The sequence below is a fragment of the Pinus tabuliformis genome, chromosome 3_1 (genome assembly GCF_031772625.1).
Source record: "Pinus tabuliformis cultivar Carrire ecotype Pingquan chromosome 3_1, CPIR1, whole genome shotgun sequence".
In the NCBI taxonomy this organism is placed as follows: domain Eukaryota; kingdom Viridiplantae; phylum Streptophyta; class Pinopsida; order Pinales; family Pinaceae; genus Pinus; species Pinus tabuliformis.
This window is the reverse complement of record NC_142301.1, coordinates 227,444,156-228,020,871: the sequence shown is the minus strand read 5'-3', so window position 1 is coordinate 228,020,871 and position 576,716 is coordinate 227,444,156. Positions and strand designations below refer to the sequence as shown.

The window sequence follows — 576,716 nt, the reverse complement described above, 5'->3', positions numbered from 1 at the left end:
CAACTAGGTCAAGACAGGTGGAGATAATATGCATTCGAATCCAACTTTACATTTTTGTCATAAAGTGAGCATATTTACCACACTTCAGGATATGTGAAACAGTTTGCAAGAATTTTGACTTTCACGCATGAAAAAAGTGGACAGCACATCAAAGACGTGGCAGTCTACTCCATTTTGGGTAATTAAAAGATAAAGGATATACTTCGTTGGATCCGGACATGTTAAGGAAAACTAAAGACCGGTACACAGGGGCAGTTTCCTATGTTTCAGGGTATTGGAAAACATGTAACATTGAAGACAAACATGGAGCCTTGAAGACCCATCACAGCCAAACTAGAAGGGGACCAGATGTCAAAGAACGAGATGATTGTAGACCAAGACTGTTATGGAATTAGAGTCCTACTTGATTTAGATATCTAGAAGGTCTAGTGGAAGTTTGTTACATTTAATAGGCAGTTAAAAGCTAAACAGGTGTCAGTAATAGAAGTAGTTTTCGAATTCCCCTCATGCTGGAGGAGGAATCTCGATTAGTTAGAATAAGAGCTCTATATATAGCTGAAACAGCAATGTAATCGAGGTTGGAAATTTTATGAAAAAGCTGGTATTTGGCCTATGTAAGACTCATTTTCAGTAATATACATGCTGAACTTTACTTCTCAGGATTCATGAAGGATTTTTTATGTTCAGAATATGTGATGTTGTCCTTTTCTTAATTCTTACAGTGGTATGGATGTATAATCACTCAGAATTCACTGAATGTGCTCTGACTTCCTGTATACATTTATAAACTGTGTGGTCCCAAATGAGTTTATGTTCTGAATGTTTAAATTCTGAATGCCCTGACTTCCATGTAAGGTTGAGTTCATTGTTATATTGAGGTGTTGTTGACTCCATAAGCCCAATGGATAGTTTTGTTTAATGTGTTTCCACCACTCATATTTTTCACAGTTGTTCTATAAGAGTTAGCCATCTTATCTTTAATCAAAATCATTAATCCATCAAGAGAGAGCCCTCTCAGGTTGAGGAGGCTAAGCCTCAACCTAAAGTAGGTTGAAATAGTTACTTAGAGTCAACCTGGTCTGCAGCCTTCCAGGGCCTAATTTTGAGATAACAAGTAATTTGTGACATGGCCCCCTGGAGGAGAGGGAAAAGGTCTACCTGGCCTTGGTTTTTCGTTTATTGCCTTTGTTAAAATATGTTCAGCCCTCCTGGTGATTTTACACTATATTAGAACTTTTCCATTTCGCATCATTTTTAGAGTTGTTACCCTGTTGACATGTCGATTCATCGATCACCGATGTGTGAAGCCCTGGACTCTTTCGATATGATATTTTCAATATCAATGATCACTCCATCGCAAGTTAGATCTGAGCTCGCTGATGTCAGCGATCACTGATATACACTGTACCCAAACCTCAGACATTGGCGATCACCAATATGTGGGATTGATGAAACCTCCGATATTTGATATCGGTGATCAGTGATCAATGGTTTTCTCTTTGTCTTGCTTGCCTCGTTGCCGCCAGGGGACTCCGATATGTGATTTGAGATATTCTCTTGAACCTCTGATAAGCTCTTCCCTTTGATTTCAAGGGTAGAAAAGCCTTTGAATTCCAATAGGCCATATCTTCTGATTCTGGGGTCCATTTGAGGAGTTCATATACTGTTGGAAATCTTACTCCAACCACTATCCAATGGAGATGGAATAATTTAGATTTGAAAGCTTCTTTGCCTTCGAAGATGGCTTCAAACTTGACTTCTCTTTTTCACCTTGGACAACTGAAAACACATTTGGGAGTGAGTGACAACACCCCTTATGATATCATGTAGCACGGTCATGTGACAACTAATGCCTCTAGAACTCTACCATGACATGGATCAGGGGGGGAAATTTCTTGTATTTCCATGTCCTAACAATGGTGATCCCATGCTTCTATCTTTGGAGTGGGTAGGGTCATGTCCTCAAAAGGTTCTCTCTCTTCCACCCCTTTTTTTGCGAGGAAATTTATAAGGGATTTGGCTTTGTGCTTGACGTGGGAGAAGATTATGACCTCTTGTTGATTCAATATGTGTACCAATTATTACATGACATATTCCAATCTCCAAGTTATGGAGCATTTAGACGATGACAAGCCATTGTATATTTTTTGAGTAGCTTGGAGGATGAGTTGGGAGTCAACGTTGATGATGATTGAGTGGAGAGAGTGTGTTCTAGAAATGAGAGTCCTTGAATCAAGACTTCAATCTCAAATGCATTATTTCTATCCCAGCCAATGTATCCAATATAGCCTCATAATGTCTCCTTTTTTATTCCTATTAACTCCTTTGATTTTTTCCTCCCCTAGTTTTTCTTTGGAAGCACCATTGAAATTTACCCTATAGTGCATCTCTAGAGGTGAAGTCTAGGAGTCTAGACTTTGAGGATTGGTTTGTAGGTGTGGGGCCTTTAGTCTTCCCCAAGCTAGGATGAAATTTTCATCAGGATGTCCTGAAGCTCCCTATCCTCCTAGTTAGATAAGAACAAAGTCTCCTCTAAATGCTTGTTAAGAAACTATTAGATGACTTCCTGGAATTTGTGTTTTTCGTTGAAAATTATTTGGATTTGTTTCATCCAAATTTCGAAAGAAAGAAAGCTTGGTGCTATTTTGTAGAGGTGATTATGGATCATATCCTGTAGGGAGATTTAGCCCAATATTTAAACGTTTGAAAAAAAAGTCCTTCGATCCTATATATGCATTGGATTCCTTATGTCAATATGATCCAAACAATATTAGAAACCTCACATGAATCAGGGGGGTGATCCATTGATTCTTGTTGATTATTACACATGCAACACCAAGATGGTCCATAGAAGCCCCACTTTTTTAGGTTCTCCCATTTAAGGATGTGTCATTTAGCCAAAATCCAAGTATACATTGAAACTTTAGGCTCGATATTTTGAGCCCAAAGCCTTTTCTAGAATACATCTAGGGTTGCTAGTGGGTTTTGCTGCAACAAGATAATAATCTTCTTTGATTGTGAAGGTACCCCTTATTTTGTATCCCCAGTGAATGATATTAGGGCCATTTTTCATCCTTATAGCGATTTTGCTTAGTTCTTGTTATAAAGCAAGCCTATTTGCTTCAAATTTTTCTTCTTCCCAAAGTGTCAAAATCTTCCATTTATGTATGGATGGGTTTTCATGCTCCTACAATAATGATGGACATAAATAATCCTATAATTTTGAGTAGAAGCTTTAATTTGAGGGATTTGAAAGACATTATTCAGTCCATATAATTATTTCCAAGAGTCTTCCCATAATCTATCTAATATCCCATCTATGACTTCCAATAAACTATGCATCCATCTTTTCAGGATCGATATGAGAGATCCTTGAGCTTGCAAGAATAAGTGTATTGGATTCTGCTTTTCAGTCTCTAGAGCAATTTTTTGTGCCAAGTGTGGGCCCATGGCTCCATTTTATGTTTGACCCAATTCCACAAAGTTTTTGTTCCCAACACTTTTTTGGATGTTTCTAGATCACATAGACCCAATCCCCTAGAAGCATTAGGAAGGATTACAGTGTCTCACTTGACAAAGAGCCATTTTTGTTGGAGATGGGATCCTCCCCATATGAATGGTTTTTTGGGGTTCCTTATGGACTTTCAGACCCACAAAGGGGTTGTTAGAAACGAGAAGAGATAAGTGGGCATTGCTTGGGGGAATGATTTTAGGAGAACGAGGTTGCTAATTTTTTCCAGTAATTCTCTCCATGATGAGTGCTTAATGGAAGAATTTGTTAGGGAGGCTCCCAAGTTCTTGGAAGGAAGGGGGGTAGGAGTGAATCCAATAATTCTATTCATATTTGTTTGAGTGATGACAAGGTTGTTGAAGAAGTATATTTTGGACTTTCCTCAGTGATGACAGGCGTGTTGAAGAAGTATATTTTGGACCTTCCTAGATTTATGGAGGTTCCATAGGCCTATGAGAAAAGGCCTAGCATTGCTTTAAGAACTTTGGATTCTCTAATAGATGGGTTGTTCAATAGGATTGTATCATCAACAAATCATTGGTGTGAAAGGTTGATATCATCATGGAGAGTGAGGCCTTGCAATTTTCCTTGTTGGAGAGTAGCCTTGTTGGATTTTCTCAATTCTTCTTCCATGAGGATGAAAGAAAATGAGAGAGGGGGTCACCCTATCAAAATCGTTGAGAGGGTTTGAAGGTGTCATAAGGGGAGCCATGGAAAATAATATAGAAAAAGTTCATGGTGTAAAGGGACATTACCCATTGGGTATTGTGGGGGTAGAAGCCAAAGACCAAGATGAAGCTTTCTATATAGTCTCAGTTGAGTTTTTTGAGGGGTTTGGAGATATCCAATTTGATTAGTATGTAAGGTCTCTTCAATGTTGGGTTGTGTTATATTCTTTCCACGTAGTTAATAGGGGGTTTGAAGGGCACCCATAACCCCACTTTATGGGGTCCGGGGCAGTGCCCTAGAAAATTTCGGTTTTGGAACCTATGTTAGGTTGGACGGACCCACCTATGGTTTTGTGCATGATTTTCCCACATGTTTTTTGGATGCGATGGTTTTTCAGTCCATGGTATTGGACACGATGGTTTTCGGTCCATGGTATTGGATGCGATGGTTTTCAGTCCACGGTATTGGATGTTTCAGCATGTATAAATATGTATTGTAACATTAAAAGGAACATAATGAAAAATCAAGCTGGTAGTCCCAGTTTTGGGATCCAGGGGAAAATCTCTGTGTATATGTGTTTTATGTGTTATGCTCTTGCATTCTTTATTTTCTGTGTTTTAGAATTCATATGCAGGTAATTTCTGTACGGGGTTAAAACCTTCATTTGGTATTAGATCCAGGTTTGGCTTCAAGGGGACGCCTTTGTTGCTGAGGGGTTTCGCTCAGGCCTGTGATAGACCCTGTTCAGTGAGAGATCTGCGAGATTGATTCTAGTGGTGAAAGAAGATGACAAGCAGTGGAAAGAAAGAGATCTAGAAATTTAATGGTCAGAGTTTTGAGTTGTGGAAACTCAAGATGAAGGATCTATTGGTGGATAAAGACCAGTGGATCACATTAGATCCGAGTACTAAACCAACGGGAGTGTCTGATGAAGAATGGAAGAAGTTGGATCGGAAGGCAAAGAGCACAATATGATTGTGTGTCTCAGATTCAGTATTGCTAAAAGTATCAGGGGAAGCTACAGCAAAGGCTTTGTGGGACAAGTTAGGGACTTTGTACTAATCTAAGTCTCTGGTGAATAAACTGTTCCTGCGGAAAAAGCTGTATATCTTGAGGATGAAAGATGGAGACTCGGTGACAGAGCATCTGAACGCATTTAATATTGTGGTAAGTCAGTTAGTGTCTGTTGATATTAAAATTTCAGATGAAGATAAGTGCATAAATTTGTTATGTTGGCGTTGCGTAGAGAACATAACAATTCTACCCTGTGATAGACCCTGTTCAGTGAGAGATCTGCGAGATCAATTCTAGTGGTGAAAGAAGATGGCAAGCAGTGGAAAGAAAGAGATCGAGAAATTTAATGGTCAGAGTTTTGAGTTGTGGAAACTCAAGATGAAGGATCTGTTGGTGGATAAAGACCAGTGGATCATAGTAGATCCGAGTACTAAACCAACGGGAGTGTCTGATGAAGAATGGAAGAAGTTGGATCGGAAGGCAAAGAGCACAATACGATTGTGTGTCTCAGATTCAGTATTGCTAAATGTATCAGGGGAAGCTACAGCAAAGGCTTTGTGGGACAAGTTAGGGACTTTGTAGTAATCTAAGTCTCTGGTGAATAAACTGTTCCTGCGGAAAAAGCTGTATATCTTGAGGATTAAAGATGGAGACTCGGTGACAGAGCATCTGAATGCATTTAATATTGTGGTAAGTGAGTTAGTGTCTGCTTATATTAAAATTTCAGATGAAGATAAGTGCATAAATTTGTTATGTTCTCTATGCAACGCCTCGGAAAATTTTGGTTTTCGACCCTATGTTAGGTTGGGCGGACCCACCTATGGTTTTGTGCATGATTTTCGCACATGTTTTTTGGACGTGATTGTTTTTCGGTCCATGGTATTGGACACGATGGTTTTCGGTCCATGGTATTGGACGCAATGGCTTTCGGTCCATGGTATTGGATGCTTCGGTATGTATAAATATGTATTGTAACATTGAAAGGAACATAATGAAAAATCAAGCTGGTGGTCCTGATTTCGGGATCCACGGGAAAATCTCTGTGTATATGTGTTTTATGTGTTATGCTCTCGCATTGTTTATTTTCTGTGTTTTAGAATTCATATGCGGGTAATTTCTGTACGACGTTAAAACCTACATTTGGTATCAGAGCTAGGTTTGGCTTTAAGTGGATGCCTTTGTTGCTGAGGGGTTTCACTCAGGCTTGTGGTAGACCCTATTCAGTGAGACATCTGCGAGATCGATTCTAGTGGTGAAAGAAGATGACAAGTAGTGGAAAGATAGAGATCGAGATATTTAATGGTTAGAGTTTTGAGTTGTGGAAACTCAAGATGAAGGATCTGTTGGTGGATAAAGACCAGTGGATCACGGTAGATCCGGGTACTAAACCAACGGGAGTGTTTGATGAAGAATGGAAAAAGTTGGATTGGAAGGCAAAGAGCACAATACGATTGTGTGTCTTAGATTCAGTATTGTTGAATGTATTAGGGGAAGCTACAACAAAGGCTTTGTCGGATAAGTTAGGGACTTTGTACCAATCTAAGTCTCTGGTGAATAAACTGTTCCTAAGGAAAAAGCTGTATAACCTGAGGATGAAAGATGGAGACTCGGTGACAAAGCATCTAAATGCATTTAGTATTGTGGTAAGTCAATTAGCATATGTTGATATTAAAATTTCAAATGAAGATAAGTGCAATAGTTTGTTGTGTTCTCTACCAAATTCATGGGATAGTCTGGTTATTGCAATAGGTAGCAATGAAACTGCCTTGCAATTTGATGAAATAGTCTCAGCCTTGCTGACGGAGGAGATGAGAAGGAAAAATATGGAGAGCCAAAATGGTGATGCCCTGTCTGTATGAGGACGGTCCCATAACAGAAAAAAAAATAAGTCATCGAGTGGGAGATCTAAATCTAGAGGGAGATCTAAATCTCCAAGAAAACCAGTAAAGGTGGTGTGCTAGAAATGTGAAAACGAAGGCCACTTCAAAAAGGACTGTAAATCTAAAGCTCCTAACAAAGGAAAGGGATCTGATCAGGCTCCTTATGTAGAGGCGAAAACCACCTTAGATGAAGGTAGGGATGTGTACCTGGCTTCTTCAAGTACACATGTAGATCATGAAGCATGGTTGATTGACTCAGGTGCATCCTTTCACTTCACTCCTCATAGAGAGTGGTTCTGTGAGTATGAGAAATATGATGGTGGTGATGTCTTCTTGGGGGATGATAGGAAGGCTAGAATCATTGGTTGCGGAAAAGTAAATTTGAAGTTGCAAGGTGGAAGGGTTAGAACACTTCCGGGTGTTTTACATATTCCTGCATTGGCTAGAAATCTGATTTCTATAAGCAAGCTAGATGATGCAGGTGTAAGAAGAGTGTTCGAGAAGGATACCTGCAAGATGGTTCGGGGAGCACTAGTATTGATGCGGGGAGTTTAGATTGGAACTCTGTAGAAGCTGCAAGGTAGCACTGTTATTGATGGGTGCAACAGTTCTATGGTTCCTGAAAGTGGAGCAGAAAATCTAGTGGTCTCTGGAGAGAAGACAATGCTTTCGCATCAAAGGCTTAGACATATTGGAGAGAAGGGCCTTCGAATAATTCATGGTAAAGGTATGGTAGGAGGTATGAGTAATAGCTCTCTGGATTTTGATTTCTGTGAAAATTGTGTATATGGGAAGCAGAATCGGGTGAGCTTCCCCTCAGGTGGTAAGAGGGCGAAACAAATATTAGAACTTGTGCATAGTGATGTGTTTGGACCTGTGACGGTTCCATCACTAGGTAATTCTTTGTACTATGTATCATTTATAGATGACTTCTCAAGGAATACATGGATATATTTCCTTAAGAAGAAATCTGAATTCTTTGACAAGTTTAAAGAATTTAAGGCTCTGGTGGAAAACAAGACAGAGAAGAAGATAAAGGTGTTGAGGACAAATAATGGTGGAGAGTTTTCTAGTAAGGAATTTGAATAATTCTGTAAGAAGTGTGGTATAGCACAGCAGAAGACTACTCCATATACACCTCAGCAAAATGGAGTTGCAAAAAGAATGAATAAGACATTGATGGAAAGGGCAAGAAGCATGCTCAGTGGTGCCGGGTTAAGACAGGAATTCTGTGCAGAGGCGGTGGATACTGCATGTTACCTGGTCAACAGGTCACCTTCATCAGCGTTGGAGGATAAGACTCCACAAGAGGTATGGATTGGTAAGAAACCCTCTCTCTCACATCTAAGGGTATTTGGATGTGATGCATATGTACATGTTCCAAAGGAGAAACAAACCAAGTTGGATAGTAAATATAAAAAGTGCATCTTTATTGGGTATAAGGATGGTTTAAAGGTAATAAGGTTTGGAACCTAGTAACAAGGAAGGTTGTGTACAACCGAGATGTGGTGTTTAGAGAGGTGAAATATATTATTAAACATGAAGTCCAACCAAAGGAACCTGAGAAGATAAATTTTGAGCTAAAGGACGAAGAATCAGACTCTACAACAAAGGAGGAATCAGAAGATGAAGAGCCACAAACTCCGGCTGTGAGAAGATCAGTTCGAGAAAGAAGACAGCTAGAAAGGTATAGTCCATCTGCTTTCTGTTCAAATTTTTCTTTGTCTCTTACTGATGATGATCCCATAACTCTGAAGGAAGCAGTGGATTTAGAGGATGGAAAACTCTGGAAAGAGGCCATGGTTGATGAAATGGCATCTTTGCACAAAAATGAGGCTTGGGATCTGGTGGAGTTGCCGGCTGGAAGGAAACCCATTGGAAGCAAATTGGTGTTCAAAAAGAAGACAAATGCAGAAGGAAAAGTGGAGAAATACAAATCTCAGTTGGTAGCAAAAGGTTATTCCAGGTGCTGGGAATTGATTTTGGTGATATTGTTTCTCCTGTTGCCAAGGTAACTTCTATTAAATTACTTTTATTTGTTGATGTTGCTTTTGACTTTGAGGTAGAATATATGGATGTGAAGACAACATTTCTTCACGGGATCTGGAAGAGGAGATCTACATGAAGCAACTTGAAGGCTTTGCGGTGAAGGGTAAGAAAGAAATGGTATGCAAGTTAAATAAGTCTCTATATGGGTTAAAATAGTCACCAAGGATGTGGTATCAGAAATTTGATACATTTATACGAGGACTTGGCTTCACCAGAAGCAAAGAAGATCACTGTGTGTATTTTAAATTAATTGGTGACGGTGTTATTTATCTGATCTTGTATGTGGATGATATGTTGCTGGTTGGAAATGACAAAGAAATTATCCAAGATTTGAAGACCCAATTGTCCTCCAAATTTGACATGAAAGATCTTGGTGCTACAAACTATATTTTTGGCATGGAAATTAAAATATATCGGGCAAAGAGGAAGCTTTGGTTAAACCAGAGGAAGTATGTCGAGACAATACTGTAGAGGTTTAATATGCAGGATAGTAAACTGGTGAAGGTTACTATTCTTGTAGGTGTAAGGTTATCTGCTGAACAATGTCCCAAGACACAAGAAGAGGAAGAGGACATGTCCTGTGTTCCATATGCAAATGCAGTCGGTAGCCTGATGTATGCAATGGTCTATACTAGACCAGAATCTGCACATGCAGTGGGATTATTGAGCAGGTTTTTGTCAAAACCAGGAAAGGAGCATTGGACAATAGTGAAGCGGGTTTTCAGGTATTTGTGTGGCACTAGTGATTATGGTCTGTGCTACCAAGGAAGACCAAGATTGGATAGAGTGTTGGATATTCGTGGCTTTGTTGATGCAGATTGGGCTGGAGATCTGGATCAGAGAAGATCTAAAAGTGGGTATGTGTTTAACCTATTTGGAGGTGCAGTCAGTTGGATGAGTAAGAAACAATCTGTAGTGGCACTATCAACTACAGAGGTAGAAGACATGGAAGCCACTCATGCAAGCAAGGAAGCAGTTTGGTTGCAGAGATTGTGTTCAAGTATGGGGTTAGTACAGAAAGCTATAAGGATAGATTGTGACAGCCAAAGTGCAATTTTCTTGGCAAAGAACCCTGCATATCATTCAAAGACAAAGCACGTTGATGTTCAGTATCACTTTGTGAGGGATATGATAGAAGACAAAAAGGTGTTGCTAGTAAAGGTGGACACTTTGAAGAATACTGCAGATGCAGTGACAAAATCTGTGAGCTCTGAGAAGTTCTCTTGGTGTAGAGAGACATTGGGAATTTCAGGGTTGGGAAAATGACTAAGCTCTATTATGGCCCCCTATGGAAAGAAAACAAGTGGGAGAATGTTTGGTTGTGTTATATTCTTTCCACGTAGTTAATAGGGGGTTTAAAGGGCACCCGTAACCCCACTTTATGGGCTCCGGGGAAATGCCCCGGAAAATTTTGGTTTTAGACCTTATGTTAGGTTGGGCGGACCCACCTATGGTTTTGTGCACGATTTTCACACATGTTTTTTGGACACGATGGTTTTTCGGTCCATGGTATTGGATGCTTCAGCATGTATAAATATGTATTGTAACATTGAAAGGAACATAATGAAAAATCAAGCTGGTAGTCCCGGTTTTGGGATCCAGGGGAAAATCTCTGTGTATATGTGTTTTATGTGTTATGCTCTCGCATTCTTTATTTTCTATGTTTTAGAATTCGTATGCAAGTAATTTCTGTATGAGGTTAAAACCTACATTCAAGGTTTTGAGGAATGGATCACTTCATGAGAAAGGGTGATTCCATCAAGCATGTGTCTTCCTTCCACTTACTTAGTTTTCTTAGGAGAAATGGGAAGTGGGAGGATGGAATTAAGGAAGTTAACAATTGTAGAGCTATAAAAAGGGTCTCTTTCACCTCTAATTATCTCACACTAATTTGTCAATCCGGGAGCGTTTTTTTATTTCAAAGAGTGACTCAATCTGAGGCTATCACTTGTCAGAGTAATGCTAGTAGTACAGCGTTTAACAAAAATACAAGAGTAAACAGATGCTTGTCTATAACTAAGTTACTTCAAATGAATAAATCACACACTCTAAAACTAGGAAACTTTATCAGTCAAGGGTTCGACAGCAATAGCCAATCCCTTTGGAAACTGATGGAAAGGAAATTAGAGCATGGACCACGGGTCTGGGAGCTAGGCAGTAAATGCCGAGGCTCACTACAGCCACAGATCGTCTCCCACACCAAAATAACAAATGCGAGTAAATGAAACGGCAGGTAGAAAAATGGAACAACAAATAAGAAATCGAACAACAAATCTGGAATGGAACAACAATGCTAAAATGGAACAGCAATTCTGAAATGGAACAGCAATCAAACAACTAAATCTCGCTAGTAGTAATCAAGCTTTATCCTACCAACTCAAATGCACTCATTGTAATCAAACATCAATCTTTCATTCTCCAGGCAAATCAAGCAGCACACACTAATGGAACAACATTAATTACTAATAAGTTATGGAACAACGTTTGGAAGTCATACACACACACAACACACTTGAAGAGTAATCTGATCTAGCACCAATCATCATCAACAGGAATACAACTGCGTTTTAAAATGTTACAGCATTACTCCTTAATCATAGAGAACACAACTTTCAGATAAATTCCATAACACGAATATACAGCATAAGAGCTCTATAACAAAATAGTAACAATGTTCAGTTAAGTCTAATAATATTCAATCAACTCTGAAAGGATTAGTGATATAATGCAGAGTCAATACAACAGTTATTGTCTATAAAAACCTTAATGAACGAATCTTAACAGAGCATATGATGTAACTTATAAAGCATATAAGATTACCAAATAATGATGGCAAGCAAACCACACAGAAATCAAATCGTAGTGATACATAAGCAAGTGTCCTCCGGGGTCGGGCCCTTAGCCTCAAGGGTACACCGCTTTAAGTTAATTCAGACGCAGAGATAAGATAATTACCAAGTTTATATTAATGCATAAAACAAAAAGTACAATGAGCCAAGTTCAAAGAGACTCGATGATCAAAGTTCGATCTTTAACAGAATGGTCCATAAAAGCATAATCCCCCAATGCTAACAGTGTCGTCCCTTTATATAAGGGTGACGGCGGAGATGTCTAAGCAATAAGATAAATAAAGCAGTGATCCCTCAGGATCAAAGATCCTGAGGGATTCGCCAAACTGTTAATCCTTAATCACTTCTTTTCTCCTCCGCCGAGCTGGTGTCTTCTCCTCCTTTTCCGGACTGGTTTGCTTCAACCTGCTTAGCCTCGTTTGCACTCGGTCCTTCATCAAAGGGACAACAGTTACCCTGTTCTTGTCAGCAGCTCCTTGTTTTTACCCCTTCCTGCACAGGAGAATGACAACTATCAGCGGTTAAGTCTTGCATACTAATCCCACATGTTTTGTTATAATTCTTTATTGTTTTCCACGTTCATGATGCAAAAAGGTTCACAAGTTCCAGTGAAAATCCATTGAAATGATCATCAAAAACATACCTTTTTAGTACTCCACACACCCCCCTGCTTACCCTATTTCACGCCCTCATGAAAACGTTGTAGTTGACATGCAAAGCAGTGAGAGAATAGGCTGGAGAAGGAATCTCATGCGGAGGCCTAAAGCCATGGTGAGTGACTAGGTAGTCAAAGAACTAGCCTGTATGACCCTCAGGCATCTCATATAGGGCTTGATATCCAGGTGCAGGGTGCTAGATAATTGGACTGCGGAATCTATATCCTAACCAGGATGGCCCTGCCCTCAAAATGCTTTCGCCATAGAGGTTCAAACGGTTGGAAACTAATTCAAAATTCTCATACTTAAATGGATCCCTGAGCTGGATGTTTGGATTAGAGATTTGGTACCGAAATTTGGTTGCATCAATGGCGAGGTCTTTGATAGAAAGAAAATATTCTAAACTTTGTCGAATGAGTGCCTCATGCATGGGTCCTAACGTTTCGATGACACCCGGAGTTCTCATGAGGTTTCTATGTGCTTTCCACAACTGTACTGGGTCCCTAGGCTCAGCCCTTACCCACAAGTCTAGGCCATTTTCCTGCCTCTGGAAAGTATTATAGGCTTTGAGCCATTTAATCTGATTAACCCCGAATGAGATGAATGCTTGCAATTGGATGTCTCCAACAAAAGGGCCAGGGTTCAATTCAGTCTCCTGATCTAGCATGAGGTTATGCAAATAGAATTCACACAACAATCTCTGGACCTTCACCCCATAATGTTTACAACAGTCTATAAAGTCATTGACAATGTTAATTTGTATCGGGGCACCTGCTTTAACACCTTTTATTTTTAATTGTAAGTATCGTTCCAATAAAAACAGAGCATAGTTTTTGGCAGGGGACCTACATGCTAAAACGTCATTGTATAAAGAACACAAGGTATCCATCTACTTGATAACATTATCTAGCCTACGAGTTACCTTTGCAAGTTTCTCTTGTTCCTTTTGGCACCCTTCAAAGGCCTAGCTTTCCGATTGATTGACGTTCCTTAGTTGTTGTTGTAGTTCTTCATACTTCTCGCGACGGACTGTTTGCTCTCTAAGCCTTTCTGCTTCTTGCTGAGCCTGTTTCAATCCCTTGTGCAAGGTCACTGTCTTTGGATCTCTTCTCCATGCAGCAGTGGAGGCCGGGAGTTTTACCTGAACTTTCTTATTGTGTTGTTTTGAGTTCAGAACCCTTATCACCCCTGAGGGTGGTGCCTCCGTCTGAATTTTCTTGTTGTCCGTTTCTTTTTTAACACGGATATCAGCTTGCTACCGTTCCTTTTCAAATGGACAGTAGTCTGTTCCTCGGCATCATTTGGAACAGCAGCTGGATCTTCAGCAGGGTTTTGAGCAGCAGGGCGATTTTTGGTCCTCCGCCTTTTTATCTTGCGGATTTTACTGCAGTAGTCATCTTTTTCTTCCTTGCGGTTTTCCTTAACCTCTGCCTCGCTTTCAAGATCCTGATCTGCTGGTGGAGCTGGGCTATTATGCTCAATAATCTCCGTTGTTCCTTTCGTAATTCACTAATTTCCAGCATTTTATTAGAAGGAACAACAGGCTTTCTGCTACGTTTTGGGCCGTGACTAGTCCTTGGATCTTTCTCCTGGGGTGCTTCTTCCCTGTTTTGTGCTGGATTTTCTGGGGTAGGAACCCTAACTGGTTCTGTCACTTCTTGGGTGACTTCTTTTTCTATTCCTACTTCCTCTGGAATTTCCTCTGGTGCCTTGGGAACAGATCGTTCCCGTTCAATGTCTCTTATCTCCTGTTCATCATGAACAAGCAGATTTCCTTCTTCTACCTCTTCTACATGTGGTTTTTCAGATGCATCTTCTTCCTGGGGTTTGCCGTGGAGGTCTGATGGAGTGGAAGATTGGCCATACTCACCCATATTGGCCAAGACTACGACCAATTCATCTTCTCCCACTGGGTCCTGTGGTGGGCTACCTACCTGTTGTCCCATTTCCTCCTCCTGCTTGGATTGTCTAGCTTCTGCCTCAGAATGCTCAGCTTCTGTTTCAGGATGCTCAGCTTCTGTTTCAGAATGCTCAGCTTCTTCCTCATTTTCCTCTTCGGATTGCTCGGCCTCCTCGGCCTCTCATTTATTTTCTCCTTCAGCTTGTTCTTCTTCTACTTCTGGCAATGAGGATTGCTCGTCCTCAATTACCACTGGCTGATTGGTGCTTTCCTGGAGCTTTTCCAGCCTTCCTCTTATCTAGGCTAACCAGACTGATTTTCTGCGTTTCTCTGGCTGTTCAGGTATACTGGTGTCATGCTTACCCTTTGCTGATTCCTGGTGTGTTTCTAGTCGTTCAGATGTGCTCGCAACATGTTTTTGTTTTACTAATTCTCTGCCTTTTTTCGGACATTCTGGTGTGCTTGTAGTATGTTTACGTTTTGGGGATGGTGTTGTCGCCCTCCCCTCAAATTGCAATTAGCTCTTCCCAGCTGCTTTGCTGCTGGGTGAGGCTATGAATAACTATTAATCGAATTAATCCATGGTGGCTGACAACTGACTCTACATGTTGTGCCTTTTTTAGGCTTCTTACAACGTCATGAAGTTATGAATTCAAAAGTGCAAGCAGATTTACAGAGCATTTCTGCTTTAGAACGGCTAAGAGTTTAAGATGTCGTGGTCTTACCACGTCTTTTCTCCCCTCGCAGGTGATGTAGCTTTGCACTGTTCTTGCTAATTCCGCCCAGGGTTCTCCTAGCGTTGCTGGCAGAACTCCCTTCCCCTTAATCGGCAAGCTCTGGCCTTCGTCCTGGAAAATTTCGATGATCTTCTGTAATCTTTCCTTCTTTAGTGTCCATACAGGTCCGGTGGCTGGTAGTCCCGAGACTTCTGTGATTATATCTTCGGTGACCGCTATCTGCTTCCCCCTTAATGTGGAGTGATCCTCCTGCAGGTTCTGCAGGAATTCAATCGCCATTGTTTCATTAGACTCCTGCAAGCGACTGAGATAAGTCAGCCACCCTGCTCCTTCCAGGATCTCTCAGGCAGCATCGGAGACTGTCAACTCCTGAGGTTCCCTTCGAATTTCCCTGCCTCCCATGGTTTCACTATGGATTCTTAATGGAACAACAACTGCTTGTGCTGTTTGAAACACAGAGGGGGTAATAATCGCAAGATTTTGAAAAAAAACACAGAGTATGCAAGAGAAATGTCTTATGAACAACAACTTGTGTAAAAAATAGAAATACCATGTTGTTAAGCCGTGCCATTCCCTAGTACACTATCTTTCCCGAATAGTGAGCTGACACATAACCCGGGGAATAATGAGGTTAACCTCCCCCCCCACAATGTGATAGGCTATCTCAGCCATCAAGGAAAGGAGCAGCACCCGATCTGTAACCAAGTCATAAAGGAACAGCGTATGAAAATACGCCATGTTTAGAAAAACAATGAATTACCGAAATCGAGGCATAAAGTTGGATCGCGTATTACGTAAGAGGCTGCTGTGATATGATGCGAGGCTGGGGGATAGGACATCTGTCGTACTTGCCAAATCTCAAGTGGTCATTGTCACCTCCTTTGCCATGATTGGTGGTAATAAATCTTCATGCGATATATAAGTCGGGAAATAATGTATGATTAGTGCCTAGGATATAAGAAACAAAAGAGTATTAGTATCCTACCTATTGATGTAATCAAATGTGACTTCAATACCATTAACAGTGCTCTGCTGCCGACAGGTGTCCATAACCTTGGCAGAGTTGTTTATTTCACCCCTGGAACCATGATCCTTTATGTGCATATTAAGGAATGTAATGTCAAAGTGTAGGCCATTATGCTAGCTTGGTAACCAATTAGCCATAATGGCATTCACGAGGAGGGAGCGAAGAGTGGGCAGGCTGGCTCGTGATGAGACCTCATATTCCAAGGTTTGTTTATTTGATATACCTTTTGGACCATATCCCTGGTGTGGTGGCCATAGTGGGAATGCCACTTCACTTTCATCCTCATGATCATGGTAGGCTGGCTCTTGATGAGACCCCCTATCCTGCATTTGACAACTTATAATTCATTTTTTTACTTTCTTTTTTCATAAAGTGCTTTTCCTTATTTATACACAAAGGGTGGTTCAACACTCCTTAAGAGTAGGAATGGTGGAAGAAGTCTTATCATCTCAATAGGAAGATATAAACCCTTTGCTCTTATTATTCCTAAACAATAATCAAAGAGGATTAAAGAGAATGTCATGATAAAGATAACTAATCAAGGCAAAATTAGTAAGACAATGACAACAAAAGATGATGAATAAGTATGTCCTTCCTTCTGTCCTCTCACCGATACAGAGCCTTATAAAGATAGCGATTTATAATTTTCTGATTTTAGTATGTTGTGATTTTGTGTTCATTGCATAAGTGCATAGCTGTCTCTAAAAGACTTTGAAAGAACAGGAGCAAGAAGCATCCTCAATTTAGATCAGCAAAAGGGATAAGATGTTTCACAAGGAGAGAAAAAGTATGCTAGAAGTGTTCCTTTTGGGAAGAGGAACAACAGAGGAGCATAGGTCTCAAAAGTGAAAATGTCGTTCCTTTTGAAAAAGGGATAGCAGAACACACCAATGCCATTCCTTTTGAAAAAGGAACAACAAAAATCAAAATGTTGTTCCTTTTAGAAAAGGAACAGCAAAACAAGCAAATGTCGTTCCTTTGAAAAAGGAACAGCAAAAATCAAGAGTGCTGTTCCTTTTTGAAAAGGAACAACAGAAAAATCAAGAATGAAGGAACAACAGAAAAATCAAGTGTTGTTCCTTTTGAAAAGGAACAACAGAAAAATCAAGAATGTTGTTCCTTTTGAAAAGGAACGGCAGAAAAATCAAGAATGTTGTTCCTTTTGAAAAGGAACAGTAGAAACACGCAAATGCCATTCGTTTAGAAACGGAATGGAAAAAATCGAAATCTTTGAGCAAAAAATGACAAGAACACATTTAGTTCAAGCATATGTACACGAACGACTTGAAGAAAAGAACTTATGTACAAATTGTAAAAAGAAATGAATTCCTTAATGAATTACAGGTGATGAAGACTTCTCTTCCTCTCCTAAAATCTCCATATCAGTGTCTCTACGTAGCTCCTGGCAGAAGGATTCCCGAGTGAGTGGTTTACGATAGAGACGAAATCGGTGGCCATTTACTTTGAAGGCATATCCAGAACCGTTAATGGTGATTAAAGTGATGGTCCCATTGTCATGTACCTTCTGGATTTCGTATGGTCCCAACCAACGAGTCTTGAGTTTCCCAGGGAAGTCCTAAAACCGAGAGTCATATAACAGAGCCCAGTCTCCCTCGTGGAAGACTTTGTTTTTGATGAGCGCGTCATGCCATTTAGCTCGTTGTTGTTGAATCAGTGCTATATTTTGTAGTGCAGAGAGCCTAATTTCGTCTAATTCATTGATCTGTTGTAGTCGATTAATCTATGCCTCGGTTAGATCTAAGCCAACTTCCTGTGCTGTTCGTAATGTTTGGATTTCAAATTCTATAGGAAAAATGGGTTGTTATCCAAACACTAATTGATAAGGTGAGTAACCAGTGGTGCTTCTCCATGTTGTTATATAGGCCCAGAGTGCTTTAGGTAGTTGGGCAGCCCAATCACGCTATGTGACGCAATGGTTTTCGTTAGGATTGATTCTATTACCTTATTGCTGCTTTCTACTTGTCCATTCGCCTGTGGGTGATATGGAGTAGTGATTTTATGCTGGACATGATAATTATTAAGTGTTGTAGCTAATCTATTACCAGCAAATTATGGTCCTCCATCTGTAATTATTTCCCTTGGAAGGCCATAATGTACAAATAGATGGAACAGGAACTGTATGACAGAGTCCTCTATGGCTCTTGGCAATGCTTCTCCTTCAACCCATTTGGTGACATATTCTGTTTCCACTAAGATATATGTTTTCTGATTTGATGAGGGGTTGATGGGTCCAACGAAATCAAGAGCCCATCGCTCAAATGGTTCGATGACTAACTATGGTTTTAGAGGCATCTCGTCAGCTTGACCAAGACGTCCTGCTCGCTGGAAGCTGTCACAGGCTTGGATAAATTTCTTTGCATCTCTGAAAATCGTGGGCCAATCATATCCTGTCTGTAATACTTTATGTCCAGTTCTACACTCAGCGAAGTGTCCCCCACATGGTCTGTCATGACAGGATTTTAGGATGTCAAATATTTCATCTTCTCGAACACATCTCCTGATATGCATGTCTGCCCCTGTGTGAAACAAATAACCTCCAATCCAGGAGAATCGAGTACTCTTCTCAAAAATCTGTTTTCGTTCATTAGGGGTTAAGTTTTTTGGTAGTTTACCTACTGCAAGGTAATTGGCAACACCAGCATACCAGGGTGTTTGAATGGCAACAGCAAACAGATGTTCGTCCAGAAATTGATCTTCAACTGCTGCTGCATCAATTGGCTTTGGCATTCTTGAGAGAAAATCGGCTACAAGGTTTTCTTTGCGAGGCCAATCCTTGATTGTGATATCTTATTCCTGCAATAAGATCAACCATCTAGTTATTCTGACATTTGTGATAGGCTTATTTGCTAAATATTTTATGGCGAAATGATATGTATACAAGATAACAGGATAGCCTGTAATATAATGTCTAAACTTATTGACAACATGTATTACAGCTAGGAATTCTTTTTCAGTAACAGTGTAATTTAATTCAGCAGGGGATAAATTTTTGCTGATGTAATAGATAGCGTATGGTTTTTTATCCTCTTCCTACCCAAGGACTGCGCCAATGGCTGTATCTGAAGCATCAAATGATATTTGAAATGGAAAATCCTAGTTTGGTCCTCGAAGGACTGGGGCTGTGGATACGAGCTTCTTTAAATCCTTGAAAGCACGTTCACATTTTTTTGTCCAAAGAAAATCAACGTTACCAGTTAGTGCATATAAAGGTGCAGCAATGTGTGAATAATGTTCTATAAATCGTCTATAATAACCAGAAAATCCAAGAAAGCTGCGTACCTCTCTTTGAGTAGTAGGAGTGGGAATAAGCAAAAGTATTTGGATTTTGGCCGGGTCTACCTGAATGCCGGCTGCTGAAACATAGTGTCCTAGAATAAGTCCTTCAGTCATCATCATGTAACATTTTTCATGGCTTAAGCAAAGCCTGGTAGCTATGCAACGTTGTAGGACTTTTTCTAGGGTGTTTAGTGCTGGATCAAAATCATCTCCATATGGTGTAAAGTCATCCATATATACTTCAAGTCCATCATTTATTAAATCTGCAAAAATGCTAAGGATAGCCCTTTGGAATGTGGCAGGAGCATTACATAGGCCAAAAGGTAGAACTCGGTAGGCAAATGTTCCCCAAGGACAAGTAAAAGTAGTTTTGTCCTGGTCTTCAGGGGCAATCTGAATCTGATTGTATCCACTGAAGCCATCTAGGAAAGAAAAGAATTTCTTTCCTGCCAAAGTATCTAACACTTGGTCTATGAACGAGAGAGGAAGGTGGTCTTTTTGTGTTTCTTTATTGAGTTCCTTGTAATCCACACAAATTCTCCATTTCCCATTCTTTTTTGGTACCACCATAAGCGGAGAGACCCATTTACTGTCAGAAATAGGATAAATAAAATTGACATCCAAAAGTTTCTGAACTTCAGCTTTTACCACATCCTTTAGATGAGGATTAAGTCTTCTTTGCGGTTGACGAACAACTCTATCATCTTTTTCTATATAAATGTGGTGTGTACAGAATTGTGGATCGATTCCTTTCATATCAGGGTAATCCCATGCAAATGCTTCTTGATATTTTCTTAACAGATGGATGAGCTTCGTTTCTTGTTCAGGTGTGAGGTTGGCATTGATATTTAAAGTTTTTCCCGATTCAATTTCCACAATTTTACTATTTGCGACATAAGTAATAGGTATTGTTTGATCATGTGTATCTTTCAGAGGATCTTCTTCTAATTCATTATCAAATGCTGCTTCTATCATGTGACATTGTGTGCAGGATTCGGATTCAGTTTGACTAATGAAGTTGTTAATGGCATCATCTTCTGTTTGATCTTTAAAATCAAGTGCCTCTTGTATAGTCAATGGATATCTAATGTTATCAATAAGGTATGATACATGATACTTGTTAGTTTTAATTATTGTGACACTTGGCTGCGCTGGAGGGTATAGAACTAAATTCTTGATATCAGGTCCTTTGGTTATGGTCATATTTCCTTGCCGGCAACCAATGTAAGCATCGGTAGTGGCAAGCCAAGGTCTACCTAGGATTAGCGGGTGTCCATCAAGTCGGGTTTTTGGATTAATTATCAGGAAATCGGTTGGATATTCCCAGGAATCTACAGAGACCATGACATCATGTAGAGTACCCTCTGGTCTAACCACAAATCGGTCAGCCAATTCTAACAAAGTAGAGGTGGGTTCTACAGATGTAATGCCGAGCTTTTGACAGGTAGTAGTTGTTAAAATATTGGTTGCAGCTCCTAGATCAACTAAGGCATTAGACAGGGTCTGACCATAAATTTGAACAGTTACAATTGGATTTCCTGGGTCTTCATATTTAATGGGTGTTTCTTTCCCGGATAATAAATCAGATAAAGTACTGACTACTTGGACTCTTGGATTAGTTGTTATATTCCTCCTTGGTTTCTTTATGCACAATTCTTTGATAGTTTTTGCGTATATAGGAATGTCTTGAGTGGCTTGGAGGATTTTTATATACAAATTTTGTAATTCTCTCAGAATGTCAAAGTCAGGATACTGTAAAGGTCGAGGTATGACTAATCGTTCTAGGAATGGAGGAGAGGATGTGGTTGCTTGATTATGAGTCTGCTGCTTATTTACATCCTCTTGTTGCAACTGATGTTCTCTTGATAACTGATCTTCAATATGAACCGTTTTATCTCCCTCAGTTTCAATGATACGTCCAGATCGTAACTGAAGATCGTTACACTCCCGCAGGTCAGATCCTATTTCTGGTGATTCTATCATTTGAAGAGATTGGACCGGTCTGTTATTTGGATTGGGGTTGGGTTGGGCTGGGAGTTGCAGTCTCAGATTAGACTGGGGATTTTGTTGTAAAGCTGGCAGAGTAGGTTGAGGGAGTGGAATAGTTCCTACTGGCTGGTGCATCGGTCTTTTCCAGTTTGTCTTCCAGGGTGAACTTTGTGAAGTAGGGGGAGTCCATTGTGGAGGATATGGGCTATTTTTCCAATATGGTGGAGTGTAAGGGAAATTCATCCAACGAGATTGGCTTGCCTGGTTCAGCGACGGGTTTGAAGAAGGAAACGACGGTGGTGACTAGTTTGAAAATGGGGGTTGGGACTGACTTTGCCACATATTATATTGTTGAGCATTATATTGTGGAGGCTCAAAAGAAGAAGTTGGGTCTGGAAACATACCAGATTGTCTCGGCTGCCACTGGCGGCGCTGGTTGATCAAGTACACTGATTCTGGTTCCTCCTCTGCTTCCTTATATACTGTTTTTAATCCAGGAAGTGAGGGGCAGCTTTCCGTAAGATGATCTTTTGTACAGATGGCACATGTTTGGATTGTATCCAGTGGACACTCCTTGTGACTATGCTTTTTCCTGCATCGGGGGCAGAAGATTGCCAAATTCTATTCTGCCTCCATCTGCTTCTGTTTGGCCTGCATAATATCAAGTTGTGTAGTTAGTGTCCCTAAAATATCAGTTTTAAAATTTTCTAATAAATTTCCAATCTCCACACGGGTTACTCCTTCTGTTGATATTTTGTTGTCTCTTACAAACCGATCATATTCTGCTGGTTTTATTCTTGTGCTGCCTCTCGAACTCCTGATACATAAATCAATGATGTCAGCAAAATTCTCTTGATAAATATCCCCTTTTCCCATGATGTTTAATGTTTCAATCCACTATTCCTTCATGCCCCTTATCAATGCAGTTTTTAACACATTATCAGGTAAAGGTAGTGATGCATAAGAAGATCTTTGTAAATTGTACTGAAAATGTTCCACATATTCTTCTAATGTTTCATTCGGTTTGGCTGTCATTTGGAATATTTTGTCTTTCAATTCTATAGACCTACAATAATCCTGATATTTTTTTAAGAAGGATTCTTTCATTTGATCCCAATTGTTGATGACCCCACCACCTAGTCCCATAAATCATCTTAAAGCAGCCCCCTTTAATGTAGAGGGGAATAATTTCAATTTTTTGGGATTGGTGGTGTAATCATATCCCCTGCACAACACATCAAACTCGAATAAAAATGCATCCATATCTTCTGATGTGAGACCGTGAAATGTAGGGATATGTTGAAGAGGGATAGCTTTCATGGGCGCATTTGCTACAGAATCCACTATAGGATATTGTAATGTAGAGGTTTGAGTATTTGGCTGGTTCTGAGCCATAGGATCGAATATATGCCAATAACCTTCTGGGATATCTAGGAGGGTATTCCTAGGTTGAGAGGGAACGGTTTTGGCAGGGATAGTTTTAATGGCACTTCCTTTATCTGGGATAGGGGAATACCTGATGTCTGAGGAGATTGGACTCCTTCAACAATGATTTTCGCAGTGCTTCCCTTATCTGGGTTGTTTAATGGCTGATCTGTTCCAATGGGAGATTTTGGTTCCTCGGTTTCCCCTGTTTCTCCTTCTCCTTCACAAAAGTTGCTGAAATTCCCTTCCTGCAATAGTTCTAGAGTAGAATTTTCAATTTCTTGAAAGTCCTGCTCTTCAGTTTGACTATGCACCTCAGCAAAGGCTACAGATGGTGATCCTGTGGCCTGAAGGGAACTAGTAGGTTGTTTAGAAATGATTTTCCTGGGGCCTACTGATGGCTGAGATTCTGTTTTCTTATAGATTTCGTCTATGAAGGTTGTTCGGCCAAGGGTCACCGGCCCCTTAGCTTTTTCAGGTTTGGATGGAAGCTTAATATTCTTTTCTAGTTTTTTCTGCTTAGTCATGCACTCAAATGAACTACTAAATTCTATTCAAACAAAGCAACAACAAATCTGTTAGGAAAGCAGACAGTGGAGCAGGGCTTTTACATGCTCCGCACGCAGGTTCTTACCTTCCGTTTTTAAGATCCAACTCTTCCCTAGCAGGTTCGTACACTACTCTGAAAAAGACAAATGGCTACACTCTTTCCCCGGCAACGGCGCCAAAATGTAGAGCTATAAAAAGGGTCTCTTTCACCTCTAATTATCTCACATTAATATGTCAATCCAGGAGCGTTTTGTTATTTCAAAGGGTGACTCAGTCTGAGGCTATCACTTGTCAGAGTAATGCTAGTAGTACAACGTTTAACAAAAATACAAGAGTAAACGGATGCTTGTCTATAACTAAGTTACTTCAAATGAATAAACCACACACTCTAAAACTAGACAACTTTATCAGTCAAGGGTTCGACAGCAATAGCCCATCCCTTTGGAAACTGATGGAAAGGAAATTAGAGCATGGACCACGGGTCTGGGAGCTAGGCAGTAAATGCTGAGGCTCACTACAGCCACAGATCGTCTCCCACACCAAAATAACAAATGCGAGTAAATGAAACGGCAGGTAGAAAAATGGAACAGCAAATAAGAAATCAAACAGCAAATCTGGAATGGAACAACAATGCTAAAATGGAATAGCAATTCTGAAATGGAACAGCAATCGAACAACTAAATCTCGCGAGCAGTAATCAAGCTTTGTCCTACCAACTCAAATGCACTCGTTGTAATCAAACATCAATCTTTCATTCTCCAGGCAAATCAAGCAGCATGAACTAATGGAATAGCATTAATTACTAATAAGTTATGGACCAGCGTTTGGAAATCATACACACACACAACGCACTTGAAGAGTAATCTGATATAGCACCAATCGTCATCAACAGGAATACAACTGCATTTCAAAATGGAACAGAATTACTCCTGAATCGTAAAGAACACAACTTTTAGATAAATTCCATAACACGAATATACAACATAAGAGCTTTGTAACAAAATAGTAACAATGTTCAGTTAAGTCTAATAATATTCAACAACTCTGGAAGGATTAGTGATATAATGAAGAGTCAATACAACAGTTATTGTCTGTAAAAACCTTAATGAATGAATCTTAACAAAGCATATGATGTAACTTATAAAGCATATCAGATTACCAAATAATGACGATAAGCAAACCACGCAGAAATCAAATCGTAGTGATACAGAAGCAAGTGTCCTCTAGGGCCGGGCCCTTAGCCTCAAGGTTACACTGCTTTAAGTTAATCCAGACGCAGAGATAAGATAATCACCAAGTTTATATTAATGCATAAAACAGAAAGTACAATGAGCCAAGTTCAACGAGACTCGATGATCAAAGTTCGATCTTTAACAGAAAGTTACATAAAAGCATAATCCCCCAAAGCTAACAGTGTCGTCCCTTTATATAAGGGTGACGACTGAGATGTCTAAGCAATAAGATAAATAAAGCAGCGATCCCTTAGGATCAAAGATCTTGAGGGATTCGCCAAACTGTTAATCCTTAATCACTTCTTTTCTCCTCCGCTGAGCTGGTGTCTTCTCCTCCTTTTCCGGACCGGTTTGCTTCAACCTGCTTAGCCTCGTTTGCACTCGGTTCTTCGTCAAAGGGACAACAGTTACCCTGTTCTTGTATTTTTCTTTGGAACGACAGCTCCTCGTTTTTACCCCTTCCTGCACAGGGGAATGAAAACTATCAGCGATTAAGTCTTGCATACTAATCCTACATGTTTTTTTATAATTATTTATTGTTTTCCACGCTCATGATGCAAAAAGGTTCACAAGTTCCACTGAAAAGCCATTGAAATGATCATCAAAAACATACCTTTTTAGTACTCCACAACAATCACATTAAAAATAAGTTTGTAAATGACATTATAAAGAGATGTAGGGCGAAATTTACTTGTTGAAGTTGCATTATACTCCTTGGGCACCATCATAAGAAATGTGGAGTTGAATGCTAGTACGATGTAGTTATGAGGTCTGGAATCCTTAATAATTTCAAGTATTTGAAAGTTAAAATTGCCAATAGTAGTTATAGCCATCAGGTCCAAGTGTTTTTCCATTACCCATTTAATGAATTTCATCATTGAGCTCACTGGTGTTGATGTGTTTGATAAGAACCAAATTATCTTTAAGTGACTAGTGTGGGGATATGTGTTGTGATATTACTTTTTTCATCTTTTGCATTGCGACTAAGGATCTAAGAGCATACAAGAGTAGTAATCCACTAGGGTAGCTTCCATATGCTCATGTTTCTCTAGAAGTTTCCTAATATTAATGTGTAGAGATGTGATCAAGTTGTGGGAGTGATCCTAAATGGTTGGATGATGAAAAAAGAAGCTATTTCATTCCCCATCCCTTAAAAGATTGATCCTGGATTAATGTTTGTAGAGGATATCCTCTTCCTTTTAACAATCTCCTAGTTTCCTAGTGAGTGAAGTTTCTTTCACCCCAAATTCCTCCCTGTGACCCTTGGTGATGAGTTATTATTGGAGAGTGGTCATTTCCTTTTCCAAATCCCGTTCTCTTAGAAAATATTTCTAAATTCCTCTTTTTCCATTGTTTAAGGAGGATTTTAATTGTTGATTTTGTGTCGAATGACGTACATTTGGGAGCCTTTTATGTGGTTGAAATTGTGTCACGAGTCTTGAATTTTTCTATTGGGATTAGGATCGGTGACCTAAAATTGTTCAAATCAGAATGCGCGTTTGAAGGGTTTTCCAAAATTTATTCATGAAAGGAAAATGGTCTAGTGACCCGAGTCCACTAAAGGAAAAATATCCATCGTTAAATCATTGCCACATGTGAGCAAGTGATCCAACACAAGGAAACGATCCAACTTAAAAGAGATATGCATAGACCCACCTTGTCTAATATTATAGGTGAAAAGCCCATTGGTGGTTCTCATGTCCACCATGTTTGCACCCTCAATGAAATTCCTTAGGTCCTCTTATGTATGCTCTACATCTTGTCTTCCTCCTTTCCTTCCAGTTAAAGAAGTAATCATATTGAAGTCTTCATCGATTATCCATCTATGCAGATCCGCCTACGATTGGAGGGAATGAAGATGCATAAGCATGTTATGTTTTTGTATAGGGATTTGAGGCCCATAGGAATTAGGGACAATGTCATGCAGGTACATTCCTAACAGGTGAAAAGAGGTAGTCAGTGTTGAGGCTTTCCTCAGACATGATTTCCTGGTTGATATAAGCTAGATCATAGGCTATGCCTAGGCCTCATGACACTCCTTCATCGTCCACAATTATACTTTAAGATTATTTCCATAATCTAGACATGGTGAATTCAAAAACTAAGTTGGCATATTTGGTTTCTTGGATTAGCAATATTGTTGAAAGATCCAATTGGATCTTTTTATGAAGAACACATTGTTTAGAGGGGTTGTTCAGAGCCCGTGTATTTTTGAAAATTTCCTTCATAAGAAGATATTGCTTTGGGAGGAATAAATCTCCTAGATTTTCTTATACTAATTTAAGTGACCAACTTCCTTCCTATGGTATCTATACATTGGAGGGATGACTTTAACCTCTTTTCTTAAATCATTTGGAGCTTTATTTCCAATATTTCATGATGATAGCCTTAACTTCCAACTGTTGTGATGCCTTTTCCTTCCACAATGCTACAACTAGGAGATTAATTTTCTTAGGTGGGATGGATTCCAACTCATTGTGCATGTATGCATATTATATGGCCATTTGTCTTAACCCTTCAATTTATGCAAACTCATCCTCCTTTGTCATCTGGGAGTCCTTTAGTGGCTATGTATCTATTTGTGTGGTAGCCTCACTAGGGATGCCTTCGTATTTTCCATTTTGTGTTCCTCCAAGGGTTGTTTTCTAGACTATTTCTAGGGATTACTCTAGATGTGCACATCCTCTAGATGGCGAACTTCTTCTACTAGATCGCCTAGGACTTTGAAGTTTTTTCTTGTGGCCTATATTTTAGGGGTAGCGGTAGGTGTATACTTCTTATTGTGGTGATTTGTTAATGATACCTTTGTGAATCCTTCACCATCCACTACTTATGAGTCCCTTGGATCCTTATGGGGTTCTTTGAGAGGATAGTCCCTAAAAATATGTATGTGCATGTGACATTTTTTGCACCTGAATTGGCCATGATCATAGTACACTTTTTGGAACCAAAATTTGTCCTTTGATTCCATCACTATAGCTTTAGAGATGGATCCTAAGATGTCTATATAGATGAAAATTCTCATGTAGGAGGTCGAGACGTCATTCTTTGTTTCTTATGAGAGACATATAAACTCTATTAGCTTATTTCCAATGTATTTCAGGGTTTCCCGATGCTAGTACTCATATGGGAGAGAATACATACAGATCTGGAAAGGGGCCTAGGAGAAGTCTTCCTTGTCTTGATTAAAGCACTCCACACATTGTCTCATATACAACCTTGCAAAGTTGAAGAAATATGTCCCTCAGTCCATGACCCCCTTTAAGCCCTAACAAGAAAAAGTCACCGTGAAGAAACCCTTGGATCGTCGTTTGACATCATAGTGGGCCTTGGATTTCCCAGGTTGTGTTATCTAGTTAAGAAGTTCTTTCTCCATTGGACAAATTATGATTAATTCATAATTGAGGGCATGGTCCTTCATAAATTGAATATTTTTGTTCATCCTGACATGGGGATGTGAATCCTTAGTATTTTTGTTGATTTTCTTAAGAAAGTACTAGTGCTCAACTAGGAAGAGGCTAGAACTATACCATAATTTGTATTTTTTGAAGGGAAAAATTGAGTGGCCTTAGCATATTTGTTTGGTTCTAGACCCAGGGATGCAATTGGAGGACGTGATGCAGATCCTGTGCTCCACCCATTGACACCATTATTCGGTGTCTGCACAGGCGAGCTACGAAGTGAGATCAACAGTGAAAGATGGGAGTTTTGATAGGGCGAATAATTCTGTGAAGATGAGCAATATCAGGGATGCAGAGCTATAGCAGAGGGTTTCCTATTTTTCTATCCATTTTTTCTCCTAATTAAATAATCGCTTATTACTTTTATCTCTCCCACTTGGTTTCAAATAGCATGGAGGGATATCCTTGGCCCATTGTGATAAGGCTCAAGGAGTAAACTAAACCACCCTTATGGAGTCTCGACTCTTGCTAAGTCATAAATAACTAATATATCTACTTTATTGTCTATAAGATATCCTCCTATTGTTATAGTTATAACTGGCTTTTGTTATTACTATAAATAATTTTTCCCTTAAAAATTTAATAAAAATAACATTAAAAAATAAATATATTTATTATCCATTCACATTCATAATAAAATTATATACCTAATAAATTTATTTCATAAGAATTTTACCCCGAGACAAAATTGAAGTATACTGTATACTAAAACTGATTTGTTTGTATATTTTAAAGTAGTAAATAGATTAAAATTAAAATTTAACTGTAAATTAATTATTAAATGTTATCTTGTTTTTGTTTTTAATATATATATATATATATATATATATATATATATATATATATATATATATATATATCGCTGTGGAATAAATTAACCACTTTCTACCTGAAACATAGATCGAGTAAAAAAACAAACGAAATGGGCACAGGGTCACCAAACGTCTCGGGTAGCGTCTTGAGATTTGTGTTGGAATGCAAAAAGTTTGTTATTTTTAGTGGTGGAAGTAAAAATTATTTAAATTACTTTGAAATGATGTTTGACTTAAAAAAAAAAATTAAGTCTAAGATAATCAATTCAGCTAATTATAAAGGCTAAAATTATGTTTGAATTTTATTTGAAAGATCATTATTTATTATGAAATTTAATTCAAAATATCATATCTTATTTTGTAATTTATATTTATGTTATTTTTTTATCATATATGTTATATATTTGGAAATAAAAATAATTTAATAAAGTAAAAAATATACTTAACTGTCGTTATAGTAATAATTATTATATTATTGAGGGGGCTGATGGGGAAACGATTGAGCTCTGGAGATAGCGGCTAGGGTTCTGCACCACGCTCAGACGGCGCAGACTGATCTGCGTAAACAACCAACAAGGACCTGACTACACGAACAGGCATCTCTCAACAGTGTTGTAAGAGGTCGCAGGGCTCATGGGCGACCCCCGGGGGGGGGCCTCGGCAACCTCCCCCATCGCACACAAAGTACAACACCAAAACGAGAGAACAATACGATTTGGATCTATCCATGATAACGACATCAATCAAGAAACCCCACGCCAGAATGAGCGCAAGGGAAAAGAAAACCTGGAAGCTAAGGTAAATGGAGAGAATGGGAAGCAAAACCAAACAGATGGTACCCAGAGGGTCTCTTCGACCACCTGCAAACCTATAGCTACAGATCGTCCCAGAATCGAACTGCCGGGGGAAAAAATAGAAGCAAGAATCCAATATATGATGGATCATGCGCTCATTGGGAAATTTATAGGGTTTTGGCCGACGGAAAAAGCCCTCCACAGTTGGATCGCAGCGAAATGGAAACCTAAGGGAGATGTGACTCTGCAGTTAGGCCCAAAGGGATTCTTCACAGCGATCTTTTTTTGTATGGAAGACAAATACAGAATCCTGGTTGAGGGACCTTACTTCTTCAACTCAGCTGGCCTATACTTACGGGACTGGGCTCCCAGATTCAACCCGGATCAGGAGGATCTCACATGGGCACAAGTCTGGATAAGACTATACTCACTGCCAGATGAATACTGGGATGAGGATATTCTGAAAAACATTGGAAATGGTTTGGGGGAATACATAAGGACTGCTGAAGAAACGAAACTACGAAGATATACATCTTACGCCCGCATCTGCGTCTTCATGCGCCTAGACAAAGCCCTGCCAGAATCGGTAAGTCTCTCTCACCGTGACTATGAGTGGATCCAGCCTTTAGACTATGAACATGTTCCGTTTTGCTGCCGTAAATTCCATGCCATAGGGCATATTTTTAGAGACTGCCCCCTGAATGTTCAAGCTAAAGCCTCCTCCCCCACCGATTCTCAGACCCATGATGGCTTCACCAAGGCCCCTACCCGCAAGCGAGCGCATAAAAAACCATCAACCGGGAAGAAACCCAAACAGAACATCGCCTCTGATCATGCAGTCAGGAACAACTTTGGAATCCTGGCTCATGTCACAGACGAGCATACCATTTCCTCTCCTCCAAACGCTGATCTCCCATCTTCCTCTTCCGAGCCACCTCCCGCGGCCCCTCCATCCAATCCCCTTCCTTCCAAAGATCCCCCAGACCACAACACGGAAAGCAAAGAAAAGCAGCAGGAAAAAGACAATGAAATGGAGGTTGATGGAACCTCAGGCCCCTTCCAGGGTCCATACATACCCACGGAAGGCGACAATCAGGTGCAAGAAATGGAGGAAGAACCAGAAAGTATAGATCTACATGGACTAGACATACTCGAACTAGAAGCAGCATGCAAGAAGAAAGCATATGAAAGCATCCCAGAGTTACAGCTTGACAAACTGGAAATGGTCATCTCCAGGGCCTATCATCAAAATCAGCTTGGCATCCAGCCAGGAAGTCAATGGGATTTAATCCAAACCCCAAAAGATTCCAAAAAAAGGGGAAGAAGAACTGACCTCCAAAGAACAATAGCAGTCAGGAAGATTCTGGTAGACTCCGGTAGGTATGCTAAGCTTAAGAAGTACTACAAGCCCTCCTCCAATAGTGACTCATGAAGTTCACTTCATGGAACCTAAGAGGGCTCAACGACCCAGGAAAACTCAGAATGCTTAAAAATATGGTAAAAATGGAAAAGTCACAAATATGTTTTTTCCAAGAGACAAAATGTAATAGTACAACTCTAGAAATGATCCTCTCTAAAGCCTGGCCAGGATGTCAGTCAGTTGCTGTAGATGCATCCGGCGCTTCTGGGGGATTAGCCATTGCATGGAACTCTCAAGCACTCACTCTGTCGGACTTTCATGCTTCACACAATGTAATACAGGCTACCTTCCACATAGTTAGCACAAATATTCATGGGAATCTCTCGAATGTCTACTTCCCTCAGGAAGCTAGGGAAAAGATTGCTCTCCTCGATACCTTAGAAGCTCCTAATGCCAACAGAAGGCACCCACTCTGGATAGCTGGAGGGGATTATAACATGATAACAAAATTAGAGTAGAAGATTGGAGGCAGAAACAGGTTGGAACAGGAAAACACCCACTTCAAAAACTTTATTCAGAATGCATCCCTGATAGACTTACAGTTCTGCAATGGCACTTTTACATGGAGCAATCGCAGAGCAGGCATACATCAAATAGCCTCCAAGCTGGATCGCTTTCTCATCTCTGATAACTCGGTCCACTTGGGGGGAGATTTCTCGGCGGCCATTCTTCCACACTCTGGCTCTGATCATTGGCCGGTTGCCCTTCAATGGCAACGTCCAGGCAATAACATAAGAAGACCTTTTCGCTTTGAGGAGTTTTGGTTCACTCATCCCTCACTCAGAGACTTCGTTAACTCTACGTGGACATCCTTCAGCCCTCCAGAAGGATCCAAGATGTTTCAGTTTCAACAGAAACTCAAACATCTAAAGCTTAGTCTCAAGAGATGGAACAGAGAGACCTTCGGAAACATCTTCAAAGCGCAAAATGATCTTCAAAAAGAACTGGAGGATCTGCAGAGAGAAATAAGTACAAGCGGCCATACAGAGAGAACCCTCGAACAGGAGCAACGCATCCACAATCAGCTTGAAGAAAGAAGAAAGCAGGAGGAGATATATTGGAAACAGAAATCTAGAATCAGATGGCTGAAAGAGGGAGAAAGAAATACCAAATTCTTCCACAGAACCACAGTGCAACGCAGAATGGGCAACAATATCCCTTACATTCAAAAATCAGGAGGAGAAAGGGTGGAACGACATGAGGAAATTGAGAAGGAGCTCCTCGAACACTTTAAGCAGGTCCATCAAGAACCTGACATCAATAGACATCCAGAAATTGAAAGAATCACGCGCAATATACCAAAATTAATCACAGCGGAGCATAACGAACTCCTTCTCAGCCCAATTCAAATTCAGGAAGTGGACAATGCAATGACTCAGCTTAAAGAAGGAAAATCTCCCGGCCCGGATGGATTTACCACTACCTTCTTTCACAAGTTTTGGGATTTAATAAAGCTGGAAGTCTGGGAAGTGGTGGAGGAGTCGCGAGTTTCTCATTGGCTGCTTCCCTCGCTCAACACCACCTATATAGCCCTGATTCCTAAAGAGGAGGACGCGCTCAAACCGGACAAATTCCGGCCAATCGCACTTTGCAATGTTATATACAAAGTCATCTCTAAAGTCATTGCAAACAGGCTAAAGCCCCTCCTGCCTATGCTCATCTCTCCGGAACAGTCAGGATATGTGGAGGGAAGACAAATTTTGGACGAAATCATCCACACGCATGAGATCACCCACACTCTCAAGCATTCAAAGCAGGCAGGTATGCTCCTTAAACTTGATCTTTCCAAGGCTTTTGACAAACTCAGCTAGGATTATATACAACAAATGTTATCTGCTTTTGGATTCAGCCCCACCTGGATTCGATGGATTATGAGCCTTATCTCCTCCACCAGCTTCTCCATCTTAGTGAATGGGATCCCCTCTCGCCCCTTCTCCCCCTCTCGTGGTATCAGGCAAGGTGACCCCCTTTCCCCCTTCCTTTTTGTTTTAATGGCTGAGGGCCAGGGACGTCACATTAAGAACGCCCTCCACTCACACCAGCTTAAGGGTATCTCCATCCACCATCTGCCAGCTACCTCCCATCAACAATTTGTTGATGACACGATGCTGTTTGGATATCCTTCTTTTCAAGAAGCCTCCATATTTAAAGTAGTGCTAAATAATTTCACTGAAGCCTCTCGAACTAGCATCAACTGCTCCAAATCGCGGATCTTCTTCTTCAATACCCCCCCGGTCGTCAAGTCTGCCATAGTCCGCATTCTGGGGTTCCCCATAGCCACCCTTCCTTCCAAGTATCTCGGAGCTCCCCTCTCTGCCTCGGCCATCAACCATTCCTCTTGGCGCAATTTAATTGAAAAACTTGAATGACGTCTCAACCAATGGACTCACAGAACCCTGAATTTAGTCAGCCGGGCAGTACTTATAAAAGCCATTCTTCAAGCAATGTCGTTGTACCTTTTCTCCATCCTGGCAGCGCCAAAAAGGGTCCTAAAAAGACTAAGGAAAATTTAGAGAGATTTCCTTTGGGGAAGCAATGCAACCAATCGCAAATGGGCTCTGGTAAAGTGGAGCACAGTATGCAAACCGAAGGAAAAAGGAGGAATTGGTCTAAGAGATCCGGAGCACAACAATGCCATCATGGGAGCCAAGATCTGGTGGCAGTGGCTCACCAACACCGGTAAGCCATGGGTCACTTTATGGACAACAAAGTATGCCAATCAACGACCCCAGGAAGAGCTTATCAGATTAGAGCCCAGTGTCAAAGGATCACTAATTTGGAATGCAGCCAAAGAACATTATAAAATGATCTAGCAGCACAGTTTCTGGGAGGTAAGAAATGGCCATAACAATAGATTCTGGATGGACGCGTGGAATCAATGGCCTACCCTCAGCAATGTACTGAACCTGCCTCTAAACAACATTGCGGAGGAGACACAGCAAGTCAAGACCAGGCAATATTGGACCCAGGAAACGGAGAAAGGCTTCAGAATCTGGAAATCGGGTAACCAAATCCTCACAAATGAAAATCGCCAAGCTTCCATAGCATTGGAAACGGAGCTCAGCAAAAGAAAAATCAGGTGTGACGAAAGGGAAGATATCCTAAGGTGGGGATATCAACCAAAAGGAGCGTTCACTACGTCTGAAGCATACAAGATAATCTGCAATGACTCTGCTCCCCAGGATCCAATTTGGGGCCAAATATGGAACTCTGGCTCCTGGCCCAAGATCTGTCACTTTCTCTGGTTGGTAGGACATCAGAGAATCCTAACTTGGGACAAGCTCAGAAGAAGAAATTTCCATGGTCCCTCCATCTGTTTCAACTGCAATGCCCATGAGGAAACGCTCCAACATCTGCTGGACTCTTGCCCCCTGGCCAATCAGCTATGGGAGAAGGCAAGCTTTCGATGTCAAAGGAGATGCAGACTTGAAAATGAAATTACGAGTTCCATACGACAATGGCAAAAGGACCCGTACAAGAGGAACATCCTCAATCATCTATGGCGATTGATCCCCAGGCTAATTCTATGGAGTATATGGAAGGAGCGAAATAAGCGCATTTTCAAAAATCAACGCTCTTCGCTGGACAATATTTGGAATATGCTATGCAAAAATATTCAAGAGACTTTGATGCTAAGACCCTGGAAGGAGGAGGATTGGCCTACACTAGCCAACGAGAAAACTATCATGGATAATTGGCAAATCAGCTGCACTAAAAGCATGCACCAGCAGGACCACTCTGCAGCCAACATTGAAAGTCAAGTCGCATGGAAACCTCCGCCAAAGCACACATTCAAACTCAACTTTGATGAAGCCTCAAAAGGGAATCCCGGGTTAGCAGGCTTTGGTGGAATAATTAGGAATCATGAAGGGGCTCCCATGACTCTTTACTTTGGAAACATTGGCTGGGACACCAACAACTCAGCTGAGTTGGAAGGGCTATGGCAAGGACTTCAACTAGCTGGGGAGCTCAACTTCCACCCTCTGGAGGTAGAAGGAGACTCCCAAATCCTCATCAACATGGCCAAAAAAATCCTAAATGGATCTCAGGCTAAAAAAATAGCCACCAGTTGGAGGCTTGAAGCAAGATTGGAAGCAATAGAACATAAGTTTCACAGCAATAGAGCCATCACCTTCATACACACAAGGCGGGAGGGCAACAAGGTTGCAGACTTCATGGCCAATGTAGGGGTGGGGAGTAATCACTCTCTGATCACAGGACAGCTGAATACCATATTAACGCATGTGGAAGCTCAAGAATGTTCTCGACTAGTCCAAAAAGATGCAACTCCCCCGGATGCGGGTGATATGTGAGACGGGACAGGAGTGGGAGGTTGGACACATGCCACCCCTCGGCCATCACGTGGCACCCACAGCGAACGGAAGGAAAGGACGAGGGAGGTTTAAGGCGCGAGGGCATGGGATAGTTAATGCCCGGAGAGCGTATTCGACCCAGCGGATGGCAGCAGTAATGGCGGATGTGATCCCGAGCAGGGTAGGTGAGGAGGTTGGGAATAAAACAGGGTGTGAGCAGGGAATGTTGGTAGTTATGCAGACGAATGGCCTCTCTGTCTTGGTTGTGATCCCTTCGCAGACGGACGGGTTCATCACGCAGTCGACTCTGGTAGCAGAAAGTCTGGTGCATTTTGCGGCTTGCTGGAATTCTCATCCCTCAATGGTGAGACCTCGACAGCGTATGCTCAGCCGTCGAGGCTCTTCCAGAGGAGGGGTCTCACGCAGGCATGAAGGGGACAGAGTTGGCCATTGCTGCCATTGCAATCTGGCTAGCTCAACTGGAGCCATCCCCCTACATTCCAGTCAATTCATGGATGCAGGGGCATCAGGCTTGGCCACATTGCCAGCCTTTGGCTCCACCATCTTCAATTTTACCAGCTCAACAAATAACCCAAGGATCAACGCGCATGTTTCTATACTGTTTATTGAGAATGCTCAGGACGATGACGACCCCATGGTTGAACAAGGGCAACCGATGCAGGTCGACCCAGGGCAAGAAGTGCAGGCTCCGGAAGCTGTTATGGAGCCGGAAGCAGAGGTACCGGCTACAGACCCGGAAAAAGCTAAGCACACTCAGAATGTTCAAAAGGCGGAAACTGGGGAAGAGGCAGCGACTTTTCCAACTGAAGATGAAGGAGAAACCTATGGGTGGTGCCGAATTGTGGAAGAGCAATTGGACGAATGAGGGCGCCCGCGCTCAAGGTTCTATTGGCTTTTCACCTGGTCTACTAGTCTTACCGGCAATTTGTCTTTGGTTCAGTTATAGTCTTTGGCGTTTTCTGTTTTGTCATCTCTGTTTTGTAATTTTTGCTAATGTATTGGGCAAGAACAGTCTATGGTGGTCAGTCTCCTTTTTATCTGATGCCCCTGCGCGGGCCTGCATCTACGTTCAGCCTTGGTTTTTAGTATGTTGCCCCTGCGCGGGCCTGCAGCGATGGTCAGTCTCGGTCTTAGTCTGGTGCCCCTGCGTGGGCGAGAGCTTGCTTTTGTGTCTGGTGCATTATCGGCTCTTGGGTGTGATGCCCAGAGTCTGTCTCACACTGGTTTCGCCATGATGTATTTTCGACCTCTGTACATATTTTAATAGATTATTTTTTTACCGAGAAAAAAAAAATAATTATTATATTATTATATTATTTAATTTATAATATAATAAATTATTTTGTAAGGATTTTATTTTAAATAAGTAAAAATTGTGTTATGGTTTTTTTTTTGCAAAATTGAATGATCTTTTTTAATGTGGAATTGTTAGTGTTTGAATGTTTTTTTAATGGCCTAAATGAATTGAATCTTTTAGAGCACTTAAAATTTTGAAACTTTTAGTTATAACGAAGATTCCCAAAACTTTCCACTAAATTTAGTCAAAAATGAAAAAAAAAAATTCTATTCCAAAGATATAGTTTCCTTATTTATAAATAATCTAACTAACTTTAAAAATATTCCTAAATTCTAGTATAAATCTCTGATTCATCCTCCAATAAGATTTTTCTTGCAATCTGTTATTTCACCCCTATCAACTCTACCTCCTATAAGAAAAACAACTTAGATAAGAATTATCCTTTCACTACTTTAGAAAAAGATATTCATAACATGAGGGATTAAGGTAATATCCTTTTTCTTGGGGACTTCAATGTTAGAACTGCTACCAATCAAGCTATTATGTTAAGTAACCACTATAACTCTAACCGCTTGTGGCTTGACAAAGATGATGTCATATCTACTAATCTCAAGATATTCTCTAAAGACGAAACCGATAACTTATTTGGCACCGAGCTCCTTAAGCATTGTGGCTCCTGTGACTTAATTATCTGTAATAGTATTCACAAGTAGCCTTCCTCTAGCCAAATGACTTGTTTACATGGGTTGGGAAGTAGTGTTGTGGACTATGTGATTTCATGCACCCATATCCTTAACCATATTACCAACTATGAGCTTCTTGATGATTCGAACCTGACTCTAACCACCGGCCTTTGTCCTTAACCCTCAATATTGTTATTCATACCAGACCCATGCAGGATACTAGCAAAATCCAAAGGCACACTCATTTCAATCGAAATGATATAAACCTTTTCTTAAAGGACTAAAATACAGCTTTAAGTTCCCTGACTTATAATAACAATATTGATCAAATTTATCACAATTTTACTACTACCCTTTCCAATACCATTAAAAAGTTATCTACTGAGGTTTCATATGGTGGCCTGGGTGCAGGCGATATAAACAATCTGGTAAGTCCTGAAACAATTTTGTTTAAGTTTGATAGAATTCCTTCTTCCTCTCTCACTAGAGTATCAGTCATCTATTTCTAGACTGACTGTTATAAAATTCCCTTTTTTCTTCAAATCGCCACCCTTTCTCCTTTAATCACCCCAACCCTTGTTATCGAGCACAATTTATATCATAGAGCCTCTTTTCCTCTATCAGGACTATAATTCTGTAGGAATTATCAAATACACAATCGCAGGGTTTTGGGTGGAATTAGCACGATTGTGCATAAAATACATTATCGGCGGTCTCACACAACCATAATGTGATTTTACACGGAAATGCACTATCGGCGGAGTTTCACTACCGTAATGCTATTTCACATGAAATAGACTATCGGCAGGCTTTTACAAAGGAAAGCATTCATACACAGAGATACACTATCGGCGAGATTTTTCCAAGGGAAAAACATTATACACTATCGCAATTGCTATTGGCAGTTCCCAAAGGATGAGAACATAACATTACACCTCCAATTTGATAACACGTGACCTATCGACAGTCTCTATCGGTGATTCCAATACACCTCACTAAGTGCTCCCCGTTCAGACTTGCGATGGGATAACATTCGCGGACCTGATAAGCTATCAAAGCCTCCCTATAATATTTCGGGTCCAAGGTATCGCTACATCGGACTTCGGCGCTTTAAAGGGTTATATCCTCTCCACTATAGTTTTACGATGTGATATTGGTTTGGACCCGATATGGGTATAAGCTAGATATGATAAGATTTCAGGTCCGGAACTCCATTCCGACTAAGTCTTTTCATGGTTTTCCTGTGTAAAATAGAGTTTTGCCTGCGGAACTCTGTAATAAAAATAAAGAACTAGGGCTCGCTAATATAAAGGAAATGCACTCAAAAGGGTTTAACCAAAGTGTTAGTTGGAAAAAATAAGGTCAAGTCACTATTATTATCACTTAGAAGAAAAGTAATGAAATCAATACATGCTTAAAGACCAATTAACATGCAAATACCGTTCTAATGCATAGAAAGGCTTTCAAAGGTCACCGTGCCTCTGAGATCGACCAATACATAGAGAAGACACCCCTCTTCCTTTGAAAAATATGCGATAAAGGCATGCGGTCAAAATCCCATTACAATAACATTAAACTTACATATGTACTAGTTCATGTTAACAACCAGTTCATAAAACAGGGGTTTTATTTAATACATCTATCAGTTCCGCGAGACATCCTCCTTGAGAACCTCTACTTTGATTAACTAATCCTATTAGTTCAATGAGGTATTCTCCTCGAGAACCTCCACTATGGCCTATAACTATTAACATTTATTACAACATGATTTATTCCTAAATTCTATCTCTAACTAGAAAAACATGGAAATCGATGGCTAAAGGATCCCAATCCTTTTCTTGTAGATTTTTTTTGTGTTTTTGGAATAATTTTGAAGATTTTCCCCCCAAGTCTCATGCTCCTGCATCAGACTTCTGAGGACAAAATTATTCATGGACTCCTATCCATGAGCTATTCTACAGAATTGCCTAGCTTCTATAGCATGCTTTCTGTTACCCATGTAGCTTCAAAAGTTGGCTGATCCTTCCATTTTACCAAATACTGAAAGTCCTCTTGTCCTCTAGTCTTCTTGAACACCTTCTTGTCCAAAATCATTTCTAGCTATAACTCTTTTGTTGTAGGTAACTATTTTACCCAGTCAATCTCTAGTGTCTCTTGATCTTGTGTTGTATCATCTACAGTTTCACCTTCATACCTATATAGGTCAGCAACATTAAAAATTGGAGATATCCCAACATCAGGGGGTAATTCAATCTCATATGCATTTGCAGAAAACTTCCTTAATACTCTGCATGGTCCAATTTTCTTGAACTTTAATTTATTATACTCCCTCTTTGGAAATCTTTCCTTTCTGAGGTGTGCCAATACCAAATATCCAACTTCAAAGTTCACCTCCCTTCTTCTCATCTTTGATTTAGTATTGTACTTTATGTTTCTATCTTGTAGCTATTGTTTCACTTGTTCATGTATTGCTTGTATTTCTGAAACAAAATCTTCTCCCTCTGCACTTCTCATCTCTTCTTTTCCCAAGTTTCTCAACTCAGATACTCCTCTTGGATGCATTCCACAAACAATATCGAATGGACTCTGTCCTGTACTCCTATTAGGTGAGTCATTATATGCATATTCACCTTGTGTCAACACTTGATCCCACTGTTTTGGGTGTTCTATAGTAAGACTCCTTAAAACATTACCCAAACTGTTGTTCACAACTTCAGTATGTCCATCACTTTGTGGATGATAAGTAGAATTGAACTCAGTTTAGTTCCCAATTTCTTCCATAATGTCCTCCAGAAATTTCCAACAAATTTGGAATCTCCGTCTAAGATAATACTCTTAGGCAACCCATGCAATCTTACTATCTCCTTGATAAACAAATTAGAAATGTGAGTAGCAACACTAGTTTTATAACATGGAATAAAATGTGCCATTTTTGAAAATCTGTCCACTACAACAAAAATTGAATCATTACCCCTTTGATCTTCGCTAAGCCCAAAACAAAATCTATACTTACCGTATCCCAAGGCCTATCTGGAATTGGTAGTGGAACATACAAACCTGTGTTTTGGCTTCTTCCCTTTGCATATTGACAGATTTTACAAGTTCTTACAGACTTTTCCACATCAGATCTCATTTTTGGCTAGAAATAAAATCTATTCAACTGTTCAAAAGTCTTCTCTATACCAAAATGTCCTGCAAGTCCTCCACTATATTTTTCTTTGATTAAATTCTCCCTCAAAGAACAGTTTGGTATGCACAGTTGATTTCTCTTAAACCACAGTCCATCTTGTAAGAAATAATCCAACCATTTACTCCTATCCATCAAAACAAGATTCTTGCAAGTTTCAAATGCCTCTTTAAAATCTGAATCTATCTCATATAATTCTTTAAGAAAATAAAAACCTAACACATGAATTTGACTCTCTTGAAGTAATATATTTCTCCTAATTAAGGCATCTGCAACATTATTTGATTGGCCATTTATATGTTTCAAGACAAAATGGAAACCTTGAAGATAATGTACCCATTTAGCATGTTTCTGGCTAAGCTTTGGCTACTGCATAATACACTGTAGTGCATGGTTATCTGAATAAAGTATGAAATCCTTTGACATTAGATAATGCCTCCACTTCTTCAATGACTGCGCAACTTTGTAGAAATCCTTATCATAAGAAGAATACTTATTTTTGGAATCATTGATATTTTCACTAAAATATGTTATAGGTCTATCTTTCTGATTTAAAACACCTCCAATTGCTTCTCCACTAGCATCACACTTCACTTGGAAAGATTTACTAAAATCAAGTAGAACCAAAATAGGTTTTTCAATGATTTTCTTCTTCAACAACTGAAAATTCTTTTCTGCTTCAACAGTCCATCTAAATGGTTGTTTGTCCTTCTTAATGGTCTCAATAATAGGTGCATTGATCTTACTAAATTCTTTATGAATTTTCTATAAAAACTAGCAAGACCATGAAAACTTCTTACCTCAAAAACACTTTTAGGTGAAGGCCACTCCATGATTTCCTTGATCTTCTCTGGATCCATCTTCAGCCCTTTAGCAGAAATAACAAAATCCAAGTACACTAGCTCTTCTTTCATGAATGAACACTTCTTCAAATTCAGCAATAATTTCTCTTACTATAGCCTTTGTAAGGCATAATTCAAATGTCTCATGTGCTCCTCCTTAGACCTGTTGTAAACTAATATATCGTCCAAATATACTATTACAAATTTACCAATGAATTCTTTAAGAACTTCATTCATGAGTCTCATAAACATGCTTGGTGCATTTGATAACCCAAAAGGCATTACTCTCCACTCATACAATCCCTCATTCGTCTTAAAGGCAGTTTTCCACTCATCCCCTTCTCTTATCCTTATCTGATAATATCCACTTTTATGATCTAGTTTTGAAAAATACTTTTCTCCACTCAAGAAATCCATTAAATCCTCAATTTTGGGTAAAGGAAATCTATACCTGATTGTGATTTATTGATGGCTCTTGAATTTGTACACATTCTCCAGCCTCCATCTTTCTTTGGACTCAAGATTGTTGGTACTGCACAAGGACTCAAGCTTTCTTTGATCATCCCTTTGTTAAGTAGTTACTGAACCTACTTCCTAACCTCCTTATTTTCTGTAGGAGTCATTCTGTAAGCTACTTTGTTAGGTAGACTTGCTCCAGGAATCAAATCTATATGACGGCTGATTCTTCTAATGGGTGGCAACTCATTAGGTAAATCATCAACAATGATATCACAATAGTTGTTCAACATTTCTTGAATTTCAATAGGTAAATCAGAAACTTTAGTGGAAGTCATTATTACCTTGGGCTTGCAGATTACAACAAAATTTACCTCATTCTCTTTAATCTGCTGCAAGTATTCCTTCCCTCCTAGTAACAGAGTTTTCGGATCAGTCTTCTTTCTTGACACATCTTCTTCTTTCATAGGCAACAATGTATGATTGATACCATCTTTACCAAACTTGTAGTTGTTTCGTTTCCCATCATGCATAGCTCCTCTGTCATATTGCCAAGGTCTTCCAAGAAATATGTGACACACATCCATTGGCATCACATCACATACAATTTTGTCCTTATATTTGCCCAACTTCAACTCCACTTCACATTATTCATTCACTAAAAGCTGATGTCCCTTTTGTAACCATGACACCTTATAAGGTGTTGGATGTTTCATTGTCTTTAGCTTCAATTTCTCCACCACTTCTTTAGATACCAAATTATCAGTGCTACCACTACCAATGATCATCTGACAACATTCCCCTTGAAACTTACACATTTTTCTAAACAAAGTCTTTCTTTGTGATGGTTGAACTATCTCCTTTGCTGGCTTGAGAAAAACTTTATTGATTACCAAAGATTCTCCTCTCTCTGGTATATTTTCTTCTTCTACCACTGCTGTTTTTGTTTCTTTTCCCTCAACTGGAGAAAAAATTGCATTCCTCTGGCTTGTTCCTACATTCTCTAGGCAATCAAAAGCTCTGTGTCCCAGTTTGTTACATTTGTAACATCTTACTTCTTTTCTTCTTCCTCTACCTCCTCTACCTATAGAAAAACTCCCTCTGCCACTTGCATCACCATGCTGGGTTGAGCTGCTGCTAGCTCCATCTTTAGGTGTTGTAGATCTTCCTCTACCACATTGATTTCCCCTTCCTCAGAAAGTACCTCTCCCTCTGGCAAAATACTTCCTCATGAGCTTTTCTTCAGCTTTCAGTACCATATGATAAGCTTCCTCTACTATTTTAGGAGACAATATACGTATCTCATCTTGAATGTCCATCCTAAGACCATTCACATATCTAGCCACCTTCTCATATGTATCCTAAGTTTGTCCAGGTCTTATGCTTACCTTAGAGAATTCCTCTGTGTACTCTTTCACTGTCATAGACCTCTGTCTAAGATTCTGCATCTGTCTAAACAATGTTTGCTCATAACTACTTGGTAGAAACTTACCTCTTAGCTTTGCTACCATCCTGCTCCAATTCTTGATAGGTTGCTTGCCAAGTCTCTTTCTTTCTGCCTGCACTCCATCCCACCAAAGCATTGCATGCCCTTTTAGCTTGGTGACATTAAACTTCACTTTCCTCTCCTCTTCTGTTTCCTCATAGTCAAAGAATTTCTCCATGCCATTAGTCTAGTCTATCAATTCTTCTGGATTCAGTCCTCCTTCATATATTGAAACCTCAGTCTTTGGCCTAGCTGTGGATCTCAACACTGAATGGAAGAATCTCATCTCAGGAGTAACTGCTACAGCTTCCTCCTCTCCTTCAGCTTCAACCTCGGGCTCACTAACATCCCCATCATCTATATTTCTCTCTGTTCTTAATGACTCTAATCTTGCTTGCATCTGTTGGACAGCTTCCATCACCTCAGCATTTGCAACTGGTCGTCTTCTTCTACCATGTCCTTATCCTCTTCCAACTTTGAAAGCCATATTAGTCTTCCTTCTTCCGCTTCTAAGATTCAATTCAGTGTTAAATGGTTGCTCTAATACCACTAATGGTGGCCTGGGTGCAGGCGATATAGACAATCTGGCAAGTCCTTAAACAATTTCTTCCAAGTCTGATGGAATTCCTTCTTCTCCTCTCACTGGAGTATCAGTCATCTATTTCTAGACTGATTGTTATAAAAATTCCCTTTTTTCTTCAAATCGCCACTCTTTGCCCTTTAATCACCCCAACCCTTGTTATCAAGCACAATTTATATCATAGAGCCTCTTTTCCTCTATCAGGACTATAATTCTATAGGAATTATTAAATACACTGTCGGAGGGCTTTTGGGTGGAATTAGCACGATTGTGCATAAAATACACTATCGGCAGTCTCACACAACCATAATATGATTTTACACAGAAATGCACTATCAACAGAGTTTCACTACCGTAATCCTATTTCACATGAAATACACTATCGATGAGCTTTTACAAAGGAAATCATTCATACATAGAGATACACTATCGGCAGACTTTTTCCAAGGGAAAAATGTTATACACTATTGCAATCGCTATCGGCAGTTCCCAAAGGATGAGAACACAACATTACGCCTCTGATGTGATAACATGTGGCCTATCGGCAATCGCTATCGGTGATTCCAATACACCCCACCAAGCGCTCCCCATTGAGACTTGCGATGCGATAACACTCGCGGACATGATAATATATCAAAGCCTCCCTATAATATTTCGGGTCTGAGGTATCGCTACTTCGTACTTCGGCGCTTTAAAGGGTTTTATCCTCTCCACTATAGTTTTGCGATGCGATATTGGTTTGGACCCGATATGGGTATAAGCCAGATATGATAAGATTTTAGGTCCGGAACTCCATTCCGGCTAAGTCTTTTCAGGGTTTTCCTATGTAAAACATAGTTTTGCCTGCGGAACCCTGTAATATAAGTAAAGAACTAGGGCTTGTTGATATAAAGGAAATGCACTCCAAAGGCTTTAACCAAAGTGTTAGTTGGAAAAAATAAGGCCAAATCACTTTTATTACGACTTAGAAGAAAAGTAATGAAACCAATACACGCTTAAATACCAATTAACAGGCAAATACCGTTTTGATGCACAGAAAGGATTTCGAAGGTCACCGCATCTCCGAGATCGACCAATACACAAAGAAAACACCCCTCTTCCTTTGAAAAATATGCAATAAAGGCATGCAGTCAAAATCCCATTACAATAACATTAAACTTATATATATACTGGTTTATGTTAACAACCAGTTCCTAAAATAGGGGCTTTATTTAATACAACTATCAGTTCTGCGAGACATCCTCCTCGAGAATCTCTACTTTTCTTAACTAATCCTATCAGTTTAGCGAGGTATTCTCCTCGAGAACCTCCACTATGGCCTAACTATTAACATTTATTACAACGTGATTTGTTCCTAAATTCTATCTCTATGTTAAACTAGAAAAACATGGAAATTTATGGCTAAAGGATCCCACTCCTTTGCTTGTAGATTTTTTTTGTGTTTTTGGAATAAGTTTGAAGATTTTACCTCCAAGTCTCATGCTTCTGCATAATCATAAAAGAATATCAATAGAAATTCCAATCATTGGTCTGACAAGGATTGCAAGAGTTCTAGGAAAACTATTCGTGATGCTCCTAACAAAAATGCAAAGCTCTGAAATATTAGTATACACAAATCCCTCATTACAGAGAATAAGCAGTCATATATTAATAAGAAACAAGAGCATCTTCTTCTCCTCTCTAAAGTTGCACCCAGATATTTTCGGTGGAATGGGCTTGTTTGCAAATCTAAAGATAATCAATTGATCCCCTTAGAAAAGTGGGACATCTATCTTAGGAAGTTGTATGACTCCTGAGACACCATGGACAACATCGTTAGCACCCCTATTGAGGAAGATATATTTTATCGTGAAGACGTTGAGTCTAGGATTAATAAGCTCGCCAGGGGGGAAGGTAAAGATATTGAAGGATACCAAGCTGAGATCTTAAAGCTGGGAAGATCTATCCTTATTCCTCATCTTCATAAGTTTCTCAATTTGGCTGTAAAACATGGCTTCCGTAAGCCTTGGACACAAAGCCTTATTGTTCCGATCTTCAAGAATGGGGACAAAACTGTTCCTGCTAATTACAAGACCATTATGACTAGCCACATCTTAACTAAGCTTTATGGTCTCATTTTGGAAAAGAAGATTAGAGATTGGCTTGATAGCGATGTTAAAAGAGCTAAAGGGAAATATGGTTTTAGGAGAGACCATTTGACTATCAACCATCTCGTCACTCTCAGCATCATTTCCAAGGAATGTTGCAAGAGTGAAGTTGATCTATTTTGTTGCTTTGTGGACTTTAGAAAATCCTTTAACACTGTTCCCTAGCATAAGCTTTGGAACATGCTTGATGAGGTCATCATTCCTCTCGAGTTGAAGATTGTTGTGATTCGCCTCTACGAGATGGTTATTGCCAAGATTAAAACCATTGAAGGGTGGTATAAAGATATTAAATGCAATATCAAGGTTAAGCAATGGTGTCCACTTTCCTCTACACTTTTTGGTATTTACATCGATAAGTTAGAGGAGTGTCTAGAAATCACGAGGTGCAAAGGAACTCGGCTCGCTGGTAATATCATCACTCTTCTCCTCTACGTCGATGATATCGTTCTTCTTGCTAGAAGCCATTAGGACATGGACAAGCAACTTAAGAATCTTCATAGCTATTACTCCAAGATGGGTATGGCGGTTAATACTGACAAGATTAAAGTGATGATGATTAAATCCAAAAAGACCATCCATGGAAATTTTGTTTGTGATGAAAATTGCTTAGAACAAGTCCCCTCTTATAAATATTTAGGTATTGACATCGCTTATCATCTTAACTGGAACTACAACATTAAGAAAAGTATTATGGGAGGCTGGAAAGCTTATTATGCACTTGAAAAGAATTGTAAGGTTGTTGATCTTTGTAATTGGAGTACAAATGGTTCCTCTTTGAGACCCTCGTCACCCTTGTTGTCCTGTATGGTTGTGAAGTCTACAGTTGCAGTATGTCCATAGAGTCTTGGAGAAAGATTGAGATGATACAAAAGAAATTCATAATCTACAACCTCAAGATCAAGGGAAATACCCCCTATCATATCCTCCTGATCGAAGCTAGCCTCTACCCTTTTGAAAATAGGGTATAAATATCTAATGTATAAGAATAATATTTACAACATGGAATCCAAGAGGCTTCGTAAAATTGCTTCTAACTTTAGTAAAAACCCCCATCTTGCCTCAAGCTTGGGTGGTATAAGGATGCCTAGTCTTGGCTCAACCAATGGGGGTAAATGAGGAGATCATCTTGGGAAGTAAGGATAGTCTCAAAGATACTATCACCTCCAAATTTGAGGATAAGTTATGGGATGATAAAGAGCTAGAGGGTAAGAGGAAGCTAATATATTATAAGGAGGTGATCAACCCCACCGTTGAGAACCAGAATTATCTTTCTATTTTAAGGAGCTCGAAGAAAAAGATGAACATCGCTAAGATTGGAACTAACTCTTACGATCTTCGGAGTGAAACTAGGCGATGGTCTACTCCCAAGACTCCCTAGGATGATAGAATCTATCAACTTTGCGATACTAATAAAGTGGAGGATGAAAAACACTTTATTTTAGAGTGTCTGGCTCTTACTAACATTTGTTCTCATTTCTTTAACATCTATCACAATTCCAAACTTCTTGACTTACTATGTCAACCCAACTATAGTGATCTTAGTGCACTTCTTTCCTTTCTTTTAGCAGAGAAGTAAGATCCTAAATAATTACAATTATATTCTTCGTCTTAAGATCTAATGGACCGCATTGGCCCTTAGTGGACGTTAATCATCATCATCATCATCATCAATAATTATTTATTAAAATATTAATAATTAATTTGAATTTTAATAGATTAATAAATTATTCTATTGACTAAATTGGGAAAGAAATTTGGAAATGAAATTGAATGTGGATGCCAACTAAATAAGGTATAAGTGAGTCATTTAAATTGTAGATACTAAAAAATCTTAACTCAAGATCTACCCAACACTGAGAGGGACCAAATATCTTGAGATGTAAACCTCTTTTAGAGTGAAAAGAGATGGATCTAGTTTGGTATAATTCCCCCCTTTAAATATGCTATGTCCCACCACAAGTCAATACCATGGGCATTTTTATTTTACCACTATTTTATTTCATTTTGACAAAGTAAAATGTTTAAATTACATTACATTAATAATTCTATTTAATTTATTTTATTTCATTTTTATTCTTGTGTAATTTGACATAGTCAAAATGTTAAACATTACATTACGACATCTCTACCATACTCTACTAGAAAGCCTCCCTGGGCTCAATAACATTGTAATATTCTTTTTAAAAAACACAATTTAAAATAAAATTAACTTTATTATGAATGAAGTGAGATGTAGAATCGGAGTTTTTATAGATATTTTACAGCTGGATTTTCCCAAAATCCGGGAAAGATGTGTTGAAATTCAAAATTTGAGTTAAGTCTCTACAATCGGATTGTCTAAAAAGTTTTTCAAGGTGGTCAACCCATACTTACAAGTAAAAAATATATTTTAAACAAAAAAATCATTATTTAACCAAAAAATACAAACAAAAACTTCAAACCCTAAAATAATTAAAATTCAATTTAGTAAAAAACACATTAAAAATAAATAATAAATAAAAAATAATAAGTTTTTCAAGGTGATCAATCCATATTTACAAGTCAAAAATAAATTTAAACAAAAAAAATCATTATTTAACCAAAAAAAATACAAATGAAAACTTTAAACCTTAAAATAATTAAAATTCAATTTAATAATAATAATAATAATAATAATAATAATGATGATGTTCCATACCTCCCTAAACACGTGGAAAACATTATTAATATTAATTATAAATAAACATCTTTCAAACTACTTTTTCGTAAATAACGATATCAAATTTAAAAAAAAAAAATACATTATTAATATTTAATTAATTATAAACATCTTTAAAACTACTTTTTCGAAAATAACAATATTAAATTCATATATGACTTTTTGAAAGCCTTTCCGGCGGGTTTTTCCGGTGAAAATACGGCAGCAATTTATTGGAATCGCAAGTTTCATAGCTAGTTTCTGCACAATCAAAGCGTACCAGGGGTTTTTCAGGGCCCTGAATCCAAATATGCAGTTAAAAAACCATTTTAACTGCAACAAATCATGATTTAATCTCAATTTCTTACGCCAGATTCCGTCACCCGAATCTTCAAAAAATCCCCTTATAAACAATTCCTATATATATATATATATATATTTAATAACCGCAGGGCTCTATGGGACGCGGCTCTCACAGAGGCTTACCCATCCAAACAAAGAGTGCAGTATCAAATTAAAAAAAATAATACATTATTATTATTTAATTGTAGATAAACATGTTTCAAACTACTTTTTCGAAAATAACAATATTAAATATTAAAAATATATATATATATATATATATATATATATTTTAATAGCCGCTGGGCTCTATGGAACGCCGCTCACACATATAAATACCTGTGAGGCTTACCCATCCAAACAAAAAGTGAAGACGCCTACTTAAGAATCAGCTGCCTTATTTTGCTAACGGATGGTTCCGGCGATATTCCTTAGCGAAGGTTTGCGAACGGCTGGTTCCGGCGATCTTCCTTAGCGAAGGTTTGCGAACAGTTGGGTCCGGCGATCTTCATTAGCGAAGGTTGGGTCGTCCGAGTATATTGTGGTGAAAGAAGTTCAGTGTTCCGCTGTTTGAATCAGAGATCGGGTAAGTTCTCTACTGTTTTAAGAAAATTTTATGAATATTATGAAAGAGAAAGCAAATCTGCGTTATTGAATTTATCTAAAACAAATTTAAATGTTTTATAGATTTAGTATACATATATGATTCAATTCTAGTTTTCTTAAAAGAAACAAGGTCTGAGAAGCTAGTTAGGAATCATATTTAAGAGGTTTAAGAATATAGCTAATTATAACTAAAGTGGTTTTCAGATGGTTCAAGAGTATAGCTAACCATGCCTACTACAGAAATTAAAAGTGGTTCTCACAGTCACGATATGCACAAGATTGAAAACCGTAAAACAAAAGTAAGTGTTATTTCATAAACTTGACATACTAGTAAGTGTTATTTCATAAACTTGACATACTAGTAATGGTTGTGAGTGGTTTCATTTACCTTATGTAGATCTCCCTAGGGGTGCTTGTTCTTGTTCCTCAAGAGAGTTATTTCTAACGGCTTTAGATGACCATCCATAATTAGGTGAAGTCCCTCCATGAGAAGGAGTTCATTCCTACTTTGGTTACATCATAATAGAAAGGTTATTTCTAACGGCTTTAGATGACCATCCATAATTAGGTGAAGTCCCTCCATGAGAAGGAGTTCATTCCTACTTTGTTTACATCATAATAGAACCTTTCTAGTAAGTGCTTAAGGTGTCAATACAGGGCCACTGTGTGGAGAGATATTGGTTTCTTTAAACTATGGGCATTCCTAAGAGGTATTGGTTTCTTCAAGCTCTAAGCTAGGAATTCAAACCTTTGCCTAAGTGCTTAAGGTGTCAATACAAGGTTGTGTGGAGAGATATTGGTTTCTTCAAACTATGGGCACTCCTAAGAGGTATTGGTTTCTTCATGCTCTAAGCTAGGAATTCAAACCTCTGCCTAAGTGCTTATGGTGTCAATACAAGGTTGTGTGGAGAGATATTGGTTTCTTTAAACTATGGGCATTCCTAAGAGGTATTGGTTTCTTCAAGCTCTAAGCTAGGAATTCCAACCTCTGCCTAAGTGCTTAAGGTGTCAATACAAGGTTGTGTGGAGAGATATTGGTTTCTTCAAACTATGGGCACTCGTAAGAGGTATTGGTTTCTTCAAGCTCTAAGCTAGGAATTCAAACCTCTACCTACATCTCTACATGCTAGTCTATTAGTTATTGTTTGGGCTCTTCAATTTCCATGTATACTATTGCCACCTCTTTTAATGTTTATTATTATAAAATGTAATACTTTTACCTATGATGTGAATCAAATCAATTTATTGATTTTATGAACATTCCATTATTGATTTATTATTATTATTATTATTAATTGCATTATAATTATACTTTTGAATTCCATTGTATATGACTTAATGTAATTCCTTTTCTTACATGAATTACATTTTATGAATTTTTTACATTTATTTTGACTCTATTTTTTAAACTTTTATTGTTAAAGAAAAACTTTTCATGATGAATCACATCAAGTTTTAGGACCTCAGTAGGGGTTTGGAATTGTTAAAAACAGTAGAATCAAATTTATTAAATTAAACCTGGACAAGGAGTAGAACACTGCGTGGACACTGCCTCTGCAAAACTCGCTCTACATTACAATCATTACATGAGGAATATATAATGCACACATAATTAGGGAAGTTGAAACAACACCCTAGAAATCAGTAACAAGCTCCTAATATAAGGTTTTGTTCAACAATTACTCCATTAATAAATTTCATCATTAATCTCAACACTCCCCCTTAATGGAGAAATGGATTCACACATATGCCTAACACTTCCAGTTTTGGAGAATTTATTATCTAAAGATAATCACTAATTCACTAGAAAAGTAGTTGTGCCTAGAACAATTGTTTAAAGTGTTTTAGACTTTTCCTATAAACAACAGATAAGATGAGAAGATATAAGGCCTACCTGTAGTTCTGCTTTCCTCTCGTCTCCCTTGTATCAATTCCGTCGCTACTTCCCGTACTTAATCCGCTTGAGAAGTACTCTGTAAACACAACAAACGACAAAAAACCGATCTAAACCTACGATCCACTGAATATAAATGAAAGGAATCAGAATCAATTCACACATATAAGCATTATGAAAGAACACAACATATGGAAAAAGGTTTAAACACTTTATTAGATAGAAGAAGGAATTACAACCATCAGTGTCTCATTCAAAGCCATTCCTCCAGCTTGGATCCCATCCACATCACATCAAAAGCATGACAAACTTGTAGCATCACAACACTTGCTTCAAAGCCAAAACTGATAGTAGCATTATCTCCTTACAATTCAACATAGTCCATCCCCTGATCACTTAGATGAGTGGTCAATTTATAGGAGGATGAAGGAGGTTTTGTTATTAATGGTGGTATTGAATGGCTTTCCATACTTAAAATTAATTCCATGGAGGAAGAGATGAGAGGATAGGATGCACCTTAACTCATTCCTCATCCATTTTCGAGCTTATAGGAGTTGATAAGTCAGGTAAACTTCTAGATGACTCCAAAAGATAAGAATATTCCCTAAACCCTATGTAAATTTTGCTCATGCTTGCCAGCTTAGGTGAAAGGAAGCCTAAGTGCTCTGCTGAGCACCCTGGCAGTGGACTTAACTGCTCTGCAGCACTCCTTCATAAGGGCTTACCTGCGTTGGTCCCTCTAGAGGCTATTTCTGGATGTCTTCAAGTCGTGAAACTGTCTGGGAAGGAGGAATTCAAAAGGGTGACTTGTTTAGGGCATGAAGCAACTGAAATTAAGGTTTGATGAGCCCTAAAACACTGATTTGAATGTTGCGGTTTGATGTGCCCAAATGGATCTGTAACAATTTCCCCCTAATGCATGCAGTTAGAAAAATGCCAATGTCGAATGAAATGCTTTATGATGTAGTGAGGAGGTATCGAAGTGGACGGTGACTTGCATCAATTACAATACATATATCATAATATTTGATTTTACATGAATTTCTGAGGGAAGGCATACCCATGCTCAGCTTAAAAACTTTCATTACATGAACATAAACATTTGTCTACAGGTATAGACCCATGATCGGAATGACCATTAATGTAAATCCATTGTACATATGATTTAGTACTCTTGATATCGCAACCCAGATGGATGAAACTAGATCTGGGGTCTTCAATCTCATTCAACCATTCGCTCAAGTACGAGTATAACCATGTGAATATGGGATCTGAAGTCGAACATGGGAAGACACCATCTAATTACCAACCAATGATGTAAGTTGTTAATAGATGTGAGAGAAATCACCGATAATGATAATGATCCTCAAGGTACCGCAGTACATTATGCATGGTGTGAATGGATCATTTGATGTCGAACACCATACAAAGTATTTTGGTCGAAGGCCATTGATGTATGCCTATCACCGAAAGTGAGAAACCTGCCATTGATGCATGCAAGCCTTAAGGTACAGAATCAGTGTTTCTAAGTCAACTTCTTGGATAATGTGTTGATGTCGACAAGAAGCGACTCATCATAGGAGGGCCTTGATGTATCCCACGTCAACAACAAAAAAAGAGTGTAGTGATTTTAGAGATGGAATTTGACTGACGACACAAGGTTCAGGAATGGCGGTCATGAAAATGAAGGTTTATGGTATTACGAAAAATAGATTTTGACTGGATGACTTCTCTTGACCATGTTGGCGACACTAAAGTGAATTGGTAACATTGACCCAAAACAAAGTGATGGATAGTATGATAGACCAACGGTGTGATAACCATCAAGCTAATAACCCAACCCAAATAGTCATGGTGATGGAGTGAAAGTGTCATGTTCAAGAGCGACTTGCTACCATAAAGTGATTTACCACTTTTTCCCCTTTTCCTAGTCATTGCTGACCAGTGCCTCTTTGTTTTTATCAAGATTGAGGAGGATAACATATGTTTGTTGTATAATTTCACCCTTTGGGCAAATCGATTGCTATTTGATGTTTTAACGAGTCTAGTGAACGTGAACCTCGGTCTTGTATAGATGGACAAGTTTGTCACTATTTGATGTTTTTAACGAGTTTAACAACAAAGATAACTTGGTCCTTTTGATGTTTAGAGAGTTTGAAAAGGGACAAAATGAAAGCTCCACAATTTCTTTTTCGTAATAAATCTCTCAAGTCCGAAAAAGTGTAAAATAATATAAGTGAGATATCAATTCCAATCCGTTAACGAGTTAAAAAGGACAAGTGCTCGGGAATCTTTTCATATTTAGAGAGTCAGAAAAGAGCTTAAACAGGACTCCACTTTGAGGAATGAGTGGTGTCTAGGATAGGAACTGGTTCCAATGATGTTGGAACTTCTCAAAACAAGTTGATTTATGTGTAGAGGTTGGCTAGTAAGACCACTCATTGCAATTGTTCCTCAAAAAGGGTTAAACAACAAGTGAAAGTGTATGACCAACCAAAGGGATGTTGGCGATGGGATGAAAACAACCAAGTTTCATCTAAAAAAAACGTTGATAGAATTGAAATCACGAGTGTTAAAAACGGAAATGGGCTCATTTTTACACAAGCTTGAACCATAGGGAACTATGCTTGGGTTCAGTTTCATGTTTACATAAGCTTGAAACGAAAAGCTATGCTTGAATTCACTTTCTTTTTCATACAACCTTGAAACGAAGAACTATGCTTGAGTTTAGTTTTATTTTTACACAAGCTTGAAATGAAGAACTATGCTTGAAATTGGTTTACATGCCCCCATCAAGATGAAAGGGAGAGTCTCTTGTAACCAGATGGAAGTCGCTACAGTGAAGAAGGACGGTTATCCAACACTTTTTGGGCTTCGTCTAGATAGGGACAAAGGTGAACGAGGTGATGCCCTTCACATAACCTACAAGGAAACTTAAATTTACCACTAGGTGCATGCCCCCTAAGCTTCATTACATTCACCTAATTAGACTACTAGTGCCTATTAGGTGGATGAAATGAAGGTTCTTTTACAAGATCAAGTGAAAGACTCGACTGGGATTTTACGAGATCTAATCAAAGACTAGACTTGGAACTTTGCTCTAGGGGGCCTTGTTTCATTTTTCAATGAGCTTCACACAAGATAAGGAATTTTGCTCAGATTCCTTGGTTTCATTTTTTAATGAGGTTGACACAAGACAAGGAACTATCCTGATAGGCTCGTTTCATTTTTTAATGAGTTTGACACAGTAAAATAACTATTCTCATACCCTTTGTTTCATTTTTTAACGAGGGTGACATAGTAAAAGAACTATCCTCATGGACCTTTGGTTCACAACTCATAAGAGGTCATGAAGGAGAGATTTGCTTCCAATGCCCCCAATACATGATGTACAACATTACTGAATTGATTGTCAGTTGATGTAGGCATGGAACATGTGGCCACATAATTAACTCATGGCAGGGATGATACCATTGGTACAAAAGGACCATTTAGGGAAGATGGTTGACTGGAAGCCATATTTGGACTAGGAAATGAAAGCTGGTCAACGGTGAAAATTCTTCCTTCATGCGAGAAACACATGACTCAAAAGAGTGTGGAAACAATAGCTCCCATGTCATAAACATAGTCATGCCCTAGAAGTAAGTTGTAATCTAAAGTGCTTGGGACTACCGTCACATTCAGATATATGATTTTTACTCCAAAAGTAATAGGAAACTAAGGAAGGATCCCTAATGGTTGATTGGTTCCTCTGTTAAAAGCCAACAGATTCTGGGCAACTAGCACAAGTGGTGACGAACAGAGCATTTGCCAAGCAGTTGAGGAAAGGATGCTCACAGATGCACCTTCATCTATAATAGTGTCAGATACAATCATATTACAAACCAGTAGTATGATCTGGAAAGACACATAAGAAGGAAGACAGAATCCTTCCAGTCGATTCCAATCAAAGGAAGTGACCAGACCACTTGGAGGGGGTAACGTAAGAATGAGAGAATTAACCCCTTGAGTTACGAGAGCAAGTGGATTTTCCTCTATCTTGATGGAACAGGAGGACTGCCCCCAAGCTCATTATAATTTGAAGAAATGAAAAGAACCTGAGTGGTATCAGATTCACTCTCTTCAGGAAAGGTACAATTAACTGAAGGTGAAATTGGGTCAACCGTTACCTCAACCTGTTGATTTGGGTTGGGTATAGACTCATGAGATTCACTTTCAGAGAGAGTGGGTTTGACTAACGATTGATTTTGGTCAGTCAATTCATCAACTAGTGAAGGAGTTTGGGAGAGTTTCCTGTAACCAGATGGAAGTCGCTGCGGTGAAACGAGACGGTTATCCAACACTTTTTTGACTTCGTCCAGATAGGGACAAATGTGAATGGGGTGATTCCCCTCACATAACCTATAGGGAAACTTAACTTTACCCTTCTTTCCATGAACTTTGCTATCACTAGTTGATGGTGTGTCACCAGCATGATCTCCAGAAGTTGATGAAATAGGATGATGTGAACAAGAAGACCATTCTTCTAAGATCTGAGGAATATTAGGACAATTTCGAAGAAGATGGTCACCCGCACAAAGTTTGCATGGATATCGAACTTTGTGAGGCTTGATGGACGGTTTCTCATCAGATGTTGCATTCAAAGAAATGGTTTCTTGGTTGCCTCTCTGCTAAATTTGCTTCTTATTCTTCTTCTTCTTCTTCCCTCTCTTTTTCTTCTTAGCCACCTAGGTACTAGTACCGATACTTTCACCAGGCGAAGAGGAAGAAGGGGAGGAAGAAACAACCAAGGAAGAAGGCAAAGGGTCAACTTTAGGATCAAGTAGAGGTTGATTTTGTCCAGTTGGAGGAGTACTCGATTACAGAGAAATCACGACATTTTAAACCAAGGAGGTTGAAAACAACCATACTAGCAAACCAATGGTAAATCTTGGAAGGGACAATGTAGCCATATATGGAGCACCAATATTTCTGAAAGGAGGAAAAGGACTCGAATTCCCATAAAAAATAATTCCTTGATCGGTGGACTCCAGATTTGTCGCCATATGTTTCAACCTAAGATCAACTAAGGAGTGAGCATGGAGGATGTTATCTGCGGTCAATTAATTTTATTTTGATTAAAGTAACATAACAAAAAAAGAGAGGGATAATCTAGGCAAAAGGTTTACCAAGAAACTGTGAACTGTAGAATACATCCCGATGAATTGAGAAGTACGGGCAAGAAATATTCCCGAATGCTATGTTCAGTGTATCACAGTGTACAAGGCGGCCGACTCAGTTACCTAAGGATGGATAGCAACCTAGAGTTGCCCTCCCATATATACCCGAAGGTACATGGAGGCCCTGTTCGTATAAGTATTGTCTAATGCAAAATTGCACAGTGAGAGCATTCCCATATACTTTATGTACTGTAACACCACCCTATATACCCGAAGGTATGTGGACGAGCTACGATATATTCATGTATATGGAATGAGGTATCACACTTGAGATGTATTACAGAAAAGTTAGTGACAACTGCTTTGTTTTACAATGCCGGAACACGTCTCTAGCCTCGAACCATTAAATGTTCTCGTTAATGATAATGCTCCATTAGGTAAATTGATGTTAATTTTAAGTTGATCTTGCTTAGGAATTTTTCTTTCAAGTTCACCATGTGATGTATTTTGAAATTCCTATGATTGCAACTATCATGATAAGCATTCTTTCCATTCAATTTAACGATGAAAGTCCTAACTACTTAGGGATAGAGAAATCAGATTTATTTTGATCAAAGAGAAAAGATCACAATCTAAATGCAATTTCCTTAGACTATTCCTATTAGCACACACAAACTTTTCAATGCATCATGCATGTATTTCTTTTCGATTTCCTTAATGTGAAAATGAACAAAAGGAAATATGCACATACAATCAATCAATATTTCATATGAACGAAGACTTTTATGACAATTCAAATTCGAAGGAAGAGAAGACTTATGATATCTTCTTTCGAATGAAGATTAATCAATTAGATCCTAACTTTGACTATAGACTGATAATGACAAAGAAAGAATTTAAGAAACATTAATCAATCAAGTCAAAGTAGGGTTAGACAAGGAGATAAAAACTCATTTTCTGAAACATAGCATTCATTGATCAATTTGCAAATAATCAAATAGAGAAAATTTGGCAAAAACTCTTTCCAAAGGTTGGAAAATGATCCCAGGAGGATCAACGTAACCCAGAGTGGGAGACAGTGTGCTTAAGAGCACTGTCCCTATCCCAGGGTGCTCTGCAGTGCACTATGTCCCTCACAAGCCTGCGTTGGTGACATTAAGCCATTTCAAAAGGCAACTTGACATAGTTTTGACCACTTTTTCAATGTAAATAGTTGAATTACAATCTATGAACACAAATGAGGTTTACAAGGATGTCTTAGGATGTGGATAAGCTACTAGGAAAGAGGATTCTTCCCCAACCAATTCGCCAATTTGTTTTGGAGAATTTAGCATCTACGGATAAACACTAATTCACTAGACAAATAGTTGTGACTAGAACAACAGTTTAAAGTGTTTTAGACTTTTCCTATAAACAATAGATAAGATGAGAAGATAGAAGGCCTACCTGTAGTTCCGCTTTCCTCTCGTCTCCATTGTATCGATTCTGTCTCTCCTTCTCGTACTTAATCCAGTTGAGAAGTACCCTGTAAACACAACAAAAGACAAAAAACCGATCAACGCATACAATCCATTGAATATAAATGAAAGGAATCAAAAGCAATTCACACATATAAGCATTATGAAAGAACACAACATATGGAAAAAGGTTCAAACACTTTATTATATAGAAGAAGGTACTACAACCATCGGTGTTTGATTCAAAGCCATTCCTCCAGCTTGGATCCCATCCACATCACATCAAAAGCATGAAAAACTTGTAACATCACAACACTTGCTTCAAAGCCAAATCTCATAACAGCATTATCTCCTTACAATTCAACATAGTCCAGCCCTTGATCACTTAGATGAGTGGTCAACTTATAGGAGGATGAAGGAGGTTTTATCATTAATGGTGGTATTGAATGGCCTTCCATACTTAGAATTAGTTCCATGGAGGAAGGGATGACAGGATAAGTGTCGAGCCTCAAGCCTGCACCTTCCTATACACCCTCTCAGCCTTATTTTTCCACTTATTTCATCCACCCAGCTGTTAAATCATTGCATTGTAGTTTAAAAAGAGCTTTTTACATGGTTTTCTGACTATGCTTATGACTGTTGTTTGGTTTAGTTTTTGTTCATGCAGCTGCGGAAACTTTTCAGTGTCTGCAGCCAGCACAGGTTTCCACAGCCAGCACAGGATTCCGCAGCTATTTTGTTAAAAGTTGTGCTACAGGTGTCCTATGAAGAAACGAGCTATATGGGAAAGCTACAGGTGACAGATACATGGAACGTGTTCCTTCAAATCAGCGAAATCATCCATGGAAGGTCACAGTCAACGAGGGTCAAAGGCAAAGCCAACCAAGAAGTTCAGCGGTCGCACGTCTCTATTTTGGGCACATGAACGATTACGTAGCAGAGTCCTCAGCCCACGAAGACACCGACACACCTGAAGATCATCCCCGTAACCTGAATCCAAAAGCTACCACTCCGAAGATTTAATAGACATGATGACAGTTACGCTAGATCTCGGCTGAAGGGATCTACGTGTCTTTGGCAACACAGTTAATAGCGTAGGAGTCAGTTAGTTAGTTCAGCACCTTTTCATTATAAATAACGCGTCGATGAACGCTTTAAAGGGGTTTTTTGGATATGTAATTTATGAACTGTTATTGTTATCACCCCACTGTTTTATATATGTTGTTGTTTTAATACATGAGAATACTTTTCAGAGTTCATTCGTGTGACTACTCGTTGACTGGCTAAAGTGGCAGAGGGCCCCTGCGCGCTGAAGCCTTGTAAAGTTTTCATTTGGTTTTATTATGTTTTTGCTTTCATAATCTTTAGCTTGTACATAACACGCTATTTTAATGTTTCTTAACTCACTGCTGTTTATATTTTCACCTCTGTTTTCTTATAGCTGTCAACTGATCAGTGCTTTTCTGCAGGTTTTCTTAGGTAGCTCGGGCAAATTTTCATCTTTTTGATAACTATTGACATATGAGATCATCTTGTCCTTCCTGCTAACTTTCATTTTCTGAAGTTTAATTCCAGCACTGTCTTTTTGAAGTTGTGATTTGCTTATTTATTTTTCTGTTATTTAGATATCATACTGCTCATCAGTTCATGGTTTCTTTCTATAGTCAAGTGACTCTATTAGCAAGAAATCAGAATATTACTAACTGTAGTGTGATTTAGTTATCATATTGCTTAAACTTATTCATGATTGCTTCCCACAAGGTAGATTGAGCTGAAGGGTAAAGGATCAGAAGAGTTAAAGTAGTGTGACTAGTTTCTTTTATGCAATTTAGTTATCATATTGCTTAAACTTATTCATGGTTGCTTCCCACAAGGTAGATTGAGCTGAAGGGTAAAGGACCAGAAGAGTTAAAGTAGTGTGACTAGTTTCTTTTATGAAATTTAATTTCTTCCATTTAGATAGCATATTGCTTGACTTATTCATGATTGCTTCCCACAAGGTAGATTGAGCTGAAGGGTAAACGATCTGAAGAGTTTAAATAGTGTGAATTAGTTTCTTTGTTTTTAATTTGAGTTGCTTTAAGTTCAGTTTTTACTTTGTTTTCATTCAGCAGCAAGGATACTGGGCCATTGTCATTAGTTCACTATTTGATGCATTTACTTCCTCTTAAGAATTGATTTCAGTTTAGTTGTTCTAAAGCTTTCTTCTTGAGCACTTTCAAGTTTGAGAAAATCACTGTAGAAACCACCATCACCATCCATACTTCATACTTCACTTTCATTTTCACCATCACACATTAGGGAAAGATAAATCCAAAAATAAACTAAAAACTCAAAAACGACAAAAGATTAAGGAAATGGTTATCTAGTACATATAGTACACTTCACTTTGTCAGCTTACGAATCCCGGATTGACATTTTAAATAGAAATTTAGATCACACTAAATTGACCAAACATTTTGGCACTGTTGCCGGGGAAGTGAAACTAGGTAGCCAATTTCTTAAAAAAAACAAGAAAATTTCAAGGAAGGAAAATTGATGACCTCTCAAAGTATGCTCTCCTCTTGCACTTAGTGTGATCTGGAGGATCAGAAAAGAGAAAGTTATTGGTTTAATAGTTCTTGAGTATGCTCTCTTCTTGCACCTAGAGTGACCTGGAAGATCAGAAAGAGAATTATTAGCCCGACTTGAAGAAAAATAAAAAATGACATGCATAGAGCAAGAGATTCTAGGGGAAGGTTTTTAGCTAGAGCCAAGAGTTCGATTTTTACAACTCCATCTACTTCAAGGAATAGACAAGAGACACCTCCATCATCTCCAACCTACACTCCTAGCCCTAGGATTCCTGGAATTCAAGAGGCAGTAGTTGACTCTCCCACACCATCCATCGAATCTGAATTAGGAAGAGATCCTTTCCTTCCTTCTACAGGGAGACAAATTGTAATTGAAGAATTAGAATCACCTGAGGAAGAAGAGGGAGAAATTCCTCCTCGTTCACCCTTAGTAGAGGAACCAGAGGACTCTGAATTCTCCAGGGAAACTGCCATGACAGAAGAAGGAGCAAATGGATTTGGTAGAGGTAGAGGAGTAGGAGGAGGAAATAATGGAGGAGGTAGAGGTAACATTGGGGGAAATAGGGATGGAGATAATTCATTCGGATTTCCCATAGTCGATGAGGACTCTCGAGCCACAATGAAGAACATCTCACCATCTGTCCTCCCAAACTTTCATGGGTTAAGAAATGAGGACCCTGAAACATTTCTATTTGAGTTTGAGGTCATGTGTCGAACTTATGATTATCTGGAAGACTCTCAAAAACTCAAACTGTTTCCTTCAACATTGAAAGGAGCAGCTTTGAAATGGTTCATGGGGTTACTCACTCAATCCATTAGAACTTGGAATGATATGAAACAAACATTTTTGGATAGGTACCTGGACTATTGTATGCCCACCAATCACAAGGATGAGGTATTCAAAATGGTACAAAAAGAAGATGAAAACTTGGAAGATTTACTTGAAAGATTCCAATATAATCTGAAAAGAGCAAAAATGAGTAACTTAGATGAGGAAACCTTGAAAGCCCTTCTATTAAAAGCCATTAGAGATGAATGGATATATATTTTGAACATGATGGGGAAAGGAGACATATCTCAACTTCCACTTCATGATATAGCGGAGCTATGTGTCCATCTCTCAAGGGGGAAATCTAAAACTCGAAAGGGGCCTAGAGATCCTTCTCTCATCAGAGCAAACAAATCTGCAACTGGATCAGTAAGTAGGGCTGAGATTGGAAACATGCTTGATGAGTTCAAAACTGATATCTTAGGGAGTCTTAGTGAGCAACTAGACACTCTTAAGATACACAACAAGCAGAAAGCAGAAGCTGAAGCTTTGGCCATCTTTTGCCAAAAATGTAGAAAGAAACATGCTCTAAGGGAATGTCCCTTGGATGCAAAAGTTGTAGAAACATGTGTAATCTGTTCAGAGAATCATGAGACCAAGGATTGTCCTTCAATTCCTGGGCTCAAAGCTGCCTTTCAAGAAGACCCAAATACAATTGAGTCTCTCTGTTTTGTTGCAAGGAGACCTTGGCAGGGGCAAAAAAATCAAGGGTTTAACAACTCTATGAATTTTCAACCCCCACCAAATTGGAATCCTTGGCAACAACCTTGGTCCCAACCTCAATCCTTTTCAATCATGGGTACAAGGTATGCAAAATCCTTCTGGGAGATTTGCTCACTTTTATCAATATCCTCCATCTTTTCAAAATCAACAAGCTCCACAACTTCCAAATCAAAACCCACAACTATCATTTCCATTTCCACAACAACAACAACCTTCTCAGCAGAATCCAAATTCTCAACTCTTGCTCCCATTCCAACAGAAGTCAAATCAACTTCCTTCTCAGCCATTGCCAAACCCCAATAATAAAAACCCTCAAAATTCTTACATGATGGAAGGTCAACAATTTCCTACCTATATGATTGTCCCTCTCAATGATGTACAACTCAGATCAGGTAGAGTCTTAGATAAGCCTTCTATAGATGCTCAAAATCAAAGCATTTCTGAGGAAGAATCTCTTGAAGCCAATAAAGGTTCCGAAGCATCTCTTCAAAACCCAAGCACTCAAAAAGAAAAAGAAAAAGAACTAACCCCCACAACTCATATAGTTAAGTAACCTGCATCTTCATCCACAACTCCTTTTCTTGAAAGATTACAAATTGACAAAGGGGTGGAAAAACAAATATTGTTGCCTGACTATGATTTTCTAGATGAATTGAAGAATGTCTGTATCAAGGTTCCCTTGTTACAAGCCATTAAGGAGATTCCTATTTTAGCAAAAACAATAAAGGAGTTGAGTCTTAAAAGATCAGGAAGGAAACTAAGAGATACAAGAAAAATCCACCTGGTAGGAAAAATTGCAGATATCATGATGGGAAAAATTATTATGCAAAAGTATGTAGATCTCGGTAGTCCAATTGTCAAAACACATATCAATGGGGTAGAAATTCCAAATACTTTGATTGATTTGGGGGCTGCTATCAACATTATGAGTAGACAAACTATGGAACAACTGAAACTTCCTAACCTTGTCTTTACACCTACTTTACTGCAACTTGCAAATCGATCAATTATTAAACCAGATGGTGTATTAGAAGACATTTCAGTCTCCTTAGACTCTTGGGAATATCTAGTAGATTTCATGATTTTAACTCCCAAGAGTAATTTAGGAGGACATCCTCTCATCTTAGGAAGACCTTGGCTAGCCACAGCTGATGCTTTTATCAGTTGTACGTCTGGGGATATGTATATTTCTAATGGTAATTCGACAAAGAAATTCAATCTGTATCCTCCAGCAAAAGCAATTACAGAAATAGGAGATAATGAGTGGATTGATGATGAAGATACTATACAACCTGTCTCTACCATTTCTGAGATCAGTGAAGATAGTCAAATTCTGAACACATTAGAAAACTTTGAAACATCTTCAGAATATGAATACACACAATTTCAGTTGGATTTTGACATTGAGTATCTATCATCTAGACAAATGTCTCTTTTCTCTATGGAAGAGTTTAGTAGTTCCTCCATTGAGATATTTCCAGGTAAAACATTGAATATCAACAAAAACTTGGAAAGATCACAACAGGAAGAGCTAACCAAAATCTTGCAAAAACATTCTACTGCATTTGCATGGGAGTATACTGATATGAAAGGTATTGACCCTAAAACTTGCATTCACCACATCTACATTGAGGAAAACAGTAGACCAATCAGACAACCTCAGAGAAGGATGAATCCAAACCTTAGGGAGATAGTGAAAGAAGAGCTCCAAAAGTTACTTAATATGAACTTCATTTATCCAATTTCAGATAGCCGATGGGTTTCTCCTTTGGTTATAGTACCTAAAAAGAATGGTAAATGGAGGGTTTGCATTGATTATAGGGAATTGAACAGAGCAACCTTGAAGGATCACTTTCCTTTACCCTTTATTGATAAGGTATTAGATACTTTAGCAGGCAAAAAGTATTTCTCATTTTTGGATGGTTTTAGTGGTTACAATCAGATTCAGGTAGCACCTGAAGATCAGGACAAGACCACATTTACCTGTCCATGGGGAACTTTTGCTTACCGAGTACTTCCTTTTGGATTATGTAATGCACCCGCAACATTTCAAAGGGCAGTACTAGGAATCTTTTCCGATCTAATCCATGATTGTGTAGAGGTTTATATGGATGATTTTACAGTTTATGGTAATTCGTTTGAAGGGGCATTAGAGAATTTGGAAAAAGTCCTTATTAGATGTAAAGAAACAAGCCTATCATTAAGTCATGAAAAATGCTTTATGATGTTTACTGAAGGGATTGTTTTAGGACATCATATTTCAGGGGACGGGATTAAAGTTGATACATCAAAAGTTGAAGTCATCTCCAAGTTTCCTATTCCAAATTGTCAAAAAGATGTTAGAAGTTTTCTTGGATTTACTGGATATTATAGAAGATTTATTGAAAACTTCACCAAAATAGCATCTCCACTCTTCAAATTACTTACAAAAGACTGTGAATTCAAATGGGATCCTGATTGTCAATCTGCATTTGAAACTTTGAAAACAAGAATATTTGAAGCACCCATTTTGAGAGGGCCAAATTGGAAACTTGCTTTCCATATTTCTACAGATGCTTCAGATATAGCTCTAGGAGCTGTGTTGGGTCAAAAGGATTTAGTTCCTTATGCCATTTACTACACCAGTAAAAATTTGACTCCCGTTGAGTTAAACTATATTGTGACTGAGAAAGAGTTCTTAGCTGTTGTTCATGCAATCAACAAGTTTAGACATTATATAACTGGCTATGAAACTTTTGTCCATACTGATCATTCTGCAATTAGATATCTCATGAACAAACCTGTTACTAATGGCAGAGTTACAAGATGGCTTTTAATTTTACAAGAATTCAATATTACTGTGTTGGATAGACCGGGGAAACAAAATACAGTAGCTGATTTCTTGTCTAGAATCCAAAATACTAACGAAGATTCTCTTGTAGAGGATAAGTTTCCAGATGAATATTTGTTTGTCGTAACTACTAGCACTCCTTGGTATGCAGATATTGCTAGCTATTTGGTTACAGGGAATCTACCTCCACACTTATTTCCTAATGAGAAAAGGAAAATTATTCAGGAGAGTTCAAATTATTCATGGATTTCTAATGAATTGTTTAAAACAGGGCTAGATTGTGTGATCAGAAGATGTGTTCGGGAAGATAAAATGCCTGACATCCTTAAGGCATGTCATGATGAACCATGCGGTGGACACTTTGCTGACAAGAGGACGGCCTATAAAATCCTTTATTTAGGATATTATCGGCCTTCTCTCTTCAAAGATGCAAAGCAATATGTCAGAAGGTGTGACAACTGCCAGAGAGTTGGGAGACCGACTCTTTCAAATGAAATGCCATTACAGCCACAGGTACTCATCGAACCCTTTGAAAAATGGGCTTTAGATTTCATTGGACCAATTAATCCACCATCTAAACAAAAGAAGTATATATTGGTTTGCACTGATTATGTCACTAAATGGGTAGAAGCCAAAGCATTGCCTTTTGCCACTGAAAATTCAGTTATTCAATTTCTTTTTGAGGATATTTTTACTCGTTTTGGTGTCCCAAGAGAAATTGTGACAGATCAGGGAAGTCAATTTACATCTAATTTGAGGGAGAAGCTAATGGAAGAATACAAAATCTAGCATAGAAAATCTACTCCTTACCATCCGCAAGCAAATGGCCAAGTGGAATCTACAAACAAAGTTCTTGAGAGCATCGTCACCAAAATTGTTCATCTCCATAGAAGAGATTGGGCAGAAAGGATTCCTGAAGCCTTATGGGCCTACAGAACTACATGGAGGAACACAACAGGACATTCTCCCTATGAACTTGTTTATGGGAAAGAATTCCTACTCCCCATTGAGTTTCAAGTCAAGACCTTCAAGATGGCAGTCCAGTTGGGGATGAATCTATCAGAAGCCCAAAAGCACAGAATGGAGCAGTTGAATGAGCTAGATGAGATCAGACAAGATGCAATTTTAAGGACTGATCTAGTTCAACACCAAAGAGCTAAGTGGCATGACAGATACATCAAAGGGAGAAAGTTTCAAGAGGGAGATTGGGCTTTACTGTTTGATTCCAAGTTTAAAGACTTCAAAGGAAAATTTCAGACTCATTGGCTTGGGCCATATGAGATTGACAAAGTCTTTAACAATGGAGCGGTAAGAATCAAGACCATTGATGAATTTCAGACTCCTCTTATTGTGAATGGCCACCGATTGAAAATTTATCATAAGCCACTTTCAAAAGAGGAGTTTGTCAAAATGTTCCAAGAGAATTCTGCAATAAGGCTGGTGGAGAAGAATCCTTCTCCCCCATCAGCCTAATCTCTGTTTTTTTCAGTTTCAATAAAAATAAAAAATAAAAATGTATAAGCCTGAAAACCAATCACAAATTGGCGGTCTTATGCAGAAAATGTAGAGTGAAAATCAGGGACACCTGACACTCTATATTTTCCATAAAAATCTCCTCTCCTTCTTTGCCATCTTCACTTCATCTCACTTGCTATTTCACTTCACCTCCATCTCATTCCCATTTCCATTTCACTTCACTCCACCTCACTTTCATTTCACTCCATTCATTCCATTTCACTCCATCAATAAAAGTCCCCTTCAGGACTATTTTCATTCAGTTGGTTTTCCTCTAACTATCTTTGTGCAGTTAAGAGGGTGCTATCTCAGTTTCCACAGCTGGAGACCATTTCCGCAGCCAGAAACAGTTTCCGTAGCCAGCATCACTTTGTTTTCAAAATTTACAGTCAACTGTTAGTGCCATAATCATGAAATGCAGGTGTAATTGAGCTAAAGACATGGGGCATCTCCAAGATAACAAAGAAGAGCAATTGGTTAGAAGCCTTGAGCAAGAAATGACAAAGGTATGATAAAAAATCTTTATCAAATAACAATTCAAGTCATAATTACGCATAGTCATTAAACCATAACAAGTTCTACTATGAGCAATGATTTGATACGATAGCTCCACTACCACTCCTATTCCACTAATCCTCGTTAATGGCTTGTTAATCCACACACCTCGCATTCATTGCCCTAACGGTCTCATGATTATCCCGAGTTTAAACTCAAGACTAACTGCACTTCCATTTATTACCCGTACTCTTGAGACGTGACCTATTGTGTTACGACTCTTCTTAGCCGTAATTTCCGCAGCCGTTTGTTGAGACGTGTAAAATTTCATATGCAGTCATTTGATTCGAAAGAGTCCCGCCGTTACTCCGCTCGCTTATTACTCCACTTACACTCCACTTATACCATACTCCTCGCATGCATCCGCATTTCATTTCATGAACTCGTTTACTGCTGCTCACCCACTGTTCCTCTTGTAATTCGGGTATTTCCATTCATTTTTCTCCATTTCTAACTGCAGCCACTACAGTTCGTTCTAAACCCTGACTGTAGTCACTACAGTCTATCCTAAACCCTGTAACAGAGTTATTTTTTCCCTTAAACCCTCACATGCAGAAGAACTCTCAGTGGAATTTAAAACATAGGATGGGAAAATTATTGAGAGCTGAGCCGGAAGGACCGAAATACTTGGAGGGTTATCCTCAAGTTAAGGAATTGCTGAAGAAAGTCAGATGGCTACGATTTATCCAGAAATTTAAAGGCTATAACAAGGAGGTGACCAAATCTTTTGCACAGTCTTTTAATGGACAAATAGTGGAGGTTGGAGACTTAAATTTCACAGTGACTGAGGCCACAATAGCAGCTGCCACGGGCCTACCTCAAGAAGGTGAAAGGTGGTTTAAAAATAGAAGTGTGGACGATCAAATATGGAGAACCATGCTACAAAACCAAGGTATGGATATCACCGTATTTACAAGAGGCATCCCTGTTCATGTACTAAAAGAGGAATGGTCTAGTCTATTGTTAGTCATCCAGAAATTTATCACGTGTGAAGGTCGTTTTGGCTCTATGTATATGTATCATGTTAGATTGATGATGAATTTCATAGACGGTCACACTCTTAATTTGCCTCATTTTCTGCTATCAAGTTTGAAAAAGATGAGTTTTACAGTTCAAAAACACGTAGGCAACATTGAACCTCATCTCTACCATCATGGGCTCATAAAAATTCTTATTGAGGATCAGTTGAAGAAAACTAAGGATACTTGGGAGCAATTCTTGACAAGAAACTACTTCCAAGAGCCGTCTGAGGCCTCTGGAAGCAGTCCACCAAAGATTCCAAGGAAAAGTAGGAGGAAAGAAAAGAACATTACAATCCAAGACTCCCCTACAATAGAAATTCAAGAAACAGTCCAAAAAGAAGAAGAAGATAGAGCTAAAAGTAAGAAACAGAGAAAAGAAAAAGGCAAAAGAACCATCCAAGAAGTTTATCCATCCCCTGAGCAATCCATAGAAGAGGATTATCGACCTCTGTCAGAAATATTAATAGATCTTCAAGCTGCTGCCATAGCCAAGAAAAAGCAAAAAGGAAAATAGAGTGCACCAGAGAAGAGTACTAGTTCATACTTAAGAAGGAGCACTAGGCTAAAAGGGAAGGGGAATAAAACCAAAGAAAAACAGTCTCACTTTATTGATTTAGATGAAGAGACACTTGAGAAATCTCCAACTCAGCCAAGCATTGAGTCAAGTCCTCCACGTGAGGAAAGTCCTTTTCGGCCGGAAAGAGAGAGCAGTCTTCCTCCTCCAACAGATTTTGAGCCTAGTCCGAGAAAGACACCTGAGGTAGATCCTAATCAGCAAGAGACATACAATTACCTGGAAACCTTAGAACAATCAGCTGCAGGACCAAGTACCTCTCTTCCACTTGATGCATAAGTTCAGTCTTTGAAACAGGAAGTATTTGAGTTAGAAGTCCTAAATAGGCATATCATACAGGAAAATGAAGCACTCAAAGAGCAGAGTAAAGTAGACAAGATTGTCCATGATAACACTATGCTTCATTTAGGACTATGGCAAAAGAAAAACAGAAAACTGAAGAAGAAGTGCAAAAAGTTAAGCAGAGCATTGGTTAACCTCAAGTTCAAATGTCTAGTCAGGAAACCAAGGATGATGATGTTAGCATCAAAGAAGAAGAAAAGAGGGCTAGGTGTCCTTGCAGAAGCCTCAGAACATGTGGATTAGAGGGAAATAACTCAATTTTTGTCGCATGAGGACATGCAACACCTTCACAGTGGGGGTATGTTGAGCCTCAAGCCTGCACCTTCCTATACACCCTCTCAGCCTTCTTTTTACACTTATTTCATCCACCCAGCTGTTAAATCATTGCATTGTAGTTTAAAAAGAGCTTTTTACATGGTTTTCTGACTATGCTTATGACTGTTGTTTGGTTTAGTTTTTGTTCATGCAGCTGCGGAAACTTCTCAGTTTCCGTAGCCAGCACAGGTTTCCGCAGCCAACACAGGATTCCGCGACTATTTTGTTAAAAGCTGTGCTACAGGTGTCCTATGAAGAAACGAGCTATATGGGCAAGCTACAGGTGACAGATACATGGAACGTGTCCCTTAAAATCAGCCAAATCATCCATGGAAGGTCACGGTCAACGAGGGTCAAAGGCAAAGCCAACCAAGAAGTTCAGTGGTGGCATGTCTCTGTTTTGGGCACGTGAATGATTACGTAGCACAGTCCTCAGCCCACGAAGACACCGGCACACCTGAAGATCATCCCCGTAACCTGAATCCAACAGCTACCACTCCGAAGATTTAATAGACATGATGACAGTTACGCTAGATCTCGGCTGAAGGGATCTACGTGTCTTTGGAAACACAGTTAATAGCGTAGGAGTCAGTTAGTTAGTTCAACACTTGTTCATTATAAATAACGCGTCGATGAACGCTGTAAAGGGGCTTTTTGGATATGTAATTTCTAAGCTGTTATTGTTATCACCCCACTGTTTTATATCTGTTGCTGTTTTAATACATGAGAAGACTTTTCTGAGTTCATTCGTGTGACTACTCATTGACTGGCTGAAGTGGCAGAGGGCCCATGCGCGTTGAAGCCTTGTAAAGTTTTCATTTGGTTTTATTATGTTTCTGCTTTCATAATCTTTAGCTTGTACATAACACGCTGTTTTAATGTTTCTTAACTCACTGTTGTTTATATTTTCACCTATGTTTTCTTATAGCTATCAGCTCATCAGTGCTTTTCTGCAGGTTTTCTTAGGCATCCCAGGCAAATTTTCATCTTTTTGATAACTATTGACATATGAGATCATCTTGTCCTTCCTGCTAACTTTCATTTTCTGAAGTTTAATTCCAGCACTGTCTTTTTCAAGTTGTGATTTGCTTATTTATTTTTCTGTTATTTAGATATCATACTGCTCATCAGTTCATGGTTTCTTTCTATAGTCAAGTGACTCTATTAGCAAGAAATTAGAATATTACTAACTTTAGTGTGATTTAGTTATCATATTGCTTAAACTTATTCATGATTGCTTCCCACAAGGTAGATTGAGCTAAAGGGTAAAGGATCAGAAGAGTTAAAGTAGTGTGACTAGTTTCTTTTATGCAATTTAATTTCTTGCAATTTAGTTATCATATTGCTTAAACTTATTCATGGTTGCTTCCCACAAGGTAGATTTAGCTGAAGGGTAAAGGACCAGAAGAGTTAAAGTAGTGTGACTAGTTTCTTTTATGCAATTTAATTTCATGCCATTTAGATAGCATATTGCTTGACTTATTCATGATTGCTTCCCACAAGGTAGATTGAGCTGAAGGGTAAAGGATCTGAAGAGTTTAAGTAGTGTGAATTAGTTGCTTTGTTTTTAGTTTGAGTTGCTTTAAGTTCAGTTTTTACTTTCTTTTCATTCAGCAGCAAGGATACTGGGCCATTGTCATTAGTTCACTGTTTGATGCATTTACTTCCTCTTAAGCATTGATTTCAGTTTAGTTGTTTTAAAGCTTTCTTCTTGAGCACTTTCAAGTTTGAGAAAATCACTGTAGAAACCACCATCACCATCCATACTTCATACTTCACTTTCATTTTCACCATCACACATTAGGGAAAGATAAATCCAAAAATAAACTAAAAACTTAAAAACGACAAAAGATTAAGGAAATGGTTATCTAGTACATATAGTACACTTCAATTCGTCAACTTACGAATCCCGGATTGACATTTTAAATAGCAATTTAGATCACACTACATCGACCAAACAATAAGATGCACCTTAACTCATTCCTCATCCATTTTCAAGGTCATAGGAGTTGATAAGTTAGGGAAACTTCTAGATGACTCCAAAAGATAAGAATATTCCCCAAACTCTATGTGAATTTCACTCATTCTTGCCCAACACTCGTGAAAGGAAGCCTAAGTGCTCTGCTGAGCACCCTAGCAGTGGACTTAACTTCTCTGCAGCGCACCTTCATAAGGGCTTACCTACGCTGGTCCCTCTAGAGGCTATTTTTGGATGTCTTCAAGTCATGAAACTGTCTGGGAAGGAGGAATTCAAAAGGGTGACTTGTTTAGGGAATGAAGCAACTAAAATTAAGTTTTGATGAGCCCTAAAACACTGATCTAAATGTTTGGATTTGATGTGCCCAAATGGATCTGTAACACTTCCCTAAACAATTCACGCTTGATTCTACCAAGAGGTTTGGTAAAAATATTAGCAACATTGTCATAACTATTACAATACTCAATATGGATTTCTTTTTACTGAACTTTCTCCCTGACAAAATGAGATTGTGTATCGATATGATTTGTGTTCTTATGAAATACTGGATTATTTTCAAGTTTGATGGAGCTCTGGTTGTCACATTTTATCACTGTTGCAACCTTATGTTCTTCTCTAGCATCAAGGAGAAGTCTCTTCAACCAAACTGCTTCACATGTTGCTACACACATAGCTTGATATTTAAATTTCACATAAGACAAGGATATTGTGTTCTGCTTTTTGCTGCTCAATGTAATGACCTTAGATCCAATGATGAATGCATAGCCTATTATGGATCGTCTGTCATCTACATTTCTAGCCCAATCGGAGTCTGAAAAACTTGTTAATTTAACATTACATGAATCAGTATAAACAATACCAAAATCTAAGGTTCTGTGGAGATACCTTAAAACACATTTTGTTGCAACCCAATGGCTCTCAAGATTCTTTTACATAAACTGGCTCAATGCACTCACTGCATAAGCCAAATCTGGCCTAGTTGTCTATTCAAAGTCGCATATGCCTCCTTAGATCCATCATCTCTCTGAGGTTTTATATTCTGCTGTAAAGGTATTGCTGCAGCTTTGTATTTATCCATTCTGAAATTTTCTAGTAAGCTCCTGACATACTTACTCTATGACAGAAAAGTCTGTCCAGAATCCCTTGAGACTTCCAAACCCAAACAACGATGTAGCTCCCTAAGGTCTTTCATCTCAAATACTTGTGACATCTTCTCCTTGATTTCTTTAATGAGATTATCGACATTCCTTGTAATGATTAAATCATCTACATATAAATAAATCAAAACAATCTTTGCCTCTTTATCAAACCTCTACCTAAAATAAATGTTTTTATTTTGGTTGGGTTTAAATATTTTATAAGATTTATTTTCCTTGTCGTTCATTATTGTAAAATTTTCAGACTTTAATTTTTATTTATCTTTTGAGTCAATTTAGAATTCTTTCATGAATGAACACTTCTTCATGAATGAACACTTCTTTCATGAATGAACACTTCTTCGAATTCAACAATAATTTCTCTTTTTGTAGCCTTTGTAAGACATAATTCAAATGTCTCATGTGCTCTTCCTTAGACCTGTTGTAAACTAATATATCGTCTAGATATACTATTACAAATTTACCAATGAATTCTTTAAGAACTTCATTCATGAGTCTCATAAACATGCTTGGTGCATTTGATAACCCAAAAGGCATTACTCTCCACTCATGCAATCCCTCATTTGTCTTAAAGGTAGCTTTCCACTCATCCCCTTATCTTATCCTTATCTGATGATATCCACTTTTAAGATCTAGTTTTGAAAAATACTTTGCTCCACTCAAGAAATCTATTAAATCCTCAATTCTTTGTAAAGGAAATTTGTACCTGAATGTGATTTTATTGATGGCTCTTGAATTTGTACACATTCTCCAGCCTCCATCTTTCTTTGGACTCAAGACTGTTGGTACTGCATAAGGACTCAAGCTTTCTCTGATCATCCCTTTGTCAAGTAGTTCCTGAACCTGCTTCTTAACCTCTTCATTTTCTGTAGGAGTCATTCTGTAAGCTACTTTGTTAGGTAGACTTACTCTAGGAATCAAATCTATATGATGGTTGATTCTTATAATAGGTGCCAACTCATTAGGTAAATCATCAACAATGATATCACAATAGTTGTTCAACATTTCTTGAATTTCAATAGGTAAATCAGAAACTTTAGTGGAAGTCATTATTGCCTTGGGCTTTCATATTAAAGCAAAATTTACCTCATTCTCTTTAATCTGCTGCAATTATTCCTTCCCTCCCAGTAACAGACTTTTTGGATCAATCTTCTTTCCTGATGCATCTTCTTCTTTCATAGGCAACAACATATGATTGATACCATCTTTACCAAACTTGTAGGTGTTTTGTTTCCCATCATGCATAGCTTCTCTGTCATATTGCCAAGGTCTTCCAAGCAATATGTGACATAGATCCATTGGCATCACATCACATACAATTTTGTCCTTATATTTTCCCAATTGTAACTCCACTTCACATTGTTCATTCACTAACAGATGATGTCCCTTTCGTAACCATGACACCTTGTAAGGTGTTGGATGTTTCATCGTCTTCATCTTCAATTTCTCCACCACTTCTGTAGATACCAAATTATCAATGTTGCCACTACCAATGATCATCTGAAAACATTTCCCTTGAACCTTACACACTGTTATGAAAAAAGTCTTTCTTTGTGATGGTTCAACTATCTCCTTTGCTAGCTTGAGAAAAAATTTATTGATTACCAAAGATTCTCCTCTATTTGGTATATTTTCTTCTTATACCACTGTTGTTTTTGTTGCTTTTCCCTCAACTGCGGCAACAATTGCATTCCTCTAGCTTGTTCCTGCATTCTCTGGGCACTCAAAAGCTCTGTGTCCCAGTTTGTTACATCTGTAACATCTTACTTCTTTTCCTCTTCCTCTGCCTCCTCTACCTCTAGAAAAACTCCCTCTGCCACTTGCATCACCATGCTAGGTTGAGCTACTGCTAGCTCCATCTTTAGGTGTTTTAGATCTTCCTCTATCACCTTGATTTCCCCTTCCTCGAAAAGTACCTCTCCCTCTGGCAGACTACTTCCTCATGAGCTTTTCTTCAGCTTTCAATACCATCTGATAAGCTTCCTCTACTGTTTTAGGAGACAATATACTTATCTCATCTTGAATGTCCATCCTAAGACCATTCACATATCTAGCCACCTTCTCATATGTATCCTAAGTTTGTCCAGGTCTTATGCTTACCTTATAGAATTCCTCTGTGTACTCTTTCACTGTCATAGACCTCTGTCTAAGATTCTACATCTGTCTAAAAAAGGTTTGCTAATAATTACTTGGTAGAAACTTACCTCTTAGCTTTGCTACCATCCTGCTCCAATTCTTGATAGGTTGCTTGCCAAGTCTCTTTCTTTCTGCGTGCACTCCATCCCACCAAAGTGTTGCGTGCCCTTTTAGCTTGGTGACATCAAACTTCACTTTCTTCTCCTCTTCTGTTTCTTCATAGTCAAAGAATTTCTTCATGCCATTAGTCTAGTCTATTAATTCTTCTGGATTCAGTCCTCCTTCATATATTGAAACCTCATTCTTTGGCCTAGCTGTGGATCTCAACACTGACTAGAAGAATCTCACCTCAGGAGTAACTGCTACAGCTTCCTCCTCTCCTTCAGCTTCAACCTCAGGCTCACGAACATCCCCATCATCTATATTTCTCTCTGTTGTTAATGACTCTAATCTTGCTTGCATCTATTGCACAGCTTCCATCACCTCAGCATTTGCACCTGGTCGTCTTCTTCTACCACGTCCTCGTCTTCTTCCAACTTTGAAAGCCATATTATCCTTCCTTCTTCTGCTTCTAAGATTCAATTCAGTGTTAAAAGGTTGCTCTAACAACACTAATGGTTGTCTGGGTGCAGGCGATATAGACAATCTGGCAAGTCCTTAAACAATTTCTTCTAAGTCTGATGGAATTCCTTCTTCTCCTCTCACTGGAGTATCAGTCATCTATTTCTAGACTGACTGTTATAAAAATTCCCTTTTTTCTTCAAATTGCCACTCTTTGCCCTTTAATCACCCCAACCCTTGTTATCAGGCACAATTTATATCATAGATCCTATTTTCCTCTATCGGGACTATAATTCTATAGGAATTATCAAATACACTATCAGAGGGCTTTTGGGTGGAATTAGCACGATTATGCATAAAATACACTATCGGCAGTCTCACCCAACCATAATGTGATTTTACATGGAAATGCACTATCGAAAGAGTTTCACTACCGTAATGCTATTTCACATGAAATACACTATCGACACGCTTTTACAAAGGAAAGCATTCATACACAGAGATACACTATCGATGGGCTTTTTCCAAGGGAAAAACGTTATACACTATCGCAATTGCAATCAGCAGTTCCCAAAGGACGAGAACACAACATTACGCCTCCAATGCGATAACATGTGGCCTATCGGCAATCGCTATCGGCGATTCCAATACACCCTGCTAAGCGCTCCCCATTGAGACTTGCGATGCAATAACACTTGCGGACCTGATAAGCTATCAAAGCCTCCCTATAATATTTCAGGTCTTAGGTATCGCTACTTCGGACTTCGACGCTTTAAAGGGTTAGATCCTCTCCACTATAGTTTTGCGATGTGATATTGGTTCGGACCTGATATGGGTATAAGCTAGATATGATAACATTTCAAGTCCGGAACTCCATTCCGGCTAAGTCTTTTCAGGGTTTTCTTGTGTAAAACATAGTTTTGCCTGTGGAACTCTGTAATACAAATAAAGAACTAGGTTTCACTGATATAATGGAAACACACTCCAAAGGCTTTAACCAAAGTGTTAGTTGGAAAAAATAAGGCCAAATCACTGTTATTACAACTCAGAAGAAAAGTAATGAAACCAATACACGCTTAAATACCAATTAACAGGAAAATACCATTCTGATTCACAGAAATGCTTTTGGAGCTCACCGTGTCTCCGGGATCGACCAATACACAAAGAAAACACCCCTCTTCGTTTGAAAAATATGCGATAAAGGCATGCGGTCAAAATCCCATTACAATAACATTAAAATTACATATATATTGGTTTATGTTAACAACCAATTCCTAAAATAGGGGCTTTATTTAATACAACTATCAGTTCTGCGAGACATCCTCCTCGAGAACCTCTACTTTTCTTAACTAATCCTATCAGTTCAACAAGGTATTCTCCTCGAGCACCTCCACTATGGCCTAACTATTAACATTTTTTACAACATGATTTGTTCCTAAATTCTATCTCTATGTTAAACTAGAAAAACATGGAAATTTATGGCTAAAGGATCCCAGTCCTTTGCTTGTAGATTTTTTTGTGTTTTGGAATAAGTTTGAAGATTTTCCCTCCAAGTCTCATGCTCCTGCATCATCATATAAGAAGATCAATAGAAATTCCAGTCCTTGGTATGACAAGGATTGCAAGGGTTCTAGGAAAACTATTCGTGACGCTCCTAACAAAAATGAAAAGCTCCGAAATATTAGTATATACAAATCCCTCATTAAAGAGAATAAGTAGTCATATATTAATAAGAAACAAGAGCATCTTCTTCTCCTCTCTAAAGTTGCACCCATAAATTTTTGGTGGAATGGGCTTGTTCGCAAATCTAAAGATTATCAATTGATCCCCTTAGAAAAGTGGGACATCTATCTTAAGAAGTTGTATGACTCCTAAGACACCATGGACAACATCGTTAGCACCCCTATTAAGGAAGATATATTTTATCTTGAAGACATTGAGTCTAGGATTAATGAGCTCGCCAGGGGGGAAGGTAAAGACATTGAAGGATACCAAGCTGAGATCTTAAAGCTGGGAAGATCTATCCTTATTCCTCATCTTCATAAGTTTCTCAATTTTGCTATAAAACTTGGCTTCCGTAAGCCTTGGATGCAAAGCCTTATTGTGCCTATCTTCAAGAATGGGGACAAAACTGTTCCTGCTAATTACAAGACCATTATGACTAGCCACATCTTAGCTAAGCTTTATGGTCTCATTTTGGAAAAGAAGATTAGACATTGGCTTGATAGCCATGGTAAAAAAGCTAAAGGGAAATATGGTTTTAGGAGAGGCCATTTGATTATCGACCATCTCGTCACTCTCAACTTCATTTTCAAGGAATTTTGCAAGAGTAAAGTTGATCTATTTTGTTGCTTTATGGACTTTAGAAAATCATTTAGCACTGTTCCCTAGGATAAGCTTTGGAACATGCTTGATGAGGTCATCATTCCTCCCGAGTTGAAGATTGTTGTGATTCGCCTCTACGAGATGGTTATTGCCAAGATTAAAACCACTGAAGGGTGGTTTAAAGATATTAAATGCAATATCAAGGTTAAGGAATAGTGTCCACTTTCCTCTACAATTTTTGGTATTTACATCGATAAGTTAGAGGAGTGTCTAGAAATCACGAGGTGCAAAGGAACTTGGCTCGTCGGTAATATCATCACTCTTATCCTCTATGTCGATGATATCGTTCTTCTTGCTAGAAGCCATTAGGACATGGACAAGCAACTTAAGAATCTTCATAGCTATTACTCCAAGATGGGTATGGCGTTAATACCGACAAGATTAAAGTGATGATGATTAAATCCAAAAAGACCATCCATGGAAGTTTCGTTTGTGATGACAATTGCTTAGAACAAGCCTCTTCTTATAAATATTTAGGTATTGACATCGCTTATCATCTTAATTGGAACTACGACACTGAGAAAAGTATTATGGGAGGCTGGAAAGCTTATTATGCACTTGAAAAGAATTGTAAGGTTGTCGATCTTTGTAATTGGAGTACAAATGGTTCCTCTTTGAGACCCTCGTCACCCTTGTTGTCATGTATGGTTGTGAAGTCTATGGTTGCAGTATGTCCAGAGAGTCTTGGAGAAAAATTGAGATGATACAAAAGAAATTCATAACCTACAACCTCAAGATCAAGGGAAATACCCCCTATCATATCCTCCTGATCGAAGCTGGCCTCTCCCCTATTGAAAATAGGGTATAAATATCTAATGTATAAGAAGAATATTTACAACATGGAATCCAAGAGGCTTCGTAAAATTACTTCTAACTTTAGTAAAAACCCATCCAAACAAAGAGTGCAGTATCAAATTAAAAAAAAATACATTATTATTATTTAATTGTAGATAAACATATTTAAAACTACTTTTTCGAAAATAACAATATTAAATATAAAAAAAATATTTTTTTAATAACCGCTGGGCTCTATGGAACGCCGCTCACACATATAAATACCTGTGAGGCTTACCCATCCAAACAAGAAGTGAAGACGCTAACGGATGGTTCCTGCGATATTCCTTAGCGAAGGTTTGCGAACGGCTGGTTCCGGCGGCGATCTTCCTTAGCGAAGGTTTGCGAACAGTTGGGTCCGGCGATCTTCCTTAGCGAAGGTTGGGTCGTCCGAGTATCTTGTGGTGAAAGAAGTTCAGTGTTCCACTGTTTGAATCAGAGATCGGGTAAGTTCTCTACTGTTTTAAGAAAATTTTATGAATATTATGAAAGAGAAAGTAAATCTGCGTTATTGAATTTATAGCTAACCATGCCTATTACAGAAATTAAAAGTGGTTCTCACAGTCATGATATGCACGAGATTGAAAACTGTAAAACAAAAGTAAGTGTTATTTCATAAACTTGACATACTAGTAATGGTTGTGAGTGGTTTCATTTACCTTATGTAGATCTCCCTAGGGCTGCTTGTTCTTGTTCCTCAAGAGAGTTATTTCTAACGGCTTTAGATGACCATCCATAATTAGGTGAAGTCCCTCCATGAGAAGGAGTTCATTCCTACTTTGGTTACATCATAATAGAAAGGTTATTTCTAACAGCTTTAGATGACCATCCATAATTAGGTGAAGTCCCTCCATGAGAAGGAGTTCATTCCTACTTTGGTTACATCATAATAGAACCTTTTTAGTAAGTGCTTAAGGTGTCAATACAGGGCCATTGTGTGGAGAGATATTGGTTTCTTTAAACTATGGGCGTTCCTAAGAGGTATTGGTTTCTTCAAGCTCTAAGCTAGGAATTCAAACCTCTACCTAAGTGCTTAAGGGGTCAATACAAGGTTGTGTGGAGAGATATACTATGGGCACTCCTAAGAGGTATTGGTTTCTTCATGCTCTAAGCTAGGAATTCAAACCTCTGCCTAAGTGCTTAAGGTGTCAATACAAGGTTGTGTGGAGAGATATTGGTTTCTTTAAACTATGGGCATTCCTAAGAGGTATTGGTTTCTTCAAGCTCTAAGCTAGGAATTCCAACCTCTGCCTAAGTGCTTAAGGTGTCAATACAAGGTTGTGTGGAGAGATATTGGTTTCTTCAAACTATGGGCACTCGTAAGAGGTATTGGTTTCTTCAAGCTCTAAGCTAGGAATTCAAACCTCTACCTACTAGGAACGCCCAAGTCTAACATCTCTACATGCTAGTCTATTAGTTATTGTTTGGGCTCTTCAATTTCCATGTATACTATTGCCACCTCTTTTAATGTTTATTATTATAAAATGTAATACTTTTACCTATGATGTGAATCAAATCAATTTATTGATTTTATGAACATTCCATTATTGATTTATTATTATTATTATTATTAATTGCATTATAATTATACTTTTGAATTCCATTGTATATGACTTAATGTAATTCCTTTTCTTACATGAATTACATTTTATGAATTTTTTACATTTATTTTGACTCTATTTTTTAAACTTTTATTGTTAAAGAAAAACTTTTCATGATGAATCACATCAAGTTTTAGGACCTCAGTAGGGGTTTGGAATTGTTAAAAACAGTAGAATCAAATTTATTAAATTAAACCTGGACAAGGAGTAGAACACTGCATGGACACTGCCTCTGCAAAACTCGCTCTACATTACAATCATTACATGAGGAATATATAATGCACACATAATTAGGGAAGTTGAAACAACACCCTAGAAATCAGTAACAAGCTCCTAATATAAGGTTTTGTTCAACAATTACTCCATTAATAAATTTCATCATTAATCTCAACACTCCCCCTTAATGGAGAAATGGATTCACACATATGCCTAACACTTCCAGTTTTGGAGAATTTATTATCTAAAGATAATAACTAATTCACTAGAAAAGTAGTTGTGCCTAGAACAATTGTTTAAAGTGTTTTAGACTTTTCCTATAAACAACAGATAAGATGAGAAGATATAAGGCCTACCTGTAGTTCTGCTTTCCTCTCGTCTCCCTTGTATCAATTCCGTCGCTACTTCCCGTACTTAATCCGCTTGAGAAGTACTCTGTAAACACAAAAAACGACAAAAAACCGATCTAAACCTACGATCCACTGAATATAAATGAAAGGAATCAGAATCAATTCACACATATAAGCATTATGAAAGAACACGACATATGGAAAAAGGTTTAAACAGTTTATTAGATAGAAGAAGGAATTACAACCATCAGTGTCTCATTCAAAGCCATTCCTCCAGCTTGGATCCCATCCACATCACATCAAAAGCATGACAAACTTGTAGCATCACAACACTTGCTTCAAAGCCAAAACTGATAGTAGCATTATCTCCTTACAATTCAACATAGTCCATCCCCTGATCACTTAGATGAGTGGTCAATTTATAGGAGGATGAAGGAGGTTTTGTTATTAATGGTGGTATTGAATGGCTTTCCATAGTTAGAATGAGTTCCATGGAGGAAGGGATGAGAGGATAGGATGCACCTTAACTCATTCCTCATCCATTTTCGAGCTCATAGGAGTTGATAAGTCAGGTAAACTTCTAGATGACTCCAAAATATAAGGATATTCCCTAAACCCTATGTAAATTTCGCTCATTCTTGCCCAGTGTAGGTGAAAGGAAGCCTAAGTGCTCTGCTGAGCACCCTGGCAGTGGACTTAACTGCTCTGCAGCGCTCCTTCATAAGGGCTTACCTACGTTGGTCCCTCTAGAGGCTATTTATGGATGTCTTCAAGTCATGAAACTGTCTGGGAAGGAGGAATTCAAAAGGGTGACTTATTTAGGGCATGAAGCAACTAAAATTAGGGTTTGATGGGCCCTAAAACACTCATTTGAATGTTGGGGTTTGATGTGCCCAAATGGATCTGTAAAAATTTCCCACTAAAGCATGAAGTTAGAAAAATTCCAATGTTGAATGAAATGCTTTATGATCTGGTGAGGAGGTATCGAAGTGGAAGGTGATTTGCATCAATTACAATACATATATCATAATATTTGATTTTACATGATTTTCTGAGGGAAGGCATACCCATCCTCAGCTTAAAATCTTTCATTACATGAACATAAATAATCATCTATAGGTATAGACCAATGATCGGAATGACCATTAATGTAAAGCCATTGTACATATGATTTAGTACTCTTGATATCGCAACCCAGATGGATGAAACTAGATCTAGGGTCTTCAATCTCATTCAACCGTTCGCTCAAGTACAAGTCTAACCATGTGAATATGGGATTTGAAGTCGAACATGGGAAGACACCATCTGATTACCAACCAATGATGTAAGCTGTTAATAGATGTGAGAGAAATCATCGATAATGATAATGATCCTCAAGGTACCGTAGTACATTATGCATGGTGTGAATGGATGATTTGATGTCGAATGCCATACAAAGTATTTTGGTTGAAGGCCATTGATGTATGCCTATCACCGAATGTGATAAACCTACCATTGATGCATGCAAGCCTTAAGGTACGGAATCAATGTTTCTAAGTTAACTTCTTGGATAATGTGTTGATGTCGACAAGAAGCGACTCATCACAGGAGGGCCTTGATGTATCCCACGTCAACAACAAAAAACGAGTGTAGTGGTTTTAGAGATGGAATTTGACTGACGACACAAGGTTCAGGAATGGCGGTCATGAAAATGAAGGTTTATGGTATTACGAAAAATAGATTTTGACTGGATGACTTCTCTTGAACATGTCGGCGACACTAAAATGAATTGGTAACATTGACCCAAAACAAGGTGATGGATAGTATGATAGACCAACGGTGTAATAACCATCAAGCTAATAACCCAACCCAAATAGTCATGGTGATGGAGTGAAAGTGTCATGTTCAAGAGCGACTTGCTACCATAAAGTGATTTACCACTTTTTCCCCTTTTCCCAGTCATTGCTGACCAGTGCCTCTTTGTTTTTATCAAGATTGAGGAGGATAACATATGCTTATTGTATAATTTAACCCTTTGGGCAAATCAATTGCTATCTTATTTTTTAACGAGTCTAGTGAACGTGAAGCTTGGTCTTGTCTAGATGGACAAGTTTGTCACTATTTGATGTTTTCAACGAGTTTAACAACAAAGATAACTTGGTCCTTTTGATGTTCAGAGAGTTAGAAAAGGGACAAAAAGAAATCTCCACAATTTTTTTTTCGTAATTAATCTCTCAAGTCCGGAAAAGCGTAAAATAATATAAGTGAGATATCAATTCCAATCCGTTAACGAGCTAGAAAGGACAAGTGCTCGGGAATCTTTTCATATTTAGAGAGTCTGAAAAGAGCTTAAACAAGACTCCACTTTGAGGAATGAGTGGTGTCTAGGATAGGAACTGGTTCCAATGATGTTGGAACTTCTCAAAACAAGTTGATTTATGTGAAGAGGCTGGCTAGTAAGACCACTCATTGCAATTGTTCCTCAAAAAGGGTAAAACAACAAGTGAAAGTGTATGATCAACCAAAGGGATGGTGGCGATGGGATGAAAAAAACCATGTTTCATCTAAAAAAAACATTGATAGAATGGAAATCACGAGGGTTAAAAATGGAAATGGGCTCATTTTTACACAAGCTTGAACCATAGGGAACTATGCTTGGGTTCAGTTTCATGTTTACATAAGCTTCAAACGAAAAACTATGCTTGAATTCACTTTCTTTTTCATACAACCTTGAAACGAAGAACTATGCTTGAGTTCAATTTTATTTTTACACAAGCTTGAAATGGGTTTACATGCCCCCATCAAGATGAAAGGGAGAGTCTCCTGTAACCAGATGGAAGTCGCTACGGTGAAGCAGGATGGTTATCCAACACTTTTTGGGCTTCGTCTAGATAGGGACAAAGGTGAATGGGGTGATTCCCTTCACATAACCTACAAGGAAACTTAAATTTACCACTAGGTGCATGCCCCCTAAGCTTCATTACATTCACCTAATTAGACTACTAGTGCCTATTAGGTGGATGAAATGAAGGTTCTTTTACGAGATCAAGTGAAAGACTCGACTGGGATTTTACGAGATCTAATCAAAGACTTGACTTGGAACTTTGCTCCAGGGGGCCTTGTTTCATTTTTCAATGAGCTTCACACAAGATAAGGAATTCTGCTCAGATTCCTTGGTTTCATTTTTTAATGAGGTTGACACAAGACAAGGAACTATCCTCATAGGCGCGTTTCATTTTTTAATGAGTTTGACACAGTAAAATAACTATTCTCATACCCTTTGTTTCATTTTTTAACGAAGGTGACATAGTAAAAGAACTATCCTCATGGACCTTTGGTTCACAACTCATAAGAGGTCATGAAGGAGAGATTTAGTTCCAATGCCCCCAGTACATTATGTACAACATTACTGAATTGATTGTCAGTTGATGTAGGCATGGAACAGGTTGCCACATAATTAACTCATGGCAGGGATGATACCATTGGTACAAAAGGACCATTTAGGGAAGATGGTTGACTAGAAGCCATATTTGGACTAGGAAATGAAAGCTGGTCAACGGTGAAAATTCTTCCTTCATGCGACAAACACGTGACTCGAAAGAGTGTAGAAACAATAACTCCCATGTCATAAACATAGTCATGCCCTAGAAGTAAGTTGTAATCTAAAGGGCTTGGGACTACTGTCACATTTAGATATATGATTTTTACTCCCAAAGTAATAGGAAATTGAGGGAGGATCCCTAATGGTTGATTGGTTCCTCTGTTAAAAGCCAACAGATTCTGGGCAACTAGCACAAGTGGTGACGAACAGAGCATTTGCCAAGCAGTTGAGGAAAGGATGCTCACACATGAACCTTCATCTATAATAGTGTCAGATACAATCATATGACAACATGTAGTATGATCTGGAAAGGCACATAAGAAGGAATATGAAATCCTTCCAGTCGATTCCAATCAAAGGAAGTGACCAGACCACTTGGAGGGGGTAACGTAAGAATGAGATAATTAACCCCTTGAGTTACGAGAGCGGGTGGATTTTCCTCCTATCTTGATGGAACAGGAGGACTACCCCCAAGCTCATTGGAATCTGAAGAAATGAAAAGAACCTGAGTGGTATCAGATTCACTCTCTTCAGGAAAGGTACAATTAACTGAAGGTGAAATTGGGTCAACCGTTACCTCAACCTGTTGATTTGGGTTGGGTATAGACTCATGAGATTCACTTTCAGAGAGAGTGGGTTTGACTAACGATTGATTTTGGTCAGTCAATTCATCAACTAGTGAAGGACTTAGGGAGAGTTTCCTGTAACCAGATGGAAGTCGTTGTGGTGAAACAATACGGTTATCCAACACTTTTTTGGCTTCGTCCAGATAGGGACAAATGTGAATGGGGTGATTCCCCTCACATAACCTATAGGGAAACTTAACTTTACCCTTCTTTCCATGAACTTTGCGATCACTAGTTGATGGTGTGTCACCAGCATGATCTCCAGAAGTTGATGAAATAGGATGATGTGAACAAGAAGAGCATTCTTCTAAGATCTGAGGAATATCAGGACAATTTCGAAGAAGATGGTCGCTCACACAAAGTTTGCATGGATATTGAACTTTGCGAGGCTTGATGGACGGTTTCTCATTAGATGTTGCATTCAAAGCAATGGTTGCTTGGTTGCCTCTCTGCTAAATTTGCTTCTTATTCTTCTTCCCTTTCTTCTTCTTCTTAGCCACCTAGTTACTAGTACCAATACTTTCACCAGGCGAAGAGGAAGAAGGGGAGGAAGAAACAACCGAGGAAGAAGGCAAAGGGTCAACTTTAGGATCAAGTAGAGGTTGATTTTTCCCAGTTGGAGGAGTACTCAATTATGGAGAAATCACGACATTTTAAACCAAGGAGGTTGAAAACAACCATACTGGCAAGCCAATGGTAAATCCTGGAAGGGACAATGTAGCCATATATGGAGCACCAATATTTCTGAAAGGAGGAAAAGGACTCGGATTCCCATCAAAAATAATTCCTTGATCGGTGGACTCCAGATTCGTCGCCATATGTTTCAACCTAAGATCAACTAAGGAGTGAGCGTGGAGGATGTTATCAGCGGTCAATTAATTTTATTTTGATTAAAGTAACATAACAAGAAAAGAGAGGGATAATCTAGGCAAAAGGTTTACCAAGCAATTGTGAACTGTAGAATACATCCCGATGAACCGAGAAGTACGGGCAAGAAATATCCCTGAATGATATGTTCAGTGTATCACAGTGTACAAGGTAGCCGACTCGGTTACCTAAGGATGGATAGCAACCTAGAGTTTCCCTCCCATATATACCCGAAGGTACATGGAGGACTTGTTCGTATAAGTATTGTCTAATGCAAAACTGCACAGTGAGAGCATTCCCATATACTTTATGTACTGTAACACCACCCTATATACCCGAAGGTATGTGGACAAGCTACGATATATTCACGTATATGGAATGAGGTATCACACTTGGGATGTATTGCAGAAAAGTTAGTGACAACTGCTTTGTTTTACAATGTCGGAACACATCTCTAGCCTCGAACCACTAAATTTTCTCGTTAGTGATAATGCTCCATTAGGTAAGTTGATGTTAATTTTAAGTTGATCTTGCTTAGGAATTTTCCTTTCAAGTTCACCATGTGATGTATTTTTAAATTCCTATGAATGCAACTATCATGATAAGCAATCTTTCCATTCAATTTCACGATGAAAGTCCTAACTACTTAGGGATAGAGCAATCAGATTTATTTTGATCAAAGAGCAAAGAGCACAATCTAAATGCAATTTCCTTACACTATTCCTATTAACACACACAAAATTTTCATTGCATCATGCATGTATTTCTTTTCGATTTCCTTAATGTGAAAATGAACAAAAGGAAATATGCACATACAATAAATCAATCTTTCATATGAACGAAGACTTTTATGACAATTCAAATTCGAAGGAAGAGAATACTTTATGATATCTTCTTTCGAATGAAGATTAATCAATTATATCCTAACTTTGACTATAGACTGATAATGACAACGAAAGCATTTAAGAAACATCAATCAATCAAGTCAAAGTAGGGTTAGATAAGGAGATAAAAACTCATTTTTTGAGACATAGCATTCATTGATCAATTTGCAAATAATCAAATAGAGAAAATTTGGCAAAAACTCTTTCCAAAGGTTGTAAACTGATCCTAGGAGGATCAACGCAACCCAGGGTGGGAGACAGTGTGCTTAAGAGCACTGTCCCTAAGCCCGGGGTGCTTTGCAGTGCTCTATGTCCCTCACAAGCGTACGCTGGTGACATTAAGCCATTTCAAAAGGCAACTTGACATAGTTTTGACCACTTTTTCAACGTAAATAGTTGAATTACAATCTATGAACACAAATGAGGTTTACAAGGATGTCTTAGGAGGTGGATAAGCTACTAGGAAAGAGGATTCTTCCCCAGCCAAGTCGCCAATTTGTTTTGGAGAATTTAGCATCTACGGATAAACACTAATTCACTAGACAAGTATTTGTGACTAGAACAACAGTTTAAAGTGTTTTAGACTTTTCCTATAAACAATAGATAATATGAGAAGATAGAAGGCCTACCTGTAGTTCCGCTTTCCTCTCGTCTCCATTGTATCGATTCTGTCTCTCCTTCTCTTACTTAATCCAATTGAGAAGTACCTTGTAAACACAACAGAAGAAAAAAAACCGATCAACGCATACAATCCATTGAATATAAATGAAAGGAATCAAAAGCAATTCACACATATAAGCATTCTGAAAGAACACAACATATGGAAAAAGGTTCAAACACTTTATTAGATAGAAGAAGGAACTACAACCATCAGTGTTTGATTCAAAGCCATTCCTCTAGCTTGGATCCCATCCACATCACATCAAAAGCATGAAAAACTTGTAGCATCACAACACTTGCTTCAAAGCCAAATCTCATAGCAACATTATCTCCTTACAATTCAACATAGTCTAGCCCTTGATCACTTCGATGAGTGGTCAATTTATAGGAGGATGAAGGAGGTTTTATCATTAATGGTGGTATTGAATGGCCTTCCATACTTAGAATTAGTTCCATGGAGGAAGGGATGACATGATAAGATGCACCTTAACTCATTCCTCATCCATTTTCAAGGTCATAGGAGTTGATAAGTGAGGGAAACTTCTAGATGAATCCAAAAGATAAGAATATTCCCCAAGACCTATGTGAACTTCACGCATTCTTTCCCAACACAAGTGAAAGGAAGCCTAAGTGCTCTGCTGAGCACCCTAGCAGTGGACTTAACTGCTCTGCAGTGCACCTTCATAAGGGCTTACCTACACTGGTCCCTCTAGAGGCTATTTCTGGATGTCTTCAAGTCATGAAACTGTCTGGGAAGGAGGCATGCAAAAGGGTGACTTGTTTAGGGAATGAAGCAACTAAAATTAAGGTTTGATGAGCCCTAAAACATTGATATAAATGTTTGGATTTGATGTGCCCTAATGGATCTGTAACACTTCCCTAAACAATTCATGATTGATTCTACCAAGAGGTTTGGTAAAAATATTAGGAACATTGTCACAACTATTACAATACTCAATATGAATTTCTTTTTACTGAACTTTCTCCCTGACAAAATGAGATTGTGTATCGATATGATTTGTGTTCTTATGAAATACTGGATTATTTGCAAGTTTGATGGAGCTCTGGTTGTCACATTTTATCATTGTTGCAACCTTATGTTCTTCTCTAGCATCAAGGAGAAGTCTCTTCAACCAAACTGCTTCACATGTTGCTACACACATAGCTTGATATTCAACTTTCACAGAAGACAAGGATACTGTGTTCTGCTTTTTGCTGCTCCATGTAATGACCCTAGATCCAATGATAAATGCATAGCCTATTATGGATCGTCTGTCATCTACATTTCTAGCCTAATCGGAGTCTGAAAAACCTGTTAATTTATCATTACATGAATTAGTATAAACAATACCAAAATCTAAGGTTCTGTGGAGATACCTTAAAACACATTTTGTTGCAACCCAATGGCTCTCAAGATGCTTTTACATAAACTGGCTCAATGCACTGACTGCATAAGCCAAATCTGGGCTAGTTGTCTATTCAAAGTTGCATATGCCTCCTTAGATCCATCATCTCTCTGAGGTTTTATATTCTGCTATAAAGGTATTGCTGCAGCTTTGTATTTATCAATTATGAAATTTTCTAGTAAGCTCCTGACATACTTACTCTATGACAGAAAAGTCTGTCCAGAATCCCTCGAGACTTCCAAACCCAAACAGTGATGTAGCTCCCTAAGGTCTTTCATCTCAAATACTTGTGACATCTTCTCCTTGATTTCTTTAATGAGATTATCAACATTCCTTGTAATGGTTAAATCATCTACATATAAATAAATCAAAACAATCCTTCCCTCTTTATCAAACCTCTACCTAAAATAAATGTTTTTATTTTGGTTGGAGTTAAATATTTTATAAAATTTATTTTCCTTGTCATTCATTATTGTAGAATTTTCAGACTTTAATTTTTATTTATATTTTGAGTCAATTTAGATATTTTATGAACTTTCTATTTTTTTGCGTTCTACTCTTTTTTTAATAATAATAATTAGATTAAGTTTAAGTTTACAAGATTCATTATATTGAGTTAAATTACGTATTTTTTATTTTGAATTAGCTTAAGTGATGTTTAAGTTAACAAACTCATTGTAATGAATTGATTTAAAAGGTTAACATGCTTCTTCTTTTTTCCTGAACAAAAAAACATTACTTTCCATTAAAATTGCAAATTACATTATGAATGTGCATGTGTTACACTAAAAATAAGGCACTTATGGCTCATCATAACAAAAGTTAGGACTATAATGTGCACACAGATACATCCATACATATATCGCAAAAATATACATTGTTGTGATAAATAAAACTAAATGAATAGTGTTTGTCTTCAACAACTAGTAAATTCTCTTTAGAGCATTTAGTAGAGATATAAACCAACAGAAAACAAAAATATAGATGTCATAGATTAGTATCGAGTATGCATGCCTTCAGTGTAGGGTACGTAGAAGTATGCACTATATGTAGGAAAGGTCGAAGTATGCATGCTATTGTTCATTCAATGAGTAATAACATAAAAATATTGTTTTAACAAATTTATCTCCTCTAACATGGGACAAAGTGTGTGCATGTGGCGGGTAAGTGTTGTTGAACCAATTTATAACATTTTTTGAGTCCCCAAAAATTTGAATTCATCTAACTTAATTTTCAATAGTGAACAACGTAAACATTTTCAGAAAGCATAAAAAAATTATGTGTGCCCTATCCCAAACTACTTTCCATCTTGAAAGAATGACTTTGTGACAGGTGCAGAACAATGCTTCCCCACATGCTCCCCAACAAGAGAGGCACCATGAAAATAAGCTTAAGGAAAATATTAATGAATGGATTCCTTAGAGATGTTACGTGTACGAAGAAGTGAGTCTAAATTAAAAAATTAGATAGAAGATAGATAAGGAATATGAAACAACTTGTCTGAAATAGATGTCTTGTCTAGGAAAACATCTATGTTCCTAGCAAGCCATTTTCCCGAAAATATTAACAAGGGAAAACAATGATTTTTCTTTGGGTTTGTAGAGTTCCTCCAATTCCCCATGCATGCATATAGGAATCACCTTGCCATTTAATTGTTATACCTAGATAGGTTATAGTAGATGAGCACACGACTAGTGCAAAATGAAAGAGAAGGAAGAAGTGTCTAAGTATTCATCACACTTATACATAAGGGTAACCAACTCGACCCTATAATCCCTTGCTTGTTTAGATTGTCTATAGTTAGAACAAGTTTTTCCAAAATACACCATTGGAGGAGACAAGTTTTCGCAACACATTTCAGTTTTGACAATTTCTTCCACCGATGTAACATATTTTCATGTTTGTTGTCCTTAATGAGAAAGACAACCAGATTTTGGAGACACAAACTTCTCATTTTTTTTTAATCAATTTTTCAATTTTATTATTATGAAATTATGCTTCTTCATTTTTATCTATATTTTGAGTCAATTAGAAAGTTTTATGGGTTTTTCAATATTTTTATTTAAATATATACATTTTTTAATAACAATAATTACATTGATATTTAGACAAGAAAAGTTCTATTATTGATATGGTAAAGAAAATGGTCTACTTTAAACACACATACATATACTTTGAGTTCTGATAATTTAATAATTATTTTGTAAATAATGTGTTTTATGATAAAACTAGGAAAGAATTGTAGCTAAAGTCACAATAAAAATAAATAAAAATGCTCAATAAAATATGAGTAATAAAATAAATAAAAATACTTAATAAAATATAAATAATAAATTTAAGTTGTGTGAAGGGATTAGTTATAATTTATTTAATAAATTGTATTATGTAAATAAATGAAATTCAAATAAATTTAAAAAATTAAAACGAACTTACTTAAGAATAAAATGAAATATATGGTTAAAATAAATAATTGCTTTATAAAATCCATATTATTGAAATTTCAAAACCAATAAGTTCAGTTAGCTCTTTAAAAAGAAAGAAGAAAGAAATTATTTTAATGTCCATGAGGCTTAAGATAGCCTATGAGACAGGTTGCTTCTTCATCTGCATGATGTATTTGGCCCTTTTTCTGTAAAGCTTCAAAATAAATGCTCCCAGCTTCTCGACAAACCCCTCGCTAAAAGATTATCCCAAGAGCTAGCTCCTGAATATCTGCATAACTTTCCTTGTTGTTTTTGAAAGCCTCAAATTCTAAAATGGAATTTTTTTGTTTCCAGTTTTTCAAAAGAACAAAAAATGCATACTATTTCCTCCCACACTTCCTTTGGCCTTTTTCAGTGCCTTGTATTACAACGGAGTTGTTGAGAATTAATCCTTAAATGAGCAATAGTAATTTTGGCTCTCGAAGAGATATTGGCCTCTATGTATGCTTTTGGTTGATGACTATGAGAGGGATTAACACTTCAATATAGTACGTTTTCTTTCTTCCTAACTCCTTGTGCCAAGTATGCTTTTGGAACTTTTCCATAGCAAAAGCTTTTATCTCTTTGTTGTTTATGGGACACACGTTCAACCAAATACCCCATTTACTAAGCCATTTGTTATTTTTTTGCATCCAAGTTTTTTTTCTCTTGCACAATCTATCATTAAATATAACCTTAGGCCATCTATCCTCTTCCATTTGCTCAATTTCTTGTTTCACTTAACAAGATATCATAAGTAACTGCACTTTTAATCTTAAATTTGTTTGTAATCAAACGCTTTTGAATTTTCTCAATTTTTCTCCACTGCATGTTGAATGTACTATTGGCCCATAGTTCATAACCATAGAGAATCACCGAAATCACTAGAATCCCAAAAAGAGTTTGAGTGGTTTTCCAGTCCCATAACTCTGCCTCTCTACACCTATTTTGAAAAGCATAAAATGCTTTCCAACCCCCCAAAGTTCTTTTCTTTCTACAACCATTCCAACTTAGATTTTTGTTGAAGTCAATTTTGATGTATTTGTAATCCGCAACTTCTTCCAGAATGTTGTCTTCAAAGTAGAACTTATGTTGGTTATGTTTTATTTTCTTAGAGAACACCACTACTTTTGGTTTGCTGATATTGACTTGCATCCCCACACTTCTACAAAAATGCTCAAGGGATAGTAAGGTTATCTGCATACAAAAGAAGCCTTATAACAAACTCGCCCAAATAGATACCATCATCCCCTTGCAAATTTAACCACTCCTCAATCTTGTCGATATATAAACCAAAAAGGATGGAGACGGTGGGCAACCTTACTTGACCCTGATATTGCTTCTAAAACTTTTAGAAATCCCTGCTTAAGTTTTAATTTTGACTTTCACATCTTCATACAGCCTATGCACAACTGCTTTCAAATGTTTAGGAACCCAAGTTCCTCCATTCCATGCCAAAGCTTATCCCTAGGAACCGAGTCAAACGCTTTTCTGAAATCAACAAAGCAGCAAAAGACTTTTTCCTTTTTCTCCCAAACTTTTACAATGATATGCCTTAAAGTTATACAATGATCAATTGTCGAATGTTTAGGTCTAAAACCTGCTTGCCCTTTAGCACACTTATCTCTTTTTTCTGCCCACTTGCTAATTTTGTTTTCTAGCATGCTTCCAAATAGCTTTGCAAACAAAGTGTTTATCATGATGGTCCTATAATTGGAGGGATTATTGATGTCACCGCTCTTGAAAAGAGGTATTGCCACACTAGTTGTCCAATCTGTGGGGAGCCTTTGTTGTATGATGTTGCTGAAGATTTTTGTAATGTGAGGTGCAAGAATCTTTGAGCCCCACTATAGATATTCTTCCTGGAGTTCAACTAAGTTTTTTTGCTTTTCCAACACCCAACTTCTTGATACCCATCTCTACCTCTTGTACTGTGAAGAGTTTAGTGTCAGTGTTGACCAAGGGGGGAGGGTCAACCTTGGGAACCTACTTAGAATTGTCTTGCATCATCAAACCATTTGGAAGTTGTAATATTATTTCCAATTTTTTCTTTTTTCGGTTAGAACTCCTTCCAAAATAATTTGAGATTAATTTTTTCAAAGAAAATTAGTTTTTCCATCTTTGAAACCATGAAATTGGCCTTTTTCTTGCTTAATAACTATGTGTAAATTTTGAACTTTATATAGTTAATATGTTAAAACATTCTTAGAACTATTTTTACATAAACAACCATACCCAATTAATATATATTTATATATAAACCCATATGATGTATAATCCATCTGAAAACCTGTGACACTGGCCAATGGGACAGTAAGCGCAAACACTTCCCCAAGAATCTTATTGTGAATTGGTAGCGAGATTTTCGTTAGCTAGGATTCGAAGAGCATCGTTGGGTAGCCTGAGCTTTCTTACTGAATATATATTTAGTGAATATTGGAGAGAGAGTGAAAAGGGAGAGCTAGCCCTAACGTTTGCTGGCCTTGTTTGCCTTTTTTTTTGATTGAATGACAGGAAAATGGAATTAACACATAGTGGGCTAGCCCTGTGATACAGTGATATTAATATAATATGTTTAGATAAAAAACTTTTTCTGGTATGTCATCCAATGACGTCTTATGATGCAATCGTTGATTGTCCTTAACAGATATTGAACATAGTTATATGGACAAGTGCAACTCCACTACAAAGCTGTCTTTGACGCTGGTATGTCTTGAAATTTTGAATTGTAATGATAGTAGAAGTCTTGAATTAGTGTGTTATCAATAGGACAGAGATGCTATATAGCAGCATTTTTATAACAATAGAGATGCAAAAGGAGGAGATGAATTGTAACAATAGAGAGCTTGGGAAGACCAAAGTAGATGGTGAGTATGATAGTAAGTCGGACGGCGACTATGTGATGAGGAGCCCATCGGTGGATGATCAAAATAACAATCAACATGAAAGAAGGAAGCTTCATCACAGACATACTCCACAGCAGCTACAGGAATTGGAGGCGTAAGCTATGAAATTACTCTTGTTTTACTTGGTTTCCTTGATAAATATATTTTCGTGTTTGTTATGAAATTACTCTTGCTTTGCTAGTCTTCCTAATAAAGTTTGTTATGAAGTTTCCTCGCTAGTCTTCCGAATAAAGTTCATTTGTGTTTGTTGTGTTCAGGTTTTTCAAGAAATGCCCCCATCCTGACGAAAATCAACGTTTACAACTTAGCAAAAAGTTACATCTTACGCATAGTCAAATAAAGTTTTGGTTTCAAAATCGTCGCACACAGATTAAGGTATGCAATTTTTTAAATGGCCATTAGGGTTAAAACACTCTGCACAAAGTCATTAAGAAATTATTTTAAAGTCTTCTGCTAACTCTTGGATCGGTCAGTCTAAACAAGACCATCACGAAAACGCAACTTTGAGGAGGGAGCACGAAAGACTTCTAATGGAAAATAGATCTATTAAAGAAGCAATGACGAACTGTAGCTGTTACCATTGTGGAGGACCTGCGATACTCACGGAAATGACTTTGGAAGAGCAACAACTGCGGCTTGAGAACATGAGATTAAAAATTGAGGTTTGCCTCCACTGCCATTCAAACATAATTTAGTTTTAACTATGAAATATTAATATTGAAGGGCATTTTCGGAATGCAATCGGTGCATTTCATGTTCCAAACTAAGTTTTTTATTCAGTTTCGAAACTCTTTTTTCTGGTTTCAGGGTATTGGTTTGAAGTTAAGCTGGGAATCTTAAACTTACATTTGTCATTTAGTCCTTCTTTTAGTAGTAATTATTTGTTTTTCTCTCTACTAAAATGAAATTAATCCTGCTAGTGCACGAATGGGTAAGCAGAAAACTCAGAGGTTGTGGAAAACCGCTTTCTCCCAACTGGTTTTGGACTTGTGATTTTTCTTGTGGGAAGTGGACTATATGTTTATGCCCGTTTTTCTTGAAAGACCGTGGTGTTGATTTTTGGTTTGTAAGTGGCCCAATTTGATATTCATGGAAGCCTTTTATCAAACATTAAATTCTTAAAATAATTATACTGTGTTGGTGGGTTATAGAATATTACTGTCTCAGAAAACTAATTGTATGTTTCTTTTCCCGATTGTGCAGGTGCAGAGAGTTGCTGCGATGCTAGAAAAAATGTCTGGGGAATCACTTTCTCCTGTACACGACGCTTCTCTAAGTCTAGCAATTGGTAGCCCTGGTGTCATCAATCTTGCAAATCCGACTTTCAATTTCCTGGACGGGCTTTCCACTGTCGATGTTGCAGGCCGAGACGGAAGTCCAAGTGGGATCGACAAATCCTCCGCAAAAGAACTTGCTGTGGCATCAATGGATCAACTCATCAGAATTGCTCGACTGCAACAGCCTTTCTGGATCAAAAGTCCTCACGATGGGATAAAGGAAACGCTCAACCATGACGAATATTTTCGCCAATTCCCGAGGGTCATTGGTCAGAAACAGATGGGATACGGAACCGAGGGAAGCAGAGATGCTGGCACTGTGCTTATCAATAGCATGGATCTGGTGGAGATACTTATGAATTCGGTATGTAAGAAAACAACCATCGATTGCCACAACACCATTTCATCTTCTTGCCTACTTGATCGATTTCTAACTACTGCCACTGTACACACTGTTGACCTAACTGAACTTTCGTATACGATTCAGAACCGTTATTCGGAAATGTTCCCATCAATTGTTTCCAGAGCCACGACCTTGGAGGTCTTATGCGATGGAGTAGGGGGTACCATGAATGGCAAACTCCAACTGGTATGTTAATCTTTTATTCAGATCTGAGTATTGGTACAGAGGGAAGTGAAGTGCTCTAAAATACCTAATCAGATTAGGCCTTATTATTTAATTCAAGGATATTAGATTAAAAACATTATAGCTTTGCATTAGAAAATCAATTATTTTCTCATTATTTAAGTACAGGATTTGAGATTAAAAACGCTTTAGCTTTGAATTAGAAATTGAAATATAGTAATGGTCTCTAGCATTGCTTATTTGTGAAGCGAATTATACTAATTTCTTTATCGTTGCATAAGGTAGAATCTCATTAGAAATACTGAATGTCATAACAGATGTATATGGAGCTCCATGCTCTCTCACCGCTTGGTCCAGTTAGAGAATTCTATTTCTTAAGGTTTTGCCAGCAGCTTGGTACAGGAGTCTGGGCCGTCGTAGATGTTTCTGCAGACAGTTTAGTGGAGAACTCAATTCCGGTGAATTGCAAAAGGCAGCCATCGGGATTAATAATTCAAGACCTCCCTGGCAATTGTTCAAATGTAATTGCTCGTAATAATTATTCTATGTTATCGAATTAATATCCATGGTTCCTTGGCTACAGGTTTTCATTGTTGAGTGACTGATTAACTGTTTATAACAGGTTACCTGGGTAGAGCACATCGATTATGACGATAGAGGTGTGCACAACCTGTATCGTTCTGTGGTTAGCTCCGGGTTGGCTTTTGGAACTCAGCGTTGGCTGTCAACACTGCAGCACCAATGCGAACGTCTAGTTCTCATGGAGATAAATGAAGATACCACTGGTAGGCCTTGTTAGCTATCAGTGTCATATTCCATAATTATGAATCTATTTTAAAAAATAAATATTTGTTTAAGATATGTAAAACAATCACGTGATCAGAATTTTGTTAATATGTTTGGGGATAGTTGAAAAAACATCTACTCATCTACATAACCAAACTCTAATGTGATTTTTACTCTTATTTTTCATAATAGAAAGAAAGAAATTATTTTAAAGGTTAAAGATAGCTTATGGGACAGATTGCTTCTTCATTTTCTTGATGTATTGGGTCCTTTTTCTATGAAACTTCACAATAAATGCTCTGAGATTCTTGACAAACCCTTGGGTAAATAGATTATCCCAATAGCTTGCTGCTAGCATATCTGCATAACTTTCCCTGTTGTGTTTGAAGGGGTCACATTCTAAAATGAAATGTTTTTCTGTTTCCACTTTTCCAAAAGAACAAAAATGCATACCCTTTCCTCTCACACTTTCTTGGGCCTTTTCCACCGCCCTATTTCACAACGAAGTTGATGAGAATTAGTCCTTAACTTAACTGAGCATAAGAATTTTGGCTCTCCAAGAGATATTGGCTTCTATGTATGCTTTTGGTTGATGATTATGAGTGGGATTAAACACTTCAATATAGTAATTTTTCTTTCTTCCTACCTCCTTATCCCAAGTACCCCAAGTACTTTTGTGGAATTTTTCCATAACAAAAGCTTTTATCTCTTTGCTGTTTATGGGACATGCGTTCAATCAAATGCCCCATTTACTATACCATTTGTTATTTCATTGCATCCAAGTTTTTTTGCTCTTGCACAATCTATCATTAAAGACAACCTTAGGCCATCTACCATCTTCCATTTGTTCAATTTTTTTAAATACCTTATGACTCGCACCATAACAATTGCTTCAATAAGAGAAGTCCCTATTTCACTTAACCAGATATCATAAAGAACTGCACTTTTCATCTTAAATTTGTTTGTAATCTAAAGCTTCTGAATTTTCTCAATTTGTCTCCATTGCATGTCGGAGGTACTCATAGCCCATAGTTCACAACCATAGAGAATCACCGGAATCACTAGAAGCCCAAAAAGAGTTTGAGTGGTCTTTCAGTCCCATAACTTTGTCTCTCTACACCTATTTTGAAAAGCATAAAATGCTTTCCAACCCCCCAAAGTTCTTTTCTTTCTATAACCATTCCAGCTTAGATTTTTGTTGAAGTCAATCCCAAGGTATTTGTAATCCACAACTTCTTCCAGAATTTTGCCTTCAAAGTAGAGCTGATGTTGGCTATGTTTTCTTTTCTTAGAGAAGGCCACTACTTTCGTTTTGCTGATATTGACTTGCATCCCCACACTTCTACAAAAATGTTCAAGGGATAGTAAGTGCTCTTGCAAACCAAGAGCCGATTTAGCAATCAGAATAAGGTCATCTGCATACAAAAGAAGCCATATAACAAACTTGCACAAATAGATACTATCACCCCCTTGCGAATTTAAACACTCCTCAAGCTTGTCGATATATAAACCAAAAAGGGTAGGAGACAGTGGGAAACCTTGCTTGACCCCGATATCGCTTCTAAAACTTTCAGAAATGCCTGCTAAAGTTCTAATTTTGACTTTCACATCTTCATACAACCTATGCACAGCTGCTCTGAAATGTTTAGGAACTCCAAGTTCCTCCATTCTCTGCCAAAGTTTATCTCCAGGAATCGAGTCAAATTCTTTTCTAAAATCAACAAAGTAACAAAAGGCTTCTTCCTTTTTCTCCCAAACTTTTTTAATGATGTGCCTTAAAGTTATGCAATGATCAACTATGGAATGTTTAGGTCTAAAACATGCTTGCCTTTAACACACTTATCTCTTTCTTCTGCCCACTTGCTAATTTTGTTTTCTAGCATGCTTCCAAATAGCTTTGCAAACAAAGGATTTATCATGATGGTCCTATAATTGGAGGGATTATTGACGTCACCGCTCTTGAAAAGAGGTATTGCCAGACTAGTTGACCAATCTGTCGGGAGCCCTTGTTGTATGATGTTGTTGAAGATTTTTGCAATGTGAGGTGCAAGAATCTTTGAGCCCCACTTTAGATATTCTGCTTGGAGTTCAGCTAAGTCTTTTGCTTTTCCAACGCCCAACTTCTTGATACCCATCTCTACCTCTTGTACCATGAAGAGTTCATTCTCAGTGTTGACCAAGGGGGGAGGCTCAACCTTGCGAACCTGTTCATAGAGTTGTCTTGCATAATCAAACCATTTAGAAGCTTTAATATTATTTCCAATCTGTATCTTTTTCGGTTGGAGCTCTTTCCAAAATAATTTGGGATTATTTTTCCCGAAGAAGATTAGTTCTTCTCTCCTTGAGACCATGAAATCAGCTTTTTTCTTGCTTAATAACTACTTGTACGATTTGAGCTTATGTTATCCTTGTTTGACTCTTTTCACATTCTCCTTGCCTTTTTGCATTCCTCTTCAAACCAAGCATTAACCGGAAAGCAATTTGTTTCAAAGTTCTTAATTTTTGTTCTTTTACCAGGTGCGCATTGAATTAAATGTGTTAATTCATGACTATGAAGGCTATGACTTGTAATTTTCTCATTCTCAAAGAGCCTCTCTAGCATCATTTTGAAGGTATTATTATTTTTTGGCGTCAAAATATTTCTGCCCTGTGGGAGATTTTGTTGGGCATGTTGAATTTTTTACTCTAATTACTTTTTTCCAATCCAAGAGAAACATAAATAAATTGACTTGTGATCTGATTTCAAATCCCATCGTTGATCTCCAATGAAAACTTCTTCCATTTTCTCACAGAAACCATGCAACCGAATTACATAATCTACCACACTTGCTCCATTGTAAGTATTGCAAGTGAAATTACCAGACTTTTCCTATCTAGTCAACCCATTACAAATGACTAAATCAAAGGCCCCACATAGAGCAAGCAATTGTTCACTAAAGAGATTGCAGCCCTTTTCCTCTGAAATTCTTTCCCACTAATGATTACTTTCTTTTGCAAGCCAAATAGGGTCACAATCATCTTTACAACAAAGAATGCTAGCTTGCTCACTTGCAATCCTAGCATTGAAATCACCCACTATAAGGATTTCACCTCACTGTGAATATGTTGCAATATCTGCTTTTAAAGCAGCAAATGGATCTTTGTGGTCAAGCCCTTTACCTTTGTATATTTTTGAAATTTGTGGTGCAGAATAGCATCTTGTAATTTTAATGTGGTTTCCATTTTCTGATATTTTAAACCAAATGAATTGCTTATTTGAGTCTTATTTTTCTAACTAAATAAGACGACCTTCTTTCTCTCATACTAAAACCATGATACCCCGTGCCTTTTGACATTCCCTGTTGCCTTGTTCCACACTGTCATCTTCGAGTATCATTCAAACAAAGGTGTTTTGCACCCTTCATGCTCATGTGTTTCTACAAGGCAAATTATGTCTCTATATCCCGCAATAGGCCCTAACCCAGGTCCTCGTCTCCATGGGTAACCTATGTAGTTCCAACAAACTAATCTTAAAGAAACCTCGGTATGATTTGATTTCTATTTATTTTGACATGCAAGGCTCACATTTGAGTCTTTGTCCATGTTTTCCCATACCGGCCTTGCTTTTTGATTTCTTGTTGAAGAGTTTGTTGCCTCTTCTTTATTACCATCTTTCTACTCTGTTCTTGAAGAAGGTCCAAATTGCGTTATCATAGCTTTGCCTTTATAAATCCATGCTCTCTTTCTTTCATCTCTTTCTGCCCTAACCTTTAAAATTTCCTCCTTTCCTCCTGTTTTTTTACAGTTAAATCTTCTTCTAGAAAAAACGACAACCCCTCAAGAGATGTTTCTTGCTTAGAATAATATATTTATCACGCAAGCTAGGTATAATGACTTTTATGGGCCTGGCTCTCTCGCCGTTAAACTTACCCACCCTCCATGCTTGATATATTTGTCCTTGCCATAGCAACTTGTCTTTCAATAAGTCTCTTGCAAGGTCAAGAGTATATTCATTTTTCCCATAGTCTTTCACCCCTTTAATAATTATGTTTGTTGCCCTATTTTGTCTTTCCTTTCCTTCACTATATTGCATGTTGTCAAACTAAATATTTGTTTCTAATTCCTTATTAACAAAATTGCTAATAAATTGAACCCAAGTTTTGGAAATTTTGGTAGAATCTCCTTTCATTTTTCTCTTGCGTTTTCTTCATGGTTTTTTATTTGGACAATCATTTTCACTTTATCTTGGGATGATTTCACATTCACCACCTTTGTACTTTCCACTACAGATTTCTTTATGTTTTGCACATCCGCCTTCATGCATTACCATTCTAACAATACCACTTGCTTTTTTAATCATTTTCCCTTTATCTTGGGATGATTTCACATTCACCACCTCTGTACTTTCCACTACAGATTTCTTTATGTTTTACACATCCGCCTTCATGCATTGCCATTCTAGCAATGCCACTTGCTCTTTTAAAATTTTATTGCTTTTTGCTAACCCATTGTTCTCAACTGTTATTATATGAATTTTATGATCTCTTTCCTGCGCTTTAGTTTCTAAAAACTTCAACCTTTGTTTTGCATTTAACAATTCTTTCATATAAAGATCGGATGACCAAGTGAAAGGTATGGATGTGGGACTATATAAGACAAAATCATCAGTGACTTTTCCTTTGGACTTCTTGTTGCCACGTGCTTATGGAGGAGACTTGTTTGAGTGCTTTTTGAGAAGGGCTCAATTACTTTTCTTTTGAGACCGTTTCTTCCTTGCTTGCTCCCATTTTAGATGGGCTATTCTTCGTTTTAAAATGCCTCAATATTGTTTGGCATTGACCCAAACCCACTTCCCAACTTTGGCGGACGAGGCAATTTTCACTTGTCCTAATCATTTGTCTTCACCTGTTCTGACATTCCTGGTTCCTTTGTCATGTTTGAATGCATTTGCTCCTACTTGCTTAGTGCTCGATACTTCCGCTGCATAAAAACTCTCTGCTCTCACACTGCTCATTGCTCACTGCTGGCTGTTCTCACTTTTGCCCACACTGCTGACCACACTGCTCACACTACTCACCACGCTGCTCAATGGTTGGACAAAAACCTTCAACCAATTCAAACCCAGCTGCTCAATAATTCTTGCATTGTTTTTTTTGGATTTTTTTTATGGTTTAGCGATGTCCTTTGCACTGCTTGCGAATAGTTAATTCAGTTGTCATTTCTGTACAAAGTGTGTATGTAAGAGTAACGCTATTCACCGTGTTATATGACTTTAGATGTCAAAATTAGGTAAGTAAAAACAAAGACGTCTACAAAGTTTCAGCACGCAGAATCCCTCCAAAATCCACACATAGGCAGTTATTTGAATCTCTGCGAGCTGATATTGCTGTGTAGCCAAATGTTTCTATCAGTTCCCCGATTCCAGAATCAAATATCAGTAAATGCGAGTTTTCCACCAACTTTCTGATGCAGAAAAGCTGTCTGTGTTCAACAAATCAGGGGCTCCTCCATACCTTCACCATAGTGAGAGGGATGAACATAAAATTCCCAGCCAGCTCTACTTGAGCACTTGTAACCGAGGGCAATGTGAAGTAATAGATCGTCACTGGCTCGATTCCCGCAACTCCTTGCAATATGAAGTAGAATAACTCTGCAAATTCGTGGTTGCTCTAAATTCAATTAATATCTATTTATATTCCATTACTATGAATTCATCTAAAAATATTTATTTATTCGATCAGCTTTCCCAGATCCCAGAGGTCGGCAATGCTTGCTGAAACTTGCTCAGCGAATGACGAGTGACTTCTGTGCTTGTCTGACTCCATCGATGGTTAACAACTGGGCTACGTTATCTGGTAACGGTGATGAGGATATTCGAGTGTCCACACGGAAGAACATGGCGAACCCTGAGTTTCCTGGCTGTGTTGTGATTTGTGCTGCCACTTCATTCTGGATTCCCGTTACTCCTCAGAAATCGTTCGATTTCCTGCAAGATCCGAAACGTCGAAACCAGGTTAGATGACTTATTCTTCACCCAATATCTAATAGATAGAATTGATCCAGTGATTAGCTTTTATATAATACTAAGATATATTGCTGTTAAGAATTTGCCACCACTAATATTTCAAGATCAAATAATGCAGTGGGATATGCTCTCTACCGGCGAACCAAAGCAAGAAATAACACGCATTATGAAGGGACAAGATCGTCGGAACAGTGTTAGCATCCTCGGATCAAATGTATGTGTTGGAGCTTCATGCTGCACAAAAGTATAGATGTCCTATAACATTTTTGTATATTGACTTATTCCATATATGTAGAATCCCATAATATGGATTGTCCTGCAATCAATGCCATGAATTGAATCTTTGCAATTCATGCCATGAATCCTTTCCCCTATTATTACTACTATCTCAATTTGTGTATTTCAATATTTGCAGGGCATCAGTACGAGTCAGTCTGCATTCATTTTACAGGAGTGTTGTACGGATGCTTGGGGGTCTATTATTGTTTATGCTCCTTTCGATATGGCTTCCTTGCATGCAGTGATGCAAGGAGGTGAACCTGACCATGTTATGCCATCGGGCTTTGTAATTCTCCCAGATGGACTTGGTACACTCACTGAAATTGGAAGTAGCTTAAGCACTATCCACAAAGGAGGATCTATTTTGACAGTTGCATTCCAGATATTGTTAGCCAATATGGAGACACCTAGGGATACGATGGAAGATCTGCAAGCGGTGCAACAGTTGATCTCCAAGACAGTACAGAAAATTAAATCATCATTGATTTTGGAAGATGCTTGACAGAATCGGGCTATTTTATTCTTACTGTGGAAGATGCTTGACAGAATCGGGCTATTTTATTCTTACTGTTTCTGAATTATTTTGATGTGATTTATATTTCATGTGAATTATTTATGATGAGGTGTTCATGGACTTCACCACATTGCAAGGATAATGGTTAGGATATTAACTTCCATCTAAAATGGAACACTGTATGGAAAAATTAAGTTTTAGGTTTCATCTGGAGATTATAAATGTCATTAAATGCCTTAGATTCAATTATTCTGAGCTTGTTTGTGCTATGTGGTAATTAAATTTGCATTTGTATTTTATTTTTAAAGTGTTTTTCTTTTAGATCTGATTCATGGTTTGGATTATTTTTGGTAACTTTTATTTTCTTTTTCATTGGATTGGTTTTTCTAAAATTATCTAACATTTAAAAAGTATTATTGTCTTTTCTGAAATATTCAAAATATTAAAGCTTTCTATCTTTATTATTTAAAAAATTGTTTAATTAATATAACTAAATAATACAGTTTATTTAAAAAATAGGAAAAAATTACAAGGGGCAATTTTGCTATATTAATTTTTTAAATTATTATATTAATTTTGAACTATACATTATTCAAAAATAATTGTAAACTCTATATTTATGTATTTAAAGTTTTATTAAAGATATCTTAAATGTTACATCTTTTCTAAAATAGAAAAATTTCTTATATTTGGATGGCATGATAATAAATAAATTTGTATATGGTTTTATAGTATTTAGTTTCATTTCATTTATATATTGATTGTAACTTTAAATAATTCTATTGGATTGGATGGAACAAACAATATTTCAACGCACACTTTGCAAACATTGCTCCTTGCAATTTCATAGATCCACTAGTGGGTCTAGTATGGCAAGCTAGAAGAGTGGGTTGTTGTTTTCCAAAAGAAATGGAAGACCGTAAATTCTAGATAAATTCTTACTAAATAAATCATTATATACAATTCATGCAAGACCATGCTTTGATTGAGATTTTTTTTTCACTTTTGGAACATAGACCATTCTCACGTCAATTGGATTAAAAAATGGAAGCCACAAGGACAAGTAGATCTAGAATTGGGGCCCAAAGGCTTCTTCATTGTGATCTTTACTAATTGAGAGGATTGGATGCATCTAATTGAATGTGGTCCATATTTCTTTAATTTTGCAGGACTTTACCTTCATTTTTTGATTGAATGCTTCTTCCTAGTTAAAGAAATTTTTATGGTGACCCTAGTTTGTGTCATACTATAATCTCTACCAAGGTAGTTCAGGTAGGAAGAAACCCTAGAGGATATAGGAAACACCTTTGATCACTTTGTCCAATATTTAGAAGTCATCAAATGTGGTGGATATGTACCTTATGCATAGATATGTGTCTACATGGACATCTCTCAACCTCTTCCGACCTCCATTGATATCTATTTAGGGGACGGACTCTGGTAATAGAAGTGTGACTATGAATACCCCCATTTGCTTGTTGTCGTTTATATGAATATGGTCACCTCTACAAAGAATTCCCTCTTCAAATTATTGAAATGCAACAATTTAACAATCCAATGAAGGATGCAAAAGGCTTCACTCTAGTCAATTCCAACCATAAGCATATAACGGCCTTTATTTCTTCTAAAATTAAATCAGGACTCTAGACACTAAATAGCTTTGGAACCATCACCTGAATATCCTCTAACTATATTTGATGAGACAAGAGGCTTTTCAACCAGATTTGGCCATTACAAGTATTATATCATAATAATAGGACTTAGAAATTCTTACAAGTTCCTCCATCCCTTTTGGTTCCCACCAATCAGTTTCCCCTACTGACACTCATATCTATGTGATAAAGGTGCTCTCTCAAGATATTCCAGATGGAGGTGCTCTCTCAAGAAATGGCAGCTAAGTGGAAGAAAAAGGATCCTAAACATCAGTTCTAAATCTCTTTTCTCTATCCTTAGATATTTGAATTATTTGTTATATTTTTTATTTCTTTAAAAAATAAATTTTACTTTCATTTAAACTTGAACAAAACTGTTATTAATTTATATCAAATTATATTTAAATAATTTTAAAATAGTTTGATTTTTTTAATCCTATTATAATACTTATATACACTTTATTTATCTATTATTTTTTTAATTAGTATTAATTGTGTCGAGATTTTCTCTACAACCTAGTATGGGGAAGACCAAGGAAAATTCCTAAGATGGGGAAAAACCTTGATCAAATCTTCTTATTATTAGTATCAAGTGTACAATAGAGGGAGTAGAATAAATCAGAGTCAAAATTATCTTCCCAAATTGGAGATCCAATATCACTACCCCTAGATAAAGAGTGTACTCATAAGCTAATGACATACTAATGTAGAAGCTTATTCTGGTTGGGTTCCACGGTCTCACTTAATAGTTTCAAAATTCCACCTATTGATTGCTTCAATCTTTGTGTTCCTATGTCCAAACATTGGTCATCCCTTGCTATGGTTCAAGCCCTTTTTATGAATGCTACAATAAGGATAACGACCTTATAATCAGAGAAAAATACCTCTGATCACAACACTACTCATTGGAGTGACTGCGGCTAGGGCAGAGAAGCTTACCTAGACTTCTCGACCTACTCAAACAGTCCCTTCGCACAATTATAACGTACAATAAAGACAACGACCTCATTATTGGTCACTGTGGCTTAGTGAGGAGGCTCTAAATAAAAACTTGCATCCATCAAACAACCTCTTCTTGTGTCTAGGATACAATTCCTATGCCCATCCTTAGAATAGAGGAAACAATATTATACCTTACATGCACAACTAGTCAGCAGGACTACGACGTGCTAGAGAAGACTTCTTTGAGGTTCAGTATACCTAGAAGAGAGATCCCATATCATAGAAACATAACCAATCACTTTAGGTCTTCCTATGCTTGTGGCTAGCTTGAAGATAACTGAGACCTACAATAGAGGAAGATTGATATGCTAAGAATAACCTTGTCTTGTCCTCAACGAACTTCACTGCCACAAAGAAGAATTATCACAAGAATAATGTATAAGAATGTGTCTAATAATGTTGGAGACAACCTCTATTTATATAAATCGATGGGGTCAAAAGACATGACCATTTGGCTCCAAGAGCCTCCAAGATTATGCGTCCGACCTTGTCAATTTACACATGTTATGGTATAAATTCAAAAAAATACCCTTGCTTGTCCAAATTTGATGATCCTTAGGTCAATTTTGGTCCTCTTGAAAAGAGGAATTTAATGCAATAATCATATTAATCAAATGAGATGTACAAAGAGGAATTTGTCCATAGCTTCTAATTGTAACACTCCCTCTCAACTAGGGAGAATTCCATTTGCCAATCCATCCATTATCTTGATCATCATGCCATTATGATGTCATGAACCATATTTGTATCTCATCTCTACTTTTTTATACATTGATATAGATAACAAAGAAGAATCGATTGAGAGTGATTTATAAGACCTTACCACTCTCCACTGACAAAAGTCAGTCCAGGGGTTGAACCCCAATCAAACTTGATCCCAGATTAGTTTGTTGAACATCATGCATCCTAGACATAGGGAGTATGGTAGTACATGATGTGTCCATCGGTAGTTCTATGGTCCCTATCCACTTTTCCCTAGTCATCAGCCAGATGAGAGGTACATCCCATGTGTCTCGGATAGCATGGGTAGGCTGATTGGTAGGATTATGTTGGGTCAACATTAGGGAAATAATAAATCACATCTTGATTACAATCATATGTAGGGAAAGGATGAACCACATCTTATAGTGACATGTCACAACCATCGTAGGAAAGGATGAACCACAACCTTTGCGCATGTAAATCACTGAGAGTAGGGAAAGGATGAACCATGTCCTACATGCATGTTAACCAAAAATCAAAGGAAGGAACCTACATGTGGGGGAAGGATGAACCACTTCCCACCGATATGTCAATCATTTATCGTATGGAATGAACTTCCTATATGTGGGGAAAGGATGAACAACGTCCCATTGACATGTCTGCATGTGACAACATGCAGATGCCTATATGCATATCTCACTCGGGTATCCCTAGGAGAAGGTGAACCACTCATCCTCCTCATATTCCATAGGAGAAGGTAAACCACTCACCATGTACCTAGCATACCTGTAAGGGAAGGTGAACCACTCACCCTATGGTCGCTCATAGCATCAAGAAGTACCCCAGGCTCCTAAGAATTCCCATAACTCAATGTTCAAACAAGACCCACTTAATAAGGTCTATTCATGAGATGAGGGTGGATTATAGAACCTAGATGTGCTATTTTCATTCACCATTCTACTAATCCAAGAATTTTCTGTAGAATACCTCAGACCACCACGAGTTATCTATATCATGATTAGATAGACAACAACAATAGTCGTCCATAACTCCCTTTGAATGTAGGGAAGGTGACATTGCCAAAACACAATCGTTAAGTTACCTATAGTCTGACCCTTTTACTCCTATAGACCCCTCGACCCATGTTCCAAAGTCATCAATCATAATTATACACTTTCATGTAACCTCTCAAGTATCAAGGATATTTCTAGGCATCATTAGAGTCATCATACTCATAATCAATTGCCATGAAAACATTTGGTAAGAATAATGATTGGGTCATATTAATATTCATCAAATTGAGTCATAGTCATTGATAATACATCTTTTTCCTTGAAGAAAGATGTCATTATGGAAAAGCTACTTGATGAGCACCAATATTGCAGCAAGAATGTTGCAGCTCCTAGGGATAGTAACTTTACTTCAACAACTTGGAGTTCATACAAACTTGGAGGTGACAATGTTGTATACATAGTAGATGTAATGGTCTACTCCTACTCCTGTCACTTTTCAACTAGGGTGATAGACCACTATGGTTTTTCAAACCAATCTTCTATTGACTAGGAGTCTGACTACCAAATGAAAAAGGGAAAATTATCCTTAATGAAAAAAAAGGAGTGTTGCCTACTCTAGGAAATAAAAGATTGAATTGGAAGATGCTATAAAGTGACATGAAATCACCTAGCTACACATTTACACATTTTTCTTGCAAAATAAACATAGTTTAACCTTGTTTACAACATGTGATGATCTAGACTAACTAAGCATGGAATCTGATCTAAGAAGTATTATGACTACTGCATGCATGAGCTAATTTAGAAATTGTAGAAAAATCCTTTTTTGATGTTTAGCTTTATGAATGGAAATGCCAATTCACTTGTTATTTGGTAGGGGAGATAGGTATGGAGGGAAAGGTATGGATTATTGTCAAGGGCATGGAATCCAATACAACATATGCATGAAACGTGTTGGCTCTATTATATTAAGTGTAAGTTCCAGTCATACAATAAATCCATGTCTAACCAATAGTTTCAATAGTGGAACGTTACAACCACAACCTCCTGCTCCTCCAAAGAGATATATTGGCCCTACATAGTGGAGAATCCAAGGCTCGTTACATTATTTTCCAAGCTCTCTCCAAGATAGTATTATCGGAAGCTTGGCTGATCAAAAGCCTTTTCAATGAGTTATGAGGTTTTATTTATAACAAACGGTGGGGTGACCCTTGACATTCCCCTCTGTGATAGTTCATCTACTCTCATCACTCTTCATCTACTCTAGGATTGTTACATCCAACTATCGACACTTGAACTTCCACTTGACAAGACGTTACATTACACTACACATGTGCCCATGTGAGACAAAATGGCTTGAGCAAGCCATGCAAGACATCACTGACACTTGGGTCGTTGTGGTGAGACCAACTCTTTGACATGTTTGTGGTTGTTAAGGTGGTGAGTTGATGCCAAGCTTGGTGGTCCATGATGACACCTTGCTAAAGCGAACTCTTGCCTCCATTGCATATGGGTGCTTTGGTATTTCTCCTCCATCCAACTCATCTTCTAGCATGCATATGGTATTCTTGGGTGCGGATGAACTGGCAAAAAAACTAATGCATAGTGTCTATGTTTATCTTCCAGTGTGTGTTGGTGGTCATGCACATAAACTGTCAACTACATGTTCAACTCCAGTTGGACTTGCTTCTTGTCTCTACCTTGGTGAGTGTGCCGAATGGGTTGGATCACATGCGTGTGCACAATGACATGCATGCTATTGATTCCCTTTCATGCCATGAACAATACTTCTCACCATGTCTGCTTTGTGCCAATTGCTGGGACGGATCTATAACTTTTACGGGCGCAGTTTCATCCGTGAGTGCATGTTGCGCCCCCTGATGTTCCTGTTCCTACTACAACTCATTCGCTTGTCTGTGTAGCTCACATTCTTCCTTGAGTTTATGCTTTAGCACATGAAACTGCTTCTTTGTTCCATTCTCTATCTTCACATGATCTTCATGTTGCGCCATCGCCTCATAGCCTGAGTCTCTTAGGTTTCTTTCATCATCAGTGGATCTGCTTGAGCTTGCAACTTTGTTTCGCCTCCATTTTGTCAACAACCTTCCTCTTACATTCGTTGCATCCGGTATGTTGTCGTTCATGATGTTTCTCGATGTGATGTTGCAACCATCATATCTTGATGTCCTTGCCCATGAACAACATGATATCTTCATGAGTAGGCAAGATCATAGACACTTGATCAACTACATCCCGAAGTGTGCTCTGAATGTTATGTTCGACTCTGCTCTCCTGGAAACCATTGTACCTATGCTGTTGAGAGGCAAATGAAAACTTGTGACACCTGGAGACACTCATGGCAAGCAATTTGTGAGTCGAAAACCAAAATGAACTTGAGAACTGACTTGCAACATACCTATGTGACTGATCATGAAGGTTGTGCAATTTTGGCCAGGAGGTCGGGAGACTGAGTGCCAAAACTGTGCAAGGCACAGTCTGGGCTGCTGGGAGGCTGACTGACTACTGGAACTGCGCAATGCACAGTCTAGTTTGGCTGTTGACTACTGGAATTGCACAATGTGCAATCTCAGCTGGCAATGGTTGGAGGCTCAGTGATTTCATTGCGCAATTCTCTAAGCCAACATACAATGTCCCTTAGATTTGCATAAAGCAAGCCTGGAGAATAACTTCTGGGTAGAAATATGCACTTCTGGAGAGGAAGATAGAGCCTACCCTCTCATGATTGTCGAATGTTGTCTTGGTGAGGCAGAGTTCGCGTCGAGGCTACCTAGACTCACCAACAGTCAACTGAACACGAATTTGAAAGCGAATGCATGGAAATACTAGGTGTAAGAATAAGATAATTATCGTGCATGAAAATGGTGAATGAAATATTCAGAAAATGGAACAACATTCATGTGGGTGAGACGAGTTTCTGAATCGACAACCGTTCGTGAAAAACAGTTTCATGCATGTGACAGTAGTGCGATGTTAATGAGAACTGAAACAATGCTAGTATAAGATAGTATCTATCAAAACAACAACAAGCGCTCACTAAAATCAAGCAGACAACATTCATACGAAGCGAAACACAAAAAGTTCCAGAAATGCAACACAAGACATGGAAAGTGGGCTTACCCCAAAACAACTGAGCTGAATGTGCTGAAAACTCATAGATGTGATGTGGGATGTCGACGCTGTGAGGTTGATGTGAGGAATGAGCTCTGCAGTGTCTGATTGATGAATTTTGATAAAATCGAGGTTGTGAGGCACATGCCATACATCTAGGGAAAGCGATACTTGATGGGAGGTTTCTGAAATGATCCTTGCATGTAACCTCCAACTGCCAAAAATAGATCCCTGAAATAAGGGATGCCTTTACATGCTGCCTTAGGAGAAGAAACCCATGCATGCAAGTCTGTTTTGCTCGGTCCAGGAAGAAACCGGTCAACTCAGATGCACATACAAAAGGCTGCTCAACTGCTGGGAGAAAATGCACATTTTTGGTTAGGAGCTAGGCTGGTTGCTTAGAATATTTGTGTAATTTCTCGACAAGGTAGATGACTGATGCCCATATTTGCGGAAATTTTGGGCTAAGCATCCTAGCTGGGAAGGATTGCACTATTTTTTGGGTGAAGCTTCCTCATCAGAATTGTGCAATTCTGGGGCCCACTATATTTCCAGTCAAGATTGCACAATTTTTGGAGGGAAGGCTAGTTTGCCTCTAGATTTAAGCAAATTGTTGAAGGATCTGCTCAGCCTACTGCTCGACCAAGTCTGGATGAACAACCTGTGAGGGGAATGCATCAAGGTTTGATTGATAGGATGTCTTTCTGCAAGAAAATCGCTGGAGCTTACTTGATGAAGCAAGACATGCTGTTGTGAAGGTTGGTAGGGAGTCTCCAAAACAAAGCTACGGAAAATTTTTGAAGGGTGGTTGTAGCCACTACAACACTTGGTGATACACTAGTATAACTCCAGCTCACTGAATGGACCTTGTTCGTGAAAAGCAAGTCTAACACTTTCAGAAGTATTGTTCAATTCTCAGTCCGTCTTGGTTTCACACTAGCTTGATTGTAAGATGTAGCATCTACCAAGCTCTTAGTCGATTGACACACATTCCAAGAAGAGGCAGCATAGTTGCTTCGATTGGGGTTGAGGGGTATATTGGTGCACAAGCAGTATAGTAGTCAGAGTCTTAGTTTCATCTCTGGTGTTGCTCTACTGCCAACAGGCCTAGATAGTACCCCAGTGGAGTCACATAGGAACACAAGCATGGCTCTGCTACCAGTGAGCCTGGTCAGTACCCTGGCTAAGTTACTTGCATCACCTCTTTCCACAGGAAGCCTTTCTCTTCTTTCTCCTTATTCATTTTTCATTTTTTCAAACTTTTTTCACATTTTCATTTCTTCATTTTTCATCTTCATAAATGTGCATAACACTTATTCATTTTAGAGGCAGAAGAGGGATCCCCACTTATTGAGAGCAGAAGAGGTTGTTCCTGCAGAGAGGTAGTTTATTATTCCTCTAACGTGCCTATAAAGGTTTTCCCCCTCACCTTACTCTACTTGACTGAGCTAACAAGGATTCACCCAAAAAAAAATGACTAGAGTTGGTGATACTAGTGAGCACACAAGCGTTGTGTTTTCACCAAGGTTCACTTCGAACAGTACGTATTTTCCATTGATGTATCATGGATTGAAGACAACAAGTTCTTACATAAGAGAGAAGACAACATATAACCAAATGTCGATAGTTGTACAAGTCCTCTCATACTTTACCTAGCTTGTTTCAAGATTCATACATGGTTTCGTGCGAAACTAACCTATGAACAAAACAAGAAAACAAACAACAAAGAAAAGCAGAAGTAGAAGCAAAAGTGAAAGCAAAGTGAGTAAGCAAACAAGAAAGCAAGAAAACAAACCAACAAAGCAAGTAATCAAATAAGAATGCAAGCAAATAGACTAAAAGAAAACACTACTCCTACTCCTAAGCTAACAGTGCATGGGCCATCTCACGTGAAGTGATACTTCCAATGCAGCCACCAGCGCATTGGTTGAGCCATGTTGGTGAAGGCATGGTTCGTGAATAAGACAACTATGTGAACCAAAAAACAAGAAATATAAAACGTAGAAGACAAAAACACTCCAAGCTTACAAGTGACCACAAAATAGAGATGAGTGAAAGCGCATGACATGCACTCTGTGGAGCTGCCATGGTGTTGTGATACACTACATGTAGATGTTGAGTGTGTGCATTCTCTTGACTGTGACATGCAAGAAAACGTGAGAAAGGTATACCACTTATGTTGTTCATGTGTGCTTGTTGTGTAAGATTCCTCCAACGCATGAGCGATGGGATCATGTAGCTCGAGTGGAGGAACCGAAATTGGGGTGTTTGGTCAATCTTCAATGCAAAGCATAGAGTGATGAGGAGCCTTGAGTGTTTCAACAATTTCCTAACTGGAAGTGAAACCAACCTCAGGACAACGAGGCCATGACATAACCATCAGCTCGGGCTGAAGTGCCTCGGTAGTCTGTGGGGTTTCGACCTCGTTGATAGATAGATCATTATAGACCATTGTCTTAGATAGATTAACAACAATTGAATTAACATCGTGATTAGATGAAGAAGTAGAGAGATAATAACAATGAATATCATAAAATTTAGGATTTTTTCGACATCCTCATGATTTGATGAATCAGGCAAAGTGGTAGATGAGAAGAAAAGATGTTCATCCTCTGTGTTTACAGAAATTACAGATGATAGATTGGATAGAATTCTGGAGGAAGATGTGTCTTATCTGCACTGTGATGATAGAATGACATCTGACATGTCCTGTGAATGATCAGAAGTAGAAACATCCGGAAATGGGTTTCCATAGGGGAAATCAGCAGGTGGTAGAATCACAAGGGATTTCAAGAAGAAGCAGATGAGGCGCAGCTAGAAGGGAGTCATCCTTCACTTTGGGTTCTTCCTTAAATTCCCGCACACACTCATGATGAATGATGGTGTAGCTTTGCTACATAACACCAACTCCACCGACAAATTGATCCTTGTTCACAATAGGTGAGGAGTCCAGAAGGGAAGAACACAACATAGTACAATCTAGAGGATCAACAATATGCGAGGATGGAGGGCGAGGGAATGAATCCATGTGATAATCAACAGGCTTGCAAGCCAAATTTGCACAGATATCAAAAGCAAGTGGGGTGGGAGCATGTGACAGTTCAACAAGGTTATTTGCATGATATCCAACATCACTCTGCGGTGGGGGACCTGTTTGATGAGGTGAAGGTGGACAGTCACTTGTGACAATGACTGTGCCTGCTTAGGATTGTGCAGTTCCATCACCGTAGTATGAGCGGGATTCAAGTTATTTCAAGAATTGCAGATCTTCAAATATCTAACGAAGATACTCAAATCTCCCATCGAGAAATTTGCAATCAATATCATCTTCAGGGAATCAGAATGGAAGATTACAAAAGTGTGTGTAAAACTATTCAAAGGATTCATCAGGTGCTTTTCGTAAGTTCATAATTTCTTTGTTGAGTGCTTTATGGTCAAAGTGATTGAAAGCATGGTCTATCTCTATGACCGGATGAGAAAGAGAATGAATATATTTTTCGGGAAGCGTCGCACACCAGTGCATTGGCTGCCCTCGAAGCGTGTAGACGAACAACACACAAATCATGTATTATTCAAAGAATCCATGTCTTTCGGATGAGCCTACAACACCAACCGCATGCCTAACCAAAGCTACGTGGCCTCCAACATCATATGTTTTATGAGACAAGTTATCTGAGAGCTTTTACGAGATAATGAAGTCATTTCTATAAGACATGCACTCCGGAAGAGAAACTCGGTAGTTAGTCATGAAAGATATGTAGAGATTCAAAACAGATGTGAGGACTCATCTTTTCATTTGGCCCTCCTTCTAGTGCCAAAATGTTGATGGTGCTGGACCCACTAATAGGTAAAGGGGATCTACCTGGTAAGGAGTCCCAATTAGACCTCAGACCGTTTGGTGTCGGAGTCCCAACAATGGGTCATACGGTAAAGCCTTTACCTTTGTTTCGCACAGAGGAAAGTAAGATGTCCCTATTGGTAGCAACAGTGTGACTACTAGAGTAAGTCAAGGAAGGTGCATGAGAGGTTCTAACACACTAAGAATGAGGTGAGTGCGCCCTTTGGAAACCTGTAATAGTATGTGGCTTGGAAGGGAACACACAAGCAAAGATGCATCAGAAGCTAGAAAGAAAGTTAGCGAGCGATCCAAAGTGATGGTCAAACCAACAACACATTTTAGAAATACTCATACATACTTATACAGAATAGTCCATGCATGCATGCATAAGAAAATAAATACATATATCATTTAGAGTAAACTAGATAGCATAGAATACAATACAACATATGCATGAAACATGTTGGTTCTGTTAAATTAAGTGTAAGTTCCAGTCATACAATACGTCCATGTCTAACCACTAGTTCTAATAGTGGAATGTTACAACCACAACAACCTGCTCCTTCAAAGAGATATACTAGATCTGCATAGTGGAGAAGCTTAGGCTAGTTACAATACTACACAAGCTCTCTCCAAGATAGTATTATTGGAAGCCTGGCTGACCAAAAGCCTTTTCAATGAGTTATGAGGTTTTATTTATAGCAAAGGGTGGGGTGACCCTTGACATTCCCCTTTGTGACAGTTCATCTACCCTCATCACTCTTCATCTACTCTATGAATGTTACATCCAACTATCGACGCTTGAACTTCCACTTGACAAGATGTTACATTACAATGCACATGTGCCCATGTGAGACAAAGTGGCTTGAGAAATCCATGCAAGAAATCACTGACACTCCTCTTTGACATGATTGTGATGGTGAAGGTGGTGAGATGATGCTAAGCTTGGTGGTTCGTGATGGTATGCATGAGCTCCATGGTGACATCTTTCTAAAGCGAACTCTTGCCTCCATTGCATCTGGGTGCATTGTTATTGATCCTCCATCCAACTTGTCTACTACTATGTGCATGGTATTCTTAGGTGTAGATGAACCAACAACACACTGATGCATAGTGTCAGTGCTAATCTTTCAGTGTATGCTGGTGTTCATGTGCATAAAATGTGTACTACATGTTCAGCTCCAGTTGGACTTGCTTATTGTATTCGCCTTGGTAAGTGTGTTGAATGGGTTGGATCGCATGTGTCGTAACAATGACATGCATGCTGCCGAATCCCTTGCATGCGATCAACAACATTTCTCACCATGTCTACTCCATGCCAGCTACTGGGATGGATGTATAACTTGTACGGGTGCAGTTTCATCCATGAGTGCATGTTGCGTCCCCTACTGTTCTTGTTCCTACTACAACTAATTCGCTTGCCTGTGAAGCTCATGTTCTTCCTTGAGTTACTACTTCAACACATGTAACTCCTTCTTTGTTCCATTCTCTATCTTCGTGTGATCTTAATGTTGTGCCGTCACCTCATAGCCTGAGTCCCCAAAGTTGCATTCATCATCAGTGGATGTACTTGAGCTTGCAACTTTGTTCCACCTCCGTGTTGTTAACAACCTTCCCCTTGCATTTGTTACATCTGGTATGCTGCCTTCAGCTGGCACTCATGATGTTTCTCGTTGTGATGTTGTGGCCATCACACCTTGATGTCCTTGCCTATGAACAACTTGATATCTTTGTGAGTAGGCAAGATCATAGACACCTGATTGACTATATCCCGAAGTGTGCTCTGAACGGTGTCTTCGACTCTGCTCTCCTGGAAACCATTGTACCTATGCTGCTGAGGGGCAGATGAACACCTGTGATACCTGGAGATATGGCAACACTTGTGGCAAGCAATCTATCAGTCGAAAACCAAAATGAACTTGAGAACTGACTTACAACATACCTTTGTGACTAATCATGAAGGTCACGCAATTTTGGCTGCGAGGTCAGGAGACTGAGTGCCAAAATTGTGCAAGGCATAGTCTGGGCTACTGGGAGGTTAACTGTCTACTGGAACTCTGCAATGCACAATCCATTCTGGTAGCTGACTAATGGAATTGTAATGCGCAATTTGAGTTGGCAATGGTTGCAGGCTCAGTGACTGCATTGCACAATTCTCTGGGCCAACAGTCATTGTCCCTCATATTTGTGCAAATAAAGCTTGGAGAACAACTCCTCCGTAGAAATGCACATTTCTGGAGAGGAATATAGAGCCTTCCCTCCCAGGATTGTGCAATGCTATCTTGGTGAGGCAGAGTCTGCGCTGAGGCTGCCCAGACTCGGTGACAGGAAACTAAACACGAGTATGAAAGAAAATGCATGGCGATATTGATTGTAAGCATAAGAGAATGAATTTGAATGCAAAAGATGAATGATAGATTCAGAAAACAAAACAACATGCATGTGGCTAAGGTGAGTCAGCGAATGAATGACCGTTCGTGAAAAATAGTTTCATGCATGTGACAGTAGTGAGATGTTAATGAAAACTGAAATGGTGCTAGTACAAGATATTATGTATTAAAATGACAGCAATCGCTCATTGAAATAAAGTAGAAAATGTTCATACGAAGTGAAACACAAAAAGAGCTAGAAATACAACAAAACACTTGGAAAGTGGTCTTACCCCAAAACAATTGAGTTGAATGTGCCGAAAACTCCTAGATATGATGAGGAATGTTAGAGATGTAAGGTTGATGTGACGAATGAGTTCTATAGCATCCAGTTGATGATTTTTGATAAAGTCAAGGTTGTGACATGCATGCCACACATATAGGGAAAGCGACACTTGGTAGAAGGTTTCTGAAATGATCCTTGCATGTAACCTCCAACTACCAAAAATAGATCCCTGAAATAAGGGATTCCTTTGCATGGTTCCTAGGTAGAAGCAGCCCATGCATTCAAGTCTATTTTTCTCGGTCCTAGAGGAAACCTATCAACGCAGCTGCACATGCAAGAGGCTACTCAAGTCATGGGAGAAAATATGAATTTTTGGCTAGGAGCTGGGTTAGCTACTTAGAACATTTGCGCAATTTCTGCACATAGCAGTTGACTGTTGCCCAAATTTGCACAAATTTTGGGTTGAGCAGTTGAGCTGGGAAGGATTGCGCAATTTCTTGGGTGAAGCTTGCTCAACAGAATTATGTAATTTTGGGGCCCAGCATGCTACCAGTCAGGATTGTGCAATTTCTGGAGGGAAGGGTGGTTTCCCTCCAGATTTGTGCAAGTTCTTCAAGGAGCTACTCAGCCTATTGCTGGACCAAGTCCGAATGAACAACCTATGAGGGGAATGCATCAAGGTTTGATCGATAGGCTGTCTTTTTGCAAGAAAATCACTAGAGCTTGTGTACTTGACGAAGCAAGACATGTTGTTGTGAAGGTTGGTAGGAAAAATATTGGAGGGTGGTTGTAGATGCTACAACACCTCCTCATGAGTCATCCATGATGCCAAGGTCATCAGTTTTAAGTCCCCCAGCTTTGGATTGGGGTCCCACATATTCAAGTCTATTAAGGCCAAGTTATGTAAGTAGAATTCAGATATCTTGGCCCTATCCTCCAGGGTGCTTTGGTCACAGAGCTCAATGAAATGCCTATAGTCTTGGAAAGGCATAGTCCCTCGTTGTGCTAGGGTTTTTATCAGAAACTGTAGCTATTGTTGTTTGAGGTACAAGGCATATGATTTTGTTGGCATCCTCCACTAGAGTGCCTCCATGGAGAGACATGCCATAGTTTGCAATTGGCTCTCCTTTTCCTGTACTTGCCTCCTCAACCATGTGTTCTCAGCCTCTATTTCAGATTTCATCACTCTTTCCCTGTCTCTTATTTCTCTCAACTCTCTGCCCATCTCTAACAACTTTTCCATATGGCCCACATCCTCTACACCTTTTGATTTAGCAATTTTCATTCAACGATATGTCCTTGCTCTCTCCTTTTCAAGCTCAAAGAATAGAGGGATGGAAAATTGTTGTGGTATTACTCTACCTCCCTCGATGAATCTACAATAGGAGCTGAGATTTGGTTGTGGGTTAGGTTCCTATAGCTCTTCGAACTCTCCCTTTACTACCTTTGGAGTATTTGTCTCCCCTTGTACTTGTGTTGCTGCTTCCTTTCCTTCCATATGTCCTTTTTATCCTTCCTGCTCCTTTTTATGTGTTTCTTGTAGTTTTAAAAAAATTTCTTATACGACTATTTGTGTTTCCTATAGGAGGCTTTTCCCTTTTTGAAAGGGGGTCAAATTTTATTTAATTTTCTTTCCTGAGGTTGTCCTGGTGACAGGTTTCCTAACATAGGTGATTGGTGACCTTGGGGAAGCCTCTTTTGATGTTACCTCTTCACCTCTCATTCTTGGGGAGACTAGTTTTTCTTTTTCTCTTGGTGAGTCTTCAATGATTATAGGAGTCTTGGTAGGTGTTTGAGGTATCCCTTGTTTTATCCTGGGACTCCTCCTTGTTCTAAAGTATAGGGTAGTCTGCCTCTCCCTCTTTCCTATTGATTTTATAGGTTTACTTAGAGAAGCCAAGGAAACAGCTTCCTCCTTCTCTATGGGCTCAAGAGACACTCTTGGGATTTGTCTCCTTCTTTGCTATGTATTTCAAGACTTCATTCATCCTTTTTTGCTTCTTACCTACTGTTCTTTTATTCCTGTCTTTCATTTATCTTTGCCTCCTCTTCTTCCACTAGTTCTTCTTCTTCTTATCCATACTTGTCTTCTTCAAGCTTTTCATCATCCTCTCCTTATGGTTCTTATTTCTCTTCTTCTTCTTACTCACCACTAGAAGTTGGGTCTATCTCATAATCAATGGCTTGAATTACATCTTCTTTATTCATGTTTGCAAATTTTGACCACATAATAGGGATTCTTAGTTGGCTTAGGGCATCTTCTAGCATGAGATTTATAAGTTCATGATGTGCTAGCTATTGATGCTTCCCTTCTTGTACCTTGAGTCTCATGTCTATCATTGATTGCAAAAAAAAGTAGGGCACGGTAAGTATTCTATGAGGATGTAACTCTTCTCCAAATCTTATCTCATGGAGGAGTCTAAACTAGCAACCATAGACTATATTGAGCCTTCCCTCACAAGAAATATACTTGAGAATGTGATAGTTTACTTCATCCCAAGGATATGGAATTATCTCCCTTCTAATCCCATTTTTATCCTCAACTAGTTCCTCTTCTTACAAGAAAAAATTCTTCTTGGCAAGAGTGTTGCTAGCTTTATCCTCTTTTCTCCATTGTAAACCTAGAGGAAATGTAGTGATTTCGCTAATGTTTTCAGGGATAATTGTTACTGAAAATCCTCTCACTACAACATTAGAACTGAATCTAGCTTGAGGTATGAGTTACATTTCAAATTCCCTAGATACATCAACAACATATCCCCTAAGTAGCTTGAAGAATCCCAACCATTTATGCCTTGTAAAGATTTCTACCATAGGAAGATTTTGATGTATTGTAGTTATTCTGGTGGGATCCCTTATGTTGAAACCTCCTGTCATCTTCTCTCTCTGTCAATTTGATTGTATGAAGTTTGGTGGCTATAGCTTAATAGGTTTCCCAAGTGGCTGAGGTTTTAGAGTTTAGGAGGGTGAGGACTAAAATTATCCCTTTACTCTACACAATCCTCCACACAATTTTTCCTATCTCTATGTAAACTGTAATTACTAAAAGAAATGACAATTTATTTTATTTTCTCTTTACAAATGAAATCACAGAGGATATGGCGCCTACCTTTCACTACAATGCTTTGGTTGAGGAGAATTATTGAATAGATGGGCCCTAAGCACCGCCTCGTAGTATTTTTTACAATTCTCACTATTTCTTATAGTTTTCCTATAGGTGCTCACTGTAGGATGGCTGAGACTAGATTTCCTCACCGTTTCCTGTAATTTTCATGTAGGTTCTCACTGTAGGATGGTCAATACTAGATTTCCTCTTCGATGGATCCTCTAAGTGATCCCAACTCTCAAATTCTCAAACTGAATGATGCCTTGCATGAAAGTTAGGGAATATCTCTATTTATGGTTGATTTCATTGCGTGATGTGATGGCTAGGTGAGTACGTAATTTCTCCTTTTGGATCGTTGGTCCACTATTAGTTATCATACAAAACTCTCTCATAATCATATACCACTTCCGTATAAAGTAAATCAACCACCTTTCTGATTTATTTCTTTTGATGTGACCTTACCACGTGTTGAATTGACTAGCACTTTAACATTTTGTTATCGGGTTGAGGGTGGCCAAGTTAACTGGCCACCTTCAGCTTATAAAACAAACTTTTTCATATTCCTACAATTTTAATCATATTCGTACTTAGGAGAGAGCGTGGATGAGGTGACGTACCTGTGGCTTCATTTTATTTGTTGATGCATGGTTGAGGGTGGCTCTGATGTGTTGCTTATCGTTTTGGTATGTCTTCTTTTCTACTCTCATTTTTTTGATTTTATTTCGTTGATAGGTTGTCTTCATGTTGTGATGTGCAGGTGATGGGCTCTTCTATTGTTGTTGAGCTTTGGAGAGGTGCCATAGTGCTTGTAGGTTTGTTTATACTCTTCCAATGAATGGGTGTTGAGGGATGAGCTTGGAGACTGTTGTTGTTTCAATATAGGCTGCTACAGGGTTTCCTATAGTACTATAGGAAATCCTGTAGTACTATAGGAAATCATGTAGCTCCCTTTTTTTGAATTTATTTGTTCTTTCTTTTTCTTAGAGGGTGATTAGATGTTGAAGTGGGAGTGGAAGGTGTGGCCATGTAGTGGTAGGTGAGGTAGGCTACTGGTGGTGTGGCCCTTTGATTTTTCTTTGTTTCGTCTCTTTTTCTTTTTTGTTTTTTCTTGTTATATCTATATATATCTATATATATATATATATATATATATATATATATATATTTCGTTCTTCTAAGTGGATTTCTTGATGGACACAAAGGGTGACATGGTCATGAAATGGCGTTGGTTGAGATGTGGTGAAGTCAATGACCTCATTTTTCCACCCAAAACAAGCATGCATCATGATCTTTCAATCAGAATTCCTGTAGTGCTATAGGAAACTTGTGTAGTAACTACAAGAAATCCTATAGAAGTCACAAAAGTGCCTAAAAATTGGATTTTTTGTGGTTGGAGATGAGTATGGATGAATGAAACATGGGGGCATGGAGTAGATGAAATGAATGAATGAAAAATCGGTTTTTTCATGGCTTATTTATGTCTAAACTTGGTGTTCATTAATTACTTGAAAACTTGCAAAAACCATAACTATTATGAGTGGATAGGTTTGGGGTCCCTGCGATTATTTTTTTGTTTTTATTTTCTCTTTTTTTTTTGTTTTTCTTTGAAAGACAACCAGGTTTCCTTAAAGGAGGTTTTCATCCTTGTTTCTTGCCCTAGGTGCCTCAAAGGAGGTTTTCACCCAGGGGTCTTTTATTTTTATTTTTTATTTTTTATCTTTCACTCTTGGGCTGCCTCAAGGAGGTTTTCAAACCAGAATTGGGCCTCAGGTGCCTCATGGAGGTTTTCACCTAAGTCTCTTATGTTTTTTTCTTTTTTTTTTCATAGGTTCAACAGTCTTCAAGAATATAGTGAGGTGGAAGTTGAGACTTCTTCAATCACCATTATTACCTTACCGATACTACTGATGAACTCCTCCTTTGAAAACGTCTTTTTGTAGGCACTCAATCTATACCCATTGATAAGAAAGGTGATACCTTATTCATCAATAGTTCTTATCGGAAAAACCCCATTGTCCTGACACTTTTCTATCACACATGGGTCCAACCATCTAGTCATAAACTTGCCTCTGAAATCCTTGAACCTGGAGTCATACAGCAGAGCCGAATCACCTTCTTGAAACAGTTTGTCTCTGATATTTTTGTCATGCTAGACCTTTATTTACACTTGAGTCACCTTTGTGTGTAGGAGGGCCTGCATCCTAAATTAATCTAACCCATTGAGTTGGAGCAACCTCTCTTGTTGTGCCCTTGTAGCATCTAGATCCAAATGTGTTGCCATCCTTAAAGTGTTGTAATCAAACTCAATGGCGAGAAAATCCTTCTTCCCATAGACCAAAGCATAACGGCTTAAGCCAGTGGTTATCTTCCAAATTGTATTGTAGGCCCAAGTGGCCTACACTAGCCTGTCAACCCAATCCTTCCTGCTACTACTCACCACCTTTGTCAGAATTCTATCCAATTCTTTGTTGGTAACTTCTACTTGTCCATTGGCCGGAGGATGGCAAGGAGTGGACTTATTATGCTGGCTTAAAAAATTCTCAATCATGTGTGAGGTGAATTAAGTGCACTAATCAGTGACTAGATATCTAGGGTATTTAAACTTGTAAAACAAATTATCCCTCTAGAACTCAACCACTTTCTCTTATGTGGCTACCTTGATAGCTTTGGTTTCAACTCACTTTGTTAAGTAGTCAGTGCACACATTGAGGTACTTTTTCTATCCAGATGGAGGATCAGTGGGCCCAATAAAATTCATGCCACTTCATCCCTAGGAGTGGGTTTCCCCATTCTTTGGCATTGGTCACATTGGTTGGTATATCTTCTTGCATATTGGTGGAGAGTGGGCCAATAGTAGCCAGCTTGTAGTACCTTCAAGGTTGTCCTTTTGGCTGCAACGTGACCTCCACAAGTCCCATCATGAAAGGCTAGAAGGATGTCAAAAACGTCCTCCTCTCTGACACATCTTCTCAAAATTTAATTTGGGCCCAGCTTGAAGAGATTGCCCCTAATCCAAGTGAATGTGGTATTTTTCCTTATAGTTCTTCTCTTTTCCTTGGAGGACATATTTAGAGGGAACTGTGCAGCTACTAAGTAGTTGGATGTGTCAGCAAACCACAGAGAGAGAACTGAAATGGAGAATAAATTCTCATCTGGTAGCTGGTCATCAACCATTCCTTCCTCACCTGCAGGCAAAGCCAATCTAGACAAAAAAAACTACAATTACATTTTCTCTACGAGGCTTACCAATGATAGTTAGATCAAACTATTGTAAAAAAAGAAACCATATAATAATTCAGGCATTCATATCAGGTTTTTTCATCAAATATTTATTAGAAGCATGATTAGTATGTACAAAGGTCTAGTAATAGTAAGTAATGTCTAAATTTATTCAAGGAATGGACAACAATTAGGATCTCCTTTTTAGTCACAGTGTAGTTCAACTTAGCTTGGGACAAATTTTTGTCGATGAAGTAAATGGCATATGGTAGCTTGTCATCTATCTGCCCCAGAGATGTTCCTATAGCTTTATCTGAGGCATCGACATGGATGGGGAAAGAAAGAGCCAAATTTGGGCCTTGGAGTATAGGTGCAGTAGTCAACTTGTCCTTTACGGTTTTTAGGGCCTTTTGGAAGCTTTCTGACCATAAAAATTCAGATTCCTTAGCCAATAGTATGAACAAAGGTGAGGCTATCTTATTGAAGTCTCCTATGAATCTCCTATAGTATCCTGCTAAGCCTAAGAAACTTATGACGTCCCTCTACCTCTGAGGAGCAGGGATCCTCTTTATGATAGCTATCTTATTTGGGTCTACTTTGAGTCCTTCCTGGGATATGGAGTGACCTAGAACAATACCTGCAGTCATCAAGAGCTCACACTTATTAGGACTAAGGGATAATTTCATTTCAATGCATTTATTTAATACTTTTCACAAGTTCGAGAGAGCATCCAGGAAATCACACCCATAGGGGGTGAAATCCTCCATATAAATTTCCACAGAGTCATGGACTAGCTCTACAAATATGCTCAGGACTGCCCTCTTAAAAGTGGCAGGGGCATTACATAACCCAAAAGTTTCAAGCCAGGCAGTAACTCCACGAGGCAGAAATAATTTGATTGTGTTATTCCATCAAGTAGGTCTTCATTATATACATGAGGGAGAGACTGTTCAGTTTGTCTCCCAATGACTATTCATATTTCATATTTATCTATTTACAATAATTCACCCAATCACAAGGATTAGGTGTCAACATTCCCCCCCTTAATCTGAAGGGATGTTGGTGAGTCCAAGAATCATTTTGAATCGTTCGAGATTTTCCCTTCCAAGCGCTTTGGTGAAGATGTCTGCAATTTACTCACTTGTGGAACAATGACGGAGATGGATTGTTTTGGCCTCAACATGATGTCGAATTAGATGATATTTAGTATTAATGTGCTTCGTTCGATCATGGAACTTTGGGTTCTTGGCTAACTTTATTGCAGTGGTATTGTCAATCATGAGCAGAGTTGATTGTACTTGTTTTACTTGCAAATCTTCAAGAATTTTCCTAAGCCACAAAATTTCTTTTGTTGCTTCAGCTGCTGCCGCGTATTCTGCTTCTATTGTGGAATCTACTGGAACTGATTGTTTGCGTGATCTCCAGAGATAGCTCCTGATCCAAGACTCATAGCATATCCTGAAGTTGATACTCGAGTTTCTTTGTCTCCATCCAAGTCTGAATCAGACTATCCAATCAAACTAAAGCCGTCCACCTGTGTATACTTGATTCCAAAGTCTTGAGTTCCCTTCAAGTACCTTAGAACTCTTTTTGCGGCAGACCAATGTCCCTCACAAGGCTTTTGCATAAACCTGGAGAGGATTCCAACAACAAATGAAATGTCTGGTCTGGTAGTAGTTAGGTAGTTGAGACTTCCTACAAGCTGTCTATACTTTGTTGCATTCTCAAATTCTTTTCCTTGAATAGATGTGAGCTTTAAGTTTTGTTCCATTGGAGTAGCAAGAGGATTGTACTCTGTCATGCCAAACCTGTTCAACAGATCTCAAATGTATTTCTTTTGAGAAAGAAATATGGACTTTGGATGTTGGGTTACTTCAATGCCAAGATAGTAATGAACATAGCCCAAATCAGTCATTTCAAAACTTTTCCCCAATTCCTTCTTTATGGATGCAATGTAGATTTCATTGTTCCCTGTCATCAAAAGATCATCTACATATACCACAAGATATACAACTATTTTGCCAACTTTCTTGACAAATAAAGTTGCATCATCAAGATCAAAATGTTTGAAATTGAGTTTCAGAAGATGCTTAGTTAGTTTTTCATACCAGGCTCACGGTGCTTGTTTGAGGCCATACAAGGACTGCACAAGTTTGCATACTTTATGTTCATGTCCTTTCACAGGAAATCCTTCAAGATGGGACATAAAAACATTCTCTTTTAGATCTCTATTCAAGAAAGCAGTTTTTACATCCATTCGATGGATTTTCCAACCGTTCTGAACTGCTGATGCAAAGAGTGTCTGGATGGTAGCCCATTTTGTTGTGGGGGAAAAAGTCTCCTCATAATCGACCCCTTCCTTCTGTGCAAAACCTTTTGCCACAAGCCTAGCTTTGTGCTTGTCAAGTGAGCCATCAGCTTTATACTTGTTCTTGTAGACCCACTTGCAGCCAATTGGTTTGGTTCCAAATGGAGGATCAACAAGCTTCCAAGTGTCGTTCTTTATGAGGGAAACATACTCCTTTTGCATCGCTTCTTTCCATTCATCATGAGAAGTAGCTTATTTGAAGGAAGTTGGTTCAAAATCTGTAGACAAGTTCAATTCACAATCATAAGAAACATCCATATCAACAGGTGAATTAGAGTAATCTACATCACCTTCATTTTGCGGGTTTGAATTTCTAGTTCCTGTCTTCCCAACTTCATCAGGATGAACACTTTCAAGTGTCTTTGTCAGCCACTTTGGGGGACCTTTCTCAGATGGTCCAGGCTGCTCCATTGATTGAGTTGGGACTGAATCAAGATTGAGTTGGGACTGAATCAAGATTGAGTCCCCCAATTCTATCAATTACATCACTTAAAGCATCATCCGTTGTTGGAGTTCCATGTGGGGGAGAGTGTTCTTCAGATGAAGATTCCACATGTTGATCTAGTATAGGAATCCCCCCTTCAAGATGTGGAATTTGATTATCAAATTCTTGAAATGATTTTTCTTTTGAAAATCTTACCAAGCGATCAAGTTTCCGCTCAACAACATTGTCAGTTTTGGATGATTCAAGGAAAATTACATCTCTAGATACAACAAACTTCTTATTTACTTCATCATAGAGGCAGTATGCTTTGGAGGTGTTTGAATATCCTAGAAAGATACACTTATGACTTCTAGCACCAAGTTTGTTTCTATGTACCTTTGGTATCAAGGCATAACAGGTCAAACCAAAGACCCTAAGATGCTTTACCAAAGGAACATGTCCATACCACATTTCATAAGGGGTCTTGTTTCTAATAGCATTAGATGGACATCCATTCTTTATATATGCAACACATAGAACAACATCAGCCCAAAACATTATCTTTACATTCTTGAAAAATAACATGGATCGTACCATATTTAAGATTGTCCTATTCATTCTTTCAGCTACACCATTCTGTTGGGGATTATAAGGCACAATTGTTTGATGTTTGATCCCATGTTGGTGAAGATAGTGTTAAAATTCATTTGCTATGTATTATTTTCCATTATTAGTGTGAATAGACCCAATGTGAGATTGTGCATCATTTTCAATCCATTTATGAAAATTCTTGAATGTTTGAAAAGCATTAGATTTGTTCTTCAATAAATAAACCCAACACATTCTGGTGTAGTCATCAATAAATGTCATGATATATTTATTTCCATTTGTAGAAGGAACAGGCATTGGACCATGTAAATCTGAATGAATGAGTTCAAGTTTTCTATGTGCTCATGAATGTGAATCATGAAAAGACTGTTTCCTATGATTTCCTAGAATGTAAGCATCACATTGCTTAAGTTTCCTAGGAATTGTAGGCAAACCAACAACACCACTTTTTTTTAACAAGTGGAGACTGTCATAGTTCAAATGTCCATATCTGGCATGCCATAATAAACTTGATGGAAGTGTCCCTTCTTCATGATGAGAATTGTATGAGAAATGTTGTGCATGAGCAGAGGTTCCTTGCAGATTGATAAGCCTTTCTTCTTCTATTCCCCTCATGACAAGTGAGTGGTCAGATGCTTTTCTTACCTCAAGCTTGCCATCAAACATATGAATGGAGTGACCTTGCTGGTGGATGTGGACCAAGGACAACAAGTTTCTCTTGAGTTGTGGGAGATAAATAACATGATGTAGAAGAAAGTCTAGAAGACCAGGCAGTTTAAGCCTGATTGTGCCAAGCCCTAATGGCTTGATTTCTGATTGATCTGCAAAGTATACTGCTCCATCAACATTGTTAGTGAAATCTTCAAAAAAATATTTTCTATGAGTCATGTGGCAGGTTGCTCCTAAATCAAGCAACCAATCATTTTTCCAAGAGGCAAGTGAAGCATTAAATAAATCTTCATTTACTCCAATGTTACATAGTGAGCAGATTCAGGTGCTTTACCTTTGTCTGTATCATCAGTTTTACCTTTCTGTTGGTTTCTTTTCTGCTGAATTTTGTCCCATGGTAGCTTGCATGTAGAGGCATCATGTGATCCCTTTCTTTTGCAGCGAATACAGTGAAAATCTTCCTTTTCTCCTTGAGAATGTCTGCCCCCCTGCCTTTGAAATATCTTCGTCTTCCTCTTCGTCCACCTCTTCCTCTTGTGGAATCTTGAGCAAGATGCTTTTCTTTATGAGCAAGGAACACAGTCTCTTCAGAAGATTCAGGGGTTGTCTTCTTTCCAAAAGCTTTCTCTCTTTTAGCAAACTTTTTCACAAGAGAATCAAAGGTTATATCTTTGAGATTTCCATTTGCTTGTAGTGACTCAAGATAATTGGAGTAAGTAGGATAAAGTGCATTGAGAAAAGCGATAAGAGGAATATCCAATTCAACCTTAGTGGATTTGATATCATGCATTATAGACTTTAATTCAGATGCAAGAGCAAGAGGATAATTATTTTGCAGTTCAAGAGTGAAGAGTTTAATCATGAGTTGAACAACTTCAAGTGCAGAATGTGAGTCATAGAGTTCTTTCAGCTTTTGTAAGGCTTCAAAGGCAGTTGAATATGACAAAATATGGCGACTCACCTCTTCATTTACAGATGCAGCGATTAATGCATAAGCTTTGTTGTTCTTGTTTTCTCAAATGACGAGCTCTTTGTCTGTGGTAGTCTGTACTGGTTCATTGTCTCCTTCTCTGACACACACTCCTTTCCACAACTCATTGAAAATGAGGGTGTGTTTTATCATCCGAGACCATTCAGGATAGTTCTCCTTGCCAGTGAGAACTATTCCCACCATGGATATGATTGAATGCATACTGTAGCAAAAAAAACTTCTGCTGCAAAACTTTTACTATTAATGGAGAAAAAAATATACTTTTGATGTCACTGGACAACAAACTCAAATGTAAATTCACATTTATCTGCACTAAGTCCAAAAAAATACCCTCAACAGCATAAAACACTACGTCCACTAAAAAGGCTAAAGAACGTAGTCCAGACATATTTGGAGTCTCAATATTACAAGTTACAAACCCTCTTAGAAATACATTAAGTCATCCCTTTGTCCATATCCATGCGGTTATACTTAAAATACCATGTCAGAAATTATACAATGTCAGGAATTATACAATAAGGAATGCCCAACAAATATGGGGTTTATTCACTCTATATGAAACAGAAAAAAGAATATCGCAACCAAAAAATAACCGTTAGCAATCGTAGCTCAAAATGACATGAATGAATCCCGAAGCCCGACACATAGCGTCGTGACAATACACAGTCGAACTCGCCTTTTTTTTTCTCACACTCAGATTCTGACACTGGACCCCTCCCGATGCGCAGTCGAAAGCCTGTGAAATAAAATATAAAAAAACCCCAATTCCCCACATATATTCATTGTGTATATTGCACAAAAGCACTTTCCATCAGTCCACACCGGAAAAACTCGGGATGAATTTCCTAGCTTTAGCCATTTGGGCACGTGCATATATGTGAAGAGGGTAGGCAGAAGCGCTGGTTGAAAGTGAAACAGTGGAGAGCCGAGAGGAGGGGGAGGAGCAAATCTGGAAGCCAATATTATCAGCAGAGAGAAATCCGAGACAAAATTAGAAGAACAAGATGCAGCCTCTAGACTATAGTCTCAAGGAAACCTCGCTCCATTTGGATGACGGTAGTTTCTAGGGTGGAGGATGGATGACGAGCGAGCACTCAACAAGCACCTACGATCTTGTGGAGCAGATGCAGTATCTGTATGTAAGGGTTGAGAAGGCCAAATATCTGCCCGCCTCGACAACTATCAGGGTACCATGAAGCAATTTGAGAAGAAATCAAACCCTGAATGGCAAGAAGTTTTTGCTTTCTCGAAGGATAGAATCCAGTCATTCATGGTGGAAGTTGTGCTGAAGGACAATGCTAAAATTATGAAATGTTTATGGACAGTCAAGACAGCCAGAGAGTGGAGGCAGTGTCAGGCAAAGGAACGTTTCAGCAGATCACAATACGTGGAACAGGCTATCAACATTTAGCATAGAATATGGCAGAGGAACGTTTGCATCGTTCAAGGGAATGTGAGGCACAGGTCTGTATAAATGGAATATGGCAGACAGAGGGTGCAACTAATTGTATGGAGGAGCAGCGCAGGTATATGAGAGCAGACAAGGGAGTTACAAGGGACAAGAGCTAAAAAGGAGCTGGCTCTGATACCATGTTAGGCCAGGCAATAACTCCATAAGGCAAAAATAATTTGACTATGTTATTCCATCAGGTAGGTCTTCATTATATACATGAGGGAGAGACTGTTCAGTTCGTCTCCTGATGACTGTTCATATTCCTATTTATCTATTTGCAATAATTCACCCAATCATAAGGATTAGGTGTCAACAAAAAGGAAGGACCCTCAAAGCAAATATACCCTAGGGACAGGTGAAGGTGGTTTTATCCTGGTCCTCTGGGCTGATCTGGATCTGATTTTAACCATTGAATCCATCCACAAAAGAAAAGAACTTGTTTCCTGCTAGACCATCTAATACTTGGTCAATGAAAAGTAGATGGAAATGGTCATTTTTTCTAGCTTTTTTTAGCTCTATGTAATCCACACACATCCTCCACTTCCCATTTTTCTTTGGGACCAGAACTATAGGAGACACCCACTCATTATCTGAAATGGGGTAAATGAACCCTAAATCCAACAAATTCTGCAGTTCTTCTTTGACTATATCCTTGAGGTCTGGGTGCATTCTCCTCTAAGGTTGGCACACTGGTGTTCAACCTTCCTTGATTTAAATGTGGTGAGTACACACTGAAGGGTGCACTCCTTTCATTTCATTGTAACTCCCAACAAAGGCATCCAGATGCTTTGTTAGCATGTCACATATCTCCTCTTTCTGATGTACAGAGAGAGCGGTTAATTTTCAGTGTTCTTTCTTGACCAAATTCTATCATCCTGACATGACTAGGTATTGAGTTAGTTAGGCATATATTAGTCCAAGGGTTATCTTCAGCTTTCTTCACTAACTCCTCAAGAGACATGGTGTTGGGGGGCTGATTCTGGAGGATTTTCTCAATAAGATCAACTTCATTAGGTTACCCCCCTCCTATAGTAGCATCTACAGTATATATTGGGGAAGAGTAGACTTCATCTTCTTCCGCCTCTTCTACCCATAAAGGTAAGTCATGCTCCATAGATGGTTGAGTAGGAGGGTACAAGACTAATTGTTTTGAAAAATGCCCATTTTTAAGGGTCGTATTCCTAGCCTTGCAACTTATGTAACCATGAGTAGTTGCTAACCATGGCCTCCCAAGGATGAGGGGGCAACCATTGAACATGGTCTTAGGTTGGAGAACTAAGAAGTCAGTAGGGTATTTCGAAGAATCAATGGAGACCATAACATCTTCAAAAACTCCCTCAAGAGCTACTGTGGACTTGCCTGCAAGCTACAACACTGTTGTGGTATTTCTTAATGATCCTTGTAGATTCAGTTTAAGCATAGTCTCCTTAGTCATCACATTGCTGGCAACCCCAAGATCAATCAAGGTATGGGGGACAATGATGCCATTGATGCATGCATCTATCACAGGACTTCCAGGATCTAGATACTTTGGGAAAATCACTCGCCCCAACATTAAGTTATATAGTTGTCCAATGACATTAATGGTAGGGGTGCCTAAATTAACTAGTTGTAGATGGGGACATCCTTGATAGCTTGGAGAAGCGAGATTTTAACACAGTTTTTTCAATTCACCCAGAAGTTCAGTCTCTTTTGGGGTGTGTTGGACATGATGGAATAATCTTTGAGGGAATGGAGGTGGATTTTCTTGAGGGACACTCTCCTCCATTTCCTCTTCATGCTCCTCAGGTGGAAATGGCGGCTGATTATTCGGAGGCTCTCTTCCAAACCTAAGTATATTTCTTGAATTTCCACAGCATAGGCAGGGCAGGATGCTTCTCCATTGTAGATTTGTTGCGCCTTTGTGTTGTTCATGTTTATATTTGGTTGATCAAGCATCTAAGGTTGCTTAGGTGGAGTAGGGTATAGGAGCTATGGTTGATATGGAGGTGGAGGCAGTAAAGTTGGAGCTTGGTTGTATGGGGGCCTCCACTACTAGGATGGTGCATTCCACTGAGGTTGTGGAGGAGCATATGGCTGAAATGTTTGGTTGGTAGGTTCGGAATGGTATCGAGGTTCAAAAGAATAGGGAGAATGTGTGGACCATGAAGGATGTGGAGGAGGGCACGCAGGGGGAATGGATGTATTATGGTTAGGGTTGTAATATGAATAGGATTCCCCTTGTATGCCTTGTTGGTATGGTCAAGGTCTTTGAGGCCTCCCTTAGTTGGTATAACGGAGTTGTTCAGTCACCCCTTTAGTTCCTTGATACACATCTTTTAGTCCAGGAAGATAAGGGAAATTTTTTGTGGATTTGGTTTCCTCAGAGACCGAGAAGATTTTTATGACATTTAATGGACATTCGTTCCTAGGGTGCCTTCTGGTGCATCTAGGGAAGAATATAGCTAAGGCTCTCTCTACTTCCTCCTACTTCCTGTTGATATCCATGGTGTCCATTTGTAGAGCAAGGGTATGCAACATTTCACTCTTAAAGTCTTCCAAGATGTTCCCAATTTCACTTTTTATGGATGTGTTGGAGGATGATGAACTAGACAAAGCTTGACTAGACCTACCCTTTTCTCTAGCTGCCCTAAAATTATTTTTGAAAATTATCTTCATATCATCATAGGGTAATTGATAGATGTCCCCTTCTGACAGTAGGTTTATGTTTTCTAGGAGATCTTCCTTGATCACCCTAAAAAGGACTAGCTTAAGCGATTCAACATAAACGGTGCACCTGCCCCTTTTGTAGTTGAGTTGGAATCTTTCCTCATAATCTTCTAAAAATTCATCCTACCGAAGGTCATTCTAAAAATTTCCTCTTTGGTATGTTTGGATTTGCAGCAGTCCCTATACTTCTTGTTGAAGGCTTTTTGCATCTTAGCCTAGGTGGTGATGTTGTCCCCAAGTAAACCCATGAACCAACACAAGGCTGCATCTTTGAGAGTGGATGGGAAAAATTTCAACTTATGGTCATTGGAGGTGTAAACATAAGTTCTTCATATGAAAGAAAATTAAAAAAAAAATGGTATTCGGGTCCTTTGAGGTTAGGCCATGGAACTGAGCAAGAGCAGAGGGGCTTATGTTTTTCATCCTAGCCTCCCCATTAGTTTCTTAGATGGGAAAAGCACCTCCAACTCTATTCTCGGCTCCTTCTCTGTCTCCAATCACATTCCTATTTTCAGCCATGGTGTGAGTTGATGGAATGGTATCTTCTTGATCCAAGAAGATGTTGGTGGCCATCCACCTATCCCACTTGGACCCCCACAACTATCTCTTTCAGTTTTTCAGTTTTCATATTTGTAGCACAGTTTACTATTTTTAGTAGTTTTTCAGGTCTTGAACTTCCAGAGTCATTTTGAGGCCCTTAACGATGTTTTTTGGCAAATATGGGAGCAACATGGGTCCAAAGACCAATGTTTCTCTTACCAAAGTTGTATTGCTTGGGTAGATCTTTGTAACGAGTTATTGTATGTGTCAAACGAAGATTGGGTGCCAAAGTTACAACCTTGGGAAGTTGATGTACCAACTTACCCAAAACGGGGCCCACAATTTGGTGTTTCATCTTCTAGGGTTAGGTTTTTGGATGTTAAGGGTTTTCCATTGTTTCTCAAAAATAATTAGGCCTTCGAGCCTCATTGTAACAGAGTTCAGAGACATGTAGCTGCCACATCTCTTCTCAGATATAAGCTACCATCATCCTAGCTGGTTATTTCAATTTCTGTTTGGAATCAAGTTTCAGTATTTTACATTAATGAAATGAAGTATTATTTCCGTTGCATATTTGTATTTATGGTTATCTCTGTAATTTGTTGCGTTCCTGTTTAAATCCAGATCAGTGGTATTAGAGTGGTCTGCTTTTTCTCTGGTTTTCTTTGCATGTCCCCAACGAGGTTGGGATATAAGGAGCTAGTGCTCAATTTGGTTGAACCTTTGCAAGATCAGCCTTGCAAATCCTGACGGTCTCCCATGGCGGATGAAAAGAAAGATGAGGGGAAAGAGATCCTATCAAAATCTTACTTGAAGAAGCCCTCGAGCGACAAAGGAACGCGATGAGGGACAGCTTTGCATAGATTCTTTAGTGGCTACCCAGAGGCAATGCGTTGGCTTCCAGCGGCTACTCTGGAAACACCACGCCCTTTAAGGTACAAGTTAATTTTGAAATCCCTATCTTCGAGGCTCTGATAGACGTAGATGCCGTAGATAAATAGTTAAATCTACTAGAAGATTATTTTTCTGTTCATGATTTTTCCAGTCAAGAAAAGATTATTTTCGCTCTTCTCAAAGTACCCCCCCATGTCAAGGACTGGTGGGAAACCTACTGCGAGCAGAAGAATGAAAGTACGAGATCACTATTTTCAGTCGCACCTACTTGGGATTCATTCCGAGATGCCATCAAAGAGCAGTACTACCCTGTCAAAAGCTATGAGGACAAATACATCAAATGGACCACACTTGGCAGGGAAGGGACCAAGATGTGCCATATTTCACAAACATTTTCATACCCTTCGTACACAGTTGGGTATCAAGGACTTTGAGCTGCATTTGGTACTCAAGTATTATGGGTGCCTACACAGGTACATCGAGAAAGAGATGGAGTTCTTGAACATCTCCTCCCTCGAGTAGAAGTTTAAATAGAAGAAGCGAGACTTTGGATCTATGAATCCGAAGACCAAAGGAAAAAGCCAAGGCGAGGTGACCCAAGAAAACCCGTCGAAGCTGCAAGAAAAGAAAAACACCACGAAGTTGAAGAAGGACACATGAAAGTGGTGTGAGTTCCATAAGAGTCCCACTCATAACACAAGTGAGTGTCGAACTAAGCAGTCTTTGGTGGCCAAGTTTAAGGCTTCATAATTAGATGCATGTTCCGACCCTGAGTTAGAACCTGAAAAGGAGAATGGCAAAGGGAAATAGATCATTGATGTGGAGCCCAGTGTCACTGTTGCCATCGCCAAGATCCAGAAGGATGAGCTTGAAGATCCAAAGGAGGGGGGTCATATTTTCCACTCATAGATGTGGGTGAAGGGTTCGTCATTGCAATTCATTGTCAACAATGGCAGCCAAAAGAACCTAATTTCAACAGAGGTCGTGAAGCGGTTGGGCCTACTAGCTACACCAAACCCGCAGTCATACAGTATCGGGTGGCTTCATGAAGGACGGGATCTCAAAGTTCACCAGCAGTGTTGCCCTCCCTATAGCATCAAGCCCTTTACAGATGAGGTATTGTGTGATGTTACACCTTTGGATGTTTGTGATGTATTATTAGGCCAACCATACTTGTGGAGGCGACATGCTGTGTATGATTCAAGGTCTCGCACTATCATTATTTCTTTGGGTAATTCATTATACAGGATACCAGAGGTGGCCCCACCTACTGCCACCTCTTTGATCACTACGAAGAAAGGCAGCAAGCTCATCTCACACTAATATTTATCTTCCCAAAGTTGTAGTGCTCATATAGATCTTTCTAACGAGCTATTGTACGCGTCAAATGAAGATCGGGTGTGAAAGTTACGATCCCGGGAAGTTGATGTACCAACTTACCCAAAACGGGGCCCACAATTTGTCATTTCATCTTCTAGGGTTAGGTTTTGGGATGTTAAGGGTTTTCCATTGTTTCTAAACAATAAATAGGCCTTCGAGCCTCATTGTAACATAGTTCAGAGGCATGTAGCTGCCACATCTCTTCTCAGAGATAAGCTACCATCGCCCTAACTGGTTTATTTCCATTTCTGTTTTTAAGCATGTTTCAATATTCTACATTAATGAAATGAAGTAGTATTTCTGCTGCATATATGTATTTATGGTTATCTCTATAATTTGTTGCATTCTTTTTTAAATCTGGATCACTTCTTCTTCCCTAATAGGCTCTTGAAAAATCTATGGTTGTTCACGTAATGGGTCCTCTAGCTCACTGTTGAGATTGCAACAAGATGATGGAGCTTAGTGAAAAGAGTCGCCTTCACTAAGTGGGCCCGCAGGCAAATTATGGCGCAAGTTCTATTTTTGATCCCAGCAGGGATGACCACAGTGTGGGTGACCACTGTGTGGGTGATCACAGTATGAGTGATCAAAGTCTATTTTTAGACTGGCTGTGAAAAATAGAAAAGTCAAATATTATTGTCTCATAATAATATTTGGACTATAAACTTGATCGTATTCTCTTGGAGAACTTCAGGATGAGCTACGGATGTGGTACATGCAGATCCCAGAAGGAAATACGTGGTTACCTATGGGATGACTAATATTTGCATGCAGGACTTTAGTTAGAACTCAAGTGCGTTGAGTTTACTGGACTGGAGGTGCAGTTGATGGAGTTGTGTTCAGTTTAGCTTTGTTAAACTGGTTGTATTTAGTCTAACTGGAAAATAGACTAGAGATGAGTTCGGTGAATTAGTTATTAGTTAATTCACAAGTTATTAACTCATAATGCAACTATAGAATACATCAGTTAACTCAGTTGCATGTCAGTGCATGTTCAGTTCAGCAGGGACAATTGTTAGAGGATCAGATTGCTATCAGTTGTGACTATAGTTGTGCATGATGATTTGCACAATCAGAGGGATTCAGTATGCCAATGAATTGGCCAATATCAAGAATTGTAGCTTGTGCTCACGTCCAACAGAGTGTGAGTGATTCTTTGCAGGTGAAATACAAGTTTGGTAAACCATTCTCATCAGTTCTTAAGCAGGTATTGAGCTAGAGAGGCAAGCAAGTAGTGGAATAGATTTGGAGATCAGATCTGAGTTGTATTGTGTGTAACAGGTGGAGCTGGTACTGTATTGCTTGTGATAAGCATTGTACTTTGTAATGTTACATGTTCTCAATCATTAATATACAGATAGTGTGGGGTTTTTAGCGAGATGCTTTCCCCGGGTTACATACTGTGTTAATGTGTGAATGCTCTTGATGTTTTATTGTTATTGATGCTGCTATATGGATGATCAATGTAGAGGAGCTTATGTATTGTGTATGTATTCCACAATAGTACATGATCAGGATAATCTCTGTTGCATATGTGTTAAATTATTCAAAATTTCTACACTCACAACCATTGAAGAAGAGGGAAGGTTGGCTGTTTGATGCAATGAGGGTTTTTGGAAAATTTTTCCCAAAGTTGTCTCTACTCCTAAGAGGCATGAAAGGAGTTTGTTTTTTTTTTTAGGGTTTTTTTCAGAACCACTTGCAGAATGGAAAGAAAGAAAAATAAAAGTACAACTACGTGCTAAATGGAACTACTTGCAGAATTGGAAAGAAATTAAGAAGGAAAGAAATCATAAATCACTTCTACTTAGACACCTACATGGCAATGGCACCAAAAAGTCATGAGCACCAGTATTGTAGCAAGAATGTTCCAACTCCTGGGGCTACCAAGTTTACTTCATCAACCCGGCATTCATACAAACTTAGAGGTGAGAGTGATGTATACACATTAAATGCAATGGTATACTCTTGTCACTTCTCAAATGGGGTGAAACCACAAAGTTTTTTCAAACCAGTCTTCTATTGAATATAAGGAATCTGACTACCAAATGGAAAAGGGAAAATTATCCTTAATGAAAAAAAACAGTGGTACCTCTAGGAAATGAAAGACTGAATTAGAAGACGCTATAAAGTGACATGAAATCATCTAGCTACACATTTACACATTTTTCTTGAAAAAGAAACCTAGATTAAACTTGTTTATAACATGTAATGATCTAGAATAAATGAGCATGGAATCTAATATAAGAAGTATTATGATTGCTGCATGCATGTGCTAATTTAGAAATTGCAGAAAAATCCCTTTTTGATGTTTAGTTTTATGAATGCAAGTGCTAAATTTCACTTGATATTTGGTAGGGGAGATAGGGATGGAGGGAAATGTATGGATTAGTATCAAGGGTATGGAAGCCCAGTGGAGGCCTAATATAAGCTTAGATGATATTTTTTTCTAAATTCGAGATTAAAAGAGGCTGCTACAGGGTTTCCTGTAGTACTACAGGATGTCATAGTTCTACTACAAGATTCCCTGTTTTACTACAGGAAACATGTTGAAAGCTTAGAATATGGTAGGAAATGTAGAATGAAGTGTGGGAAAGGTGTCCAATTGGGAAATAAGGCATGGAAGAAGAGAAAACTATCCAAGGTTCAGTCAGATGCTTCAAGATGGTTGGATTTACTCAATGGAAATTACAAATTTGCTTACAAAACAAGAATTCCAATTTAGGGTTTGGTGGACCTTATAGCATTGGTGGATACGACTTGGATAAGGTGAAAGAGATGAGGTCTCCCTACAAATTAGAAGCTCCTACAACAAAATACACTCTTTTCTTCATTTATGTAGAAATTCACCTATACATGGAAAATACTTGTTCAATGGAGGAAACAGAGTTATTAGTAGCTAATGGCTAAGTTCATGAATGGAAGTGCTTTTAACCCATATCAGACTCAAGAGATCAAAATGAAAATTTCAAATAATTCTATGAAACTCAAAGACAATGATCTATTCACCAAGAGACCCTATATTATGCAGTAATGAGACAAGAAATCTATTTTTGGGTTGTGTGAATGGAACCCTCAAGTCATGATCCCATAAGGGAGATGAGCTGAAAGCCACTACCACAAGATTTTCTTGAGTGTTTACTATTACTAAGGTACCACTAATCTAAATATCCACAAATGGAAGAAAACTAATTAATCATCCAAATACTTTCAGATTAAAAAAACCAAATCACATCAGTAGCTAACTATGAATGTAATCTAAGCACACATGTACAAAAAGAGGAACCTCTACTACTAGGGTTGGACCCTAACCCAAGAGCTTCAACCCTATGACTCAACTCGGTGTTGGATCAAGGGAATGCTTCTCATATTCATTAAAATATAAAAAATACACAAGAGTCATCAATCACAATGTCTTAGCTTGAAAATTCCTCTTGGGTACAAAAAAGGAAATCCCAATCTAATGAGGCTCTAGGCATTCTTATTTATACAACTAAAGCTACCAACAAATTCCTTAAATTTAGGGAGGCTTGGCTCCCAAATTGAGATCATATGGTCTTCAACTATCACTCGCTTGGCCGTGAATGACCTTAATGGCTCAACTGCTTGTAACTTCGAGCTGATGAGATATGGTGGAGGAAGCTTCAAGTGAGTAAGGATTTAAGGAGGGATATCGAATCTCCTAAAATCCCTCTTGCTTGTCTACTTTGTTCTTGCACTTTAATTAGCTAAAATTCTCTCCAAAACCTGCAATTAATGCATATTAGACCACAAGACATGACATCCCATATTTACCCTTCTCACTAAGAAAAATATAAAAAAATGTAAAGAGGTGTGAGAAAAGTTGATTTTAATAAGCTGGAGAGTGGCATTAAGGTCCATATAATTTACCCATTGATGAGCCTCATCACTAATTCCAACTTGTTTTCTTTTCAAAGTCTAGTCATAATCAATATAGCTGATATCAGGTTACACATCACAGTCAAGGGCTTCTAATACATCATAACATCATTGTCATGCAGAGATCATCTCTGATATATTGCAAGGATATTTCAGATATACTAAGCTATGTAAATTATGTTAGATAGGTAACATAAGTTATTATAATAATGTCAATCTGGAATCTTTATTGTAGCTCCATCATTCTGAACTCCTCTACTAACTTGATTCTGAATTACTATCTGACCAACAGATAACGTTTTAGATCAAAATGTGTCTTTGCCTCACATTTGTATTAGGAATCAAGGATGTTTTTTCATGGACAATCTTGAATATTTATGTCAATAGTGATTTTGTTACATACTTACACAATCTTTAGTTCTATCCTCTACTACTATTGTATCATTACCAATGATGCCTGAAAGTGATGCTATCACTACTTTGCACGGTTCACTTTTCAGAACCAAATGTGTTGTTTTAGAAACCTTTACAAATTCTGAAGGAAATATCCTTGTTGGGTTTCGAACGTTGTTCAACATCTTATCTATTCTCCCTTTTATAAGACAATGTCTTGCAATATGAAGAAATAAAATACTTCTATTCTTGAAAAAGGATCAGTGACTTGGATGTCACGACCCTTGCAATACTACCTTGCCTTTGCAGATTTTGAAGATGAGGATGGAGAACCTATGTATATAAAAGATGAGAAAATAGATCGCAGGAATTCGGTTCTCTTCTTGTACTCTAAGATAATTTCAACTAAACATTTATGTCCCTTAACTACAATGTTTCTTATATTAGGGCAGATATAAAAGAACTTGTGATTTGAGGGGATCACTGTGTGAAATTTTAATTTAGTGGAGAATCTAAAATTCGAATAATGAAAAAAAAGAACATCCTCAACAAAGAGTGACCATAACCAAGAGCTTGATCTCCTTTTTAGGCTATTTTTCAATGAAGAATCACTACTATAGGTGCCTTCTATCCTCACATAATAGATTAGTAAACCATAAGGTGGCACATACATTTAAAGTATCAATTTCAAGGAATTGATGAGGATTATTTTAGTTTAAGGTCAGAAGGTGTTCTGAATGGAAGGTCGAATGACCTTGGATGCCAAACAAAATTCTGAGACAATTCCTTCATTGAGATTAACTTAATGATTTTAGAGAGATGTATTCCTTTAGAAGGGTGAGACCATCATCTGTGTTGACTCATGCCATCATATCTACAAAATGAATGTAGACACCCTCACTAAAAATATATATCCAAGAAATTGTTTACGACCTTTTCCTTAGATCCATTTCTGTAGGGAATTTAAGAATGGTTGTTCCAAGATACACAATATACCTAGATTTCCCTACAAGCATACAAATGGAACCAACAAAACCTAATGAAGGAAAAAAATAATTAAGAAATATTCGAGATTCCAGAAGCTGATTTCTATAAAATGAATCCAATTAAACCCATAAATAAAGTTATATGTGAAACCTTGACACTTAACCTATTCTTACTGCAAAGAAGAATACTTCACTTGATCACATAATCTTCAAGAGTAGAGGTATAAAATAGACCCAGATGTGACTCAATCTATCAAAAGATTGTGTTTGATAGTGGATGTGTGTGAATATATATGCTCGTAGAATTCTGGACTTCAAATGAGTCGTAGGTATTCTTCAAACTTGTTCCAATCTTAGAGAAATATCATCATATTTATTTGTTGGAATTTAGGTACCCTTATTCAATGTTGATCTAGGTGACAAACTTCAATCACACTCACTGTTTATGATATCAAGATGACCTCTCTGGAGTTTAGACACATAAAAAATAAGGTTACTATTTTGGTTAGCATTTTATATAGCTCCACATGTCATCTGATTAGGAAATATAATGCTCAGAGTTTTGTCTGTAAGGAGGTCCAATTGACTACTTCAAGACTATGACCAGGATTAGTATTATGACACCTCAAGGGTTACTGAAAAATTCCATAGGCAATGCAAAGATCTCAGAGGAAAAATTCTCCCACGCTATCTCTCACTCCATATACATACTCGCCTATTCATTCCTTCAAAGCAGAATATCACACTTCTCAGTTGTATTGCATTCTCTTTTTCTTGGGCTTGTCCTAACCTGAACTCTGATAACATGTTAAATTTTGGTTAACATGTTCTTTTCTTAGGATAGTTACTTCAATTTTAAACATTATCCCATGTATCAATCTATTTATTTCTATGAGCAATCAAGTACACCAATAGTAATTGAAGAAAGAACATAAACGATAAATAAGGAATACAAGTCAAGACAATAGAACACAAGGATATGGATCAATCTAGGGAGAAAGCCCAAGATGGGGAAAACCCTTGATGAAATATTCTTACTATTAGTATTAAGTATTCAGTACAGAAAGAGTACAATAATTCAACGTCAAAATTATCTTCCCAAATCAAACATCCAATATCACTGCCCCTAGATAAAGAGTGTCCTCATAAGTTGATGACATAATACTTGAGAAGCTTATTTTGGTTAGGGTTCCATTGTCTCACTTAACAGCTTCAAAATGCCTCCTATCAACTGCTTCAATCTCTTTATTCCTATGTCCAAACACTAATAATCCTTTGTTTCCCTTCAAGCCCTTTTTTTGCATTCTATAATAAGGATAATGAGCTTCTAGCGAAAGAAAATTATGACTAATCACAACACTGCTCCTTCGACTGACTATGGCTAGGATAGAGAAGCCTACCTAGCCTTCTTGGTCCACTCAAGAAGTCCATTCACACAAATATAACCTACAGTAAAGACAATGACCTCCTTATTAGTGATTGTGGCTCAGTGAGGAGACCTTAAATCATACCTTTCATCCATCGAAAGACTTCTTCCTATGGCTAGGGTATACCTAGAAGAGAAGACTTCTTTGAGGTCGCAGTATACCTAGAAGAGAGATCCCATATCATATAAACATACACAATAACTCCAGGTCTTACTATGCTTGTGGTTAGCCTGAAGATAACTCAGACTTGCAATAGAAGAAGATCGATATGCCCAGAGCAAACTTGTCTTGTCCTTCAACCAAATTTGTTGCCACAACGAAGAATTATCATAAGAATTGTGTACTAGAATGTGTCTAATGAGGTTGGAGACCACCTCTATTTATATAAATTAATGGGGTCAAATAGTCTAGGTGGATATTGGTAGCCATCTTCCTATTCAACCTAGAGCCCCCAATTAGTTTCATCTATTTCCTTAATTGTAGCACATATTACTATTTTTGGCATTGTTTTGTGTCTGAACTTCCGGAGCCATTTTGAGGCCCTAAACGACGATTTTTTTTGTGAAATTCCTTTGGTGATGGCAATGGAAATCGCATGAGTAGTTGTAGTCCTGAGAGATATCATTCCAATGAGGTATCATACATGTCAAATGGAGATAATATGACCCAATTATGACCCTGGGAAGTGGGATCCCCGGCTAAACCCAACGGGGCCCATAAACTCTTGGTGTCACATCTCCTTGGGTTTGGGTTTTGGTTGTTTAGGGTTTTCCCTTATTGTTCAATAATAAAAAGGCCCTTGAGCCTAATTGTAACTCAGTTTAGAGGCATGTAACAGCCACATCTCTTCTTAGACATAAGCTACCATCGCCTGAATTATCTTATTTCCATTATGTTTGTAAGCATAGTTCAATATTTTTCTATTAATGAGATGAAGTGTTTTTCTGCTGCATCTCTATGTTTATGATTATATTTGTAATTTGTTGCATTCCTATTTAAGTTCGGACCGGTGGCATCAGAGGGGTCTTCTCTTTATCTTTTTTTCTTTGCATGTCCCCAATGAGGTCATGGTATAAGGAGTTAGGGCTCGATCTAGTTGAACCATTGCAATATCAACCTCTCAAAGCTCGACAACCTCCCATGGCAGAAGAAAAGAAATATGAGGGGTCAGGGGATCCTTTCAAATTTTTTCTTGAAGAAGCCCTCGAGTGACAAAGGGACGCAATCATGGATAACTTTTCCCAGATCCTTCAACGATGACCCAAAGGCAATGCATCTTCATCAAGAAACCACTCTGGAGGTGCCACTTCTTTTAAGGTACAAGTTAGCTTCGATATTCCCATATTCGAGGGCCTGATAGATGCAAATGCCATAGATAAATGGTTAAATATATTGGAAGTATATTTTTCAGTTCATGACTTTTCCAATCAGGAAAATATTACGTTTTCACTTCTCAAAGCCACCCCACATGTCAAGGACTGGTGGGAAACCTACTATGGACATGTTAGTCTCCTATACCAATAGGATTTCATTTTTCATGATTGACAGTGGAAGTGCCAAAAATGTTCATCTTTGGTGATACAAAGGTTCCATCTTTTGAGAGAGAAACAGACAGTTAAAAAATCTAAAGAGGGTATGCCTTAAAAGAATAATCAAAAGGCAAGAAAATGAATTGGTCAGAAAAAATAATTGAAATGAACCCCAAAGAAAGACCAGGAAAGTGGCTAACCAAAATGCCACTGCTATCTTGATGGGTGACCCAACAGTGCAAGCTGGGCCATGCCATGTTTTAAATTTCCTGCTCTAGACTAGACAATGAATACTTGTTCAAACAGCTCAAGCTTGGCAGATGATTAGCTGGATAGAGAAAGGGAGGAGCCCAATTGCTTAATCTGGGCCCTTGGAAGACATAAGGGTAGACCTAGATAGGAGGGCAGCAAAAAGAAAAAGAGGATTATCAGGGTTTGCAAGGCTAAGTGCACCCATCAAAAAGAAGAAAAAATGTTAGGTGTATTATGCAGGGTAGGCAGTTGAGGGTTGCAGAAATAAGGTCAATCCACATGATATATGGTAGATCATATCTCATCTCACCAACAAGACAAAAACAAGAACAATGGTCTATATGGAAAAATATCAAAGCATGTCTAACTTCCCTCATTTCCCTTCAAAGGATTTCTTACTGACATCCACTTGAGGACTTTAGGATCTGCCTAAACAGTCCTCCCTGTACTACTCCTTTGTCAAAACCATTGCAAGTTGTGGCCTTCTTCTTCAAAAGGAAGCCACATTTCTTGTGTAAAGTCTGTTAGCGCTTGAAATTTCACCTCAGACTGAGAAAGGTAAACCTCAAGGCAACATCAAACCACTTAGCCTCGTAGCTAGCCCTACGGGGCTGGAGAGGGCTCTCTCCGGTCTATCTCGGTGAGATCTTCAATGGATGAGATGACCAATAGGGTAACACTAATTTTAGGCTAGTAAACTAATCAAAAAGGTTGATTTAGGGTTTTTAGGGTTTTTGGTGGCAATTTGAGGGGATGGCAATTTTGGGTGCGGGGATTGGACACAGTTTCTGCAGGGGGTTCTTTGGGGCGAGGTAGGAGACAGTATTGATGCTTTTGATTTGAGGTGGATGGTTAGGAATGATAGGTGAGGAGCTAAGGAGAGCAAACAATAACTTTGAATTCTCCTTAAACAGTAGAAAACATTGAAATTAAACAAACTTAAAAGCAGAGCATGACAGTCATGAATTCTTACTTTAACACTTCGTTTGTTTAATGTGCAGGAGGAAAAGAAAGGAAAATGATTCACATAACACACTTACAGGTACATAGAGAAACACACCATCAATACGTGTAACCACAAGAATCCCAAAAAGGACTGCAAAACCCTGGTCTTCCTTGGCCAAAAATTGCAGAGATACAGTGAATAATACAATGATAGCTTATCCCTCAAGAGTCCAAACATGAAAATGAGAAAGAAAGTACATAATATAGATGATCTAACCTCTTTCCATGCCTCCATGGGTCGAGCTCACTATCCTAGGAGCTGTTTCAACCACTTCTAAACTAAGCACTACAAACTAGGCAGTCAAAACAACTTGCCTCTATAAGCTAGGAAACCAATTCATTCATTTAATATTTACCCTTTTCATGAATGAATCTTCTAGAAGTGTTACATAACAGTAAAAGTGTCTTAAAAGTACAATAATTACATCAAAGAGAATCATAATTCACCCCAAAAAGTCAAACTGGGTCAAACTGCGTTTTTCTGAGCTGTACAGTGCATTTTGGAAAAATCTGCCTGATGGGTCGCGTGCCCCTGCCTGACGGGTCGCGCACCTTTGAAGCCACTTTTTGGGCACTTGAAGGTGTCCAAATTGGGCAAGAGTAGGCTTGTTGGAAAGGTCTATGAGTCTACTTTCCAACCCAACTAGAATTTTTGAATTTGGAGTTCCTTTACCCTGTCAAAAACCAAATCTCCCAAGACTGCTTTCTGTAACTCAAAAAGTGGCAGAAAGTCATTTTTTGCTAGTTTTTTGACTTTCTGGAGGCCCAAAACTTCACCAAATCTCAAGTCCATCCATGAGAATGTGTAACTTTGCATGAAAAATCTGGAAATGCTGAGCTTTTGCCAAATGGAGTTGCCATGATGAAGGGTCGCGCGGGGGGTGAGACCCGTTAATGAGCAAAAACCTGTAAATTGCCTGAAAAATCAAAATTGACCCAAAATTTTCAAAATTTCTTGGGATTTGTGATGTGGCTGGGCTATTTAGTGCCTTGGTCCTTCAGTGAGGCCTTAGCCAAGATATGGAGGGGATCGGGCCTCTTTCTCCCTTTTTGTGCCTTGGCCAACCGCCTTTGAAACATTTTCATCTTTGCCTTGCACACATGCATTCTTTCCCAGTAATGGTTCTTCATGTTCCTCAGCAGTTTCTTCTCTTGGTTGGCCTTAGCCAAAAGCCTCTCCAAGTGCGCATTTACCCGGATGAGCATGGATTCTCTGTCAGCGGGCAATGGATCACTGGGTCTTCTCCGGTTCAAAATGCGGTCAGTACGAATACTCCACAGCTCATCAAGTGCTTGCTCATCTTCCAAAGTCTATTTGTTGTGCTACTCGAGGTATGTGATGGTCCATTGTGCCCCCTCTAATCTCCTCTGCAAGGCATAATTTTCAGCTCTGAGATGCTGAATGATCTCCTTTGCATCTCAGCTAGGAGAACTGACATCAAGATCAATAAGCTCTATATCCAGAACACTTGATGGTCCCTCATCAATCTTGGGCTGTTTGCCCCTCCCTGGTACCTGTGCTGGTGAAGAAAGCGAGGCCCCTTCCACCTGATGTGGAGATAACACTCGCTGAGCCGATGAAGAAGGCGAGACCCCTTCCACCTGCTGTGGAGAAAGTACTCGCCTGGCTGCTGCAAATAAGGCCCTCTGGCCTCTCTGATAAGTAACCAAAGGTGAGGAGCTGACATGTCTAGTGACAGGGATGTCATGCTACTGTGATGGTCCTCCCTCCTCATGAATAACATCAGGATGTGGCGGTGACGGTGCTATGAAAAGCTCACGAGAGATGAAATCCTCCCATGAGATGCCCTGCTGAGCCAACTGATGTAATACCACTAGCTGAATCAAACCATAATGATAAAGGCTCCTGTACTGCTGTGCCGGGGTCTTCCTCTGCATCATGGACACCATCTTCTCAATGTTTTGATAGAAGAAAACAGGGATGTTCATCATCCTCACTCGGGTGAAGTGCATCAAGAGGCGAATATGGTATGAATATACCTGTGAAAATCTGCCCTCACAGGTAAAATAGTGCATGATGAGCCTCATCATGGGAGCATACTCGCTCCTGAGAAACCTGAATGGAAACACACCTGCGCAAAGTGAACACTATCCAGCACCTTGCGCTTATTCCATATCTCCCCGACATTTGGTATCCCTGTAGCTTGTGCAATCACCTCGGGTGTCAAAGTGAAGTCCACCCCAGCAAGGTTGACATGTCCATCATGCAAGCGTAAAACAAAAAGGCGAGCCAACTCTCGGTGGTGCTGAATCCGAGAGATCCTCTCGCAACTCATAACAAGACATGTACTGGAAACATGAAACTGCCATAGGACAAGCCTGTAAACTTGTCAAAGAAGTGGGCTCCTCTCTCTTGTGATGGCCACCTTTTCCACCCTTATGTGGCCTCCTCTGTACCTCAATCTCGGAAATGGATGCTTGGTCATCACTCTGCTCATATGTTTCGGTTTCTGACATTGTTTAAGAAGCAGAGTGGACAAAATATATTGTTGTTTCTGCCTTCAAAAGTGTTGATTTCTTTGCTGTTTCAAGGGGAGGGGAACATGAGGGGAAAGTTAGGGAAGGGACATTTTTGAAAGGAAATGGGAATACATGTATATAACAGGGAATTTAGGGAAAACATTGCAAAAAAAATCATTGCATATGCATCATCAAATTCATGTGTTTACATGGGCATATGGAGAGGTAGGGTTAGGGTTTGAGTTTTAGTGTTTAGGGAGAGGGGTAGGGTTTGTATTTCTTTTACAAATTAGCAGGGGAAATTACATGGAAATACAAGGAAAGTGAAAAGGGGAAAGAGGAAAATAATTACAAGGGAAAAACCATGAAACAACAATAAACCCTAGCACACTTTTACAATGTAACATACAGCCATATGGAGGTCTTGCTCTTGCACAATTTGATCTTCAACAATAAATGCATAATGTCCCTCTAATATAATCAGCAACCATTTCAAAGTTTGGAGAACCTACCTCAAGCAATTTGATGATTTGGAGGGTGCTTGAACGAATTTGCAGTTAGTTTGAAAGGGAGGTCGCTGACGGGTCGCGCACCTCACCCAACGGGTCGCGCGCGCCTGACGGGTCGCGCCCGTTATGAAATTACACTGCGGGATGAGCTCTGACGGGTCGCGAGCCTTGCCTGACGGGTTGCGCGCCTGTCCTGCTCCCCAATTTTGACCAGTTTCACTCAAAACCGCTTGGATGCTCGCCCAGTCTCTCTTGCAAGTGTCTTGGATGCATAATGAGGGTAAAAGGAGGGAGATTGGGCTTATATAAGCTTTATTTGAATAAATTTCATGCTCAAACCCACTTTCTAATGTTTCTTTTTGACACTTTATAAAACTGACTTTTTTGGTTTCCTTTGTCCTGAAATTGACTTGTTTAGTGCTTTTGCTTGATTATTTTGCAGGGAGATCATCTGAGGGATCTTGGCAAGGGAGCCAGGGCTACATGCTGTCCTTTGAAAACTTTTGAATTTTTACATTTTTTGCAAAATCATTTAAAAATGACCTTGGCTTTAAAAACAAAGTTTTTAAATCGAAGGTGAAGATTAGCTGTACAAAAGAGAAATTTGCGAAGAAACACCATTAAAACCATCCCTTTGGCTTGCTGAGCGCTTACTGACCTTCAGAGACATGACCTTGTAAACCATTTTGACCAAAACCCTAGACCTAGGAATTTGACCTCAAGACAAGACAAGACAAGCTTGAAAGTGACTAAGGACTGAAATGACCTAATCCAGCAATGCCAAGAGGGGGACAAAGACACCAGCTCCTCCATCAGGGTTATGGCATGCCTAATGGGATGCAAAAATTGACACTGATGAGACACCTATTTATGCAAATGCAAAGAGCTTTGATCGCTGATGGAGGGCGACAAGACCGACTCTAACAAAGTCATCACTTCACACTTCATCTGTCTTTGGTTTCCCACCTTCACCACACATACCCATATTAACTCCTAACCCTATTATATAGCCCCCTAAGCACTCCCCACCCCTATTTCTTACAAAAAGCTATAGAAAATTTCTAAAAAACATATTAAATATCCCCCCATTTAGCATTATAGCTAAATAACATGTCATGGGAGACATTAGTCCATCTGGGACTATAGTCAACCCTTCCTAGTCCTTACCCCGGAATTAATCTAACCTCTGGTTAAATTAATAGCCTATTCCTAAACCACAGTTCACCTTAAACCCTTGCAAAATAATACCCCCCTCAAAGTTAAAACCCAAATGTTTTGGTAAAATGGTTAAAGGGTAGTTTCATTATGTATTGCGGCACCCGCACATACATAAAAGTCAAACCATAACCCACCCGATCCAAAGTTTGGGCCCGCGCCGTAAAATATTAATTAAACGTAGGGCGGGTCCCGCTTCCCAAACTTGCGCGCCACACACCGGGTCCCCGCCAGCCGTTGATCTCCCGCCGGGCTTGGTCTAACGGTGGGCGAGCCATATGGGCCACAGATATGCTGCCATTTAACGTTTGGGGAATGGGCGGTATTGCCACCGTACTCCCGCCACGTGGCAGCAACCCGCGGTGTTCGGAGCCCTTCCCCCCGAAACCACCTTTCCCCAAAGGTGATGCGGGGAAACCAGAAATTGCCTCCTGCATTCTGCCGTGCCCGTTACGTCGGCACTTCGTCAGCGTGACGTCACGCCCGGGTCCTCGCCACTATTCCACGTCACCGCCATTCTGTCCTGCCACCCTTGCATTCCGCCGTCGTGTCCCGCCAAGCTGGCATCCCAGTCAGCATCCACATCACCATCCGTACCCGGGGCCCGCTGATGACATCATCATGAGAAAGCGCTTATGCGCCAAATTTATGGTTAAAAAGGCCAAAAATGACCGTTTCTTGTCATTTTCACGGATACAAACTTGGCCGCGCTGTTCTGCTGATAACCGCCAACCACCTCCGGATTTCGAATTTCGCCTGCTGCGGACGCTGCCTCCCATCAATTCAACAGTCTCCTCCGTCTTCTCATCAATTCGATGACCTTCGGCATTGGCTAAACCAGGTATTTGCCAAAACCAACCCGTTTTCCCGTGTTCTTACCATTTCTCTGCAAATTTCTCCACTAAATTGCCTAAGAACTCCTAAATTAATGGTGTTGACCAGTTAATGTTAGCCTAAAAGATTCTAAAGCACCCCCTGTTCAAAATAACCAGGCACCATACATAATTGCACCGGTGCACAGTCGCTTTTGGGCTTAAAATTTGACTCACTCTCCCACCTACCCGACATTGTTCCCTTTTGCCGAATTTTTGATTTAAAGACCCCATTATACCAACTTGTAATCCTTCTCTCCTCTGCAATTGCCCTCACTGTCCATAAATCCTGAGAATTCACCAGAAGAAGCCTGAATTTAGTCAACTCCTTCAATTTGCTCCTTCCAAAAGGCAACTATGGCCCCAGTTGCATTCATTCTGCCACCTCACTTCTAAAGCCTCATAAGCTACCATATTTAGATTGTTACACTAAGAAGCTACACTCTATAATCAAGACCTGGAAGTTTTACAAATGGCTACACCATCAGATCTCAGTGTCACTCCTATGAATCCACCAAGCAAGGAGCTTGAAGCCATGCCTCTTGCTGACAGAGATTACCTCATCCAAGACCTTGTGGGTGATAGGAACCATCTGCAGACCTTCCGCCAATTCAGAGACAGATATTTGAGCAACAAGGACACATATGGGATATGGGAGTCCAATCTGCCTTACTATTTCCTCCCATATGTTAATATTTTTGCAGAAATCATTCGCTTATGTGCTGAGAATTATGATCCAACTCAGAGAACTATCAAGTCTCCATCTGGGAGCATACTTTTCCACATCAATCCTGACTCCATCAACCAAATGCTCAATTTCAAGCAGACTCAGCTGTTGTTTCCCTTCTCCATGAACTATTTGCTGGATGCAGACGCCAAACTTTCCACTGCTGACATTGAGAAGGTCACCAAGACATTCATGAGGGCAGACCGCCAGCCTACAGGGCCACCTCCTTTCTTGTATGTCCATTTCATTGATGTAGGCAAGCTCCTAGTTGATATGATCTCCTATGTGCTGGGCTACAAAACCAGTGAGCACATTGATGAGACAGTGATGGTATTATTAGCTGCTTATAGCCCAGGCCAGCCTCCTGCTTACAAATATAACTTTGCCAAGTTTATAGCCAGTAAAATACATGACCAACTCTTGAAAGTTGATAGGGAGGGTGTGTTCAAATATTCATCATATATCTACCACTTATTCATGTATTATCAGTCAGAAGTCATTCAATGCCCCATTAAGAAATTGGATTCCAGGGGAGAGAGGAGGTCTGTTATCTTATGGTCATCGGTTTTCCACCAAGTTCAAGATTCACCATACTCTTACTGTGAGTTTATTGACCAATTTGTTTACCCAATCTCTTTCCTTTTGATGAGATCCCCTCCTCCCAGACTATCATTTGAGATCTAGAAAACTTTGCAGTTGTCCAAGAACTATAAAATAGGTGACTGGTACCTATATCAAAACCACACAGTTATCATAATCTATGGTTGTGAGCTCTGTCCATATAGGCTCCCAAGATATGTACCGATGAGATTGTTCGCCCTGGAATACTATAGACAACTCATTAGCTCTGACCTCACCCACTTTCATAGTGCCAAGAAGAAAGCCCACCTCAAATTCAAAGACCATATGGGCCCCTTTATCATGAATAAGAAAGAAGGTTGGCAAGAGGTTGATCAAATTCTTAGAGATAAATACAAACTAAAGAGAAGCTTCTGGTGGGTCCCTTATGACCTCGAAGGCTTCATCAATGCTAGAAGAGTCAAATACAGGCTGCTAGGGTATGATCACTGTAAATACCCACACATTGAGCAGTATGCCAACCAAGATGAATGGTTGCAAGGAACATTAACTAAGGAACTAACTCAAGAAGAAATAATGGAAAGAAATGTAAAGGATTTAGAAAAAACTCTTGACTTAGATTCTGTGCAGCAGGTAACTTTCAAACAACCACATCCAATTGGAGAAGGTACATCCACTGCTGCAACCAAACCAGCCACCCAAGGACCATCTACATCAGCAACAGCTACAGAAAAGGGCAAGGGAATAATGGGTGTAGAAGAAGAAGTAGTCACAGAAAAGCCTGCCTCCTCAATTGGGCAGCAGCAAGAACAGACTCCTCCACCACAAACAGAGACAGAGGCACCAGTAGTGCCTGCCTTACAGACCCCTACACATGAGGAAAGAGGCAAGAAATGGGACCGAGAGGAGTCCACACCTGCTAGTGGATCCACTCAGCAACCTGAAGCCAAAAGGCAAAGGGTTGATTCTCCGGTCATAGAAGAAATCAGTGAAGAGATCCTTGAGAGCCCAAGGAAAGAAAGAGAGGATAGCCAGCAGACAGCCACAAGCTCTTTTCAACAAGAGCAGGAAAGACAACATGGCATGGAGGTATCCTCCTCCACACAGCAGAGCAAGAAGCCATCCAGTACCAAGGCCACCTTCAAAGAAATTAAGGCACATAATGAGCTGCTAAGAGTGCAGTTATATAGACAATTTCTCAAGGCAACATCGGCTAAACAAGAAAGGCTAGTGGCAGCATATGATATTCAAGAGGAAAAGATAATACTCAACCATTTTAAGCCCAAAATATCGCAGCCTCACTCAGTTGCATATTTTGTTAAAACAAAGTTAGAAGTCATGGCAAAAGACATCCACCCCATGGATTAGATAGAACTGCATAAGCAAACAGGGGAAATGGTCTATGCCACATTGGTAGATAGGGCCACAATGGCCCATGAATTAAAATAATCTCTAAAGAACACCAATACTCAGCTGGACTTAGAGAGAATGTCCTCCACGGCCAAAGACAACAGAATCAAAACACTGGAGGACATTATTGTAGACTTAGGACATGATCCTAAGGATCCTAAGGGTGTGAGGGCCCTTCTGAAGAAGAAGGATGATGACATCGCTGCATTAAAGAAGAGACTAAAATTGCTTCCTACTGAGCACCCTCAAACAGGAGAATTGCAGAAAGAAAAGGAAGCTGAGGATCAATTGGATCTGATGATGCAGCTGAACCAAAGAGTGATTGACCTGGAAGCGGAGCTAGAAAAAGCACTCCAAGAAAAATAAGGAGAATCAACCTCCCAACCTCCTCAAACTGCCCCAACTACTGCAGTAACTATAGAGGCAACATCGACCCTTGTAACGACTGCAACAACAACAGATGCGGCAGCAGCAACAACAACAGCTCCTGAGGCTAACATAAGCCTGGATGATTTGACCAAAGCTGTCAAAGAACTGGAACTGCAGGCTACAGAAATCAAACAAGCCAAAGAGAAATTGGCAGAGCTGGAAACTAAGTATGATAAATCTAAAATGACAGTAGCAGAGCAGACCAGAGAGATCAAGGCCCTAAAGGACAAAATAAAGGCCTTAGAGAAGGAACTAAAATTAGAAAATACTCTGGCAGAAATAAAAAAGATTTTGTGGGCCCGGATTGACCACTCCATTACCAGACAGTGGAAGTCAATCAAAACAGTGCATGAGCAGATGGAATTAATAGGCCAAGCACAAGCTGAAAGCCAGAAGGCCAGAGCAGCACTAGGGAATAAGCCTGAGCAAGCCAACAGGATGATACATTTTCTCAATAATCACACCAGGGAGGAGTTGGCAGCCCTGAACATCAACAACAAAACAGATGTTGTTCTAACAGTTAAAAAAGTGCTGACCCTCAGGAATTTTGTGCAGACTGTGGAAAGAAAATGTCAGGAAATGTAGGCTGAGGTGGATGAATACAAGCTTAGAATGGGAGCATTGCAAAATAAAGGATTGCCTAGCCTATTGACCGGCACAGGCAGACTGCTCACCCATGAGAAATGTGCTACTAGGATGACAAATTTTATTGAAAATCAGATCACAGCATCCACCAGCACCTCTGAGGAAACAGGACCTCCATCAGGGCAGAGCCTTTATGACAAACTTGAAAATCTATTCTACATTGAGCATGAGATTAACCACTTATTTGAGGTCCCACCAAATTTTTATAGGTATACAGAGGCAGATGAAACCTTGATAAAAATACGAAGACACCAACTGCCCAAGGAAGATTGGTGGCAAGCAATGCTGCAAATTCTGCCTCAATAATCTCAGTTTAATCTGTCCTAATCAGCTTCAGGTCAGCTAAAGTTCAAAAAGCAGTATCAGGACAGCAGGCAAGGCGGGTAAAATGAGTGACTCAGCATGACATTTGCGAGAACAAGCCAAGGCAAAGGAAACACGTAAGTTTGGGCAACACAGCTCCAGCCGACTCAAGGAGTCACAAAGTCAAACTTTCTGACAAATTTTGGACAGCTAATGCACTAAGCAGTTATTTCAGCATTTACTCTCTCAGCTGTAATTCTTCAGGAGTTGGCACAATATTTATGAGCCATTAATTCAGCAGCTAGATATTTTTGTATCTAAATTTTGTATATATACTTCCCCTCACAACGTATTTGGGGTTGGTGATTTTCTCTCTGAGACAATATATTGTATATTTTCAGATGATCTAATACAAAGGCTGGCAAAGTTCACTGTCTCTTGACTATCTGATGTCTCAATGATGCTCTGCGTGCTGTTACAGAATTCCTGTGGTGTCTAATGGAACAATAAGTCATCCTCAACTATGTTTTGTTTTTTCATGTTTGGTTAGCTCATATATGTGTTTCACTAACTTGGCAATAGAGAAAAAGAATAGCACAAGAATTGTTTGTCTACACCCTATGCTCAGTCTCTGTTGTTTAAACATGTTTTCTTCAGAATTAATCATAAACATGAATTATTAACTGCTCATGTTTGCATTTGTTCTATCCATATGAATGTTATTAAGGAATTCTTGAATTATCCTAAGTAATGTTCCCACTATTCCCATATCAACTAACTAAAAGATCCTTGATTGCCTTTCACGCCTTGATTTCATCCCATCAAACTACAAATTTAAAAATTGTTCCATAGACACTTATCTGGCTCTGTAACATAACTCTTTCCCTCAAAGGACACTCCCAAAAATTAAACATCATGGACTCCATGCCCAATGGCCTAGATTATCCTGCAAAAACATACCTGTTCTGACTGAAATCATCATCCCAACAAATCCAAAGCAAAACCCTGTGCACCATAACTAGCCTAAAATCTCATCAAAACAAAGTTAAATCATAAAGAGAGAGCCCCCTCTGGTTACAGGTAGGCTAGGACCTGTGGCCAAAAGATTGGTTAGTGGTTACCTCGGCCGTATTCCCTTAGGGGTCAAAGGGAACAGCCTGAGTGATAACAGAACAAAAGAACGAGAGTGTTCGAACCCTCGCAGTTTTTAGTTGTACCCGCTTGGAATTCTTTCCGAGACACCATCAAGGAACAATATTACCTTATCGGGAGCTATGAAGATAAATACATAAAGTGGACCACGCTACGGTAGGGAAGGGATGAAGATGTGCCAGAGTTCACAGATACTTTCCATAACCTTTGCATGAATTTGGGTATGAAGGATACTGAGTGGAATTTGGTGCTCAAGTACTGTGACTATCTACACAAGTACATCCAGGACGAGATGGAGTTCCTGGACATTTCCTCGCTCAACACATCATATTGGTACACCGTAAATATTGACCAAAAGTTTAAACAAAAGAAGTGACACTTTGGATTTGTGAATCCAAAGCAAGGAAAAGGCACCCCCAAAACATAGAGCAAGGGACCAAGCCAAGTTGGGGCTACCCAGAACGACCCGCCGAAGCTGCAAGAAAAGAGCAACACCACGAAGATGAAGAAGGACATAAGAAATGTAGTAAGATTTATTCCCAAACCAAGAAATTTGTTTTCCTTATGATTCACCCCCAAGGCAAGAAGAAGGTTGTGGCCACAATTTCCAAGCAGGGCTCCTTGGCATAGCAACAACAGATGGAAAAGGTCATGGAGGAGTACAGGGAAATTTTTTCCTCACCCATAGGGGTACCTCTTCACTGTCAGGTCAAGCACTCCATCGATCTAACCTCGGGTGTGTCACTGCCCAATTGTTTGATCTATCGATGCTCTGTTCTAGAGAACGATGAGATCAAGAGGTAGATTTAGGAACTACTACAGAAAGGGTACATCAGGCCAAGCTCATCACCCTGTGGGAGCCCAATTGTATTAGTATAGGAGAAGGATGGCGGTTGGAGGCTTTGTATTGACTGTCAGGCAATGAACAAGATCATTTTCTAGAGTAGGTACCTAATCGCACATATTGATGACCTTCTAGACCAGCTCAACGGGGTCAAATATTTCAACAAGATTGACTTGAAGTCAGGTTACACCAGGTGCCTATCGAACCCTCCGATGTGTGGAATATTTCCTTCAAATCCAAGGAGGGCCTTTTTGAATGGTTTGACATGCTGTTTTGATTCACAAACACCCCTACAAACTTCATGAGAATGATGGAAGACATATTGCAGCCCTTCAGCAATGTATTCGTGGTGGTTTATTTAGATGGCATCTTGATCTTTAGTCAGAGTTTGGAAGAGCACCTCCACTATATTCAATAGGTCCTTCAAACCCTTCGACAACACAAGCTATGTGCTAACTTGGAGAAATGTTCCTTTGGCCTGACCCAGGTTCAATATCTGGGGTACATCATTGATGAGGAGGGCGTACATGTGGACCCATCCAAGATACAAGTCATTCAGGATTGGCCAGCCCCAACCACTCTAACAAAGCTCCACAACTTTTTGGATGTTGCCACTTTCTACCCATGTTCATCTTGGGGTTCTCTCATATCACTTGGCTTTTAAGTCAAGTCACCAAGGGAGTAGTGAAAGAAAAGTTCTTTTGGTTAGAAACCCAAAAACGAGCATTCTCTGAGTTGAAGAATTGCCTATGTTTTGCACCAATGCTCACATTAGGAGACTTGCAACAACCATTTGAGATTGAGACATATGCCGCTTACTATTCTATTGGTGCAGTTCTTGCTCAACATGGGCATGTAGTGGCTTACCACAATGAGACATTCTTAGACATAGTCCAAAAGTACCCCACTTATGAAAAATAAATGTATTCCATTGTGCAGGCCTACTGTCAATGGAAGCATTACGTTATGGGGAAGGAAATGGTCATATACACATACCACCAACCTCTATAGTTCATATAGACACAAGGGAAGTTGTAGAATGATCGCTATTAGAAACGGTCCACCTATCTACAATAGTTCCATTTGAACATTAAATATAAGAAGGGTAGCACCAATAATGTCATTGATTGCCTCAGCTGATCACTAGTCATGGAGCTAATCACTGTGCTCGATTCTTGGGGGCACAAGACATCGGGGTGGCCGCATCTTTACAAGAGTGATCTAGAATTTGGCAGCATATATTAGACACTCCAGGAAGGGAAGAAAGTTCCAAATTTTCACCTTCAAGATGAACTGTTATGGCACTTGAGACACATTGTGTTCCTTCCAGTAAGTGTGCCAAGATGATTTGGTAGGCACGCTATAGTCGGGTCGTTGGACATTTTGGACTAGTGGAAACAGTGGTGGCATTGCAGAAATATTTTTATTGTCCAAAAATTTGTGAGGATGTTGGCGAGTACATTAGATCCAGCAACTCTTGTGCCATTACCAAACCAACCATCAAGAAGTAAGGCCTATATACTCCTCTACCTAATCCTATTTAGCCTTGGGAATATGTCTCCATGGATTATATGTCAGGCCTTCCTTCTACTAAGCATAACAACGATTGTGTTTTTTTGGTCATCAATAGATTCTCTAAGATGGCCATCATGGTGGCTTGCAAGAAGTGTATCAAAATAGAGGCCATTTATAAGCTCTTCTTTGAGCAAGTGCGGGTACACTTTGGGGTCCCATAGTCCATTATCTCAGATTGGGACAGCAGATTCCTGAATGCATTTTGGTAAAGTCTCTCGTCCATATTGGATACAAAACTAAGTCCACGACTTTCAATCCCCAAACTGATGGCCAAACAAAGGTTGTAAACATGATGATCGTACACATTCTGTGCATGTACAACTTGAAGCATCCACGCACATGGGATGAAATCATCCCCTATGTCCAACAAAACTACAATAGAGCTCTCCACATCTCAACAGACCACAACTCATTTCAGGTAGGGTTGGGATTTTAGCCATTATACCCCATTGATGTGGCCATACCATTTGCAACCACTCAGGAAGATTCGACTCATGTGCATTCTGAAGCTGAAAGGGCTAACAACTTCATTCAGCACATTCAACACATCTTCCAGTAGGTCTGTGATATATTGGATAGATCTAATGCTAAGTACAAGCAGTGCCATGATCAACATCAAGTGGTGTAGAAGTTCCAATGGGCGACAAATTTTGGCTTCGTTTTCGGAAAGAGAGATTTGTTGTACCCCACCGCAAGCTTCACCTGCTTCAATATGGGCCATACATTATCACCAAGCCTGTTGGTGACAATTCCTTCGAGCTTAGCATCCCATCATTCCTTGTTCTGCACCCAATGTTCAATGCAGATCACCTTCGGCCATACTTCCCACCATTGTTGGAAACATATGACATTGCAGAACAACCCACAACAATAGAGCTCAACCCAGACTGCATGGAATAGGCCACAGCTAATCATATCATGGAAACATAGATCGCGAACACATGAAAACAAAGGATATATCAAAGAAGGCCAACTCCATCACGAGGGCAAGTGGTTCACCAAGGACCAAGTTCAATAAAAATTTACTCACCTCATGGAGGCTTTGCATGCAATGGGGACCATTTCTTCCTAAGGGGGGAGGAATGATCTAGGTGGATATTGGTAGACACTGTCCTATTCAACCTAGACCTCCTAGTCAGTTTCATATGTTTCCTTAATTGTAGCAAAATTTACTATTTTTGGTAGTTTTTCGGGTCTTGAAATTCCAGATCTGTTTTGAGGCCCTAAATGATGTTGTTTTTTTGGAAAAATTCATTCAGTGATTCTATGGAAATTACATCAAAAATTGTAGTCCTCAGAGATATATTTCCAACAAGGTGTCATACACGTCAAATGAAGATAATATGACCAAGTTATGACCCTGGGAAGTTGGCTACCTAACTATCCTCAATGCGGCCCATAAACTCTTGGTGTTACATCTCCTCGGGTTAGGGTTTTGGTTGTTTAGGGTTTTATCTTATTGTTCAATAATAAAAGGTTCCTTGAACCTCATTGTAACTAAGTTCAGAGGCATATAGATGCCACATATCTTCTCAGAGATAAGCTACCATCACCTGAGCTATGTTATTTCCATTCTGTTTGTAAGCATAGTTCAATATTTTTCTATTAATGAAATGAAGTGTTTTTCTGTTGCACCTCTATGTTTATGATTATATCTATAATTTGTTGCATTATTGTTTATGTTTGGACCATCAAAAGACACATCCATTGGGCTCCATGAGCCTACAAGATTATGTGGTTGACCTTGTCAATTTACACGTGAGGGTATAAATTCAAAAACATACTTGTGCTTGTCCAAAGTTGATGATATTTAGGTCTATTTTGGTCCTATCAAAAAGAGGAATTTAATGTAATAATAATCTTCCTCAAATGATATGTCCAAAGTGGAATTTGGCCCTAGTTTCCATTTTTAATAATATTTAATAAAAGCTTTTATTTGATAGAATTTATATTTAAAATTTTAATAAGATTTATATTTAATAAAGTTTAATAGTTTTATAAGTTTACTAGTTTGACATACTTTTATTAGGTTTGATTATGTTTACTAGGTTTACTAGACATACTTGATCCACCTAGGTTTATTGGGTTGACTACTACATTAATAAGTTTCTTTACTAGGTTTACTAGGTTCACAACCACATTATCTTCATCTATATTTACACATTGATAGATGTAGTCAACCATAGCTGTCCATAACTAGTCAATTCAACTATAGTCAACTAGGGTCAACTATGGTCAACATGACCATACATACTTTAGTTATTCAACCATGTTCAACATGCTAATCCATTATTATTCATAATCAACCGTAGACATCTTGGTCAACCACATTGAACTTGTTAAATGATGCTTGGACATGGTCAACATGGGTAGCATAATTAACCATGGTGAAAAGGTGGACGGGTGGTCTACATGGTCAACCATCATCAACAATAATCATTTATAGCTAAATGTTGACAAACATGGTTAGCCATATTCTCCCATGTTTATTAATAGTTAATCATTGCCAATTTTTGTTAAACAACCTTAATCATAGTCAAACAAGCTCAACCATGATCACCTATACTGATCAAGTTAAACAATATCAACATAACCATGTTTAATTCACAATATCTTATTATTCTATATTGTAAAATAAATGTTTTTATGCCTATTAATACTTATAACATAGTTACACTACTTTATTTTATTATTTTCGCTAACGTTTGGAGACTGTATCATTGAGGTTTGTCGTCCCTTGAAAAATAATTATGCTCTATTTTGGCTTTGCAAAATGGAGAGTTTCAACTCTGAGCACGATATTGTTAGTAGATGAATGGGCTATGATAAAATTGGTAGCGATAAATGCATGTGAATTGGATGGAAAATGTCCCCTATCTTATTAAACATGTGTGCGATGCTCCCGTTTACCAATGAGGTAGTGGCTCTTGTTATGGCAATAGGCACCCCTTGTGCTAGAGTTTACCAGTGAGTTAGTGGCTCTTGGGTTTGTAATGAAATCAACTCTTTCTACACAAAATAACATTCGATGGGCATCATTTCTAGTAGGCATTTTTTAACATTTCCCTCATTATATCAAAGAACACTAATTTATTTCATGGCCTAAAGTTGGTCCAAGACAATATGGTAGTAGATTCGAAGGCCAAAAGGAAAATGAACGAGCTCTATTCACATTCTCCAAAGTTAACAATGGGTAGTGGTAGAATTTTTCATGGAAAAGGAAACAAAGTTATTTTGAGGCGTTGAGGATCGATTATTTTTTGGGTGCAATTTGAAGACTTCAACAATTATTTTCTAAGCTACAAGTTAATGTTTATTTTCTTGTGATGTTGTATGTGACACTTACTCGGTGACTAAGTGGTCCTTTGTTACATAACACTCCATGGGACTTGGGTTTTTGCACTAGATATGAATATAGTGAGCCATATGCCAAAGATAGGAACTATGAATATAGCCCTTTGGCATTTCCTTCATCTCATCGATAATTTCAATTTATTGAATTATTTTGCCGATGCAATTTTAAAAGGACCGTGGAGCAAGTGAGACAAAGGAACCTATGATCATAGGTGTCGAGAAATAAGTGAATATATATATCCCAATTTTCAACATTGTAAATTGACTTCTTGCTATATATATATATATATATATATGGTTTTTTTAGCACAAAATTCACTTATCTATGTGATAGATAAAAACAATCATAGACAAAGTAATGAAAAAGGTCATTTATCTATTACATTACTAAATTTATGTGTGAAATTGATTCAAAATGAGATATATGTGTTTATTATATAGAAGAACTTGATTTCAGTTTTTATGATAACAAATCATGATTTGAAGGTAGGATTTGTAAATTCACATCGTGTGGGGAAATATATGCAAGATCATTACAATGTTATTGCAACAGGAGTTAGAGTTGGAATATTATCTATGATTGATGTGATGACCACATGATGTCGTGATGTAGGAGCATAAACCCCCTCCCAAATCATATATGATATTCGAAAACCTCTAGAAGGCACATCATGGCAAGAGGGGACAACTCCCTCAAATTATGTAAGTTATAAATAATATTTGGAAGCCTCTAGAAGGCGTCTCATGGCAAGAGGGTGTAATTCCATCCTATTATGTAAAAGGATAGGGTTTGTTCTTTATTTGAAACTTATAAGCGGCTTGCGATTTTTTCTGAAAATAGGGGGAGCAATGTAAGATTAGGATAATTGGGAAGTAGGGCCTTGAGAGGTCATATTATGTAAATAGGCTCAAGTTTAATCTGAACCCATGTAAATTTTTTGTCTTTTTTAATCTCTGTGTGTTTATTTTATGTACAAAAACCATGTATGATTATTTTTTCTTCCATGTCCTGTTTCTTATGTTATTCTTGAGAGAAAAGAGCTACTCACGAACACAATTAGTGTGCGTTAGAATTTTGGGTAGCTCGAAAGGTATTTCTGAGAAAGATGCCCACCAAAAGTATGTTGGTTGGGAAATTTACCGAAAAGTGGGATTTTGGACCAAACTAAAATATGTTTATTCTAATGGGTTGTGAGGCTAAAATCTTAAGTCTAGAGGTTTCGTAAGTTACCTAAGGGAAAAAGATAAATAGAGGAGAGCCAAATGAGAGGCTCATTGTGTGTAAGAGAGATGTGAGATCTCTTGTACTAGGAATACCTTAAGAGGGTTGAGTTATTCTCATGGACATCGAGTATGCATGAGATAAGATGCACCTTCTATTATGAGAATTCCAAGTCAAAGATTAGCTAAGGAACAAGGTTTTGGAGAAATGTAGATTAGACTGAGTTTTGTTTAGGGTTTGATCAAGGCCAAAGTATGATATCCATCCATGTTGAGAAAGATATGAAGGAGACTGAGTGTGAACAAAAGTCTGAAGAAGAGGATAATGGGAAAAGGGTTTCCATGAGTGTGAATATAACCAAGTGCAAGAGAAATTCTTGTAAGAAAAATTAGCCATATAATTTCTAAATACCTCCAAGACAAGGCTGAGTAGATATATGGAACATGACATATTGCTTAAGTAAGGTCTTATTTGATTGGACCGATTATTTGGAGTAAAGGAAATAGGGTCCATTTTTTTGTAAAAAATGTGGGACATAACCCTAGTTAAGGTACATACTACCTCAAATTTGTGCCTAGAATAGGTCTAAGGGTTTGTTATCATTCGCAGAAGGGCCCAAACTAGACCAAGAGGGTTCTGTCTAGCTACAAGTAGGATTATGTTAGGGCAAGTGACCTCAGGGTCTAGGATAGGAGGTTTGAACTTGATTTGAAGTAGACCAAGTATTCCTATAGTTAGATGAGGTTGATATAACCATGTGAAATGATGTGAATTGGATCCATAGAAATACTGTCGAGAACCATGACTGAATCAGGTCGAACAAATATCTAATGAAATCCAAAACAGTATCAATAACACCCTGGAACCAGTGGCCATGGTAACCGACATAGAATGACGAGGACCTTGGTCAAAGTGCGCTGGTCGAGGCCCATGGAGACCATGCAGGAGGCCAAAGTAGCCCCTGGGAGCCCGAGAATGGAAAAAGGGCGAAGTTTTTGATGCGCGATTAGCGCATTAATCGCACATCGCTAAGAAAATAGGGCCAAAATGGGAAAGCCTGAGCACCCAGTCGCGTGGGGGAACTGGAGGACCACGGGCGGGAAAAGGTAAAAGCACTAAAGTACAAAGGCGGGACCCGCGCTCTGGAGACCGACAGTTTTGATCGAGGCACCCTTGAATGGTAAGAGGCTTTGGACAAGAGCGGAGTGATTCCATACACTGATCGATGCGTGGCAGGCAGAGGTGAGAGAAAACCGCCTTTGGTCATGCGCTATCGGTCAAGCAAGTCAATCACACGAAATGTGCGTATGGCATCAGATTTGGAGGGCCCAAATCGAATGGCTGAGATTGCACTCGATGGAAAGAAGAAAAATCGATGGGGAATTAAGTCGTGTTCTAAAGGGATTTGGAATCCGTTTGACTGCCACGGTGGAGGAAGAACACATCCATGACGTAACTGAAGAAACGAATCGATGAAGCATGCTGGAACCATTTAGAGGAGGACAAGTGGCCACTCCCTTATCCTTCATGATGATGCCAAACGCAGTGAACTCCAAGCGCAACTGCAGAAGGTGAATCGACACAGGCGGAAGAGGAACTGAACAGGCATAGGGATTGAATGGATAAAGCGATGAACATAGACAGTCAAATAAGTCAAATTTGGGAATCTGAATTGAGAAGAATCCAAGAAACCAAGAGAGACAGTGAACAGTGAACCCTGAGAGGAGGACTAAACACAGAGAACAGTAAAGCCAAGCAGAAGATACAGAGGTCCGAGCTGACCACAGGCAGCATCGAGCACTAGAGAGCTTGAAGATTCAAGCCTTCCCATAGAGGAATCTATCCAGACTGAGCATCACATTTGTTTCTTTCCACTGTAGACCAAGGGTCACAGAGCTGGTAGGAAGAAGAAGAGTCTGTGTACTCCAAGTGGCTTGGGGAATCCAAGAACCACCCTGCCAAGAAAAAATCTACTTCAAGAGAACTCATATTGAGTCCCTGTATTGCAATTTCTCTGCTGAAAGACACAATAAAAAAAGGCCACCACTGAAGCTGGACCAGAAACGTAGCCCTGGAGAATAGGGTGAACTCCTTATTAAAACTATTTGTGTCTTTGTGTTTCTTATTGTATTTCTCTGTTGTCTTTCCATTTTATTTTCTATGTATTGGCAATCTGATCAATTCGTTGTTTCAATAACACATAACACAGACACACTAGCACATGAGTCTGTAATACCTTTAGTTTAATAAATCTTTAATTGATGGCACTCATAGCATGAATATCAGATCATGAAAGGTTGATTTAGAGGGTTTTCTAATGATTCTATGGATAGTGGTCACGACAGAGTAAATAGGGCCAATAGAATAAGTTGGTTAGGTAAAAGGAGAGACCTAATAGTTGGTTTGAAGGTTGATTATGTAGTCACCTTGAAGGATCTAGGGGATTGTGAGAAGTTGTTTCTTAAGGGATAATTATGTAGTGATTTGAAGGACTAAAATCACTATGAGGATTTGAGTTGATTTGGGTTGATAAATGGAGTGTAATTGATGGACTAAATGCATTGTGAGTAGTTGATGTGACAATGATCAAAAAATACCCTAATCACTATGTAGAGGAGGTAAAGGGCTACTAGAAGAGTGGAAAATGATGACTGAAAGTGCTACAAGAGAAGGGATTATATAGAAAGTAAGTTAGATTATTTATCTCTATGTTGTTTTGGGAATATTATTAATATCAAGAAGTAGATCTCAAGCCCTAATTTGCATATTGTGTATAATATCTATTATAGTGATATGAAGGACCATAATTTGTGGTATGGGATCTCTATGATTATAAATTTATTGATGGACTAATGTAATAATTGATCTTTGGGCCCAAATTTGTGTACTTAATTTTTTTCAATATGGTAGATTTCTATTTTTCAAAGTTCTTGTAACTTTATGGTTTCTAGTGTGTTTATGCACCTAGTTAGCCACAAACTAGATTTAGCGCCTAAAGAAAGGGAAAAACCAACATGGTATCAAAGCTAGTTTGAAGAGCACATGGATCAAAATGTGTGCAAGAAGCATAGTGAACCAGTGAAGGTTGTGTAGAATCAGAGGGATTCTAGCTTTAAATGGAGACTATGAATGATTACCATTTACCCTATGGAAGTTTGGATCTTTAGGCTCTAATGAGATAGAAGATTTTTCAACCCATGCAAGGATATCCATGGACCATGAAAAAATATTAATGGTGGTGTAAGTGATGGGCCTCTAAATTAAACATAAATTAAGGCCTATGAACATCATTCAGCACATTAAACCTCTATTTTTGCATTAGATAATGTTTTTTTAACTTTAATATATTCATTAGGAGGGTTTATGAATAATTGCATATTTGTGCCTAATATTATTTATTTTTGTGGAATATTATGAGAATATTGGGCAGATTATGAAGATTTGGAGGAGGAGATAATTTAGGGACTTGCTCCCTACTATAGGAGGATCACCATTAAATTACAAATCAACAAGATATTATGGAAGTATTGCACAGATTGTGGAACTCCAATGATTGAGAAAATCTAGGAATGTGTTCCCTTCCATTTAATGCAGATTCCTAGTATTGAGAACTAGATCCAATAATCAAGGGATTTTGGTGGGGAAAGCTTCCTCCATTAATGGGGAATGATTCCTCATAATTTTTTATAAGAACCAAGTTGAATTTTCCTCTAGGGATATATTTTCATCAGTGTTCTTGTGGAGAGAACTCATATTTCTGCAGCTCCATTGTATTTTCTTGCAGGGATGTAATTGTATTGATGAAAATAATGAAGATTGGTGTCATGTTCAGCTTCTAAATATTGTTCTCTTCAACATGTCTCTGATTGTACTTGTGCTTGGCCATCCCAAGAGCCTATAAGCCCTTTTGTATCATTTTCTTTTCTTCTTTTCACTTCTTATTCACATGCATCTCTTGTTTTACTTCTTTCTATTTATGCATTTAGTATTAATGATTTCTTGGTGTAGGATTGGGCTAAATGGTTGATGTGAGTTATTTTGCAAGATCACAAGAATAATTTCAACCTTGGAAAATATTTTTAAGGTCATCATAATCATTGAGCTACTTGGATTAGTCTTCTTATTCCAAAATCTAGATTTCTAGAACTCCTTTGTGGCAACTAGTAGTGAATTTCTGTTATTTCTTTAGATCATTCTAACGAGCTTCAATCAAATTGATTCCACTTGTATTAGATCATAGAAACATTATATTTCATAAAAACATTTACCCCATTTCATTTGAACTTGATTAGGTTAGGAATTTGATGGATTTACTAGCTCACTAGTTCTCAAATTTCTGCTTTTTAGACTAGTAATTTTTTTCTATTTTTTAGCATGCGTTAATAGAGTATTTTTGACTGATTCCACTTGGAATGGAGACCTAATACATACTATCAAATAAAAAAATTAGTCCCATCCAATTTGGATTTGATTTTCTTGGTAATTCGATGAATTATAATTTCGTATAGTAAATCTATAACATCTTATAGGAAAAGAGGGGATCCTGTAGGAAAACTAGTACATCCTATAAGAAATCCTGTAAAGGCCTATTTTGAGCCTGATTTGAGAAAAATAATCATTGATGTTGGGATTAGGCCTCCACTTGACCTCCATGCCATCAAGACCATTTTAACCCTCTTCCTCCATATCTGGCTCCACTACCAAAGAACAAGTGAGGATTAGCATTTCCATTTATAAAACACATGCACATAACAGTTAATACTCCCTGGATCAAACTCCATGCTTAGTTGGTTTAAATAATCACATGTGATAAATAGGGTTAAGTTTGGTTTCTTTTACATTTAGTTCATGATCTTTATGTAATTAGAATATGTTTCTTTCATTGTACTTTATTTCTTACAATAGGTTAAGGTTTCCATTTCGAGCATTTCATTTTCTGCAATTAGTTTAGGATTTGGGTTCAGTACATACACTCCATTAAATCATGACAGCAAAGGAAGGAAGCATTGTATGCTGCACATATAGTGTCGATACTTCTTAAGTTTGTACAAACCCTGGCTTGATAATTAAAGTCGGTAGCCTTGGGAGTCGCATCATTGTTGTTACAATATCGAGGCTCATCAACAAGGAAAAGTCAAGTAGCATATGATGACATTCATGTACCATGAAAGATAAATATTTGATGAGTGAAAAGAAGACATAGCACATTTGATGAAAGGTATTGGTACACAAGGAAAGCCATGATTCATGCAAGGAAAGTCATGGGCATGTATGGAAAGTCATGGAGCTAGAAGCATTAAGGAAATACCTTCCTCACTAAGAGGGAGTGTTAACATTTTGGGTAGATTGGAAGGTATTTCCTCGAAGGATAGCCAAGAAAAGTGTGTTGCTTGGGAAATTTACCCAAAAGTGGGGTCTTAGACCCACTATAGCGGGTTTATGGCTAAAATAAAATAATTGTTTATTCTAATGGGTTGAGAGGCTAAAACCATATGTCTAGAGGTTTACTAAGTGACCCAAGGAAAAATGATAAATAGATGTGAGCCAAACCAAACGCTCATTGTATGCAAGATAGATGTGACATGTCTTGTGCTAGGAGTGAGCTAGGAGGGTCGAGTTCTATTCATGTAGGCCAAGTACCCTTCAGAGAATATAGAACTTGTATTCTAAGAAGATCAAGTCAATTATCAATTAAGGAACAAGGTTTTGGAGGGTTGGAGATTAGTCCAAGTTTTTTTTAGACTTTGATCGACATCAAAGACTGATATCCATCCATGTTTATGAAGCCTTGAATTAGGCCAATTGTGAATAAAATTCTCAATAAGAGGGTCAAGGAAAAATGGTTTCCATGTGTGTGAATAGAACTAAGTGTAAGAGAAATTCTTGGGAGCAACATTAGGTATATGAAGTAGTTGTAGTACCTCCAAGAGAATTTCGAGAAAATATGTGGTGAAGGTTGTATTGTTGAGATATCTTCTTATGTAATTTGACTGGTTATTTGGAGTGAAAGAACTATATTCTTCTTTTGTGCAGAGAATGAGGGACACAACACTTGTTAAGTGATGAAACACCTTTGATTAGCCATATGAGGGTCTAGACTAGGACGAGAGGGTTATATCTAGTTGTAAGAGTGATTATACTAGGTCAAGTGACCTGAAGGTCTAGGATAGGAGGTCTGTACTTGATATGAAGTAGGTTGAATATTCATACAACTAGTCAAGGCTCATCTAACTATGTGGAAGGTTGATTTAGAGGGATTTCTGGTGATTTTATGGACAATGGTATATCATGAGAAAAGAGAGTGTTGACAGTGTTGGACCTGCCAACATGTCAAGGGATATCCTTGGTAAGAAGTCCAACTAGACCTCAAACTATTTGGAGTAGGAGTCCTAACAATGTGTAGTAATGTAGTTCCTTGATTGCTGTAATGCGTAGAGGTAAGTATGATAACTTTCTCTGAAGCAAGTGTGTGACTTTGCAGCAAGTCAAGTGAGACACATAGGGTTTCTAACATATAGAGGAGAAAATGAAGTGTGTCCCTTCGAAGCCTGTAATAGTACGCAACCTAAAAGGAACACATGAGAGGAATGGCATCATAGGCTGGACGCAGAATAGTCCACAATCCAAAGTGACAGGTTAACACAACAACACGTCTTCAACAAGATTCATACAATTGCATACAAAATACTTCATACAAAAATGCATAAGTTAAATAAAATACATTACTAATGTAACTAGAATAGTCGAACTACAATAACAACATATGCATGAAAATATGTTGTCTCAGTTATATTATTAATTGAAAGTTCCATCCATACATACACCATTTCCAACCACTAGCCCCAATAGTGGAACATTACAATCAACACGACTTGCTCCTCCAAAGATATGTTCTCACTCTATGTTGTGGAGAACCCAAGGCTCGTCACAATACTCTCCAAGCCTTCTCTAAGCAATGCCTAACCAAAATCTTGGCTCCCAAAAGCCCCTTCTATGAATTATGAGGTTCTATTTATAACAAAGGGTGGGGTTACCCTTGACATTCCCCTTTGTGACTCTTCGTCTACCCTCATGACTCTTCAACTTCTTTGCAAAAATCATTACATTACATTACATAGTGATTATTCACATTCCACTAGTGACACTTGGAATTTCACTAACAACATATTTACAAATAATATACATTTTTCACATGTACCCATGTGAGACAAAATATGCTAGAGATAGCCCAAAAATACAAAACATTATGATCCTGAGTTTAGGGAAAGACCAACTCAGAAACCTCTCCTTGATGCTACTTTGTGAGCTCCAGTATTGCAGCAATGATGCTGCAACTCCTAGGACTCCCTACTTTACTTTTATCAACCCGGTAGTTCATAACAAAATTGGAAGCGACGGTGTTGTATGCATAAGTACTAGCTCTTACTGCAGGCTGTCACTTAATCAGCTGGCACAAGTTCGCTAGGAGCTTAAGCCAACTTCTATGAGTTCTCAGAAGAAGATTCTAATTGTGATGGAAGGAAGCTAACTCAAAATAGGCTAGTCTACTTGCAAAAAGAAGATAAAAGCTGAAAGGAAATGCAAACCCTAGTTTTACTGACTAACCCTACTTGTGCAAGAAAAGAGATGTAAGCTACTGAAATGGATGCCATTGACTATTGAAAAGGTAAAATGCATGTGTTTAAGCTACCTTTGAAGGTAAACATGGAAAAATAATCTTTTTGTACTTTTGAGTAATTTTATGCAGAATTATTATGCATGTGTTTTAACTATTTTTTACTGTGCAGAGGTTTATTGGCGAAAGAAAATGGAGTGGACACTTGAACGAGGTTGGGAAGGTGTGGAGAGGACCTAAGGAGTCCCTAGCACCTTTCTGGAGATTTCCATCATGCTCAGATCTCGAAAAATCACTCGCATGAACTTCTATAGGAGGCTGTAGGGGATCTACAAGAAATTCTACAAGAACAGGCCGAAAGTGGTCTTTAGAGGGTTGATGGTGGAAAAGCGGTGGGAAAGTGGAATGAAGGACGGATAAGGATGTTGAGAGGTCTAGTACCTGGTAAATGAAGCTCAGGAGTGATGAAGATGGTTGGATTTGTTCAAGGATGAAGAAAACAATGTTGCACAAAAATGAGAAATTAGGGCAAGTTGGGAAAGTATGGCGAATGAGTGAAGGATACCTTGAGCGAGGGACTGGAGCAGGTTGTATGATGGAAGAAGGATAGGTTAGAGTGTTTTACAGGTGTTCTGAACATTACTTTCCGAAATTGATCCAAGCAAAGGTTAAAAAAACAGATATTTATCTATTTTGACCTAATTTTGACCCACAAACCATAAACAAGATGAACATAAGTTAATAGATAGGAAATCATGCAAGAAATCTATGGAAAATGATCAAGAATAGATCTAAGCATGAAAGCACAACTAATATTAACTTATCCAACTCAAAATCTAACACTAGCAATTGCAGTGGAAGGAAAAACAATGTTTTTGTGGCAGCAAGTGTGCCTTGGTTTCAATTCATGGTCCCAAGGAGGGAGAAATGAAATCAAGGACTACTTGGTAGCCTTTTTTTGGATCTTTTCTGTTACCAAGCTGTCAAATCTACCTGAAGCATGAAAAACTATCTTAATCATCAAAAACAACCTAAGTAATAAAGAAAGATTTTAACCTAAATAACAAAAATTATTCTATGAATGCAAGAAAAACACATAAAATTACACAAAGGAGGTACTGTGCACTTGGGTTGGGCCCAACCCCAAGAGCTACAGCTTCCTAAGAAATATCAGAGCTAGTGAAAAGCCGGATTCATCTTCATTGATCAAAAAATAATAGTTACATCCCAAAAACTGTCTACAAGAAGAAGCTCGAAAATGTGCTGATATAGGGTTGTACTAAAATACGAAAATAGACTAACAAATGAATAAACTACTAAGGCTTGAAGCCTTCCTACTTATGCAAATGAGGACTCCCAACAATCCTCCTTAACTTTAGGAGCTTGGCTGCCCAAAACTACAGTTAATCAGCCACTTCACTAGACCTGCTCGGCTGCCCCTTGAAATCATCTTTGGTGGGTTGTTGAACTCCGAGCTGATGGTGGAGAACTCAAGGAAGGGGTCATTTAGTGTAGGAGACACCCCTCCTATAAATCCTCAGCCTTGTTTCTTCGAATTTGGCTGCCAATCTGCTCATAAATGCCTAATCTTGGTCCAAAAATGTCCAAAAATCTGCAATAAGCACGTATTAGACTTTGTGGTCAAGTGACTATTCCCATTCACTCAATTAACATAAATATATTCAAAAGCATGCATAAAACTATGGAGAATGGTGGATTAAATGAGAATAATAAGAAAAATGAGCCCATGTAGTTACCTATTTACGAGGCTCATCATCACCCCCCTGTTGAATGTGTTGCTCATCCTCTGAGCAACTAATCCAATTCATCATCTTTGATTGCTTCAACTACCTCTCTGACATCCCAGGCCTCTGAGGTGATGTCCTCTTCTCTATCATGAAAACCTTCCTTTCTTTCTACTTCCTCCCATTGTCTTTGTTCCTCTTCTTCCTTGATCCTTTCTAACAACCCTAATAGTAGTGGAGGGGTGAAATTAAGGCCAATCCAATTGGCTTTCAAGTTCTGCATTGATATTTTGTATAGGGGTACTCTTCTCATTGCCTCCCTCATTCTGGTTGGGGAGTGGTAATCTCTTATTTTCAAACTATGGGACAATGTGTTCCATCTCCTTGTGCAAGCATGAATGCAATTATCACCAAATAGTCTTTCCATGTCTTCAAAGTGAGCAATGGCCTGAGCTTGCATTTCAACATAGTTAGGTGCAATGTGAGGGTTGTGTACAAGGTGCCGATGGGAATATATAAGCTTTGAGGGATCTTCTAGTGCTACCCTGATCATGAGTGGCTCACTTAGCTCCCTGGCCATAATCTTCTGAATCTCTACTGCCCTCTTTTCCTCATGGCTTAACCAAGAAGCCATGGCCATAAGTTGCAGATCTCCTAATGCAGTCTTTGGGTGTTACACTAAAAAATGTCACCTTGACTACTTACAGTTAGTATGGCTCCAATCAACAAGTCATGCTACCCTCTTAGGCAAGTCTCATGCCTCTGTTATCCATCTCAAACTCAAAGAAGAGAGAAAGTCTTGTAAAAATCATGTTTATCTCTGGGGTCGCAGGTTCTCTCTAGCCTTACCTGCGGGGACGCTGACCATGTTCACAAAATATGCGTCCATGGACGCTCTGTATGTTAAGGGACAGGTGCGTCCCTCTGTAAAAGGCAAAATGCGCGAGTTTTATCTTGAAAAAGTTACTTGTGGTTACTTCTAGAACATTCTAGAGGTCGGTTTGATGAAATGGATGCGCCTCCAGTTGGTTCATGTATCTCTATTGAGGGGGAACTTATCCCATCAATAAGGGAGCTATCCCACCCATAGAGGGGGATGATCCCATTGATAGTGGACCTGAATAACCTCTTTACAGCACTATAAATGAAGGCATTGAGCCAGAAGGAGAGGAGGTTGGAGCTATACATTTTCTTTGGGTAAATGCTGCAGGATTTAGGTCTTCCATTAGAGCCTTTGTGAGGAGAGATTGTCTTCACTTGATTCTACTTGGGAGAGGGTGAGCTTTGTCAAAGTAGAGGAAAACCCTTGATGGACCCTGGGAGGAATTTGCACAACACCAAGGCCAGGTTGTAAGAGTTTCTTTGTTTCGTTATTAATACAAACTGGTTTATTTTTCTCAATAGCTTGTGTTAATGAGTTATTTCATGTGTTCCTTGGTCTGCATGTTGAATATATGTTTTATTATATGAAATGCAAGTGCTTGGTAATTGTTTGATTGTTTGTGGTTGCAGGAATTGACTTGAAGGAGGAGCTCATCCGGATCGTCAAGAACGGACTTCAACAATAGCGTTTTGGAATAAGGTAAGCCTAAACACTTGTAGTTTTCATGTTGTAAAAGGTGTATTTAGAGAAAGATCACTCCATTTTGTCTTGTTTGTCATTAGAATGTCTTAGACTTCTAGGAAGGTCAGTCGTGTCCGCACCCTTGACAGATTCCGTGTGACAAATTGGCGACTCCGCTGGGGAATCCATTAATGAGAGAGTCTTTTCCTTTATATGAACTTTGCTTTGAGAAAATCATTTTTATTTTCTGGTTTTTGACTGTGAGAATTAGTATTTGGGTGGCTTAGCTGTAGCTTTAGTTGGCTTTAGTTTTTCTTCCTTTTTCCAGAAAGACGCAGTCTCTGTGTGCTGCACAGTGCGTCCTTGGACGCGCTGTTGTCGACTGCACAGTGCGGGGCCGCACCTGTGACAACTGCTGGCCTGCGTCTTCCTGTAAAAGTTAAGAAAATTCCATTTTTGCCTTAAATTACTTTTAGATTTTGTTTTTCTTAGTGTTTTCTGCCCAGATCCTTTAGTACCCTGTCAAGAATTGTCACCTGAACTCGTTTTGTGAGCTTTGAGTGTTTTAGTGGTTTTCAACGAAGTTTAGACCTAGGGTTTGATTTTTGGAAAGGCTTTGTAGTGACTTTGAGCTTAGAAAGTTGTCCAGCCTTAGATATCTTTGGTTAGTCAACCTTCTTAGAAGTTGAGCCTGCCGTAAAGTCTCCTTGTTGGAGCAACTTGTCATTTGAGTTGTTTTGGGTCAAATTTCGAATTGCTTGTTTTTAAAGTATTGATTTCCATTTTCAAAAAGGACAAAAAGATTAGAATTTTGTTTTGACTAGTTTTTGGTTCTGCAATAAGCTAGTCCTTGATTTGATTGTGATCAAGTAAAACACCTTAGAAATAATCATTGTTAGTTTTGGCCTCGTTAAGATTGCTTAGAGTAAATTTGCCTTTAGTTTGCTTATGAGTGCATTTTCATAGATTTTAAGAGTTGTTAAGATTGATTTTTTGGTTATATTAGATTTATTTGCTTTATTAAAAGAAAAATACAAAAACATCTTCTTAAAAAGTCTTGTTTCAAGTAGCTTTTTGTTTTCAAAAGAAGAAAAGAGTTTTTTCGTGCATGTAAAGAGAAGTTATGTTTTTATGCTTGGAAAAGAAAAACGAATTGTTTCTTTGATTGTCTTCAATTAAGAAGTTGCTTTTATAAGGATTGCATTCTCTCAACTTTTTAGTTAAGCAATTCATCGAAAAAGTAAAGTAGTGGATAAATCATTTTAGGTGCATTTTGTAGTGGTTTCGAGTCGAGTCAACATACCACTAGTTTCACTTCCATCACCTTTTGACTTAAGAAACAACCTTAAAAGTAACGCTTAAATTAAAATCAATCTAGTAATCTTTATTTTTCTAGGGCTCTGAAGCACCAACATAGCTTAGGCTAGGGTCTTGGAGTAGGTGAGTACTTAACTCTCCAAGACTACAAAACCAAACAGATAGTCTATCTTGAGTAGAACAAATCCAATTGTTTCAGTTACATTCTGGGAAAGCTCCTCTTAAAGGAGAAACACGAGCTCGTGTCCGAACCAGTGAGGGGATCATTCCTCCCTCGTTGGGAACGACGCCAGGCAGTACGTATTACAAACGGTAAACCTCGGATTAACCATTGTCGAGGAGCCAGGGGTCACTTATCGGTAAACCTTGGATTGTTGTCAAGGAGCCGGTAAGGGGATTGGAGCTTGCTACTCTGCCCTTGCGTGCTGTCGGAGTTTAGACTGTTCCCCCAGGTGTAATTGTTGTGATTGGTAACCTTAGTGGCCATAATATCTAGGATTCTACCCAAGGTGACGGTGGAGGGAAGGTCCCACTGTACCTGGAGCAGACGTCGGTTATACTCACTTGGATTTTCTGGGGGGTTCGCTTCACTTCGAGACGGTTAAAGTGGAGGAACTTGGTCCAGTCTATTCATTAAGCAGGTTGCCGGGGTAACTGTTCCACCCACTATTTCTGTACTGAATCCTGCGAGGTTGGGCCTAATCACCAACTAGCGCTTTTGGTCCGGAAGACTACTGTTTGTGTGTGGTTTGACGCTCTAGATTATTTAGGCGTGTGCTTCAAATTTGATTGGTTCTTTAGAAGACTTTAGGTGGTTTGATTTGAAATTTTTTACTTTGATTTCGTGTGTTGTAGTTAAAATCTTTAATTGTGGCGGAATTACCGAGACAGTCCCGTAGACTTCGGGGCAAGTTTACCGGGATAGATTTGTTAAGAAAACTCCGTAAATCGCGGGGTGAATCTCCTGAAAACATTCCGGGTCATTTAGAAGGGTTAAAGGTCCTTGTAACTCCTCCTAGTGGCAGTAGAGTAGGTTCACCTGAAGAAGGAGAATCTTCTTTGGTAGTCCATCCAGATTACCAAAGATTAGAAACAGGTTACAATCCCGAAGCTGTTACAGTTTCCGAGCTTGCTGGTAGTTTTTCATCTGCCAGTGAAACAGGCGAAGAACCTGAAATTTCAGAACCTGTTACTCCAACTCCTAGTGTTCCTGATTCACCAAGAATAGAAAGAATTATCACCGAAAATCTTCCTGTTGGATTAATTGCTATAGAAGAACTTGTTCCAGAGGAAGAAATAGGCGTTTCTGATTCTGAAGATCTAATTACCCTTGATCTAAGGGAGCGTGAATCCATCTTTTACAGTCCTCCTAGAAGTGAGTCTTGGTACCTTGCATTAACCAATTTTTTAGACAACTCAGTAGGTTTTTCTACACCTCGTACTCCGGTTCCACCTAGAGGAATTCATTCTCCTGTAAATATGTCTGGTCAGTCGTCTGTGTTTTCGCAAAGTCCTGAATCATTTTTACATGGCGGTCCTTCTGTTCCTACTGGGTATCAGTCACTTTCTGGTACCTTTGCGGGAGCATCTCCTCAACCTGTTGATCATGGGTTATTAGTTGGAAACAGTGGTAATGTACCATTGAGTATAGGTGAAGTTTATATGATGTCAGGTTCAACTCCCATTAACCAACCTCAAGGTGGCCAATTACCGCCTGGGGGGCAACCTTCGTTAATGCCTGGGGGGCAACCTCAAGGTACTTCATTTGTGACTGGGGGGCAACCTCAAGGGTATCAACCCCAAGGGTATCAACCCCAGCCTCAATACGTACCCCAAAGTCAACCTCAGTATCAGTATCAACCTCAAGGATGGCAACCTCAAGGATGGCAACCCCAAGGGTATCAACCCCAAGGGTATCAACCTCAAGGATACCAACCTCAAGGTCAAGGTCAACCCCAGTATTCGTATTTACCTCAAGGTTATCAACCTACGGGTCAATACCCTGGTCAAGGTTATCAACCACCTCAAGGGCAATCATATGGGACTACACCTTACAGTTATCAACCCTATCCTCAATACGGCTATGGATCTCAGTATCCTCAACCTGTTACGAGTCAATACCCTGGAATGTTAACATGGGATCCGTCACAGGGTCAACAGATGTCGCAACCAAGTATACAGTCGGTACCTCAAGCAGGACAACCTGCAGTTCCTGGTCCACCCCAGCAACCGCAACTTGTCCAGTCAAGTGTTCAGACCCCTGTAACTTCTGTAGTTACTCAGCCGCCAATTGCACCGAGTACTCCACCTCACACGGCTGCAGCAGCTACCGCTTCATCTACCATGCTTACATCTGGAGTATCGGCAGCTCCGGTTTCTACTGTCCCTGTAACCGTTCCTCAGACATCTGTACCGTTGTCTGGACCCACGGTTCAAACCACAGTCCAGATGCCTGCAGGTCAACCTGGTACAAGTACGGTTGTTACTACTCAACCTCAATTTGTTCAACCTCCGTACCAGGGACAGTATCAACCTGGTCAAGCTGCCCAACAACCGGTTTACCAGTATCAACCGTATCCTGGGTACAATTATCAACCACCTCAACAACCCCAGTACGGTCCGGTTAATCCTGGTTTTCCAGGAGGATATAATATCCCCAATGCGAATCCTGTTCCTAGTTATCCTGGATATCCTCCTCCTGGGGCTGGTATTGTGACTCAGAGTTTCCGAGATCCTAACCGGCAGTTACCATTTATTGCGACTTTAGATTTACCCGACTTGACGCGCCTAACGAACGATCCAATTCAATATCTTCCGTTCTGGCCGCCAATGCCAAATAAGTTGCCCAGCGATATACCCAAGTTCGAAGGTAAGTCTGGAGAGGATCCGTCTAATCACGTGATGACTTACCACCTCTGGTGTGCATCAAATTCCATCTCAGATGATTCTATCCGCTTACGTCTTTTCCAGCGTACACTCATTGGTCTCGCAGCCAAGTGGTACATTGAGTTGCCACGGGCTTCTTTTTACAACTTTAGCCAGTTAGCTACTTCATTCTTAACTCATTTTCAGTTACCAGTCAGATACGATAATGGTACGGAATTATTAACTTCGCTAAAACAATCGACATCCACGTACATTTCTGATCACATCCATGAGTGGAGACGTCGAAGGAGATTAGTGAAAGTTTTTATCCCGGACCAAATTTTAGCTGAATGGTTTGTAAAATCATTATTACCAAGAATTACTGAAGATGTAGCTAAGGCCGGCGTAGTTACTGAGGAGCAAGTCATTGCTCAGGCACAATACCTTGACTTAGTTTACACTCAGTCGGGTACGTTACACGAGAAAATTCCGGATCTTCCAAAGTCAAACCAAATCGCTGCTGCTCCTTCGGGATCTCATGCCGCTGATGGTATGATCGGTATCGTGACTACGAAGAGTAAGAAGAAGTCTTCCAAGACCTCCAATACTCCAATTATCACTTTGCCTGATTCTCCGACAGGAGAGTCTTCTCCTCCTGAACTTACCGCCGACATTCACGCTGTAGAGTCATCTACGGCCAAATCCAAAAACGGTGGAAAGAAGAAAGGAAAGAAGAAGGCTAAAGCAGACAAGGCTCCAAAGGAGAAAACGGAAAAGTCGGAAACTAATGACGAAAAGCGCAAACCTCGTTATCCTTGTCTCATTTGTGAAGAAGATCATTTTACGAGAGACTGCCCTCATCGGGCCGAGGTAGTGAAAATAGTTAAAGGTTCTCCGACTCCTGCTGTGTTAAAGAATCCATTCCCCGAGCAGGAAAATAAGATGATAGGTTCTTCTTCGAATGCCAGTGAAGAACCCATTTTGATGATGTCTCATGTCAGGATTGCGACTCGATCGCAAGATTATGGTAGTAAGGCTCCTGTTGATGGTAAAGAAGCAGAATCTTCTAACTCTAACCCATCAACCTCAGCTCCTGGTTCCGATCCACTACAGATCGAAAAACCTAACCCAGACTTAGTGATTAAGCCGCCCGCCAAGGGTGTACTTCGAAGGTCTGCTTTCAATCCACATGCGAGAGCAGCCCAGAATTACAACATTGTTGAAGATTTAGCTGTTTCACCTTCAGCAATGTCGGCACTCGAAGTGCTGCAATCATGTCCAGCGCAACGAAAATTGCTTTTGTCGGCTATTGGAGCTGTCGATGTTCAGGACCCGAACCTAATGATCTTTGATCTAGAAAGTAGTACACCGCGTCTCCCCCATCAAATGGCTTTCCAAATTCCAGTGATAGTCAAAAACAGGCCTATTCATCGGACTGTGATTGATGAGGGAGCTTCTACGTGTATTATGTCGATTCAATGTTGGAGATCGCTTGGTTCTCCTTCGTTGAACCAATCCCCCACCATCCTTAAGGCCTTTGATGGCCGTGGGTTCCGTCCGTTTGGTATTCTACAAGAATTGCCTATAGGGGTCGAAGGTAAAACCGTTAGTCTGGATGTGGAAGTGGTTGATGCCCCTCTAGACTACAACCTTCTTTTGGGTCGAAGTTGGTCATATGCTATGACAGCGGTCGTTTCATCGGTCTTCAGAGTCATTAAGTTTCCACATAACGGTAAGATCGTGACTATTGATCAGCTGACATACTTTTCATCCGACCCAACCTCTTTAGAAACTATCCAGCATGTTGGTAAAACGACGATCCCTTATAGGGACATTGGTGTAGGTTTAGTTAAGGATTCCGGTTTACTGGGAACTTTTCCTCTCCCTCCACTCAATGCAGACCCTTCGTTCGCAACAATTCATATGATCACGTCAGAAAACATTATTTATGATGATCCTTGGTATGTTCCCTCTGACTCTGAGCTAGACTCACTCGGTAATGTTATGCCGTTGAGTCCGTATGAGATTGCTTATGAAGCTCTTATGTCTTTTACCGACTTTCATTCAACCGACCAAATGAATGTGGTCAGTGAAGAGTCACTTTTCACCTCACCCTTAGAACGGATAACGTTTCCCGAAGAAGTGTCATCTGACGAACAACTTCGCGAAATCCTAAGTGTAGATGATCTACCATGGGACGATCTCCATCACAGATCTTCGTTTTTACCTAAGGATGATGTCTTTGAAAATGATTTTTCATCTATCTTTACCGCTGAATATGTCAAAGACGCTCAGGATCCAACGAAACATTCTGATTCAGAGCTGAATTTAGGGAATATTTCTCGTACTATTCCCATTGACATTTCAGTGAAGCCCGGAATCAAGGAGAACATTCATATAGGTGCCGCATGTACTAACGAAGAAATTGAAACTTACAAGGCCCTATTCCAAGAATTCCGCGACGTGTTTGCCTGGTCCTACGAAGAAATGCCAGGAATCGATCCTGCCATTGTTGTTCATGAAATCAAAACCTACCCGGATGCTAAACCCATTCGGCAACGGTTGCGTCAGATTCACCCTCGAAAAGCAGCTGCAATCAAAGCCGAAGTCGAAAAGCTGTTGAAAGCAGGTTTCATTTATCCGATCCCGTTAACGGATTGGGTATCGAATATTGTTCCCGTCAATAAAAAACAAGGAACAATAAGAATCTGTATCGATTATAGGGATATCAATCGAGCTTGTCCAAAAGACAACTATCCTACGCCTTATATCGATCAAATTATTGATGATTGTGCCGGAAGTGAGATGTTTTCCTTCATGGATGGTTTCTCCGGGTATAATCAAATCAATATTCTACCTGCCGATCAACCAAAAACGGCATTCATTTGTCCATGGGGGACATTTGCTTATTGCAAATTACCTTTTGGCCTTAAGAATGCCGGTGCTACTTTTCAACGGGCCATGTCTTATGCATTTCATGACATCAAGCACATTGTGCAACCCTATCTCGATGATTTGCCTGCTCATTCTTTACACCGAGCTGATCACCTTGTCCATTTACGAGCAATCTTTATGAGGTGTAGGCATTATCGAATTCGGTTGAATCCCCACAAGTGTGTTTTCTGTATAGAAACAGGTCGATTGCTGGGATTTGTTGTTTCCAAAACCGGCATTCGCGTCGATCCCTCGAAAGTCGAGGCTATCATCCAATTGCCTCCTCCTTCGAGTTTGCGCCAACTCCAAAGCTTGCAAGGGAAAGCAAACTTTTTACGCCGATTCATCCCTAACTACGCCGAGGTCACTAAAGGTTTTACACGGTTGTTGAAACAGAATGTACAATTCTTTTGGGACGAGATTGCTCAACAATCTTTTGATGCACTGAAACACGCGTTGACCCATGCACCGTTATTGCATCCTCCCAACTACAACCAGGACTACTTCTTATACCTCGCAGCTTCGCATTCCACCATTGGAATGGTGTTAGTTCAAGAAGATGAATTCAAGGCAGAGCATGTGATATATTACCTTAGCAGAACCTTAAATCCAACTGAGTTAAAATATTCGCATGTGGAGAAATTGGCCCTGGCAGCCGTTCAAGCTGTCCAGCGTTTTCGTCACTACATTCTTCTCCGCAAAACTACTGTTATTTCGGATTGCAACCCTATGATTTATATCTTGACAAAACAACTGCTAGGGGGCAAGTACTCTAAATGGATCGTCATCCTGCAAGAGTTCGACTTGGAGTTTGAGAAGTCCAAGTCTAAGAAATCTTTAGTCTTCGCGGAATTGATGTGTGATTTCCCGAGTGCTGACACAGAGACTGTGGCAGAGGAGTCCATTGCGGACGAATCTTTGTTTCTTATTAGCACTGTAGATCCGTGGTATGGGGATATAATCATCTATCTCCAAACCCAAACCTTTCGGCCTGAAACTTCCAAGGAAAACCGTCGAAAAATTCGGTTTCAATCCCAGCAATACAGAATTATTGGAGATACACTTTATCGCCTGGGGGCAGACTTAGTTTTTCGACGTTGTTTAACTCACGATGAGGCTGAGAGAGTTTTGAATGATTGTCACTCTGGAGCATGTGGCGGTCATATGTCTGGGTATGCCACAGCTCAGAAGGTGTTGCGCGCTGGCTATTTCTGGCCGTCTATGTTTAAAGATTGTATCCTTGCCGTCAGAAAATGCCACAACTGTCAAGTGTTTGATCGCAAGATGCGCGCTCCACCTGCTCCTCTCCACCCTATAATTGCCGCTGGTCCATTCGCCAAATGGGGCATTGACTTTATTACTTGTAACCCTCACTCGGCCGGGGGGCATGCGTATATCATCCTTGCGGTTGATTATTTTACTAAGTGGGCCGAGGCGATGCCTACATTCGACGCAAGCGGCAAGACAGCTGCACTTTTCGTATTCAATCATATCATAACTAGGTTTGGTGTCCCACAAGCAATCATTACGGACCATGGAAGCCATTTTCGAAATGTCATGATGACTGAACTTACAAGCCAGCTTGGTTTGCGCCACGATAGCTCTACACCTTATTATCCGCAAGCCAACGGTTTGGTTGAGTCAATCAACAAAGTTCTAGTCGTCATGATTCGACGGATCATTGGTATCCATCGAACGAATTGGCATAACATGTTATTTTCGGCACTATGGGCATATCGAACTTCAGTGAAAAATTCAACAGGTTTCACCCCTTTTCAGCTAGTTTATGGCTTAGAAGCTGTGTTACCTATTGAGTGCGAAATCCCATCACTTCAAATGGCTGTCGAATTACTTCCAGCTACTTCCGAAGAGGAGAAACGGTTGTTATACTTAGCTAAATTAGATGAGACTCGACGTGACGCTACTTTAGCTATCGAGACTCACGCGAAACGAATGAAAGCTCAGTACGATAAAAATGTAACCCCTCGAAGTTTTTCGGAAGGAGACCTAGTACTATTATATGATCAAGCAAACGATAAGCTAGGTGCTGGAAAATTCGTTCCCATGTGGCATGGGCCCTACATTGTAAAGCGAAAGCTAGCAAAAGGGGCTTATGAGTTAGTTGATTTTGATGGGGACTCTTTGGGCAAACCCAGAAATGGACTTTACCTAAAGAGGTATTATGCTTAAAATGGTGGATGGAGAAATTTTTAGATAGGTTAGATTTCCTTTCTAGCTAGCAAGTGTGTTAGTTTAGTCAGTGTGCTTAGCTTAGCAAGTGTGGTTTTTCGTCATTATTTTGGCTCATCTTGGTTTTACTCTTGATATTGTAGATGTCGACGCCTCTCCAAACATACATTGGATTTGCTGATGGTGCTTGTCGTAGTACACGGAATATCTCTTCCGCAGCTTGGGTTATCTATTCGCCCTCTGACGAGTTAGTTTCTATGCATGGGGTAAGCCTCGGTCAAACAACGAATAACATTGCAGAATACAGTGCAGTGGTTGAATTATTATCCGAATCTATTTCATTTGGAATTCGACGTTTGATAGTGAGGTTAGATTCTGAACTTGTTGTATTACAGCTTAATAGAGTTTATGCCATTAGAAATCCTGTGTTATTAAGGTTGTTTTTGAGAGTGCGTCTCTTGGAACGTGAATTTGATTACATTGAATATCAACATATTCCAAGGTCTTTGAATACATTAGCAGATGCAATTGCTTCTCAAGTGTTGGACAGACATTTATAATAATCATGCAAGTAAATTTAAAGACATTTCATCATACATGTTAAACAAGATAAGCCGATAATAGTGATATATAGATATAGATAGAAGTGTGTCCAAAAATATATACATCGTCTTCGATCATAGGTTTAATACACCTTATGATCGGCAAAATGATAGTGCAAAAAGTCAAAAATGTCACATGTGACTACAAAAGTGACTAGTCAATCACTGGTGGTGCTCTCTGTACGACACCACTGCGCGGGCTATCTTGCGCAGAAATCTCCTAAACGGTCCAGGGACTGCAACCACGAAGCGCTGAAGCCTCATTGGAATGTCATCCATAGTAGTCTCAGGTATATCTGCCGTGAGACGCTCTAGATCATGCTCCAAATCGGCTAGTACTTCTGCTGTCGCATCCTGTAAGGCCGGTGCCGGTGCAGCTGGATGTCGTCTGTCGTAAGGCCGGAGATTGGCTGGACGCTGTGGTCCAACATCTGCATTTTTAAAATTTTACTGTTACTTTGAGACGATATATATGAAAAATAAAAAATACATAATTAGAAAACTTGTGAAAATGAAAGTACCTCTGTCATCCCATTGTTCTCCCTGTGGAAGAACCATGTCCGGATCACCTCTGAAATCCATTCCGGCATATGGAAAGTCTTGTATCACAAAAAGCTGGCCCTCTAGCCAGTCGAAGTAACTGTCAGAGAATCGAACCACTGCAGCACCCTCGTCAGGATGCCGGGCCATCACCGCAACCCATCGAACAAGCTTTGGCTCCCGAGGACCCAAGTCATCAACAGTGAGTTGCTGAGGGATCAGCATAGGAACTCTCTCCAAGGCAAAGCTCACGACTAGAGGCCCATATCCAAAAGTCTTTAGTCGTCCGTTCTTTGCCTTGGTTAGTTGGCTCTTCATATGAGCCGACACAGCTTCGCACCAGTTGAAGATGGTGCCTTGGTAACAGTCAACTGCCATCCGCATTTGGGATCCGGAAGCAATGTGCAAGGCGGCCGCGCCACAAATCCTAGTGACCGTAAATGCAATAACTCTAAGTTCCGCTAGAGCGATGTGCTTTATCTCCACGCCCTTTTTATGGCGAGTCCCTGGTCTGCACCACTCCTCGCGGAGATCATCAAGGGATTGGCCACCCGGCCTGGTCCCCGCAAGGTTGAGTTGCTCACCTCTGTTTGGCAAGCCAGTGAGAAAGTATACATCCGAGGGCTCTATCTCGAGCTGGTGCCCTCCAATATAAAAGCATTGATCTTGAACGTTCCATCGCTCAACTAGCCATTCCAAAAATCTTACCTGGCCCCTCATGCCCGGTATGGTCCAATATTTGTACAATCCACATGTTCTTAAGGCATCCAGAGAGGGTTGGTGGTTAATCGCAGCTTCATCGTCTTCTACGTGCTCTCTCTCTCTCCAGTCTAACATGTTTTGGCCCCTGCACATCAAAAGAGTCAATTAGAAATTAATTTGAGAAAATTTGGTGGTTTTTTGAGAGAGTTAGGGTTTTGAAATGCGCCCTTTGCGGAAGACGCACCCCGGCTTTTTAGCACAGGGCGTCCGGACGCAGCTCGCCTGAAGGCGGACTGCGTCCCCAGACCTTTTTCCCGTGTGAGAAAAAGTCGGGGGACGCGGCTCACCCGAAGGGCACCTGCGTCCGCCGAGGGGCGCATTTTGAACCCAAAACCCCCCCAAAAAATGAAACAGAGACCAAAAACAAAAAACTAAACGGATAAAAATGAAGAGTGGGATGTGTAAAATACCTCGGTGAAGCGGCGTTCGATTCCGACGGTCAGATTTTCCGCAGCAACCACGGGAAGTTTCTTGTCAAAAGCTCCTTTTTCAACCTCAACAGTGAAACGGTAAAAATGACATGGTAAAAGGTCTTTTTATAGGTTTTTTGGATGAATTAGTTCATTTTTTACCATGAAAAGATGTTTTCAAATGTATTTTTGCCTATTTTAAACAGGTATGAGTAATGTGTCGCTTTTGTGCAGGACGAAGGGATTTCAAGGGAAATTGTAATTTTTCACAAACAAAATTTCAGAGTCATCTTTTAAGCCCTTTTCTGACTCCTAAAACATGAAAAGATCGCCGAGTGTTTCTTTTTCACTCGTTAAAACGGAATTAAAAGACGGTCCCCTTTTAGCTCTTTTCTGACCGTAAAATCAGGAAAAGATTGCCGGGTTTTTGTCGTTTCAAACTCGATAAGGAAATAAAACGACGTGTCTTTGATCGCTTTTTACTTTTCAGGTCAACGATACTATTATGAAAGTACTCCTTGGTCGCAAGATCAAGCGGTTCCCCCAGGTATTATTTTATACTTTTTCGGGCTTGAGGGACACAAATATACGAAAAAGTTCAACGTGGAGTTTCCTTAAGTTTTTCAGACTCTCTAAAATTGAAAAACGCCGAGTTTCTCCTATACTGGGCTCGTTAAACTTTTACAGTAAAGGACCTGTTCAATTACAAACAGGAACGAACCACTCCTTCCTAGGGTTCGCATTTAAACTAGGTTGGACTCGTCCGAAGGATGAGCTTATAATCAAGCATATGTTATCCTCCTCAAGCTTGTTAAAAATAAAGAGGTACTTGCCAGAAATGGTGGGGGAAAAAAGAGAAGAATGAACCTATTTGTCACCTTTTGCCTCAGAAGAAACTTTATTACCGCTCTTGAACACGACACTTTTCATTCACCTGGGTTGGGAAATCTTTTACCTCACAGTTGACTAAATCACTTTGAAAATCTTTAACCGGGTTCAGGGATCAACTTTGAGTTATTCGTCACCAAACCATCTGTTGTGTCGTTATGTGTTCAAGAGGTCTGCAAGCAAAACTTTCATCTGCAAAATACTTGTCATCCATTGACCATCCCTGAGTCAGTCCTTACAGCAACATTTCTTCAACTTGAACAATGATTTCGTGTTGCAGGCTTGCCTGCAACGGGTCGCTTTCTATCGACATCGACACATTATCTAGAAAGATGACTTAGGAATCGACAGTACCTTGAAGTCTGCATGCATCAATGGCAGGTTTCTCGCCTTTGACGTCAGTTTACATCATTGACTTTCGATCAGAGGATTCCGTGAAGTGTTCGACATCAAAACATCTATTCACATTTCACGGGTTGTGCTTGGTACTTTGAGAACCATTGACATTACTGGTGGTTTCTCTCACGCTTGTTAACAGTTTACATCATTGACTGGTAATCAAGTGGTTTCTACCATGTTCGACATCGAATCATTTAATCACATGGCTAGAATCGTACCAATTTGGGAAGTAGAAGTGAAGACCCTGGATCTAGTTTCTACCATCCAGGCTGCGAGGAGTTTTGTATTCATTATCTATGTAGACTAATCATAAACAGATGGCTGCGTCCATACTGTGTCTACAAAAGTCTATAAAAATGATGTACTGCAAGATCATTCCTGTATCAGAATAGTTAGTCCATTAGTTAAAGTTTTGAATCTGAGTATGGGAATGCCTACCTCAGTGATGATATAATCTTATCCATGTATTTTGTGTTGAAAATTGCAGGTTCCAACCAGGCCATCCACAAGGCAATCCTTGAAATGATAAAGCGCTTCACCCTTCCTAGAATTACAAAACCCTATTCTATTCCAGGCTTCGCACTTTAGGGGGCAATCTGTTACACTAAAAAATGTCACCTTGACTACTTACAGTTAGTATGGCTCCAATCAACAAGTCATGCTACCCTCTTAGGCAAGTCTCATGCCTCTGTTATCCATCTCAAACTCAAAGAAGAGAGAAAGTCTTGTAAAAATCATGTTTATCTCTGGGGTCGCAGGTTCTCTCTAGCCTTACCTGCGGGGACGCTGACCATGTTCACAAAATATGCGTCCATGGACGCTCTGTATGTTAAGGGACAGGTGCGTCCCTCTGTAAAAGGCAAAATGCGCGAGTTTTATCTTGAAAAAGTTACTTGTGGTTACTTCTAGAACATTCTAGAGGTCGGTTTGATGAAATGGATGCGCCTCCAGTTGGTTCATGTATCTCTATTGAGGGGGAACTTATCCCATCAATAAGGGAGCTATCCCACCCATAGAGGGGGATGATCCCATTGATAGTGGACCTGAATAACCTCTTTACAGCACTATAAATGAAGGCATTGAGCCAGAAGGAGAGGAGGTTGGAGCTATACATTTTCTTTGGGTAAATGCTGCAGGATTTAGGTCTTCCATTAGAGCCTTTGTGAGGAGAGATTGTCTTCACTTGATTCTACTTGGGAGAGGGTGAGCTTTGTCAAAGTAGAGGAAAACCCTTGATGGACCCTGGGAGGAATTTGCACAACACCAAGGCCAGGTTGTAAGAGTTTCTTTGTTTCGTTATTAATACAAACTGGTTTATTTTTCTCAATAGCTTGTGTTAATGAGTTATTTCATGTGTTCCTTGGTCTGCATGTTGAATATATGTTTTATTATATGAAATGCAAGTGCTTGGTAATTGTTTGATTGTTTGTGGTTGCAGGAATTGACTTGAAGGAGGAGCTCATCCGGATCGTCAAGAACGGACTTCAACAACAGCGTTTTGGAATAAGGTAAGCCTAAACACTTGTAGTTTTCATGTTGTAAAAGGTGTATTTAGAGAAAGATCACTCCATTTTGTCTTGTTTGTCATTAGAATGTCTTAGACTTCTAGGAAGGTCAGTCGTGTCCGCACCCTTGACAGATTCCGTGTGACATTGGGTCCCAAAGGTTCATGTTAGGAAGTTCCAAGTTGTGTAAATAGAATTCTGCTAACTTGGCCTTGTGTTCAACTGAGCTACTGTCACACAACTGTATAAACTGATTGTAATTCTGGAATGGAATGGTGCCCCTTTGCGCGAATGTGTTAATTTGAAATTGCAACCATTGGTCTTTAAGATATAATGCATAGGATTTAGTAGGTTGTCTACATTGTAAGGCTTCTATTGCCCAGCTGGCCATGCAGGCCATTTGGGCTTCTTTTTTTTGCAACTACTATTTTAAAACCTGTATTTCTTTTGTTGCCCGAGATTCCTGTTCTTGCAGTAGTTTTGTTAGCATCTCAACCTTAGCTTGTAGCTATCCATCTTTCTGTTGTTTCTCAGTTTTTTCCTTTTCTATTGGAGGTCCTTCTTGTTGCTGCTGCCCTCCCAAAATGGATAGCCTATCTCCCTTGTGAACTTTCTGTAGATGCAACTGCTTTTTCAACATCTCATTCTCCTCCTGTAGCTGGGCTCTTTTGCTGCCTTCTATGTGCCTCACCATGGCCAACTCCCCTCTTAATTCTTTTAGCTTGTCCTCCATGTGGCCTATGTCCTCAACTCCTTTAGATTTGGCAATTTGCATCCATGTGTGTGTTCTGACCCTCTCTTTCTCTAATTCGAAGAATAAAGGTACAACAAATTTCTGTGGGATGATTTTCCCACCCTCTAATAGATTGTAATATGAGCCCAAATTAGGCTGAGGGGTAGGTTCCGGTATTTATTTAGCCTTGCTCTCCCCCTGTGACTATTTGGCTACCTTCTCCTCCAATTCTCAGTTTCTTTTAACTTGGCTAGACTTTCCTGTAGCAGTGTTTCAGCTTCCTGTAGGACTACCTTTGAGTCCATCAGCTTAATTTTCTCTTTCTAGCTGGAGGTTTTTGGGCTTCCTCTTTCATAGGTGATAGATATCCTGGAAGGAGACTCTTCCTTCCTTTTAGTGGGTGAGTCCTCAATGACAATTGATTCCTTGGATGGTCGTTGGGGTTTGCGCACTTTGATCCTTGTGCTTTTTCTGGGTTTAAAGTACATGGAGGTCTGACTTTTTCTTTTTCCTTTTTGTTTTGTAGGTGTGCTTAATGCAGCAAGCACAACTGCAGCTTCCCTTGCCAACATTTCAGAGGATTTCTCTTTCTGTTGTTCTTTTCCTTCACTTCCTGTAGAAATATCTATGCCCCCTATTTCTGCTTGTGTCACTGATATCTCAAGGTGTGTCTTTTCTTTCTCTTGCTGGGTGCCTACCTTGGCTGTGGTAGTCTTCTTTTGGGCTTTCTTGGACTTTTTTTCCAATCTTTGTCCTTTTTCCCTTATCTATTTTTGTTGTTGTCTCCTTTTCTTTCTTCGGCTCAACAGTCTTGTCAAATTCTTCTTTTTCCTCCTATTCTACCTCTATTTTGCCCTCTTCTTGAATTTCTTGTGCTCCTCATTATTGTTCTTTTCAATTTCTTCAGTTTGCTCCCCCTCATCACTGCTGGATGGGCTGATGTTCTTAGCCAGTGTTCTGATGTTATCATCCCTAGACATATTTATGAAGATTTCCCAAGCTATGGGGACAATATAGGTGTGTAAATAATCTTCCACCAGTAGTTTGATGAGCCCATGGTGGGCCAACTGATCTGGGACCCCTGCATTAAGCTTTGTACCACATTCAATTAAAGACTGAAGGAGGAAATATGGGATGCTCATTTTTCTAGCTAGAGGCAAGTCCATCCCATACCTCAATTCATGTAGCAACCTGAAATGATAACCATAGATGATGCTAAACCTCCCTTCACATGTGATATAATTCATTATTTGATAACTGACTTCACTCCAGAGAGGAGGTAAGCTTGTCCTTCTGACCCCGTTTTTTTCTTCTACAGGATGCTCCTCAGGCAGAAAAAATGTTTTCTTAGAAACTTGTCCCAATGATTTCTCCTCTTTTCTCCAATGGAGCCCCAATGGGAGACCGGTAATTCTACTGATGAAATTAGGCGTAAGTTCTACGGTCAAAACCCTAAAACTAACTGTGGCATGTGTCTTCGGATGTGGTCTTAGGGACATAAAAAACTCTTCAGTCACCTCCTCATCATAACCCTGAATTATGACAAATAAGAATATCCAGTTTTCTCTACTGAAAAGGTCCACCACCTCAGGGTGCTCATGCAATTTGTTGGAGTTTAAGGGTTCTTTTCTCATGAATACTCTTGGCATGGTGTTGAGTTTTTGTTTTAACCAGAAAAGAAAATGCTCAGGTGGAAAAAACAGTCAATCACTAAAACAGAGGATAGTTGAATTCTGTTTTTTCTAAACCTAAGAAGGAATTTCCCGTGTGCTTCCTTAAAACATCAAATGGAAATAATTCCCCTATTTTAAACTGCTGTCACCCTGAATTTGACTGTCTATTTATGAAAATAATTTTTTTTACAGAACACAGCATAAGGACACAGGTTCTTTTCTCAGCACATAGATAGATATGCAAATTCAGTTTTTTTCACACACATAGGCTGGCCTCTACTGCTGCATGTATCTTCCTTACAGGAGAAATTGAAAAATGATGAGGAGATTTCAGATGTAGAGAAAGAAAGAAACTGTGTAGACTCAGTGAAATATGCAGGCAGACCTTTACTTTTTTCAATGTGCAAGCAGAATTTTACTCTCTCTGTCAATCTAATGCCATGTTCAATTCACCACCTTACTTCAAACAAATCATGCACATAGAAGTTCTCCTGAGCCTACCTCGTTTTGAGCTTGAAATTTGACGAAAATACTAGGTTTTTTTATTTTTTTTTGCAGGCCTGTTCTCTGCCTTTCCTGTAGAAGTCACTCGGGTCCTATAGAATGAAACTGTGCTTCCTGTGGATCCCGATAGTTGGGAGATTTTCAAAAAACAGGCAGAAAACAGGCAGAGGATGACTGGTTAGCTGCTTTGGAAGTGGTAAATGCGTACTCCAGTTGAGAACGTCGTGAGTGTAGAATGAACAAAGGGTGGTGAGTGTTTCAACTAAGCTATCTTTTAACTGTGGACGTGATTCGTGGTGAGGAGATGAGGTGGCCGGACTGGACAGTTGATCCTATGTCACAGTCATAATGTTTCTACATGCCGTCTGACTTCCATCACCTCCCTTACTCCTGTTATCCATTTCCACCACTACCAGTCCCGAATATCTCTTCTTGAATGGACATACCACACGTGCTGGCTACATAACTAATCGGCAGTTTTTGAATTTGATGGGGCTCATTTGAATTCCACGAGGATGTGTAACTGAAATAGGGTGGCCAGTTAACTAGCCATTGATTCCATTCAATCCGAACCATTCCCATTGTCACACAACCTTGAAATATGATTCATGTAATTGAGGAATAGGTTTAGGAACTTGCCTGTGCAGTTGCGGCCGTGTTATGCATATTTTAGAGTTTGGAACCCATTTCTTCGTTGCTATTGCTGCTTGTGCTCTACATGCTTGGCCTTAGGCTGTTGCTGTTGTTCACATGTTCAAATAGAGCTCCATGCATGTTTCATATGCCATACTTTGTTGTCCTTGTCTCTGGAGTATGTCTTTTAGAGGGATCAACAGCTACAGGAATCTTGTAGGATTTCTTGTAGCTGCTTCTCCTTCTGAAATTCAAGCTGAAATGAGTAGGGCTACAACTGCTGACGAGGGTCTCGGTTGACAAGGAATCGTAGATGGAGGGTATCAAGTATGGTGAGTGAAAAGGTTGCTGCTTTGATTTGTTATTAAATTTTTTTGTTTGCAGCGTGAGAAAAACAAGTTTTTTATGTGTGGCTGTGCATGGACATAAAAATGAGTGAAATGGAGGTTTACAGAGATGGAAAAGGGAAACATATGGTGATGGATGGAAGTAGGGAGGTTTCTAGGCCTCATAGACATATTCCCAACCCTCAGGTCCTCTTCTGAGATCGATTTTGGCTTTTCTGTAGATTCTACAAGATCCTCCTGTAGAAGATACAAAGCTTCATGTAGGATGTGAAATTTCGAACCAAATGAGACCAAATCTTGGGAAAGGGTAATGGTGATGGAAGAATGGAATATGAGGGATTCATGCAGCATAGTCATGTCCTCTGTATTTTTCTTGTGTGATCCCCCTAAAACCTGTAATGACCTTCCTGCAACCTGCAATTTATTCAACATAAATTAAGTTTACTTTTCTCTTTCTTCTTTTTCATTTTTTTTTTTTTGGTTTGAGATAGCTAGGGTGCCTCCAGGAGGTTTTCACCCTCACTGTCTGCCCTGGGTGCCTCCAAGAGGTTTTCACCCAAGGATTTTTTATTCCTTTTTTCTTTTTTTCTGTGTTTTTTCTCTTTTTTCTCTTTTTGTTTGTTTGTTTGTTTGCTTGCTTTTTTTTTTCATGGTGTAGGTGTAGTGGAGACAGAGACCTGCTCCACTACCAATTCTGATTTACCAAGAGTCTCAATGAACTCCTGCTTGGAAAGGGGGTTCCTGTAGATCTTCAATCTATGTCCATTGACGAGCATGGGGGTGGTTTCTTCGTCAATGGTCCAAATAAGGACTGAACCATTGTCATTGCATGTTTCTACTGTATATGGTCTGAGCCATCTTGTCCTCAGCTTGCCCTTGAAATCCTTGTATCTTGAATCATATAGCAGTGCCCAATCTCCTGGATAAAATTGCTTTTATTTGAGGTGCTAGTCATGCCATATCTTTCTTTGAAGTTGGACTACCTCTGAGTGGAGGAGGGCCTGCATTCTCTGTTCATCTAATCCATTCAGCTAAAGCAATATTTCCTGTTGTGCATGGCTGAGATCTAGATCCAGCTGAGCTGCCAACCTCAATGTGTTATATTCAAATTCTATGGACATCAAAGCCTTCTTCTCCTAGCCAGCTCATAGGGTGTGAAACCTATTGTAGTTTTCCAAGTAGTGTTATAAGCCCAGGTGGCCTCAACCAAGCGATTTTCCCAATCTTTTCTACTGTTGCTCACTACCTTAGTCAAAATCCCTTCCAAAGCCCTGTTAGTAACTTCCACCTGTCCATTTGCTTGCGGATGATAAGGGTGGAAGTTTTGTGCTTAATCTTGTGATGAGTGAGCAAGTCTTCAATCAGGTTAGAGGTAAACTGACTTCCTTGATCTGTGACTAATTCTCTTGGGTAGCCAAACTTGTAGAAGATATTTTCCCTCAAGAACTCAGATACTTTTTCTTCTGTTGCTGCTTTGATTGCCTTTGTTTTTTCCCATTTTGTCGGGTAATCCGTGCACATAATGATGTAGGACTTCTATTTTGAAGGAGGGTTGATAGGACCCACAAAGTCCATGCCCCACTTCTCAAATGGCTCGAAAGTCACGTGAGGCTGCAAGAGCATCTCATCCTTTGGAGTATGTTTCCCCATCCTTTGACATCTGTCACATTGGCTGATGTATCTCCTAACAGCTGTATGAAGAGTGGGCCAATAGTACCCTGCCTGTAGAATTTTGAAGGTGGTTCTCTTTGCTGCAAAGTGGCCTCCACAGGGCCCATCATGATAGGTTAGGAGGATGTCAAAAAATTCCTCCTCCTTGACACATCGCCTCAAAATATGATCTGGGCCAAGTTTAAAAAGGTTGCCCCCAATCCAAGTGAATGGGGCACTTTTCCTCACGATCTTGCTCTTCTCTTTTGAGGACAGGTATGGTGGAAACTGTGTTGAAACCAAATAATTTGCTATATCAACAAATGATGGAGAGAGTATTGAAACAGCAAACAAGTTTTCATCTGGCATTTGATCATCCACCATCCCTTCTTCACCTGCAGGCAAATCTAATCTGGACAGAAAATCAAAAATAACATTTTCCTTACCTGGCTTATCAACAATGGTCAAATCAAATTGCTGCAATAAAAGTAACCATCTAATGATATGAGCATTTACATCAGGTTTATTCATCAAATACCTAATTGTAGCATGATCAGTATGCACGAATCTTTGATAGCCAGTGATGTAGTGTCTGAACTTGTTTAGGGAATGGACTACAGCCAGGAGCTCTTTCTAGATTACAATATAGTTTAACTATGCCTTGGACAAGCTTTTACTGACAAAATATTTGGCATACAGTAGTTTTTCTTCAAATTGTCCTAAGGCTGCTCCTATGGCTTTGTTCGAGGCATCTATGTGAATGTGGAAAGGTAGGGCCTAGTTTGGACCTCTCAAGAATGGGGCAATTATCATCTTACCTTGCAAAGAATCCAGATCCTCTTGACAGTTGTCAGTCCATATGAACTCAACATCTTTTCCCAAAAGACCAAACAATGGAGAGGCTAGCTTACTAAAATCTTTAATGAAGCTTATGTAATATCCTGCTAAGCCTAGGACCATTTGGATGATAGCACTCTTGTTGAGATCCACCTGTAATCCTTGCTGAGAAATTGTATGACCTAACACGATCCCTTCAGTCATTAAGAATTCACATTTATTAGGACTGAGGGACATGTTCATTTCAATACACGTGGCTAAAACTTTCCTCAGGTTAGTTAGAGCTTCTTGGAAGTTAGAACCATAAGGGGTAAAGTCATCCATATAGATTTCCACTAAATCATGAACCAGCTCAACATATATTTAGTACTTCTCTCTGGAAAGTGGCAAGAGTGTTGCACAACCCAAAGGGAAGGACCTGGTAGGCAAAGGTACCACATGGACAAGTGAAAGTGGTCTTATCTTGGTCTTCTGGGCTGATTTGGATCTGATTGTACCCGCTAAACCCATCTAAGAAGGAAAATAACTTCTTCCTTGCCAGGCCATCTAACACTTGATCTATGAAAGGCAAAGGGAAATGGTCCTTCTTGGTGGCTTTGTTAAGTTCTCGATAATCTACATAGATTCTCCACTTCCCATTTTTCTTGGGCACAAGCACCAAAGGATAAACCCACTCACTGTCAGATATGGGGCAGATGAATCTTGCATCCAGCAAATTTTTTAGTTCTTCTTTGATAATGTCCTTAAGGGTTCAATTCATCCTCCTTTGAGGCTGCCTGACTGGTTTACAATCCTCTTTACTATAAATGTGATGGGTACGGACTGAAGGGTGGACTCCTTTCATCTCCTTATAGCTCCAAGCAAAAGCATCCAAATGGTTGTTCAATAAGCTACACAGCTCTTCCTCCTGAGAGGGGGATAGGGATGAGTTGATCTTCAAGTTCTTTTAGGGCCAAATTCCACATTCTTAACTCAGAGAGAGGTTGGATCAGCCACACAGAGATCGACTAAAACACTGGCTTGGATTTCTTTCACCAACTCTTCTAATGGCAGCACACTGGGGGGTGGATTTTGAAGCAAATTCTCAATAAGATCATCCTCAGTTTGAGAACCTCCCCTGGTGGCTTCCACTACGCACAATGGGGCAGAGTAGACTTCATCCTTATCTTCCTCCTCCAACCAGAGAGGCAAGTCATGTTCTAGCAGAGATTGGGCGGGAGGATATAGGACTAGCTGTTTGGACATTTTCCCATTCTTGATGGTCATGCTCCTAGCTAGACAACTGAGGTAAGCATATGCAATAGCTAACCAAGGCCTTCCCAAGATGAGGGGATACCCAATGAGTTTTTCCTTTGGCCAAAGGACCAAGAAGTCAGCAGGGTACTCCCAGGAATCAATGGAGACCATGACATCTTCCACAATCCCCTCAGAAGTCATAGTGGAGCGGTCTACCAACTGCAGTATGGTTGAGGTCTTTCTTAGGGAACTCTGAAGGTTGAGTTTGAGCATAGTGTCCCTGATCATTACGTTAATGGCAGCCCCTAGATCATTCAAAGTGTGGGGGATTATGGTGCCATTAATGTGGACATCGACTACAGGACTCCCAGGTCCAGATATTTTGGATAGATTACCTGTCCCAACATCAGGTCAGACAGTTGTCCTATGACATTGATAGTTGGGGAATCTCTCTTGTGCCTGCCTGGGTGCCTGAAACACTTATCTTTGATCAACTTATTGTAGATTGGTACATCTTTTATGGCATAGAGAAGTGGTATTTTCACACATAACTGTTTAAGTTCTCCCAGAAGTTCAACTTCTTCTGGGTTTGGTTGCGTGGTTCCAGTTAGTCTCTTAGGAAAGGGTGGAATGGCTTTGGGTTCACTTTACTATTTCTCTTCCTCATCCTCCTTAAGACGAGGTTGGCTATCTAGGATGACCTTCCCAGATCGTAGGTTGATCTCCTGAATCTCCACAACATAGGTAGGGCATGTTGTTTCTCTAGTATATACCTACTGGGCCAGTCTGTTGTGAGGGTTCAGGTGTGGTTGAGCAGGTATCTAGGGTTGTCTTGGAGGAGTAGGAGGTAATGGTTGTGGTTGAGCAGGTGGTGGAGGAAAAAGAGCGGGAGGAGAGTTGTATTGGGGCCTCCACCCCTGATGAGGTGCATTCCACTGAGGTTGTGGCTGAGTGTGAGAATGAAACGAGTGAGCAGCTAGTTGAGTATGGTATTGAGGAGGATACGACCAAGGAGGGGGTGTGGACCAGGAAGGATGAGCAGGGGGACCCCAAGAAGGCATGGAAGTGGCTTGATTGGGGTTGTAATAAGTCTGGGATGTCCCTTGCATTCCCTGCTGGTAATGTCTGGGTCCATGTGGCCTCCTTAGGTTCATGAAGTAGAGTGGTTCAGTCACTCCTTCAGCCCCTTGGTACACAGCTTTAAATTCGGGCAAGGCAGGGCACTGATTTGTAGGATGGTCTTCTTCACAGAAAAAACATACTTCTACAGAGTGCAATGGAAATTCGTTCTTAGGATGCTTTCTGGTGCACCTGGGACAAAAGATGGCCAAAGACCTCTCGGCTTCCTCTTACTTATTTTGGATTCGCAAGGTATCCATTTGCATGGTAATAGTATTTCTCATCTCGCTTTTGAAATCTTCCATCTGATTTGCAAAATCTTTTTTAAAGAATGAACTAGATAAGGTATTGGATAAGAGTTGACTTCCCCTACCTCTCTTTTTGGCTTCGCTAGAATGATTTCTAAACACAATCTTTATGTCATCATAAGGTAGCTGGTAGATGTCTCCTTCGACCAGCAAATGGAGGATATCTAGAAGGTACTCCTTCGAGTAGAACCAACTTCAAATATTCGGGGTCAAGTGTGCACCTGGCCCTTTTATAACTGAGTTGAAACCTCTCTTCATAGTCTTCTAAAGATTCATCACTTCCCATGGTCATTTGAAAGATTTCTTCTTTTGTATCCTTTGACCTACAGTAGTCTTAGTATTTGTTGTTAAAGGTTTGCTGCATTTGAGCCCAAGTTGTGATACTGTTTCTAGGAATCCCCATGAACCAGCGGAGTGTTGCATCCTTGAGGGTAGAAGGAAAGAGTTTCAACTTTTGCCCGTCTTCTGCATAGTCATAAGTTCGACAAAGGACAACAAACTCAAACAAGAAGGTATCAAGGTCTTCAGTAGTCAATCCATGGAAGTGAGGTAAGGCTGAGGGACTTATGCTTTTTATTTTTGTGTCTCCATTGGTCTCTCGGATGGGAAAGGTACCTTCTACTCTCTCCCCATTTCCTCTACCGTTTCTGTTTTCAACTATGGTCTCAGGAGGAATGGTTTCTTTCTCTTCTTTTGTTATAGGATCTTCGTATATCTCTGGAGGTTCACCTATAGGTTCTTTAGGATAACTGCCACCAAAGAAGAGAGAAGGATGACACAGTGATGTGGTGGGGGTGCTGGGTAGGAATTTTCTTAAATTGTCTCTGTTCCTACGAGGCATGAAATGAAATCTCTTTTATTGGGTGATTTTTTTATTTTTTTATTTTTTTTTTTATTTTTAATTTTATTTTTTGTTTTTTATTTTTTATTTTTATTTTTTAATTATATATATATATATATATATATATATATATATATATATATATATATAAATTTTTCTGTTTGTACCTAGAAAAACTGGAATAGATTGAACTACAAATTGCAACTCACTGAAATCTATCTTGCTGAAATGAAAATGAAGAATTGAGATGAAATTAGGAAAGGACTAATCTATGTTTCTGAAATGGAATTGCAGAATTGAAATGAAAGCAAGAAATGCTAATCTACACTTGCTGAAATGAAATTGCAGAATTGAAATGAAAGCAGGAAATACTAATCTACACTTGCTGAAATGAAATTGTGGAATTGAAATGAAACAGGAAATACTAATCTAAACTTGCTAAAATGAAATTGTGGAATTGAAATGAAAGCAAGAAATTGTCTAATCTACTTTTGCAGAATTGAAATTGCAAAATTGAAATGAAACAACTACTCGACTCTTGCTGAAATAAACTACTTAGCAGAAGGTTGTAGTAGAAAATAGAAGAAAAGCAGTAATCACAAAATACTCTAATGCTTCCCCGACAACAACACTAAAAAGATAGTGAGCTCCAGTATTTCATCAATGATGCTACAATTCCTGGTACTCCCTACTTTACTTTTATCAATCTGGTATTTCGTAACAAACTTGGAAGCAACAGTGTTGTATGCACAAGTACGAGCTCTTACTGTAGGCTGTCACTCGATCAGCTGGCACAAGTTCACTAGGAGCTTCAGCCAATTTCTATGAGTTCTCAGAAGAAGCTTCTAACTGTGATGGAAGGAGACTAACTCAAAAGAGGCTAGTCTACTTGCAGAAAGAAGATGAAAGATGAAAGGAAACACAAACCCTAGTAAACCCTAGTTTTACCGAATAACCCTACTTGTGCAAGAAAAGAGATGTAAGCTACTCAAATGGATGCCATTGACTATTGAAAAGGTAAAATGCATGTGTTTAAGCTACTTTTGAATGTAAACATGGAAAAATCATCTTTTTGTATTTTTGAGTAATTTTATGCAGAATTATTATGCATATGTTTTAACTATGTTTTACTGTGCAAAGGTTTATTGGCGAAAGGAAATGGAGTGGGAATTTGTAGGAGGTTTGGAAGGTGTGGAGAGGACCTAAGGGGTCCCTAGCTCCCTTCTAGAGATTTCCACCATGCTCAAATCTTGAAAAATCGCTCGCATGAACTTCTACAGGAGGCTGCAACGGATCTACAGGAAATTCTACAGGAATAGCCCGAAAGTGGTTTTTAGAGGGTTGATGGTGGAAAAACAATGGGAAAGTGGAAATAAAGGATGGATAAGGATTTTAAGAGGTCTAGGACTCGGTAAATGAAGCTCAGGAGTGATGAAGATGGTTGGATTTGTTCAAGGATGAAGAAAGCAATGGTACACAAAAATGTAGAAATTAGGGAAAGTTGGGAATGTATGGTGAATGAGTGAAGGATACCTTGAGTGAGGGACTAGAGCAAGTTGTATGATGGAGGAAGGATAGGCTAGAGTGTCTTACAAGTGTTCTGCACATTACTTTCCAAAACTGATCCAAGCAAAGGCTAAAAAACAGATATTTACCTATTTTGACCTAATTATGACCTAGAAACGAGAAACACAATGAACAAAAGTTTATAGAGAGGAATTCATGCAAGAAAGCTATGGAAACTGAGCAATAATTGATCTAATCAAGAAACAACAACTGATATCAACTTATCCAACTCAAAAGCTAACACTAGCAATTACATTGGAAGGCAAAATAATGTTTTTGTGGCAGCAAGTGTTCCTTGGTCTCAATTCATGGTCCCAAGGAGGGAGAAATGAAATCAAGGACTGCTTGGTAGCCTTTTTGCGGATCTTTTCTATTACAAAACTATCAAATCGATCTGAAGGATGAACAACTATCTTAATAATAAAAAACAACTTAAGTAATAAAGCAAGATTTTAACATGAATAATAGAAATTATTCTATGAATGCAAGAAAAACACATAAAAGTACACAACAGAGGTATTTGGCACTTGGGTTGGGCCCAACCCTAGGAGCTACAGCTTCCTAAGAAATATCAAAGCTGGTGCAAAGCTGGATTCATCTTCATTGATCAAAGAATAATAGTTACATCGCAAAAACTGTCTACAAGAAGAAGCTCGAAAATGCGCTCATATAGGGTTGCACTAAAGTGCGAAAATAGATTAAAAAATGACTAAACTACTAAGGCTTGAAGCCTTCCTACTTATGCGAATGAAGACTCCCAACAGTCCTCGTTAACATTAGGAGCTTGGATGCCCAAAACTGTAGTTAATCAGCCACTTCACTACACCTGCTCGGCTGCCCCTTGAAATCATCTTTGGTGGGTTGTTGAACTCTGAGCTGATGGTGGAGAACTCAAGGAAGGGGTCATTTAGTGCAGGAGACACCCCTCCTATAAATCCTCAACCTTGTTTCTTCGAATTTGGCTGCCAATATACTCATAAATGCCTGATCTTGGTCCAAAAATGTCCAAAAATCTGCAATAAACACGTATTAGACTTTGTGGTCAAGTGACTATTCCAATTGACTCAATTAACATAAATATATTCAAAAGAATGCATAAAACTATGGATAATGGTGGATTAAATGAGAATAATAAGCAAAATGAGCCCATATAGTTACCCATTTTCAGGGCTCATCACTACTCGGTCATGTGCTAATGCCAAGCTTGGTATTGTGTGATGACCTCCCCAAACTGCTTGATGGTGTCTTTGTTGTAGTGTACTCTTTCCTCCATAGCCTTTGAGTTGATAGTCTTGGAACTTGTGTCCCTCTCACCCTGAAGAATGTGCAGCATGGTGTAGACCATGATAGGACCACTAGTGTGCTTCTGCATGTTTGGTGTGATCAGCTTCAATTCATCCCTTATGGCCTCTTATCTTAGCTACTTCATAGCATAGCCTAATACTAACCATAGTCTTTCCATGACATAGACATAATATATCACATATTACTATCTCATAACCACATGATACTGACCTCATAGATTTTTCAAGAATACTCCCCCACTTGATTCCTCATAAACCAGGAACCCATTCATGTCATTCACCTACATAAGCAATCATTTGTCCACAAGAATGATTTCTAATGACCCTGTTAGACAACAAAATACATACATACATATATATACATATAAATATTAACATTAAACAATCTGTCAAACAACAATATTCATACATATGGATATATACATATAAACATGAACATAAAACAATAATGATCTAGTTAGACAATGACATACATACATACATACATATGTACATATAAACATTAGCATAAAAAAATCATGATCCATGATGACCCCGTTAGACACGACATACATTCATGCATACATGGATATATATATATATATATATATATATATCTATATATATATATATCAGCATAATCATGATCACAACATAATTACTAGATATCATAAGGTCAAGGTTAAGAGAAATCCCTTTACCTATGCACATCATGCACAACATTGAGAACACTGATTCCCGACATAGCCAAGGCATGTCACACCTCAAGTCTATTTACTTTGCCTTTCCTGATTAATTTTCTCATGATTGCCCTGCCATCATCCATTAACACCAATGTACCCAACTAGTTCAACTAGCTGTCATACTCTTGTGTTCAACTTCCCTTATACATGCACCAAGCTTCATCCAGGCCTTACATCACTTGTTGGGTTTCATTCAACTCTCTCTGATCTCCACTAAATTCCTCCTTCACAACCAATTTTGAAGGCTCAAAACTTAAAAGGTGAGAAAAAGAAACAAACAATATGAAAACCATGAAAATCAGTAACAATATGACACCGCAAACAAAGTGGGATGATCATGAAATAGACATAAGAAAACAAAAAATCAAGCACAAGACTAACAACAGACACCACAACTCAATCCCCATGGTTTGCAAGGAAAGACCGACCTTAGACTTCTTCAATATTTCATGGAAACCTCCCTTTCCATGCAAATCCCTACACCACACTACCATAAACATATTATTTTCATTGTATAAATGAATATAATAATAAATTGGTTACCTTACCTTGATGTGCCAAATAGGTTTCTTACAACTGAACACATCCACACCATGTCTCAAGGGACTCGAATTCCCTTGAGAGATCTAGCTATAACTAGAAGCCAATTGTTATACCTGTCAAATACATGTCCATGAATATAGCACATATCCAAAAAATGTCATACGAAATCCTTGGAATTAGGGTTTCCAAACATAGCCAAAGTAATTCTTGTCCAATTCCTTTCTTTTACTTTTTAGCCTTGTTTCAATTGCATCTTACTATGTATTGTCACATCACCCAACTATTAGTTATATGCACACATCAAATATTACCTTTCCATGCTAATACCAAGCATGTTTCCTTGCAACTGCTCACACACATCAACCACATGTTCTAAAGATAAAGACATCATGTATATCAATTTGAAATCAGCCTTTACCAAGACTAACAATCATGTTATAATCCATAATCAACGCATAGTCATAGGACATAATGCTACAATTGTAACCTACTACACTCAAGTATATGTCAACTTTCTCAACACATATGCGCTATTACAATCATCTTAAAACAAGATCATTTTGGAAAGAAATATTATAGGCACATACTCATATCATGTGATTAATCAAACATCCGACCAATTTGAAAAAAATACCATGTTAAATTAACCAACTAGATGAAATAATGAAACAATCAAGAACCCACATATATGGCACAAGCAAACTCATAATTTAGTGTATCTTAGGGGAGGCTATATTATCTGCACAATCAATCTAGTTAGCATGATATAACTTTACAACACATTAGCTCAAGCAAAAACAAGATCATGATATCCATAATTGTAACTAACTAACATGTTCATGTCATAAGCTCACAAACATTTATCATTCACACATAATAATCACATATGCATTGTCATTCTAGATTGGTAGCCATAATATCACAACATATTAACTCATACCTGAATGTCACAACCCTAAACATTTTCATAAACCAATTCAAGACAGATGATACATATAACATCAAGATCTTAATGTAATAACCCTAATCATCAAGTTAACTAACATATAACAACAACAAGTTAACCTATATCATACTCATCAACAAATATAACCTAATCATCAAGCTAACTATCATAAAATAACAATAACAATACATACAACCACATGTTACTATTACTCATGACTATCTGACACTTGTGCATATGATTACACTAATCAACTAGAATTTATGATACATGTAACCATAGCATAAATAGACATGTACATGAACCTAATGTATATAAACCTAATTCATATAAAAATCCATTAACTAACATAAATGCATGCCACACATACAATACTTGTATGATGATCGAATCTTACCCCGAAGTCCATTGTTGCAACTTCACCTTAATGATTTGCATCTCCTACTCTATCTTAGCCAACACATTAACATCCTATCATACCAATATCATCACGATGACCTAATTTCATACAATGAACTCAAAATTCATGTCTGACCTACCATACATGCATAACCATAACCATGACAATGCATGCATAACAACATATAGACACCAACATCCATAACAAATTCATATACAACCATACATTCATGATGACACATGCCACAACAACACCATCAACCTTCACATGGTGACATCACTACAACCATGATCAAGAACATGCAAATGAAACAAGCACATGGAATAAAATCATAAGGAACACATATGCAACTAACATGAATGCATGACCATCACACATCCCACCTAGTCTAAGGGGTGAACCATGCTTTGATACCACTTTGTAATGCCCTCCTCCCACATGTACCCAAGTAACCAGAAAACCATGGTAAACATGTGATGATAAGTTACTATGATATTATTTGAACTCCTAAATCACATTAAGGAAGTGGAACCAATGGAAACACACCATACAAAACTTCAACATCGGGAATAGGACTCTTATGAGCCATCCCAACGTTTCTGCTAACCAACTCCTGAGTCCCACTGAGATTTTAAGCTATTAAACCTATGGAAACTCCCATGTTATAGGTATGCTAACATCTAGAGAGATTTGGATGCTCCCACAAGCTTTCATACCTGCTTCCAGGGACTATTTCTAGCAGACCTTTGCCAACGTCTATGGAATTTAAGGCACTTTTCAAGCCTAGAATTCCATCCATTCCAAAAAAAATTATAACATATGGAATCCATTAAATACATGACGACAAGAATAATAAACCAAAAACTAACTCTAGGACAAGGCCTGACCATACCCAACCGGGACTGACATTCTGACAAACACTTGGCATCAATGCAATCTACATGTGTAAATGATAGATCTAAGCATAGGGGTATCATACTTATCTGAGATTCTATATGAGGCATTGTTTCCTTATCACTTTAGTTGTAGTTTCATCCATTAGTCCATAGATGAATTACTCGTTCATATACAAGTAAAAACATGATGAGAGCCATACGTAGCTATTGTCATAATACATTAGTATAACCAACATAGTAACAACATAAATACCAGGATATGTTAGCCGTATAATCCAGAAATAAACCAATATATTACTCATGAGATAACAAGGAGAAATAACATCATATTAATGATGAAAATTCCAACTTAGTATAGCACTATCACATTCCACTCGATCGTAGAATGGATGAGCCAAATCCCTCTTCAGTCATTCACCCCTGTGCCATATTCCAAGCATGAATGTGGGAATTTCATAAAAGAAATAAATCAAAAACCATCTAGGGCTTCGAGAAGCCATCCACCTCAACCCATCAAACAAATATTCCACCTCATGGTCAAACATTACAAAACCATCACCGGATTGGTCTCTACCCAAGCCTTCCAGTGCTCTAAAGAATTTGTTCCAACCCAGCCTCCAAGACTAGTAACTCAACCCACAACTTCCACTAGACTTCTAGAGATTTTATCCAACCAAGGATTTTTAGGACTAGTAACTCAACCCACCAAGGGCTTCTAAAGCAGTTTTGCAACCAAGGCTTCCAGGACTAGTAACACAACCCAAGCTGTCACAAGGTTTCCAGAGCATTTTTCCAACCAAGGCTTCCGAGACAAGCAACTCAACCCAAGTTGTTACAAGGCTTCCAGTGCATTTGTCCAACCAAGGCTCTAGGAACTAATAACTCAACCCAAGCTAAAGGAAACATGAGAAACAATAAGAAAAAAATAAAAATAAACCCACAACAACATGGCTATCTAGGAAATAGAAAGGTTAGGAAAATCCACTATCAATCAATGCAATCCTCCATGCCAGTGACATATCATAACCAAGAAAATATAAGCATGTGTCATGCATGCTAAAACTAGTGAGGAAAACATACACACAACTTGGTATCTGCAAGAAAAATGTGTTGTAGTTGTTGATCCCAATGTCCTCTTGTGCTTTCATTCTCTTCCTTTTCCTTCTTGCTCCAAAATCCCAAGTATTCCAAAATCTCCAAGAGTGCTCCAAGAAAACTCTATGTATCCAAGAGTATGAGAGAGAGAAGAGTGAGAGAGAGCTCCAAAACTGAATTGACCAAGCTTACACTAACCAATCCTGCCCACTGATCCTCATAAGCCTTTTTACTAACAAGGCCTCTATTTTGTTCATTTTCCATTATTTTCCTTCATTTTCCTCCTCACAGGAAACTTGTGACCTTTCACCTTCCTTTTCTTCTAATTTCCATTATTTTCATAAATAAATGTGCCAAAAATTCCATTTTGCCTTTTCAAATCCTTTTCCATTTCCTTTGCCAATTTCCTTTAGCCATTATAACCGAAATGAACACCCACTAGGATGTCTTTCCCACCATTTAGCTTGGAATATGTGTCCCATCAACCATGGTCTTATATATTTTTACATAATTTTTTAACCAAGGTTGTTACACCTAGTGTAGCATAGAGTCTGTTATGAAACTAGCTCAAGAAAAGATAGAAAAGATAGATCAACGCCTTAGAATTCAGCTTCTTCGAGGGGGCAACCTCCTTTACATTACATAAATGAAGAATTCTTGGATGATACAAATGAAAATACCTCCTTTCTATATATAGGAGTCTAAGGGGTCATAACATAATCAGAGCCGACATAAAAATAATAATGTAAGGGCACAATAATAACAATAGTGGGCTTCTATGGGGCACAATAGTAACAATATGGGCACTACATGGGTACATCAATATAATAAGTGAGTTATACTAATAACAATAAGGGGTTACACGAGTAGTATAGGGGCCTAACATGCCCCTCTCCTTCAAAAAGCGTTGTCCTCAACGCTTGAGTAGTTCTTGATGCTTCTGTATAAAATTCTTGTCCTCCCATGTGGAATATTCAGCGGGTAAGTTCTTCCACTTGATGAGATACTCTAAATTGATCGATTTCGTAGCTGTCGAGTTCTTGTTTCTGTGACTGCTCCAAGTTCCAATATGATTTTTCCTTCCTCTTTAATTTATGGAAATATTGTTTGAATTGGGATCTTTTGCAACTTTTGAATAAGTGGGCATACTTCTTCGTCCTTCTTCCATTCATCCCTTGCTTTGTTTATCCAATCTGGTTGGATAATATAAACAGCACAAAACAATGCTTCCACATCCTCATCCTTGAAGAGTCTTCCCATTCGGTAAGGTCGCCATTTTTTAAGTGCCTGTTGTTTCGTTTGATTTTGCACCGAAGTGGCGTTATCCTTTAAAAGTTGGAGAACTTTTTGTTGATGCTCGATGTGATCTTTCACTGCTTGAACCTTTTTCTTCTTGATATGTCCTTCTATCTCTAGAGTTTGAGGAATGGTAATTTCTTCCAATCCTTTACAATATATGGTCGGATTTATTTCTTGATGCTCGATGTGATCTTTCACTTCTTGAACATTTTTCTTCTTTATATGTCCTTCTATCTTGATAGTTTGAGGAGTGGTAATTTCGAACAATGAATTACAAGATATGGTTGGATTCATTTCTTCTTTCTCGATGTGATCTTTCACTTCTTGCACCTTTTTCTTCTTGATATGTCCTTCTATCTTGAGACTTTGAGGAGTGGTAATTCTTGCCAATGCTTTACAAGATATGGTCTGATTCATTTCTTCTTTCTCTGGGGTGGGGTCCTGGCGTATATCTTCTTCTTTTGTTGTTTCTTGATCCTTTTCTTCCTCCTCTTCATATTCTACGTAAAATAATTTCTTCTCAGCACACTTATGACCTTTAGTGCATTTGCTATCACAATTGTAACAAAGCCCTTTTTCTCTTTTTTCTTCCAATTGTTTTGGTGTAACCCTTGTAGGTTGTGGAAGGCTAGGAGAAACAACACTTCCATATTTATAGTTGTGAGGGGTACACTTCCTGGTTTCCATAATTTTGCTTTCCACTATGTCACAAAGCCCTTTTACTCTTTCCAATTGTTGTGGTGTTGCTCTAAAGAAGGTGTTGCTCTTTGTATCCTCATAATGTGCTATCATTTCCTCTGTGAAAATTGACCATGTAACAAGTTGTTTACGAGAACAAAGCCCTTTGTACCATAAAAATTGATCTGGTTCTAAATATGAAGATGCAATACATACCTTTTGTAACAGTTTTACACCATGTATATCAAAATATTGCTCCATCTGAAGTATCCAATTTACCAGATCCTTGCCATCAAACTTCCTCATCTTGCTTTTTCTTGATTTTAGGAGCTCTACCTTGAAACGACTGTAACTTTGTAATTTTACATCCTTAAGTTATGAAATTGTGACCTGTAGTAGCCCTCTGCGTCCTATTTCCAATGCCACCAGTCTAATCCAAATTGGATTCTCCAAGAAAGAGTTATGCACAATCTCCCAAGATGACCTGATTATAGACTAGTTCAGTAGAGCGAACTTGTAAGATGTGCCACGAGTCACTGTTTCAACCTTTGGATCTGAAAAATGAATACAAGAAACTACAGTTCGTCCTCTTTCTGTACCTTCTTACGAAATTTCAATCTGATCCCCAGAGAGAAAGTTATGACGATTTTCCGTAGGTCACCTGTTTTGAATGTAATTCAGGAGTCTGGAAAAAGACCAACTTCCTCATATCATATCTCCGTAAATATCACGCGAAAAGATCTGAAATTTGGACCCAAGGTTAAGCGTGATTTCTTCTCAAATGGTTTTGTTTTAAACTTCTGAAACGTCACAGAAAAAATTTTATAGCGAAAATGCCACGATGACCTGTTTGGAGCAGCGAAACCCTAGAATCCAAAGCTCAAGAAAAGATAGAAAAGATAGATCAACACCTTAGAATTCAACCTCTTCGAGGGGGCAACCTCCTTTACATTACATAAATGAACAATTCTTGGATGATACAAATGAAAAGACCTCCTTTCTATATATAGGAGTCTAAGGGGTCATAACATAATCAGAGCCGACATAACAATAATAATGTAAGGGCACAATAATAACAATAGTGGGCTTCTATGGGGCACAATAGTAACAATATGGGCACTACATGGGTACATCAATATAATAAGTGGGTTATACTAATAACAATAAGGGGTTACACTAGTAGTATAGGGGCCTAGTAGAGTCCTTGTACATATGATTTTTGGACATTGTATTTTGATGGTTCCAAAATATAGGAGGGATATGGAGCTGGTTTTTTTTAGTATACCCATGACAAAGGAAACATTTGATCTCTAGCCACTTGGAATTTGAGTGCACAAACAACATCGCAAAATACGAAGAACTCTTCTTAGGTTTGCAAAGAGCCATCGACCTCAAAATTGTGGTTCTCAATGCAGTAGGTGACTTAAAAACTGTTGTATAGAGGTATGTGATACTATACACCTTGTGTCACCTCATATCAAAGGTTATCAACAAGAGTTATAACTTTTGATTTCACATTTCTAAGATTTTAACATTATTTCTATTCCTAGAATATGCAATGCAATTTTGGATGCATTGACAAATGTTGTTGTTATGCTATCACTACTTAGGGATGGTTTTTCTGTAGAAATTCTTTATAAACCATTCATCCCTAATAATATTACTAGTTATGAATTTTCAATGATGCCCACTAGATACTAAATTTTATGGAGAACACTGATGTATTGAAAGATGCAAACCTCAATGAAGACGAGCACGAAAAAGCGTTGTAGAATACAGCTTGTGCAAGCAAAGAAAACCCCATGCCAAAGGATATATTATCATTGGAAAATTTCTATGATTTGCAGAACGGCCTTTTAGGGCCAATGAATGCAAAAACTCGTATCTTAATGTTGTCACGCGAGTAGATAAATCTTGGAACTAAAAAATACCCAAAGTTTGTCAATCTTGGTACTTGTTGCACACCACAAGAGTGATGATATTTTATCCACTTATTCAAGAAGTACTGAGATATATTTGCATGGATGTATGATGACCTCAAAAATTAGGACACATGAATAATCTATCATGTCATTTCAATAAAAAATGGCCCAAGCCTTTTCAACAAAATTTATGGAAGGTACAGTTGATCCTTGAGCCCTTGATTGGAGTTGAGGAAATTTCTGGAAGCTCAGATCATATATGAAGTGCGACCTTTAGGCTGGGCATCGAACTTGGTCTTGGTTAGAAAGAAGTCTAGGGAAATCCACTTGTGTGTTGATTTACGCAACTTTAATTGTGCCTAAGATAAATAAAATTACCTAGTGTCATCTATGGAACAAATACTACAATTAATAACAGGGCTAGAGATGCTTTCTTTGTTGGATAAGTATTGCGGTTAACTAGGTTCTAGTCTTAGAGCTTGAAAGACTAAAGACAACTTTCCACACAATGTCAGGTATGTTCACATTTAAAAGAATGCCATTTGGGTTCATCAATGTTGGTGCAAAATTTCAACATTCCATGGACATCGCATTTCGTGGACTATTGGACAAATCATAGTGGTCTATCTTGATGATGTCATGGTATTTTCCAAGAAGATATCTGACCACATATGCCACTTGAAGAAAATTTTTGAGAGATGTTGCAAATACAGGATATCTCTTATTAAAAAAAAGAGTATTTTTTCAATGTCCGAGGGGAACCACATGGGCCATATAATTGCAAAAATTGGGATTAAAGTAGACCCGAAGAGGGTCAAAGAAATTATGCAAATTCCCTCCCATATGAATAAGAAAGTTATGCAATCTTTCTTAGGGAAAATAAACCTCCCGCACAAGTTCATCTTTGATTATGCTTATATTGTGAAGCCTATACAAGAGATGATGAAGAAGGATGTGATATACAAATGGATAAAAGGGAAAAGCACATGTTCTCCCGTATTAAACAAGCCATTGCAAAAGCATGCACTTTGTCCAACCCATATTTTAGGAAGGATTTCTTTCTCTACACTTTCACTTCTAACACTTCTCTCATCGTTGTGCTAACACAAAAGGATGATAAAAACAATGAGTGACGAATATCTTTCATGAGCACTAGCCTCCAAGGACCTGAACTCAAATATCCTGCCATTGACAAGAAGGCATGCATAGTATAAAATGCGGTGAAGCATTTCGTACTTTATCTCTTGAAAAATCATTGCATCATCTTTGTTCCACACCCAAAAGTTAGATCAGTTTTCATTCAATAAGAGCTCGATAAGAGAAGAGAGAACTCGATGAATGGTTTACAGGAATACAATGTAGAGTTCAATCCACTTCATACAATCAAGGGCTAGGGGCTATATTGGCTAGCAATAGGAGTAGTGGATGCAAAAGAAGAATATACTTCCAGATGGGAGAAGGAGATTGAAATGTAAAATGTTGAGCAAGATCCTCCCACTATCATCAAAAACGTTTGGTACACAAATGTGCACCAACACCTTGAGCATGAAACCGTGCCCTCCTAATTATCCACATGACATAAGAGTGTACTCAGACTTAAAGTGTTATCTTATCAATTAGTGCATGGGGTTTGTTACCACCCCAAGAAACTCTCCTAGGTTGTATCTCAAAGATGCTCGGTAACATTACAAACTCAACAAAAATGTTGGAAAAATGGTGGATGAATGAAAGAAATGCTGCATATTCAATCCAGATAACCACTTCTACTGTGCTTAACCCTAGACATGGGTGAAGACCCCCAGACTACAAGGCTTTATACCACCAATTACTCACAGTTTAAGGAAAATGTGAACATGGAGAATATTGACCACACCAGCAGATGCACAAGACCATGTGATGGCCAGCTGCAACCTGTAGAAAGGTCTATAAATCTGTTTCCTAATACACATACAGGACGACAGCTCTTTGGCATTAAGACAACAGAAACCTGCATACACATTCAATAATACTAACTTGATTCTAACTTAGAGGTGGGATGACAGCCCCTCTAATGCTAAACGGAAAGAGAAAATGAAAAATGCATAACAGGCACAGCCTGGAACAAAGAAGAAGAAGTGGAAAGTGAGTAATTAACAACAAAAGAAGCTTGCATTAGCCAAAAATGAAGACCAGACACTGCAGGTATCACAGTAGTTACAGTCTCCAGAAGTTGAAGCTTACAACAAAATAACATTCATCAACCCTCTTACATTCTGTTTCTGGGTATATATGGAGGTTGATTACAAAATTGCTCTACATAACCTATGCGTGCAAGGGTCATAACTGATCATCAACCACATTAATTCTCAGATATGGGCTCTGCTAAAATCTAAGTGTTTTAATGAACAAAATCAGCCTTTTCTGATATTCTGATGTCCTTCTCGGGTAGCTTGAGTGAATTATGAATGAAATTCCATGCCTGATAAATGCTTTAACTTCTCTTTCCTATACTTTTCTTTCTAGGCCATACTGCTTGTTAAATGCGGTTGCTGAGATATTACTGTGTAGGTATAGGGTAGCTGATCATTGTTGTTCCTCCGAAACTAAAGACAGTCAACGGAGTTAAGACAGTATGGCGGAGGTGGGCACAAAACGAGAACAATTAATGGTCGTCGGATCCACATATGAACGATAGAGGATGAATTGCAGGGGCTATCGGGAGAAGAGGGTGGAGTGCATTGTGAGCCGTCGGATCATATAAATCAATGGTGGAGAATGCATCGGAAGGAGGTATTGGGAGGACACGTAGATGGAGCAACGAGGGCCATTAGATATGTACGTGGCAGATCTGATGGTGATCGGGAGTGGAAGTCGCACAGAAGTTAATGGCTGGGGGACAGGTGGTTTCGCGGGTGGGCGGTATTCCCCACACCACCTATGGAGCAATGGCAGTATCTGTATATGACTGCGCGATCTAGTTGTTTCTCAACACGTGGCAGACAAAAACCACTGCCCTCGTGCGTTAATGCGTGTGCAAGTTGCGTGATCAGGGCTTGTGACTGTCGTCCGATCGTGCGACGGACAGTCAGATAACGAGGAAAGTGCGCGGGGTTTAATCATGCGGTAAACATAGCGGAGACCGTCAGATCATGGGCGATCGATGGTGGAGATCAAGGTGGAGGGTTAATTACATAGGTTTCCCACTGTTATGACAGGGAAACGGTTAATTCAAGGAATAAATGAAGGCACGGGTTGCATGGGGTTTCAAAGGGTTTTGTAGGAAAATGGAGGAAACCGGGGAATAAAGATTTCCATAGAAGAAATAGAGAGAGTGGAGGTTAGGTGTGTATGAGGAAACTGAAGGAGGAAAGTAAAAAGACTGCAGCGTGCTCCTTTCTCGACACAAACCAACCATCAGTCCTGAGTTTGACCTGTAAACACTGAATTTTAAAGAAGAGCTAACAGGGTTCTTTTCAGAAAGCATCATAATGGAGTATCGCTCAGGTGCCTAGAAGCACACAAATAAGAGAAAGTATTGTGTGATATCCATGATGGCCAGCCAGGGGGACTTCACAAGTAACACAGGTACACATAAAGTTATGAAGGCTGGTTTCTATTAGCCTACATTATTCAAATGTGCTCACGTCTATGCCCACAAGTGTCTAGTATGTCAAAGGTGCACCGGCTGAAACAAGAAGTAGCCACCCCATTGTACCCTATCACAGTGGAAGAACATTTTCAACAATGGGGCCTATATGTCATTCAAGAAATATTTTTGCATGCATCAAAGAAGAACAACTACATTCTAACTGCTATATACTACTTCACACAATAGGCCGAAGTAGTTCCGCTCAAACAGGTGAGTGATCAAGAATTAATTAACTTCCTTAGTCAGAATATCATTTCTAGATTTGACATTTCGACTTCACTTATTTTCAAGAATGAAACATATTTTTCATTTCTAAAATTATAAGGTTTTGAATTATAAAATGGAATTATATTGAAACCTCCAGCTAATTATTACCCATAGGGGAATGGTCTTACTGAGTCCACAAATAATAACCTTATATGTATCATAAAAAAGACCATCTTCTCATAACAAAGGAACTTGAACTTCTCTTTGGTAAATTCCTTATGGGTTGACTCAGTCATGCCAAAGCCATCTTTGCACACCTCTCCTTACTTCCTAGTGTATGGAAAAGAAGCCATCCTTCCTCCTAATATATACTTGACTCCTCTTTGACTTTCACAGAAATCCGAGGGCACCCCATGTATATTAGTTCAGTGTAGGATGGATGTCACTCTTCACAAACTATAGGAGGAAAGGAAGAAAGAAAAAGAAAAAATTTCCCTTCACTAGATTCATATCAAGAGGTGGTTTGATAAGAAGTATTGAGGGAAAAATAAATTTAGTGTGGGTGAATTGGCCTTGAAGTGGGAAAAATCCCACGAGGACAAAGGTAAACACATCGAGTTTCAATCCCTATGGATTGGACCATTCACTATTCATGAAAAGCTTGGCCAATACACGTATCATCTACAATCATTAGATGAGAAGATTGAATCTCTCTCCATTAATGGCCAATACATAATACATTATTTTTAATGATGATCTAGGGTTATGGCCTACACTATGTGCATAGTCTTTTATTTTTTTCTTCAGTGTTGGTTTCTATTTTAGCCATGTCAATAAATGTTGCATGTTAATTTGTTTTCTGGCTTGTTTGTGTGTGGCTAAATTAAAAGAGAGCCTTGTGACACTTCAACATTAGGTTAACCTTCGATCCACCTTCCTTGTTTTAGTTATATATTTTGGTTGATGAAGTTCTGATGGAAAATACAATCTGTTTGTGAGGAGAGTTTTGGTTAAGCCATGAACCTATATTTATTCAGGAAACATTATGCCTATATTGTTTATGTCTTGGTGTGTTCATGCTTATCCAATGAGGAGAAGGAGAAAAATATAAATGAGAAAACCAAAAGCAGAGGTCTCTATATGCTTCTCTGAAGGAAAACCCTCTCCTTCTCTCAATAAGTCAGGATCCCTCTTTCGCCCAAAAAATGAATAAGTGTCGATGCACAGTCCTATAAAATAAATAAATAAAGGCGAAAGAAGAGAAAGGCTACTTGCACAGAGAGGTGAAGCAAGAACCTCCACCGGGGTATTGTGTTCAACCTAGAAAGGTATAGAGAGGACCATGTTTATTCAATGGGTAAGTGGGGAGACCAAAGTAATCTACATGATGAATGAATATTCCCTCAAGAACCAAGACCTTGCATAGAAGAGTTGACCAAGGCAAAGAAGCTGGAATTCTATCACTGTGTCACCATGTATTTTTGTTGCTACAATGCCCTTCAAAATTTTCACCTACACACAATTTCATAGACTTCCTTGGTCTTGTATATTGTCTTTGTAAACATTGAAACTCATTCCATGTGTTTTATTGGGGAGTTTTGGTCCCTTTTGCAAGATAGAGAAAATGTCATCTCTTCACATGTTAGTCATTGCACAATGTGTTTAAGCCTATTCTGGTGGTTTCAAGAGGCTAACTTTGTGTAAATGAGTTAATATAACCATGTAAACATATGTTTCACTCATTTCCACAGATTTAACAACTCTCACACAAGTGTTGTCACAATCATCGCAAAAGTATCTTTGTTGTCGCACTTGTTGTAAATTGTCATAAAGCTATCACACTAATTAAAATGCATTGTTCATGAACCTTGCATGATCCATGTTTTTTTTTTCAACTATTATAAGTGTATGATCACATTCAAAGTATTATCACTATTCACATAAGTCTCACCAATCCCGCAATTAGCCATATTCTTAAAAAAATTCTTGACCAAGAAACCTAGTCTCTCTCGGCATCACCATACTATGCATTGCACAGTATCAATCCTCTACGTGTGACCTTGCCTCTTGAAATAGCATAATTCATAGTTCCTTCTTGTCATGACTGCTACACAGCATAGCTCCAGTGCTCAAGCCCTGACCTTAGCTCCTATAATTGCGCAATCCATCTGCCTAGCATGGCCTCAATTGCACATTGCGTAGTCTCTAGCCTTAGTATCACCCCTTGAGCCCTTGATTTGCATAATTTCATAATGGTCCTACCTCCCCTATATCTAGGAACTTAGAAATATGCTCATCTAGTGCTCATCCCCTTAGCCAGTCACACTGATCCCTAGAATTGTGTTATTTTATTCATCAACCATGCTTGACCTACACGTTATGTAGTCTTAAGGCTCAAGGTTCACCCTTGATTACTTGAACTATGAAACTACAAAATCAATGAGCCACTCTCCCAACTTGTTACCTAGTTCTATCTCAGTCAATGGATCAATATTCAATATCTTATACTAGGTGCTTTTTAGGCTATTGTCATCTCGTCATGAGTGAATTGTAGATAAAGGTACCTTATCATAAAATGTTGAGATTATGAAGAAGGGAAACATGTTGAAAGACACCTTTGTAGTTGCATATGAAAGCTGATCAACTAGGAGAAAGAAAAGCAACACTAGTTTTCAATCACAACTCAAGACTCAAGATCATTAAAGACCCCTTACCTCCAAGCCATGCAGAGGTGGAGAGAAAAGAAGTCTCAAGTAGACAGTCAACACATAGTAGAAGCATTGGCTTGACATTATCACCTCATGAATCAGTCCATGTCAGAAAATTCATGTCATGTCATGTCATGAGTTGTCACATGCCACATTATTATGGTGGATTATGTAATTCATGTTTTGAAATGTATTGTAAAGTGAAACTCCAAAGGACATGTATGGAATATGAAGATTCATGTATAGTTGAAGAGTCATAGGAATTCAAATAGTCATGAGGGTTTATGAAGAGTTAGAAGGAAGATGAAGCACCACCTCATCATTGTTATATATACACCCTCATTGTAATAGAAAATACTTTTCACCTTGGCTCCTCCTGCAAAGCATTAGAGACACAAGCTAGTTCTTTTGAGGAGAAAGGAGACACTCAAATGCTCCACTATTAGAGTTACTAATATTCGTTGTATGCATGTGCCTTCTAACTTTTACTTAGTATAATAAGCCTTATGGTCCAACATGTTCTTCATGCATAGATTATGGATATCTATAAGACAATTCTGTGAATGTTTGTAATTCATGTCTTCTTTCATCTGTGCTAAAGTAGTTGAAATATTTTGATTATTTTGGTACTTCTCATATTGAGAATGGATTGTAATTGTTATTACCATTGTCGAATCCTTGTGGACTATTCCAATGGATATTAGACAAATCTTCTTTATTACATTGGTTTCAATGATCATCACATCTCTCTGGAGTATTCAACTTGATGTTGTACATATCCTTCTTGTTTATGTGTGTCTCTACTAGCGTGGTACTATTACCTCTTTCTTAGAGGATCACTTTTCCTCCCCTTTGCAGTGAAAGAACTTTGACACACATGAAAAAACATTCACCAGGCATACCCCCTTACTTTTCGAAGGCACATTTTCACTCCTTTATCTTTCTAATAGTTAGAACTAAGGCATATATTTAAGATAAATGATAAGAGGGCCATATAACATATGGGTCTCCTATCCCAAATGGTGTTAGGTATAATTGGGACCACATATTGGTGAGAACTCTTGGTTTTTTACAGTTCCAACACCATCAACAAAAGGCTAGGGTTTTAGCTATTGGACTGGGGTTTTCTTTTGCAAGTTAAATATTGAAGAAGGAAGAGAAAGAAGGTTAGGAAAGGCTGCATTGGGTCATCCCTAAGCACTAAAAGAAGGATAAAAGAAAAGAGAACGTATGAGGAAGCCTTGGGAGTCAAGAAAAATATCATACATGTGGCAACAACTATTATTTGTGGGGACGAATATTCATACATTCAGTAGAGGCGGGAATTTTGAAGCTAGAGGTCGAAGTTGTGATGCCAAAAGAGATTTGATTGGGTTTGACTTGATCCAAGAAAGCACCTTATCAATTCAAGAATTTACAAGAAGCGAAGAGATTTACACGTTTTCCTCTACTCTCGAGAGGTTTTTTCCCTGGCTTTCAACCTACATTTTGTGCTATTGTGTACTTATTTATTCTTGTTTTGGTAATTGTTTGATGATACACAAACTAATAATAAGTGAAGCATATAATAAGTAAGATAAAGTAAAAAGACATCCCAAGAAGCTATCAAGAAAATATATTTCACTCTAATCATTTCCATATAGATTTCTCAACATGGTACCAGAGCTAAGGTTGTCTAAGGTCATTATCAAGATCTCTACCATACTAAACAGGGTTCTAAAGAAGTTTTCAAAGGTAGAAAGACATCTCAATAAGAGATTTAAAGAAGTATGGAATCTTCTATTTACTTCAAATAAGGAAGTGATAAAGGCAAAGGACGAAGGACTCTTCTCAACACTCACGAACACATTTCAAGATGAGAGTAATGGGGTGATCGATAGTGGAGCATCAAGAAATATGACAAGCCATCACAAGAAACTAAAAACACTATAAAATATAAATTCCTCTTACTTCATAGAGCTTGGTGATAATAAGATATATCTTGTGGGAGGAATTGGATCAACCTAACTAGAGTTGGAGAATGGAGGAAATATACATCTCAACAACATCCCATTTGTTCCAGGTTTGCATAAGAATTTACTTTTCATTTCAAGTCTAGAAGGTAAATGTGATACAATGTCTTTCATTAATGGAAAAGTTGTAGTATAGGGTAAAAACTCAAGGATAGAAAATGCATGAATGATTGGAATACGTGAAGGAATGCTTTACAGGTTACTAACTCCCCTTTCTCAAGCATAAGTTCACATTGAAATCAGCCCATGTGAACTTTGACATAAAATATTTGGTCATATCTACTTCAAAATACTTCCAACCCTAAATTCAATAGTATATGGAATCCTCGAACTGAAACAAGATCACGAAGGAGTATGCAAGGGATGTGAATTGGGTAAGAACACCAAGAGACCATTTGGAAGCAGTGCTTCAAGGTCAAAAGAAATCTTGGATCTTATTCATTCTGATTTCTATGGTCCTATGCCTCCTAAATCACTTAGAGGTAATCTATATTATGTCACATTTATAGATGAACATTGAAGGAAAACTTGGGTTTTCTTAATGAAATCCAACGATGAATCATTTATCAAATTTCAAGAATTCAAAGCTGAAGTAGAGAACCTTACAAAAACAAAAATAAAGATATTAAGGTTTGTTAATGGAGGAGAATACAAATCCAAGAATATTATATCCTTCTATAAGTAGTATGGGATTAAGAGGGATCCAATAGTCTCATGTAATTCTGAAAAAAACGGATTTGCATGATGAAAGGAATAGTGCATTGAAGAAAGTGTAAACGGTATGCTACATGATCAAGATTTACTGAAATTTTTATTGTGTGAAGCTACGAAGGCAATTGTATACATACAAAATACAAGTCCTCATAGGTTAATAAGATAACATGACTCTCGAAGAAGTATTCATTGGTAATAAACAAACCATAGATCATCTCCGAATTTTTGGTTGTCTTGTCTATATTCATATACCTAAGGACAAAAGAAATAAGTTGTATCCATCAAGCATGAAGGGAACATTTGTTGGCTACAGTAACTCTTATAAGGCCTATAGTATCTACACAAAGAAAGTTCAGTGAGAAGAATTCAATCGAGATGTGATATTTGATGAAAGTATTGCATTCAAGAAATCAATGTATCTCCCTATGGAATCTGATGATGAAGAACTTCCAGTATTTGAAGATAAAATTACTAGGGAGGAAAAAGATTCAAATCACAAAGATGAAGGTCCTAGAGAACATATAGAACCTATCGTAATCACTGTAAACAGAAAGAGACTTAATTCGTTGAATTCTACACTACTTGATGTAGAAGGTCATGGAGCAGTTCAAGGAACATTTATGGAAAGAAAGAATCTCAAACAATGTTATGGGTGTGCAACCTATATGCCGAAATTGATAGAATCAGAGTCATCCACCTTTGAAGAATTTTTCACGCACCAATAATGGAAGGATTCCATGAATGAAAAGTATCAGTTGATAATAAACAATGGATTTTAGGAGATCGTACCAAGGCCTGAAGCAAAATTTGTGGTAAATTCCAAATGGATCTACAAGATTAAACATGCAACAGATGGAAGCATTGATAAATATACGGAAATATTTTTGGCTAAGGGCTTCTCTTAGCAAGAAAGTATTGATTCTGAATGGACGTTTTCTCTGACAATAAGGTATACAATTATACGTTCATTGGTCTCTTTGGAAGCACCAATGGGATGGAACATCCACCAAATGGATGTCAAGGTTACATTGTTGAATGGCACAATTGATGAGGAAATATATATAGAGAAACCCTTATGATTTGAAGTTAAATATAGAAAGCCATATTTTTGTAGATTGAAGAAGGCATTATATGGCCTCAAGAAATCACTAAGGGCATGGTATGCTAGAATGAATGCATACCTACAAACATCAAGCTTCATAAAGGGTTCAGTTGATTCAAACCTTTACATTAAGTTTGTGAAGGAAGAGTTTGTAATCGTTCTTCTGTATGTGGATTATATTCTCTTAACAGGTGTGGAAGGTTAAATTCAAGAATCTAAGAAGCATCTAGTACCAAAATTTGACATGAAGGATCTAGGACTGATGCACTCCTATTTGGGGATGGAAGTTTGGAAAGGACCTGATGAGATTTATCTAGGTCAATGGAAGTATATGCTCAAGATGTTGAGGAGGTTTGAAATGATGTATTGCAAACCAAGGACAACCCCAATGATCACAAACTTGAAAAGACTAAGGAGTTCCAAATCGAGCCCTATTGATCCTTCAAGATACAAACAATTGGTTAGCTCATTAATGTACTTTGTGAATTCCTGACCAACCATATCTTTTGTAGTAAATGTTCTCAGTGAATTCCAAGTGGATACGAAGAATGATCATTAGATAGAAACAAAACATATACTGAGATATATGCAAGGGACCATCCACTACTGCCTAGAATATGATAGGAGTTATGATGTCAATTTGATTGGATATACAAATTTTAACTGGGCATGAAATGAAAAAGATGGAAGGAGCACTACAAGAGGATGCTTTAGTTTGGGATCCGCCATGATATCATGGATAAGAAGAAAGCAGGATACAGTTTCTTTGAGTAGTGATGATGTTGAGTATATTGTAGCTTGTGAAGTAAGTAGAGAATTTGTCTGGTTGAGGAAGTTGTTATCCAACTTATTTGAACGACCAATGGATCGTACAGTCATACATTGTGATAACAATAGTTGTATAGGATTGTTGGAGGTCCCAGTGTTTCATGGAAATACCATGGATATAAACAACAAGTATCACTACATTCGGAACCTAGTACAAGATCATGTATTACAACTACGGTATATCTCCAATGAAGAATGAGTATTTGATATTTTGAAAAAATATCTTCCTAATAATACACTTGTGTATTTGAGAGACATGATTGTTTTGGTTGATGTATCCTCCCCAACTAAGAGGGAGAGATAGGCACATCATTCTTGTTTTCACTTGGGAAGAAAGAATGGAGGATTGGGTAAGAATCTAGCATATAATACTCTTTGAGGATGAGGTAGGGCATCCAAGATAAGAGTAGTCGTAGGGGAATAATATTCCTCGAGGATTATCTATCCAATATAAGAATAGTCCCAATGGAACATACTTTGGGAGAAACCCAGGTGGGGTATGCTTAGAGAGAGACAATGATGATGGTGTCTATCAATAATTGTTCTCACCATCATTGAACTCTGGTCTTGTGGAGAGATAGATTTATTAATCAAAGACTTTCTATATGACAATGATGGTTGGTATGATGCTAAGCATATGGGTTACCAATATTACTGTTCTTATGAGATCTTTTCAGATTGAGAATGTCTATGTATAATTTATGAATACCTCCCTAGTTAAGACAGAGTCTTGAAAAATGTGTAACTACGTTCGGTCTTCATAAGTATGAAAACTAATTTTATTTATTATATATTATAAAATTAAATAAAATTTATGATTATTATTATTATTATTATTATTATTATTATTATTATTGGAGCATACGTTTTTTTGTAACCGTAGAGATAACCACTAGTTGAGAAGAGGTTAGTGCCTAGTACATCCATACACAAAGATAATAAATACTATATGTTGTTCCATTATGATTATTCAGAGATATGTTATACCGGTAATGCAGAGGAAACTTCTTGGATAAAAATATCCTTCAAAATGGCCAAGGTATCTGTCAAACCGATTTTAAAGTTGTAGTAAGGTGAGAGAAAGAAAGAGTGGAAGATTTAATATTGAAGGTGGTGTTTGCAGAATCATTTATTTCAATCCTTAGCAGAAAGTATGAGGATTCAGCAAATGAATGAATGGAAACAAAGAGTGCAATTTAAGGTTATTTAATTAAAATTTACGCATATTGTGAACTAAGTAAATTTGTATTACAAAAATAACCATAAGATTATACACATTTCCAAAGAGAAGAAAGAAAATTAATGACTTACAATAGTAAAGGAAAATATATCGCATTATGTAGATAGTTGGAATCATCCAGAAATATTTATTATCTCCAAGAAATAGCAAACAAATTACACAAGCAGTTCCTCTCTGAAGTCAAAATATGGAACCCCAAAAATGGTTCCTCAATGTATTTTGTAGGAACATTACAAAGATGACAGTTCTAAAAATTGTTAACTGCCATGAACTCGTCTAACTACTTTTGAAAACTACCTTAAACCCTAATCGATCCTTATGAGGACTCGTTCTCAAAAAATTAAATTTTTTATTGAAAAATTACAAAAAGAAATATCTTCCAAAATATCCCTTTTTAAGTAGGACATGTGGCTAATTTTCACTAGATTACTAGGGAACCCTGTGCAAGCTCACTTGTAGAAGCTCTAGGCTCATATGCTTCATTTGGTGACATCATAGCTCGACACTTTTCCCATACTGAGAATTCATAGCTTTGGAATTTGATAAAATTGACATGAACCATCCTGAAGTTTTTTATTCAACTGCACGTTGGCTTGTCCTTGAAGAGGATTTAGACCAACCATAATAATTGAAAATTGCTTTTTAAATCATTAAGAATGGTGGAGCCTTTAAAAATTGTTGTTTTTTCACGAGAGGAATTGATTTTTCTCTTTTCCTCAACCAAAAAGAGATCATATGTCTCCCACACTACAAGAAAAAAGGTCATTGGTGAGGGTCATGCCTGTGACAGACCTTTAAGGTCCATCACCAATGTCGCATATGGTGACGGTCCTTAAAAAAACGTTGCTGTAAGTGTATATAGTGATGGTCCTGTAAGGTTTGTCACCAAAGCCATTTTCGATGACACTTTTGGTGAGGATCGTTAAAGGCCCGTCACTCATTCTCTCTTTGGTGACACTATTAGTGAGGGTAATTAAAGGCCCATCACTGATTCTCTCTTTGGTGACACTTCTAGTGACAATCTTTTATTGACCCTCACCAATGCTCTTTTTGGTTACTTTTGGTGACAGTAAAAAAATTTCGTCATCATTGATCATTCCAATGAGTTTTTTATGACACTATGTACCTGTTACTATATTTTTTCCCAAAAGATAATGATTTAAGACCGTTGTTGTGGAGTCCTTTTCATTATTTGTCCAAGGTCATAGTGGTTATAGTCAGTCAATTTGTTAAGAAGTAATTAGTGTGTATCATTTCCCTCAAGTCATAAGAATATAGTTTTCGTATGATTCAACACATGATTAATCTCTATTAGGTTTATTATTGTTGGGTAGCAGAGGTCTCGCGAAACCGGTTTTGGGGCAGAAAGCCCAAAAAGTAGGATTAAATTATTGTAAAAACTCTGAAGTATGCGGAGCGCAAATTATAGTAGGATTGAGTCAAAGGGTAGTCCGCTCGAAAATAATGTAAAGAAATATAAATAGAGTCGGCCTGTGCAGGGATCGTGGGCCAAGGAAGGGTATAAATAGAGCGCAACTCTATGAGGGAAAGGCAGTTCTTTTGGGGAATATGAAATGTAATGGGTTCTTGAAAAAGATATCCGGAAAGCATCTATAATTCCGAGTTGAAGGATTGGGGTAGTAGGTAGAGGCTCTGTAGCTGAGTGCGCAGAGGCCTAGAAAGTTCACAGCTATGTGCGTGGACCCCTACATCTAAGTGCGCAAGGCAGATCTGGATGTATTAAGGACAAAGTGGAAATAAAGAAAGTTTCTTTTGGAATTCTTTGTTTCTTCTGAACTGTCATACTATCTGTTAAATCTTATCTTCTTATGGTTGGAATGAGTAGAAATCTGGGTTTATTTTAATACACGAATCAATTCTGTTGGTTAAATGTTTGCTTAGAGACCTTGGTAACCGATAACCACATCATCTCATAGAATAGCACACTAATAAGAAAGATATACTCAAGCTGGATTTGTGCAAATACTGAGCAGCGCGGAGCTGTAAACCAGTGCATGAAACCTCCAGACCACACCAAGACATCCCTAAGGTGCGAAAACCTAGTTCAAGTACCCTCCCCTTCTACCTCCGATGAGACCTCAGTCCATGCTTCATGGACTGTTGCCGAAAGGGTCGATAGCTACGAGATTTGTTTGGCTAAATAACTCTTCCAAACCTAGGTCAAGCCTATATAAGCCAACAAATGGTTCCATTTCCAGGACTAGGATCTGCATAAGGGGTGTCTGGTGTGAAGCGCGGGGACTTGATAGAAAAGAACGTTGAAAATTCAAGAGAATCAGGGATGGGAGTAGAAGAAGGGTAGCTATGGCGAACATGATTCAGTTACCAGTGTTCAAAGGAGCAAGAGGCGAAAACCCAAAACAATTTTGGTTTGTACTAACGTCAGTATGGAACGTGCAGTAGGTCGCAGATGTTAATATCAAGAAAGACATCTTATTCAGCACACTGCAGGATCGAGCGCTAACATGGTACATGAAGTATTCAAGCATCAACCCAACGAACGGGATAGCAGACATCCATACTAAATTAATGAAGGAATTTAGCCGGCCTATGTCAAAAGCACAGTCGGTTGTTGGATTCAAAGAGATCACGATGACGCCTGGTGAGACTCCATGGGATTTGGATTAGAGGTTGAAAAGCACCATTCATGAGGCCAACATGACCCTGACGGATGCACATCACCGCCCTTGGTTCATTGCATCACTAACGCCATATCTGAAGTTGGCCTTGTCACAATAGAAGATCTCAACCCCAGCAGAAGCGCTGGAGGTAGCAATGTGGCTGCATGAAACCCAGGTACAGGATCCAGGGTTGGGAGTTCAGCAAATCCAAGCGCAAGTCCAAAATTTGTGTTTGGAAATACAGAAATTAAAACAAGAACAAACATTGTGCCCAGAAGTCCGGGAGGAAGTATGGTGTATAAAGCGTAGGATCCAGGGACAGGATAAAGATCATTGTCTGTTCTTGGTGAATTTTGTGGTAACAGGGGGACCCACACCATTGCAACCAGAGGTACAGGCAATTCCGAGCACGATTGCCCCACTCTAGTGCACAATTTGTCAGGTAGGAGGGAAGCACAACACTGACAACTGCCATCTATTGCCCAAATACAACCAAACCCCCCAACAGCTCTTTTGTAAATTTTGTAGATGGTGGGTCACGAAGAAAGAGATTGTTGTAGCTATTGAATGTTGATGGACCAGGCACCTACCTACAGAATGTAGACTGAGGTGCAAGGTTAGGATCTAGCCGTGGTGTTTGCGCGTGGTGGGTTCTTGGGACGCGGTCAAGGACGAGGCAGAATGGGACCAACAAGGGGTCACAGACAACTAATCTATTACAACAAACTGTGGAGGAACAGAACATTATGCACGGGATTGTACAATTCCAACCCGAGTACCATGTCCATATTGTGAGCAATTTTATCATGAGCTACTAGATTGCCCCATGCTGATAGCGCAGATTTGTGAAAAAAGGCATTTCCTCCTACAACAATGCAAAACGTGCAGATGATGAGATCCGAACCATGCGATGACGAACCCATGGTAAACATGGTAGTACGAAGCAGCGCAACCATAGGAGAGGTCAATGGGAAAACCAATATGGAAGCTAGGGAAAGCTTCACGGGCATCTCTACTAGAGGTAGTAGGGATAGGCTTGAGCTGGATAGGGATCCCTCGATGTTGACTACCTTTTTAGAGACATGCATAAAACTGATTCCCAACATTAGGGCAGTTAGATGCTTACAGGAAGTGATTAATAGGTGCACGAGGTGGGGTGAACCTCACGAAGTCTAAAAAGTAGGAAGACATGCATCACGAACGGGTCGGGAGATGCGGTTAACGACACAGATTGGCGACTACGAGATGGATCAGGTCATTTTGGACCTAGGCTTGGATGTAAACGTATTACCTAAATAAACTTGGGAATGCATGGGTAAGCCTGCACTACAATGGTCTCCTATCCAATTGCAGATGGCCAATCAACAGAAGATCTTGCTCATGGGAAGGTTGTAAGGAATTACAATAGATATTGATGGCGCAAGCACGCAGACGGACTTTGAAGTTATGGAAATCATGGATGAAAATAGCTTGTACCTTGCATTGCTAGGGGTTGTCTGGGCTACTGACATGAATGGGGTTATTGACCTCAAACAGAGGAAGATGATATTTGAGAAGAAGTCGCTCTGTGTAGTCGTTCTGCTAGATCCAACAGAAGGACCACGCTACACAGAACCTGTGTGCAACGATGAAAGGGACGATGCATTGGATTGTATCTACAAGATTGCTGTACATATGCCAAAGGAGGAGAAGAGACCCTCGTGGGGCTATGCCAGCTCATGCACTAGTGATTTAGATGAAGAAGATAAGCAAGGGTGAAACAGGGTGAACGGGATAACCACACTACAATGTAATATGATGACAAAATCCTTGTATTGTGTTAAATCTTAGACCCGTGAATTGCCAATGTATGATGGACTGACAGAAGTGCATGAATTCCTGGTTAAATTCGAAAGCACGGTACCAGAGTACCAACGGTTTGATGCACTAAAATGGGCATTGCGCGCAACACCAATGCGATGGTGGGGTAACCATGAAGGAACCTTCGAAGATTGGCAAAGCTATAGGTGCATGACGTAGATAAGGTTTGGGAAGCCAGCACTACGAATGACAGAGAAATATGATGGACAAGAGAATCCGTGCATACACCTGAGAAAATGGACCAAAGCTTATGGTACGGAGCCTCAACCATAATGGGTGCACTTATTCTATCATACCCTGGATGTCATTCCAAGGAACTGGTATACGAAAATAGAGCTCCGACATGGCATCGGCGAGTGGGATATCCTGCGTGAAGGGTTTTTGTCGACATTTCTCTTTGAAGATCAATGGATGGATACTATGGACAACACGTTACAACTAGTAAAAACTGCCATCTTCAGAACACCGCTGGAACCAGAAGAAGGCACGGAAGGAATTGATCACCCGATTGTGTTCGCAAGTCGCAGGTTGTCCAAAGTAGAAAATAATTACTCTACTATTGAGAGAGAAGGATTGGCGATGGTATACGTGCCCCAAAAGTTCCGTCACTATCTGCTCGGCGGACATTTGAAGATGTATACTGATCACTCTGTGCTCAAATACCTAGTGAATAAGCCTGTGTTGGGGGGCACATCTGTCGATGGTTGCTACTGTTTCAAGAATATGACTTTGAGGTTGTTGTAAAGCTAGGATGTCTGAATGTAGGTCTGGATCACTTGTCCCGAATTGAGACTGGCAAAGAACCAACAAATCTAGAGGAGGGACTCCTAGATGCCTAGTTATATGTTGTGCGCATTGCAGATGGCCACTTTGAAGATATTATCCACTTTTTAACTCTGGGCACTACACCGCAGGGGTATTCTGTCCAACAAAAGAAGGAGTTAGTGATACGCGCAGTAGATTTCACAGTAATTTCAGGCCACCTCTACAAGATGGGCAATGATGAAATATTGCATCGATATGTACCGGAATTCGAGCGTGGACAAATCCTAGCCGGAGGACATGGAGGGGTTGCTGGCGGACATTATGCGGGCTATGCCACAGCCAAGAAGGTTCTTCGCACCGGATTATGGTGGCCTACTCTACATCAAGATTCGAAAGAATACTGTCAAGCCTGTGATGTAGGTCAATAGACGGGCAAACCATCGCGAAGGGATGAAATTCCACTTCAGCCACAGATAATGCTACAACCATTTGAGAAATGGGCGATCAACTTCATCGGGCCTATTGAACAACGAGAAAAGACAGGCACACATTATATCATTATTGTGACCGAATATTTGACTCGATGGGTCGAGGCACATCCAGTTAAGGATTGCACAACTGCGACAACAGCAAAATTTTTGTTCGATAATGTCCTGACCAGGTTTGGCTGCCCCAAAATTCTCATCAGTGACAGGGGAACGCATTTTTTGAATGAAATGATCAGCACACTCACGGAGGAATTTCAAATATATCACCAATAAAGTACTCCCTACCATCCGCAAGCAAATGGACTGTCGAGGCCTTCAACAAAATTTTGGAGACCACGTTGACTAAGGTCTGTAATGCGTGACGTAATGACTAGGACTTGTGCATACATACTATGTTATGGGCATACCAAACAATGTGCAAGAAGTTGACAGGCCAGACACCATTTCGCTTAGTCTACGGTAAGGAGGCTGTTATGCCTATGGAATATATTGTGCCTAGTCTGCAGATCGCGACAGTCATAGGTATGGCAGACCGTAGGGCCCTGGAAGAGAGGCTCACACAGTTAAAAGAATTGGAGGACGAATGATTTTTGGCTGGATTCCATCAGCAGGTACAGAAACAATGCGAGAAATCATGGCACGATTTCCATATGAAGGTGCACACCTTTAAGGAGAATGATCTAGTATTGCTTTATGATAGTAAGTTCGAAACATTCCCAGGATAACTATGCATGCGCTGGTTGGGACCCTATGTCGTCAAAGAAGTCACTGATGGGGGCGCAGTTCAGCTGGCTAAACTCAATGGAGACCCCTTCCCGGGAAGAGTGAATGGTACTCACCTCAAGCTCTACACAGGCGGGCCGACTGCTTGACTAGCTGTTCAGAAGATAGTCTCACCACTCCACCAAGTTGCAAGAGAGGGGGACGATAAAGCAGATTGGGGGATAGATGTGTGAGTACTACGGTGTGCGTACATTTGACCACACACAAGGGTCGCGGTCGCACGAGAAGGCTCACGCGGACACGCTGATAAAGGAATGATGACCGTTGATATCACTATTCATAAGAAGATGTATGCATCATGGCAAAGGGAGCGGGTGGTGAGAAATTAAGAGAAATAGTATGAACCAGATATGGAACAAGCTGCCATAGGTTTTACAAAAAAAATCTACACGAACTGGAACAGATGGTAATCAGTGCATTAAAAGTTCGCATGGCTTATAAATCACTGAGGGGAATCCACTGGGTGGCCTACACTTCGGAAACACAGATGGAGCTATTCATTATCTTTGCACAATGCATGTGCCCACAAGTAGTAATCTAGCTAATGGGGAAGCGGGACTTTCTAAGGAGTATGGACGTGACAGCTAGGGGCATCCTACAGGCTGCAACATCACCAGTAGGGGATGTATCGGAAAAGAGGGAATACGAAGTCGAATTGGTTTGGATGTTGATGCCTCACCCAGGGGCAGGATGACGCACTACAACAGAACAACGGAAGGATAGATAGATGGCGACCACAGGTAGATATGCAGTTAATAAATCGTCTTTGATGTCCCTCGAATATTTGGATCTTGCGGACAGTAGCCAGGATCTTGCAAAATTGCAACACAAGCTGTGGCAGACAGTGCGAAGAAAAGATATGAAGGTCAGAAGTGGCTGTGGTGGTACCAGGAGGTCCCGTATGCGGCTCCCCAACTCGTGTTAAAATACTATGAGGGGGTGTTCTGTGTTAACTGAGCAGAGCAGCATGAGCATCATCGGTTGTGAGATGTGGTAGAAACACTAAGGTAGGAGCCAGATGAAGTGTTGCAAAAAATAGTGAATGAGAAGTAGGACAATGAGCGCCACTCACAGGGCGGTGAACCGCAAAGCCAAGGCAGAGCATCTAGTCATGCCAGCAAGTGACTCAGGATGAGTCACGATGATTATGTTGGGGGACTGTTGGGTAGCGGAGGTCCCGCAAAACGGTTTTTGGGGTAGAAAGCCCAAAAAGTAGGATTAAAGTATTGTAAAAACTTCAAAGTATGTGGAGCACGAATTATAGTATGATTGAGTCAAAGGGTAGTCTGCTCGAAAATAATGTAAAGAAATATAAGAGAGTCAACCCGCGTAGGGATCGCCAGCCAAGGAAGGGTATAAATAGAGCATGGCTCTATGAGTGAAAGGCAGTTCTTTTGGGGAATATGAAATGTAATGGGTTCTTGAGAAAGAGATCCGGAAAGTGTATGTAAGTCTGAGTTGAGGGATTGGGGTAGTAGGTAGAGACTCTGCAGTTGAGTGCGCAGAGGCCTGGAAAGTTTGCAGCTATGTGCACAGACCCCTGCAGCTGAGTGCGTAGGGTGTATCTAGATGTATTAAGGACAAAGTGGAAATAAAGATAAGTTTCTTCTGGAATTCTATGTTTCTTCTGAACTGTCATACTATCTGTTAAATCTTATCTGCTTATGGTTGTAATGAGTAGAAATCTATGTTTATTTTAGTACGCGAACCAATTATGTTGGTTAAATGTTTGCTTAAAGACCTTGGTAATTGATAAACACATCATCTCATACAATAGCGCACTAATAACAAAGATATACTCAAGCTGGATTTGTGCGAATACTGAGTAGCGCAAAGCTCTAAACTAGTGCACAAAACCTCCAGACCACACCAAGACATCCCTAGGGTGTGGAAACTTGGTTCCAATACCCTACCCTACTACCTCGGGTGAGACCTCAGTCAGTGCTCCGTGGGCTGTTGCTGAAAGGGCTAGTAGCTGCGAGATTTGTTTGGCTAAATAACTCTTCCAAACCTGGGTCAGGCCCATATAAGGCAACCATTATCTAAAAAAATTCCTTTAGATATACTTCCACTAGTGTGTGTAGAAACTATATTATTTAATACATAATCAAGCTCTATAAATTCTATTAATGAGAGAGACCTAGCGCTCCTCAACACTCATGGAACACCTTGACATGCTTTGGAACAGTACACTAACATTCCTTGGCATCTCACATATCTTGGAACATCTTTGTACCTAGAAGATCTTGCAATGAGAAGGATTCCCAAGAACATGTTGGCATGCCCTAGCATAGCATAGCACTCCCCTAGCATGTGTTGGCATGCCCTGTAGTCACTAGCATGCCTTGGAACACCTTGGCATAACATTGCATTGACAAACATTAGTACTTGGCACACATTGGCACTTGGCATGTATTGAAACATATTATTAGTGTGCCTAGCATGCCCCTTTTGAAAAATATAAAATCTTGACTTATTAACCGTCTTATGTTTTCATTTTCTTACATTTTACCTTGGTTATTCCTTTTGTTGCCTTGAAACTCCTTGACGCATATTGGCATAGTCTGGCACCCTTCACATCCTAGCATGTCTTAGCACCTGGCATGCCTTGGAACTACTGGCACATGTTAGCACACCCCAAAACTACCTAGCACACTATAGCACTTCTTAAAATTCCATACCATTTCTTGGCATGCATTTCCCATGCTTAGCATACCTTGTCACTCCCTCCATGGCATGACAACTAGCACTCATTGACACTCTATGACACACCCTCATATTCATTCACTTCCATGTATTTTTATCTAGTGCTCCCATGTGTTGTCCTAGTACTCCCTAACACTCCTCAGCATGCATTGGCACTCTCTAGCTCACCTTATCGATCTTGAACATGCTCTTCCACTTCATTGCATGCATCACACTCCCTGACACACATTCGCACTTGGCACGTGTCGGAACTTGGCAAGTCTTAGCATGTTTGGCATGCGTCGAGATGACTTGGTATGCTTTACCATGGTTTAATATTAAAGTTATTTGAGATCAATTAATGGAAAGTAGATGAGAAGCAATGGAGTAAGATTTGGCACTTAGAATGCATTCAAACTTGGCACTTGGCATATATTGGAACCTAGTGTTGGTCTGCCTAGAATTCCCCTCATGGAAAAGGTAAATTGATAACTTATTAACCCTATTATGTGTTCATTTCCTCATAGTTTAACTTGTTCCTCCCTTTTGGTTTCCTTGATATTCCCTGGCATGCATAATTTTCACACCCTTTCACATCTTGACATGTCTTAACACATGGCACATCTTAGCTTGTTTGACATGCCTTTGACTATCTGGCACATATTAGCATGCCCTAGCTAACTCATCTTAGCAGTCATGCCCTCATAGTTAGCAATATTACATTTTTCCACGACTTGGGAACCTTACATTCACTAGAACACCTTGGAACTCCCTAGTTGTCATGCCCTCACTGATAACCTTACTTTTTTATGACTTGGTAACCCAACCAATTCATTAGCAAAAAATATTGAGCCCAACCCAAAGTCTTCCTCTCTCTAAAATTGCTTTGTCCATGCCTTATCACAACCATAGGTTTGCCTCTTGTAATTCCTATTCTGAACTTCTCCTAAAACACTTCATCCTTGGGACACTTGGAATTCATTGACACTCCTTGGCACACACTCTTATTTGTTCATTTCCAAGACTTTTGACCTAGTTCTCCCTTGTGTTGCCTTGACACTCCCTAACACTCCTCAACATGCCTTTTCATTCCTTGGCATGCCCTATCACTCTCTTGTAGCATGATTAGCACAACCTAGCATACCATGCCACTCTCTCCTTAGCACACCTATACCTCACTAACACTCTCTATTGCACACTCTTATTCATTCATTTCCATGCATTTTGATGTAGTTATCCCTTATGTTTCCCTGGAACTCCCTAACACTCCTTAGCACACATTGACACACCTTGGCACTTGGGACTTAGCTATAATTTCCTCACAATTACCCAAACCTATTTTGGGACTTGGGAACCCAACCAAGTCTTGCCTCAACTAAAACAACTTGACGAAGTTACAATTACTACAACCAGACCATGCCTTGTTCACCTAATAACTGAGTATAACTCATCCTAGGCTACTCATGTATAATTTCAACTTATCCAATTAACAAGTTACAAGTTACCATGTCAAGGATCATGGCCAAATTATGGCCATAAAACAACTGAGAAAATAGTTTACATCTTGACATGCCATAGCACCTGGCACATCTAACAATCCCTTGGCACTATGTGGCACGTGTTATCACCACCTACATTCCTTGGCATGCTTTGGCACTCCCTAGCACTCCCTCACATGCCCTAGATATCTAGCATGCCTTGGCATTGCCTAGCATATAAGCTTGTTACTCCCTCCTTAACACACCTGAATCTCACTAACACACCCTATCACACACTCTTATCCATTCATTTCCATGCATTTTGAGCTAGTTATCCCTTGTGCTTCCATGGCACTTCTTGACACCTAACACATCTTGGCATGTCACCCTGGCACTCTAGCATTACTTGGCACTACCTAGCATACCTTGTCACTCACTCCTTAATAAAATTAAAACTCACTACACTCCCTGTCATGTACTCTTATTCATTCATTTACATGCATTTGAAACTAGCACTCCCTTGTGTTTCTATGGCACTCCCTAACACTGCCTGGCATGCGTTGGCACACCCTACCACTTGGCACATCTTGGCATATCATTTCCATGACCTATAGCATGCCTTAGCACTACAAAGAATATCTTGTCACTCCCTCAACACACCTAAAACTTACTGAAACTTCTTGTCACAAAATCTTATTCATTCAAATTTTCCATGCATTATTTTTACCTAGTGGTCCCTTTTGTTTCCATGGCACTATGTAACACTTCCTAGAACGCGTTGGCATACCCTGACACCTGACACATCTTGGTCAGATTCTACCCTCACACTCTAGCATGCCTTAGCAATGCCTATCATACCATGTCAATCCCTCCTTAACACACCTAGAACTCACTGCACTCCTTGTCACACACTCTTATTCATTCATTTCCATGCATTTTGACCTAGTTCTCCCTTGCGTTTCCCTAACATCACTAACACTCCTTAGAAATAATTGACACACCTTAGAACTCGGTACATATTTGCATGCTTACCTAGCACTGTAGCATGCCTTAGCACTACCTAGCATAGCTTGTCACTCCCCCCTTAGCACACTCGAAACTCACTAACACTCCCTATCATACACTCGTTTTCATTCATTTCCATGCAATTGAAACTTGTGCTCCCTTGTGTTTCCTAACACTCCCTAACACTCACTAGAATGTGTTGGCATCACACGCTAACACTCGATACATCTTGGCATGCCTTAGCACTTGGCATGACTTGACATGTGTTGGCACAAAAATGGAAATAGGGAAAATACCATGGGTTTAGGTACAAGGGGCCAACAAGGCTTCGTTGTAGTCTAGAACAATGTCGACATTTTCACCTTCCCCGGAGAGGGTAAGGAGTCTCACTTGAGGCATGCCGTGAATGAAGTTTGAGGGGGTAGAATGAGGCGCCAAGGGAACCATAGCCTGGAACTAATCTTAAATCATAGCAATCACGCGGCTACTATAATCTAACCACATTATTCTACTTGCATTACCTTAGGAAATCATATAACATATATATAGATATTTAAAGATTTTAAAGAACTAGTATAGAACTCAACAATACATCATAGGTGCAAATTTTCTCTTTCATTATGCTTCGTAGAAATAAATACATAAATAAGCACAGAAGGCTTGAAGCCTAATCATCAACAACAAGAATGACCCAACCCACAGATCAGAGACCAACAAAGCAAGGGTGTACCCGCCTTTCATAACTCATGAAGGTTGCATTGATTCCTGGCTCGCTTGTTTCATCAATATCTAGTAATCACCAACCCTTTCCCATCCTTTGTTATGCATTTTATCCTATGCTCCACACCTAGACTTCCAATTCCACTTATTTCCTGCTCGATTGACTCTGCGTTTGGCTACCTTTTCTCTCTACTTGCTCGGTTGCTTTTTCTCTCCATCACCACTAATATAATTTTGAATTATTAGTTTTTACTATGCTAATATTAATTGCATATTTCTAAACATATTCTTGCTTATTGTTTCTTGCACTGAGGTTTCATTACCTGTTTTTGGATGTAATCAGGTAAATTTCCTTAAGTTTAAAATGACATTCATAAAAAAATAGCTTCAAAAACAAATACTGAACAACAGACATTCAAATTACATCAAAACATCAAAGATACACTTTAAAATAGTGATTTGATGAAGTAGTTCACCCCTCTTGGATTACATCTCCTTGGACCAGATTCCATGGCTTGGGCCTCTGTATTAGCTAAATATGGAAAAATGTTGTTTTACAAATCTCTATGGCTCCTAATACCTGCACCAATGTGTTGAGAATGTCCAAATTAGCCAATAACACCTCTTCTTGAGCTCAATTTGGTCGAAAATTTCCTTCTCTATGACTCAGTTAGTCTATTCCTAGAAAAGTTTGCTAAATATGGAATGAATCCAATTAGTGCACTAAATGTGGAGGCAGGCCCAAAATTGCGGGCACCACCAAACTTCCACCAAACTAAACTCGGATTTAACTAGTGTTTAACTGTGCTCATTAGCTTTAAACCCATATTAATTAACATAACCCCACGATTAGTGTTAACCAAACCCTTAACATCCGACGGTTTTGATGTAGTGTTCACATGTAGTGTTAATATTGCATTAACCGTTGGAGCTAGAGCCGTCAGAGTGGTTAACTGTTTTAGGTTATGGAAATTGTGTTCACATGGGGTAAAAAAAATGTTAACATTTTTGGAACTGTTCGCCAGAGTTAACTGCAACCGTGACCATGTGGTTTGTGTTGTTGCGATCACATGCGGAGAGTTGGCCTACGGGCTAACCCTCCTAACCACTCGCTCCAACATGGTAAAAATTTAAATGAATGTGGAAAGAATATGGGGTAAGAACCACGGTGGTAGCAGAGTTGGTTAAGACTTGTTGATTGTAAGCTGGAGGCTGTGGGTTCGATCTGACCTCCAACCAAAATTTTTCTCCACTATGTTGAGTCATGCCCAGGCCATTGGGAGGTGCCACATGGTGGCCTTCAGGCTTGCCACGTGGCAATCTTCAATTGGTCCATAAATAAACCAATAAGATCGCGCCAACACACCACCTGTATAACCCAATGAAGCAATGCCACTTGTCCATCTGTGATTTGTTGTTGACCATCATTGACCATGCCTAGTCACTTACCATGTGAATAGTACGAACTACTGACTATGCAGTGACTGGGCTTTTTCTTTAAATTTTTCCTGTTTAGAAAAGAAATCAAAACACAATAAATTTCTCATACAAACTTAGTTTTTTACAAAACAAGTTGTGTTAGGATCATTTTTCTCAGATAGACATGGTAATTCAGGTTTTAATCCATTCTTAGAACTTTGATTTTTGAGCTAAATATTGAGCGCCTGATCATTCCTCCCCACTAGAAGCCTTTGGAACCCAAAAGAGACTATAAATTGTTTATCAGGTGAGGGTACAGCTCCCTGACCTTCTCAATCTGCAACCATTTGGCTTGAGAAGGCTTTTGTCCCTTGAGTCCCACTCTAAGGTATTCAACATCCCCTCTCTTTGAAGCTCTGATTCTTCTGTCAAGTATGAGATCCTGCTGACGTTCATTAATATATTATGGCAAGAAATAATCTATTGATGGTAGTTGAACATGCTTTCCTTGATCATCAATCAAATTAGGCTCAAACAATCTCAAATTCTCAACATTGACAATAGAGTATATTTGCATGAAAGGAGCCAAATCAAGCATAAAAGCATTATTACCAATCTTTTCCAGAACTTTAAAAGGACCATAATGGATTGCTTTAGTATTTTTTCCTTCCCCTTGAAGTATCTCTTTTCTAATATATAACCAAACTTCATTTCCAACTTCAAATTAATGATCAACCCAATGTTTGCCATGCCTTGCCTTCTAGCTTCTTTGACTTTTCTGAAGTTGTTTCTACACTATATGATGTATCAACTAAATTTGCTCTATGAACTTCCTTGCCTTATTGATGTCAATATGACCATCAATGGAGACATATTTCTCAAAGATGAAGTCCAATGGCGATCTTGGCAAGTACCCATAACATGCCTCAAATGGTGATGTGTTTGTGGAAGAATGCTTTTCCCTGTTGTATGCATGCTGCATGTAATGCAATTATTCATCCCACAACTTGGGATGTTTTTTGCAATATTCTCTAAGAAGATGAATAATTGTTTGATTGACCACCTCGGCTTGTCCATATGTTTGTGGATGAAAGGTTGTACTCTTCTTAAAATTTGTGTCCATCATGTCCCACAAATTCGACCAAAAATTCCAAACAAATCGAGAATATTGATCACTTACAATAGAAGTAGTGAGACCAAAATGAACCCAAATGTTTTGGAAGAAAAGATGAGTTGTTTGTTCAGCTGTAATTTTCTTTTTACATATTGTTAGTATGCACAGCTTGTTGAACCTATCTACAACTAACATATAAGTAATCATGACCTTTCCTTGACAAAGGAAGACCTCCTACAAAATCCATTTAGATACTCTCACATGGACATGAAGGTACAAGAAGTGGGGTGTATAAACCAAGTTTCCTATTGTTAGGCTTACTTGTTGCACATAAAGAACATCCTCTTATCAAACGTAAAGAATTATCCAACATGCGTGGCCAATAACGATACCTTTGAATATTCACTATTGTCTTGCCTACACCAAAGTGTCCAGCAGTCAATGAAGTGTGTTCCTCCCTTATGATATTGTTTCTTTCTCCCTATGGAATACACAAACTTTCCCAAGTGATTATCCATAATGTGAAACATGCTTATTGTAGATAATTCTATAAGAAGGTTTGTTTAATAGCCTCATTAAGATTTTTTCTTCCTACATCTTGTATTGACATAGAGAATATTGATTTTATTTTCCATTTAAAAGCTACAATGTATAATGGACAATTCTGGAGGTCAAGCACATGTCTTCATATTTTTTTCGTGATAGCGCAAAGTATTGCATGCACATGGATCTACATGTTGCATTGATCCATAACTTTGTTTTCATAAAGACAAAGATGTCGACAACTAAATTTTAGACAGTTATACTACAAGGATTTTTTAGATTTGAAATTTGTCACATGTTTGAACCAATAGACAAAATATGATACAAAAGTTGAAATAATCAAATAAATTCTCTAAGAAGTTATATGCTTGATGATAAATTTCATGTAGTAAATGTTACTCTGCAATAGCAAATTGAATTACAACAGTTTCTTACATGTACTTGAAAGTACCTCTTGGGTAGCCTATGATGGTCAAGTAAGGTAAGAGCCTAATATAACTTTCCCTTAAAGTGAAAATTCATAATGGGAACTAGTCTCGGGCAACTTAGCTAAGTAAAATGTGCACATTGAATCTTTCTGCATTTTCATCCATGCACGCCGACAAAAACAAGGATAAACATTTACAAAAACGCAAGTGTCATTCTCATTTCTCAGTTTCTATGCCAACAGTGTTGTAGGATAATATCTACCTTCAATCTTAAAATTTCTTGTTTTATTTCCTAAAGTTTCTATCTTTAAGAGACTACATAATCTAATAATTCTTCATTTTCCTGCCAGTCCTTGAGATAATATTGACTGGTATTTCATCTCCATTCTTTGTGTTTATTGGTGCTTTAAAATATTGCATTGCCATTATGATACACTGGGGATTTACATTTGCAATTCTGATCTTCTTGTGCTTCTTTATGTATTGTCCATCCATGTAGTGATTGTTTTTCTCCAACTGATAAATTGCTTCTTCCAACAGTTAAAAAAAGAAAAATATCACTGTAAACTTCTCAGTCAAGTATAATTGTTTATTACCTTCGAAATTATGTAGGTGCTTTATAAGGATGGTGGATTTATTTCAAAAGGTAATCCGGAAAGTGGTGCAAGTTGGGTAGTGGAATTGGGTCTTCAAACTATGGCATGCCCTATCATAGTGGATAATATGAGTCAGCCACGAGAATTGCTTATAGATGTCAAGTAATTTCTTAGATTAATAGGGTTTTTATATTGCACTCAATAACTCGTTTTTGTTATTTTGAGACATGGTTTAACGTTGTCATGTTATCTTCTATTGGTTTTCACCAATATTGTAGATGCTTTGTGAGGAGCGAGGGCTCTTCCTTGAAATATATGACATCATTTGAGGCTTGGGGCTTATGATTTTAAAGGCAGTCATGGAAGCTCATAGTGACAAGATCTGGGCTCGCTTTACTGTTGAGGTAATGCCATGATTGTAAACAAGATAATTAACTCTCAGACCTTTGATTCCATGTAAAGCTTCCCCTATTATTTGTGTTTGGTTTCTTTAGAAGACCATATACATTAAGGATTGTAAATTGGATTTATAATGAGAAGATGGTATACAATATATTTTAATCTTGTGTGTGTTTCTAGAGTTGGAGAAAACTACCAATCCAATCAAATGGCTACAGTTTATTCTTAATAATTAATGCTTAGAGATTGTTCTTAGGAATTTGATTGTGTAGGGTTGTAGATCATAAGATACTCTAGCTATCCACCTCTATATTTCACCATATGTTCTCTATGTTTTGGCATATAAAATTGTGAAGGCACCCTAGCTTGATTTGTCATGTTGTGGAATTTGGCAACTTCACAATATTTTCTGCACAGTAGTGGATTCTTATATTGGGAGTGAAAATCTAACAATGTAAAAATATTAATAATGTTCTAAGAACCGCACAAATTTTAAAATCACAATTATGACCTTTAGTGAGCCTTGTACATGCATGTTACTAAAGACTACTTGTAGTTAGCAAGAGATGACGTAAATCAGTGAAATTGTTTTGGTAGACTTAGTATTCTCACTTGAAGGTGTAAATTAGAATTAGAAAATTTTCCTAACCCACTTTGTCCTTGGGACACCCGGAATTCACTAACACTCCTTGACACTCCCAATACTCCTCGACATGCATTTCCACTATTTGGCATTTGTTAACATGCCTTTCCATTCCTTGAAATTCCCTCCCACTCCTTATCTATCATGACCTCACAACTACCCTTACCTTTTTTTGTAACTTGCGAACCCAACCAAATCTTTCCTTGACTACAACAGCTTGACCAAGCTACAGTACTATGAATAGACTATTCCTTGTTCACCTGATAACATCCTATAACTCATCTTAGGCTACTCATGTCGAATCTCAAATCATAAAACTTAAGAATTTACAAAGACAAGGCTCACATCCAACCGTGGTCATAAAACAACTAAGAAACATAGTTTACATCTTGACATGCCATAACACTTGGCACATCTAACATTGGCACTATGTGGCACATGTTAAAATCCCCTTAATTCCTTGGCATTCGTTGGCACTCCCTAGCACTCCCTGATGCCTTTCATACCCAAAACGTGCTGTCACTTCCCTTCACACTCTTATTCATTCATTTCCATGCATTTGAAACTAGTGCTCCCTTGTGTTTCCCTGGCACTTGGCCCTAACACACAATAGAATGTGTTGGTGCCACACCTTGGCACTTGGCACATCTTGGCATGCATTAGCACTTAACATGTATTCGCATACCAAACATGCCTTGGAAGTGTCTAGAATGTGTTAGTACTTCATGGCATTCCCTGGAACACCTTAGCACTCCCTAGTTGTCATGCTCTCATAGATAGACTTACTTTTCTTGAGACTTGGGAACCCAACTAAGTCATTGGAAAAACAATGTTGTGCCCAACCCAAGTATCCATTTGTTTGAAACTACATTGTCCAAGCCCTTATTGTAACCATAGGCTTTCCTCCTACAAGTCTTATTCTGACCTTATCCTAGCATATTTTATCCTTGAGACACATGGAATTCATTGACACTCCTTGGCACACACTCTTATTCATTCATTTCCATACATTTTGACCTAGTTCTCCATTGTGATGTTTTGGCACTCCCTAACACTCCTCAACATGCATTGAGACTATCTGTAATGTGTTAGAAAGCCTTTTCATTCCTTGGCATGCCTTGGCACTCCTTAGCTATCATGCCCTCACATCTACCCTTACTTTTTTTTGGCACTTAGGAACCCAACCAAGTCTTTCCTTGACTACAACAATTTGACCAAGTTATGACTACTACAACTAGACTATGCCATGTTCACTTAAGAACTAGCTATAACTCATCTTAGGCTACTACGGCTATATTATTGGACCATTATAGTGTTTTATATTATTACACTTCCCTTTACGAAACCCCCTTTTCTCTTATGGGATAATTTTTCTTGAATGAACTTTCAAATGGTTGCTAATAATTTTTGTCAAGAACTTATATGAAATATTTCACAATGAAACTAAATGGTATGTATCAAAACCAATGAGATCCATTTATTTTTGTAATAGTGAAAGAAAGGATTTGTGTATCACCTCATCTGTAGATGCCCCATTTATTATGATATTCAAGAGACGTTATATTGTCTTTATCAAGATTTATATGGGTCGTTGTCTACATTATTTCAATACATATCTAGCTCTTTTTATGAGGGAGGTATTTATATTTATTTATTACATAATTGAGCGAAGAGTTGCATGGGTGGAGAAAAAGAAATAAGAAAGAGAGTCCAATCTTAAAAAAATAAATTTCGTTTTTAAATTTATTGCCATTCCACTATTTCCATCTATTTGGCTACTTTGAATGTATTCTTGGACCATTACAATGTTTTATAGGATTATACTTCCCTTTAGAAAATTCCATTTTTTCTTATGGGATAATTTCTTTTGAGTGGAATTTTAATTGTTTGCTAATGATTTTTGTCAAGACCCTATATGAAATATTGCACAATGACACTAAATGACACTAAATGACACTTATCAAAACCAACGAGATTCATTTATTTTGGGTTTAGTGAAAGAAAGGATATGTTTAGGGGATGAAAATGAAGAAGATATTTACTCACCATTGGTTGATGCTATTTATAGAAGTGTCCCATGAAACCATTTGAGCTTCATCCCTTATATTGTTCCATGCTCTTTGATGCTTCCCATGGTTCTGCCTTGAAGATGGAAACCAACAACTTTTGGTTATCCTCATTCAAGATGACCCTTGTAATGTCCCCTATCTGGATAATTTGCAAAGCCTTGGTCTAAATTGCTCACAATATCTACACTTCATGTTGATATGGAGCTTGTAGTTCTCTCCCATATAGGAGTCGATAATCAATAGATCACTCATAAAGAAAAGGCCTCTCTAGCCCTAATGCATAAGTAGTGAACCCTTGATACAAATATTCCGTTTGCTTAGAAAACTCAATTGTGTCAATGTATAACATTGTGTACATAAGATTAGATAAAATGATAGTATCCACATAAATGCTTTAAATAACCTCACATTAGCCATGAGTGTGAGACGAGGGTTGAATGTGCAACACTATTAAATTTAAATAATGTTTAATTTCCTTTTACATCATGAGGTTGTTCTCTAGTATGGTTGATGAATCAACACAAGGGAGCTTGACACATCGACATGGGGTAGAGATTAAAGTTGTAACACAATTCAAGTGATATACACCTCCAACGTAAATTCCATTATCGTATGCTTCCGTCACATTTTTAGAGAGTTATTTATAGACATTACATTTAGTTTACTTGGACTTCATCTTTACATGGCCTCGACTCTAAGATGGATTTGTGCTGGGTACACTTCATGCAAATAAGAGGGGTGTTATTTTTTAACCCACATACGCACCAATGCATTGGATGTTTCTCTTGGCTTCCCCTTGTTTTATTTGAAGTCAGTTAACGTTAGCATCGAGTTGAAACTAATCATCATGATATTCCTCTTCTCAATAACATATCCTAGCTTTTCCATATACATGAGATAGAGTTAGAGATCACCTCATATGTAGAAGCCCCATTTATTATGTGATTCAAGGGACATTATATTTTCTCTATCAAGATTTGGATGGTTGCCAAGTTGCGGCCCACTCAAACAATTTTGGTGGGCATCGTACCGGTTTGAAACTGTGCATGGGAAATAAGTCGAAGGACTCCGCAGAAAACCAAATCTGGAAAGAAAGGGAAGCAGAAATGCGAACGGCGGCAGGTTAAAGCAAGAGGTTTTCAGTATAGGGACACTGAATTAAATGGCACAGCAGAGAAGCATATGCGTTTAAATTATTTGGTTTAAAGATGACCATTTTACCTGACGAATACCCTCACTCAAGCACTTGATTATTATAGTGGCATTCCTCTCTATAAAATCTCATCACAACATACTTGCACAGGCAAGCCATTTTCAATACTGACCCCAATCTCTGGATCCAGCTTTATGGGTAGTTGTTTTAGTATATGAATGGAATATGATTCCAGCTCACTGTATGTATGACATTTGAATCTTCTCTGCGCCAGATTTTGCTATTATCATAGGTATTTAGTTTGGGAAATAGAAAAATTCCACTTTACTTCGAAAAGAAACCACTTATATTTATATTCAGTATTAGTATTTATATTGTGAATATCCATCTAAGGTTTTAGCCCATTCACCCGGAATGTTAAGTATTTGAATAATTGAAATGACCGAACAAAACAAACACTTAGACGAGGATTCTGAATTGGGGAGCAAGTACCAACAGTCTCGGTCGGTCTCTCTTACCTGGTGAGTTCCCTTGATTTCTAGAAACTTAAATTTGTCAGCAATTTATATCCGTGATTTGGTTTTTCTATTACCGTTCTACAGATAACCGTTCAATCTCCGTTGTTTCGAAAAAAAAATGATGATCTGGAAGCGGATCAGTGAATGGACTCCCTCTCATTTGTATTTCTTTATTGGGCAACAAGTAGTGAGGGTCTCGCTTTCCATTGCCGGACGAATTCCCTTACGCAAGTAGTGGGAGTATTATAGTGGAATTCCGGAAATCTCATTACAACCCCCACACAGGTAGGTCATTTTAGTTACCAACCCCAATCTCTGTATCCATCTATCATTCACAGAATTTTATGGGGGCTTTGTTTTTCTTGTACATCACCTCATCGTCCCACTGCCAAATTAGTGGTCATTGAGGAAAAGGCGGATGGATTGATTAGAAAGTTCCCGGAGCATGTGTAAGTAGCAGAGATATTAAGAGAGGGACCCGGCTTCTTCGTCTGCCATGCCGATTTCACTCGTTACGATGAGTTTATTTCTCCCATTTCTTGCAGAGCAGGAACTACAAGTGGGGCATCTCTATTTTCTGCTTCCTTTAGACAAACTGAGTCGTCGTCTGCCAACCACTGATATGGCTGTGTTCGTCGTTGAAACCAGAGCTTCCATGGAATGGAACGGCCACCACTACAAGAAATTAGGGCGAGGACGAGGCCATAAAGTCACTCCGAGTGTGACAATGATGGGACAAGAAGTAAGTGATATCAATCATCTGGATGGACGCCAGACTGATCATGAAATAACATATTCTGGACAATTTAAGGGCGAGAGTTATAATTCAGAGACATTGGAATGGAAAAGAGTGGGTGATGGTTTGAGGGCAGGGCCTGTTCGCTCTAAAATGCAGCGCACCGGAGGTAAAAGAGTTAATACGGCCTCCTTCAATGGACCCTGGAGAATGAAGCTTCCGACCATGTATGAAGAGGTCTTCCATTCCCTTATCGACATCAAATAGGAGAATGTAAAATCATTTCTCTGTCATTCAATTGTCTGCCTAAGATATCCCCAGTTATGGAGAAGACGTGGAATTGGGTACCGAGAATAGAAGGATTGCCCGTTAACGCCCTTGAACTTTGGAAGAGAACCAAGCTGAATAGAATGTGATGCAAGGTTTAGTGGAGTGTTATTTTGTTTGGAATAGAGCATAATGGACTATGTATGACCAAGCTATGGATGTGGAAACGTTTCACGAATCCAAAGCTGAGTGACCTGATTTTATTCCTTTTTTTTCACCATGGAGACTCACCAACAAAAGAAAAAAAGAGATCCCTATGTAACATTTTCCTGAACTCAAAAAAAAATATACTTATTTCTCTGGAAAAGATTTGTTTATTTCCCAAAACAAAATGAAAGGAAGCTGACCATTACACAATCTAATTGAACATCCAAAATGAATGGTACCAGCAAAATCTACTTTAGCACTCACAAGTTGGTTATTGATGGATTCCCCTTGCCATTGTTGACAATGTAGTCAGTGAGAACCTTTGTATATGACCTTGTGTCAATGATTTCATCAACATCAATCGCTCCTAAATAATTGCCCACGGGATTTCTAACGTTGTCCATTCCACTCCAACCTCCTTAAGCCCTTTCAATATGGTAGGTAGGTCATCCAGCATAACTCCACGAATGTGCCAATTATGCCGAGTCGTTAAATCTGCGCATCCCTCTGTGCCATATTTTTCAATCATGCTTGCCAAAAATTGAGTTTGGAGACTGGTAGTCACTCAATTCGGAATCTTAAGCATAATCATGAATCTCCCATCTTCAAAAACCAACAAAGAACCAAAAATCGTTTCACTCACAGTGATCAAATAATAGAAAAACCCCAAAACTTCAGGGGAAGGCATAGCCTAGAGGAATTGAATTAGGACACCTACACTGATGCTTTCTTCGGTGAAAGAGATCCAACCACTTCAGGGGTACATCTATATCGTCCTTATTAACCTTCTCACTCTCAATTTTAGCCAAGGGCTTCTTTGCAGTTCTTCAATCTCATTCTCCATGAACAATTTCATGGGTTCCCTTTCTAACTTAATCATCTCCATGAGTGAATACACTCCAATTATTTCATTAGACACTTCAACCCTATATCCATGGTTGAAGTGCAAGACATTTTCCATAATTTATAAAAACAATTACATTAAGTGGAATTTTGAAATTGAAGTTCCTAAACACAATAATTACCTTAATCAGTTGAGCTTTGAATTTGAAATACATTTTGCTGTAAATTAGTTGCTTTGGAAAATCCATCAAGAATTAGTTGCTTATGATCCATAAAAAATTAGTTGCTTTGGAAAATTCTATTTCAAAAAATAAAAATGTTACAGAAATAATATGTTGTCCCAAACTCTTGCCTTTATATCCCATGCTATCACAACAATTAAAATGACAAAACAGATGGCGTATAGCATACAACATGATAGTTTTTCAAAATCTTGAATTACATCATGGAAATGCTCCATGGCAATTGTTAAAAGAGAAAATAGAAGAGTCTAGTGTCCAAGAAAATCGTACATGGATGGATCTATAGATTGATGCCAAAGTTCTCATTTATTATTAAAAAAGGGTTGGGTTTGATCTAGACATTTTGAAACAAATTTGTGAGGATTTAAGGAATCATTTGTATTCAAAGTCATTAATTCTAACAAAGGGATCTAGTGACCACAAAAGAATCCAAGACAAAACTTTCAAAGGAAAAATATTACAGACATATACTTTGTGAATAATGGGGCTAAGTAATGCTTCACATTTGGAAATAAATCAACACCCTTGTTGAATCTAATGATCCATACCTTATACGAAAGTATGTTCCTTCTATGACCAAATCAAATTTCCAAAACCATTTTTTGTACGAATATCTCTGCATTATGAGTCTTGTGGCCCAGATCTATCATTTTAAACATAATTTAACGGTGAGGATTCAGATTGAGGAGATTAGATCTGTGATTCTCATTGCATATCAATGATTGGTTAATGGTTCTTGGTTCTCGGAAAATTTATTTGATCTAGAAAATATGCGACTGATTTCTTCTAGTACAATAGCACGGTTTCTCCAACTCTTTGGCCATGTCATTACTATCATCAGAATTGAGGCCGTCAGATTTGGCTGCGAATCTGAGATGCAACACTGAGCTTGGATGGGAATTGAAAGCTTGACCCTTTTAGATTTGAAGCCTCATAGCTCTTGACGCAGGTGGATCTGCTAGATGATTGTGTGTCAGTAATCTGTAGATAACATTCACCTTGGATATCTTATAATTTGTTCTTTGAAACTACGATCAGTTTTAAGATCCTTGTTTCACTATGAACACGTTTTTCTGCATCTATTATTCTCATTTCTTATGACTTTGTTGTGGGTGACAGGTGTTTTTGAAGGTGAGGTAGAGGTGGCCTGAGTAGAGTAACATCAAAATAATTGTGCTGAATTTATGTTGATTCCAGGTTCCAGAAATATCTTGAAATTTGACTGTCAAAGAGATCAAATAATTGACCCATCTCTCTTATTCTTCAGATTTAAGGATATCCTCGGAATTTATAATAAGCATAAGAATGCCCAAAAATTTACATGTAATTCAGCCATACATTAATTATTAGGTTACACAATTCATGTACAGAGCTTGTACAAAGTTTGGATTAATGAAATTGGTATATTTTATTCCAAATTTTATGAGTTCAATGTCTCTGTGTTAATGTGCCAACCTATGGTGTTAATTGTATAATACATATTATCCATTCAACCTGTCAACCTGTCAATTGTAAGCAAAATTGGGTCGAATCACATCCAAATGGAAGTTTAGCATTAAAGTATTGTGTTTTATGGAATAGGGAAAATGAATTATGTGAGAGGTCGAGTTTGGAGGAAATTTTCTCTGTATAGCGAGCTATTCATCTAAATTAATGATGAAAATTATACCTAGTTCATCGTTTATATGGAACCAATGGTGAAGCCTCTGTTCAACACATCACTCATTTAAAATTGAGTTCAACATTGATGCATATTGACTTGATTCATCGAAACAAAAGTAGAAATTAGTATCCAATGAGTATATACAATTGTAATTGAAGATGAAGTCTGTATAGGAATTTGTGTTGATTGGAATTGATGGTAAAATCAACTTACTAGGTTATAGACACAAAACCATGGATGTAGCATGTGTGTATCAAATCTTCACAGGATATGATTGTAGAGCTATAGAAATTGGTGGCTGAGACAAATGATTGTTTGTTCGAAGGTTATTTTTGGAGGGATAAATTCTAATTTTTAACTTTTTTTAGGGATAAATTACTTCTATATGCCTAGTTATATACAATAATTTATCTCATTTTAAAATGTGTCTCGTGTAATTAATAATACATGTGGATAAATTTAAGGCTTTAATTAAAATCAAATTACAATAATAATATATTTATATTGAAATTAATAATTATTTATTCATTTTGTTTATAAAGGATGTGTATTACATTATATCTTAGAGCTTTCACAATTAAGTTATTTGGTCGTGTTTAGCCTACACTATTGCATGCATCTCTTCTCTGAATAAGAAATCATTGAGGTCTCATACAAATGAGCCCTATAACATTGCATCCTAATGCCAAATACTCACACAAGAATTGATTGTCCTTCATGTGACCAAAATATGGCCCTCCAATGACAACGAGGTTTGCTTCTTCTCCAGCAAGTTCCTATGCTATTCCTTCAACAATAGTCTTCCAACAAAGTAGGTCGGGCCTTGTGTTACATAAATGCTTGTGTCGATGGGGTGAAACCACAAGGAGAATGCCCATCTTATGTGTGTCCTTGTTTTATATATATATATATATATATATATATATATATATATGCATGGGAAAATTCCATAGACTTCACCACCATTGATGGATGGTAACATAGGTAGACCATCACTGCCCAAGTTCCAAGGCTCTTGCCCCTAGAAGACCAAGAGAATTGAACCTTTGACCTCATCCAAAATGGGGAAAGATATCTCACATCTTACTCAAGGCTACTGAAACTAACCCTCAACGCTACAAGACACTTAGCCCACCTTTGGAGAATAATCAATGGAATAGTAAATTAGTGATATTATGTTGATCCACACTCACACCTAATGTGGATTATGTCTAACCCTCTGCATTAGAGCCACCGAAGGGTGGTAATTACTTTCCCTCCTCCACGATACTTAGAATGCGACCCTCATCCATGAATTTTATGACCTTTGTAAACATAATCCTTGTCAATGAAAGGGAATCTCATCACTCCAAGGTGTTCTTCTCAATGCCTATATGCTTCATTTGTTGTTCAACCCTACTCCAATCCTCTCTCCTTTACTTTGTGTTATATCCCTCACAAAAAATTTTGTTACATAGACATTGAAGATAAATGAAACATCTCCCACTTGTGTTCCATTTGGCATTTCAAGCCTCCATGCATTCAGCATGGCTCTCCAACCCAAACTTATTTTATGTCATAAACACTATGTTTTACCAGTGTTCTATTAGATTGATGTTGGCAGAAATAAAAATAAATGGGATTCAAGGATGTTATTTTGACCTAGAGAATGTGGCTTATTGCCCAAGATGTTACCCAAAGGCCACACTTTCTCACTATTATATTTCAAGAATTTGGAATTCATCTTAGGATAGTTGATTTCTACTCAGGATACCTCCTTCATCACACCACTCATTTAGTGTTCAAAGGAAACAATTAGAAATAGTTGCAATTTCCATTTTGATATCTTGGGTTTCATTATCATGGGTTACCATTCATTGGGCTTGATTTTCCTTTCTTCACCCTTTTCTTATATCTAGGAAATAGGGAATGAGGCTTTCATTAGTTTTGAACAACTCATAGATGTAACATTTACATGAATTTTCACTTCAACCTTAGAGTTTAAACTTAGATACATGATTACATTGCACTTGTGTATCTTTAATGATTTCGGCTTTCATTTTTTTCTTTTATTTGATCACAAATGACAAAAGGGGAAATAATTTTCCACAAATATATGTATGCTTAATCATAAAGGTGTCACCTGAGGAAAATGAATGAATATCCTATAGAAAGACATGGGATAAAATTTGACTAAGGGAATAAGGGTACAATAATATTGATGTGAGCACCTATTCAAATCACCAAGTATATTCCCAAACCATCAAGATGACACACTTATTTGAGTAAAATTATGAAACACCATATAGCCAAAGCATTAAGAGTTATAATAGATTGCTTAAGTGATCATAACAAAAATAATAAACATTGAATATATCATATACACATGGATCATACATATCAAGCTAAATGTGGTAGCTAAAACAACCTCTTCCTACACCTAGGGTCCTCTGTAGCCGAGGAAAGGTGTCATCAAACCAATGATAAATCCATGAGTTACATATAGATGTATATACCTCAGTTGGAAAATGATCAAAGTGAAAATAATCCCAGAGGCTAAGATGACGATAAAAATTTATTAAGCCCCACGGGGGTAGGTGAGTTGGTAATCACATTACGATGAAGTTTGTTAGAAAGGTGAGCTTCGTACTGAAGGTCACGAGTTCAAATCCCCCGGACTAACCCAGAGCTGTGGAGAGGGGCGGGCGCAGTCTCCCAAGGGTTATAGTGGCAACGGCCAGAATCGACCCCGTGTTACGCGAGTTGCAAGGCTACCCCAGTTGCCGATTCCCCTGTCAACAAAAAAAAGACAATGAAAATTTATAAGTTTCCTCTAAAAACCCATATATAAAGTGGGGTAACATGTCATATGACATCCAACCTACAATTTGCAATGGGAAATCCTCAAAAGTATCTTTGAAGAGATATGTAACATTGAAGGCCAAGGTGAGGTATGAGATCTCACCAATTTGATAGTTGAAGAAGTTTTAATGTTGGTTTGTCAATTTTGGACCGAAGAAGGCAAGGAAACATGGAAGGAGGTGACCCCTTTAAAAGATTTCAAATGGGGAATGACACATAAGGCCTTATATAAAGATCTAAATCCAAGGACCCCCCTCATAAAAAGAGCTAGACATTTATTGAAAGAATGTAGACAATGAAACATCCAAATCTTGATAGAGACAAGATAATGTCCCTTGAATCTCATAATAAATATGGCTTCTACATATGAGGTGACCCTCTAACTCTATCTCATGTATATGGAAAAGCTAGTAGATGTTATTGAGAAGAGGAATATCATGATGATTAGTTTCAACTTGATGTTAATGTTAACTGACTTCAAATGCAACAAGGGGAATCTAAGAGAAACATCCAATGCCTTGGTGCATATGTGGGTTAAACAATAACACCCCCTCTCATTTGCATGAAGTGTACCTAGTACAAATCCATCTTAGAGTCGAGGCCATGAAAATATGAAGTCCAAGTAAATTGAATGTAGTGTCTATAAATAACCTCTCTAACAATGTGACAAAAGCATACGATAATGGAATTTACATTGGAGGTGTATATCACTTGAATTGTGTTAAAACTTTAATCTCTCCCCCACAAAGATGTGTCATGCTCCCTTATGAGGATGCATCGACAACCTTACTGGATAAAAACCTCATTATGTAAAATGAAATTAAACATGATTTAACTTTAATAGTGTTCCTCATTCAACCCCCGTCTCACAGTCATCGCTAATGTGAGGTTATTTAAAGCATTTATGTGGATACTATCATTTTATCTGATCGTATGTAGACAATGTTCTACATTAACACAATTGAGTTTTTTAAGCAAACAAAATATATGTATCAAGGGTTCACTGCTTATGCATTAGGGCTAGAGAGGCCTTTTCTTTATGAGTGATCTATTGATTATCGAATCCTATATGGGAGAACACTACAAGCTCCATCTCCACATGAGGTGTAGATATTGTGAGCAATTCAGACCAAGGCTTTGCAAATTATCTAGATAGGGGACATTCCAAGGGTCATCTTGAATGAGGATAACCAAAAGTTGTTGGTTTCAATCTTCAAGACAAAACCATGGGAAGCATCAAAGAGCATGGAAAAATATTATGGTTGAAGCTCAAATGGTTTCATCAGACACTTCTATAAATAACATCAACCAATGGTGAGTAGATATATTCTTCATTTTCATCCCCTAAACACATCCTTTCTTGCACTAACCCCATAATAAATGAATCTTGTTGGTTTTGATAAGTGTCATTCAGTGTCATTGTGAAATATTTCATATAAGGTCTCGACAAAAATCATTAGGAACCACTTAAAATTCCACTCAAGAAAAATTATCCCATAAGAGAAAATGGGATTTTCTAAAGGGAAGTATAATCCTATAAAACATTATAATGGTCCAATAATACATTCAAATTAGCCAAATAGATGTAAATAATGGAATGGCCATAAATTTAAGAACAAAAATTATTTTTTTAAGTTTGGACTCTCTTTCTTATTTATTTTGCTCCACCCATGCAACTCTTCTCTCAATTATGTAATAAATAAATCTAAATACCTCCCTCATAAAAAGAGCTAGATATGTATTGAAATAATGTAGACAACGACCCATCCAAATCTTGATAAACGCAATAGAATATCCCTTGAATATTAGAATAAATGGGGCATCTATAAATGAGGTGATAAAAAAATCCTTTCTTGCACTATTACCAAAATAAATGGATCTTGTTGGTTTTGATATGTGTCATTTAGTGTCATTGTACAATATTTCATATAAGGTCTTGACAAAAATTATTAGCAACCGTTTGAAAGTTCACTCGAGAAAAATTATCCCATAACAAAAATGGGGGTTTTGTAAAGGGAAGTATAATACTATAAAACTTTGTAATGGTCCAATAATATATTCATAGTACTCTAAGATGAGTTATAGTCAGTTCTTAGGTGAACATGGCATAGTCTAGTTGTAGTAGTCGTAACTTGATCAAGTTTTTGTAGTAAAGGCAAGACTTGGTTGGGTTCCCAAGTCCAAAAAAAGTAAGGTTAGATATGAGGGCATGATAGCTAAGGAGTGCCAAGGCGTGCCAAGGAATGAAAAGGATTTCTAACACATGCCAGATAGTGTCAATGCATGTTGAGGAGTGTTAGGGAGTGCCAAAACATCACAAGGGAGAACTAGGTCAAAATGCATGGAAATGAATGAATAAGAGTGTGTGCCAAGGAGTGTCAATGAATTCTAGGTATCTCAAGGATAAAGTATGCTAGGATAAGGTTAGAATAAGACTTTTAGGAGGCAAGCCTATGGTTACAATAAGGGCCTAGACAATGTAGTTTCAGACAAATGGATACTTGGTTTGGGCACAACATTGTTTTTCCAATGACTTGGTTGGGTTCCCAAGTCTAAAAAAAAGTGAGTTTGTTTATGAGAGCATGACAATTAGGGAGTGCTAAGGTGTTCCAGGGAATGCCATGAAGTACTAACATATTCTAGACAGTTCCAAGGCATGTTTGGTATGCCAATACATGCAAAGTTCTAAGGCATGCCAAGAAGTGCCAGGCACCAAGGTGTGGCACAAACACATTCTAGTGTGTGTTAGGGCCAAGTTCCCGGGAAACACAAGGGAGCACTAGTTTCAAATGCATGTAAATGAATGAATAAGATTATGAAGGGGAGTGTTAGCAAGTTTTAGGTGTGAAAGGCATCAGGGAGTGCTAGGATGTACTAGGGAGTGCCAAAGAATGCCAAGGAATGCAGGGATTTTAACATGTGCTACATAGTGCCAACGTTAGGCGTGCCAATGTTAGACGTGCCAAGTGTTATGGCATGTCAAGATGTAAACTATGTTTCTTAGTTGTTTTATGACTATGATTGTATGTGAGCCTTGTCTTCATAAATTCTTAAGTTTTATGATTTGAGATTCGACATGAGTAGCCTAAGATGAGTTATAGCAAGTTATTAGGTGACCAAGGAATAGTATATTCATAGTAACTGTAACATTGTCAAGCTGTTGTACTCGAGGAAAGATTTGGTTGGGTTTACAAGTTGCAAAAAAAGGTAAGGGTAGTTGTGAGGGCATGATAGCTAAGGAGTGCGAGGGCATGCCAAGGAATGAAAAGGTGTGTTAACAAATGCTAGACAGTGGCAATGCATGTCGAGGAGTATTACAGGCCAAAAACCAAATCTCTCTATCACAAAGATGAGTTGGCTCTCAATTCTTGTGGTCATGGGCTTGAAATTTTATTCGTCATGGAATGAGATATAAAAACCTCATGCCATAGGTTATAAAGAATACAGAACATACAAAATTTGGAATTGACCTTCTATCCTTTATCCAAAACTAATAAATCAATGATTGATCCTTACAATATAGATGGGTTTGAGAAGTAGAGTGCAATCAATTATATTAATAACAATTTAGTGTGGTTTTGGAACCTGAACTCAGTCTTCATAGAAGACAAAATCTAGCGTGACTTCTAGAATTTATTGAAACTATTACTAATGTGTAATGGTTTTCATTGAATGAACTCATCGCACTCTCTAAACCAAATTCTCAACGACTGGATCTATATCTTTGTTCATTACTTCACTGTGCTATCATATGGGTTGAGGTGCATTCAAATCTCACAGATATGTCTAGATATCACTGATATACTCACTTCCTACTCCGAATGAGCTCAATATACATGCAAATCAATGTGATTCTAATTGGCCCAACACCAAACATTTACATAATGTTTGAATTGTTTTAATGCTTGGTTGTAATTGGGAAAAGAAATAATGCATTCAAGAAATTGTGTTGCAACAAATTTTTGAACTCTGGCATACAACATCTATAGCCATTCAATATATATAGTAAGATAACTACACCCTTATGGTTTGAAGTCGTTTTGATTTTCATGGCTCAAAAGTAACTCTGGGTTTATTCGGTGTCCACATTCTAGTTGGCATTTGGGAGGGTACCTACTACTGATAATATTTTATCCACGTCGTTTATTCGTTGTGCTTAATGGGTGGTTTTGTAATCACTTATTAATCCCTAAATGTCCACTTGGCTTTGAATATTCACGAATCAATAATGGGTTGACAGTGAATTAATTTGGTGTTTGACCAAAAATTAAAATATATTTTTCAATTTATACATTATAAAAAAAATAATTTAAATTTTGAAATTATCTCAATTTTACTGCTCAAAATGGCCTGAATATTATTTTGCAATCACTAAAATCCTAATAAAGGTGCAAATTGCAGTTACCACACTTTCCATGTTTGAATCGTATTGATTTATATATTTATTATGAAGTTTGACTTTATTAAGTGTGCGGGTGTTTTAATTGATGTTGTGAGAACCCTGTACGAAGAATTTTTGAATTAACTGGGCATTTCCTACGCAATTTGGGTCATTTCAATCAATCAAAGAGATGGTTTGATAAGACAATTAATCACAAAAAGACCCTTTCTATGCCAGGAACTCTTTCACGACATCCTACGCTTGATGCTCCGGCTGCGCCACTACATGCGGAGAATGGTGCCACCATTAAATTAAATCAAATAGATGTCATTTAATCCGGTAAAAGAGCATATGGAGGATGTGAGAGGTAGATGAAATGGGTAGATGAAACTAGAAGGTGAATTGATTAAAAAAGAATTCCTATCGGCATAAATATTGCAAAACAAAAGGAATAATTTAAGAAGTGTTTTATTTTTTTTCTCATATTAATTTCTGAAAGAGCGCTAATCTAAACATGATGATGATAATTGCAATATTTAGTTGGATTTCCATATGTCACAATGTGGTTTTTGGATCCAACATTCAAACTATTAATATTTGAAGATACAAAAATAAAATTTAATGCAAGAATCAGAAAAAAATTGGGATCCCTAGTATCTGAGTGAGAAAGGATGGCTAGTTGATTTGTCCATCCACTTACTATGAGGTGACGATGCTCCTTAGTATAAGTTGGCTAGAAAAACATTAGGATCCCTAGTATAAGTTGATACCACGGAGTAGTTAGTTATAATCATAGTAAATCATGAGATGACTTTACGTTAAAAGAAATAGAGTTGTGTAGAATTCATATGGTCTGGGTGATGAGAATGCGATGATCAAGTTGTGTGGCGTTGATGGTTTCGGGGGACAGTTGTACTGCGTTTTACAGTTGCATATTTCTGGGATATGAGGATACCTTGTTAGATGAAAATGGGAGGCATTATTTTCAAAACTATTACATTGAGGGTTTTGTCGACTTAGTATGTGGCAATGTAAAATCTCTCTATCAGGCAATGGAAAATTTGTCTTTCGATTGATTTTCCTTTTTTCTGTTTCAATATCGCTTTCCGCTCATTAATAATAATACATTTTTTTTGTTAGCAGAAGAAATGCCAGCTACATTCCATTCCTTAAATTCATGGTGCATTTACGGCTCAGAAGAGTATGTATACGGCGGAAGACTCAAGCTTCATCTTTTTAAATTGCGAGCAAAGGAAAAATGCATCCAGGCAGGCCATGGGGAACATTCCATTCAAAGGTAGGAGGCCAAGATAATTAGCATATGTTTATTGCAAATTATTTCAAGGAACTTGTATGTCGTGTACCAGACACAACCTTTGATGATACCACTCTCCACTTTTCCATGTTCTCTAATTTGAAATGTTTTTCTTTATGCTGACTTCGAGAGTGTTTATAACAATTACGTGGTTGGGATTTAATTTCTAGTAAGAATAATGCTGAATAGGTTAATTTTGATTTTCTTTTCCTATTATCTTTAAATTGGTCCTTGAATATGGAGCCTATTGAATACATTAATCTTGTAACGGTATACCATATTACATATGTTGAAACAACCATTCTTTTTGTTTTCTAATTTTTAGAACCTTTTCTTTTGTAAGTTTGACATTACTATATTGCCAGGCCCATGAGGTGAGGTGTAAAATATGATGTATTTATGAAAAAACCACCTAAATTAATTTGTAAAATCCAAGGGATAAAATCATTCGTTATAAAATAAAAACAACTCTAGTTTCAACAATATGATTTTGTCAATAACCTTTTCAGAATAGTAGTAGAGACAAAGTAGAAGAAATCAATATTGGATAAATTTTATGCCTCAAAAGAGAGACATAAGCTACACAATGTTGGGTCCCTATAATACTAGTGATTACCCCATTATTGTTGGAGTTGTATCCCTTATTAATATTGTTGTGCCTCTATTGTTCCCATATTGTTGTTATTGTGCCCCATATAATCCCTCTATTGTTATTTTTGTGGCTTTATATTATTATTGTTAGGTCGGCTGGGTTATATTGTGACTCCTTAGACTCCTATATATAGAAAGGAGGTTTTGTCATTTGAATCATCCAAGAATTGTTCATTTGTGTAATGTAAAAGAGGTTGCCCCCTCGAAGAGGCTGAATTCTAAGGCGTTGATCTCTGTCTTTTATCCTTTTGTGAGCTGGTTTCATAACATTTGGTATCAGAGCTTTGGATTCTAGGGTTTCGCTGCTCCAAACAGGTCATCATGGAATTTTCGCTGTAACTTTTTTCTGCGACGTCTCAGAAGAAAAAAAAAAACCCATTTGAGAAGAAATCGTGCTAATTCTCAGGTCCAAATTTCAAAGCTTTTCATGCTATATTTGCGGAGATATGATCTGAACAAGTTGGTATTTTTGCAGACTCCTGAATTACATTCCAAACAGGTGACCTGGGGAAAATTGTCATAACTTTCTCTCTAAGCATCGGATTGAAATTTCGTCAGAAGGTATAGAAAGAGGACAAAATATAGTTTGTTGTATATATTTTTCAGAGCCAGAGGTCGAAACGGTGACTCGTGGAACGTTGTACAAGTATGCTCTACTGAACTAGTCTATAATCAGGTCATCCTGGGAGATTGTGCATAACTCTTCCTTGGAGAATCCAATTTGGATCAGACTGGTGGCATTGGAAATAGGACACACAGGGCTACCATACTTCACAATTTTAGAACTGGATGATCCAAAATTACAGAGATACATCAGATGAAATATCAAGCTTCTACAAAGTGAAAAAATGTGTGTAGTTTTTTTTAAATTTTTGCATAAGCTTGTTTTGAAAAATTAGTTTGAATTGGTAATTGATGCCCCGAGGAAAGAAAATGCAAACACCTAGTAAGCAACCTGAAAGCTCTAGCATGACTCATGAGGAAGAGGAAGAAATGCAACAGATTATCAAAATTACGAGACCAAGTGCAACAAGTGTCACTTGCACAAAAAGCAACAAAATCTAAGATGGATGGTTTAAGGAAAGATGTAGAAGCTAAGATGAATGGTTTAAAGAAAGATGTAGAAGCTAAGATGGATTGTTTAAAGAAAGGCGTAGAAACTAAGATGGATGGCATGGAAGCTAAGATGAATGGCATGGACGCTAAAATTGATGGCATGGATGATAAGATGGAAGAATTGAAGATAAATATGAATAAGTTGCTACAAGAAATGGTCACTAATGATGCAAGGGTAGTAAAGGAAACTCATGATGAGAACAAAATAAATGTTAATCATGATTCCATAGACTCTAATGTTGGATCGAAGACCCACCATATTCCAAAAATCAATATGAGGAAGTTTGATGGCAAGGATCCCGCAACATGGATATTACAGATGGAGCAATTTTTCAATATCAATAATGTGCAAAACACACAAAAGGTACGTATTGTAACTTTATATTTGGAACCAAATCAGTTTGTATGGTATCAATGGCTTTGCTCTCGTAAACAAATTATCCCTTGGGCAATCTTTATGGAAAAATTGATAGCATATTATGAGGATACAAAAAGCAACACTTTTTTTAGCCAAGTGATAAGTCTCAAACAAAAGGGTTCAATAATGGAGCACATTGAGGAGTTCCAAAAATTGAACTTAAGGGTAAAAAATATTCCAGAGAAGCATAGGATTGATGTGTTCATAGGGACTTTAAAGGATAATATCCAACATGATGTTTTCCTTTGGGAACCTGATTCATTAGAGAAGGCGTTCAGGTTAGCAAGAAAAATGGAAAGCAAAATCATGGCAACCAGGAAGCATACGACTCACAACTATAAAGATGGAAGTGTTGTTGTTCCTAGTCTTCCACAACCTATAAGGTTGACACCACAAAACTTGGAAGAAAAAGGAGAAAAAGGGCTTTGTTACAGTTGTGATAGCAAATACACTAAAGGTCATAAGTGTGCTGAGAAGAAATTATTCTACATAGATTGTGAAGAGGAAGAAGAAAAGGAGCAAGAAAGGTCAAAAGAAGGGGATATACTCCAGGAACAAAGCCTAGATAAAGAAGAAATGAATCCAACCATATCCTGTAATTCATTGGTGGGAATTACCACTCCTAAAACCATCAAGATAGAAGGACAAATCAAGAAAAAAAAAGGTAATAGTGTTGATTGATTCAGGAAGTACCTACAATTTTATTCATTGTAAGGTAGCAAAAGAATTGAATTGCTTCTTATATCCAGCACCAAAGTGTCAAGTGATGGTTGCAAATGGAGGAACAATAAGTTGCTCTGGAAAGTGCCATAATATCAAGCTATTCACTGGAGAATATGTATTGACTAGCCCAATGCTTTCCATTCCAATGGGAGGTGATGATGTTGTACTAGGAGTCCAATGGCTACAATCCTTGGGTACAATAACTTTTAGTTTTCAAGAACTTTTCATCAAATTTTCTGTGGAAGGAAAGGAAGTTGAATTAAGGGGTATTGCAGGGAAACTGGGAAAGGTAATCAGCTCTAATAGTATGACAAAGCTTCTAAAAAAGGAACAAAGAGGTGTAATTGCACAATTATGTCTGCTAGATGTTTCCACGTTGGAGTCATCTATTTCTCTAGATCTCCAAAAAGTCTTGGACAATCATTCTAAGGTATTTGAGACTCCCAAAGGTATCCCGCCTATTCGTGATCATGATCATGATGTTCATCTGATTCCAGGAAGTGTTCCTCCAAACATTAGGCCGTACAGATATCCCTATGCCCAAAAGAGTGAAATTGAACGTATGGTTGCAGAAATGCTAGAGGCTGGTATAATTCAACCGAATCAAAGTTCTTTCTCTGCTCCAGTAGTATTGGTGCACAAGAAGGATGGATCATGGCGCATATGTCCGGATTATAGGGAGCTCAACAAGCTCACTATTAAGGATAAGTTTCCCATTCCTGTCATTGATGAATTACTGGATGAATTGCATGGATCAATTTACTTCACCAAGTTGGATCTTCATTTAGGATATCATCAAATCATAATGAAGACTGAAGACATTCCGAAAACAACATTTAGAACTCATGAGGGTCATTGTGAATTGTTGGTCATGCCTTTTGGCCTTACCAATGCACCTTCAACATTTCAAGGTTTGATGAATTCCATTTTCAAACCATTCCTTAGAGAATTTGTGTTAGTATTTTTTGATGATATACTAATCTACAAAAAGTCTTGGAAGGATCATGTTGAACATGTTGATAGGGTGCTACAACTATTGGAGGAGAAAGAATTATATGCAAAAAGATCCAAATGTTTCTTTGGAGTACAATAGGTGGAATATCTGGGTCATATTGTATCTCATGAAGGAGTTAAGGTAGACCCTAGCAAAATTAAAGCCATTAAGGAATGGAAAGTCCCCACATCCTTAAAGCATCTGCAAGGATTTCTTGGGTTAACAGGGTATTATTGCAAGTTTGTTAAGAATTATGGGAGAATAGCAACACCTCTAACAACATTATTGAAGAAATATGCAGTTTCATGGACTCCAGAAGCAACAAAGGCCTTCGAGCATCTTAAAGAGGCAATGTGCCAAGCACCGGTCTTAGCTACACCAGACTTCACAAAAACCTTTATTGTGGAATGTGATGGTTCAGGAAATGGAATTGGTGCTGTTTTAATGCAAGATGAAAGACCCATTGCTTTTGAAAGTCATCCAATCAAGGGAAAGTTTTTACACAAAGCTATTTATGAGAAGGAAATGTTGGCAATACTCCATGCACTTAAGAAATGGCGACCCTACCTAATGGGAAGGTAGTTCAAGGTAAAAACGGATCATGATAGCCTTAAATACTTTTTAGAACAAAGATTATCCTCTAAAGAGCAACAAAAGTGGGTCATAAAGACATTGGGTTATGACTTTGAAATCATCTACAAAAAAGGGATGCAAAATGTGGTGGCAGATGCACTATCAAGAAAGGATGAGGATGTGGAAGCATTCTTGTGCACCATTTATATTATCCAACTAGATTGGATAAACGAAGCAAGGGAGGAATGGAAGAATGACGAAGAAGTGTGGGCACTTATTTGAAATTTACAACAAGACTCCAGTATGTTTGATACATTTAGATGGTAAAATGTTTCGTTATGGTACAAAGATCACTTATACCTCTGTAAGAATTCCCATCTAAAACAAAAGATTCTTATAGAATTGCACACTTCTCCCTTAGGAGGGCACTCAGGATTTTTAAAAACTTACCACAGGGTTAAGAAGGAATTTTTTGGGAGGGCCTTAAATCAGATATTCAAAAGTTTGTGGCGGAATGTTTGGTTTTCCAAAAAAATAAATTTGAAACAATTAAGACACCGGGTCTATTACAACCTTTATCCATTCCAAGCCAACGTTGGGAGGAGGTTTCAATGGATTTTATCACAGGTTTACCCAAGTCTGAGAGAAAGAGTGTCATCGTGGTGGTAGTGGGATATCCAAAGTCTGTGTTGGATGAATTTAATATTATTGATGATTTTGATTCCTTGTCGGATAAATAATGTCACAAGTCAAATTCAAATAGACAGAAGCAACTCAGGAATGAAGGTGAAGTTATTTCTTTTTGTCCAAGCCAATTTTCTTTATTTATTTGTTGTTGTCATGTTTTGAGTGCAAACTTGTGAAATTCCAAATTGCATGTTGGTTTATGTGAAGGGGATATCTATATATATATATATATATATATCATTCATGGTTTCCAGAGATTTGTGTTACACTTGTACAAAAGTTTAGATATCATTCAGATATCTAAACACTAAACAACAACAACATTGAGATTTTTCTTTCACTCAACCTATAACATATTGCATCTGTTTTCAAAAATTCTCCTCTTCCATATGCTATCCACTTATGACATTTCCTTTGCAATATTTGGTGCATTTTCTAGTTACAGGTCATTTATAGGTTATAAATGCCTTCATATTTTCACTTCTAATTCAGTATTCAACTTAACATATTGATTCTATTATATGTAACTATTTTTCCCTCCACCCACTTTTCATAAATTCCATAACAATTAGGTAAGGACCTGCAAATTCAATGTTGCTTGGCTTGTTTAGTAAAATATTATCGAGACTTTAAGTTATTGTTGTAGAATTTACAATTTATGAAGTTTCAAGGTCTAATTTTTAAAAGTCTAATTCTTTAAAGGGTGCTAGCTCAATGGAAGAGCACTTGCTTTATAAGCAGGAGGTTGGTGGTTCGATTCCATCATGCCCTGACATCCCTATGGAATGGCAACGACCAATTTTTGGTGACAGAGGCTCTTTTGACCATCACCAATGACCTTTGGTGACATTTTTCAACCTTCACCAAAATATGAAATGGTGACGGTCAACAAACGCCACCATATATATAGATCAATAATGACGACCCTCAAAGGTCCGTAACCATAAATCATTTTTGTTGATATGAAATGGTTAAGGTTGATGTTTGTCATTATAGTCATTATTCGTGATGGACATTGAATGTAACCACATCACCTATGCTTCTGGAAATACAAATTTTGGTGACGGTTAATGAACATCACCACATATATGCACCAATAGTGACGGCCATGAAAGATCCATCACAATAAATTGTTGTTGTTCATATGAAATGGTGACGGTCACTATCCGTCATTATAATCAATATTCGTGACAGACTTTGACTGTCACCAGAACACCTATACTTTTGGCAACGCCACCTTTGGTGATGTTCATTTTTTGGTAACTGAGGCTATAGTTCATCACCATTGCTCATATGAAATGGTGACGTATGCTAACCGTCATTATAAATCATTATTGGTGATGGAATTTGAATGTCACTACAACAACTATAATTTTGGTGACGCCACCTTTGGTGACGTTTAGTTTTTGGTGATGGAGGCTATGGTCCGTCACCATTGCTCATATGAAATGGTGACGATTGCTATCCATCATTACAAATCATTATTGGTGATGGAATTTTAATGTCACTACAACACCTATACTTTTGGTGATGCCACCTTTGGTGACGTTCAGTTTTTGGTGAGGAAGGCTCTTTTGACCGTCACCAATGAACTTATGGTGACATTTTTTGCCCCTCACCAATGTCCTATTTTCTTGTAGTTCCATACGATAATATTACCCTACTGATCCAAACATGAGGGAAATATTCCCCTGATTCTTTTATCAAAAAATGAATTAAATGAAAAAACAGATTTCTTGATTCCCCCCAATTTTATCTCGACATTTTTCCTATAGATGTCCTTATGTAACATTTTGTTTATCTCCATTGTCCTCAACTCCTGAGTAGACTTAGAATTAAGGAAATCAATCATTCTTTTATCTAGGTAGGCACTTCATTTGGATTTTGTTAGGTTTTGTTATACTTTTTCCACGACTAACCCACGTAGTGAATCGGGGGGTTAGAGGGGGGGGGGGTCGGAGCCCCCCCTTCGTTGCACCGATTTTGCAGCGGGGGGTAGGTAGCCCGCCTTTATAGGCTCCGGGGAAGCGCCCCAGGAAATTTTTTTTTGGACCCTATATTAGGTTGGGCGAACCTACCTATGGTTTTCAGTCCATGGTTTTGGACGCGATGGTTTTCGGTCCATTGTATTGGAGGCTTCGGCATGTATAAATATGTATTGTAACATTGAAAGGAATATAATGAAAAAATCAAGCTTGTAGTCCTGGTTTTCGGATCCAAGGGAAAATCTCTGTGTATATGTGTTTTATGTTTTATGCTCTCGCATTGTTTATTTTCTGTGTTTTAGAATTCGTATGCAGGTAATTTCTGTACAGGGTTAAAACCTACATTTGGTATTAGAGTTGTTTTGGCTTCAAGGGGACGACTTTGTTGCTGAGGGGTTTCGCTCGGGCCTGTGGTAGACCTTGTTCAGTGGGAGATCTACGAGATTGATTCTGGTGGTGAAAAAAGATGGCGAGCAGCGGAAAGATAGAGATCGAGAAGTTCAATGGTCAGAGTTTTGAGTTGTGGAAACTCAAGATGGAGGATCTGTTGGTGGATAAAGATCAGTGGATCGCGGTAGATCCAGGTACTAAACCAACGGGAGTGACCAATGAAGAATGGAAGAAGTTGGATCGAAAGGCAAAGAGCACAATACGATTGTGTGTCTCAGATTCAGTATTGCTGAATGTATCAAGGGAAGCTATGACGAAGGCTTTGTGGGACAAGTTAGGGACTTTGTACCAATCTAATTCTTTGGTGAATAAATTGTTCCTGCGGAAAAAGATGTATAACCTGAGGATGAAAGATGGAGACTCGGTGACAGAACATTTGAACGCATTTAATACTGTGGTAAGTCAGTTAGCGTCTGTTGATATTAAAATTTCAGATGAAGATAAGTGCATCAGTTTGTTGTGTTCTCTACCAGATTCGTGGGATAGTCTGGTTATTGCAATAGGTAGCAATGCAACTGCTTTGCAGTTTGATGAAATAGTCTCAGCCTTGCTGACGGAGGAGATGAGACGGAAAAATATGGAGAGCCAGAATGGTGATGCCTTGTCTGTACGAGGAGGGTCCCAGAATAGAAACAAAAATAAGTCATCGAGTGGGAGATCGAAATCTAGAGGGAGATCTAAATCTCTAGGAAAACCTGTAAAGGTGGTGTGCTGGAAATGCAGAAAGGAAGGGCACTTCAAAAGGGACTATAAATCTAAAGCTTTTGATAAAGGAAAGGGATCTGATGATGCTCCTTCTACAGAGGTGAAAGCCACCTCAGATGAAGGTGGGGATGTGTACTTGGCTTCTTCAAGTACACATGTAGATCATGAGGCATGGTTGATTGACTCAGGTGCATCCTTTCACTTCACTCCCCATAGAGAGTGGTTCTGCGAGTATGAGAAATACGATGGTGGTGATGTCTTCTTAGGAGATGATAGGAAGGCTAGAATCATTGGTTGTAGAAAAGAAAAGTTGAATTTGCAAGGTGGAAGGGTTAGAACACTTCCGGGTGTTCTGCATATTCCTGCATTGGCTAGAAATCTGATTTCTGTAAGCAAGTCGGATGATGGAGGTGTAAAAATAGTGTTCGAGAAGGATACTTGCAAGATGGTTCGGGGAACACTGGTATTGATGCGGGGAGTTCGGACTGGAACTCTGTACAAGGTAGCACTGTTGTTGATGGGTGCAACAGTTCTGTGGTTCCTGAAAGTGGAGCTGAAACTCTAGTGGTCTCTGGAGAGAAGACCATGCTGTGGCATCAAATGCTTGCAATATTGGTGAGAAGGGCCTTCGAATACTTCATGGAAAAGGTATGGTAGAAGGTATGAGTAATAGCTCTCTGGATTTTGATTTCTATGAAAATTGTGTATATGGGAAGAAGAATCGGGTGAGTTTCCCCTCTGGTTCTAAGAGGGCGAAACAGATATTAGAGCTTGTGCACAGTGATGTGTTTGGACCTATGAAGGTTCCATCACTGGGTAAGTCTGTGTACTATGTATCATTTATAGATGATTTCTCAAGGAATACATGGATATATTTCCTTAAGAAGTAATCTGAAGTCTTTGATAGGTTTAAAGAATATAAGGCTCTGGTGGAAAATTAGACGGAGAAGAAGATAAAAGTGCTAAGAATAGATAATGGTGGAGAGTTTTGCAGTAAGGAATTTGAAGAATTCTGTAAGAAGTGTGGTATAGCACGACAAAAGACTACTCCATATACACCTCAGAAAAATGGAGTCGCAGAAAGAATGAACAAGAAGTTGATGGAGAGGGCAAGAAGCATGCTTAGTGGTGCTGGGTTAGGACAGGAATTCTGGGCAGAGGCGGTGGATACTGCATGTTACTTGGTCAACAGGTCACCTTCATCAGCGTTGGAGGATAAGACTCCACAAGAAGTATGGACTAGTAAGAAACCCTCTCTTTCACATCTGAGGGTATTTGGATGTGATGCATATGTACATGTTCCAAAGGATAAACGAACCAAGTTGGATAGTAAATCTGACAAGTGCATCTTTATTGGGTGTAAGGATGGTTTAAAGGGTTATAAGCTTTGGAACCCAGTCACACGGAAGGTTGTTTACAATCGAGATGTGGTGTTTAGAGAGGTAAAATATGTTATTAAACGTGAATTCCAACCAAAGGAACCTGAGAAGATAGAGTTTGAGCTAAAGGAAGAAGAATCAGACTCTGCGACAGAGGAGGAATCAGAAGATGAAGAACCACAAACTCCAGCTGTGAGAAGATCAGCTCAAGAAAGAAGGCAGCCAGAAAGGTATAGTCCTTTTGCTTTCTGTTCAAACTTTGCTTTTTCTGTTACTGATGATGATCCTAGAACTGTGAAGTAAGCAGTAGATTCAGAGGATGGAAAACTCTGGAAAGAGGCCATGGTTGATGAAATGGCATCTTTGCACAAAAATGAGGCTTGGGATATGGTGGAGTTGCCGGCTGGAAGGAAACCCATTGGCAGCAAATGGGTGTTCAAAAAGAAAACAAATGCAGAAGGGAAGGTGGAGAAATACAAAGCTCGATTGGTAGCAAAAGGTTATTCCCAAGTGTTAGGAATTGATTTTGGTGATAGTTTTTCTCCTGTTGCTAAGGTAACCTCTATTAGGTTACTTTTATCTGTTGTTGCTGCTTTTGATTTTGAGGTAGAATAGATGGATGTGAAGACATCATTTCTTCACGGGGATTTGGAAGATGAAAGCTACATGAAGCAACCTGAAGGCTTTGCGGTGAAGGGTAAGAGAGAACTGGTATGCAAGTTAAAGAAGTCTCTGTATGGGTTAAAACAGTCACCAAGGATGTGGTATCAGAAATTTGATACATTTATACGGGGACTTGGCTTCACCAGAAGCAAAGCAGATCACTGTGTGTAATTTAAATTAATTGGTGACCGTGTTATTTATCTGGTCTTGTATGTGGATGATATGTTGCTGGTTGGAAATGACAAAGAAATTATCCAGGATTTGAAGACCCAATTGTCCTCCAAATTCGACAAGAAAGATCTTGGTGCTGCAAACTATATTTTGGGCATGGAAATTAAAAGAGATCAGGCAAAGAGGAAGCTCTGGTTAAACCAGAGGAAGTATGTCGAGACAATATTGCAGAGGTTTAATATGTAGGATAGTAAACCAGTGAAGGTTCCTATTCCTATAGGTGTGAGGTTATCTGCTGAACAGTGTCCCAAGACACAAGAAGAGGAAGAGGACATGTCCCGTGTTCCATATGCGAGTGCAGTCGGTAGCCTGATGTATGCAATGGTCTGTACTAGACCAGACATTGCACATGCAGTGGGAGTATTGAGCAGGTTTATGTCAAAACCAGGGAAGGAGCACTGGACAACAGTGAAGCAGGTTTTCAAGTATTTTCGTGGCACTAGTGATTATGGTTTGTGCTACCAAGGAAGACCAGGATTGGACAAAGTGTTGGATATCCGTGGCTTTGTTGATGCAGACTGGGCTGGAGATCTGGATCAGAGAAGATCTACAAGTGGGTATGTGTTTAACTTATTTGGAGGTGCAGTCAGTTGGATGAGTAAGAAACAATCTGTAGTGGCACTATCAACTATAGAGGCAGAATACATGGCAACCACTCATGTAAGCAAGGAAGCAGTTTGGTTGCAGAGATTGTGTTCAAGTATGGGGTTAGTAAAGGGAGCTATAAGAATAGACTGTGACAGCCAAAGTGCAATTTTATTGGCAAAGAACCCTGCTTATCATTCAAAGACAAAGCACATTGATGTTCAGTATCAATTTGTGAGGTGTATGATAGAAGACAAAAAGGTGTTGCTGGTAAAGGTGGACACTTTGAAGAATACTGCAGATGCATTGACAAAATCTGTGAGCTCTGAGAAGTTTTCTTGGTGTAGAGAAACAATGGGCATTTCAGGGCTGGAAAAATGACTAAGCTCTCCTGTGGCCCCCTGTGGAAAGAAAACAACAATTGGGAGATTGTTGGGTTGTGTTATATTCTTTCCACGACTAACCCACGTAGTGAATCAGGGGGTTAGAGGGGGGTAGAGGCCCCCGGGAAATTTTTTTTTTGACCCTATATTAGGTTGGGCGAACCTACCTATGGCTTTCGGTCCATGGTTTTGGACGCGATGGTTTTCGGTCCATGGTATTGAATGCTTCGGCATGTATAAATATGTATTGTAACATTGAAAGGAATATAATGAAAAAATCAAGCTGGTAGTCCCGGTTTTGGGATCCAGGGGAAAATGTATGTGTATATGTGTTTTATGTGTTATGCTCTAACATTTTTTATTTTCTGTGTTTTAGAATTCGTATGCAGGTAATTTCTGTACAGGGTTAAAACCTATAGATTTATCTTTGTTAGATGTTATAATCACTTCTAAGTCTCTTACAATTGTTTTCTCCTCTACCATGATCAACATGTAATCCTAGGTTGTCTTCACCTACTAGATAATATCATTACAAATAATTTCTCTCTCATGTATGAGATACATATTACCTTTTAACTTCTCGAACTCTTTGATTTCATCACATGTAGTTTGATAGTTTTTGTGTTGTTGTGATGCACTTTATTTATACATATTAAGTCATCTCTCCTTGATATTTAAATTATATTTTGTATCATCCTAATTTTTCTGTATCTTCCTCATTTCATATTTAGAAATATTCATTTCATTCATGACTGTGGAAATCTTATCAGTAGGGTCTTCAGAGACTGGTTGCACCACAATTGTGCACACATGTTTATTTTGTTTTGAAGGATTGCATTCAGTTCTTTCAAAATCACCGCCTCCTTGTTTCTTTCCAGCAACTCTTGGGTTATAAGTTCTTTTTCTTTCTCAACTTGAGCTACCTTTGGGGCCATGACATGTTCAACTGCATGAAACTTCAAAATTTTCCTTAATTCTTGAATACCTGACTCTGCTACCTGTAAAATATTTTGAACATATGACTTTTCTTCATGGTTTACTCCAAGCTTGATAACCAGTTTCTTGAGCTCCGCATTCTGAGTATATAAAGATCATGTGTTGGCTTTTTCTAATTTCAACTGATTTATCACCTTTCCCAATAAAGCCTCTACTTTTCTTTCTTCTAATGAAGCTTTTCTAAGCTTGCTACAAATAAGTTCTCTAGTTTTTCTTTGCAAATTAGTTTTATCAACAAATGGAATATCTTTTGCATCTACAGTTAAGTTCACAGTCTTAAATCCAATTGTAGAAGATAATGCTAAAGAAAAAGGATTGGACAAAGAGAATTTTATTTGATTTCTATCCATTTCCGTGGATGATAATAATTTGGTTTGATATTTTGACACTAATTGAGCCTCCAACTAAGAAGTAATATTTTCCCTTTTTATTCCTCTCCTCAATTTGTTCATAGGACTCCTTCAAGATAGTAATGGAAGTCTACCCGACTCCTTCAGGAATATGAGAGGAAGGTGTGCAGCTTACTTCTCCCAACTATAATGTGAAACTGACTCCAGAAGAAGACCTTTCCACGAACAACTCAGATTCATGCATTTTTTATTTCTTAGAATGCTCGATAGTTTTAGTATCTATATCAATGACATCTTTAGTTCCTCTCTTCAATCCTTTCTCACTAGAGTCAGGAGTTTCAATCTTCGTCCCTATATGTGATTGAGGTTGACCACCATTAGCAAGTTTATCAATTTTAGTTCTGGATTCATGTACATATGATTCATAGGAATTATCCACCCTTCTCTTTGAAATATTATGATGATTGTCATAGTACCATTTATCCCCCTATTGAATGTGCATTTCTTGAAGTAGTTTTTGTACTTCCTCCACAACTTGTCTATTATTAGCAATAAAGGGCCCCGTATTCTTGGGAAACTTGAACAATTATCCCTTATTAGCTGGCACAAAATGGACTTGGCCAACATTCAAACTTTGCCTAATAAACACTAGCTCAAATTGTAACAACCCTCTTGAAAATTTCATGTAATAAAAGTTAATAAAGGAAAACTAATAACCATCGTTGGTGGGACACTTATTCCAAGATGAATGTTGGGAGAAATTCTAGTGATGGGGATCAATTGTGATTGATTAATGGGTAATTAAATTGGCAAACGCAATGGAAAAGGAAAAATGGAATTTTTTGGCACGTTTATTTATGAAAATAATGGAAATTAGGAGAAAAGGGAGGTGAAAGGTCATAGGTTTCATGTGAGGGAGGAAATTGAAGGAAAATAAGGGAAAATGAAGAAAAAAGAGTCCTCATTCATAAAAAGGCTTCTAAGGATCAGTTGGTAGTATTTTGTTAGTTCATATTTGGAGCTCTCTCGTTATTCTCTCTTTCTCATACTCTTGGATACTTAGAGTGTCCTTGGAGCACTCTTGGAGGGTGTGGCATACTTGGATTCTTGGAGGAAGAAGGTAAACGAAGAGAAAGAAAGCACAAGAGGGCATCAGGATCAACAACTACATCATATATTTCTTGTAGGTACCGAATTGCAAGCATTTTTTGCTCAATAGTTTTGGCATGCATGGCATATGCATATGGTTTGTTGGTTTTGATTTGTCATCGTCATGGAGGATGGTTGGGATTGAAAGTGGATTGCCTAGCCTTGCCATTTCTTGGATAGCCATGGATATTATGGGTTTTGGTTGGATCTCATGTTTCCTTATCTTGGGTTGAGTTACTAGTCCTATAGCCTTGGTTGGACAAATGCTCTAGAGCCCTGTAACAACTTGGGTTGACTTACTAGTCCCATAGCCTTGGTTAGACAAATTCTTTGGAGGCCTTGGTTGCTTGAGTTACTAGTCCTGGAGCCTTGGTTGGAAAAGTTCTCTAGAACCCAAAAGTAATTGCGGTTGAGTTACTAGTCTTGGAGCCTTGGTTGGAACAAATACTCTGTAGCTATGGATGTCTGGGATAGATACCAATCTAATGACGGTTTCATAATTTCCGATCGCGAGGTGGAATCACTATTCGATGGGTTGATGTGGATGACCTCTAGAAGCCCTGGATGGTTTTGGATTGATGTGTTCGATGAGATCCCAGATTCATGATTGGAATATGGCACGAGGGTGCATGGCTGAAGAGATATTTGGCTCAGTTGTTCTACGGTAGGGTGGAATGTGGACGTCCCATCCCGAGTTTGGATTTTTCTTCATCAATCTAGGGTTTTTTCTCCTTGTATTTCTATAAGTATTATATTGAATTATATGTGGTTTATATGGCTGTGATTTCATTGGTATTTCTTATGTTATTATGTTGGTTATATATATATATATATACATATATATATATATATATATATATATATATATATATATATATATATATATATATATATATATATATATATATATATACATATACATATACATATACATATACATATACATATACATATACATATACATATATATATATATATATATATATATATGATAGTAGCTATGTATGACTCTCATCATGCTGTTACTGGTAAATGAATTAATAATGTATCTATGATGTAATCGATGCAATGGTAGTTGATGTGTTAAGGCATCAATGTTTCTTAGTGATTCTCGGCTAAGTGTAATATCCCTATTCTCGTATATGTTATTTACACATGTAGATTACATATTCGTGATATGTTTGATGAAAATTCTATGATGGCTAGTAGGCGTCCAACCAAGGTATGATTTAAGTAATTCACTTTTCACTGTTGTTTCCCTGTTATCTTATTGTTCTAAAGATGTCATTATATTATGGACAACAACCTAGGCTTTCGGAATGAAAAATTGGATCAAATCCTGGGGATGCTAGCACAACAATGATAAAATGAGTCCCTGAATGATGGCTTATAGGCCTGTGAGAGCATCCAAAGGTCACTAGACGATGGCATGCCCATAGCATGAGAGCGTCCAGAGGTCAAGTTATCCAAAAGCTCAATGGGATCAAGGGGCTAGTTGACAGAAAGGTTGGATTGGTTCTTGAGGGTCCTAATGTTGATGTTGAATGTTTTTATGATGTGTTTTTGTCAGTTCCACTTCCCTTACGTGACTTAGGAGGTTGAATCATATCATAGTGGCCTCTCGTCACATGTTTACCTCTACTGGATGGTTACTTGGGTAGATGTGGGAGGAGGGTGTTACAAAGTGGTATCAGAGAATGGTGCCCCTTCAGTCTAGATGGGATGTGTGTTGGTCATGCATGCATGTTAGTTGCATGTGTGTCTCTTATACTTGCATTCCATGTACTTGTTGCATTTTCATAATGTTGATCATGGTTGTAGTGATGTCGTCATCAGGAAATTGATGTTGTTATTGTGGAGTGCATGATCTTGAGTGTATGAATGGTTACATGTTGTTATATGTCACTTACATGTTGTTATATGTCACTTACATGTTGTTATATGTCGCTTACATGTTGTTATATGTTGATTGGTTGCATTCTTGTATGTTTGGTTACATGAATCATTCTTGTAGGTTTGGTTACAAGGATTGTTCATTTATGCTTGATTACATGTGCTTATGCATGTTAATGTTTGCATGTGGTCAAGTGTGCAGTGATGTAATTATTGTTTTAATGCATGAGGCCATTGTGTATGTTGTTGTTAAGGTCATGTATTGATGACTGGAACCTAAATAGAATGATGGTTGCATGGTTATATTCTTATGTGTTATATGTTGTCATGATTATGTTATACGTGTATCATGCTGATTTGTTGACCTTGCATATAATATATCTTTCCCGAGCTATACTAAGGTATGTTGGTTTATTGTGATTTGGTTTAGACCACATGATATACCTTGTAGGAAGAAATATCATATGGCTAGCAAGATGGTGACTATAAAGACTCTCCTTGTGAATCAAATGAGTAGTATGGTGCTCAGAACTCTTCCAATTTGGCAAATACACTGAGAAGCTTAAAGGAAGAAATAAGGAGTTATAAGGTAGATAATGGCAAAATCATGCAGGCATAAGAGAAGCTAGTAGAGGCAAATGCAATGATACTTCAGAATTTTTAGATTTGCAGCGACAAGGACCACTTTGGATCATCCATGAGAAGGACGAAAAAACTAATGGGGAATATGGTAGTAGGTCGCATGGTGGTGATAGGTTAGATAGAGACGAAACGGTTAGAAATGGAAGATTGTTGGATACTTCGGAGAGAAGAAGGGATATACATAGGCATTATTGTAGTTATGATTCAAATAGGCACTATGATCATCATTGTTATCATCCTTAATGAAGGAGTGATAAGGAATACTTGCCTAATGATTTTAAGAAATAAAAGCCACTTACTTTTGATGCAAAGATGAATAAACCACGTGATGTAGAGGCATGGTTTCTTGGCATGAGGAATTTCTTCATGTCACATGACTATTTATAGAACATGGAAGCCAAAGTAGCTACCTTCAGTCTGAAAGTTAAATCAGAAATTTGGTGGGAAGACATGAAGAATGTTAGGTTTATTCATGAGGAAGACTTGACTTGGAGTGAGTTTGAGAAGTTGTTAAACACGAATTATTTGTCAAAGAGCTACTTTGATGACATGGAAAAAGAATTATATGAGCTAAAGATGGGATCTATGATAGATGAGGAGTATCCTAGTAGGTTCTTGGAGTTATTGAGGTATGTGTCTTATCTCATGGAGGAGAATGTCAAGATTTAAAGGTTCATTAGAGGATTACCTGTTGCATTCAAATACAAGATTGAGTTTGATTAGCTTAGATCATTGGAGGAGTCCATTCAAAAGTTAAGGCATTGCTATGAACAATTGAAGTGAATATTTGATACTGAGAAAGACTGGAAGGGAAATGAAAACAAAGGGAAATGGGACATGGAATGAGAAACACCTTAGATTAGAAATAATAAAGAGAATGTTGCACCATCTAACAAGTTCAATGCATCAGATAGAGGATTAGGACATCGAACTAAGGAGAAGAATAAGGAGCACGTGCGATGTTGGACTTGTAGAGGAGATCATCACAGGAGGGATTGTCCAGAATATAAAGGTGGTAGGCCTCATATATATAGTGCATAGAATGCACAAACTATTGGGGGTATTTATGCGACATTGGATAAAAAAATAGGTAGACCATCAGGAATCTATCATTGAGATTGATGGTAAGATTTTTGAACAAGTTATTTCTATTTTGATTAACCCCAGATCTAATTATAACTATGTTAGTCCTAAATTGGTGTATAAGTGTGGTTTGAGTAAGGAATTTCATGTAGAATCTTGGTTAGTGTAGTTGGATACAGGTACAAAGAAGTGAGTTCATCATTGGGTAAGAGCCTATGCATTTGATTTGAATGGTATTCCTATTACAACACATTTGAATGTATTACCATTGGGATCATACAACATGTTGTTGGGCTTGGGTTGGTTGTATCTTCATATAAACAGGGTGGATTGTTATGACAAAGCTATTGAGTGTGTGGATGACAATGGGGAACCAAGCGTCTTGCAGGCAAAGAAAAAATCCACGCCAGTTAGGATGGTAACAGACATTTCTAGTCGTAGGGAAGGGTGTGTGTTATTTGTAGGAGACATTTCTAGTGACAAGGGTAGGGAAGTTGAAGATGCAGATGTGTTGAACAAGTACCCCATTTTAGAGAATTCTAAGAATGTATTTCCTAAGGACATTATAGAGTTTTCACCTCACAGGGAGGTATAATTTTCTATTGAATTGGTGCCAAGGGAAACTGCGGCATCAAAAACACCTTATAGGATGAACACGTTGTTGTAGTAGCTACAGCCACCCTCCAAAATTTTTCCTTAGCTTCGTTTTGGAGCCTCCCTTCCAACCTTCAAAGTAGCATGTCTTGCTTCATCAAGTACACAAGCTTCAGTGTTTTTATTGCACAAAGGAAGCACGTCAATCACAACTCGATGCATTCCTCTAATAGTTTGGTCACTGGACTCGGTCCAGTTGCAGGATGAGTAGCTTCCCCAAGAAATTGCGCAATTTTGGAGGGAAACCACCATTCCATCCAGAAATTGCACAATCCTCACTAGCAACCTACTGGGCTCCAGAATTGTGCAATTCTGGTAGTCAACACTCACAGTGAAAATTATGCAATTTTCCCCAGTAGGTCTACTCAGCCTAGAATTTGTGCAAATCTGGGCAGTAGTCAGCTGCTCTTCCAAAAAATTGTGCAAATCCCCTATGCAGCCAGCCCAACTCCCAACCAAAAGTGTGCATTTTCTCCTAGTGGTCGAGCAGTCTCTTGCATGTGCAGCTGAGTTGACTGGTTCCCTCCGGGATTGGGCAAAACTGACTTGCATGCATGTGTTGCTTCTCCCAAGGCATCATGGAAAGGCATCCCTTGTTTCAATGATCTATTTTTAGCAGTTGGAGGTTACATGCAAGGATCATTTTAGAAACCCCCACCAAGTGTCACTTTCCCGAGATTTGTGGCATGCGCATCACAACGTCGATGTTATCAAGACACATCAATTGGACGCCGCAGAGCTCATTCCTCACATCAGCCTTGCAGCTCTGACATCCCACATAACATCTAGGAGTTTTTGTCACACTCAACTCAAATATTTTGGGGGTCAGCCTACTTTCTATTTGTTGCGGGATCACCCAAAGCAAGTTTTGGGGCTTAAAGCCCATGTTTTGGCAAACTCCGATGTAAATACTCTGCGATTTGTGGGCACAGAGCACGAAGTTGTAATTGAGTCATAGGGTTGTCTACCCTTACTTTTGTGATGTAATGTCGGCTTGAAATTTCTAGCCATGATCTGCGGACCATGGGATTGTATGAATAGAGCGAGGCTCTAAGTGTAAATATACATGGAATAATCTAAGAGAAGATGAAGCATTGAGTCTAAGTTGATGTGTAAAGTTGAGTCTTTGGGTTGTAGAGTAGGAGAAGGCTCTACAGCTGAGTGCGTAGGGGCCTAGTAGTTCGCAGCTGAGTGCACGGACCCCTGCACCTAAGTGCATAGGGTGAGTCAAGTTTGTAACCATTAGAGAAAATAATAAAGAGAAGTTTCTTATCATTTTATATGTTCTTTTCCTGTTTTATGCATTGAAGTATATTGGGTATGAATTGCATGTTTACATTTTATTTGCTATGTGAACTTATATGAATGTGTTGAATAAGCAAATATAAGATAAGTATATGTTTATGCGAAGTTAACTAGAAGTTATAAGAACATAAGTAAGATCTGCAGTGTAACTTATGGAAAGAGAATAGATCGATGCCTTAGCAGCGTGAAATCACCTCAACCCCTGATTATGGTTGCACGAAGGTGATTATAACATAGTGCAAAGGCCTCACAAGATAGGAGAATGCGTGAAGTGACCTGTGCAAAGTCATTCCTAGTTGGACTAAGTCGACCCCTTAGACATCTGAAGGGTGCGGAAACTTGGTTCCAATATCCCCCCATACTACTTTGGGTGAGACCTCAGTCCACGCTCCATGGGCTGTTGCCGAAAGGGGCAGTAGTAGAGGGATTTCTTTGGCTACTTAACTCTGAACTTGGATCAGGCCCCATCAAGCCAACAAATGGTTCCGCTGCTGGGACCGAAATTTGCATAGAGATGTCTGATGTTGTATCAGTGGAATCCAACTAAGAAGGAAATTGAAGGTTGGTTGGACAAGAGAATTCACGAGTTTGCAGCACAAGAGAACAAGGATCCACGACTGAAAAAACAAGAAGGTTAGACTGCTACCTATAAATAGAGATCCACGAAATTTTCTTCACATCTTTCCCTACTGAGTTGTACGAGTGGATCGCAAAGCTAGCAGATAGCCAAGAAAGGTGGAAGCTCGACGGTCCTATTGTGTGGGCCCCAGAGTTGTTGTGCATATTGGAAGCATTAGAGGATACAATCGCACATGCCATTGATCACTGACTTGATTGGATTATAGGAGGATTCATTATTGAGTTTGTGGTAGACACTTCAGTCAGCTATAGCGAGGCAGAGTGACCCTTTCTGAAAGGATCGCGAGGTAAGTACTAAAGTCTCTAAACACTTGGATTAAAATGCTATTGTTCGAGAAGCATATTCTATAGTTACATTGATGTTCAGGGTTACGCAAGGTGGGAAAATTTACAGAAACGAAGGACTAGAGACTAGCCCCTTGATTTCACCCCTGCAAGGGGATGAGGAAGAGCTCATGGGGGTCTCTCCACAAAGTGCGATTCATTTGATAAGGCAGTGGATTCCATGCATACCACCTCCGCCCACACCACTACCAGCTTCACTGCCATCACCTCCATCTTCACCCGTACTACCTTCGCCACCACCGTGTTTTAACATGGCTAGCTTGATAAAGTTTCCTATGTTCAAGGGATTCAAAATGAAGATATAGAGTAGTTTTGGATCATTGTAAAGGTCGTATGGGAAGTGTAGGGAGTTACAGATGATAATATCAAGAAAGCAACGTTTGTTAGTGCTATGCAGGATCGCGTGCTGACCTAGTACACTAAGCACTCAAGTGATAATCCAACTGTGGGAATCACGACTATCCAAGGTGTGATAACTAAAGAATTCATCAGACCAAAGTGAGAGGCATAGTCGATCATTGGGTTCAAGGAGATAAAGATGCTACTAGAAGGGACTCCATGGGAGCTAGATCAAACGCTGAAGTGTACGATTCGTGAAGCTAATATGATTTTGAACAATGGACAGTACCGACAATGGCTTGTAGCATAACTAACATTGCATTTGAGGAACGCGTTGTCACAACAAAGGTTAAAAACTCAATAAAAGGCTTTAGAAATCGCGATGACGCCACATGAGACCCCAATACTTGATCCTAACTTGCGAGTCCAGCAAATCCATGCACAGTTGAAGAACTTATGCCTTGAGATGTAGAGTCTGAAACAGGATAGGACATCTCGACCAGAAGTGCACGAATTAATGTGGTGCGTGAAATGCAAGGGTCAGGGTCATGACAAAGACCATTTCCTGGTGTTCGCAAACTACCTCGCGAGAGGAGGACTATTGTTGTTAAGATCGAAAGCACAAATAGGACCGAGCGCGATGTCTACTATGTGGTGTGTGATTTGTCAAATAGGAGGGAAGCATGCTACGAACAACTACCATTTGTTGCAGAAGTACACACAAAATTCACACCAGTTTTTCTATAATTTTTGTAGATTGGTGGGACACGATGAGTGCACACGTAGAAGTTATGAGTTGATGATGGATAGAATCCCCACCTATAGGGTTTAGGCAGAAATGTGGCCCCTAGACCAGGCTCCAGGGATGGCATGAACCAGATTCTAGGGGCGTGGACAAGGTTGAGGTGGAGGAGGACCTGGAAGAGGTCGCAGAAAACTAATAGGCTACGATTGCGGAGGGCCAGGACATTATGCCCGCGATTGTACGAATCCAACGTCTCAATCATGCTTGTATCGTACCTTATTTGATCATGAGACGGAAGATTTTCCTACGCCGATAGATACGATACACGACAAGGGAGTGCTACCACCTCCTCCGACTGAGAACCTACAAATGATGAGGTCTGAGCCATGTGAGGAAGAGACAAATGTGAATATTGTGCTTTGAAGTGGAATCATGATGGGAGATGATAAATGAAAACAACCCAAAGAAAGTACCCAGGTTCGCAAAGCTTTGACGAAGGAAGTAGAGTTTGATTTGGAGCACACTCGGGAAAATTTTATGGAAGCTAAGAAGAGCTTCACTAATGCGTCCACTTTAGGAAGCAAAGACAGACTGGAGCCAGAAATGGACCCATCGATGCTCACAATGTTCCTGGAAACATGTATGAAGTTACGCGACAGTAAGGCTATAAAGGGATGTTAAAATTGGCAACCAGGGCAAAACTTCATGTGGGTCATCTTATTCATGGCTAATAATATTTTTATTAGATTCCTCTCATCAAGAGGTGTAGTATTGATATAAATATCATCCAATTCCGATAAGTATTCATGGAGATATGAATTTATTTTCATTATGGAATTATTATCAAGCCGACCTACAACTCATGTAGGCTCAGAAGCCCAACAGTCTCATCTATTCACCCACCAACGTTGTGTATAAATATAAGAGGAATTTTCCTCATTTCGACTCACTCATCTCATCACATCTCTCTCTCTCTACTGCGCAGATATGAGTCTCTTCTCTACTGTGCTGAAATGGGTCTCTCTCTCTCACACATGTGAAGCCGAAAACTGCTGAAACTGAAGCTGGAACTGCAGAAGTAAAGATTGACTTACGTGGCCTAGAAGACCTCCTCTTTGGAACTATGTTATAGGTTCATCTGAACCTCCTTTGAAAGCCGCAACTTTTGGTGGTGGAATGAAGTCAATCCGACGAACGGTTTGTAAGATATCGATTGCCCTAGTTTGAAGCCGGAAACTGCTGAAACTGAAGCTGCAACTGAAGAATTAAAGATTGCATTGCGTGGCCTAGAATATCTCCTCTTTGGAACTGTGTTGTAGGTTCATCTGAACCTCCTTTGAAAGCCGCAACTTTTGGTGGTGGAATGAAGTCAATCCGACGAATGGTTTGCAAGATATTGACTGCCCTAGTTTGAAGCCGGAAACTGCTGAAACTGAAGCTGCAACTACATAAGTAAATATTGACTTGCATGGCGTAGAAGATCTTCTCATCTGAACTGCACTGTAGGTTCATCTGAACCTCCTCTGGAAGCCGAAACTTTTGGTGGTGGAATGAAGTCAATCCGACTGTCGGTTTGTGAGATATGGTCTGCCCTAGTTTGATAATGAAGCCGCTAATACTAATGCTACTGATCTAGGGTTTGCTACTGCTAATATGAATCAGATTTATTGTACTATTTCTCTCTGTTGAATTATTGAAGATAAAAGAAGATTTGATCAAAGGGTTTCCCCACACATTGTGGGGTTTGTCCCTGGCTAGCCGCCACATCTTGTGTCTCTTGTCTTGGCTTGTTTTCTGTCGATCGTTTAATGTTCTATCTGCACTTTACTTTATGTACATGTGATTGCTAATCGGTGGAATATAATAAGAAAAAAAAGTAAACTGTTATAAGCATAGAACATACCATAAATTAACATGGTATCAGAGCTGAGGTGAAGACAAAGCCCGAGCAAGAGCAAGAGCGATCATTGAAGAGAAGATTGGCAAGGCTATCCTAAAAGAACTATGGGGTCCTCAACACTCTTTCGTGCCGAAGACAAGCTCCGTAAGAAAGCTGACTATCATGGATGGAAGATGTCTATCGATCTAACCCTTGAAGATCAAGGAGTGCTGGACCATGTAAGAGGCAATATTGTTGAGCCTTCATCAAATGCATCTGCTGCTGTCTGGAACAAATGGAAAAATGGAGAAGTCAAAACAAAGAATATCATCCGGGACTCTATCAACAAGAGCTTGGTGGCCTACATCTTTGATCTAGACACCTTCAAGGAAATCTACGACAGACTGGTGAGTTTATTTAAAGTTAATGATGCAAATCAAGTTTTGTTTCTTAGAAATAAGTTGAGGGAAATCAAGAATGGTAAAGATGAAAGTATGCAAGCATACTTCTTAAGAATCACCGAGATCAAGAACGATCTCCTATCTATTGGGGAAACCATTAATGACAGAGAAATGGCACTCACAACTATCAGAGGATTACCATCTGAATGGTATGTGTTCAGGACTACTCTTCTGAACAATAATGTAATTCCTAGTTTCGAGGAATTAATGGCTAGATGCATTCAAGAACAAACAAGGTTAGAAGAGCAGGAAATGCCCTTGCCTAAAGGTCCTCCTGCTGCTTTTTCTTCTCATGCTAATAAAAGAAATAATTCTAGGTCTAAATCGAAAAGAAAGGCTAGATTTAAGGGTGGAAGAAAAGGACGATGTTTCATTTGCAATAAAGTAGGTCACTATGCAAGGGAATGCCCTGATAGAAAGGACTCTCACTGTGACGATGATCAAAATCCCTCTCATGGTAATCGAAGGAATGGAAAATTCAACAACAAAGGAAAAAGGAATGCGGGAAATCAAGGAAGAGGGCAACCATTCAAGAAGGCTAGAAATTCCAGGTATGAATCTAACACTGTTGATGATAAGCAGGCTGAATATTATCTACCAGCTGCTCTATCTACCTCCGCTCCTTTGGACTCAATGGGAATTTGGCTCATTGATAGTGGTGCCTCAAGACACTTCACTGGTTACAAAGAAGTACTCTATAATCTGGTAGAGAAAGAAACTAACCTGGAAATTTTCCTTGGAGATGACATGAAATACCCAGTGAAAGGTGTAGGCAATGTTTCTCTTAAACTGAATCAAGGTAATACAATTCACTTACAAGATGTATTATAGGTACCTAATCTCAAAAAGAACCTGGTATCCATCTCAGCAATGGAAGACAAAGGCTACAAGGTAACCTTTAGCAATGGCAAGGTATGTATATGGTAAAATAATGTTAAAGATGCTTTTACTCTTGGGTTTAGTGTTGATTCATTATATCAGGTCGATGGAAGTCCGCTAGGTGTCATGTCTTGTGACACAACTCTTTAGTCCGAACTTTGGAATCGAAGGTTTTCCCACCTTCATTACAAAGCTATACCCGATGTAAGACAAATGGTAACAGGGATGCCCGAATTCCAAATAGAGAAAGAAGGTGTATTTCCGGGATGTGCCAAAGGAAAGCTCAAAAGGGGACCATTCCCCTCAAGCCAAAGCAAGACCTCCGATATATTATAGTTGGTTTACTCAGGCATATCTGAGGTTGGCATTAAGAGGGAGACTACTAGACCACATACTCTTGAGCAGAATGGTGTGGTGGGAAGGAAGAACCACACGATGATGGAAGCTGTCCAGGCCATGCTACATAATCAAAGACTTCTGAAGTTTCTATGGGCTGAAACTACAATCACCGCCGTATATGTACAAAATTGATGCCCTCATCAAGCATTGGGTTCCTAAACTCCTGAAGAAATGTTCACCACCGGTCAAAGGGAAGTCGTGATTAGTCATGATGTCACCTTTGACGAAGATATGGCTCTCAGCAAGGTGATCAATCTTCTGACTTTGAGGAGCTCTCAAGAAGCCGACACCAGGGAACCGAAAGAAAAGGATGATGAATCAATGCCTGATGTAGAAGAACCCATGGATCCAATTGATCCTCCTCCATATGAGCCTTCCTCTTCTAGGAAGAGGCCTTCATGGCTTAAGGGGTTACTTGATGATGCTGAAGGACATGCTGCACCCTGAGGAACCTTCCATCAAAGTAAGAAACCTAACAGGTATCAGGGATACCTGACCATCATGAGCACGATCATACAAAATGAGCCTTCGTCATTCTCAGATGCCGTCAAGCATCAAGTATGGAAGGATGCTATGACCGAAGAATATGAGTCTATCATAAAGAATGATGTTTGGGAAGTAGTTCCCAGACCCCAGGACAAGACTGTTGTTACCTCCAAATGGCTTTACAAGATAAAGCATGCAGCATATGGAAGCACGGAAAAGTATAAGGCTCGTTTTTTTGCTCGAGGTTTCTCCCAAAAGGAAGGTATAGACTATGATGAGATATTTGCACCTGTTGCCAGATATACGACCATCCGCTCGATCATAGCCCTTGCTGCTTCAAAAGGATGGAACCTACATCAGATGGATGTCAAGACTGCGTTCTTGCATGGATCGATCAAAGAAGAGGTCTACGTGGAGCAACCCGAAGGATTTGAGATTTATGATCGAAAATCTCATGTATGCAGGTTGAAGAAATCTCTTTATGGGCTGAAGCAAGCTCCCCGAGCATGGTATGAGAGGATCGATAGCTACTTGATGAAGCTGGGATTCACTAGGAGTGAAGCCGATCCTAACCCTTACTTTAAGGTTGAAGATGACAAGCCTCTCATACTGGTGTTGTATGTGGATGACCTCTTTCTAACAAGTGAAGACCCTCTCATTCACAAATGTAAGAGGAAGATGGCTTCTGAATTTGAAATGAAGGACCAAGGACTTGAAGTGTGGCAGAAGCCAAGGGAAATTTTCCTATCTCAAGGAAAATATGTGGTAAATATATTGGAAAGATTCGGTATGATGGACTGCAAGCCTGTGACTACCTCGAGGATCTTAACTTTTAGAAGTTATATAGTAGTGATGTCGGACCAGACTTGGGAAATGCCTCTGAGTTTCAAAAACTCATTCGCATTGATGTTCTTGGTGAACCTCCGTTCTAACATATGTTTTGCAGTTAGCATTGTGAGCTCATATTTGGTTGAGCCTCACTGGATTGATGCCAGGAATCTTCTGAGATGTCTTTAGGACACAATCTCTCATGGATTAAGATACACTGCCGAAGATGTGAGACTACTTGGATATACTGATGTTGATTGAGCAGGAAGTGTGATGTACCGTAAGAGCACTTCCGGGTACTATTTCACCTTGGGATTTGCTTCGATATCCTGGATGAGTAGGAAGCAGAAGTCGGTGGCTTTGAGCACCGCCAAAACAAGATATATTGTTGCTAGCATAACCTCGTGTGAGGCAGTCTGGTTGCGAAAGCTCTTCAGTGAGTTGTTTGGATTTACATTGGATACCACTGTGATTCTCTGTAACAACCAGAGGTGGGATTCGATTATTGAGGAATCCCATATTCGTCAATTGCTCCAGCGGATAGACATCATCTGGGATATGGTAAGTCGATGAGAAAGGAAGCTCCATCACATTAAGATGATGTACAGGTTGATACACCTTGTCAAAGCCCCGATGAAAGATCTAATCTGTGATTTTCCCAAACGACTTGGAGTCGGCAAGAAACCCTTGTACAAGGGTCCTGCATGTTGCATACATTGAGCTCTGGGAGCTCTTAGGGCTTGCGGTTCCTATTGGAGCAACATATGACCACAAGGTCACTCACCCTCCCCTGGTGGTGCACACTGGAACAAGATGATTTTCTCTCTTGTGGGACAAGATGATTCGCTCTCTTGTGGAACAGGATGATTCGCTCTCCTGTGTAGCAGGATGATTAGTTCTCCTGTGAGGCTTGGATTGATGTGTTCTCCATGGAAGCCTGGATTGATGTGTTCTCCATGGCAATTGTAGCAGGATTGATGTGTTCTCTTGTGAGGCTTGGATTGATGTGTTCTCCATGGCAATTGTAGCAGGATTGATGTGTTCTCCTGTGAGGCCTGGATTGATGTGTTCTCCATGGAAATTTTAGCAGGATTGATGTGTTCTCCTGTGAGGATAGGATTGATTAGTTCTCCTGTCGAGGTATCCTACCCATGCAGTATGGGACTCATGGGAAGTACCTCTCATTTGATCAATGAGCAGGGAAATGAAGTTAGGGACCATAGTAGTACCGATGGACGCATCATTGTAACTACCATACTCCCTACGCTAGGATGACCTCTATTGATCTGGGATCAATGATACTGGTCTGGGACCAGTGGTAAGAGTTGTACCATACTATGACGCTGACTTCGGGTCGGTTGAGACTGGTCTGGGATTAGTGGTACATACTCTGAGACTGACTTTGAGTAGGTGGAGGATGATATTGGTCTGGGACCATTGGATTTGTACTCACTATGACGCTGACTTTGGGTTGGTTGAGACTGGTCTGGGACCAGTGGTACATACTCTGAAACTGACTTTGAGTCAGTATGATACATCCTCGATCATTTATTCTTCTTCATAATTCGGACAAAAGCAGTGTAGAACAGAACAATGCAAGAGCAGAGCAGAACAGAACAAAACAATACAAATCAGTGCAAGGCAGAACAAGACAAAGCGGAACAGGAAAAATAGAGCAGAGCAAGGCTAGGGTCAGGCTGTACAAGGCAGTGCATTTGATGGATGAATAATAACGACTGATAGATAGATTGTAGATGAAGTTCTCCATGGTTGAGAGGGAGTGTTAAAATTGGCAACCAGGGAAAAAATTCATGTGGGTCATCTTATTCATGGCTAATAATATTTTTATTAGATTCCTCTCATTGAGAGGTGTAGGATTGATATAAAGATCATCCAATTCTGATAAGTATTCATGGAGATATGAATTTATTTTGATTATGGAATTATTATCAAACCGACCTACAACTCATGTAGGCTCAGAAGCCCAACAGTCACATCTATTCACCCACCAACATTGTGTATAAATATAAGAGGACTTTTCCTCATTTGGACTCACTCATCTCATCACATCTCTCTCTCTCTACTGTGCGGATATGAGTCTCTTCTCTACTGCGCTGAAATGAGTCTCTCTCTCTCACACATGTGAAGCCAGAAACTGCTGAAACTGAAGCTGCAACTGCAGAAGTAAAGATTGACTTGCGTGGCCTACAATATCTCCTCTTTGGAATTGTGTTGTAGGTTCATCTGAACCTCCTTTGAAATCCGCAACTTTTGGTGGTGGAATGAAGTCAATCCGACGAACGGTTTGCAAGATATCGACTGCCCTTGTTTGAAGCCAGAAACTACTGAAACTCAAGCTGCAACTGCAGAAGTAAAGATTGACTTGTGTGGCCTAGAATATCTACTCTTTTGAACTGTGTTGTAGGTTCATCTGAACCTCCTTTGAAAGCCACAACTTTTGGTGGTGGAATTAAGTCAATCCGACGAACGGTTTGCAAGATATCGACTGCCCTAGTTTGAAGCCAGAAACTGCTGAAACTGAAGCTGCAACTACAGAAGTAAAGATTGACTTGCGTGGCCTAGAAGATCTCCTCATCTGAACTACCTTGTAGATTTATCTGAACCTCCTCTAAAAGCTGAAACTTTTGGTGTTGGAATGAAGTCAATCCGACTGTCGGTTTATGAGATATGGTCTGCCCTAGTTTGATAATGAAGCCGCTAATGCTGATGCTACTGATCTAGGGTTTTCTACTGCTGATATGAATCAGATTTATTGTACTATTTCTCTCTACTGAATTATCGAATATAAAATAAGATTTGATCAAAGAGTTTCCCCACACATTGTGGGGTTTGTCCCTGGCTAGCTGCCACATCTTGTGTCTCTTGTCTTGGCTTGTTTTCTGTCGATCGTTTAATGTTCTATCTGCACTTTACTTTACGTACATGTGATTGCTAATCGGTGGAATATAATAAGAAAAAGAAGTGAACTGTTATAAGCATAAAACATACCATGACTTAACAAGGGATTATAGGAACTCATTAACTGAAGCGCTGGGACCGCGCTAGGAGAGCCGCGCGTAGTCCAAAAGATTCGAAAGCATAAGACAAGAACAGGAAGAGAAATGAGGTTAACTGCGCAAATTGGAGAATATGAGATGGACCAAGTAATTTTGGATTTAGGGTCGGACGCGAATGTTCTGCCAAAGTAGAAATGGGAACACATGGGGAGGCCTACGCTGTAGTGGTATCCTATTCAGCTATGCATGGCGAACCAACAGAAGATAATACCCTTGGGGCGATTGCAGGGAACCATAGTGGATATTGAGGGAGAGAGTGTGCTAGCCTACTTTGAGGTGATAGAGATTGTTGATGACAACAATCCTTACCTTGTGCACTTAGTAATTGATTGGGCCACTGACATGAACGGGGTGATTAATCTAAAGAAGTGCAAGATGATTTTTGAGAAGAAGTCTCTGTGCATAGTTATACCCTTGGACCTTGTTGAGGGATCGCGCTACAAAGAGCCAGTGCACGACTATGAAAGTGACGACGATTTGGACTCCATCAACAAGATAATTGCATGGGAGCAAGACTGGGTAAATCCTACCATAGGTGGATGAATTTCATGGGATTGTGAAAGCTCCTGTACTTCAAATTCAGATGAGGAGATAGAGCGATGAGAGAACTAGTTACACATGGTAACCACACTGAATTGTAACACAAAGACAAGATCGTTGCGTTGCTTATCTACGAAAATGAGGGATTTACCTACTTATGATGGATTAGGTGAGGTATATGCTTTCTTGGAACAATTTGAGAGGGATGTGCTGAAAAAAAATGTTTCGAAGCCTTGAATTTGGTACTGCATGATACACTCAAGAGGTAGTGGGGTATGCACAAAGGAAACTTTGATGACTGGTGCGCCTATAGGAGGATGATGCACACATGATTTAGGAAGCCTAGAGTGCGATTAACAGAAAAATACAATGGGTAGGATGATCCGCTCATGCATCTGGCTAAGTGGATGCAGACCTATGGGGAAAAGCCGCAACCTGAGTGGGTGCATCTGTTCTGTCACACCCTGGATGTTATACCAATGAACTGGTATATAGAAACAGAGCTTTGCCATGGTACAAACAAATGGGATGTCCTACGTGAAGGGTTTGTGATGACTTTCAACTTTGAGGACGGATGGGATAACATTAATGAAGCACCATAATAAGTAAAAGCAACCACCTTTAGGATGCCACAGGAGTTAGTAGAGATGATTCAACCTGACTGGGCTACTCAGCTAAGTTGTGCGTTGGAGTGTTATAATGTAACTGTTGAGGAAGAAGATGAAGATATGAGGAACATTGATATTCCAAAGATAGAAGGCCAGGGTGAGGCTCAAGGACCACAAATTGAGAACCCTGACATAATCGCACCAGTAAGTATTAAGCAGGTAAATATTGGTACGGAGGCAGAACTTAAATTTGTGAAGAATGGGGACTACTGGGACGCCGTGACAATAGATAAGGTCGCTGAACTACTCCGCGAGTATCAAGACTTATTCTCAACCAAGTTCATGGACTTAAAGGGAATAATCAGAGACTTAGGGGTAATGCAGATCACGTTAAAACCCGACGTAAAGCCAGTGAAGCAGAGACCGTATTGCTTAAACCTGAAGTACAAGGAGAAGGTCTGCGAAGAATTAGATAAGTTTCTTGCAATAGGAATTATTGAGCCTATCGAGGAATCTGATTGGGTAAGTCCGATGGTCGTATAAGAAAAGAAGCAAAAGGACGAAATAAGAATATGCATGGATCTCATAAAGTTGAACGACACGTGTGTACATGATCCATTCCCAACTCCATTCACAGATGAGGTGTTGGACAATGTAGGTGATCAGGAAGCATATTATTTCACTAAAGGGTTCTTAGGGTACCACTAGATCAGGATCGCGCCTGAGGATAGAAGTAAGAAAACTGCCATGAAGGAGTGGGTTTCTTTCAATATATTGTCATGCCGTTTAAACTGAAGAACGTGCTAGCCATCTTTTCACGTGCAGTTGTTGTGACATTCAGGGAATATATTCATAAATTCTTGGAGGTCTATTTTGATGATTGGACTGTATTTGGGTTGGTTAGGAACCATGTAGCGAACCTGCGCTTGATGCTGGATACATGCCGAAGATACCAAATCGCGCTCAAACTCAAGAAATGTATGTTCCTCGTTCCTTTTGGGAAAATAATGGGGCATGTGGCTTGTAAATAAGGGATGATGGTAGACCCCACGAAAATTGCGGTGATCCTGAATTTGGAAGCACCACGTAGTGTGAAGCAGCTGTGCACTACCATGGGACATACAAGGTACTACAGAAATTTTATCAAGAGTTACACACAGATCACTACACCGAGGGAAAAGCTACTAAAGAAGGATGTCATGTTCTATTGGGATGATGACTGTAAGAAGAGCCTAGATATATTGAAGGAGAAAATTCTTACCTATTATAGACATTTTCGTGCCTTACAGCTTTGAGCGTGAAATCTCCATAATCCAAGGGATCCGAAGTCCCTAAAAGTGTTGTTCCTGCCCCTAAAGGAACAAGGTCAACCAATGACAGCTTGTCCCAGAAGTTCTCCACCAAAAACTACTCAGAAACAGTCAAATGAGGATCAATTCAAGTGCTCCACTAGCTGCCTGCGTTGAAAAGCACCCCAATACACTGGCTAGATGCGTTGCAACGCAGGTGAATGCACTACCAGGGTGCGTTGAGTGGGAAATGACAAATGGCAAAGTCATTCAACGAGGTGGAAAGACAATGGAAGCTTCCAGAATCTTCTCCAATGACACTTGCCTCACTGAATTCGACCAGTGATGAGTAAGAGGCTCTCAGTCTCCAAGTGGAAGCAAGAACTGACAGAGAGAAGCCACAAGTCAAAACATAAGCTGACTCATCCTCTCTACTTACATCTATATATGGATCCCTCATCCCAGAGATCCAGAGGCTGGAATTTTGTACTTTGCAAAGAATTGCTGTTGGTTTGAGATTGAGATTAGTACATTGGGTGATTTATGCTTTGTTGGAGGTGAGGAAGGGATTCCTTTGCTGGGAGGTAGATGTTGGATCGAGAATCACTTGGTTGTATCTCCTCTTGGACTTTCTTATCATATCAATAAAACTATTTGAGTTTCTCCTACATGCTGTGTATCAATGATGTTTTGTTATATTTGCATGTTTAGCTTAATCTGATCCTAAGCTTTTTATGAATGTAAATCTATATCTTCGTGTAGTTTCTCTCTTCTATGATCTTGCAGGAATTTGGTGAAGCTGGGCCGGTAAGGGAGCAGGGAGTTGGGAGCTACTGAAGAGAGGAGCGATTGGATCAACAAACTAGCGCAAGACACAGGTTAGTTTATCCTTCCTCTTCGTTTACATTCCATAAAGAAGAATACTCAAGTAGTTTTCCTTGTTTGTTGCTAAGGCACTGTCACACCTTAGAGTGGGATAGGGGCATTCTAAATAGATACTTTTCCCTACAAAAGAATGGCAACTCCGCCGGGGAGCGTATCTAGTTAGTTTATTTGTGTTTCTATTGTTTTTCTTCTCATAAACTTAGGAGTGGCGAATCGAACTGCATTTGCCATTTACAAATGCAAAGTAGAGATCTGCTACTCTAGTCCATTCACTGGGCTTGTTTATGATCTGAACACCTGATCCACAAATGCTCTAACTACCCTTTGTGATAGCTCTTAGTCCTCCTTTAAATCATCCCTCTAATTGTACCTTATTCATAGCTTTTATCCGACCAAAAACCATAGATTAAACTGCAAACCATGACCCAGAACCCAGAGAAAATTCTCATTTCTTCTTCAGCGCAGGCTCTGTGAAGAGGTTCTGGATTTCAACGCAGGTCCCGAGAGGGCTACCTGCACTGCAATTCAGTTTCTCTGTGCAACAGGTGCGCTGATCAGCCTTTGCCCTATGTAGTTGTGGTTCTTTGCCTCATTTTGTTCAGTTTTATCTCTGATTTTTGCAGCCTGTTATCAGTGTGTGTACCTATCTGAAAACCCCTTTTCTTTGCCTTAATTCCGCCTCAGTTGTATAAAAGAAACTGTATTTGTTTTTGTGTAATTGTTACATCATTTGCAGTTTCCCATTACAAAAGTAAACTAGTCATACTGTCGCCCTTAGATCTAGACCTGTCGTAAGTGTCGTTTTGATCTTAAGAGTAAGTGTGTTTGCTGTTGACAGTTGATTGCGCTTTTACTTTTGTCTTTTGGTTCGAATTTGTGAATTTCTAGTGTCGAAACAAGTTTTTACTTCAAAATCATAAAGTGTCATAATCGTCTTTTTGATTTCGAAAAGAAGCTTGTTTGTGTTTTTCACTTGAAATCGAATTCAAGTTTGTACAACAACTTTCTTTTTAGGCATCAATATTAAGAAAGTGAAAAACAAATACATGCACAAGTGCATTTGCATTTTGACAGTTTGTATGGTTTGATTTAGGAAAAGTGCATTTACGGTGTGCTCTATGCTCTCTGAGAAAAGATTGTGTCTTTCTTTTCCCCTTGTAGCTAGGATTTTCATTGTTGAAAAGAGATAAAAGCTTTCTTATCATCTTTAGACTGCATTTATGAATTGTATCTACATCTCGTGGTGATCCAAAAAGGCAAACTTCTAAGAAAGATCAACCTAAAATAAATTGAATGAACTTAACAAAGCATTGGAACTTAATGCACAACATAGAGGTCTAGGCTAGAGACGTGTTCCGGCGTCGTAAAGCCTGGTAACTATTGTCCTCACTGTTGGTTGGGTGATTCCTCCACTGTGAGATGATAAGTGCCAGTACGGATTGTGCTCCCACGTACCGTCGAGTATATATTGGGAGACCCCTATAGGCATAAAACCTTTATCCATAGGAAGCCGTGTCGGTCGCCCTACTGATCGCAATGCACTGAACACAACATTCGGGAAGATTGACCGCCCGTACCTTAAAACGTATTCTGCGGTTTTGCGATTGGTTTGGGACACCCTCTACCTAGATCTCTAGAGCAGTTCCTTTTGTTCCTTTTCAGACTCCTTAACGGAAAAGGTCCATCTGAGCACTTGTCACTTCAGGCTCATTAAAAATCGAAGGAGACTAGAGTCATCTTTTGCTTTTTCTCGACTCTTTAAAATTGAAAAAGCAAGTTGTGTCCAAGCGTCGTTAAAATTTATTTTAAACGGAATATTCATACCCTTTTTCCCGCGTTGATCTTTAGGTTGAGAAAATGGAGCCTACCAACCAAGGAATTCCCCTTGGTGGAAATCCTAGTCCCTTCTCCTCTTGGGAAGATGTTGGTGTGCCCCATATGGCCACATTTTCACTTCCAGGACTGAAAATTGGCTTGCCAGTCTGGCTCTTCTCAACCAATGTCGTTTAGAACACCACTATTCCTGAACAGTCAAATCAGCAATTAGACCAGTCCAGAGTTACCCACCAACCTTCCACTTCCTCTAATTCTTCCTCTCCTCCTTCCTCTTCGCTTGATGGGGCTGGCAAAGCCAAAAGTCAAGTTCCTAAGGAGAAGAAGGAAAAGAAGAAGAAAGAGAAGAAGAAGAAGGAGCCAAAAGCGACTGGGGGAAAACGAGTGTCGTCTAACGAAAATCCACACACTGCATTGACCAGGCCTAAATCACCATGTGTCATTTGCAAGGGAGACCACTTTCACAGAGATTGTCCCTGCATCCCTCGGATACTAAGGGACTGGTCTCCTCGTTTGCACAATCTGGTGGCGTCAACCTCTGATTGCCATGTTGAAAGCACACTGTCAACTAGCGAAAGTGAAGTCCCAGGACAAAAAGGGAGAGATAGATCTCCTTGTAAACTGTGCGAAGGAAATCACGCCATCCACCGTTGTCACTTCTTAGACGAAGCTAAAAGAGTTTTGGATGATCATCCGGTTTCACCGTTACGACTTCCTCCTGGATATAAAAAACTCTTGCCGAGTCCTTTGTTAGTTGAAAATCCAGCTGGCCCACTCAAGTGGTCAGCTGAAGCGCCGGTCATTGAAGATGAACCAGCTGAATCCATACCCGACGAAAGTCAAAGGGTCGAGGCGGCAGTTGACCTGGTCTTGCCTTCAAAGGTTTTATCTTCGAATGATACAGTCACTGAGGAGAATAAGGATTACACCGTCCAAATTCTCTTCATCAACACAGACTCCGACGAACACGGGGGCAACCTACCCATTCCTTTATCGCAGGAAGGAAGTTCGTCAGAGCCGTACCCGGCCGTCTACTCGATCCCACCTCCAAGCAACCTAGTTGTCTCCTTCGACTAGAATCAACTAGGCAGACCCCGTTTACCAGCAAGCATACCATTCAGAATTATCGTCCAAATATATAGAATGGTCATGGTTGGTACCATCATAGATGAGGGGGCTTCTGTGAGTATCCTTTCCTCTACTGCTTGGAAAGCGCTTGGTTCGCCATCGCTTTTGCCTGAGATGAGAAATTTGACAGGCTTTGCTAAAGGAACCAGTCGACCTTTAGGGATCCTCCCCAATGTGCCCATAACATTGAAAGGGAAGACCGTTCAAATGAACGTGATGGTCGTTCAAGGACCCTTGGATTATAACCTACTCCTTGGACGAGACTATATTTATTGCATGGGAGCCATCGTCTCCTCACTCTTTAGAGTAATGTGTTTTCCGCACGAAGGAAGAGTGGTCAAGCTCGTGGACCAGCTTTCATTTCCCGGATCATGCATCGCAAATAGTCATATACCATCCCTAAATGGTCTCTTCACACAAGAAATGTCTCAACCCACGGTCCGTCCTCCCGATGAGCGTGAGTAATTCAGAGGGATATGACTGGAACCCAGGGGGCATGCGTCCTGGTTTGCTTCGGCAAGAAAACTTTGGGTATAGGGTAGGTTTCCGCGGGAGAATATGACTAGTCTGTACCCCGTCCATGATTGGAAGAGGGGTTATTCTAGAATAATATTCTCTTGTCAAAGTTATGTGTGTGGCGCTCGTTGTCACTCACCTTTGTTTATCTCGGTAGACATCGCCTGAGAAATGTTTTGTTTACACTGTAAATAGAACAATCTTTGGGTATCCTGTAAAAGGTAGTACCCTTCCTGATAAAACAAATGTTTTGTCAGCTCGAATAAAGGGTGACCCTTCCTAATAAAACGAATGTTTTGTCAGCTTGAATAGAGGGAGACCTCGAAACTCTGTTTTATACCTGGGGGCATGCAAACCTTTTGGAGTGCAAGCAAGGGGCAGCTATTTATCTTTTAAATTTTTAGGTCCTCCCTTTAAACCTGTAGGCTAACCCTTTAAACTCGTAGGATTAGTCGTTTCCTAACTTGCATAAAGAAAGGAAGTGGGGCAAAAATCTAAATGTTTCCGTTTTATATGAGACATTCTTATCATATGACTGGATTATCGAGCAGTTTTAGCACATAGTTCATGCTCGTTAAAAAATAAACATAAGATCGAGCAAGTGTTTCAACCCGCGTTTAAGCTCGTTAAAAAATGAGCTATCCTCCGGTAAATAACCACCGTGAATGTAACATTATCAGTCATTAAAGCCTTAGTCGTGTTTGCACCGTCACCTCCACTTTTCCATTGGCCGATCATTCACCTCCATTTGATTGTTTACCCATTTTGAGGAACAGCTGCGAAGAGTGATTTCACTAGCCATCCTTGTGACACTGTCGTGATTGGAAAATTCCAACCCTTACCTGGAATCAGCTGCTACCCGTTTTATCACTCATTCCTCAAAAGGCGAGTCTTCTTTAAGCTCTTTTCATCTGACTCGTAAAATATGAAAAGATTGCCGAGTTTTGGCCTTCCAGCTCGTTAAAGCGACCGGAAGTGCTATCCCTCCTCTAGATTTTAATCTTTTTGGACCTGAGGGATTATTGCACAAAAAGATCGAGTGCTTGTTTTGTTCGGCTCATTAAAACTATCGAAAATTCATCCCTTCTGTATTGTTTTATACATTTTCGGACTTAAGGGATTAGATGACGAAAAAGGAATTCCGGAGTTAACTTTACGTACCTTTTTAGACTCTCTAAAAATGAAAAGGACCGAGTTATCTTTGTTGTTAGACTCGTTACAAAGATTAATAGCGACAAACTTGTCTTTAGACGAGAACGAGTTTCACTATCGCTAGGCTCGTTAAAACATAGCGATGGGTTTGCCCGAAGGGAAAATTATAGAACAAGCATATGTTATCCTCCTCAAGCTTGACAAAAATAAAGATGTACTGGTTAGCAATGACTGGTGAAAAATTGGGAAGAAACTCAAAGAACCTTTATTGGTAGCAAGTCGCTCTTGAACATGACACTTCCACTCCGTGCCTGAGTCGGGTTGGGTTGTTTCATTCACCGGTCACATCACCATGGTCTCACCATACCATCCACCTTTGGGGTAAATGCTACCAATCCATCATATAAGTGTCGTCGATATGTTCAAGAGAAGTCATCCAGAGAAGTCACCCGTGTCCCATCCACTACCATACATTATACTTCATTCTTTCATGACCGCCACCCTGAACCATATATCATCAGACCGTTTTCACCTCCATCAAAATCATTTGCTCTGTTCCGTGTCATTGATGTGGGATTCATTAAGGCCCTCCTTTGACGGATCACTTCTTGTCGACATCGTCTCATTATCCAAGAAGTTGATCTAGGAACACCCCCTTCAGTACTTTGAATCTTGCATGCCTCAATGGCAAGTTTCTCACTTCCGGCGACAGGTATACATCAATGACCTTCGACCAAAAGATTTTGCGTGGTGTTCGACGCCAAGTCCTTTATTCACACCACGTGAATTGTACTGCAGTACCTTGAGGGTCATTATCATTATCGGTGATTCCTCTCGCGCTTGTTAACAGTTTACATCATTGACTGGTAATCAAGCGATGTCTTTCCATGTTCGACTTCAAAACATTTCTCACATGGATCAACTTGTACTTAGAGTGAAGATCAGGCGAGATTGAAGACCCTGGATCTAGTTTCATCCATCCGGGCTGCGATATATGTTTAGGAAAAATAAAGACATTGACATGTACAGCATTGCAACACAGATAATCATCCTACCAAAAGGATGATGATTTCATCAGAATCATCAGTCTACCATCAGACGATTGTCTATCCTATGTACATAAAAATGAATTTATAAAGCTGAGCATGGGAATGCCCGCCTCAGCTAGATCATGAAAACAGTATGAAAAATAATGTATTGTATTGTATCTTATTACATGTCTCCTCCCAGCATTGAAAGAACTTCAAATCCTCCTAATAAATCATTTCACCCGATAAATGACCTCATACTTTAGGGGGCAACTGTTATAGACATTTTTGTGCCTTACAGCTTTGAGCATGAAATGTCCATAATCCAAGGGATCCAAAGTCCCTAAAAGTTTTTTTCCTGCCTCTAAAGGAACAAGGTCAACCAATGACATCTTCTCCCAGAAGTTCTCCACCAAAAACTACTCAGAAACAGTCAAATCAGGATCAATTCAAGTGCTCCACTAGCTGCCTGCGTTGCAAAGCACCCCAATACAGTGGCTAGGTGCGTTGCAACGCAGGTGAATGCACTACCAGGGTGCGTTGAGCGGGAAATGACAAATGGCAAAGTCATTCAACGAGGTGGAAAGACAATGGAAGCTTCCAGAATCTTCTCCAATGACACTTGCCTCACTGAATTCGACCAGTGATGAGTAAGAGGCTCTCAGTCTCCAAGTGGAAGCAAGAACTGACAGAGAGAAGCCACAAGTCAAAACATAAGCTGACTCATCCTCTCTTCTTACATCTATATATGGATCCCTCATCCTAGAGATCCAGAGGCTGGAATTTTGTACTTTGCAGAGAATTGTTGTTGGTTTGAGATTGCGATTAGTACATTGGGTGATTTATGCTTTTTTGGAGGTGAGGAAGGGATTCCTTTGTTGGGAGGTAGATGCTGGATTGGGACTCACTTGGTTGTATCTCCTTTTGGACTTTCTTATCATATCAATAAAACTTTTTGAGTTTCTCCTACATGCTGTGTGTCAATGATGTTTTGTTATATTTGCATGTTTAGCTTAATCTGATCCTAAGCTTTTTATGAATGTAAATCTATATCTTCATGTAGTTTCTCTCTTCTGTGATTGTTACACTAAAATTTGTCACCATGACTATTTTCAGTTAGTATGGATCATCAACTATCATACTACCCTCCTTGGCAAGCCTCATACCTCTGCTCTCCATGTCAAACTTCAAGAAAGAGAGAAAAGTCATTAAAATCTATATATCTTTGGGTACGCAGTTTCTCTTAGCCTTACCTGCGTGTACGCACTCCAAGTTCACAATACCTGCATACTTGTACACTCTGTATGTAAAGCAATGGGTGCGTACTCCTGTAAAGGTCAAAAGGCGCAAGTTTCACTCCAAAAAAGTTACTTGTGGTCATTTCTAGAGCCTTCTAGAAGCTTGTTTGACGTGTATGGAGCGCCTCCAGATGGTTCATGTATCCCTACCAAAGAGGAACTTATCCCATCAAGAGGGGAGTTATCCCATCCAAAGAGGGGCTTATCCCATTGATGGTGGACCTGAATAACTTCCTCTAGAGTACTATAAATACAGGCATTGGGCCAAAGGGAGGGAGGTTGAAAGCTGAACATTCCTAAGGGTAGATGCTGCTGGAATTAGGACTCCCTTGTAAAGCTTGAGAGGAGAGATTCCCATCCTTTCCTAGCCTTATTTGAGAGTGGGTGAGATGATCAAAGTAAAGGAAAACTCTTGCTGGACCCTAGGAGGGACTTTCACAACACCAAGGCTCAGGTTGTAATGGTTCCTTTTGTTACCTTTTAATGAAAATGAACTTATTTTTCTCAACAGATTGTTATTCATGGTTTGTTTCATATACTCCTTGGTCCATATGATAGATATGTATTGTTTTATGAGTTTATCAGGTGCTATTTAATCTTTTGGCTTGTTAGTGAATGCAGGTTTCGAAGAGAAGGAGGAGCTCATCCGGATCAGCGAGGCTGGACTACTACAAAGCGTTGGACTAGAGGTATGTTAAAGATCCCCTGATTACTTGTAATTGCAATGCATGTTTAGAGAAAAGTAGCTTTGTTTGTCTTGTTTGTCACTAGAAAACTTTTGCTTCTAGGGAGGTCGGTTGTGTCCGCACTAACGACTCTTTCCGCATGACAAAATGGCGACTCCGCTGGGGAATCCATTAATGTGAATGTTTTTTTCCTTTGTATGAATTTTTGATCTGAGAAAAGTTATTTGTTTTCTGGTTTTTGGCTGTCTGACTGTGTGTTTGGGTGGGCTAGCTTAGGGTTAAATTAGATTTCAGTTTTTCTTTATTTTTCTCAAAGTACGCAGCCTCTGAGTGTAGCACAGTGCGTACCTGTACGCACTGTCGCCTTGTGCACAGAGCGTACCCGCACCTGTGCAAACAGGTCGCCTGCGTATCCCTGTCAAAACTAAGAAAATTTCATTTTCCTTCTTTTTTGCCTTTTACTTTTTGTTTTTAATTTGTTTTTCTGCCGAGATCCATTAGTTTTCTGCCATAGATCTTCACCTAATCTTGTTCCGTTAGTGTCGAGGGTTTTAGTAAAATTCATAGGGATTTTGCCTTAGGGTTTGATTTTTAACTGGTCCTGTAGTGACTTTGGCGTTAGAGGTTGTCAAACTTTGGATCTCCTTGGTTTTGGTTCAGTCCTCTTAGGAGTCGGGCCTGTTATAGAAGTCACCCTTGTGAGAGACCTACCTTTGTGTCTTCTCTTTGCAAATCTCGAAAAGTTTGTTATTTGAACTTTGAATTTTATTCTTGAGAAAAGAACAAAAAGATTTTGATTTTTTGTTTTGACTAGTTTTTGGTTCTGCATTAACTAGTCCTTAGTTACATTTTGACTGAGTAAAACATCCAGGAATCATCTTTAGTAAGCTTTTGACTCGTTAGATTTACTTTTATATTTATTTCTCTTAGATTTTCTTTTGAGTGAAATTGAGTTGATTTGATTGCAATAGCTTTTTAACTTTGATTTTTGTTAAAGTAAGTTTTACATGCTTTATTAATTAGGAAAAAATACAAAAATATCTTTTGAAGGAAAGTTTGCTTTGGTAGCATTTGTGTCTTTGAAAGAAAAGGAATTTTCGTGATGTGAATAGTGGTCGCGTGTCGTATGTTTTGAAAAGAAAAAGAGTTTGTTTCTTTGTTTTCCTTGCCAAGAAAATTGTTTTTATTTCGAATTTGCATTCTCCAACTCTCTTAGCTAAGAAATTCATTGAAAAAGGAAAAATTAGTGTAAATCATCCTAAGTGCATCTTTTTAGTGGATTTCGGTCGAGTCTACACACCACCAGTTTCATATCCACTACCTTTTGTCTTAAAAAAGCCATAAAATTAACGCTTAAAGTAAAATCAACTTAGTAATTTTTATTTACTAGGGCTCTGAAACACCAATATAGATTAGGTTAGTGTCTTGGAGTAGGAGAGTAATTAACTCTCCAAGACAACAAAACCAAACAAGTAGCTCATCTTGTGGTAGGATAAATCTAACTGTTTCATTTGTACTCTGGGAAAGCTCCTCTTAAAGGAGAAGCACGAGCTCATGTCCGAACCAGTGAGGGGATCAATTCTCCCTCGTTGGGAACGACGCCAGACACGCATGTATTACAAACGGTAAACCTCGGATTAACCATTGTCGAGGAGCCAGGGGTCACTTGTCGGTAAACCTTGGATTATTGTCAAGGAGCCGGCAAGGGGATTGAGCTTGATACTCTTCCCTTGCGTGCTGTCGGAGTGTAGACTGTTCCCCCAGGTGAATTTGTTGTTGTTGGTAACCTTAGTGACCATTATCTTTAGGATTCTACCGAGGTGACGGTGGAGGGAAGATCCCGCTGTACCTGGAGCAAACGTCGGCTAGACTCACTTGGATTTTCCGGGGGGTTCACTTCACTCGAGACGGTTAAAGTGGAGGAACTTGTGCTGGTCTATTCATTAAGCAGGTTGCCAGGGTAACTGTTCCACCCTCCACTTTTGTACTGAATTCGGCGATGTTGGGCTTCATCACCAACTAGTGTTTTCGGTCCGGAAGGCTACTGTTTGTGCATGGTTTGACGCCCTAGATTCTTTAGGCATGTGATTCAAATTTGTTTGGTTCTTTAGAGACTTTAGGTGGTTTGCTTTGAGATTTTACTTTGTTTGTGTGTGCAGTGGTTAAAAAGTTTTAATTGTGGCGGAATTACCGAGACAGTCCCGTCGACTTCGGGGCAAGTCTCCTGAGGTTGTTTCCGTGGCCAAATTGTTGAGGAAATCTCATAGACTTCGGGGTGAACCTCCTCAAGACGTCCCAAGTCATTACGAAGGTTTAAAGGTCCTTGTTACTCCTAGTGGCAGTAAAGTAGGTTCACCTGAAGAAGGAGAATCGTCGTTGGTAGTCCATCAAGATTACCAAGGTCTAGAAATAGGTTATAATCCTGAAGCAGTTGCAGTTTCCGAGCTTGCTGGTAGTTTTTCATCTACTAGTGATATAGGCGAAGAACCTGAAGTATCTGAACCTGTTACTCCAACTTCTAGTGCACCAGATTCACCTAGGGTAGAAAGAGTCATCACCGAAAATCTTCCTGCTGGTTTGATAGCTATTGAAGAACTTGCTCCAGAGGAAGAATTAGGCGTATCTATCCTTGAAGATCAACCTACTATTGATCTAAGGGAGCGTGAATCTATCTTTTACAGTCCTCCTAGAAGTACTACTTGGTACCTTTCGTTAACCAATTATTCAGACAACTCAGGGATAAGTTTTTCTCCACCTCGAACTCCTTTTCCACCCGGAGGTATTTATACTCCTGTAAATATGTCTGGTCAGTCGTCCGTGTTCACTCAATCTCCTAAATCTTTCTTGTATGGCAGTCCTTCTGTTCCCGCCGGGTATCAGTCACTTTCTGGTACCTTTGCGGGGGCATCTTCTCAACCCATTGATCATGGGTTATTAGCTGGAAACAATGGTAATAAACCGTTGGGTGTAGGGGACATTTTCATGATGTTAGGTTCCGTTCCCATTTCTCAACCTCAAGGTGGCCAATTACCGCCTGGGGGGCAACCTCAATTAACGCCTGGGGGGCAACCTCAAGGTACACAACTTGTGTCTGGGGGGCAACCTCAAGGACAGTATGTACCCATAGTACAATACATTCCTCAAGGTCAACCCCAGCCTCTATATGTACCCCAGGGTCAACCTCAGTATCAATATTTACCTCAAGGGTATCAACCTCAGGGTCAAGGTCAACCCCAGTATCAGTATATACCTCAAGGTTATCAACCTCAAGGTCAATACTCGAGTCAAGGTTATCAGCCACCTCAAGGTCAGTCATATGTTCAAGGTACGAGAACTGTGCCTTTTAGTTATCAATCCTATCCTCAATCCGGTTATGGATCTCAATATCCTCAACCTGTCATGGGTTAATACCCCGGAATGAACATAGTGTGGGATCCATCGCAAGTTCAACAGGTATTGCAGCCAAGTATACAGTTGTCATCTCAAGCTGGACAACCTTTAGTTGTTGGTCCATCCCAGCAACCAGTCCAGTCTAATGTTCAAACTTCTTAACTTCGGTAGTTACTCAACCGCCAATTGCACCTAGTACTCCATCTCAAACAATGGCTGCTGCAACTACCGCAACATCTGTTCCTTCCACCACACTTGCTTCTGGAGTATCGACAGCTCCGGTTTCTATTGTCTCTGCAACTACTCCTCAGACATATTTACCATTGTCTGGATCTACGATTCAAACTACGGTTCAGATGCCTGCAGGACAACCTGGTTTAAGTACGGTTGTCACTAGTCAACCACAATTCGTTTATCAACCATACCAGGGACAGTACCAATACGGGCCTGCTGTCCAACAGCCGGTTTACCAGTATCAACCGTATCCTGGGTACACTTATCAACAACCTCAGCAACCCCAGTACGGTCCGGTTAATCCTGGTTTTCCAAGAGGATATAATATCCCGAATGCGATTCCTGTTCCAATTTATCCTGGATATCCTCCTCCTGGGACTGGTCTTGTGACCCAAAGCTTTAGGGATCCTAATCGGAAATTACCGTTTATCGCAACTTTGGATTTACCAGACTTGACGCAGCTAACAAACGATCCAATACAATATCTTCCGTTCTGGCTGCCAATGCCAAATAAGTTTCCCAGCGATATACCCAAGTTCGAAGGTAAGTCTGGAGAGGATCCGTCCAATCATGTGATGACTTACCACCTCTGGTGTGCTTCAAATTCCATCTCGGATGATTCGATCCGCTTACGTATTTTCCAACGTACGCTCATTGGTCTCGCGGCCAAGTGGTACATTGAGTTACCACGGGCCTCTTTTTACAATTTTAGTCAGTTAGCTACCTCATTCCTGACTCATTTTCAGTTGTCGGTCAGATATGATAACGGCACGGAGCTATTAACTTCATTAAAACAATCGACCTCCACTTACAATTCCGATCATGTACATGAATGGAGACGTCGACGACGATTAGTGAAAGTTTTTATTCCGGACCAAATCTTAGCTGAATGGTTTGTTAAATCATTATTACTGAAGATTACTGAAGATGTAGCTAAGGTCGAAGTAGTTACTGAGGAGCAAGTCATTTCTCAAGCGCAGTACCTTGACTTAGTTTACACTCAGTCAGGTACGTTACATGAAAAGATCCCAGATCTTCCAAAGTCAAATCAAATCACTGCTGCTCCTTCGGGATCTCATGCTGCTGATGGCATGATTGGTTCGGTAAATACTAAAAGTAAGAAGAAATCTTCAAAGAATTCTTCGCCCATTATAACCTTACCAGATTCCCCGACAGGAGAGTCTTCTCCTGAAATTTCCGCTGATATTCACGCTGTAGAGTCATCTACGTCTAAATCAAAAAACGGTGGGAAGAAAAAGGGTAAGAATAAGGGTAAAGCAGACAAGACTCCAAAGGAGAAAACAGAAAAGTCGGAATCCAATGAAGAAAAATGCAAACCTCGATATCATTGTCTTATTTGTGAAGAGGATCATTTTACAAGAGATTGCCCCCATCGGGCTGAGGTTGTGAAAATTGTCAAAGGTTCCTCAACTCCTGCTGTTTTGAAAGATCCATTTCCAAAGCAGGAGAGTAAGATGATAGGTTCTTCCTCGAGTGCCACTGAAGAACCCATATTGATGATGTCTCATGTAAGGATTGCGACTAGGTCTCATGATTATGGTAGTAAAAGTCCTGTTGATGGATCGAAAGAAGCAGAATCTTCTCGTTCAAATCCATCAACCTCAGCTCCCGGTTTCGATCCACTACAGATCGAGAAACCTAACCCTGACTTAGTAATAAAACCACCCGCCAAGGGTGTACTTCGAAGGTCTGCTTTCAATCCACATGTGAGAGCGGCCCAGAATTACAACATTGTTGAGGATTTAGCTATTTCACCCTCAGCAATGTTGGCTTTAGCAGTGCTGCAATCATGCCCAACACAACGAAAATTAATTTTGTCAGCTATAGGAGCTGTTGATGTTTAGGACCTGAACCTGATAATCTTTGATCTAGAAAATAGTACACCGCGTCTTCCTCATCAGATGGCTTTCCAGATTCCAGTGATAGTAAAAAAAAGGCCTATTCATCGGACTGTAATTGATGAGGGAGCTTCCACGTGTATTATGTCGATTCAGTGTTGGATATCACTTGGTTCTCCTTCGCTGAACCAATCCCCGACTATTCTTAAGGCCTTTGATGGCCGTGGGTTTCATCCGTTTGGCATTTTACAGGATTTGCCTATAGGGGTTGAAGGAAAAGCGTTAGTCTAGATGTGGAGGTGGTTGATGCCCCTCTAGACTACAACCTTCTGTTGGGTCGAAGTTGGTCTTACGCTATGACAACGGTCGTTTCATCGGTCTTCAGAGTCATAAAGTTTCCACATAATGGCAAGATCATGACAATAGACCAGCTGGCTTATTTTTCATCCGACCCAGCCTCTTCAGAGAGTATCCAGCATGTCGGTAAAACGACTATCCCTTATAAGGATGTTAGCGTAGGATTAGTTAAAGATTCTGGTTTACTAGGAACTTTTCCTTTTCCTCTGATCAACGCAGACCCTTCATTCGCAACAATTCATATGATTACTTCAGACACTATTATCTATGATGATCCTTGGATTGTCCCATCTGAATATGAGATAGACTCATTCGGTAATGCAATGCCTTTGAGTCCATATGAAATTGCTTATGAGGTCGTGCAGTCTTTTTCCGACTCAAGTTCAACCCAAATTGACCAAATGAATGTGGTCCACGAGGAATCCCTTTTCGTGTCATCCTTGGAGTTAATAACATTTCCTGAAGTTGTGTCATCTGACGAGCAACTTTTTGAAGTCTTGTGCGAAGACGATTTACCATGGGAAGATCTCCATCATAGATCTTCGTTTTTACCTGAGGATGATCGTTTTGAAAACGATTTCTCGTCTATTTTTACAGCTAAATATGTCAAAGGCGCTCAGAGTCCAATGAAACATCCTGATTCAGAGCTGAATTTGGGAAATGTTTCTCCCACTATTCCCATTGACATTTCAGTGAAGCCTGGAATTGTTGAACACATTCATATAGGTGCCTCGTGTTCAGATGACAAAATTCAAACATACAAGGCCCTATTTCAAGAATTCTGCGACGTGTTTGCCTGGTCCTATGAGGAAATGCCAGGAATTGATCCCTCCATTCTTGTTCATGAGATCAAGACTTACCCGGATGCTAAACCCGTTCGGCAACATCTGCGTCAGATCCACCCTCGGAAAGCGGCTGCAATTAAAGCAGAAGTTGAGAAGCTGTTGAAAGCAGGTTTCATTTATCCGATCCCGTTAACGGATTGGGTATCGAATATTGTTCCGGTTAACAAGAAGCAGGGAACAATAAGAATATGTATCGACTATAGGGATATCAATCGTGCTTGTCCCAAGGAAAACTATCCCATGCCCTATATCGATCAAATAATTGATGATTGTGCCGGTAGTGAAATATTTTCCTTTATGGATGGTTTTTTCGGTTACAACCAAATCAATATTCTACCTGCCGATCAACCAAAAGCGGCTTTCATTTGTCCATGGGGGACATTTTCTTATTGCAAACTACCTTTTGGGCTTAAGAATGTCGGAGCCACTTTTCAAAGGGCGATGTCTTATGCATTTCATGACATCAAGCACATTGTGCAACCGTATCTCGATGACTTGCCCGCTCACTCTTTACGTCGAGCTGATCACCTTGTCCATTTACGCACAATTTTTATGAGGTGTAGGCATTATCGTATACGGTTGAACCCACACAAATGTGTCTTCTGCATAGAAGTGGGATGATTGCTGGGATTTGTCGTTTCAAAAGCCGGCATTCGCGTCGATCCCTCAAAGGTCGAAGCTATCATCAAATTGCCTCCTCCTTCGAGTTTGCGCCAACTCCAAAGTTTGTAAGGGAAAGCAAACTTTTTACGCCGATTCATTCCTAACTACGCCGAGATTACCAAGGGTTTTACCCAGTTGTTGAAACAAAATGCTCAATTCTCTTGGGATGAGATAGCTCAGAAATCTTTTGATGCGCTAAAGCACGCGCTGACCCATGCACCGTTGCTGCATCCTCCCAACTACAACCAGGATTACTTTTTGTACCTCGCCGCCGCTCATTCCACTATTGGAATGGTCTTAGTACAGGAAGATGAATTCGACACGGAACATGTGATATATTATCTTAGTAGGACGTTAAATCCCACTGAGCTAAAATATTCGCATGTGGAGAAATTGGCCTTGGCAGCTGTTCAGGCTGTCCAGCGTTTTCGTCATTACATTCTTCTCCGTAAAACTACAGTCATTTCGGATTGCAACCCTATGATTTACATTTTGACTAAACAATTTCTAGGGGGCAAGTACTCTAAATGGATTGTTATCTTGCAAGAGTTCGACTTGGAGTTTGAAAAATCTAAGTCTAAGAAATCTTTAGTCTTTGCGGAATTGATGTGTGACTTCCCGCGTGCTGACACGGAAACTGTGGTAGAGGAACCCATTGCGGACGAATATATGTTTCTCATCAGCACTTTAGATCCGTGGTATGGAGATATAATCATCTATCTCCAAACCTAATCCTTTCGGCCTGAAGCTTCAAAGTCGGAACGCCGAAAAATTCGATTCAAGTCCAAACAGAGTAAAATTATTGGAGATACTCTTTATCGTCGTGGGGCGGATTTAGTTTTTCGTCGTTGTTTAACTCATGAAGAGGCAGAAAGGGTTATGAATGACTGTCATTCTGGAGCGTGTGGTGGTCATATGTCTGGGTATGCCACAGCTCAGAAGGTGTTGCGTGCTGGCTACTTCTGGCCATCCATGTTTAAAGATTTTATCATTGCGGTCCGAAAATGCCACAACTGTCAAGTGTTTGATCGCAAGATGCGCGCACCACCTGCTCATCTCCACCCTATAATTGTCGTTGGTCCTTTTTCTAAATGGGGTATCGAATTTATTACATGTAACCCTCACTCGGCCGGGGGGCATGCGTATATCATCCTTACGGTTGATTATTTTACTAAGTGGGCCGAGGCGATGCCTACATTCGAGGCTGACGGCAAGACAGCTGCGATTTTCGTATTCAATCATATTATTGCTAGGTTTGGTGTCCCACAAGCGATAATCACTGACCATGGGCGCCATTTTCGAAGCATTATGATGACAGAACTTACAAGCCAGCTTGGTTTGCGTCATGATAGTTCTACTCCTTATTATCCCCAAGCAAACGGTTTGGTTGAGTCCATCAACAAAGTTCTTGTTATCATGATTTGACGAATCATTGGTATTCATCGGTCGAATTGGCACAACATGTTATTTTCAGCGCTTTGGGTGTACCAAACCTCAGTGAAAACATCAACATGGTCCACTCCTTTCCAACTAGTTTATGGTTTGGAAGCAGTGTTGCCCATTGAATGCGAAATCCCATCACTTCAAATGGCTATCGAATTACTTCCAGCTACTTCCGAAGAGGAGAGGTGTCTATTATACTTAGCTAAATTAGATGAGACTCAACGTGACGCTGCATTGGAAATCGAGACTCACGCAAAAAGGATGAAAGCTCAGTATGATCGTAACGTGACCCCTCGTAATTTTGCGGAAGGAGACCTAGTGTTATTATATGTGATGAGCCACAATTTTTGGTATAATTTGGGATCATTTGGCCTACTTGCTTTGCTCAAACCATTCACTTTTTACTGCTTATGCATGCATTTCTTAGTTTATTCGTGTTGTTTGTAGGAATAAGGGTAGACATTTTATCTACGTGACTAATGCATGATGCTTTCAGGATTTTGGCATTAAAAGGGAGAAAAAGACAACGAAAAAGGAGGCAAGGAGACAATGAGGTGGCACTGCTGGTTTTTAGGAGAGGATGTCCACGGTTTTGGGGACCTTCCTCGTGATTCCCACCAAGAACTCCGAGCTCCAATCCATCTCCCCACCGAGCTTAGAAGCAGCCAGCTGTTCTACAGGAACAGCAGTTATAACTGTTCTACAGGAACAGTAGTTATGACTGTCCTACAGGATCAACAGTTAAACTTCAGTTGGACAGCCGAGCTCCTAAAATCAAGGACACCTGTTGGATGATCGTTTTTTCATAAATACTGAGGTCATAGCCTTGGATAGAAGCTTTTTGAACCTTGGCATTACTCTTGTAATTGGAAAGTACGAGCTAGAGCTCAGTCTTTGTTCCTTTTTGTAAGCCAATTTGGCATGACATCAGATTATGAATAAAGAAGGCAGATTTTGATCTAGTTCTGAGTTTTCTCAAGGAGCTATAGCTCTCAGGTTAGGGCCCAACCTGAGAGCAATAGATCTCCTCAGTGTTGTAATGTGTTTTCATTTCGTTCCAGCACTTTGAGTTTGTTTATTTTCACATGCAATTCGAATTCACAGTTTGGTAATTTAGTCGTTTTCATGAGCATAGATAGGACTAGTTTATGGTGATTTTCTTTCAGTTGCTTAAGTTTGATAGGAGGATAGATATAATCTCTTGGAGCTCCAGCAAAAAGGTTGAGGAAGTCTCCACTGCCATCTCTGTTTGGAGATTGGAGTGCAGCCTATACCAGCCACAAAAATACGCAGTTCTTCACTTCATACATGTTGCAACAGAGTCTCGTTTATGATAGATCTTTCCATGCACTTCACTCTTGCACCATACACCTTCATCACCGCTTCATGCACATTCCTCTACACACTTTATCTTGCTATTCATTGAGTTTAGGTAGCTTAGGTTAATGAATTTTCATCTTGGTGACAGTCATAAGCCATTTTTTTTATTTAAACTGCTCTTTATCATTCTATTACCTTCTTCTTCGTCTTGATCATGCATACAACCACATCCTTGACCTCTTCTCCGCTCTGTTATCTCCCAAACTCCTCCACTCCTCACGTAACTTCATTCTTTAGACATTTCGTTGTTATAACATTTCATCCATCAAACCACTTCATACACTTGTTCTCCAACCTACTTCTCCACTCCTGAGCCATCACCAGCCTTATTCCTACCTTACACATCTCCCCCTACCATTCCATCACTCCACCATCACTTCAAACACCCACGGTAGGTCATCCTGTAGCAATTTGTAGATTTCCTGTAGAAACCCCTGCGTTTCCTGTAGAATCCCCTGCAGACATCATGTAGGAGGCCACTCACTCGGTTGCTGAGCCTCTGAACGTGAGGAACCTCTGTGGACTGATGCTAAGGATCTCTGGGGACCTCTCCTAGCCTCCCCAACCTTTCCCAAGCTTTCCTTCCTTCCGCATCACATCTGCACAACCAAACCCTAATAAGCACAAAATCACAATCACTCCATCCACTTAAAGAAAAAATACAAAAACATGTCTTTTGAGATGCAAGTAGATTAGATTCATGCATTTTCACTTATTAGAAGTAATGGCATCATTGGTAGAAGTTTCCTTCACATTCTTTGCATCATAGAGGTTAGACTAGTTAAATTAGGGTTTCCTAGGGTTTCCATGTTTTGATTTTCTTTTAGTTCATTTTTTCCAAGTAGATTAGTTTTCTTTGAGCTAGCTTTTGTCCATCATTTAACAAGCTTCTTCTGAGAGCCTATAGAAGTTGGCTTTAGCCCTAGCGGACTTGTGCCAGCCGACCAAGTGATAGCTGCGACAAGAGCTAGTACTTGTGCATACAGCACCGTCGCTTCCAAGTTTGTACGAACTACTGGGTTGATAAAATTAAGAGACAGGAAGCCCCAGGAGTTGTAGCATTATTGCTACAATACTGGAGCTCACCATCTTTTTGGCGCCGTTGCCAGGGAAGCGTCAGAGTATTAGCAATTGTTGCTTTTCTTCTACTTTCTTACTCTTACCTTCTGCTAAGTAGTTTACTTCATTTCCATTCTGCAAAAGTAGCATAGTATTTCCTGCTTTCATAGATTAGCATTTCCTGCTTTCATAGATTAGCATTTCCTTCTTTCATAGATTAGCATTTCCTTTCTATAAGCATAGACTAGCATTTTCATTCCTGCAATTTCATTTGAGCAAAGTAGATTAGTCCTTTCCTGCTTTCAGTGAATTTTGCATCTTTCATAGATAGTTGTAGATCAATCTGTCTCAGTTCTGCAGGTACTAAAAGAAAAGCAAAGCAAAAGCAATCAAAGAGAAAAAAGAAAGTCTTTTCCATTTCATGCCTCGTAGGAACCGAGATAGATCAGGCAAATTCCTACCAAACACCCCCACCACATCTCTGAGTCACCCTTCTCTCCCCTTTGGTGACAGTGACCCAGAAGAACCTATAGGTGAACATCCTGAGATATCCAAAGATCCTATAGTAGAAGAAGAGTTAGAGACTACTCCATTTGAAGCTATGGCTGATAATAGAAGAGAAGATGAGAGAATAGAAGGTGCCTTCCCCATCCGAGAGACCAATGGGGAGATGAAAATGAAAAACATTAGCCCCTCCGCCTTACCTCACTTCCATGGGTTGACCACTGAAGATCCAAATACCTTCCTGTTTGAGTTTGTTGTCCTTTGTAGAACCTATGACTATACTTGTTATCACAAAATCACACACTGAAGGCTGCCAATCAGCTAGATTATGTGTAACTATCTCAAACCAAGCTTTGGACTAAGGCTTAGCCTCCTTAGTCTGAGAGGGCTCTCTCACAGATTATGAATATTGATTAATGACAAGGAAAGATGGCTAACTCTTATAAGACACATGAAGAAAATATGCTGGCTGGACAAATATCAAATTAATTCCCATTGGGCTTATGGAGTCTCACACATCTCAGCAAACAAAAACACCATCTTTTCATAGAAATCAGGGCTCTTTACATCTAATGTTCAAACACAACTTACATAAAACATAGTTTGCCAAAACATACAGGAAGTCAGATCATGGTACATGAGTTCTGAGTGATTATGCAATGACAAGAATGTAAAAGAACACTAAGAGAATAAACCACCATACATTTGAACAATAAGATCTATTGAGAATCTTGAGAATAAAACAACAGTCATTTGCATTACTGAAATCTGCTTTACATAAACCAAATTAGACTAGTTCTCTATCAAAACATCCAACCCCAATTACATCCAAGTCTGATCCATATATAGGAATACATGCTTAACCACCTCGAGCTTCCTCCTCCAGCATGAGGGGAGCATCGAAGGCTGCTATTAACTATCCCTATCTACTGTGTAACTAATTCATTAATTACATAATTGCTGAACTGTAATTACAAAGGGTCCTAATTTATTCAAAACTCAAAATCTGTCCTCCTCGTAGCATGATTCCTTCCTGACTCTTGACACATGTCTTCTTTCTATTTTGATCGAGATATCTTGGAGGAGAATACACTGAACAAGCTGGCTTTGAATACTGGCTGTGTAGATGGCTCATTAATCAATCAAGATAAGTGCCCTGTTTTCACGGTCCTTGTCTCCCATCATTCTTCACTACTTAAAGAACATGTTCCCAGCTCTTTAATTCTTCAAAAACAATGAATATCACCATATTCCCCAATGAGCTGGAAATCTTGTGGACTGAACAGGTGTACAAACCAAAATCTCCGGTAACCTTAACCAGAACCCTAACAATTCGGTCATAAAGTACCTTTAACGAAGCTTTAGCAAAAAACAAAATATTTCACCTTTTCCAAAATGCACACCTGTCATTCTCTGAATAGCTAAGAGAGTCTTTTATGGTCTCCCTTATGTTCTTGAGGCATTTCCCTCAAAAATTTGCTGACCTCATCATTAAACTCTTTGTTTTTCTTATAAAACAACACCTACAGCAGTTTCGTAGCGCGCTACGAAACTGCTGTTTTTGCTAAAACAGAGTACATTTGCACTAAAGCGTCTTTTGTTTGAACTTATGACTCTTCAAACTTCTTCTACAGGTGTCAAAGACTTAGGTGACCTCAAAATAGTGGAACTTAAACAAAATTGACCAAAACTAAGAATATCACCTTCTCCTCAAATCAGTGAGCTAGTTGACCTAGCTGTGTCTTCAAATTTGCAATCTCCTTCTTCAAAGCTTTGTTTTTAGCTCTCAGGGTCATGTTCATTTTCCTGATATGTTTAGCTTGTTTGAGGGCTGGAACCGTCCATGTATATACATCAGCCACTGAATCTACATGACTCACTAGGCTTCTCCTACCCTTTAACACAGCTCTTCTATAGTTGGCATACCTAACTGCACGCTCCTTAATCACATTTTTTGCTTTGACAATTTCCTCTTTGGCTGCTCCCACTTGATTCTTTATTGCTGTTTCCACTTGATTCTTTATGGCTATCACGTTTCCTGCTTGGGTAATGATAACTTTTCTGTTCTTTTCTTTATGTTTGACTTCCTCCACTGTTTTGGTTAATACTTCAATTACCTCTGTTCTGGGTGACTTTACAGCTTCCTCTCCTTTATGCACTTTCTCCTTTACAGCTTCTTCTCCTTTATGCAATTTCTCAGCTTCTCTAATTTGTTTCCTTGTAACTAGCCTTCTTGGCTTGAAAATAAACTCCTCACTAGGTTCATCAAACCTTAGTCTCTTTGAAGCTTTTGATTTCTTAGTGCTCTCAGGGGATGATTGAGTTAGATCAATATGCATGGGTTCAAGATGCATCGGTTCTTCCTGCTCAAATTCAATAGCCTCAAGTAAATCACTTAAGCTGGCCTTTGATGGACTTTCCTCCACAGCTACTGATTTGCCCTTCTCTTTGCTTAATTGACCTCTTGTTTTAACTCTTGATACACTTTCAGACCCAGCTAATCCAGGTACACCTCTCTTGTGCTTGACCTTTTCCTTTGATGATGATTGAGGTGGCTGAGGTGGCTCTTTAATAACCAAGGGCTTGACTGGTTTGTTCAACTGAGATTTAAGCTTCTTTTCCTCCCTAGCCTCCTTCCTAAGCTCAACTATGGTAAGTTCTGCCATTGATTCTTCTCTTTCTCTAACCGGCTGTGGGGTGAGGCCTGTCTTACTCTGGAAACCGGCCATATATATGAAAGAATTCCAATCCCTGCCAATTTTTTGAAGAGCATCCAACACTAACAATTTGACTAGACCATGGTGAAACAATGATGTCTCACAATCATCCTTCTTCAATTGAACTTTGTCACACATCTTACTGAGGCTACGAAACAAGTAAAATGGGAGGTCTATAGATGCTTTACCCGTAAAATGCAGCAACAACTTTAAATGATAGGAATAAACTTTGTTATATCTGCCCTCACAAGTTAAATACTTTTGAATACAAGTAAGAAGCATAGCATAACTCTCCTTAACATAACTTCTAGGCACAGCCTTGGTTAAATCTTCATTCACATAGGCTTCCTTCAAGAATTCTTTACAGGGGCTCATATCAAATTTGAAATTTTTAAACCACTCCTGCCCCCCTCTGGGAATCTCAGTTACACTAGCAATAGCTTCTGGAGATACTAGGAATTCTAACATAGATACCTTGGAATTTAAGCCTGTAAAATTCAAGGTAAACTCTTTTGTTACCTGAGTGTGGCCTCCCTTCAGCTTTTCATAGAAACTCCAGCAACCAGCGTCTTTGAAGGCATTTTTAACACCTTCATCCCTCAATTCCAGGTCCAATCCTTCAGGCTCTGCCCTTTGACACCTTCCAGACCGATGCTCCTTCTTCTCCATTACGCTTTGAAATCTTTTGCACAGAGACACACCGGCAGCCTTAACTCGAAAAGCAAATTCAAATTTTGGAACGCAGGCTTGCTTGCAATGCGGCTCTCTTGAAGAAGAAACTCGGGTTCATTCCAATTCAAATGTCTTAACATATAAGCTAACCACTTCATGCAATATTAACAGAACATCATGACACAACTATGCATGACAAAAACATTTGAATGAACTTAATGTGCATGACTATGAACCTATTGGTGGAATGATGGCTCGTAAGTTCTTGGAAGGTACACCAACTGACAACAACCGACCGGACACAATGACTCATTCCCGGACATGACATTTTAAGGATCTTCGCTGCAAAATCCCCGAATCCGCGATTTCGTAGCGCAGACAGTTATAACTTAGCGACATGTGCTGCGAAATGGCTGGCGCTACGAAAAGGCTAAAACATCATTGCGCTTCAAAATCAACCAATCAAACTGCGCTGCGAAAATGCGAAAAGGACAAATGACATATACGAGATAAGACATGTCTTAATCAATCATGATGGAGGATGACTAACGGTTTTGAAAATGATTCTCATCAATATCATTGAAAAACATGACCCCTAAGTGGTAAACATAGGATAACAACCATTTGACATCCATCTTTAACAATGAAACTTTGGACTCGACTTATATACATGTGACTGCAGTTCTAGGTGATAACAATACTGAAGATGAGCAAAAGTTGAAACTTTTCCCTTCCACTCTCAAGGATGCAGCACTACGCTGGTTCATGGGTTTACCTGGGAATAGTATCACTACTTGGGCTAAGATGCAGCAAGCTTTCAACACCAAGTACCAGGATTACTGTAGGTCCAAGGAAACAAAGGGGGAAATCTTTCGGATGTCCATGGGAAATGATGAGTCCTTAGAGGATTATGAGGAGAGGTTCCAACTAAGCTATAAGCGGGCCAGGTGCACACTTGACCCTGAATCCCTCAAGTTGGTCCTACTCCAAGGAGTCCCTGAAGACCTCCTAGATACCCTTCACATGTTAGCTGGGGGGGACATTTACCAACTGCCTTATGAGGACATCAAGACTGTATTTAGAAACCACTCCAGGGCAGCTCGGAAACGAGGTAGAGGAGGCCACCTCTCAACTAGTGTCCCTTTCTCCAAACATGAGCTTGCAAACCAATTAGAAGATCTTAAGAGTGAGGTGAGACAAACCATTGCCATGCATCTTGATACATTCAAGATTCAGCAAAAGAAGGAAGAGGCTGAGAGAGCCTTGGCTGTCTTCTGTCCTAGGTGCACAAGGAGGCACCCTAAGAACGAATGTCCATTGCATTCGGTTGAAGTGTGTTTCGTTTGTGAGGAGGACCATCCCACAAATCAGTGTCCAACCTTACCTGGGTTTAAAAACATGTACCAAGGGACCGAAGCTCCCACAGAGCCTCTCTATTACCTCAACCAAAGGAGGCCACAAGGATCTAGACCTTATCAGCAGGGGATGCAAGGGGCATCTCAAGCTTATTACAACCCCAACCAGTCAACTCCTATGCCTTCCTGGGGTCACCCTGCTCATCCTTCATGGTCCATGCCTCCTCCATGGTCTTATCCACCTCAGTACCCCACTCAACCTACTTCTCATCCATATCACTCACATACCCAGCCACAACCTCAATGGAATGCACCTCAGTCGGGGTGGAGGCCCCAATACAACACTCCTCCTGCCATTTTGCCTCCACCACCAGTTCAACCTCAACCATTACCTCCTGCTCCTCCAAGGCAACCTCAAATGCCTGCTCAACCGAACCCGAACCCCAACAATAGACAGGCCCAGCAGGTATACACTGGGGAAACCTCATGCCCTACCTATGCTGTGGAGATCCAGGAGATCAACCTTCGATCTGGAAAGAATCTACCAGATCGCCAACCTCCTCCCCCAGAGGATGACGAAGATAAACAGGAAAGTGAACCAAAGGCTATTCCACCCTTTCCTGAGAGACTAACAGCCACCACACAACCTAACCCAGAAGAAGATGAGATTTTGGGTGAGCTCAAGCAGTTGTGTGTAAAAATCCCGCTTCTCCAAGCCATCAAGGATGTGCCAATATATAACAAGCTGGTTAAGGAGAAGTGTTTCAAACACCCAGGCAGACGGAAGAAAGATGCCTCAACTATCAATGTCATAGGACAACTGTCTGACCTTATGCTAGGATAAGTCATCTGCCCAAAGTACCTAGATCCTGGAAGTCCTGTAGTAGATGTTCACATCAATGGCACCATTATCCCCCACACCTTGATTGATCTGGGGGCGGCCATCAATGTGATGACCAGGGATACCATGCTCAAACTCAATCTTCAGGGTTCCTTGAGGAAGACCTCGACAATACTGCAATTAGTAGATCGCTCCACCGTGACTCCCGAAGGGATTGTGGAGGATGTCATGGTCTCCATTGATTCTTGGGAATACCCTGCATACTTCCTAGTTCTGCAACCAAAGGCCAAGCTTACTGGATATCCTCTCATTTTGGGAAGGCCTTGGTTAGCTACTGCAGATGCTTACATAAGTTGTCGGGCAGGAAACATGACCATCAAAAATGGTCCCATGTCCAAGCAGCTAGTCCTATACCCTCCTGCCCAACCTTCTTTAGAGCATGATTTACCACTTTGGTTGGAAGAAGGAGAAGAAGATGAGGTGTACTCAGCACCTCTGTGCACCTTAGGTACCACTAGAAAAGACCCCCCAACCGAGGATGACTTGATCGAGGCCTTGATCCAGAATCCACCTTCCAGTGCACTACCCTTAGAGGAATTGGTGGAGGATGCCCAAGCTAGCACCTTAGTGGATCTCTGTACAACCAACCCTGTTACTCCCAGAGTCAAGAATGTGGAGTTCGGCCCTGAGAAAGCATTGAAGATCAGCTCCTCCCTATCTCCTTCCCAGGAAAAGGAGCTGTGTAGTCTGTTGGCCAACCACCTAGATGCTTTTGCTTGGAGCTATAAGGAAATGAAAGGAGTCCATCCTTCGGTCTGTACCCATCATATATACATCAAAGAGGATTGTAAACCGGTTAGGCAACCTCAGAGGAGAATGAATCCAGCCCTTAAAGACATTGTCAAGGAAGAATTGCAGAAACTGTTGGATGTCGGATTCATGTACCCCATCTCAGATAGTGAATGGGTGTCCCCTCTAGTGTTGGTTCCTAAGAAAAATGGGAAATGGAGAATTTGTGTGGACTACCGAGAACTGAACAAAGCTACCAAGAAGGACCATTTCCCTCTACCTTTCATAGATCAAGTGTTGGATGGACTGGCAGGAAAGAAGTTCTTCTCTTTCCTGGATGGGTTTAGTGGGTACAATCAAATCCAAATCAGCCCGGAAGACCAAGATAAGACCACCTTCACTTGTCCTTGGGGTACATTTGCCTATCGAGTCCTTCCCTTTGGGCTATGCAATGCTCCTGCTACCTTTCAGAGAGCTGTCTTGAGCATCTTCTCGGAGCTGGTCCATGATGCAGTGGAAATATACATGGATGACTTTACTCCTTATGGGGCCAACTTCCAGGAAGCATTGTCCAACCTGGGGAAAGTCCTAACCAAATGCACTGAGATGAACTTGTCCCTTAGTCCTAAAAAATGTGAATTCCTAATGACGGAGGGGACCGTGCTAGGCCATACCATTTCTTCCCAAGGATTGCAGGTGGATCCTAACAAAATTGCTCTCATCAAGAGGGTTCCACCTCCTCAAAAGGTAAGGGATGTCCAGAGTTTCTTGGGATTAGCAGGATACTACCAGAGATTCATTAAAGATTTCAGCAAGCTAGCCTCGCCATTGTTTGGTCTGTTGGCAAAAGATGTGGAGTTTAAATGGACTGATGATTGTCAGAGGGCTTTAAATGAATTGAAGGACAAGTTGGTGTCAGCCCCAATCCTGAGAGGTCCAAACTGGGCCCTACCTTTCCACATCCACACTGATGCCTTGAACAAAGCCATAGGTGCAGCTTTAGGACAAGTTGAGCAGACACTTCCATATGCTATTTACTTTGTTAGCAAAAACTTGTCCAAAGCTGAGCTGAATTACACTGTAACCGAGAAAGAATTCTTGGCTGTGGTCCATGCATTGAACAAGTTCCGACATTATATTACTGGTTACCAGACCTTTGTACATACTGACCATGCTGCTATTAGATATTTGATGAATAAACCAGATGTGAATGCTCGTATTATTAGATGGTTACTTTTATTGCAGCAGTTTGATCTAACCATTGTTGATAAACCAGGTAGAGAAAATGTTGTTGCTGACTTTTTATCTAGATTGGATTTGTTTGCAGATGAGGATGGAACAGTGGACGATCAGATGCCTGATGAACATCTGTTTGCTATTTCAGTACTCTCTCCATGGTTTGCTGATATAGCAAACTATCTTGTTTCAGCACAGTTCCCTCCACACCTATCTTCCAGAGAGAAGAGCAGAATCATCAGAAAAGGTGCCTCATTCACTTGGATCGGGGGCAATCTATTCAAGCTTGGCCCCGATCAGATCTTAAGGCGTTGTGTAAGGGAGGATGAAGTCTTTGATATCCTCCTCACTTGTCATGATGGGCCTTGTAGAGGGCATTTTGCAGCAAAGAGAACTGCCTTCAAGATCCCAGAGGCAGGCTACTATTGGCCCACACTTCATCAAGATGTCAGAAGATATGTCAGTCAGTGTGACCAATGCCAAAGAATGGGGAAACCGACCCAAAGGGATGAGATGCCTCTCCAACCTCAAGTGACTCTTGAGCCATTTGAGAAGTGGGGCATGGACTTTGTGGGCCCAATCAACCCCTCTTCAAGGCAAAGGACTTACATCATTGTGTGTACTGACTATTTGACAAAGTGGGCAGAGACCAAAGCGATCAAAGCAGCAACAGAAGAAAAGGTGGCCGAGTTCCTAAGAGAAAACATCTTCTATAAGTTTGGCTATCCAAGAGAGCTGGTCACCGATCAAGGGAGCCAGTTCACCTCCAACCTGGTTGAAGATCTCCTAGCTCATCACAAGATCAAGCACAGGACTTCCACCCGTTATCACCCTCAAGCAAATGGGCAGGTGGAAGTAACCAATAGAGCATTAGAAGGGATCTTGACTAAAGTGGTGAGCAGCAGCAGAAAGGACTGGGCAGATCGCCTGGTAGAAGCCACATGGGCCTACAACACCACTTGGAAGACCACCACCGGTTTCACACCATATGAGCTGGTCTATGGGAAGAAAGCTTTGCTGTCCATTGAGTTTGAATACAACACCTTGGGGATGGCAGCTCAGCTGGACCTAGATCTCAGCCATGCACAACAAGAAAGGCTGCTGTAGCTGAATGGCCTGGACGAGCACCGCATGCAGGCCCTCCTTCACTCAGAAGTGGTTCAACTTTAGAGGAAGGTGTGGCATGACCAACATCTCCATGACAAGCAATTTGATCCGGGAGATTGGGCTTTGTTGTATGATTCCAGATACGAATATTTCAAGGGGAAGCTGAGAACCAGATGGCTAGGACCATATACAGTGGAGAAATGCCATGACAATGGATCTGTCCTCATTCGAACCATTGATGAGGAAGCCATTCCCATGCTTGTCAATGGACCTCGATTGAAGATCTACAAGAGACCTCTCTCAAGACAAGATTTTATCAAAACTATGAAGAAATCTGTATTGGTCATAGAGAAGGGTTCTGCCTTTGCCTCTGGCACACCCTGAAAGAATATCTGAAAAAAAAAAAAAAAAAAAAAATAAATAAATAAAGATCCTTGGGTGAAAACCTCTCTGAGGCGCCCAAGGCAGGTAGTAGGGGTGAAAACCTCATTGAGGCGCTCCTATTGCTTTTGTTTAAAAAAAAAAAAGAAGGAGAAAAGGTTGAAAAAGATCCTTGAGTGAAAACCTCTCTGAGGCGCTCAGGGCAGATGGCACGGGTGAAAACCTCCTTGAGGCGCCCTTGTTATCTTTAAAAAAAAAAAAAAGAGAGAAAAAAAAAAGAAAACACAATAAGCAAAATATGGTAAAAATTGCAGGTTGCAGATGCTCTATGGAGAAGAGGAAGCCCTTCAACTCACAGCCAAGGGTCCTTATCATGCTGTCAAGGAACCTCATCAGTACCTCCACCAAGAGCACCCATGTTTTTCAAGGTATGTGCAATTTTATCATGGTTTGAATCTTCTACAGGAAGCTGCTGTCTTTCTACAGGAAGGCGCAGTCTTTCTACAGGAGGGCGCAGTCTTTCTACAGGAAGGCGCGGATTTTCTACAGGAAAGTGCAGACTTTCTACAGGAAGGCCGAACTTTCTACAGGAAGCTCTGTGTCTACAGGAAACTTCCTGTAGGAGTTTTGGACGGCCAGAATTCATCGTAAAAAGAGATTTCACGACCATGGATTGGTTTGGATGCATGCAAGCCTCTGTTGGCATCCTTGCACGTTGCTGTCACCATGCTCCACCACCCGTGTCGACATGCGGCCAAGTCCCTGCACAAACAAAGAAAATCGATGAGTTCTCGCGGGAAAGCCATTTCCAAAGGTTAACAAATGATGGAATCTCATACCACATGCATCAAGAGCTCCGGGATTGTGATCGAGAAGCCAGAACCGCCATCGTGCAGCATGCACCCAAGGAGAAAGGACTGTTACGAGACCCCTCGCGGGGATCCTGTAACAGTTCAACCTGCTCGAGTGGATTTTCTACAGAACCGCCATCCGAAATGAAACGCGGGCGCATGCAAGCAAAACCACCCACTCCAGCGTTGGCAGCCTGTACCCACGAGCTTCCGGGTCTGTGTAAGTCGCACGCAGCAGGTAGATCCGCTCACCATCGTCCGAGAACTGGAAAAATCGTGTGCAGCCACGCAGGTAAGTGTCTCCACCCTTCCTTCCATCAAATCCCATGAATCTAACTTTGAAATTGTTTGCAAGCGTAAAATTGAATGGTTGAGTGGCCGTATGGCCAGTCGACTGGCCACGTCGGCTAGTTAAAGTGTAACTGGATGTTTGGGTGGCGGCCACGACAAAGAGAATGAACGGCATGCACGTGGGAACACTCTCGTCAGAAGCATAAGTTTAACAGGAAAGGCGGCGGCAAATCTATGGGAATGAATGCAGCAACAAGTGAATACGCAGGCGGAGGATGGATGACGTCGCCCAACGGTCCGGCGGGGACAGCTCATCCCCCGCACCACGGATTGCGCCGATTCAAAATCCAATCGGCTAAATCATGCGCATGCATTTCTCATCCAACACTTCAACTCGGATAGCTACTCTGATCTCCTCTGCACCTTTGATACGCCGAGTTGTTGGCTACCAGAACGCTGGTCAAGCACACCACGAGCGCGGCCAACTACAGTCCTCCCCGAGAATTGCGCACGGCTTCTACAGGAACGCAGTTCTACAGGAACGCAGTTCTACAGGAGCGCAGTTCTACAAGAATGCAGTCTACAGGAACGCAGTCATCTACAGGAAAGTGGGTGCCTCGCGAAAAAGGTGGCCAATTAAGGAGGTAACCCTGAACTCTTAATGTAACTGGTTATTAGAAGTGGCAAGACCATCGTCCACGGTCGGGTTATAATGATATTGGTGGAATTGTTGTTTGTTGTGCCGTTGCTACCATTCTACAGGATGTTGGTATGAGTAGTCTGTGTTGAAATTTTGTATGTGCATGCTCTGTCTTCATAGACCAAATCCCTTTTGCATCTGCCACCTTTTGTTAAAACGACCGTGTTCATCATGCCGGGTGGGTTTATAAGACGAGAGCCCACGGATTCAACTAAACTAAGGAGAAACCCGGCAGTGGTAGAGCTCTTCACCAGAGCACAATGGATGCCTTTTTGTGATAAGCTGCAGGGCTACGATGATGAAGTAGCCGAGGAATTCTTGCAGGCTTTGAAGCCTAAATCCCAGACACTGGCCACAGTAAACTTCAGAGGTCTAAGCCTCAAACTCACCCCAGAACATATCAGTCGGATCACAGAACTTCCTATGGGTCTGCCGTGGGATAAAGAGGAGAGAAAGCTGAGTCAGCAGGCAAAGAAGGAATTCTTTCCACCTGAGGAAGAATTCTCGGAGGATAAAAACGGGGTGAGAAGAACGAGTCTATCACCACCTTGGAATGAAGTCAGTTTGCAAATCATGAAATATACTACTTGTGAAGGTCGGTTCAGCATCGTGTATGCATATCACTTTCGGCTACTCACTGAGTTGAGGCACCGAATTGACCTTCCTGTAGAGCAAAAGCTGAGCATCCCTTATTATCTCCTGCAGTCCCTAATGGAGTGTGCTACAAAGCTAAGAGAGGGCATACCTGATCAGATAGCCCACCATGGGTTAATAAAGCTGCTTATGGAAGATGCATTGCACTCATATAAGGTCCCCCTCTCATGGGAATCCTTTCGCAATTTGACCAAAGATGGGGATATTAAAATGTTGATCGAAGAAACGGGTTCCTCTAGCAGTGAGGAACACGAAGCAGTGGCCGAAGAACAAAGGAAGAAGCATGAGGAAAAGAAGGACCAAGAAAAAGGTGGCACACCTATCCTGTCAGCGAGGGAAAAGAGGATGAAGAGTAGAATAGACAAGGCCGAGGTGGCCCATGTCAGCCCAAGTACCTCAACAGCACCTGCACCCAAAGCAAAAAGCAAAACTCAAGCAGGAAAGCAAGCGGAAGTGGAGACACCTGTCTCTACAGGAAAGCAAAAACAGGCATCTACAAGAAGCCCGAAAACACAAACTGAGGCTTCTACAGGAAGCCCAAAAATCATTGAAAAACAGGCTTCTATAGGAAGCCCGAAAACAAAGACAAAGGCTTCTACAGGAAGCCCGAAGATCAGTGAGAAACAGGCTTCTACAAGAAGCCCAAAAGCAAAGACCAAGGCTTCTACAAGAAGCCCACAAACCATTAAGACACAGGCTTCTACAGGAAGCCCGAAATTGCAAAAACAGGCTTCTACAGGAAGCCCCAAAAAGGTAAAACCCAAAGAGAAGAAGGTGGATATTCTGGCACGGGAAGCAGCAGTGGTATTAGCTGGCCTCAGCACGCCACCTAAGCAAAAAGACAAGAGGAAGAGCGAGACCCCTCTGTACTTTAAAGCTCGGAGAAGCGTTAGGATAAAAACGGGCAAGCCACCACCTCAATCCAGCAGCCCGATTGTCATCGAAGATACACCTGCTTCTCCCAAGGAAAAATCACCCTCAAGGATCACAGTTACCTACGAGAAGGGGAGTCCAAAGAAGAATAATACATGGAAAGAGAAGTTAGAACAAACTCAGCTACAGGAAGCTGAAAATGTTCTACAGGATACTCTGGCTCGGCTACAGGAAACAGAAAAGAGGGAAGGAGAAGGGCCCTCATCACTAAGGGAGGATGAGGCAGAACCGCCTGAAGAAACAACAAGAGAACATATACCAGAACCTAGCCCTTCGCCCAATCTGAATTCATATTACACCTTTTTAGAGGCAGGCAAAATCATACCACAGAAATTTACTGTACCTCTATTTTTTGAACTAGAGAAAGAAAGAGTCCATTCCCACACATTGATGAAAATCGCCAGATCAAAGGGGGTGGCGGACATAGGCCCTCTACAGGATCAACTCAGGGAGGTCAGGAGTGAATTCACCATGGCTAAACATGTGGCTAGTTGCCAACAGGCGCTTCTACAGGAAGAAAATCAGAAGTTACGGTTGCAACTACAAGAACTAAAGGCAGGGGCATGAACATCCTCCAAGGATATCACAAATGAACAAGAAGGCAAAAAGGAGCTGACCACCAGTCTTGAAGAGCCAATGACACTTCTACAGGAAGCAGAACAACAGACAAGAATTGAAGTGCAAGCCTTAAAGGAACAGCTGCAACAAAAGGAAGCACAATTGGCCTGCATGGCCAGTTGGGCCATGGAAGCAATTCAGTGCAGAACGCCCGCAAAATCCTATGGATTGTTTTTAAAGGATCAATGGCTTCAGTTCCAAATAAACACCTTGGCCCAAAGAGGTATTGCACACATCCAAAACCCACAACAATTTTCTGAATTATGCACTGCTAGTTCGGCAGAAGACAAAGCCAAATTGGTAGAGTTTTACCTCCACAACTTGGCTTTGCCTAATGAAGTCTCATGGGATCCCAACATTGCCTTGGGTTATATGCAATTGATGGCCCTCACCTCATGGTTAAACCATGAAGATCAAAGAGCAGCTGAAGCAAAATCGGTCATGAACCGAGAAGTGAGCAAACCACTGTTCATTAGGCTGGAACTAGAGGACCCAGTGGCACTCATCTCAACCCACCAACAGTTGGCTACGGATCCCACAGCTTCCTTGAGGTTTATGGACCAACAAGCCCAGGCCATAGCTCACTTTGAAGACATGGAAAGGTTGTTGGGAGAAAGTGCTGCCCAGGCTTGTGCACGTAGATGGAATACCATGGCCCACAGCTTGAAAATCCGAGAGTACCATACCCCCATCCGGATGAGAGAAGCTTTGGCAAGGGTTGACCTTTACAAGAAGTCCATGCAAAGCCTCCAGGCCAGCTGGATTGGCCTTAAACTCAACCCACCACTATTGCTAGGATTGACTGAAGGAAATACAAAGGAAGATGACAGTCAACAATGGGAAGAGGTAAACAGAAAAGCAGGATTTCACATCTACAGAGAGGACCCTACCACAGAGCCTTGGGATGCAAGAGAAGCAGTGAAAGCAATGAAAGATGAGGACTTGGACTAAGTTTCTCAAGGATGAGCAAATAGTTTAGCTGGGGGGTGATGATGAGCCCCAATTTTTGGTATAATTTGGGCTCATTTGGCCTACTTGCTTTGCTCAAACCATTCACTTTTTACTGCTTATGCATGCATTTCTTAGTTTATTCGTGTTGTTTGTAGGAAGAAGGGTAGACATTTTATCTACGTGACTAATGCATGATGCTTTCAGGTTTTTGGCATTAAAAGGGAGAAAAAGACAACGAAAAAGGAGACAAGGAGACAATGAGGTGGCACTGCTGGTTTTTAGGAGAGGATGTCCACGGTCTTGGGGACCTTCCTCGTGATTCCCACCAAGAACTACGAGCTCCAATCCATCTCCCCACCGAGCTTAGAAGCGGCCAGCTGTTCTACAGGAACAATAGTTATAACTATTCTACAGGAACAGTAGTTATGACTGTCCTACAGGATCAGCAGTTAAACTTCAGTTGGACAGCCGAGCTCCTAAAATCAAGGACACCTGTTGGATGATCGTTTTTGCATAAATACTGAGGCCGTAGCCTTGGATAGAAGCTTTTTGAACCTTGGCATTACTCTTGTAATTGGAAAGTACGAGCTAGAGCTCAGTCTTTGTTCCTTTTTGTAAGCCAATTTGGCATGACATCAGATTATGAATAAAGAAGGCAGATTTTGATCTAGTTCTGAGTTTTCTCAAGGAGCTATAGCTCTCAGGTTAGGGCCCAACCTGAGAGCAATAGATCTCCTCAGTGTTGTAATGTGTTTGCATTTCGTTCCAGCACTTTGAGTTTGTTTATTTTCACATGCAATTCGAATTCACAGTTTGGTAATTTAGTCGTTTTCATGAGCATAGATAGGACTAGTTTATGGTGATTTGCTTTCAGTTGCTTAAGTTTGATAGGAGGATAGATATAATCTCTTGGAGCTCCAGAAAAAAGGTTGAAGAAGTCTCCACTGCCATCTCTGTTTGGAGATTGGAGTGCAGCCTATACCAGCCACAAAAATACGTAGTTCTTCACTTCATACATGCTGCAACAAAGTCTCGTTTATGATAGATCTTTCCATGCACTTCACTCTTGCACCATACACCTTCATCACCACTTCATGCACATTCCTCTACACGCTTTATCTTGCTGTTCATTGAGTTCAGGAAGCTTAGGTTAATGAATTTTCATCTTGGTGACAGTCATAAGCCATTTGTTTTATTTACACTGCTCTTTATCGTTCTATTACCTTCTTCTTCATCTTGATCATGCATACAACCACATCCTTGACCTCTGCTCCGCTCTGTTATCTCCCAAACTCCTCCACTCCTCACGTAACTGCATTCTTTAGACATTTCATTGTTATAAACTTTCATCCATCAACCCACTTCATACACTCGTTCTCCATCCTACATCTCCACTCCTGAGCCATCACCAGCCTTATTACTACCTTACACATCTCCCCCTACCATTCCATCACTCCACCATCACTTCAAACACCCACGGTAGGTCATCCTGTAGCAATTTGTAGATTTCCTGTAGAAACCCCTGCGTTTCCTGTAGAATCCCCTGCAGACATCCTGTAGGAGGCCACTCACTCGGTTGCTGAGCCTCTGAACGTGAGGAACCTCTGTGGACTGATGCTAAGGATCTCTGGGGACCTCTCCTAGCCTCCCCAATCTTTCCCAAGCTTTGCTTCCTTCCGCATCACATCTGCACAACCAAACCCTAATAAGCACAAAATCACAATCACTCCATCCACTTAAAGAAAAAATACAAAAACATGTCTTTTGAGATGCAAGTAGATTAGATTCATGCATTCTCACTTATTAGAAGTAATGGCATCATTGGTAGAAGTTTCCTTCACATTCTTTGCATCAGAGAGGTTAGACTAGTTAAATTAGGGTTTCCTAGGGTTTCCATGTTTTGATTTGCTTTCAGTTCATTTTTGCCAAGTAGATTAGTCTTCTTTGAGCTAGCTTTCGTCCATCATTTAACAAGCTTCTTCTGAGAGCCTATAGAAGTTGGCTTGAGCCCTAGCGGACTTGTGCCAGCTGACCAAGTGACAGCTGCGACAAGAGCTAGTACTTGTGCATACAGTACCGTCGCTTCCAAGTTTGTACGAACTACCGGGTTGATAAAATTAAGAGACAGGAAGCCCCAGGAGTTGTAGCATTATTGCTACAATACTGGAGCTCACCAATATGATCAATCTAATGATAACCTGGGTGCTGGTAAATTCGTTCCTATGTGGCATGGACCCTACATTGTCAAGCGAAAGCTAGCAAAAGGGGCCTATGAGCTGGTAGATTTTGATGGGGACTCTTTGGGTAAGCCCAGAAATGGACTTTACCTAAAGAGGTATTATGCTTAAATGATGGGTATGGAGATTTAGTTAGGTTAGTTTTTCTTTCTAGCTGGTGTGTTTGTTAGTTTAGACAGTGTGCTTAGCTTAGAGAGTGTGTTTTTCGTCCTTATTCTGGCTTATCTTAGTTTTACTCTTGATATTGCAGATGTCGACGCCTCTCCAAACGTACATTGGATTTTCTGATGGTGCTTGTCGTAATACACAGAATCTCTTCCGCAGCTTGGATTAGCTATTCGCCCTCTGACGAGTTAGTTTCTATGCATGGGGTGAGCCTCGGTCAAACAACAAACAACATTGCAGAATACAGTGCAGTGATTGAGTTATTATCTGAATCTATTTCATTTGGGATTCGGAGTTTGATAGTGAGGTTAGATTCTGAACTCGTTGTATTACAGCTTAATAGAGTATATGCCATTAGAAATCCAGTGTTATTAAGGTTATTTTTGAGAGTGCGCCTCTTGGAACATGAATTTGATTACATTGAATATCAGCATATTCCAAGGTCATTAAATACATTAGCAGATGCAATTGCTTCTCGAATGTTAGACAGACATTTTCAATAATCATAAATGTAAATTTAAAAACATTTCATCATACATGTTTAACAAGATAAGCCAGTAATAATGATATATATATATAGATAGGAGTGTGTCAAAAATATACATCGTCTTCGATCATAGGTTGAAAAACAACTTATGTTCGGCAAAAATGATAAGTAAAAAAAACCAAAAATGTCATATGTGTTTACAAAAAGTGACTAGCCAATCACTGGTGGTGCTCTCTATACAAGACCGCTGCCCGCGCTACCCTACACAGGAACCTCCTGAAAGGTCCTGGGACTGCGATCACATAGCGCTGAAGTCGGATAGGAATATCATCTATAGTCGTCTCTGGTATGTCTGTCGTGAGACGCTCTAGGTCCTGTTCCAGCTCAGCTAAGGTCTCTGCGGCCGCATCCTGTGGGGTCGGTGCTGGTGCAACTGGTACTCTCCTCTCGAATGGCCGGAGATTGGCCGGACGCTGTGGACCTACATCTGCATTTTGAAAATTGTCACTGTCAGTTTTGAGACGATATAAAAACAAATAAAAAGTAAATAATTTAAAAACTTGTGAAAATGAAATACCTCTGTCATCCCATTGTTCTCCCTGTGGAAGAACCATGTCCAGATCACCGCAAAAATCTACTCCGGCATAAGGAAAGTCCTGAATCGCAAAGACCTGGTCCTCCAACCAGTGAAAGTAACCCGCAGGAAATCGAACAACTCCCGCTCCCTCATCAGGATGCCGGGCCATTACCGTAACCCATCGCATCATCTTTGGCTCTCGAGGCGGCCCAGCTGGAACAGTGAGATGCTATGGGATCAGCATCAGAACACTCTCTAGGGCAAAGCTCACAACTAGAGGGCCATACCCAAAGGTCTTTAGTTGTTCGTTCTTTACCCTAGTCAGTTGACCCTTTATATTGGCCAACACAGTGTCACACCAAGTGAAAATGGTGCCTCAGTAGCAATCTATCGCCATCCGCATTTGGGACCCGGTGGCAATGTGCAAGGCAGCTGCGCCGTAGAGTCTGGTAACTGTAAAGGCAATTACCATAAGTTCGGGCAGGGATATGTATTTGATTTCTATCCCTTTCTCCTGGTTTTGATTGTTGCACCACTCTAGCCGGAGGCTAGCAAGGGATTGGCCCCCCGGTCTAGTCCCGGACAGAGTCAGTTGCTCGCCCCTATTAGGCAAACGAGTGAGAAAATATATGTTAGAGGGCTCTATCTCGAGCTGGTGCCCTCCAATGTAGAAGCATTGATCCTGGACGTTCCACCTTTCAACCAGCCATTCTAAGAATCGCACCTGGGCCCTCATGCCAGGTATGGCCCAGTATTTGTAGAGACTGCATGCCTTCAAAGCATTAATGGAGGGTTGATGATCTATTGCGGCCAAGTCGACATCTTCGTGTTCTCTTTTGCGCCAATCAAGCATGGTGGGCAATCTACACACCAGAAAACATTCATTAGAATTCATTAAATCAAAATTTGATGGTTAGGTTTTGAGATTTGGGTTTTTGAAATTACTTTGCGCGGAGTACGCACCCCGCGTTCAGAAACAGAGCGTATGGACATAGCTGTTCTGAAGGCAGGCTACGTACTCCCACCATTTTCCCATACACGAAAATGTCGGGGTACGCAGGTCACCCATGGGGCACCTGCGTACCCCGAAAGGCGGATCCCAAAACCCCAAAGCCCTCAAAAAATCAAAACAGGGCTTAAAATGAAATTCTAAACGGATGAAAATAAAGAGGAGGATGTTGTGAAATACCTGAAAGAGACGACACTCGATTCCGATGGTCGGATTCTCCGCAAAGTCCACAGGAAGTTTCTTGCCAAAAGCCCTTTTCTCTCCTTTAACAGTAAAATGGTAAAAATGACATGGTAAAAAGTCTTTCTATAGGTTTTTTGGATAAATGAATGCTAAATTTGTTTATTTTTCACCATGGAAGGATATTTCCCAATGCATTTTTGCTTATCTTAAATAGGTATGAGTAATGTGTCGTTTTTGTGCAGGACAATAGGAATTTCAAGAAAAATTATCATTTTTCACGAACAAAAAACATCAGAGTCATCTTTTAAGACCTTTTCTGACTCCTAAAATATAAAAATATTGCCGAGCGTTTCTTTTACACTCGTTAAAACGGAATTAAAAGACGGTCCCCTTATAGCTCTTTTCTGACCGTAAAAACAGGAGAAGATTGCCGGGTTTTTGTCGTTTCAAACTCGATATGAAAACAAAACGACGTGTCTTTGATCGCTTTTTACTTTTCAGGTCAGAGGCACTAATCATGAAAGTACTCCTTGGTCACAAGACTAAGCGGTTCTCTCAGGTATTATTTTATACTTTTTTGGGCTTGGGAGACACAACTTTACGAAAAAGTTCAACCTGGAGTCTTCTTTAGCTTTTTCAGACTCTCTAAAAATGAAAAACGCCGAGTTTCTCCTATACTGGACACGTTAAAATTTCACAGTAAAGGACCTGTTCGATTACAAACCGGAACATAGCACTCCTTCTTAGGGTTCGAATCAAAACTAAGTTGGACTCATCCGAAGGATGAGCTTATAATCAAGCATATGTTATCCTCCTCAAGCTTGTAAAAAATAAAGAGGTACTTGCCAGAAATGGTGGGGGAAAAGAGAGAAAAATGAACCCATTTGTTATCCTTTATCTCAGAAGAAGCCTTATTACCACTCTTGAACACGACACTTTCATTCACCTGGGTTGGGAAATCCTTTGCCTCACAGTTGATCAAACCACATTGAAATTCTTTAGCCGGGTATTAACTTTGGGTCAAATGTCACCAAGCCATCTGTCGTGTCGTTATGTGTTCAAGAGGTCTCTGCAATAAACATTCATCTGCAAAATACTCGTCATCCATTTTGACCATCCCTGAGTCAGTCCTTACAGCTACATTTCTCCAACTTGATCTATGATTTCGTGTTGTGGGCTTACCTGAAACGGGTCGGTTTCTATCGACATCAGCACATTATCTAGAAAGATGACCTAGGAATCGTCAGTACCTTGAAGTCTGCATGCATCAATGGCAGGTTTCTCGCCTTTGACGATAGTTTACATCATTGACTTTCGATTGAAGGATTCCGTGAAATGTTCGACTTCAACTCATTCATTCACATCTCATGGATTGTACTGGGTACTTTGAGAACCATTGGCATCACTGGTGGTCTCTCTCACGCTTGTTAATAGTTTACATCATTGACTGGTAATCAAGTGGTTTCTACCATGTTCGACATCAACTCATTTATTCACATGGATAGAATCGTACCTGTTCGGGAAGTAGAAATGAAGACCCTGGATCTAATTTCCACCATCCAGGCTGCGAGGAGTTTTGTATTCATTATACAGTAGACTAATCATAAATAGATGGCTGCGTCCAAACTGTGTCTACAAAATTCTATGATTATGATGTACTACAGAATCATTCCTGTATCAGAGCAGTAGATAGTCAATTAGTTAAAGTTTTCAATCTGAGTATGGGAATGCCTACCTCAGCGATGATATGATCATATATATGTATTTTGTGTTGAATACTTGCAGGTTCCGACTGGGCTCTCCACAAGATAATCCTTGAAATGATAAAGTACTTCACCCTTCCTAGAAAATATGAAACCCTTATCTACTACAGGCTTCGCACTTTAGGGGGCAATCTGTTACACTAAAATTTGTCACCATGACTATTTCCAGTTAGTATGGCTCCATCAACTGTCATACTACCCTCCTTGGCAAGCCTCATACCTCTGCTCTCCATGTCAAACTTCAAGAAAGAGAGAAAAGTCATTAAAATCTATATATCTCTGGGTACGCAGTTTCTCTTAGCCTTACCTACGTGTACGCACTCCAAGTTCACAATACCTGCGTACTTGTACTCTCTGTATGTAAAGCAATGGGTGCGTACTCCTGTAAAGGTCAAAAGGCGCAAGTTTCACTCCAAAAAAGTTACTTGTGGTCATTTCTAGAGCCTTCTAGAAGCTTGTTTGACGTGTATGGAGCGCCTCCAGATGGTTCATGTATCCCTACCAAAGAGGAACTTATCCCATCAAGAGGGGAGCTATCCCATCCAAAGAGGGGCTTATCCCATTGATGGTGGACCTGAATAACTTCCTCTAGAGTACTATAAATACAAGCATTGGGCCAAAGGGAGGGAGGTTGAAAGCTGAACATTCCTAAGGGTAGATGCTGCTGGAATTAGGACTCCCTTGTAAAGCTTGAGAGGAGAGGTTCCCATCCTTTCCTAGCCTTATTTGAGAGTGGGTGAGCTGATCAAAGTAAAGGAAAACTCTTGTTGGACCCTAGGAGGGACTTGCACAACAGCAAGGCTCATGGTTGTAATGGTTCCTTTTGTTACCTTTTAATGCAAATGAACTTATTTTTCTCAACAGATTGTTATTCATGGTTTGTTTCATATACTCCTTGGTCCATATGATAGATATGTATTTTTTATGAGTTTATCAGGTGCTATTTAATCTTTTGGCTTGTTAGTGAATGCAGGTTTCGAAGAGAAAGAGGAGCTCATCCGGATCAGCGAGGCTGGACTACTACAAAGCGTTGGACTAGAGGTATGTTAAAGATCCCCTGATTACTTGTAATTGCAATGCATGTTTAGAGAAAAGTAGCTTTATTTGCCTTGTTTGTCACTAGAAAGCTTTTGCTTCTAGGGAGGTCGGTTGTGTCCGCACTAACAACTATTTCCGCATGACAGTGATCTTGCAGGAATTTGGTGAAGCTGGGCCGGTAAGGGAGCAGGGAGTTGGGAGCTACTGAAGAGAGGAGCGATTGGATCAACAAACTAGCGCAAGACACAGGTTAGTTTATCCTTCCTCTTCGTTTGCATTTCATAAAGAAGAATACTCAAGTATTTTTCCTTGTTTGTTGCTAAGGCACTGTCACACCTTAGAGTGGGATAGGGGCGTTCTGAATAGATACTTTTCCCTACAACATTACCGTGTCAATTCTTGTCTTCCCAAACTAGAAGAAATAATTTCATGTTCATGTTGATGTGTCATGTACAGCGCTGGGGGCAATACTCACACAAGAAGGTGGAGAAGGATTGGATCACCCTATCGCATTCACGAGTCGCAGACTATCTAAAATAGAAAATAACTATTCCAAGACTAAATGCGAGGGACTGGCTATGGTGTACATGCTCCAAAAATATCAAAACTATCTACTAGGAGGACAATTCAAGATATATACAGATCATTCCGCACTGAAATACTTGGTCAATAAGCCTGTGTTGGGGGGGAGCATATGCAGGTGGCTCCTATTGTTCCAGGAATATGATTTTGAAGTTGTTGTGAAGCCTGGACGATTGAACACGTGACCAGATCACTTTTCGTGTATAGAGATAGGGGAGGAACCTACTAGTCTAGAGGAGGGCATACCTGACGCGCAGTTGTTTGTTGTGTGCGTAACAAATGGAAATTTTTAAGACACAATTCACTTTCTAACAATTGAGACTGCATCAAAAAGTTAATCTATTCAGCAAAAGAAGGAACTAGTGGTGCACGCAATAGAATTTTCTGTTATTGCAGGGCATTTATACAAGATGGGAAACTGCAAAGGTATGTACCAAAGATTGAACAAAGTAGCATCCTCAAAGATGCTCATGGGGGTCCCGCGGGAGCTTATTATGTAGGAAGAGCCACTGCACAGAAGATTCTCCGTATGTTTTTGGTGGCCGGCCCTTCTTCAGACTCCAATGCACATTGCAAGGCATGTGATGTATGTCAAAGAATAGGCAAGCCATCGTGGAGGGACGAGATGCCTTTGAATCGACAAATGACATTGTAGCCCTTCGAAAAGTGGGAAATTGACTTTGTAGGACCTATCAAACCTCAAGGATAGATAGGTGTGAGATATATTACTACTGCGATAGAATACCTGACTTGATGGATAGAAGCACAACCAGTAAAAGATTGCACATCCACCATGGCCGCAAAGTTCTTGTTTGAACACGTACTGACATGATTCGACTGTCCGAAGATCTTGATGAGCGATCACAGTACACATTTCCTAAATCAAACGATGAGAACGTTGACGGAAGAGCTTCAGGTGTATCATCATAAAATCACATAGTGTCACCCATAGGCTAATGGGACCGTGGAAGCATTTAACAAATTGTTGGAGACCGCACTGACAAAAGTATGCAATGCATAACAAAACGATTGGGACCTGCATGTCCCCATAGTTTTATGGGCTTATAGGACCACATGCAAGAAAATGATGGGAAAGACGCCTTTTAGGCTGGTCTATGGAGTGGAAGTCGTAATGCAGATGGAGTATATCATGCCTAGTCTACGCATAGCAGTGCTCACAGGTATGACCAACCGTGGAGCCCTAGAGGAGAGGCTCATGTAGCTCGAGGAAATCGAAGAAGAACGGTTTTTGGAAGGGTTTATTCAGTAGGTACAAAAATAGCGCGAAAAGGCATGGCATGATTTTTCATATCAATTTGCACACGCTCAAGATGAATGATTTGGTGTTGTTATATGACAGTGAATTTGATAAATTCTCGGGGAAACTCCAAATGCATTGGATAGGAGCATATGTTATTAAGGAAGTCATAGATGGTGGCATGGTGCAATTGGTAAAACAAAATGGCGAACTGTTCCCAGGAAAAGTAAATGGTAGTCGATTGAAGCCTTACACAGGTGGCCCCACCATCTGTCTAGCCACAGGAACTCCAACAAGTAGTGGCTCTGTGCACTGCTGACCTCGTAGCAGCTCGAGCAGAGTTGGGAGGTATTCGCGTGAAGATCTTCGCACCGATAGAGTGACTGGAGGGCGAATCACGATGTTTGTGTTAGGGGCTTGTTCGGCGTGAGATCCCCCAAGGCAAGTTTTGGGGCGTAAAGCCCAAGTTTTGAGTAAGTCCAATGTAAAGACTCTACGATTTGTGGGCACGGAGTGTGAAGTTGTAATTGAGTCACAGGGTTGTCTGCCCTTACTTTTGTAATGTAATGTTAGCTTGAGAGTTCTACCCATGGTCCGCGGACCATGGGGTTATATAAATAGAGCGAGGCTCTAAGTGTAAAGATACATGGAACAATCTAAGAGAAGATGAAGCATTGAGTCTAAGTTGAAGTGTAAAGTTGAGTCTTTGGGTTGTAGAGTAGGAGAAGGCTCTATAGCTGAGTGCACAGAGGCCTAGTAGTCCATAGCTGAGTGCGCAGACCCTTGCAGCTGAGTGCATAGGGTGAGTTGAGTCTGTAACCATTAGAGAAAATAATAAAGAGAAGTTTCTTATCATTCTGTGTCTTTTTCTTGTTTTATGCATTGAAGTATATTGGGTATGAATTGCAAGTTTATTGTTTATTTGTTGTGCAAACTTATATAAATGTGTTGAATAAGCGAATGTAAGATAAGTATCTTTTTACACGAAGTTAAATAACAATTATAAGAAGATAAGTAAGATCCAAAATGTAACTTAGGGAAAGAGCGCATATCGCTACCTTAGTAGCTCGAAATCACCTCAGTCCCTGATTAGGGTTATGCGAGTGTGATTATAATAGAGCACAAAGGCCTCGCAGGATATGAGAGTGTGTGAAGTGACCTGTGTGTAGTCATTCCTAGTTGGACTAAGTCGACCCCTCAGACATCTCAAGGGTGCGAAAACTTGGTTCGAGCATCCCCCCATACTGCTTCGGGTCATACCTCAGTCCGCACTCTGCGAGTTGTTACCGAAAGGGCCAGTAGTACAGGGATTTGTTTGGCTAATTGACTCCGAACCTGGGTCAGGCCCCATCAAGCCAACACTTTCAATGACTTGTGTTGCATTTTTGGTGCTTTTTTTGTTTCACTTTGTATGAACATCATTTGCTTGAATTCAATGAGCGCTTGTTGTCACTTTGATACATTTTATCTTGTACAAGCACCATTTCATTTTTCATTAACATCTCATTGCTATCGCATGCATGAAACTATTTTTCATCAACAGTCGCTGATTGGGAAACTCACTTCACCCACATGCATGTTTTTCCGTTTTCTAAATATGTCATTCACCATTTTCATGCAAGATCATTCACTTATTCTTACACTCAGTATCACCATGCATTCACACTCACATTCGTGTTCAGTTGCCCATCGGCGAGTTTGGGCAACCTCGACCTGGACTCTGCCTTCACTAAGATAGCATTGCGTAATCCGGGGAAGGATGGCTCTATCTTCCTTTCTAGAAATGTGCATTTCTTCCCATGCATTGTCCTCTATGACTGCTTTGTGCATTTCTAAGGGAGAATGACTGCTGGCCTATAAAATTATGCAATGCAGTCACTGAGCCTACAACCATTGCCAGTTGAGATTCCGCATTGTGCAATTCCAGTATTCAGTAGCTAGAATATATTGTTCATTGCACAATTCCAGTAGTTAGTGAGTCTCCTAGCAGCCCAGGCTGTGCCTTGCACAATCTTGGTAGTCAGTCTCCTGACCTCCTGGCTGAAATTACGTAATCTTCATGATTAGTCACACAGGTATGTTGCAAGTCAATTTTCAATTTCATTTTGGTTCTCGACAAATTTCTTTCCATGAATGTTGGACCATGTCTCTAGGTATTGTGGGTGTTCATCTGCCTCTTAGCAGTGCAGGTAAAATGGTTTCTAAGAGAGTATAGTGGAATACACTGTTGAGAGCACATGTGGAGATTCATTCGATCAAATGTCTATGAGCTTGCTTACTCATGAAGAGATCAAGTTGTTCGTAGAGAAGGACATCAAGATATGACAATAGTAGCATCACAATGAGTAGCATCATGAACAGCAGCTGACAGCAGCATACCGAATGCAACGAATGCAAGAGGAAGTTTGTTGACAACATAGAGGTGAAACAAAGTTGTAAGATCAAGAAGATCCACTGATGATGAAAGAAACTTTGGAGACTCAGGCTATGAGGTGGCAACACGACATGAAGATCGCACAAAGACAAAGAATGGAACAAAGGAAGAGCTGCATGTGTTGAATTAGCAACTCAAGGAAGAACATGAAGTTGCATAGATAGACGAATGGGTTACATCAAGAATAGGAATAGCAGTGGGCGCAACATGCACTCACAGATGAAATTGTGCCCGTACAAGTTATAGATCTATCCCAGTAGCTGGCACGAAGTAGACATGATGAGTAGTTTGGTTGATCTTATGCATTTCATTTTGCACACACATGCGACCCAACCCATTCAGCACACTCACCAAGGTGAAGACAAGAAGCAAGTCAAACTGGAGTTGAACATGTACTTCTGCAAGTTGATGCACATTAGCACCAACACACACTTGAAGATCAGCATGGACACTATGCATCATTGTGTTGTCAGTTCAGCGATAATGAAGAATACCATGCACATGTTATCAGACGAGTTGGATGAAGGATTCATACAAATGCACTAGATGCAATGGAAGCAAGAGTTCGCTTCAGCGAGATGTCACCATGGGGTGCATGCACACCGTCACGGACGATTAAGCTTGGCATCAGCTCACCACCTTCACCATCACAATCATGTCAAACAGTTGGTCTCATCCCAACGGACTGAGTTTCAGTGGTGTCTTGCATGGATTTCTCAAGCAATTTTGTCTCACATGATCACATGTGCATTGTAATGTAATGTCGTGTCAAGTGGAAGTTCAAGTGTCAACAATTGGATGTAACAATCGTAGAGTAGATGAAGAGTCATGAGGGTGGTTGAACTATGACAAAGGGGAATATTAAGAGTCACCCCACCCTTTTCTATAAATAGAACCTCATCTCATAGTAAAGGTTTTTGGTCATCCAAGCTTGCAATAAGACTATCTCAGAAAGAGCTTGGACATTATTGCAATGCATGTTGGCTTCTCCATTACACGGAGCTAGTTCATCTCTTTGGAGGAGCAGGAAGATATGGCTGTAATGTTCCACTATTGGGGCTAGTGGTTGTACATGGATGTACTGTACGACTGGAACTTACACTTCTTTATATAATAAAAGGCAACACATTTCATGCATATGTTGTATTGTATTCCAGCTGTCTTGTTTACTCTAAATGGCATATGTATTTTCTTTATTATGCATGCATGTATGGACTGTTCCATATGAGTATGTATGAATCTTTCTAAAATGTGTTGATTGGTTTAACCATCAGGTTGGATTGCCAACTGACTTGCTTTCCATGTTGTGATGTATCTTCACTCATGTGTTCCCTTCTGATCCGAGTACTATTACATGTTTCCAAGGGGCGCACTCATCTCAACCCACCTGTGTTATAACCTCTCGCGCATCTTCCTTGAATCATTGTAGTGGTCACACCCTTGCTAACAATAGAGTTATCTTACTTGCCTTTGTGTGAAATTGTGGTCAAGGCATTGCTACCCACTGTTGGGACTCCTACACCAAACTGTCTGAGGTCTAATTGGGACTTCTTACATGGGATATCCCCTTACATGTTGGTGGGTCCAGCACCATCAAAATTTTGGCACTAGGAGGAGGGCCAAATGACCAACTGAGTCCTCACGTCTATTTGGAATCTCTGCACATCTATCATGACTAACTACCGAGTTGCTCTTCTGGAATGTATGTCTTATGGGAATGATTTCATCATCTCGAAAAATCTCTTGAATAACTTGTCTTATAAAACATTTGATGGTGGAGGCTATGTAGCCTAGGTTATGCACGCGGTCGGTGTTGTAGGCTCATGCGAAAGACATGGATTCTTTGAAGAATACATGAGTTGTGCGTTGTTCGTCTCATCGCTTCGAGGGCACCCAATGTATTGGTGTGCCACATTGCCTGAAAAATATATTTATTCTCTTGCTCTTCTAGTCACAGAGATAGACTATGCTTTCAATCACTTCGACCATAAAGCACTCAACAAAGAAATTCTAGAATTACGAAAAGCACCTGATGAATCTATTGAACTGTTTCACACACGCTTCTTTTCTCAATGGGAGATTTGAGTATCTTCTTCACATATTTGAAAATCCACAATTCTTGAAATCATTCGAATCACTCTCATATTCTGGTGATGGAACTGCATAATCATGAGTAGGCACAATACTTGTCACAAGTGACTGTTTGCCTTCACCTCATCAGACAGCTCCACCACCTCAGAGTGATGTGGGAGATCATGCACATACCTATGTTGAACTCTGACATCCTCCCACCACACCTGATCTTGAGATTTGTGTAGATTTGTCTTGCAAGCCTCCTGGTTGTCACGTGGACTCATTCCCTCAACCTCCGTCCTTGCATTCTGTTGATCCTCCAGATTGTATTGTCTTGTGTTCTCCCATTCCATACTCGTCACCTGTTGTGAACGAGGATCAACCTAACGATGGAGTTGGTGTGATGCAGCCAACCTATGCCATCATTCATGATAAGTGTGTGCGGGAATCTAAAGAAGAGCCCTCGGTGAAGGATGACTCCCTTCTAGAAGCGCCTCATCCGCTTCATCCTAACATCCGTTGTGTTTCTGCCACTACTGATTTCCCCTGTGAAAACCCATTTCTAGATTTTTCTAATTCCGATCATTCATAGGACACCTCGAATGTTAGTCTGTCGTTATAGTGCGGAGAGGACACATCTTCCTCGGAAAATCTATTCAATCTGTAATTTATCTTTATTGAAAAGATAGAGGGTGAACATATTTACTTCTCATCTACCCCTCTGACCAATTCATCAAATCATGAGTATGTTGACAAACATCCTAAATTTTCTGATCTTGGTTGTCATGATCTATTCACTTCCTCATTTGATCACGATGTTGATTCAACTGTCGTTAATCTATCCAAGACACTGGTCTATAATGATCTGTCTGTCAACAAAGTCAAAACCCCCCAGATTGTCGAGGCACTTCAGCCCGAGCTGATGGTTATGTTAGGCCCTTGCTATCCTGAGGTTGGTTTCACTTCCAACCAGGAAATTGTTGAAACACTCAGGGCTCCTCATCGCTCTCTGCTTTGCATAGAAGATCAACCAACCATCCAGATTTCACTTCCTCCACTTGAACTACATGATCCTATCACTCATGCATTGGAGGAATCTTACAGAGCGAGCACACATGCACAAAACAAGTGGTCTACCTTTCTCACGTTTTCTTGCATGTCACAGTCAAGAGAATGCATACACTCAACATATGAACATAGTGTAGCACAACATCATGGCACAATTATGAAGATGAAAAATGAACAAATGAAAAAGTGAATTTTTTTTGAAAAAAATGAAAATGAATAAGGCAAAAGAAGATAAAGGCTGTCTGCGCAAAGAGGTGATGCAAGTAACTTCGTTGGGATACTGACTAGACTCGCTGGCAATGGAGCCATGCTTGTGTTCCTATGTGACTTTGTCAGGGTACTGTCTAGGCCTACTAGCAGCAGAGCAACACAGGAGATGAAACTAAGACTTTGATGACTATACTGCTTGTGCACCCATATACCCCTCAACCCCAATCAAAACAACTGTGTTTCCTTTGCTTGGAATGTGTGTCAATTGACCAAGAGTTTGGCACTTGCTACATCTTACAATCAAGCTAGTGTGAAACCAAGATGAGCTGAGAATTGAAAAATACTTCCAGAGGTGTCAGACTTTCTTTTCATGAACAAGGTCGATTCGGAGAGCTGGAGTTCTACCAGTGTCTCGCCAAGTGTTGTAATGGCTACAACCACCCTGCAAAAATTTTCCTCGACTTCATTTTGGAGCCTCTCTTCCAATCTTCATAGCAACCTGTCTTGCTTCGTCAAGTACACAAGCTTCAGTGTTTTTCTTTCATAAAGGAAGCTTGTCGATCATAGCTCGATGCATTCCTCTCAGAGGGTGATCACCCAGACTTGGTCCAACTGTACGCTGAGTAGCTCCCCTAAGAAATTGAGAAATTATGGAGGGCAAATAGCCTTCCCTCCATAAATTGCGTAATCCTAAGTAGCAGCCTATTGGGCTACATAATTGCGCAATTCTAGTAGTCAACGCTCAGTGAAAATTGTTCAATTTTCCCTAGTAGCACTGCTCAGTCGAGAATTTGTGCAAATCTAGGCTGCACTCAGCTGCTCTACCTAGAAATTGCACAAATCCCCTAGCCAACCAATCCATCTCCCAACCAGAAATGTGCATTTCTTCCTAGTAGTCGAGTAGTCTCTTGCATGTGCAGCTGAGTTGACCAATTCCCTCCGAGACCGAGAGAAGTTGACTCGCATGCTTGGGCTGCGTCTCCCAAGGAAGCATGCAAAGGCATCCCTTATTTAAAGGATATATTTTTAGTAGTTGGAGGTTACATGCAAGGATCATTTCAGAAGCCTCCCACCAAGTGTCGCTTTCCCTAGATTTTCGGCATGCACGTCAGCTGGACGCTGTAGAGCTCATTCCTCACATCAACCTTGTAGATCTGGCATCCCACATCACATTTAGGAGTTTTTGTCACACTCAACCTAATTGTTTCACGGTAAGCCTAATTTTAATGACTTGTGTTGCATTTCTAGCGCCTTTTGTGTTTCACTTCTTATGAACGTCGTCAGCTTTATTTCAATGAGTGCTTGCTGTTGTTTTGATACATTTTAGCTTGTACTAGCACCATTTTAGTTTTATTCAACATCTCACTGTTGTCGCATGCATGAAACGTTTTTTCATGAACGACAACTGATTTGGCCACTCGCCTCACCTACATGCATGTTGTTTTGTTTTTTGAATATTTCATTCACCATTTTCATGCATGATCGTTCACTTATGCTTACAATCAGTATCACCATGCATTGACACTCACATTTGCATTCAGTTTCCTGTCAGTGAGTTTGGGAAACCTCGGCGTAGACTCTGCCTTCACTGAGACATCATTATGCAATTTGGGGAAGGAAGGCTCTATATTCATCTCCAAAAATGTGCATTTCTACCTAGGCAATTTCCTTCATAACTGATTTGTGCATTTCTGAGGGGCAATGACTGCTTACCCAGAAAATTGTGAAATGAAGTCACTGAAGAAAACCGGGTGCATGCTATCAGACGAGTTGGATGAAGAAGCCATACCAATGCACCAGATGCAACAAAGGAAAGAGTTTGATTCAATAAGATGTCACCATGGGGTGCATGCACACCACCACAGACGAGCAAGCTTGGCATCATCTCACGACCTTGGCCATCACAAGCATGTCAAGGTGTTGTTCTCATCCCAAGAGATTGAGTGTCAGTGATGTATTGCATGGCTTGCTCAAGCCATCTCGTCTCACATGAGTGCATGGGCATTGTAATGTAATGTCGTGTCAAGTGGAAGTTCAAGTGTCAATAGTTGGATGTAACAATCATAGAGTAGATGAAGGGACATGAGGGTAGTTGAACTGTCACAAAGGGGAATACCAAGGGTCACCCCACCCTTTGCTATAAATAGAAACTCATAACACATTGTAAAGGATTTTGGTCGGCCAAGCTTCTGATAAGACTATCTTGGAGAGAGCTTGGACAGTATTGTATCGTGCCTTAGCTTCTTCACTGCACGGAACAAGTTCATCTCTTTGGAGGAGCAGGCGTATGTGGCTGTAATGTTCCACTATTGGGGCTAGTAGGTGTACATGGATGTATTGTATGACTGGAACTTACACTTCTTTATATAGTAAGAAGCGACATGTTTCATGCATATGTTGTATTGTATTCCAGCTATCTTGTTTACTCTAAATGACATATGTATTTGCTCTCTTACACATGCATGTATGGATTGTTCCATATGAGTATGTATGAATCATTATAAAATGTGTTGATTGGTTTAACCATCACTTTGGATTGCCATCTGACTTGCTTTCCAACTTGTAATGTATCTTCACTCATGTGTTCCCTTCCCATCTGAGTACTATTACATGTTGCCATGGGGCACCCTCATCTCAACCCAAATACGTTAAAACCTATCATGTATCTTCCTTGACTCACAACAGCGGTCACACCCTTTCTACCAACATAGTTATCCTACTTTCCTCTGTGCAAAATCGTAGTCAAGGCATTGCTATATGACCCACTACTAGATCTCCTACACCAAACGGTCTGAGGTCTAACTGGGACTTCTTACCGAGGACATCCCCTTACATGTTGGCAGGTCCAACACCATCAACAAATGCCTAATTTGGTACAGTTGAAGCTATAGTTGAAGGAAATGTTGGAAAATGGGTACATTAGGCCAAGTGTATCACCATGGGGTGCACTAGTATTATTTATGAAGAAGAAAAATGGTACTCTTAGAATATGCATTGACTACAAACAATTGAACAAAGTCACCATCAAGAACAGGTATCCATTGCTGAGGATTGATGATTTGTTTGATCAGTTGAATGGAGAAAAAATGTTCTTGAATATTGATCTCAAATCAAGATATCACAAGGTACACATCAAAGAGGAGGACATTTACAAGACAACTTTTCAAAGCAGGTATGGGCATTATGAGATTTTTGTAGTTCCATTTTGCTTAACTAATGCTCCAACTACATTTATTTGCTTGATGAATAGTGTGTTGCGTCCATACTTGGATAAATATGTTATTGTATTCATTGATGAAATATTGGTATATTCTAAATATGAGGAAGATCATGTCGAGTATTTAGCAACAATGTTGAGGTTTTTGATAGATCATTAGTTTTATACTAAGCTTAGCAAGTGTAGTTTCTTTCAGATGGGCGTACACTACTTAGGACATGTTGTCTCCAATGAGGGAATTATAGGAGATCTAGAAAATATAAGGGCCATAATGGAGTGAGTAGCTCCTAAGAATGTGGATGAGGTCAGATATTTCATGGGGTTGGCAGGTTATTATAGGAGGTTCATCAAGAACTTCTCACAAATTCCTTATCCTATCACATCATTGAAGAGGAAAGGTAAGAAGTTTGAATGGATAGAGGAGTGTGAGGCTAGTTTTGAGCAGCCTAAGCAGTTTATGACACATGCACTAGTGTTAAAGATTGCTTATCCATACAAAGATTTTGTAGTATGCACAGATGCTTGCAAGAAAGGACTTGGTGGAGTCCTTATGCATGATAGACTGGTGGTATGCTATGAATTGCAGAAAATGAGTGAGAACGAGAAGAATTATCTGACGCATGATCTTGAGCTGGCAAAAAACATACATGCATGAATATGTGGAGGCACTATCTTCTGGGCAAGAGGTTTACATTGATGAGTGATCATAGTGGTTTGCGATACCTCTTTGACCAAATGAATCTAAATGGTAGGCATACTCGATGGTTGTCTATGATCAGTGAGTTCAACTTTGAGATCAGGTATATCAAAGGTGAAGATAACAAAGTGGTATATTATCTGAGTAGGCAGATACATGTAAATAACATAGTAGATATGAGCTCCTATGGGATAAATTTACATGATAGGATCTTGTAGGTAGGTCAAAAGGATGTCAAATATATGTAGATTATGCAAAGGTTGCAATAGAGTAAAGCTACACGTGCATGTGCACAAAATGTGGACTATTGCCTTATTGGAGACGGACTGGTCAGATTTAGAGACATGATATATGTGTCGAACAATAGTGATCTCATGAGGGTTATATTGAGGGAGTTTAATCCAAAACAATATTAGGGTCACCTACGTTATCAGAAGACATTGACTATAGTAAAGAATTTTTATTATTGGCTGAACCTCAAGAGGGATGTACAATATTTTGTGGCTAGGTGTTTTGATTGTCAACGTGTGAAGGCAGAGTGTAAGCTTCTAGGTGGACTACTACAGCCGATTGTGATACCATAATGGAAATGGGAAGTCGTTTCCATGGACTTCATTATAGGGTTTTCGAGGAAAGTGAGACAACATGATTCCATCATGGTTGTTATGGAAAGTTTGACAAAGGTTGCACACTTCATTCTAGTGAAGCCTTGTTAACCAGGAAGTTCCTTCTACTGATAGGAGTGATCCATTTAGCCCAATGTGTGTGTCTCGTAACAACCGTGACAAAATAAGAAAACTTCCCCAACCTAAATCAGAATGAGAAATGAGAAATGGATATGTCCTACCTCTCTCCGTTGCGCTTGACCTTTGATGATGATCTTGATCCCTTAGCTCATAGGCTTACTCCTCATTATTCCTTGCATCCAAATACCTCCAAGAGAGATCAAAGGAAAAAAACAATAGAGATCATAACATATGCATTCCAATATAAGTTATACAATAGACCAAGGAGTATTGTACTAATAAAACCATTGTAGACAAGCTTATGGGAAGTAAAGCATTATTTGTATTAATGACTAAATCGAAGATGGAAGCATACAACCAGTGCCTTGATGTTGAAGGCCTCCTTTACCATGGTTCCAAGTCCAAGACAAAATTAACAAGCCCTTGTTTCCTCTCTCACCAAAATGGCAGCACAAAAGTATTATCGAGCAAAAGAATGAGAACCAACAATGACCGACCCATTGAGGAAAGCGAAGAACATACTTCTAGTGAGGGAGAGGGAGTTAGAGATGCACCAAAGGGGGAAGAAGGTCCTTATCCCAAAGGTAGCATCCCTAAAGGTAAGATAAAGGGATCTAGATGGGAGTACTCAACCATATCTTCATCCAACAACTACTAGCTCATTGTTCTCGAGGCTTATAGTAAGAGAAACTTCTGCTCCAATTTTGGAGAAACTACCTCAAGAGGACCAAAAAAGATTTTCTTATCAAAATTCATGCTACCAACGCTAGTCACTAGTTAGACAAAAAGTTACCAACAAAAATTTTCCTACTAAAAGTAACATTCGTCTTGCAAATTAGGGTTTTTTTCACAAGTTTTTGCAGAATTGCTTCAAGACATTAGTTCTCCATATATTTATGCAAGTATTGAGCATATAATTCATAGTGAATGAGTTTACATAGCTTTTGTTGCTTTACGACATTTGTGGTCACAATGTAACAAAGGATGATACTTCAGGTATAGAGTTAGAAATGTGAAAAAATATTGTGTAACAAGTCTACATTCTCAGCTAGCGATGTAGCACAGTTATTCATCAGAGATGTGTTCAAATTGCATGGTGTTCCAACGAAGATTGTGTCGTGTTATAGCATAACAGTGCACAGCAGAAAATAAAAGACAAATACAGTATAAAAGCCATGCACAAATGACATAGTGATTTAACGTGGTTCACCCAACCAATCTGGGCTACGTCCACCAAACAGAGGCATAGGCAATCTTATTATTAATCAGGAGATTACAAATAATTATTTCCTTATACTCTCTACTACCACACCCCAATATCTGTACGAGCATATCTTTTATAGCTAAGAGAATCCAACTGATTCATAAATCCTCTCACAACAAATATAGGATGCATTAACTTTTTCCCAAAAAAATAAAGCTAATTTAGCAACAAATCCTATTGTTGTCACATACATGAGATTTTGCCCAATTTGTTAAAACCGAAAATCTCAACAATCTCCACCTTGACAAAAATTAGCCTGATACCCTGTTTCTTTATTATTTTTATCTTTTCTGCAAGCCAAGAGAAGCCAAACACCAACGTAGCTTCTCTAACAAAACTGGTTTTGTGAACATGTCTACACAATTCTCCTTTGTATGCACCTTTTCAAGAGAGACTCCCCTTTTAGTGATAACTTGTCTTACAAAATGGTACTTGATTGGTATATGCTTTGATTTACTATGATAGGCCAGATTCTTAGCCAAATGAATTGCACTTTGACTATAACAAATAACTTGAGGTTGTCCTCCAACCTACCAAACTCACCAAACAAACCTTTCAACCAAATCGCTTCTTTGCAAGCATGAGAAGTAGTAATGTATTCTGCTTCAGTAGTGGATAAAGCAACAATGTTCTATAGCTTTGACATCCAGCTAATAGCTCCACCTGCAAGAGTAAAGACATACCCTGATGTTGACCTTCTCTTATCCAAATCACTTGCAAAATCAAAATCAACATATCCACAAAAAAATTCACTACTTTTATTATAAGTGATACAATAATCATTTGTGCCTCTCAAATACCAAAGCACCCATTTCACTGCTAATCAGTGTTCTTTACGTGGCTTTGCCATATACCTGCTGACAACCCCAACTGCATGTGAAATATCTGGTCGAGTACAAACCATCGCATACATCAAACATCCTACTACATTGGCATACGGAATTCGAGACACATATTCCTTTTCTTCATTTGTATTAGGACATAAACTGGAAGAAAGCTTAAAATGGGAAGCTAAAGGGACTAACACAGGCTTCACATTGTTCATACCAAAACTCAAGAGTATTTTCTCAATATACTTCTGTTGTGATAGCCACAAATTACCATTTCTCCTGCCTCTGAAAATCTCCATGACAAAAATTTGTCTTGCTGCTCCCAGATCTTTCATATCAAATGTCCTTGCCATCTGAGCCTTTAACCTGTTGATCTCCACTATGATTTTTCTTGCTAAAAGAATATCGTCAACATATAAAACTAAGATATTGAACATGCCATCATTTAATTGCTTAAAATAAACACAATGATCATATTCACTTCTTATAAATTTCTGACTCAACATGAAAGAATCAAACTTCTTGTACCATTGTCGAGGCGACTGCTTCAGGCCATACAATGATTTCTTAAGCCTGCAGACAAATTTCTTATTACGATGCTGAACAAACCCTTTCGGTTGTTCCATATAAATTTCCTCATCTAAGTCTCCATGTAAAAAAGCAGTCTTAACATCTAGTTATTGCAATTCTAAATAAAGCAAAGCGACTAAGGCTAACACAATTCTAATTGAAACTATTTTAACAACTGGTGAAAACATCTCATGAAAGTCAAGGCCTGCTTTCTGAGAAAAACCTTTTGCAACCAGCCTCGCTTTGTACCTATCCTCAGTATCATTCACACCCCGTTTTAGATTGAAAAACCATTTACATCCCACAGTTTTCCTGTCTTTCAGAAGTTCAACCAGATCCCATGTTCCATTCTTACGTGAGGCCATCATTTCGTCCTTCATGGCTGCTTTCCACTTGTCACTTTTAAAACCTTCTACAACTTCCTGATAGCACAGAGGTTCATCATCATTAGCGGTAAATGCAACTGAAGTAACATAATCATCATACCTTTTAGGAGGGCCTTTGATTCTTGTAGACCTCCTTAAGTGTTATAGACATTTTTGTGCCTTACAACTATAAGCATGAAATGTCCATAATCTAAGGGATCCAAAGTCCCTAAACATGTTGTTCCTACCCCTACAGGAACAAGGCTAACAAACCACAGCAATTCACAGAAGTTCTCCACCAGAAACTGCTCAAAAACAAGTCAATTCAGGATCAATTCAGTGGCTCCACTAACTTTCTGCGCTGAATGTCAAAGTCAACACTGGCTACCTGCACTGCAATGCAGGTAGAAGCACTACCAGGGTGCGCTGAGCGAGAGTTGAAAAATGGCAAGTTCATTCCAAGAGGTGTCAAGACCCAGGAAGCTTCTAGAATCTTCCTCATTGACACTTGCCTCAGTGAATTCGACTGGTGATGAGTAAGAGGTTCCTAATCTCCAAGTGGAAGCAAGAACCTCCAAGTGGAATCAAGAACTGACAGAGGGAGAGGACACTAGTCAGATCTCAAGCTGACTCATCCTCTCTACAAACATCTATATATGGATCTCTCCTCCATGAGATCTAGAGGCTAGAATTTTATTATTGCGAAGAATTGCTGTTGGTTTGAGATTGGGATCATTGGGTGCTTAATGCTTTGAAAGGGGTGAAGATAGGAATTCCATTTGCTGGGAAGGAGATGCTGGATTGGAGCCCTCTGGGTTGTATCTCTTCCTGAACCTTGTTATTCATCAATAAAGCTATCTTGGTTTCTCCTATATACTGATGTATCTTTGATGTATGATTGCATTAGTATGTTTAGTTTATTTCTAATCCTGAACTAGTTATGAATATGAATCCATGTCTTGTGTAGTGTTCTCTTCTTGTGATCTTGCAGAAACCTCTTGAAGCTGGGCGAGCGAGAAGGCAAGTAGCTGGGAACTCTCAAAGAGAAGAGAAACCGGATCGAGGGACAAACAGAAGACACCGGTTAGTCCATCCATATCTCTTCATTCTTAATTCATAAAGGAAGAATACTAGAATATATGTCTCTGTTTGTTGCTAAGGCACTGTCACACCTTAGGTGGATAGGATCGTCCTGCATAGGCATTTTTCCCCACAAAAAATTGGTGACTCTGCTGGGGAGATTTGTTTAGTCATTTTATTTGTGTTTCCATCATTTTTTGTTTCATAGACTCAACAGCAACAATCGAACTGTGTCTGTTATTCTCAGATGCAAAGTAGATAGCTGCTGCCTTGATCCAATCACTGGATTTGTCTATGATCTGAACAATGGACTCACAAATGATTTGATGATCCTTTGTGATAGATCTTAGTACTCCCTCAAAGCATCCCTCTGATTATACCTTGCTTGTTGCTTTTATTTGGCCTGAAACTGTAGATTAATCAGCAATCTGTGACCCAGAACCCAGTGAGAAACTCTTATTTCTCCTTCAGCGCAGACCCTGTGAAGAGGTTCTGCATTTCAACGCAGGTCCCGTGAAGGCTACCTGCGCTGAATGTCAAAACCCCTGTGTTGAGGTTGCGCTGATCCAGTTAGGCCTTGTGCAGCTGGGGTTCTCTGCTCTATTTTGCCTTGTTTTGATCTCTGATTTTTGCAGCCTGTAACCAGCATAGGTACCAGTCTGATAACTCCTTTTCTCTTCTTAAATTCTACCTCCTTTTGTACAAAAAGACTGTGAGTGTTTTTATGTGTTTGTGGCGTCATTTACAGTTTTCCTTTGCAAGAGTGAAATAGTCATCCTGTAGCCCTTGATTCAGATCTACTGATTGTGATCTTAGGAGAGAGTTCATTGGCTGATTACAGTTGATTATACATTTACTTTTGCTTTTGGTTTGAGTTTGTCTCTTTTAAGTGTCGAAACAAGTATTCATTTCGAAAATCGTTAAGTGTTCTAATCTCTTCTACCCTCTCTGATTTCGAAAAAGTAAACTTGTTTGTATTTGTCATTTAAAAGCAAATTCAAAGTTGTACAAAAAGCTTTCTTTGTAGGCATCAATACTAAGAAAGCGGAAAGAAAACACCTGCATTGTGCATTTGCATCTTGATAGTTTGCATGTTTGATTTAGGAAAAGTGCATTAGAGTGTGCTGATTGCTCTTTGAGAAAAGATGGTGTCTTTCTTTTCCCTTTGTAGCTAGGATTTTCATAAGTTGAAAAGATATAAAGCTTGCTTATCATCTTTAGACTGCATTTAGGAATTCTATCATACATCTCGTGGTGATCCAGAAAGGCAAACTTCTAAAAATATCAACTTAAAATAAATTGAATGAACTTAACAACGCTTTGCAACATAACGCACAACATAGAGGTCTAGGCTACAGACGTGTTCCGGCGTCGTAAAGCCTGGTGACTGTCGATCTCGTTGATGGTGGGTGATTCCTCCTAAGAGACGATAGCGCCAGTACGGATTGTGCTCCCACGTACCGTCACGTATATATTGGGAGACCCCTATAGGCATAAAAGCTTTATCCTTAAGAAGCCGTGTCGGCCGCCCTACTGATCGCAATGCACTGAACACAGCATTCAGGAAGATCGACCGCCCGTACCCTAAAAAGTATTCTGCGGTTTTGCGAAAAGTTTGGCACACCCTCTGCCTAGAACTCCAGAGCAGTTCCTTTTGGCCTTTTTCAGACTCTATAATGGAAAAAGTCCATCCGAGCATTTGTCATTTCGGGCTCGTTAAAACATCGAAGGAGACTAGAGTCATCTTTAGCTTTTTCTCGACTCTTTAAAAGTGAAAAAGCAAGTTGTGTCTAAAGCGTCGTTAAAATTTATTTTAAACGGAACAATCACCCCTTATTCCTGCGTTGATCTTTAGGTTGAGAAAATGGAGCACACCAACCAAAAAATTCCCCTTGGTGGAAATCCTAGTCCCTTCTCCTCTTGGGGAGATGTTGGTGCACCCCATATGGCCACATTGTCACTTCCAGGACTGACAATTGGCTTGCCGGTCTGGCTCTTTTCAACCAATGTCATTCAGAAGACCACTATTCCTGAACAGTCGAGTCAACAGTTAGACCAGACTAGAGTTGCCCACCAGCCTTCTACTTCATCTAATTCTTCCTCTCCTCCTTCCTCTTCACTTGACGGAACTGGTAAAACAAAAAACCAAGTTCGTAAGGAGAAGAAGGAAAAGAAGAAGAAAGAGAAGAAGAAGAAGGAGCCAAAAGCGACTGGGGGCAAACAAGTGGCGTCTGACAAAAATCCACACACAGCACTGACTAGGCCTAAATCGCCATGTGTCATATGCAAGGGAGACCACTTCCACAGAGATTGTCCCTGCATCCCTCGGATACTAAGGGACTGGTCTCCCAGTTTGCACAATTCGGTGGCGTCAACCTCTGATAGCCATGTTGACAGCTCACTGTCAACTAGTGAAAGTGAAGTCACAGGACAGAGAGGGAAAGCTAGATTTCCCTGCAAACTATGTAAAGTCGACCATGCCATCCACCATTGTCCCTTCTTAGACGAGGCTAAAAGAGTTTTCGAAGATCGCCCGGTTTTACCAGTGCAACTTCCTCCTGGATATCAAAAACTCCTGCCAAGTCCTTCACCAGTTGAGAATCCGGCTGGCCCGTTCAGGTGGTTAGCCGAAGCATCTATCATTGAGGATGAACCGTCTGAATCCATACCTGACGAAAGTCAAAAGGTTGAGGCGGCAGTTGACCCAGTTTTGCCTTCAGTGGCTCTATCCTCGAATGATACCATCACAGAAGAGAATAAAGAAAACACCGTCCAAATTCTCTTCATCAACACAGACTCCGACGAACAAGGGGGCAATTTTCCCATTCCTTTATCGCAGGAAGGAACTTCGTCAGAGTCATACCCGGCCGTCTATTCGGTCCCACCACCAAGCAACCTAGTTGTCTCGTTCGACTGGAACCAACTAGGCAGACACCGTTTGCCAGCAAGCATACCATTCAGAATTATCGTTCAAATATACATAATGGTAATGGCTGGCACTATCATTGATGAGGGGGCATCTGTGAGTATCCTTTCCTCTATTGCTTGGAAAGCGCTTGGTTCGCCAGCGCTTTTGCCTGAAATGATAAATCTATTAAACTTTGATAAAGGAACCAGTCGACCTTTAGGGATCCTCCCCAATGTGCCCATAACATTGAAAGGGAAGACCGTTCAAATGAACATGATGGTCGTTCAAGGACCCTTGGATTATAACCTACTCCTTGGACGAGACTATATATATTGCATGGGAGCCATCGTATCCTCACTCTTTAGAGTAATGTGTTTTCCGCACGAAGGAAGAGTGGTCAAGCTCGTGGACCAACTTTCATTTCCTGTATCATGCATCGCAAAGAGTCATGTACCATCCCTAAATGGTCTATTCACGCAAGAAGTGTCTCAACCCACGGTCCGTCCTCCTGATGAGCACGAGTAATCCGGGAGGTTATGACTGGAACCCAGGGGGCATGCGTCCTGGTCTGCTTCGGCAGGAAAACTTTGGGTATAGGGTAGGTTTCCGGGGGAGAATATGACTAGTCCGTACCCCGTCCGTGAGTGGAAGAGGGGTTGTTCTAGAATAAGATTCTTTTGTCAAAGTTATCTGAGTTGGTGGGCACCGTCGCTCACCTTTGTCTATTTTGGTAGATATCGCCGAGGAAGTGTTTTATTCGTGGCCGCGAGTGGAGCAATCTTTGGGTAACCTGAAAGAGGTAGACCTCTCTCGGTAAAACAATTGTTTTGCCGGACTAAAGTAGGGGTGACCTTGAAACTCTGTTTTATACCTGGGGGCATGCAAACCTTTCGGAGTGCAAGCAAGGGGCGGCTATTTATTTTTTAAATTTTTAGGTCCTCCCTTTAAACCTGTAGGTCTAACCCTTTAAACTCGTAGGATTAGTCGTTTCCGAACTTGCATAACGAAAGGATGCGGGGCATAGCTTTGTGAGATGAAGCTCCATAAAAAATAGAATCTTAATGAGACATTCTTATCATATGACTGGGTAATCGAGCAGTTTTAGCACATAGTTCATGCTCGTTAAAAAATAAACGCAATATCTGAGCAGTTTTATCGTATAGTTCATGCTCGTTAAAAAATAAACATAAAATAGAGCAGTTTTAGCACACAGTTCATGCTCGTTAAAAAATAAACGCAAGATCCGAGCAGTTTTATTGTATAGTTCATGCTCGTTAAAAAACAAACATAAAATCTAGCAAATGTTTCCACCCACGTTTAAGCTCGTTAAAAAATGAACTATCTCGGTAAATAACCACAGTGAATGTAATATCATCAGCCATTAAAGCCTTGGTCGTGTTTGCACTGTCACCTCCACTTTTCCATTGGCCGATCGTTCACCTCCATATGTTTGTTTACCCATTTTGAGGAACAGTTGCGAAGAGTGATTTCACTAGCCATCCTTGTGACACTGCCGTGATTGGAAAATTCCAACCTGTACCTGGAATCAGCTGCTAACCTGTTTCATCACTCGTTCCTCAAAAGACGAGTCTTCTTTAAGCTCTTTTCATATGACTCGTAAAATATGAAAATATTATCGAGTCCTTGGCCTTCCAGCTCTTTAAAGGGACAGGAAGTGCTATCCCTCCTCTAGATTTTAATCTTTTTGGACCTGAGGGATTATTGCACAAAAAGATCGAGCGCTTGTTTTATTCGGCTCGTTAAAACTATCGAAAACTCATCCCTTCTGTATTGTTTTATACTTTTTCGGACCTAAGGGATTAGATGACGAAAAAGGACTTTTGGATTTAACTTTATGTATCTTTTCAGACTCTCTAAAAATGAAAAGAACTGAGTTATCTTTGTCGTTAGACTCGTTAAAATCATTAATAGCGACAAACTTGTCTTTAGACGAGAACGAGTTTCACTATCGCTAGGCTCGTTAAAACATAGCGATGGGCTTGCCCAAAGGACAGGTTATAGAACAAGCATATGTTATCCTCCTCAAGCTTGACAAAAATAAAGAGGTACTGGTCAGCAATTACTGGGGAAAAATTGGGAGAAACGCAAGAAAACTTTGATGGTAGCAAGTCGCTCTTGAACATGACACTTTTCCTCCGTACCACAATCGGGTTGGGTTGTTTCATTCACCGGTCACATCACCATGGTCTCGCCATACCATCCATATTTGGGGTAATGCTACCGATCCATCGCATCAGTTTCGCCATATGTTCAAGAGAAGTCGTTCAGAAAAGTCAACCGTGTCCCATCCACTGCCGTACATTATCCTTCATCCTTTCATGACCGCCACCCTGAATCATATGTCACAGATCGTTTTCACCTCCATAAAAATCATTAGCTCTGTTCCGTGTCATTGATGTGGGATTCATTAAGGCCCTCCTTTGACGGATCGCTTCTTTTCGACATCAGCTAATTATCCAAGAAGTTGATCTAGGAACAACCCCTTCAGTACTTTGAAGCTTGCATGCCTCAATGGCAAGTTTCTCACTTCCGGCGACAGGTATACATCAATGACCTTCGACCGAAAGATTTTGCGTGGTGTTCGACGCCAAGTCCTTTATTCACACCACGTAAATTGTACTGCAGTAACTTGAGGGTCATTATCATTATCGGTGATTCCTCTCGCGCTTGTTAACGGTTTACCTCATTGACCGGTAATCAAGCGATGTCTTTCCATTTTCAACTTCAGAACTTTTCTCACATGGATCGACTTGTACTTAGAGTGAAGATCGAACGAGTTTGAAGACCCCAGATCTAGTTTCATCCATCCGGGCTGCGATATTTATTCAGGAAAGATAAAGACATTGACATGTACATCATTGCAGCAGATAATCATCCTACCCAAAGGATGATAATTTCATCAAAATTATCAGTCTACCATCAGACGATTGTCTGTTCTATGTACATAAAAATGAATTTATAAAGATGAGCATGGGAATGCCCACCTCAGCTAGATCATGAAAGCAGTATGAAAGATAATGTATTGTATTGTATCTTATTACAGGTCTCCTCCCAGCATTGGATGAACTTCGGATCCTCCTGATAAAGCATTTCACCCGATAAACGACCTCATACTTTAGGGGGAAACTGTTATAGACATTTTTGTGCCTTATAGCTATAAGCATGAAATGTCCATAATCTAAGGGATCCAAAGTCCCTAAACATGTTTTTCCTACCCCTAGAGGAACAAGGCTAACAAACCACAACAATTTACAGAAGTTCTCCACCAGAAACTGTTCAAAAACAAGTCAATTCAGGATCAATTCAGTGGCTCCACTAGCTGTCTACACTGAATGTCAAAGTCAACACTGGCTACCTGCACTGCAATGCAGGTAGAAGTACTACCAGGGTGCGCTGAGCGAGAGTTGACAAATGGAAAGTTCATTCCAAGAGGTGTCAAGACCCAGGAAGCTTCCAGAATCTTCCTCAATGACACTTGCCTCAGTGAATTCGACTGGTGATGAGTAAGAGGTTCCTAATCTCCAAGTGGAAGCAAGAACCTCCAAGTGGAATCAAGAACTGACAGAGGGAGAGGACACTAGTCAGATCTCAAGCTGACTCATCCTCTCTCCAAACATCTATATATGGATCTCTCCTCCATGAGATCTAGAGGCTGGAATTTTGTTATTGCAAAGAATTGTTGTTGGTTTGAGATTGGGATCATTCGGTGCTTAATGCTTTGAAGGGGGTGAAGATAGGAATTCCATTTGCTGGGAAGGAGATGCTGGATTGGAGCCCTCTGGGTTGTATCTCTTCCTGAACCTTGTTATTCATCCATAAAGCTATCTTGGTTTCTCCTATATACTGATGTATCTTTGATGTATGATTGCATTAGTATGTTTAGTTTATTTCTAGTCCTGAACTAGTTATGAATATGAATCCATGTCTTGTGTAGTGTTCTCTTCTTGTGATCTTGCAGAAACCTCTTGAAGTTGGGCGAGCGAGAAGGAAAGTAGCGGGAACTCTCAAAGAGAAGAGAAATCGGATCGAGGGACAAATGGAAGACACCGGTTAGTCCATCCATCTCTCTTCATTCTTAATTCATAAAGGAAGAATACTAGAATATCTGTCTCTGTTTGTTGCTAAGGCACTGTTACACCTTAGGTGGATAGGATCGTCCTGCATAGGCATTTTTCCCCACAACATTAAGGATGTTTCTGGTGCTTCCACAATTGGCTGACTACCATCTGTAGGAACTTCTTCATGATCATCATCTGAGACCTATTCATGATCTACATCTGAACCTTGTTCATGACTAGTATCTGAACTATGGTCATCATGACTATTATTAGAAGTGCTTTTAAATTGAATGTGCTGAAAATCATATACATCATCCTGTTTCAATTTATTATCTACATCTAACTATACAAGAGAGGATTCATTAAACTTTACATCTCTGTTGATGATGATCTTGCGGGTAGTAGGATCCCACAATCTATATCCATTTGTTCCATCACCATATCCAACAAAGATATACCTTTTTGACTTTGGATCTAATTTAGTTCGTTGATGTTTAGGCACTAGAGCATATGCATCACAACCAAATACTCTGAGTTTAGAATAATCACAAGGGTGACCTTTCCATACCTCTTGAGGAATCTTGCAACCTAGCGCCATGGATGGTGATCGATTTATCACATAACAAGCTATAGCCACCGCTTCTATCCACATTTCCTTCTGCAAACTGGCGTTACTCAGCATACTCCTTGCTCTCTCTAAAAGAGTCCTATCCATGTGTTCAACAACTCCATTTTGCTGAGGAGTATAAACAGTGGTCTTATGTCTCTCGATCCCTGCATCCTTGCAATAGTTTTCAAACTCCTTGGAAGTAAACTCACCACCATTGTCAATTCTTAAACATTTTATAGTTCTACCAGTGATGTTTTCTACCAATGCTCTAAACTGCTTGAAAATTGTAAAAACATTAGACTTCCTTTTCAACATGCAGACCCACACTTTCCTAGAAAATCATTAATAAACGATACAAAATATGACGAGCCACCATATGAGATTGTAGGGGTTGGACCCCAAACATCTGAACGGATATAATCAAGTATTCCTTTACTAGTATGTTTGCTTGTTTCAAACTTTTGCTTACTTTGTTTTCCAAACAGACAATTTTTACAGAAATCTAACTTTCCAGACTTTAGATTAGGATGTAACTTGAGATCAGCCAAAATTTTTAACCTCTTTCGCTCATATGGCCCAACCTTTGATGCCATAAGCGAATATAACTACTGTCATGTTCAGACACCGTAGACACATGATCTGATCATGTTCTTCCTTCTAACTGAAATAGATTTCCTACCTTCTTAGCTTTCATTACTAGTAAAATACCTTTGTAAATTTTCATTACTCCACCTTGAATTATTGTTTTATATCCATTTGTGTCAAGTGCTCCTAGTGAAATTAGATTTTTCCTTAAATCTGGTACATGTCTTACATCAGTTAACATTTTGGTTGTCCCATCAAACATTTGCAGCTGTATACTCCCTATTCCCACAATATTACATGTGACATCATTACCCATGTACATGACTCCATCATTAATTGATCTATACGTCTTAAACCATTATCTATGAATATACATATGGTTTGATGCACCGAAATCTAACAACCAATGTTCATGATTTGACAAATTAACTGATAACACTTCATCACTCATACCTGAACCAGATGCCGAACCTGTATCTGTCGTGTTTGCTTCCTTCTTCTTTGTCGAAGAATCTTCTTTAGAAGTTTGTTGTTGCTTCCAGCAGCCCTTCTTCAAATGGCCCGATTTTCCACAAAACCAACACTTTACCTTACTCTTCTTCCCTTTCGACTTTGACCATGAGTCGCTTTGCCTGCTGAAGCGGCGTTCTTTAGAATGACCTCTGACCATCATTTCTTCTGATGTAGAGGTATCTAAATTCGACCTTCTCCTTGTTTCTTCAGATAATAAAGATGCAACTACATCATCAAACTCAAGGGTTTATGATGAACTAAGACTTATAGAAGTAACAAAATGATCCCATGACTCGGGCAACGAGCACAATAAAGTAATAGCTTTATCCTCTGATTCAAATTTTACTTCTATACTTTCTAATTGCACCAGGAGAGTATTAAAAACATTCAAATGATCAATAATCGATGTACCTTCCTTCATTCGCAAACTGTACAACTGTCGCTTTAGGAGAATCCTATTGGTTAAGGATTTTGTCATGTATAGCTTCTCAAGTGTCGTCCACAAACCAGCAGCTATTTTCTTCGACACGATATTAAACAAAACATCATCCGCCAAACACAGCCAAATAGCACTCACTGTTCTTTCATCCATCTCGGTCCACTCATCATCTGTCATGTTGTAAGGCTGTTTGGACTTTCCCATCAATGCCTTCGCCACGGCTTGTTGCACAAGCAGATTGTACATCTTCACCTTCCAGATCTTGATGTTGTTTTTGCCATTAAACTTCTCGATTTCAAAACGAGAACTCTGAGTTTTTGCCATATTGTATCAACCAAAAACAATCTCCAATTCCAACTTGCTAATCAATCAAATTAATATCTAACAAAAAATTGCCTTTGCCTTCTACTGTACTGCCTTTACTTTATCAAAAAATCACCCTGCCTGTACAAACTGCAAATTATAAATAAAAAACAAATTAAAAAATTGCAGTTTTACCAACATAGTCCTCGGTTGGCACGCTTGAGGGGTTTTGGCGTGTCCTCAACAACAAATGATCCGCGCCAGAACCAAAATTGGCGCGACTAAACTGGTCGGATCTGCGCCAATCGGGATATTGGGCTCTGGCGTGATTATCAAGCTCGGATCCACACCAATTGGCGCTCTTATTCCTTAATTACCTATGCCAATCCGTTCACTACCTAATATTGGCGCGACTATTTCACCTGAAATCGTGCCAATCGCCAAATCTCGGAAAAAACTCTACGTGCCGCTCCGTCGCACGCACGCACTCGCTCCTCAACACACTCTGATACAAATTGTTAGAGCATAACAGTGCATAGCGGAAAATAAAAGACAAATACAATATAAAAACCATACACAAATGACACAGTGATTTAACGTGGTTCACCCAACCAATCTGGGCTACGTCCACCAAACAGAGGCATCGGAAATCTTATTATTAATCAGGAGATTACAAATAATTATTTCCTTATACTCTCTACTACCACACCCCAAAATCTGTACGGGCATATATTTTATAGCTAAGAGAATCCAACTGACTCATAAATCCTCTCACAACAAATGTAGAATGCATTAACTTTTTCCCAACAAAATAGATCTAATTTAGCAACAAATCCTATTGTTGTCACATATATGAGGTTTTGCCCAATTTGTTAAAACCAAAAATCTCAACATGTCGTACACAAATACAAAGTTCACTTGCAAGTTTTGGAAGGAGTTATTTGCAGGTTTGGGCATAGAGTTGGCCTTCAGTACAACTTATCATCTGTGGACAGATGGACAGGAAGAGAGGGACAACAAGGTATTGGAGGACATGTTGAGCATGTATGTGTTATGAAACCAGCTCACAAAGAGATAGAAAAGATAGATCAATGCCTTAGAAATAAGACTCTTCGATGGGGGCAACCTCCTTTACATTACGCAAATGAACAATTCTTGGATGATACAAATGAGAAGACCTCCTTTCTATATATAGAAGTCTAAGGGGTCATAATGTAATCAGTTCTGACATAACAATAGTAATGTAAGGGCACAAAAATAAAAATATTGGGCTTCTATGGGGCACAACAATAACAATATGGGGACTACATGGGCAAAACAATATAATAAGGGAGTTGTACTAATAATAATAAGGGGTTATGCTAGTAGTATAGGGACCTAACATGCCCCTCTCCTTCAAAAAGTGTTTTCCTCAATGCTTGAGTAGTTCTGGATGCTTTTGTATAAAATTGTCATCCTTCCATGTGGAATATTTAGCGAGTAAGTTCTTACACTTGATGAGATACTTTGAAATTGATAGATTTCATAGTTGTTGACTTCTCGTTTCCGTGACTGCTTCAAGTTCCAATATGATTTTTCCTTCCTTGCCATGTTTTGGAAATATTGTTTGAACTGGGATATTTTGAAACTTTTGAATGAGTTCCTACCCTGCTTCATCATTCTTCCATTCATCCTTTGCTTCATTTATCAAATTTGGTTGGATAATTATACCAACCTCTAACATTTTTGCAGCCATATGTTTAATTTCACTCCTTTGGGCATATGGATATCTATAAGGCCTGATGTTTGGAGGAAAACTTCCTGGAATCAAATGAATAGCATGATCATGATCACGAATAGGTGGGAGACCTTTGGGAGTCTCAAATACCTTGGAATGATTGTCCAAGACTTTTTGGAGATTTGGACAAATAGATGATTTTGATATGGGAATCTCTATTGAACATAATTTTGCGATTACACCTCGTTGTTCTTTTTTATAAGCTTTGACATTCTGTTATATCTGATTATCTTTCCCGGTTTTCCTGTGATACCTCTTAATTCAACTTCCTTTCCTTCCAAAGAAACTTTCATGAAAAGCTCTTGAAAATTAAAAGCTATTGTAGCCATTTGACTCCTATTACAACATCTGCAGCACCCATTGGAATGGAAAGAATTGGACTATTCAATACATATTCTTCCATGGATAGCTTGATATTATGGCACTTTCTAGAGCAATTTATGGTTCCTCCACTTGCAACCATCAATTGACACTCTAGTGCTGGATATAGGAAGCAGTTAAATTCCTTTGTGATATTACAATGAATAAAATTATGGGTACTACCCGAATAAATCAACACTATTACCCTTTTCTTCTTGATATGTCCTTCTATCTTTATAGTATGAGGAGTGGTAATTCTGGCCAATGCATTACAAGATATCATCGGATTCATTTCTTCTTTCTCTGGGGTTCGTTCCTAGTGAGTATCCTTTTCTTTTGACGTTTCTTGATAATTTTATTCTTGATATTTCTCTTCTTGAAGCTTCTAATTCTTGATATGTCCTTCTATCTTGAGAGTTTGAGGAGTGGTAATTCCTTCCAATGCAATACGAGATATGGTCAGATTCATTTGTTCTTTCTCTAGGGTCGGTTTCTGGTGTATATCCTTTTCTTCCTCCTCTTCACAATCTATGTAAAATAATTTCTTCTCGGCACACTTATGACCTTTAATGTATTTTCTATCACAATTGTATCAAAACCCTTTTTCTCTTTTTTCTTCCAATTGCTGTGGTGTCAACCTTGTAGGCTATCGAATGCTAGGAGAAACAACACTTCCATATTTATAGCTATGAGGGGTAGACTTCCTTATTTCCATAATTTTTCTTTCCACTTTTCTTGCCAACCTGTATGCCTTCTCCAATGAATCAGGTTCCCAAAGGCGAACCTCTTGTTGAATTTTATCTTTTAAAGTCCCTATGAAGACATTAATCCTTTGCTTCTCTGTAATATCATTTACCCTTATATTCAATTTTTGAAAGTCCTCAATGTGATCTTCCATTGAACCCTTTTTTTTGATATTTATCAATTGGATAAAGAAGGTGGTACTCTTTTTATTCTCATAATATGCTATCATTTCCTTCGTGAAAATTTACCACGTGACAAGTGGTTTACGAGAACAAAGCCCTTTATACGATAAAAATTGATTCAGTTCTAAATATAAAGATTCCATGTGTACCTTTTGTAGCAATTTCACCTCATGTAGATCAAAATATTTCTCCCTCTGTAGTATCCAATTTACAAGATCCTTGCCATCAAACTTCCTCATATCACCTTTTCTTGATTTTAGGATCTTGATCTTGAAACGACTGTAACTATGTAATTTTAGATCTCCCTGTTTTGAAATTACTACCTGTAGTTGCCCTCTGCATCCTCTTTCTAATGCCACCAGTCTAATCGAAATTGGATTCTCCAAGGAATATTTATGTACAATCTCCCAAGATTCCCGAATTATATACATTTTTAGAATAGCGAACTTGTACAAAGTTCCACGAGTCACTGTCTCAAGCTTTGGACCTAAAAGAAATACAAAGCAATCTACATGTCATCCTCTTTCTGTAACGTCTTAAGAAGCTTCAATATGATGTTGAGAAGAAAAGTTGTGATGAGTTTCCCAAGGTCACTTGTTTAGAAAATATAGAAAATACGAATCTGAAAATATAGAAAATATAGAAAAGACGAATCTGAAATTCAGGCTTGAGCTTCACCAAGAGCTTAGCTCAAACGGGTTTTAATTTTAGAATCTAAAACTTCTTAGAAAAAAAATTATAGTAAAAATGTCACTATGACCTATTTGAGATGGAATTATGGAACTTGCACAAACCCTAACTTCCTCAGATCACATCTCCGAAAATGTATTGAGACAAGATCTGAAATTCGGACCTAAGCTTCAGTGCGATCTCAGCTCTAATGGGTTTTTGTTTAGCTTCTTAAATGTAGCATAAAAAATTTAGAGCAAAAATTACACAATGACCTGTTTGGAGCAGCGAAACCCTAGAATCCAAAGCTCTGATACCAAATGTTATGAAACCAGTTCACAAAAAGATAGAAAAGATAGATCAACACCTTAGAAATAAGCCTCCTCAAGGGGGAAACCTCATTTACATTACAAAAATGAACACTTCTTGGATGAGACAAATGACAAGACCTCCTTTCTATATATAGGACTCTAAGGGGTCATAATGTAATCAATGCTGACATAACAATAATAATGTAAGGGCACAACAATAACAACATTGGGCTTCTATGGGCTTAATAATATCAATATGGGGACTAAATGGGCACAACAATATAATAAGTGGGTTGCACTGATAACAATAGGGGGTTACACTTGTAGTATAGGGACCTAACAGTTTGTGATGCATCAACATCAAAAGTGGGAAGAGTATCTTCCACTGGTAGAGTTCACTTACAACAATGGATATCAGAAATCCTTCAGGATAAGTCCATTTGAGGCATTTTATGGGAGAAGTTGCAATACTCCTCTCAGTTGGAGTGATCCAATTAACATTTTGTTGTTTGGACCAGGCATGGAATAGGAAATGCAGGCTATAAAAAAGAATCTAAAGGAAACATAGGATAGGCAGAAGAGCTATGTAGATTAGAATAGGCGGTTCAAGGAGTTGTAGGTTGAGGAACATGTGCTCTTTTTACATTAAATTGAAGAAGAGCTCCCTACAGATTGAATCATCTGTGAAGATAGCATCATAGTTTTGTGGACGCTTCAGTATTATTGCTTAAGAAGTATGTTAAAGATGTTGATCATGCGATTGACTAGTCTTTATTGTAGGTGGAGCCAGATGGATAATTCCAGTTGGAGCCTTAGTGTATATTGCAGAAAAAGGTGCTCATATCTGGAACTTACCAATCGAGAACGTTAAAGTGAAATGGAAGCATTTTGGGCCTGATGGATCTACATGGGAGATGGCAGATTAGATGCGGGCCATGTTTCCTTGTTTTCTAGTTGAGGAAAAGTAGTTTTGGCATGGTTTTTTGGTATATGTTTAGTGTTTTTTCTATATGTACATATGTATATGGATGTAAATACTGCCATGAGTTATGTTATAAAGCTCCAATAAGCGGTATGGGTGGCATATCATTATGATGTTATGCTTTTATGTTTTCATGTTTGTTTGGATCTCAGTAGGTTTATCATTGTAAATATTGAAACGAGCTAAGTTATAAATATCCATCGACTGTATATTTTTCTTATAGGTAATTTTATGGTTATAGGTGTTGTTGAACACCGAGGATGGTGTTCCCCCAAGGGGGATGGTTCTGTAACAACCCTTGTGAAAATTTCATGTAATAAAAGTTAATAAAGGAAAAATAATAACCACAATTGATGGGACACTTCTTCCAATATGAATGTTGGGAAATATCCTAGTGATGGGGATCACTTGTGATTGAATAATGGCTAAGGACATTGGCAAAGGAAATGGCTAAGGCTTTGGAAAGGAAAAATGGAATTTTTGGCACATTTATTTATGAAAATAATGGAAATTAAGATAAAATTGAGGTGAAAGGTCATAGGTTGCATGCGAGGAAGAAATTGAAGGAAAATAATAGAAAATTAAGAAAATAGAGGCCTCACTCATAAGAAGGATTCTGAGGATCAGTTGGTAACCTTTTTTAGTTTCAGTTTTGGAGTTGTCTCAGTATCCTATATCTCTCATACTCTTGGATACTTAGAGTGTGCTTGGGGCACTCTTAGAGGGTGTGGCATACTTTTATTTTTGGAGCAAGAAGGCAAAAAAAGAGAAGCAAAGTGCAAGAGGGCATCAAGATCAGCAACTACATCATATTTTTCTTGCAGGTACTGAGTTGCATGCATGTTTTCCTCATTAGTTTTGGCATGCATGGCATATGCATGTCGCTTGTTGGTTTTGATCTATCATTGGCATGGAGGATGGCCAAGATTGATAGTGGATTTCCTATCCATGCCTTTTCCTCGATAGCCATGGAGATTGTGGGTTTATTTTCATTGTTTTGTTTTGGTTTGTTCTCATGTTTCCTTAGTTTGGGCTGAGTTACTGGTCTTGTAGTCTTCGTTGGAAAAACACTCTGGAGCATTGTAACAACTGGGGTTGAGTTACTAGGCTCATAGCCTTGGTTGGAAAAACACTCTAGAGCCCTTGGTGGGTTGGGTTACCAGTCTTGAGCCTTGGTTGGGAAAACGCTCTAGAGCTTGACGACAATGTGGGTTGAGTTACTATTCATAGAGCCTTGGTTGGAACAAACACTGAGAAACCCTGGATGGTTAGGAAAAAGACCAATCTAATGATGGTTTTGTGGTGTCTAGCCGTGAGGTGGAATAGCTGTTTCATGGGTTGAGGTGGATGATGTCTAGAAGCCCTAGATGGTTTTGGATTAATGTGTTCTATGAGATCCCAAATTCATACTTGGAACATGGCATAAGGGTGAATGGATGAAGAGAGATTTGGCTCAACCATTCTATGGTCGGGTGGAATGTGGAAGTCCCATCCTGGGTTTGGATTTTTCTTCATATGGGATTAATAATTTTCGTATATCTATGATTATTATACTGGATCATATGTGGTTTATATGGTTATGATGTCATTCATGTTTCTACTATTATTGTGCTAGTTATATATATGTTTTATGATAGTAGCTATGTATGTCTCTCATCATGTTTTTACTGGTAAATGAATGAAAAATATAACTATGACATAATGGATGAAATAAAAGTTGATGAGTTGAGGCATCAATGTTTCTTAGCAATTCTCAGCTAAATATGAGACCACTATGCTCAATCTATTATTTACACCTGTAGATTACATATTGTTGATATGTTTGACAAAATGGATCTCATGGCTAGTAGGCATCCAATCAATGTCTGATTCAAGTAATTGCTTTTGCACTGTCATTTCCATATTATCTTACTGTTTTGAAGATGGCATTCTATTTTTGGCAATGACCTGGGCTCTGGGCTTGAAAAAGGGGCTCAAATCTTGTTGACATTGGCAAAAAACTAACAAAAAGAGTCCCTAGACGCTGGCTTGGAGGTCTGTGAGAGCATCTAGAGCTCCCTGGATGCTGGCATGACCATAGCATGAGAGCATCCAAAGGTCAAGTGGTCCAAAATCTCAATGGGACCCAAGGGTTGGTTGGATTATTTCCCAAGGGTGATAATGTTGATGATGAATGTCTTTATGGTGTGTTTTCATTAGTTCCACTTCCTTAAAGTGACTTAGGAGGTCGAATCATATCATAGTGGCCTCTCCTTGCATGTTTACCTCGGTTGGTCGGTTGCTTGGGTAGATGTGGGAGGATGGTGTTACATAAATAATATCCTAGGTATAATTTATGGGACCTTATAAGGGGTAAATTATGCTCCATATAACCTATTTTCAATATAATTTTCAAATGTAAACTAGTCCCCCACTTTGACATATCTACTTAATTGCATGAAAAACTAGGCTTTTGGCAAGATGAAAGGTAGAACATAGTTGTTTATATCAGAGAAGACCATTGACATTAAAGAGGTAATGAAATATGAAAAACCTTCATAATTAGGATGATTTTGTACAATTTTAGTCGAATTTATCACTGACTACTTTCTCTTATGAGGGTCTGTTATGTTTAAGCCTAAATGCATGAGCTTATCCACATGGACATATAGGAACAAATGAACCAACAAATATGGGAATCTAAGACAACCTTTGAGATTAAAGTTTAACAATTTAGAATTGAATGAGCCCTCAAAAAAATTTGGTATATCAAGAATCACATCAGGTTGTGTGACCAAAATGAACATTCCTATGATTGCACGATCAATAATAGAGGTATTATATTTTCCAAAAGCCTGTCAATTACTCGTAAAATTGGTTTGTATTCTTCAACAAAACTATCTAGAGGGAACAATTCTAGATCTAGAGACAAAATATGTCCATATGGCATAATATGGAAGGATAACTTGGCATAATCCTCTGTAGAAAATTTTTGGAAAATGGCCACAAGTGTTTCTTCAGAAAATGAAATATAATGTTTAGACTATGGAAAATCTAAAGCTCGTTGAATTAACAAGCAAGACACCTAAAAGGAGTTTCCTCCCAATGAGTTCATTACAATTCATTTTATAGGATAGAGTGAAGAGGTTAACCAGTTAATAAATTTAGGTAAAATATGCGTTTGGGGGACAACTGCAGACAACAACCCAAATTTCACGATTCTAGAATACACTAGTGACTCAGATAATTGACTAGCTAGAACATTTTGATGCAATTCCATAAGGTTCAATGCACATAAAAGTTCAAAAATTTTCCTCTCTCTGTCCATGAGTGGAATGTGGGTTGCAAAATCCACCACAAAATATTTCTTTGATATTTTGGAATAATTGAATAAGACTCTACAGTGGATAAAATACCCGGATATGCTTAGCTGTTGTTGGAATTTGAATTGGCGAGTTGGTGAGTGTTGGTGGACTTCGAAATGCTCTAGAATAAATAAACAAATGCGGTTTTATAATTTAATGGGAGGAAAATGACATTTAATGAGAAGTGACAAATGTACATCATGATGAGTAACACTAAAATGGAGTGATCACGTGGAGGTGTGACATGGATTTATGAGGTGTCATATGAGGTGGAGAAGTGATATGGGAAATCAAATCCTATTAGAATCTCGCTCGCTTGTCGTAGGATCACACTCACTTGTCATACATTGTGATGAACACTGCTTACTTCCTATGGGGGCACCCATGCTGGTAAGTGGTTACATCACCGAGTGATGTTGTATGTAATCCTGACCGATGATCGATCATTTGTGTTTTTTTACCAAACCTCCTACAGGAACACCCTTCCTCATAACAGTCATTCTCTTCATGGTGTTGGGTTTCTCCCGTGGACGAGTCTTAATCCTGCCAATGATGTCGCTCTCCAAAACTACATGATTTTTAATCTTCCCTTTTCTCCACTCAGTTCCACCAATCAATATAAAATTAATTTTTGATCGTGGACCATTCTTGACCCCGCATTATTTTCTTAAAAATAATCATCGCAGACATGATTTTAATGCTTGTCCCTTTCTAGAATTTAGCTTATAGTATATTTTTTTTCTAGTTTTGGCATATATTTTTTATTTTTATTTTTTTAGCTTTTGAATAGAATGAAAATAAGCTACAACATTTGGCTCCACCAGGGGATAGTGTTTTGGAACAAAACACTAAGAACCATAGATTAGTGCATTCACCACATGCATGAAATCATATCATAACTTAAAAAATTACAACAAGAAGATCATTGGGTACTTACAATTATCGTACTAGTATTTACAATGGAAGAATTAAAAATCTGCTTAATGTTGAAATTAATGTTTCAAAAACTACTCATTTACAGGAAGTTGCAGTATTTCTCCATCCACATTTTCTGCAATGCAAGTATTGTTTGCTCTAGCTTCTGCTACTTTGAAAGGACCAAACCACAGATGATCAAACTTACCATGTTTACCCTTGTCTCCCCTTCTGACATCCCACCATATGACAAGGTCTCCAGGATGAAAGAATATCTCCTTGGCCTTTATATCAATTTTTTTTTCATATTTTCTTAATAGCTGGTCAATTTGTCAACCACTTGTTCTTTGTTTTCATTCAATTCTACTAGTTGGTTTATCCTTCAAGTTAATGCATTTGGTTCCTCCTCAACATCGTGAATGAAAACAGCTAATGGTCTAGTTAGTTGACTAGGAAAGAGAGTCGCTACTCCATATGCCAATTTGAAAGGTGACTTACAAGTAGACCTTTTAGTAGTCACGCAATTTTCCCATAAGGAAAACTTTAGCTAAGAGTCCCAATTCCTTTTATTCCCTAAAATTTCTTTCTTCGGGATCCTTACCATAACTTTCTACAAGAAAAAAGGTCATTGGTGAGGGTCATGCCTATGACAAACCTTTAAGGTCCATCACCAATGTCGCATATGGTGACGGTCTTTAAAAAAGCATTGTTGTAAGTGTATATAGTGATGGTCCTTTAAAGTTTGTCACCAAAGCCATTTTCAATCACACTTTTGGTGAGGGTTGTTAAAGGCTCGTCACTAATTCTCTCTTTGGTGACACTTTTGGTGAGGGTCATTAAAGGCCCATCACTAATTCTCTCTTTGGTGACACTTCTAGTGACGATCTTTTATTGACTGTCATCAATGATATTTTTGGTTACTTTTGGTGACGGTCAATAAATGTTCGTCATCATTGATCATTCCAATGAGTTTTTTATGACGCTTCATGCCTGTGATGGACCATTAAGGTCCATCACCAATGTCGCATATGGTGACGGTCTTTAAAGAATTGTTGTTGTAAGTGGATATAGTGATGGTCCTTTAAGGTTTTTCACCAAAGCCATTTTCAATGACACTTTTGGTGAGGGTTGCTAATGTCCCGTCACTAATTCTCTCTTTGGTGACACTTTTGGTGAGGTTCATTAAAGGACAATCACTAATTCTCTCTTTGGTGACACTTCTAGTGATGATATTTTATTGACCCTCACCAATGTTTTTTTTGGTTACTTTTGATGACGGTCAAAAAATGTTCATCATCATTGATCATTCCAATGAGTTTTTATAATGCTATGTACCTGTTACTATATTTTTTCTCAAAATATAATGCTTTAAAACCATTGTTGTAGATTCTTTTTCATTATGTGTCCAAGGTCATATTGGTTATAATAGTCATTCAATTTGTTAGAAAGTAATTAGTGTGTATCATTTCCCTCAAGTCATAAGAATATAGTCTTCCTATGAGTCAACACATGATTCATCACTATTAGGTTTATTATCTAGCAAATTTTCTCTAAATAAAGTTCCACTATTGTGTGTCGGATCTATATTATTTAATACATAATCAAGCTCTATCAATTCTATTAATGAGAGAGACCTAGAACTCCTCAACACTCATGGGACACCTTAACATGCTTTGTAATAGTAAACTAACATTCCATGGCACCTCGCATGTCTTGGAACATCTTTGTACCTGTAACATCTTTGTACCTAGAACATCTTGCCATGAGTAGGATGCCAAAACACATGTTGGTATGCCATAACATAGCATAACACTCCTCAACCATGTGTTGGCATTCCTTGTAGTCCCTACCATGCCCTAGAACTCCTTGGAATAATATTCCATTGACAAACATTAGCACTTGGCAAGTATTAGAACATATTATTAGTGTGCCTAGCATGCCCCTTTTGAAAAAGATAAAGTATGAACTTATTAACTCTCTTATGTGTTCATTTCCTTGCATTTTAGCTTGGTTATTCCTTTTTATGCCTTGAAACTCCTTGATGCATATTGGTGAGCAACAGTATTGCAGTAATAATGCTGCAACTTCTGGGCTGCCTACTTTACTCTTACCAACCCAGTAGTTCGTAACAAACTTGGAAGTGACGGTGCTATATGCACAAGTACTAGATCTTACTGCATGTTGTCACTTGGTCAGCTAGCGCAAGATCACTAGGAGCTCAAGCCAACTTCTATGGATTCTAGAAGAAGCTCCATATGTGATGAAAGGAGAGAAATACTATTCTACAGATACTACTCTAACTGCAGAGAGGAGAAAGACTGAAATGTAAAGCAAACCAAGGAGATCCTAATTACCCAACTAATCCTACTTTTGCAGAAAGCACTATGAAAATCATGAAAGGAATGCCACTACCTAGTCAAGGAATTAAACAACATCTAACTACACTATTTGTGGAAGCAAATGAGCAAAAACATCTTTTTAGATTTTTATGTATTTTTATGTGAATTTTCCATGCATGTAATTTATTTGTTTGTGAATGTGGCAGCAAATAGGTGGCAATGGAGGTAGGTTTTGGGACTTGAGAGGATGTAGGATGGTGTGGATGGGTCCTAGGAGGTCTCAGGGAGCCTTTTGGAGGCTTTTCCCAAACTCGGCCTTCAAAAGAAAGCCTATAGGAAAATCTACAAGAGGACACAGGAAATCTTTAGGAGCCCTACAAGAGGAGGTCGAGAGTAGTTTTCACTATTTTGAAGGTGTGAGAGTGGGTGGAAAAGGTGGATGAAGGTTGGAATGAAGTGTTAGGGCACCTAGGGTCTACCAAGGATCATTAGGAAAGAGGAAGATTATTGGGTTTGCTCAAGAAGAAAGGAAGAAGTTCTATGGAAAATGTAGGAAACTAAGGCAGAATTGAGGGGAGAATTGGGCGACCTGTAGGGCATGGACCAGATGGAGGATGGAATAGCTAATAGGCTGGCCTACTGCTACAAGATATCTGTTGCATAAACAACTGACACTCAACCAATGAGACCAAGCAAGCAATGAAATAAGTGCATCTAAAAAACAAAGTTTTTGCATCAAAGTAAACTATGATCTATGAAAGGAAATGCTGATAACTGTTGCAAGAAAGGAAATCATGACATAATACAATTGTAAATAAGGAATTGAGCATGATGAAGGAGTTATGAAGAAAAACAAAATAGACTTTTAACCAACTACAAAGCTGCAAACACTAGAAGTCCCATGAATGAGGAAAATCTGTGTTTTTGGGGCAGCATGAGGGCCTTTGCCTCAAATCATTGTCCCAAAGGGAGGAAGAGAGGCCAAGGCACTATTGCTAGCCTTTTGAATCTTTTATTTACCATTGTTTAACCTACTATAGAAAGCACAAATGGAAGCAAACTACTAAATCATTAAAAGCAACCTATTCTTAACAACAAAATAAATGCATCTAACAACAACCTAATCTACAAACTGAAATGAAACATACAAATACAAGTAAGAGGAGCTTGGATTCTTGGATTGGGCCCTAAACCAAGAGCTTCACCCCTATAAGGTAACTCAGTGCTAACTAAAAAAGGATTCCATCTTTATTCTCAAAATAATAACAAGATTACGTGAACTGTCAAGATAATAAGCTCAAAGTTGAGTAGAGTTTACATAAGCAAAACTGCAGCAAAAATCCAACAAAAATCCAACCCTAGTGAGGCCCTAGGCATCTCTACTTATACAAATGAAGCTACCAATAACTTCCTTAAAATCAGGGAGGCTTGGCTCCCAAAACTCGAGATAATCATCAATTATCCTTCACTTGCTCGGCTGCTTGTACTCTAAGCTGAATGAAGGGGAATTCAAAGTGAGGAGTAATAAATGAGGGGTATTCCATCCTATAAGTCCTCTCTTTTTTCCACTTTGAGTTATTGCTGCCATTTGTCCACTCGATCCTTTACTTTCACCACAAAATTCTTCAATAATCGGCATTAAACACATATTAGACCACATGGCATCATAACTAGCTAAACTCTCTCTATAAGCATAAATATAATCAGAAAACCATACAATAAGCTAAGAGAATGGTTGTTTTGACTAGGTTAGGAGGTAAAATGAGCCCATATAATTACCCATTTATGAGACTCATCATCAACCTCCTACTTAAAGTGTTGCTCATCCTCTGAGCAACTTAGTCCATCTCCTCATATTTTATGGCCTTAGAGGCCTCCCTAGCACCCCATGCTTCTGATGTGGTCTCCTCTTCCTTGTCATAGAATCCTTCCTTCCTATCTATCTCTTCCCACGGTTGTTGCTCTTCTTCTTCTTTTCTGCCTTTTAGCATGCCTAGCAGCACCGGGGGACTCAATTTGAGGCCAATCCAATTGAACTTCAACCTCTGCATGGAGCACTTGTATATTGGCACTCTCCTCAATAACTCTTTCATCCTCATTGGGGAATGACATTCCCTGATATGTAGACTATGTGGTAAGGTGTTCCATCTCCTCATACCTACATGCACACAGTCATCTCAAAGTAACCTTTCCATATCCTCGAAATGTGCAATGGATTGTGCCTGATCATTGATATATCTAAGGGTAATCTGAGGATTGTTTGCAAGCAGGTTATGTGTGTTGATGGTGTTGATGAGTGCCATGGGGTCTGATGGCTTAGCTCTGATAATTAATGGCTCATTCTACTCCTTTATCATCAACCTTTCTGCTTCCCTTAACTCTTCATGGTTCATCCATGAGGCCATGGCCATTAGTTGCAGGTCCCCTAGCCTAACATTGGGGTCCCACAAATTCATGTCTGTGAGGGCCATGTTATGTAGGTAGAATTTTTCCATATTTGCCTTATCCTCTAATGTACTTTGGTTGCACAGGTCCATAAACTACCTGTAATCTTGGAAAGACATTGTGCCTCTTTGTGCCAAAGTCTTTATCTGAAATTGCATCCATTGGTCATTGAGATATAGGCCATAGGATTTTACTAGTGTCCTACATTTCAATGCCTCCATGGACTAGCTGGCCATGCATGCTAGTTTGCTCTCTTTCTCTTACAGTTGTCTTCTTAGCAATTCATTTCCAGTTTCAAGGTGATTTCTTGTGATTTCTTCCCTGTGTTTGACAACACTTAACTCTTTTCCCATTTCCCTGAGTTTGTTCTCCATATCGCCAATATCCTCAACTCCTTTGGATTTGGCTATTTGCATCCACTTATGGGTCCTTATTCTTTCTTTCTCTAATTCAAAGAATAGTGGAATTGCAATTTTTTGTGGAATGATTCTTCCCTCCTCAAGAAGATTGTAATAGGAGCCAAGACTAGGCTGGGGATCAGGTTCTTGTGCCTCTGTTGCTTCCTCCTTTCCTTTTGGTTGTCTTTCTACCCTTTTTTCCAGCTTTTGGGTCTCCTATAGTTTTGATAGGGTCTCCTGTAGAATAGTTTATGCCTCCTATAGGACTGTTTTTGAGTCCTATAGTTCTACTTTTTCTTTCCATGTGGGAGATCTAGCAGTCCCTCTTTCATATGTGGGAGGTGCCTTGGAAGGGGATTCTTTTCCTTGGGTAGATGGTGAAACTTCAATAATAATTGGTACTTTTGAAGAAGGCTAGGGTTTTCCTGTTTTGATTCTTGTGCTCTTCCTAGCTCTGAAATACATTGAGGTCTGCCTCTTACTCTTCTGTTTTGGCTTAATTGGTGTGCTGAGGGCACTAAGAGTAGCAACTGCCTCTCTTTCTAGAGTCTCAGGGGACACTTTTGTCTTTTCTGCCCCTTTTTCTCCTCCTTCTGTCTCTTTCTCTATCTTTGTTTCTGCCTACTTTGTTTATTCAACTTTCTCCTCCTCTGTCTTGGTTTCTTCCTTCTTCCCTTCTTGTTCTTCTAAATACCCAGTTGCTTCACCTTCTTCCCCTTGCTTCTCTTCCTCCTCACTACCACTAGGGCGAATATCGTAGGTCAAGGTCTTTATGTCATCTTCAACTATCATGTCTCGGAAGATTTTGCATGCTATAGGGAGTGTAAATGTATGGAGGGCTTCTTCCACTAAAATTTTGATTAATCCATGGTGAGCTAGCTGCTCTGGATTTCCTGCTTTTACTTTAGTGCTGAAGTCAATGAGTGACTATAGGAGGAAGTAGGGGATGTTGAGCTTTTGAGGGGCTAGAGTGTCCATGCCATACCTTAATTCACGCAGGACTATAAAGTGGTAACCATAGGCAATGTTGTAACTCCCCTCATAGGAAATATACTTGATTATTTGGTAGCTAGCCTCATCTAAAGGATATGGTATGCTAGCCCTTCTTATGCCATTTTTATCTTCTACAGGGGTTTCATTGTTTTGGAAGAAGTTTTTCTTGGCAGCCTGGCCAATTGGTTTTTCATCCTTACTCGAAGACAATGCAAGAGGAAGGGTAGTGACCCTACTGATAAATTCAGGGGTTATATCCATGGAAAGGCCTCTAAAGGTGATAGTGGCATGTGTTTTGGTGTGAGGGACCAAAGAGTGGGCAAATTCTTGAGAAATTTCCTCATCAAACCCTCAGAATTTCTCAAAAACGTTCATCTAATTTGCTCTTGCGAATATGTCCACTACTTGGGGATGTGCATGGAGTCTGGAGGAGTTGGTGGGCTCCTTCCTCATAAAAACCTACTATCATTTTTTTTATGCTTCCTTGGAAAACCAAATATGGAGATGGAGAGAACAATTTTTGAAGAAAAAAAGAGAGACAGAGAGACTATGTTCTTTTAAGAAATAAGAAACAATTCTTTTATGTATTTCCTCCACCTAAAAGTTTTATTTCCTCCTAAAAATTGAACCACTGCTTGCATATTTTGATATTCAATGGAGGTATGCAAAGAACCTACTTCTTCAGCCTGAGATTTGTGTTAAAAAACGTGTTTTCCCTCTCCAAAACAACTCACTGGCCCTCCTATAGAAGACTGTTGGCCCTCCTGTAGAATTCCTGTAGGTTCTTTTGTAGAACCTGTAAGTGCTCCTGTAGAAAATGCTGAGAGCAGGGTTAAGGGAAAGATTAATGGAGAACGATGGTTACGAGGCTGTGGGGGAAAGAGAAGGTTGCAGGAGTAGAGTTTCGAGGAGAGAATGAAGGAAAAGGTGGTGAGAGTGCTCGAGGAGGAGTACTTATTGCTTTTTATGGATATTTCCAGTGATGGAGGGTGAGCTAGCCAAGTGTACGTTGGCCATATTAGGACCATTGGTCCCCACCTGCGTTGTCATCATGGCCCTTTCCTCATAATCATTCCTCGTGATTGCATCGGAGTTCACCCTACCTCCACTACCTGTCCTTGACATCTCTCTTGAGTTGACTATGTGCACGTGTGGGTGACATCTTCAGATGACTGGAGTCAACTAGATAAAGTTGGCCAAGTTAACTAGCCACCTTTCCCTCATTTAACCTCAGCCATCTCATTGTTGTTGCATGCCTTCTAATTACAAAAATGCAAATAGAGGAGTGGGTTAGTTACTTACCTGAGATCCGAATGCATTTGCTGTGAGGTGATGTGGCTCTCTCTCTCTCTCTGATGCATGCCCTTATTTCTTTGGATGCATGATGTCTACTTGCTGATGTGTGGTTGTGCTTTGTGCAAGTTCCTCTTTGGATGGATCTGATCTTCAGGTGTCTACTTCAACCTTCATATTTTCACCCTCTTGCTGCTGATGCTAGATTTTAATGGATCAGCTGCTACAAGAATTCCTACAGGAGCTCCTGTAACTGCTTCTCCCTTTGAAAATTCAGCTTCTTTCTACGGCTGGAGCTATGAGTATGATGCCAGAGATGTAGATATAGATGGAGAGGTAATAGGTAGGCTTCATGTGAGGTGGTGTTATGAAACAACTCACAAAAAGATAAAAAAGATAGATCAACACCTTATAATTTAGCCTCTTCAAGGGGGAAACCTCCTTTACATTACACAAATGAATTATTCTTTGATGATTTCAATGAAAAGACCTCCTTTCTATATATAGGAGTCTAGGGAGTCACAATATAACCCAACCGACCTAACAATAATAATATAAAGGCACAAAAATAAGAATAGAGGGATTCTATGGGGCACAGTAATAACAATATGGGGACAATAGGGGCACACCAATATTAATAAGGGATACAACTACAATAATAATGGGGTAATCACTAGTATTATAAGGACCTAACATGCCCCTCTCCTTCAAAAAAGTGTTGCCCTCAACGCTTGAGTAGTTCTGGATGGTTCTGCATAAGATTCTCATCCTCCCATGTGGAATCTTCAGCTGATAAGTTCTTCCACTTGATGAAATACTCCGAAATTGATCGATTTCGTAGCTGTCAAGTTCTTGTTTCTGTGACTACTTCCAGTTCTAATATAAATTTTCCTTCCTCATCAAGTTCTGGCAATATTGTTTAAACTGGGAGCTTGTCGCCTATAACCTTCTTTAAACATGAAACATGGAACGATGAGTGCACTCGAGAAGCTGCAGGAAGCTCCAATTTGTATGCCATAGTACCAATCTTTTGCAACACCTTGTACGGATCATAATACTTTGGTGATAATTTATTATCCTTCTTAGCTTGATTCAGGGACATTTGTTTATATGGTTGTAGCTGTAGGAATACCCAATCATGTACATCAAAACTTCTTTCGCTGTGATGTTGATCTGCCTATTGTTTCATTCTATTTTGTGCCAACACAAGATTATCCTTTAAGAGTTGGAGGACTTGTTTTTGATGCTCGATGTGATGTCCCACTGCTTGAACCTTAGAATTTTCTCTTAAATATGATGTGATGGATGGTGGCTGATCTGCATAAAGTTCCATAAATGGGGTGATTTTTGTTGTTGTATGGAAGGAAGTGTTATACCACCATTCAGCAAGAGGCAACCATTTGACCCATTCTATTTGTTTATTAGATACAAAGTAACGAAGATATCCTTCTAAACATTTGTTTACTATCTTAGTTTTCCCATCAGATTGAGTATGATAAGATGGGCTATGAGCTAACTAAGTACCGAGACAAGAAAATAATTATGTCCAAAAATTTCCAGTGAAAATGGGATCCCTGTCACTCACAATAATCTATGGGTTTCCATGTAGCTTTTGAATTGTTTCCATAAATGCAGTAGAAATTGTACTGGCTCTAAAGGGATGTGATAATGCACAAAAGTGTGCATACTTGGTAAGTCTGTCAACTACCACCATGATGACACTCTTTCCCTCAGACTTGGGTAAACTTGTGATAAAATCCATTGAAACCTCCTCCCAACGTTGGTTTGGAGTGGATAAAGGTTGTAATAGACCTGGGGTCTTAATTGTTTCAAATTTATTTTGTTGGCAAACCAAACATTCTGCCACAAACTTTTGAATATCCGATTTAAGGCCATCCCAAAAAAATATCTTCTTAACCCGGTGGTAAGTTTTTAAAAATCCTGAGTGCCCTCCTAAGGGAGAAGTGTGTAATTCCATAAGAATCTTTTGCTTGAGTTGGAAATTCTTACAGAGGTATAAGCGATATTTATACCATAACGAATCATTTTTCCAGCTAAATGTATCAGATGTACTGGAATCTTGTTGTAACTTTCGAATAAGTGCCCACACTTCTTCATCATTCTTCCATTCCTCCGTTGCTTCGTTTATCCAATCTAGTTGGATAATAGAAATGGTTCACAAAAATGCTTCCACATCCTCATCCATTCTTGAGAGTGCATCTGCCACCACATTTTTCTTCCCTTTTTGTAGATGATTTCAAAGTAATAACCCAACATCTTTGTGACCCACTTTTGTTTCTCTTCAGAGGATAATATTTGTTCTAAAAAGTATTTAAGGCTATCATGATCCGTTTTTACCTTGAAGTGTCTTCCCATTAGGTAGGGTCGCCATTTCTTAAGTGCATGTAGTATTGCCAACATTTCCTTCTCATAAATAGCTTTGTGTAAAAACTTTCCCTTGATTGGATGACTTTCAAAATCAATGGGTCTTTCATCTTGCATTAAAACAACACCAATTCCATTTCCTAAAGAATCACATTCCGCAATAAAGGTTTCTGTGAAGTCCGGTGTATCTAAGACCGGTGCTTCGCAATTCCCTCTTTAAGATGTTTAAAGGCCTTTGTTTCTTCTGGAGTCCATGAAAATGCATCTTTCTTCAATAATTTTGTTAGAGGTGCTACTATTCTCCCATAATTCTTAACAAACTTGCGATAATATCCTATCAACCCAAGAAATCCTCGCAGATGCTTTATGGATGTGGGGATTTTCCATTCCTTAATGGATTTATTTTTGCTAGGGTCTACCTTAGCTCCTTCATGAGATACAATATGACCTAGATATTCCACCTCTTGTACCCCAAAGAAACATTTGGATCTTTTTGCATATAATTGTTTCTCCTCCAATAGTTGTAGCACCCTATCAACATGTTCAACATGATCCTTCCAAGACTTGTTGTAGATTAGTATATCATAAAAAAATACTAACACAAATTTTCTAAGGAAGGGTTTGAAAATGGAACTCATCAAACCTTGAAATGTAGAGGGTGCATTGGTAAGGCCAAAAGGCATGACCAAAAATTCATAATGACCCTCATGAGTTCTAAATGCTGCTTTTGGAATGTCTTCGGTCTTCATTCTGATTTGATGATATCCTGAACAAAGATCCAACTTGGTGAAGTAAATTGATCCATGCAATTCATCCAGTAACTCATCAATGACAAGAATGAGAAACTTACCTTTAATAGTGAGCTTGTTGAGCTCCCTATAATCTAGATGCATGCACCATGATCCATACGTCTTGTGCACCAATACTACTGGAGCAGAGAAAGAACTTTGACTAGGTTGAATTATACCAGCCTCTAGCATTTCTGCCACCATACGTTCAATTTCACTCTTTTGGGCATAGGGATATCTGTATGGCCTGATGTTTGGAGGAACACTTCCTCGAATCAGATGAATAGCATGATCATGATCATGAATAGGTGGGAGACCTTTGGGAGTCTCAAATACCTTGGAATGATTTTCGAATACTTTTTGGAGATCTGGAGAAATAGATGATTTCGATGTGGAAACATCTAGCGAACATAATTGTGCAATTACACCTCTTTGTTCCTTTTTTAGAAGCTTTGTAATATTGTTAGAGCTGATTATCTTTCCTAGTTTCCCTGCAATACCCCTTAATTCAACTTCCTTTCCTTCTGCATAAATTTTCATGAAAAGTTCTTGAAAATTAAAAGCTATTGTACCCAAGGATTGTAGCCATTGGACTCCTAGTACAACATGAGTGCCTCCCATTGGAATGGAAAGCATTGGGCTAGTCAATACATATTCTCCCATGGATAGCTTAATATTATGGCACTTTCTAGAGCAATTTATTGTTCCTCCATTTGCAACCATCACTTGACAATCTGGTGCTGGATATAGGAACCAATTCAATTCTTTTGTTACCTTAGAATGAATAAAATTGTGGGTACTTCCTGAATCAATCAACACTATTACCTTTTCCTTCTTGATTTGTCCTTCTATCTTGATGGTTTGAGGAGTGGTAATTCCAGCCAATGCATTACAAGATATGGTCAGATTCATTTCTTCTTTATCTAGGCTTTGTCCCTAGAGTATATCCTCTTCTTTTGACCTTTCTTGCTCCTTTTCTTCTTCCTCTTCACAATCTATGTAGAATAAATTCTTCTCAACACACTTATGACCTTTAGTGTATTTTCTATCACAATTGTAACAAAGCCCTTTTTCTCTTTTTTCTTCCAATTGTTGTGGTGTCAACCTTATAGGTTGTGGAAGACTAGGGGCAACAATACTTCCATATTTATAGTTGTGAGTGGTATGCTTCATGGTTGCCATAACTTTGCTTTCCATTTTCCTTGCTAACCTAAATGCCTTCTCTAATGAATCAGGTTCCCAAAGGCGAACATCATGTTGGGTATTATCCTTTAAAGCCCCTATGAACACATCAATCCTATGCTCCTCTAGATTATTTTTTACCCTTATGTTCAATTTTTGGAACTCCTCAATGTGCTCCATTATTGAACCCTTTTGTTTGAGACTTATCAATTGGATAAAAAAAGTGTTTCTTTTTGTATCCTCATAATGTGTTGTCAATTCTTCCATAAAAATTTCCCAAGGGATAATTTGTTTGCGAGAGCAAATCCATTGATACCATACAAACTGATTTGGTTCCAAATATAAAGTTGCAATACGTACCTTTTGTGTGTTTTGCACATTATTGAGATCGAAAAATTGCTCGATCTGTAATATCCATGTTGTGGCATCCTTGCCATCAAACTTCTTCATATCAATTTTTGGAATATGGTGGTTCTCCGATCCAACATTAGAGTCTATGAAATCATGATTAACATTTCTTTTGTCAAAGCTAGTTGTTGATCTAGATAGCTGTTGGAGGCCTTGCTCAAACTATTTAACATGCAAAGCTGGATCCGTTTCTTCAAATTGTCTTGACAATGAGCCACACTTGCTGGTTCGAAACGCATCGACAAAGTTCTTTCTATATGTGATTTACGCCGAAGCTCTTCTTATAACATTTCTTTTGTTCGCATCATGAGTTTCCTTTACTACCCTTTCACCATTAGTAAGTATTTCTTGTAGAAAATTTGTGAAATTTGTCTTCAAATCTATCTTCAAATCACCAATCTTAGCTTCCACGTCATTCATATTAGCTTCCACCCCCTTTATCTTAGATTCCACACCATCTATATTAGCTTTTGTTAGCTTTTGTGACAGTGAAATTTGTTGCACTTGGTATTGTAATTTTGATATATCATGTAGCATTTCTTCCTTTTCTTCATGAGTCATGCTAGAGCTTTCAGGTTACTTACTAGGTGTTTGCATTTTCTTTCCTCAAGGCATCAATTACCAATAATAATTCTCTACTATTCCCTTTGAATTCCTTCAACATGATTTTTCAAACCAAGCTTAAGCAAAAATTTAAAAAAGTTCTGCACACCTTTTTTCACTTTGTAGGAGCTCGATATTGCCTCTGATATATCTCTGTAATTTCAAATCATCTAGTTCTGAAATTGTGACCTATAGTAGCCCTCCATGTCCTCTTTCCAATGCCACTAGTCTGATCCCAATTGGATTCTCCAAGGAAGAGTTATGCCAAATCTCCCATAGTGACCTGATTATAGACTAGTTCAGTAGAGAAAACTTGTACGACGTGCCAGGTGTCCTTGTTTACACCTTTGGCTCTGAAAAATATATACAAGAAACTACAGCCCGTTCTCTTTCTGTACCTTTTTATCAAATTTCAATCCGATGCTCAGAGAGAAATTTATGAAAATTTTCCCTAGGTCACCTGTTTGGAACGTAATTCAAGAGTCTGCAAAAAGACCAACTTCCTCAGATCATATCTTTGCAAATATAGCGCGAAAAGCTCTAAAATTTGGGTCTGAGCTTCAGTGTGATCTCATCTCAAATGGGTTTTTTTTTTGCTTCTGAAACATTACAGAAAAAAAGGTATAGCGAAAATGCCACAATGAGATATTTGGTGCAGCGAAACCCTAGAATCCAAAGCCCTGATACCAAATGTTATGAAACCATCTCACAAAAAGATAGAAAAGATAGATCAATGCCTTAGAATTCAAACTCTTTGAGGAGGAAACCTCCTTTACATTACAAAAATGAATGATTCTTTGATTATTCAAATGACAAAACCTCATTTCTATATATAGGAGTCTAAGGAGTCACAATATAACCCAACTGACCTAACAATAATAATATAAAGGCACAAAAATAAGAATAGAGGGATTCTATGGGGCACCATACAATATGGGGACAATAGGGGCACAAAAATATTAATAAGGGATACAACTACAATAATAATGGGGTAATCACTAGTATTATAGGGACCTAACAGGTCGAGGGTGTTGTTTCCTTTCTCATTTTTTTGTTTTTTTTCTTTTTCCTAAAAAATGTTTTTTTTCTGTGTTTTTCTTGGGCAAGAAGAAGAATGATGCTTGGGATGTAATGCAGGCTTGGAAATGATAGCAAGGAGGTTTGAATACTACAGGGGGATTATATACTTTTTATGAAGCTTCCCTATTCCTCAAACTACCTTTTATATCCATTTCTGGCTCTTTGTAATTCCTACAGGAGCCTCCTGTAGAAAACACAATTTTTGAAAAAGAAGCACAATTGGGTGAAAAAAATGCCAAGAATGATGGAGAAAGGTATGGGAAGGTAGGATAGGTGTTGGTATTGGTTTTAGGGCTCCCTTGGCACCTTCTATTGCTTCCTATAGTCCTCTTACAAACCTGCAATGCTATTGGAAATTCATTTTGTTTCTCTTTTTTTTTTTGAAAACAACCAGGGTGCCTCAAGCAGGTTTTCGCCCTAGTTTCCTACCCTGAGTGCCTCCAAAGGAGGTTTTCACGCAGGTATCTTATTTTCTTCCTTCTCTTTTTCTTGACATCACTGGGCCACCTCAGAAGAGGTTTTCAACCCAATGATGGGACTCAAGTGCCTCATGGAGGTTTCCACTTGAGTCTTTATTTTTTTGTTTTTTTCTTTTTCTTTAGTGAGTGGATGAAGTGGAGGCTAAGACATGCTCCACTACCATCACTGTTTTATTCATATCTTTAATGAACTCTCGCTTGAAGAGGTGTTTCTTGTATACTTTAAACCGATGTCCATTGAAAAGCATGGGGATGGCTTCATCATCAATGGTTTTGATCAGAACTAAACCATTGCCATTGCATTTCTCCACAGTGTAGGGTCTTAGCCATCTTGTCCTCAGCTTGCCCTTGAAATATTTTTATCTTGAGTCATAGAGTAGTGCCAAATCTCCTTCTTGAAATCGCTTCTCCTTGTTGTTTTTGTCATGCCATATCTTTCTCTGAATATGAACTACCTCTGTATGGAGAAGGGCCTACATTATGTGTTCATCCAATCCATTGAGCTGGAGTAATCTTTCTTTCTGTGCATGGCTGATGTCTACGTCTAGCTGAGCTTCCATTCTCAGGGTATTGAATTCAAATTATATTGACAACAAAGCATTCTTCCCATAGACCAGCTCATAGGGTGTGAACCTTGTAGTGGTCTTCCATGTTGTGTTGTAGGCCCAAGTGGCCTCAACTAATCTGTCTGCTGAGTCTTTCTTGTTGCTGCTCACTACCTTTGTTAGGATCCCTTCCAATGCTCTGTTAGTGACCTCCACCTGCCAATTAGCCTGTGGATGGTAAGAGGTGGAAGTCCTGCTCTTGATATGAATGGTTCTGAATCGAACCCATTTCCATTATTTGTGACTAACCAAAGTGTTTCAAGTCTTTGATATAAATATGTCAAGAAATATTTAATATCTCCTACGCACTGGTCTCCCCTTGAAACAAAGGTTGTCTCGAGGAAGCTTTCATATCTCCTAAAGCACTTGTTCTACAATTTCTGGAAAAAATGACAACAGGTTGAATGTTTACTAAAGGATTTAGTTTCTTAAGCTAGGATTTAATTATTTATTATATTTTCCTGTAGTTTTAGGAGAGAATGATAATTATTGTAAATATGAGAAGGTTCAAGAGTATTTTGGAAGAATTGAGAAAATTGTGGGTTAATTAGATATTATATAGAGATAAGGTATTAAGTGAGAGTTTTATCGATCATGAGAGATATTGTGGGAGTTTGTTTAGGATCTAGAGCCTACTTTGGGTTCAAATCTACTTGTATAAATCTAGGCGAGCCCGTGATGCATGTAAGTGTGTAAGTGAGTTAAAGAGAGGAATGAGAAGCCAATAGTTCTCCTGTAAATATTTTATTTATTAATTAATTATTTCTTATATTTATATGCATTCTTATGGTGTGGATTTTCAGCTTTACTATGTGTGTGTTAACTAGTTAAGTTGCAGGACTTATGGCTTGTGCATCATTTTTGGTATCAAAGCAAGGAAAACCCCTATATATGATCAAGTTTCTTGCCTCACATTTCATAGAGGTAAAAATGACCTCGTTCTATATTCTTTGAATGTGCAGTGAAAACATTAGTAGAAAAAGGAAGGACAACTCCATGTCGTCTTACATGTCCAACAAACAAATGGTGGAAATCATGTTCGTGGATGGAATATGGATTGACTTGGTTAGTTTTGTCCATAGTATATGGTGAAACCATTGAATGAAGGCCGCAAAATTTTTGTTTCCTTTCATTGCCGCATTTTATAACATATATAATCACAAAAACTTGTGAGTGGACAAGTGTTAATAGAGCCTGCCTGAAGCTAAGATGTGAGAGTAAAGCATGCATGTGGATGATAGAGGGAAGCTTTTATGGTACAAAAATGGTAAGTTTTGATGCAATATCAAAACCTTCAACTAATTAAAGTTATTGGAGGTAATAGATGCTTTAACCAGAAACAAATTCATATCCAAAATATATTCTGTGTGGTTTTTAACGAAAATTTTATTGGCATTCCATTTCTCAAAGGAATTCATTCATGTACATACCATTATGTCATTCAGTGTTCCTTTTCGATGATAAGAAGTGAAAATTGAGCCAGCTCGTTGAACTTGTTCTGTCCATGAATTTTTTTAGCCGAGGAGAACTCATTCCTTGGGATTATGGTTTGGGTGTCACCTCATGAGCGCTATGTTGTTGTCTCAAGTGGAAGTTGACCGATACATTGTGCATCCTTTGTGTAAACTACTGTTGCATGAAGGAAGAAAGTCCATGTAACGTAGGGTGATGTGTGCTAAATAAATAGTTGATAGAATGCCTCGAAAAAATGTTAAAAGTTACAACATTGTTACAACTTAGAATTGGTGATTCATATGGAAGGATGGAGGAAATATTGATGAATGTTTGACCAATATTGAACAACAAAAAATTGATTAGAGTTGAATAAAATCCATGAAATCAAGGACCAAAAGAAAGACACCAACAACTCATGGTAAGCTTAGACTTTTGTTCTGAATGGACGTATACATTTTTTATTTGAATGCAATCATAGTTTTTATGGTCAACAATCATTGCAGAATGTGCCCATCTTCAAGGAGACTACGTGTGAAGGAATTTGTCTTTGAGTTTTCAAATATGTAACTTTATAACGAAAATTTTCATATTATTTCTTTCCACCCTTAAAAATAACTAATGTGAAACTTATATTTAACAAGGAATGAGTGGTGAAAGTAAATATCAAAGTTAGAGGTGTTGCATTAAATGTGAAAGTAAATAGTAAAGGTAAAGGTGAAAGTAAATCGTAAGGTTGTTGGCATTATGACACAGGTTTGGCGCTATGACACAGATGTTGTCCTTGATGGAAATCCACTCAAATGACAGATCACAGTTTAGGTTCTCAGAATGAAGGAAAAAGAGATATACGCGGGTTCCTCTTAAACAAGGCGTGTATACACGCGGGCTAAATGATCAAAAGGCGCATATATGTATGCACGCACTTTCATGCAAATAAAAGCGCGTATGTGTGGGAAAATTTATTTTTGGTCCATGGTATTTAGTCTTTGGTATTTGGACCTATGGTTTTGGACCATGTTATCTCATCTGAAGTGTTGAACACAGGTATTTGGTCCAAGGTATTGATTCTTTATGGTTTTGGACCATGGTATTGTGTAAGGCCTAAGACTATAAAAGGGGAAGGAGATCATTAGGCAAAGGCATCGACTGAGGCATTGAATATCTTATGAAGAGCTAGATTTGGAATACTGGTCATTGGGTTATGGTGCATAGCTGGATCTGAATCAAGGAGGAACCTGAGCACAAGAAGAAGGATAAGTACTATTGATGGGTCAAGATCTTAAGGCTTGAATAGTAGTATCTTTGTGTGATTTTGATCTATTATTTTGGCACATGACTTGATCTATAAATCTAATAATCTGGGTATAACTAATGTTTGAATAAGTGAATAGGATAAATTATCTTTTATAGCTCTGTACACAGGTTCAGTGAAGTAAAGGCACGTCTACATGCTGGTTCTGTAATTCTAAATCGCGTATATGCAGGTTGGCCTTAATTCAGTAGCGTATGCATGCAGGTTGTACACATTGAAGTAGCGTATTTCTCTTGAAATATGTTTTAGCTACTTCTATTTATTGCTGCAGTGTTCTGGGTTCAGAATTGGTGTCTGGTTACTGTTACTATTTTTTGGGTACAACATTCAGAGAAGTGACTATTTGATTCAGTTTTGTTTGGTGCAAAGGAGATTGGTTGATGAAGATATACTTGATGTTTGATTGATGTTATTCATGGATCCAATCTGAAAATTTATGAAACGTGGTCCCTGAAAGAAAAGAGAAGGTTGTAGCCTTTTGTAGGTCAGCACCTACGTACTAGTACCTCAGCTAGTATAAGATCTAAGGAGGTTGTAGCTCCCTTACAGGAGAAGCTGGAGAACAAGAGAAGGTTGTAGCCTTCTGTAGGTAGCAGCCTGTGTATTGGTATAAGATTGTACCAGTATAGAATCATTGTAAAAAGAAGTTTCTAATTAAAAGAAGATAGAGACGAATTGCAGTAGGTGGTTTTCACCCACATTGAGTTTCCACCTTATATCTTGTGTTCTTATGTGTGACTGCCTGTTCTGTTTTACTATTCCTGGTTACTGTTTATATGGTTTGATGTACATATTAATGATCAACATCTGAAGAATAATTTAAATTACGAGTTTGCTGGTTATACGCTGGTTTCCTTAACTGTAGTTTCATACATACGTGGTTTTCAATAACTGAAGTAGCGTATACAAATCTGATTGTGAAATGAAAAATAATTGACCTGATAATACTAATTCATCCCCCCCTCTCGGTATTATTTCCAATAATTGGGATCAGAGCCAGGTCCTTCAGAAGAAGCTTGATCGCTTGAAGGAAGATCTATCATCATGAGAAACTACGAGAAAGAGGCATTTATCAGGCCACCAAATTTTGATGGAAGCAACTTCGTCTATTGGAAGGTAAGAATCACAAACTATCTTCAATCTCTTGGTATAGAAGTTTGGGATATCGTGGAAACGGGTTACATATTTCCATCAGCAACTCCTACAGATACAACTGGTAAGAAGTAGTATGAAACAAATGCAAAGGTTGTCAATACTCTATTAGGGAGTTTATCTCAATCAGAATTCGTCAAGGTTATGCAGCTCAAAACCGAAAAATAAATATGGGACAAGATCATTCTGAGCTATGAAGGAGATGATCAGGTAAAACGGGCAAAACTACAAACTCTCAGAATTCAGTATGGAAATCTCAGAATGCACAATGATGAAAGTGTGGCTAACTATTTCTTACGTATAGATGAGATTGTTAATTGTATGAAAAACTTGGGCGAAGAGATAAAAGAAGTTACTTTGGTTGAAAAGGTTCTAAGATCTTTGTCTTCTAAATTTGAATCAAAAGCTTCAGCCATAGAAGAAAAGCAGAATCTTTAGAGCATTACCATGTCACAATTGCATGAAATCCTAACTGCTTTCGAAATGAGAAAAGGGGGAACATCAGGCATGAGAGAATCTACATTCAAAGCCTTAGGAAAAGGAGAATACAATGAGTTAGGACATATGTCAAAAGGGGAGGAAGAATCAAACTTTGTCAAGAACCTTCAACGGGGTTCTGGAAGATTCAGAGGTAAGCTACCTTCTAAATGCTTTGCTTGTGGAAGAGTCGTTCACTATGCAGCCAAGTGTCCTCATAAACATAAGCTTGACAAAGGTAAGGAACCAGTTAGATGGAACAGAAAACAGAATGTAAGTAAGAAGAGCTATTATACACATGAAGACAGTGATTGATTTTCAAATAGTGATGAAGATGAACAAGGTAATGATTATAGACTTTTGATGGTTTTTGAAGATGATGATTTCTTGGATGCTATAGATGAAGAAGATCTTTATGAAGAAATTTCTAAACTTAAAATTTGTTTAGAAGAAAAGAATATGATTATAGATACTCTAACATTCCAACTTGCTGAAAGGGAAAAACACAATGAAAAGTTAGAATGTGAAATTGTGGGACTTAGAAAGGATATTGAGAAAACAAAAGCTCTTAATCTTATATTTTTTAAAGGATATGAAACTTTAGATGAGATTATCAAAGTGCAGCGTTCTCCTCTAATCAAAATGGGTCTTGGGCATACTGAAGAAGCATCTCAAGCATAGAAGCCATCTACCTCCAAAATTTATCTTGAAGCAGCAAGGGGAAGTGAACAGGTTGGAAATCGACAACAAAGGCATAATGCAGATCACCAGGTAAATCAGGGACAACTTACTTCAAGAATGAACAGAGATCACCAAGTAAATCGAGGGAAATCTACTTCAAGGATGAAAAAAAGCTACAACCTACCGCAAGTAAATCATTCTCAATTTACCTCAAGAACGAATGGCTATGGAAATTACAATCACCTGGATGGAAGCTTTGATAATCGCAGGAATTTCTTCAATGGCCAAGGTTTCTCTTGTCATAAATTTGGACACAAAGTAGCTTAATGTTTTGCCTACAAGACCATCATGACCAGGGAAGCACGAAATCAAAGGAGTGCGACTGGAATCATGAAAATAACCTACAATAACTTTTCTGCTCTTGAAAGTGAAATAGAATGTTCTATTTGTAACAACTTCAATCATGAGGATTCTGAATGCAGGAGTAGGTTTTGGCAAACAACTCAGAAGGATCAAGCTTCATTGAGTCCCAAAACATGGAGGAAGAATAACCACAACCAGAAAGATGTGGTATAGCCTTATATGCGGAAGGACAGGAAAATCAGTGGTACATCGATAGTGGTTGCTCAAAACATATGACAGGTGATAAAGAAAAACTTCAGTCATATAGTGCCTTTGAAAAGGAAAGGAAGGTCTCATTTGGAAATGACACCCCTATATTCATAAAAGGTAAAGGTTTTGTTATTTTGAAAGAAAAAGTCAAAGATGGAAATATTATGTATGTTGATGGCTTAAAACATAATCTATTAAGTGTCAGTCAAATGTGTGATCAAGGAAATGAGGTAATATTTCGATCAAATGATGTATTGTTCGTGAGCTTGATACAGGAGACACAGTGATCAAAGGCATAAGAACTCCAAATAATTTATACATACTCAAGGGAGGACAACAAAAATGATATCTAAGCAAGAATGATGAACACTGGCTATGGCACAGAAGATTGGGGCATCTAAGCTTCTCTCAGATAAGGAAACAATGAAAATATCAGGCGGTTTGTGATCTCCCTAACATCAGAATTCCAGAAAATACAATATGAAAATCATGTCAGTTTGGTAAGCAAATTAAAACTAATTTCCTTGAGAAGGAAGGATCATCTAGTAGGCCACTTGAACTTGTCCATACTGATGTATGTAGTTCATCTAGGAAGAGGTCACCTCGAGGAGAAGAATACTTCATATTCTTCATTGATGATTTTCAAGGATGTGTTGGATAGGACTTCTGAAGCTTAAAGATGAAGCTTTTGAAAAGTTCAAAGCATTCAAAGCCTTGGTTGAAAACAAATCATATCGCAGAATCAAATGCCTCAGGTCTGATCGAGGAGGGGAATTTACCTCGGATGAATTTTTCGATTTTTGTGAAGAACATGGAATAAGAAGGGAATTCTCTACTGCAAGGTCTCCTCAGCGAAATGGAGTAGTCGAAAGAATGAACAGAATGGTTCAACAAATGGCTCGTGCTATGCTTGATGAGTCTGGAACTCCCGCAACCTTTTGGGGTGAAGTTGCATTTGCTGCAGTTACTATTCTCAACAAGGAAAATGTCCGGGTAAAAAGCACTCAAACTCCTCATGAACTTTGGTATGGTAAGACTCCTACAGTAAAATACTTCAAATTTTTTTAAAGCAAATGTTACATCAAAAGGACTGATGAAAACCTTGGCAAGTTTGAACCTAGAGCAGATGAAGGTATTCTCCTTGGTTACTCTCCCCACAGCAAAGGATATAAGTGTTACAATAAAAGACTTGGAAAAATTCTTGAAAGTATCGATGTAGTGATTGATGAAGAAGGAAATATTCCTAGGCAGGTAAAATCTGAAGATTTCGAAGATGATGAAGACCATCCTTCAACATCAAATCATACCTATGATGAAGAAGAAACCCTTGAGGCACCAAAAGAACAGATAAGGGTAGAAGAAAAGACTCCATCTAGGTATGTTCAGAGGAATCATCTAGAAACTCAAATTTTGGGACAGAAAGACGCAGGTGTACAAACAAAAAAAACTATTTTAGAAGCTTCAAGCTATTTAGCATTGCTCTCCTCCACTGAACCACAAAATGTAAGTGAAGCATGCAAAGATGAATGTTGGGTCAAGGCCATGAATGAAGAACTTGAGTAGATTGAAAAGAATAACACTTGGGAGTTGGTTCCTAGACCAAATGATAAGAATGTCATAGGGACAAAATGGATATTCAAAAATAAGTTGAATGAAAATGGAGATGTTATTAGAAACAAGGCTAGACTTGTTTGTAAAGGGTATGCTCAACAAGAAGGTATAGACTTTGAAGAAACTTTTGCACCAGTTGCTAGACTTGAAGCCATAAGAATGTTCCTTGACCTTTCTAGCTTTTAGAAGTTCAAAGTATTTCAAATGGATGTGAAATCTTCTTTTTTAAATGGAGATTTGGAAGAAGTGTATATTGAGCAACCAGATGGATTCATCTTTGGAAATGATCCAAAACTTGTATGCAAACTTAAGAAGGCACCCTATGGTCTTAAACATGCTCCAAGGGCTTGGTATTATCATCTGGACAAATACCTCCATCAACAAGGTTTTTGAAAAGGATCAGCCGATAACAATCTATATGAAAAAATTGATAATGATAAATTGCTAATACTTGTCATGTATGTTGATGATATCATCTTTGGTAGCAATGAAGAAGCCATGAGCCAAAAGTTTGCTTTGATGATGCAAAAAGAATTTGAAATATCCTTGCTTGGTGAGCTGACATATTTTATTGGTTTACAAGTCCAACAAAATAAAGATGGTATCTTTTTGTCACAAACCAAGTACCTCAAGGAGATCTTGAAGAAATATGGCATGGAAGATTTGAGACCAGTATGTACCCCTATGGTAATAGGATGCAGCCTCAGCGCCAATGATGATTTAGCAACAATACATCAACCAACCTATAGATCCATGATTGGTAGTCTGCTTTATCTGACAGGTACCCAACCACACATCATGCATGTAGTGGGAATAGTTGGAAGAGTCCATGCAAATCCAAAAGAAGCACACCTTCAGGTGGTTAAAAGAATTTTCAAATATCTTCAAGGGACACAAAACTATGGCTTATGGTATCCTAGAGATATAGATCTCACAATTCATGCATATACAGATGCATATTGGGCAGGAAGCATGGATGACAGAAAAAGCACTAGTGGTGGTGCATTCTTTATGGGTTCCAGATTAGTATCTTGGTTCAGCAAGAAACAAAGTTCAACTTCTTTATCTACAACTGAAGCGGAATATGTGGTTGTTGCATCTTGCTGCACACAACTCCTTTGGATGATGCAAATGCTATAAGATTTTCAAATCACTTGTACTCCACCTATCTCCATTTTATGTGATAATACAAGTGAAATCAATATTTCAAAAAATCCAGTCATGCATTCAAAGACCAAGCACATATTTATCAAATATAATTTTCTCCGAGAACAAGTGCTTGAACAAAAAGTCAAATTGGAGTATGTTCCCTCCAAGGAACAGGTTGCTAATATACTCACCAAACCACTGCCCAGGGAGACTTTTGAATACGTCAGACAGAAGCTGGCAGTAGTTGATGCATCATCTTGCTATTGAAACTTGTCTATTTCAGAGAAAAAAGGTTGTACGCGAGTTTAATGAGGAGGATTCGTGTACATACGCCTGTTTGTGTGGACAGAGTCGCGTATATGTTGGTTTGAAGACAAACAGTGGGCCAGGCTCAGGATGAAAAGAGTCTGATATGGGTCTGACAGAGACCATTTGGCACCGGTTCAGGCGGAGCATATACTTCTAATAATGCATTGTTGGCATTATCTTAGAAGATCTTGGTTCAATTTCAATTTTTTTTTTGTTTTAGGTGGAACAGGTGCAGAGTGAGATCATGGTTGCCGGTCTGAATGATGATTGACAAATGCTGCTAGTTGCTGATGACTATCATAGTCTTATCTTAGATACTTAGTCTCTATGGCATGTATTTCTTTTATTATCAATGTCATGTAACGACCTATGTTGGTTTCCCCACTATGCCTGGGATGGATGATGTAATGTTCTTGTTTTATCATATGTAAATTTTTGGTGTATCCCCACTTGGTTGGGAGGATGAGTCAATATTGGTATATCCCCACTTGGTTGGGATATGGATGTATGTATGAGTCTTTGGTGATAGGAAGGTCATTTATGATGTATAAAGTCATGTTTCTTCTTGTAGAACATCTTCTTGCAGACCTTGCCTACAGTCAAGGGGAGCATGGACAGCATAGCAGAGCAGAGATTTTAGCATGTACTCAGGGGGAGCATAACCCTTTTCCCTTGATGACAATGGGGGAGAATGACTATGAGTGACTTGGGGTTGCCATCAAGTCCAAAGGGGGAGATTGTTGGCATTATGACACAGGTTTGGCGCTATGACATAGATGTTGTCCTTGATGGCAACTCACTCAAATGATAGATCACAGTTCAAGTTCTCAGAATGAAGGAAAAAGAGATACACACAAGTTCCTCTTAAACAAGGCGCTTATACATGTGGGTTAAATGATCAAAAGGCCCGTATACGTATGCATGCACTTTAATGCAAAGAAAAGCACGTACGTGTGGGAAAACTTATTTTTGGTCCATGGTATTTAGTCCTTGGTATTTGGACCTATGGTTTTGGACCGTGGTATCTCGTCTGAAGTGTTGAACCCAGGTATTGGTCCAAGGTATTCATTCTTTATGGTTTTTGACCATGGTATTGTGTAAGACCTAAGACTATAAAAGGGGAAGAAGATCATTAGGCAAAGGCATTGACTGAAGCATTGAATATCTTATGAAGAGCTAGATCTGGAATATTGGTCATTGGGTTATGGTGCATAGCTGGATCTGAATCAAGGAGGAACCTGAGCACAAGAAGAAGGATAAGTACTATTGATGGGTCAAGATCTTAAGGCTTGAATGGTAGTATCTTTGTGTGATTTTGATTTGTTATTTTAGCGCATGAATTGATCTATAAATATGATAATCTGGGTATAACTGATGTCTGAATAAATGAAAAGGATAAATTATCTTTTGTAGATCTGTACACAGGTTCAGTGAAGCAAAGGCGCATATACATGCTGGTTCTCTAATTCAAAATAGTGTATATGCAAGCTGGCCTTAATTCAGCAGTGTATGCACGCAGGTTTTACACATTGAAGTAGCGTACGTCTCTTGAAATATGTTTTAGCTACTTCTGTTTATTGAGCAGTGTTCTGGGTTTAGAATTGGTGTCTGGTTATTGTTATTGTTTTCTGGGTACAACATTCAGAGAAGTGACTATTTGATTCAGTTTTGTTTGGTGCAAATGAGATTGGTTGATGTAGATATACTTGATGTTTGATTGATGTTATTCATGGATCCAGTCTGAAAATTTATGAAACGTGGTCCCTGAAAGAAAAGAGAAGGTTGTAGCCTTCTGTAGGTCAGCACCTATGTACTAGTACCTCAGCTAGTATAAGATCTAAGGAGGTTGTAGCTCCCTTCCAGGAGAAGTTGGAGAATGAGAGAAGGTTGTAGCCTTCTGCAGGTAGCAGCCTGCGTACTGGTATAAGATTGCACCAGTACAGAATCATTGTAAAAAGAAATTTCTAATTAAAAGAAAATAGTGACAAATTGCAGCAGGTGGTTTTCACCCACACTAATGCACGTGAAACTTATATTTAAGAAGGAATGAGTGGTGAAAGTAAATAGTGAAGGTAAAGGTAAAAGTAAATGGTAACTATAGAATGATTTTTTAAACCATGCTGGTTTTTATGAAAATAGAGGATAAGTGTTTAGTGAATGAGAAAAGCATATGGTTAGAATAAATTTTGAATGATAAATGGTGAGTTGTTGCAAATGGTTTTGAATGGGTGATATATGGTTTCATAAAACAATGTGTGGGTTTGAGAATGTATTGCTTTATTTATTCACAAATTGTAATGATGGTAATGTATAAAAAGGTATATGCACATAAAAAATTATGAATGGTATATATGTACCAACAACAAATTTTCAAGATACCTCGATTTTCATATGGGTTGAAATCTCTCTATAATTAAATGAAAAGTATGTGATGGTGAACATAATGGAGAAAATGAAGATGACAATAGATAGTCATTTGCAAGATTCAAGGAAAGGGCACATAGATTACATAACAGTTAGCATAAATGATGAATAATTTGAGAAAGAGATTGTTGAGTTGAGGGCACGACTTAATATTTTGATGGATCTGCTATGGAATCAAAAACATGGATGAATAGTAAAGAGGAAGACTAGATGGGCAATCTTGTAGTTGATTTCGAGAAGATAAAAATACAAGTTTAAAGTTTGGTTAAGGGAAGGGGAAAAATTCAAGATAACTGAGATGAATCTATGCATTTGTGAACCAGAAAAAGGACTAATGCTTGGTGAAGACATTGATGATGCTAAAATGAAGTCTGTTGATATGAACGTGGGTTCAATTCCCACAAAAGGCGCCACAAACTGTTTAGAATATCTGCATATGATGATCGAATCGTCGATGGAAGATAACAATTATGTTGGTTTTAAACCTAGAAATTGGTGTGTGGATGCAGGATGTGTTGCAGGTGATGGACCATGTATTAATTCTATTTTTTGAAAGTGACCATATAATGGTGGTGAAATGTGAAGAAGAACTACAATTGCTAGAAAAGATGCTCATGGAACCTGAATATAAGAAAGCTGCATATAAGGAAGAAAAATGTTCAAGAAGTAAAAGAGTGGAATCTCAGATAAAAAGTAATTTTTGATTTAATGTTAAAATGATGAATTGATATTGCAAGCTAGCGAGAGTAAATTTCAGCTAAAAACTAGATTGGATATTGAAATTGAAGAGATAAGGAAACTAATGGAAAAAACACATAAAACAAGATATTGCAAGATGTGATAGAACAATGTGATATATTTGCTTTCTCAAGTATACTTGAACAAATAAGGAGGAGAATTGCAGTATAAAAACTGGAAACTAAGCGAATTAAAAGTCATAACCATTGAAGTAGAGCAAAAAAGAATGGATTATCAACAACAGACTAAAGTTTGGGATCCAGGAGAAGTTTTATCAACTTATGAAGACATATGGTTAGGATACCATGATTTTCTTTACGCCGTGGAGTCTAATGTAGGTGCATCTAGCTCTTACAGATCCATTTGGGAACATCACTCCCATCATTCAGATCAGTACCATTAAGGCTTATCAAACCCTAATTCAGTTGCTACATGCCCTAGACAAGTCACCACTTTGAATGCCTCCTTCCCTGAGAGTTTCTTGGCCTGAATCCCTCTAGAAATGCCTCCTTGAGGGACCAGCGCAACCTTGGACAGGGTAAGTGTGCTTCAGTGCATGTAGGCCCATGTCAGGGTGCTTTGCAAATCACTTAGACCCACTTTGACCTATGCTGGGCGAGTTTGAGAGAAATCATCATAGGATTTTGAGAATATTCTTATCTTTTGGAGCCATCTAGAAGATTCCCACACTTATCATCTCCTATGAGCTCGAAATTGGATAGGGAATGAGTTAAGTAACCTCCTATTCTCTCATCCCTTCCTCCATGGAAACTAGCTCTAAGTTTGGAAGGCCATTCAATATCGTCATTTATGAAAATACCTCCTCCATCTTCCTATAAATTGAGCACTCATCTAAGTGATCAAGAGTTAGATTTTGAGAATATGTAAGGAGACACTATTGGTGTGAGGATTGAAATTATAAGCAAGTATTGTTATGCTGTCAGCGTGTTGTGCTATTGATGTGATGTTGGTTGGAACCCAAGTTGGAAGAGTGACAATGGATCGGACTTTATCGGACTTCATAATTGTAATTCTTCCTTCTACTTAATAAATATGTTCACACCTTTTTCCATATGCTTATCTTGATATATTATGTTTATATGTGTGAATGTATATGATTCCATTTACTTATGGTCGATAGATCTCTTGCTTTGGTTGGTTCTATGTCTTCTGTTTATGCTTGCAAGTACTTTTTGAGAGAGTTAAGTTCGAGAAGGAGTGACGGGAGCCATACAAAGGAGACAAAAGGAAAGCGAAATAACATGTAGGTCCTTTGATTCCCTTGTCTTATTTATCATCTATGGAATGAATATGTTGTTCTAGGTATAACTACCGACCTAGGGAATTAGTATTTGTTCATAGATCCAAAATCCCTCATAACAAATTAGTGACTCCACTGGGGAGCGATCATCGCTCCGATAGTTTACCTCCATCCTAGTACACTAGTAGACGTTACTTTCTTCCATTGATCTTGTTTCAGCCTTTTTGAAGAGTTTTTTGTTGAAAATTGTGCTTGTAAGCCCCTAGGATGGCCTCTCTAGCACCAGCACAGGTTTGGTCTAGAGACAGAGCACTGCAGAACACCCTTGGCTTAAGGATAGTGCCCTAAAGCACACTGTCTCCCATTCAAGGTTGCACTGGTCCTCCTTAGGACAAAAATCTCTCCTTTGAGTTGATTTTTTTTCCAAGTTTCCTTCTATTTCTGCTTGCTGAAAGGTCAATGATGCTTATGTCTTTGAAATCAATTTGTGTTTCCTTTGCCAGCCCTACTTTGTCCTTGATTGTTTAGTGTTTCTTAAATTATTTATTTATGACTATCAATTCATTGTAAAATTTAGTTTATAGTCGATTAATCCTTGTTCAAAAGAAAGTGTCATAAAATTCTACATTTCTTTCAAAATGGAACTGTGGTAAAGTCTTCGTTCTTGCAAAAAGATTGATTGATTTATGTGCATTCGTTTCCTTTTCTTCATCCAAACATTAAGGGTATTGAAATGAAAGACTTGCATTATGCATTAAAAGAGTTTGTGTGTGCTTATAGGAATACTTTATTGAAACTGCATTAGATGTGTTCTTTGTTCTTTGATTACAAAAATTTGATTGCTATGTCCCTATTAGCTAAGGTTTCCATTGTTCAAAATTGAATGAAAAGAATGCTTATCATATTAGTTGAATTCTAGGAATTGAAAATACATCACATGGTGAACCTTGAAAGGAAAATTCTTAATGAAGATCAACTTAAAATTAACATCAATTAACCTAATGGAGCATTGTCACCTAACGTGAAACATTTAGAGGTTCTAGGCTAGAGACCTATTCTGGTGTCGTAAAACATAGCAGTTGTTGCTAACTTGTCTATGATACATTCCGAGGGTGATACCTTATTCCACATAAATTAGTATATCCTAGCTCATTCATGTATCTTCAGGTATATAGGGCAGTGTTACAACATGTAAAGTATATGGGAATGCTCTCACTGTGCGGTTTCACATTAGACAATGCTAATATGGATTGGGCCTCAATGTACTTTTGGGTATATATGGGAGGACAACACTAGGTTTCTATGCATCATTAGGTAACCGAGTCGGCCACCTTGTACACTGTGATACACCAAACAGAACATTCAGGAGATTTCCTACCTGTACTTCTTGGTTCACCAGGAGGTATTTTTCAGTTCACAATTTCTTGGTGAACCTTTTTTCCTAGCATACCCCTTTTTGTTTATTTATTTTTTGTAGTAAAATCAATTAGCAGTATTGGAGGAAAATCAACCCTTACCTCGTCGTTCATGGAGAGCAGCGAGTATACTGCCTTTACCGCCTAAAGCTACACCTATTCGGTCGAAGCGGTCTCGTTTGACTAGATCCATTACTTCACAAGCTTCTGGTTATTCATCTGAATTACCAAAAATGCCTATACCAGTATGTAATGTGACCCTAGTTACTCCTATGGTTACTGGTACATCTGTTACTAAAGTGGAATCTCCACAATTACCCGAGGAAACTAGAACTAAATCTAGTGAAATGATAACCCAAGTTGTTCAACAACAAGTTGATTCTCAATCCGATGCTGTTCAACAAGAAATTGCTTCTGAATTTGAATATGTTCAACCAGAAGTGAATCCTGAACTTGTCACTGTTCAATCAGAATTTACTTTTGAACCAGAATTTTTTCACGAAGCCCAACTTGAACTTGTTCTTTTACGAGAATATTTGGATCTTGAAGTTGAACAATTAGAAGTTGTTACATTACCAAAAGAAGATCGACCGGTACATCCTCTGAAATCCATAACTATCGAGACTTCCTCTTTACCTCAGCAACAAATACCAGAGATTTGTTATGGACCAGACATTGAAATACTTCCACCTGGTTTGACTTCGATAGAAGAGGAACCTGAGGTAAAATCACCCAGAATTTCATTCCATTTTGGAACTAGACTTTATATGTATCCTCATACTCCTCATGTTACTACCCCTTTTGTTCCTGATTACCTTCAAGCACCCATTGACTCGTTAGGAAACTTATTTGGATATTTGACTATGGCAGAGTCAACATCCCAGATTGTACCATCTGTTACAGCTACAACAAAATCTTTTATTGCAACCTATTTGATGTTTACTATAACACCTAAGTCACACTTGTATGGTGTTCCATCCATCCCATCGGGTTACCAATATTTATTGGGAACCCACTCAGGTGTTCCTTCTATCCCTTGGTCTTCACCAATGACCTCTACTGGAATTTTATTTGGTTGTTCATTAACAGATACTAAACAGCAAGACCCATCAAGTTCACACCAAGCTGGTTCATCTAGTTATCATCCTATATATCCACTTTACACTAGACTACCCCCATATGGAGAACAATATGCGCATTCTCCTTATCCTGCATTTTCTGGAGGGAAACCATATGTTGGTATGCCATCGTCTTTAGGTCAGCCTGGAATGACTGTCTGTCAGTGGCAGCCAACCATGATCGTTCAACCTAGGCTTATGTATCCATCACAACCTATGCAGTCTATCTCATCCATACCTACAACACTTATTGTTATAGCTTTTTTGCAGTCACAAGCTCAGATTGTTGTATCTCAACCTGTGTAAGCTATCCCTTCAACCTCAGACCCACAAGTTTCAGGTATACAGATCCAGCCTTCTCAAGAGGGTTTACAACAACCGCTTATGTCTAGAGTCCAACAACTTGAAGCTAGTTTACCTTTTACTGGAATGACTCAGAATTACACTGGTTTAGTGTATTCACAACTTAGTCAACCTTACATTGGTGGGAAACAACCATTAAATCAACAACTATTGTATCAAAAACAACAACAGTCGCTTCAAGAGCCTTGGTAGCCCCAATATCAATAGCAACAATTCCAGCAATTCCAACCTCAACATGGACTTGGACAACAAACTTATGTTGGGTTTGGTCAACAACACATTTATCCACGTCCTGGTTAGCAAGCCTATTCAGGAATTGGACAATAGAAAATGTATCTTGTTGTTCAACAATAACCTTATGCCGGATTTTCTCAAAAAACTTACCCTTATCAAGGTTACCAGTAGCAGATGCCTTATGCTGGTATGAAAATGCCTATTGCCCAGGAAATCCCATCTTACCCTGGATATGCTCAACCTCACCTCAATAGATAGTTTCCTTTCATTGTGACACTTGAATTACCAGATCTAACCTAGCTCACTAATGACCTAATTCATTATGCACCTTGGTGGCCGGTGATTCCTCATAAGTTACCTTATGATATTATGAAATTCAATGGAAACCGTGGAGAAAACCCGTCCAACCATGTTATGAATTTTCATTTATGGTGTTCATCAAACTCCTTGAATGATGATTCAATTAGACTACGTCTTTTCCAGAGACGCTTACTGGTTCGTCTATGAAGTGGTACATTGAGTTACCACGAGCTTCTTTTGATAACTTCACTGCCTTAGCTACCATGTTTTTAACCCACTTCCAGTTACCCATACAATATGAGGCTGGAACGAAACTATTAACCAACTTTACATAGACTACTACTACTCATATCTCTAATCATATTCATGAGTGGCATCGTCGTCAAATGGTTAAAACTTATGTTCCTGATAAGATTTTGGTTGAGTGGTTTATAAAATCCGTGTTTCCATCTATCACTAAGGATGTGACGAAAGGTGGAGTTGTCACTAAAGAGCATATAGTTGCTCATGCCCAATATTTCAACTTGATTTATACATAGTCTAGCACGCTCTATGACAAGATCCCTAATGCACCTCAACCAACTTTCACTATTCCTCCTCCGCCATGGAGTAAGGACTCTCATGCCAGTGACGGTGTGATTGGTTCTTTGAGCATGCAAGCAGTAGGTAGACCATATGGTCAAACAATTGTCATTTCCAATCAAACTACAAATGCACCCGATACCACTCTTGCTTCTAAAATCAATGCCGTGTTATCTGACAAAGGCAAGAATGAAACGAAACTAGGAAGTAAGAAGAATGGGTAAAACAAGAAGAAAAAAAATAATTCCCCTCAAGAGAAATCATCTCATTCCTCTCCTTCGGCTAGGAAACCTCGTTGCCCATGTTTGATCTGTAACGATGAGAATTTTACACGAGATTTTTCTACCGCTCTGAAGTCTCAAAGCTTCTGAAGACTTCTAATACATTTGTGGTATTGACTGATCATTTTCCAAAACTGGAGACAAATATGGTTGCTATAGACCATGCTTGCACTTCCTAAGTGCTTATGCTATCTGCATCTAAGCCTAAAATTGAAGTTTTGGTGTCAACATGAAGTAAATATTATGGAAATCAACTATCGTTGTCAAATAAGCAGGCTGATCAACCTAACTCTTCGACTTTGACTTAGAATGGTCCTATTCAACTACCCATTGCACTAGAATTAACAATAAAATCACATAAGGGAGTTGTACATAAATTGACATTTAACCCTCGAGCTCGAGCTGCACAAAACTATAATATAGTAGAAGATTTGGCTCAGTCACCTTTTTCTATGTTAATGATTGAGGTGCTTCAGAACTATCCCACCCAAATGCAGTCTTTGTTGTCAGCAATTGGTGGAATCGATCCAAATGATTCCAATATTTTGGTTTTCAACCTTGCGGGTTATATGCCATAGTTACCAACATAATTAGCATTCCTAATTCAGGTAAATTCCTTGAATAAACTTGTTCATCGAACCATTATTGACGAGGGGGCATCTACTTGTACTATGTCTATGAATTTTTGGAAAGCAATTGGCTCACCGCCTTTGTCACATTCACCAACATTGTTAAATGCTTTTGACGGACGCACATATATGCCTTGTGGAATATTGAGTAATCTGCAAATCGAACTAGGAGGCAAAATAGTAACTATTGAAGTTGAGGTTGTTGATGGACCCTTTGACTACAACATTTTACTAGGAAGACCGTGGGTTTATGCTATGGCTACTGTGGTTTCAAAATACTTTCATATGATTGCATTCCCTCATAAGGGTGGAATCACAGTTATCGACCAACTCGCTTTCTTCGCCCCTAGTTTAGAGGCTATTGGAAGCATTCCATTGGTACAAAAACCCTCGCTATCTCTTTAAAACATTGGTGTATGTTTCTTTAAAGATTCTTCCCTAATGGGTACTTTTTCACTACCACCACCATCAAATTTGGTGGAAGTGGCAAAATTTGAGACTTGCAACATGATATTTTCCACTTCATATGACTTAAGGAAGATTACCAATAGTTTTGAAGTTGACAGTAATAATGAAATCATGCCATTAATCCCTATCGAGCTAGAATAGCAATCAATATTTTTGGCTCGCGCGCGAATCCAAAACCATATTCATGAATTGTATGGGTAGATTGTTCATTAGAATATGGTACTTCCTCCGATCCTTTTTCACGTATATTTTCTACTGATGAAGGAATCATCCAATCAATGATGATGGAAGGAGAACGATGGGAAGATTATCATCATTGTTCCCATCTTCCAGATCACATAGAAGATCATTCAAATGAACTTAATCACCCTTCAGTTATTGAATTCCTTTCGAATTCTATTTTCATAGATACAGTAGATTCCGAGCGAAACCTGTCAAATATCGAAGACACTATTTCTATCAATATTTCGATGAAACCTAACATTATATAAAGCATTCATGCTGGAAAATCTTTTTCTACATCAGAAGTTGTTATTTATCATTCTCTCTTTCGTGAATTTCAAGATATATTCACATGGTCATACGATGATATTCCAGGAATTGACTCTAGTATAGTTGAACATGAAATCAAAATGTATCCTCATGTCAAACGAGTGTGACAATGCCTTCGTCTCATTCATCCAAAGAAGGTTGCTACTATTAAAATAGAAGTTGAAAAAATTTTGCATGCTGGTTTCATTTACCTTGTTCCTCTTACTGATTGGGTTTCCAATATTTTTTTGTCATGAAGGAACATGGGACAATACGAGTGTGCATTGATTATAGGGATGTTAATCAGGCTTGTCCAAAAGACAATTATCCTACTCCCTTTATCAACCATATTATTGATGAATGTACTTGATGTGAAATATTATCATTTATGGATGGATTTTCCGGCTATAATCAGATCAATATCCACCTAGGGGACCAATCTAAAACTGCATTTATTTGTCGATGGGGCACATTCGCTTATAGGAAACACCTGTTTGGTTTGAAGAACACAAATGAAAATTTTTAGTGGGAAATGAACTATGCTTTCCATGACATTAGACATATTGTTCACACATACCTTGATGATTTACCTGCTCATTCACAAAAGCGGTCTAATCACCTGCAACATTTGATAGCTATATTTGTATGGTGCCGACACTACAAAATATGACTCAATCCATACAAATGTGTGTTTTGTGTTGGTTCTAGCCATTTTCCTGGACTCATAGTGTCTAAGGAGGAAATTCCACTCGATCCACTTAAGGTTTAGACAATCCTTGATTTGCCTCCACCTTCCAATCTACTACAGTTACAGAGACTCCAAGGGAAGGCTAAATTTCTGAGGAGGTTCATTCCCAATTATGCTGAAATGGCTAAAGGATTTACTCGTTTATTGAAAAATGGGATACCCTTCCATTGGGACTAGGTTGCATAAGCTTCCTTTGATGCTCTTAAAGATACTTTGATTAGAGCCTCATTAATGTATTCCCCAAATTATCAAAATGACTACTTCTTATATCTTGGCGTTGCAGATACAACCATTGGAATGGTTTTAGTCTAAGAAGAAGATGGGATTGAACATCCTATATATTATTTGAGCCGCAATCTCAATGACATAGAAGTTAAGTACTCTTATGTCGAAAAGTTAGCTCTGGATACTATTCAAGCTATACAGAGATTTCGCCACTACATCCTGCTCTGAAATATCATTGTCATTTCAGATTGCAACCCTATGACATATTTTTTTAGGTCAATTTCTGGGGGGAAATACTCAAAATGGATTTTCATTTAGTGGGATTTTGATTTGGAATTAATCAAATCCAAATAAAATAAATCTCTAGTCTTTGTCAAGCTTCTTTGCGACCTTCCCTTGAATACCATTGATTCAACATCAGAACCATCAATTCTAGATGAGTCTCTATTCTGGCCTGATACCTCTCACTCACAATAACGACGTATCTGATACCAAGCCAAAGATTATCTATATCATTGGTGACACTCTTTATCATCATGGTATTTTACAAAGGTGCCTTACTCATGAGGAAGCCGAGAAAGTTTTGGATGATTTCTATTTAGGTGCTTGTGGTGGACACTTATCTAGCTATGCTATAGCGCAGAGAATTCATCGTGTTGGTTACTTCTGGCCTACCATATTCAACGATTTAATAATTGTTGTCAGAGGTTGTCACGCATGCTAGATATATGACTGTAAAGCTATATTACCACCTGCACCATTGCATCTTATCGTCGTTGGTGGACCATTCGCCAAATAGGGCATTGAATTCATGACATGTAACCCCACCTCAGACAGGGGGCATGGGTACATTATAGTCATCGTTGACTATTTAACAAAAAGGGTCGAGGTGATGCCAACATTAAACAATAGTGGCAAGACAACTCCTCTTTTCTTTTCAACAACTTGGATACCCGGTTTGGTGTACCATAGGTTATAGTTTCAAATCATGGGTCGCATTTTCACAATCACATGATGGTTGAGTTAACTGCCAAGTTATGACTTTCACATGATAATTCTACTCCTTATTATCTGCAAGTGAATGGACAAGTTGAGGCTATCAACAAAGTCTTGAAGCAATTGCTTCAAAGAATGATAGGGGATGATAAACGAAACTGGAATTTAATCTTGTACTCTGTGTTGTGGGAATATCGAACCTTAGTGAGAAATGCAACTGGATTCACACACTTTCAATTGGTGTATGGTCTAGAGGCAATCTTGTCGATACAATGTGAAATTTCATCTCTCAAACTCACGATTGCCCTGTTACTTGACACTTTTAGAGAAGAAGCGCATTTCCAAGAACTTATCCATCTAGACGAAACTCGTTGTGAAGTTGCATTAGCTAACGAAGCGCATAAGAAATGAACCAAGGTGCAATATGACAGAAATGTCAAGCCTTGCATTTTCTCAGAAGGAGACTTGGTATTGCTTTACAATCAGGAAAATGATAAACTAGGAGCAGGAAAATTTGAACTGCCTTGGATGGGTCCTTATATTGTGAAGCATGTTTTGGAAAAAGGTGCCTACGAATTGGTGGATTATGATGGAATTCCAATGTCACAACGCCAAAATGGCTATATCTCAAACATTACTATGCTTAATTGAGTGTAGTAAAAATCACTCTATATATGCTTTAATTGCATGTGTGTGTGTGAGTGTGTATTTAGGGTTTTTATGTGGTTACGTAATTTGCTTTGCATTTGTTACAGATGTGGGAACCTTTGGAACCATTTGTTGGTTATGCCAATGGTGCTAGTCATAGTACGCAGAACCTATCTTCTATAGCATGGGCCATTTTTTCTCCAAGTGGCGAGTTAGTGAGTTTTCAAGGGATTTGTATCAGTCGATTGATGAATAATATTGCTGAGTATAGTGCGTTGATTGAACTTCTCTTTGATGCCATTCACTTGGCATTCACCAAATCATCGTTATGCTAGACTCAAAACTCATCGTACTGAAACTAACAAATGTTTATACCACTTGAAATCCAACAATTCTTCGTATGCTCCTTAGAGTTCATATTTTGGAAAAGACATTTTGAGTACATTCAATATCAACATATTTCCAGAAACTTTAACACATTAACTGATTCATTAGAAAAATATGTGTTAAATAGAAATTTGCGACATATGTAAAAGTAAATTTTCAATTCACACCATTAGTTGAATAGGATTGCACATAACCATATATATAAAAATTTTGAAAGTAAAAATAGATAGATGTTTTAATTTTTTTTACAAAATTTGTGTCCAAGGAATGTTTGGTCATCTGACCTAAAAACCCAAAATGCATGCCAAAAAAATACTAAGTAGACCTATTGATGCTCATGATAATAGGTCACAGCCTAAGCTATCATGTGCAAACGCTGCATCTAATGGCTTGGAACACCAATAGTGGCGTTGTAGCCTCATTGGTCACTCCTCGATCTGGACATGTAGAATACCAAGGGTTAATCCCTCTACATGATCCTCGAACTCAACCAGTGCCTCGACCAAATCCAAATCATGGAGAACTACTCTCCCAACATTTCTCTGTGCTGGCCCACCTGCCTCCTGTGGGTGCATCATAAGTCAAACAGTACCAACATCTGCATTCAAGAGAACGATTTTAGTTTAGTCTTGGAACATCAAAACACAAAAAGATGTAGAAACTTAAAAATAAAAAAACATTTTGGTAAAAAATAATTTACCTGTAGCACCCCATTAAGAGTCGACTGGTAGGCTCAACTCTGGATCTCCACGAAAATCCATCCCTGAGTATGGATTCTCCTCGATGACAATGTGTCGTCAATCGAGCCAACTAAAGAATGTAGTGGAAAATGTAATCGATGACTCACCAACATGTCTAGCAACTAATTCGACCCACCACTACATCTGTGTTGGCCCACCTGCCTCCTATTGGTGCCGCATAAGTCAAACAGTACCCACATCTGCATTCATGAGAACAATTTTAGCTTAGTCTTAGAACATCAAAACACAAAAACATGTAGAAACATAAAAATCAAAAAACATTTTGGTAAAAAATAATTTACCTGTAGCACCCCATTGAGCACCCACTGGTAGGCACAACTTTGGATCTCCACGAAAATCCATCCCTAAGTATGGATGCTCCTCGATGACAATGTATTGTCGATTGAGCCAACTGAAGAATGCAGTGAAAAATTAATCGATGACTGACCAACATGTCTAGCAATCAATTTGACCCACCACTGCATCTGTGGATCTCTAGGACTAGCCACACATAGTTTTACATGTTGGGGTTGCATCAATGGAATTAATTTTAAGGTAAAATAAATTAAGAGTGATACATAACTAAAGTTCTTTGTCTACCACTCTTTACCTTTGTCAGCTGCTCTTTCAGTGAATAAAGTACTGCCTCACACCAGTTGAATAAAGTTGGCTCAAGACACTCAAGAGAATATTACACATATGATATTTTCGCCAAATGAAGTGTCACACTGCTTTCCAACTTTGCAATGGTGAAAAGTATTGTTCTCAAAGGAAAATCACAAATATATTTGATGATTATCTTTCCGTCCTTGCTAGGTTGTGTACCTAGCCGACAGAATTGTCAAACATAGTCACTCACTGACTCCCCTCTATGGGAAGCACCTGAAAGAGATATGGGGGCACCACATCTCGACAACCCTATAAGAAAGTAAACATCATCAATCATAATAGGGAAAACTTTGTCCCTTATGTGAAAAGCCTAACCTGTTGGATCCCATGCATGAACTAGGAACTGCAATAGTTCTGATTATTGCCTCATTCTAAACAACCTGAAGTATTTTAGAAACCCATAGTTTTCTAGGGCCTCAACTGTGCCTGGATAATTTAGTGCAACCATTTCTTGTTCTTCATGCTCTCTTTCTCACCAAGTAATAGACATTTTGATCCGATGAAAGCCTGCAATCAAACCATAAGCTTAGTTAGGATCCTTTTCATGAAAAAAACTAAAGAAATTTTGGGTCAATTTGGTGAAACAAGTTTGTGAAACTCACCCAGCATAGCCCAGGCAAGGAGACATTGCATTGTAGTGTAGAATGCCTTCTATCTGGGTGCTCCCCAACACAATTTTCGATATGCAAGCCTACGCTGATCCTAGGGCAAAAAATTAAAACCCCAAGGGCCCTAAAAACCCTAAAAACTTGCATGAAATAATAAAAGAATGACATGAAAAGAAAGACGAGGGGTAGATCTCCTACCTAGTCTAGATGACATAAGAAATGATCTGCAGAGTCTCTTGCAATCAGCTGATGAAGATCAAGGTAGAAAACAAGGTCAGAGCACAAGATGAATGGTAAATATCAAATGGTGAAAATAAAATGGTAAATTCTTATTTTTATGTTTATTTCATGATCATTAAATGAGTAAACTGTAGTATTTACCTATTTTTACCAATGAAACATGTATGTTTAATCTGTTTGGTGTTGTTTTGAATAGATTTATAGCTGACTCACAGAATTTGACATGCACGATTATGAATTTTACTTTGACCACAGAGCATACTTTCATCTCCTTTTCGAGCTTTCTTAAACATCGAAGAATGAACCCTATTGGAGTCCTCTTTAAGCTCTTTTCAGACTCTTGAAATATGAAAATGTTTTTGAGTGTTTGTCCTTTTCATCTTGTTAATGGATTGTAAATGACATCTACTCTGTATAAGTTTAACCCTTTCTCAGGCTAATATAGATTATTTATGAAAAAGGAATATGTTGACTGAACATGGTCAATAGGTTCTCTCTTGTATTGTTTTATGCCTTTTCGGACTTGAGAGACAAATATACGAAAAAGAATCAGTGAATTTTTATTTTTATCGCTTTCCAAACTCTCTAAATAGGAAAAGGACTAAATTATCATTAGCGTTAAACTCGTTAAAACATCAAATAGCTACAAACTTGTCCATTGTGACAAGACCAAGCTTCACCTTTGCTAGAATCATTAAAACATCACACCGTGATGGATTCATCCAAAGGGTGGAATTATACAAGAAGAATATGTTATCCTCCTCAATCTTGATAAAAATAAATAGGTACTAGTCAGCAATGACTGGGGAAAATGGAAAAGGGGTAAACCACTTTATGGTAGCAGGTCACTCTTGAGCATGACATTTTCACTTCATCACTGCACCTATTTGGGTTGGGTTATCTTCTTGATGGTCATCATACCTGGTGAGCACCAGTATTGCAGCAATAATGCTGCAACTCCCGGGCTACCTACTTTACTCTTATCAACCCGGTAGTTCATAACAAACATGGAAGCGACAGCGTTGTATGCACAAGTACTAGTTCATATTGTAGGTTGTCACCTGGTCAGCTGGCACAAGATCACTAGGAGTTCAAACCAACTTCTATGGATTCCAGAAGAAGATCTTTATGTGATGAAAGGAAAAAGAGAGATTACTCTACAAATGCTATTCTACTTGCAGAAAGGAAGACTGAATTGTAAAGCAACCCAAGGAAATACTAATTAACCAACTAATCCTACTTTTGAAAAAAGCACTATGAAAACCATGAAAAGAATGCCATTACATACTCAAGGAATTAAACAACATATAATTAAGCTATTTATGGAAGTAAATGAGAAAAAAACATCTTTTTGGATTTTTATGTGAATTTGACATGCATTTAATTTTATTGTATGTGAATGTGGCAGTGAATAGGTGGCGATGGATGGCGTTTTTGGACTTGAGAGGATGTAGGATGGTGTGTATGGGTCCTGGGAGGTCTTAGGTGGCCTTCTAGAGTCTTTTCCCAAACTCTGCCTTCAAAAGAAAGCCTAAAGGAAAATCTACAGGAGGACATAGGAAATCTGCAAGAGGAAAAACAACGTTTTATAGGAGGCCTACAGGAGGAGGTCGAGAGTAGTTTTCACTATTTTGGTGGTTTGAGAGTGGGTGTAAAAGGTATATGAAGGTTGGAATGAAGTGTTATGGCACCTAGGGTCTACCAAGAATCTTTACGAGAGAGAAAGATGATTGGATTTGCTCAAGGAGAGAGGAAGAAATTCTATGGAAAATGCAGGAAACTAAGGCAGAATTGAGGGGAGACTTGGACAACTTGTAGGGAATGGATCAGATGGAGGATGGAGTGGATGATAGGTTGGCCTATTTCTAGAAGAGATCTACTGCATCAACAACTGACAATCAACCAATGAGATTAAGAAAGCAATGAAATAAGTGCATCTAGAAAAACAGAGTTTTTGCGTCAAAGTAAACTATGATCTATGAAAGGAAATGTTCATAACCATTGCAGGAATGTAAAGCATGGAAGAAGGATGTTGTGAATAAGGAAATGAGAATGATGAAGAAGTTCTAAAGTAAAGAAAAACTAGACTATGAACGAACTCGAAAGCTGCAAACACTAGAAGTCCTATGAATGAGGAAAATTTGTGTTTTTGGGGCAGCAAGGGGGTCTTTGCCTCAAATCATGCTCCGAAAGGGAGGAAGAGAGGCCAAGGCATTGTTTCTAGACTTTTGGATCTTTTCTTTATCAGTGCTTAACCTGCTATAGAAAGCAAAAATGGAAGAAAACTATTGAATCATCAAAAGCAACCTATTCTTAACCATGAAAGAAATGCAACTACAACAACCTATTCTACAAATTGAAATGAAACATAAAAATACAAGTAAAGAGGAGATTGATTGCTTGGATTGGGCCCTAACCCAAGAGCTTCAACCCTTTGAGGTAACTCAATGCTAACTCAAAAATGATTCCATCTTTATTATCAAAACAATAACAAGGTTACATAAAACTACCAAAAATAATAAGCTTGAAGTTGAGTAGAGTTTACATCAGCAAAAATCAAACAAAAATCCAACCCTAGTGAGGCCCTAGACCTCTATAGTTATAAAAATGAAGTTTCCAATAGCTTCCATAAAATCAAGGAGGCTTGGCTCCTGAAACTCGAGATAATCATCAGTTATCCTCCACTTGCTCGACCACTTGCTAATGCATGACTTGGCTGCTTGTACTCTGAGCTGAATGAAGGGAAATTCAAAGTAAGGAGTAATAAATGAGGGGGATTCCCTCCTATAAGTCATCTCCTTCATCCACTTCGAGTTATTGCTGCCATTTGTCCACTATATCCTTGACTTTGAAGACAAAATTCATCAATAATCTACATTAAACACATATTAGACCCCATGGCATCATAACTAACTCAACTCACTCTATAAGGATAAATATAATCAGAAAATCATATAATAAGCTAAGAGAATGGTTTATTTTACTAGGTTAGGAGGTAAAATGAGCCCATATAATTACCCATTTATGAGGTTCATCATCACTCCCCTATTGAATGTGTTGCTCATCCTTTGAGAAACTTAGTACATCTCATATTTTATGGCCCTGATGACCTCCCTAGCATCCCATGTTTCTAATGTGGTATCCTCTTCCTTGTCATATAATCCTACCTTCTTGTCTATCTCTTCCCACTGCTCCTATTCTTCTTCTTCTCTTCTGCCTTCCAGCATGCCTATCAGCAGTCGGGACTCAATTTAAGGCCAATCCAATTGACCTTCAGCCTCTGCATGGAGTGCTTGTACATTGGAACTCTCCTTAATGCCTCTTTCATCTTCATTGGGGAATGATACTCCCTGATTTGCAGACTGTGTGGCAAGGTGTTCCATCTCCTCATACATGCATGCACATAGTCATCCCCAAGTAACCTTTCCATATCCTCAAAATGTGCAATGGCTTATGCCTGATCATTGATATATCTAAGGGAAATTTGAGGAGTATGTGCAAGAAGGTTATGTGCGCTAATGAGTTCCATGGGGTCTAATGGGTCATCTCTATTCATCAATGGCTCATTCTACTCCTTTATCATCAACCTTCTTATTTTTTTTGCCCTTAACTCTTCATGGTTCATCCATGAGGCCATGGCCATTAGTTGCAGGTCCCCTAGCCTAGCATTAGGGTCCCACACATTCATGTTTGTGAGGGCCATGTTATGCGGGTAGAATTCTGCCATCCTTGCCTTATCCTATGATATGCTTTGGTCACACAGGTCCATAAACTACCTGTAATCTTGAAAAGGCATTGTGCCTCTTTGTGCCAAAGTCTTTATCTGAAATTACATCCATTGGTCCTTGAGATACAGGACATAGGATTTTGCTGGTGTCCTACATTGTAGTGCCTCCATGGACCAGCTAGACATGCATGCCAGTTGGGTCTCTTTCTCTTGCACCTGCCTTCTTAGCAATTCATTTTTAGTTTCAAGGTTGATTCTTGTGATTCCTGCTCTGTGTCTGACAACACTTAACTCTCTACCCATTTCTTTGAATTTGTTCTCCATATGGCCAATATTGGCAACCCCTTTCGATTTAGCTATTTGCATCAACCTATGGTTCCTTATTCTTTCTTTTTCTAATTCAAAGAATAGTGGGATTGCAAATTTTTGTGGAATTATTCTTCCCCCCTCAAGAAAATCGGAGTAGGAGCCAAGACTGGGCTGGGTATCAGTCTCTGTTTCTTCCTCCTTTCTCTATGGCTATCCTTCTACTCTTTCTTCAAGCTTTTGGGTCTCCTATAGTTTTGACAAGGTCTCCTGTAGAACCATCTATGCCTCCTGTAGGACTGTTTTTGTGTCTTGTAGTTCTACCTTTTCTTTCCATGTAGGATATCTAGGAGTCCCCCTCTCATATGTGATAGGTGCCTTGGAAGGGGATTATTTTCCTTTCGCTAGAGGGTGAATCTTCAATAACAATTGGCACTTTAAAGAAGGTTGGGGTTTGCGTGTCTTGATCCTTGTGCTCTTCCTGGCCCTAAAATAAATTGAGGTCTGCCTCTACCTCTTCTATTTGGGCTTAATTGGTGTGTTGAGGGTAGTGAGAGAAGTTGTTTCCTCTCTTTCTAAAGTCTCGGGGGACACTTATGTCTTTTCTACCCCTTTTTCTCCTCCTTATGTCTCTTTCTCTATCTCTGTTTTCTTTGCTTCTCCCTGCTCTATTTCTTTATCTTTCTCCTCCTCTCTTTTGGTTTCTTCCTCCATCCCCTCTTGTTCTTCTAAATCACCAATTTCTCCACCATCTCCCCCTTGCTGCTCTTCCTCCTCACTGCCAATAGGACTAATATCATAAGTCAAGGTTTTTATGTCACCTTCAGCTGTCATGTTCTGGAAGATTTCCCATGCTATAGGGATTATAAATGTATGGAGGGCTTCTTCCACTAAAATTTTGATTAACCCATGGTGAGCTAGCTGCTCTGGATTTCTTGCTTTTAATTTAGTACTGGAGTCAATGAGGGATTGCAGGAGGAAGTAGGAGATGCCGATCTTCTGAGGGGCTAGAGTGTCCATGCCATACCTCAATTCATGAAGGATTCTAAAGTGGTATCCATAGACAATTCTATACCTCCCCTCATAGGAAATATACTTTATTATTTGGTAGCTATCCTCATCCCAAGTATATGGTATGCTAGCCCTTCTTATGCCATTTTTATCTTCTACAAGGGTTTCATTGTTTTGGAAGAAGTTTTTCTTTGCTGCTTGGCCAATTGGTTTTTCATCCTTACTCCAAGGCAACCCAAGAGGAAGGGTAGTGACCCTACTGATAAATTCAGGGGTTATCTCCATGGAAAGGCCTCTAAAGGTGACAGTGGCATGTGTTCTGGTGTGATGGACCAAAGAGTGGGCAAACTCTTGAGCAATTTCCTCATCAAACCCTTGGAATTTCTCAAAAAAGTTCATCCAATCTACTCTTGTGAATATGTCCACTAATTGGGGATGTGCATGGAGCCTAGAGGAGTTGGTGGGCTCCTTCCCGATAAAACCTCCTGTCATTTTGTTTATGCTTCCTTGGAAAACCAAATATGGAGACGGAGAGAACAATTTTTGAAGAAAAATAAAGAGACAAAGAGAGTGTGTTTATTTTCTTAAGAAATAAGTATCAATTCTTTTATGTATTTCCTCCACCCAAAAGTTTGATTTCCTCCTCAAAATTAAACCATTTATTGCGTATTTTGATATTCAATGGAGGTATGCAAAGAACCTACCTCTTCAGACCGAGAATTGTTCTAAAACCTGTGTTTTCCCTCTCCAAGAAAACTCACTGGCCCTCCTGTAGAAGACTGCTGGCCCTCCTGTAGAATTCTTGTAGGTTCTCCTGTAGAACTGGTAAGTGCTCCTGTAGAAAATGCCAAGAGTAGGGATATGGGAGAGATTAATGGAGAACAATGGTTATGAGGCTGTGGGGGCATGAGAAGGTTGCAATATTAGAGTTTCAAGGAGAGAATGATAGAAAAGGTGGTGAGAGTTCTCGGGGAGGAGTACTTATTGCTTTTTAATGATATTCCCAGTGATGGAGGGTGAGCTGGCCAAGTGTAAGTTGTCCATATTCAGACCATTGGTCCCCACCTGCCTTGTCATCATGGCCCTTTTCTCATAATCATCCCTCATGATTGCATCAAAGTTCACACAACCTCCACTACCTGTCCTTGACATCTCTCTTGAGTTGACTGTGTGCACGTGTGGGTGACATCTCTAGATGAGTGGAGTCAACTAGATGAAGGTGTCCAAGTTAACTGGCCACATTTCCCTCATTCAACATCAACCATCTCATTTCTATTACATGCCTTCAAATTACACAAATGAAAACAGAGGAGAAATTTAGTTACTTACCTGTGATCTGAATGCATTCAGTGTGAGGTGATGTGGCTCTTTCTTTCTGTTTCATGCCTTTGGTCCTTTTGATGCATGTTGTCTGTTTGCCACTATGTGGTTGTGCTTTGTGCAGGTTCCTCTCTAGCTGGATCTGATCCTCAGTTGTCTTCTCCAACCTTCATATTTGCACCTTCTTACTGCTGATGTTGGATTTTAATGGGATCAGCTGCTACAAGAATTCCTACAGGAGCTCCTATAGCTACTTCTCCCTTTGGAATTTCAACTTCTTTCTATGCTGAGAGCTGTGAGGATGATGCCAGAGATGTAGATAGAGATGGAGTGGTAATGGGTAGGCTTCAGGTGAGGTGGATGGTGTTGTTCCCTTTCTTGTTTTTTTTGTTTTTTTTTTTCTTTTTCCTCAAAATTGTTTTTTCTGTGTTTTTCTTGGGCAGGTGATGCTTGGGATGTGATGCAGGCTTGGAAATGATGGCAAGGAGGTTTGAAGTCTGTAGGAGGATTTATAGACCTTTTATAAAGCTTCCCTATCCCTCAAACTTCCTTTTATATCCATTTCTGGCTTTCTGTAATTCCTACAGGAGCCTCATGTAGAAAACACAGAGCCTCCTATAGAAAACACAGTTTTTGGAAAGAAGCACAGTGAGGTGAAAAGAATACCAAGAATGATGGAGAAAGGTGTGGGAAGGTAGGATAGGTGCTGGCATTCATTTCAGAGCTCCCTTAGCACCTTCTACTGCTTCTTGTAGTCCTCCTGCAAACCTGTAATGCAATTGGAAATTCATTTTTCTTTCTCTTTTTTTTTTTAAAACAACCAGGGCACCTTAGGTAGGTTTTCACCCTAGTTTCCTGCCCTGGGCGCCTACAAGGGATGTTTTCACCGAGGGATCTTCTTTTCTTCCTTCTCTTCCTTTTTTTTTGTTGAAATCATTGGGCCACCTCAGAAGAGGTTTTCAACCCAATGATGGGATTCAAGTGCCTCATGGAGGTTTTTACTTGAGTCCTTATATATATATATATATATATATATATATATATATATATATATATATATATATATATATATATATATATATATATATATATATATATATATGTATGTATGTATGTATGTATGTATGTATGTATGTATTATTTCTTTTTCTTCAGTGCGTGGATGAAATGGAGGCTAAGATATGCTCCACTACCATCATTGTTTTATTCAGATCTTCAATGAACTCTCGCTTGGAGAGGGGTTTCTTGTAGAGTTTCAACAGTTGTCCATTGACAAGCATGGGGATGGCTTTGTCATCAATGGTTCTGATCATAACTAAACCATTATCATTGCATTTTTCCACAGTGTAGGGTCCCAGCCATCTTGTCCTCAACTTTCCCTTGAAATCTTTGTATTTTGAGTCATAGAGTAGTGCCCAATCTCCCTCTTGGAATTTCTTTTCCTTGATGTTTTTGTCATGCCATATCTTTCTCTTGAAGCTGAACTACCTCTGTATGGAGAAGGGCTTGCATTATGTATTCATCCAATCCATTGAGCCGGAGTAATCTTTCTTTCTATGCATGGTTGAGGTCTAGGTCCAGCTAAGTTGCCATCCTCATGGTATTGAATTCAAATTCTATTGACAGCAAAGCCTTCTTCCCATAGACTAGCTCATAAGGTGTGAGCCCTGTAGTAGTCTTCCATGTTGTATTGTAGGCCCAAGTGGCCTCAACTAATCTATTCGCCCAGTGTTTTCTATTGTTGCTCACTACCTTTGTCAGGATCCCTTCCAATGCTCTGTTAGTGACCTCCCCTTGCCCATTGGCTTGTGGATGGTAAGGGGTGGAAGTCTTGTGCTTGATTCTATGATGTGTGAGTAGGTCTTCAATCAAATTAGAAGTGAACTGGCTGCCTTGATCTATGACCAACTCTCTTGGATACCCGAACTTGTAGAATATGTTCTCTCTCAAAAATTCAGCTACTTTTTCCTCTGTTGTTTCTTTGATTGCCTTTGTCTATGCCCAATTTGTCAGGTAATTGGTGCACACAACGATGTATTTATTTTTCTTTGAAGGAGGGCTGATAAGCCCCATAACTGCATGCCCCACATCTCAAATGGCTCAAAGGTCACTTGAAGTTGCATGGGCATTTCATCCTTTGGAGTAGGTTTCCCCATCCTTTGACACCAATCGCACGGGCTGGTATATCTCCTCACATCCTAAAGAAGAGTGGGCCAATAGTAGCCTGCTTGCAGTATCTTGAACGCAGTTCTTTTTGCTGCAAAATGTCCTCCACAAGGCCTGTCATGACAGGTCAGAAGGATGTCAAAGACCTCCTCCTCGTTTACACATCTTCTCAATATTTGATCTGGGCCAAGTTTGAAGATATTTCCCCCAATCTAAGTGAAAAGGGCATTTTTCCTTACTATCTTTCTCTTCTCTTTTGTAGATAGGTGTGGTGGGAACTATGCTGAAACCAAGTAATTTGCTATATCAGGAAACCATAGAGAGAGTACTAAGATAACAAATAGGTGTTCATCTAGAATTTGATCATTCCTTCTTCACCTACAGGCAAGTTCACTCTAGACAAAAAGTGAGCAACAACATTTTCTTTACCAGGCTTATCAACAATGGTCAAATAAAACTACTGCAGTAAAAGCAACCATCTAATAATGTGAGCATTCACATCTGGTTTGTTCATTAGATATCTAATTGTAGCATGATCAATGTGCACAAAGGTTTGATAGCCTGTGATATAATGTCTAAATTTGTTTAAGGAATGCATGATAGCTAGGAGCTCCTTCTCATTTATTGTATAGTTCAACTCCTCCTTTGACAAATTTTTTCTTATAAAGTATATGGCATAAGGAAAATTTTCATCAATTTGTCCCATGGATGCTCCTATTTCTTTGTTCGAGGCATTAGTATGAATGTGGAAAGGTAGGGCCTAGTTTGGGCCTCTCAAAATTGGGGCAGTCACAAGTTTGCTCTTTAAGGTATCTAGGGATTCTTGATAGTTTTCTGACCATATAAACTCGACATCTTTACCTAAAAGGCAAAACAAGGGAGAGGCTAGCTTTCTGAAATCTTTGATGAATCTCTGGTAATACCCAGCTAAGCCTAGGAAACTTTTGACATCTCTCACCTTTTGAGGAGGTGGGACCCTTTGGATGATGGAAATTTTGGTGGGGTCCACCTTCAGTCCTTGTTGAGATTTTGCATGACCTAGCACAATCCCTTCACTCATCAAAAATTCACATTTTTCTAAATTGAGGGATAGGTTCATCTCAATACATTTGTCTAGAACTTTTCCTAGATTAGATAAGGCTTCCTAAAAGTTAGAGGCATAAGGAGTAAAGTCATCCATATATATCTCTACTGCATCATGAACTAATTTAGAAAGTATACTTAGTACCACTCTTTGGAAAGTGGCTGGAGCGTTACATAAACCAAAAGGAAGGACCTGGTATGCAAAGGTACCCTAAGGACAAGTGAAAGTGGTCTTATATTGGTCTTCCGGGCTGATATAAATCTAATTGTACCCACTAAACCCATATAGGAAAGAGAAAAGAATTTTCCCTGCCAGGCCGTCTAACACTTGATCTATGAAAGGTAAAAGAAAACGGTCCTTTTTAGTGGCTTTGTTCAATTCCCCATAGTCAACATAGATCCTTCACTTGCCATTTTTCTTTGGCACTAGCACCAAAGGAGAGACCCATTCATTGTCAGAGATGAGATAGATGAACCCTGAATCAAGTAATTTCTGCATTTCTTCCTTAATAATATCTTTAAGTGTTGAATTCATCCTCCTTTGAGGCTGCCTAACTAGTTTAAAACCCTTCTTGATGTACATATGATGCGTATAGACTGAAGGGTGCACTCCCTTCATCTCCTTATAACTCCAGGTGAAGGCATCTAAGTGATTTCTCAGCAGGCTACACAGTTCCTTCTCATGGGAAGTGGATAGGGATGGATTGATTTTCAAGGTTCTTTCTAGACCGAACTCTATATTCTTAACATGGAGAGAAGTGGAGTTGACTGCACATAGATCATTTGAGGAGTTGTTTTGGGTTTCTCTTACTATGTCCTCTAAGGGTGACACACTCGGAGGTGGATTCTGAATCAGACTATCAATCATATCATCCTCATCTTGTTGTCCCCCCCCCGGACCATGGAAATTCCTAATGTACAAAGCGGTGCAAAATGAACTTCATCCTCATCTTCCTCCTCCAACCAGAGAGGTAGATCATGTTATAACAAGGGTTGGGCAGGAGGATATAGGATTAACTTCTTGGACATATGCCCATTCTTTATGGTCATGTTCCCAGTTCGATAGCTAATGTAGGCATCGATGGTATCCAACCAGGGTCTTCCCAGAATGAGAGGATACCCAGTGAGCTTTGCCTTTGGCTAGAGAACTAGGAAATCAACGGGGTACTCCCAAGAATCAATGGTGACCATCACATCTTCCACAATCCCTTCAGGGGTCATGGTGGAGTGGTCTGCTAAATGTAGCACGGTTGTGGTCTTCCTCAAGGAACCCTGAAGGTTGAGTTTGAGCATTGTGTCCTTTTTCATCACATTAATGGCATCTCCTAGATCAATCAAAGTGTGTGGGATCATGGTGCCATTGATGTGGACATCAAATATTTGGCTTCCAGGGTCTAAATATTTTGGACATATTACCTACCCAACATCATGTCAGACAGTCACCCTATGACATTGATGGTTGGGGCATCTCCCTTGCGCCTTCCTAGATGGCTGAAGAACTTATCTTTGATCAACCTATTTTAGATAGGTACATCTTTTATGGATTGCAGAAGTGGTATCTTCACACATAAATGTTTTAATTCCCTAGGAGTTTAGTTTCTTTTGGGGTAGGCTAAACTGTCACGGATAATCTTTCAGGAAAGGGTGGAATTGCTTTAGGTTCACTTTCCTCTTTATCTTCCTCAAGTTCCCTGGGTGGAGGCTGACTATCTTGGAGAACTTTCCCAGATCGTAAGTTAATTTCCTGAATCTACACATCATAAGTTAGGCATGATGGCTCCCCACTATACACTTGTTTATCTTGTCGGTTGTTCGGGTTCGGATTCGGCTCGGTAGGAATTTGGGGTTGATTTGGTGGAGTAAGAGGTAACAGTTGTGGTGGGTAGGTGGTGGAGGCAAGAGAGTGGGAAGAGAGTTGTATTGTAGCCTCCACCCCTGATGAGGTGAATTCCACTGATGTGGTGGCTGAGCATAGGATTGAAATGAATGGTTGGCTGGTTGGGCATGATATTGAAATGTAAAGGACCAAGGAGGAGGTGTGGACCAGGAAGGATGAGCAAGGGGACCCCAAGAAGGTATGGAAGTGACTGTGTTGGGGTTGTAGTATGCCTGGGATGTCCCTTGCATCCACTGATGGTATGGTCTAAGTCCATGCTGCCTTCTTTGGTTTATGTAATAGAGTTGTTCAGTGACTCCCTCAGCCCCTTGATATACAGCTTTATGTCCGAGCAAGGAAGGGCACTTATCTGTAGAATGAATTTCTTCACAAACTGAAAAAACCTCTATAGAGTTCAATGGGCACTCATTCCTAGGATGACTCCTGGTTCATCTAGGGCAAAATATGGCCAAAGCCGTCTCTGCTTCTTCTTGTTTCCTTTTGATATGTAAGGTATCCATTTGCATGGCAAGAGTCTGCAACATCTCACTCTTGAAGTCTTCCAACATGTTTCCAATTTCTTCCTTAAAGGATGAGTTAGAGGAAGAGGTATTGGCTATGGGTTGACTCCCACTACCTTTCTTTATGGCTGCTCTAGAAGGGTTTCTAAAAGCAATCTTTATGTCTTCATAGGATAGTTGGTAGATGTCCCCCCCAGCCAGAAGATGGACGGTGTCTAAAAGATCTTCCCAAATTCCCCTGAGTAGGACCATCTTTAGAGACTTAGGGTCAAGTGTACACCCGACCCTTTTATAACTAAGCTGGAACCTTTCCTCATAGTCTTCAAGGGACTCATCACTTCCTATAGTCATTCAGAAAATTTCTTCTTTAGTATCTTTTGACCTATAATAATCTCGATACTTGTTGTTAAAGGCTTGTTGCATCTAAGCCCAAGTTGTGACACTCTTTCCAGGTAATCCCATGAACCAGTGCAATGTTGCATCCTTGAGAGTAGAATGGAACAGTTTCAACTTTTGTTCATCTTCTTCATAGTCATAGGTTCCATAGATAACAACAAATTCAAACAAGAAGCTGTCAATATCTTCTTTAGTAAGACCATGGAAATGAGGTAGGGTGGAAGGGCTTATATTCTTCATTTTGGTATCCCCATTGGTCTCCGGAATGGGAAAGGTGTTAGGATCTTCTTTAGTAAGACCGTGGAAATGAGGTAGGGTATAAAGGCTTATATTCTTCATTTTGGTGTCCCCATTGGTCTCCAAAATGGGCAAGGTACCCTCTATTCTCTCTCCATTCCCCCTAGCAATTCTATGTTCAGCCATTGGCTTCAAAGGAATGTTTTCCTCTTCTTCTTCCCCTATAGGTTCTTCCAATATGTCTAGTTGTTCTCCAAAGGGTTCTTCTTGATCATAGCCATGAAGAAGAGAGAAGGTTGGCTATGTGAAGTAGTGGGGGTGTTGGGAATTTTTTTTTTGAATTGTCTCTACTCCTACGAGGCATGAAAGGAAATATTTTTTGTTGGTTTTTGTTTATTTTTCCCCACACTGATAGTACCTGCAGAACTGAAATTGATTGAACAAAACAAATAGCAACTAACTGAAATGAACTTGCTGAAATGAAAATTTATAGAATTGAAGAGGAAAGCAAGAAAATGCAGAACTGAAAGAAGGGAAATGACTAATCTATTTTTGCTGAAATGGAAATTGCAGAATTGAAAAGGAAAGCAAGGAAATGTAGAACTTGAAAGAAGGGAAATGACTAGTCTACTTTTGCTAAAATAAACTATTAGCAGAATGTTGCGATAGAAAATAGAAGAAAGAAATAATCCCAGAATACTCTGACGCTTCCCTGGCAAAGGCACCAAAAAGTGTTGAGCACCAGTATTACAGCAATAATGTTGCAACTCCTGGGCTACCTACTTTACTCTTATCAACCCGATAGTTGGTAACAAACTTGGAAGCAACGGTGCTGTATGCACAAGTACTAGTTCTTATTGCAGGTTGTCACTTGGTGAGCCGGCGCAAGATCACTAGGAGTTCAAGCCAAATTCTATGGATTCCAGAAGAAGCTCCTTACGTGATGAGAGGAAAAAGAGAGATTACTCTACAGATGTTATTCTACTTGAAGAAAGGAAGACCAAAATGTTAAGAAACCCAAGGAAATCCTAATTAACCAACTAATCCTACTTTTGTAGAAAGCACTATGAAAACCATGAAAATAATGCCATTACCTACTCAAGGAAGTAAAAAACATCTAACTAAGTTATTTCTGCAAGTAAATGAGCAAAAAACATCTTTTTGGATTTTCATGTATTTTTATGTGAATTTGACATGCATGTAATTTTATTGTATGTGAATGTGGCAGTGAATAGGTGGCGATGGAGGGCGGTTTTGGGACTTGAGAGGGTGTAGGATGGTGTGGATGGGTCCTAGGAGGTCTCGGGTGGCCTTCTGGGGGCTTTCCCCAAACTCGGCCTTCAAAACAAAGCCTACAGGAAAATCTACAAGAGGAAACAGGAAATCTACAGGAGGAAAAACAACGTTCTACAGGAGGCCTACAAGAGGAGGCCGAGAGTAGTTTTCACTGTTTTGGATGTGTGAGAGTGGGTGGAAAAGGTAGATGAAGGTTGGAATGAAGTGTTAGGGCACTGAGGATCTACCAAGAATCATTAGGAGAGAGAAAGATGATTGGATCTTCTCAAGGAGAGAGGAAGAAATTCTATGAAAAATGCAGGAAACTAAGGCAAAATTGAGGGGAGATTTGGGCGACCTATAGGGGATGGATCAGATGGAGGATGGAGTGGCTGATAGGCTGGCCTACTACTAGAAGAGATCTGCTGCTTCAACAACTGACAGTAAACCAATGAGATTAAGCAAGCAATGAAATAAGTGCATTTAGAAAAAAAAAAAAAGTTTTTGCATCAAAGTAAACTATGATCTATGAAAGGAAATGCCGATAACCATTGCAAGAAAGTAAAGCATTAAAGATGACTATTTTGAATAAGGAAATGAGCATGATGAAAAATTTCTTAAGCAAAGCAAAGCTAGACTATGAACCAACTTGAAAGCTGCAAACACTAGAAGTCTTATGAATGAGGAAAATCTATGTTTTTGGGGCAACAAGAGGGTCTTTGCCTCAAATCATTGTCCCAAAGGGAGGAAGAGAGGCCAAGCCACTGTTGCTAGTATTTTGGATCTTTTCTTTATCAATGCTTAACCTGCTATAGAAAGCACAAATGGAAGAAAACTATTGAATCATCAAAAACAACCTATTCTTAACCATGAAAGAAATGCAACTACAGCAACCTATTATACAAACTGAAATGAAACATACAAATATGAGTAAAGAGGATCTTGGCTACTTGGATTGGGCCCTAACCTAAGAGCTTCAGCCCTCTGAGGTAATCAGTGCTAAGTCAAAAATGATTCCATATTAATTCTCAAAACAATAACAATTTTACATGAAACTGACAAAAATAATAGGCTTGAAGTTGAGCAAAGTTTACATCAGCAAAACTGCAGCAAAAATCCAACAAAAATCTGGCCCTACTGAGGCCCTAGGCCTCTCTACTTAAACAAATGAAGCTGTCGATAGCTTCCTTAAAATTAGGGAGGCTTGGCTCCCAAAACTCAAGATAATCATCAGTTATCCTCCACTTGCTCGGTTGCTTGCTAATGCATGACTTGGCTTCTTGTACTCTAAGATGAATGAAGGGGAATTCAAAGTGAGGAGTAATAAATGAGGGGGATTCCCTCCTATAAGTCCTCTCCTTTGGCTGCTTCGAGTTATTGCTGCCATTTGTCCACTGGATCCTTGACTTTGACCACAAAATTCATTAACAGTTTGCATTAAACACATATTATACCACATGGCATCATAAATAACTTAACTCACTCTATAAGCATAAATATAATCAGAAAATCATACAATAAGCTAAGAGAATGGTTGATTTTACTAGGTTAGGAGGTAAAATGAGTCCATATAATTACCCATTTATGAGGCTCATGAATACCTTGGTCTATCATACTATCCATTAATTTTGTTTTGGGTCGATGTTACCAATCCATTCAGTGTCGCCGAGATGTTCAAGAGAAGTCACTCAGTTTGAGATTCATCCTTTGCAATACTCACAAACCTTCTTTTGCATAACCACCGTTCCTGGACATTGTGTCATCAGTCAAATTCCATCTCCAAAATCATTACACTCATTTCTTGTCGTTGATGTGGGATACATCAAGGCCTTCCTCCGACGAGTCGCTTATTGTTGACATCAACACATTATCCAAGAATTTGACTTAGAAACAACCTTACAGTAACTTGAGGCTTGCATACATCAATGGAAAGTTTCTCGCTTCCGGTGATAGCTTGACATCACTAGCCTTCAACGGAAAGACTTTGTATGGTGTTCAACATGAAAAAATGCTTCTGATGATAGGTTGACATCACTAGCCTTCAACGGAAAGACTTTGTATGGTTTTCGACATCAAAACATGCATTCACACCATGCAGAATGTACTACAGTGCCTTGAGGATCATTATCATTATTGATGATTTCTCTCGCATCTATTAACGACCTACATCATTAGCTGGTAATCAGATGGTGGCTTCCCATGTTCGACTTCATATCACATATTCACATCATTGTACTCATACTTGAGCGAATGATTGAAAAATATAGAAAACCCCAAATCTAGTTTCATCCATCGAGACTGCGATTTCAAGAAAGTACCAAATCATCCGTACACTGGCTTTACATTGATGGTCATCCAATCATGCGTCTATATATGTAGATGACTATCTATGTACTTGTAATGAAAGTTTATATGATGAGAATGGGTATGCCTTCCCTCACCAATTCATGAAAAAAAATAAAAATATCATGATATTATGTATTTTAATCGACGTAGGTCACCATCCACTTCAAAACCTTCTCATCACATCGTAAAGCATATCGCTAGACATCATTGTTTTTGACTTCATGCTTTAGGGGGCACCTGTTACAGATCCATTTTGGAACATCACTCCCATCATTCAAATCAGTACCTTTAGGGCTCACCAAACCCTAATTGAGTTGCAACATGCCCTAGATAAGTCACCACTTTGAATGCCTCCTTCCCTAAGAGTTTCTTGGCTTTAAGCCCTCCCTAAATGCCTCCTTGAGGGACCATCACAACCTTGGATATGGGTAAGTGCACTTCAGTGTAAGTAGGCCCATGTTAGGGTGCTTTCCAAAGCACATAGACCCACTTTGACTTGCTCTGGGCAAGTTTTAGCGAAATCATCATAGGGTTCTAGGAATATTCTTATCTTCTAGAGCCATCTACAAGATTCCCACACATATCATCTCCTATGAGCTCGAAATTGGATAGGGAATGAGTTAGTAACCTCCTATCCTCTCATCCCTTCCTCCATGGAAACTAACCCAAGTTTGGAAGGCCATTCAATACCCTCATTTATGACAAAATCTCCTCTATCTTCTTATAAATTGAGCACTCATCTAAGTGATCAGGGGCTGGACTTTGAGAATTTGTAAAGAGATACTGTTGGTTTGAGGATTGAGGCTATAAGCAAGTATTGTTATGCTGCTAGCGTATTGTGCTATTGATGTGATGCTAGTTGGAACCCAAGCTGGAAGAGTGACAATGGCTCAGACTTCATGGTTGTAATTCTTCCTTCTACTTAATAAAATCATTTACACCATTTTCCATATGCTTATCTTGATATATGATGTTTATATGTGTTAATGTATATGATTCCATTTACTTATGATCGATAGATCTCTCACTTTGGTTGGTTCTCTGTCTTCTGTTGATGCTTGCAAGTACTTTTTGAGCGAGTTAAGTTCGAGAAGGAGCAACGGAAGCCATACAAAGGATACAAAAGGAAAGCAAAAGAAAAAGTAGGTCCTTTGATTCCCTTGTCTTATTTATCATCTATAGAAAAAGGATAAGCGTGTTAAATTTGTTGTTTTAGGTATAACTACCTAACTAGGGAATTAGTATTTATTTGTAGATGCAAAATTCCTCACAACACTAACCTAGGGTTGAATGTTTATTAAATGGGTTAGTTTCTTATGTTTGGATATAATTATTTATTGTTTTTTCCTATAGTTTTAGGAGACAATGAGAATTATTGTGAATAGGAGAAGGTTCAAGGGTAATTTGGAAGAATTGAGGGAATTGTGGGTTAATTGGATATTATCTAGAGATAAGGGATTAAATGAGATATTTTATGGATCATAAGAGATACTGTGGGAGTTTTCTTAGGATGTAGAACCTACTTTGGGTTCAGATCTACTTGTGTAAATCTAGGTGAGCCCATGAGGCATGTAAGTGTGTAAGTGAGTTAAAGAGAGGAATGAGATGCCAATAGTTATCATGTAAATATTTTATTTATTAATTAGTTATTTCTGATATTTATTGTTAGAAAATTATATATTACGGAGTAATGGAACACATAAAATATTGTAGAAATATAAACACAGAAAACGCACAAAACAAGAGAGACATAGATATACGTGATTCACCCAGTTTGGGCTACGTCCACCCCAAACAGCCAGTCCTTCCTTTCTATTATCCAGCAAAATGAAGAGACACAACCTACAGCAAATTCGCTATAATATCCTCTATTTTCTCTCACAGTCTCACCTCTCTATTTCTCGCTCACAGAATACACATCTATTTCACAGCCTCAAATACAATACCCTCATACAAAGAGAGGGGTTGCATTCTAGGGAAAAAAACCCTAAACTAAACATAAGTTCTGTCGTCAGATCATCTGCCTAATGAACGGCCCAAATTGACTAGAAATTACTATACTTTTACAAGGCAATTTTACATTTGTTTTTAGCTTCGGGGGTGCTGCCCCCGAGCCCTCGTTGGGGGACCGCTGGCACCCGGACCCCCCAGCGTGGAGGGGTGTACAAGTCCCCCCCGCATGGAGGGGTGTACAAGACTTCTTGGGGTATACATCCGGCTGAAACAAAGACCTTTGAACAATCATGCTCCACACACAACATTTATATGCATTATTATTGTGTGGGTTTTCAGTTGTATTATGTGTGTTTTTACTAGTTAAGTTGTAGGCCCTATGGCATGTGCATCATTTTTTGTATTACAACAAGGAAAATCCATGTATATGATCGAACCACTTGCCTCATGTGTCATATAAGTGAAAATGGCCTCATTCTATATTCTTTGAACTTGAAGCGAAAACATTGGCAACAAAAGGAAGGACAACTCCATGTCGTCGTACATGTCCAACAAAACAATGGTGGAAATAAAGTTGGTGTAGGAAAGGTGGATCAACTTGGTTACTTTGTTTGTAGTATATGGTGAAACCATTGAATGAAGGCTGCAGCGTAGATGTTTCCTTTCCTTGACACATTTTTATAATATATATATAATCACATATAATTGTGAGTGGACAAGTGCTAATAGAGCCTGCTTGAAGCTAAGTCGTGAGAGTATAGCATGAATGTGGATGATAGAGGGAAGCTTTTATGGTCAAAACATTATTAGGGTTGATGCAATATCAAAATATTGAATGAATTAAAGCTATTGGAGGCAACGTATGCTTTAACCAGTAATGAATTCATATCCAAAATATATTCTACGTGGTTTTGAATGAGAAATTTGATTGCCATTCCAGTTCTAAAAGGCATTCATTCCTGTAAATGCCATTATGGCATCCAATGTTCCTTTTCAATGATAAGAAGTGAAAATTGAGCCAATTCTTTGAACGTGTTCTTCCCATGAAACCTTTTAGCCTAGGAGAAGTCATTTCATAAGATTATGGTTTGGTTGTTGCTTCATGAGCACTATGTTATTGTCTCAAGTAGAAGCTGACTCATACATTGCACACTTGTTGTCTAAATTATTGTTGCCTAGAGGAAGAAAGTCATGATCCATGTAGTGTAGGGTGATGTGTGCTAAATAAATCATTGAGAGAATGCTCGGAACGAGTGTTAAAACTTACAACGTTATTTCAACTCAAACATGATGATACATATCAGCAAGATGGATGAAATATTGATGAAGGTTTGACCAAGATTGAACAACATGAAATTTTATTATAGCTTAATAAAATCCATGAAATCGAGGACCAAGAGTGAGACATCAAGAACTCATGTTAAGCTTAGATTTTGGTTCTGAATGGATGGATATTTTTTTTATCTGAATGCAATCATACTTGTTATGGCCAACGATCATTGGAGAATGCACCCAACTTCAAGGAGACTACGTGTGAAGGAAATTATCTTTGATTTTTCAAAGATGTAACTTTATAAAGAAAATTATTTATCTCCACTCTTAAATATCACTCACTTTAAACTAGTAGTTAAGAAGGAATAACTAGTGAAAGTAAATAGCAAGGGTAAAGGTGTTGTATTGAAGGTGAAAGTAAGTGGTAAAGGTAAGTTGATGTTTAGCATGGTGGTTTTTATGAAGATAGAGGATAAGTGGTTAAGGAATGAGAAAATCATATGGTTAGAATAAATGTTGAATGATAAATGGTAAGTTGTTGCACATGGTTTTGAGTGGGTGATATATGGTTTCAAAAAACCATGAGTGGGTTTGAGAATGCATAGTTTTATTTATTCATCAATTGTAATGATGGTAATGTATGAAATGGTATATGCACATAAGAAATCATGAATGGTATATATGAACCAACAAGTTTTCAAGATACCTTAATTTTAATATGGGTTGAAATCTCTCTGTAATTAAATGAATAGTATGTGATGGTGAACATGATGGAGGAAATGAATATGACAATAGATAGTCATTTGCAAGATTCAAGAAAAAGGCACATAGATACTATAGCAATTAGCGTAAATGATGAAGAATATGAGAAAGAGAATGTTCAGTTGAGGGCACGACTTAATATGTTGATGGAGGTAGTACATAATCATAAACGTGGATGTATAATAAAGAGGATGGCTAAAGGGCCAATCAATGAGTTGATTGCAAGAAGACAAAAGCGCAAGTTGAAAGTTTTGTTAAGGGAAGCAGAAAATCTCTAGATAATTGAGATGAATGTATGCATTTGTGAACGAGAACAAGGACCGATGTTTGGTGAAGATAGTGATGATGCCGAAGTGAAGTTTTTTGATATGAACATGGGTTTGATTCCCACAGAGGGAGGTAAAAACCGTTTAGAAGATCCACATATGATGACTAAATGGTCGATGGAAGATATACATTATGTCGGTTTTAAACCTGGAAATTGGTGTGTGGATGTAGGATGTGTTGCAATTGATGGAAAAAATATTAATTTTGTTTCATGTAATAATGAACACCAGTCGTTTGAAATGATTCTGAAAGTGATCATAAAATGATGATGAAATGTGAAGAACTACAATTGCTAAGAAAGATGCTAGTGGAACTAGAATCTAAGAAAGTTTCAGATATGAAAGAGTAATGTTCAAGCAATAAAAATGTGGAATCTGATATAAAATCTAATTTGAAATTTAATGTTAATTTGAAATTTAATGTTAAATATAATGAATTCATATTCCAAGCTAGTGACAGTAAATTTTAGCCAAAAATTAGATTGGATATTGAAATTGAAGAACTAAGGAAACTAATGAAAAAAACACATAAACCAAGATATTAGAATATGGGACAGAACAACATGAGACATTTGACTACTCGAGTATACATCAACAAAGAAGGAGGAGAGTTGCAGCATAAAATTTGGAAACCTAGCGAATTAAAAGTCACAACCATTGAAGCACAACAACAAAGAATGGATGGTCAACAACAAACTAAAGCTTGGGATCCAAAAGGAATTTTATCCACTTATGAAGACATATGGTTGGGATACCATGATTTTCTTTTACCCAGGGAGTCAAGTGCATTGCATCTAACCTACGTTTGAATTTTTACTAAAGAATTTATTTTCCTAAGTTAGGATTTAATTATTTATTGTATTTTTCTATAGTTTTAAGAGAGAATGAGAATTATTGTAAATAGGAGAAGGTTTGAGAGTATTTTGCAAGAATTGGGAGAATTTTTGGGTTAATTGGATATTATCTAGGAACAAGGGATTAAGTGAGAGATTTTATGGACCATGAGAGATATTGTGGAGGTTTATTTAGTATCTAGAACCTACTTTGGGTTCAAATCTACTTGTATAAATCTAGGTGAGCCCATGAGACATATAAGTGTGTGAGTTAAGAGAGGAATGAGAGGCCAATAGTTCTCCCCTAAACATTTTATTTATTAATTAATTATTTCTTATTTTTATATGTATTCTTATTGTGTTAACTAGTTAAATTTTAGGGCCTATGGCCAATATATCAACATTATACACTATTATATTACTATTAATAAAATTTTCATATAAACTTTGCAATATATTCATTCCAAATAAAATATATTATTATTTTTATTATACAATATATTATTTATCTTCTTAAATTATATTTTTTAAATTCTCAAATTTTTAAAACATTTCAATTTGTATAAAATAATGGAAGTATTTATAAAAATTCAAATTAACTATTACTTCCAATCCAATAAAATTGTTTAGAAATTTCAATTAATATATAAATAAAATAAAACTAAATACTATAATACCATATAACAAGTTCATTTATTATATTACCATCTAAATATATAAAATTTTAGGAAAAATGTAGCATTTAAAACATCTTTAATAAAAACTTCAATACATAAAGAGATACATAAATATAGAGTCTATAGCTTTCAAAAACAATACAATACAGTGAAAAAATAATACAATACAATACAGTGGAAAAATAATATAATACAATACAATACAGTGGAAAAATAATATAGTAAAATTTCATAATGTAATCTCTTTTTAATTTCTAAATAAATAATATTATTTTACATATAGCAATCAAATAATTTTTAAATAATAAACATAAAATTTTCTAATATTTTGAAGATTTTAGAAAAAACAATAAGACTTTTTAAATGTTAAATAACTCCAGCAAACCAATGCAGTGAAAAAAAAAAAAAAATTAAAGGATGCCCAAAATTCTCCAAACCTTGAATCAGAGACACTTTAAACTTAAAATAAAATGCAAATTTAAACAACACATAGCACAGACAAGCTCAGATAATGGCATTTATAATCTCAAGATTGAAACTTCATTTCTCCGGCCAAAATGTTCAGTAGTAGATAAACTAAGTTAATATCAGAACCATAACCCTTGCAAAGTGGTGAAGTCCATGAACAATTGATTCAATCCCTAGAACAAAAGTTCTTAATTACCCTAGAAATGTGAGGGGATTTTTGATGTATAATTGTCCTTTCCCAGTTGGCAAGGATATACTTGGTGCGTTCTTCACTGCCAAATGCATAACCGAAGCAACGATTACCAATTGCTTTTGGCAATTCATTATGCTCTCGGCTTCAGAGAATCTAGAGAACCTTTTTCTCAAAAACTTTATACTGGATGACATACCCTATTTCAATTAAACATTATCGATATCCATCACAACCTCATCAGCCGTCCTTTGTTATTGTTTTGCAGGTAGTGTAAGATTGGAACAGATAAATAAGAAAACCATGAAATATAAATCACATCAAAATAATTCAGCAACAGTATGAATAAAATAGCCCGATTCTGTCAAGCAACATCCACAATCAATGCTGATCTGATCTTCTGTACAGTGCCGGTGATCAACGGTTGCACCGCTTGCAAATCTTCCATGGTAGCCCTAGGTTTCGCCATAGTGGCCAACAATATCTGGAATGCAACTGTCAAAATAGTTCCTCCTTTATGAATATTGCTGAAGTTACTTCCAATATCAAGTCCATGTGGGAGAATTACAAAGCCAGATGGCAAAACAGAAACATGATCAGGTTCACCTCCATGCATCACTGCATTCATGGAAGCCATATCAAAAGGAGCATAAACAATTATAGACCCCCAAGAACCTGTACAACACTCCTGTAAAGTCAATGCTGTCTGACTGGTATTGATACCCTGCAAATATTGAAATAAACAAATTGAGATAGTAATAATAGGGTATAAGATTCATGGCATGAATTGCAAAGATTCATGGCATTGATTGAAAGACAACTCATATTTCTTTCTCATTACTCATTTACTTCTACATATATGGAATAAGTCAATATACAAAAATGTTGTGCAGCATGAAGCTCCAACACTTACATTTGATGCGAGGAGGCTAACACTGTTCCGATGATCTTCTCCCATCACAATGCGGGTTATTTCTTGCTTTGGTTCACCGGTAGAGAGCATATCCCACTGCATTATTTGATCTCGAAATGTTAGTGGTGGCAAATTTTTAACGGCAATTATCTTAGTATTATATATAAGTTAATCACTGGATCAATTCTATCTATTAGATATTGGGTGAAGAATAAGTCATTAAACCTGGCTTCGACGTTTCAGATCTTGCAGGAAATTGAACGATTTCTGATGATTAACCGGAAGCCAGACTGAAGTGGCAGCACAGATCACAAGGCCAGGAAACTCGGGGTTCTCCATGTTCTTCCGTGTGGACACTCGAATATCCTCATCACCGTTGTCAGATAACTTAGCCCAGTTGTGAACCGCCGATGGACTCAGACTAGCACAGAAATCACTCGTCATTCGCTGAGCAAGTTTTAGCAAGCTTTGCCGACCTCTGGGATCTGGGAAAGCTGATCCGAGAAATAAGCATTTTTAGATGAAAATAGACTCATAGTAATGGAATATAAATAAATATTTTTGGATGAAAATATATTCATAGTAATGGAATATAAGGTTGATAGGTAACAAGGTTTACCAGTCGTATCTGCATTTATTTGCACGAGAGCTAGACGTTGGCATTGGTGCTGCAGTGCTGAGAGCCAACGCTGAGATCCAAACGCCAATCCGGAGCTGACCACAGAATGATACATGCAGTCCACACCTCTATGGTCATAATCGATGTGCTCTACCCAGGTAACCTGTTGTAAACAGTTAATGAGTCAGTCAGCAATGAAAACCTGTAGGCAAGGAACCATGGATATTAATTCGATAACATGGAATAATTGTTATGAGCAATTACATTTGAACAATTGCCAGGGAGGTCTTGAATTATTAATCCCGATGGCTGCCTCTTGCAATTCACCGGAATTGAGTTCTCCACTAAACTGTCTGCCGAAACATCTACGACGGCCCAGACTCCTGCACCAAGCTGCTGGCAGAACCTTAAGAAATAGAATTCTCTAAGTGGACCAAGCGGTGAGAGAACATGGAGCTCCATATACATCTGTCATGACATTCAGTATTTCTAATGAGATTCTACCTTATGCATGGATAAAGAAATATGCATAATTCGCTTCACAAATAAACTATTTTAGAGACCATTACTAAGCTTTAGAAAAGTAAAAATATTTAAATTTCTAATTCAAAGTTAAAGCGTTTTTAATCTAGAATCCTGGACTTAAATAATGAGAAAATACTTGATTTTCCAATTCAAAGCTAAAATGTTTTTAATCTAATATCCTTGAATTAAATAATGAGGCCTAATCTGATTAGGTATTTTAGAGCACTTCACTTCCCTCTGTAACAATACTCAGATCTGAATAAAAGATTAACATACCAGTTGGAGTTTGCCGTTCATGGTACCCCCTACACCATCGCATAAGACCTCCAAGGTCGTGGCACTGGAAACAATTGATGCGAACATTTCCGAATAACGGTTCTGAATTGTATACGAAAGTTCAGTTAGTTAGTTCAACAGTGTGTACAGTAGCAGTAGTTAGAAATCGATCAAGTAGGCAAGAAGATGAAATGGTGTTGTCACAATCGATGGTTGTTTTCTTACATACCGAATTCATAAGTATCTCCACCAGATCCATGCTATTGATAAGCACAGTGCCAGCATCTCTGCTTCCCTCGGTTCCGTATCCCATCTGTTTCTGACCAATGACCCTTGGGAATTGGCGAAAATATTCGTCATGGTTCAGCGTTTCCTTTATCCCATCGTGAGGACTTTTGATCCAGAAAGGCTGTTGCAGTCGAGCAATTCTGATGAGTTGATCCATGGATGCCACAGCAAGTTCTTTTGCTGAGGATTTGTCGATCCCACTTGGACTTCCGTGTCGGCCTGCAACATCGACAGTGGAAAGCCCGTCCATGGAATTCAAAACGGGATTTACAAGATTGATGACACCAGCACTACCAGTTGCCAGACTCAGAGAAGTATCGTGTACAGGAGAAAGTGATGCTCCAGGCAGATTTTCTACAATCGCAGCAACTCTCTGCAACTGCACAATCGGAAAAAGAAACATACAATTATTTTTGTCAGAAAATAATATTGTAAGAATTTAATGTTTGATAGAACGCTTCCATGAATGTCAAATTGGGCCACTTCAAACCAAAAATCAACACCACGGTCTTTCAATCATATAGTTAGTAATTACAAATCGTTAAAAACGGTCATAAACATATAGCCCACTTCCCCCCAGAAAAATCACAATTCCAAAACCAGTTGGGAGAAGGCGGTTTTCCACAATCTCTGAGTTTTCTGCTTACCAATTCGTGCATTAGCAGGATTAATTTCATTTCAGTAGAAAGAAAAACAAATAATTACTACTGAAAGGAAGAACTAAATCCTAGCTTAACTTCAAACCAATACCCTGAAACAAAAAATAAGAGTTTGCTTAGTTTTAATAAATGTATGAAACCGTTTCGAACATGAAATGCACCGATTTCATTTGGAAAATTCCCTTCAATATTAATTTCTCAGAGTTAAAGCTAAACTATGTTTAAATGGCAGTGGAAGCAAACCTCATGTTTTAATCTGATGTTCTCCAACCGCAGTTCTTGGTCTTCCAAAGACTTCTCCGTGAGCATCGCAGGTCCTCCACAATGGCAACAGCTACAGTTCGTCATTGCTTCTTTCATTAAACGATTTTCCATTAGAAGTCTTTCATGCTCCTCCCTCAAAGTTGCATTTTCGTGACGCTCTTGTTTAGTCTAACCAATCCAAGAGTTAGCAGATGAGTATCAGGTAAATGAAGTAGAAAGGCAAATAATTCTTAATGACATTGTGCAGAAAAAATTGGAAAAATGCATACCTTAACCTGAGTGCGACGATTTTGAAACCAAAACCTTATTTGGGTAGGCGTAACCTGCAACTTTTTGCTAAGTTGTACACGTTGATTTTCGTTAGGATGGGGACATTCCTTGAAAAACCTGTACACAACAAGCACAAATGAACTTTATTCGGAAGACTGGCTAGGAAACGAAGCAAAGCAAGAGTAATTTCATAACAAACATAATACACAAAATTATATTTATCAAGGAAACCATGTAAAACAAGAGTAGTTTCATGACTTACGCCTTCAATTCCTGTAGCTGTTGTGGAGTATGTCTGTGATAAAGCTTCCTCGTTTCACGTTGACTGCTATTTTGATCATCCCCTGGTGGGCTCCTCATCACATCGTCGCTGTCCGACTTATTATCATATTCACCATCTACTTTGGTCTTCCCAAGATCTCTATTCATCTCACCTTTTGAATCACCTCCACTTTTCTGTCAAAGATGCCCATCTTAACTATTATAAAAATACCCTATTGATAACACACTACTTCAAGACTTCTACTCTCATTACAATTCAAAATTTCAGGACATACCAGCTTCAAAGAAAGCTCTGGAGTGGAGTTTCCCTTGTCCATATATGTATGTTCAGTATCTGTTAAGGACAATCAACCACTGCATCATTATCTCAACTTACCAGAAAATGGTATTTTATCTCAACTTATTATATTAATATCACAGCAAAGCCAAGCTACCAAAACTACCAAAACCAAGCTACCAAAACTAAATGTCATTGCTGACAACCAAAATCGATGCTGTGTGTGTCGCACAATATGTTAGTTCCATTTTCATGTTAAGAATATTTTAACCTATTTAGACAGTTAATTGAGCTTATTGGTTTTGATATTTTTATAAAGCAATTGTTTATTTTAAGCATATATTTCACTTGTTTTCACTTTGATCGTTGAGTAAGTTAATTTTATTTTATTTTATTTTTATTTTTAAAGAAAATATATTCATTATGTAATAAAATCTATTACAAAAATGTTAACTAATCACGTGACCCAACTTAAATCGATTACTTATATTTTATTAAATATTTTTATGTGACTTTAGTTGCAATTTCTTTTACAATTTTATAATATAATGCATTATTTACAAAATGATTATTAAACTATTAAAAATCAGATTATATGTATGTGTCGTTTTAAAGTATACTATATTATTTTCCGTATTAATAATAAGAATTTTTATGTGTAAATATTAATGTAATTATTATTATTAAAAAAATGGTATATATCTAAATAATAATATTAAAAAAACCATAAAATTTTCTAATTTATTCAAAATATAAATAACATTGAATAAACAAAATTTCATAATAATAAAATTGAAAAATTAGTTCAAAATAAAAATGAGAAGATTGTGACTCCAAAATCATGTTATGCTTTCTCATTAAGGAGAAAAAAACATGAAAATCGTGGAAGAAATTGTGAAAACCAAAATGTGTTACAATAGCTTGTCTCTTCCAATGATGTATTTTGGGAAACCTTGTTCCAACTAGAGACAATTTAAACCAACAAGGGATTATAATTTTGATTTGATTTCCCTTATGTAGAAGTCTAATGAATAGTTTGACACTTCTTCCTTCTCTCTCATTTTGCACTAGTTGTGTGGTCATTTGTTATAACCTATCTAGGTATAACAATTCAATGGCAAGGTGGTTCCTATTTGCATGCATGGGAGAATTGTTATAACCTATCTAGGTATAACAATTCAATGGCAAGGTGGTTCCTATTTGCATGCATGGGAGAATTGGGTCAACTTTGCAAACCCAAAGAAAAATAATTGTTTTCTCTTGCTAATCTCTTGAGGAATATGGCTTGGGGGGGACATAGATATTTTCCAACACAAGGCATCTATTTCAAACAAGGTGTTGCACAATCCTTAGTCACCTTCTCTATGATTTTTTATTTAAACTCTCTTCTTTCTAACATCTCTAAGAAATCCATTCATTATTCTTTTCCATAGGCTTATTTCCGTGACTCCTCTCTGGTTGGAGAGCATGTGGAGGCAGGGTTGTTCTCTTTATTTAGCCTCTCTTCTTCCTACACTTAACATCTCTAAGAAATCCATTCATTATTCTTTTCCCTAGGTTTATTTTTGTGACTCCTCTCTTGTTGGGGAGCATGTGGAGGCATGGTTGTTCTGCACTTGTCACAAAATCATTCTTTCAAGCTGATAAGTGGATTGGGACAGGGAACAAATAAATTTTCTGAGCTTATGAGTCTAAAAATTCTTAGGTTGTTTGCTACTAAAAAGAAAGTTAGATAAATTCAAATTTTTTGGGACATAGAAAATGTTATAAATTGGTTCAACAATCCCTACATGCCACATGCACACACTCTACCCCATGTTAGAAATAAATTTATTAAAGCAAATTTTTATACTATTACTTATTGAATGATGAAGAGCATGCATACTTCCACCTACCCTACATAGAGTGCATACTTCCACATACCCTACATAGAGGGCATGCATAGTGGACAATAATATATTATACTTCTGGGATATGTATGGATGTATATATATGTTTGGATACTGTCCTAACTCCTGTAGATTTGTTTATCAGCCATGAACGGTTGCTCTTTTAGTGTAACACATGAGAATTCATAATGTAATTTTCATTTCTAAGGTATGGTAATATTTTTTTTCTTTAGGAGAGAAAGAAAGATTGTTAAACATTTAAATCAATTCATTACAATGAGTTTGTTAACTTAAACAACATTGAAATTGATTCAAAATAAATAAAAAATATTTAATTTAAACCAATATAAGGAGTCCGGTAAACTTCAATTTAATCTAATTATTATCATTTAAAAAACATAAAACACAAAAGAAAAATAGAAAGTTTATAAAATATTTAAATTGGCTCAAAAGATAAATAAAATCTAAGGTCCTAAAGTTTAAATTAAGCGCATAGGACCTTCCTTTTGAGGAAAAGTATATGGCGACAGTTTCAAATACCCAGGGTTCCATCCTTTTGAGGAAAAGAATATGGCTACCATTTCAAAATACCTGGGGTTCCATTTAAAGCCAACTCATATAGAAATCAAGACTAGTTCTGACTGGTGGCTAAAATAGGGAACATGATTAAATGCTGGAATTACAAATGGTTATCATGAGAAAGAAGGCTAGTTTTGATCAAATCTATCATTATGGAAATCCCTGTCTATCGGTTGAAAGTAATATGGGTGCCCAAAAGAATTCTTGCAAGAGTAAGAAAAGCATGTAGTAGATTTTTGTGGGCGCTATAGCTCAAAAGAAGATCCTGTCCTCCATTGGATGGCATGGGAGAAAGTGGGAAGACCGAAGGATTGGGGAGGGTAGGGTATAAAATACCTCACATCTTTTGGCTAATCTCTAGCAACAAAATTTGGATGGAGGCTCCTAACAAAGGAAAATATGAAGATGTTGGTGGTAAGAATAACATACATTGATCTAACTCCAACGAATGAGTGGATTAGAAAGTTAGGCAAGAAAAATTTGCAAGCGTTTGTGGTATGGAAGGAAAGTATGGACTCAATTAAGGAAATTGTGCACGAGCTGTCCTGGAAGGTGGGTAACGAAGAGCAAGTAAGAGTTGGGCAAGACCCATGGGTGGGCTATAACGAAGGGTTTTCCCTCTCTCCAAGCATCATCAACCACTTGAAATCAAGAGGGGAGTTTAATTTGAGTCAGATAAAAGGTTGGACACTCAACAATCTAGCAACAAGCATGGTTATCCGAAGGAGATTTACACCTTGACCCATAATCAGAGGAGGAATGACATAATTTTACCAAGGAACTTCATAGATCGAAGGGGTTCATTCTCTCACTAGTAGTTACTCTCCAAAGTATGGTTATAACTATCTTATGTCCAAGAAGGGATGGGAAAATATGGAGTGGTGGGCAAAACCTATCTTGAAACTAAAATGTCCAACCAAAGAAAGAATGTTTTTCCGGTGTATACTAAGGAATAAGGTTCCAACATGGGACAATCTCTAGAAGAGATCCAAGATGGGACCGGGTTGGTTCTCTTTGTGCAGGAAAGATGAAGAATAAAATCAACATTTATTTCTAAAGTGTCCTTTTAACAGAGTTGTATGACTCGAGACTTTGATGTTGTTAAACAAATCCCAAGTATGGAACAGAGAAAATATTAGGGAGTTGTGGCAAAAATGGTGGATGGAACCTTGAGAAATTTACCTCTAATAATAGCATGGGGCACTTGGTTGGCCCAGAACAGGAGAATTTTCAAGGATCGGAACCCATCTCATGAACACATTGTGATTCAATGTGCTACCATCTATGAAAGTATACCTGTAGCAATCCTGAAATCAAATGTTAGGGGGAATAGGACGGAACATATAAGGGGCAACATCCCTTAGGCTTATTTCAATGGGGCCTCTGATCAATGGAATATTTGTGGGGTAGGAATTCTAATTCATATTAATTCTCATAGGTGCTTGAAAGCCTTAGTGGGGCTAGAAGCAAGAACACACAACTATGCTGAACTACAAACCTTAAAAGTTCTTCTTTGTTGGTTTACATAGCAGGGACTAAGATCAATTTAGATTTTTGGTGACTCTTAGAATGTCATCAAATGGTTTAATTAAGAGTACAAATGTCAAAACTATATGTTATCTCCTTTGTCAAAAGAAGCCTTAAATCTTAAACAACATTTTAATTCTATTACTCTGTGCCATATTTACGAGGAACAAAACTCAGTAGCAGGCCTCTTATCTAAGCAGGGTTTGCAACATGTTATGGACAACTTGTGCATAAAAGAAATAAAAAATGAAGTGATCCGTGTGTCGAATCATCCTCCCTTTGTGCCTTAAAGTACATAACATTGCTAGCAATTACAGTTTTATGTTTTATACAGTTTGTCTACAGGTTTATGCAAACTATCATACCTGTTTATGATTTTATGCAGACTATCATACCTATTTATGATTTTTTGTTCTAAAATAGTGGAAACAACATCAATTTTCGCCTTTTCCTCTTTGGGTTGTTTTCCTCATAAGAGGAGGCCCACGAATTTGAATGAGTGCTCAATTTTTGCATACCTTCAGATGGAAAAGTAGTTGTTCTTCCTTACCCACTCAACTTAAGAGTCTATGTTTAGATGATAAACATACAATCTACAGAATGCTTAAATGCATATATTATGTAACATTTTATAGCTTTAATAGAAAGTTTAATTTTTTTTTTGGAAAAAAAGAAATAAATTAAAAATTATAAAACATTCAAGTCAAATCAAAAATAAAAATAAAAATATAAAGTTTTGTAAGGAAAAAATGTGATTCATTATTAAAGAAAAATTCTTCTAGATAAATCACATAAGGTTTTAGGAGCATGCATTTCAAACCCCTACTGAGGTTCATCACCAGGAAAAAGATGAACCTGAGTAAGAGTTCGAAATGAGGTTCATCACCGAAAAAGATGAACCTAAGTAAGAATTCCTAACGAATCCATCCTAAAAATTGATGTAATTTCTTGAGAAGAGATCACAAGAAGTTTTAGGAGCATGCATTTTGAACCCCTATTGAGGTTCATCACCACGAAAAAGATAAACCTGAGTAATTTTCAAAACGAAGTTCATCACTAGGAAAAAGATGAACTTGAGTAAGAGTTCAGAATGAATCCATCCCAAAACTTGATGTGATTTATTGAGAAGAGTTACGCTTTAATGAAAAAAGTTAAACATATAGACTCCAAATAAATGTAAAATCAGAAAAAGTAATTCATTTAAGAAAAAAAATTACATTAAGTCAATACAATGGAATTCAAAAGTCTAAATATAATATAATTATTATTAATAATTAAAAATGTCAATAATGAAATGTTCATAAAATCAATAAATTGATTCACATCATAGGTAAAAGTAAAATTATTACATTTTATAGTAATAAACATGGAAAGAGCTAACAACAACATACATGGAAATTAAAGAGCCCAAACAAGAACTAATCGCATTCAGAGGTTCCTACTTGGGTAGAGGTTTGAATTCCTTGGTTAGAGCTTGAAGAAACCAATACCTTTTAGGAGTGTCCATAGGTTGAAGAAACCAATCTCTCTGCACAGTGGACCTTTCTTGACATCTTAAACACTTACTTGAAGGGTTCTATTATGATGTAACCAAAGTATGGATGAGATTCTCTTTCTCTTGAAGGGATTTCACCTAATTATAGATGGTCATCTAAATCCCTTAGAAACAATCGTGAAAAAACACAACAAGCATCACATGCCCTAGTGAGAGTTATGGTGAGAGTTATCGTGAATAGGCCCTAGTGAGAGTTATGGTGAGAGTTATCATGAACAGGTCTTAGTGAGAGTTATAGTGCACACGCCCAAGATCAAATCTAACTGGCTGCCACTATAAACCTAGGCTAGGTGCCACTGTTCTTATGACTCAACCATTATTAATATGCACAGTTTTTTTTTAATCTAGGATGATCGGTAACTCGTGAGAGTTATCTTGAACAGGCCCAGGATCAAATCCAACTGGCTGCCACTATAAACCTAGATCAAATCTAACTGGCTGCCACTATAAACCTAGGCTAGGTGCCACTGTTCTTATGACTCAACCATTATTAATATGTACAGTTTTTTTTTAATCTAGGATGATCGGTAACTCGTGAGAGTTATCTTGAACAGGCCCAGGATCAAATCCAACTGGCTGCCACTATAAACCTAGGCTAGGTGCAACAGCGTGCAAGCTGCACACAATAGCAATTAACTTATGCCTCAACAAGAGCCATCCACTCCGGGGTCACCTGCTCTTCTAGCCAAGACACAACAACCCATATACTCAATGAGATTTGAACCTCCATCTCGTGGATTTCACCCAAAAAAAACTTACCCTTAAACCCCATAACACTGTATAATATGCACAGTTTTTACTCTCATGCATATCATGACTCTGAGAACCACTTTTGATTTCTAAAATAAGCATGGTTAGCTATATTCTTGAACCATCTGAAAACCGTTTCTACTCTCCTGCATATCATGACCCTGAGAACCACTTTTGACTTCTAAAATAAGAATGGTTAGCTATATTCTTGAACCATCTGAAAGCCACTTTTGTTTTCTGTAATAGGCATGGTTAGCTATATCCTTGAACCGCTTAGATATGATTCCTGACTGGCTTTTCTTACGTGATTTCCTTTTAGAAAAAACTTGAATTGAACTATATATATACTTTAAACTATAAATAAAGAAAGAAAGAAATTGAAAAGGTTAACCCAAATGGAAAATCTGTAAAACATTTAAATTTGTTTTGGATAAATTCAGTAAAACAAATTTACATTCTCTTTCGTAATATTCATAAAATTTTCTTAAAACAGTGTTAAACTACTTTTTCTTAAAACAGTGTAGAACTTACGTGATCTCCGGAAGGGCGAACTTCTTTCACCACCTCGCAGTCAATCTTCGCTAAAGATGCTCGGACGACCAAACCTCTGATCCCCGGTTCAAACAGCGGAAAAACGAACACCCTTCACCACCTCGCAGTCAATCTTCGCTAAAGATGCTCGGACGACCAAACCTTCGCTAAGGAAGATCGCCGAACCCAACAGTTCGCAAAATATGGCAGGTGATTCTTAAGTAAGCGTCTGCACTTTTTGTTGGGATGGGTAAGCCTCACAGGTATTTATATGTGTGAGCCGCGTTCCATAGCGGCCTAGGTTATTAAAAAATATATATTTTTAAAATTTGATATTGTTATTTACGAAGAGGTAGTTTTAAAGAGTTTATTTACAATTAAAGATTAATAATGTTTTGCATGTGTTTAGGCGGTTATGGAATATTTTTTTTTGAATAAATTGAATTTGAACCATCTTGTTAATATGATGTGTAATACTCTCTGTTTGATGTTAATATGACGTGTAATACTCTCTGTTCATTATCGAAGTTGAAATTTTGTTCATATTGGCGAGTTTTTTTTTAAATCTAAAAATAAAAAAAATTAAATAACTATATAAAATATTTAAATAATATCGTTTTATAAAAAACCCTGTGAATAAATTAGATCCCTCTGAGCTCATGTTAGATCACTGTTTAAGATGGAGCTATGCTAGTTTAATTATTTTAGGGTTTGAAGTTTTTGTTCCCAAATTTTTTTAGGCCAAGCAACAATTTTTTGTTACTTAAAATATATTTTTGACTTGCAAGTATGGATTGACTACGTGAACACCTTGAGCACTACGATTGCAGAGAGTTCACAACTCAAACTTTGAATTTCAAAAAATCCTTCCCAGATTTTGGGAAAATTTAACTGAAAAGTATATGAGAATACTTATCACAAGTAGTCCCCAAAATACTTATCACAAGTAGTCCCCAATTTTGGGAAAATTTAACTGAAAAGTATATGAGAATACTTATCACAAGTAGACTCCTGACGTTTTCAATTAATTATTTATTATTAATATCCAATTTTAAAGTAACGCGAAGCAAGACACCAAATTGGTTTATGTGAATACTTATCACAAGTAGACTCCCGATGTTTTCAATTAATTACCTCAACTCCAATACTTATCACAAGTAGACCAAATTGGTGTATGAGAATACTTATCACAAGTAAACTCCCGAGGTTTTGAATTAATTACCTCAACTCCAATACTTATCACAAGTAGATTCCCGACGTTTTCAATTAATTATTATTATTATTATTATCCAATTTTAAAGTAACGCCAAGCAAGACACCAAATTGGTGCATGAGAATACTTATCACAAGTAGACTCCTCAGGTTTTGAATTAATTACCTCAACTCCAATACTTATCACAAGTAGACCAAATTGGTGTATGAGAATACATATCACAAGTAGATTCCCCGGGTTTTGAATTAATTACCTCAACTCCAATACTTATCACAAGTAGACCCCCATCTTCGTGGGAAGGGACCCACCTCAACTCCAATAATTATCACAAGTAGACTCCCCAAGTTTTGAATTAATTAGGCCAATACTTATCACGAGTAAACTCCCCGGCTTTTGAATTAATTACTTCAATACTTATCACAAGTAGACCCCATGCTTGTGGGACAAGGGACCCACCTCAACTCCAATACTTATCACAAGTAGACTCAGACCAACCATCATACATAATCTGTCCCCTCTGGTTTTGAACATGTGACCTCTCAAGAGGAAACACATGCTCTTAATCATTAGGCCCACTCAAGCTGTATAATCTCTTGATTCTTAATAGAGTTAATTTTATTTTAAATTGCATATTTTAAAATAATATTACAATATTATTGATCCTAGAGGTGCTTCTAGCAGTATGGCAGAGATGTTGTAATCTAATACTTAACATTTTGACTATATCAAATTAAAGGGGCAAATTATACCAAACTAGATCCATCTCTTTTCACTCTAAAATGTTTATTAGATATTTGGTCCCGCTTAGTGCTTATTAGATATGGAGTTAAAGATCGATGTACGGAAGTTTATTTCTTCAATAAAATTTATTGAAGAAATTGTAATCCCCTATTTTTTGTAATAACAATTTAAATTAATCACTTATACCTTATTTAATTGGCATCCTTATTCAATTTCTTTTCCAAATTACTTTCCCAACTAAGTTAATTGAAAATTTTATTAATTTATTTAATAAATAATTATATTTATATTAGAATTTAGTAATATTTTGAAATTTAGTTAGATTATTTATAAATAAATAAACCACATCTCGTCAATGGAATGACTTTTTCGTTTTTTATTAAATTTGGTGGAATGACTTCTTCGTTTTTTACTAAATTTGGTGGAATGACTTTTTCATTTTTTACTAAATTTGGTGGAAATTTTTGGAAATATTGGTTATAGCTATTAAGTTTCAAAAGTTTTGGTGTTGGGTTTTTGAGTGAGCTAGATCCATTTGGGCCATTGAAAAAAAATTCAAAAACTAATAATTTTAGATTAAAGAAAAAATTAAAAAAATCATTTTTTACTTGTTTAGACAAGTTTGAAAGTTGATATAAATATTATTAAAAAATAATTATTCTAGGCATAGTCTAATTTATAAGAGAAATGACTTTTTTCACGATATTTTTTCTGGCTAATTTTAATCAAAATCGGACAAAGATTTTTAAAAACTTGAGTTTGAATTGTTTAATCTACATAATTTGGGAGTTAAATATATTTCTTAATTTTATTAAATCATTTTTACTTAAAATAACTCTTACTATAGTAGGTATATTTGGTTGAGTTGTTGAGATACTTTCTCAACATCCAATCTTCTTGTTTTGGAATTAGTTGGATCTCACTAGCACCATAAATATGTTATGTATCTGTGTGATTTGTAGAGTCTAATAGAACTTTTCCTTTGTGTGTGCATCTTTAGGTTTTTCTACTTGGTATTAGAGTTGATAGCTTTGGGTTTACTCCTCACATAGGGCCCAGGTAGATATCAAACAAGTTTGAAACTATGAGGTGACCAAACTCTTTAATTTCTAGCTAAGAGACAAAGCTTTAATTATAGCGGTGTGAATTAGTAGGAAACATGGAATATTTATAATGGAGAGTGGAGTGAAGCGATGATAATCGTTCCATACTAAAGTTGTAAGAAGCAACAGGCTTTTGTGGATCGCTCAACATGTTCTGCAATTGCTTCAACAACATACTTGGCTAGTCAACTTGACCTATGGTTCATAATGAACTGTTTAGACTCCGTTGAATTGCACAAAGCATCTCCACTAGCCTCTGCTCTTTCTATGTCATCCTTATCATATTGCAGCATACCATTGTTTGGTGACCATGGGTTTGTGTCTTATGGAACCATGTACTAATAGTTACACCAATTCATAGGGAGACATTCTCTATGAGATTGAAACATGATACTGTTGAGGCAAGAGCACTAGCTTTCAAAGAAAGGATAAATGACCTAACTTTTTTTATCGAGAAATTTTGGTTTATCTATTATAAAACCATTGGGAATTGTTGACACCTAATCATTAGGATTGGGTGAACAATTGTAAATAATATAAATAGTAAATAATGGAAAATGAAGAGCCATCGGGAGGTGAAGCCTAGGAGTCACTCCCTCCTCTATATAACCATGAGTAATCTTAATGAATAAACATAATTCATTTGAGGAGTTACCTCTTGACATGTCATGGTATCAAAGCGAGTCTCTATTTTTAGTTTTTCCCCTTATGAACTCCCTCTTTTCTCTTCTCTCTATCAACTTCATTTGGACAGACCATCCTCCACATTCAATGCACAATTGAATTATCTCTGTAATTATTGCAAAGATTTAAGAGTTAACCTTTGGTTGAATCACTCTCATAGAAGCTTTGCATTTGCGTGGTGTGGAAGTGTTGGAACATTGGTTAAAATATTGTGGAGAGGATTTGCAAATAGTTGGTGAGACCGTTGAAGATGGTGAGCTTCATAAAAACCTAGAGGTGTTGCGTTGGATGGTAAGATTGCAATATTTATTCTGCATTGAAGGTGTTTCGTAATTCCTTTTTTCACGACTGGAATCCATTAACATTGAATAAGTTTGATGGTCGATGGAATATATCGTGAATGCATAAACCTTTTTTATAGTGTACATAGTGGTATATAACATCGCCTCTCCTTTTTCAGTTTCCTTAATTGTAGCACAGTTTACTATTTTTAGCAGTTTTTCGGGTCCTGAACTTCCGGAGCCGTTTTGAGGCCCTAAATGACGTTTTTTGGTAGTACTCGGATAGATCTTTCTAACGAGCTATCGTGCGCGTCAAACGGAGATCATATGCCAAAGTTACGACCCCGGGAAATTGATGTACCAATTTACCCAAACGGGGCCCACAATTTGGCGTTTCATCTTCCAAGGGTTAGGTTTCGGGATGTGAAGGGTTTTCCATTGTTTCTCAACAATAAATAGGCCTTCGAGCCTCATTGTAACACAGTTCGGAACAGTTCAGAGGCATGTAGCCGCACATCTCTTCTCAGAGATAGCTACCATCGCCCTAGCTAGTTTATTTCCATTTCTGGTTGTAAGCATATTTCAGTATTTTACAGTAATGAAATGAAGTATTATTTCCGCTGCATCTTTGTATTTATGGTTATCGCATCTCTGTATTTATGGTTATCTCTATAATCTATTGCGTTCCTACTTAAATCTGGTTCTCAAAGATGGCCATTATGATGGCCTGCAAGAAGAATATCACAGCAGAAGCCACTGCTAAACTCTTCTTTGAACGAGTGTGGGTGCACTTTGGGATCCCACAGTCTATCATCTCAGATCGGGACAGTCGGTTTCTCAGCACCTTTTGGTCCAGTCTCTGGTCAATGCTGGACACCAAACTCACGAAGTCCACAGCCTTCCATCCTCAAACTGATGGCCAGACAGAGGTTGTCAATAGGATGATTGTGCACATTCTGCGCATGTATAACTCAAAGCATCCTCGCACCTGGGACGAGAGCCTCCCCTACGTTCAGCACAGCTACAACCGAGCTCTTCACAGCTCCACTGGCCATAGCCCTTTTCAGGTGGGTTTGGGATTCCAGCCACTATGCCCCATTGATGTGGCCATGCCACTTGCAGCTACTCACATGAATTCAGCTCATGTCCAGTCCGAAATAGATAAGGCCACCAGCTTCATTGAGCGCATCCAACATATTCGCCAGCAGGTCCATGACATCCTTGAGAAATCAAATGCCAAGTACAAGCAGCGACATGATCAACATCGGGTGCCACACAAGTTTCAGGTGGGCGACAAAGTCTGGTTGCATTTGCAAAAGGAACGCCTTACTGGAGCCTATCGGAAATTGAGACCACTCCGATATGGTCCTTACACCATTACTAAGGCTATGGGAGACAATGCATTTGAGCTCAGCATTCCCCCATTCCTTGGCCTGCACCCAGTGTTCAATGTGGACCGCCTTCGGCCATACTTTCCACCATTGCTAGACACATCCGACATTGCAGAACAGCTCAAACCCACAGAATTAAATCCAGATTGCATGGAACAAGCTGCAACTGATCGGATCATGGACACACAGATCAAGAACACTCGCCAACAGAATATCCAACTGTATCGAGTTGTCAAAGCAGGCCAACTCCTTCAGCAGGGCAAGTGGCTCACCAGGGAACAAGTTCAGCAGAAGTTTCCTCATCTCATGGAGGAGCTCAACGCAATGGGGACCATTGCTTCCTAAGGGGGGAGGAATGATCCAGGTGGATATTGGTGGCCACCTACCAAGTCCACCTGGACCCCCACCATTGTCCTTCTCAGCATTTTCAGTTTCCTTAATTGTAGCACAGTTTACTATTTTTAGCAGTTTTTCGGGTCCTGAACTTCCGGAGCCGTTTTGAGGCCCTAAACGACGTTTTTTGGGAAATCTGGGGGCAACATGGGTCTATAGACCGATGTTGCCCTTCCCAAAGTGGTAGTACTCGGATAGATCTTTCTAACGAGCTATCGTGCGCATCAAACGGAGATCATATGCCAAAGTTACGACCCCGGGAAATTGATGTACCAATTTACCCAAACGAGGCCCACAATTTGGCGTTTCATCTTCCAAGGGTTAGGTTTCGGGATGTGAAGGGTTTTCCATTGTTTCTCAACAATAAATAGGCCTTCGAGCCTCATTGTAACACAGTTCGGAACAGTTCAGAGGCATGTAGCCGCACATCTCTTCTCAGAGATAGCTACCATCGCCCTAGCTAGTTTATTTCCATTTCTGGTTGTAAGCATATTTCAGTATTTTACAGTAATGAAATGAAGTATTATTTCCGCTGCATCTTTGTATTTATGGTTATCGCATCTCTGTATTTATGGTTATCTCTATAATCTATTGCGTTCCTACTTAAATCTGGATCACTCTCCCTCCAAACTGGAAGCGTGGTCCTTGGTAACTTCTCGGTTGTGAAAATTTCCATTACATGGTATATCCTCATCGTCACCTCCCCATACTGGTTTCATATATACTATGTCTTGTGTGTCGTACGGTATCAACCGCCATACCACACTCCACAAACATCCCTAATCTAATTACCATATCACTAGTTGCCTTCTCCCATCATGCCTCTTTCTTAGTCATATGCTCCAGAATACCTCCAAATTGCCTCCTCCAATATCACACAACTAATACCTCCTCCCACACAGCTAATACCACCTCCCCTCAAAACACATCGGTCATACGTTGACTTCTCCATATAAATGACCCCTCCACAATGCCACCCATCCTCCTTGCATCCACCTGTTGTAAATACTTTACTGTGTTGTGTCGTTGAATAATGCAGGTATCCAATCCCACTATTGGTTTTAATACATTGTGTTGTTAATACTTTATGACATTGAATAATATAGGTATCCAAATCATGGGGCCTGAACCCTCCCCTCACATAAGCCCTCCCCCATACTCGCTTCCCCATATACACTCTCCCTATATACACCCTCCCCATATACACCTCACACAAATAATACCTCTATTTTAATATATCATAGTGAATTTTTTCCACATATTATGAGAAGAGGTGCAATTTCTTACAGTTTATTGGTAGTAGACGTACTTTTTTTTGATAGTACACATATTTTAAAATGCATTCATTGATATCTGTTGTGGGAGTGGTTCTAACCGGGAAGTATAACTATCTTGAGTGGTCTCGAAAGCTCAAACACACTCATATTTTCAATGAGTTGTGGAAATGAGTTTGTGTAGGGGAGGGAGATAATGAATGTGCAAAGCCTACCTTAGACAAGGAATTATCCATTTGGGAAAACAAAAACAAAAAGGCTTATGCATTGATTGCAACGTCTGTAAATGAAGAGGTGAGTCACCATATTCCACAATTTGCAAATTCTTTTGAAGCCTTACATAAGTGGAATGAAGTCTATGACTCGCACTCTGAACTTGAAGTTGTCCAATTAATGATTAAATTGCTCAGTCTTGAATTAAAAGATGATGATCCTCTTGCTTTGGCATTAGAAGTAAGATCTATTATGTACGATATAAAAGTCATTAATGTTGAACTATCCATTCCTCTTACAATTTTTGTCAAGGCACTTTATCCCACTTATCCAAATTATATTGAGTCATTGCAAGAAAATGGAAAACTCAAAGATATTACCTTTGACTCCCTTGTTAAAAAAATTTGTTGAGAGAGAGAAGGATTTTTTGAAAAGATAGCTCCTTAATATTCTGAAGAAGTTGTATGTCTTGCACATAGAAAGAAGGACCATGCTCAAGATTCTTCTAGAGAAAGAGGTGGTCAAAGAGGAAGAGGAAGAAGAAATTCCAAAGGCAAGGGGGGTAGACACTCTCAAGGAGAAAAATATGATCTTCATTGCATATGTTGCAATAAATATGGATCACATGATGCATCCACATGTAAGTTACCTTGGGACAAAATTGAGCAGGAAGGAAATCAAGCCAAAGGTAAAACCAATGACAAAGAGAAATTTAAAGCACCTGAATCCACTCACTATGTTGTGGAACATTGTAATGTTGGAGTAACAGAAGACTTGTTTAATGCTTCACTTGCTTCTTGGAAAAATGATTGGTTGCTTGATTCAGGAGAAACTTTCCACATGAATTTTAGAAGAGATTTTCTTGAAGAATTTACTAACAATGTTGATGGAGTAGTATACTTTGTAGAGAAATTAAAACTCAAGCCATCAGGGTTTGGCACAATCAGACTTAAATTTCTTGGTCTTCCGGACTTTCTTCTAAATGATGTTTTATATCTCCCACAACTAAGGAGAAACTTGTTTTCCTTGGTCCACATCTTCCAGCAAGGAAACTCCATTCATATGTTTGATAGCAGGGTTGAGGTGAGAAAAGCATCAGACCACTCACTTTTCATGACGGGGATAGAAGAAGAAAGAATTTTGAAGCTGCAAGGTAGCTCTTCTCATGCACAAAATTTCTCATACAATTCTCATTACGATGAAGGTACATTTCCATCAAGTATTTTATGGCATGCTATATTTGGACAGTTGAACTATGAAAACCTTCGCTTGTTGAAGAAAAATGGTGTTACTGGTTTTCCTACAATTCCTAGGAAACTTAAGCAATGTGATGCTTTTATTCTAGGAAAGCATAGCAAACCGTCTTTTCATGATTCGCATTCCAGAGCACATATAAAACTTGAAATCATTCATTTAGATTTATGTTGTCCAATGCCTATTCCTTCTACAAATGGAAATAAATATATGATGACATTTATTGGTGACTGCACTAGAATGTGATGGGTTTATTTATTTAAGAACAAATCTGATGCTCTTCAAACATTCAACTAATTTCATACATGGATTGAAACTGATGCACAATCTCATCTTGGCTCTATTCACACTAATAATGGAAAAGAATACACTTCAAATGAATTTGAAAACTACCTTCGCTAGCATGGGATCAAACATCAAACAACTGTGCATTGTAATACCCAATAGAACGAAATAGCTGAAAAAATGAATAGGAAGATCTTAAATATGGTACGTTACATGGTGTTTTTCAAGAATGTAAAATTGATGTTTTGGGCTGATGCAGTTCTATGTGTTGTATATGTAAAGAATAGATGTCCATCTAATGCTATTAGAAACAAGACTCCTTATGAAATGTGGTATGGCCACATTCCTTCGGTAAAGCATCTCAAGGTCTTCGATTCCACCTATTATGCCTTGATACCAAAGGTAAAAAGAAACAAACTTGGTGTAAGTAGTTGTAAGTGTATCTTCTTGGGGTATTCAAATGCCTCCCAATTATATCGTCTCTATGATGAATTTAATAAGAATTTTGTTGTATCTAGAGATGTAATCTTCCTTGAATCTTCTAAAGATGACAATGTTTTTGAGCAACAACTTGATCCCTTGGATAGATTCAGTCATGAAAACTCATTTGCTGAATTTCATAATTGAATTCCACATATTGAAGGGAGAATTCCTATATTAGATCATTTTTTGGAATCTTCTTCTGATGCACTCTCTCCCCCACATGAATCTCTAACCACTAATGATACTTTGATTGATGTGATTGACAGAATTGGGAGACTAAATCTTGATTTAGTCCCAAATTAGTCAACTGAGCGGCCTGTACCATCTGAGAAAGGTCTCCCAACATAGATAACAAAGACACTTGAAAGTGTTCATCCTTATGAGGTTGGAAAGACAAGAACAAGAAATTCAACCAGGCAAAATGAAGGTGATGTATATGATTCAGATTCACTCATTGATATGGATGTTTCTTATTATTGTGAACTGAATTTGGCTACAGATTTTAAACCAACTTCCTTCAAAGAAGTCACTTCTCATGAAGAATGGAAAGAAGCGATGCAAAAGGAGTAAGATGCCTTGATAAAGAATGGCACTTGGAAGTTGGTTGATCCTCCATTGGGAACCAAACCAATTGGCTGCAAGTGGGTCTACAAGAACAAGTATAAATTTGATGGCTCACTTGACAAGAACAAACCTAGGTTTGTGGAAAAAGGTTTTTCACAGAAGGAAAGGATCGATTACGAGGAGAATTTCCCCCCATAGCAAAATGGGCTACCATCCGGACACTTTTCGCCTTGGCAGCTTAAAATGATTGGAAATTCCATCAAATGGATGTAAAAAATGCTTTCTTGAATGGAGATCTAAAAGAAAATGTTTTTCTGTCCCAACTAGAAGGATTTGTTGTGAAGAGACGTGAACATAAAGTATGTAAACTTGTGAAATCCATGTATGGCCTCAAGCAAGCACCGTTATCCTAGTATGAGAAGGTAATTGAGTATCTTCTGAAACTCAACTTCAAACATTATGATATTGATGATTCAACTTTGTTTGTCAAGAAAGTTGTCAAAAAAATTGTATATCTTGTGGTATATGCAGATGATATTTTGATGACAGGGAACCATGTGAGATACATTGCATCCATAAATAAGGAATTCATGAACAATTTTGAAATGACTGACTTGAGCTATGTTCACTACTATATTGGTATTGAAGTAACTCAACATCCGAAGCATATATTCCTCTCTCAAAATAAGTACATTGGAGATCTGTTAAACAATTTTGGCATGGCTGAGTGCAATCCTTTGACTTCTCCAATGGAACATAACTTAAAGCTCACAAACATTGAAGGAAATGAATTTAAGGAAGCAAAAGGGTATAGACAACTTGTAGGAAGTCTCAACTACCTGACTACTACGAGATTATATATTTCATTTACTGTTGAAATCCTATCTAGTTTTATGAAAAGTCCTTGTGAGGGACATTGGCCTGCTGCAAAAATAGTTCTAAAACACTTGAAGGGAACCTGAGACTTTGGACTCAATATACATAGGTTGGCGACTTTAGATTCATTGTATACTCTAATTGAGACTTCGATAGAGAAAAATAAACAAGGGTATCTAATTTAGCTTATGCTATGAGTCTTGGATCAGGAGTTGTCTCCTGGAGATCACACAAACAATTAGTTCCAACAGATTCCACAATAGAGGTAGAATATGTGGCAGCTGTTGAGGCAACTAAATAAATTGTGCAGCTCCAGAAAATTCTGGAATATTTGCAGGTAAAACAAGTACATTAAACTCCACTCATGATTGAAAACACCTCTCCAATAAAGTTGGACAGGAGCCCAAAGTTCCATGATCGAACAAAGAACATCAATACAAAATACCATTTGATTAGACATCATGTTGAGGCCAAGACAATCCATCTACACCATTGGTCCAGTAATGAGTAGATTGCAAACGTCTTCACTAAAGTGCTTGGAAGAGAAAAGTTTGGAAGATTCAAAATGATGCTTGGACTCACCAACATCCCTTAAGATTAAGGCGGGGAATGTTGACACATAATCATTGGGATTGGTGAACATTTGTAAATAATGTAAATAGTAAATAATGGAAAAGGAAGAGTCATCGGGAGCTGAAGCCCAATAGTCACTCCCTCCTGTACATAACCATGAGTAATCTTAATGAATAAATATAATTCAGTTGAGGAGTTACCTCCTGGCCTCTCTGGAATCGCCTACTATAGCATCCCCATCTTAATTGTGATGATAGTGGTAGAAAGCATGTGTCGAATTTTTAATTTATAGGATCACGTCATCAAAACTAACTTCACGAAATGCTGAATATTTGGGTTATGGTTTAATAAAGTTGGTTGTGAGGCCTTCCGAATTTGGTCCATCACTAATAGTAATGTAAACAGGGGAAGATGGATCGATCATTGGCGTACACTCCCCATTCACTATGTTGTAGGCAACATTTGATACACATTTCTGTAAACCCAATTGTCTGATCACTCTCCAAATTTTTTACGTCAGATTAAAACAAGAACCAATCGACCTTATAAATAATTTGAAATTTTGGAATACTTTAGAACTTACATATGAGTAGGTCACTTCTCCCAAGAATATTTACAATGAATCATTTGCTGAGTGCCACATTATGATCTCAATTGTTTTTTCTCTTTCATTCAACCATGAAGTGGACCTAGTCATTAGACCTGTCAGTCGAGGAGTGGAGCCAATTGTGAGATCTCACAAGTGTCATAAGAAGTAGGGCTCAGGTAATAATTTTGTAGTAACTATTTTTTAAAATATGGAGGAGAAATTCAATGGGTCAAACATCCATACCTGGAAGGTTAAATTCCAAAATAATTTAATGCATAAACCTTTATGGAGTTTAGTAAAATGAAAAGAACCAACACCCCAAGATCCAAAAAAATTAGCTGGTTGGCTGAAAACAGAAGAGAAAGCTAAATATTTTATAGGCTTCTCTTTGTCAGACTCACAACTTCATCTTATAGACCTAGAAAAATCTTCTGCACAAATATGGGAAAAGCTAAGCCAAATTTTTGGGGAAAAGGTCGTGAATGCAAAATTCACCTTGAAATTATAGTTATTGAAATTTAAGATGCATGAGGAGATATCATTGTATACACATATAAATTATTTAAAATCACTCATAATATAGTTTTAAAACTAGAACGAAAATAGATGAAGATGCTAAGGCTATTCTGTTAAACAATTTACCTTCCAATTATGATAATGCTATTTTTACCCTAATTCAAATTTCTTCCAAATCCTTAGATGAAATGGTAGAAACTCGCTTACCAGAAAAAAAGAAAATAAAAATAGGTGATGCAGAGAACAACTCACAACTTGAGATGGCGCTATTCTCTGGGGACAAGGTCCATAAAAACAAGAATTCATTGAAATGTTTTTATTGCCAAAAACATGGACACACAACATTGAGTTGTATGAACCATGACAAAGATATCTTAAATGGAAAGTTTAAATAATCTGCTAACATAGCTACTTCTGAAGACTTGCCAGAAGAAAATTTTGAGGACTTCTTGTATTATGATAATGATGATGAGTTAATGCAGATCCTCTCATACTCTTTTAAGCTGTCAGTGATGTATGTTGTAAGTTATATTTGGTGCAAAACCAATTAATGAATAATTTTGCATAGTTTGAATTAGTTTTTCTTGGCATTTGGAAACCTTTGAACACATCACTAGTTTGGTTGTGTTTACAATATTATGGTTTGTTGTCCGTGGCACTCAAAAACCCCTGAGAAATGGCTACAAGTAACAATATGAGATCCATGTGTGTGAAACGGGTCAAGTTTTTTAATCAATTTTTTAACACACTCACTATTCAGACTATCTTCCTAGCAACTGATGTATAGTCGAAAGCGGAATATCTGAGAGATGGTGATTGGTCCATGGGATGGTTCCTTACTTGACAACTCTTAACGTGGAAGCCCCGATGAGACGAGTTGTCAATATTGTTGATATTTCAAAGTTCATCAATGATGGTCTGAGGAAAGCATGTGTTAAATGGATTTAAGTGAAAACTCAAAGTAGTGGATGAAGAAAGAGCAGTGTTCATGGGATTCCATAATGGACGTGAGTGCTGATGAAGATCAGTGAGACAAAGACCAATTATATTGTTGTAATATGTGTTATTTATATATGTGGTTTAATTAATAATGTAAGTGTTAAAGGGGAGACTTGAAACTAGCTCTTACAATAATAGGTATATTTGGTTGAGATAATTCCTCAAAAACCAATCTTCTTGTTTTGGAATCAGTTGGATCTCACTAGCACCATAAATATGTGATGTATCTATGTGATGTGTAGAGTGTAATAAAACTTTTCTTTTGTGTGTGCATCTCTATTTTTATATTTTGTTTTATTTCCAAATATATAACATATATGATTTAAAAATAATATAAATATATTTTTAAATATAAATTAATATTTTGAATTAAATATCATAATAAATAATTCAAATAAAAGTCAAATATAATTTCAGCCCTTAGGGTTAACTAAATTAATCATCTCACTAAATTTTTTAAGGCAAACATCATTTTAAATTAATTAAATAATTTTTACATATATATTTATTGAAAAGACAAACATCATTTTAAATTATTTAAATAAAATTTACATATGTGATTAAAAAATGATTGATATACAAAAATTTGAATAAATGAATGTTTTTTCCACTTCACAACTATTTAAAAAAGATAATTACAAAATAAAACAAGGTCACATAGCTAGTGTTCCCTAGTGCTTAGTTTAATTTAGCTACTAATTGATTTTGTATTGCTATGATGTGTTTAGTTTTGGTTAAATGTAATTAGAACACCAGGACCCTCCCATGTCGATCAGCCTGAGCAACAAAGAATCGTTCTAACACATTGCATAGAAATCAAAACCTACATGTTAAATGCATAGCTAAGAATCATTATAACATGTTGCATATAAATATAAGCCTCCATGTTAATTGCGTATCTAGGAATACTTACATTTGTTAAGCACAAATTGCCTTCCCGATGTGAAGAACTATGTATTTATCAACCATATGAATACAAAATATATTTAGTTAAGTTAGCATATGTTTGATCATTTTATTTTTCCATAATTTTTGTATTTTTCCTTAATATGATTTGTAGGTGATGCATCAAATATGCATCTACACCCATAGTATGCATATAAAATGCATGTCATATACATGTCCCAGGAACTTTAATACTTTTGCCCAGTAAAACCTTCTTAAACCAAGGTTTAATGCCCTTAATTAAATGCTTAAGCGGAAACGTTTGACTTAACTATCCAAAGTTTGAAATTTAATAACCCTTTGAGCGGAACCTTATACAAACCTTTATAATCTTAGGGTAATTCATGTTACCTGCACATATTAACCATACCCTTTTAACTCTGGTTTTAATCTCTCACACTTATCAACCATACCATGGTCTTTAGCCTTTGGTTAAACTCAAACTTAAACCATAATATATTAATCTCACATATTTCTATTATAATTCCCATACAATAGAAATATTACATAACCACACGTAAACCTTACCTTTCCGCCATTCCACAAACCTTTGCACATATATTGATGCTCTCCTTAGCGCATTCAACCTCCATCATTGATCTCATTACTTCATCCGACGGTTATCGCGTAATAGCTCACGCCAACTATCCTAACCAATCTCCACCCTTTATTCTCCTATCTCAATCCAACGGTTATCGTGTCGTCCGCTTCCAACTAGCCTAGACAATCTTTACCATCACACATGAACTTCAACTCTGATCCTTCAAACAAATTCAATGATCAGATCACGATCCTTCATACTCCACTTCTTCTCTGTGTTTTGCTTTAATTCCACCTACATACATATACTATGTAGAATTACTCTAGTTCACACATAATTTATGATTTCATTAATCAATCCACACTTGCTCAATTCAGAAGTAAATTCTCTGTATATGTATAAACAAATAATTACATAATGATTCTCTCTCTGGCTTGATTTTATAATCAGTGGCATTTTTCCTTTCTTGCCCGTAGGCTACAATCAAACCCTATCTAATCTCTCTAACTCCCTCGCTAACAAACTTGCTAACTTGACTAACTCTCTCTATTCCTTTTAGGCTTACATTTATACAAAAGGTTTTGTAACCCATTTCGGCTCAGATCCTTAATCTTTTGAACTAATTCCTAAATATCTTCTAAGTCCACTTTTGACTCAACTAATCCCTAAGGGTCCTCTCTAGTTCTAAAAATCATGAAACCAATTCGTAATCTAAGATTTACAATTGATTTTCAAATCTCTCAATCCCTATGGAATATTAACTAACCTAAATCTCTCATGCTCTTCAACATTTGAGAACATCTACAATATGCCTCACAATATCTAATTAATTCCTATTCTAACCATCTCTTATTAAAATCACTCAAAAACCTTAAAACACAAGACCCCCTATGTCTACTAAAATATAATGAAATTAATGAGCCAAATTCTCCTCCATCAGACCCCCAAGGTTAAAATAACCATGATCTCCAGATCAGGTGTCTACATATGTTGATAGAAAACCTCAAGGGTCCCAAACTCTGCTTTGTAGTTGTCCAAATGATCCGCTCCTTTATTGTTGTTGTATGTCTGCTATCTTCTGTATCATCTTCCTCTCCTTGTCAATCAATTTCAAATTCTCATTGCTCATTCTTCCTGTTTTTTCCAATCTTCTCCATATTGACTGCTTCACCATTAATTTCCATAATTCTTCAATCTCTATCTCCAGCATATCCTTGGGCTGGTACATACTCTCCCAATTACTGCTACCTCTTTCTCTTTACTTCAGTTTGTTGTTGTTGTCCACTAGCTCTTCCATCTTCACATCATGCATCTCTTCAAGCTCCTTCTCTTTCATGGCTAACTCTTTATGCATCAAATCTTGATTCTCTAACATTCTTTCCAACAACATAATATCGTTGTTCCATGGATTAAATAATTCCACATAATCTTCCTCTTCCATCTTTACTTGGCTGCTCATCTGTGCCAAATTTCCTCCAGCATCTGCAAAAAAACCTTCACTCAATATTTTTTTATTAAAATAAAGAACATAAGGCCTCAGTGCCTCTTCTTCCTTCTCTGGAAACACTTTAGTATGCTGCTCTGATTTTCCCTCCTCTATCAGCACATCAGTATGTTGATTCTTCAAAGAACTTTCTAAAGTATTCTATAAATGATTTGAAAATGGGACTTTGAAGGCTTCTTGTAAACCTTACAAGAACCTCTCTCACTTCCAAAGCTTATTTATTCCCAAGTCTTATTGATTAACCAATGCGGAATTAAAATGCTTGAAAATATAGGTGTATACTAGTGTTCATTTTTAATTGATTATATGCTTTAAATTTTGTTGTTGTGTTGTAAGTTGATGTGCTTGGACTGATATATAAATACATATAAGAGTGAATGAAGTAGCAGAGACAATGCAACAATAAAACACACACAGAACAATAATATTAATTAGGAGTTCACCCAAAACTCCTGGGCTATGTCTCCATGAGCTCTAGTCAACTCAACTAGGCTCTTTGGGATCATGGTGTAAGTCCTTTTTACAAGCTCTTGGCTCAACTCCTGCTATTTTACATAGAAATAATGGGTTCAGAAACCATTTTATCCCCTTATTCTTGAAGCTCTCAGCTCTCACTCTGGCTCTTAGCTCTGGATCTGGCTCTCAGCTCTAGTTCTTTACTTTCGCTCTTGGCTCTGGCTCTGTCTCTGGCTCTTGGCTTTGGCTTCTTCAACTCTCTGTCAGTTTACAGCCCTCTGGCTTTCCACTTGAACTCCAAGTGACTCCCTTGGCTATGTGTGCTTCAGCTTTTGCTTTCTTCTCTGCTTGTTTGGCTATTTCCTTTTTGCACTGCTCTCTTATGCCTTAGCTTCCCCTTTGGCTTCGCTTTCTGCTTATGCTCAGTTTCAGAAACAACTCCAAAAACAACCCCCTCTGTCTCTAACATTCATCGCTTTTAAGCCAACCGGTGATTGTCTGTTCATTTTCCCCTTCGGGCTCTTCGACTCTTGGCCTCTATCAACTCAAATCCCCTTCTTAGCATTTAACAATCATTTGTTAACGCTTTCAGGGAAGGTGGCTACCTGTGCTGTAATGGAATGGACCATCAGGCCTTTGAAATTCCAGAAATAGATGTTCTCTGTTTACACAGAGAAATACGTGCAAACACGGGAAAAGTCTGCCAAAACATTGTTCACCGAACTTCAAATACCCATAAATCCTTCCTATAATTCTATCAGGTCCACCTTTTAATTGCTTAACGCGTCTCCAACGCTGATCTGGAAGATCTAGATCCAATGGTTGTTGTTCATTTTGGGTGGCCCATGTGTACGGAGTGTTACAGTAAAAAATGTCACCATGACTATTTACAGTTAGTATGGCTCTATCAACAGTCATGCTATCCTCCTGGGCAAGTCTTATGCCTCTGCTCTCCATGTCAAACTCCAAAAAGAGAGAAAGTCTTTATAAACGTATTTATCTCTGGGTACGCAGGTTCTCTCAACCTTACCTGCAGGTACGCACCCAATGTTCACAAAAGCTGCGTACTTGTACGCTCTGTATGTAAAGGGGCAGGTGCGTCCCCTTGTAAAGGTCAAAATGCGCAAGTTTCATCTTCAAAAAGTTACTTGTGGTCATTTCTAGAGCATTCTAGAAGCTTGTTCGATGTGTATTGAGCGCCTCCAGATGGTTCATGTACCCCTATCAAAGAGGAACTTATCCCATCAATAAGGGAGCTATCCCATCCATAGAGGGGATTATCCCATTGATGGTGGACCTGAATAACTTCCTCTAGAGAACTATAAATACAGGCATTGGGCCAGAAGGAGGGGAGGTTGGAAGCTAAAGATTTCTAAGGGTAGATGCTGCTAGAATTAGGACTCCCATTTAGAATCTTGTGAGGAGAGATTTCCATCTTTGCTTGTTCTATTTGGAAGTGGGTGAGCTTTGTCAAAGTAAAGGAGAACTCTTGATGGACCCTGGGAGGGACTTGCACAACCCCAAGGCTCAGGTTGTAATTGTTCCTTTTGTTTCCTATTAATGCAAATGAGTCCATTCTTCTCAATAACTTGTTATTTATGAGTTGTTTCATGTACTCCTTGGTCTATGTGTTAAATATGTTTTATTCTATGAGATTATCAAGTGCTATTTAATCGTTTGATTATTAGTGTATGCAGGTTTCAAAGTGAAGGAGGAGCTCATCCGGATCAGCGGAGCTGGACTACTACAACAGCGCTGGACTACAGGTAGGATCTAAACACTTGATGTCTTATATAGTAAATGCATGTTTAGAGAAGGATTGCTCTTGTTTGTCTTGTTTGTCACTAGAGAGTCTTAGGCTCCTAGGGAGGTTGGTTGTGTCCGCACTATCGACTCTTTCCGCCTAACAAAATGGCGACTCTGCTGGGGATTCCATTGATGTGAAAGTCTTTTCCTTTGTATGCAACTTTGATCTGAGAAAAGTCATTTATTTTTTGGTTTTTGGCTCTGTGACTTTGTTTTTGGGTGGGTTAGCTTAGGATTAGTTTGAATTTAGCTTTTCTTTATTTTTTCAGTAGGATGCACCCTCTGAGTATTGCACAGTGCGTCTTTGTACGCACTGTTGTTGTGTGCATAGAGCGGGCCCGCACCTGGCTTAACCGGTTGCCTGCGTCCCCTGCTAAAAATTAAGAAATTTCCATTTTTTGCATTTTTTCTCTTGGATTTTGCTTTTTATTAGTTTTTACTGCCCAGATCCATTAATCTCTTGTCAATAATTTTCACCTGAACTTGTTTCGATAGCATTGAGTGTTTTAGTGGATTTCATAGAAGTTTAAGCCTTAGGGTTTGATTTTTGAGTAGGTCTTGTAGTGACTTTAGCGGTAGAAGTTGTCAAGCCTTAGATCTCTCTGGTTTTGTCAGCCTTCTTAGAAGTCAGACCTGTCATAAAGTCTACCTGTGAGAGTAACTTACCTTTGAGTTATCTCTTTGGCAAATTTCGAAGTGCTTGTTAATTGACTATTGAATTCCATTTTATAAAAGAACAAAAAGATTTGAGTTTTGTTTTGACTGGTCTTTTGATTCTGCATTAGCTGGTCCTTGACTTGATTGTGGTCAAGTAAAACAACCTAGAATCATCCTTGTAGGCTTTTGCCTCGTTAGGTTTTCTTAGAGTAAATTTCTTTTTGATTTGTTTGTGAGTCAAGTTTTCATAGATTTTATAACTTTTGAGATTGATTTTCGTTAAAATAGATTTATATGCTTTATTAAATAAAAGAAAATACAAAAACATCTCCTTTGAAAAGTTTTTGTTTCAAGTAGCTTTGAAGAATTTTGAAAGAAAAAGAGTTTTTCGTGCACGTACGGAGTGGTCATGTTTGTATGCTTGGAAAGATAAAGAGAATTGTTTCTTTGATTGTCTTTACTAAGAAAGTTGTTTTCTATAAAATTTTCATTTCTCAACTCTCTTAGTTAGGAATTTCATTGAAAGAGAAAAGTAACGTAAATCATCCTAGGTGCATCTTTGTAGTGGTTTGAGTCGAGTCTACACACCATTGGTTTCACTTCCGCTACCTTTTGTCTTTAAGAAAAACCATAAAATTAACGCTTAAAGTAAAATCAACGTAGTAAATTTTATTTACTAGGGCTCTGAAAGACCAATTTAGATCAGGCTAGTGTCTTGGAGTAGGAGAGTAATTAACTCTCCAAGACAACAAAACCAAACAAGTAACTTATCTTGTGATAGAATAAATCCAATTGTCTCATTTGTACTCTGGGAAAGCTCCTCTTAAAGGAGAAGCACGAGCTCGTGTCCGAACCAGTGAGGGGATCAATCCCCCCTTATTGGGAACGACGCCAGACACGCACGTATTACAAATGGTAAACCTCGGATTAACCATTGTCGAGGAGCCAGGGGTCACTTGTCGGTAAACCTTGGATTATTGTCAAGGAACCGGCAAGGGGATTGAGCTTGATACTCTGCCGTTGCATGCTGTCGGAGTGTAGACTGTTCCCCCAGGTGCATTTTTTGCAGTTGGTAACCTTAGTGACCATTATCTTTAGGATTCTACCGAGGTGATGGTGGAGGGAAGATCCCACTGTACCTGGAGCAGACATCGGCTAGACTCACTTGGATTTTCCGGGGGGTTCACTTCACTCGAGATGGTTAAAGTGGAGGAACTTGTGCCGGTCTATTCATTAAGCAGGTTGCCGGGGTAACTGTTCCACCCGCCACTTCTGTACTGAATCCGGCGATGTTGGGTTTCATCTCCAACTAGCGTTTTTGGTCTGGAAGGCTACTGTTTGTGCTTGGTTTGACGCCCTAGATTCTTTAGGCATGTGATTCAAATTTGTTTGGTTCTTTAGAGACTTTAGGTGGTTTGATTTGAGATTTTACTTTGTTTTCGTGTGTAGTAGTTAAAAGTTTTTAACTGTGGCGGAATTACCGAGACAATCCTGTAGACTTCGGGGCTAGTCTCCTGAAGTTGTTTCTATGGCCGAATTGTTGAGAAGATCCCGTAGACTTAGGGGTGAACCTCCTCGAGACGACCCCGGTAATCTAGAAGGTTTGAAGGTCCTTGTAACTCCTCCTAGTGGCAGTAGAGTAGGTTCACCTGAAGAAGGAGAATCTTCCTTGGTAGTCCATTCAGATTACCAAGGTCTAGAGACAGGTTATAATCTTGAAGCTGTTACAGTTTCTGAGCTTGTTGGTAGTTTTTCGTCTACTAGTGATACAGGCGAAGAACCTGAAATATCTGAACCTATTACTTCGACTTCTAGTGTTCCGGATTCACCAAGAGTAGAACGCGTTATCACCGAAAATCTTCCTACTGGTCTGATTGCTATCGAAGAACTTGCTCCAGAGGAAGAAATAGGCGTCTCTAACCTTGAAGATCAACTTACTATTGAACTCAGGGAGCGTGAATCTATCTTGTATAGTCCTCCTACAAGTACTACTTGGTACCTTTCGTTAACCAATTATTTAGACAACTCAGGGGTAGATTTTTCTACACCTCGTGCTCCTTTCCCACCTAGAGGTATTTATACTCCTGTAAATATGTCTAGTCAGTCGTTCGTGTTTACTCAAACTTCTGAATCTTTCTTACACGGCGGTCCTTCTGTTCCCACTGGGTATCAATCACTTTCTGGTATCTTTGCGGGGGCATCTCCTCAACCCATTGATCATGGGTTATTAGCTGGAAACAATGGTAATATACCATTGGGTGTAGGAGACATTTACATGATGTCAGGTTCAGTTCCCGTTTCCCAACCTCAAGGTGGCCAATTACCGCCCGGGGGGCAGCCTCAGTTAACGCCCGGGGGGCAACCTCAAGGTACACAAATCGTGTCTGGGGGACAACCTCAAGGTTAGTATGTACCTATGGTGCAATACATGCCTCAAGGTCAACCCCAGCCTCAATATGTACCCCAGGGTCAACCTCAGTATCAACCTCAAGGGTATCAACCCCAAGGATGGCAACCTCAAGGGTATCAACCCGAAGGGTATCAACCTCAAGGGTATCAACCTCAAGGTCAAGGTCAACCCCAGTATCCGTATTTACCTCAAGGTTATGAACCTCAAGGTCGATACTCGAGTCAAGGTTATCAACCACCTCAAGGTCAGTCGTATGTTCAAGGTATGGGAACTGCACCTTTCAATTATCAATCCTATCCTCAATCTGGTTATGGATCTCAATATCCTCAACCTGTTACGGGTCAATACCCCGGAATGCTAGTATGGGATCCATCATAGGGTCAATAGGTGTTGCAGCCAAGTATACAGTTGGTACCTCAAGCTGGACAACCCGTAGTTTCTGGTCCACCCCAGCAACCGCAACCTGTCCAGTCAAATGTTCAAACTTCTGTAACTTCGGTAGTTACTCAGCTGCCAATTGCACCTAGTACTCCATCTCAAACGGCTGCTGCAACTACCGCTACATCTGCCACACTTACTTCTGGAGTATCGACGGCTCCGGTTTCTACTGTCTCTGTAACCACTCCTCAGACATCTTTACCGTTGTCTGGATCTACGATTCAAACCACGGTCCAGATGCCTACAGGTCAGCCTGGTATAAGTACGGTTGTCACTGCTCAACCTCAATTTGTTCATCAACTGTACTAGGGACAGTACCAACATGGGCAAGCTGTCCAACAGCCAGTTTACCAGTATCAACCGTATCCTGGGTACACTTATCAACAACCTCAACAACCCCAGTATGGTCCGGTTAATCCTGGTTTTCCAGGAGGATATAATATCCCTAATGCGACTCCTGTTCCTAGTTATTCTGGATATCCTCCTCCTAGGACTGGTCTTGTGACCCAGAGTTTTAGAGATCCTAACCGGCAGTTACCGTTTAACGCAACTTTGGATTTACCAGACTTGACGCGCCTAACGAACGATCCAATTCAATATCTTTCGTTCTGGCCGCCAATGCCAAATAAGTTGCCCAGTGATATACCCAAGTTCGAAGGTAAGTCTGGAGAGGATCCGTCCAATCATGTGATGACTTACCATCTCTGGTGTGCTTCAAATTCTATCTCGGATGATTCGATCCGTTTACGTCTTTTCCAGCGTACACTCAGTGGTCTCGCGGCCAAGTGGTACATTGAGTTACCACAGGCCTCTTTTTACAATTTCAGCCAGTTAGCTACCTCGTTCTTAACTCACTTTCAATTGCCGGTCAGATACGATAACGGCACAGAGTTATTAACTTCACTAAAACAATCGACATCCACGTATATTTTTGATCACATTCATGAGTGGAGACGTCGAAGAAGGCTAGTGAAAGTTTTTATTTCGGACCAAATCTTAGCTGAATGGTTTGTTAAATCATTATTACCGAAGATTACTGAAGATGTAGCTAAGGCCGGAGTAGTTACTGAGGAGCAAGTCATTGCTCAGGCGCAGTACCTTGACTTAGTTTACACTCAGTCGGGTACGTTACACGAGAAGATTCCAAATCTTCCAAAATCGAATCAAATCGTTGCTGCTCCTTCGGGATCTCATGCCGCTGATGGTATGATTGGTATCGTGAATACAAAGAGTAAGAAGAAGTCTTCCAAGAATTCTACTACTCCTATAATCACTTTACCTGATTCCCCGACAGGAGAGTCATCTTCTCCTGAAATTTCTACCGATATTCACGCTGTAGGGTCATCTACGGCCAAATCAAAAAACGGTGGGAAGAAGAAGGGTAAGAAGAAGGCTAAAGCAGACAAGGCTCCGAAGGAGAAAACAGAAAAGTCGGAAACCAATGACGAAAAGCGCAAACCTCGATACCCTTGTCTTATTTGTGAAGAGGATCATTTTACAAGAGATTGCCCTCATCGGGCCGAGGTTGTGAAAATAGTCAAAGGTTCTCCCACTCCTGCTGTGTTAAAAAATCCATTTCCAGAGCAGGAGAATAAGATGATAGGTTCTTCCTCGGCTGCCAGTGAAGAACCCATTTTGATGATGTCTCATGTGAGGATTGCGACTCGATCGCAAGATTATGGTAGTAAGAATCCTGTTGATGGTAAAGAAGCAGAATCTTCTCATTCTAATCCATCAACCTCAGCTCCTGGTTCCGATCCACTACAGATCGAAAAACCTAACCCGGACTTAGTAATTAAACCGCCCGCCAAGGGTGTACTTCAAAGGTCTGCTTTCAATCCACATGCGAGAGCGGCCCAGAATTACAACATTGTTGAGGACTTAGTTGTTTCACCCTCAGCAATGTCGGCGTTAGAAGTGCTGAAATCATGCCCAGCACAACGAAAATTACTTTTGTCGGCTATCGGAGCTGTTGATGTTCAGGACCCGAACCTGATAATCTTCGATCTAGAAAATAGTACACCACGTTTACCCCATCAAATGGCTTTCCAAATTCCAGTGATAGTCAAAAACAGGCCTATTCATCGGACTGTGATTGATGAGGGAGCTTCTACATGTATTATGTCGTTTCTTTGTTGGAGATCGCTTGGTTCTCCTTCGTTGAACCAATCCCCGACCATCCTTAAGGCCTTTGATGGTCGTGGGTTCCGTCCGTTTGGTATTCTACAGGAATTACCTATAGGGGTAGAAGGTAAAACCATTAGTCTGGATGTGGAGGTGGTTGATGCCCCTCTAGACTACAACCTTCTTTTGGGTCGAAGTTGGTCATATGCTATGACAACGGTAGTTTCATCGGTCTTCAGAGTAATTAAGTTTCCACATAACGGTAAGATCGTGACGATTGATCAGCTCACATACTTTTCATCCGACCCAGCCTCTTCAGAGAGTATCCAGCATGTCGGTAAGACGACAATCCCTTATAGGGACGTTGGCGTAGGTTTAGTTAAAGATTCCGGTTTACTGGGAACTTTTCCTTTCCCTCCAATCAACGCAGACCCTTCATTTGCATCAATTCATATGATTACATCAGAAAACATTATTTATGATGATCCTTGGATCGTCCCATCTGAATCTGAGATAGACTCATTCGGTGATGCTATGCCTTTGAGTCCATATGAAATTGCTTATGAAGTCGTCATGTCTTTTACCGACTCGCGTTCAATCGAGATCGACCAAATGAATGTGGTCAGTGAAGAATCACTTTTCACATCAACCTTAGAACGGATAACATTTCCCGAAGTCGTGTCATCTGACGAACAACTTCGCGAAATCCTAAGTGTAGACGATCTACCATGGGAAGATCTCCATCACAGATCTTCATTTTTACCTAAGGATGATGCTTTTGAAAATGATTTTTCATCTATCTTTACCGCTGAATATGTCAAAGACGCTCAGAATCCAACGAAACATTCTGATTCAGAGTTGAATTTCGGGAATATTTCCCGCACTATTCCCATTGATATTTCAGTGAAGCCCGGAATTGAGGAAAACATTCATATAGGTGCCTCATGTACAAAAGATGAAATCCAAACTTACAAGGCCCTATTCCAAGAATTCCGCGATGTGTTTGCCTGGTCTTACGAGGAAATGCCGGGAATCGACCCTGCCATTGTTGTTCATGAAATAAAGACCTATCCGGATGCTAAACCCGTTCGGCAACGGTTGCGTCAGATTCACCCTCGGAAAGCGGCTACGATTAAAGCAGAAGTTGAGAAGCTGTTGAAAGCAGGTTTCATTTATCCAATCCCGTTAACAGATTGGGTATCGAATATTGTTCCGGTCAACAAGAAACAAGGAACAATAAGAATCTGTATCGACTATAGGGATATAAATCGAGCTTGTCCAAAAGAAAACTATCCTACGCCTTATATCAATCAAATTATTGATGATTGTGCTGGAAGTGAAATGTTTTTCTTCATGGATGGTTTTTCGGGCTATAGTCAAATCAAAATTCTGCCAGTCGACCAACCAAAAACAGAATTCATTTGTCCATGGGGGACATTTGCTTATTGCAAATTACCTTTTGGGCTTAAGAATGCTGGGGCCACTTTTCAACGGGCGATGTCTTACGCATTTCATGACATCAAGCACATTGTGCAACCGTACCTCGATGATTTGCCTGCTCATTCTTTACACCGAGCTGATCACCTTGTCCACTTACGAGCAATCTTTATGAGGTGTCGGCATTATCGAATTCGGTTGAATCCCCACAAGTGTGTTTTCTGTATAGAGTCGGGTCAATTGCTGGGATTTGTTGTTTCAAAAGATGGCATTCGCGTCGATCCCTCGAAGGTCGAAGCTATCATCAAATTGCCTCCTCCTTCGAGTTTGCGCCAACTCCAAAGTTTGCAAGGGAAAGCGAACTTTTTACGCCGATTCATTCCAAACTACGCCGAGGTCACTAAAGGTTTTACACAGTTGTTGAAACAGAATGCTCAATTCTTTTGGGATGAGATTTCCCAACAATCTTTTGATGCACTTAAACACGTGTTGACCCATGCACCGTTGTTGCATCCTCCCAACTACAACCAGGACTACTTCTTATACCTTGTAGCTTCGCATTCCACCATTGGAATGGTGTTAGTTCAAGAAGATGAATTCGGAGCAGAACATGTGATATATTATCTTAGTAGGACATTAAACCCCACTGAGCTAAAATATTCGCATGTGGAGAAATTGGCCCTGGCAGCCGTTCAAGCTGTCCAGCGTTTCCGTCACTACATTCTTCTCCGTAAAACTACAGTTATTTTGGATTGCAACTCTATGATTTATATTTTGACAAAACAACTGCTAGGGGGCAAGTACTCTAAATGGATCGTTATCCTGCAAGAGTTCGACTTGGAGTTTGAAAATTCCAAGTCTAAGAAATCCTTAGTTTTTGCGGAATTGATGTGTGATTTCCCACATGCTGACACAGAAACTGTGGCAGAGGAATCCATTGCGGATGAATCTTTGTTTCTTATCAGTACTTTAGATCCGTGGTACGGGGATACCATCATCTGTCTCCAAACCCAAACCTTTCGGCCTGAAGCTTCAAAGGCGGAACGTCGAAAAAATCGGTTTCAATCCCAGCAATACAAGATTATTGGAGATACACTTTATCGCCGGGGGGCAGGCTTAGTTTTTCGACATTGTTTAACTCACGAAGAGGCTGAGAGGGTTTTGAATGATTGTCACTCTGGAGCATGTGGCGGTCATATGTCTGGGTATGCCATAGCTCAGAAGGTGTTGCGCGCTGGCTATTTCTGGCCGTCTATGTTTAAAGATTGTATCATTGCAGTCCGGAAGTGCCACAACTGTCAAGTGTTTGATCGCAAGATGCGCGCACCACCTGCTCCCCTCCATCCCATAATTGCCGTTGGTCCATTCGCCAAATGGGGTATCGATTTTATTACTTGTAACCCTCACTCGGCCGGGGGGCATGCATATATCATCCTTGCGGTTGATTATTTTACTAAATGGGCCGAGGCGATGCCTACATTCGACACAAGCGGCAAAAAAGTGTAGGAATTTACAGGGTAAGTTCCACAGAAAGAATACCAAAAGGACACCGCTCACAACTAGATCTCAAATCAATACACCAGTATTTTTGACGTGGTTAAAACCCTCAGAGTGCAAGGAGGGAAACAGTCCACGGCCTGTCCCAACGTGGGTACTACAGGCAATTTATTAATCAAAGAATGAAAATTTACATAAGCTTCTCTCATGCACGGATTACCCGAACAATGACCCTCCATGCGCTTTAAATAGAACTCATGGACCAATCGGGTGTCAAGCCACGGATCAAGTGTCGGTAATACCGAGGTGAGAGTGAACCGTCGGATTGTAAGTTACAAAATGTACAACGGTAAAGAAACACACTTTACCTAACTCTAACCTAACTCTATGCTAGACCAAGTTGAACTTAACTATATCCTATGTGTCGGAATATCCTAACATCCCCCCTTAAGAACAACTTGGGATAGGATTGAAGGATTTACAAATATGACACAATAGGAGAAGGAAGGAGGCACTAGAGCCTATCCCCCCTTAGTGACAACTTCCTGAACTCCAAGCATATATCGAAGTTTAGTGAACTTCGCCTCTGTGAGAGCCTTTGTGAAGATGTCTGCAACCTGATCATCTGTTGGACAATATTGCACTTCAAGAACATGGTCATGAATGAGCTTTCTGATGAAGTGCATGTGTAGTTCAATGTGTTTGCTGCGCTGATGCTGGACTGGATCTTTGCATAGCTGAATGGCACTTTGATTATCACACCAAAGTGTGGTTGGATGCTGCTGCTCAAAGCCAAACTCTGATAGGATCTGACGAAGCCACAAGGCTTCCTTACTAGCTTCCACGGCACCATGATACTCTGCTTCTGCTGACGAAAGAGAAATGGCAGCCTGTTTCTTACAAGCCCATGTAATAGGTCCTAAACCAAGAGTGAAGACATAACCGGCAGTAGACTTCCGATCATCAAGGTCACCAGCCCAATCAGAATCAGTGAAACCAACTAACAGAGGAGCTGCTTTGGCACTGTAATGAATCCCAAACTGTACTGTACCTCGAACATAACGAAGTATTCTTTTAGCTGCTTTCCAATGACTTTCACGGGGGTTTTGCATAAAACGAGCAACAAGGCCAACAGCAAAGGAAAGATCAGGACGAGTATGGGTTAAATACAAGAGTTTTCCGACAAGTTGACGGTATAAGGTAGCATCAACTTCAGGAGAAGTACAAGAGACTGAAAGTTTGACTCCAGACTGAAAGGGAGAAGGGGCTGGCTTACAGTCTTCCATGTGAAAATGACGAAGAATATCACAAGCATACTTGGACTGGGAAAGGAAAATACCCTCTTGGGATTGCAAGACTTGAAGACCGAGAAAATAGTGTAAGTGTCCTAAGTCTGTCATTTCAAATTTCTTTTTAAGGCTGGACTTCACATGGTTTATAAGGTTGGGATCACTACCAGTAAGAATAAGATCATCAACATAAAGAACAAGGATGATAAGAGAGTTGCCCACTTTCTTGGTGTAGACAGTATTGTCAGAATGACACCTAGAAAAGCCAGATTCTAAAAGAAAGCTATCCATTTTGGCATACCAAGCCCGAGGAGCTTGCTTGAGGCCATAAAGGGATTTCTTAAGTCGACAAACGAGGCTGGAGTCTGTTTGTATGAAGCCAATGGGTTGTTCCATATAGATTTCTTCCTGCAAGTCCCCATGCAAGAAGGCAGATTTAACATCCATTTGATGGACTTCCCATTTTAAAGAGGCAGCAAGGGAAAGAACAAGGCGGATAGAGTTCATTTTGGCAACTGGAGAGAAGGTTTCAGTGTAGTCAATGCCTTCAACCTGTGAAAAGCCCTTAGCAACTAGACGAGCTTTATGTTTATCAACTTTCCCATCTGGTCCATACTTGGTTCTGTAAACCCATTTGCATCTAACAAGTTTGCGTCCCTTTGGTAGAGGAACAAGATCCCATGTATCATTTGTCATCAATGAATGATATTCTTCATTCATAGCTGCTTCCCAATGTGGATGGCCTGAAGCTTCTGCAAAAGTGTCAGGATCATGATTTACTGGAGCTTGAGCCAGTAAAGAAGAGGCTCTTTCAAACTGAGAACGTGTTCGTCGCTGATCTGTAGGATCACCGACAAGATCACCTGCTGCATCCCGAGTAGCACGGACCCATCTTGGAAGTTGAGGATCTTGAGAAGGTGGGGGAGGATTATCATCCTCGCTTTCATCATCAGAAGAAGAAATGTTTTCAAAGATAGAAGAGATAGGAAGAGGTGGCACATCCGCCGGACTAGGCTCGCAGGCCGATTTATTTTCATCAAATTTTACATCTCTTCTAATGATAACATTTTTGGACTTAAATGGAATAAGTCTATAACCTTTTACATCTTCAGAATATCCAACAAAAGTACATTTCTCACTCTTAGGTTCTAAAGCTTTATGCTTTTCATCTGGAATATGGGCCCATGCTTCACTTCCAAACACACGAAAGTGACTTACATCTGGTTTAATGGAACTCCAGGCTTCTTCTGGAGTGATATTCTCTAGAACCTTAGTAGGAGTGCGATTGATTATATAATTTGCACAATTAATTGCTTCGGCCCAAAAACTAAGACTGAGTCCTTTAGATTGCAGCATACAATTAGCCATTTCCTTTAAGGTGCGATTTTTCCTTTCAGCTACACCATTTTGTTGTCGAGTGTATGGAACAGTATGTTGCATTTGAATTCCATTTTCGGTGCAAAAGTTGATGAATGCGTTTTTAACATATTCTCCACCATTATCAGTTCTTAGCTTAAGAATTTGATGTCCAGATTGTTTTTCAACAAATGCTTTGAAGGCCAAAAAAGTGGTAAATACTTCGCTCTTGAGTTTTAAGAAGTATACCCAAGTGCGTCTGGAGAAATCATCAATGAAAGTTAAGAAGTACTTGCAGCTAGAGAATGAAGCAACAGGAAGAGGACCACATAAATCACTGTGCACAAGCTGTAAAGGGGCTGAGGCGTGCCAAGAGGCACGTTTGTCAAAACTGTCCCGATGATGTTTTCCGAGTACACATCCGGAACAAACACCATCTTTGCAAGATACCATAGGAAGACCTGTCACCATATTTTCTTTACATAGATGCTGAAGGGAGCGATAGTTTAAGTGACCAAACCGCTCATGCCAAAGTTTGCTCACTTCATCATTATGAGCAACAAATACTGAGGGAAGATGGGATGACCCAAAGTTGTGAAACTTATACAACCTTTTGGAATCATCAGCAAGACCAGTAGCTAGAATCTGTTTAGGATCTTTTAGATCCTTGATTACAACATCATGAGGTGAAAATTCAACAATTTTACCTTCACCTGAATGAGTTATCTGATAGACAGATAGAAGGTTGCAGGATAAGTTTGGAACACATAATACATCATTGAACTGACCATTGTCTAGATGAACAGTTCCAGTCCCTACAACATTAAGAGATCTATCATCACCAATATATATATTTTTGGTGTTACAATCATTTAAAGAAGAAAACATGGTCTGGTTTTTGGCCATGTGACAAGAGGCTCCAGAATCAATGAGCCACTCATGAGAATGAGAAGAAGAAGAAGATACATTTAATGCATAACCAGACTGAGATGATTGACGATGACATGCAGAAAGTGCCGTTCCGGAAGTTGAAGTTGAAGTAGGCTCCAGATGGATGTTATGTTTCTTCATTGCGGCTTCCAAGGCTTCCATATTCTTAAAGCATTTAGATTCTAAGTGGCCATCTCGATTACAAAAGTTACAATGTCTATCAGTCTTCTTCCATTTGTTTTTATTGGTCTTATCATTTTGCTGAAATGATCTTTCATTTTGAGGCTGAGATGGTTTAGGACCATTCTTTTGAGGATATGACTTCTTAGGATTCTTTGAATTTGGGTGCTGCTGGGCAGCTAACGCTTTCGTGGAAGAGTTGCCAAGATTAAGAAGACCAAGGTGTAAGAGTTTTTCTTGTTCTCTTATTAAGGAATCACAAAAGGAGTCAAAGGAAGGGGCCTTGTATTCTTGTCCTTGACAAATGAAAGCTTCCCTTGTAGAATGGAAAGTGGAAACAAATATAGAGTAGGCTGGTCCTAACTTAGTAAGGATGGAATAAATAAGGTTACCATCATCTTTCTTAACTTTAACACCTTCCAAGAGATATCTAAGGGTCTTGAATTTGGACAAGAAATCTTCAATGCAAAAAAAATTATTAGGATCCAAAGTAAGCAGCTCATTTTCAAGTTGATGGGATCTAATTTCATTTTTAATCCCAAAAACTTTAGCAAGTTTTTCTAATGCTTCATGAGGAGTCTCAAGTCCTGCAATGTGGAATCTAAGATCAAGAGAAATAGACATCCCTATCAAACCACGTGCTTGATCTTGTCTATTTTCCCATTTTGCCGCCTTGTCTTCATCTGTTGGTTTCTTCTCTTGGTTTGTGGCTATTCTGAAGAGACCTTTACTTCTAAGTAAATCTTCCATGTATTCTACCCATTGGAAGTAGTTAGTGCTGTCAAGAATGACTTGGCATGGACTTTCCATTTTTTTTTAAAAACTGAAGCTGAAGATGCTGAAAGTAAGTGTACCAACGGATAGATCTCGAAAAAATAGGCGGTTTTAAAAAAAACGGCTCTGAAAAAGGCTTCCGGATGAAGAAGTTATGGCTTTTTGAAAAAAAACTTGTTGACATTGCCGGCAAAGTGCGCGAATGTGCGGGAATGAAAAAATCCGCCCCCACAAAATGGAGACTTGAACCCAAGACCTCTACTCTCTAAAAATAGCTTTGAACCAATTGATCTATACAAAAAATTTGAGAGAGAGAGAGAGAGAGAGAGAGAGGGGGGGGGGCCTCGGTTTGCGTGCTTGCCTTGAGAAAGCTCTTTTTCCCTACAAAACACAAAACACAAAACCCAACACGAATATGCAAAGAAAAACGAACCTTGCGGCTCGAAGTTAGCTTTAGCCAAAAAACTAGAAAAAAAAATTTAAAAAAATCTCAAGGTTAGCTTTAGCCGAAAAACTAAATATTTTTCTCAATGTTTCTGATTTTCCGAGATCACACTAAGGTGTAGGGAAAAGAGCATACGCATGAGAAAAATCCTTCCTTTCTGTTTCTGATTTGCCCAGGTCGCACAGAGTCGCAGGGCAAAGAGCATACACAGAAATGAAAGATATAGATCCGGTTAAAAAAAAAGGCTAAATAAACTTAGACCGAAATAAGCAGAGAGAAATTAACAGTAAACTGCAAAAAAAAACACTGTGTACCTCCCGATCTGAAAAATGACGCAGCTAGGGCTACCGGAAACCTTTTCGCATGAAACGAAAGGGGTTCCTCACTGGAACAGATGCTCCGAACGCAACAGAGCAGTCCTCTCGGCCCGAAAGCAGTCAGAAACAACAGATCTAGGAAACGACAGCCGCATGCAGTTCTACCGGCTTCAGATTTGGATCACCAACGGACGCGGCCCTCAAATAGCTCTGATACCATGTAGGAATTTACAGGGTAAGTTCCACAGAAAGAATACCAAAAGGACACCGCTCACAACCAGATCTCAAATCAATACACCAGTATTTTTGACGTGGTTAAAACCCTCAGAGTGCAAGGAGGGAAACAGTCCACGGCCTGTCCCAACGTGGGTACTACAGGCAATTTATTAATCAAAGAATGAAAATTTACATAAGCTTCTCTCATGCACGGATTACCCGAACAATGACCCTCCATGTGCTTTAAATAGAACTCATGGACCAATCGGGTGTCAAGCCACGGATCAAGTGTCGGTAATACCGAGGTGAGAGTGAACCGTCAGATCACTACATATCGTGACCGTCGGATTGTAAGTTACAAAATGTACAACGGTAAAGAAACACACTTTACCTAACTCTAACCTAACTCTATGCTAGACCAAGTTGAACTTAACTATATCCTATGTGTCGGAATATCCTAACAAAAAGCTGCAGTTTTCGTATTCAATCATATTATAACTAGGTTTGGTGTCCCACAAGCAATCATCACTGACCATGGGAGCCATTTTTGAAACATCATGATGACTGAGCTTACAAGCCAGCTTGGTTTGCGCCACGATAGCTCTACTCCTTATTATCCGCAAACCAACGGTTTGGTTGAGTCTATCAACAAAGTTCTGGTTATCATGATCCGACGAACCATTGGTATTCATCGGTCGAATTGGCACAACATGTTATTTTCAGCGCTATGGGCATACCGAACCTCAGTGAAAACTTCAACAGGGTTCACTCCTTTCCAACTAGTTTATGGCTTGGAAGCTGTGTTACCCATTGAATGCGAAATCCCATCACTTCAAATGGTTGTCGAATTACTTCCAGCTACTTCCGAAGAGGAGAAGCGTTTATTATACTTAGCTAAATTAGATGAGACTTGACGTGACGCTGCATTGGCAATCGAGACTCATGCGAACCGAATGAAAGCTCAGTATGATAGAAATGTAACCCCTCGAAGTTTTTCGGAGGGAGACCTAGTGCTATTATATGATCAAGCTAACGATAAGATAGGTGCTGGAAGATTCGTTCCTATGTGGCATGGACCCTACATTGTAAAGCAGAAGCTAGCAAAAGGGGCTTATGAGCTGGTAGATTTTGATGGGGATTCTTTGGGTAAACCCAGAAATGGACTTTACCTAAAGAGGTATTATGCTTAAATGCTGGGTATGGAGAATGTTAGTTAGGTTAGGTTTTCTTTCTAGCTAGTATGTTTGTTAGTTTAGTCAGTGTGCTTAGCTTATAAGGTGTGTTTTTAGTCGTTATTCTAGCTTATCTTGGTTTTACTCTTGATATTGCAGATGTCGACGCCTCTCCAAACATACATTGGATTTGCTGATGGTGCTTGTCCTAGTACATGGAATATCTCTTCCGCAGCTTGGGTTATCTATTCGCCCTCTGACGAGTTAGTTTCTATGCATGGGGTAAGCCTCGGTCAAACGACGAACAACATTGCAGAATACAGTGCAGTGGTTGAATTATTATTTGAATCTATTTCATTTGGAATTCGACTTTTGATAGTGAGGTTAGATTCTGAACTTGTTGTATTACAGCTTAATAGAGTATATGCCATTAGAAATCCTGTGTTATTAGGGTTGTTTTTTAGAGTGCGTCTCTTGGAACGTGAATTTTATTACATTGAATATCAGCATATTCCAAGGTCTTTAAATACATTAGCAGATGCAATTGCTTCTCGAATGTTGGACAGACATTTACGATAACCATGCAAGTAAATTTAAAAACATTTCATCACATATGTTAAACAAGATAAGCCGGTAATAGTGATATATATATAGATAGGAGTGTGTCAAAAAATATACATCGTCTTCGATCATAGGTTGAAAAACACCTTATGATCGGCAAAAATGATAAGTACAAAAAGCCAAAAATGTCATATGTGTCTACAAAAGTGACTAGCCAATCACTGGTGGTGCTCTCTATACGAGACCACTGCCCGCGCTACCCTACACAAGAACCTCCTAAAAGGTCCTGGGACTGCGACCACATAGCGCTGAAGTCGAATGGGAATGTCATCTATGGTGGTCTCTGGTATATCCGCTGTCAGACGCTCTAGATCCTGTTCCATCTCGGCTAAGGTCTCTGCGGCTGCATCCTGTGGGGGTGGTGCTGGTACAGCTGGTACTCTCCTCTCAAAAGGTCGGAGGTTGGCTAGGCGCTGTGGACCAACATCTGCATTTTGAAAATTTTTACTGTCAGTTTTGAGACGATATATATAAAAAACAAAAAAATATATAATTTGAAAACTTGTGAAAAATAAAGTACCTCTGTCGTCGCATTGTTCTCCCTGTGGAAGAACCATGTCCGGATCACCTCGAAAATCTACTCCGGCATACGGAAAGTCCTGGATAGCAAAAACTTGGTCCTCTAACCAGTGAAAATAACCATCAGGGAATCGAACAACTGCCGCGACCTCGTCAGGATGTCGGGCCATCACCGTAACCCATCGTATCAGCTTTGGCTCCCGAGGACCCAAGATATCAACAGTGAGTTGCTGAGGGATCAGCATCAAAACTCTCTCTAAGGCAAAGCTCACAACTAGAGCCCATATCCAAAGGTCTTCAGTTGTCCGTTCTTTGCCCTAGTCAGTTGGCCCTTCATATTGGCCGACACAGCATCGCACCAGTTGAAGATGGTGCCTCGGAAACAGTCAATCGCCATCCGCATTTGGGACCCGGTGGCAATATGTAAAGCGGCTGCACTGCAAATTCTGGTAACCATGAAAGCTATAAACTTGAGTTCACGCCGAGAGATGTATTTTATTTCTATGCCTTTCGCATGGTTTTGATTGGGTATGCACCAGTCTGCCCGGAGACTAGCAAGGGATTGGCCACCCGGCCTAGTCCCGGCTAGATTGAGTTGCTCACCCCTATTTGGCAAGCCAATGAGAAAGTATATGTCAGAGGGCTCTATCTCGAGCTGGTTCCCTCCGATGTAAAAGCATTGTTCATGAATGTTCCATCTCTCAACCAGCCACTCCAAGAATCTCACCTGAGCCCTCATGCCAGGTATGGCCCAATATTTATATAGTCCGCATGCTTTTAGGGCATCAATGGAAGGTTGGTGATTAATTGCGGCTAAATCAACGTCTTCGTGCTCTCTTTCTCTCCAATCCAACATGGTGAGTGTTATAGACAGTTTTGTGCCTTACAACATGAAGCATGAAATGTCAATAATCTAAGGGATCCAAAGTCCCTAAACATGTTGTTCCTACCCCTAGAGGAACAAGGTCAGCAAACCACAGCACTGAAAATCAGTTCTCCACCTGAAAACACTCAAAAACAAGCTATTTCTGGATCATGTCAACTGCTCCACTGAGGATCTGCGCTGAATGTCAACTGCTCCACTCAGTACCTGCGCTGAATGTCAACTCCAATGAAGGCTACCTGCACTGGGAGAGATTGGCCAAGTGGCACAGTCATTTCTCAAGGTGTCAATGCCCAGGAAGCTTCCAAAATGACACTTGGATCAGGGAATTCGCCTAGTGATGAGTAAGAGTGTCTAGATCTCCAAGTGGAAGCAAGAACCTCCAAGTGGACTCAAGAACTGAAGAATAACTGAAGTGGGAGAGGACACTAGTCAGCTTCATGCCAGCCTCAAGCTGACTCATCCTTTCTCCAAAACTCCTATATATAGAGCTCTCTCATGAGGTCTAAGAAGGCTGGAATCTTGTGACTGTAAGGAAGTGCTGTTGGTTTGAGTATAGAAGTATTGGGTGATTTGCTTGAAGGAGGTGAAGAGGAGATTTCTTTCTGCTGGGAGGTGATGGTGGATTGGGCCTTTTATGGTTGTATCACTTCCTGAACTTTACTTCTTCCATTAATAAAGAACTTGAGGTTCTTCTATATGCATGTGTCTCAATGGCGTATTGATACTTGTATATTTGATTTATTCTAATCCTTGAATCAATTATGAATGTATGCTTCTTGTAGTTTCCCTTTCTTGTGATTTTGCAGGATCTTGGTGTAGCTGGGCCAGTAAAAGAGCAAGGAGCTGGGAGCAAGCAGCAAAGAGAGAATATTGGATCAATCATTAGCGGAAGACAACGGTTAGTGGATCTCTTTCTCCTCTCTCTTACATCTCATAAAGAAGTAATCTCGAATAGCTTTGGTTTGATTGTTGCTGAGGTACTATCACCCTTAGAGTGGGATAGGGTCATTCCGTATTGGATACTTTTTCCAACAACAAATTGGCGACTCCGCTGGGGATCATATCTTGTTGGTTGTTTGTGTTTTTGCTATTCATTTCATAAACACAGGGAGTACTGAATCGAACTGCATTTGGAGCTTTCAAATGCAAATTAGAGGGCAGCTACTCTAGCTCAGTATCTGGGCATGTTTATGATTTGAAGAGCTGATTCACAAGGACTCGAAATAGTTCTTAGTGATAGCTTTTCATCCTCCTTTTCATCCCTTAGTGTGTACTTGACTGATAGCTTCTGATTTGGCCAAAAACTGTGAATTTTTGAGCAATCTGTGACCCGGAAACTGAGAAAAACGAAAGTTTGAATCTTCAGTGCAGGCATTGTGAAGGCAGTCTGCATTTCAGTGCAGTTCCCGAAGGGGCTACCTGCGCTGAAGGTCAAACTGCCAGTGTACTACCTGCGCTGAACCAATTTTGCCTAGTGTTACTGGGGTTCCCTCCTGTTTATTGCCCTGTTTTCACTCTTGTTTTTGCTGCCAGTTACCAGTCAATGTACCTATCTGAAACCAAATTTCGCGCTACCGCCTCCTATTTATATGGGAAATATACCGTTTGTAGCAACCTGCAACATGATATCTTCCATGAAGGTCAACATGGATCGTGCAATGGTTTTCTCCCCAAGCCCTTTGGAAATATTGTAGCAATCAATGTTTCAAGCATGGGAGGCGAGCCCAAATCAATGCTCGTCAAGCGTTTGGGTAGATAGGTCTAGAGAATATGGGAGCCCATTAGATCCTTGGTCGAAAGTACATGGGACTGACGAAGGAATCTTACAATCAATGATGATTGAGGGGGCGCCATGGAATGATCACCACCATCGTTCCCTTCTTCCGGAATACGAAGAAGATACTCAAAGTGACCTTTATCACCCTTCAGTATTTGAATTCCTAACAAATACTGTAAATACGGTGGATTCCGAGCGAAACCTATCCAATATTGAAGAGACTATAGCCATAAATATCTCGACCAAGACAGATGTTGTAGAGAATATTTATGTCGGTAAAGGTTGTTCCCCTTCAGAACTGGAAATATATAACGCTCTTTTTCGTGAATTTAGAGATGTCTTTGCTTGGTCATATGATGAAATGCCAGGCATTGACTCGAGTATCGTTGAACATGAAATTAAAATGTATCCTGATGTCAAACCAGTAAGACAACGGCTTCGGCAGGTGCACCCCAAGAAAGCCGCGACCATTAAGGCAGAAGTTGAAAAACTTCTCCATGCTGGATTCATCTACCCGGTTCCTATAACCGATTGGGTATCGAATATTGTCCTTGTTATGAAGAAACAAGGGACGATTAGAGTGTGTGTCTATTATAGGGATGTAAACCAAGCTTGTCCGAAGGACAACTACCCTACACCCTTCATCGACCAGATAATTGATGAATGCGCCGGATGTGAAATCTTTTCATTTATGGATGGATTTTCTGGGTATAATCAAATAAATATCCGCCCACAGGACCAGTCAAAGACTGCATTTATTTGTCCGTGGGGCACATTCACTTATCGAAAATTACCCTTTGGTTTAAAGAACGCAGGGGCGACGTTTCAGAGGGCAATGAATTATGCCTTCCATGACATCAAGAACATTGCTCAACCTTATCTCAACGATCTTCCGGCTCATTCGCGAAAGCGGACTGATCACCTGAAGCATTTAAGAGCAATATTTCTACGTTGCCGACACTACAAGATAAGACTCAATCCACACAAATGTGTGTTTTGCGTCGGTTCTGGTCGCTTACTTGGCTTTGTAGTCTCTAAGGATGGGATTCGTCTCGACCCCTGCAAGGTTCAGGCAATCATTAATTTGCCTCCACCTTCAAATTTGCTTCAGATTCAGAAACTCCAAGGGAAAGCAAACTTTCTGAGGAGGTTCATTCCAAATTACGCGGAACTTGCTAAGGGTTATACTCGTCTTTTGAAAAAGGATCTACCTTTCGTCTGGGACCAGGTGGCGCAAGCTTCCTTTGATGCTCTGAAAGATTGTTTAGTAAAAGCATCATTAATGTACGCCCCAGACTATCAAAAAGATTTTAACCTGTATCTGGCTGCAGCGGATACGACCATTGCGATGGTTTTAGTTCAAGAAGTTGATGGAATTGAACATCCTATATATTATTTAAGTAAAAGCTTAAATGATACAGAAAGTAAATATTCTTATGTTGAAAAACTAGCGCTTGTAGCTGTTCAAGCGATTCAAAGGTTTCGACATTATGTCCTCTTTCGGAAAACTACCATCTTGTCAGATTGCAACCCCATGACTTATATACTGTCGCGACAGTTGCTGGGGGGAAAATATTCAAAATGGATAGCGATCCTTCAAGAGTTTGATCTGGAATTTGTAAAATCCAAATCAAAGAAAGCTCTAGTTTTCGCAGAATTATTATCTGATTTCCCATCGTCGTCCAATGATGAAACATCAGAAGAGTCAATCGTGGACGAAAGTTTGTTTCTTATATCTACAAGCGATGAGTGGTATGGAGATATCATGGTTTATCTCCAAACCCAAAAATTCAAGCCTAACACCTCTCGCTCCGAACAAAAACGTATACGATACCAAGCAAAAGACTACATGATCGTCGGTGATTCACTTTACCGTCGTGGTGTCAATACAGTTCTGACGAGGTGCCTTACCCATGAGGAGGCCGAAAAAGCCCTGAATGAATGTCATTCAGGCGCGTGTGGGGGGCATCAATCTGGATATGCAACAGCACAAAAAATCTTACGATCAGGATACTTCTGGCCAACCATGTTCAAAGATTGGATAACCGCAGTCAGAAGTTGCCATGCTTGTCAAATTTTTGATAGCAAAACCAGACGACCACCCACACCTTTACAGCCGATAGTTGTTGTCGGGCCCTTCGCCAAATGGGGCATCGATTTCATGCAATGTAACCCCACCTCGACCGGGGGGCATGGGTATATTATAGTCGATGTTGACTATTTTACCAAATGGGCCGAGGCGATGCCTACATTGGATAACACTGGTGAAACAACTGCCCTTTTCTTTTTCAATCATGTAGTCGCCAGGTTCGGCATACCACAGGCTATAGTTATAGATCATGGGTCGCATTTTCGCAATCACATGATGGTCGAATTAGCTGCCAAGCTAGGGCTATCTCACGACAGCTCCACCCCGTATTATCTGCAAGCCAACGGACAAGTTGAGGCAATCAACAAGGTCCTGAAGCGTATGTTGCAAAGGATGATCGGGGTTCATAAAAGAAGGTGGCACCTAATCCTGTACTCAGCCTTGTGGGCTTACCGAACCTCGGTAAAGAACGCAACCGGGTTCACACCTTTTCAACTGGTGTATGGCCTGGAAGCAGTCTTGCCAATCCAATGCGAAATTTCGTCGCTTAAACTCGCAATCGATCTTCTCCCTGGAACTTCAGAAGAAGAGGCTCGTTTCTTGGAATTAATCCAATTGGATGAAACCCATCGTGATGCCGCTTTGGCTAACGAAGCCCATAAGAAACGAGTCAAGGCTCAGTTCGACAAAAATGTCAAACCCCGTGTCTTCTCAGAAGGTGATTTGGTCTTGCTTTATGACCAAGAATCCAATAAATTGGGAGCAGGTAAATTCAAGTCCTTATGGATGGGCCCCTATATTGTTAAAAGGGTGTTAGCAAAAGGAGCCTACGAGTTAATGGATTACGATGTAATTCCACTGGCGCAGCCCCGCAACGGGCTGTACCTCAAGCGTTACTATGCTTAAATAGTAACCTGCTTACTTTTGTTGTATTTTGTTTTCGCTAAAGTATTTGTTCTGGTCGAGTGATCCACCTTTTTCATTTTTTGCAGATGTCGAACCTTCTGGAGACATGTGTTGGATATGCCGACGGAGCGAGTCGTAGTTCGCGGAACCTATCTTCCGCGGCCTGGGCCATTTTTGATCCAAGCGGCGAGTTAGTAAGTTTCAGAGGTGTGTGTATTGGGCAATCAATGAATAACATCGCTGAGTATAGCGCGTTGATAGAACTACTCTCTGATGCCATCACACGTGGCATACGCCGACTAATTGTCAGGCTAGACTCACAGCTCGTAATACTACAACTCAATGGTATATATTATGTTCGCAATCCAGCTATTTATCGCATGTTACTAAGGGTCAAGATCTTGGAGAGACGATTTGATTCAATTCAATATCAACATATTTCAAGAAACTTAAACACATTAACTGACTCATTGGCAAACTATGTGTTAGATAGACATTTGCAACATTTATAAAAAGGACACATCATCAAAGATTGTACATATGGATCATATAACTCAAACAGGATAGAACTCGAAAATCAAAATACATATAAGCTGTTTATAGTTCATACATAATGTTCTGTAACCAAGACAAAATTGGTCATATGACCTAAAACTCAAAAAGATGCTAGGGGGCACCCTAGCCTAGTGGTGCTCATGATAGCACGTCACGGCCTGTGCAATCATGCGCAAGAGATGAGTCCATCGTCTAGGCACGCCAGTGGTGTGTCACTACAGCTGTAAAGGTAACTCATCAATCCTCACATCGGGAATGCCGAGAGTAAGGCTCTCAACCTGCTCTTGCACAGCTGTAAGGGTCTCAGTATCGTCAAGGTCGCGAAGAATAGCTCTCCTAGCAAGCTCTGCTGCCGGGGCAGCAACTGGCGGTCTCGGACGAACTGCTGGACGAACAGGACCAACATCTGCATGCACCCAAGAGTATGCTTAAAAGTCTTGATAGAATAAAGCACAACAACATTATGAATAAGAACAATAAACAGTAATATGGTCAAAGAATTTACCAATAGCGCCCCACTGTTCGCCATCCGGTAACACCAAATCCGGGTCGCCTCGGAAATCCATACCCACATATGGATACTCGGAAAAGACCATCTCCTGGCGCTTGAACCACCTGAAGAAGGCCTCAGTAAAAGTAATCTGAGGTTGACCAGCATGCCTCGACATGTGATCAACCCACCTATGCATGTGTGGCTCGGTCGGAGAAGGCAAGTCGAGTATGATGTACTGGGGCTGCATCAGTGGGATTTTCTCCAAGGCAAAGGCAGTCATAATAGAAACAAATCCAAATTTCTTCAGCTTCCCGTCCTTTACCTTGGTCAATTGACTTTTCATCTGAACAAGTACTGCATCACACCAGTTGAATACTTTCGGTTGGAGACACTCCAAGGCGTGCTGCATATAAGATCTGTTGGCAACATGTAGAGCTGCGCTACCGGCCATCCTACCAATGGTATACAGAATGGACTTGAGAGACCTGTCAGTAATCTCACGGATAACAATCTTGCTGTCTCTGCTCGGCTGAGAACCTTCCCTGCAAAACTGGCGGACATAATCTCTGGTGGAATCAGTCCCCCGGGCCGTACCTGACAAGGAAATGGGGGCACCTCGTCTTGACAACCCAGTCAAGAAGTACATGTCCTCTATGGTCAAGGGGATGGACTTTCCCCTAATCTGGAATATTTGGTTAATAGGATCCCAAGCATCAAGCATATACTGCAGCAAAGTAATCTATGCCCTCATGCTAGAGATACGGAAAAACTTCAGCAGGCCACAGTTCCGCAGCGCGTTCACCGTGACAAGGTCATGAAGGGCAATCATGTCCTCCTCTTCATGTTCTCGTTCTCGCCACGTAAGGGACATTTTGTTCAAAGTTCCCTGCAAAGCAAACAAGAGAAGGAGTAAGTTCCTGATTTTGATGAAAAACTGGCGAAAATTCATCAAAAAATGACCTGAAAACCCATTTTTCTCAGCCCAGCGCAGGCAGAGAGTCTCCCACCTGCGCTGAGGGTCAGTCTGCCTTAAGGCAGCTTGACCTTCAGCGCAGGTTTCGAATGGGGAACCTGCGCTGAAGTTAGGGTGATTTTGCAAAACCCTTGGGGCTCAGAAACACTGAAAAACAGGCCTAAAACTGGAAAATGAAACCATGAAAAGAAAGAGCTAGGGTTTAGCTCCTACCTGGTCCAGACGGCGCCGAAAATTGTCCGCAGAATCTCCCGAAATTAGCTGATGAAAATCAAGGGGGAAGAGGCACCTCCAGAGCTCCAACAAACCAAATGCAAATGAAATGGTAAATGAGAGGTAAAAACACCTTTTAAATAGATTTTTACGTAGTTCAAAGTGAAATATTAGGGTTATAATCTCATTTTCATGCAAATATTATTCATTTCTAACAAAGTTTGTTGCAGCAATTGAAAATGCAGTACTATACTTGAAAAGAGAAAAGCTAGTAATGGTAAAAAATCAAAATTTGACCATAAAATCGAGCAGTTTTACCGCGAAATTTATGCTCGTTAAAAAATAGAAAAGCGTGAGCAAGAGTTTCCTCCAGAGTTTAAGCTCATTAAAAAATGAACCTATTTCGGTAAATAACCATTGTGATCGTAAATTTGTTAGCCATAAAAAGCCTTGGTCGTGTTTGCACCTGCCACCTCCATTCCATTTGGCCGATCGTTCACCTCCATATGATTGTTTACCTATTTTGAGGAACAGCTGCGAAGAGTGATTTCACCTAGCCATCCTTGTGACAATGCCGTGATTGGAAAATTTCAACCTGTACCTGGAATCTGCTGCTATCCCTGTTTATCACTCGTTCCTCAAAAGACGAGTCTTCTTTGAGCTCTTTTCAACTGACTCGTAAAATATGAAAAGTTTGCCGAGTTTTGGCCTTCCAGCTCGTTAAAGTGACCGGAAGAGCTATCCCTGCTCTAGATTTTAATCCTTTTGGACCTGAGGGATTATTACACAAAAAGATCGAGCGCTTGTTTTATTCAGCTCGTTAAAATTATCGAAAACTCATCCCTTCTGTATTGTTTTATACTTTTTCGGACTTAAGGGATTAGATGACGAAAAAGGAATTTTGGAGTTAACTTTCTGTACCTTTTCAGACTCTCTAAAAATGAAAAGGACCAAGTTTTCCTTGTCGTTAGACTCGTTAAAATGATTAAATAGCGACAAACTTGTCTTTAGACAAGAACGAGTTTCCCTATCGCTAGGCTCGTTAAAACATAGCGATGGGCTTGCCGAAGGGCAGGTTATAGAACAAGCATATGTTATCCTCCTCAAGCTTGACAAAAATAAAGAGGTACTGGTCAGAAATGACTGGGGAAAAATTGGGAGAACCTCAAAGCTTTAATGGTAGCAAGTCGCTCTTGAACATGACACTTTTCCTCCGTATCACATCGGGTTGGGTTGTTTCATTCGCCGGTCTCATCACCATGGTCTTCGCCAAACCATCCACATTTGGGGTAATGCTACTGATCCATCGCATCAGTGTTGTTATATGTTCAAGAGATGTTGTTAAGAAAGAGTCAACCGTGTCCCATCCACTGCCATACATTATCTTTCATCCACCCATGATCACCACCCTGAATCATATTTCACAGATTGTTTTCACCTCCACTAAAATCATTAGCTCCGTTCCGTGTCACTGATGTGGGATTCATTAAGGCCCTCCTTTGACGGATCGCTTCTTGTCGACTTCAGCCCATTATCCAAGAAGTTGATCTAGGAACAACCCCCTCAGTACTTTGAAGCTTGCATGCCTCAATGGCAAGTTTCTCACTTCCGGCGACAGGTATACATCAATGACCTTCGACCAGAAGATTTTGCGTGGTGTTCGACGCAAGTCCTATATTCACAACACGTGAATTGTGCTGTAGTACCTTGAGGGTCATTATCATTATCGGTGATTCCTCTCGTGCTTGTTAACGGTTTACATCATTGACCGGTAATCAAGCGATGTCTTTCCATGTTCGACTTCAGCGTAATTCTCACATGGATCGACTTGTACTTAGAGTGAAGATCGAACGAGTTTGAAGACCCCAGATCTAGTTTCATCCATCCGGGCTGCGATATATATTCAGGAAACATAAAGACATTTGACATGTACATCATTGCAGCAGATGATCATCCTACTCAAAGGATGATAATTTCAGCAGAGAATTATCAGTCTATCATCAGACGATCGTTTGTTCTATGTACCAAAATGAATTTATAAAGCTGAGCATGGGAATGCCCGCCTCAGCTAGATCATGAAAGCAGAATGAAAAATAATGTATTGTATTGTATTTTATTACAGGTCACCTCTCAACGATTGAATGAACTTCGGATCCTCCTGATAAAGCATTTCACCCGATAAACGACCTCATACTTTAGGGGGCAACTGTTATAGACATTTTTGTGCCTTACAGCATGAAGCATGAAATGTCAATAATCTAAGGGATCCAAAGTACCTAAACATGTTGTTCCTACCCCTAGAGGAACAAGGTCAGCAAACCACATCACTGAAAATTAGTTCTCCACCTGAAAACACTCACAAACAAGCTATTTCTGGATCATGTCAACTGCTCCACTGAGCATCTGCGCTGAATTTCAACTGCTCCACTCGGTACCTGCGCTGAATGTCAACTCCAATGAAGGCTACCTGCGCTGGGCGAGATTGGCCAAGTGGCACAGTCATTCCTCAAGGTGTCAATGCCCAGGAAGCTTCCAAAATGACACTTGGATCAGGGAATTCGCCTAGTGATGAGCAAGAGGGTCTAGATCTCCAAGTGGACTCAAGAACTGATGAATCACTGAAGTGGGAGAGGACACTAGTCAGCTTCATGCCAGCCTCAAGCTGACTCATCCTTTCTCTAAAACTCCTATATATAGAGCTCTCTCATGAGGTCTAAGGAGGCTGGAATCTTGTGACTGTAAGGAAGTGCTGTTGGTTTGAGTATAGAACTATTGGGTGATTTGCTTGAAGGAGGTGAAGAGGAGTTTTCTTTCTGCTGGGAGGTGATGCTGGATTGGGCCTTTTATGGTTGTATCACTTCCTCAACTTTACTTCTTCCATTAATAAAGCATTTGAGGTTCTTCTATATGCATGTGTCTCAATGGCGTATTGATACTTGTATATTTGATTTATTCTAATCCTTGAATCAATTATGAATGTATGCTTCTTGTAGTTTCCCTTTCTTGTGATTTTGCAGGATCTTGGTGTAGCTGGGCCAGTAAAAGAGCAAGGAGCTGGGAGCAAGCAGCAAAGAGAGAAGATTGGATCAATCATTAGCGGAAGACAACGGTTAGTGGATCTCTTTCTCCTCTCTCTTACATCTCATAAAGAAGTAATCTCGAATAGCTTTGCTTTGATTGTTGCTGAGGTACTATCACCCTTAGAGTGGGATAGGGTCATTCCGTATTGGATACTTTTCCCAACAACAGTGAGTGCCCTACACACCAAGAAATAAAGATTAGAATTAGTTTGAGAAACTTTAAATGGTTATTTTTGGGGTTTGGGGTTTCAAATTCTGCCCTTCGCGGGGGACGCACCCCGCGTTTAGGACATAGAGCGTCGGGACGCAGCTGGCCTGAAGGTGGGCTGCGTACCCCGACCTTTTTCCTGTGTGGGAAAAGGTCGGGGGACGCATGTCACCCTTAGGGCACCTGCGTACCCCGCAGAGCAAATTTTAAAACCTAAAACCCCCCAAAAACCAAAACTAAAACCTAAAACAAAATTTTAATCGGATGAAATTGAAAAGGAGGATGTTGTGAAATACCTGGAAGGGACGGCGTTCGATTCTGACGGTCGGATTCTCCGCAACGACCACGGGAAGTTTCTTGCCAAAAGCTCTTTTTTCAACCTCAACAGTAAAATGGTAAAAATGACATGGTAAAAAGTCTTTTTATATGTTTTTTGGATGAATGAATGCTAGGTTTGTTTATTTTTCACCATGGAAGGATATTTTTCAATGTATTTTTGCCTGTCTTAAACAGGTATGAGTAATGTGTCATTTTTGTGCAGGACAAAGGGATTTAGGGGGAAAATTGTCATTTTCACGAACCAAAATATCAGAGTCATCTTTTAAGCCCTTTTCTGACTCCTAAAATATGAAAAGATTGCCGAGCGTTTCTTTTACACTCGTTAAAACGAAATTAAAAGACGGTCCCCTTATAGCCCTTTTCTAACCGTAAAAACAGGAAAATATTGCCGGGTTTTTGTCGTTTCAAACTCGATACTGGAAATAAAACGACGTGTCCTTGATCGCTTTTTACTTTTTAGGTCAGTGGAACTAATTATGAAAGTACTCCTTGGTCGCAAGATCAAGCGGTTCCCCCAGGTATTATTTTATACTTTTTCGGGCTTGAGGGACACAAATCTATGAAAAAGTTCGACTTGGAGTCTTCTTAAGTTTTTCAGACTCTCTAAAATTGAAAAACGCCGAGTTTCTCCTATACTGGACTCGTTAAAATTTCACAGTAAAGGACCTGTTCAATTACAAACAGGAACGAACCACTCCTTCCTAGGGTTCAAATCAAAACTAGGTTGGACTCATCCGAAGGATGAGCTTATAATCAAGCATATGTTATCCTCCTCAAGCTTGTTAAAAATAAAGAGGTACTTGCCAGAAATGTAGGGGGAAAAGAGAGAAGAATGAGCCTATTTGTTATCTTTTGTCTCAGAAGAAACTTTATTACCACTCTTGGACACGACACTTTTCATTCGCCTGGGTTGGGAAATCCTTTACCTCACAGTTGATCAAACCACTTTGAAAGTATTCAGCCGGGTTCCGGGGATTAACTTTGAGTCGTTTATCACCAAGCCATCTGTTGTGTCGTTATGTGTTCAAGAGGTCTGCAAGCAAAACTTTCATCTGCAAAATACTTGTCATCCATTTGACCACCCCTGAGTCAGTCCTTACAGCAACATTTCTTCAACTTGAACAATGATTTCGTGTTGTGGGCTTGCCTGCAACGGGTCGCTTTCTATCGACATCAACACATTATCTAGAGAGACGACTTAGAAATCGTCAGTACCTTGAAGTCTGCATGCATCAATGGCAGGTTTCTCGCCTTTGACGTCAGTTTACATCATTGACTCTCGATCGAAGGATTCCGTGAAATGTTCGACATCAACTCATTCATTCACATCTCATGGATTGTACTGGGTACTTTGAGAACCATTGACATTACTGGTGGTCTCTCTCACACTTGTTAACAGTCTACATCATCGACTAGTAATCAAGTGGTTTCTACCATGTTCGACATCAACTCATTTATTCGCATGGCTAGAATCGTACCAATTCGGGAAGTAGAAGTGAAGACCCTGGATCTAGTTTCCACCATCCAGGCTGCGAGGAGTTTTGTATTCATTATCTAAGTAGACTAATCATAAACAGATGGCTACGCCCATACTGTGTCTACAAAAGTCTATGATTATGATGTACTGCAAGATCATTCCTGTATCAGAGTAGTTAGTCAGTTAGTTAAAGTTTTGATCTGAGTATGGGAATGCCTACCTCAGTGATGATATAATCTTATACATGTATTTTGTGTTGAAAATTGCAGGTTCTGACCAGGCTCTCCACGAGATAATCCTTGAAATGATAAAGCGCTTCACCCTTCCTAGATAATACAAAACCCTAATCTATTACAGGCTTCACACTTTAGGGGGCAATCTGTTACACTAAAAAATGTCACCATGACTATTTACAGTTAGTATGGCTCTATCAACAGTCATGCTATCCTCTTGGGCAAGTCTTATGCCTCTTTTTGTAGGTATATTGCAGTATTTTACAGTAATGAAATGAAGTATTATTTCTGCTACATCTTTATGTATATGGTTATCTCTGTAATTTGTTGCATTCCTGTTTAAATCTGGATCACAGACTGGACTATTAATTGTGTAGTTCCAGCAGCAAGTCAGTCTCCGAGCAGCCCAGACTGTGCCTTGCGTAGCCTTGGCAGTTAGTCTCCCTACCTCCCAACCGAAATTGTGCAATGTTCATGATCAGTTACATAGGTATGTTGCAAGTCAATTCTCAAGTTCATTTTGGTTTTCGACTAACAGATTTCTTGCCATGAGTGTTTCCATGTCTCCAAGTATTACAGGTGTTCATATGCTTCTCAGCGATGCAGGTACAATGGTTTCCAAGAGAGTAGAGTCGAATACACCATTCATAGCATACATGGAGATGCAGTTGATCAAATGTCTATGAGCTTGCCTACTCACGAAGATATCAAGTTGTTCGTAGACAAGGACATCAAGATATGACATCAACATCACCACAACGAGCAAGGTCATGAACAACAACTGATGGCAGCATATCAAATGCAACAAATGCAAGTAATGCAACGATGCAACGAATGAAACGAATGAAAGAGGAAGGTTGTTGGCAACATAGAGGCAAAACAAAGTTGCAATCTCAAGCAAATCCACTGATGATGAAAACAACTTTGGAGACTCAGACTATGAGGTGACGACGTGACATGAATATCACACAAAGATAGAGAATGGAACAAAGAAAGAGTTGCATGTGTTGAAGCAACAACTCAAGGAAGAACATGAAGATGCACAGACAGACGAATGAGTTGCAGCAAGAACAAGAACAATAGTGGCCGCAACATGCACTCACGGATGAAATTGTGCCTATACAAGTTATAGATCTATCCCAGATGTTGTCATAGAGCAGACATGGTGAGTAATGTTGTTGGTCGTATGAAAGGGATTCAATAGCATGCATGTCATTGTGCACACACATGTGATCCAACCCATTTAGCAAACTCAACAAGGCGAAGATAAGAATCAAGTCCAACTGGAGCTAAACATGTACTACTTTGGCATGTTGATGCACATTACCACAAGCACACACTTGAAGATCATCACAGACACTATGCATCAGTGTGTTGTTGGTTCAACCACACAGAAGAAAACCGCATGTATGCTATCAGACGAGTTGGATGAAGAAGCCATACCAATGCACCGGATGCAATGAAGGAAAGAGTTCAATTCAGCAAGATGTCACCATGGGGCGCATGCACACCACCATAGACGAGCAAGCTTGGCATCATCTCACGACCTTGGTCATCACAAGCATGTCAAAGTGTTGGTCTCATCCCAAGAGGTCGAGTGTCAGTGATGTATTACATGGCTTGATCAAGCCATTTCGTCTCACATGAGCGCATGGGCATTGTAATGTAATGTCGTGTCAAGTGGAAGTTCAAGTGTCAATAGTTGGATGTAACAATCATAGAGTAGATGAAGGGACATGAGGGTAGTTGAACTATCACAAAGGGGAATGCCAAGGGTCACCCCACCCTTTGCTATAAATAGAAACTCATAACACATTGTAAAGGATTTTGGTCGGCCAAGCTTCCGATAAGACTATCTTGGAGAGATCTCGGACAGTATTGTATCGTGCCTTGGCTTCTTCACTGCATGGAACTAGTTCATCTCTTTGGAGGAGCAGGCGTATGTGGTTGTAATGTTCCACTATTCGGGCTAGTAGGTGTATATGGATGTATTGTATGACTGGAACTTACACTTCTTTATATAGTAAGAAGCGACATGTTTCATGCATATGTTGTATTTTATTCCAGCTGTCTTGTTTACTCTAAATTGCATATGTATTTGCTCTCTTACGCATGCATGTATGGATTGTTCTGTATGAGTATGTATGAATTGTTATAAAATGTGTTGATTGGTTTAACCATCAGTTTGGATTTCCATCTGACTTGCTTTCCAACTTGTAATGTATTTTCACTCATGTGTTCCCTTCCCATCTGAGTACTATTACATGTTGCCAAGGGGCGCCCTCATCTCAACCCAACTACGTTAGAACCTCTCATGTATCTTCCTTGACTCACTGCAGCGGTCACACCCTTTCTACCAACATAGTTATCTTACTTTCCTCTATGCAAAATCGTAGTCAAGGCATTGCTATATGACCCACTGCTAGGACTCCTACACCAAACAGTCTGAGGTCTAATTGGGACTTCTTACTGGGGACATCCCCTTACATGTTGGCAGGTCCAGCACCATCAACAAACACCTAATTGGTAGAGTTGAAGCTATAGTTGAAGGAAATGTTGGAAAAGGGGTACATTAGGCCAAGTGTATCACCATGGGGTGCACTAGTATTATTTATGAAGAAGAAAAATGGTACTCTTACAATATGCATTGACTAAAAACAATTGAACAAATTCACCATCAAGAATAGGTATCTGTTGCTGAGGATTGATGATTTGTTTGATCAGTTGAAGGGAGAAACAATGTTCTTGAAGATTGATCTCAAATCAAGATATCACAAGGTACACATCGAAGAGGAGGACATTTACAAGAAAACTTTCCAAAGCAGTTATGGGCATTATGAGATTTTTGTAGTTCCGTTTTGCTTAAATAATGCTCCAACTACATTTATTTGCTTGATGAATAGTGTGTTGCGTCCATACTTGGATAAATATGTTATTGTATTCATTGATGAAATATTGGTATATTCTAAATATGAGGAAGATCATGTCGAGTATTTAGCAACAATGTTGAGGTTTTTGATAGATCATTAGTTGTATACTAAGCTTAGCAAGTGTAGTTTCTTTCAGATGGGCGTACACTACATAGGGCATGTTGTCTCCAATGAGGGAATTATAGGAGATCTAGAAAATATAAGGGCCATAATGGAGTGAGTAGCTCCTAAGAATGTGGATGAGGTGAGATATTTCATGGGGTTGGTAGGTTATTATAGGAGGTTCATCAAGAACTTCTCACAAATTCCTTACCCTATCACATCACTGAAGAGAAAAGGTAAGAATTTTGAATGGATAGAGGAGTGTGAGGCTAGTTTTGAGCAGCGTAAGCAGTTTATGACACATGCACTAGTGTTAAATATTTCTTATTCATACAAATATTTTTTAGTATGCATAGATGCTTGCAAGAAAGGACTTGGTGGAGTCCTTATGCAGGATAGACTGGTGTTATGCTATGAGTTGCAACAAATGAGTGAGAACGAGAAGAATTATCCCACTCATGATCTTGAGCTGGCAAAAATCATACATGCATTGAATATGTGGAGGCACTATCTTCTGGGCAAGAGGTTTACATTGATGAGTGATCATATTGGTTTGCGGTACCTCTTTGACCAAATTAATCTAAATGGTAGGCATACTCAATGGTTGTCTATGATCAGTGAGTTCGACTTTGAGATCAGGTATATCAAAGGTAAAGAGAACAAAGTGGTATATTCTCTGAGTAGGTAGATACATGTAAATAACATAGCAGATATGAGCTCCTATGGGACAAATTTACATGATAGGATCTCGTAGGTAGGTCAAAAGGATGTCAAATATATGGAGATTATGCACAGGTTGCAACAGAGTAAAGGTACACGTGCATGTGCACAAAATGTGGACTATTGCCTAATTGGAGACTGACTGGACAGATTTAGAGACAGGATATATGTGTCGAACAATAGTGATCTCATGAGGGTGATATTGAGGGAGTTTAATGCAAAACTATATTAGGGTCACCTACGTTATCATAAGACATTGACTATAGTAAAGAATTTTTATTATTGGCTGAACCTCAAGAGGGATGTACAATATTTTGTGGCTAGATGTTTTGATTGTCAACGTGTGAAGGCAGAGTGTAAGCTTCCAGGTGGACTACTACAGCCGATTGTGATACCATAATGGAAATGGGAAGTCATTTCCATGGACTTCATTACAGCGTTTTCGAGGAAAGTGAGACAACATGATTCCATCATGTTTGTTATGGAAAGTTCGACAAAGGTTGCACACTTCATTCTAGTGAAGACTTTTTAACCAGGAAATTCCTTCTACTGATAGGAGCGATCCATCTAGCCCAAAGTGTGTGTCTCGTAACAACCGTGACAAAAGAAGAAAGATTCCCTAACCTAAATCATAATGAGAAATGAGAAATGGAGATGTCCTACCTCTCTCCTATGCACTTGACCTTTGATGATGATATTGATCCCTTAGCTCAAAGGCTTGCTCCTCATTATTCCTTGCATCCAAATACCTCCAAGAAAGATCAAAGGAAAAAAACAATAGAGATCATAACATATTCATTCCAATATAAGTTATACAATAGACCAAGGAGTATTGTACTAATAAAACCATTGTAGACAAGCTTATGGGAAGTAAAGCATTCTTTGTATTAATGACTAAATCAAAGATGGAAGCATACAACCAGTGCCTTGATTTTGAAGTCCAACTTTACCATGGTTCAAAGTCCAAGACAAAATTAACAAGCCCTTGTTTCCTCTCTCACCAAAATGGCAGCACAAAAGTATAATCAAGCAAAAGAATGAGAACCAACAATGACCGACCCATTGAGGAAAGCGAAGAACATACTTCTAGTGAGGGAGAGGGAGTTAGAGATCCACCAAAGGGGGAAGAAGGTCCTTATCCCAAAGGTAGCATCCCTAAAGGTAAGATAAATGGATCTAGATGGGAGTACTCAACCATATCTTCATCCAACAACTACTAGCTCATTGTTCTTGAGGCTTATAGTAAGAGAAGCTTCTACTCCAATTTTGGAGAAACTACCTCAAGAGGACCAAAAAATATTTTCTTATCAAAAGTCATGCTACCAACGTTAACCACTAGTTAGACAAAAAGTTACCAACAAAAATTTTCCTACTAAAAGTAGCATTCGTCTTGCAAATTAGGGTTTTTTTCACAAGTTTTTGCAGAATTGCTTCAAGACATTAGTTCTCCATGTATTTATGCAAGTATTGAATGAGTTTACATAGCTTTTGTTGCTTTACGACATTTGTGGTGACAATGTAACAAAGGACGATACTTCAGGTATAGAGTTAGAAATGTGACAAAATATTGTGTAACAAGTCTACATTCTCAGCTAGCGATGTAGCACAGTTATTCATAAAAGATGTGTTCAGATTGCATGGTGTTCCAAAGAAGATTTTTTCGTACACAAATACAAAGTTCACATGCAAGTTTTGGAAGGAGTTATTTGTAGGTTTTGGCATAGAGTTGGTCTTCAGTACAACTTATCATCTATGGACAGATGGACAGAAAGAGAGGGACAACAGGGTATTGGAGGACATGTTGAGGATGTATGTGTTATGAAACCAGCTCACAAAGAGATAGAAAAGATAGATCAATGCCTTAGAAATAAGAATCTACGAGGGGGGCAACCTCCTTTACATTACACAAATGAACAATTCTTGGATGATACAAATGAGAAGGCCTCCTTTCTATATATAGAAGTCTAAGGGGTCATAATGTAATCAGTTCTGACATAACAATAATAATGTAAGGGCACAACAATAACAATATTGGACTTCTATGGGGCACAACAATAACAATATGGGGACTACATGGGCAAAACAATATAATAAGGGAGTTGTACTAATAACAATAAGGGGTTATGCTAGTAGTAAAGGGACCTAACATGCCCCTCTCCTTCAAAAAGTGTTTTCCTCAATGCCTGAGTAGTTCTAGACGCTTTTGTATAAAATTGTCATCCTTCCATGTGGAATATTTAGTGGGTAAGTTCTTCCACTTGATGAGATACTTTGAAATTGATCGATTTCATAGCTGTTGACTTTTCGGTTCTGTGACTGCTTCAGGTTCCAATATGATTTTTCCTTCCTTGCCATGTTTTGGAAATATTGTTTGAACTGGGATCTTTTGCAACTTTTGAATGAGTTCCTACCCTGTTTTGTCATTCTTCCATTCATCCTTTGCTTCATTTATCAAATTTGGTTGGATAATTATACCAACCTCTAACATTTTTGCAGCCATATGTTTAATTTCACTCCTTTGGGCATATGGATATCTATAAGGCCTGATGTTTGGAGGAAAACTTCCTGGAATCAAATGAATAGCATGATCATGATCATGAATAGGTGGGAGACCTTTGGGAGTCTCAAATACCTTGGAATGATTATCCAAGACTTTTTGGAGATTTGGACAAATAGATGATTTTGATGTGGGAATTTCTATTGAACATAATTGTGCAATTACACCTCATTGTTCTTTTTTTAGAAGCTTTGACATTCTGTTATATCTGATTATCTTTCCCGGTTTTCCTGTGATACCTCTTAATTCAACTTCCTTTCCTTCCAAAGAAACTTTCATGAAAAGCTATTGAAAATTAAAAGCTATTGTAGCCATTTGACTCCTATTACAACATCTGCACCACCCATTGGAATGGAAAGAATTGGGCTATTCAATACATATTCTCCCATGGATAGCTTGATATTATGGCACTTTCTAGAGCAATTTATGGTTCCTCCACTTGCAACCATCACTTGACACTCTGGTGCTGAATATAGGAAGAAATTAAATTCCTTTGTGATATTGCAATGAATAAAATTATGAGTACTACCCGAATAAATCAACACTATTACCCTTTTCTTCTTGATATGTCCTTCTATCCTTCTAGTATGAGGAGTGGTAATTCTAGCCAATGCATTACAAGATATCATCAAATTCATTTCTTCTTTCTCTGGGGTTGGTTCCTAGTGAGTATCCTTTTCTTTTGACGTTTCTTGATAACTTTATTCTTGATATTTCACTTCTTGAAGCTTCTAATTCTTGATATGTCCTTCTATCTTGAGAGTTTGAGGAGTCGTAATTCCTGCCAATGCAATACGAGATATGGTCGGATTCATTTGTTCTTTCTCTAGGGTCAGTTTCTGGTGTATATCCTTTTCTTTTGAAGTTTCTTGATCCTTTTCTTCCTCCTCTTCACAATCTATGTAAAATAATTTATTCTCGGCATACTTATGACCTTTAATGTATTTTCTATTACAATTTTAACAAAACCCTTTTTCTCTTTTTTCTTCCAATTGTTGTGGTGTCAACCTTGTAGGTTGTCGAATGCTAGGAGAAACAACACTTCCATATTTATAGCTATGAGGGGTAGACTTCGTTATTTCCATAATTTTTCTTTCCACTTTTCTTGCCAACCTATATGCCTTCTCCAATGAATCAGGTTCCTAAAGGCGAACCTCTTGTTGAATGTTATCTTTTAAAGTCCCTATGAAGACATTAATCCTTTGCTTCTCTGTAATATCATTTACCCTTATATTCAATTTTTGAAAGTCCTCAATGTGATCTTCCATTGAACCCTTTTGTTTGATATTTATCAATTGGATAAAGAAGGTGGTACTCTTTGTATCTCATAGTGTGCTATCATTTCCTTCGTGAAAATTGACCACATGACAAGTGGTTTATGAGAAAAAAGCACTTTATACCATAAAAATTGATTTGGTTCTAAATATAAAGATTCCATACGTACCTTTTGTAACAGTTTCACCTCATGTAGATCAAAATATTTCTCCCTCTGTGGTATCCAATTTACAAGATCCTTGCCATCAAACTTCCTCATATCACCTTTTCTTGATTTTAGGAGCTTGATCATGGAACGAATGTAACTATGTAATTTTAGATCTCCCCGTTTTGAAATTATTAACTGTAGTTTCCCTTTGCATCCTCTTTCTAGTGCCACCATTCTATTCAAAATTGGATTCTCCAAGGAATATTTATGTACAATCTCCCAAGATGCCTGGATTATATACATTTTTAGAAGAGTGAACTTGTACAAAGTTCCACGTGTCACTGTCTCAAGCTTCGGACCAAAAAGAAATACAAAGCAATCTACAGGCCATCCTCTTTCTGTAACGTCTTAAGAAGCTTCAATCTGATGCTGAGAAGGAAAGTTGTGACGAGTTTCCCAAGGTCACTTGTTTGGAAAATATAGAAAATACGATTCTGAAAATATAGAAAATATAGAAAACACGAATCTGAAATTCAGGCCTGAGCTTCACCAAGAGCTTAGCTCAAATGGGTTTTAATTTTAGAATCTAAAACTTCTTAGAAAAAAATTATAGTGAAAATGTCACTATGACCTGTTTGAGATGGAATTATGGAACTTCCACAAACCCTAACTTCCTCAGATCACATCTCCGAAAATGTATTGAGACAAGATCTGAAATTCGGACCTAAGCTTCAGTGCGATCTCAGCTCAAATGGGTTTTTTTTTAGCTTCTTAAACGTAGCATAAAAAATTTATAGCAAAAATTCCACAATGACCTATTTGGAGCAGCGAAACCCTAGAATCCAAAGCTCTGATACCAAATGTTATGAAACCAGTTCACAAAAAGATAGAAAAGATAGATCAACGCCTTAGAAATAAGCCTCTTCAAGGGGCAAAACTCATTTACATTACACAAATGAACAATTCTTGGATTGGACAAATGGTAAGACCTCCTTTTATATATAGGACTCTAAGGGGTCATAATGTAATCAGAGCTGACATAACAATAATAATGTAAGGGCACAACAATAACAATATTGGGCTTCTATGGGCTTAATAATAACAATATGGGGACTAAATGGGCACAACAATATAATAAGTGGGTTGCACTAATAACAATAAGGGGTTACACTTGTAGTATAGGGACCTAACAGTTTGTGATGCATCAACATCAAAAGTGGGAAGACTATCTTCCACTGGTAGAGTTCACTTACAACAATGGATATCAGAAATCCTTTCGGATAAGTCCATTTGAGGCATTTTATGGGAGAAGTTGCAATAATCCTCTCAGTTGGAGTGATCCAGTTAACATGTTGTTGATTAGACTAGGCATGGAATAGGAAATGCAAGCTATAAAAAATAATCTAAAGGAAACACAGGATAGGCAGAAGAGTTATGTAGATTAGAATAGGCGGTTCAAGGAGTTGTAGGTTGAGGAACATGTGCTCTTTTTACATTAAATTGAAGAAGATCTCCCTACAGATTAAATCATCTGTGAAGATAGCACCATAGTTTTGTGGACCCTTCAGTATTATTGCTTAGGAAGTATGTTAAAGATGTTGATCATGTGATTGACTAGTCTTTATTGCAGGTGGATCCAGATGGATAATTCCAGTTGGAGCCTTAGTGTATATTGTAGAAAAAGGTGCTCATACTCTGGAACTTACCAATCGAGAACATTAAAGTGAAATGGAAGCATTTTGGGCCCGATGAATCTACATGGGAGATGGCAGATTAGATGCGAGCCATGTTTCCTTCCTTGTTTTCTAGTTGAGGAAAAGTAGTTTTGGCATGGTGTTTTGGTATATGTTTAGTGTTTTTTCTATATGTATATATGTATATGGATGTAAATACTACCCTGAGCTATGCTATAAAGCTCCAATAAGCGGTATGGGTGGCATATCATATGATGTTATGTTTTTATGTTTTCATGTTTGTTTGGTTCTCAGTAGGTTGATCATTGTAAATATTTCAACGAGCTAAGTTATAAATATCCATCGACTGTATATTTTTCTTATAGGTAATTTTATGGCTATAGGTGTTGTTGAACACCGAGGACGGTGTTCCCCCAAAGGGGATGGTTCTGTAAGAACCCTGGTGAAAATTTCATGTAATAAAAGTTAATAAAGGAAAAATAATAACCACAATTGATGGGACACTTATTCCAATATGAATGTTGGGAAAAATCCTAGTGATGGGGATCACTTGTGATTGATTAATGGCTAAGGACATTGGCAAAGGAAATGGCTAAGGCTTTGGAAAGGAAAAATGGAATTTTTGGCACATTTATTTATGAAAATAATGGAAATTAAGATAAAATTGAGGTGAAAGGTCATAGGTTGCATGCGAGGAAGAAATTGAATGAAACTAATAGAAAATTAAGAAAATAGAGGCCTCATTCATAAAAAGGATTCTGAGCATTAGTTGGTAACTTTTTTTAGTTTTAGTTTTGGAGTTGTCTCAGTATCCTATATCTCTCATACTCTTGGATACTTAGAGTGTGCTTGGAGCACTCTTAGAGGGTGTGGCATACTTGCATTTTTGGAGCAAGAAGGCAAAAGAAGAGAAGCAAAGTGCAATAGGACATCAAGATGAGCAACTAGATCATATTTTTCTTGCAGGTACTGAGTTGCATGCATGTTTTCCTCATTAGTTTTGGCATGCATGGCATATGCATGTGGCTTGTTGGTTTTGATTTGTCATTGGCATGGAGGATGGCCAGGATTGATAGTGGATTTCCTATCCATGCCATTTCCTCGATAGCCATGGAGATTATGGGTTTATTTTCATTGTTTTGTTTTGGTTTGTTCTCATGTTTCCTTAGTTTTGGCTGAGTTAATAGTCTTGTAGCCTTCGTTGGACAAACACTCTGGAGCCTTGTAACAACTGGGGTTGAGTTACTAGGCTCATAGCCTTGGTTGGAAAAACACTCTGGAGCCCTTGGTGGGTTGGGTTACCAGTCTTGAGCCTTGGTTCGGAAAATGCTCTAGAGCTTGACGAAAATGTGGGTTGAGTTACTAGTCATGGAGCCTTGGTTGGAACAAACACTGAGAAACCCTGGATGGTTAGGATAAAGACCAATCTAATGATGGTTTTGTGATGTCTGGCGGTGAGGTGGAATCACTGTTTCATGGGTTGAGGAGGATGATGTCTAGAAGCCCTAGATGGTTTTGGATTAATGTGTTCTATGAGATCCCAAATTCATGCTTGGAACATGGCATAAGGGTGAATGGATGAAGAGAGATTTGGCTCAGCCATTCTATGGTCGGGTGGAATGTGGAAGTCCCATCTCGGGTTTGGATTTTTCTTCATATGGGATTAATAATTTTCGTATATCTATGAGTATTATACTGGATTATATGTGGTTTATATGGTTGTGATGTCATTCATGTTTCTACTATTATTGTGCTAGTTATATATATATATGTTTTATGAGAGTAGTTATGTATGGCTCTCATCATGTTTTTACTGGTAAATGAATGAAAAATATATCTATGACCTAATGGATGAAATAGTAGTTGATGAGTTGAGGCATCAATGTTTCGTAGCAATTCCCAGCTAAGTATGAGACCCCTATGCTCAATCTATTATTTACACCTGTAGATTACATATTGTTGATATGTTTGACAAAATGGCTCTCATGGCTAGTAGGCATCTAATCAATGTCTGATTCAAGTAATTTCTTTTGCACTGTCATTTCCCTATTATCTTACTGTTTTGAAGATGGAATTCTATTTTTGGCAATGACCTGGGCTCTGGGCTTGAAAAAGGGGCTCAAATCTCATGGACACTGGCACAAAACTAACAAAAAAAGTCCCTAGATGCTGGCTTGGAGGTCTATGAGAGCATCTAGAGCTCCCTGGATGCTGGCATGACCATAGCATGAGAGCATCCAAAGGTCAAGTGGTCCAAAATCTCAATGGGACCCAAGGGTTGGTTGGATTGTTTCCCGAGGGTGATAATGTTGATGCTAAATGTCTTTATGGTGTGTTTTCACTAGTTCCACTTCCTTAAAGTGACTTAGGAGGTTGAATCATATCATAGTGGCCTCTCGTTCCATGTTTACCTCGGTTGGTTGGTTGCTTGGGTAGATGTGGGAGGATGGTGTTACATAAATAATATCTTAGGTACAATTTATGGGACCTTATAAGGGGTAAATTATGCTCCATATAACCTATTTTCAATATAATTTTCAAATGTAAACTAGTCCCCCACTTTGACATATCTACTTAATTGTATGAAAAAATGGGCTTTTGGCAAGATGAAAGGTGGAACATAGTTGTTTATATCAGAGAAGACCATTGAAATTAAAGAGGTAATGAAATATGAAAAAGCTTCATAATTAGGATGAATTCGTACAATTTTAGTCCAAATTATCACTGACTACTTTCTCTTATGAGGGTTTGTTATGTTTAAGCCTAAATGCATGAGCTTCTCCACATGGACATATAGGAATAAATGAACCAACAAAGATGGGAATCTAAGACAACCTATGAGATTAAAGTTTAACAATTTAGAACTGAATGAGCCCTCCAAAAAAGTTGGTATATCAAGAATCACATCAGGTTGTGTGACCAAAATGAACATTCCTATGATTGCACGATCAATAATAGAGGTATTATATTTTCCAAAACCCTATCAATTACTCGTAAAATTGGTTTGTATTCTTCAACAAAACTATCTAGAGGGAACAATGCTAGCTCTAGAGACAAAATATGTCCATATGGCATAATATGGAAGGATAACTTGGCATAATCCTCTGTAGAAAATTTTTGGAAAATGGCCACAAGGGTTTCTTCAGAAAATGAAGTATAATGTTTAGACTATGGAAAATCTGAAGCTCGTTGAATTAACAAGCGAGACACCTAAAAGGAGTTTCCTCCCAATGAGTTCATTACAATTCATTTTTTAGGATAGAGTGAAGAGGTTAACAAGTTAATAAATTTAGGGAAAATATGCATTTGGGGGACAACTGCAGACAACAACCCAAATTTCAGATTCTAGAATACACTAGTGACTTAGATAATTGACTATATAGAACATTTTGATGCAATTCCATAAGGTTCAATACACATAAAAGTTCAAAAATTTCCCTCTCTGTCGATGAATGGAATGTGGGTTTCAAAATCCACCACAAAATATTTCTTTGACATTTTGGAATAATTGAACAAGGCTCTACAGTGCATAAATACCTGGATATGCTTAGTTGATGTTGGAATTTGAATTGGCGAGTTGGCGAGTGTTGGTGGGCTTCGACATGCTCTAGAACAAATAAAAAAATGGGGCTTTATAATTTAACGGGGGAAAAATGACATTTAATGAGAAGTGATAAATGTACATCGTGATGAGTAACACTAAAATGGAGTGATCACGTGGAGGTGTGACATGGATGGATGAGGTGTCATATGAGGTGGAGAAGTGATATGGAAAATCAAATCCTATTAGAATCTCACTCGCTTGTCGTAGGATCACACTCACTTGTCATAGATTGTGATGAACACTGCTTACTTCCTACGGGGGCACCCATGGTGGTAAGTGGTTACATCATCGAGTGATGTTGTATGTAATCCTGACCGATGATCGATCATTTGTGTTTTTTTACCAAACCTCTTACAGGAGCACCCTTCCTCATAACATTCATTCTCTTCATGGTGTTGGGTTTCTCCCGTGGACGAGTCTTGATCCCGCCAATGACGTCGCTCTCCAAAACTACATGACTTTTAATCTTCCCTTTTTCTCCACTCAGTTCCACCAATCAATATAAAATTAATTTTTGATCGTGCACTATTCTTGACCCCACATTATTTTCTTAAAAATAATCACCGCAGACATGATTTTAATTCTTGTCCCTTTCTAGAATTTAGCTTATAGTATATTTTTTCTAGTTTTGGCATATATTTTTTATTTTTATTTTTTTAGCTTTTGAATAGAGTGAAAATAAGCTACAAAATTTGGCTCCACCAGGGGATAGTGTTTTGGAACAAAAAACTAAGAACCATAGATTAGTGCATTCACCACATGCATGAAGTCATATCATAACTTAAAAAGTTACAACAAGAAGATCATTGGGTACTTACAATTATCATACTAGTATTTACAATGGAAGGATTAAAAATCTGCTTAATGTTGAAATTAATGTTTCAAAAACTACTCATTTACAGGAAGTTGCAGTATTTCTCCATCTATATTTTCTGCAATGAAAGTATTGTTTGCTCTAGCTTCTGCTACTTTGAAAGGACCAAACCACAGATGATCAAACTTACCATGTTTACCCTTCTCTCCCCTTCTGACATCCCACCATAAGACAAGGTCTCCAGGATGAAATAATATCTCCTTTGCCTTTATATCAATTTTTTTTTCACATTTTCTTGGTAGCTGATCAATTTGTCAACCACTTGTTCTTTGTTTTCATTCAATTCTACTAGTTGGTTTATCCTTCAAGTTAATGCATTTGGTTCCTCCTCAACATCCTGAATGACAGCAGCTAATGGTCTAGTTAGTTGACTAGGAAAGAGAGTTGCTACTCCATATGCCAATTTGAAAGGTGACTTACAAGTAGACATTTTGGTAGTCACTCAATTTTCCCATAAGGAAAAATTTAGCTAAGAGTCCCAATTCCTTTTATTTCCTAAAATTTCTTTCTTCGGGATCCTTACCATAGCTTTCTACAAGAAAAAAGGTCATTGGTGAGGGTCATGCCTATGACAAACCTTTAAGGTCCGTCACCAATGTTGCATATGGTGATGGTCTTTAGAAAAGCATTGTTGTAAGTGTATATAGTGATGGTCCTTTAAGGTTTGTCACCAAAGCCATTTTCAATCACACTTTTGGTGATGGTCGTTAAAGGCCCGTCACTAATTCTCTCTTTGGTGACACTTTTGGTGAGGGTCAATAAAGGCCCATCACTAATTCTCTCTTTGGTGACACTTCTAGTGACGATCTTTTATTGACTGTCATCAATTATATTTTTGGTTACTTTTGGTGACAGTCAATAAATCTTCGTCATCATTGATCATTCCAATGAGTTTTTGATGACACTTCATGCCTGTGATGGACCATTAAGGTCCATCACCAATGTCACATATGGTGACAGTCTTTAAAGAATCATTGTTGTAAGTGGATATAGTGATGGTCCTTTAAGGTTTGTCACCAAAGCCATTTTCAATGACACTTTTGGTGAGGGTTGCTAATGGCCCGTCACTAATTCTCTCTTTGGTGACACTTTTGGTGAGGTTCATTAAAGGACAATCACTAATTCTCTCTTTGGTGACACTTCTAGTGATGATATTTTATTGACCCTCACCAATGCTCTTTTTGGTTACTTTTGATGATGGTCAAAAAATGTTCATCATCATTGATCATTCCAATGAGTTTTTTTAATGCTATGTACCTGTTACTATATTTTTTGTCAAAATATAATGCTTTAAGACCATTGTTGTAGAGTCTTTTTCATTATGTGTCCAAGGTCATAGTGGTTATAATATTCATTCAATTTGTTAGAAAGTAGTTAGTGTGTATCATTTCCCTCAAGTCATAAGAATATAGTCTTCCTATGAGTCAACACATGATTCATCACTATTAGGTTTATTATCTAGCAAATTTTCTTTAAATAAAGTTCCACTATTGTGTGTAGGATATATATTATTTAATACATAATCAAGCTCTGTCAATTCTATTAATGAGAGACACCTAGAACTCCTCAACACTCATGACACACCTTAACATGCTTTGGAATAGTAAACTAACATTCCATGGCACCTCGCATGTCTTGGAACATCTTTGTACCTGTAACATCTTTGTACCTAGAACATCTTGCCATGAGTAGGAAGCCAAAACACATGTTGGTATGCCATAACATAGCATAACACTCCTCAACCATGTGTTGGCATTCCTTGTAGTCCCTATCATGCCATGGAACTCCTTGGAATAATATTCCATTGACAAACATTAGCACTTGGCATTTATTAGAGCATATTATTAATGTGCCTAGCGTGCCCCTTTTGAAAAAGATAAAGTATGAACTTATTAACCCTCTTATGTGTTGATTTCCTTGCATTTTAGCTTGTTTATTCCTTTTGTTGCCTTGAAACTCCTTGATGCATATTGGTGAGCACCAGTATTGCAGCAATAATGCTGCAACTTCTGGGCTGCCTACTTTACTCTTACCAACCCAGTAGTTCGTAACAAACTTGGAAGTGACAGTGTTGTATGCACAAGTACTAGTTCTTACTACAGGTTGTCACTTGGTCAGCTAGCGCAAGATCACTAGGAGCTCAAGCCAACTTCTATGGATTCCACAAGAAGCTCCATATGTGATGAAAGGAGAGAAATATTATTCTACAGATACTACTCTAATTGCAGAGAGGAGAAAGACTTAAATGTAAAGCAAACCAAGGAGATCCTAATTACCCAACAAATCCTACTTTTGCAGGAAGCACTATGAAAATCATGAAAGGAATGCCACTACCTATTCAAGGAAGTAAACAAAATCTAACTAAACTATTTATGGAAGCGAATGAGCAAAAAACATCTTTTTAGATTTTTATGTATTTTTATGTGAATTTTCCATGCATGTAATTTATTTGTTTGTGAATGTGGTAGCTAATAGGTGGCAATGGAGGGAGGTTTTGGGACTTGAGAGGATGTAGGATGGTGTGGATGGGTCCTAGGAGGTCTTAGGTGGCATTTTGGATGCTTTTCCCAAACTTGGCCTTCAAAAGAAAGCCTATAGGAAAATCTACAAGAGGACACAGGAAATTTACAGGAGGCCTACAAGAGGAGGCCGAGAGTAGTTTTCACTATTTTGAAGGTGTGAGAGTGGGTGGAAAAAGTGGATGAAGGTTGGAATGAAGTGTTATGGCACCTAGGGTCTACCAAGAATCATTAGGAAAGAGGAAGATGATTGGGTTTGCTCAAGAAGAAAGGAAGAAGTTCTATGGAAAATGTAGGAAACTAAGGCAGAATTGAAGGGAGAATTGGGCGACCTGTAGGGCATGGATCAGATGGAGGATGGAATAGCTAATATGATGGCCTACTTCTAGAAGATATCTGCTGCATAGAAAACTGACAGTCAACCAATGAGACCAAGCAAGCAATGAAATAAGTGCATCTAAAAAACAAAGTTTTTGCATCAAAGTAAACTATGATGTATGAAAGGAAATGTTGATAACTGCTGCAAGAAAGGAAATCATGACATAATACTATTGTAAATAAGGAATTGAGCATGATGAAGGAGTTCTGAAGCAAAACAAAATAGACTTTTAACCAACTACAAAGCTGCAAACACTAGAAGTCCTATGAATGAGGAAAATTTGTGTTTTTGGGGCAGCATAAGGGTCTTTGCCTCAAATCATTGTCCCAAAGGGAGGAAGAGAGGTCAAGGCATTGTTGCTAGCCTTTTGAATCTTTTCTTTACCATTGTTTAACCTGCTATAAAAAGCAAAAATGGAAGCAAACTACTAAATCATCAAAAGCAACCTATTCTTAACAAAATAATAAATGCATCTAACAGCAACCTAATCTACAAACTGAAATGAAACATAAAAATACAAGTAAGAGGAGCTTGGCTGCTTGGATTGGGCCCTAAATCAAGAGTTTCACCCCTCTAAGGTAACTCAGTGCTAACTCAAAAAGGATTCCATCTTTATTCTCAAAATAATAACAAGATTACATGAACTGTCAAGATAATAAGCTCAAAGTTGAGCAGAGTTTACATAAGCAAAACTGCAACAAAAATCCAACCCTAGTGAGGCCCTAGGCATCTCTACCTTTACAAATTAAGCTACCAACAACTTCCTTAAAATCAGGGAGGCTTGGCTCCCAAAACTCGAGATAATCATCAATTATCCTTCACTTGCTCGGCTGCCTGCTAATGCATGACTTGGGTGCTTGTACTCTAAGCTGAATGAAGGGGAATTCGAAGTGAGGAGTAATAAATGAGGGGGATTCCCTCCTATATGTCCTCTCCTTTTTCCACTTTGAGTTATTGCTGCCATTTGTCCACTCGATCCTTTACTTTGACCACAAAATTCATCAATAATCTGCATTAAACACATATTATACCACATGGCATCATAACTAACTAAACTCACTCTATAAGCATAAATATAATCAGAAAATCATACAATAAGATAAGAGAATGGTTGATTTGACTAGGTTAGGAGGTAAAATGAGCCCATATAATTACCCATTTATGAGGCTCATCATCACCCTCCTACTGAAAGTGTTGCTCATCCTCTAAGCAACTTAGTCCATCTCCTCATCTTTTATGGCTCTAGTGGCCTCCCTAGCATCCCATGCTTCTGATGTGGTCTCCTCTTCCTTGTCATAGAATCCTACCTTCCTGTCTATCTCTTCCCACTGTTGTTGCTCTTCTTCTTCTCTTCTGCCTTTTAGCATGCCTAGCAGCAGTGGAGGACTCAATTTGAGGCCAATCCAATTGAACTTCAACCTCTGCATGGAGCACTTGTACATTGGCACTCTCCTTAATACCTCTTTCATCCTCATTGGGCAATGATATTCCCTGATCTGTAGACTATGTGGTAAGGTGTTCCGTATCCTCATACCTACATGCACACAGTCATCTCAAAGTAACATTTCCATATCCTCGAAATTTGCAATGGATTGTGCTTGATCATTGATATATCTAAGGGTAATCTGAGGATTGTTTGCAAGCAGGTTATGTGTGCTGATGAGTGCCATGGGGTCTGATGACTTAGCTCTGATAATCAATGGCTCATTCTACTCCTTTATCATCAACCTTTCTGCTTCCCTTAACTCTTCATGGTTCATCCATGAGGCCATGGCCATTAGTTGCAGGTCCCCTAGCCTAGCATTGGGGTCCTGCAAATTCATGTCTGTGAGGGCCATGTTATGCAGGTAGAATTTTTCCATATTTACCTTGTCTTCTAATGTACTTTGGTCACACAGGTCCATAAACTACCTGTAATCTTGGAAAGGCATTATGCCTCTTTGTGCCAAAGTCTTTATCTAAAATTGCATCCATTGGTCCTTGAGATACATGCCATAGGATTTTACTGGTGTTCTACATTTCAATGCCTCCATGGACCAGCTGGCCATGCATGCTAGTTGGGTCTCTTTCTTTTGCAGTTGTCTGCTTAGCAATTCATTTCCAGTTTCAAGGTGATTTCTTGTGATTTCTTCCCTGTGTCTGATAACACTTAACTCTTTTCCCATTTCTCTGAGTTTGTTCTCCATATGGCCAATATCCTCAACTCCTTTGGATTTGGCTATTTTCATCCACTTATGGGTCCTTATTCTTTCTTTCTCTAATTCAAAGAATAGTGGAATTAAAAGTTTTTATGGAATGATTCTTCCCCCCTCAAGAAGATTGTAGTAGGAGCCAAGACTAGGCCGAGGATCAGGTTCTTGTGCCTCTGTTGCTTCCTCCTTTCCTTGTGGTTGTCTTTCTACCCTTTTTTCCAGCTTTTGGGTCTCCTATAGTTTTGACAGGGTCTCCTGTAGAACAGTCTATGCTTCCTATATGACTGTTTTTGAGTCCTATAGTTCTACTTTTTCGTTCCATGTGGGAGATCTAGCAGTCGCCCTTTCATATGTGAGAGGTGCCTTGGAAGGGGATTCTTTTCCTTAGGCAGATGGTGAATCTTCAATAATAATTGGCACTTTTGAAGAAGGCTAGGGTTTTCCTGTTTTGATTCTTGTGCTCTTCCTAGCTCTGAAATACATTGAGGTCTTCCTCTTCCTCTTCTGTTTTGGCTTAATTAGTGTGTTGAGGGCAGTGAGAGTAGCAGCTGCCTCTCTTTCTAGAGTCTCAGGGGACACTTTTGTCTTTTCTGCCCCTTTTTCTCCTCCTTTTGTCTCTTTCTCTGTCTTTGTTTCTCCCTGCTTTGTTTATTCAACTTTATACTCCTCTATCTTGGTTTCTTACTTCCCTTCTTGTTCTTCTAAATACCCAGTTGCTTCACCTTCTCCCCCTTGCTACTCTTCCTCCTCACTACCAATAGGGCTGATATCATAGGTCAAGGTCTTTATGACATCTTCAGCTATCATGTTTCGGAAGATTTTGCATGCTATAGGGAGTGTAAATGTACGGAGGGCTTCTTCCACTAAAATTTTGATTAATCCATGGTGAGCTAGCTACTCTGGATTTCCTGCTTTTACTTTAGTACTGAAGTCAATGAGTGACTATAGGAGGAAGTAGTGGATGCTGAGCTTCTTAGGGGCTAGAGTGTCCATGCCATACCTTAATTCATAAAGGATTATAAAGTGGTAACCATAGACAATTTTGTAACTCCCCTCATAGGAAATATACTTGATTATTTGGTAGCTAGCCTCATCCAAAGGATATGGTATGCTAGCCCTTCTTATGCCATTTTTATCTTCTACAGCGGTTTCATTGTTTTGGAAGAAGTTTTTCTTGGCAGCCTGGCCAATTGGTTTTTCATCCTTACTCGAAGACAATCCAAGAGGAAGGGTAGTGACCCTACTGATAAATTCAGGGGTTATATCCATGGAAAGGCCTCTAAAGGTGATAGTGGCATGTGTTCTGGTGTGAGGGACCAAAGAGTGGGAAAATTCTTGAGCAATTTCCTCATCAAACCCTCAGAATTTCTTAAAAAAGTTCATCTAATTTGCTCTTGTGAATATGTCCACTACTTGGGGATGTGCATGGAGTCTGGAGGAGTTGGTGGGACCTAATAAAACCTCCTATCATTTTTTTTATGCTTCCTTGGAAAACTGAATATGGAGATGGAGAGAACAATTTTTGAAGAAAAAAAGAGAGACAGAGAGACTGTGTTTTTTTAAGAAATAAGCAGCAATTATTTTATGTATTTCCTCCTAAAAATTGAACCACTTCTTGCATATTTTGATATTAAATGGAGGTATGCAAAGAACCTACCTCTTCAGCCTGAGAATTGTGCTAAAAATCGTGTTTTCCCTCTCCAAAACAACTCACTGGCCCTCCTATAGAAGACTGCTGGCCCTCCTGTAGAATTCCTGTAGGTTCTTCTGTAGAACCTGTAAGTGCTCCTGTAGAAAACACCGAGAGCAGGGTTAAGGGAAATATTAATGGAGAATGATGGTTACGAGGCTGTGGGGGCACGAGAAGGTTGTAGGAGTAGAGTGTTGAGGAGAGAATGAAAGAAAAGGTGGTGAGAGTGCTCAGGGAGGAGTACTTATTGCTTTTTATGGATATTTCCAGTGATGGAGGGTGAGCTAGCCAAGTGTACGCTGGCCATATTAGGACCATTGGTCCCCACCTGCCTTGTCATCGTGGCCCTTTCCTCGTAATCATCCCTCATGATTGCATCGGAGTTCACACTACCTCCACTACCTATCCTTGACATCTCTCTTGAGTTGACTATGCGCACGTGTGGGTGACATCTTCAGATGACTGGAGTCAACTAGATAAAGTTGGCCAAGTTAACTAACCACCTTTCCCTCATTTAACCTCAGCCATCTCATTGTTGTTGCATGCCTTCTAATTACACAAATGCAAATAGAGGATTGGGTTAGTTACTTACCTGAGATCCGAATGCATTTGCTGTGAGGTGATGTGGCTCTCTCTCTCTTTGATGCATGCCCTTATTTCTTTGGATGCATGATGTCTACTTGCTGATGTGTGGTTGTGCTTTGTGCAGGTTCCTCTCTGGTTGGATCTGATCTTCAGTTGTCTACTTCAACCTTCATATTTGCACCCTCTTGCTGCTGATGCTAGATTTTAATGGATCAACTACTACAGGAATTCCTACAGGAGCTCCTGTAGCTGCTTCTCCCTTTGAAACTTCAGCTTCTTTCTATGCCTGGAGCTATGAGTATGATGCCACAGATGTACATATATATTGAGAGGTAATAGGTAGGCTTCATGTGAGGTGGTGTTATGAAACAACTCACAAAAAGATAGAAAAGATAGATCAACACCTTATAATTTAGCCTCTTCAAGGGGGAAACCTCCTTTACATTACAGAAATGAATGATTCTTTGATGATTCAAATGAAAAAACCTCCTTTCTATATATAGGAGGGAGTCACAATATAACCTAGCTGACCTAACAATAATAATATAAAGGCACAAAAATAAGAATAGAGGGATTTTATGGGGCACAGTAATAACAATATGGGGACAATAGGGGCACAACAATATTAATAAGGGATACAACTACAATAGTAATGGGGTAATCACTAGTATTATAAGGACCTAACATGCCCATCTCCTTCAAAAAAGTGCTGCCCTCAACGCTTGAGTAGTTTTGGGTGGTTTTGCATAAAATTATCATCCTCCCATGTGGAATCTTCAGTGGATAAGTTCTTCCACTTCATGAGATACTCCGAAATTGATCGTTTTCGTAGCTGTCAAGTTCTTGTTTATGTGACTGCTTCTAGTTCCAATATAGTTTTTCCTTCCTCCTCAAGTTCTAGCAATATTTTTTGAACTCGGAGCTTGTCGCCTATAACCTTCTTTAAACATGAAACATGGAAAGCTGAGTGCACTTGAGAAGCTGTAGGAAGCTCCAATTTGTATGCCATAGTACCAATCTTTTGCAACACCTTGTACGGATCATAATACTTTGGTGATAATTTATTATCCTTCATAGCTTGATTGAGGGACATTTGTTTATATGGTTGTAGCTGTAGAAATACCCAATCACCTACATCAAAACTTCTTTCGCTGTGATGTTGATCTGCCTATTGTTTCATTCTATTCTGCGCCAACACAAGGTTATCCTTTAAGAGTTGGAGGACTTGTTTTTGATGCTCAATGTGATGTTCCACTACTTGAACCTTATAATTTTCTCTTAAATATGATGTGATGGATGGTGGCTGATATGCATAAAGTGCCATAAATGGGGCCATTTTGGTTTTTGTATGGAAGGAAGTGTTATACCACCATTTAGCCAGAGGCAACCAGTTGACCCATTCTATTTGTTTATTAGATACAAAGTAACGAAGATATCCTTCTAAACATTTGTTTACTATCTCAATTTTCCCATCAGATTGAGGATGATAAGATGAGCTATGAGCTACGTAAGTACCGAGACAAGAAAATAATTTTGTCCAAAAATTTCCAGTGAAAATGAGATCCCTGTCACTTACAATAATCTTTGGGTTTCCATGTAGCTTTTGAATTGTTTCCATAAATGCAGTAGAAACTGTACTGGCTCTAAATGGATGTGATAATGCACAAAAGTGTTCATACTTGGTAAGTCTGTCAACTACCACCATGATGACACTCTTTCCCTCAGACTTAGGTAAACTTGTGATAAAATCCATTGAAACCTCCTCCCAACGTTGGTTTGGAATGGATAAAGGTTGTAATAGACCCAGGGTCTTAATTGTTTCAAATTTATTTTGTTGGCAAACCAAACATTCTGCCACAAAATTTTGAATATCTGATTTATGGCCATCCCAAAAAAATTCCTTCTTAACCCTGTGGTAAGTTTTTAAAAATCATGAGTGCCCTCCTAAGGGAGAAGTGTGCAATTCCATAGGAATCTTTTACTTGAGTTGGAAATTCTTACAGAGGTATAAGTGATCTTTATACCATAACGAATCATTTTTCCAGCTAAATGTATCAGATGTACTAGAATCTTGTTGTAACGTTCGAATAAGGGCCGACACTTCTTCATCATTCTTCCATTCCTCCCTTGCTTCGTTTATCCAATCTGGTTAGATAATAGAAATGGTGCACAACAATGCTTCCACATCCTCATCCTTTCTTGAGAGTGCATCTACCACCACATTTTGCTTCCTTTTTTTCTAGATGATTTCAAAGTCATAACCCAACATCTTTGTGACCCACTTTTGTTGCTCTTCAGAGGGTAATCTTTGTTCTAAAAAGTATTTAAGGCTATCATGATCCGTTTTTACCGCGAAGTGTCTTCCCATTAGGTAGGGTCGCCATTTCTTAAGTGCATGTAGTATTGCCACCATTTCCTTCTCATAAATAGCTTTGTGTAAAAACTTTCCCTTGATTAGATGACTTTCAAAAGCAATGGGTCTTTCATCCTGCATTAAAACAACACCAATTCAATTTCCTAAAGCATCACATTCCACAATAAAGGTTTTTGTGAAGTCCGGTGTATCTAAGACCGGTGCTTGGCACATTGCCTCTTTAAGATGTTCAAAGGCCTTTGTTTCTTCTGGAGTCCATGAAAATGCATCTTTCTTCAATAATGTTGTTAGAGGTGCTGCTATTCTCCCATAATTCTTAACAAACTTGCGATAATACCCTATCAACCCAAGAAATCCTCGCAGATTCTTTATGGATGTGGAGATTTTCCATTCCTTAATGGATTTATTTTTCTAGGGTCTACCTTAGCTCCTTCATGAGATACAATATGACCCATATATTCCACCTCTTGTACTCCAAAGAAACATTTGGATCTTCTTGCATATAATTGTTTCTCCTCCAATAGTTGTAGCACCCTATCAACATGTTCAACATGATCCTTCCAAGACTTGTTGTAGATTAGTATATCATCAAAAAATACTAATACAAATTTTCTAAGGAAGGGTTTGAAAATGTAATTCATCAAACCTTGAAATGTAGAGGGTGCATTGGTAAGGCCAAAAGGCATGAACAAAAATTCATAATGACCCTCATGAGCTCTAAATGCTGTTTTCGGAATGTCTTCGGTCTTCATTCTGATTTGATGATATCCTGAACGAAGATCCAACTTGGTGAAGTAAATTGATCCATGCAATTTCTCCAGTAATTCATCAATGACAAGAATGGGAAACTTACCTTTAATAGTGAGCTTGTTGAGCTCCCTATAATCTAGACACATGCACCATGATCCATACGTCTTGTGCACCAATACTACTGGAGCAGAGAAAGAACTTTGACTAGGTTGAATTATATCAGCCTCTAGCATTTCTGCCACCATACGTTCAATTTCACTCTTTTGGGCATAGGGATATCTGTATGGCCTGATGTTTGGAGGAACACTTCCTCGAATCAGATGAATAGCATGATCATGATCACAAATAGGTGGGATACCTTTGGGAGTCTCAAATACCTTGGAATGATTGTCCAAGACTTTTTGGAGATCTGGAGAAATAGATGATTTCGATGTGGAAACATCTAGCGAACATAATTGTGCAATTACACCTCTTTGTTCCTTTTTTAGAAGCTTTGTCATACTGTTAGAGCTAATTATCTTTCCGGTTTCCCTGCAATACCCCTTAATTCAACTTCCTTTCCTTCCGCATAAAATTTCATGAAAAGTTCTTGAAAATTAAAAGCTATTGTACCCAAGGATTGTAGCCATTGGACTCCTAGTACAACATGAGCGCCTCCCATTGGAATGGAAAGCATTGGTCTAATCAATACGTATTCTCCCATGGATAGCTTAATATTATGGCACTTTCCAGAGCAATTTATTGTTCCTCCATTTGCAACAATCACTTGACACTCTGGTGCTAGATATAGGAAGCAATTCAATTCTTTTGCTACCTTACAATGAATAAAATTGTGGGTAATTCCTGAATCAATCAACAATATTACCTTTTCCTTCTTGATTTGTCCTTCTATCTTGATGGTTTGAGGAGTGGTAATTCCAGCCAATGCATTACAAGATATGGTCGGATTCATTTCTTCTTTATCTAGGCTTTGTCCCTAGAGTATATCCTCTTCTTTTGACCTTTCTTTCTCCTTTTCTTTTTCCTGTTCACAATCTATGTAGAATAATTTCTTCTCAGCACACTTATGACCTTTAGTGTATTTGCTATCATAATTGTAACAAATCCCTTTTTCTCTTTTTTCTTCCAATTGTTGTGGTGTGAACCTTATAGGTTGGGGAAGACTAGGGGCAACAATACTTCCATCTTTATAGTTGTGAGTGGTATGATTCCTGGTTGCCATAATTTTGCTTTCCATTTTTCTTGCTAACATGAATTCCTTCTCTAATGAATCGGGTTCCCAAAGGCGAACATCATGTTGGGTATTATCCTTTAAAGCCCCTATGAACAAATCAATCCTATGCTCCTCTGGAATATTTTTTACCCTTATGTTCAATTTTTGGAACTCCTCAATGTGCTCCATTATTGAACCCTTTTGTTTGAGACTTATCAATTGGCTAAAAAAAGTTTTGCTTTCTGTATCCTCATAATGTGTTGTCAATTCTTCCGTACAAATTGCCCAAGGGATAATTTGTTTGCGAGAGCAAATCCATTGATACCATACAAACTGATTTGGTTCCAAATATAAAGTTGGAATACATACCTTTTGTGTGTTTTGCACATTATTGAGATCGAAAAATTGCTCGATCTGTAATATCCATGTTGCGGCATCCTTGCCATCAAACTTCTTCATATCAATTTTTGGAATATGGTGGTTCTTCGATCCAACATTAGAGTCTATGAAATCATGATTAACATTTCTTTTGTTCACATCATGAGTTTCCTTAACTACCCTTTCACCATTAGTAAGTATTTCTTGTAGAAAATTTGTCAAATCTGTCTTCAAATCTATCTTCAACTCACCAATCTTAGCTTCCACGCCATTCATCTTAGCTTCCACACAATTAATCTTAGATTCCACACCATCTATATTAGCTTCTGTTAGCTTTTGTGACAGTGAAATTTGTTTCACTTGGTCTTGTAATTTTGATATATCATGTAGCATTTCTTCATTTTCTTCATGGGTCATGCTAGAGCTTTCAGGTTGCTTACTAGGTGTTTGTGTTTTCTTTCCTCGGGGCATCAATTACCAATAATAATTCTCTACTATGCCCTTTGAATTCCTTCAAAATGATTTTCAAACCAAGCTTAAGCAAAAATTTTAGAAAATTCTGCACACCTTTTTTCACTTTATAGGAGCTTGATATTGCCTCTGATGTATCTTTGTAATTTCGGATCATCTAGTTCTGAAATTGTGACCTATAGTAGCCCTTTGTGTCCTCTTTCCAATGCCACTAGTCTGATCTCAATTGGAATCTCCAAGGAAGAGTTATTCCAAATCTCCCATAGTGACCTGATTATAGACTAGTTCAGTAGAGCAAACTTGTACGATGTGCCACGTGTCCTTGTTTCGACCTTTGGTTTTGAAAAATATATACAAGAAACTACAGTCCGTTTTATTTATGTACCTTTTTATGAAATATCAATCCGATGCTCAGAGAGAAATTTATGACAATTTTCCCCAGGTCACTTGTTTGGAATGTAATTCAAGAGTCTGCAAAAAGACCAACTTCCTCAGATCATATCTCTGCAAATATAGCACGAAAAGCTCTAAAATTTGGGTCTGAGCTTCAGTGCGATCTCGTCTCAAATGGGTTTTTTTTTGGCTTCTGAAACATCGGAGAAAAAGAGTTATAGCGAAAATGCCACAATGAGATATTTGGAGCAGCGAAACCCTAGAATCCAAAGCTCTGATACCAAATGTTATGAAACCAGCTCACAAAAAGATAGAAAAGATAGATCAATGCCTTAGAATTCAGCCTCTTTGAGGGGGAACCTCCTTTACATTACAAAAATGAATGATTCTTTGATTATTCAAATGAAAAAACCTCATTTCTATATATAGGAGTCTAAGGAGTCACAATATAACCCAGCAGACCTAACAATAATAATATAAAGGCACAAAAATAAGAATAGAGGGATTCTATGGGGCACAGTACAATATGGGGACAATAGGGGCACAAAAATATTAATAAGGGATACAACTACAATAGTAATGGGGTAATCACTAGTATTATAGGGACCTAACAGGTGGAGGGCGTTGTTTCCTTTTTCATTTTTTTGTTTTTTTCTTTTTCCTAAAAAATGTTTTTTTCTGTGTTTTTCTTGGGCAAGAAGAAGAATGATGCTTGGGATGTAGTGCATGCTTGGAAATGATGGCAAGGAGGTTTGAAGACTACAGGAGGATTATATACTTTTTATGAAGCTTCCCTATTCCTCAAACTACCTTTTATATCCATTTCTAGCTCTCTGTAATTCCTACAGGAGCCTCCTGTAGAAAACACAATTTTCGAAAAAGAAGCACAATGAGGTGAAAAAAATGCCAAGAATGATGGAGAAAGGTGTGGGAAGGTAGGATAGGTGTTGGTATTGGTTTCAGGGCTCTCTTGGCACCTTCTGCTGCTTCCTGTAGTCCTCCTGCAAACCTGCAATGCAATTGGAAATTCATTTTCTTTCTCTTCTTTTTTTTTGAAAACAACCAGGGTGCCTCAAGGAGGTTTTCACCCTAGTTTCCCGCCCTGGGTGACTCCAAAGGAGGTTTTCACGCAGGGATCTTATTTTCTTCCTTCTCTTTTTTTTGACATCACTGGGTCACCTCGGAAGAGGTTTTCAACCCAATGATGGGACTCAAGTGCCTCATGGAGGTTTTCACTTGAGTCTTTATTTTTTTGTTTTTTTATTTTTCTTTAGTGAGTGGATGAAGTGGAGGCTAAGACATGCTCCACTACCATCACTGTTTTATTCATATCTTCAATGAACTCTTGCTTGGAGAGATGTTTCTTTTATACTTTCAACCGGTGTCCATTGACAAGCATGGGGATGGCTTCATCATCAATGGTTTTGATCAGAACTAAACCATTGTCATTGCATTTCTCCATAGTGTAGGGTCCCAGCCATCTTGTCCTCAGCTTGCCCTTGAAATATTTGTATCTTGAGTCATAGATTAGTGCCAAATCTCCTTCTTGAAATTGCTTCTCCTTGATGTTTTTGTCATGCCATATCTTTCTCTGAATATGAACTACCTCTGTATGGAGAAGGGCCTACATTATGTGTTCATCCAATCCATTGAGCTGGAGTAATCTTTCTTTCTGTGCATGGCTGAGGTCTAGGTCCAACTGAGCTTCCATCCTCAGGGTATTGAATTCAAATTCTATTGACAACAAAGCATTCTTCCCATAGACCAGCTCATAGGGTGTGAACCTTGTAGTGGTCTTCCATGTTGTGTTGTAGGCCCAAGTGGCCTCAACTAATCTATCTGCTGAGTCTTTCTTGTTGCTACTCACTACCTTTATTAGGATCCCTTCCAATGCTCTGTTAGTGACCTCCACCTGCCAATTAGCCTGTGGATGGTAAGAGGTGGAAGTCCTGTGCTTGATATGAATGGTTTTGAATCGAACCCATTTCCATTATTTGTTACAAACCAAAGTGTTTCAAGTCTTTAATATAAATATGTCAAGAAATATTTAATATATCCTAGGCACTGGTCTCCCCTTGAAACCAAGGTTGTCTCGAGGAAGCTTTCATATCTCCTAAAGCACTTGTTCTACAATTTCTGGAAAAAGTGACAACAGGGTGAATGTTTACTAAAGGATTTAGTTTCTTAAGCTAGGATTTAATTATTTATTGTATTTTCCTATAGTTTTAGGAGAGAATGATAATTATTGTAAATATGAGAAGGTTCAAGAGTATTTTGGAAGAATTGAGAGAATTGTGGGTTAATTAGATATTATATAGAGATAAGGTATTAAGTGAGAGTTTTATGGATCATGAGAGATATTGTTGGGGTTTGTTTAGGACCTAGAGCCTACTTTGGGTTCAAATCTACTTGTATAAATCTAGGTGAGCCTATGATGCATGTAAGTGTGTAAGTGAGTTAAAGAGAAGAATGAGAAGCCAATAGTTATCCTGTAAATATTTTATTTATTTATTAATTATTTCTTATATTTATATGCATTCTTATTGTGTGGATTTTCAGCTTTACTATTTGTGTGTTAACTAGTTAAATTGCAGGACTTATGGCCTGTGCATCATTTTTGGTATCAAAGCAAGGAAAATCCCTATATATGATCAAGTTTCTCGCCTCACATGTCATAGAGGTAAAAAAGACCTCATTCTGTATTCTTTGAACATGCGGTGAAAACATTAGTAGAAAAATGAAGGACAACTCCATGTCGTCTTACATGTCCAACAAAAAAATGGTGGAAATCATGTTCATGGATGGAATATGATTGACTTGGTTAGTTTTGTCCATAGTATATGGTGAAACCATGGAATGAAGGCTGCAACATTTTTGTTTCCTTTCATTGCCGCATTTTATAACATATATAATCACAAAAACTTGTAAGTGGACAAGTGTTAATAGAGCTTGCCTGAAGCTAAGATGTGAGAGTAAAGCATGCATGTGGATGATAGAGGGAAGCTTTTATGGTACAAAAATGGTAAGGTTTGATGCAATATCAAAACCTTCAACTAATTAAAGTTATTGGAGGTAATAGATGCTTTAACCGGAAACAAATTCATGTCCAAAATATATTCTGTGTGGTTTTGAACGAAAATTTTATTGGCATTCCATTTCTGAAAGGAATTCATTCATGTACATGCCATTATGTCATTCAGTGTTCCTTTTCGATGATAAGAAGTGAAAATTGAGCCAGTTCATTGAACTTGTTCTACCCATGAATTTTTTTAGCCTAGGAGAACTCATTCGTTGGGATTATCATTTGGGTGTCACCTCATGAGCGCTATGTTGTTGTCTCAAGTGGAAGTTGACCGATACATTGTGCACCCTTTGTGTAAACTATTGTTGCATGAAGGAAGAAAGTCCGTGTAACGTAGGGTGATGTGTGCTAAATAAATAGTTGAGAGAATGCCTCGAAAAAATGTTAAAAGTTACAACATTGTTACAACTTAGAATTGGTGATTCATATGGAAGGATGGAGGAAATATTGATGAATGTTTGACCAATATTGAACAACAAAAAAATTGATTAGAGTTGAATAAAATCCATGAAATCAAGGACCAAAAGAAAGACACCAAAAACTCATGGTAAGCTTAGACTTTTGTTCTGAATGGACGGATACATTTTTTATTTGAATGCAATCATAGTTTTTATGGTCAATGATCATTGCAGAATGTGCCCATCTTCAAGGGGACTATGTGTGAATGAATTTGTCTTTGAGTTTTCAAATATGTAACTTTATAACGAAAATTTTCATATTATTTCTTTCCACTCTTAAAAATAACTCATGTGAAACTTATATTTAACAAGGAATGAGTGGTGAAAGTAAATATTAAAGTTAGAGGTGTTGCAGTAAAGGTGAAAGTAAATAGTAAACGTAAAGGTGAAAGTAAATGGTAAGGTTGTTGTATATGTATGCACGCACTTTCATGCAAATAAAAGCGCGTATGTGTGGGAAACTTTATTTTTGGTCCATGGTATTTAGTCTTTGGTATTTGGACCTATGGTTTTGGACCATGGTATCTCGTCTGAAGTGTTGAACCCAGGTATTTGGTCCAAAGTATTGATTCTTTATGGTTTTGGACCATGGTATTGTGTAAGGCCTAAGACTATAAAAGGGGAAGGAGATCATTAGGCAAAGGCATCGACTCAAGCATTGAATATCTTATGAAGAGCTAGATCTGGAATACTGGTCATTGGGTTATGGTGCATTGTTGGATCTGAATCAAGGAGGAACCTGAGCACAAGAAGAAGGATAACTACTATTGATGGGTCAAGATCTTAAGGCTTGAATAGTAGTATCTTTGTGTGATTTTGATCTATTATTTTGACACATGACTTGATCTATGAATCTAATAATATGGGTATAACTAATGTTTGAATAAATGAATAGGATAAATTATCTTTTATAGCTCTATACACAGGTTCAGTGAAGTAAAGGCGCGTATACATGCTGGTTTTGTAATTCCAAATCGCATATATGCAGGTTGGCCTTAATTCAACAACGTATGCATGTAGATTGTACACATTGAAGTAGCGTATTTCTCTTGAAATATGTTTTAGCTACTTCTATTTATTGCTGCAGTGTTCTGGGTTCAGAATTGGTGTCTGGTTACTGTTACTATTTTCTGGGTACAACATTCAGAGAAGTGACTATTTGATTCAGTTTTGTTTGGTGCAAAGGAGATTGGTTGATGCAGATATACTTGATGTTTGATTGATGTTATTCATGGATCCAGTCTGAAAATTTATGAAACATGGTCCCTGAAATAAAATTGAAGGTTGTAGCCTTCTGTAGGTCAGCACCTATGTACTAGTACCTCAGCTAGTATAAGAGCTAAGGGGGTTGTAGCGCCCTTACAGGAGAAGCTGGAGAATGAGAGAAGGTTGTAGCCTTCTATAGGTAGCAGCCTGCGTACTTGTATAAGACTGTACCCGTACAGAATCAATGTAAAAAGAAGTTTCTACTTAAAAGAAGATAGAGATGAATTGCAGCAAGTGGTTTTCACCCACATTGAGTTTCCACCTTATATCTTGTGTTCTTATGTGTGACTGCCTATTCTATTTTACTATTCCTAGTTACTATTTATATGGTTTGATGTACATATTAATGATCAACATCTGAAGAATAATTTAAATTACAAGTCTACTGGTTATACGCTGGTTTCCTTAACTGTAGTTGCATACATACGTGGTTTTCACTAACTGAAGTAGCGTATACAAATCTAATTGTGAAACGAAAAATAATTGACCTGATAATACTGATTCACACCCCCTCTCAGTGTTATTTCCAACAATTGGGATTAGAGCCAGGTCCTTCAAAAGAAGTTTGATCGCTTGAAGGAAGATCTATCATCATGAGCAACTATGAAAAAGCGGCATCTATCAGGCCACCAATTTTTTATGGAAGCAACTTCATCTATTGGGAGGTAAGAATCACAACATATCTTCAATCTCTTGGTACAGAAGTTTGGGATATCGTGGAAACAGGTTACACATTTCCATCAGCAACTCCTACAGATATGGCTAGTAAGAAGCGGTATGAAACAAATGCAAAGGTTGTCAATACTCTATTAGGGAGTTTATATCAATCAGAATTCGTCAAGGTTATGCAGCTCAAAACCGTGAAATAAATATGGGACAAGATCATTCTGAGCTATGAAGGAGATGATCAGGTAAAACGGGCAAAACTACAAACTCTCAGAATTCAGTATGAAAATCTCAGAATGCACAATGATGAAAGTGTGGCTAACTATTTCTTATGTATAGATGAGATTGTTAATTGTATGAAAAAATTGGGTGAAGAGATAAAAGAAGTTACTTTGGTTTAAAGGGTTCTAAGATCTTTGTCTTCTAAGTTTGAATCAAAAGTTTCAGCCATAGAAGAAAAAGCAGAATCTTCAGAGCATTACCATGTCACAATTGCACGAAATCCTAACTGCTTTCGAAATGAGAAAAGGGGGACCATCAGACATGAGAGAATCTGCATTCAAAGCCTTAGGAAAAGGAGAATACAATGAGTTAGGACATATGTCAAAAGGGGAGGAAGAATCAAACTTTGTCAAGAACCTTCAACAGGGTTCTGGAAGATTCAAAGGTAAGCTACCTTTTAAATGCTTTTCTTGTGGAAGAGTCGGTCACTATGCAGCCAAGTGTCCTCATAAAGATAAGCTTGACAAAGGTAAGGAACCAGTTAGATGGAACAGAAAACAGAATGTAAGTAAGAAGAGCTATTATACACATGAAGACAATGATGGATTTCCAAATAGTGATGAAGATGAACAAGGTAATGATTATAGACTTTTGATGGCTTTTGAAGATGATGATTTCTTGGATGCTATACATGAAGAAAATCTTTATGAAGAAATTTCTAAACTTAAAATTTGTTTAGAAGAAAAGAATATGATTATAGATACTTTGACATTCCAACTTGCTGAAAGGTAAAAACACAATGAAATGTTAGAATGTGAAATTGTGGGACTTATAAAAGATATTGAGAAAACAAAAGCTCTTAATCTTATATTTTCTAAAGGATATGAAACTTTAGATGAGATTATCAAAGTGCAGTGTTCTCCTTTAATAAAGATGGGTCTTGGGTATACTGAAGAAGCATCTCAAGTACAGAAGCCATCTATCTCCAAAAGTTATCTTGAAGCAGCGAGGAGAAGTGAACAGGTTGGCAATTGATAGTAAAGGCACAATGCAGATGACCAGGTAAATCAGGGACAACTTACTTCAAGAATGAACAGAGATCACCAAGTAAATTGAGGGAAATCTACTTCAAGGATGAACAGAAGATACAACCTACCACAGGTAAATCATTCTCAATTTACCTCAAGAAAGAATGGCTATGGAAATTACAATCTCCTGGACGAAAGGTTTGATAATCACAGGAATTTCTTCAATGGCCAATGTTTCTCTTGTCATAAATTTGGACACAAAGTAGCTTAATGTGTTTCCTACAAGACCATCATGACCAGAGAAGCACGAAATCAAAGGAGTGTGACTGGAATCATGAAAATAACCTACAATAACTTTCTGCTCTTGAAAATGAAATAGAATGTTCTATTTGTAACAACTTCGGTCATGAAGATTCTGAATGTAGGAGTAGGTTTTGGCAGACAACTTAGAAGGAGCAAGCTTCATTGAGTCCCAAAACATGGAGGAAGAAAGAACCACAACCAGAAAGATGTGGTATAGCCTTATATGCGAAAGGACAGGAAAATCAGTGGTACATCGACAATGGTTGCTCAAAACATATGACAGGTGATAAAGAAAAACTTCAGTCATATAGTGCCTTTGAAAAGGAAAAGAAGGTCTCGTTTGGAAATGACACCCCTATATTCATAAAAGGTAAAGGTTCTGTTATTTTGAAAGAAAAAGTCAAAGCTGGAAATGTTATGTATGTTGATGGCTTAAAACATAATCTATTGAGTGTCAGTCAAATGTGTGATCAAGGACATGAGGTAATATTTCGATCAAATGGATGTATTGTTCGTGAGCTTGATACAGGAGACACAATGATCAAAGGCATAATAACTCCAAATAATTTATACGTACTCAAGGGAGGAAAAGAACAATGCTATCTAAGCAAGAATGATGAACACTGGCTATGGCACAGAAGATTGGGGCATCGAAGCTTCTCTCAGATAAGGAAAGCATGCAAATATCAGGCGATTTGTGATCTCCCTAACATCAGAATTCCAGACAATACAATATGCAAATCATGTCAGTTTGGTAAGTAAACCAAAACTAATTTCCTTGAGAAGGAAGGATCATCTAGTAGGCCACTTGAACTTGTCCATACTGATGTATGTAGTCCATCTAGGAAGCAGTTACCTCGAGGAGAGGAATACTTCATATTGTTCATTGATGATTTTCAAGGATGTGTTAGATAGGAATTCTGAAGCTTAAAGACGAAGATTTCAAAAAGTTCAAAGCATTCAAAGCCTTGGTTGAAAACAAATCATATCGCAGAGTCAAATGCCTCAGGTCTGATTGAGGAGGGGAATTTACCTCGGATGAATTTTTCGATTTTTGTGAAGAACATGGAATAAGAAGGGAATTCTCTACTACAAGGTCTCCTTAGCGAAATGGAGTAGTGGAAAGAATGAACAGAATGGTTCAACAAATGGCTCATGCTATGCTTGATGAGTCTGGAACTCCCGCAACCTTTTGGTGTGAAGCTGCATTTGCTACAGTTACTATTCTCAACAAGAAAAATGTCTGGGTAAAAAGCACTCAAACTCCTCATGAACTTTGGTATAGTAAGACTCCTACAGTAAAATACTTCAAATTTTTGGAAGAAAATGTTACATCAAAAGGATTGATGAAAACCTTGGCAAGTTTGAACCTAGAGCAGATGAAGCCATTCTCTTTGGTTACTCTCCCCACAGCAAAGGATATAAGTGTTACAATAAAATACTTGTAAAAATTGTTGAAAGTATTGATGTAGTGATTGATGAAGAAGGAAATATTCCTAGGCAGGTAAAATCTGAAGATTTTGAAGGTGATGAAGACTATCCTTCAACATCAAATTAGACCTATGATGAAGAAGAAACCCTTGAGGCACCAGAAGAATAGATAAGGGTAGAAGAAAAGACTCCATCCAGGTATGTTCAGAAGAATCATCTAGAAACTCAAATTTTGGGACAGAAAGAGGCAGGTGTACAAACAAAAATAACTATTTTAGAAGCTTCAAGCTATTTAGCATTGCTCTCCTCCACTGAACCACAAAATGTAAGTGAAGCATGCAAAGATGAATGCTAGGTCAAGGCCATGAATGAAGAACTTGAGCAGATTGAAAATAATAACACTTGGGAGTTGGTTCCTAGACCAAATGATAAGAATGTCATAGGGACAAAATCGATATTCAAAAATAAGTTGAATGAAAATGGAGATGTTATTAGAAACAAGGCTAGACTTGTTTGTAAAGGGTATGCTCAACAAGAAGGTATAGACTTTGAAGAAACTTTTGCACCGGTTGCTAGACTTGAAGCCATAAGAATGTTCCTTGCTCTTTCTAGCTTTCAGAAGTTCAAAGTATTTCAAATGGATGTGAAATCTGCTTTTTTAAATGGAGATTTGGAAGAAGAAGTGTATATTGAGCAACCAGATGGATTCATCCTTGGAAATGATCCAAAAGTTGTAGGTAGACTTAAGAAGGCACCCTATGGTCTTAAACAGGCTCTAAGGGCTTGGTATTATCGTCTGGACAAATACCTCCATGAACAAGGTTTTTCAAAAGGATCAGCCGATAGCAATCTATATGTAAAAATTGATAATGATAAATTGCTAATACTTGTCATGTATGTTGATGATATCATCTTTGGTAGCAATGAAGAAGCCATGAGTCAAAATTTTTCTTTGATGATGCAGAAAGAATTTGAAATGTCCTTGCTTGGTGAGCTGACATATTTTCTTGGTTTACAAGTGCAACAAAATAAAGATGGTATCTTTTTGTCACAAACCAAGTACCTCAAGGAGATCTTGAAGAAATATGACATGGAAGATTTGAAACCAGTATGTACCCCTATGGTAACAGGATGCAGCCTCAGCGCCAATGATGATTCAGCAGCAGTACATCAACCAACCTATAGATCCATGATTGGTAGTCTGCTTTATCTGACAGGTACCCAACCACACATCATGCATGCAGTGGGAATAGTTGAAAGATTCCAGGAAAATCCAAAAGAAGCACACCTTCAGGCAGTTAAAAGAATTTTCAAATATCTTCAAGGGACACAAAACTATGGCTTATGGTATCCTAGAGATATAGATCTCACACTTCATGCATATACAGATGCAGATTGGGCAGGAAGCGTGGATGACAGAAAAAGCACTAGTGGTGGTGCATTCTTTATGGGTTCCAGATTAGTATCTTGGTTCAACAAGAAACAAAGTTCAATTGCTTTATCTACAACTGAAGTGGAATATGTGGCTGTTGCATCTTGTTGTACACAACTCCTTTGGATGATGCAAATTTTGTAAGATTTTCAAATCACTTGTACTCCACCTATCTCCATTTTGTGTGATAATACAAGTGCAATCAATATTTCAAAAAATCCAGTCATGCATTCAAAGACCAAGCACATGCTTATCAAATATAATTTTCTCTGAGAACAAGTGCTTGAACAAAAAGTCAAATTGGAGTATGTTCCCTCCAAGGAATAGGTTGCTGATATACTCACCAAACCACTACCCAGGGAGACTTTTGAATACCTCAGACAGAAGTTGGGAGTAGTTGATGCATCATCTTGCTGTTGAAACTTGTCTATTTCAGAGAAAAATGGTTGTACGCGAGTTTAATGAGGAGGATTCGTGTACATATGCCTGTTTATGTGGATACAGTCGCGTATATGTTGGTTTGAAGACAAACAGTGGGCCAGGCTCAGGATGAAAAGAGTCTGATATGGGTCTGACAGAGACCATCTGGCACAGGTTCAGGGGGAGCATATACTTCTAATAATGCATTGTTGGCATTATCTTAGAAGATCTTGGTTCAATTTCACAGCTGTTTTTGTTTCAAGTGGAACAGGTGCAGAGGGAGATCATGGTTGCCGGTCTGAATGATGATTGACAAATGATGCTAGTTGCTGATGACTATCATAGTCTTATCTTAGATACTTAGTCTCTATGGCATGTATTTCTTTTATTATCAATGTCATGTAACAGCCTATGTTGGTTTCCCCACTATGCCTGAGATGGATGATGTAATGTTCTTGTTTTATCATATGTAAATTTTTGGTGTATCCCCACCTGGTTGGGAGGATGAGTCAATATTGGTATATCCCCACTTGGTTGGGAGATGGATGTATGTATGAGTATTTGGTGATAGGAAGGTCATTTATGATGTATAAAGTCACGTTTTTTCTTGTAGAACATATTCTTGCAGACCTTGCCTATAGTCAGGGGGAGCATGGACAACACAGTAGAGTAGAGATTTTAGCATGTACTCAGGGGGAGCATTACCCTTTTCCCTTGATGACAATGGGGGAGAATGACTATGAGTGACTTGGGGTTGCCATCAAGTCCAAAGGGGGAGATTGTTGGGATTATGACATAGGTTTGGCACTATGACATAGATGTTGTCCTTGATGGCAACTCACTCAAATGATAGATCACAGTTCAAGTTCTCAGAATGAAGGAAAAAGAGATACACGCAGGTTCCTCTTAAACAAGGCGCGTATACATGTGGGTTAAATGATCAAAAGGCATGTATACATATGCATGCACTTTAATGCAAAGAAAAGCACGTATGTGTGGGAAAACTTATTTTTGGTCCATGGTATTTACTCCTTGATATTTGGACCTATGGTTTTGGACCATGGTATCTCGTTTGAAGTGTTGAACCCAGGTATTTGGTCAAAGGTATTGATTCTTTATGGTTTTTTACCATGGTATTGTGTAAGGCTTAAGACTATAAAAGGGGAAGGAGATCATTAGGCAAAGGCATCGACTCAAGCATTGAATATCTTATGAAGAGCTAGATCTGGAATACTGGTCATTGGGTTATGGTGCATAGCTAGATCTGAATCAAGGAGGAACCTGAGCACAAGAAGAAGGATAAGTACTATTGATGGGTCAAGATCTTAAGGCTTGAATAGTAGTATCTTTGTGTGATTTTGATCTTCTATTTTGGCGCATGAATTGATCTATAAATCTGATCATCTGGGCATAACTAATGTCTGAATAAATGAAAAGGATAAATTATCTTTTGTAGATCTGTACGCAGGTTCAGTGAAGCAAAGGCGCGTATACACGCTGGTTTTGTAATTCAAAATAGTATATACGCAGGTTGGCCTTAATTCAGCAGCGTATGCACGCAGGTTTTACACATTGAAGTAGCGTATGTCTCTTGAAATATGTTTTAGCTACTTCTGTTTATTGAGCAGTGTTCTGGGTTTAGAATTGGTGTCTGGTTACTATTACTGTTTTTTGGGTACAACATTAAGAGAAGTGACTATTTGATTCCGTTTTGTTTGGTGCAAAGGAGATTGGTTGATGTAGATATAATTGATGTTTGATTGATGTTATTCATGGATCCAGTCTGAAAATTTATGAAACGTGGTCCCTGAAAGAAAAGAGAAGGTTGTAGCCTTTTGTAGGTCAGCACCTACGTACTAGTACCTCAGCTAGTATAATAGCTAAGGAGGTTGTAGCTCTCTTCCAGGAGAAGCTGGAGAACGAGAGAAGGTTGTATCCTTCTGCAGGTAGCAGCCTGCGTACTGGTATAAGATTGCACCAGTACAGAATCATTGTAAAAAGAAGTTTCTAATTAAAAGAAGATAGAGACGAATTGCAGCAGGAGGTTTTCACCCAATTGGGTTTCCACCTTATATCTTGTGTTCTTATGTGTGACTGTCTGTTCTGTTTTACTATTCCTGGTTACTATTTATATGGTTTGATGCACAGATTAATGATCAACATCTGAAGAATAATTCAAATTACAAGTCTGTTGGTTATACATTGGTTTCCTTAACTGTAGTTGCGTACATACGCGATTTCCGCTAATTGAAGTAGCGTATACAAATCTGATTGTCAAATGAAAAATAGTTGACCTGATAATACTGATTCACCCCCCCTCTCGGTATTATTTCCAACAAAGGTAAATTGATGTTTTAAAGCATGGTTGCTTTTGTGAATATATTGGATAAGTGGTTAAGGAATGAGAAAATTATATGACTAGAATAAATATTGAATGTTAAAAGGTGAGTTGTCACACATGGTTTTGAGTGGGTGATATATGGTTCATAAAACCATGTATGGGTTTGAAAATGGATAGCTTTATTTATTCACAGATTGTAATGATGGTGGTGTATAAAATGGTATATGCACATAAAAAATCATGAATGGTATATGTGTACGAACAAAAAATTATCAAGATACCTTAGTTTTCATATGGATTGAAATCTCTTTATAATTAAATGAAGAGTATGTGATGGTGAACATGATGGAGAAAATAAATATGACAATAGATAGTTGTTTTCAAGATTCAAGAAAAAGGCACATATAGGCCATAGTAGTTAGCATAAATGATGAAGAATTCGATAAAGAGATTGTTGAGTTGAGGGCACAATGGTCAATCAAGAAATTGATTGCATGAAGACAAAAGCGCAAGTTGAAAGTTTTGTTAAGGGAAGCAGAAAAGCTCCAGATAATTGAGATGAATGTATGCATTTTTTAACCATAACAAGGACCGATGCTTGGTGAAGATAGTGATGGTGCTTAAATGAAGTCTGTTGATATGAACGTGGGTTCGATTATCACAGATGGCACCACAAACTGTGTAGAAGATACACATATGATGACCGAATTGTCGATGGAAGATAACAATTATGTTGGTTTTAAACTTGAAAATTGGTGTGTGGATGCAGGATGTGTTGCAGATGATGGAAAAAATAATTATTTTTTTTCATCCAGGAATGAAGACCAATCTTTTGAAATGATTTTTGAAAGTGACCATAAAATGCTCTTGAAATGTAAAGAACTACAATTGCTAGAAAATATGCTGATGAAACTTGACTATAAGAAAGTTGTAGATAAGGAAAAGAAATGTTCAAGCAATAAAAATGTGGAATCTAAGATAAAATGTGATTTGCAATTTAATGTTAAAGATGATGAATTAATATTCCAAGCTAGTGACAATAAATTTTAGCTGAAAACTAGATTGGATTTTGAAATTGAAGAACTAAAGAACCTAATGGAAAATGAACATGATCCAAGATATTGCAAGATGATGCAGAACAACATGATAAATTTGACTACTCGAGTATATATCAACAAAGAAGGAGAAGAATTGCAACATAAAATTTGGAAACTCGGCGAATTAAAAGTCACAAAGTTTGAAGAACAACAAAGAATTGATGATCAACAACATACTAAAGTTTGGCATCCAAGAGAAGTTTTATCAACTTATGAAGACATATGGTCGGGAGACTATAATTTTCTTGTTTAATGCAGGCGCATCTAACCTAGGGTTGAATTTTCTCTAAAGGAGTTAGATTCTTAAGTTAGGATTTAATTATTTATTATATTTTCCTATAGTTTTAGGAGAGAATGAGAATTATTTTAAATATGAGAAGGTTCGAGAGTATTTTGGAAGAATTGAGAGAATTTTGGGTTAATTGGATAATATCTAGAGATAAGGGATTAAGTGAGATTTTATCAATCATGAGAAATATTGTGGGAGTTTGTGTAGGATCTAGAACCTACTTTGGGTTTAGATATACTTGTATAAATCTAGGTAAGCCCAGGAGGCATGTAAATGTGTAATTGAGTTAAAGAGAAAAATGAAATGCCAATAATTCCCTGGTAAATATTTTATTTATTAATTAATTATTTCTAATATTTATATGCATTCTTATTGTGTGGGTTTTCAATTTTATTATGTGTACATTAACTAGTTGAGTTGCAGTGACTATGGCATGTGCACCATTTTTGGTATCACGAAAAGGAAAATATGTGTATATGATCGAGACACCCACCTCATGTGTCGTAGAAGTGGAAATGGCCTCATTTCGTAATCTTTGAACATGCCGTGAAAACATCAGTAGCAAAAGGAAGGACAACTCCATGCCATCTTTCGTGTCCAACAAAAAAAATGGTGGAAATCAAATCAGTGGTTGGAAGGTGGATCGACTTGGTTACTTTTTTCCATAACATATGGTGAAACCATTGAATGAAGGTCTCAACATTGGCTTTTCCTTTCATTAGCATGTTTTATAATATATATAATCACATAAAATTGTGAGCCGAAAAGTTCTAATAGAGCATGCCTGAAGCTAAGCTATGAGAGTAAAGCCTGCGCGTGGATGACAGAGGGCATCTTTTATGGTACAAAAGTGGTAAGGTTCGATGCAATATCAAAAGCTTCAACAAACTAAAGCTATTGGAGGAAACAAATGCTTTAGCTAGTAACAAATTCATTTTCGAAATATATTCTGCGTGGTTTTGAACGAGAAAATTTATTGGCATTCCAGTCGTGAAAAGAATTCATTGTTGTACATGTCATTATGGCATTCAGTGTTCCTCTTCCATGGAAACTAACTCTAAGTTTGGAAGGCCATTCAATATCGTCATTTATGAAAATACCTCCTCCATCTTCCTATAAATTGAGCACTCATCTAAGTGATTAGGGTTTGGACTTTGAGAATTTGTAAGGAGACACTATTGGTGTGAGGATTGAGATTATAAGCAAGTATTTTTATGCTGTCAGAGTGTTGTTCTATTGATGTGATGTTGGTTGGAACCCAAGTTGGAAGAGTGACAATGGATTGGACTTCATCGGACTTCATAATTGTAATTCTTCCTTCTACTTAATAAAGATGTTTACACCTTTTTCCATATGCTTATCTTGATATATTATGGTTATATGTGTGAATGTATCTGATTCCATTTACTTATAGTCGATATATCTCTTGCTTTGGTTGGTTCTCTGTCTTCTGTTTATGCTTGCAAGTACTTTTTGAGAGAGGTAAGTTTGAGAAGGAGTGATGGTAGCCATACAAAGGAGACAAAAGGAAAGCGAAATAACATGTAGGTCCTTTGATTCCCTTGTCTTATTTATCATCTATAGAATAAATCCGTTTTTCTAGGTATAACTACCTACCTAAGGAATTAGTATTTTTTCATAGATCCAAAATTCCTCATAACAAATTAGCGACTCCACTGGGGAGCGATCATCGCTACAGTAGTTTACCTCCATCTTAGTACACTAGTAGACGTTACTTTCTTCCATTGATCTTGTTTCAGCCTTTTTGAAGAGTTTTTTGTTGAAAATTGTGCTTGTAAGCCCCTAGGATGGCCTCTCTGCCACCAACACAGGTTTGGTCTAGAGACAGAGCGCTGCAGAACACCCTTGTCTTAAGGATAGTGCTCTGAAGCACACTGTCTCCCATTCAAGGTTGTGCTGATCCTCCTTAGGACAAAAATCCTTTGAGTTGATTTTTTTTCCAAGTTTCCTTCTATTTCTGCTTGCTGAAAGGTTAATGATGCTTATGTCCCTGAAATCAATTTGTGTTTCCTTTGCCAGCCCTACTTTGTCATTGATTGTTTAGTGTTTCTTAAATGATTTCTTTATCACTATCAATTCATTGTAAAAGTTAGTTTATAGTCGATTAATCTTTGTTCAAAAGAAAGTGTCGTAAAATTCTACATTTCTTTCAAAATTAAACTGTCATAAAGTCTTCGTTCTTGCAAAAAGATTGATTGATTGTATGTGCATTAGTTTCCTTTTTTTCATCCAAACATTAAGGGTATTGAAATGAAAGACTTGCATTGTGCATTAAAAGAGTTTGTGTGTGCTTATAGGAATAGTTTATTGAAATTGCATTAGATGTGTTCTTTGTTCTTTGATTACAAAAATTTGATTGCTCTATCCCTATTAGCTGAGGTTTCCATTGTTCAAAATTGAATGAAAAGAATGCTTATCATATTAGTTGAATTATAGGAATTGAAAATACATCACATGGTGAACCTTGAAAGGAAAATTCTTAATCAAGATCAACTTAAAATTAACATCAATTAGCCTAACAGAGCATTGTCACCTAACGCGAAACATTTAGAGGTTCTAGGCTAGAGACCTATTCCGGTGTCGTAAAACATATCAGTTGTCACTAACTTGTCTGTGATACATTCCAAGGCTGATACCTCATTCCACATAAATTAGTATATCCTATCTCATTCATGTACCTTGGGGTATATAGGGCAGTGTTACAATACGTAAAGTATATGAGAATGCTCTCACCGTGCGGTTTCGCATTAGACAATGCTAATACGGATTGGGCCTCAATGTACCTTTGGGTATATATGGGAGGACAACAATAGGTTTCTTTCCATCATTAGGTAACCGAGTCGGCCACCTTGTACACTGTGATACACCAAACAGAACATTCAGGGAGATTTCCTACCTGTACTTCTTGGTTCGCCAGCAGGTATTTTGCAGTTCACAATTGCTTGGTAAACCTTTTTTCCTAGCTTACCCCTTTTGTTTATTTATTTTTTGTAATAAAATCAATTAGCAGTATTGGAGGAAAATCAACCCTTACCTCTTCGTTCGTGGAGAGCAGTGAGTATACCGCCTGAAGCTACACCTATTCGGTCGAAGTGGTCTCGTTTCATTAGATCCAGTACTTCACAAGTTTCTGGTTCTTCATTTGAATTACCAAAAATGCCTATACCAGTACATAATGTGACCTTAGTTACTCCTATGGTTACTGGTACATCAGTTACTGAAGTGGAATCTCCACAATTACCCGAGGAAACTAGAACTGAATCTAGTGAAATGATAACCCAAGTTGTTCAACAACAAGTTGATTCTCAATCCGATGCTGTTCAACAAGAAATTACTTCTGAATTTGAATATGTTCAACCTGAAGTGAATCCTGAACTTATCACTGTTTAATCAGAAGTTACTTGTGAACCAGAATTTGTTCATGAAGCCCAACTTGAACTTGTTCTTTTACCAAAATATTTGGATCTTAAAGTTGAACAATCAGAAGTTGTTACATTACCAAAAGAAGATCGACCGGTACATCCTCTGAAATCCATAACTATCGAGACTTCCTCTTTACCTCAACAACAAATACCAGAGATCTATTACGGACCAAACAGTGAAATACTTCCACCTAGTTTGATTTCGATAGAAGAGGAACCTGAGGTAGAATCACCTAGAACTTCATTCCATTTTGGAACTAAACTTTATCTGTATCCTCATACTCGTCATTTTACTACTCCTTTTGTTCCTGATTACCTTCAAGCACCCATTGATTCGTTAGGAAACTTATTTGGACATTTGACTACGGCAGAGTCAACATCCCAGATCGTACCATCTGTTACAGCTACGGCAAAATCTTCTGTTGCAACCTCTTCGATGTTTACTATAACACCTGAGTAACACTTGTATGGTGTTCCATCCATCCCATCGGGTTACCAATATTTATTGGGAACCCACTCAGGTGTTGCTTCTAGCCCTTGGTCTTCACCAATGACCTCTACTGGAATTTTATTTGGTTTTTCATTAACAGATACTAAACAGCAAGACCCATCAAGTTCACACCAAGCTGGTTCATCTAGTTATCATCTTATATATCCACTTTAGACTAGACTACCCCCATATGGAGAAAACTATGTGTATTCTCCTTATCCTTCATTTTCTGGAGGGAAACCATATGTCGGTATGCCATCGTCTTTATGTCAGCCTGGAATGACTGTCTGTCAGTGCCATCCAACCATGCTTGTTCAACCTAGGCTTATGTATCCATCACAACCTATGCAGTCTATCTCATCCATACCTACAACACTTATTGTTATAGCTTTGTTGCAGTCACAAGCTCAGATTGTTGTATCTCAACCTGTGCAAGATATCCCTTCAACCTCAGACCCACAAGTATCAGGTATATAGATCCAGCCTTCTCAGGTGGGTTTACAACAACCGCTTGTGTCTAGAGTCCAACAACTTCAAGCTAGTCTACCTTTTACTGGAATGACTCAGACTTACACTGGTTTAGTGTATTCACAACTTAGTCAACCTTACATTGGTGGGAAACAACCATTAAATCAACAACTATTGTATCAAAAAGAACAACAGTTGCTTCAAGAGCCTTGGTAGCCCCAATATCAACAACAACAATTCCAACAATTCCAACCTCAACATGGACTTGGACAACAAACTTATGTTTGGCTTGGTCAACAACACATTTAACCAAGTCCTCGTTAGCAAGCCTATTCAGGAATTGGAAAATAGAAAATGTGTCTTGCTATTCAACAATAACCTTATGCTGGATTTTCTCAACAAACTTACCCTTATCAAGGTTACCAGTAGCAGATTCCTTATGCTGGTATGAAAATGCCTATTTCCCAGGCAATCCCATCTTACCCTAGATATGCTCAATCTCACCTCAACAGATAGTTTCCTTTCATTGTGACACTTGAATTACCAGATCTAAATTGGCTCACTAATGACCTAATTCATTATGCACCTTGGTGGCCGATGATTCCTCATAATTTACCTTATGATATTATGAAATTCAATGGAAACCGTGGAGAAAACCCATCCAACCATGTTATGAATTTTCATTTATGGTGTTCATCAAACTCCTTGAATGATGATTCAATTAGACTACGTCTTTTCCATATAATGCTTACTGGTTCGGCTATGAAGTGGTACATCGAGTTACCATGAGCTTCTTTTGATAACTTCACTGCCTTAGCTACCACGTTTTTAACCCACTTCTAGTTACCCATACAATATGAGGCTGGAACGAAACTATTAACCAACCTTAAATAGACTAATACTACTCATATCTCTAATCATATTCATGAGTGGCATCGTCGTCGTCAAATGGTTAAAACTTATGTTCCTAATAAGATTTTGGCTGAGTGGTTTATAAAATCCTTGTTTCCATCTATCACTGAGGATGTGACGAAAGGTGGAGTTGTCACTGAAGAGCATATAGTTGCTTGTGCCCAATAATTGGACTTGATTTATACACAGTCTAGCACGCTCTATGACAAGATCCCTAATGCACCTCAACCAACTTTCATTGTTCGTCCTCCGCCATGGAGTAAGGACTCTCATGCCAGTGATAGTGTGATTGGTTCTTTGAGCACACAAGCAGTAGGTAGACCATATGGTCAAACACTTGCCATTTTCAATCAAACTACAAATGCACCTGATACCACTCTTGCTTCTAAAATCAATGTTGTGTTATCTGACAAAGGCAAGAATGAAACGAAACTAGGAAGTAAGAAGAATGGGTAAAACAAGAAGAAACAAAATAATTCCCCTCAAGAGAAATCATCTCATTCCTATCCTTCGGCTAAGAAACCTCGTTACCCATGTTTGATCTGTAACGATGAGAATTTTACACAAGATTTTCCTACCGCTCCGAAGTCTCAAAGCTTCTGAAGACTTCTAATACATCTGTGGTATTGACTGATCCTTTTCCAAAATTGGAGACAAATATGGTTGCTAAAGACCATGCTTGCACTTCCTAAGTGCTTATGCTATCCGCCTCTAAGCCTAAAATTGTAGTTTTGGTGTCAACATGAAGTAAATATTATGGAAATCAACTATCGTTGTCAAATAAGCAGGCTGATCAACCTAACTCTTCGACTTCGACTTTGAATGGTCCTATTCAACTACCCATTGCACTAGAATTAACAACAAAATCACATAAGGGAGTTGTACATAAATCAACATTTAACCCTCTAGCTCGAGCTGCACAAAACTATAATATAGTAGAAGATTTGGCTCAGTCACCTTTTTCTATGTCAATGCTCGAGGTGCTTCAGAACTATCCCTCCCAAATGCATTCTTTGTTGTCAGCAATTGGTGGAATCGATCCAAATGATTCCAATATTTTGGTTTTCAACCTTGAGGGTTATATGCCATAGTTACCAACATAATTAGCATTCCTAATTCAGGTAAATTCCTTGAATAAACTTGTTCATCGAACCACTATTGACAAGTGGGCATCTACTTGTACTATGTCTATGAATTTTTGGAAAGCGATTGGCTCACTGCCTTTGTCACGTTCACCAACATTGTTAAAAGCTTTTGACAGACGCACATATATACCTTGTGGAATATTGAGTAATCTGCAAATCGAATTAGGAAGTAAAATAGTAACTATTGAAGTTGAGGTTGTTGATGGACCCTTGACTACAACATTTTACTAGGAAGACCATGGGTTTATGTTGTGGCTGCTGTGGTTTCAAAATACTTTCATATGATTGCATTCCCTCATAAGGGTGGAGTCACAGTTATCGACCAACTCGTTTTCTTCGCCCCTAGTTCGGAGGCTACTGGAAGCATTCCATTGGTACACAAACCCCCGCTATCTCTTTAAAACATTGGTGTATGTCTCTTTAAAGATTCTTCCCTAGTGGATACTTTTTCACTACCACCACCATAAAATTTGGTGGAAGTGGAAAAATTTGAGATTTTCAACATGATATTTTCCACTTCATATGACTTAATGAAGATTACCAATAGTTTTGAAGTTGACAGTAATAACGAAATCATGCCATTAATCCCTATCGAGCTAGCATAGCAATCAATATTTTTGGCTTGCGTAGCGAATCCAAAACCATCTTCATGAATTCTATGGGTAGATCGTTCATTAGAATATGGTACTTCCTTTGATCCTTTTTCACGTATATTTTCTACTGATGAAGGAATCATCCAATCAATGATGATGGAAGAGAACCATGGGAAGATTATCATCATTGTTCCCATCTTCCAGATCACATAGAAGATCATTCAAATGAACTTAATCACCCTTCAGTTATTGAATTCCTTTCGAATTCTATTTTCATAGATACAGTAGATTCCAAGCGAAACCTGTCAAATATCGAAGACACTATTTCTATCAATATTTCGACGAAACCTAACATTATATAAAACATTCATGTTGGAAAATCATTCTCTACATCAGAAGTTGTTATTTATCATTCTCTCTTTCGTGAATTTCAAGATATGGTATTGTGTAAGGCCTAACACTATAAAAGCGGAAGGAGATCATTAGGTAAAGGCATGGACTCAAGCATTGAATATCTTATGAAGAGCTAGATCTGGAATACTGGTCATTTGATTATGGTGCATAGCTGGATCTGAATCAAGGAGGAACCTGAGCACAAGAAGAAGGACAAGTACTATTGATGGGTCAAGATCTTAAGGCTTGAATAGTAGTATCTTTGTTTGATTTTGATCTGTTATTTTGGCGGATGAATTGATCTATAAATCTGATAATCTGGGTATAACTGATGTCTGAATAAATGAAAAGGATAAATTATCTTTTGTAGGTCTGTATGCAGGTTCAGTGAAACAAAGGCGCATATACACACTGGTTCTATGATTGAAAATAGTATATACGCATGTTGGCCTTAGTTCAGCAACGTATGCATGCAGCTTTTACACATTGAAGTAGCGTACGTCTCTTGAAATATGTTTTAGCTACTTCTGTTTATTGAGCAGTGTTCTGGGTTTAGAATTGGTGTCTGGTTACTGTTACTATTTTTTTGAGTACAACATTCAGAGAAGTGACTATTTGATTCAGTTTTGTTTGGTGCAAAGGAGATTGGTTGATGTAGATATACTTGATGTTTGACTGATGTTATTCAAGGATCCAGTCCGAAAATTTATGAAATGTGGTCCCTGAAAGAAAAGAGAAGGTTGTAGCCTTCTGTAGGTCAACATCTACGTACTAATACCTCTGGTAGTATAAGAGCTAAGGAGGTTGTAGCTCCCTTCCAGGAGAAGTTGGAGAACGAGAGAAGGTTGTAGCCTTCTGCAGGTAGCAGCCTACGTACTGGTATAAGATTGCACCAGTACAGAATCATTGTAAAATGAAGTTTCTAATTATTAGAAGATAGAGACGAATTGCAGCAGGTGGTTTTCACCCACATCGGGTTTCCACCTTATATCTTGTGTTCTTATGTGTGACTGCCTGTTCTGTTTTACTATTCCTGGTTACTATTTATATGGTTTGATGCACAGATTAATGATCAACATCTGATGAATAATTTAAATTACAAGTTTGCTGGTTATACACTGGTTTCCTTAATTGTAGTTGTGTACATATGTGGTTTTCACTAATTGAAGTAGCATATACAAATCTGATTGTGAAATGAAAAATAATTGACCTGATAACATTGATTCACCCCCCCCTTCCTCCGCCCTCCCCCCTTAGTATTATTTTCAACAAAGTTAAATTGATGTTTTAAAGCATGGTTGTTTCTGTGAATATATTGGATAAGTGGTTAAGGAATGAGAAAATTATATGACTAGAATAAATATTGAATGATAAAAGGTGAGTTGTCACACATGGTTTTGAGTGGGTGATATATGGTTTCATAAAACCATGTGCGGGTTTGAAAATGGATAGCTTTATTTATTCACGGATTGTAATGATGGTGATGTATAAAATGGTATATGCACATAAAAAATCATGAATGGTATAGATGTACGAACAAAAAATTATCAAGATACCTTAATTTTCATATGGATTGAAATCTCTCTATAATTAAATGAAGAGTATGTGATGGTGAACATGATGGAGAAAATAAATATGACAATAGATAGTTATTTTCAAGATTCAAGAAAAAGGCACATATAGGCCATAGTAGTTAGCATAAATGATGAAGAATTCGATAAAGAGATTGTTGAGTTGAGGGCACAATGGTCAATCAAGAAATTGATTGCATGAAGACAAAAGCGCAAGTTGAAAGTTTTGTTAAGGGAAGCAGAAAAGCTCCAGATAATTGAGATGAATGTATGCATTTTTTAACCATAACAAGGACCGATGCTTGGTGAAGATAGTGATGATGCTTAAATGAAGTCTGTTGATATGAACGTGGGTTCGATTATCATAGATGGCACCACAAAATGTTTAGAAGATACACATATGATGACCAAATCATCGATGGAAGATAACAATTATGTTGGTTTTAAACTTGACAATTGGTGTGTGGATGCAGGATATGTTGCAGATGATGGAATTTTTTTTTTTTTTTTTTCATCCAGGAATGAAGACCAATCTTTTGAAATGATTTCTGAAAGTGACCATAAAATTCTCTTGAAATGTAAAGAACTACAATTTCTAGAAAATATGCTGATGAAACTTGAATATAAGAAAGTTGTAGATAAGGAAGAGAAATGTTCAAGAAATAAAAATGTGGAATCTGAGATAAAATGTAATTTGCAATTTAATGTTAAAGATGATGAATTAATATTCCAAGCTAGTGACAATAAATTTTAGCTGAAAACTAGATTGGATTTTTAAATTGAAGAACTAAAGAACCTAATGGAAAATGAACATAATCAAAGATATTGCAAGATGATGCAGAACAACATGATAAATTTGACTACTCGAGTATACATCAACAAAGAAGGAGAAGAATTGCAACATAAAATTTGGAAACTCAGTGAATTAAAAGTCACAAAGTTTGAAGAACAACAAAGAATTGATGATCAACAACATACTAAAGTTAGTTTGGGATCCACGAGAAGTTTTATCAACTTATGAAGACATATGGTCGGGAGACTGATTTTCTTGTTTAATGCAGGCGCATCTAACCTAAGGTTGAATTTTCTCTAAAGGAGTTAGATTCTTAAGTTAGGATTTAATTATTTATTATATTTTCCTATAGTTTTAGGAGAGAATGAGAATTATTTTAAATATGAGAAGGTTCGAGAGTATTTTGGAAGAATTGAGAGAATTTTGGGTTAATTGGATAATATCTAGAGATAAGGGATTAAGTGAGATTTTATCAATCATGAGAAATATTGTGGGAGTTTGTGTAGGATCTAGAACCTACTTTGGGTTTAGATATACTTGTATAAATCTAGGTAAGCCCAGGAGGCATGTAAATGTGTAATTGAGTTAAAAAGAAAAATGAAATGCCAATAATTCCCTGGTAAATATTTTATTTATTAATTAATTATTTCTAATATTTATATGCATTCTTATTGTGTGGGTTTTCAATTTTATTATGTGTACATTAACTAGTTGAGTTGCAGTGACTATGGCATGTGCACCATTTTTGGTATCACGAAAAGGAAAATATGTGTATATGATCGAGACACCCACCTCATGTGTCGTAGAAGTGGAAATGGCCTCGTTTCGTAATCTTTGAACATGCCGTGAAAACATCAGTAGCAAAAGGAAGGACAACTCCATGCCATCTTTCCTGTCCAACAAAAAAAAATGGTGGAAATCAAATCAGTGGTTGGAAGGTGGATCGACTTGGTTACTTTTTTCCATAACATATGGTGAAACCATTGAATGAAGGTCTCAACATTGGCTTTTCCTTTCATTAGCATGTTTTTATAATATATATAATCACATAAAATTGTGAGCCGAAAAGTTCTAATAGAGCATGCCTGAAGCTAAGCTATGAGAGTAAAGCCTGCGCGTGGATGACAGAGGGCATCTTTTATGGTACAAAAGTGGTAAGGTTTGATGCAATATCAAAAGCTTCAACGAACTAAAGCTATTCGAGGAAACAAATGCCTTGACTAGTAACAAATTCATTTCCAAAATATATTCTGCGTGGTTTTGAACGAGAAAATTTATTGGCATTCCAGTGGTGAAAAGAATTCATTCTTGTACATGTCATTATGGCATTCAGTGTTCCTTTTTGATGATAAGAGGTGGAAATTGAGCTGGTTCGTTGAACTTGTTATGCTCATGAACATTTTTAGCCTGGGAGAACTCGTTTCTTGGGATTACAATTTGGTTGTCCCCTCATGAGTACTATGGCATTGTCTCAAGCATAGTTACCAAATTCGGGCGTATTGCCAAAAGAAATTTGCAAATTTATTGATTCGGTTCGATACGATTAAAAATTTGGCTAAATGGAATTCGATAATTTGCAAATTTATTGATTCGGTTCGATACGATTAAAAATTTGGCTAAATGGAATTCGATACGGTGTATGAAGAAGAGGGAAATCAGCTGATGGTAAGAAACCTGTTCCCAGAGCTCCTCAGCTCTCGGTTGGGCATATTGCCAAAATATCTCGCGGCGGCGGAGCTGCCCGTTGGCTCGAAAGGCCCCAAGAGATAGCAAGAAGATGAAGATTGTTCCACGCCACATTCTGCCTGTAGTTAGAAATAATGAAGAGCTGAGCAATGTCAATGGTGGTGTGTAAGGCAGGGAACCCGAGGCTTGAGTTTGAAATCCAATCACGTTGGAAAACTAATATGGTATTTTTAGAGAGTCAGTGATAGGGAAAAATTAATTAAAGAAAAGAAATACTATATTGAAAACGTGTAGTTTGCAAATTCGAAAAAAATAATTAAAAAAAAAAATAATTTTTATATTAAAAAAATTATAAAATAATAAATCCCAATATCAAAAAATATGGAGTAATAATTTTTTCTTAACAAAAGCTATAAAATAGTAAATTGGTTGCAAAACAGTAATTTCTATATAAAAATAATAAAAAATTGTAACTTCTATATTGGATAAAATTATAAAATGGTAAATTTTAGTTTCAAATAGATAGCAAAAATTATAAAATAGAAAATTGGTTGTAAATCAGTGATTCCTATATAAAAATAATAAAAAACTATAACTTCTATATTAAAAAGAATTATAAAATAATAAATTTCAGTTTTAAATAGATTTGTAACATGTATACTATCGAATTTTTTCCGTATTAGATTTTATAGAGTCAAATTATATCCGTATCGTATCAGTATTAGATTTTATAGAGTCAAATTATTTCCATATCGTATCGAATTCGAATTCGTATTCGAATTCGAATTTGGTAACTATGGTAAGATGGTTTACATGTTGTGCACCTATTGTGTAAACTACCACTGCATGAAGTAAGAAAGTATTTATCCGTGTATGGCAGGGTGATGTGTGCTAAATGAATGGTTGAGAGAATGCCTGGAACCAGTGTTAAAACTTACAATGTTGTTTCAACTTAGACTTGGTGTTTCATATTAGCCGGATGGAGGAAATATTGATGAATGTTTGACCAATACTAAATAACAAGAAATTTGATTATAGATGAATACAATCCATGAAATCGAGGACCAAAAGTGAGACATCAACAACTCATGGTAAGTTTAGGTTTTGGTTCTGAATAAGTTTGTGATCTGAATGCAATCATAATTTTTACGCCCAACGATCCTTGGAGAATCCGCCCAGCTTCAAGGAGACTACGTGTGAAGGAATTTATCTTTGAGTTTTCAAAAATGTAACTTTATAATTAACTTTGTTATTTTATTTATTTCCACTCTTAAAAATAACGCACGTGAAACTTATATTTAAGAAGGAATGAGTGGTGAAAGTAAATAGTGAAGGTAAAGGTAAAAGTAAATGGTAACTATAGATTGATTTTTTAAACCATGCTGGTTTTTATGAAAATAGAGGATAAGTGTTTAGTGAATGAGAAAAGCATATGGTTAGAATAAATTTTGAATGATAAATGGTGAGTTGTTGCACATGGTTTTGAATGGGTGATATATGGTTTCATAAAACAATGTGTGGGTTTGAGAATGTATTGTTTTATTTATTCACGAATTGTACTGATGGTAATGTATAAAAGGTATATGCACATAAAAAATTATGAATGGTATATATGTACCAACAACAAATTTTCAAGATACCTTGATTTTCATACGGGTTGAAATCTCTCTATAATTAAATGAAAAGTATGTGATGGTGAACATAATGGAGAAAATGAAGATGACAATAGATAGTCATTTGCAAGATTCAAGGAAAAGGCACATAGATTACATAACAGTTAGCATAAATGATGAATAATTTGAGAAAGAGATTGTTGAGTTGAGGGAACGACTTAATATGTTGATGGATCGGAATCACAAACATGGATGAATAGTAAAGAGGAAGACTAGATGGGCAATCATGTAGTTGATTTCGAGAAGATAAAAATACAAGTTTAAAGTTTGGTTAAGGGAAGGGGAAAAACTCAAGATAATTGAGATGAATCTATGCATTTGTGAACCAGAAAAAGGACTAATGCTTGGTGAAGACAATGATGATGCTAAAATGAAGTCTGTTGATATGAACGTGGGTTCAATTCCCACAAAAGGCGCCACAAACGTTTTAGAATATCTGCATATGATGATCGAATCGTCGATGGAAGATAACAATTATGTTGGTTTTAAACCTAGAAATTGGTGTGTGGATGCAAGATGTGTTGCAGGTGATGGACCATGTATTAATTCTGTTTTCTGAAAGTGACCATATAATGGTGGTGAAATGTGAAGAAGAACTACAATTGCTAGAAAAGATGCTCATGGAACCTGAATATAAGAAAGTTGCAGATAAGGAAGAAAAATGTTCAAGAAGTAAAAAAGTGGAATCTCAGATAAAAAGTAATTTTTGATTTAATGTTAAAGATGATGAATTGATATTGCAAGCTAGTGAGAGTAAATTTCAGCTAAAAACTAGATTGGATATTGAAATTGAAGAGCTAAGGAAACTAATGGAAAAAACACATAAACCAAGATATTGCAAGATGTGACAGAACAATGTGATATATTTGCTTTCTCAAGTATACTTGAACAAATAAGGAGGAGAATTGCAATATAAAAATTGGAAACTAGGCGAATTAAAAGTCATAACCATTGAAGTAGAACAAAAAAGAATGGATTATCAACAACAAACTAAAGTTTGGGATCCAAGATAAGTTTTATCAACTTATGAAGACATATGGTTAGGATACAATGATTTTCTTTACACCGTGGAGTCTAATGTAGGTGCATCTAGCTGTTACAGATCCATTTGGGCACACCACTCCCATCATTCAGATCAGTACCATTAAGGCTTATCAAACCCTAATTCAGTTGCTACATGCCCTAGACAAGTCACCACTTTGAATGCCTCCTTCCCTAAGAGTTTCTTGGCCTGAATCCCTCCAGAAATGCCTCCTTGAGGGACCAGCGCAACCTTGGATAGGGGTAAGTGTGCTTCAGTGCATGTAGGCCCATGTCAAGGTGCTTTGCAAATCACATAGACCCACTTTGACCTATGCTGGGCGAGTTTGAGCGAAATCATCATAGGATTTTGGGAATATTCTTATCTTTTGGAGCCATCTAGAAGATTCCCACACTTTTCATCTCCTATGAGCTCAAAATTGGATAGGGAATGAGTTAAGTAACCTCCTATTCTCTCATCCCTTCCTCCATGGAAACTAACTCTAAGTTTGGAAGGCCATTCAATATCGTCATTTATGAAAATACCTCTTCCATCTTCCTATAAATTGAGCACTCATCTAAGTGATCGGGGGTTGGATTTTGAGAATATGTAAGGAGACACTATTGGTGTGAGGATTGAAATTATAAGCAAGTATTGTTATGCTGTCAGAGTGTTGTGCTATTGATGTGATGTTGGTTGGAACCCAAGTTGGAAGAGTGACAATGGATCGGACTTCATCGGACTTCATAATTGTAATTCTTCCTTCTACTTAATAAATATGTTTACACCTTTTTCCATATGCTTATCTTGATATATTATGTTTATATGTGTGAATGTATATGATTCCATTTACTTATGGTCGATAGATCTCTTGCTTTGGTTGGTTCTCTATCTTCTGTTTATGCTTGAAAGTACTTTTTGAGAGAGTTAAGTTCGAGAAGGAGTGACGGGAGCCATACAAAGGAGACAAAAGGAAAGCGAAATAACATGTAGGTCCTTTGATTCCCTTGTCTTATTTATCATCTATGGAATAAATCCATTGTTCTAGGTATAACTACCTACCTAGGGAATTAGTAATTGTTCATAGATCCAAAATCCATCATAACAAATTAGTGACTCCACTGGGGAGCGATCATCGCTCCGGTAGTTTACCTCCATCCTAGTACACTAGTAGACGTTACTTTCTTCCATTGATCTTGTTTCAACCTTTTTGAAGAGTTTTTTGTTGAAAATTGTGCTTGTAAGCCCCTAGGATGGCCTCTCTGGCACCAACACAGGTTTGGTCTAGAGACAGAGCGTTGCAGAACACCCTTGGCTTAAGGATAGTGCCCTAAAGCACACTGTCTCCCATTCAAGGTTGCGCTGATCCTCCTTAGGACAAAAATCTCTCCTTTGAGTTGATTTTTTTTCCAAGTTTCCTTCTATTTCTGCTTGCTGAAAGGTCAATGATGCTTATGTCTCTGAAATCAATTTGTGTTTCCTTTGCCAGCCCTACTTTGTCCTTGATTGTTTAGTGCTTCTTAAATTATTTATTTATGACTATCAATTCATTGTAAAATTTAGTTTATAGTCGATAAATCTTTGTTCAAAAGAAAGTGTTGTAAAATTTTACATTTCTTTCAAAATGGAACTGTGGTAAAGTATTCGTTCGTGCAAAAAGATTGATTGATTTATGTGCATTAGATTCCTTTTTTTCATCCAAACATTAAGGGTATTGAAATGAAAGACTTGCATTGTGCATTAAAAGAGTTTGTGTGTGCTTATAGAAATACTTTATTGAAATTGCATTAGATGTGTTCTTTGTTCTTTGATTACAAAAATTTGATTGCTCTATCCCTATTAGCTAAGGTTTCCATTGTTCAAAATTGAATGAAAAGAATGCTTATCATATTAGTTGAATTCTAGGAATTGAAAATACATCACATGGTGAACCTTGAAAGGAAAATTCTTAATGAAGATCAACTTAAAATTAACATCAATTAACCTAACGGAGCATTGTCACCTAACGTGAAACATTTAAAGGTTCTAGGCTGAAAAGAATGCTTATCATATTAGTTGAATTCTAGGAATTGAAAATACATCACATGGTGAACCTTGAAATGAAAATTCTTAATGAAGATCAACTTAAAATTAACATCAATTAACCTAATGGAGCATTGTCACCTAACGTGAAACATTTAGAGGTTCTAGGCTGGAGACCTATTCCTGTGTCGTAAAACATAGCAGTAGTTGCTAACTTGTCTGTGATACATTCCGAGGGTGATACCTCATTCCACATAAATTAGTATATCCTATCTCATTCATGTATCTTCAGGTATATAGGGCAGTGTTACAATATGTAAAGTATATGGGAATGCTCTCACTGTGCGGTTTCGCATTAGACAATGCTAATACGGATTGGGCCTCAATGTACTTTTGGGTATATATGAGAGGACAACACTAGGTTTCTATCCATCATTAGGTAACCGAGTCGGCCACCTTGTACACTGTGATACACCAAACAGAACATTCAGGGAGATTTCCTACCTGTACTTCTTGGTTCACCAAGAGGTAGTTTGCAGTTCACAATTGCTTGGTGAACCTTTTTGCCTAGCTTACCCCTTTTTGTTTATTTATTTTTTGTAGTAAAATCAATTAGCAGTATTGGAGGAAAATCAACCCTTACCTCGTCATTCGTGGAGAGCAGCGAGTATACCGCCTTTACCGCCTGAAGCTACACCTATTCAGTCGAAGCGGTCTCGTTTGACTAGATCCAGTACTTCACAAGCTTTTGGTTATTCATCTGAATTACCAAAAATGCCTATACCGGTACGTAATGTGACCCTAGTTACTCCTATGGTTATTGGTACATCTGTTACTGAAGTGGAATCTCCACAATTACCCGAGGAAACTAGAACTGAGTCTAGTGAAATGATAACCCAAGTTGTTCAACAACAAGTTGATTCTCAATCCGATGCTGTTCAACAAGAAATTACTTATGAATTTGAATATGTTCAACCAAAAGTGAATCCTGAACTTGTCACTGTTCAATCAGAATTTACTTTTGAACCAGAATTTGTTCATGAAGCCCAACTTGAACTTGTTCTTTTACGAGAATATTTGGATCTTGAAGTTGAACAATCAGAACTTGTTACATTACCAAAAGAAGATCAACCGGTACATCCTTTGAAATCCATAACTGTCGAGACTTCCTCTATACCTCAACAACAAATACTAGAGATCTATTACGGACCAGACATTGAAATACTTCCATCTGGTTTGATTCGATAGAAGAGGAACCTGAGTAAAATCACCCAGAATTTCATTCCATTTTGGAACTAGACTTTATATGTATCCTCATACTCCTCATTTTACTACTCCTTTTGTTCCTGATTACCTTCAAGCACCCATTGATTCGTTAGGAAACTTATTTGGACATTTGACTATGGCAGAGTCAACATCCCAGATCGTACCATCTGTTACAGCTACGACAGAATCTTCTATTGCAACCTCTTCGATGTTTACTATAACACCTGAGTCACACTTGTATGGTGTTCCATCCATCCCATCGGGTTACCAATATTTATTGGGAACCCACTCAGGTGTTCCTTCTAGCCCTTGGTCTTCACCAATGACCTCTACTGGAATTTTATTTGGTTGTTAATTAACAGATACTAAACAACAAGACCCATCAAGTTCACACCAAGCTAGTTCATCTAGTTATCATCCTATATATCCACTTTACACTAGACTACCCCCATATGGAGAACAATATGCGCATTCTCCTTATCCTGCATTTTCTGGAGGGCAACCATATGTCGGTATGCCATCTTCTTTAGGTCAGCCTGGAATGACTGTCTGTCAGTGGCAGCCAACCATGCTCGTTCAACCTAGGCTTATGTATCCATCACAGCCTATGCAGTCTATCTCATCCATACCTACAACACTTATTGTATAGCTTTGTTGCAGTCACAAGCTCAGGTTGTTGTATCTCAACCTGTGTAAGCTATCCCTTCAACCTCAGACCCACAAGTTTCAGGTATACAGATCCAGCCTTCTCAAGCAGGTTTACAACAACCGCTTATGTCTAGATTCCAACAACTTCAAGCTAGTTTACCTTTTACTAGAATGACTCAGACTTACACTGGTTTAGTGTATTCACAACTTAGTCAACCTTACATTGGTGGGAAACAACCATTAAATCAACAACTATTGTATCAAAAACAACAACAGTTGCTTCAAGAGCCTTGGTAGCCCCAATATCAACAGCAACAATTCCAGCAATTCCAACCTCAACATGGACTTGGACAACAAACTTATGTTGGGTTTGGTCAACAACACATTTATCCAGGTCCTGGTTAGCAAGCCTATTCAGGAATTGGACAATAGAAAATGTATCTTGCTGTTCAACAATAACCTTATGCCGGATTTGCTCAACAAACTTACCCTTATCAAGGTTACTAGTAGCAGATGCCTTATGCTGGTATGAAAATGCCTATTGCCCAGGAAATCCCATCTTACCCTGGATATGCTCAACCTCACCTCAATAGATAGTTTCCTTTCATTGTGACACTTGAATTACCAGATCTAACCTGTCTCACTAATGACCTAATTCATTATGCACCTTGGTGGCCGGTGATTCCTCATAAGTTACTTTATGATATTATGAAATTCAATGGAAACCGTGGAGAAAACCCGTCCAACCATGTTATGAATTTTCATTTATGGTGTTCATCAAACTCCTTGAATGATGATTCAATTAGACTACGTCTTTTCCAGAGACGCTTACTGGTTCAGCTATGAAGTGGTACATTGAGTTACCACGAGCTTCTATTGATAACTCCACTGCCTTAGCTACCACGGTTTTAACCCACCTCCAGTTACCCATACACTATGAGGCTGGAACGAAACTATTAACCAACTTTAAATAGGCTACTACTACTCATATCTCTAATCATATTCATGAGTGGCGTTGTCGTCAAATGGTTAAAACTTATGTTCCTGATAAGATTTTGGCTGAGTGGTTTATAGAATCCTTGTTTCCATCTATCACTAAGGATGTGACGAAAGGTGGAGTTGTCACTGAAGAGCATATAGTTGCTCATGCCCAATATTTGGACTTGATTTATACACAGTCTAGCACGCTCTATGACAAGATCCCTAATGCACCTCAACCAACTTTCACTGTTCCTCCTCCGCCATGGAGTAAGGACTCTCATGCCAGTGACGGTGTGATTGGTTCTTTGAGCACGCAAGTAATAGGTAGACCATATGGTCAAACACTTGTCATTTCCAATCAAACTACAAATGCACCAGATACCACTCTTGCTTCTAAAATCAATGCCGTGTTATCTAACAAAGGAAAGAATGAAACGAAACTAGGAAGTAAGAAGAATGGGTAAAACAAGAAGAAACAAAATAATTCCCCTCAAGAGAAATCATCTCATTCCTCTCCTTCGGCTATGAAACCTCGTCACACATGTTTGATTTGTAACGATGAGAATTTTACACGAGATTTTCCTACCGCTCCGAATTCTCAAAGCTTTTGAAGACTTCTAATACATCTGTGGTATTGACTGATCGTTTTCCAAAACTGGAGACAAATATGGTTGCTATAGACCATGCTTGCTTATGCTATCTGCCTCTAAGCCTAAAATTGAAGTTTTGGTGTCAACATGAATTAAATATTATGGAAATCAACTATCATTGTCAAATAAGCAGGTTGATCAACCTAACTCTTCGATTTTGACTTAGAATGGTCCTATTCAACTACCCATTGCACTAGAATTAACAATAAAATCACGTAAGGGAGTTGTACATAAATTGACATTTAACCCTCGAGCTCGAGCTGCAAAAAACTATAATATAGTAGAAGATTTGGCTCAGTCACCTTTTTCTATGTCAATGCATGAGGTGCTTCAAAACTATCCCTCCCAAATGCAGTCTTTGTTGTCAGCAATTGGTGGAATTGATCCAAATGATTCCAATATTTTGGTTTTCAACCTTGTGGGTTATATTCCATAGTTACCAACATAATTAGCATTCCTAATTCAGGTAAATTCCTTGAATAAACTTGTTCATCGAACCATTATTGACGAGGGGGCATCTACTTGTACTATGTCTATGAATTTTTGGAAAGCAATTGGCTCACCGCCTTTGTCACATTCACCAACATCGTTAAATGCTTTTGATGGATGCACATATATGCCTTGTGGAATATTTAGTAATCTGCAAATCGAACTAGGAGGAAAAATAGTAACTATTAAAGTTGACGTTGTTGATGGACCCTTTGACTACAACATTTTACTAGGAAGATCGTGGGTTTATGCTATGGCTGCTGTGGTTTCAAAATACTTTCATATGATTGCATTCCCTAATAAGGGTGGAATCACAATTATCGACCAACTCGCTTTCTTCGCCCCTAGTTCAGAGGCTACTGGAAGCATTCCATTGGTACACAAACCCCCGCTATCTCTTTAAAACATTGGTGTATGTCTCTTTAAAGATTCTTCCCTAATGGGTACTTTTTCACTACCACCACCATCAAATTTGGTGGAAGTGGCAAAATTTGAGACTTGCAACATGATATTTTCCACTTCATATGACTTAAGGAAGATTACCAATAGTTTTGAAGTTGACAGTAATAATGAAATCATGCCATTAATCCCTATCGAGCTAGCATAGCAATCAATATTTTTGGCTTGCGTAGCGAATCCAAAACCATCTTCATGAATTGTATGGGTAGATCGTTCATTAGAATATGGTACTTCCTCTGATCCTTTTTCACGTATATTTTCTACTGATGAAGGAATCATCCAATCAATGATGATGGAAGGAGAACCATGGGAAGATTATCATCATTGTTCCCATCTTCCAGATCACATAGAAGATCATTCAAATTAACTTAATCACCCTTCAGTTATTGAATTCCTTTCGAATTCTATTTTCATAGATACAGTAGATTCCGAGCGAAACCTGTCAAATATCGAAGACACTATTTCTATCAATATTTCAATGAAACCTAACATTATATAAAACATTCATGTTGGAAAAAAAATTTCTACATCAGAAGTTGTTATTTATCATTCTCTCTTTCGTGAATTTCAAGATATATTCACATGGTCATACGATGATATTCTAGGAATTGACTCTAGTATAGTTGAACATGAAATCAAAATGTATCCTCATGTCAAACGAGTGTGACAATGCCTTCGTCTTGTTCATCCAAAGAAGGTTGCTACTATTAAAATAGAAGTTGAAAAAATTTTGCATGTTGGTTTCATTTACCTTGTTCCTCTTACTGATTGGGTTTCCAATATTTTTTTGTCATGAAGGAACATGGGACAATACGAGTGTGCATTGATTATAGGGATGCTAATCAGGCTTGTCCAAAAGACAATTATCCTACTCCCGTTATCGACCATATTATTGATGAATGTGCTTGATATGAAATATTATCATTTATGGATGGATTTTCCGGCTATAATCAGATCAATATCCACCTAGGGGACCAATCTAAAACTGCATTTATTTGTCGATGGGGCACATTCGCTTATAGGAAACACCTGTTTGGTTTGAAGAACACAAATGAAAATTTTTAGTGGGAAATGAACTATGCCTTCCATGACATTAGACATATTGTTCACACATACCTTGATGATTTACCTGCTCATTCAAAAAAGCGGTCTAATCACCTGCAGCATTTGATAGCTGTATTTTTATGGTGCCGACACTACAAAATATGACTCAATCCACACAAATGTGTGTTTTTTGTTGGTTCTATTCGTTTTCCTGGACTCATAGTGTCTAAGGAGGAAATTCCACTTGATCCACTTAAGGTTTAGAAAATCCTTGATTTGCCTCCACCTTCCAATCTACTACAGTTACAGAGACTCCAAGGGAAGGCTAACTTTCTGAGGAGGTTCATTCTGAATTATGCTGAAATGGCTAAAGGATTTACTCATTTATTGAAAAATGGGATACCCTTCCATTGGGACTAGGTTGCATAAGCTTCCTTTGATGCTCTTAAAGATACTTTGGTTAGAGCCTCATTAATGTATTCCCCAAATTATCAAAATGACTACTTCTTATATCTTGGCGTTGCAGATACAACCATTGGAATGGTTTTAGTCTAAGAAGAAGAAGGGATTGAACATCCTATATATTATTTGAGCCGCAATCTTAATGACATAGAAGTTAAGTACTCTTATGTTGAAAAGTTAGCTCTGGATATTGTTCAAGCTATACAGAGATTTCGCCACTACATCCTGCTCTGAAAGACCACTGTCATTCCAGATTGCAACCCTATGACATATTTTTTTAGGTCAATTTCTGGGGGAAAATACTCAAAATGGATTTTCATTTGGTAGGAGTTTGATTTGGAATTCATCAAATCCAAATAAAATAAATCTCTAGTCTTTGTCAAGCTTCTTTGCGACCTTCCCTTGAATACCATTGATTCAACATCAGAACCATCAATTCTAGATGAGTCTCTATTCCGTCCTGATACCTCTCACTCACAATAACGACGTATCCGATACCAAGCCAAAGATTATCTATATCATTGGTGAAACTCTTTATCATCGTGGTATCAATACGATTTTACGAAGGTGCCTTACTCATGAGGAAGCTGAGAAAGTTTTGAATGATTTCTATTTAGGTGCTTGTGGTGGACACTTATCTAGTTATGCTATAGCGCAGAGAATTCATCGTGTTGGTTACTTCTAGCCTACCATATTCAACGATTCAATAATTGTTGTCAGAGGTTGTCACACATGCTAGATCTATGACTGTAAAGCTATATTACCACTTGCACCATTGCATCCTATCGTCGTTGGTGGACCATTCACCAAATAGGGCATTGACTTCATGACATGTAACCCCACCTCAGACGGGGGGCATGGGTACGTTATAGTCATCGTTGACTATTTAACAAAAAGGGTTGAGGTGATGCCAACATTAAAAAATAGTGTTGGCATTATGGCTAAAGTGTTGTCCCTGATGGCAACCCATTCAAGTGATAGATCACAGTACTTCAAGTCAGCAGCAGAGATTGATGATCAGCGATCAAATATTGAAGAAAATAAGGGGTACGCAGGTACACCTTGCATAAGGTGTGTACACGCAGGTCAGTGTTACATAAAGTGCGTACATACCCGCAGTTATCCCGTTCAGGAGATGCGTACCCCCAGTGCACACATTTCAAGGCAAAGAAATTCACATGTGGGGTTTTCTTATGTTTTACTCTTGGTATTTAGCCGACGGTATTGTGTTATTATGGTGTCAGCTCGTGGTATTGATCCATGATTTAAGGAAGAGCTTTCCTATATAAAGCAAAGGAGATCATTTGGCTTGAGTATGTTTTGGGTTGAATATCTTATGAGGGCTAGATCTGACATATTATGATCTCTCTTGGGAGTATGTCTAGATCTAAATAAGGCGAATCTACTGATGGATTGAGATCTCTTCGGCGCATGTTCAGATCTGTAGATCTGACTGTCTGGGTTATTTATGAAATCTTGAATTCATCTATGCCCGAAGGTACGCAGGTACAGTGAAAGAAAAGGTGCGTACATACGCAGGCTCAGAAGGGTTGCAGGTGCGGAGGTCCGCAGGCAGTTCAATGGACTCAAAGCGAGGTACGCAGGCTAGTAGTTGAGCAGGGTGTGTACATAAGCAGGCTAGTAGTTGAGCAGGGTGCGTACTGTAAGCAGGCAAGCAGTTGAGCAGGGTGAGTACTGTAAGCAGGCCAGCAGTTGAGCAGGGTGCTTACGTAAGCAGGCGAGCAGTTGAGCAGGGTGCTTACTTCTCTTAAAATCTCTGTTTATCATTGTTGTGTTCTGGGTTTGGTCCTATTATTACTGATCTGGTTACTACAGTTGACTGGGTGATTCTCTTATACTTGATGATTATTTGATGCTTATGGATCCAGTTTGAAAATTTATGAAAAGTGGTCCTTGTAAGAAAAGAAGTAGGGGGTTGTAGCTCCCTTCCAGGAGAGACTGGAAAACGAGAGAGAGAGTTTTAGCTCTCTGCAGGTTGCAGCCTGCGTACTGGTAAAGGACTGCACCAGTACAAAACCATTGTAAAAGGAGTTTCTAATTTGAAAGAAGATAGAGACATATTGCAGCAGGTGGTTTTCACCCACATTGGGTTTCCACCTTACATCTTGTGTTCTTTGGTGTGACTATGTGTTTTCTTTTGTTCATGCTCATTATTTTATGGTACTGACATGCAAAAATAATTCAAAGAACAAATAAAGAAGATTTATTAAAAGAATTAGATAATACTGATTCACCCCCCCCCTCTCAGTATTATTTCCAACAATTGGTATCAGAGAAGGTCCTTCAGAGAATCTTGATCGCTTGAAGGTAGATCGTTCATCATGAGCAACTACCAGAGAGAAGCATCAATTAGGCCACCGGTTTTCGATGGGACAAACTTCAATTATTGGAAGGTAAGAGTTACTGCCTATCTTCAATCTCTTCGTACAGAAGTTTGGGACATCGTAGAGACAGGCTACGCTTTTCCTTCAGCTACTCCTACAGATGCAACCGAGAAAAAGAAGTATGAAACGAATGCGAAAGCAGTCAGTACTCTATTAGGATGTATATCTCAATCAGAATTCATGAAGGTAATGCACTATAAATCTGCAAAAGAGATACGGGACAAAATTGTCACGAGCTATGAAGGAGATGAACAGGTAAAGCGTGCTAAACTTCAAACTCTCAGAATTTAGTATGAGACTCTCAAAATGTATAATGATGAAATTCTAGCTAACTATTTTCTTTGGGTAGACGAGGTTGTTAACTGTATGAAAAATTTGGGTGAATAAATAAAAGAGGCTATTGTGGTTGAAAAAGTTCTAAGATCATTGTCCCCCAAGTTTGAATCTAAAGTATCTGCAATAGAAGAAAAGGAAAATCTATGAATTCTTACTATGTCTCAGCTACATGGAATTCTAACTGCTTATGAAATGAGAAAGGGAGGTCCATCAGACAGAAGAGAAGCTGCTTGCAAGGCCTCAGGCAAAGGAGATTATTATGAAGCGAGCCACGTCCCAGAAGAAGAGGAAGAAGAATCAAATTTTGTCAGAAATGTTCAAAGGGGTTCTGGAAGGTTCAGAGGTAAGTTACCTTTTAAATGCTTTTCTTGTGGAAGAGTAGGTCATTATGCTGCAAAATGTCCTTATAAGGATAACAGAAAGGAACCTGCTAGATGGAACAAGAAACAGAATGCAAATAAGAAAAGCTACTACACTCATGAAGATAGTGATGGTCTATCAAACAGTGATGAAGATGAACAAGGTAATGAATATAAGTTGTTAATGGCATTTGAAGATGATGATTATATGGATGCTATAGATGTGGATAACCTTTATGATGAAATTACTAGACTCAAGAGATGTATAGAAGAAAAGAACATGATCATTGATACTCTACAATTTCAAATTGATGAAAAGGAAAAACATCTTGAAAAATTAGAAGGTAAAATTGTTGGTCTTAGAAAATAGATTGAGAAAACAAAAGCTATTAATCTCAAGTTTGTCAAAGGATCTGAAACTTTGGATGAGATTATCAATGTGTAGCAGTCTCCACTAAACAAGACAGGTCTGGGCTATAATGGAGAAACTTCTCAAGCATCCACCTCAAAAATTTATCTTGATGCAGCAAGAAGAAATGAGCAAAAGCACAATGAAGATCATCAGGTAAAGCAGGGACGAATTACAAACAGAAACTATAAGGGGCAATCCATCTTAAGGGTGAACAAAAGCTACAACCAGCCATAGGTAAAATCTTCTCAATTTGGTTCAAGAATAGATGACAATAGAAATTACAATCAATTGGCTGGTAGATTCGATAACCACAGAAGTTTCTTCAATGGACAATGCTTTTCTTGCCATAACTTTGGTCACAAAGCAGCTCAATGTGTTGCATATAAAACGATCATGACTAGGGAAGCTCAAAAACAAAGAAGTATGACGGGGATTACAAAAAGGACCTATAACAACTTATCGGTTCTTGAAAATGAAGTTGAATGTTCTATTTGCAATAACTTTGGTCATGAAGACTCTGAATGCAGGAGCAGGTTTCAGCAGAAAAAGGAACAAGCCTCAAGCACCGAAACATGGAGAATAAAGGAACCTCAAACAGAAAGATGTGGGATAGCATTTTATGTAGAGGGACAGGAAAATCTATGGTACATTGACAGTGGATGTTCGAAGCATATGACAGGTGATAAAGAAAAACTTGAGTCTTATTCTACTCTAAAAGGGAAAGAAAGTCTCTTTTGGAAATGATACTCCTGCAACTATAAAAGGAAAAGGAATTGCTCAGTTAAAAGAAAAGGTCAAGGCTGGAAATGTTTTGTATGTTGATGGATTGAAGCATAATCTTCTAAGTGTCAGCCAGATGTGTGATCAAAGAACCGAGGTTATATTCAGATCAAATGGATGTCTTGTTCATGATCTTGATACAGGTAAAACAGTGATCAAAGGCAAAAGAACTCCAAATAATCTGTACATATTTGAAGAAGGACAACAACAATGCTATCTGAGCAAGGATGATGAGCACTGGTTATGGCATCGGAGGTTGGGACATCTAAGCTTTTCACAAATAAGGAAAGCATGCAAATATCAGGCAGTTCGCGATCTTCCAGATATCAAAATTCCTGACAACACCATATGCAAATCATGTCAGTTTGGAAAACAAACCAGAACTAACTTTCCAGAGAAAGAAGGATCGGCTAGCATGCCTCTTGAGCTAGTACATACAGATATATGCGGTCCTTTCAGGAAAAGAACACCTCGAGGAGAAGAATACTTGATATTATTCATTGACGATTTCTCCAGGTTTGTCTGGTTAGGACTTATGAAGCACAAAGATGAAGCATTCGAAAAATTCAAATCCTTCAAAGCCTTGGTTGAAAATGAATCAGGTCACAAAATTAAGTGCCTCAGATCCGACAGAGGTGGGGAATTTACTTCAAATGAATTTTTTGATTTCTGTGAAGAACATGGGATAAGAAGAGAATTCTCTACAGCAAGAACTCCTCAGCAAAATGGAGTTGTGGAAAGAATGAACAGAACAGTCCAACAAATGGCTCGTGCTATGCTTGATGAGTCAGGAACTCCCGCAACTTTCTAGGGTGAAGCTGCACATGCTGCAGTTGTTATTCTCAACAAAACAAATGTCCGGGTGAACAGCACTCAAACTCCTCATGAGCTCTGGAGTGGTAGGACTCCTTCAGTAAAGCACTTCAAAATCTTTGGGAGCAAATGCTATATCAAGAATACTGATGAGCAGCTTGGCAAACTTGAACCTAGAGCAGATGAAGGCAATCTTCTTGGTTACTCTCCACATAGCAAAGCATACAAATGCTACAATAAAAGACTTGGCAGAACTGTTGATAGCATTGATGTAGTGGTTGATGAGAAGGGATACATTCCTAGGCAAGTACATCATGAAGACATCGAAGAAGATGAAGGCTACCCCCAATGACAGAATGATGAAGAAGAAGAACCTCAAGAAGAACCTGAGGAGCAAATAAGAATAGAAGAAAAGACTCCATCCAGATATGTTAAGAAGAACCATCCAGAATCTCAGATTATGGGGCAGAAAGAAGCAGGTGTACAAACAAGAAGAACAGTTGCAGAAGCTTCAAGCTATTTGGCATTACTCTCCTCTACTGAACCACAAAATGTGAAAGAGGCATGCAAAGATGAATGTTGGGTGAAAGCAATGGATGAAGAACTTGAGCAGATCGAAAAGAACAACACTTGGGAGCTGGTTCCTAGACCAAAAGATAAGAATGTTATCGAGACAAAATGGGTCTTCAAAAACAAATTGAATGAAAATGGAGAAGTAATTAGAAACAAAGCCAGACTTGTTTGTAAAGGGTATGCGCAGCAAGAAGAAATAGACTTTGAAGAAACCTTTGCTCCTGTTACAAGACTTGAGGCCATCTGAATGTTCCTTACTCTCTCAAGTTTTCAAAACTTCAAAGTATTTCAAATGGACGTGAAATCAGCCTTTCTGAATGGACACTTGGAAGAAGAAGTGTACATTGAACAACCAGATGGGTTCATTCTTGGAAATGATCCAAATCTTGTATGCAGATTGAAAAAGGCTCTCTATGGTCTCAAACAAGCTCCAAGGGCTTGGTACTACCGTTTGGACAAATATCTTCATCAACAAGGCTTTTCAAAAGGATGGGCAGATAGCAATCTTTATATAAAAGTTGAAAATGACAAATTGCTAATACTTGTTGTGTATGTAGATGACATTATTTTTGGGAGCAATGAAGAAGCTATGAGTCAAAACTTTGCCTTGGTCATGCAGAAAGAATTTGAAATGTCCTTGCTAGGAGAACTGACATATTTCCTTGGTTTGCAAATCCAACAAAAAGAAGGAGGAATCTTTTTATCTCAAACCAAGTATCTCAAACAGATTTTGAAGAAATATGGTATGGAAGATGCAAAACCAGTATGTACACCCATGGTCACAGGATGTAGCCTCAGTGCAAATGATGAATCTGCAGCAGTACATCAACCAACCTACAGATCTATGATTGGAAGTTTACTTTATTTGACAGGTACCCGACCAGAAATCATGCATGCAGTTGGAATAGTTGGAAGATTTCAGGCAAATCCGAAGGAGACTCATCTTCAGGCAGTGAAGAGAATTTTCAAATATCTTCAAGGGACTCAAAATTATGGCTTATGGTATCCTAGAGATACAGATCTTACACTTCATGCTTATACAGATGCAGATTGGGCCAGAAGCGTGGATGACAGGAAAAGCACAAGTGGTGGTGCATTCTTTATGGGTTCCAGATTGGTATCTTGGTTCAGCAAGAAACAGAGTTCGATTGCCTTGTCTACAGCTGAAGCGGAATATGTTGCTGCTGCATCTTGTTGCACCCAACTCCTTTGGATGATGCAGACTTTGCGGGATTTTCAAATCACTTGTACACCACCAATCCCCATCTTATGTGATAACACAAGTGCAATCAACATCTCAAAGAATCCTGTTATGCATTCAAAAACCAAGCACATACCAATCAAGTATCATTTTCTCCGGGAACAAGTGCTTGAACATAAGGTCAAGTTGGAGTATGTCCCTTCTAAGGAACAAGTTGCTGATATTCTCACCAAACCATTGCCCAGGGACACTTTTGAATACCTCAGGCAAAAGCTGGGGGTTGTTGATGCATCATCTTATTGCTGAACCTCTTCTGATTGATGGTACAGGTTCAGGGGGAGCATATAATGCATTGTTGGCATTATGGAGGATGTGCAGAAGGAGATCTCGGAAGTAGCTGCAATATGTCTCTATCTCTTTCATGGTGGATTATGGTTCTTCGTTGCAAATCTGGTTCATATTCAGGGGGAGCATGTTCTTAGGGGGAGCATAACCCTTTGCCCTTGATGTCAAAGGGGGAGAATGAAGCTGAAGCTTTGAGGTTGCCATCAAGTCCAAAGGGGGAGATTGTTGGCATTATGGCTAAAGTGTTGTGCTTGATGGCAACCGATTCAGGTGATAGATCACAGTACTTCAAGTCAGCAGCAGAGATTGATGATCAGCTATCAAATATTGAAGAAAATAAGGGGTACGCAGGTACACCTTGCATAAGGTGCGTACACGCAGGTCAGTGTTACATAAAGTGCGTACGTACCCACAGTTATCCCGTTCAGGAGGTGCGTACCCCCAGTGCACACATTTCAAGGCAAAGAAATTCACATGTGGGGTTTTCTTATGTTTTACTCTTGGTATCTAGCCGACGGTATTGTGTTATTATGGTGTCGGCTCGTGGTATTGATCCATGATTTAAGGAAGAGCTTTCCTATATAAAGCAAAGGAGATCATTTGGCTTGAGTATGTTTTGGGTTGAATATCTTATGAGGGCTAGATCTGACATATTATGATCTCTCTTGGGAGTATGTCTAGATCTAAATAAGGCGAATCTACTGATGGATTGAGATCTCTTCGGCGCATGTTCAAATCTGTAGATCTGACTGTCTGGGTTATTTCTGAAATCTTGAATTCATCTATGCCCGAAGGTACGCAGGTACAGTGAAAGAAAAGTGCATACATACGCAGGAACGAAGCGTTTTAGGTACGTACATACGCATGCTCAGAAGGGTTGCAGGTGCGGAGGTCCGCAGGCAGTTCAATGGACTCAGAGCGAGGTACGCAGGTTAGCAGTTGAGCAGGGTGCGTACATAAGCAGGCTAGCAGTTGAGCAGGGTGCGTACTGTAAGCAAGCAAGCAGTTGAGCAGGGTGAGTACTGTAAGCAGGCCAGCAGTTGAGCAGGGTGCTTACGTAAGCAGGCGAGCAGTTGAGCAGGGTGCTTACTTCTCTTAAAATCTTTGTTTATCATTGTTGTGTTCTGGGTTTGGTCCTATTATTGTTGATCTGGTTACTACAGTTGACTGGGTGATTCTCTTATACTTGATGATTATTTGATGCTTATGGATCCAGTTTGAAAATTTATGAAAAGTGGTCCTTGTAAGAAAAGAAGTAGGGGGTTGTAGCTCCCTTCCAGGAGAGACTGGAAAACGAGAGAGAGAGTTGTAGCTCTCTGCAGGTTGCAGCCTGCGTACTGGTAAAGGACTGCACCAGTACAAAACCATTGTAAAAGGAGTTTCTAATTTGAAAGAAGATAGAGACATATTGCAGCAGGTGGTTTTCACCCACATTGGGTTTCCACCTTACATCTTGTGTTCTTTGGTGTGACTATCTGTTTTATTTTGTTCATGCTCATTATTTTATGGTACTGACATGCAAAAATAATTCAAAGAACAAATAAAGAAGATTTATTAAAAGAATTAGATAATACTGATTCACTCCCCCCTCTCAGTTTTATTTCCAACAAATAGTGGCGAGACAATTGTTCTTTTCTTTTCAACCACTTGGCTACTCGGTTTGGTGTACCATAGGTTATAGTTTCAAATCATGGGTCGCATTTTCACAATCACATGATGGTTGAGTTAACTGCCAAGTTATGACTTTCACATGATAATTCTACTCCTTATTATTTGCAAGTGAATGGACAAGTTGAGGCTATCAACAAAGTCTTGAAGCAAATGCTTCAAAGAATGATAGGGGATCATAAACGAAATTGGAATTTAATCTTGTACTCTGTGTTGTGGGAATATCGAACCTTAGTGAGAAATGCAACTGGATTCACACACTTTCAATTGGTGTATGGTCTAGAGGCAATCTTGTCGATACAATGTGAAATTTCATCTCTCAAACTCACGATTGACCTGTTACCTGACACTTTTAGAGAAGAAGCGCATTTCCTGGAACTTATCCATCTAGATGAAACCCATTGTGAAGCTGCATTAGCTAACGAAGCGCATAAGAAATGAACTAAGGTGCAATATGACAGAATTGTCAAGCCTTGCATTTTCTCAGAAGGAGACTTGGTATTGCTTTACAATATGGAAAATGATAAACTAGGAGCAGGAAAATTTGAACCGCCTTGGATGGGTCCTTATATTGTGAAGCGTGTTTTGGAAAAAGGTGCCTACGAATTGGTGGATTATGATGGAATTCCAATGTCACAACCCCAAAATGGCTGTATCTCAAACATTACTATGCTTAATTGAGTGTAGTAAAAATCACTCTATATATGCTTTAATTGCATGTTTGTGTGTGTGAGTGTGTATTTTAGAGTTTTTATGTGGTTATGTAATTTTCTTTGCATTTGTTGCAGATGTGGGAACCTTTGGAACCATTTGTTGGTTATGTCAATGGTGCTAGTCATAGTACGCAGAACCTATCTTCTATAGCATGGGCCATTTCTGCTCCAAGTGGCGAGTTAGTGAGTTTTCAAGGCATTTGTATCAGTGGATTGACGAATAATATTGCTGAGTATAGTGCATTGATTTAACTTCTCTTTGATGCCATTCACTTGGCATTCACCAAATCATCGTTAGGTTGGACTCAAAACTCATCGTACTGAAACTAACAAATGTTTATACCACTTCAAATCCAACAATTCTTCGTATGCTCCTTAGAGTTCATATTTTGGAAAATACATTTTGAGTACATTCAATATCAACATATTTCTAGAAACTTTAACACATTAACTGATTCATTAGAAAAATATGTGTTAAATAGACATTTGCGACATATGTAAAAGTAAATTTTCAATTCACACCGTTAGTTGAATAGGATTGCGCATAACCATATATTTAAAAATTTTGAAAGTAAAAATAGATAGACATTTTAATTTTTTTTACAAAATTTGTGTCCAAGGAATGTTTGGTCATCTGACCTAAAAACTCAAAATGCATGCCAAAAAAATACTAAGTAGACCTATTGATGCTCATGATAACAGGTCACAGCCTAAACTATCATGTGCAAACACTGCATCTAACGGCTTGGAACACCAATAGTATGACACTGTAGCCTCATAGGTCACTCCTCGATCTGGACATGTAGAATACCAAGGGTTAATCCCTCTACATGATCCTCGAACTCAGCCAGTGTCTCGACCAAATCCAAATCATGGAGAACTACTCTCCCAAAATTTCTCTATGCTGGCCCACCTGCCTCCTGTGGGTGCCTCATAATTCAAACAGTACCCACATCTGCATTCAAGAGAACGATTTTAGTTTAGTCTTGGAACATCAAAACACAAAAAGATGTAGAAACCTAAAAATAAAAAAAAAAATTGGTAAAAAATAATTTCCCTGTAGCACCCCATTGAGCGCCAACTGGTAGGCTCAACTCTAGATCTCCATGAAAATCCATCCCTGAGTATGGATGCTCCTCGATGACAATGTGTCATCAATCGAGCCAATTGAAGAATGTAGTGGAAAATGTAATTGATGACTGACCAGCATGTTTAGCAATCAATTCGACCCACCACTACATCCGTGTTGGCCCACCCGCCTCCTATTGGTGCCTCATAAGTCAAACAGTACCCACATCTGCATTCATGAGAACAGTTTTAGCTTAGTCTTAGAACATCAAAACACAAAAACATGTAGAAACATTAAAATCAAAAACCATTTTGGTAAAAAATAATTTACTTGTAGCACCCCACTGAGCACCCACTGGTAGGCACAACTTTGGATCTCCACGAAAACCCATCCCTGAGTATGGATGCTCCTCGATGATAATGCATTGTCGATCGAGCCAACTGAAGAATGCAGTGAAAAATGTAATCGATGACTGACCAACTTGTCTAGCAATCAATTCAACCCACCACTGCATCTGTGGATCTCTAGGACTAGCCACACATAGTTTTACATGTTGGGGTTGCATCAATGGAATTAATTTTAAGGTAAAATAAATTAAGAGTGATCCATAACTAAAGTTCTTTGTCTACCGCTCTTTACCTTTGTCAGCTGCTCTTTCAGTGAATAAAGTACTGCCTCACACCAATTGAATAAAGTTGGCTCAAGACACTCAAGAGAATATTACACATATGATCTTTTCGCCAAATGAAGTGTCACACTGCTTTCCAACTTTGCAATGGTGAAAAGTATTGTTCTCAAAGGAAAATCACAAATATATTTGATGATTATCTTTCCGTCCTTGCTAGGCTGTGTACCTAGCCGACATAATTGTCGAACATAGTCACTCACTGACTCCCCTCTATGGGAAGCACCCGAAAGAGATATGGGCCCACCACATCTCAAAAACCCTGTAAGAAAGTAAACATCATCAATCATAATAGGGAAACCTTTGTCCCTTATGTGAAAAGCCTAACCTGTTTGATCCCATGCATGAACTAGGAACTGCAATAGTTCTGATTATTGCCTCATTCTAAACAACCTGAAGTATTTTAGCAACCCATAGTTTTTGAGGGCCTCAACTGTGCCTGGATAATTTAGGGAAACCATTTCCTGTTCTTCATGCTCTCTTTCTCACCAAGTAATAGACATTTTGATCCGATGAAAGACTGCAATCAAACCATAAGCTTAGTTAGGATCCTTTTCATGAAAAAAACTAAAGAAATTTTGGGTCAATTTGGTGAAACAAGTTTGTGAAACTCACCCAGCATAGCCCAGGCAAGGAGACACTGCATTGTAGTGTAGATTACCTTCTATCTGGGTTCTCCCCAATACAATTTTTGATATGCAAGCCTACGCTGATCCCAGGGCGAAGAATTCAAACCCCAAGGGCCCTAAAAACCCTAAAAAGATGCATGAAATAATAAAAGAATGAAATGAAAAGAGAGACGAGGGGTAGATCTCCTACCTAGTCTAGATGACATAAGAAATGATCCGCAGAGTCTCTTGCAATTAGCTGATGAAGATCGAGGTAAAAAACAAGGTCAGAGCACAAGCTGAATGGTAAATATCAAATGGTGAAAATAAAATGGTAAATTCTTGTTTTTATGTTTATCTCATGATCATTAAATGAGTAAACTGTAGTAATTACCTATTTTTACCAATGAAACATGTATGTTTAATCTGTTTGGTGTTTTTTTGAACAGATTTATAGCTGACTCACAGAATTTGACGTGAACGATTATGAATTTTACTTTGACCACAGAGCATACTTTCATCTCCTTTTCAAGCTTTGTTAAACATCGAAAAAGGAATCCCATTGGAGTCCTCTTTAAGCTCTTTTCAGACTCTTGAAATATGAAAATGTTGTCGAGCGTTTGTCCTTTTCATCTTGTCAATGGATTGTAATGACATCTACTTTGTATAAGTTTAACCCTTTTTCAGGCTAATATAGATTATTTATGAAAAAGGAATACATTGACTGAACATGGCCAATAGGTTCTCTCTTGTATTGTTTTATGCCTTTTCGGACTTGAGAGACAAATATACGAAAAAGAATCGGTGAATTTTTCTTTTATCCCTTTTCAAACTCTCTAAATAGGAAAAGGATTGAATTATCATTAGTGTTAAACTCGTTAAAACATCAAATAGCTACAAACTTGTCCATTGTGACAAGACCAAGCTTGACCTTTGCTAGACTCATTAAAACATCACACCGTGATGGATTCATCCAAAGGGTGGAATTATACAAGAAGAATATGTTATCCTTCTCAAGCTTGATAAAAATAAATAGGTACTAGTCAGCAATGACTGGGGAAAATGGAAAAGGGGTAAACCACTTTATGGTAGCAGGTCACTCTTGAGCATGACATTTTCACTTCATCACTGCGCCTATTTGGGTATGGTTATCTTCTTGATGGTCATCATACCTGGTGAGCACCAGTATTGTAGCAATAATGCTGCAACTCCTGGGCTACCTACTTTACTCTTATCAACCCGGTAGTTCGTAACAAACTTGGAAGCGACAGTGTTGTATGCACAAGTACTAGTTCATATTGTAGGTTGTCACTTGGTCAGCCAGCACAAGATCACTAGGAGTTCAAACCAACTTCTATGGATTCTAGAAGAAGCTCTTTATGTGATTAAAGGAAAAAGAGAGATTACTCTACAAATGCTATTCTACTTGCAGAAAGGAAGACTAAAATGTAAAGCAACCCAAGGAAATACTAATTAACCAACTAATCCTACTTTTGCAAAAAGAACTATGAAAACCATGAAAAGAATGCCATTACATACTCAAGGAATTAAACAACATATAATTAAGCTATTTATGGAAGTAAATGAGAAAAAAACATCTTTTTGGATTTTTATGTGAATTTGATATGCATTTAATTTTATTGTATGTGAATGTGGCAGTGAATAGATGGCGATGGAGGGTGGTTTTTGGACTTGAGAGGATGTAGGATGGTGTGTATGGGTCTTGGGTGGCCTTCTAGAGGCTTTTCCAAACTCGGCCTTCAAAAGAAAGCCTACAGGAAAATCTACAGGAGGACATAGGAAATCTGCAAGAGGAAAAACAACGTTTTATAGGAGGCCTACAAGAGGAGGCTGAGAGCCATTTTCACTATTTTGGAGGTTTGAGAGTGGGTGTAAAAGGTATATGAAGGTTGGAATGAAGTGTTATGGCACCTAGGGTCTACCAAGAATCATTACAAGAGAGAAAGATGATTGGATTTTCTCAAGGAGAGAGGAAGAAATTCTATGGAAAATACAGGAAACTAAGGCAGAATTGAGGGGAGACTTGGACGACCTGTAGGGCATGGATCAGATGGAGGATGGAGTGGATGATAGGCTGGCCTATTGCTAGAAGAGATCTATTGCATCAACAACTGACAGTAAACCAATGAGATTAAGCAAGCAATGAAATAAGTTCATCTAGAAAAATAGAGTTTTTGCATCAAAGTAAACTATGATCTATGAAAGGAAATGTTCATAACCATTGCAGGAATGTAAAGCATGAAAGAAGGATGTTGTGAATAAGGAAATGAGCATTATGAATAAGTTCTAAAGCAAAGAAAAACTAGACTATGAACGAACTGGAAAGCTGCAAACACTAGAAGTCCTATGAATGAGGAAAATTTGTGTTTTTGGGGCAGCAAGGGGGTCTTTGCCTCAAATCATGGTCCGAAAGGGAGGAAGAGAGGCCAAGGTACTGTTTCTAGCCTTTTGGATCTTTTCTTTATCAATGCTTAACCTGCTATAGAAAGCAAAAATGGAAGAAAACTATTGAATCATCAAAAGCAACCTATTCTTAACCATGAAAGAAATGTAACTACAACAACCTATTCTACAAATTGAAATGAAACATAAAAATACAAGTAAAGAGGAGATTGATTTCTTGGATTGATCCCTAACCCAAGAGCTTCAACCCTCTGAGGTGACCCAATGCTAACTCAAAAATGATTCCATCTTTATTCTCAAAACAATAACAAGGTTACATGAAACTACCAAAAATAATAAGCTTGAAGTTGAGCAGAGTTTACATCAGCAAAAAACCAACAAAAATCCAACCTTAGTGAGGCCCTAGACCTCTATCGTTATAAAAATGAAGTTTCCAATAACTTCCTTAAAATCATGGAGGCTTGGCTCCCAAAACTCGAGATAATCATCAGTTATCCTCCACTTGCTCGACTACCTACTAATGCATGACTTGGCTGCTTGTACTCTGAGCTGAATGAAGGGAAATTCAAAGTAAGGAGTAATAAATGAGGGGTATTCCCTCCTATAAGTCATCTCCTTCATCCACTTCGAGTTATTGCTGCCATTTGTCCACTATATCCTTGACTTTGAAGACAAAATTCATAAATAATCTGCATTAGAAACATATTAGACCACATGGCATCATAACTAACTCAACTCACTCTATAAGCATAAATATATCCAGAAAATCATATAATAAGCTAAGAGAATGGTTTATTTTACTAGGTTAGGAGGTAAAATGAGCCCATATAATTACCCATTTATGAGGTTCATCATCACCGCCCTATTGAATGTGTTGCTCATCCTTTGAGAAACTTAGTACATCTCATATTTTATGGCCCTGATGACCTCCCTAGCATCCCATGTTTCTGATGTGGTATCCTCTTCCTTGTCATATAATCCTACCTTCCTGTCTATCTCTTCCAACTACTCCTATTCTTCTTCTTCTCTTCTGCCTTCCAGGATGCCTATCAGCAGTCGGGGACTCAATTTGAGGCCAATGCAATTGACCTTCAGCCTATGCATGGAGTGCTTGTACATTGGAACTCTCCTTAATGCCTCTTTCATCATCATTGGGGAATGATACTCCCTGATTTGCAGACTGTGTGGTAAGGTGTTCCATATCCTCATACATGCATGCACATAGTCATCCCTGTTACACTAAAAAATGTCACCATGACTATTTACAGTTAGTATGGCTCTATCAACAGTCATGCTACCCTCTTAGGCAAGTCTTATGCCTCTGCTCTCCATGTCAAACTCCAAAAAGAGAGAAAAGTCTTTGTAAATGTATTTATCTCTGGGTACGCAGGTTCTCTCAACCTTACCTGTGGGTATGCATCCAATGTTCACAAAAACTGCGTCTTTGGATGCTCTGTATGTAAAGGGGCAGGTGCGTCCCCCTGTAAAGGTCAAAATGTGGAAGTTTCATCTTTAAAAAGTTACTTGTGGTCATTTCTAGAGCATTCTAAAAGGTTGTTCGACGTGTATTGGGTGCCTCCAGATGGTTCATGTACCCCTACCAAAGAGGAACTTATCCCATCAATAAGGGAGCTATCCAGAAGGAGAGGAGGTTGGAAGCTATACATTTCTAAGGGTAAATGTTGCAGGAATTAGGACTCCCATTTAGAAGCTTGTGAGGAGAGATTGCCATCTTTGCTTGTTCTATTTGGAAGTGGGTGAGCTTTTTCAAAGTAAAGGAGAACTCTTGATGGACCCTGGGAGGGACTTGCACAACACCAAGGCTCAGGTTGTATTTGTTCCTTTTGTTACCTATTAATGCAAATGAGTCCATTCTTCTCAATAACTTGTTATTTATGAGTTGTTTCATGTACTCCTTGGTCTATGTGTTAAATATGTTTTATTCTATGAGATTATCAAGTGCTATTTAATCGTTTGATTGTTAGTGGATGCAGGTTTCAAAGTGAAGGAGGAGCTCATCCGGATTAGCGGAGCTGGACTGCTACAACAGCACTAGACTACAGGTAGGATCTAAACACTTGATTTCCCATATAGTAAATGCATGTTTAGAGAAGGATTGCTCTTGTTTGTCTTGTTTGTCACTAGAGAGTCTTAGGCTCCTAGGGAGGTTGGTTGTGTCCGCCCAATCGACTCTTTCCTCCTGTCAAATTGGCAACCATACTGGGGACTCCATTGATGTGATAGTCTTTTCCTTTGTATGTAACTTTGCTCTGAGAAAAGTCATTTCTTTTCTGGTTTTTGGCTCTGTGACTTTGTTTTTGGGTGGGTTAGCTTAGGGTTAGATTCAATTTAGTTTTTCTTGAATTTTCCAGTAGGACACACCCTCTGAGTGTTGCACAGTGCGTCCCTGCACGCACTGTCGCTGTGTGCACAGAGCGGGCCCGCACCTGGTTTAACTGGTTGCCTGCGTCCCCTGCTAAAATTTAAGAAAATTCCATTTTTGCATTTTTTCTCTTAGATTTTGCTTTTTCTTAGTTTTTACTGCCCAGATCCATTAGTCTCTTGTCAAAGATCTTCACCTGAACTTGTTTCGATAGCATTGAGTGTTTTAGTGGATTTCATAGAAGTTTAAGCCCTAGGGTTTGATTTTTGAGTAGGACTTGTAGTGACTTTGACGGTAGAAGTTGTCAAGCCTTAGATCTCTCTGGTTTTGTCAGCCTTCTTAGAAGTCAGACCTGTCATAAAGTCTACCTGTGAGAGCAACCTACCTTTGAGTTGTTTCTTTGGCAAATTTCGAAGTGCTTGTTGATTGAGTATTGAATTCCATTTTACAAAAAGAACAAAAAGATTTGAATTTTGTTTTGACTAGTCTTTTGATTCTGCATTGGCTGGTCCTTGACTTGATTTTGGTCAAGTAAAACATCTTAGAATCATCTTTGTAGGCTTTTGCCTCCTTAGGTTTGCTTAGAGTAAATTCCTTTTTGGTTTTCTTATGAGTCAAGTTTTCATAGATTTTATAGCTTTTAAGATTGATTTTCGTTAAAATAGATTTATATGCTTTATTAAAAAAGAGAAAATACAAAAACATCTCCTTTGAAAAGTTTTGTTTCAAGTAGCTTTGAAGAGTTTTGAAAGAAAAGATTTTTTTCGTGCACGTAAGGAGTGGTTATGCTTGTATGCTTGAAAAGAAAAAGAGAACTGTTTCTTTGATTGTCTTTCCTAAGAAAGTTGTTTTCTATAAAATTTGCATCTCTCAACTCTCTTAGTTAAGAATTTCATTGAAAAAAGGAAAGTAGCGTAAATCATCTTAGGTGCATCTTTGTAGTGGTTTGAGTCGAGTCTACACACCATTGGTTTCACTTCCGCTACCTTTTGTCTTTAAGAAAAACCATAAAATTAACGCTTAAAGTAAAAACAACGTAGTAACTTTTATTTACTAGGGCTCTGAAACACCAATTTAGATCAGGCTAGTGTCTTGGAGTAGGTGAGTAATTAACTCTCCAAGACAACAAAACCAAACAAGTAGCTTATCTTGTGATAGAATAAATCCAATTGTCTCATTTGTACTCTGGGAAAGCTCCTCTTAAAGGAGAAGCATGAGCTCGTGTCCGAACCAGTGAGGGGATCAATCCCCCCTCGTTGGGAACGACGCCAGACACACACGTATTACAAACGGTAAACCTCGGATTAACCATTGTCGAGGAGCCAGGGGTCACTTGTCGGTAAACCTTGGATTATTGTCAAGGAGCCGGCAAGGGGATTGAGCTTGATACTCTACCCTTGCGTGCTGTCGGAGTGTAGACTGTTCCCCCAGGTGCATGTGTTGCGGTTGGTAACCTTAGTGACCATTATCTTTAGGATTCTACCGAGGTGACGGTGGAGGGAAGATCCCACTGTACCTGGAGCAGACGTCGGCTATACTCACTTGGATTTTCCGAGGGGTTCACTTCACTCGAGACGGTTAAAGTGGAGGAACTTGTGCCGGTCTATTCATTAAGCAGGTTGCCGGGGTAACTGTTCCACCCACCACTTCTGTACTGAATCCGGCGATGTTGGGATTCATCACCAACTAGCGTTTTCGGTCTGGAAGGCTATTGTTTGTGCTTGGTTTGACGCCCTAGATTCTTTAGGCATGTGATTCAAATTTGTTTGGTTCTTTAGAGACTTTAGGTGGTTTGATTTGAAATTTTACTTTGTTTTCGTGTGTAGTAGTTAAAAGTTTTTAACTGTGGTGGAATTACCGAGACAGTCCCGTAGACTTTGGGGCAAGTCACCTGAGATTGTCACCGGAACTGATTTGTTGAGAAAACTCCTTAGATCACGGGGTGGATCTCCTGAAAACGTCCCGGGTCAGTACGAAGGATTGAAGGTCCTTGTAACTCCTCCTAGTGGCAGTAAAGTAGGTTCACCTGAAGAAGGAGAATCTTCCTTGGTAGTCCATCCAGATTACTAAAGTCTAGAGACAGGTTATAATCCCGAAGCTGTTACAGTTTCTGAGCTTGTTGGTAGTTTTTCGTCTGCTAGTGATACAGGCGAAGAACCTGAAATATCTGAACTTGTTAATCCGACTTCTAGTGTTCTAGATTCACCAAGAGTAGAACGAGTTATCACCGAAAATCTTCCTACTGGTCTGATTGCTATTGAAGAACTTGCTCCAGAGGAAGAAATAGGCGTCTCTAACCTTGAAGATCAACTTACTATTGAACTCAGGGAGCGTGAATCTATCTTTTACAGTCCTCCTAGGAGTACTACTTGGTACCTTTCGTTAACCAATTTGTTAGACAACTGAGGGGTAGGTTTTTCTACACCTCGTACTCCTTTTCCACCTGGAGGTATTTATACTCCTCTCAATATGCCTGGTCCGTCGTCCGTGTTTACTCAAAGTCCTGAATCTTTCTTACATGGTGGTCCTTCTGTTCCCACTGGGTATCAATCACTTTCTGGTACCTTTGCGGGGGCATCTCCTCAACCCATTGATCACGGGTTATTAGCTGGAAACAGTGGTAATGTACCATTGGGTGTAGGTGACATTTACATGATGTCAGGTTCAGTTCCCGTGTCCCAACCTCAAGGTGGCCAATTACCGCCTGGGGGGCAGCCTCAGTCAACGCCTGGGGGGCAACCTCAAGGTACACCATTCGTGTCTGGGGGGCAACGTCAAGGTCAGTATGTACCTATGGTGCAATACATGCCTCAAGGTCAACGTCAGCCTCAATATGTACCCCAGGCTTAACCTCAGTATCAATATCAACCTCAAGGATGGCAACCTCAAGGATGGCAACCTCAAGGGTATCAACCCCAAGGGTACCAACCTCAAGGGTATCAACCTCAAGGTCAAGGTCAACCCCAATATCCGTATTTACCTCAAGGTTATCAACCTCAAGGTCAATACTCAAGTCAAGGTTATCAACCACCTCAAGGTCAATCATATGTTCAAGGTATGGGAACTGCACCTTACAATTATCAATCCTATCCTCAATCCAGTTATGGATCTCAGTATCCTCAACCTGTTACGGGTCAATACCCCGGAATGTTAGTGTGGGATCCATCACAGGGTCGATAGGTGTCGCAGCCAAGTTTACAGTTGGTACCTCAAGCTGGACAACCCGTAGTTTCTGGTCCACCCCAGCAACCGCAACCTGTCCAGTCAAATGTTCAAACTTCTATAACTTCGGTAGTTACTCAGCCGCCAATTGCACCTAGTACTCCATCTCAAACGGCTGCTGCAACTACCGCTACATCTATCACACTTACTTCTGGAGTATTGACGGCTCCGGTTTCTACTGTCTCTGTAACCACTCCTCAGACATCTTTACCGTTGTCTGGATCTACGATTCAAACCACGGTCTAGATGCCCACAGGTTAGCCTGGTATAAGTACGGTTGTCACTACTCAACCTCAATTTGTTCAACCACCGTACCAGGGACAGTACCAACCTGGGAAAGCTGTCCAACAGCCAGTTTACCAGTATCAACCGTATCCTGGGTACACTTATCAACAACCTCAACAACCCCAGTACGGTCCGGTTAATCCTGGTTTTCCAGGAGGATATGATATCCCTAATGCGACTCCTGTTCCTAGTTATCCTGGATATCCTCCTCCTGGGACTAGTCTTGTGACCCAGAGTTTTAGAGATCCTAACCGGCAGTTACCGTTTATCGCAACTTTGGATTTACCAGACTTGACGCGCCTAACGAATGATCCAATTCAATATCTTCCGTTCTGGCCGCCAATGCCAAATAAGTTGCCCAGTGATATACCCAAGTTCGAAGGTAAGTCAGGAGAGGATCCGTCCAATCATGTGATGACTTACCACCTCTGGTGTGCTTCAAATTCTATCTCGGATGATTTGATCCGTTTACGTCTTTTCCAGCGTACGCTCATTGGTCTCGTGGTCAAGTGGTACATTGAGTTACCACGGGCCTCTTTTTACAATTTTAGCCAGTTAGCCACCTCGTTCTTAACTCACTTTCAGTTGCCGGTCAGATACGATAACGGCACAGAGTTATTAACTTCACTAAAACAATCAACGTCCACGTATATTTCTGATCATATTCATGAGTGGAGACGTCGAAGAAGGCTAGTGAAAGTTTTTATCCCGGACCAAATCTTAGCTGAATGGTTTGTTAAATCATTATTACCGAAGATTACTGAAGATGTAGCTAAGGCAGGAGTAGTTACTGAGGAGCAAGTCATTGCTCAGGCGGAATACCTTGACTTAGTTTACACTCAGTCGGGTACGTTACACGAGAAGATTCCAGATCTTCCAAAGTCGAATCAAATCGCTGCTGCTCCTTCGGGATCTCATGCTGCTGATGGTATGATTGGTATCGTGAATACAAAGAGCAAGAAGAAGTCTTCCAAGGCTTCAACTACTCCTATTATCACTTTTCCTGATTCCCCGACAGGAGAGTCTTCTCCCGAACTTTCCGCCGATATTCATGCTATAGAGTCATCTACGGCCAAATCAAAAAACGGTGGGAAGAAGAAAGGAAAGAAGAAGGCTAAAGAAGACAAGGCTCCGAAGGAGAAAATGGAAAATTTGGAAACCAATGACAAAAAGCGCAAACCTCGATATCCTTGTCTTATTTGTGAAGAGGATCATTTTACGAGAGATTGCCCTCATCGGTCCGAGGTTGTGAAAATAGTTAAAGGTTCTCCTACTCCTGCTGTGTTAAAAGATCCATTTCCAAAGCAGGAAAGCAAGATGATAGGTTCTTCCTCGACTGCCAATGAAGAACCCATTTTGATGATGTCTCATGTGAGGATTGCGACTCGATCGCAAGATTATGGTAGTAAGGCTCCTGTTGATGGTAAGGAAGCAGAATCTTCTCATTCTATTCCGTCAACCTCAGCTCCTGGTTCTGATCCACTACAGATCGAAAAACCTAACCCGGACTTAGTAATCAAACCACCCGCCAAGGGTGTACTTCGAAGGTCTGCTTTCAATCCACATGCGAGGGCGGCCCAGAATTACAACATTGTTGAGGACTTAGCTGTTTCACCCTCAGCAATTTCGGCTTTAGAAGTGCTGCAATCATGCCCAGCACAACGAAAATTACTTTTGTCAGCTATCGGAGCTGTTGATGTTCAGGACCTGAACCTGATAATCTTCGATCTAGAAAATAGTACACCGCGTCTACCCCATCAAATGGCTTTCCAAATTCCAGTGATAGTAAAAAACAGGCCTATTCATCGAACTGTGATTGATGAGGGAGCTTCTACGTGTATTATGTCGATTCAATGTTGGAGATCACTTGGTTCTCCTTCGTTGAACCAATCCCCGACCATCCTTAAGGCCTTTGATGGCCGTGGGTTCCGTCCGTTTGGTATTCTACAGGAATTACCTATAGGGGTAGAAGGAAAAACCATTAGTCTGGATGTGGAAGTGGTTGATGCCCCTCTAGACTACAACCTTCTTTTGGGTCGAAGTTGGTCATATGCTATGACAGCAGTCGTTTCATCGGTCTTCAGAGTGATTAAGTTTCCATATAACGGTAAGATTGTGACCATTGATCAGTTGTCATACTTTTCGTCCGAACCAGCCTCTTCAGAGAGTATCCAGCATGTCGGTAAGACGACAATCCCTTATAGGGACGTTGGCGTAGGTTTAGTTAAAGATTCCGGTTTACTGGGAACTTTTCCTTTCCCTCCAATCAACGCAGACCCTCCATTTGCATCAATTCATATGATTACATCAGAAAACATTATTTATGATGATCCTTGGATCGTCCCATCTGAATCTGAGATAGACTCGTTCGGTGATGTTATGCCTTTGAGTCCATATGAAATTGCTTATGAAGCTATCATGTCTTTTACCGACTCGCGTTCAACCGAAAGCGACCAAATGAATGTGGTCAGTGAAGAGTCACTTTTCACATCAACCTTAGAACGGATAGCGTTTCCCGAAGTCGTGTCATCTGACGAACAACTTCGCAAAATCCTAAGTGTAGACGATTTACCATGGGAAGATCTTCATCACAGATCTTCGTTTTTACCTAAGGATGATGCTTTTGAAAATGATTTTTCATCTATCTTTACCGCTGAATATGTCAAAGACGCTCAGAATCCAACGAAACATTCTGATTCAGAGTTGAATTTAGGGAATATTTCTCGTACTATTCCCATTGACATTTCAGTGAAGCCCGGAATTGAGGAGAACATTCATATAGGTGCCTCATGTACAGAAGATGAAATCCGAACTTACAAGGCCCTATTCCAAGAATTCCGCGATGTGTTTTCCTGGTCTTACGAGGAAATGCTGGGAATCGACCTTGCCATTGTTGTTCATGAAATAAAAACCTACCCGGATGCTAAACTCGTCCGGCAACGGTTGCGTCAGATTCACCCTCGGAAAGCGGTTGCGATTAAAGTAGAAGTCGAAAAGCTGTTGAAAGTAGGTTTCATTTATCCGATCCCGTTAACAGATTGGGTATCGAATATTGTTCTAGTCAACAAGAAACAAGGAACAATAAGAATCTGTATCGACTATAGGGATATAAATCGAGCTTGTCCAAAAGACAACTATCCTACGCCTTATATCGATCAAATTATTGATGATTATGCCGGAAGTGAAATGTTTTCCTTTATGGATAGTTTTTCAGGCTATAATCAAATCAATATTCTACCTGCCGACCAACCAAAAACGGCATTCATTTGTCCATGGGGGACGTTTGCTTATTGCAAATTACCTTTTGGGCTTAAGAATGTCGGGGCCACTTTTCAACGGGCTATGTCTTATGCATTTCATGACATCAAGCACATTGTGCAACCGTATCTCGATGATTTGCCTGCTCATTCTTTACATCGAGCTGATCACCTTGTCCACTTACGAGCCATCTTTATGAGGTGTAGACATTATCGAATTCGGTTGAATCCCCACAAGTGTGTTTTCTGTATAGAGACAGGTCGATTGCTGGGATTTGTTGTGTCAAAAGCCAGAATTCGCGTCGATCCCTCGAAGGTTGAAGCTATCATCAAATTGCCTCCTCCTTCGAGTTTGCGCCAACTCCAAAGTTTGCAAGGGAAAGTGAACTTTTTACGCCGATTCATTCCAAACTACGCCGAGCTCACTAAAGGTTTTACACGGTTGTTGAAACAGAACGCTCAATTCTTTTGGGATGAGATTGCCCAACAATCTTTTGATGCACTTAAACATGCGTTGACCCATGCACCGTTGTTGCATCCTCCCAACTACAACCAGGACTACTTCTTATACCTCGCAGCTTCGCATTCCACCATTGGAATGGTGTTAGTTCAAGAAGATGAATTCAGAGCGGAACATGTGATATATTATCTTAGTAGGACCTTAAATCCCACTGAGCTGAAATATTCGCATGTGGAGAAGTTGGCCCTGGCAGCCGTTCACGCTGTCCAGCGTTTTCGTCACTACATTCTTCTCCGTAAAACTACAGTCATTTCGGATTGCAACCCTATGATTTATATTTTGACAAAACAACTGCTAGGGGGCAAGTACTCTAAATGGATCGCTATCCTGCAAGAGTTAGACTTGGAGTTCGAGAAGTCCAAGTCTAAGAAATCCTTAGTTTTTGCGGAATTGATGTGTGATTTCCCGCGTGCTGACACAGAGACTGTGGCAGAGGATTCCATTGCGGACGAATCGTTGTTTCTTATCAGTACTTTAGATCCGTGGTACAGGGATATAATCATTTATCTCCAAACCCAAACCTTTCGGCCTGAAGCTTCAAAGTCAGAACGTCGAAAAATTCGGTTTGAATCCCAGCAATACAAGATTATTGGAGATACACTTTATCGCCAGGGGGCAGACTTAGTTTTTCGACGTTGTTTAACTCACGAAGAGGCTGAGAGATTTTTGAATGATTGTCACTCTGGAGCATGTGGCGGTCATATGTCTGGGTATGCCACAACTCAGAAGGTGTTACGCGCTGGCTACTTCTGGCCATCTATGTTTAAAGATTGTATCATTGCAGTCTGGAAGTGCCACAAATGTCAAGTGTTTGATCGCAAGATGTGCGCACCACCTGCTCCTCTCCACCCTATAATTGCCGTTGGTCCATTCGCCAAATGGGGTATCGATTTTATTACTTGTAACCCTCACTCGGCCGGGGGGCATGCGTATATCATCCTCGCGGTTGATTATTTTACTAAATGGGTCGAGGCGATGCCTACATTCGACGCAAGCGACAAAACAGCTGCAGTTTTCATATTCAATCATATTATAACTAGGTTTGGTGTCCCACAAGCAATCATTACTGACCATGGGAGCCATTTTCGAAACATCATGATGACTGAGCTTACAAACCAGCTTGGTTTGCGCCACGATAGCTCTACTCCTTATTATCCGCAAGCCAACGGTTTGGTTGAGTCTATCAACAAAGTTCTGGTTATCATGATCCGACGAACCATTGGTATTCATCGGTCAAATTGGCATAACGTGTTATTTTCGACGCTATGGGCATACCGAACCTCAGTGAAAACTTCAACAGGGTTCACTCCTTTCCAGCTAGTTTATGGCTTGGAAGCTGTGTTACCCATTGAATGCGAAATCCCATCACTTCAAATGGCTGTCGAATTACTTCCAGCTACTTCTGAAGAGGAGAAGCATTTATTATACTTAGCTAAATTAGATGAGACTCGACTTGACACTACATTGGCAATCGAGACTCACGCGAAGCGAATGAAAGCTCAGTATGATAGAAATGTGACCCCTCGAAGTTTTTCAGAGGGAGACCTAGTGCTATTATATGATCAAGCTAACGATAAGCTAGGTGCTGGAAAATTCGTTCCTATGTGGCATGGACCCTATATTGTAAAGCGAAAGCTAGCAAAAGGGGCTTATGAGCTAGTAGATTTTGATGGGGACTCTTTGGGTAAACCCAGAAATGGACTTTACCTAAAGAGGTATTATGCTTAAATGCTGGGTATGGAGAATTTTTAGTTAGGTTAGGTTTTTCTTTCTAGCTAGTGTGTTTTAGTTTAGTCAGTGTGCTTAGCTTAAAGAGTGTGTTTTTCGTCGTTATTCTGGCTTATCTTGGTTTTACTCTTGATATTGCAGATGTCGACGCCTCTCCAAACATACATCGGATTTGCTGATGGTGCTTGTCGTAGTACACGGAATATCTCTTCCGCAGCTTGGGTTATCTATTCGCCCTCTGATGAGTTAGTTTCTATGCATGGGGTAAGCCTCGGTCAAACAACGAACAACATTGCAGAATACAGTGCAGTGGTTGAATTATTATCCGAATCTATTTCATTTGGAATTCGACGTTTGATAGTGAGGTTAGATTCTGAACTTGTTGTATTACAGCTTAATAGAGTATATGCCATTAGAAATCCTGTGTTATTAAGGTTGTTTTTGAGAGTGCGTCTCTTGGAACGTGAATTTGATTACATTGAATATCAGCATATTCCAAGGTCTTTAAATACATTAGCAGATGCAATTGCTTCTCGAATGTTGGACAGACATTTAGGATAATCATGCAAGTAAATTTAAAAACATTTCGTCACATATGTTAAACAAGATAAGCCGGTAATAGTGATATATATATAGATAGGAGTGTGTCAAAAAATATACATCGTCTTCGATCATAGGTTGAAAAACACCTTATGATCGGCAAAATGATAAGTACAAAAAGTCAAAAATGTCACATGTGTCTACAAAAGTGGCTAGCCAATCACTGGTGGTGCTCCCTATATGACACCACTGCACGGGCTACCTTACACAAAAATCTCCTAAACGGTCCAGGGACTGCGACTACATAGCGCTGAAGTCTGATAGGAATATCATCTATGGTAGTCTCAGGTATATCCACCGTTAGATGCTCTAGATCCTGCTCCAACTCAGCTAGTGACTCTGCAGCCGCGTCCTGTGGGGCCGGTACCGGTGCAACTGGATGTCTCCTCTCAAAAGGCCGGAGGTTGGCTGGCCGCCGTGGACCAACATCTGCATTTTGAAAATTTTTACTGTCAGTTTTGAGACGATATATATAAAAACAAAAAAATAGATAATTTGAAAACTTGTGAAAAATAAAGTACCTCTGTCATCCCATTGTTCTCCCTGTGGAAGAACCATGTCCGGATCACCTCTAAAATCTACGCCGGCATACGGAAAGTCCTGAATCGAGAAAACCTGGTCCTCTAACCAGTGAAAATAACTATCAGGGAATCGAACAATTGCCACGCCCTCGTCAGGATGCCGGGCCATCACTGTAACCCATCGTATCAGCTTTGGCTCCCGAGGACCCAAGATTTCAACAGTGAGTTGTTGAGGGATCAGCATCGTAACTCTCTCTAAGGTAAAGCTCACAACTAGAGGTCCATATCCAAAGGTCTTTAGTTGTCCGTT

The 576,716-nt window shown here is 39.0% G+C and overlaps 3 protein-coding genes across 3 annotated transcripts; 2 read left to right on the top strand and 1 right to left on the bottom strand.

Moving 5' to 3' along the window:
• The first annotated feature begins 102,679 nt into the window (after positions 1 to 102,679).
• LOC149186624 (homeobox-leucine zipper protein ROC7-like) lies at positions 102,680 to 103,275 on the top strand. Its single transcript, XM_089412646.1, has 2 exons — positions 102,680 to 102,946; positions 103,077 to 103,275. Exons 1-2 carry the CDS (start codon positions 102,725 to 102,727, stop codon positions 103,206 to 103,208), a joined length of 354 nt encoding a protein of 117 aa, XP_089268772.1. The 5' UTR covers positions 102,680 to 102,724; the 3' UTR covers positions 103,209 to 103,275.
• Positions 103,276 to 243,765: 140,490 nt separating this feature from the next.
• LOC149186623 (uncharacterized) lies at positions 243,766 to 244,251 on the top strand. The gene has a single exon (XM_089409401.1). It carries the CDS (start codon positions 243,766 to 243,768, stop codon positions 244,249 to 244,251), a length of 486 nt encoding a protein of 161 aa, XP_089265527.1.
• A 182,503-nt stretch (positions 244,252 to 426,754) lies between these two features.
• LOC149186622 (homeobox-leucine zipper protein ANTHOCYANINLESS 2-like) lies at positions 426,755 to 438,334 on the bottom strand. The gene is made up of 12 exons (XM_089412645.1): positions 438,113 to 438,334; positions 431,280 to 431,338; positions 430,985 to 431,178; positions 430,722 to 430,839; positions 430,432 to 430,620; positions 429,471 to 429,908; positions 429,242 to 429,343; positions 428,705 to 428,908; positions 428,441 to 428,603; positions 428,047 to 428,315; positions 427,822 to 427,917; positions 426,755 to 427,632 (listed from the first exon to the last, which is right to left on the bottom strand). Exons 2-12 carry the CDS (start codon positions 431,319 to 431,321, stop codon positions 427,273 to 427,275), a joined length of 2,175 nt encoding a protein of 724 aa, XP_089268771.1. The 5' UTR covers positions 431,322 to 431,338; positions 438,113 to 438,334; the 3' UTR covers positions 426,755 to 427,272.
• Between the last annotated feature and the right edge of the window lie 138,382 nt (positions 438,335 to 576,716).

Excerpts from the sequence above, each read along its gene's own strand:
- LOC149186623 (XM_089409401.1), top strand. The coding sequence starts at position 243,766 with ATGAGTTTATTTCTCCCATTTCTTGCAGAGCAGGAACTACAAGTGGGG.
- LOC149186622 (XM_089412645.1), bottom strand. The coding sequence starts at position 431,321 with ATGGACAAGGGAAACTCCACTCCAGAGCTTTCTTTGAAGCTG. Across the intron at positions 430,621-430,721 it reads ATCGTCGCACTCAGGTTAAG|ACTAAACAAGAGCGTCACGA; the intron begins GTATGCATTTTT and ends TGGATTGGTTAG. Across the intron at positions 428,909-429,241 it reads TGAACGGCAAACTCCAACTG|ATGTATATGGAGCTCCATGT; the intron begins GTATGTTAATCT and ends ATGTCATGACAG.
- LOC149186624 (XM_089412646.1), top strand. The coding sequence starts at position 102,725 with ATGACGAGTGACTTCTGTGCTTGTCTGACTCCATCGATGGTTAACAAC. Across the intron at positions 102,947-103,076 it reads ATCCGAAACGTCGAAACCAG|TGGGATATGCTCTCTACCGG; the intron begins GTTAGATGACTT and ends CAAATAATGCAG.